At 38.3% G+C, this 576,716-nt stretch overlaps 3 protein-coding genes, 2 long non-coding RNA genes and 2 pseudogenes across 9 annotated transcripts in view; 5 read left to right on the top strand and 2 right to left on the bottom strand.

Annotated features, from left to right (window-relative positions):
• SLC4A4 (solute carrier family 4 member 4) overlaps positions 1-129,201 on the top strand; it is a 367,906-nt gene extending 238,705 nt beyond the window's left edge. For 2 of the 4 annotated variants that reach the window (XM_081587212.1, XM_081587193.1), the window contains exons 8-26: positions 19,849-20,006; positions 27,739-27,826; positions 30,070-30,224; positions 31,148-31,261; positions 33,356-33,530; positions 48,973-49,106; positions 56,653-56,924; positions 71,727-71,797; positions 81,144-81,335; positions 95,321-95,434; positions 97,015-97,176; positions 107,066-107,244; positions 108,401-108,473; positions 116,721-116,789; positions 119,640-119,813; positions 121,468-121,629; positions 125,643-125,739; positions 128,279-128,358; positions 129,056-129,201. In XM_081587212.1, coding sequence (XP_081443338.1) covers positions 19,849-20,006; positions 27,739-27,826; positions 30,070-30,224; positions 31,148-31,261; positions 33,356-33,530; positions 48,973-49,106; positions 56,653-56,924; positions 71,727-71,797; positions 81,144-81,335; positions 95,321-95,434; positions 97,015-97,176; positions 107,066-107,244; positions 108,401-108,473; positions 116,721-116,789; positions 119,640-119,813; positions 121,468-121,629; positions 125,643-125,739; positions 128,279-128,322 — 2,433 coding nt within the window. In that variant the 3' untranslated portion in view covers positions 128,323-128,358; positions 129,056-129,201. The remainder of the gene's footprint in view (positions 1-19,848; positions 20,007-27,738; positions 27,827-30,069; positions 30,225-31,147; positions 31,262-33,355; positions 33,531-48,972; positions 49,107-56,652; positions 56,925-71,726; positions 71,798-81,143; positions 81,336-95,320; positions 95,435-97,014; positions 97,177-107,065; positions 107,245-108,400; positions 108,474-116,720; positions 116,790-119,639; positions 119,814-121,467; positions 121,630-125,642; positions 125,740-128,278; positions 128,359-129,055) is intronic. The other 2 variants (XM_081587203.1, XM_081587183.1) reach the window with 1 other exon arrangement.
• Positions 129,202-145,647: 16,446 nt separating this feature from the next.
• On the top strand, positions 145,648-274,436 carry LOC145544355 (uncharacterized). The gene is made up of 6 exons (XR_014081355.1): positions 145,648-146,744; positions 157,231-157,386; positions 162,600-162,669; positions 272,794-273,016; positions 273,268-273,344; positions 273,451-274,436. It is a non-coding gene; the product is annotated as an uncharacterized LOC145544355 (long non-coding RNA).
• On the top strand, positions 197,819-218,521 carry LOC145544354 (uncharacterized). The gene is made up of 3 exons (XR_014081354.1): positions 197,819-201,658; positions 217,647-217,890; positions 218,075-218,521. It is a non-coding gene; the product is annotated as an uncharacterized LOC145544354 (long non-coding RNA).
• LOC145544341 (heat shock cognate 71 kDa protein pseudogene) lies at positions 231,724-233,644 on the top strand (annotated as a pseudogene).
• Positions 274,437-281,052: 6,616 nt separating the features above from the next.
• GC (GC vitamin D binding protein) lies at positions 281,053-553,650 on the bottom strand. Of its 2 annotated transcripts, XM_081587147.1 has the most exons (14): positions 553,476-553,650; positions 440,588-440,715; positions 306,740-306,809; positions 306,025-306,157; positions 303,815-304,026; positions 300,796-300,928; positions 300,400-300,494; positions 298,098-298,227; positions 296,512-296,714; positions 295,651-295,780; positions 293,383-293,480; positions 291,373-291,505; positions 285,809-285,860; positions 281,053-281,229 (listed from the first exon to the last, which is right to left on the bottom strand). In XM_081587147.1, the coding sequence occupies exons 4-13, from the start codon at positions 306,151-306,153 to the stop codon at positions 285,828-285,830; spliced, it is 1,296 nt and encodes a 431-aa protein (XP_081443273.1). In that variant the 5' UTR covers positions 306,154-306,157; positions 306,740-306,809; positions 440,588-440,715; positions 553,476-553,650; the 3' UTR covers positions 281,053-281,229; positions 285,809-285,827. The 2 variants fall into 2 exon arrangements, with proteins under 2 accessions (XP_081443273.1, XP_081443262.1); XM_081587136.1 differs by lacking the exons at positions 440,588-440,715; positions 553,476-553,650 and adding an exon at positions 322,873-323,238.
• Positions 301,725-302,968, bottom strand: LOC145538684 (kelch-like protein 7 pseudogene; annotated as a pseudogene).
• An 18,929-nt stretch (positions 553,651-572,579) lies between the features above and the next one.
• Positions 572,580-576,716, top strand: part of NPFFR2 (neuropeptide FF receptor 2) — a 9,303-nt gene continuing 5,166 nt past the window's right edge. The window contains exons 1-2 of the mRNA XM_081587110.1: positions 572,580-572,905; positions 575,870-575,969. Of these exons, the coding sequence (XP_081443236.1) occupies positions 572,581-572,905; positions 575,870-575,969 (425 nt within the window). The 5' untranslated portion in view covers position 572,580. The remainder of the gene's footprint in view (positions 572,906-575,869; positions 575,970-576,716) is intronic.

The raw sequence follows: 576,716 nt of genomic DNA, 5'->3' as shown, positions 1-576,716 counted from the left end.
ATATAGTGGTAAACACTTTGATGATCTGAGGGCTTGCAACCATCAGAGGTTCTCAGCTAGAGAATAATTGTACTCAAGTGTGTGGATTAATAACCAATGTAGATGTGGAAGGAATTTCTAAAACCATGGTACTTTTTAGCATCCTGCTGAACAGATTTATTAGCAGTTTGGTTTAAGACACAATGCATGCTTATCAGATTCTCAGAGGACACAAAACAGACATGGTTAGCTATTTAAATTTTAAATGATAGAATCAAGATTGAGAATGATCTTGATGCGCTGAACCCACAAAGAATTTAACAGGAATGAATATACACTATGTAAGTTCAAACATGAGGTAAATAATGGAGAAAATTCCACTGTATTTGGACAGAGAATTTGTAACTTTCATTGGATTCAGATTTTTATTAAAGGTGTTCATTTTCTTTTTAAAACTTTGTTTATTTTATTATTAGTAGTAGTATTTTGTTTTGGCTGCACTGTGTGGCTTGTGGGATCTTTGTTTCCCTATCAGGGATTGAACCTGTGCCCTCAGCAGTGGAATTGTGGAGTCCTAACCACTGGGCAACCAGGGAGTTCCCCAAAAGTGCTCATTTTCAAAAGTTGAGGAGGCGTGATTATGGGAACTAGGATAGTGAGATGCCTGGGCGCTAACCAGAGAAGAATAATTGAAGTAACTCACCCATAACTTGTAGAGATGAGAAGGTTTGAGGGATAGGAAATTCATGAAGCCTACGTTCCAGTATTTATTGTCTGTTGCTCTTGTCATAAACTTGTGTTTGTGGGTACATGTTTCATGGAGGCAGTTTTTATTTTTAATATTAGTATGAATTAGATAGGAACCAGAGCTTCATTACAAACTTATTAATGAAAGTTTTATTAAGTCCCTCTTGGCTAAGTGTTGCATTTGGAATCAGGGTTGTAGAAATAATAGGATACAGTTTCTGTCTTTTAGAGGTTGATTATAAACTGTGGGATAAATCTGTAAATAATGTAGGGTCTGCCTGCCTGTTCAGTTGCTCAGTTATGTCCGACTCTTTGTGACCTCATGCACTGTAGCCCGCCAGGCTCCTCTGTCCATGGGGATTCTCCAGGCAAGAATACTGGAGTGGGTTGCCATTTCCTTCTCCAGAATGTCTTAGACCAGAGAGAGGAGAATGAAGTATGCCAGGGGCTGGGGAGTGGGCACAGGTGATATTGGAAGTAATTCTTGAGTTGAATGCTTTTTTCTTTCACTATCACGTTGAAAAATGAAACAAATGACTTGATATTAGGAATATGGTTATTGGATGGAAGTTGGACTAAATCATTTTCGAGTTCTTTTTAAGATTTTCTGATTTGATGAGTGTCGAATGATACATAGGGATTCAAAATTCAAAGAGGTAGACCTTTGCAGTGGAGTGTACCGTGGAACAAAGGAGTGAACAGACCCTTGGGCTTCGTGACTCGTATCAGTAAGGTGATCATCACCTCCTGGTGCGCAGTCAGGTACAAATGAAGAAGCTCTCGGGGAGATTTTTGCAAAGCTGTTGCCTGTTCCTGTGTCAGCCCCTTGTTTCCCTTTCTCTGCTTCTTCAGTATTTTCTGTTGTTCTAATTTGGTGTGTGTTCTCAGAGACCTCAGTAAAGGGTACATTTTCAAAAATCTGCTAAATAAATAATAGATGACTACTACAGATTTAATTATAGCTGTACAGCTGCCTGTTTGAAGTGTTCTGCCGGGACCATATGGTCCCTTGTACATTCTAGCCCTGCAAGGACCTGGTTTTAATGTTTCCTGGCTGATAGTATTGAATTCTGAGAGAACTGCCGGCAGCCATTCAGAAGTCAGTAGATGGTATGCTTTCCCTCTGTTGTCTCCAGGTGGATGGCCATTTTATCGATAATTTATTAGACCCCAAGCAATCAGATATGGAAGCACCCACCCAGACGGGTCTCAAGAGTTATGTCTACATGTTAGTTTTCTGGTCTGATTTTTGTTACTACATTTAATGTGCAAAGTGAAAGATACTTATGCATTTATTCAGTTTCACTCAGTTTTTTTTCCAAGTATTTCAATGAATGGTTCTTTTAATTGTTTTCTGTTCCAGTGGTGTGGTGGAAACAGAATTAGAGGAGGGCTTAGGAGAGGGCATCTTTTCTACTCCTGTCTGTGTTCTGGGAGTGTGATCTTGAATGAATTTTAGCTTCTCTGGACCTTAAAGGAGCCAGAACTGGCCCTTTTAGGTCCCCTCCAGTTCCAAAATTCTGGGAGAATCAGTTGGGGACAATGTTCTTTCCAAGGACATATATTCTGAGGGCATTTTTCCATTGTGGCATTCCTTTTCCATTGTGGCATTCTGTGTGTCTCTTTCCCAATTGCTTAGAAATCCCAAATTTCCCATTCCTTGGGCCACAAAAAATTGTTCAGTATGAACAATGAGCCTCTACCTCAGAGAGTAACAGTTTAGGTCTTCATTTGTGTGTTTTTGGTTCAAACACTGTCCAGCACAGTGGTTCTCAAGTTTTTCCATGTCAAGAATCCATTTGAGTTTGTGATGAAAAAAGGGGGCTTTCACCAGAGAAATGAACATGAAATGTGTAGGCCTAACAACGTGCATGTAATTTCAAAGTGCCCATGGGCTCCCTGGGATCCTGCCAGCGACCCCAAGTTCAGAACTGCCACTCTGTGCTTTGATAAGAGCCCTGTGTTTTCCTTTGATTCTGAGTGAAGGGAACTGCAGGAAAGATTGAAGACAGAGAAGCCTGGCCCACCAGCTCCGAGGTGGTTCACATGGTGCCTCTGGCAGAGCCTTGCCGGGCTCCTGGACCCCATGGAGGTAGAGCAGATAGAACAGAGTTTGCTGGGTCCCACATGAGAAAGGCACTCTGCATGGGTATTTGCAAGCCATTAACTTTAGACTCTTGGTTGTCTACATTGCCTCTGATGGTTCCACCCTCTTACCCCTCATCCCTTGAACTTTTTGTTTTTAAAAGAGCAGTCTGTGTTTTTTATTAGCTATCCTGACTGGGATAAGTGCAGAAGAGAACGCACATGAAACATTTCCCCTTAAACTATAATTTTCTCTTGAAGTCACTAACCCCATGATGCTAATTTTTGTTTGTTTGTTTTGTCTTCTTCTTCAATCCCTCTCTCCCAGTGGCAGCTGGAGGTTGTGGAACAGAAAGAACGAAAGAAACCCTGTGTTTAAGATCTTTCTTTTGGGGATGGGAGAAGGAAAGCTATAAACAGATATTACTTTTAAGATATTAATAGGTAGGATGAGAGTTAGAAGTAAACCATGTCATGTATTTTTTTTCCTGCTGAAAACACAGTCATTCAATGACAAGTGGGGATGCAGATAAATTGATGCTGCTATTGTGAATAATTCTTTTTGTTTTACAGTATAGCTACACTAGTCATGTTCACCTTAGCCTTCAATTTATCTGTTCTTTTTTTTTTTCAGCCTTACTGTAGTGAAGATAGCTCTGCAAACTTTTTAAGTTAAAATGCACATAGCTGTACACTAGGTAGAATTAACTTATGTAGAGAGGCACTGTACTGGATGAATATATATTTTTAAGTCCATAATACAGACTGGGGAAAGAGATTTCTATCTGAAATTGAGAGAATTGGGTATCTGAATTAAATGTAGTGTCAACATAACTTTATTCCTTTGGGAGAGAGAAATGTTTTCTTATTTTGCCCATCATCTGTTTCTGGTAGGTCCTAGGATTATGTTAAAACTCTGTCAAGATGATTATTGTTACCATTTATGGAATAGCCACTGTGCTATTCAGTCACTGTACTAGGAGCTTTTTACATATTATTTACAACATGTGATATATTATTATCAACTCGACTTTACAGATTGAAGAGGCTAAATGCAAAAGATAAGTAACTGTCATCTTCTCAGTAACTATTGCTTTGGTTAAAATACAGTGAAAATTGAGGACACATATTTTTAGTGCTTGGCCAGGCTCACTGGTGCATCTGTTATTCACCTGTATTGGTGAAGTATTCGCTCTTGATGTCAGGGAGCACTGGGCATTTGAAGAAGTGCAATTCTAGTCTTGTGTGTCATTCTGGACCCTTCCTTCTGTTTCACTCCCTCTATCCAGGCTTCAACATATCCTATACATTCTGTCTTTTAATTTTTCTCAAATCTCTTTTCATCATTTTGAACCTACTGATATTCCCTTGCTTCAGAGCCTTATAATATTCCTACGTTTAACACATGTATTGAGGGCCTATTACTTGCTCAGCACTGGGCTTAAACACTTTCAGACATCATCTCAATAACTTCTCGTAGCTGTAAAGGAGTTACTTATTAGTTATTCCCATTTGAAAGATTTTAAAGATTGCCATTTTAAAGAGGTCACTCATTATTCCCATTTTATTCCCATTCAGCTTAAAGAGGTGAAATAATTTGCCCCAGGTAACCACAGCTAGTAAGAAGAAAAACTGAGATTTGCTGATAACTCTGACTCTAAAGCTCATTCTCTTTTTCTCCGCTTGAATTTAAATGAACTGGAGGACTTCCTTGGAGGTCCAGTGGTTAAGACTCCATGGTTCCAATGCAGAGGGTATGGATTCTTGGGTAACTGGGTTCGCACATGTCATGTGGCATGACCAGAAAAAAAAAATTTAAGTGAACTGGAGAATAATCACTAAACTTAGCATGATGAAGCTTGGACTCGAGACAGACTTTGCTTTGCATCTTCTCCCTGCCTTTCCTATTGTCTTGATTTTAGCCAAGTTGTGTAATCTCTAAATCTCATTTCCTCAAGTGTCAACAATGACAATAGTAACTGCTTGTAGAAAAGGGATGAGAATTTAATAAAACAGTACATGCAAAGTTCCTGGTCTGGTGCCGATTGATTAAAAATATGTGAGTAATTATTAGTATTACTACTAATCATTTTAAAAAGTATTGCTGGAGACTTTGGGGCCTCTTGGTAACAACAATGCCTTCAGAGTGCAGTTTTACTAATCAGAGATTTGAAATCTTAAGTTAGGAAGGGTGCTGCTGCTGCTGCTGCCAAGTCGCTTCAGTCATGTCCGACTCTGTGCGACCCCATAGACGGCACCCCACCAGGCTCCGCCGTCCCTAGGATTCTCCAGGCAAGAATACTGGAGTGGGTGGCCATTTCCTTCTCCACTGCATGAAAGGGAAAAGTGAAAGTGAAGTCACTCAGTCGTGTCCGACTCTTAGCGACCCCATGGACTGTAGCCTACCAGGCTCCTCCGTCCATGGGATTTTCCAGGCAAGAGTACTGCAGTGGGGTCATGCAGTTATTCTCCAAAAGCAGGACTCCCTTTAAAAATCTCACTGATAAATCCTGGAGAAGGTAGAATTTTAAGGCATTTTGGCAGGGATTTTTTTAAAAAATCACAATAAATGGTAGCTACCAGCCAACCCAAAAGTAAAAGTTATTTTTCATTGACCTATGCTCATAAGTTTTAGAATTGATAAAGGCTCTTCATGTTATGCCCAACCTAGACAGCATATTAAAAAGCAGAGACATTACTTTGCCAACAAAGGTCCATCTAGTCAAAGCTATGGTTTTTCCAGTAGTCATGTATGGATGTGAGAGATGGACTATAAAGAAAGCTGAGCACCGAAGAATTGATGCTTTTGGACTGTGGTGTTGGAGAAGACTCTTGAGAGTCCCGTGGACACCAAGGAGATCCAACCGGTCCACCCTAAAGGAAATCCATCCTGAATATTCATTGGAAGGACTGACGCTAAAGCTGAAGCTCCAATACTTTGGCCACCTGATGCGAAGAACTGACTCATTTGAAAAGACCCTGGTGCTGGGTAAGATTGAGGGCAGGAGGAGAAGGGGATGACAGAGGATGAGATGGTTGGATGGCATCACCGACTCAATGGACATGAGTTTGAGTAAACTCTGGGAGTTGGTGATGGACAGGGAGGCCTGGCGTGCTGCAGTCCATGGGGTCGCAAAGAGTTGGACACAACTGAATGACTGAACTGAACTGAACTTCGTGTCTTACCAGAGACCTTTCTTAAATTTGCTTCCACCAAATGGAGGACTTTTCCTGGAACTTTCAGTATCCTTGCTTTTATCTTTGCAGATGGTAAAGATGACACAGCACAGGTATGATCACATGGATTCCATGCATTAAAGAAACATAGAGTGAACACTTACTGCAAGGCAGTGCCTTTATAAGCCACTGGGGAAACACAGTTGGATAATATGTAGTTTCTTTTCATAGGGTACTTTAGAACACTTGTATAAAAAGATATTTTCATCTAATAAGAATCACAGTCAAGCAAGCTGATGAATGCATTGGTGAAAAGTATATTATCACAGAGGGAAGGCAAGGGCCCTATAAACGAAATCTGAGAAAATTGGGGCAGTCAGGGGCAGTCAGGGTCAGACTTGGCTAGAGAGGTATAGGTTGCAGGTACCATCTAAGAGACATCCAGGTAGAGAGCCTTTTCCACCAGGTAGATTGATGAGTGTATCAAGTTTCCTTCCCTGACCTGTGTTTATGTGTGGTGGGGTTCATGACACAGCAATGAAAGAGGAAAAAAAAAGAACATTACTTACTCAACCAGCACCTGGAACTTGCAGGTTCCTGATTTTCTTTAAATACTTTTTAAAGTGCTGTGTTTATGTGACTTTCTGCTTTCCCCCTCTCTGTGTGGCTTATTTTTATTTTACGTAATTAAATCCTGTTGAATATCCTAAATGTGCTTCTTAACAATTTTAAAGGATGCGTTTATAGAGCCTAAACCGTTGTTGGGTTTCCCTGGCGGCTCAGATGGTAAAGAATCCGCCTGCAATGCAGGAGACCTGTGTTCAATCCCCTGGTTGGGAAGATCCCCTGGAGGAGGGCATGGCAGCCCCCTCCAGTATTCTGGCCTAGAGAATCCCTGTGGATAGAGGAGTCTGGTGGGCTATAGTCCATGCGGTCACAAAGAGTCAGACACAACTAGCGACTAAGTACATAAACCATTGTCAATGCTTAGCATTAGTGCACTATATGAAAAGGTTAGAAGTTTTAGGACAATTTTTTTATGAACTTCAGGTAGTAAGATATATTCATCAGAGATGGGAAGGTTTCACAGTGTAGTGCAGTGGACATAATTCACATCCTGGCTCAGACATTTAGCTGTATGAATTTTGTGAAGTCCTTTAAACTGCTTGGACTTCTGTTTCCCTCATTTGTAAAATAGTTAAATAGTACATTTCTTGTAAACTTTCTGTGAGAATTCAAGTGAAATAGTAAATGTGAAAATGTTTTAAACACTGTAAATAGCTAGAAACATATTGATGTTTTTTAGTGATGTGTAAGACATAAGAAAACATTATTTTGACAAGTTGATTTTTAAACTAGGTCAGTACTTGAAATTTCATCCTATTTAGGAAATCAGAACGGATAGATTGTGCTTAATGTTTTATTTAGTTTAATAACCGTTTGTAAATGTGCTGCTTTGCAGAATCATTTGCATTAATGGTGGTGACATGGCTATATTTGAAAGGAAAAATTAGAAAATCAGATTTTCACCCTCAGGGAATTGTTTTCATTTTTTATTTTTAAAAATGGGATAAGTAAAAGTAGAAAAGTTTTCAAGAAGTAAGAAGAACATGTAGCCACAGCCTTTTGACATTGTGTCTTATTTAATGACTTTGTCTTCCTTCTTTCATATTATATACACTCTGGAAATCTCAGACCATATTACAGAAATTCAGTACTAACAACATCATAAGTGAGTGTCTAAATTTTGGATTCTGTAGGCAATCAAGCGAGAGCTCCTCTTTTTAGGCCTCTTAGACATTGGGCTGATGGTTTTTAAATTTAGCCAGTGGAAATATTCTTCTAAATTACAGCTTGAAGATAACCTAAAGGGCAATCATTAAAGACAAAACAAAAAACGTTTAAACTAATTTATTCCAGCAATTCTCTGTATCACACCAAAAAAATCCTATCCCACAAATTTGCTTAGGGGTTGATTAAAGACTGTTTTTATTTAACAGGAAAGTTTTGAAATAATTTTTCTTATGTAGTCTTGAAATAAAAAGCACTACTCTATTAAGCTTATGAAACAGCAGTTCCTATTTTTTTTCCTTCCTCTGACATTTCTTTGTTGGGCAATTATACAGTTTACAGTAAAGAAGTGAGATTTAGGAATGGAACACTGGGGTGTGTTTAAGACGGTATTTGTCCAGGCTACTGAGGAACACCCAAACCTGTTCTCAGCCCAACACTCCTGAGAAGGTCAGGATGAGAAATGTGTACACAGATAATCAAAATCAAAGGTCAGGGAACTCTTACAGACTGAGACTTTGACTGCAAATCCAACAGTAGAACCTGGGTGACCTAGGCAGAGCCTTCTGCCTCATCTTGGTAGCTGGAAAGAGCCTTGGAGCAAAAGATACTCCTTGTACTTGGGACTTGCGTAGACATGCTCTTTTTACCGAGAATCCCTACCACAAAGAAAGGCCAGAGTAGAGCTTTCAGTGAAAAGAACTATTTTCCTAGTACCTGAGAAAAGCTAGTGTAAGCTTATTGACTTACACAAATTGAATTTAATTCGTGCAGGTCAGTCCTCTTCTTCCTCAGATGTGGGATGAGAGGGCTGCTGGAAAACTGGGAGAGGATGGGCAATAGTGTCCATCTTCAATTAATAGCCAGTGCCTGGTCTCCACCTATAATACTCCAGGATTCCCAGAATTTGAGATGGTAGGTCTGTTCCAAATATATACACATAGTGCTTGCTAGGTCAAACCTATTTCAGAATTATCCCAGGGATTAGTTTTCACAAGACTGCTTTTGATGGACTGCTTCTTCTTCCCACCCCTGTTGGAGGCTAATTTTAACCTAAGGGAAGTGTACTGGGTTAAGTTATGTTTATGTTGCATAGGGTTCACACACCTTTGGAAGGTAAAAGCAGGAATATGTTACCTCCAACATAGTACAATCAGGTGGTGTCCTGGATATGCATGGTAGGAGGAAAGAAGGCAATAGAGAAGTTTACTTTCCATGTTAGAGAAATTAAAAAGAAGCCAGGAGGAGTCAGCCTTATATTTGTTTGTATCTTGCTAGACATTTTACCTCTTATCTTTTCTTATCTTTACAAAAGCCTTTGACATACAAGGTAGGGCTCTAGAATACAGTTTGTTTTTCACTATCCTTGATTTCTTTTAAAAGTTTCCTGCCAAGGGAGCACCACATGTAAGCAGTATTGGAATGAAATAACAGTTTATCTATTAAGACACTCTTTGTAGTATAATTGTTTTATTAAAGTAAAACATATTTGTGATGAAATCTACTTGATAATTTTTTAGAATGTGGACACTTGTATAATTGTCATACAGCTTATGAAATGGAACATGATCAACATAGTATACTTGTTTTTAAATGTCATATTTCTTCTATTATTTTTAATTCCTTCTTTATACCTTCTTTGCTTTTCATTTGCTGTTTTAGTCTTACTCTGTGAGATATAGATTTAGATCATCACACTTTAGCTTTTGTTCTTTTGAAATATTTGCACTTAGGCTATGAGTTTTACTCAGTGCACATGGTTAGCTGCATTCTACAAATTTTGATATGTCCCATTTTATATTATGAATAATATTGACTTTAGCAAGTCATTGATGTTATTGATGTTAAAATAACAAGTCATTTTAATCTCTAGGACATCTATTTTGTGTTTTAAATGGTTCTTCTGAAAGTCTTCATCTCATCAGTGTTTTAAAAATATTAAGTTATTTCAGTCTACCTCTGATACCTAGTATATAGCTCCTTTAAATTTCTTTCTAATTTCTGTTTTTTTTCTCTTGGGTTCTCATCATTCAATCTTGTCTTCTAGTATGCCTAGTAATTTCTGATTGAATGTCAGATGTTGTACTTATATTAGAGCTAAGTTGATACTTTAGATAACATTTTCTTCAGAGATTATTTCTTTTGCTTTTGGCTGGCATTTAGGCTGGGGGCAGGCCAACTTAATATTTAGTAGGGAATTGAACTGATTGGAACCTAGGTTTTGGTCTTTATGTGTGTGTTAGTCACTTAGTCGTGTCCAACTCTTTGCGACCCCATGGACTGTGACCTGCTAGGCTCTTCCGTCTATGGGATTCTCCAGGCAAGAATACTTGAGTGGGTTGCCATTTCCTTCTCCAAGTCTTTATGTGGGTTGATTTATTACTAGTTTTCCCTTTTGCCTTTTATCTTGTCTTTTAGGGGTCCCAACTGAATGCCTGGCATGTTTGCCCATCACTTTGAGACTGCTGAAGGCTCTACTCAATTTCTGAATCTCTATAGCTACTTAGGAGTCATCAAATGACTTTAGAAGAAACAGATGAGCTGATTTTAGCCTCACCTTCATTCAGTTTTCTTCTTTAGGGACATTGGCTGCTTAGGTTTTTGTTTTTGTTTTTGTTTTTTATGTCATAGTGATTTTCTGATTCCTTTAAACAGATTATGGAAATCCAGCTTTTCAGTTTTTCCTACTGGAAGGGTTAGTGTGATACAAGCTAATTTATAATAGCTGGAGCTGAAGTCTCTTAGAAACATGAGTTTGGAAATTTCTAGTTCACCAAATATACAGCTCCATGCCTAAAACCACTGATAAACAGAATATAAATTCTGGGATTGATAGACTTAAAGAGACATGAGTTCTGGTAGTTAACTGAGCATATGAAACTGGCTCTGAATCTGCTTGTTTAATCAGCCACATGGATTAAGATGTAAATCTCTGTTTTTCTGTTCATTTGCCTTGCTGTAAGAGAAAATAGCGTACTTCTTGTCTTCATCACTACAACCTTCTCATTGGGAAAAATCCCAATGAATTTTGTCAAATTTTAATCCATAAAATTGGCTACGTTTCCCAAGGTGTAGAAAAAGGGAGGGGGCAGAGGAAAAATCATTTCATTTATGGGAGCAAGAGAAGACTGTTTTCCTGCCCCAGCAGTTAGTATTGTTTGCATATAGTAAACAAATAAATTCATACTCAGAGAGCATAGTTTACTAAGATGCTGTTTGATCCAGTCATTTCCTCATACTTTTGAGTTCCTTGAATTTTATGCCTTCATAGCATATAATTATTTTCCAATGCCATATCCTAGGCGCTACTCAGGAGCTGACCTCAGTGAGCTTAAAATGTGGGGTGATCATATAGTTTTTTTCCTTAGCTTGAGACACTTTTGAGAATGAAAGAAGGTAACATTAATATCTGCCCCAATACAATGGGGATAAACTGGGGCTTTCATACATGTCACTCAACTCATAAGTATGGTGACCCTGCTTTACCACTAACACAGATAGATTAGATAGCTTTGCAATGGAAGGACATGGTAGTAGGGTGAACCTAGCAGGATTTTGAGATTGCCAGATGAGTTTGTTTGGCAAAGAATAAGAGCTGCCAATTTTCAAAGAGAATGGAAGGGAGGAGATCAGCAGGAAAAAGAGAAGCTAAGAAGAAGAACAGAAGAGAGGAAAGAATAACAGAAAGAAAGCTGAGCATCAGCTCTTTGCCCAGGTAGCCTGTTGACATGAGGGATTAGGTGAATTGAGAATAAGTATAGATTAGAAGATTAAAATCATTCTTCTTGAGAGGAAAAGAGGATATGGGGGATAGCAGTAGGTGTTAGCTTTGGAAAAATAATGAGAAAATATACTCAAATTTAGATGATTTTTGTTTTTTATTTTTTTCAGGTATTATCAAACTTTATTTTTATTGAACTATGAAGAGAAACATCTAATGTGATGTAAATATACATGACATTGGCAATTATGTTTTTATTTTCTATTTTTTTGTGATTCATGGCTAAAGCCATGTACGTTTCCATCTTTTTGTTTTTAGTTTATTTATTTTTAAAAAGGGCATTGAACAGCCTATAGGGTTACCTTCTAATAAATCAGACTTAAATGCAAATTGTGAGTACTCCTGGTTATAAATGACACTTTATTACATTTATTTTAGCATATGCTGGTAATGGCAAAGAATAATACTTAAATACTTGCCTAGTGACTACAATAATATGATGGCCTGAACCTACTTACCAGGTGATGGTGAAGGTCTGAGGGTGATGGTATGGGTGGGAGGATATAATGTTATCCCAGTCAGTTGAGATTGATTACAGTATGATTTCTTCAGTTAGCTATATGTGATGCATATCACTTGAGTATGAATAACTTTCCCATCATCACATGGGGTGATCATTCCAAGAAGCTATCACTGTTACAATCAGTCCACTTGTTCTCCTTATCTGTTTATAATCTCTAGTTTCTTGTTATGCTAGTACTGTGATCACTGGGTTGTTAGAAAGCCAATCAGAAAATAAAGAAGTTAACTGAATTATTATAGCAAGACCTTACTTGGAAGAAAGAATGCAGGTTAGCATTAAAGGAACCTGAAATGTACATCCCTGGACTCACAGAGTTGGTATTGTTACCTGATAGACAAAAATGTGTTCCCAAATTGCTAAGATGGTCAAATTGCATGTGTGCATGCTCTGTCATGACCAACTCTTCACAACCCCATGGACTAACCCTCCAGGCTCCTCTGTTGATGGGATTCCCAGGCAAGAATACTAGAGTGGGTTGCCATTTCCTCCTCTGGGGGATCTTCCTGACCCAGAGATAAAACTTGCATCTCTTGCACCTCCTGCATTGGCAGGCAGATTCTTTACCACTGCACCATCTGGGAAGTCCCTGAGCTAGCCAAATTATCTCTTACCAGATGCAGCGCTTTTAAATTCATTTCTTTGGAATCAAGGTCGTCTAAAGCAATTTTTTCCACTGTGTATTCTCATAGTTGGCCCTGCATGAAATCCAGGCTGTGTATCCCTTGGAGCATCAACTAGTGATCTATAAGAAAGAAATGTCAGACAATCTTCGGAATTCAATCCACATGAGGTTGTTGGGTGATCTTCAACCTGATTTTGTTCTTATTTTCATTATCTTTTGCTGTTCTTTGTAATTCCTGAGTTGTTCTTCACCATTCTGTGTAATGTTAATAATGTTTTTGTTAGTACTTTATTACTGTCCACATTTTATTGTGTAAGCCCACAATTGTTTTTTATACTTCAGTCATTACTTTTTCCTTTATCAGGTATTGTTGAGGTAGTTGAAAAAGGGAACCTATATGAATCAATATTTGATGAGCCACCTTTATGAGAGGAATCTGTAAACTGATTCATAGAATAACTTTCTTTGAACTCTATTGCTATATTTTGTGATCTCCGTTGAACTATATACCTTTCATATTATCTTTATGTGTTTTATTTCATTAGAGCTATTTCTATATTTGCTTCTCTTCATTGGATTTTAAACTTTAGGCGAACAGAGTCTGTCTGTTCCTTGCAGTGCCCACATCAGGCTTTGAACATTGGAGGCACCCGTTAAATTTAAAGAGAATTAAATGGAGCTGAGAGTAGGATTAAATGGGAGATGAGAAAATTTCTGTCCCAAACAGCATTTTAAAATCTGTTTTCATATCAAAATGTGCCTTATTTATCTCCGAGTGGGAGATAAAGCATTCTTTGGCATACATGCCTATTCAAAGCTCGAAGAGAGTGTATAGCATAGAAACTTATTTAATTCTGTCTGACGTGGTACTCCTCAAATTTATTTGACAAAAACACTTTTTTGTGAAGAGTCTGGACTGCAGTAGACAGAAATCACCTCAAATTAATTTAAGCCCCAAATGGAATTTTCTGGCTTATATAACTAGTAATAATTCTTGATGAGTTCACAGAATGAAGAGGCTACAGGACCTCAGGGCCTGAGGCTGGGGACTCAGCAATCTCTCTTTTCATCCATTTTTCTCTTCTGATTTTGTGTTTCATTTTGGGCATTGACCTCATTCTCTCCTAGTGTGGACAATCCTGTGACAGGCCCTTCCAGCAAAGAGGGTAACAACCTTAGGTAAAAGGGAAACTTTGATTTTTACACATTTGAATGTTAATTTTCCAAAATGTTTTGGTCCCTGTGTAGATGGCGCATCCATCCTTTGGACCAATCACTGTTATCAGTAGGGAAGTTTACTAAGATGAGTCCTATCTAGGCCTTTTGTCCACTTAGGTGGCCTGGGTGGTGGTGGGATGCCCAGAAACCACTGCTTTAAGAGAAGAGTTAGGAAAGCTTATTGGAAAGAGCAGAAATAATAACCACCATTCATTCATTGAACAAACATTTATTCATCTTTTCTTCTAGGCATTAAGGATGTAACACCAAACAAAAGAGATGGATATTATCCTACTATTAGGGAACATACATTCTAGTGAGGAGGCAGATAATAAGGAAGATAAGTAAAAATTGTAGCATGTTTGACTGTAATAAGTACAAAGAAAACCATTAGGTAGGACAGAGGAGTAAAAAGAACCTGTGGGGAAAGGGAGGTGGCAATTTTAACAAATGTAGCCAGCGAAGGTCTCAGTGTTGAGAAGTGACTTAAGTAAAGATCTGAAGGAAGTGAAGAAGGGAGCCCTGCAGATATTCCATTCAGACACACAGCAGATGTGAAGGCCCTGAGGGAAGAGTGTGCCTGGTGTGTCAGAGAGAAGGTTTGGAGACTGGGGTGATGGGTCTGAAGAAGACTGGGAAAAAGCAGTTGCAAACGAGATCAGGGAGCTGATGGGGAGCCCGATGGTGCTGGAGTTGTGGCTTGTCATAAAAAGATTGCCTTCTCTCTTAGTGAAGTGGGGGCCAACAGAGGGTTTTATCGGACTCCTGATTTGATTGCTCTGGCTGCTTTGGTGAACAGACTGGAGTGGGGTGGGGGGCAAGAGCAGAAGCAAACAATCCAGCTGGGAGGCCAATGCCATAACCCAGGAGGGAGGTCCTTGTAATGTGGCCCAGGGTGGTGGCAGTGAAGATGGTGAGAAATGGTTGGGCATCTCTGAAGGTGGATCCAACAGGATTCACTGATAGAATGGACATGGGGTGTGAGAGGAGGAGAAGTGTGGAAGATGACAGCAAGGTCTGGGCCTGGGCACTGGAAAAATGGACCTGCCATGAACCTGATGAGGAAGACGCCAGGATGAGCTAGTTTGAGGGGACTCTTGGGAAGGGGGCTCAGTTTTGGATTTGTAAAATTTGCAATGCCTATTAGACATCTGAGTAGAGATGTTACAGGACTGGACTTCAGGGAAGAGGTCCTGGCTGAAGTAAATCTATTCAACTCTTTGTGACCCCATGGACTGTAGCCTGCCAGGCTCCTCTGTCCATGGAATTCTCCAGGCAAGAATACTGGAGTGGGTCCCTTCTCCAGGGGATCTTCCCTATCCAGGGACTGAACCTGGGTCTCTTGCATTGCAGGCAGATTCTTAACTATCTGAGCCACCAGGAGAGCCCATAGATCTGTGAGCCATCAGGACACAGATGGAATTTAAAGGCCAGGGGATTGACGAGGTCACCCAGAAGTATGTATAGAGAAAAGAGTCATCTGAGGACTAAGTTCCAGGGCACCTCAGGCACCACACATTTTTATTTTGGAATAGCTACTAGTTTCTCCAAGAACACTAGTGTCCCACAAACACAGTGTGAGATTTGCTGATCTCAAAGAATATATCTTTATAACTACTTCTTTTCTGAGCATATAGAATGCAGTTCCTCTAGCTTTAAAAACATGCTTCAATTTTTCCAAAATGGTGTAGTCATCTCAGTAAAGGTACCATACAAGTAAAACATTTTGTGGAAGAATATGACTGTGGGATATTCTGCATGTTCTGTGAGTCAGTAGTTGCTTAGTGATAGATCCAGACAGTTAGTATGTTCTAGAATGGGCCTCTAAAACCTCTTGAACTTTCCTGGGCATTTGATGTTGTTATGGTCTGATTGTAAATGCTGCAGAGCTCGTTCCTTCCATTCAAAATATTTATGACAGCTGAATTACGTGCAAAGGAAGCGATCAGTTCTGTGGGGGATAAACTGTTCTAACCCTCAGGGAGCTCAGAGCAAAAACTTCAACCTTGGCAAAAGCATGCTTCCAAAATGAATGCTTCTGGGCCAAATTGAGAGAGTAGGATTGACATATATACACTACCATGTGTGAAACAGATAGCTGGTGGGAAGCTGCTGTACAGTGCAGGGAGCTCAGCTCAGTGGTCTGTGATGACCTAGACAGGTGGGATGGGGGGTTGTAAGGGAGGCTCAAGAGGGAGGGGATATATGTATACATATAGCTGATTGACATTGTTGTACAGCAGAAACACAACATTGTAAAGCAATTATACTCCAATTTAAAAAATTTAAAAAACAAGTGAGTGCTTCTTCAGTTCCCTAGAAGCAGTTCTGAGAGAGTGGAGAGGCTTGTTCTGAGCTCTGAAGGAGGTTTAGAAAAGGTAGAAATGAGGAAAGGACAGTTTTTTGGTCCTAACTGTGGGAGGCTAAGCACCTAAAACAGGAGATTATGATCAGATTACCTACCTAACTACAGCAAAGAGTGCTGGAGAGAATGGCAAGTACAATCAGACGATTATAGAACTTCTATGCCTTTGGGTCACTTGACCATATCCCACACTCTACTCCGTGTTACACAGAGCAATTCATTACTGCAACTTCCTTTGACTATAATAACAATTTGATGGTTTTAGACTATTCCCATGGCTGCTCTTTTCGTATCTGTAGAAATAAACAGACTTTTTGGAAATATTAGTATTGCTTGAAGGATTAATGGTATAAACTTTAGAAAAGTCTTTTACTGCTAGAAGTAGTCATGTTTCTAACATCTAAAAATATATATCTTGCCTTTGTTTTTTTTTTCTTGGTTTCCACTAAATTATTAGTTCCAACTTCCTTCTTTTTTTTTTGCCTCGCAGTTTTCTTCTTGTATGAAGTTCCAAAGGCAAAAATCTTGTTAAAATGCTACTGAAGGTGATGGTTTTGGGGATCAGTTTTCATGGCACTTATTTTCCCTTATTGAAAACTATTTATATGGAAATAGAAAATAAAACTCTACTATAATTTTTCATTAATGGGGAATTGGGCCACACCTCCCACTTCTCATATAGGTGATAACCCGTCACAGAAAAAAGTTCACTGGTAACTTTTAACTTAAGTGGGGAGACATTCATAATGGTGAGAAGTGTGTATCAGAAGTCTTCTTGCAAAATTCTTATCTCCATCTTTTTGTGATTGTCGAGATGTTTTCCTTGAGCTGTTGGGAGACGTTTCCCGCTCATTGAAGGGTACTTGAACAAGCCTATTCTAAGTGGGAGCTGGGTTGGGAGGGGAAAGGAATGAATAACACCTACAGGATAAGTTTTCAAAGTGACTGTTAGGCAACCTTTCAGTTCAGTTCAGTTCAGTCGCTCAGTCATGTCCAACTCTTTGCAACCCCATAGACTGCAGCACGCCAGGCCTCCCTGTCCATTACCAACTCCCGGAGTTTATACAAACTCATGTCCACTGAGTCAGTGATGCCATCCACCGTCTCATCCTCTGTTGTCCTCTTCTCCTCCTGCCTTCAATCTTTCCTAGCATCATCGTCTTTTCAAACGAGTCAGTTCTTTGCATCAGATGGCCAAAGTATTGGAGTTTCAGCTTCAGCATCAGTCTTTCCAATGAACACCCAGGACTGATCTCCTTTAGGATGGACTGGTTGGATCTCCTTGCAGTCCAAGGGACTCTCAAGAGTCTTCTCCAACACCACAGTTCAAAAGCATCAATTCTTCGGCACTCAGCTTTCTTTATAGTCCATCTCTCACATCCATACATGACTATTGGAAAAACCATAGCCCTGACTAGATGGACCTTTGTTGGCAAAGGCAACCTTTACTCTCCAAGAAAAGCACTTTACACCTTTACCTTTCTCCTCAAGCTCCCATGTACGTCCGTCTTCCTCCTCCTCACCAACAGGTCATTCATATTTCACTGAAAAAAATGTAAGTCCTTGGAATCCTCATCTTCACCCCACAGACTTCCCAGATCACCCCTGACTGTACGTATAGAGTCTCCCTTGCCTGGTTAAGTTAGAATGGATGCGCTGTGTTCCATCTGGATTTAATCCCTCTACCTATGCATGGATATCTCTCTTCTCAAGAGTTCAAGGTTGCTTGAGCTGATTTGCAGTTATGCCCATTTCTCCTACAGTAGTAATCTATCTTTATTAGATCATCTTCATGAACATTCCAAATTGTGATCATATTCCCCATGAAAAATAATTCTGCATTTTATCCCTTTCTTCACCTACCTCCTTAATTCTTGGCTTTTCTTGGTAGCAATATTTCTCAAAAGAATTCTCTCTACTCCCTGTCTCCATTTTTTCACATCTTATCCTTTACTGGGTAGCCTGGTATCTGCTCTTGTATGGATCACCCAGCACTTCCATCTTGTCAAATTCATTGGTCTTTACTTTCTTTTAAAAAACATTTTTTTAATAATTTTGCTGTGCTGGGTCTTTTGGTTGCTGCATGTGGGATCTTTTAGCTGTGATTCTTTTTATAGCTACAGCATGCCAACTCTTAGCTGCCACATGTGAGATCTAGTTCCCTGACCAGGGATTGAACCCAAGCCCCTTGCATTGGGAGTATGGAGTCTCCCATAAGACCACTGGGACTTCCCTAGTGGTCCAGTTCCCATCATTAGTCCTTTCTTAGTTTTCATCTTATTTGAACTTCCAGCAGCCTTTGACACTGAAGCAGATAATCCTCTCCTCATTGTTCCCTTTCTTCACCTAAAGTCCTGGTTGGTGAAGGCCTGCTTTTATTCCTACCTCACAGGCTGCTCTTTTTCAGTGTCCTCTGCCAATATCTGCTTCCATTCCTATAAAAGGTAAGGGAGCCCAGGGTTTAGGTCTCCCTTTCCTCTGTCTACACTTACACCCGAGGTTGTGTCATCCTATCACATGGTCTTAAATCGTGATTACATGGTGATATCTCCTAAATTTAGGTCTTTCTACTCCACCTTTCCATGGACTTTTCTTTAGTGAGTTAGTTCTATTTAAAACATCTGAAACTCCTTACCGTGGCATTCAAGACCCTCACCCCCTGGCGCCCCTCATGTCTGCAACTTCATCTGCTGCCATTTTCTCTCCTGTGCTCCATCTGCTCCCACACACTTGGCCACCTACTGTTGCTGTAACTGCCCAGCTCTTGCCTGGCTCAGAGGCTTTGCACTTTCTCTTCTCTTTGCCTAGAATTTTCTTTTCCCGTATCTTTATTTGGCTTGTCCCCTTACCGCAGTGTCAAATGTGCTTCTTCAGAGGCTTTCCCTGACCTCCTTGTCTAAACGGGCATCCCTGGTGGCTCAGGGGTTAAAGCGTCTGCCTGCAATGTGGGAGACCTTGGTTCGATCCCTGGATCGGGAAGATCCCCTGGAGAAGGAAATGGCAACCCACTCTAGTATTCTTGCCTGGAGAATCCCATGGATGGAGGAGCCTGGTAGGCTACAGTCCACGGGGTCACAAAGAGTTGGACAGGACTGAGCGACTTCACTTTCACTTTTCTTCACTTTCCTTGTCTAAAGATGTATCCTCTTACATGTCTTACTTTTTCTTCTCAACACTTACGACTACTTTAAATTCTATTTTACTTCTCCCCTGCTGGAATATGAGCTCCAGAAGGCCATGTCATTAGTTGACACATCCCTTTTCATCAGGGCTTAGATTAGTTCCTGGCTCCCAGGAGACTCTTAAACTCATGTTTATTGAGTGAATAAGTAAATGAATTGATAACGTATGTAAATATTGTTTTATATGTAAACCACATGACTATACGCTTAATGTTTTTGCATCCAAAATACAGAGAAATGCTTATTATAATAGAATGGTTAGACATAATAGGAGAATGGCTAGCTAAGGCCTGCCTGGTGCACATAGACTTATAAAGAAATTTCTTTGAGTTCCCTTCTCTGGAAATAAGTTGTGTCTTCTTGGCTCTTCCCATGCAGCTGAAGAATAAGTTCATGAAAAAACTGCCACGTGATGCAGAAGCTTCCAACGTGCTTGTTGGCGAGGTAGACTTCTTGGATTCTCCTTTCATTGCTTTTGTCCGGCTGCAGCAGGCGGTCATGCTGGGTGCCCTGACTGAGGTCCCTGTGCCCACAAGGTAAGCTGTGCCCTGACCCGCTGGGGTCCACAGTGTGGTCATAGGGAAAACTCTCCCTCAGGCTAGAGAGCCGATAGGATGAGGGTACGTCCAAAGCAAGCATGTTGGAAAGGTTTAACTGGAAATAACGGTTCAGTCTGACTTTCATGCTCTCAGTAGTCTTGGCACGTGTATAGTAGTAATAATGATTATAATAATTCATTGGACTATAGAATAGTTTCTGATGGATTAGCCTATTTAATACTCAATAATTTTTAAAGTATAAACTATAAGGGATTTTATAGATGAAGAAACAGTTTGAGAGTTTAAGTAACTTCTCCAAGATCATATAGATGGTAAATGGTTCAGAGGTCTGAGTTGCTTTCATTTGCTCTCTGTTTTATTAGAAAATTGATAGTGGATATGTTCATACATACATATACACATTACATACATCAATATATGTAAATGTGCCAATGTGTACATATATAGACATGTATATAAGTGTTTTGACTCAGTGGTAAAGAATCCTCCTGCCAGTGCAGGAGATGCAGATTTGGTCCCTGGGTCGGGAAGATCCCCTGAAGAAGGAAATGGTAATCCACTCCAGTAGTCTTGCCTGGAGAATGACATGGACAAAGGACCCTGGCAGGCTACAGTCCATGGGGTCGCAAAAGAGTTGGACATGACTGAGCGACTAAGTAACAATGTGTGTTTATTATATATATGCACATAAGTAAAAATCATTAAGTTGTACACTTTACTGTTACGTATTAGGACTCATAAAGTTTCATTTTAAAAGAAAGTATACTACTGTTATTATAATCATGTACTCATACTGCACAGTACCTTAGAAGTCATCCTTTTTTACTTCCCTCTGTAACTGAGCCCAGTAGAGGAGCTAGGAAGCTTGACTTCTATGTCAAGTATAGTAGGTAAATAGAAACTAATGCTTCAAGTAAACTTGTGCTTAGGAATAGGTTAAAGAGAAGTCTATAATCTTCAGGTTGACGTTAGAAAATTATTATAAAATAGGGCCTTTTTGGGGGGGAGTGCCCAGGGCAAGGGCAGGGAACTTTTCTTTAGGTTTCTCCAGGTGAGCAGGAGAGGCTATGGATTTCCAGTGGTCTCAGATGGTCTGAGCAAGGTAAACCAACAAGATAAGGGGCTCAAGATTTGTTTTGAGCCAATTCAGAAGGAAAATTAGGAGAACATTTCCTTATGGCCTTTCAGTTTATACATTACAGGCCATTGTTTTTTACGTGGGCATTTGTATCCCATTTTTCTATTTCTTAGACACTAACAACAGGGACTTCACTTTCATGCATTGGAGAAGGAAATGGCAACCCACTCCAGTGTTCTTGCCTGGAGAATCCCAGGGATGGCAGAGCCTGGTGGGCTGCCATCTATGGGGTCGCACAGAGTCGGACACGACTGAAGCAACTTAGCAGCAGCAGCAGCAGCAACAACAGGGAGAATACTTGTCATATTACAATATAGGAATAATATAAGCAGTCGTTGGACAAATAGCAGAGGAGAGGAGATAATCATAGCTTATTCAGTTAATGGGATTATCATGATTTGTGTTTTCTATAACTTAGCTTTTTGCTTGAAAACATTCCAGCAGAGCCTTGCAGGTCCATCTGAGCAATCACCTGGCGAACAGCTAGCTGACTCAGTCATGGCCGAACTCCAGCTTGCATGTCCCTTTGGTTTTATTTATGTCTCTTTGGACCAACTTTTCTGGAGCTTGAAAGAAAAAGACATGCCAAGAAGTGTTCAGTTGCTCTTTTTCATTTTTTATTCTTTTTCTCTAGAAGCTACAAATAAAAATATTTTAAAAGGTTTTTTATTTAAACAATAACACAGGCTCATTGAGTAGCAAGTCATGACCATTTTGGAGTCCCTCTTATCATCTGCTCCTGTCTGGCTCATGTTTTTCTGTCCTGGACGGTGGTACTAGTCTAGAGGTAAAATCCAGCATCATTTGAATTGAGAAAAGGAGCCCAGTCTATTCAAGGGGATGTAATTCAATAATGTCATAAAGCTATTTCAGGGCAGTAATCTGAATAATATATACTAGCATGTTAACGTTTTTCCAGGAAATAGTTTTATCCATTTGCTGTCCTCTGAACCAGGGCAAGCTGTAATCACTGAGAAGGGAGTCTCATTAGCTTTTTTGTGTGTGAGTAATACAGGCCCACTTACAATGGCTGCATCCTGTGAAATCCAATAAAGGAAATCCCACAAGGAGCGTGGTGGTCATTGTGGAGGATGTCTCTGCACTCAGCTGTGTGCTTTAACATGCATGCCACCCCACTATCCTGCACAGAGATCTGAGAAATCTGTTTCTATGCACATCTTGTAATGACGGTCATTTTTTCTTTTGAAAAATTTTTCCATTTTTCCTTTCCTTTTGAAGGTGGAAGACAGGCTCTTTTGCTTATTATTATTCTTCTTACTATTTATTAATAAATAGCATTACTACCATGCATCTTTTGGGAAATATGATTATAGCCACTCCCTTTATATAGAGTTCACAAGTTCCTCTATCCACTCTGCTTTTTGCTTGATCTAGTTTAGCTTTGTGTTTGCAGCTGGACTCCCACAAACTGGGTAGATGTTTTCTACATAGAGGACCTTCTTGCCATCCATGTGAAAGTAGATAAACTCTGTTCTTTGGTGACTTAGTCGGGTATGTTTATGATTTTCTTAGCATCTTAACAGGCACTTTGCTTTGCTATCATCTTATATCTGTTCCATCCAGGCTGTCACTCAGTCATATTTATGGGCCACATGGAGATGAATATAATTCGCATTTTACAGTTCAGAGATGGAGCCACATGGATGATGCACTGTCAGTACAGATTTCTGACTCTGAAGCCAGGCTCTTAGGGAAAATCTAAGGAGACTCCTAGAATGGGTTGCAATAAAATGCTTTAGGGTTTTCCCATGAAGACTAATCAAAGCCCTCGATCAATCTGTGCTTTTCTTACCTGGATTTTCACATCTGGGGCAAATAATTATAAAGGGAGCTCTAGCCCTCTATAAAATTAGAATGTTTACTCCTTTGTGTCACCCTTAGTTAATATCTATTTTATGTTATAAATAATGATCTGCCTGAAAGCAGTTGTTTGTGCCTAATTGTCAAAACCATAAAAATTCTATTAGAGGAATTGGGATGGAGGTCTTGCTGGTTCAGTTCTGTCTTGTGTAACAGTCTCCCAATGGCTCACTGCTGTTTACTATGTGCAATATGGTTGGTTATGATGGGTTTGTGGTCCTTATGAATTTATTGAGGAAGCTACAGTTTAGCCACATTTTCCAAAGCCATTAAATATGAATAATGGGTTTTTGATTCACTGTTGTTTTAAAAAAAAAAGGGAGTAAGGGATTGGTACATGCTGAGTTTATTTTAGAATGGCTGTGGTATATCAGGAAGGAGGAGGGGTGCACATCTCTGAAAAGATAGAGTAGTTTAGGAAGGCTGGCTCTTTTTCGGATATTATGCTCTGTTTCTGCCTATAATTATTTTGTGAATGTGAGTATAGTCTGTTGGTTCTGAATGCAGATCATCTGGTACTGATTTTTGTTGTGGTGAATGCTAGAGGCATTCTCCCCAGGCACGATTAGTTACATGGGAGAGTGAGCACACCAGAGTGGAAGGGCCTCATGAAGATTCTCGAGCCAGCCAGGCACTATTATAAATTCTGTGACTTGTGTCTAGTTATAAGCGAATACAAAGAACTCAGCAACATAAATTATTTCCTCCGAGTCAGCAACATGGGCTGTGCCCTTTCAGCCACACAAATGTGATGTTTACTCTAATTCGTTAATAAAGAAAAAAAGCTTCTGGTTAAAAATAACATCTGTCCATTGACCAAAAAAAAACAAAAAACCTTGAGTCATGAAAGAAGTTTTCAGTATGTTATAAAAGCCAAGTTTGGCAAGATGTACTTCTGTCATAAAAGTTGTAACAGCTTTTGTGTCTTGGAGGGTTAAAGAGGAGAGAACATGGTTCAGGCAGAGGGAACTTCAACTCGATGAGTTGTTCTGTGTTGTTAGTTTTCCCAGATCTCTCATCTCTCACCCCCATTTCAACTGCTACTGCTACTGCTAAGTTGCTTCAGTCGTGTCCGACTCTGTGCGACCCCATAGACGGCAGCCCACCAGGCTCCGCTGTCCCTGGGATTCTCCAGGCAAGAATACTGGAGTGGGTTGCCATTTCCTTCTCCAGTGCATGAAAGGGAAAAGTGAAAGTGAAGTCGCTCAGTCATGTCCGACTCCTAGCGACCCCATGGGTCTGCAGCCTACCAGGCTCCTCCACGCATGGGATTTTCCAGGCAAGAGTACTGGAGTGGGGTGCCATTGCCTTCTCTGCCCCATTTCAACAGTGCACTTCAAATTACAGGCTTCCTAAGGGTCTGCTTCCGAACAGATGAAATTCTTGACCTGAGGTGGTGATTCCTGCTACTTGTGGGTGTCCAGAGTTCCTCTCTGTGCATTTTAAGAAGATAGATTTACTCAGTGGTTCCTGACTGAAGTAATGTAAAAATTTTAACTGATATGTAACTTTTTCCCAAATATTTTGCCAAATATTTCTATTTGGCACTTGATAATTTTCTTTATATCATATATATATATATATGAACATATATATATGAACATATATATATATGAACATATATATATGAACATATATATATGAACATATATATATGTTTTAATAAAAATCACATTACTCAGGAAAGAGGAATTGTACCTTTATACCTAACTTAATGAAAACACTATAGCTCTCATATACTGGGTTTGCTACTATGATAAATGGTTTTTTTATGGTCACCACTGGTCTGTTACTGCCATTCCTTCTTTGGTGCTATTTAGTAAAGAGCAGAGTAAATATTTGTAGAAAATGTATGCCCTCATCTCATAGGATTTAAGGTGGAGGATCCATTACTCTGTCATCCCTTGCACTAGCTGCCCATTGTCTGCCAGAATTTATACTTGAGGACTATTAATGACTGAGAGCATTTTCTGCACTTACTAATAAGACACTACTTTGGCTTTGTTGCCATATAGTCAACCTGATAATTAATTCACGTGTCAGTTGATAAATGTACATTTCCATAGTGTGTATTTATAAATGTAAAATAATCTTGATGCAGATACTAGGGAGAGGTAGGAAGATGTAGACAGTGGTTCTAGAAAGGGTTAGATATTGTGTAGTGCTTAGACACTAATATTTGGATGTGCTCAGATGCTCAGTTGTGTCTGACACTTTGAAACCCTTTGGACTGTAGCCCGTCAGGCTCCTCTGTTCACGGGATTCTCCCGGCAATAATATTGGAGTGGGTTGCCATTTCTTTCTCCAGGGGATCTTCCCGACCCAGGGATCAAACCTGTGTCTCTTGAGTCTCCTGTGTTGACAGGTAGATTCTTTACCACTGCACCACCTGGGAAGCCTGAAATGATAGGCAAACGAATACATTATTTAAAAATGTATTAAGTAAAGCATCCAGGTGTTATATATGTTCTCTTGCTGTACCACATTTGCCCACTTCTGTCTAAAGCTATGCCCTATTGTCCTGCCTGACAACTGGCCCTTGGTAGACAAGTAAATAGAATTGGGACATAGGACAAGTACTGTAGGTGTTTCTTAATGAGATTTGTATTTTACTTAAGTTGTTAAATATTTTTTTCAGGTGTTGTGCTCATTCAGTGAGCCATCCCTTCAGAAAAGTGCATTGTACTTTTCTGTCAATAAAAAAAAGCTCTTAATAATACTGTATGTGGTGGCGTATAATTTAGGTTCAGCTTTGGAAAAAGGCAAGTTCTAGTTAGAAAAATTAAAACCTAGTTCTAATAATGACTTCCTTCATACTTGAATGACTTTCGTGCCTGCTGATTGCTTTTGCCCATTTCATCTACTGTGATAACACTTGAAAGCGAGTGTACCGCTCCACTCCAGAACTGGTTTCTAAGCAAATAAATACTGAATGGTTTTATGGTTATTCTGGTATAAACTCTGAGTATTCAGACATTCAGATTTACCTTCTTACATTCTCAATTTGTTTTTTTTCTTTACTCTTTAGATTAAATTTTATGATGAAAAATGGAATTATCTATTCAAGGGCATTTGAGAACAGACCTTAATACCTTGAAGAATGTTGGCTATCAATAGCCCTTTCTTTCTTTTTTTTTTTTTTTTAATTTATTTATTTATCTATTTTTTTACTTTACAATGTTGTATTGGTTTTGCCATACATTGACATGAATCTGCCATGGGTGTACATGTGTTCCCCTTCCAGAACCCATGCTTAAACAACAAAAGTATGAATAAATTAGTAAAAAAGAAAATTTTACTAACAAAAGCCCTAAGCCATTCGTGGTTTCATAAGATCTTACTTAAGTTTTCTTGTCCCCAGCTAAGTATCCACAACGTCTTTCCCCAGAGTGGCCTATGGAAGTCATAGTTGGATAGCTTTTCTCTGGTGTGTAGGTTGCGCAGGTATTATTAAGCAGAACTGTGTGCTGAAAAAAAACAGGAGGTAAAAAGTCCTATCTATTTTGTTGTTGTTCAGTTGCTTAGTCATGTCCAACTCTTTGTGACCCCACGGACTGCAGTACACCAGGCCTTCTTGTGCTTTACTAAATCCCAGAGTTTGCTCAAACTCATATCCATTGAGTCCATGATGCCAACCAACCATCTACTCTGTCATTCATTAGGGACACTCTTTGAGCCCATCCATTACCTTCCTTCTTCACCATTAAATGGGAGTGAGATACGTGTCCTTATAGCAAAGGATAGTAGGAGTTTAAATGATATGTGAGTGTGAAATGCTTTGCAAGCTTTAGAAAGCTGTGCAAACATAGGATGTGATCACTTTTATTGTCCTCATTATCTCCATGTTAGGTAAGATATGATCATAAATAAGCAAGGCAGGGATTTGTCTAGTATTGCCTTTTGTCTGTTTTTTAATTCATTTACTTCCTGCTCCCCTGTTGAGAGTTGCATCTTTGCCCTTGTGATCAGTGAGGGATTCCTCCCAACATGATAAGGGGTGAACTTGAGTGGCGATAAGCTCGTTATTGCAAGTTTCAGGACTTAACTACTGTGGAACAGTGCATTATCAAGAAAACAAGTTTGGAAAAGAAAATGAGGAATCCTGTAAAAGAATTTTAACTGTGAATGATGTTTTATATTGAATTTCTCTCGTATTTTTCCTCCTTTGCTTTGGTTGTCAGCATGTGGCTTATTGTAGAGGAGTTGGATTTTGTTGACTCCCAGCCACTTCTGAGTAGAAATATTTCTTTAAAATATGGAGAGGATCGTTTGTCTCCATCAATTCTGGGTGAAGAAAAGTCAGAAAAATCAGAATATATGCTAAGTCTTTCTAGTTATTGTGCTTAATGGCTTTTCTCCAAAGATTCTAAAAAGTCAGAAGAAAGAGAAAGAAAGGAAAGTTTAGAAAAGAAAGACTTACAAATATAGTGAACGTTTCCTTCTTCATGAAGAAACTTTTTAGGGTTCCATGCTCAATTCTCCCTTGCTTCCAAATAAAATGAACAACAATTTGTGTTTCACAATAGTATGGAAGAGTGCCTTTCATATTACCAAGACTATAACCTTTGTTTTAAAGATGAACTCTAGACCTAACCTTTTTATGAATTAGGATAAACATGTCTCAGTGTTATGTGTATTGAGTTTGATGAAATATGTGTTATAGCCTTTGCTTCTTTCCTCTCCCATTAGGTTCTTATTCATTCTCTTAGGTCCTAAGGGGAAAGCCAAGTCTTACCATGAGATCGGCAGAGCCATTGCCACCTTGATGTCTGACGAGGTAGGGAATTGGAAAGATGATGATCTGTGAATGTCATTCTTGTGTTCTTACTGTGAGTTGGCTGTCACAATTTATTCAGTTAGAATTATGTAGTTACCAACCTTCTTTAAAACATGAGGTACAGTCATTTGTGCAAATGAGCTGACATCTGCTTTTAATAGTTTTCAAAAAATAAATTTTATGTTAGAATAAGTCATATTTTCCTTTCTCTAAACATTTGCAGTTCTGAAAACTAAAGTATGTTAAATATTATTTAAAAGGTTCAAGTCACCGTATTAACATAATCTCTTAAAATGTTTAATATATTCATCCTGCAAATTCAAGTGTTTTGTTTCAGAAATGGGTTTTATAAAATAATGCATAGTAAAATACATTTTCCCTTAGGTATCAGAAAGTACCTGTTTTTGTGGTTTTCTTATCTTGTGGGAAGGAATGATATACATACTAAAATGCATTAGCAACCATTGCTGCAAAGTATCTAGCACTTTGGAATTATGACTGTACTCTCATAATAGCTTGAATGTCACTACACACATCTTAGACATGTTGAAACTCCGAACTAGTCACACAGTAGGAGAAATACTATTAGAATATAGGATCACTGATTTCTGCTTTTATGTCTTTCTAGCTTGCTATTTTGCCAAATGTTTTGTTTTTGCTTCATTGCTTGATATGTTAGCTTCTCCATGTGTTGAGTGGAGAATAGAGCATTTAGTTATGGCAGTTCTATTTGATGATTACTCAGATGGTTACTTAATTTGGGAACACTGATGAATAGCAATGCTATTTTTTTTCCTTTGAGGCAACTAAGCATCTCAGTGGGTTCTTTTATTTATTTCTGCATATTTACAATTTCTTAATTCTTCACCCTAAGATGTATTGATTAGAAATGCTTTAGGCAAAAATGAAAAAGGAGAAAAAGAAATGCTTTAGGCTGCAAATGACAGAAAATCTGACTTACTGTGGCTTAAACAATTTAGGGTTTATTTTGTACACATATTAGGAAATTTGGAGGTAAGTAGTTGCTGGAGTTGGTTTAACTTAACTGCTTAATGGTAAATCTAGTGCCAAGGCTCTTGCTTTGTGGTCTTAAGATGGCTACTGCTGTCAACTCCAGTCACGCCATCATAGCAAAGCAGGAAGGAGGAGGCTGGGTGTATTAGCTGTGTCTTTCTTTTTGAACTGGTATTTTAATGCTCCCCACACACATTCTTTTTTCTTTTTTTCTAATCCTATGAGTCAGAACTGCCCATCCTAACCTGCAGGCTAGGCTAAGAAAGTGACTGACTTTCCAGCCTCCATAGTGGGAAGTAGCAAGAGAAAATAAGGCTGTAGCCAGTTGTGTCCACTGCAGATGTTATGCTTACACTTTGAATGACCTCCCCTAAACCCCCAAACCCCCACACCATTGTGTGTTGTTTGTTTGATAGCTTTTACAAATTCTACTGAGGAGAAAGGACTTAGTAGCAATCTTTAAGAACAGCCAAAGGTATCAAACAGGGGCCATCTTCTTTCCTGGAGACTAAAGAATTTGACTTACGAGGTGTGAAAGCCTTGGGTTATGTATAAAGGACTTTCCGATTATCAGGCAGGTTAGAAGAATGGAATGATTGACAAAGAGGATGATATACATCTGGAAGCTCCTGCTTTGGATATTTGCATAAAGCACATTTGCATAAAGCACATGGTAGCATATTTGCTACCTTGGATGGTTTGGTTATTGGCTTCCTAAAAGACAGACAGATGATCACCTACTTAAAACCCCTTTGCTTTAACTCAGATTGTTTGTGTGTTTCAGAGCTGCAGAGTTTGAGTTTTAACCAGTCATAACACTCAGTTTGAATTTTTCCTTCTTGAATTAGAAGCAGTGGTTTAGCCCAGTAGTTTTTATTTCAGGGAATGATTGTCTGTGTATTTCTCTAAACTATTTTCATCTGGCTTCCATAGCAACCATATCAGTAATAGTACATACCAGTGGGAGATGAAAGGCAATGGTATTTTATGGTATTGTTAGGAAAAAATCATATAAAAGAAGCACAGCTGTTTTCTCATGCCTTTACCTATATTCTTTGGGTTCATAATCTGGATACTGAAATATTTTGGATTAAGCTGAACAGTAAGAAATATGAGGCCATGGTCATAGTAATGTTAAAGTGGATTATGGATTGCATTCTTGAGCCGCAACATCTGAGGCATGTGGAGAGTTCTCTTGTTGGATCAGCACATCTCTTCTTATTCTTTAGGTGTTCCATGACATTGCTTATAAAGCAAAAGATAGGCAGGACCTAATTGCTGGCATAGATGAGTTCCTAGATGAAGTCATTGTCCTTCCACCTGGGGAATGGGATCCAGCAATCAGGATAGAACCTCCTAAGAGTCTTCCATCGTCTGACAAAAGGTAAGATGATCAGGCCATTGGGAGTTTTAATCTTTGAGAAGGAGATTGTGTTTGGAAGAGGAAAGAGGTTCTGCCTACTGCCTTAATATTGACAGATTTCCATTCAACTTGAGGTATTATCTCAAATGAATCACACATGTGCCTTTAACATTTGGTTGACACTGGAAAATGAACATGTGGTGATATTCTTCAGTGATTACAAATTAGAGCTCTCAGATTATGATATTGGAATATACTGTAGTGATTCTTTTGGGATGTTTCTGGGACCCCCTTATAGGTGAAAAGATCAGTTTATTCAAGGTAACTCCCTATAGATTTAAGAGGTTAAGAAATTGGGTGAAATAATTGAGGGGAAGGCATTTTCTAGAAATCTGTGATTTTCCAGATGAAACACTTTCCCTTTCATACAACATACAGTTTATTCAACTTTTTATGCATCTACTCATTTTTCTTGGCTCTAACTAGAACACTTTAAAGTTGTCTACTTCCCTGCTAAAGAATCCACCTGGAATGCAGGAGACCCCAGTTCAATTCCTGGGTCAAGATCCCCTGGAGAAGGGATAGTCTACCCACTCCAGTATTCACGGGATTCCCTAGTGGCTCAGACAGTAAAGAATCTGCCTGAAATGTGCGAGACCTGAGTTTGATCCCTCAGTTGGGAAGATCCCCTGGAGGAGGGCATGGCAACCCATGCCAGTATCCTTGCCTAGAGAATCCCCATGGGCAGAGGAACCTACAGTGCATGGGGTCGCAACAAGTCAGACACCACTGAGCGATTAAGCACACATAGGATGGTGGCAGGAAATAGTGATCTCTCTCCACAAGGGTTTTTGGTCCATCTCTTCATTAGTTAGTGCACAATGTGGCTAAGAGGCAGGAGAATAAAATAAAACTAATCTCTTGGGCTCTGTTGTCTTGATTAGAAAGAATATGTACTCAGGTGGAGAGAATGTTCAGATGAATGGGGACACGCCCCACGATGGAGGCCATGGAGGAGGAGGACATGCAGATTGTGAGGAATTGCAGCGCACTGGAAGGTAACTGAGGGATTCTTCTGTCGTTCATGATGAGGTTCCCTTCTGGTCTGAATTCCCCTTAATCTTTCTATCAGTGCTTTGTTCACTGGTTTGCGTGTTCGGTCAGCCAACACAGGTTTATGGTGTATCTATTAGTCACAGGTGCTTGGGATTCAGCAGTGAATGAATGGAAAACCTCTGTCCTTAGGGGTCTTACTTTGTAGTGGTGGGAGACAAACAGCAGATAACGAAATGTGAATCTGATCGTATGGGGCAAAGGAAAGCAGAAGTAGGGAGTTTTGCAACAGGCGAAACGTAGTAGGTAGTACCATTTTACAGAGCGTAGTCTGTAAGGGAAGGCCATAAAGGGAATTGCAGCATTTGAGGAAGGTCCTGAAGAAGTGGGGAGGCAGATCCTAGGGTGGGGATGGAGAACAGCAGGGTGCCTAGTGGGTGCTGGGTTGGCACAGAGGCTAGTGTGACAGCAGTGGCATGAGTGAGAGCTGTTAGAGAGAGAGATGGGGGTGGGTGTGGCAGAAAGGCTGGTCTCCCCCCCTTGACTTTCTTGATTCCATCTCTTCCTGATACATTTACTCAGAAGTGTACCCATTTTACAGAACAGAGTACAGGGTTACAGAACACGTACAGAGTCACATGTTACAGAAATGAGTGACTGCCAGGCCACCGTCTCCTCGGCCTGCAATGGGGAATTCAGGTTTCTCAGGCAGCTTTGGCTAAATCTCTTTTTATTAGAATTATGCCTTCATAATTAGGTTCTCCATTTCAATCTGCGTTAACTACAGTTTTAAGTAGGATACTTGTTTATAAAGATATGGCTTTTAAAAAACACTTTAGATTTTTGAAAACACAAAGGTATGTCATTTTAACAGACAATTGAATCTGAATGAAATGACATTCTTTTCTTCCTCCAATGACCCACTTGAGTTTGTTTCCCAAATGAAGAGTATGTTATTTCTCTCTTCTTCCTTCTTAAAGACTAGAGAACAGAACCTTCTCTCTTCCCCATTTTTTCCCCGAATAGTTTTTTACAAACTATTCCCATTAGAAATATCCTTTTCCTTTTCTATAGATACAATTTCTGGGATTTAACTTCTTTATTTAATCAGACTGTAATCTTTGATATTTTAACTTGCCTAAGTGCATTGCATGTCTGCAATATGTCTGTACATACCAAGAAAACTGAAGCAGGGCATTGAATGCAGCTGACAGACAGACAGACACACAATCCTGAGAAAGTGTGAGAGCCCCTAATGCAAGTCTAACCATGAGTGGAGGATCAAGACTTCCAAGGGTTGTAGAGCTCTGAGGGAGGGCATCAAAGGGAGAAGCAAAACGTGGGGAAAGCTGAGTGAGGTTTGGTTGAGGGAGTAAGCTGACACATGACAGACAGCCGACCTGCCTGTGGATATGAGGAGGCTCAGCTTGCTGCGCTCCTCCACGACACACTTGCATGGCTTCCTCCCTTCATTCCTTCCGATCCTTACCCCAAAGTCACCAGTTAGGAGTCCTATTCTGGCCACTCTGATATTTCAGCCATAGCAACTCTAGCATTTAACCCAGATCCCCACTTAATTTTTTCTTTGATTTTTAGCCCCATGCATTTTACTTATTTCATTCGCCTCACTCAGAAAATAACTCCATGAGGGTGGGTATTTTTTCCTGTGTTATTCACTGCTGTATTTCCAGTACCCAGAATAGTGCTGGGCATATCCCAAATGACCAATACACGTTCGTGGAATGAATGAATGAGTGAATGAGGCTGGGATGGAAGTTCAAGATTAGAAAGGGCCTTGTATGATCGGCTCACATGTTGGAATGTTTTCCTTCAGACACTGACACCAAATTTATCTACACAATTCATTCTCATCTAAAGACCAACAGTCTAGGGAATGTGACTGCCTAATTTGGTGATCAAAAAGAAGAGAGAAGAAAATGTATTCCTTTACAGTTTTCTGATTTTATCTTAAGGGCTGAAATAGTATCTTGCTGATTCAAACACTTTAAATACACCCTCTCTGTGATTAAAGAAGTTATCTCTCGGTTCTTGTATGATACTTTATTTTACATTGTCACGTTTGCTTTTTCCCTACCCAGGTTCTGTGGTGGACTAATTAAGGACATAAAGAGGAAAGCACCATTTTTTGCCAGTGATTTTTATGATGCTTTAAATATTCAGGCTCTTTCAGCAATTCTCTTCATTTATCTGGCAACTGTAACTAATGCTATCACTTTTGGAGGACTGCTTGGGGATGCCACTGACAACATGCAGGTGGGTTTGGTTTGGGGGAAGACACAAATAGTACAGCCAGATTGCCTTCCTCACCCCTGCAGCTCAGCTAGAAGCAGATGGCCTTTCAGTTACTCAGCGTGATTTTCTTTCTTTTGCTGGATGCTACATTTTACTTTGCTTCTGGTCTGCTGCTGTATTTCTAGCATTTTAGTAGTTACAAAAATAGCTCGATGAAATCTGGCTTGAGTCACAAGTGGGGAAAAGAAGGGAAGGAAATGAGGATATATAGCTCTGTTTGGGCAAAAGCAGATCAGCTGCTTTGATTTCGTGCCGGGTATAAGGTTTCGTTCTTCTATTACCTTGAATGTTATGGACCATACTGTTAAACTTGATATATCAAGTTTTGGGGGAATGACTGGTTAGCTTCCTTTTACATGTGAGCAGACATGGGTGTTTTGCTCAAGACTGAATTTGTATCTTTATGAGAAGAACTCAGCTTTAAGGATAAAAGCTACGAGTTGGTTTTCCTATTCCTGGATCTGCCTCTCATTAAGCCATTAAGATTCTAGCTTATTTTGTTGGTTGCTTTGCAGGTGGCATTTGCCCTTCTTTTGTAGCCATAATAGCTGAAGTTTTAGTGATAGAAAAGATATTTTTAATTCCCATAATCAGAAAGATACGTACAAAACGTCTTTTAGTTGATCCAATCATTATGGAAAAAATAGGCGTTGTGCTAGTTGCTGAGTATAGAGTAGTGAGTGAAGCTGAAAAGAACCAGATTCAAGCCCTTTCCAAACACTGTTCTTCTATGTTACTACTTATTACTGTTTAACCTATGTGACATTAATAAGTGCTGCCAACCAGCTTATTTAAAATAATATAACTGCTTCCAAAGGATTGCTTTTCTTCTACTTCTGTTTTCTCCCCAGGCACATTTCATGTTTTAGATTTCTGCTTAAACGCAAAATTAAGATGGAGACGCTCTGTGACATCTGTGCTGACCCAAGCTAAAAGGGAGACATTATTTTAAACAATTATATTTCACTTGTTAAGAGCACTTTCATCTTTTAGTCTGTATCTATTACTGCATAGCATGTTATCCCCAAATCTGAGGCTTCAAACAACCATTTTTTCCTTCTCTCTTATGGTTCTGGTGGTTGATGGTCTCGGGTGGCTGGTTCCCTTTGGTCTTTGTAGACTTGCAGTGTTTTGGCAGCTGAGTTTGGAGTTGCCTGAGGGCTTCTTTCCTCACGTGACTGCTGCTGGGGCTGGGGGCTCCCCTTGTGACTGTTCCAAGGCTGGCTTGGGTTTTCTCACAGCTGGGCACTGTGATGCCTCCCGTGACCTCCTGCTCCTTTGAAAGGGGGCAGTTGCCACTTGGCTTTCCTTGTTGCCATGTGAATATGCACTCATTATTCATTTTCTGATTTTCAAAGAGAGATTGGAAATTCAAATTCTTAAGTGAACTCTGGTGATTCTGAAATATTGGCTTCTGAATTATTGGCCAATGATTAACATTTTAAAAATTACATTCTGCTGGCCAGAAAGCACTTAGCTGTGTATTCCCAAGTATGGGGAATAGAAGCCAAGCATTGTAGACACAGACATGAAGTATACGAAGGAGTGTCTTCCCCTTTTTTCCTCATTCATAGACAAAAATGAGTAAATTAATTGTAACAGTAATTCAGTAATGGTATTTTTACAAAATCTGTTCTGCATTCAAATTGCGTGGCTATTCTTCATCTAAATGAAAGTCTAATGATAATTAAAATACATCATTCAAAACAACAAAGTGAGGGGAAAAAGCACTGGGGAACCACCCTGAGGCCAGCACGAAGAAGATAATACAGGCAGCCTCATGTTAAGTGAAGGACAGGGAAGCCTGGCATGCTGCAGCCCATGGGGTAGCGAAGAGTTGGACACAACTGAGCGACTGAACAACATGTTAAGAAAAATCACAGAAAGCTGTGATTGTGAGAGGGCAGCAAGAGCAAAACCTCCTTCTGTCTTGCACAATATAGAGAGACTTTCTGGTGAAGATAATTTTTCAACGTGTGTTTTTTTTTTTTAATGTTCTTATTGAGATGGAGACGTTATGACACTTCTTATGTGTTAGCCTTTTGCCTTTTTAAGCTGAATTGAACTCTTTTCAACTTCGTGAGACTTAGCTTTAAAACTAAAATGCATCTCACACAAGAGAGAGAGAAATCTGTTCAAGTCTATTGTTGATCCCTCCTGATGCATTATTTTGCATATGAGCGAGTTCTGTAAAGATTCAGTTGTGTAACATATAGTTACTGTGGGTTTTTCCTCTGTGACAAGTGTTATGGGAAAGGCCTTGCTGGTAGAGTAAGCTGTTTTCTGGAGTCTAAAGATTTTAGGAGAAATATAAATGCTTTCAGTGTGTCAGGGTGTCCATTAAAATGACCATTTGCTGGATGTTACTTCTGGAAATTGACTTAAGCAAGTATCTAATTGAAACCTAAGAGGATAAATTGTCAGACATAATGGACCATTGTATCAATAAATTATGTAACCTCCATTGATAGTTTCACTGAAACTGAATTCGTTTTTTTAAAACTTTCTCTGAATGAAAATAGTGTTGGATATATTTAACTCTCATATATACATATATTTAGTCTTCATGTCATTTCTGAAGACTTTTTTGTTTTAAGAAATATGTTGATGAAATACTACAATTTGGTACTTTCAGTGGGTGGCAGAAACATTGAAAAACAGGGATTAAAAAATTAATGATCGTTAATAGATATTTCTTGAACAGAATACTCGCTTATCAATTTCTTTTGGGTGGAATGATGCTGTTAGTAAATGAGTTCATAGATTCAGTGGTTTTTTTGATGTAAAATAATATGTGTAAATATAATTTGACTAGGGCGTGCACACGCATATCCAGCTCAATAGTTACATAGCAATTTTACATATCCTAGAATTTAAATATGGAAAAATTTTGCTTATAGTCATCTAATTAGGTTTTCTTGCAGTGGTAGATGACTTAAATGTGTGTATCTATTGGTTTTATCTATTTTGAAGACCAGGGAATAAGGTGAATTTAATATGTTGAAGAGTGTCTCAAAACTGAAAGGGTATGTGCTTTAATGTATAGAGGTGTTTTCTTGTGCTATGAACATTGGGGTGCATGCATCTTTTTGAATTACAGTTTTTTTTCCCCTAAATATATGCCCAGGAGTGGGATTGCTAGATCATATGTCAACTCTGTCTTAATTTTTTGAGGAAACTGCCTACTATTTTCCATAGTGCTGCACCAGTTTACATTCCCACTAACAGTGTAAGAGGGTTCCTTTTTCTCCATACCCTTTCCAGTATTTGTTATTTGTAGACTTTTTAAATGACAGCCATTCTCACCAGTGTGAGGTGAAACTCTCATTGTAGTTTTGGTTTGCATTTCTTTAATAATTAGTGATGTTGAACATCTCTTTATGTGCCTGTTGGCCATCTTATAACATACAGAGGTTTTGATGCTCTGGCAGTAAATGCCTTCTTGACTTGGCATCAGGAAAAGAAAATACTTTGTGGATTTGGTGTCAAGGCCCAGGTTATTTTACCAGTCTAAGGCAGATGTCGATACATTCCTTTGTGAATATTTATTGGGTGTCTGCTGTGTACCAGGCATTGTTTTAAGTGCTGGGGATACAGATAATATGACCAAAGTAGGTAAGAATCCCTATTCTGATGGTATTTACAATCTAGAGTTGATAAAGCGATCTTTTTTATGCCCCCTAGAGATACCAGTAGTGGTCTGTAGTGGACTTATTTAAAGGGGTGAAATCTTCTTTCTTCATTTGACTTTCTAAACATTAGATCAGGACTGAGCAGAAAAGCATTGGCACAGCCTGAAATAATCTTCAGTTGTATCACATGCCTTCATAAATGTGGCAGTGGGTTATTCGCAAAAGCACAGGCAGCTCAAATGAGTCAACTGAGTACAGTGTCCTTGCTTTTAGAGGCGGGCAGCTGACAGACATTCACGTAGGACCTTTATTGTGAGGCTGCAAATAGACATGGATGCTGTGCAGAAGCATGTTGTGGAAACATGAGTGAGTCACCCACACTGGTGTCATTTAAGCAAACTCTTCTGCCAACTTCTCTTCAGGAGGTCTTGCCTACTCAATGACAGGAATTTACATTTAAGCATTCATTTCAGAGCAGAAATATATATATATACATATATATATATATGTATGTATGTATATGTAATTAGTGTTCACATACATTCTCAGTTATATAAATTAAATAATCACACATATATATGTAATGATATATATATCATATTATGTGTGTGTGTTTGTGTATATACATATTTTGAAGCAAATCTTGGGAAGCATATGGATCATTTCCCGTGGAACTGTGTTCAAAATAAATCAGTTGAGGCTCCAGAGGCTCCAGTCAGTTCAGTTCAGTTCAGTCACTTAGTCGTATCCAGCTCTTTGTGACCTCATGGACTGCAGCACTCCAGGCTTTCCTGTCCATCCTCAGCTCCCGGAGTTTACTCAAACTCATGTCCATTGAGTTGGTGATGCCATCCAACTGTCTCATCCTCTGTCGGCCTCTTCTCCCACCTTCAATCTTTCCTAGCATCAGGGTCTTTTCCAATGAATCAATTCTTCACATCAGGTGGCCATTCAGCTTCAACATCAGTCCTTCCAATGAACACCCAGGACTGATCTCCTTTAGGATGGACTGGTTGGATCTCCTTGCAGTCCAAGGGACTCTCAAGAGTCTTCTCCAACACCACAGTTCAAAAGCATCAATTCTTCGGCGCTCAGCTTTCTTTATAATCTAGCTCTCACATCCATACATGACAACTGGGAAAACCATAGCTTTGACTAGATGGACTTTTGCTGGCAAAGTAATGTCTCTGCTTTTTAATATGCTGTCTAGGTTGGTCATAGCTTTTCTTCCAAGGAGTAAGCATCTTTTAATTTCATGGCTGCAGTCACCATCTACAGTGATTTTGGAGCCCAGGAAAATAAAGTCAGCCACTGTTTCCCCATGATTTCCCCATCTGTTTCCCGTGAAGTGATGGGACCAGATGCCATGATGACCTTAGTTTTCTGAATGTTGAGCTTTAAGCCAACTTTTTCACTCTCCTCTTTCACTTTCATCAAGAGGCTCTTTAGTTCTTCTTCACTTTCTGCGGGTTATGTCATCTGCATATCTGAGGTTATTGATATTTCTCCTGGCAATCTTGATTCTAGCTTGTGCTTCATCCAGCCTGGCATTTCGCATGATGTACTCTGCATATAAATTAAATAAGCAGGGTGACAATATACAGTTTTGACATACTCCTTTCTCAACTTGGAACCAGTCTGTTGTTCCATGTCCAGTTCTAACTGCTGCTTCTTGATCTGCATACAGATTTCTCAGGAGGCAGGTCAGGTGGTCTCATATTCCCATCTCTTTAAGAATTTTCCACAGTTTGTTGTGATTCCTTGTGGCTCAGCTGGTAGAGAATCCTCCTGTAATGTGGGAGACCTGGGTTTGACCCCTGAGTTGGGAAGATGCCCTGGAGAAGGGAAAGGCTACCCACTCCAGTATTCTGGCCTAGAGAATTCCATGGACTGTATAGTCTATGGGGTTGCAAAGAGTCAGACACAACTGGGTGACTTTTGCTTTCACTTTCACTTAGTCAAAGGCTTTGGTGTAGTCAGTAAAGCAGAAGTAGATGTTTTTCTGGAACTCTCTCCAGATATAATCAGATTATAATGGCAGCATTAGACAGGTGTATGAATTCTCCAACTTGCCACATACATTTGAGCCATCATGCTTCTCTGAGAGGACTCTGAGGCTTCCAGAGTGGGTGTGCATGGATTCCTTAAGTGTAGGCAATTAAAGTTTTGCCTGGGCTTCTAGGAGTAACTGAACTGCTTTGCCAAGAGTTGACCTTACATTCTTCTGGGATCTAGCCCTGGCTTGTTTCCTGTTCTTAAGCAACAAAGTACTAGGGCATTGGCTTTCTGAGGCCCAAGAATATGCAGTGCTCTCATTGCCCTTTTCAGTAAGCTCCACTGTAATAATGCTCTGTTTCCCTTGCCCTTGCCATGAAGTGAAAATGTGTTAGTCCTTCCGTCATGTCTGACACTTTGTGACCCCATGGACTGTAGCCCATCAGGATCCTCTGTCCATGGAATTCTCTAAGCAAGAATACTGGAGTGTGTAGCCATTCCCTTCTCTAGGGAATCTTCCCAGCCCAGGGATCTAACCTGTGTATTCTGCATTGCAGGCAAATTCTTTACCATCTGAGCCACCAGGGAAGCCCTCCCCTTGCCATGAGGATGCATGCATGCTCAGTCATGTCCAACTCTTTGCAACCCTATGAACTGTAGCCTGCCAGGCTCCTCTGTCCATAGGATTTTCCAGGCAAGAATACTAAAAGTGAAAGTGAAGTCGCTCAGTCGTGTCCGACTCTTTGTGACCCCATGGACTGTAGCTCACCAGGCTCCTCCATCCATGGGATTCTCCAGGCAAGAGTACTGGAGTGGGTTGCCATTTCCTTCTCCAGAGGATCTTCCCAACCCAGGGATCGAATCCGGGTCTCCCACATTTCAGGCAAACGCTTTACCATCTGAGCCACCAGGAAATCCCGAATACTGAAGTGCCTTGCAGTTTCCTCCTCCAGGGGATCTTCCTGACCCCAGGGATTGAATTTGTATCTCCTGCATTGGCAGGTGGATTCTTTACCACTGAGCCCTGCCATACTGTTAAGTAAAAATAAGTGCTTTTATCTTCACTATTCTAAAAACATGTCCTTTCCACAACTAAAGTCTCTTATGACCATGCATGTGAACTCATTGCATTAGATTTATATTCTTGGTTGCCAAGTGGGTATACTGTTCTATTAATTAAATTGGTAAGTGTCAATTTAACAAATATTTATGGATAGGTTAGTCTATGGGTAAGATACTGATATGAGGAACACTGTTTTGATACTTTGTGGCAAGTCTTTGTTATTTAAAAGCTGTCCTTCTTAGCTTTATGGAACACAGAGAAGTGCTTTAATTTAAATCAACTGTTGTTGGTTGTGAATGACTGAGCACAGTCTAGAGTAAAGACTGAGTGAAGAAAGTCATTTAAATTTTTTTCAGGAATAAATGTAATCCTATTTTCACAAACCTTTTAGTAAAAGAATACAGTAAGATTTTTAGGATTTTAGAATTTGTTGAATTTTGTGATATTTATGGAGCCTAACAGCACATTTTAAGGGAACTTGTTTCATAATAAGGAACATTTATAAATATAAATTTGGCATCTCCAACTTTGAGGCTTTATTTTAACATACTGCTGTGCTGAGAATATTCAATCAATCTGCTTAAGTTGGAAATGTATCATTTCTTACTCATATATGATATTCCTCAATAAGATAGATATTTCTTTACAAAGCATCATGAGCAATTTGTAACAGCAGGATTAAAGCAACTGATAATTACTTTACTGCATGAAGACTATATAATAATTTCATCTTCCCTGAATGTTACACTTTGGTACCAAAGTGTGTTTCTTCCTTGAAGTGGAAATAGAAGTTGAGGTGTTAATCTGCACCAGAAACATATTCCAGTTTGGGCAGGGTTGTCTGTTGAAATGATCCAATTAGGTTGTGTTGGTAAGAAAACAATAGATGTGTATTCAGTTACAAAGTAAAGGGCAAGTGTTTACTTGCCTCCAGGGTATGTTGGTCACTCCTTTTCCCTGGAAGAAACTTTAGATAATTCTCTTCATTTTATGTATAAGTTTTGAATGAAACCTGTTTGATTGAAGTTTGTTTTTTTGTTTTACCAAATTCCATTTAGCAGAAACCTATTTGGTTGTTTTTTTCACGTGAATGACTTTGTCAACTCTATTTTCTTGGTGGTCAGAAAATGACGGTCGTTTGAGCAGCGGTGAAGATCCCAAACGATGCTAAATTCTAAAAAGTATTTTGTGGTTAGCTTGAAATCATTTTGAAATAGCTTTGTTTTGAATAAGATAAAATTAAGCATTGTATGAAATTCAAATAGTACAGAAATACTGCGTAGAAGATGGTTTTGCCCTTAAATCCATGCCCCAGGAATAACCATTATTAACCTGTTCGTGAATATCTTTCAGTGTGTCTTGCAGTGCTTGTGTAAACAGATCATTGTATAGGATTTTCTGTAAATGAGATCATATATGTGATCATATATGTAACTAGCATTTCAAGGAAGTCTTTCCACCTCACTATGGATCTTGAACACAGCATTTTTAATGGCTGCATTTCTTTATACACATGGTGTATGTGCTATAATTTACTTAATAAATTCTCTGTTAGTGGACTTCTCATTTTTTTCAGTCTTTTCATTTGTAAACAATCTTGGTGCTTAACTCCACTTTCCTTCTTTGTCATTACCTCTTTTTTTAGCAGAATGTGATTGCAGTATATACTTATTTTATTTTTGATATTGATTTCAGATTACACTCCACAAGGGTATACTGATTTAAACTTCTACCAGTAATGGACAGGAGAGCTGGCTTGCTCACTTTCTTGCAAAAACAGGATTTGTCTCATATTCTCATTTTTGTCATTCTGTGGCTTATAAATGATGGCTCATTTTTATTCCATTTACATTTCTTTGATGTTTAGTAAGAGGTAATATCCTTCTGTATTTATTGCTTACTTATGTGTCTTTATATTTGTACACTTGGGATATTTCTTTTTGGGGCATTCTTTTTTTCTCATTGACTTATAAGAGCTCTTTGTATAGTAAGGATATTTTCCCTTTGCTTGTCAGAAATATCACAAATATATTTTTCCTAGATCTGCTATTTATCTTTTAACCTTATTTATGATTTCTTTTGCTGTAAAGATCTCAATTCTTATGTAGTCAAAATCTTCAGTCTTTTATAGTTTCTTATATTCATGATATATTTAGAGCAGTTTCCCCACCCCAAGATTAGAAAAATATTTACCCACATATCTTAGTTCTTTTATGTTTTCATTTACATTTTTCATCCATCTGGACTTAATTTTTGTGTAAGGTTATACTGGTATTTGATGTTTGGACACTTCAGAGGATCTAGATACATATTCACAGCTCTTCAAACAAAACAATATTGTAAAGCCTCCCTTTCTTGCTATCCGTTCTATTGGACTTGGAACTGAAGCTCTTATTAGAGATTTTGGCTCATACTTTTCTTCAAGCAGAGAGATAATTTGTTTTTCAAGTCTTGCCTCCTTTTTTCTGTTCCTGCTGGGCAGTGTAAACAGAAATCCTGTTTATGACGACAAAGCACTTTTAGGCAGAGATGGCACACTAAGGATTTGGCAGCTGTGATCTGTCAGGAGAGAAATCATTGATTTATAGTCTGTAGCTACACAGGTGAAGTAAAAAATGAGGGTTGTATATCCAGTCTTCCTTCCTAGTGTAGATGAATGGTCTCTGTAACTGCTGGTCATTAACCATGCTAGCAGGTAGTTCTTATTTTAATAGAAGAAGGAAGATTGCCTGAATGGGTGCACCTCAAATTTGGACAATATAAAAGTCAGTTTGGGAACTTTGAAAACCTATGGATTCCTGGGACCTGATCTTTGGAGATCCTGATTTAGTTGTTCAAAATGAAAATGTGTTTTGTAGCTCAGTCGTGTCCGACTCTTTTGCAACCCCATGCAAAAGCCTGTCAGGCTCCGCTGTCCATGGGATTCTCCAGGCAAGAGTACTGGAGTGTGTTGCCATTTCTTCTTCTCCAGGGAATCTTTCCCACATGTCTCCCCTGTGCTCATGCACTGACAGGCAGATTGTTTACCACAAAGCCACCCGGGAAGCCCAAAGTGGAGATAAAAATTCAGTATTTATTTTCCCTAAAAAACAAAAACCAAAACAAACAAAAACAACCCTCTCAGATATTTTTCATGTGACTCAAATTTGATTTAGGTGCCTGCATCATCTCTTCACTTATTTTTGATCTTGTGGCTTTACGTTGGGGATCTGATATCAAACTCCTGCAGATAATTCAGGTTTATTTGCTTATTTCCAATGACCATGTTTAAAAGTCATTAGGCTGCATCATTTTTCTTGGCTAAATTTCAGATTCAAATGCTAGAGAAGTTTAATTTTATTGATCAACATTCTACACAGTTTCAATAGATTACAATCAACACAGGCTGAAATTTCTTTTTATGGTTAGTAGACATTTTTTTTTAAGTCTTGAAATCTAACAATAATGTTGGTGAATATTTTAGCATTTATTGCCCCCTAAATATTCTTTTCTCATTTTACTTGGTTGATAATTGTCAAAGAGATAGAAAATCTTTTGTTTTTTAAGGCAATTTGGGGTTAATTATTAATCCAAGTAATACTTCTTAATAAAAAGGACATAAAACAACAAAGGTCATTCTTTAGTGTTATATGAAGATATTAAATGTACTAAATTGCAATAAAGTCAAAGTTGACAGCATAAATGTTGAATGTTTTATCACCTTGAATGCATTTGCTTTGTGCTAGCCATGACAGGGGAGAAGGCAATGGCAACACACTCCAGTACTCTTGCCTGGAAAATCCCATGGACGGAGGAGCCTGGTAGGCTGCAGTCCATGGGGTTGCAAAGAGTCGGACACGACCGAGCTACTTCACTTTCACTTTTCACTTTCATGCATTGGAGAAGGAAATGGCAACCCACTCCAGTGTTCTTGCCAGGAGAATCCCAGGGACAGCGGAGCCTGGTGGGCTGCCGTCTATGGGGTCACACAGAGTTGGGCACGACTGAAGCGGCTTAGCAGCAGCAGCAGCAGCCGTGACAGGTGTGATGGCCTTGACTTTTGACAAGTAGCTCACAGACAAAATGCTGGTGCTAGCAATTGTGGTTGGATTTTTCTTCTAAAGAATCTTGCTGCTATGGTGAGATTTCTTCCTTTTTTTCATGTTCTTATTACTTTTTAAAAGCTTATTTATTTGTAATTAGAGGATAATTGCTTTACAGTATTGTGTTGGTTTCTGCCATACATCAACATGAATCAGCCATAGGTACACATATGTTCCCTCCCTCTTAAACCTCCCTCCCTCAAATTTCTTTTATGCTTGATCTTTCTGAGACTTCATTTGACTTTCTTGGCTCTTCTATAAAACAAGGACCATCTTTGGTTTAACGTTATACCCTCGTGTAAGCAGAAAAATGTTCACAAATTGTTTTACATGTGGATTTTGACTTCATTGCTATAAAGGGAAATAAACCATTTTGTTTTATTATGGATGATTCCGTGTGTTTGATACTACAAGGAATGAAAAGAAGCAACAAAATCAGTGGCTGTAACATTGCCGTCTAAGGCTTCTGTGGATTCGAGGTGGTGCTAGTGGTAAAGAATCCACTTGCCAATGTAGGAGACACAGAGACCTGAGTTTGATCCCTGGGAAGATGCCCTGGAGTAGGACATGACAACTCACTCCAATATTCTTGCCTATAAAATTCCACGGACAGAGGAGCCTGGGGGGCTGTAGTGCATGGGATCGCAGAGTTGTACATGACTGAACAGCCCACCCAAACCCTGGGAAACACTGAGAATCTAGAGACTTTTGCCCCCTTTTTGTCTGAGGACTAATCTTTATCTTTTCCTGTCACTCCTATTGACTGTCATGCTCCATCTCCTTCCTCTGTTGAAGGAGAGAGAAGTAATTGAGACAGACTGGGAAGGAGGAGACAGGAAGCAGGAAGAAAAGAAAACCAGCATCTTATCATCTCTCTACTTTATTCTTAGCTTTTTATATGGTATTATCATATTCAGTCCAAATAATTATCCTGTGAAATAACCGTTGATTTTACAGAGGAGAGAATTAGGATTTAGAGAAGTTCATAAGTAGTGAAGCTGAGATTAAACTACAATATCCCCAACTCCAAGACCTGCTCTTTGTGCTAAGCCACCTAGAGGAGACCTTGGAAGAGACCTAGTTCAGCCTCTTTATCTCTTATCTGAGTAGATTCATTATGTATATGTATATGTTGTTGTTGTTGTTGTTCAGTCACCGTGTTGTGTCCAGCTCTTTGCGACCCCACGGGCTGTAGCATGACAGGCCTCTCTGTCCCTCACCGTCTCCTGAAGTTTACCCAAGTTCATGTCCATTGCATCGGTGATGCCATCTGGCCATCTCATCCTCTGATGCCCTCTTCTCCTTGTGCTCTCCATCTTTCCCAGCATCAGGGACTGATGTATATGTTACTGTTCATCAAAAACGCATTATATCAATGATTGTGGTAAACATTAGACACATTATCTAATCTGATGTTCATGTTATAAGGCACAGAGAGGTTAAGTAACTTGTTTAAGTCATTACAGAGTAAATGGTATACAGTCTGGATGTCAGCTTGAGGTGATCTGACTCCAGAGTCCATTTTCATACTGTACAGTATGTGTACTATGCCTCAATGTTTTTCTCCTACACGAAGACACTGAAATTGACAGAGGTTAAGTGACATTCCCAAGATCATCAGCTCTTTGGTGGCAGAACAGAGTCCAGTCTCTGGGTTTTCCGAGGGCAAGGTGTTAGCTCCTTCCTCTGTTGTGCGGTGGGTATAATCTGATTGGAAATGGAATAAAATAAAAACCGAATCTAAATGGAGCTGGAGTGTTTTGCTGCACCTGATTCTGCCCCCCTCAGAGTTCAGCCATGTACATTACATTCTCATGAATTGCTAGGAAGTGTGTTCCTCTGTGGGGAATCAGATGTAGAAGTGTTTTTATGAGCCATAGCTATTAAAAATGCACACATCCACACATTATTTCCTTTTTATATTCATGAACACTGACTATAATAAATCAAAAAAGGGCTTTTTTGATATTTCACTTTACAGATTGCTTTAAATTCTAGTTAAAGTTATTCATTGCATGAGATTGTTTTTTAAAATTTCTGTATTGTCAAGAGCAACATGTCAAAATGTGGTGAAAATAGTTCTTTTCTCAGAAACACTGGAAACACCTCTGAGTTTAAGCAAGTTTCCAGTGTAATGTGTATAATAAATCATCTGTCTCTGTTTTAAAATTGTCAGCAACAGAATGGAAACTGTAGCACTTAGCAAAGGATCAAGTACTGAAATAAAAATAATCTTACCTTTTTAACAATCACATGACTTTCCATAAATCAAAGCTGTTTTCGGGAAGAGATTAGTTGTTATCTTTATTGGATGAGCAATCATGGCTGTTGGCCTTTGATAAGTGGGACCTAGGGTGTGATATGGGCGTCTTCTTGGATTTCTTTAGTGTTTCCTGGGTGCCTGGAGAGCATGTGGGGAATGGTGTGTAGCATGATGGGGGGAAGAGAAATGCAGATGACGCTGGAGACCTTGCTCTTGCCCCTCACAGAGGTTAATAGCTGCATGAAATCAAATTTGTTGTTGTTGTTATTTAGTCACTGAGTCATGTTTAACTCTTTTGCAACCCTACGGACTGTAGCCTGCCAGGCTCCTCTGTCCATGGGATTTTCCTGGCAAGAATACTGGAGTCGGTAGCCATTTCCTTCTCCAGAGGATCTTCCAGACCCAGAGATCAAACCCACATTGGCAGGCAGATTCTTTACTGCTGAGCCACCTGGGAAGCCCATCAAATCAAATAGAGTATTTTTAATCTCACATTCCTCCTTTCTTCATTATGTTCTCTTTTATGCCCAGGCTGTGTGCTTTAGTTTGTTCCTGCAGTAGTGATGAGAAATAGTCACTCATCCATACTTGAGAGAACGATACAGTGACACTTTGCCTGTCATCTGTGCCCAGAGCATGGCTTGTCCTGCCATGTAAAGCCTTCCAGTCCCTACCCTTTCATGTCACATACACTAAAATAAGGCACACGCACACACAAAGATAAATGACAAAGACATAAAAAGCCCAGTGTTAATGCACAGGAAGTAAAAAAAAAAAAGTGCAAGCCTGAGAAAATCCCAGCCACATGAAAACCTTTTCCCTTTGCCAAGGATGCAGTAGTAGTTGGGCAGGTAACCGTACCCCAAAGACTTATGAGCATGGATTGGTGCATATCATTTAACCCCCTGAAACTCAACATCTTCAGGGATAAGAGATCAAGACTGATACTATTTAGTGGGCACTGAGGAACCTTCTTCTCTCTTCTCTGCATAAATGCAGCCTGGTTCTACTGGCTTTGTTTAACATTCTGCTTGCTGCTCCCCTCGGAAGAATGAGCTGGATACAATGATTATGTGTGCAAAGGCTGTAAATAACAAGATGGCACCCTTCGGCCATGCAGTAGAGTTTATGTAAATGGGGTCCTCTTGAAACACTCACTTGCCAGACTTCAGACCTAAACATCTTGGGCAAAAGTAGGTGTATTGAGGTATTTAGAATGTGTCTGCACACTGTGTGAGGAGCTAGTCTTTTTACTTGTCAACTCTTGCTTTTTTATGCCCTCTCCACCCCAGCCTCGTTATTACATAGTGCTGTGCTAAAGGATTTTTGTGTTTTCCCAGTTGAATCCTACCTTAAAACAGAAGGATGTACTATTGTTAATGTCATTCTGAAGAGAATATTACTAGCTCTAAAGCCACATAAAAAATATCTCAAGTAATCATCATAATAAGAGTCTCCTGGGATGGCTTTTTAGTGAAGATAGCACTTAAAGTTCTGTAAATCAATTTTAAAAGACCAATTTCTTTATAATAATTACATTATATGTATACATTATATGATTATACGATATTATATGTATGTGTATGTATATATGTACATTTATAATCCTTTGTTCTTATTATGCTAAGGGGCAATAATGGGTTGATTCTCAGAGATACATCTACAGGGCGATGTGGCTACAAAGGTTTAGTTATTCTTGTCCCCACGCATTTATTACCTCTAGAGAGAAAGTAATTTGAAGCTCTTGTGTACATTTACATTGGACAGTGAATATGCAGTAGAATATTTTTTGGAATTGATGTCTTAGAGACTGCAGGATAGAGGGCAAATCATTTTCTTCTATTCTCTTTGCTCCTCTTTCCTCTTAAAAAGCTTTCCTCTATAGAAAATAGCTATTGTGCATAAAATGTAGCTATTTGTAAGTACCTGCTATGTGCAAAGTGAAATTCAGCTAAAACAAATACTGAAAGTAACTACAGAGAGAACAACACCAGAAGTACTAAATCACTTCTACACACTTGGTGGGATTGTATAGTGTGATTTTATGTATGGAAGCATCAATGAATATTTTTTTTAAAGAGTATTGGAATCACCCTTTGCCTTCTGTAGTTAACCGCTAGTCATTACAGTCATTATAGTACTTAGGAGCAGTTCAACCCTTGGAATAGGCAGGAATGGCTAAATTATATGTGTGTGAAATAGAAGGTGATATCCATATTGGTAAAAATCAATACTCTTTACATTTGTTTGATATGTTTGTGACAGCCCTTTAAATAGCATGCTCATGTGGTTTAATTCCCCTAGTGACATCACACATGAAAAGAAACAAGTCATGTTTCTATTAACACCTCTGTTTTCTTTCTATTAGGGCGTGTTGGAGAGTTTCCTGGGCACTGCTGTCTCTGGAGCCATCTTTTGCCTCTTTGCTGGTCAACCACTCACTATTTTGAGCAGCACAGGACCTGTTCTTGTTTTTGAGAGGCTTTTATTTAACTTCAGCAAGTATGTATATACGTATCAAATTATAAATTAGAGTTGTTGAGTTGTAGAACATTCATAGTCTAGATAGAGCACAGAATAGTGAACTGAAAGTTCCTCAGTCGTATCTGACTCCTTGCAACCCCATGGACTGTAGCCCACCAAGCTTTTCTGTCCATGGGATTCTCCAGGCAAGAATGCTGGAGTGGGTTGCCATTTCTTTCTCCAGAGGATCTGCGTGACCCGGGGATCAAACCCAGGTCTCCTGCATTGCAGGTGGATTCTTTACTGTGTGAACCACCAGGGAAGCCTGCACAGAATAGTAGTTAAGTGGAATTGGGAAATTTCAGCATCTGGAGGTTGAGAGGCCCCCAGAGATCAAGTCACCCAGCAGGTGCTAACATTTGATTCAGTGGGGGTCCCACTGTCGCATTACCTCTCCTCCTCCCCCATTTTTCTCTGCCTTATTGTCCTGCTTTGCGCCTCTGGAGGCTGACCCCGCTGGACCCCAGCACGCAGGCTCCTCTGCCCTCTGGCTTCCTGTTGGGTTTGGCTAAAGCAGAGCCTCAGGAGCACAGGAAGGCAGAGAGGTTGGGGTGTGTCTGCTTCCCCCGGCCCGCTCAGTCACTGCTCTCCTGGGCAGCCCGGCAGCGGCTTCTTCCATCCAGTGGCTCCCCCACCCTGGCTCTGCCCTCACCAGGCTCTGGTGACTCGTCTTTCCTTGGCCTTCCTAAGCTGGGGGCATGAGGGGGTAGAAACGGCCTCCTGACATCTCTAGTCACTGAAAACCTTGCCATTTTTGTTACTCATTCCTCTGTAAATAGTTCACATCTTAAAAGTTTTCCTCAGAAGCCCGTCTGAGGTTGCCTTCTATTTCCTGCTGTGATCCTGACTGATGCTAGAGAAGTGAAGTGACTTGTTCAAGGTAACTTAGCTTGTCTATGAAAGAGGCTGGTGCTCCTGCAGTCCACTGCTCCTAAACCCCATTCTTGTGTTCTTAACTAATGATAGATTTTTAGAATCAACTGAGTAACAGCTAACATTTATTAAGTGCTGGCCATGTTCCAAGTATTGTCCTAAGTGCATTACACATACTCCCTCATTTATTTCTCATAGCAGTCCTGTGAAGTAGGGACTATATCCTGTTTTATCGATGAGAAAGCAGGCACAGAGTGGGTAATAAATTGCTGAAGGTTGCATCAGCCAGTCGTTGGCAGGGTAGGGATTTGAATCCCTGCTTTGTGACTCCAGAGCCTAAGCCTCTTATGGAATCACTAGACATTACTAATGGGCTTGGCAATTCTGGTACCAGTATTTTCTTTAAGAAATTGATGGATCATTTTAAGATGGGGAAAATTGAATTAACCAAATTATCTAAATAGCCACATTAGCGCACAAATGGCTTCAAAATCAAATTGGGAATTCCAGCTTCTTTCTAATGAACTTGATACCTCTGAGAGAGAACTGCCTTTACTGGCATATCTCAATCCACAGATAAATTGCAGAACTTCATATGGCTTGCTAGCATTCCTTGCTGGAATTTCCATGTACTTCTACCATTATACAGTTTTAGGATTTTAGTGTTAGAAATATTATTACTCACTTAATGCCTCGTAGACTTAAGGACTCAAATAGTAGGCTTTGAAATTGTGTGGGGACTTCCCTGGTGTTCCAGTGGTTAAGAATCTGCCTGCCGATGCACGGCACACGAGTTTGATCCCTAGTCCAGGAAGATCCCACGTGCCTTGGAGCCACTAAACCCATGCACCACAACTACTAAGCCCATGTGCCTAGAGCCTATGCTCCACAACTAGAGAAAGCCCTTGCACAGCAACGAAGACACAGTGCAGTCATAAATAACTAATAAATAGATAAATAAAATATTAAAAAATCAACTTAGATAAAAATTATTAAAATAAAAAAAAAAGGAAGAAACCATGTATGCTGTCAAAAGTGATCACGAGAGAGGAGGGAATGAGGATTTAAAACTAGCGTTTGAAAACTGGGTTGAGGGCAAAAATTGAAGGTCTTCCAAGCATTTAAAGCTTCAGATTTTAAGTAGCATTATGTTCTCTGTAGATCATTACCACAAATTCCTCCATTATAATTCTCAGGAGACCATTGGAAAAAATTCTGCTCCTGTCAGTTTATAGAAAGAGTCAAACAGTTTTTATATGTTTAAGAAAACATCGTGTGAGACAAGAAAGCCTTTGTGGGAAGGTTAAACAAGCATGTACTATAAACAGGGACAAATGTGGAACCTTTGCAGTGCAACCTTTGCAGAAAGATTTATTGTATAAAATGTGATCAGAGCCTTAATCTACAGAAAATGTTTGCACCCTGGTTTGCTTTAGATAATTGTAGGATCTAGATTATTTCCTTTTGCTAAGCAAGTTCCTTTCTCATTTTCCCTTCTGTTTCATCAAAATTGGAAACTTAAACATAGTTTCAAGTGATTTATTTGAAAATAGCTGTAAAGCAACAAGAAACATTGAGAAACTGTGCTTTAAATCCATCACTGAGTAACATATGACACTTATGTGGCAAACCTTATTCTTTTATTCACAGTTATATCATTTGCTTGCATATGGAACAGCAGTGCTGATATGTCTAGATACAGATATTTGTGTAGATTAGTTTCCCAAAGTGTGTTTCATCATTTACTAGTTCCATTAGATTCTCAATGAAAAAAAAAAATCTGTGATCCCAATAATTCTAGGAAGTGCTGTGTATTATTTATTATATCCCTCTATTGATAATTCACTTTACCCTTCAGTTTAATAAGGGATCTGAGAAGTCCTTCAGTAAAGAAAGTGTTTTACTATCTTTTGCCCAGGTTTTCCTCATCATATTTTACCTTCTTTATTTTTTTTGAGAAATAGATAAATCCTTGTTTTGTGAGTTTAGTGGACTCAAACAGTAACTCCAGATAATCCACAGATTTATCTCTGTCTTGGAATACAAGATTTATTATTTGCCTTATCAGCTGGAGAACCATAAAAAGGCATATGAATGATATGCTGTCACTTTTTAAAATTAGTAACAAAATGAAAGAATAGCTCACAACTTTCCAAAACACACATAGTTTTGTTTCTCCAATTCTGCAATCTCTTTTGAACTATTTTTACACACTGTATTTCAATAATGGGCTTCCCTCGTGGCTCAGTGGTAAAGAACTTGCCTGCCAATGCAGGAGGCATGGATTTGATCCCTAGGTCAGGAAGATCCCCTGGAGAAGGAAAAGGCAACCCATTCCAGTATTCTTGCCTGGGAAATCCCATGGACAGAGGAGCCTGGTGGGCTACAGTCCATTGAGTTGGAAAAGAGTTGGACATGCTTTAGCAACTAAACAACAACAACAATCCCAATAATAGAGAATTGGATTCCTTTTCCTTTTCTTCTGGGAGAAATCTAAAGAGAGTTTAAACAGTGTGGTCTAAGTCATATAGAAACTTCATGATTAAAGTGGGATTTTATCCTGCTTGTCATTTGGTCATTTATTAATTTATTTCTTATATTATTTGAGAAGTTTACTTGTAGGCCTTCAAATTATTATTTTCTTCTATTAAGTACCTGGATTTATTCATTCAGTTTAGGGAGTTTATATTTGTCAGTGACTGATTTCTGAAACATGCTTCAAAGGTGAGTTCTTCGGTTTTCCTGTACCCTTGTGTTTATGCTGCTCAAAACTATCAGGTAAATCTCTAGAAACATTGAGTGTTACCAAAAAAATGTACACTGGTTTTGTCCTAACTCACCATAGTTTCTTTGGTCTCTACTATCATTTCCTTTCTATAGCTTATAACTTTTTATAATTTAATTGCTATTTAAACTTGGCACCAAGGGGCCTGATAGTCGTATTGGACGTTAACATTGCCTTTTATTGTAGTCATTATTGTTGATCGGCTTGTTTAAAGTTTCTCATCTTTTATTCCTCTTTCTTCTTGCTGCTGTAAACATATCACTTTCCTAATGGAGTGATTGGTATTAGTGAATTTATTTGGGTTATTCTTATAGAGACATTCTGGGGGTATTTAAGTATTTTAGAGCAGCTGTTTTGGGTATCCTGTTTAGGTCCTAAGATTTAAGTTTATACATGCATTTTTCCCCTTTGTACTCAAACTGATAGCGTTCCTGACCATTAGCAGATGACTAGATTATTTCTTATCCTGTCCTGTAAACATCAATTCTGTAAACAAACATTAGCATTCTTAGAACACATTGAGATTGTTCTAACTTCAATCTTGTTAGGAAAGCAAAACTAGGTAATTGTTTAAAACTTTGTTGTAAGGAAAATATCTGTTGACTCAGAAGTGATAAAACTGTTTCTAGGCTCTGACTCATTGTGTGATAATGTAAATTGTAGTGTAAATTCCTAGAATTTAGCTTTTTCTAGAGTCTACTTATCTCAGAAAGACATGCATAGGATTAAACACTGGGGTTCCGGACATGGAGGGAACTGTGAAAGAATGCCAAAGATGTCTTTAGAAAGATTTTGGGAAATCTGTAGAAGATAACTTTCTACCCAAGTGTTACTAATCTCCTGCTTTGGTAATATATTCCAATGTGTGTGATTTGATAAGAAGGAAACAGAGGACAGTGACTTTAAGACCCACTCTACCATGCGCTAGGGCTTCCCTGGTAGCTCAGATGGTAAAGAATCCGCCTGCAATGCAGGGGACCCAAAGTTAATCCCTGGGTCAGGGAGATCCCCTGGAGCAGGAAATGACAATTCATTCTAGTATTCTTGCCTGGAGAATTCCATGGACAGAGAAGCCTGATGGGCTACAGTCCATGGGGTCGCAAAGAGTCAGACACGACTGAGCAGCTAACACACACACACACACCACACACTGAATATAAATTGAACAGGAAGAACCATGCTGTAATTTTTAAAAGGACCTGTCCAATAGTACAGAGAATTGGTTTCTGGTCCAGCTCTGCCATTAAAGCCTTGACATTGGATAAATGGCTTAGTTTCCGGTGGCCTTGGTATCTTCATCCATAAAGTGAGGCACATATGACCACTTGGTGATTAATCAGGATTCTCCAGAGAAACAGAACCAATAGGATGTATATATTCATCTATAAGAGATTTATCATAACTAATTGCTTCACATAGTTCTAGAGGCTGGCTAGGCCAAGGTGGCCTAGCAACCTGAAGACCCAGGAGAACTTACGTTCCAGTTCCAGTTCCAAGGCCTTCTGCTGGAGAACTAGGCAGAGCCTATGTTATCGATCAAGTCCAAAGGCAGCCTGTCTGCTGGAGAGTCTTCTCTTGCTTGAGGGAAGCTGGCCTTCTAGTTCTTTTCGAAGAACTGACTGGATGCAGCACACTCTCATTATGGAAGGCAATCTGCTTTACTCAGGTCTACTGATTTAAATGTTAACCTTACCCAAACCACCCTTAAACACCCAGAATAATATATGACCCAATACCTGAGCACCTCATGGCCTAGTCCAGTTGACATACGAAATCAAACAACTTTTAATTCTAATATTCAGTAAAAGTTTTGGTTGGTCATCACTTGGTGACCTGTGATAGCTCATAAACCAGTGTCAGTAACTTTCTGTCAAGTTGTAGCCTGCAGGTATGGCTTTATTGGAACTCTTTTATGCACCAGACATTGTGTTAGGAAGAGAATTTGAATTTTTATTCTAAGAGCAGTGCAAAGCCACCAAAAGACTTTTAACTAGGACATTTGATTTACATTTGAAAAGGTTATTTTGGCTGTGATGTGGAAAACAGCTTTGAGCAGTGCAAGCATGGATATTAGTAAGGAGGTTCTAACAAGAATCAGGGAAAGACTTCTTGGTGGCTTAGACTAGGCTGTTGGTAGTGGACATGTCGACATGATGTTTTTGGGGCAGCATTAAAATATGTGGCTATCAGTTATCAGAAACTCATTGTGTAAAAGGAAAGCCATAGAGCGTTAAGCATGCATGATCCTTGATTTATTTCTTCTCATACAAGAAATGTGATTACTAATATCTGTTTTTTCATTGCAAATGATGATAAAAAAAACTATTTTAATGCACTGTCCACATAATTGTAAAAGAATCAGTGTGAAATGGTAAAATGTCAACATTTGACCCATATTTTCCTAAATATGATTCTTGAGCTAATTCACTTGTAAGAAGTGAAAAGGGTATTGAAAAATGGCCTACTTAAATGGAGGCATCCTATTCTTTTTTTAATTTTGAATCATTTATTTATTTTTACTTTTTAGTTGGAGGACAGTTGCTTTACAATGTTGTGTTGGTTTCTGCTGTACAACAGTGGGAATCAGTCATAATTATATATTTTTTATATATATATATATACCTGTCCTCTCCCTCTTGAGCTCCCTCTCTGCTCCCATCCCACTCCTCTAGGTCATCAGAGAGCACCCGGCTGGGTTCCCTGTGTTATACAGCAGCTTCCAACTAGTTATCTATCTTGCACCTGATAGTGTATATATGTCAATATTACTTTCTTAGTTTGTCCTACCCTCTTCTTCTCCAGCTGTGTCCGTAAGTCCGTTCTCTACTTCTGCATCTCCATTCCTTCCCTGCAAATAGGTTCATTAGTATTATTTTCCTAGATTCCCCATATATCCATTAATATGTGATATTTGTTTTTCTCTTTCTGATTTACTTTACTCTGTATAACAGGGTCTAGGTCTGTCCACCTCACTACAGCTGACTCAAATTCATTTGATCCCATCTCCCTGTATTGGTGACACTCAGCTCACAAGGGGTGTTGCATGCAGTTCATGCCACATGTCTCCTTGAGCACTCTTTTTCATCTTCCTGACCTGACCCTCCCTGGTCTACCTCAAAAGTTCCTGCTTATCCTTAAATACTTCAAGTTTTTTCTGCAAGATCATCTATCCCCACCACCTCACCCAGCCCGAATTAGTCCCACTTGTGTGACACTCTGTGGGAACTTTGGGTATCACTTAGTATTTTGCAGTGTGATTATGTTTATCAGTTTGTCTTTCTCAGTAGACTTTGATGACTTGGGGAAGAGAAAATACTTTCTTAGTGTCTTCCTTAACCAGAAAGCTCACAAAACATTTATTGAACATGTGGTAGGTACCAGTGTTATGCTTTCAAACTGTTTATTCTGTAAATTCTACATAGGGATCATCTTTTGGAATAAGAAGATTGAGTGAGGAGATAGAGAAAGATATTTCATGCAGACAGAAATGACAAGAAAGCGAGGGTCACAGTATTCATATCAGATAAAATAGACTTTAAAACAAAGACCATAAAGAATGATAAAGGACACTCTATAATGATAAAAGAATCAATACAAGAAGAAAATTAATGAGTCATTTACATTCAAATGGTACGCTTACTTTTGTTGTGCTTTTCTCATACACCTGAAATTATTTCTTATGCTAATATCATTAGGCCAAATCCTAAAGGTAACACTTCCTAGATAAAGTTAAGAATGATCTTTATATCTAGCAGCTATAAGTGATCTTGTATTTTTAATAATCACTCTACAGTCATTTGGTAGTTTTGTATTGCAGTTTGTGTTCCATGGAGGAGGAGTCTAAATACCTCTTTTTCTTCTTTCCAGGGACCATAATTTTGACTATTTGGAGTTTCGCCTTTGGATTGGCCTCTGGTCGGCCTTTCTGTGTCTCATTTTAGTAGCCACCGATGCCAGCTTCCTGGTTCAGTACTTCACTCGCTTCACTGAAGAGGGCTTTTCTTCTCTGATTAGCTTCATTTTTATCTACGATGCTTTCAAGAAGATGATCAAGCTAGCTGATTACTACCCCATCAACTCCAACTTCAAAGTGGGCTACAATACTCAATTTTCCTGTGTTTGTATGCCACCCGACCCAGGTCAGAACATCATGCTTAGTGTTTATGCTTACCTTGTGTTTGGAGGAAGCCGGAGGCTCCATGCATGCAAACTTTCAACCTGGTACTATAATCCTCAAAAAATGGTTTTATTTTATTGTTTCTGAGAAAACTTGCAGCTGAATTTATAGTCTCTTTGCCTGAGGTGTCTTGGCTATGTGATTCAACCAGGAGGTGTAACCCAGAGCTCAGGAATGTGAATGTACATTCACATTAGCTTAATACTTTGAAACTAAAGCGACAGAATTTGCAAGGAAATTTTGTGTGCCTTATTCTTGATCGTCTCTGATAGATGAGAAATAATTTTGTGTACATTATTCTTGATCTTCTCTGTATCTCTATGACAGATATAAGGACCAGACGGACCTAGTCCTCTAAACTTCTGTTCCTTATTTCCCTGCTTCCTTATTTCTATAGGAATCTCCTTCTTAAGTAAATTCTAAAGTAGATTATTTTAAACTTACAGAATAAACAAATATTAATTCACTTTATATAATTTGAAGCAAGAAATTAAAAAGAAATTCAGACTAGAATCACCTAGGGATAAAATAGAACTTTGTAGTTCATTATAAAATTCATCATATTTTATAATATAGAAGGCATTTGGGAAAAAAGCATCACTTCAGGTAAAGTTGATTTAACACCTGCTTTAGTCAAATGAGGCTTTCCTGGTGGCTCAGATGGTAAAGAATCTGCCAGCAGTGTGGGAGACCTGGGTTTGATCCCTGGGTTGGGAAGATACCCTGGAGGAGGGCATGGCAACCCACTCCAGTATTCTGGCCTGGAAAATCCCCATGAACATAGGAGCCTGGTGGGCAACAGTCTATGGGGTTGCAAAGAGTGAGACATGACTGAGTGAGTAAGCACAGCACAGTAGAATGAGGAGTAAACATTTATGTCAGACAATTAATGCTAATAGTCCTAGTGATCCTTTGTTGTAACATTAGCTACATTAGCTTAAAATAAAAATTAGTACACGATCCATGTTTTTTTGACTAAGATCCTGAAGCACCAGAAGCACAGCGGTGTTTTGAGGGTTGTGTACACCTGGGCTTAAGTAGGGCAAGTCAGAGTCAAAGTGTTAATTGCTCAGTTGTGTTTGACTCTTTGCAACCCTATGGACTGTAGTCCACTAGGCTCCTCTGTCCATGGAGTTCTCCAGGCCAGAATACTGGAGCAGGTTGCCATTTCCTTCTCCAAGGAATCTTCCTGACCCATGGATCAAACGCAGGTCTCCTGCATTGCAGGCAGATTCTTAACCTCTCAACTATCAGGGAACCCCATTAAAAGTTGGGCACATTCATGTAATAGCCACTTTTATCTATAGATTCTAAGGAAAAACGACTTATTAGTCACAGTAAAACAAACATGGTTAAATTATAGACTAGAATGAATAATGCTTATGAATTTAAAAACTCGTATAAATAGTTTCAGTGCCTGTGCAGGCTGTGTCGTATGACTCTCAGATGTTTTGGTGATGTATCTGCATTGTTCTCTGCCATTTTGGTGGGAAAGTCTTACAAGACCTATATGCATCTTGAAAGATGAAAAAGAGCAGCATCTCTCTACAAACGGGTCCATCAGTGACATTGGTGAAAAGATGGGGCCTTGCACTCATGGTTTCTTTTTCTCTTTTTAAGGAAAGTCAGTTCACATTAAAATAAAACCCTATGCTTAAAAGCAAGGAGAAACAAGTAAAAAGTGGAAATTTAAAGATTCGGGCAACATGAATGCCATAGATATAAAGGTCTATTACCGTTAAGATATACACTGTGTAGAAGTACTTCAGAACTTAAAAAGTGCTTGGAAAGAGTAAACAATACAAGATAGATATTAAAATCAATTAAATATGCTCCCCAGAGAAACCCAGAAGGCGTGTATTACCATTACACAAGTCTTAGAGCTCTTCCTAGGAGAGGAGGTGATAAGACCTCTTTTAATCATGCATCCTAGACTTTAAGGGGAAGTCTAAACTACACATGTGCAAAATACTGGATCATAGACATATTTAATAGTGGGATTTTGGACTCTCCTTTTTACTTATTTGTTTCTATGCATTTATATGTCTCTTTATTTACTTGTGGAAAAGTGTGTATGCTGACTTTTTAGGCATTCTGACTAATCGTATGTTAAGAATTTCTAGAGGAAAGAAAAGACTATCAGCTAGCTATTTTGAGGTTTGAAGTGTTCATAAAGCCAGATGAGGGCTTTGTCAGCACACCTGCCACAAAGATCTCCTAGTGTCAGCCCCACACTGACCCGAGGCTAATGGAAAAACTTGCATGTATTGTTTTAATTGGATGCTGGTGGAGTAGGTCATTTGGAACCAGGAAGACATACCTGAGTGCATTTTCACTGCGAAAAAGATAACAAAGGTTTTACATGTAATTTTCCTTTCAGGAAAGATCTCTGTTTTCTTGAGATACTGGTATTGAGGCTTGAACCGATTTTACCCATGTATAGCAAGTGCTGGCTAAAGTGGTGATAATTCTTCCTTTGACATGTTTCCCCTCGGTTGTGTAAAAAGCCTGTCTTAAATAGCTAGTTTTTGTCTTGGAAGGATTCTGACAATTCCCACTGCCTCTATGGGGTACCAGTAAAGCAGGGTAGCTGGACTTTTAAGTCAGAAAATCTTGTGTTCAAGTCCTGCTTGGCTAAGGCCCCGTGTATGACTTTGGACAAGTTCCTTTTTCCAAGGTAGCTTTGCCTCACCTTCCTCATGTGTAAAATGGGGTTGATAATACCGCCTATCTTATAGAATTGTTTTGAAGGAAAAAAATGAGGCATTACAAAATATTTAGGACAGTTTCTAATAAGTAATTAGATGTTAGCCATTTAACAACCATTATAATTGTGTTGTTACTAAAATTTAGGGTTTGTTAAGTATAAACAATAGGACAAACAAACCAGTCTTCATCATCTTCCCTTCTAAGCAAATGTTGTTGCAAGTTGGCTCATTCTGCAACAGGACTGTTGCTTGCACTCCTTAGTTTTAGAGTCATTCAGATAAGTGGCACTCATGGAAGATATGTACATAAATGTGAGGGAGTATGGGCTTCCTCCGTGGCTCAGTCAAGAATCTGCCTGCTAATGTAGGAGACCAGGGTTCAATCCCTGGGTCAGAATGATCCCCTGGAGAAGGGCATGGCAATCCACTCTAGTATTCTTTCCTGGAGAATCCCATGGACAGAGGAGTATGGCCAGCTACAGTTCATGGGATTGCAAGGATTTGGACACAACTGAGTAACACACACACACACACACACACAGATAAAATCTGTTTCTGGTGTAGACCAAGGCAACTGCATTTCCAGGACAATCTCATGTTTCACAGAACTTTTAAGATTAATGATTGTGTATTTCTCTCACAACCTTAATACTTTTTTGATAGAAGACTACATAGACCCACAATACACTTAGTATTTCATGACAACAAACTGAAAACCAGTAGTGAGAGAATAATACAGTTGCATGTATAGCTAGAGTAAGTGTTCTAAAAACAACAAAAGACTGGCCTTTCATCGCAACATGCACTCCTAGTAAAAGAATTCAATCAATGAGTCAATAATATTTAAACTGGCGGATGACTTGTTTTTCAACACTGGTACAGTCTGTAACAATGAACTAGCAACTGCGCAGATGGAGTCATGATCCTGCAAACTGAGAAATGATTTTACAGGAAAGGAAATCGGGGTCATTTAATCACTAAGAAAACTATTTTCATGGCCACAATAACATTGTGGGGTTTCTTTGGTGCTTTGTGAAGACAGCTCTTTCTCCTCCCTACCTGATCTTTCTTGTTCTCACTTGCTTGCAAAAAACTTTATCACTTCCTGAGTTTCCATTTCTTAAGGCACCTTTTCCTCCCTTCTTCCTGCCCCCATCTGCTGCTCAGTAAACCCAAGTCATATACTCAGCTTCTCACATATTGAAGGACTACGGAACCTTAAGTCTTCAGTTGCTAAAATGAAAGTTAGCTGTGGAATTTGACACATCAGGTTTTTAGCACATGGTTTTTGGGCTTACATTCACTTTTCTTAGAAATATGATAGTTATTAATTAATGTAGAGGTAATAGGTGTTCTGTTTCCCACTATGCCTTGATGGTTACATCACAGAGGTGTCTAAGAAAGAAGATGGTTCAGAAAATCCAAAGTGGGATGAATTGGGAGATTAGGATTGACATATATGCATGACTGATACTATATATAAAACAGATAACTAATGAGAACCTGTAAGTTAGTTCCCTAACCTATAGCTCAGGGAACTCTACTCAGTGCTCTGTAGTGACCTAAATGGGAAGGAAATCCAAAACAGAGGGACTATATGTATATGTATAGCTGTTTCACTTTGCTGTACAATAGAAACTAACAACATATTGTAAAGCAACTGTGCTACTGCTGCTAAGCTGCTTCAGTCATGTCTGACTCTTTGGAACCCCATGGACTGTAGCCCACCAGACTCCACTGGCCATGGGATTCTTCAGGCAAGAATACTGGAGTGGGTTGCCATACCTTCTTCCAGGGGTTCTTCTTGACCCAGGGATCAAACCCACATCTCATGTCTCCTAAACCGGCAGGTGGGTTCTTAGCCACTAGCGCCACTTAGGAAGTGCAAAGCAGCTATTACTTCAATAATTTTTTTTTTTTTTAAAGGCCAAAGTGAAAACTGAAACATATCCAGTTGAAAGGCAACTCATAGTATTTTATTTGTCACCAGAGTCCCAATTTAGAAAATTGTTAGTGTGATAAAGTGTAAACCAGAAGTGCATTGGAGTAAAGAAAACTGAGTTTGAATTTTAATTCTAGTTAGCAGTGTGACCTTGGACCAAGCTAATTTCCTAATCTCTTTTTTTCATAACCTGTGAGCTGGGTTAGTAATTGTACCTACTATTAGAGGTTACTATAAGGATTAAATGAAATAGTATATGTAAAATTATTTGGCTCATAATAGACACTGAGTAAAATTTTGTTCTTTTTCTCATTCCCATTATCCCACAAAAGATGCCCCAGCAGTTAAATCTTTTAGTTGTATTCTTTTAAAGGAATTCAAGCATTTAACTTCCCCTGAAATTTCCTAGAAAAAGACTCTGAAAAAGAAAAAGGCTTCCATTGGAAGCTTACCAACAGACAAACAAAAACCAGGAACTGTTGTAGATAAATATGAAACATTGTAGCAAAATTGTTAGAAAAAATGTTAAGAAGTTCATGTCATCATAGTTGGATCATTTACTATTATTCCCCTGAATCTCAAGACTACAGAAGTGTTGTACACTATACATAGTCATGTAGAAAAAGGCTTTCAAGCCCCAGAGATGAGATGTTTAGTTCCTTTAAGAAGAAGCTATCTATTCAAAAATGTAAATGCTAGAATTCTATAAATAGGGACCAGGAAGTAGACTTGACTCCCTTTTTTTCCCACTCCCTTTCTTCTTTCTTCTGCCTTTTTTTCCCTTCCTCTTCTGCCTTTAACAAAAATTCACTAAGTCTCTAGTTCATTGCTTAAGAGTTGTGCTACTTGCAATGAAGTAGAACACATGCCCCCTCATGTGCACGTTGCTTTTTATAAAATTTTTTACTTTTAAGATAGTGTTAATTACCTTTAGAATGAATAAGGTCAGAAATACATTTGACCTAGACTTTAGAAATAAATTTCTACTGTAATACCTGTGTTCATTCACCTAATGTGTCAAGGGTGGCACTGACTATACACCTAAGGGCATGGTTAATGTTTTGGAAAGGGTCAAAATAAATTTGCTGAGCAGGTGTTGGTTTTGTATCTGGAGAGAAAAAAAGCCTTGTTAAATGTGACAAGCAAATTATATAGGCAAGAAAAATCGCCTCAAGGGGACAGACATGATACTTTACTCTTAACAGAAGGGATATATTTTATTGATTCACTGTTGACTGTTCCAGGGAGAACATACTTAATAATGGATGAGTGATGAAGAGGAATAAAACCTCTCGCAGGCACCCAGTGCCTCACTGTCTAGTATTTCTAAGTAAAACGTGGTCTTTTCCCTGGCATGAAACTGTCAGACCAAGTCAAGTGATGGTAGTAAGCATGGCTTCCATTGCCACACTTTGGTTTTATTTACAGCTTGAGGAGGTTTCCAAATGCTCTAAAACAGTTCTCTCTAGAGTGGAATTTTATTACTATTTTTTTTGTGTGTATAATTTTTCTATTATCTTAGCAAATGCTATGCACCTGTATGTCATAACCATTAAAAAAGAACTGCTGGCTCATTGTCTCTTGTGGTCCCATATTACAGTCAGTGAAGGAAATGCAGGAGACACAGGAGATGCGGGTTTGATCCCTGATTCGGGAAGATGCCCTGGGGTAGGAAATGGCAGCCCACTCCAGTATTCTTGCCTGGAGAATCTCGTGGACAGAGGAGCCTGGTGGGCTGTAGTCTGTGGGGTGGCGAAGAGTCCGACACAGTTGAGCATTGGACAGAGGAGCCTGGAGGGATATAGTCCTTGGGGTAGCAAAGAGTTTGACACAACTGAGCATGCGCACGTGCATGTATGTGCTTCATAGTTAGCCCATTAAGAGAAAATCAGGACATAAAAGGTAATCCTAATTCATCTTCCATGACCTGTGTATACTATATGCAGTTTGACTTTTATTATATGTTATTCCCTCTTTAGATAAGGTAGATTTAGATCGTAGACTGAGGGTTGAAGAGGCAGAGCCTGCTGATGTAGTCTTGCTTAGGTTTGCGTTTGCCGTGCTACTTCACCAGCACAGCTGACATTTTGTTTTTCATGGTAACATGGTCTTTTGAGGTAACCATGGACAGATAACCATGGACATTTGAAAGACCCATCATTTTAGTTTCCTTTAACTCACCTAACTTATATTTCAGTAGCATCTGTATAACACTTGCAAGAATCAGAAAAGGAGAAGCAATGAATTTGGATAATCACCAGACCTGGATAATTCTCTAGTTTTGGGTTTGTGTAAAATCCAGACTTGGAAAATGTACTTCAGAATAATGTCTTACGTATATTGCAGATGTAAAGATGGGTGGGGGTGGAAGAGAACTTCTTGTGAAATAGTGGCTAAATATATCCAACTTAATACCAGATAGTAGCTCAGCCGCAGGGCAACATCATAAGTGAGTATGTGAATAGTGTTCATGGAATAAAGAGCTTCATAACTTAAACTTGTCCATTGACCATGAAAATCTCAAGCATGAGGCTCCGTTAACACAGGAAAACAAAGGATAATAATAAGAAATAGTGAATAAAAACTTTCTGTTAATTTTAAGACTTCAGGCTGGGATAATGACAGGTAATTTCCCAAAAGTTAATCCTCCCAAAGTTTTCCTCCTTCACTCTCATCCTTGAAAATCCGTATTGGCCCTTTTATTGATCTGGACACTTAAACCATAAATATGTGAATTATCAAGAGGCACTCATGTGCTCAAGTTTTTCAGAACCCTTAAATAAATCTGACATGACCATGCAGGCAAGAAACTTATTCAATTTTATTCTGTACTTATTTTCCAGTTACTCTGTTGCCTTAAGATGTTGCTTAAATAGAATGGAATACGACATTAAAGTTTCATTATCATGGAGAATATTGTTAAATTTTTTCCTATTCAGAACAAGCTAATCAGTTCCCCCCTAAGAACCTAGGTTGAAGATACAAATTCAGATTTGACTAACATTTACTAAGTGCCTTTCAAATGCAATGCATTTTATTGATATATAGCTGATTTATAATGTGTTAATTTCTACTGTACAGAAAAGTGATTCAGTTATATATATATATGTACATTCTTTTGCATATTCTTTTCCATTATGGTTTATCACAGAATATTGAATACAGTTCCCTGTGCTATGCAGGAGGAGCTTGTTGCTTATCTATCCTCTATGTAATAGTTTGCATCTGCTATCGCCAAACTCCCAGTCCTTCTCTCCTCCACTCCCCCTCCCACTTGGTAACCACAAGTGTGTTCTCTATGTCTGTGTTTGTTTCTGTTTTATAAATAATTTCATTTGTGTCATATTTTAGATTCCACATATAAGCGGTATCATATGGTATTTGCTTTCCTCTTCCTGATTTCCTTCACTTAGGGTGATAATCTCTAGGTTCATTCGTATTGCAGCAAATGGTATTATTTCATTCTTTTTATGGCCAAGTAGTATTCCTTTGTACCACATCTTCTTTATTCATCTATCAGTGGACATTTAGGTTTTTCCATGTCTTGTAGATAATGCTGCAGTCAACACTGGGGTGCATGTATCTTTTTGAATTATAGTTTTTTTGGATATGTGCGCAGCTTCCCAGTAGCTCAGTTGGTAAAGGATCTGCCTGCAATGTGGCAGACCTGGGTTCAATTCCTGGGTTGGGAAGATCCCCTGGAGAAGGGAAAGGCTACCCACTCCAGTATTCTGACCTGGGTAATTCCGTGGACTGTAGTCTATGGGGTTGCAAAGAGACAGACATGACTGAGTGACTTTCACTTTCACTGGATATGTGCATAGGAATGGGACTACAGAGTCATATGCCAACTTTATTTTTAGTTACTTGAGAAACCTCCAAATTGTTTTCCATAGTGCCTGTGCCAATTTACATTCCCACCAACAATGTAGGCAGGATTTCCTCTCCAGCATTTATTATTTTTAGACTTTTTAATGACTTCGCAGGTGGCACTAATGGTGGAGAATCCTCCTGCCAATGCAGAAGATGCCAGAGATGCAGGTTTGATCCCTGAGTTGGGAAGATCCCTTGGAGTAGGAAATGGCAACCCACTCTAGTATTTTTTAACGATAGCCATTCTGACCAATGTGAGGTGGTACCTCATTGTAGTTTTGATTTGCCTTTCTCTAATAATTAGCTATGTCGAGCATCTTTTCAAGTACCTGTTGGTCATCTGTGTGACAGACACATTTTTAAATGTCTATTACAGTTTATGTTCCTTTCTCCATTCCAGAGGATCAGTTAGCATTTGATACACAGAAAAGAGGATCAAGATGTGAAAGTCCAAGGAACGTAAAATGACCAACCTGTGTAAATTACCTGAAACCAAGTATGGGACACAGACTGTCCCAGTGATAACTGGCTCATTCTAATTAGCCAGGTTCCTAGGGCAGAGTGTTCTTTGCTTCATAAGCCATGGTGCTGAGCAAATAGTGAAGACACAGAATGCAGTGTTTTGGCTTTTCCGTTTCACCTTTCCAGAATCCTAATTAAGGATATTACAGATTCTGTATGCACAGATCATTCTGCAGTTGATTGCCAAAATATTTGCATTTTATGTGTCTGGAACCAAGTGGTGATCAAGGGCTCTTATAGACCAAGTTCCCAATTGGAATTGATCATTTTCTAGCCTATGAGCTTATAAAAATTTATTTTTAATCTTATTTATGGGCTCTTCCATATTTTGCCAATATGTATTTATAGAGGTACTTGCTTATATATTTATTTTGAAGTCTTTCTTTTGAAGCAACTACTTATTGTAATAAATAGGAAAAGTATATTATTCTTAACTATCATTTTGATACTGGTCTTTGGGATTTGGGGAGCCAGTGTGCATAGCTTGTCTCAGAGGAAAACCAAAAAGACAAAAGGTATTTAGATGAACAAATTGACATATATCCAGAACTGGAGAGCAGTTACTAAATGTTCAGATTGGAACTCAATGGTCTTCATTATCTGTCGTTTATTTCACACACAAAAAAAGGAGCCTGGAATATTGTCCTTCTCCCTCCTCACTCCTTGAATTTAGGCAGAAAGTGTATTACAAAACGACCTTCACTCTCTTTTGACAGGAAGCTCACAAAATTGCATTAAAGAATCTAGCTTACAAAGGACAGCTTCACAGACACCAGCTAAATAGTACCTTTGAGTTCACATATGCTGTTTTTCTTCAAATGCTCAGACAGGTCAGACATTTCAGTTTACGGTAGAGAGAGCCATCTAACGTGGGTGAATTATAATTCCCCACCTTGAATTCAGTGGCCAACATAAATCATTTTGATTCTGATGAATAGAAATGCGAAGTGGGGAAAAAAAGGTTGAACAAGATTTTGGTACCAGCTCTCCTTCTGGTTGACTCTGTAATCCTGGGCAAGAAACCTGGCATATCTAGCCTCAGAGTCCCATCCAGTGTAAAACAGGTGTAAAAGTATGCCTGCTACATGTGTCTTCTGTGTCTTAAAATGAACAAATGGAATAATGTAAGAAAATGTACTTGAAGCTTTTTAGAACATAATAGTAATAGACTTCTAGGCTTTATTGATAATAATTTACTAGAAATAGATTTAAGGGACTAGATCTGATAGAGTGCCTGATGAACCGTGGACGGAGGTTTGTGACAATGTGCAGGAGACAGGAGTCAAGAACATCCCCAAGAAAAAGAAATGCAAAAAAGCAAAACGGCTGCCTGAGGAGGCTGTACAAATAGCTGGGAAAAGAAGAGAAGTGAAAAGCAAAGGAGAAAAGGAAAGATATACCCATTTGAATGCAGAGTTCCAAAGAATAGCAAGGAGAGATAAGAAAGCCTTCCTCAGTGATCATTGCAAAGAAATAGAGGAAACCAATACAATGGGAAAGACTAGAGATCTCTTCAAGAAAATTAGAGATGACAAGGGAACATCTCATGCAAAGATGGGCTCAATAAAGGACAGAAATGGTAGGGACCTAACAGAAGCAGAAGATATTAAGAAGAGGTGGCAAGAATACATAGAAGAACTGCACAAAAAAGATCTTCACGACCCAGATAATCACAGTGGTGTGATCACTCACACTCAGCTAGAGCCAGACATCTTGGAATGTGAAATCAAGTGGGCCTTGGGAAGCATCACTACGAACAAAGCTAGTGGAGGTGATGGAATTCCAGTTGAGCCATTTCAAATTCTAAAAGATGATGCTGTGAAAGTGCTGCACTCAATATGTCAGCAAATTTGGAAAACTCAGCAGTGGCCACAGGACTGGTAAAGGTCAGTTTTTATTCCAATCCCAAAGAAAAGCAATGCCAAAGAATGCTCAAACTAGTGCACAATTGCACTCATCTCACATGCTAACAAAGTAATGCTAAAAATTCTCCAAGCCAGGCTTCAACAATACGTGAACTGTGAACTTCCAGATGTTCAAGCTGGTTTTAGAAAAGGCAGAGGAACCAGAGATCAAATTGCCAACATCCGCTGGATCATCGAAAAAGCAAGAGAGTTCCAGAAAAACATCTATTTCTGCTTTCTTGACTATGCCAAAGCCTTTGACTGTGTGAATCACAATAAACTGTGGAAAATTCCTCGAGAGATGGGAATACCAGACCACCTGACCTGTCTCTTGAGAAACCTGTATGCAGGTCAGGAAGCAACAGTTAGAACTGGACATGGAACAACAGACTGGTTCCAAATAGGAAAAAGAGTACGTCAAGGCTGTATATTGTCACCCTGCTTATTTAACTTATATGCAGAGTACATCATGAGAAATGCTGGACTGGATGAAGCACAAGCTGGAATCAAGATTTCCAGGAGAAATATCAATAACCACAGCTATGCAGATGACACCACCCTTATGGCAGAAAGTGAAGAAGAACTAAAGAGCTTCTTGATGAAAGTGCAAAGGGAGAGTGAAAAAGTTGACTTAAAGCTCAACATTCAGAAAACTAAGATCATGGCATCTGGTCCCATCACTTCGTGGCAAATAGATGGGGAAACAGTGGGAACAGTGGCTGACTTTATTTTTGGGGGCTCCAAAATCACTGCAGATGGTGATTGCAGCCATGAAATTAAAAGATCCTTACTCCTTGGAAGGAAAGTTATACCAACCTGGACAGCATATTAAAAAGCAGAGACATTACTTTGTCAACAAAGGTCCATCTAGTCAAGGCTATGGTTTTTCCAGTAGTCATGTATGGATGTGAGAGTTGGACTATAAAGAAAGCTGAGCACTGAAGAATTGATGCTTTTGAACTGTGGTGTTCACAGAAAAATCTGAACTGAACATCTTCTTTTTTTGGGCCAAGCATCCTCTGTCCTATTTTGATTCTTTCTATGACCTGTAATGAAACACTAGGAATGAGAAAACTGCGTCTGCAGGTGTGGTAGTTTTACCAATGAAGTAGGGAAGCCCTCCCTGGCAGCATCTAGAATTAAGTTAAAAGTTTAACAAATCCAGAGCCTTCAAAGATCAGAATGGATTGAGAAAAACTTGGACTGAAGCTAAGTATTTTCTTCCCTTTCATTTGTTTTCCATATTTCAATTCTTTTGCCTTTATCTGCTGTCATTCATTTGTAGTCACTACATGACCCCATTCCTAGCTTCTTTTATTGTTAGTAAACAAATATTTTTTCAGCGTTATTGACATATATGTGTGTGTGTGTTCTGTCGTGTTTGACTCTTTTGTGATCCCATTGACTGTAGCCCACAAGGCTCCTCTGTCTGTGAAATTTTTCAGGCAAGAGTAGCAGAGTGGGTTGCCTTTTTTGACCACAGGGGATCTTCCCAGCCCAGGGATCGAACTTGTGTCTCTTGCGTCTCCTTCATTGGTGGGCAGATTCTTTACCACAAGCGCCACCAGGGAAGCCCTTATTGAAGTATAACTGACAAGTAAAGTTATATATAAGGTGTACTACTCAATGATCTCATTATGCATATACATTGCGAAGGGATTTCCATTAAGTTACTTAACATATCCATCAACTTCACATATTTATATGTGTTTGGTGAGAACACTTAAGTTATACTCTGTTTGGAAATTTCAGTTATATAGTATAGTATTATCAACTATAGTCATTATCTTATAATTAGATCCTCAGACCTTAGTTCTCTTACCACTGGAAATTTGTACTCTTTTACCAACTCTCCCTATTTCTCTCACCCCCAAGCCCTGGTAAACACCATTCTGTTCTATCTGTTTCTATGGGTTTGACTTTTCTTTTTTTTTTTTTTTTAAGATTCCACATATAAATGATATCATGCAGTTTTGTCTTTCCATGTCTGACTTATGTTACTTAGCATACATAATGTCCTACAGGTTCATCCATGTTTTGAAAGTGGCAGGATTTGCTTTTTTTAAGGTTGAATAATCAACAAATATTTTTGAGCTCGTGTTAAGTGCCAGACTGGGCAGATTCTGGGAAAAAACAGTGAATAGGGCATGCCCCTTTTCACCTTCCTTCAGGGCTCATAATCATGTTCTAACTTTCAGCAGTCAAATAAACCTGTATGTTGCCTCTAAAAAGTCTATATAAGTGAGACCTAAAACACTGCAAACTAAGAGGACAACTTACAGATGTTGAGGCCTGGGTTAGGGGTGGGATTGATCTGGGACCAAACAGTAATTAGCAGTTTGGATATTGAATGAGCCTTGTGATCCTCAAAAACAAAAACTTGATGTGCTTTTTCATATTTCCATATATTAGAGATAGTCTCTGCATAATAATATATTATCTAATAAATAAATCTCCATGTAATAGGAAAAGGGCTTATCTGATAAAGAAAAATCTTACAGAATACTTTTGAAATGCTATGTTTCAATTTTAGACTCATAAATGGAAAGAAAACAATAAAATATTTCAAAGAGAAGCATTGGTTTAATAAATAAATTAGGTTCTTCTACAGTTCAGTTCAGTTCAGTCACTCAGTCGTGTCCAACTCTCTGTGACCCCATGGACTGCAGCATACCAGCCTTCCCTGTCTATTACCAACTCCCAGAGCTTGCTCAAACTCATGTCCAAAGAGTCAGTAATGCCATCCAACTATCTCATCCTCTGTTGTCCCCTTCTCCTCCTGCCTTCAATCTTGCCTAGCATTAGGGTCTTTTCCAATGAGTCAACTCTTTGCATCAGGTGGCTGAAGTATTGGAGCTTCAGTTTCAGCACCAGTCCTTCCAATGAATATTCAGGGTTGATTTCCTTTAGGATTGACTGGTTTGATCTCCTTGCAGTCTGAGGAACCCTCAGGAGTCTTCTCCAACACCACAGTTCAAAAGCATCAATTCTTCGGTGCTCAGCTTTCTTTATGGTCCAACTCTCACATCCATACATGACTACTGGAAAAACCATAGCTTTAACCAGACAGACCTTTGTCATCAAAGTAATGTTTCTGCTTTTTAATATGTTGTCTAGGTTTGTCATAGCTTTTCTTCCAAGGAGCAATTGTCTTTTAATTTCATAGCTGCAGTCACCATCTGCAGTGATTTTGGAGCCCAAGAAGTTGTTATGCAAGTGACATCTTATTAATTCCACGAATGATGTCAAACTATGTGAAAATAATTTAAAATTAGATTAAATGTGCATGCCCATTATAATAAATTATATATAATTTACTATTTAGTATTTTTTTGTTTGCACACATTTTGCAGACATATACTGCCTCCTATGAATTCCACAGTTCCAAAATCAGATGATTCTTAATTAGTAAAGCTTCAATTTATAAGATTTAACTGTATGTGAAGCCATAATCAACCAATTTCTTCATTTATTAACAGTCCTTTTTTCCCACTGGGTAAAATATATTGAATGCCTTTTTGTAATACAGGAGATTTCTTTTTATTTGAAACCTTGAACAAATTACAATACCATTTCCTTAAGTATTTGTCATTCTTTCTTATCAGATTAGAGCATAAAAGACGTGTCCAAATTTTTGGTTATTTTATCTAGGTGAAAGGTAAATACAGTTATAATAAAGAAAAATTTATTGTGCCTTTATGTTTTTGTTGAAGACATTTTCAAAGTGCCTGATCCTACTTTTTTAAATTCCTAATTATGAATATGGGTCACTTTAATCTTATTTTTATAGTAAAAAAATGATGTTTTTCTTACAGTTAATATCTCAGTGTCTAATGATACCACATTGGCTCCTGAAGATTTGCCAACCGTTTCTTCTTCTGACATGGTAAGTGACTTAATATTTTAAATCATTTGCATATTGTATATTCTAATTATAATATTCATGATATGATATTTCCTACCATTCAACAATCCTAGTCTGAACACATGTTTAATAGTCAGTGATATTGTAGGGAAAAAAAAACACTTTCTGTGTTCTGATCAACTGTTTTTTTTCTTTTCCTTTTTTCTTTCAAACTTAAGTATTTATTCCTATAATACAATTTTCAAACCTTCTCAGGAATTTGACTGCTATATCCATTAATTATCAGCTTGAAATATTTTCACAAGGGAAAGTGAGGTACGTTGCGAAGTAAGAGCATGGAATCCTCTCTTTGTTTCTAGTACGATTACAAATTCTTCTGATGACCAGATGGTACTGTGTTCCCTTCACTGAGGGTGATTGTAGCAGGATGTTTCCCGTGTCACTTAGAAAGTACTGTGCCTCTGTCACATGATATCCTTTCCCATGGCTTGTAACCAAGGCTCTTTAAGAGACTGGAACTAAGCTTTAAAAATGAGCTGTTTTGCATGGAAGGTCACACACTGGAAGAAGACTTTTGTGTTGGAGAAAAAGGGGCAAGTGCTGTTTCAGACTTGTAATTGTGTTCCTTCTGCACTGGATATGGAATTTTACCAACGAATATCAATCTCTCAGTTATAAAGACAGAAACCATAATACTTTGTATTGATAGAGTGCCCATCTCTCAGGAGACCAGAACACTTCTGGAGATATTATATAATCAGTGCCCACAACATCCCTTTCAAAGATGACACTTTGTATCTTTCCTGAACATCTCTTACTTGACCCTGTTTCTCTCTCACATTCAATGGCTCTGTTGACTTCTTTCCTTACTGTTTTCTCTGCCTTTCTCCAAACTTTGCCTCTTTATTTCATCCATGTTTGAGAGCACATGTGAGTACACAAGTGTGTGTGTGTGTGTGTGTGTGTGAAAGAGGTACGTATATGTCTTAAGGGCCACATAGAGAAAAGATTCAGTTTTCAATCTTTGAGCCAGCTGACCTGGTGCCTAAAAGGATATGACTTAAAACAGAGAAAAATACTTCTTCTAGACTTTCATAAACTTATTTAAAACCTAATTAAAATATATATGTAACTAATTAAGATGGTTAATTTGAAATAAGAATTAATAAAACATTTACTTCCAATGACTTGAAAAGAGATTGTTTCCTAACTTAACTCTTTTTGTAACTAATCACGTAAAGCTTTAAAGTGAAAGTGTTAGTTGCTCAGTCATGTTTGACTTTTTGTGACCCCATGGACTTGCCAGGCTCTTCTGTCCATGGAATTCTCCAGGCAAGAATACTGGAATGGGTTGCCATTTCCTTCTCTAGGGAATTGTCCTGACCCAGGGATTGAACCTGGATCTCCTGAATTACCAGCAGGTTCTTTACCATCTGAGCCACCAGGGAAGTCCTGAACTAATAAATTTTTAAGTCCTGTCTTTGGGCAAATCTTGGAGAGACTCTAGTAATTGACATGTAATTATACTAAGATGTCACTATTAGATTCATGGAAAACAAATGGAAGTTGTGGTTGACTTCTGATATGACTGTGACATACACTCACACTAATGATAATAATTTAGCTACCATTTATAAAGCATCTACAAGAGACCAGGTGTTTTATACATATTACCATTATTGTAAACCTTAATGTATATTGTGATGATTTACACAACCTACCAGGCATAATTATCTCCATTTTATAAATGAGAGTGACCAAAGCCCCAGAAGTAGCCATAAATTAGTAGAACAAAGATTGATGTAGTTTGGATGGTTCCATAACCTGTGGAATTGCTAGTGCACCATGATGCTTCAATGTTTTCAAATTGGAATGTTTACTATTGTTGACTTTTTTCATTCCTATGAATATACTCCAGGGCAACAGTCCCCTCGTGTGTGTATCAATTACATACCTTAATTAATATATTCAGTTTCTATGTCCAGCTCCTCTAGAGAAGAAATTAGGGCAAAATATGTAATGTGTGTGTGTATGTACTTATAAAGGACAACTTTTTTTTAGTCTTCATTTCTCCTTTTCTATCTATATCCATCCCTTTATGTATACTTTGCATAAACACACACACACACACACACACACACATATATACATGATCCAGAAATGAATGTTAGAAAGGTAATATGATTTATTACCATCAATTATAGCACCTACTAGGGGCCAGGCTATTTACATTAATTGTCTATAATCCTCACAATACCTTTTTGAGTTATAGTGTTACCTGTCTTTTATAGATGAATTAGAGGCTTATAAAGCTTAGCTAACTTTTCAAAGGCCATATGACTAGTATACAGTAAAATCAGAATTTGAACTCAGGCTTTCTAACTCCAAAATCTGCCTGTTTCCATTCTTCGGGGAAGCAAAACAGCATGTCACGTAGAAGGACTTACAGATACTGAGTTCTCATATCAGACTGCCTGGTTGCAAATGCAGGACTCCACTACTTTAATCACAAGCTGTGGGACGTTCTCAGCTTCCCATCTGTAAAATGGTGATGAGAAGAGTATTTCCCTCAGAGACACTAGAAGAGCCAGATTAATAAATAGGCGGCCAGCAAAGTGGCTGGCACGAACTTGTCTCTCGGTCAATGTTCGGTGCTGTTTTTACTCTTTTCAGGTGTTCTTATCATTCCACTGGGCCATTTGCCACCATCTCTCAGGTTGGTGGAGAGAAGAAATTGATAGCCACTGCTTCTGACCACCTACGGGGTCCTCTGTGTGTTTGGCCACCCTAGCTCGGCTAGCCTGAACCTTTCCTAGGACCTACAGTCAACAGGGCTTCATTACCTTCTTTTCATTCGGCAATAATTAGGTCAGGAAAGAAGATGCTGTAAAAGTGACATGCAGCGCTTGGGCACCATGAGACTCCCTCTCACAGGGCCCCAGGAACATCCTGTAAGAGCGAGGGAGGGCTTTGCTCTTGAGTGTCATTAGCATGAAGACAAGCTTTCTTCTTCCTAGTGGTGTGGGTGTGTTTCAGGGGAAAGAGCAGGAAAAACAGGGCATGAGATCATTTAGACAGAGGTGAGAACACTAGAATAACAACCCTTCAAGAATAAAAAGCCAGGTTTTCCATATTTCCTTTTATTGTTGGAATCATTGTGTCTTTGTTTAAATTAATTTTTATTGGAGTATAGTTGCTTTACAATGTTGTGTGTTGGTTTCTACTGTACAGCAGAAATGAATCAGCTGTATGTGTACGTATATCTGCTCCTTTTTGGATTTCCTTCCCATTTAGGTCACCACAGCGCATTAAGTAGTTCCCTGTGCTATACAGCAGGTTCTCATTCATTACCTATTTTATACATAGTATCAATAGTATGTAGTGTTAACTCCAGTCTCCCAAGATCTCTCACTCCTCATCCCCTGCTTTCTTCCTTAGTGTCCATACATTTGTTCTCTACATCTGTGTTTCCATCATTGTGTCTTTAAATTTTCCCTCTTTGATCTGTTTTCCCATGGATTTCTCACTTGGAATATCCTTTTAACCTGCAAAAGAAATTCTTACAAAGGTCTCTGTAAGTCTTTGAGACCAGCCACAATTTATCCACACTCTTGTCTGAACAGTAAGTGTTGAGATTGGCTGGTAATTGAGATTACCACCTCTCAGAGGCAGAGAACAGATTTCAGAATCTAACGTCAGAAGCTTCTCTTATGAAGACATGATTGAATAGATCAGTTGGTATTTGTTTTTCATGTTAGATTTATTTTTATAATTTGATTTGTTATTAAATTCAGTCATATGCTAAGATGCACAGTTCTTAATGTGCTCATTGCAACGAGTTTTGACAATTTTATACCTCATGTAACTACCACCTGAAACAATAGAACATTTCCATCATCCCAGAAAGTCCTCTGAAATGCCCTATTTCTTGTTTTATGCCCCAGCTTTTTGAGCCTTGGGAGATCTTTACCCAACTGCTCTGCTCACTCCACTCCTTCAGAGGGTAGATGCCTTAGCCCTTTCACAAGTGCCTGAAAGCCTCACAGGGATTTCTCTCGCCTGTCCTTTCCTGCTTCCTGTCTTAGAAAAGTGTCTTTCTTGCATTTGATGGAGATTCTGTGTCTAAGTGGTGTTACTCCCAGCTGTCTTGTCAAATCTCCAGCCTTTTATGAACTCTCTGTGCATTTGGCAAAAACCATTAGAAGATTTGGTGGGTGGATGCAGGCTTGGTCAATGCCTAGGGAGGGCTTCACATAATTCTAACTTGTCACCCAGACTACAGAATCATTAAAATTCATGAAAGATGTGGCTCATTTCTCCAGACCTCCAGTGCATTGATCTTCCACCTGCATTGATCTTCCACCTGCTACTCTGCCAGGGATGAGGCAGCCATGGACCTCTTCTCTCCTATGAAGATCTTGTAGCTTTTTGGCATTTAATTTACTTAGGATTTTTACATCCTTATCTTGTTGGTGGAATTTTTAAAACTATGATCTTATGAGTACTTCCCTGGTGGTTCAGATTATAAAAGATCCACCTGCAATGCAAGAGACCCAGGTTTGATCCCTGGGTCAGGAAGATCCCCTGAAGGAGGGAATGGCTACCCACTCCAGTTTTTATCCTCGTGTTTTGGTTGTTAGGTTGGGACTACTAACAGTCTCCTGCAACTTTCTGTATCTTAATTATAAGTAGGACAACCAGTTACTTTTGATATTTCACAACAATATATGTAACTACAGTTGTAGCTCATATATGTCCCATAGATCATAAAGTAAGATTGCAGATCACTGCAAATCTGGCTTACCCATTGCAAGGAAAAAATCCTAACTGCTAAGGTTGAGACTTTCATTTGTAGCATTACCCTTAAGTATGTAAACACACACATATACTGTTTAAAGGCATGTATTTTACCAGTTGATACTCAAAGAGGGCAATGTAGAATCTTTAATTTTTATGTCTTACTTTTTGCTTATTGAATTGCCCAGTGACACATATTATGTATACATGGAGATGCTGTTAATCATGGGCCTAAGAACTATTACAGTCTCTTGGAAGACTTGGCAGTCAGACATGGAAGCAAAAGTGCTTTGATTTGATGTACCTTCAGGGTGATTCTAGGAGTTAACATTCTTTTCATGGGAAATGGAATGTCATATTTATCTTCCTGTGCATAACATTCTTGTGATTTTATCTCATTAAGAAAGTCAAGTGCACAAACCATTCTGTCCTTAAATCTCCTTAAAGATTACATGTTCCTATTTTTAAAAATATTATGGAAAATTTCAAACATGCCCTAAAATAGAATAGTACAATAAATCCTCATATAGACACATCACCTAGCTTCAATGACTGTCAAACTTTTGCCCATTCTCGCTCGTATATCCCCCAGTTTTGTCTTTGTGGAGGATGCTGTGGTATTTTAAATTTTAAAATTAATCCTTTGGTATACATTTTACTTTTAAGGTTTATGAATGTATTCACTCAATACAAATAGGGTCACTCCCTAGAAAATGAGATTCAGAAAAAAATAGCTTGAAATCTCTTTTCAGGAGGTTGAGCTCAGTTAAGACTCTCAGCAACTTAGTCCCATTTCCTTTGTCTCTTTTCTCTCACTGCCCATTTACACAGACACTCAGCTCTGGTCCATCTGGTCCATTCATTCTGCGTTCCTCCTCTTGGTGAACATTTCATAAGTGGTGCCTAAAGGACTTATTGGATAAGTGAATGAAGCATCATATGTCCCCAGATCCACATCTTTGCTCATGGTGTCTATCTAATGCTGTACCTGTTTCTGCTAGTACAGAAGAAATATACACCCAAAGTTTGTCACATTTATTCCTATCTCCATGGGCTTTCGTTACTCTCTCTGCATTCCTTTCTAGTTTTGTTGTCTGGCCATACTTCTGCCTACTGCCTTTTGAGTATGAGAGTTCTATAGGACCAGCCCTTTTTTCAAGGTGCAGTTTAACTTTTGTTTTCCCTGTGCTCAATGAAATTAATTAGTCCCTCTTCTGATCTCTAATCTCTGTACTATTTGTTTAGACACTTTCTTTTACTGCCTTGCATTTTTAGTTAATACATAAGTGGACATATTTTATTTCTCCAATAATAAAATGTTTTTATTCTTCTTTATTGTTCCCCTAAAGCTTATCATAGTTATCCATGTAATAGGGGCCCAATGCATTCTCTGTTTCTTTTGGCTAAATTTTCCACCTTTTGTTTTGTTACTCAAAATAGCCTGTGTCTAAGTGAAGCTGCATCATCAGAGTTAGAAAAAAATAGAGTCCCAGTTACATTTGCATTTCAGAGAAATAATGAACAAATTTTTTTTTAGTGTATGTCCTACATCTTACATGTATGTGTGTGTATAGTTGTGTGTGTGTGCTCAGTTGTGTCCAGCTCTCTCTGAACCCATGGACTGTAGCCCACCGGGCTCTTCTGTCCATGAAATTTTCCAGGCAAGAATACTGGAGTGGGTTTCTGTTTTCCACCCTAGGATATCTTCCAGACCCAAGGATAGAACCCCTGTCTCTTGCATCTCTTGCCTTGGCAGGCAGATTCTTTACCATAAGCACCACCTTGGGAAGCCCCACATATTACATGGAACATACTAAAAATGTTATTCATTGTTTACTTGAAATTCATATATAACTGGAAACACTGTATTTTACCTGATAATCTAAACTGAAAGTTTATTTTACTTTAACTTTGTCCTCCAGATAGAAAGAGTAGCTATATTCATAGATAATCTTCCTTAAATATGTCAAATGTTAGGATCTTGATGAGTGATTTCATTCATTCAGTTAACTAAGATTTCTTTTGGTGCCTGCTATGTCCTAAACTGAATTCTGCCCCATCTTGGTCCACTCTTTCTTATTTTTTAGTGACACACAGTCCCTTTGGTCTGCAGACACTCTGCTGTAGTCTTTTCTGGGTTTACCCATCTGTGGTCCAGAGAGGCCAGAACCTAGTCAGTCGTCCTCTCTCTCTCCATCTTAATCTTTCACCTTCCTCCATTCCTGTTTTTACCCACACCCCATTTTTCCTTCCAGACCCATAACTGGGTTCTTTTCTCCACCACAAACATTTTCATGTCGAAAGCAAATGGCAACCTCCGGTATTATGGCTTGGAAAATTCCGTGGACAGAGGAGCCTGGTGGGCTACAGTCCATTGGGTCGCAAAGAGTTGGACATGACAGCAACTGAGCATACATTTATTAGCTAGAGTTTAAGTTCTATGGGAGTAGGAAACTGTGTGTTAAGATGTAGATACCGAGGTTTATACATGCTACCTGAAGATTTTATGCTGGAGCCCTTAGTGAAGATGTCAGAGGCTATATTTTCTGTACAATGACACAAAGAATCATTTGAGGCATTAAAAAAATGGGATACTAGCATTTTAAGGTGACACAAGAAAGAAACATGTCTATCATTTCATGCACATCTGTATAGTTTTCATCTCTACCTGAATTTCTGTAAGAAAATCAGTAAAACTTCCTGTTGAGATTGTTTTAATGCAGCTCACCTCTTTGGGGAGTTGCAGCTGTAATGAAGGATTCTGCTGATATTAAAGTGCTGCAATTATGGTAAATTTTTGTTTATTTTAAACCAAAGAAATCTGCTACCTGTTATGATCTTTTAACTTGAAAGGTATTGTGCTTAAAAATATCCATTTACAGAAATCTGAAAAACAAAATGAAACACGATTAATCACCTCTCAGAAACAGAGTTTGATAAAAGAGTAATTTTGCAATTCAGCTGTTTACAAGTTGAAACTAATATTTCAGGGAAAAATCTAGAGTTTATTTTTTTTCCTGACTTACGTAAGAACTTTACCTTTTGAGTGCTATAAAAATATGAACTCTTTCTGTCCAGAGATTCTTCTTTTATGTGTGTGATCTTCTTTTATGACTAGTTTACTTATATCAAAAAAATGCATGAATGGTAAAGGATATTGATGATGCATTTGGTGTGACGTAGAACTCCTGCCTTCAAAGGACAGGAAAAATTTATCTTTTTGTATTTATTTGAAAGGTATCCTCAAATTACTCTTCTGTTAGCACATGACATACGCATTAGCCTTGCACCTAAGAGGAAGTCTGACCTCCTGGTATCAGCAGATTCAGTGTCTGGCGAAGCTCTGCTTCCTGGTTCTAGCTAGTCTTCTCATTGTGTCTTCATGTGGCAGAAGGAGCAAGGAACTCTCTGTTTTGCAAGGGCACAAATCCCGTTCGTGAAGGCTCCACCCTCTTGACCTAATCACTTCCCAAAGGCTCCACCTCCAAATACCATCACATATGAGGGTAAGGTTTCAGCATATGAATTTTAGGAGAGCCCGGATATTTGGACAGTAGCACCCCATTAGTGTTTGTCAGTAGGTGGCTGCAAGAGAGCATAACCTTCCAAATAAGGCTGTTCTTATGTCATGAAAGGCAGTTTTCTAGAGAAGAAGACAGCTGTGAACTTATAGCAGCTAAAACTCAGCATCTGGAGACTGGGGGTCCTGGCCTTATCTAGTACCATAGCTAAAGGATTCTCTCTCATTTTAGAAACAGTAAATAGGAACAGAATTACACTGCTATCGAGAAGTGCAGCACTGACAATGTGACCACAATTCATGAGACAGAAGACAATTTGAAAATGGCCTTGTGAGCTTGAGGCCATGAAACACAGGGATAGAGATCCCATACCCTACTCCTCAGCCCATCACAACACATTCCAGTAATGGATGCTCATGACGCTGACCCTGGAGTCAAAAAGAAAAGCTGTGTTTCATTAGGATACACAATTGGGAAAGCAGAGATCGCCAACATTTTTAGAGTTTAGTTCCTCAAGTCACCAATCTCTAGTTATTTTGAAAAGAAATAGCTGATTTGTGAAAGTGTGGGGTAAATTAGTTAGCCAAATACAAACTTTAGAGCATTGACTCTGGGGCCATCAGATTGAAGCACAAGAAGCTGTGCACTGCGGAAGGCAGGGGTTTTTGGACATCAGAGATGTTTCAGAGAGTCTCACGTTTGGAGACTTAGGAGATTATTGTGTTTCGGTTTGCTCTCAGGAAGGTTCACAGGAAAGGGCTTTGTGGTTTGTGTTTGTTGAACAGATGGGTGATTGTAGGGTTGCAGTACAAACCAGGTAATGGATTGCATCATTCTCACTGTATTTTCAATAACTGCCAGCCTCCTGGCCCCTCTTACCTGTTATTCCATTAACACCTCCTCAGATTTCACCCTTCAAGTGGTTTATCCTTGAACTGTTTTACAGAAACTTTTAGCATAAATCCCCATATAGCCCATCAAGGATCAAAAGCTGCTTTTGATGTGTCACAGTGTTCTCCAGAAAAATTTTCATGTTTTTTCTTCTGCAGCACCATAATGCTACCTTTGACTGGGCATTTCTGACGACAAAGGAATGTTTGAAATATGGAGGCAAACTTGTGGGCAACAACTGTGGTTTTGTTCCCGATATCACACTCATGTCTTTCATCCTCTTCCTGGGCACTTACACTTCTTCTATGGCTTTGAAAAAATTCAAAACCAGTCCTTACTTTCCAACCACGGTGAGTACTTGAGCTTTAAATATTTTTCATTGAATTCCCACTGTTTCAATAATAATGTAGTTTTACAAAATGAAAAAGGCACCTGTAATTCAACCTTTCCAATATGATTTTGTATGTTAAAAATTGCTTTCCAGTCTCTGCATACGTGTTTTTGACATAATTATAGTCTAGCTTTGAAAAACCTTTCGGGATTTTGCTTGCGTAATTCTATCCTAAATTCTGCCTGTCTGAATTCTGACTGTACTGAAAGGAAAAAGCAGGTGTATTCTATATAAAAATGCGTGAGACCATTTAGATCCATGGATCTTTGAGATCCATGGTGTGTTTAAGTACATAAGCAAAAACTCTTTCCATATTAATTAGGAATTTTGACATAGAATTCTTTATTCATCAGCTGTACTTGTGAGTAATTTAGTAGTTGGACTATGGGCTGTGGAAATAAATGTAAACCGTGCTGTTACACAAGTACTGGTGTAGATATAGGTATCATCTGAACCAGCCTTCCCTTCCCATAGTGATGAATGCCACGGTAGAGAAACACAGATAATTGAGCTGGCTTGTCTTGTGCAGACATCCTGTCTCCCATTAATATGCTTGGGTGAGCTTCAAGTCAAAACTGTGGTTCCTAGAGAGACTACAAGATAAGACCAACATTTAGTTAATGGCATTTTGTTTTCTTACCTGCAGAACGAAGTTAATCCTTGGCTTTACAGTTCAATTCTCACTATTTAGGATGTCAGTAGTTTTTAGTAATCTTGATTATACTTGATTTTTATCAGTGAGCTGCTCTCTACAACTGGAATCTCATGAATCGATTTTTATCAGTGAGCTGCTCTCTACAACTGGAATCTCATGAATCTTTCCTCCTGAGCTCTGTGTAGAAGGAGCAAGAGAACTTGGAAGACATGAGATGAAGTTGATAAAAAATTCCTTTTTTATTCCTGGGAAATGAGACTGAAAATTAATATATTCACTTTCAGCTGGGAAATGTTTTGTCCCTGGTATCTCTTATGAAATGGAAAATAAAGGCAAGAGTTGATGATTGTCTCAGTCTGTCTGGGTGGCTATAACAGAATACCAGAGACTAGAAGGTTTGTAGACAACACAGATTTATTTTTTATGGTTCGGGAGGCTGGGGAGTCCAAGATCAGATGCCAGCATGGTTGGGTGAGCGCTCTCTTCCTGGTTCCTAGGCAGCATCTTTTTCACTGTGTCCTTAGGTGGCAGAAGGTCTGGGGAGCTCTGTGGGGTGTCCTTTATAGGAACACTGATGCCATCCCAAAGGCTCCATCCTCATGCTCTTCCGAAGGCCCCACCTTCTAATATCATCATCTTCGTGGATTAGAATTCCAACATATGGATTTTGGAAGGACAGTATTCAGACCACAGCAGATTACTGTGGTCTGCAGATTTCATTAGAAATGTCCTGAACTAGCTGGCCCAAAGGACGAAAAATTTCCTCAAAGTGAAGTGTAGCAAGAAGTGTTCAACTTTGTCTGCCTTGAAAGGGCATCACAAAGTGGTGGTCCTTAGGCAGAATTCAACCCTCATCCATTCTTTGTTTAGCCCACAATTTGTAAACACACAAACACACACACACGCACTTGAGGGCATAGGTGAAAACTGTCCTTTGCAGGTAGTTAATTGTTCTCACTACTACTACTCTCTGTTGTCTAAGACTTGTCTGCTTCACACATTCAGGTTAAGTGCTTGTCCCTGAGACTTTGAGCTTGTAACACCAGTTCCCACACTGGGAAATGTGCTTACTTGATCCACCTCTTCAGTGGTATGTTATGTGTAGGACAGTTTCCTGGGTAAAGGTCTTTGAAGATGCTTTCTTCTTCTCTATTGAGATTTTTCCTTCTTAATTATTAATTTACAGGACATCTGTTTTTTCTTTTTTTGGCTCTCACTTTGGGAATCATCACCCTTTTTATCTCTCTCATTTGCCATAGTGTGAAAATTAGAGAATTTGTGAAGCACTTGTAAATCATAGTTAGAAAATAATTTCAACCTTAAGATGAATAGTGATCATTTTAACTGTTCATGTAAACATCACCTTTTTTTCCCTGCAAATTCCGAAATCGATAATAGCTCTTTGGACTTAAAGAAATTTCTCCTTATAAGAGCCCAAGCAGGTAATTTCTCAGACATTGATAAATGCTGTTGAGAAAAGTTGGAAAAATATTGAATATGTGAAAATAAAATAATGAAGGCATTCTAGTTACAATTCCTGTTGAGAAGGTTCTCAACTTTGTTTACAGCTGCTTACACCAAATTATAAAATAAACAGGTAGGAGGACATGTATTTGATTTCCAAGGAGTAATGTTTAAGTGTGTAGGCTTTCACACTGTCATCTCCCTCCCCTACTCACTTCACGGTTATGGCTAACATAGTACATACATACATAAATTATAAGAACATCTTTTTTTCCTCTCATTTGCCAAAATATGTTTTCATTTAAGCTATCATTTAGAAGTATGATCTCTGTAGGTAGGAGCAAATATGTTTATAGATTCATATACTTGTATTTTGGGCTTCCCAGGTGGCGTTAGTGGTAAAGAACCCACCTGCCAATACAGGAGACATGAGTTCTATCCCTGGGTCAGGAAGATCCCCTGAAGAAGAGCATGGCAACCCACTCCAGTATTCTTGCCTAGAGAATCCCAAGGACAGAGGATCCTGGCAGGCTAGAGTCCATAAGGTTGCAGAGTTGGGACACAACTGACTTGACTTAGCATAGCACATACTTGTATTTTATATTCTACAGTTAAAACTTATATGCTTAAATGTGATTACTGTGGTAGCGCTCAAGCCTAACTGTTACTACTTCCTCACTCTCACCAACAATTCATGTGAAACCTCTAAAACTGCAAAATGCTAATCCTGGATGGCAGTGCCTTTGCCATACAAAGTGTCCAATTCTCCTTTAATTCACACAGCCATCGCTCTCTTTTTATACTTCTGTTTCTAAATGTTTGTATGTGTTGTTAGTCAATCAAGACTGAGAATTGCTGGGAAACTCTTACACTTCTGTTTTATTCCTCACATCAGTTAGCACCAGATTGGATGCAGGCTAGGCCCTCAATACTTGTTGGCTAGTGCAGCCCAGTCAAGTAGAGGTAAATGCTGCAATTTATGGAAAGAGCACATATGCAGGAACCCAGAAGCTGTGGATGCTAAGGCCAGCACTGCCAGTAACTAACAGTGTACCCTTTGATAGCTAACTGTGGACTTTAGTCCACACCCATAACAGGAGAGCCCAGCTAGATGGCAGTTAACATCCTTTAAACTCTAATATTCTATAATCTTAAAGAGAGTTTTCTGATTCCATCTCCTAAAATAAAATTCTCTATGTTTAACTTGTGCTTATAGCAGTGAGAAGGAAGTACAGATTCCCCAGAGTTCATTATTATCTCCATTTTTATGCAAGGTCTGCCTTTGCAGCTGCTGGCAGCCTCTGTCTGTGGATGATCCACAGTTGTCATCTAGCAAATTCAAAATTATACACTCAGATTAGGATGGTCTGAGGGGTTTAATGAAAGCGTGATATACAAAGGTGACATTAGGTTGAGGGAAACTGCAAGGGAGCATGTAATGTCCAGTGATAATAACAGTGGAATTGTTATGATCCCTGACTCAAAGGATGTGGAATGGGAGTGGTTGCTAGAACCTGGGAGAAGAGAGAGTGGTATACAGAGCTTTCCAAAGAGGCCCCGTGACCTCCTTTGGACTGAGGAATTTAGCCAGCCTGAGGCAACCTCAAAGGGATATAGCTATGGGAATCAATAATCTGATCTCTCTCTTCCCCCAATAGCCTGTCCGGGCTGAAATCTTCTGAAATCTGGAGAGCAAATGAGCCTATTGTAGACCACACAGGTCAGCTTCCCAAGGCAGAGAGCTTGGTAGAAAAGAGTAGAAAAGGATCTGATATGACAAAAATGATATCCATCATATTTACCTTTCTAGGATTTTCTTTATCAAGTTAAACTCATCAGTCCACTTGATTATCCTGCTGTAATAGCTCTCCTTTACATGAGCTTCCCTGATGGCTCAGATGATAAAGAATCTGTGTGCAGTGCAAGAGACCTGGGTTGGATCCTTGGGTCACAAAGATCCCCCGGAGAAGAGAATGGCTACCTACTCCAGTATTCCTGCCTGGAGAATTCCATGGACAGAGGAGCCTTAGCAGGCTACAATCCATGGGGTTGCAAAGAATCAGATACTACTGAGTGACTAACACTTTCACTTTCACTTACGTGTATACCTCTGTCCCCTAGTTCAGTCTCTCTCATTGTCTTTGCCCTCATCAGGGTTGGTTATCCGCTCTCACCTTCCCTCATGAAGCCAGCCACTGGCCGTCCATCAGTTTGAGCACTTAAGATGAAACAGTTTGCCTTTGCTAACTAATAGTCCATGAGGAATTTTGCTAACTAATAGTCTTTTGCTAACTAATAGTCCATCAGGAATTTTTCTTATTTTTTATATGGACCATTTTTAAAATCTTTATTGAATTTATTACAGTATTGCTTCTGTTTCATGTTTTGGTTTTTTGGCCATGAGGCATGTGGGATCTTAGCTCTCTGATGAGGGATCAAACTCACATCACCTGCGTTGAAAGGCGAAGTCTTAACCAGTGGGCTGCCAGGGAAGTCCCGGGAATTTAATCTATCAGATACTTCCAGATGCTCAGTGGAATATGGTAGAATAGCAGTACCCCTCTGACTGCCCCCTGTGCTTCCCATCCCTTTAGGAGGGGTGCAGTGGTCTGTTGTCCCATACATTTCCCGTTCTGTTATATTGGCCTCAAGGCTTTCACCAGTATTTTGTCATCAAAACTTCCTGAAGGAGCATCACAGCATAATCTGTGATCTTCTCTAGCAGATGCCTCAGGGCTTTAACAGGAAATGTTCTTCCAGAGTCCCCTACCAACCAATGATGCTACTCCTGGAGCATAGATGCCATCATTGCAACAGATGGTGGCAAAATGAAAGCAGTCAGCTTAAAAATAGATCAGGATTGTGATTAGAAGAACTCATAAATCCATAGAGCCTCTGAATTAGGCAGAATTATTGGTACTTTGGCATAGTCAGATGCAGTGTGGCCGGCTGATGTATGTAATTGGCATGAAAGTGTTTTTCTCAAGGATCTACTTACTTTCCTCTTTTCCCTCCTCTTAGAATAAGCAACGATGCTAATGCTCCCTTGCATTGATATAATGATGAGATTCTTTACTATCCTCCTAGTTGTTATTGTCATTTAAATAGAGAAAATCTGTAAGTTGTAGGTACTATTAATAGCTTTGACAATTTCTTTGCTTCATTTAGATGACATTTGAGCAGAATGTTGATATCCTTCTTTTTTGAAAAAGTATTCTATATCCTATAGTTAATATATTCATTCAATATTGAAAAAATTGTTTTGACTCTGTGTGCTTGGTATAATACTAGATGATAAGGATACAAAGACAAGTAATTCATGGGTTCGGAACATAGTAGGAACTTAATATATATTTGTTGAATAAGTTCAATTTTTGCATTTTTAAATGAGATGATTCAATTTAATCCTTTGCCCCGTTCATGCTTACAGTGGGATCACACTTTGGTGACTTCATGTGACTTACATAAATTGATGGTGGTCTTTGAGGTATTGACTTTTACCAAGATAAAGAGAAAAAAGTGTAGGGCTTCAGGAATTTGAATGAAAACATAATGAGCATGTTTGTTAGGTGACATACTTAGTTTTTATCCATGTAAAACAGTCTGGATTCCACAATTAGCTATATTTTTGAAACCTTGATTCTTATTTGTCATTTTGGCCTGTAATTCTATTGATTCTATTAATGTTGACTGTGTTTAGTTAATAAACAGCTCTTTAGAAGAATCAGATGACATCCTTACTCTTTCTTTTTCTCTAAGAAACTTTCTTGGTGAATAGTAAGAACTATCAAACTGAAATGAACAATGTATCCAAATATGAGGAAGAAATAATGGGCCCATACTCTTTGTCACATTCTAGTGTTAATAACACTGAGTGATAATTTGGCTAGTTCTTGTAGAACTATCAGACCACATCCTGCCATTGAAACTCATTTAAAAAATGGCTTTGCTCTCGTTGAAGGGGAATCAGATTTTCAAAGTCTTGTGTTATTTTGTACCAAGAACAATAATTTTTAAAGTCAAATTTGTTTTTAATCCAAAACTGGTTTTCACATTTTTCCCTTAAGAATGACAAAGAGATATTTGGTTTTGAGCACAACCCAATCTGTTCAATATTCAACAAAGATTTTGGACATATGACAAACATGACAGTGAACCTAAATTGAGAAAAACCCAAAGAAAAAATAATATTGAGAGCATTGATTGGCCTGAGTATTTTTTGAGAGTTTTTGTTTGTTTGTTTGTTTGTTTTTTGCAAAGTCCATTTTGCTATGTGATGCAAGAGTTTTTAATCATTGCATAGAGGTAATCTGTGGAAAGAAGAAGCCTTTTTGGCTGTGGTACCTTGTTGGTCAGAAGCACTATCAACTTAGTTATTCATCATAGAAAAGTCCCCAGCATTGAAATCTATCCATTAATACAAAATGGTCTCCTGCTCCATTTCTAGATTGTTTAATTTATACACGCGTGCATGCATGCTCAGTCATTTTAGTCATGTCTGACTCTTTGTGACCCTATGGACTGCATCTCACCAGGCTCCTCTGTCCATGGGATTCTCCAGGCAAGAATACTGGAGTGGGTTGCCATGCCCTCTTCCAGGGGATCTTCCTGACCCAGGGATCAAACCCAAGTCTCTCATGTCTCCTGCATAGGCAGGCAGATTCTATACTACTAGTGCCACCAGGAAAGCCTTAATTTATACATATGACTTACTAACTATTCTTTTAAGATGTTTAATTTTTGTACCTTAATATTAAATTATAGAACCACCTTCTTTTAAAGCCCTGGAAACCTTTTTTGTAATGGTTTGGGGGAGAGGAGATATAGCCAAGACGGCCCTATTGGAGGATCAAGAAGTTTTGATAACTGAGTCTTAATCATCGAATTTTAGTGTTAGGACGTTGAACAGCATCGAGTTCAACATTGCCTCTTCGTTCCTGACAAGTGCTCATTTGTGGGCTGCTTGAATGCTTCTCAGATAGGAAATTTCACATCTCCAAGGCATTCCTGATAGAAACACAAATCTACCTTTCCATGGCCTCTGTCCTTGGGGTCTGCCTTTGCCTTTTGAAGCTACACAGAACAAGTGTAGTCTTTCTTTTCTATGACAGATTTCACATGTGTGAAGGTAGTTTACTCACTACAACTTCTTGAGGTCTCTCATCATTTTTTATGTGATATATTTTCTGGACTCCTACTGGTCATCCTTCTCTGAGTCAGTTCCAAATTTCAGTTTCAACTTAGAATATAGTGACCAGACTGGGACATAGTATTTTCCAGGTGATTTACTTACTTGGGTCTGGCACTCATTCATGTGGGTCTTTTTCTTCTGCTCAGTTTGAGGCAGAATGGAGGAAGAAGATGTGACTGCTGAAGTCTCCTTAACTTCCCTGCTGAACCACTTTCTTAGGCCCACTCCCCTCTGCCCCTGCTTGGAAAAACAATCTCTTTCTGGGAGACTTTCACTGGTAGGCTCTGAGGCCCTCCTAGATAAATAACACAATCCAATTCCCTTCTTAGTTCCCTGAATCTCTCTGACTCTGGAGCTTATGACATAGAAATCCTAGAGTCTAGATCAGACTTTTCCTTTTAGTGAACTCTGATTATGTGTGTGTGTGTGTGTGTGTGTGCGCACTCACTCTCAGTCTTGTCTGACTCTTTGAGACCCCATGGACGGTAGCCCACTAGGCTCCTCTGTCCATGGAATTTTCCAGGTAAGAATACTGGAGTGGGTTGCCATTTCCTCCTTCAGGGAATCTTCCTGACCCAGGGATCAAACGTGAGTCTCTTGTATCTCCTGCATTAGCAAGCAGATTCTTTAGCAACTGTGCCACTTGGGAAGCCCAAATTCTAATTCTAATTGGGGGGATCAAATTTTAAATTTTTTTGTGATATTTTCTGCCTTTTCATGACTGCCAAAAGGCACATACTTGTCTGACATACTCTTTTTTTCCATCTAGAATAAATGCCTTTTTTACAGTGTTGTTTAGCATTTTCCATGCACTGCAATCATGAGAGGAATTGACATCATGAATTAATATTTATTGAGAACCCACAGGGTGCCTGCTGCTGTTCTTGTCTCTTTGTAACAGCTCCATCCATTGAGAACCGCTTTGCAGGCTCACAGCCTCTCCCTCAGTTAATTTGGGAGCAGCTGCAATCCTCACAAAGTGAAAACCAAATACCCTCTGGGGCTTCTGAGGAACCCAATTCATTTTTTATCCCTGTAAATTAACTAGCTTCTCGCTGTTGGTGTCTCAATGATTATGACTCTCTTAATAATTAATACAGTATCATCCTTCATGAAGAGTATGTGTATAATAGATTTATTAGGTTGTTTTTGCCCAGGAACAAGAGAACAGCGTATGGTTATTTGAATTTCCCTTCCCATCCACTTAATTTCTTATTTGCTTTGGTAGTTTAAATATTTAAGCCAGGTTGCTTTTTATTAGATTCATTGAGATATTTTGTAAGTCTGCAGAAGAAAGAAATATTTTTCTTTTCATTTTTATAATTAAAAAATGGTAAATAAAAATAAAAGTACTCAAAACTATTCTGATATAGAGTCTTCACTGAAATATGCTTTGCTTTTCACCATTCATGAGTGGAGGAATTATTATATGTCATAGCACATCTGTGTACCATTCAAAAAAGAGCAAAGTTTTTTTTTTAATAGTTAGTCCTTGATATATGAGTCTACTTGTGTTTCACTTAGATTGTAATAGTTTATATTCCTAGGATGTTGAAGTTTGAGCCTGGAGAGACTTAGCATTTGACTGGATAGACCCATTAGTTATGATGTTTGTCCAAGCTAAATTTGAGGTCTCTGAATCCACAGGGTTGGCATGAAATCTTGTAGGAACAGTTTTCTCATGAAAACTTTGGCACTTCTACTTCTAATCATTATCAGTAATAGCTAGTAGGAAATTAGGAACTATGGGTTTCTAATTTGATTTATTTATATAAAAGAGTACTATTTTGGTGTTTTTGAAGGAGATCAAGTTTGATGAAAAAGGAGGATAAAATAAACTAAAAATGAAAGGAAATCCATACATGTTTCTTTTGCTAAGTATGTTTGGAAAATGTGAGGAAAGCCCAAAGAGGGTGATTCTTATTCCTTAAAGTCAGATGCCACGCTCTTGTATCTGAGTCCTAGAGTATATCTAGTAAACTGGGTATACTCAGTGCTTGACATTTTTAGGGCATTTTTAATGCTTGTATTTCTAGTTTCTGCTGTTGGTTTTGCCTCGTTCAATTAAAGATTAATTTTAGTATAGGATAAGAAGAGCCTGCTAAAATAGCACCCCTACCTACCTTTGCTAATTAGAGGATTTAGAGTTGAATACAAAAGTGGCCAGGGAAAAATCAATTTCCTTGACTATGAAGTTTAAATTAGATCCAATATCTTAGAAATGAATGTCTTACAATAAACACCCTCCAGGGGTGATTTCTGCTGTTCCTGAACAGTATTGTACAATTTTACAGGAAGGAAGGGGAAATAGAAGGCAGTATATTGTACAGAGCAGATCACCCTGGCTGTGCTTTTTAATGGGGTTAAGCAATATTATGAATAGAGGAGCTTTCTTTCCCCATACATTTTAAGAAATGTAATCCTGAATTATTAGCATTTGACATCTTAGGTACTGTTAACACACATAATATGGGCTTCCCTGGTTGCTCAAGGGTAAAGAAGCTGCCTGCTAATGCAGGAGACGCAAGTTCAGTCCCTGAGTCAGAAAGATCCCCTGGAGGAGGAAGTGGCAACCCACTCCAGTATTCTTGCCTGGGAAATCCCATGGACAGAGGAGTCTGGTGGGCTATAGTCCATGGTGTTGCAAAAGAGATCAGACATGATTCAGAGACTGAAAAATGATACATATAGTATAATATTGCCACACTTGACAAGAATGCCATTGCCAAAGGGTTCTTACAAATTTATATATTTATATAAATTTGTGAAACTAATGATTAAACTAAAATAGCTAAATTATCTATTTATTTATATTATTTTCCCATTGCTGCTATATCAAATTACCACAATAAATGAAACAGATTTATTGTCTTGAGATCAGGTGGTCAGAAATCTGAAATGTGTCTCAGTGGCTAAAATCAAGGTGTTGGCAGGACTGTTCTTTCTGAAGGCTTTGGGGGAAGACTGTTTCCCTGCCTTTTCCAGCTTCTAGAGGCTGCCCACGTTCCTTGGCTCTTGGCCCCTTTCCTCCGTCTTCAAAGCCAGCAGTGATCAGTCTAGTCTCTCATGCTGCATCACTCTCTGACATAGATTCTCCTGCCCCCCTCTTTCACTTAATGGGAATTCTTGTGATTACTCTGGACCCACTGGAATAATCCTAGATAGTTTCCCCAATCGCAAGGTCATCTGATTAGTACCCTTAATTTCTACCTGCAACTCGAATTCTCCCTGGCCATGTTACATTACATATTCACAGAGTCAAGGAATTAGGCATCTTTAGAGGGGCATTATTCTACCTTCTACATTATCTGACCTAAATTTTGGCATAATTATCCTGGGTGATACCTTGGCAATGTCCTGAAGCAGGTGAGTGGAGAGACAGGAAGATGGGATGCAGGAACCATATGAGATAACATAGTGGTTTAGATAAGGGTGGGAATAGCAATGGAGGTGATGAGAAGAGACAGGATCTTTGAAGGTAATTGGCTGACCTGTTAGATGTAGGATGTGAAAGGAAGAGAAGAGTTGTTTGGATGGTCCAAAGTTTTTGGCCTAAGCAATAGGAAAAAAAACCGTCATTAATGAAGATGGAGAAAACTACTGAAAGAGCAGTTTTAGGGCTTTGATGCTCAGTGTTTGGAAGGCTGAGAATGCCTCCTCTCCTAAGTAAAGAAGCAACATTTCTCTGGTACTTAGTAGTGATTTCACTTGGTCAGGTCTTTCCCCTAGAAGGGCCAGAGGTGCGGGCCTTACGGAATTTCTACCAAGAAATGGCAGATTGGATTCATTTGCTAGCCTCTGCTTCCCTCCTCCTGTTTATGGGGGTGGGGGCTGAGGTGAGGAGAAACACTGACTTTTTAATAGCCATTACCGTCTTTTGGAGCAATTTCTAGGATATCGGAGTTCAAAAACTTGGACTTGCTAAGTAAGGATTGGGAGGGTGATAAAGAAGAGAGAACTCCTTTTTTGCCTTTGCATTGACCTCTGGTCTTCAGTGATTCACAACCTACTGGACCAGAGCAGTTATAACATCTTGCTATTAAACCTGCTTCACGTATGGCAAAAACCACTAAAATATTGTAAAGTAATTAGCCTCCAACTAAAAAAAATAAATTAAAAAAATAAAAAAATAAAAATTACACCTGCTTCACAGTGACGATCACTTGCCAGACCATCCCAAATTGCCTGTGTCAAAACTTAACTCGCACAAACTAAAGAAATGAGTGTTTCTTCCAATATTGAGCCCCAGGAAACATCCTTTTTTCTTCAGGGATTCCAGATACTTCCAACCAAAATGAGCTCTGCATGGAAGTTTCATATTATTACTGGGCTTTTATTTCTTGTTTCTTGGAATTCAAGATTCCTTTCAAAGACCTCCTGACAGTAAATTATTTAGTTATCCCAGTGGTTTCTGCAGCCAGAGAGACTTTGTGGAACTTGGAATAACCCGAGTTAATGTACATTAGGAGAGTTTATGGTGTTGCAGGTGTTATGCTAAGCACTTTCATGGCTTATCCTATTTAATTCTTATAACAAACTGATGAAGTCGTAGGGATTACTTTGGCTACATTTTGTGGTTGGAGTAATTAAAGCTAAGAAAGGATAAGTATTTACAACTAGGAAATAATGATGCTGGAGTTCCAAGCCAGACAATCTGATTATGAAAACTGTGTTTCTAAGTTCTGTACTATATGTTCCCCAAATTGATCCCTGCCATCTATTTGTGCTTGTATTATTGTATGCGATTGGTATTAAATTGCCCCTAAAGTCTCATAGCTGGCTCTCTGCTCCTCTGTGTGGACTTATGCAGAAAGCTAGACCAGTCCTCCAAGAGGGAAAGGAACTCCTGGTCAAAAGGATCATCTTTGATCCTGCTGCTAGTGAGTCCTCAAGGCTCCTGCTACCCAGTCACAGTCAAGAAGTGAGCATGACTCTGCCTTCATTGAAGGCAAAAGGAGAAAAGGGCGGCAGAGGATGAGATAGCATGAACTTCAGCAAACTCGGGGAGAAAGTGGAGGACAGCGAAGCCTGGTGTGCTGCAGTCCATGGGGTCGCGAAGAGTCGGACACAACTGAGCGACTGAACAACTACAACATGTCCTGCACACCCACGTTGCCAAATAATTCCCTTCTCCACTTTAGTTTCTGTTGAATACCTGCTTGCTGTAGTCCTACTGCTCTTTCAAAAGACCCTCTGTCCTAAGAACTGTGCCACCACTAAGCCCCATCACTTATCTCTCTTCATCTAGCAGCATCAGAAAGCTGACTGCTCACCCTGAGATAATGTGACCACGGCTGAATCAATCCTGATTTTGTTTAGGAGCAGGCTCTCTCAAGTGTGACTTGACTGTGAGCTTCATGAAGACATGGATTGTATCTGTTTTGTTCACTGATATCCTTGGCACCAAGCAAAGTATTAGGTTCAGTTGGTCCTTCATTTTCATGGAAGCAGAAGTTGTGAATACAGAGAGCTGAATGTGCTAAGTAAATTTCTGTTGAATGATCAAACTGTGTACTACCATGAATACATACCTTACTGGGAAACTCAGCTGTTTGTGCTCCAGTAATGCTTGTAGGCCATTGTCAGTGCCACTAGTCACTGAAGAGGCCCTGACAATCAACTCTATGGCCCCATGCTCCCCTGCTGAATCAGAAATGGCCATTCTGCACCCACTCCACAGGAAAGACTTGTTTAATGCACATCCCGCAAAGCCCAGCCCTTGTCCTAACCAGAGGCGGGTACTTAGTAAATTTAAAGGCTGTAAGCTAATGGTAATCTAATCTGCTTGCTAATGGTAACTACAGTTAAGAAGTAGTGGAGAGAGAGATGCTCCATATACAGGAAATTTTAAGCACTAGCCTAGAGTGAAAAAATACTTTATTTGGCCATTTTAGTGAAGCCATCAGCTTTCTGTCTTCCATGACTTTTTGTTTCTCTGAGGCTTCAGTCCATTCATTAGCCTGAAACTGTAACCCCTTCCCTGCTAAGTTTCTTGGAGTTTTCAGGTTACCTTATGGAATTGCTCTTGCTCTGTACTCATCATTGATGTTATTTAGTCACTCAGTCATGTCCAGCTCTTTGTTACCCCTTGGATTATAGCCCATCAGGTCCTCTGTCCGTGGGATTTTCCAGGCAAGAATACTGGAGTGGATTGCCATTTCTTTCTCCAGTGCGCTTAGACAATACTACCTCCCAAATAATAAAAAGAATTCTATGTCTCTGTGCAGATTTTTATAACATGTCTTGAAATTTCATCCTTATCCAGCTCTCCTTTCTGTGACATACAGGAAGAGAGTACAGTACTTCAAGGATATATTTTCTTTGATTCCCTTCCTTTATCTAAACACACACACACATGCACACACACACAACACACACAACTGCTTGATGCAGTTAGATTATTTCTGGCCAGATAAGAAAGTGATGCAAAAGCAACTTAAAAAAAAATAATCTCCCTGCAGTATGACACCTCCTTTAATTTGTTGATGAAGCTGTTACTAGAAACTGTTAGCAAATAACAGAATTCTTCATTCACTTCAAACAGAGACACACACACGTGTATATATATGTCATATATATATGACATACATATATCCAGTGCTTAAAGATTCCTGTTTCTTTTTTCTCTTCCCAGGCAAGAAAGCTCATCAGTGACTTTGCCATTATCTTATCCATTCTCATCTTTTGTGTAATAGATGCTCTAGTAGGTGTGGACACTCCGAAACTAATTGTGCCAAGTGAGTTCAAGGTAGGTGAATTTCTGTCTTTTGGTCATTCCCTGATTTTCTTTCCTTTCCTTTATTCTATTTTGTCTTATCTCTGAGTTAGTTTTGTATAGTTACCCATTTGTTTGTTATAAATGGTCTCTTACTATACACTTCGTCTACTTTTTCACTGAAATTAAATGCCTGACTAGAACTAAATGCAAGGTTCACATTATACTGATTTTAATTGAAAATACATACATTATAAAATGTGTTTTATCTATTTAGAGTATTTAAAATATCCAAAACATTTTCAAACAACTTGTAACCTTGATGCATATGATAATTCTAGGATGTAATGTAACTATTATCATCCTGATTTTGTGAAGTTGAGATTGAAGCTTATAAAAATTAAATAAACTATCCAAGGTTACGTTACTAATTCAGTGCTGTTTTCCTGCTACCAGACAACTTGCTATGACACACATTTCTATATAATGTGCATTTTAATTATTACAAAGAAGATATGCGAATTATTCATTTTATAAACCTGTTGGTATGTGAAGACCTAATGGGTTAAATTTACATTTCAGTCATTCTTGAATATCCCTGTCTAAATTTTCCATTTTAAGTCTTTCACTTATTTTCTAGAACACCACTAATCTTTCTCTTCATCACTGATAACCAGATATTTGCTAAGAAAAATTAAACTAACAGCAGTTTTAGCTTCATGACTACCTAATGAGAAATGAATATCAGTGTTATAGCAAACAAAATGTTTGGGTTTTTTGTTTTTGCATTTTCTCTGCCATTAGCAAAGATAAGTTCTCATTTATTCAGTTATTTAAGTCAGCATTTATTGAATGTTTGCTTTAAGTCAAGCCCTGTACTGGAGATTTGAAATACATTGAAGAGCAAGACAGAGTTCCTTTCTTTCTAAGCTCACAGCCTGGTAAATGTAGTAAAATGTGTATAGATTGAGTGATGGAGTTATGAGCAAAGCGAAACAGAAATATCTTAGGAGAAGTGAGGATTTCTCAATAGTAAATGTGGAGAAAATAATTCATAGATAGGATTCTATTTTAGTTTATTTGTGTGTTTAAAATTTGGAAAAGAATAGGAAAATATGAAAATAAGATATATTTAATATAACATTAAATATTTGTAGCTTTTAATGTGTTAATTATGAAACCATTTCAATTTGTCAGCAGTAGACACAACTTCAGTGCAATTGCTAAAACTTAATGGACAAAATTCAAGGTGATTTTGTAGTTTCTTGCCTGCCTCATTACTGAACATTGCATTTGGGTTTTTCTTATGGCCGGTCCCTTAAATCACTTTCTTCCCTCCTGAGTCTTATCTTAGATCATCCTGAACATGCAAAATGACATTTACTTCTTTTCCATCACACTATATTCTTAGTTTTCTTTCATTTAAAACATTGCCTTAAAAATAACCCCCTTACGAAGTTTTTGGTGAATAATCTTTGTCTAACCTATCAGTCAACCTGTTTCTGTTTTTTCACATGTTGATTCTCCAAGTAGAAAACTGTCTTCCCCACTTATTTTTCATCATGGAGTATGTATTAATATTGTTTCAAATAATGTCTTCTCTCTTCATCAAGCCAACGAGTCCAAACCGAGGTTGGTTTGTTGCACCATTTGGCGGAAACCCCTGGTGGGTGTACCTTGCAGCTGCCATACCTGCTTTGTTGGTCACCATCCTGATTTTCATGGACCAGCAAATCACAGCTGTGATTGTAAACAGGAAAGAACACAAACTCAAGGTAAATGTTTGTAACAACAGCCATCATTGCCTTCTACTTTCTTTGTAAGTACTACTTCAGTTCAGTTCAGTTCAGTTGCTCAGTCATGTCCGACTCTTTGTGACCCCATGAACCGCAGCATGCCAGGCCTCCCTGTCCATCACCAACTCCCGGAGCCCACCCAAACTCATGTCCATTGAGTTGGTGATGCCATCCAACCATCTCATCCTCTGTCATCCCCTTTTCCTCCTGCCTTCAATCTTTCCCAGCATCAGGGTCGTTTCAAATAAGTCAGCTCTTCACATCAGGTGGCCAAAGTATTGGAGTTTCAGCTTCAGCGTTAGTCCTTACAATGAACATTCAGGACTGATTTCCTTTAGGATGAACTGGTTGGATCTCCTTGCAGTCCAAGGGACTCTCAAGAGTCTTCTCCAACACCACAGTTCAAAAGCATTAATTCTTCGGTGCTTAGCTTTCTTTATAGTCCAACTCTCACATTCATACATGACTACTGGAAAAACCATAGCCTTGACTAGACAAACCTTTGTTGACAAAGTAATGTCTCTGCTTTTTAATATGCTGTCTACGTTGGTCATAACTTTCCTTCTAAGGAGTAAGCGTCTTTTAATTTCCAATTACTTCAAAAGCAAGATAGTTTAATTGGCATGTTATTTAAGACGACAGAGTCATAGATCACCCTGTGTGGACACATCTCCTCAGTGTACTACTTTTGAAAGACCTTATTTAATCCTGGAAAAGATAGTTTCAAATCATGTTTTCTTCACCACTGGAGAGGGTAACATTAACTGTTTAGCACTAAGCCGTGTTATCCTTCTGATTTTAACTTGGTAACTGTCCTTAATGAAGGCAAAGACAAATGCTTTCTCTAAAAAACTATTGAAATAAAAGTGTGGGTTTTCTTCAGCCTTTGCCAGAGTCAATTGGTCAAAATAGTCACAGTGTTATCCTCCATTCAAGGAGGTGCGAATGGACTCTGCTGTTTGATGGAGGGATGGTAATGTTACGTTGCAGGACAATATGTGGCAACAAAGATATTGTTGATTGCTTAGACACTTGATGGATATAGTGTTCATACTTTATGTCCATTGATATATTTTTGAGGGGGTGGTGGTAAGACTAATTCATGGAAGGCCAGGATCACTTCACACTGCATTTTAGGCTTAAAGTTTTCCAAACTGCAAAGGTTATGGGAATTCCAGCCCAAAACTCAGTTGTAGTTTTATGGTTAGGAATATCTTTAGAGATTTCTTGTAATGGCATTATATCTAGTGGCAAGGCAAAAAGAAGTATGTATCTTCACTGTCTCTCTCTCTGAGGGGCGTGTTGTTTTTTTTTTTTCCTAGTTGACCAGATGGCTATACTGTGTTTAGAGTATCCTAGTTTTATTTCAGGGGGATATCTCCCATCTATACCCTCCCCAGCATGTGTCCCTAGGATTGGTGTCCAGCCGGTAGGATTCAGATGGTCATTCCAACTCATGCCTGAGCCCCCCGAGGACTGGCCCAGTGTTACAGGGCAGGCTCAGGCTCTTGGGTTTACTGATGTGATAGATTTATTCTTTCTTGTTGCCATTATTTTTTCTTTCCAGTTATTTCTCTTACTTTCTGACAGATAGACCATGATTTCTATGAGACATTTTCTGTATTTTGCTGGGCATTTTTAGATGTTCTATACTGGGAGGCGTTTCGATCTTTTGTTTAGTTTGAAAGGCTGGAAATAGATGTTGACTAATATATTTTATTCCTAAAATATTTGGAAACATCTTCATTCTTTTGAGATCTAGTTGGTCAGATTTGGTATGTGTCCTTGAAGGCAAACACCTATTCTTTCTGCCTGTTAAGTTTCCATACTAATAAAATGCAGACTTTTGAATTTAGCAAATTTAGGATAGATAAAATATCGAAATTTTATTCTTCTATTCCCTGTAGAAAACATTGGAAAATCAACGCATATTAGGACTTACCTCTTAAAATAGGAGCTGAATATATTTTAAAAATGTTTTCATCACCATTGGAATTGCTTATTTGAAATCTTTCCTTTGAATGACAATAGTTATAGAACAAGTGCCAGTGTTTTGACACAAATCTAAAGATACCAGTGGAGCCATGATCATGAATTGAAGGCTTCTCACTCTGGATATTGTTTTGTTCAGATTTTGTTTGGAAAGAGGCTGGGGAACGTGAAAATTGAAAATTCTGTCTAAAACGATAAAGAGCCCTGACTGCTATGAAATTGATTCAAAAGAGAAACCTGAAACAGTGAGAGAGATGGAGGCATTGTGTGTGAAAAGCAGCGTGTTCGGGGGCGGTGTTTGCTTTGGCTCTGAGTCCAGTGGCCCTGGCTGGCTGACTGCTCTCTTTGGAATGGGACCCACCTTTCCATTGTACAGATCAGCTCTGTACTGATGAGGAACACCAAGGCACTTGGCTTTTCGTGGCCATCATTTTGCTTAGTTATGTTCCACATTCCTGCAGAGCACTCTAAAGCAAACGAGGTTCAGCAAGGTCATAACTTCTTCAAGGTTTTTCCCTGAGTCATTGGCAGAAACGAAAGAGAGTTTGAGCTTCAGACCTCAGAGCAAGGGATACTCCTCAGAAGGAAAGTGATTTTAAGTGTAAAGATAGGATGTGGAAGGGAAAATTATTTGGAATCAGTATCCAGAAATAGATATTAGATCACTGTAGCAATAAACTTTCTCTGATATACTCTATGATAAAACCTTTAATTTGAGTGTGTTTTCTTGGATAACTACAAAAGATGCCCTGTTTTAACTTTTTCCTTTCTATTCCTTGTCTCATACCTTAGATTCAGTCCTTTAATCTCAGGTCTAGACTATTCTAATGGTTTAACCATGAGTTAATGACCAATCTCCTTTGTGTCATTTGGAACCCTGGAACTTTTTTTAAAAACTTTGTTCTTATATGTCAGTCCTATAGTTCTAAACATTTATGCACTTTATTTCCTCTAAACCTTTCCCCCTTGAAGAATGTCCATTTGCCCTAGCTTGGGATTTAAGTGATATGATCTCACCCGAAATTTAAAATGATTCTACATACTATGCAATGTACTGGTCAGATGAATTATTGGCATCAAATCTGCCAGTTTCTTCTGCTGGTTATTCAAACTTTCCTCTCTACTCCTCAGTGATTACCACCTATCAAAATCATCTCCATCCTTGTAAAAACTTGTCAGTGAAATCTTCACTCATAATGTAATTTCTATTACATTATGTAATCATATATACAATATATAATTTCTATTACACCTGTTTTTGCTATTATATTTGTACTACTCTATGCATTGGTCTTCCCTGGTTTCTCAGCAGTAAAGAATCTGCGTGCAATGCAGAAGACGCAAGTTTGATCCCTTGGTTGGGAAGATTCCCTGGAAGAGGAAATGGCAACCCATTCCAGTATTCTTGCCTGGGAAATCCAATGGACAGAGGAGGCTGGCAGGCCACAGTCCACGGGGTCATAAAGAGTCAGACATGACTGAGAAACTGAACACACACATACACGCTCTACATTGGTCACATATCTTGTGCAGTAGTTTTTAAGTATAATTTCCTTTTCTTCTTTTCTGAGCCAAAACATTTTCAAGGCAAGGACCATGTTTTAGTCCTTTTTCCAGCTCTCATGTGACCCATCACACTGATTTCCATAAGGTAGATACACTAAACACATACTGAAGAATTTTGTTATCTGGGGCCGCACGGTCCTCAGAGTTGTTGTACTCACTGTGTACGGTGGGTAATAACCGAGAACCTTCCAACCCATCTCTGGTTCTCATAGGGAATGTGAGAACTTTAATATTAGTCAAAGCTCTGTTTTGATGTCATCACTGCAGGAAGATTTTGTGGGTTCACACTAGACACACTTAAACACTCTGTACTCTTGGATGTCTTTTTCAGACCTCTTTGAATCTCAGTTTAGAATGCATTATAATTTATGTACAAATCTGTGTCCCTTCCCTTGGTGGGAAAAACTGTGTCATGGTTCTCAGTGTCCCCATAAACCACCTTGCTCTCTGAATCCAGGGGGGCTTTTAGCATGAATGTTTATTCTGCATCTGTTCATGTGTGTGTACTCCCCCTGACCCCTTTGTTATCATGTCTCTACCAAATACACTGTTGGGCTTGTCATTTTCTCTCAGTGATTTTTTATTTCTGTGGATTTACTCCTGAATGACTGGTGTTCTATATTGGCAAAGTATGAATAGTATCAAAAGGAAGTGAAAGTTTCAATGCCTATTCTTGTACTTAAAATATTCTCCAGTTTAAGAAAGCAGCACATCCTTTGGATTCATATCCATGAAGATAAAGACTTTTATAAACTTTAGAAGACAGACTTAACCTTTTGTGAGCTTACTGAGTCCTGGCTATGTATAGAACACTTGTGTTAGATATTAAAGATTAAAAATTGTTCTCAGTCATAGTCTCTACCCTGAAGGAGTTTTATGGATTTCCCCTCTTCACTACTCATATCCACCACTAGGTTGGAAGTGACCTTGTACTTGTATCTTGCACAAACAATAAGTTCTTTTCTTCCACCTCTGACTTCAACTAATAATCTATACACCTTTCAAGGGGAGGTATTCTGTCTTATTGTTTTTATCTAACACAAGATCTAGCATAGGTGTCCAATGAATGTTTATTTAAAAAATAGTTTTTTAAGCAAAGATATGAGCAGATGCAAAGACCCTGGGGAAAGAAAGAGCTTGGTGTGTTGGGAAACAAGTAATAAACTAGTGTGCCTGGAGTCTCTGGGAATTAGTGATTCAAGATAAGGTCAGTGGGAGTGGGGGGCAGATCACCACTGAACAAACACTCTCAACTTCAGCCTTATTGTCTTTCTGAACAATTCTTTGTTGGTCGTGACCATCTTGTGTATCGTAGGCTATTTAGCAGCATCTCTGGCCTCTATTCACTAGATGCCAGTCACACTCTTTCTCCCAAGTTGTTGTGACCAAAAATACATCTCCAGACATTACTACCTGTCTCCTGGTGGGCAAAATGGTTATGGTAAGAAACAGTGTTATAGAACACTGATATAAGAGACATTGATATAGGAGAATTCTAAATGAAACAAGAAGCCACTGAAGGGTTTAGGGCAGGGAAGTACCATGCAATGACTGAGATTTTAAAGAGATTACTCTATGAGGAGAGTGAACTGTCAGGGACAAGTAAAAAGCAGAGGTTTCTGTGGCTAGAGCTGCATTGAGGGCCAAGGGTTGCTGAGTGAATGTGGAGGAAGCCAGGAACCTGAAGAAGGCAGTGGCACTAGGGATGAGGGGTGAGGAGAAGATGTCACATGGCATTTTACAAAAATGCTTCCCATTGCTCTTATGGTTAAAACTTCCAAAGCCTTTAACAAAACATGAAAGTTCTTAACTTCTTTAGCCTGATTTTATACCTTTCCCATCTCCTCCTAAGCACCAACTCAACTTTCGCACAATGGCAGCCCATTTGCCTGTTGTTTTCCCCTTGATTCCCTATATCTTGTCTTCCAGCTGGTTATGGCTCATGTTTTAGGGCTAACTTAGATACCACCCACCTCCTGTGTAAACCATCCCTGACTTTAAGCTGAGTTGAATAAAGGTGCTCCCCCTCTCATGCCATCCCAAGCTCACCCTTACTATAGACCTTTAGCACTGTGGTATTGAGAGTGCCTGTTGATTTCTCCAACTCTTTTATTACTCTATAAACCATTTGAGGACAAGGACTGTGTGTTGACCATAATTATATTTCTAGGATCTAGCAGAGTGCCACTAAACGGATGAATTAACATGCATTCATTTATCCAACGAACATTTATCTAGTGTCCACTCCGTGGTGGGCTCTGTGTCATGTGCTGGAGTTTCAATAGTAGAGAAAAACTTTGCATATGGTCCCTGTCCTCATGAACCTTCTTGTCTCTGAGGGAGCGATGTGTCATTGCAATAATCAGTCACATTGTAGCATTGCAGATAAGTATGGTGCTGTGAAAGACAGGGGCGGGTGCTTGAAGAGTCTGTAAGACAGGGTTTGATCCAGTCGAGAGGTACTGGGAGTTCCAAGGTAGCAGCACTTACACTGAAATCTCACACGTCACCAGTAGGATTAGCTGAGTGAGCCTGGGTGGTAAGAAGAACACAGGAGGGCACAGGACTCATGTAGGAACAGGCTTTACAAGGGCCAGTAACCTGGTGAGAATGAATGACTTAAATAATTGAGTGTGGCTGCAGTGAGAGAAGGAGGGTTGGCTCTGGAGAGAGAACAATGTGGAAACAAACCAGGTAGGGCCTTCGGGTCAAGTTGATGATTTTCCCTTCCTATTAAGAGCATCAGGTACTCTCAGCCTAGTTGAGGGAAAAGAAGACTTTTTGAGGGGGGTGATGTCAAGAGGCAGGGTAATTATGTGTCTATAATTACTTTGTCCCAGAACTTTTATTTGTTCTGGTGGCTTTGCAGTTACCTTTGTATTCTACTTTCTACAGTCCTCATTCCACCCTCTTTGGTATTATGTGGCCCCTTTTTGCTAGTCTCCAGGATGTCTAGTTCAGATTTGTTTTACTTGAAATGGTTTAAGAAACCATGGAGGGACTTCCCTGGTGGTTCAGTGGTTGAGAATCCACCTGTTGAGACATGGGTGTGATCCCTGGTCCGGGAAGATCCCACATGCCGAGGGGCAGCTAAGCCCATGTGCCACAGCCACTGAGCCCACACTCTAGAGTCTCGGCTCCACAACATGAGAAGCCACTGCAATGAGAAGCCCATGCCCCTGCAACTCGAGAGTTAGCCCCTGCATGTCACAACTCGAGAAAGCCCATGCAAAGCAATGAAGACCCAGCACAGCCAAAAATAAATAATTTTCTTTCTTTAAAAAAAAGGTTAAAAAGCTGGCTTGATTTTAAAAAAAAAAAAAAAGAGAGAAAGCATGGGGGTAGCTCACCTCCATGACTTTTTCTGCAACCACTATTCTTTTGACCCATTGATCCGGTCAGTGTGCACATCCTTAGGTTATTACAGTTTCCATGGTGACAAGATGTGGGGATCCTGCCTATCAATTACCATGTTGGTACTTCTAATATAGTCTTGAGTGATTTAGTCTAAATAAAACTTGTAGCTATGTGATATTTCCAGATGTTGTCCACCTTCCCCTTACCCCCACAAAAGGTTCACATTTCTGCCAATCAGCAAGTAAATTTTAATTTTTTTGTATTGCTAATTAAGAATTTATATTTGCCACTCAAAAGAATGTACACATTCTACTTGTTATTCACTTTTTAATAAACTTCAGTTGAACATTGACTATACATCATGTGCTCTGCTTAGGTATTCAGGATTCAGTCCAGTTCCTCATGTTACTTATAGTCAAATATCAAAGACAAATAAACACACCTATAATTTCAAAACAGCATGATGAATGCCGTGATAGAGGAAAGCATAAATTAACAGGGAAACATAAAGAAAGAGACCCAACCTAACCAAACTCACCTACCTCATCTTGGGTAAGAAAGGAAAAGCAATTAGGAAAAAAAAATTCCTGAAGGCTGATTTAAGTCTTAAGAATGAGTAGGACTGCACCAAGGGAAGAATATAGGCTTTTCTAGGGAGGGATGTTATGTGGGCAAAGATGCCAAAGGCGTCAGTAAGGCATATTTGAAGAATTGGTTGAAAGTGGCTGTGACATAAGATCCAAGTAGGATAGAGGTCAAAGAAGAGGCTGCTAATGTGAACAGAAGCCAGATTGTGAATGGCCAACACACCCACAGGCAGAAGTCAGCAAATCCTCTATGTTCCACCTCAATATAAAGCCAGAATGCACCAAATTTTTACTCTGTTCACTGGTGCCACCCTGATAACCATGACAGTCGCCTGCATGGGTCACGGCAGCAGCCTCTTCGTGGTTACTGTTCTCTTCCGTCTGCTCCTAACATGGCAGCCGTGGCATTTCGAATGTAAGCAAGTCATGTCATTCTTTGCTTTAAAGCCCTACAGTGGCTTCCCGCAGTATTCAGCATACAAATCCAACTTTAGTTCTCCTTAGTGCTTTCCACTGTTTTAGATACTGTGTAGATTACTTGTTTATGTTGTTTACCGGTGTCTCCTTCGGTAGAATGGAAACTCCACTAGTGCAGGAATTTTTATCTGGTTTATTTGCAAATATGTCACTAACACCTAAGCCTGTGTCTGTTCGTAAGTTGGCAGTCAGAGTTTTTTGACAGAGTGAATGACTGAGACCCCCAGATATAGCATATATTCACCTCATTAGTTACTACCTTGCCCTCCTCTCCCCGACCTTAAATTATTCCCAGTTCAAACCCTTATGCTTTTTACTGCAATGAACTGGTTTTATGAATATATATTAACCTATTTGTCTCTCACAGAGGCTTTCATTCTTAGCTAAACCTGGACAAAGTAAAAATATGCTTTTCTTTCTTGTGTCAGTTACCCTTCTCTGTGATGAGCTCTCTGAGAACATGATTAGACCCATGTGTGCAAGCCGGGGGTAAAATCTTGGCATTTCGGTGAGAAGGGAGTAGTGTTCTGAATAATGTAACAGGATCTGAACGATAGCAGTCACCGGGTTCCTAGTGTAAAGCCCACTCTCATTTTTTACAGTCAGCCTCTCCGTTCCCTCAGGTTGGTCACACACTGGCTTTTGGCACTGCTGCTCCCATGCTGTGAAAATGGACTGCTCTGTTTTCTCAGGCTCCATAGGGGGGTTAGGCATTTGATTTCTTCACAAACAGAGCAGAGAAATATAATCATAGAATAACATCGTGGACACATTTAACAATATTTATTTAGTGAGTAAAAGAGCTGGACCTTTTGTTACATCGTCTGCTCTGCCAGTCAGTAAATGTTATTGTGACTCTGGCAATGTTTGAAATCAGCCTATTCTTATTAAGGGGGTATAATTACCTTAAATGTACTGTTTCGTAGGTTGTTAAACCATTATTTTCATGTACTATGAACGGTGAGAGATGGTCTTTTATGTACTTTTTTGTTTTTATTTTTTAGTTGAAGTATAGTTGATTTACAATGTTGTGTTAGCTTCAGGTGTTCAGCAGTGACTCAGTTTTTCATATTATATTTTTAGATATATATATATATACATATATATAAATCGTTTTCTTTTTAAGATTCATTGTAGGTTGTGCTATACAGTCAGCTGTTGTTGGTTATCTACTTTATATATATTACTGTGTTTATGTTAATCCCAAACTCCTAATTCCCAACCCTCATTTTTCCTTTGGTAACCATAAATTTGTCTTCTATGTCTGTGAGTCTATTTTTGTCATGTAAATAAGTTGCTATATCATTCTTTTAGATTCCACATAAAGTGCCAAGGTTGCTTTCAGATCTCTAGTCTACATGTGCTGAGTACTCTGAGTGAACAGCATACTGCTAAATAGTCAAGCAGAGAATGCATTGTGTCTGTTTTTAAGGAGCTTATTGTGCTTATGTTAAAAACAACCAGTATCACTATTGCTACTATCATCATTTATTGAGCTCCTACTCTATAACTAAGCATCACTACCATTTATGCTCCCACAAGAAACTTTGCCTCAGTTACTTTATTAGAGAATCTCAGTAACTTTTCAAGGTAGTTGTATATTTCTGTTGTTCCAATTATGTGATTGGATGCAGAGAGGATAATTAACAACAAACAAACAAGCTGCGACTTAAGCTCAAGGAGGTATATCATGTGACAGCTTTGCATTTAATTATTGAAGGATAGCATGAGGAAGATGAAGCCTCATTCAAGGAGCTCACCTTCTGGTAGATACATGTTCGAAGCAGAGTACATTGGTTTCTTTTGATAATCTTAACTCCCATCTGTAAATAGGACTCCATAGAAGTATGTGTGCTTTCTCCACATGGCTTTGTTACCTCTTGCTGCAGAAAGGAGCTGGATATCACCTGGATCTCTTTTGGGTGGCCATCCTCATGGTGGTGTGCTCCTTCATGGCCCTTCCGTGGTATGTGGCTGCTACTGTCATCTCCATTGCTCACATCGACAGTTTGAAGATGGAGACAGAGACTTCTGCACCTGGAGAACAGCCCAAGTTCCTAGGAGTGAGGTATGTTAAGTCAGAAAAAAATGGCTCTACAAACCATGCCACTCACACATCTATGTGTATGTAGTCAGAAGGAGATGGGCCAATGTGGAGGAGAAAGGACTGGTGACGAATGATTTATTCTTGGACTTGCTATTCTAGAAAGGACTAAGTTTTCATTCAAAAGAGAGTCTTCAACAATTTCTTGAGTTCACTTCTCAAGTTACATACATTTCCTTTGATTAGCAAAAGGCTAAATGGTGCAGAGTAAAAACTCAAACAGGACATTCAGGTTCTTCCACATGCAGGTAATTTTGGAGTTGTGGTATGTGCTATATCACAATCATAACTAAAGGCTAAAGCCTTTCATTTTTCAGCTCTGTTGAGACTTTCTAAAACTCTTGAGTCTGCTTTTGATTTTCAAGATTCTATGAAAGGAAAGGAATTCTTATTTTCCACTTAATTTTCTGTCTCATAAGCACTGAGAAACCTTGACCTCCAGCTGTTCAACTGGGTAGCCATGAAGGGCTTTTATGAGACCTTTATACTCTAATGTGTATTTTTCATAACAGACTCTGCTCCTAAGTGCTCAGGCAACTAGCTCACATGACCGGGCCGTCAGTTCACACGCCACAACAGTGGGTGATTCTTTCTTGGGAGCTGGGGGAAGGGGTTGTTGTATGGGAATCATATTTGTTAAAAACTACTTTTCTTGTTGTTGATTTGGAAATGAGACTGATGGGATTTATTGCATTTGGGAAATTCCCTGAGCTGTTTGTTAATTAGAATGTGGGGCAATGTAATAACTGTCTCCTGTAAAGGAAGGTGTAATTATATAACAGTACAACTTGTTTAAAAAATAAGGGTTTCATATAGGCCAGTAACTGATTGACCAAGAGCAAGCGATTTTTTAACCCTGATTCTAAAAGGACAGAGGATTTAGCAGCAGAATTACTTTTTTCCCTGGATAAATTCAGATCACATACTGCAATAGTTTTAAGAGAATTTTATAGTTCTGTTGAGCCTATAAGCTGTCCTTGAGGTGTTAATTGCATATGATATCCACACCTTTGTGAAATATTGATTCAGTCAATGTAGTCTTTTTTTTTTGAAGGTGAAAAGACAAGAGCATGTTTATGAAAACAAGAGGTAGATTGGTAATCTTTTGATTTGGTTTCAGGGAACAAAGAGTCACTGGAACCCTTGTGTTTATTCTGACTGGTCTGTCAGTCTTTATGGCTCCCATCTTAAAGGTAAATATATGAAATACTCGCCTTGTCCTCCTTCTCAGAATACTGCCAGATAATGGGATATGTGAAGAATAGAATTCTCCAGGAAATATCAATGAGTTTCTTATCACATGCATAACACACTGAATGAAGCAGGGATCAGGTAGAATGAAGACTTTAAAACCCTTTATCTTGATCTCCTTCTCACTCCTTCATTCCTTCTATTATTATTATTGCAGTAATTTGGTTGAACCATATTAAATTACCACTATTCAAATTTTTCGACCTATGGCTAGGGCAGTTTCATACCTGAACTCCACGCCCAACATTTTTCACTCTCCTAGTCTCTCTACATCCTTTCTTCCCATAACTTCCCATTTACTTGTTTTTAAATCATACCCTCCCTTCCCACATTAGACTCCTGGAAAACATGAATGACTCAGGATGATCATTTTGTATTTATTCTCTTATTCTTAATGATTGCTGACTGTTTCTATTTTCTTCAAATCACAAGGCCTAATATCTATAAAGAGAGACTGAAATTACTGATTTATAACTGGAAAACTTTAGAAATGAACTTTTGAGGAATAAAAATGATAGATTATTTAGAAAGTTAGGGTCAATATGCAGGTTTGATTAATGGGGTGAATGTCTCTTTAACAGATGAATATGAATTGTATATGAAAGTCTATTTAGAAGTAGCGATGGTACTAAAAAGTGTAATATATATATATATATATATATATATATATATATATGTCATGAAGCTTCCCGTTTTCTTTTGTGACACAAATATTTTATTCTATTCTTTTTTTATTATAGAAACAATACTTGCCAATGATTGATAATTTGTATCTTATGCTTAGCATTACAGTACAAAGCATGAATATCACCTATGGACCTAATAATAGCTGTCAATAACCACTGTTAGCAGTATCCTTCCAAATTTTTCTCTGAAAATTTTTGTTTGCTTTTAAACAATTTTAATTTTTAAAAAGGATTTTTAAATGCTATTTAATTATACAAGTAATGAAACAGTACATTCTTGTAAAGAAGTCAAACAATTCAGAAGTACAGGGGAAGGCAAAACTTCATTTCTTTCAAGTTCACACATTTATATGACAATTGCCAATTAGATGAATTTGTGGAAAGTAGAAATATAATCTCAACTTACAGCTAGGACTGACTTTACCTTCAGAATAATTAGATTAATGTATATAATATGCACAAACCAGTTTGTAAACAGTTAAAAAAGGCTTAAGTATTCATCTTTTGCCCTTGATTTCCACAATATCAGTAAACTCGTGTAATTAATTTTTGACTAGAATCATGAAGGAATATGTATCTCATGTAACATGTGGGGAAGTAAAAGTAACTGCAAGGAATTTGTTTCTGGTTACATACAGAGGACCTTAAAAAAGGACAGATCTTATGTTCTGTGGGGACAGAGGGAAATCTGTTGTCACTTTGCCAATGCAGAGCAAGTTGTGGGGTAGATTTGAGTTGTTGTGAGTTTCATAACATCAAATTCTCTGCTAAAGTGCTGTGTGTCTTCTGTCACCCCATAGACCCCAGCTCATCAGCTGGTGGAAAGTCTAATGACAGTTTTTTCCCACATGGCCAGTGGAACTTCATGTGGACAGGGCAGTTCTTAGAGAGATCATTGTGGCTTCAAGTTGTGGAAGGCTCTATGCAAGTTCCTCAAGTTGTGGAAGGCTCTACTAGGAAGGAATTTGCCCCTGGAACCCCTGAAGGTGGACTCACATGACACAACTGCAGAGTTTCTTTTATAGGATCTCTTAGTACGTAGCCACTAGTAAAGATAAGTCAAAATCTTCCCATCATTTCCTATGTACTCATCACCACCCACTCTTTTTTCTTTTATTTTTATATTATTTCTTTTCATGAATGCAGTATAAAATCCTAACTCAAAAAAGTCAGATGTGTTTAAATTTTTTTGTTTGTTATAGCAGATTGGCTTTAACTTGGAGAATCTGTCGACTGAGTAATCACGCCTGATTCCAAAGGGACACAGAGAACACTGTATAAACTTATTTTTAGGAAGAAATGCAAGGTCTCTTCCTAACTCTTTTCTCACCCAAATATGGCTGCAGAGAAGTTAAAGCTGAAAGAACTTTATGTCTTCATTTTATGCTGATTCTTTTTGCCCCTGATTTGTAAAACATGTTACTATCTACAGGAACAGATTACAGTGCAGAGAAAGGAGTGTTATAGATATAAGGGATCACTGAGCATAAGCTTGCTTTTCCTTTGACCTTCCTTAAGTAATCATGTACTGGCTCCCCCTCATTCAGGTACTAGTATCCATAATTGTGGCTATTTCCATGTGGCAACTTTGGGTCAACACAAAGGAGTCAATATGAGAATCAGTGAAAAGTGAAGAAGGGATTTCAACAATCATTTGTGCTGGGCAAAGTTTTGCCCAAAATGTGGGAAATGAAATTGTTTTGTTAATGTAGTTTCCAACATATTGTAGGAAATGTAGATTTAAAAACAAGGGTTCAATAGTCTAGCATTGACTATTGCAATTGATTACTTCAGTTAGTGAGGCTATTCCTTACTTCAGGAACCACATCTGAAAAGGTCAGCCAGTTTCAGATCAGGTGCCCTTCTTAGCAATGAAGTTTGCTAAGTTATGTGCATTTCACTACAGGAACCTTGTTAGCTCATTTGAAAAGTCAACACAGGAAGAAACAGATGTTGAGAGCAGTTTAACTGAAACCTAAGTTATGACTGAGAAAAGTCAAGATTAACAATTAACCTCAGAATTCACTTAGAAAGTGGTATTAGCACCTAACTTGGAGGAGGGAATGTGACAATGTGTCTATATAACTGTGTTTTTTAACAAAACACATGACAACTTTAAGGAATGGTTTTACTTCAAAGAGCTGCCTTTAAAAGGCAGATCAAATGAATGAAACAGAAAGAAACATGTGATTTTTTAAAATTTCCTCCCAATTCCCTCCCACCCTTTCCTCCCAACTCCCAAGATCCCTCACAGGTTTGGTGGCCTCCGATGATACTAGTTATAATATTTTCTGCCATGCATTAGGTAGTTTGGGTAGTCGTTCCCCATGCCTGTGTAGGCGAACTTACTGTGAACATTGATTACTTTGATTACTTCTGTTTTGATCTCTTTGCCAAACTCTGTCTTTTTACAGGGAAAAATGCAATGCAGGGAATCATAGTGTGCTGGCTTTAAGTTCAGGAGGATACCCCTTGACCTTGTCCAGCAACCAGTGGTACATGCTTCACATCTCACCACTGGTTCAGTACAGAACTGCTGAGAAGCAGGAATAACTGACTTCCCAGGCTGGCTAGACAGTTTAGATCTATGTTTCTGCAGCGGAAATACTGACTATTAAGCTAGTGTTCTGTATGGGGAGACTCAGGGAGACCAAAGAGCAGGAAGAAGATGAAAGGCAGTTTCTGCAGCTTACTTTTCCCATTCTTCTGGAGAGCCTAAAGCAATAAAGATCAAGAAAAGTTCACTGCTATTTCTGTTGCCTTTGCTTGAATTAGTTTATCTTTAACATGAGGAGTGACCAGAATTTATCCTTCAGATTTGTTTGGTGATCTAGAATGTGGAGAAGAGCATTTAATTTGTATTTGACAAACATTTGTTGAGCTCCTGCTGTATGCTGTACACTCTGCTCAGTAACAGGGAAACAAGGAGAAGTGATAATGAAGATGATGATGATGATAAAGATGATTGTATTCATAGCTCCCATTTATTGAACTTGGCCTTGTACTAACGACTCTGCACAGATATTTTATATTTAGTTCTCCAATAACACCTACCAAAAGTATACTTACTTAGGATTTTTTTAATCTTAAAAAAGTTTTAATTGGATTTCTTTACCAACCATATAATACACAGTTACTATATTGTTAACATCTCAAATTTACTTTTTTTAATTTTGTATTGGGGAATATCCATTTAACAAACAATGTTGTGATAGATTCAGGCAAACAGCAAAGGGATTCAGCCAAATATAGACATGCATCCATTCTCTCCCAAACTCCCCTCCCATCCCGGCTGCCACATAACATTGAGCAGAGTTCCATGTGCTATACAGTAGGTCCGTGTTGGTTATCCATTTTACATACAGAGTGTGTACATATCCATCCAAAACTCCCTAACTGTCCCTTCCTGAATCCACTTTATAGTTAAGAAAAATTGTGAGTAACTTGCCAGGTCACAAAGATCTTGAATTGTTTGAGCCAAGATTTGAACTCACACAGTTCTGAGTCCAAAGCCTGATCTCATAACCACGTGGTGTACCACCTTTGAGATAAAACAGTATTTGCCCTCAAAGAACTATTCACTTTCATTTTCCTTGAGATGATCTTCCCCAGCTTCCTGACCCAATATCTAATTCTCTCAAGTATAGAGAAAGATACCCTTTTTACGAACTTCTTCATCATAGCTTGCTCCACAACTTCAGTGATTACAGACCAGATTGCAAGTCTTCAGCTTCCTTACACTGATTTTTAAGGCTTAAGGGTGTTAAGATATTGCTTTAATAACATGTTCCTGAAGACAGTTGTTAGTGTTGAAAAAGCAGTATTGTAAAACTTCGATAAAACCAAGTCTTGTATTCTGACCTTTGTAGCTCTTCTTCTGTCCTACACTGCTGCCACCTCAGGCCCACCACAGAGGAGCCAAAGAAACTTGTGCTTTGCACTTGTAGGCTTCTCAACCTGCCACTAAAAGCCCTCTTGATAATGATTTCAGTACTACGTTCATCGAGAAGGGCATGGCAACCCACTCCAGTATGCCTGCCTGGAGAATCCCCATGGACAGAGGTGCCTGGCAGGCTACAGACCATGGGGTCACAAAGAGTTGGACACAACTGAGCAACTAAGCACAGCACAGCACTACACTCATCAGATATCTATTATGAGCCAGACCCTGAACTAAATATCTGTGCTATGTAATCTTTGTTATGGGGCTTCCCTGGTGGCTCAGCAGTAAAGAATCTCCCTGCCAATGAAGGAAAGGTGGATTCAGTCCTTGGATTGGGAAGATCCCTTGGAGAAGGAAGCTCCACTGGTCTTGCCTGGGAAATCCCATGAGCAGAGGTGCCTGGTGGGCTGCAGTCCACGGGTCTCACAAAGAGTTGGACACAACTGAGTGACTAAACAACAGCAAATCTTTATCATAAGCACTATATGGATGAGAATACTGAAGATTGGGAAAGTTAATCATTTTCTCTGGGTTGCACAACAGCAAGTACCAGAATTGTAACCCCGGTCTGTCTAACTTCTATGCCCATGCTCTTATCAAGATCTCATTCTCGGTTTTATACACACACACACTGACTATGATTCTGCTGGGAGACCTCATTCTTGGACTGAAATCTGTGCTGTGGACAAAAAAAAAAGGACAACCCTCCCTTTTTTTTTTAATTACATTTTCCTTTTTTACGTTTTTTTTTTTCTTATGGGGATGATTTAACAGTATCAAAATCAAAGGGAGGAATATATCACCAGAATTTGAAAATTTTGATAACATTGTCTGAATATGTTAATATTGATCTCATCTCTGTTTCATTATTCTACCTAGTGATAGGATCAAGCATTTAATTTTTTTCATTTTTAATGTTTATTGAAAGCATTGTACAATAATATTTATCTACAATTATGCTTTTTGGCATTCTGGGTATGATTGCTTATTTGTATGATTTTTGGCATAATTTTATCATTTGGCACTTCTTGATATGCCTGTGAATTTAGTATACCTTGTGTTCTACGTTTTAATTTCTCGTCTTGCTTTATAATAGTGTCTCCCTGCTATTACTGGGTATATCATAGTAGTTAAACTTAAAATGGGATCCTATCTTTTTAAAGCACATTCTTCTTTTCCTTTCTTTGGGGAATTTCTATTGTGATTAATGATTATATTGTGATGAATTTTTAGGAATTGACCTTCTGATATGACTCATAAATCAAATCCAATAAAAAATATCCTCTAACCCAGTAATTCTGTTATGTTTCATCAGAATTTCCAAACTGAAAGATTTTTACTGAGACACCACACTGTCATAAGAAAATGGTGGATTTAATAAGACATTTGTATCACATTGAACTTAGCTAAAAATCAAATTAATAGCCTTCTTCATATGTACTATTTTCACCACAGAATTATTTTTTAAAAACATGATCATATCTAAAGCTATTTTCCTCCTCAAACCATATTCTGAGTTAATGCTACCTTCTGATTTCATTTTGTGATTAATTTGGCAATATGTGTCATCATCAGTTCAGAAAGAACAGACCTAGGCACAAGGCGCAAATTGCCTCCACTCTGGCATTAGAACCACGTTCAAGAAAATACTTAGCTAAGCTTAGGTGACAGGTGGGGATAAGGTCCAAGATCATCTTTGTGATTACTTTCTTTTAAGCCAGATTAAAAAGTAACTATGGCAGGATTTCTAACAAGTTTCCCGTGAACTATATACTTCTTTTCTCTCCTTCCACCTTTCATTTCTTCCCAAGAAATTAGAAATGAAATGATAAGAAATCATCATATGTTAAGGAAGAATAGAAGTGGCCTTGTCTGTGGGAGATATTTTAAAAATTAAGAAATAAGTCAAAACAAAACAGTAAGTCAAAAAATAAAAAGAGGTGATAATATGTGTACAAATAACTGATTCACTTTGCTGTATAGCAGAAACTAGCACAACATTGTAAAACAACTATACGCCAATAAAATTTAATTTAAAAAAATGAGTCAAAAATATGAAAGGGTCTTTTCATTAGTTTCATTTTGTATTTTTTTAAATAAATTTGTATGGAGGCATCATAAGGAATGGAAACACGCACATTCTAAAGAAAATGAAAACAACTGTCCAAACTCAAGTGTCTGGAACATGATACGTTCACCTCTGTGGTGACTGTTGGGTATCACAGTACGCATGGCTACGCTACCACTCACGCTGTCCTTCCCACCACCTTCAACTTTCGATGTCATTTAATTTTCTGAGTTCAAGATCAAATTAGCTATGTTAGAATTGTTAGTCTTTTTTAGAAGAAGCACATAATGTGTTTCATAAATCAGTATATTTACTCTATATAAATTTAACAGTTTTTATAGCTAACCAATAACAGTTGGCAGTTATGATCCATTTTGGAATTTATCCTATTTCTCTAGTAGTTGCCAAATGGTCTCAGATACAAAACTGTTTGAGGTAATCACAAGGAAAGGCTGATAAACATTTTGCTTCAATTTCTTAATACATGTGATAGTTCTTTAAAAATTACTCTAAAGTCATACTGTTTTCTGGCTACAATAGCCTCCTTTGTGCATATTTGGTAAGACTGGACTTAATTGATTGTGGTTTTAGTATTTGAGCCTTGAGAACTCCTGAACTTGAACTTCTTTTCAAAATCCAAGCTTGAGAACTCTTTTTTGTTGTTGTTCAGATAGAAGACTTCCCAGAAACAGTCATCCCTGATTTGATGTGTTTCCACAGTGCTAGGAACATTTCAAAGGTTTAGGAATAGACAAAAGTTACAAACATCATATTGGAACGTCCCTTACATTACTGTATAAATTCTTGCTAACTGATGCATGAAAATGTATTAATTCATTATTAAAAGATGTGTATTAATCCATGTGTGTGATTAATTGCTTCCAGATACTCCATGCTCCTTTCAAGCAGCATTCTCATTAGTTAGTCCTCTTAATATTCCCAAGAAGAAGAAAGGGGACAGTCATTTGATGTTTGCTTAATTGAAAGAGGCATTTATACACCGAGCTGATATTTGGGGTATAAATAGTGTAATTTTCACTTGGTGAAAATTATTTAGAAAAAAGTCAGCAGACTACTGGGACAGAAATTTGGTCTCAGGAGTGGGGCAACCCTCTGCCTTTCTTTCTGCTGCACAGTTCATGCAAACATCTGATTTACATGGTCATTCCTTTTAAGGGGAAAGGGAAACAGACTTTTTCTCCATTAAAAAAGTCATTTTAAGGTCATGCATGCTGATTTTTAAAAAGTGCAAACAAGCATCAGATGCAATATGAAAGTCTCCTTCACCATCCTTTATTTCTTTCTAGTACAAAGTGTTTAGAAGTTTGTCAGTGATTGGTAAAGCACACTGATTAGTGGTCACTGAGTTACTAAGTCCTATCTTTTAGTTTCAGATTTAGCTTTTATTTAAACTAACCCTCTCTTTTACTGTTTTTATTATTATTATTACTTTATTGTTTTTAAACTTTCTCCAACTTTTTTTCCATCCTAGTTCATTCCCATGCCTGTACTCTATGGTGTGTTCCTGTATATGGGGGTAGCATCTCTTAATGGTGTGCAGGTGAGTTTTCCATAGCAATCTAAGCATAGTTAGGTTTTCTAGTAGTAGTATAAACAGTCCAGTAATAGATCATTGAAAAAAGTGCTAATCCTTAACTGCTAAATTTTTTAAATGCATTTATTTTCTATTTTCTCCACCATTCACCTGTGTTTCTGATTTCATTAACAAAGTAAACTTGTTAACAAATGTTGTCATACATACTCATGCTTGAAATAAGCTGTTAAAGGCCATTTGACTAGGAAAGTGAGAAATCTCTCTGTGATCTCTCTCCCTCCCTCCTTGCTTCCTCCCTCCCTTCTTTCCTTCCTGAGAAGGAAATCTAACCTTTGAATGTGTTCGAGGCACTGTTTATCCATTTGCCTTTACCCTATACTAAGAACAACCTATTCATATTTGATTTACTTTTCACATGGCTGAGATCACTGATCAAGAGTTTTGCACCAATAAAAGAATCAAGTCAACATGGTTAATGTGCTACTTTTGTCAAAAATTTCAGTTTGTCATATCTTGGGTAAAACTGGCCCCCCTTTTAAAAAAATCATTAAGGAAAACTTTGTAAGGGACTTTGTCTTTCAATTGAGGTTTAATTTAATTGGCACCAGGAAACTGGAAGTACTTCTGCTTTCTGGCGCCTTGTTAACTATAGCCTTATTTAGCATTTAGTGATGTTTTAATGGAAAAGACTGCATGTCCTGTGAGCATCGTAAGAATTTATTTAAACCCCTTTGTAATAGTCCTTGTTTTCATTTATTGAATTTAGGTTAATTTGATTTTAGAGTCCGATAAAGTTGCCAGAACTCCAAAAAGAGAAAGGCTATTTTATTTTTCCTTGTTTAGGTCCACTGAGTAGAGTTCTTCACCATTTGCATATTTATTACAAAATACAAGGTGGTTCTTCATAGATTGGACTAGAAGAATGTGAATGTGGGTTTATTTCATGAATGTCCATGAAACTTCTGGGAAGTATAAATGTGTAAAAATATTTTTCCCTAACATAGTAAATATTCTTTCTTACTTTAAATGGAAAAATACAAAACAAACATGGTCCCCAAACAAATAGTTCATATTTTTGTTTGGCCTAAATAAGTCAGTCTAGATCAAAAGTCTGATTTTATGTTTTCTAGATGTGTAATCAATGGTTGGAGCTACATGCTTCTTAAGTTAAACAGAAAGGAAAGAAAGTCAGTGAATTTATAACAGTAGGGGAAAAAAGATCACTCGCCAAAAGGACAGCTAGTGGATTTTTAAAATTCTACTGTGGTATTGCCCTATTGCCGTTTCTCTTTACTTTTTCTCTTGACTCTCCCTCTTTTATTTTTATTTATTTATTATTTTGGCCACACTGTGCAGCTTGTGGGATCTTAGTTCCTCTACCAGGGATTGAACCTGTGCCCTCTGCAGTGAAAGCTCAGAGAACTACCCCTGGACCATCAAGGAATTCCCAACTCTTCCTGTTTTAGACCTTTTTGGCAAGATTCGAGTTAGTAAAAAATTTTGTTATCTCAATCTTCATAGATGGGACTGCTCCTATCAGTCAAAAATAACTTTGGAGGAAGGAAGAAAACTCTTTAAATAGGAAATCACTTCAGGGAAGATTGTGATAGCCTATTTACTTTACATTTTTCCCTTTCCTCTAGAGAGAAAGTAGAGATATTATTTCAGAATTCTTATTAAATGGTCTTCGATTCAGCAGATGTTTAGTAAGCATCTTCCATGTGAAAATTCCTATGATAGGTATTTAGATATCATCTTTATTATCATCATTGATGTAAACTTAGCAGTTATTCTTTGAAGCACAATACCTGGCACATAGGTGCTCAGTAGTCATTTTAATACCTGTTTATACATAACAGTGTAATAGCCCTTCCTGGATCAGGTATCTAGTTGTTGGTGATCTGAAAGTCACAATATTCACATGGCTTTTCTCTGGGAAATGGTAATTTATTGATGAATATATTAGTTAAGTTAAGCCATAGATAAATAATGTGAAATTTATGAAAATACCAATGCATTCCCATTTTCAGGTCAGCTACTTCTTTTATATCCTTAAAACAGTATTGAAATATATGTGATACATAGCATCTCCTCTTCTTTTCAGATAAGACAGCTTAGGCACAGGGAGACACATGAGTTAGCTATCTTCCTTCAACACGTTATTAGTAGCAGAGGCCCAGGCTCTTCTCTCCTAAGGTGTAGACAGTACATATAGAATATAGGGGCTGAGGAGGGGCTGAGGACTTCCTTGGTGGTCCAGTGGTTAAGAATCTGCCTGCCAGTGCAAGGGACATGGGTTCGATCCCTGCTCTGGGAAGATCCTACATGCTGTGGAGCAACTAAGCCTGCACACCACATCTACTGAGAGTGTGCCCCAGAGCTGGCAAGCCACACCAAGAGAAGCCACTGCAATGAGAAGCCATGTACCACAACTAGAGTAGCCACTGCTCACTACAACCAAGAAAGTTCATGCACAGCAATGAAGACCCAGCACAACCAAAAATAAAGTTTAAAAAAATGAAAGAAAAACTCCAAGATCTTCAAAAAAATGTAGGAGATGAACATCTTGAGTTTATATTTGACTTTGAGACTTTATTCTTTAGTGGCCACTTTGTCTCATATTGTCCTATAGCTGCATAACTTTCCCGCAAAGTAACAAAAACCGGCAGAGTCGTACTATGTCTTACTGTGTTAGATGATGCTTCTTCTCTTCCTGGCCAGTGTTCTCTAACAAGGTCCCTGTTTGCCTAAAATACAGACTATAAAGCACCAGTGGTTAGTTAGATGGAAAGAAATGACTTGGTGCGTCAGTACTTGAAGTAATGTGCTTGTCCTCTCCTTTCCTTTTCTCCCCAGTTCATGGATCGTCTGAAGCTGCTCCTGATGCCTCTGAAGCATCAGCCTGACTTTATCTACCTGCGCCACGTCCCGCTGCGGCGAGTGCACCTGTTCACTTTCCTGCAGGTCCTCTGTCTAGCCTTGCTCTGGATCCTCAAGTCCACCGTGGCTGCTATCATTTTTCCAGTCATGGTAGGGATTGTTCTGATTGAACTTACCCATGAGATCACACCAACATCGTGTAGTTATTGTAATATTGATGACACATGTGTCTTTTATGGATAGTTCCAGTTGTTGTTTTTTTTTTTTTGAGTTTTGACCTAATGAGTTTGGTGGGTTATAACTTAAGGTTCCCAGATCTCTGGTTGTCTAGGCTGGACTTTGTAGTCAGATAGCTGACTTCAGGTACTGGCTCTGGTTCATGCTAACCCATGAACTTCCCTGAGCCCCCATTAACTCATCAGTAAAATGAGAATGGCATCTTTGTTTTATTCTGTGCCTCAATAATGAATATAAAGTGGATAGCACAATGCCTGACACATGGTAGACACAAGTACACGTGACGTTAGTTATTTTTAAAATACTGCTGTACATTGGAGTCAATCAGAATATACTTCAGGCACACTTCAGGTCAAATAATAGAGGACCAGTTTGGCAACTTATAAGAGGTCAATGAGTGAATTAGAAGAAATGGAGAGATAAGCTTAGTTTTTGAAGCTCTTCAAATTTGTATCATGCCAAGTTTAAGGGTAAGTCTGGGCTCTCCTTGCCACATTATGAAGAGAAGGAAGGTGAAACAGCTAACATTCCACTCTGAATCACAAATGAAGAAGGACACAGGGAAATGCTAGCTCTGTGTTTGACTTCATCATTGAATTTGTGTGTGGGGGGGAATAATGCTATGGTAGCCTTACTTTATTTTTTTTTTTGCTCTCTTTTCTTTTTAATTAAGTTGTTATTTCTCTAAGAAATGCAGAAGCTGACATAGAGCATAATATAAAGATAACTGTTAATTCGAAGCAGAGTCAGGACTTCCGGGTCCTACTGCATATTAGTTCTACTGTTGAGCAAAAGCATCTTTAATATACCTTCAAGAGCAGTTCATAAAATCAAAGAGTCCTGGGGTTCGAGTTAGAAAGCTGGGAACTTTTGTATTCTCCCTTTATCTGGCTTTGTGATCTTGGATAACCTACGTATGTCCCTAAGCTTCAGTTTTCTCTGCTTTTGGGTTAGAGATACTAACATCTACCTTTTGGGTTGGTCGTCATGGGAATAAATGAGAGAAAATATTGTCTAAGAGTTTACCACAGTATCTGACTAAGGGTAAATAATCAGTTAAAGGTGGTGATTAAAGTCACCCACTGGAATAAATGGTCTGAGCAAACTAAATACTCCCCCATTATTAATATTTTGGAGATATCTCTGTGAGCTGTGCATTGTACATATTTTTTGACTTTCAAAAACCTGTATAATGTTTTAATTTTGAACAATTAGCAATCATATGCAGACTGTTTTTCCTTTGAAACTTTAGTTATTTTATTAGAAATCTGACATGGAAGAAAATGCTTTAAAAAATAATGCTTTTACACAGAAATTCCAAATGGAGGGATCATACATCACAGTCAACAAGATTAAGTGAGCTAGAGTAAGATTTCTATGAACCAACATTCCCCGTGAAGAAAATGTTTATGGTCCACTTAATATAAGTCCATACAAGCCAGACAAGTTCTGTCATACTTCAACCTTGTACAAAAACGTTTCTACTGATGTTGGTAGGGCAGTATTAATACTCACTCAGACTTCTCTGACATGCATTCTTTCCTACCCTTTATATCTGTCCTTCCAGATCTTGGCACTTGTAGCTGTCAGAAAAGGCATGGACTACCTCTTCTCCCAGCACGACCTCAGCTTCCTTGATGATGTCATTCCAGAAAAGGATAAGAAAAAGAAGGAGGATGAGAAGAAAAAGAAAAAGAAGAAAGGAAGTCTGGACAGTGACAATGATGATGTAAGGGGCTTTCTAAAATTCCGAAGTAAAATTCCAAAGTTGGTTAAACAAATGTGAAAATTGTATTTTTTTTTTTAACCCTTCTGTGTGATGTATGTCTGAGTTCCAAGAATGTTTACTGGTAATGCTGTTTGTCACTTTTCACCTTCCTTTGCCCTTTATTTTCTTTCTTTGTTTTTTAAAAATATTTTCTGAAATCTTCTGTAACTGTGAATATGCTAATAATGATATAATGACTTCTAAAAAATCAAGCCCACCATACCTAAAAGCTTTAATCTCTGATCTCCTAGATTAAAAAAAAGGAAGCTTGCTTCATAGCTATAAAATGTATTGGGTTTATTATTGATAATCCAGGATTTAAGTTTGAGATAATAACTCAGTTTCATATCATTTTAAGCCTGATGAGGACAAATGATGGTGACCTCCCCTCCTGTGATCTCTGTATCTATTTGAGTAGGCTCTCAAACAAGCTTTTCTGCTATTTTATTTATCCTTGCATTGGACTTTGACATAGTTTTTAAAAATTTAGTGGGGTATAGTTGCTTTACAATGTTGTATTAGTTTCTGCTACACAATTAAGTGAACCAGCTATATGTATACATATATCCCCTCCCTCGTGGACCTCCCTCCCATCCCATCCGTCTAGGTCACCAGAGAGCACCAAGCTGAATTCCTGGTGCTATACAGCAAGTTCACACTAGCTGTTTGTTTAACACATGGTAGTGTATATGTGTCAGTCCTACTCTCCCAATTTGTCCCACCCTCCCTTTGCCACACTGTGTCCACATGTCCGTTCTTTACTTCTGCATCTCTATTCCTGCCCTGTGAGTAGGTTCATCTGTACCATTTTCTAGGTTCCACACATAGGCATTAATATATGATATGCTACTTGTTTTTTTCTCTCTGACTTCACTCTGTATACAGACTCTAGGTCCATCCATGTCTCTACAGATGACCCAACTTTGTTCCTTTTTATGGCTTAGTAATATTCCATTTTATATATGTACTACATCTTCTTTATCCATTCATTTGTCAGTGGGCATTTAGGTTGCTTCCACATCCTGGCTGTTGCAAATAGTGCTGAAATAATGAACATTGAGGTGCGTGTGTCTTTTTGAATTATGGTTTTTCTCAGGGTATATTCCCAGTAGTGAGATTGCTGGATCATATGGACTTAAGCATAATTTGAGATTGCTTTTCTGTAACCCTTCAATAAAATGGAAAGGAAATTGGAATGTGGGGTCTTTTTACGTAATTATAATAGTCAGTGTTGTAATTTAGGTGATCCTCTTGCAATCGTATGACTAACCTGAGAAATAAAATGATTGTCCACTTTTTAGGAAAACATTTCACAGAAATCTTGGTATTTCACCGGAGTCTGTAATCAGGACTGGGAGAAAATCTGGGATTTGCTTCTCTTTCACACACAAACACACACTCACACGAGTAGCTTATCTCAATAGCTTTCTGAAAGGACAGCCAAAATGACACCTTCTACATGAAGATTTGTAGATTTGTTCTAGATTTTACACAGTGCAGTATCCCCACTCTAATGGAATCCCCAGTATCCTTCTAACAGGAGAGTCTTGTTAGTTTTTGTTGTCTGGTCTGTACTTGATCATTCTGATGCGTGGATCGGGCATACCTTGTCCTTAATTGCCAAAACAGCTCTTTACTTTTGTTCCTGTTCTATGGATGAGGAACTTTAGATTGAGAAATGCTAAGTCATTTTTCTAAGCAAACACATATTGGCAAAAGCAGACTCTCGTCCAGGCCTGTCTGGTTATTTTCGATTGGTCAAGCTGTCTGATATTGTATTCTTTTTGGAGAACTTGGAAAGAGTACAGCGAAGGAAGGCAACAGATGAAATTGGATTTCAGATAAATTGATCCAATAAGAGAAGGCTAAATACATGAGGCACATTTAGCTAAAGAGAGAAGGAGTCTGAGGGAGCTTTTGTGACTGTCATCATCCATCTTCAATGAGAACAGGTGTATAGATTTTCTGTTCCCAATGATGGCAGAAAAAGAGAGAATGTGCTTAAACTGCAGCGTAGATTAAGATGCAGTGTTAACAAGAACGATGCGTTTACACATTGAATAGAAATCAAATTTTGAAATAAATTTCTAGGCTACTCAAGGCAAAAAAAAGATTGCCTGAAATACTGAGATAATTAAAGCAGTATTTCATCTTGAATTTTCGAGACCAGTACCTCAGTTTATGTACATGGACATCAAACTTAAAATTCATTACACGTTACAAATGTATGAAATAATTTTATGGGATCCTCTTCTCTAGTGACTTTTGAGGAAAAATAGTGATATCTACTTTTTAAAATGTTTTAAATTTAGTGCTCTCTAATGTCAGAGATTGGATCAAATGAGCTCCTGAGAAGGTCTTCTAATTCTTAGATTTGATTTTCAGCAAATCACATTTTATTTAAGCAACGCTATTCTTTTATTAATAATATTTATCATTTTCAATCCATATTTCCAACAGATTTCTTGAAGATAATGTGTGATATGTGTTTCTTTTCCTCTTCCTCCTCTTTCCCCCATCCCCTTGCCCCTACAAAAACAAACAAACAAGCTTATATATGTATCCCAGACTGTGAATCCAGCCAGAGTATATCTGTGCCATAAGTTCTGAGTGTTGAGCTCATTATGTGGGATTCTCCATTTGAAATGTGGCTTTCCTGATGTTCACTTGGTCATTGTGCGGTTTGGCATCCATGGCTACAGGGAGCCACATGAGGATGTGAGAATTTCAACTCTAATATTTGTGAGCAAAAGTAGTGGAAATTATGGCTTGCCCACCTTTTGAGCCACTCAGTCATTTTTGAACCCACCCATTGGGCTATGTATGAAGAGTGAGCGGCCAATCTGTTCGTCTATAAATGCTGTTATTTGGGGAAACTTTGAAATACTGTAACCAAACTTGTTCTTGACATTTTCTTTTTTTTTCAATTCCAGTGCAATATTTTAATCTTTTGAAATATTTTAATTCAATATTTTAATGTAATATTTAAGGCTCATTATCCTCTTTAGATTTATCATAAAGGGATTTTCTCGATGTGTAGTAGTTTTATGGTAAGATTGTTTTTATTTTCTTTCATCCCTAGTTCCCATTTTTTCCCCTTTCAACTAAAGGTCATCGCCTAGGTACTTTCAGTGAAGAGATGAATTCCATCTTTTGGGTTCAGGCATAGCCATTTATAATGAATAGCCAGTATGATGAATCCTGAAAAACAGTAAAGTGTTAATCCTATAGAAATCTGTTACAGTTTTGGTTTAAGTGGTCCATTCTTTAAGAAGCTTCACGATTTTTTATTTTGGTGATGATTCTTTTCTGCTTATCTGACCATCATAGGCACCTTCCTTTTGACTTTATCTTCTCATGTTTTGCTAAATTTCCAAATATATTTGGAATAAGCTAATTAAGATGAACCTTTAAGTACAAAATAGTTTTGATAGAGTATTACAGTAAAGGATGGAGGGTCATATTCAGGTCTCTATGGATGACTCTTTGAGAGTGAATATTAGAAAAAGTATCCTTACGTGTCTTGGAAGGAAAGATAAGTCATCATTTTCCTGAGGGTAGTGTTGGAAAGCATAAATGAAACAAAATTTCAAGAACATATAGTTTAGGAAGTCTCCTAAATTTAATCTTTTACACTTAACTGTTTGTTTCAAAGACACATACAATTAACCCGTAAATATTTGATTGTGAATCAAGCTTATGGAAAACTTTACAATTGTTTTCATTTGTGGTGAGCTCCATCTGTGTGGTTCTAGTTTTAACTGACTTAATTCCCTTAACCTAGAAGAAAGGAAAATAAGTGTGATGGGAAGATGCCATAGAACTTGAAAAGTCAGCAGAGGAGAAGTGATTGTATCTAAGGCTGTTCTCCTTAGTATTAGTACAGTGTAAATGATAATGTGATAGGTTTAATCCATCCTGGGAGATCTGTATAGTAAAAACTTTCTAAAAACTGTTGTAAATTTCTTTCACAGTCTGACTGCCCATACTCAGAAAAAGTTCCAAGTATTAAAATTCCAATGGACATCATGGAACAGCAACCTTTCCTAAGTGATAGCAAACCTTCCGACAGTGAGTAGAACTAACCTCTTGCATGCCAGCTGGAATATGATTTGCACTTTACAGAGAAAAAACTTGAGGATTGTCATCTCCATTCACTTCCCCTGTTTTCCTTCTTTCTTTCTATGTGCAGATTTATACTTAATTATTATGAAATTTCATTTTTACATTCCTTGATCTTTATTCTTTACCTTTTCCTTTTATCCATAACCATTTAAGTTTTTATTTGGTTGTCTTTTCTCTGATCCAAGTTATCACCAGTTTCTTTGAATTGCTAAACTCATAACCATGTTTTTAATTGATCTCATTTTTTTCTGCTGGTATGTAGAATGGCAGCTTCTAGTACTACATCACTGTCTGTTACTGTTTGTCTTCCTTAGGTTTCCACCAATAATCAAATCAGCTCAAAAGAGAGATTGCATCATGGGTTTCTCAAAGGTCAATGAGTCAATTGTTAATACTGAGAATTTGGCATAAATGTGATTTCAATTAAATTGGCAATCATTAAATATTACCACCCATCTTTGGGCATAGCCTATAAGATAATTGCATTTTCTTCCTAATTTTTTCATTCTCCTTCTGCTATTTCAAGATCATCTTTGAAATTGTACTGTTCTTTCTGGTGGTAATGGCCTGGTGGCAAAGGTGTAATGGTTTTTGACATGTCATCTTTTTTTTTTTTGTAATTGAGTGAACAGTCCAGTTGAAAAGGGTGAACACTTTTGTAGTAACATTAGTGACTATTTCAAGCTTTTTCAATAGCAAGCACCAATTGTCTCCAAACTATTTTGAGTTTTCATTTGAAGAAAACATACTCTTTTAGCTCCAGATGCACTTCAGAGTATCCTGATTTGTTACAGGAAAGGACAGTTAAAGCACTTTTATTTCTGTTTGACAGTGCTATTTCAGCTTCAATAGGAAGTTACCAAGAAAAGTTTGAAATGAATGAGTATTTATGGAAAATGGGTATTTTAATTATCTCTTGGTGTTTACCACAAAGCTTGGCAGCTTAAAACAACAAACCCGGATCTCGTCATGTGGTTCTTGATGTTTAGGAGCCACTGATTTGGGTGATTCTGGCTCAACGGGTCTCTTGAGGTGGCAGCCCTCAAGCTCTTCACTGGGTCTAAGTCTGAAGGCCCGGAATTGGGGATCCACTTCCAGGCTCAAGCACAGGGCAGTTGGCAGGAGATTTTAGTTCCTTTGCTCATGGATATCTGCTAGGGCTGTCCCAGTGATAATAGAGAAAGAAACCAGAACAGAAGCTGCAGTCTTTTATAATAATGTCTCAGGAGTGATGTACCATGTCCTGTGCATATTCTGTGCTTTACACAAACCAACCCTGGTACAATGTTGGGAAGAATTATATAAGGACATGAATACCAGAAGGTAGGCAGCATTGGGAGCCATCTTGGAGACTGGCTCCCACACTGGTTTAAAGAAAAGAGAACTAAAGCGGTCTACCTTTGGTGTCCAATCTGTAACCTGTGACTGAGACTACTTTCTTCTTGATCCTATCAGCAACATTTAGTTGAATTTTTTTTTTAAGTTCAAGCTCCCCAAACCATTATTTGGTTTCATTTTTCATTTCCAGAGCATTAAAGAACAAAAAGAGACTGTAGAAGTCTTCTATTGGTGTCATAACCTGGCACACCTCTTTCAAGTACAATTTAAAAACCATTTAAAAAAAAATCAGAATGGTGGCTCAGAAGGTAAAGAATATACCTACAATGCAGAAGACCTGGGTTCATCCCTGGGTCGGGAAGACCCCCTGGAGAAGGGAATAGCTACTCACTCCAGGATTCTTGCCTGGAGAATTCCATGGACAGAGGAGCCTGGTGGGCCCCAGTTCATAGGGTAACAAAGAGTCAGGCATGACTGAGTGACTGATGCTTTCACTTCACACTTTAAAAAAAAATTACCAAAACAGGAAAGACAAAAAAAAAAATTACCAGATATAATTTGAGGCTCCTGGAAAAAGTGTATGGCAGATTGATTATTTATTGCTAGTTGTTCTTCATTTTCTCAAAAACCTTTAAGAGGATATTTTGAAAGTGGATATCATATGAGAAATTTACTTAAGCAAAATACCCATACTCATTCTAAAATCTTTTCTAGTGTCATATAAATCCATGAAAGAACAAAATTGATAGTGGATTTGCAGTAGAAGCAAGTTCCTCAAAATCTTTATTTTACCCCTAAAATAATAGCAGGACAAAGTTGTGAACACTCAAGATGGCAGGAAATCCAAGAGCAAAGACTTAGGCATTCAGTAGATGTTATCATCCTCTAAAAATTATTTAGCTTGCCCTCTCACTGAAAACAACAGTGGCCCATCCCAGAAAACCTAGAATAAAGGAAACTGAGTGATTTTGGCTTCATCACACTACTTAGATTCTTGATCCAGTGTTTATTTAAATCGTGTAAACTTGTCTTTCTTACTATTTCCAGTTGTGAAAGATGTATCCATTTTTGTAAAGACTTAAAAAATTTTCCTTCTGGTGTTATACTTTACCAATGACTATTTATGATTTAACAATTTTTTTTTTAGGAGAAATATCACCAACATTCCTTGAACGCCATACATCATGCTGATAAAATTCCTTTCCTTCAGTCACTCGGTATGCCAAGGTAAAGGACAGCCCAATATCTTACGTTGTTCTGTGGGGTGACTGCTCTGCAGACGTGGAATCAATGGCAGGTTATTGGCAGGACACCCTGTTCTCCATCCTCCCTACAAATTTATCTTAGAAAAATTATCAAGTCATCAGACCTCATCCAAGCTTTTACTTGTAGAAAACATTCTAAGAGACCTATTCCACCTACTCTTAGAAATAATGAAATCTTTCAGGATCATTGAAGTCCAGGATCATACCAGTGTCATCTCTGATTTAAGGGTAGCTGGCATTTCCTGGTGGCTCTTCTCCAGTAGTTTCTTTCCCTTTTAACACAGCTCTAGAGGTTTCCGATCCTCCTTGATTTTCAAAATCGTGAAATCTGAGTATTTTTCATGTCAGTCTTTTTGTCCTTTAACTCCTGACAGTGTCACCTACCTGGTAGTCCTCTTTCTTAGCTGTTGGCTTTGTTTCTAACCTAGGTATGAGAGCTAATGAAACTCTTACTTGAATCTCTTAACTCCCATTTGGTAACTTCATCCCATTTTTAAAGTGTTTGTTTTTAATACAGAGGGAGGAGATAAGTATTTAAAGAGAACAAAGAAGGACCCACTTGACTTCTGTACAACACATAAACATTTGACAGATGGTAAAGGAATTCTGTTGTACTTACTATTTCCTTTTTTTTTTTTTTCCTTTTTCTTTTCCTCTAGTCCTCCTAGAACTCCAGTAAAAGTCGTGCCTCAGATTAGAATAGAACTTGAGCCTGAAGACAATGATTACTTCTGGAGGAGCAAGGGAACAGAAACTACATTGTAACCTGTTTGTCTTTCTTAAAACTGACCATTTTTGTTGTTTATGTTCTTGTTTTTTGTCTGATTATTTTTTAATTTTTGTTTTCTTTTGGTTTTCGGTCACTGGCCAAACACTACAGCGCTCTCTCTGCTTCTCTCTTGCATAGGTAAAATCCAGACAGTAGAGGACCATTCCTTAAAAACAACATCTGAAGAATCCCTTTTTGTTCCTATACTTTCAGATATGTCCTCTGACAACCAAATTCCTCTGTCACTCAAGACATGCACAGACGCTGTCATTTTCCTTTATTAAGCAGAGGGCAAACGTATTAAGGATTTTATAACACCTTTTATTAAAATATTGAAGGAACTTCCAACATTAGCTTTGGAGCTGTGCTTACTGGCTTGTGTTTCTGTCTGGTCAAACAAACCTTGACCTCCAGACAGTCCCTTCTCGCTTGTATTGCTCTCCAGGACTGGAAAACGTGCTGCTATTCTAACTTGCTCTTGCTTTTAAACCCTAATCTTAGAATTATCAAAAGAAGGAAAACTAAAGGTACTTTACTCCCATTAGAGAAACTGTTGCCATCATTGTAGCAAGTGCTGGAATGTCCCTTTTTTCCTATGCAAACTTTTTTTAACCCTTTAATGAACTTATCTGTTGAGTACATTGAAAAATATTTTTCTTCCTAGATTTTGTTGTTTAAATTATGGGGCCTAACCTGCAACTTATTTTTTGTCAATTTTTTAAACTTTTTTTTAATTACTGTAAAGAAAATGAATTTTTTCCTGCAGCAGGAAACATAGTTTTGAGTAGTTCTACCTCTTATTTGTAGCTGCCAGGCTTTCTGTAAAAATTGTATTGTATATAATGTGATTTTTACACACACACACACACACACACACACACACACACAGATACACCATCTCTAGGGTATGCCAGAGGGCTAGATTGGATTAAAAACACCATGTTTATAAGCATCCATTTTTCCCTTTCTTTAAGAGAAATTTAACTGTTCTATGAAGGAGATTGGGGGAGGAGGAAGATGCTCCTTTGTAGTGGGAATAACTGATGTTTTGATAATAGTATCCAGGCACAGATGCTGATTGTATTACCATGTCAGTGTCCTATGCAGTATTGTTAGACTTTTCTTCATTTTGAAAATATTTGTGTTTGTGTATGTACTCTGTGTGTGGCTGGTGCACATATGTGCAAAGTTAGAAAGAGGGTGATGGTAGGGAAAAGGCAAAGTTACTAGTCTCTTGTGTCAGTTTTTATAAAATCCAAACCACTTATGAAAAATCTATCAGAGCTCCAAGAGATTTACCATTATGCAAATGAGGGTAAATATATTTTATTACCCAGATAGCAGTCACTATCACTGATACAGTAGCCCTTATTTACAATACAAAATCCGTAAGACTATATAATAGACCATTTACACATTTAAATAGTGTCTATGGGAATGCAGATAGATCTCAGAGGTATTGTATATGTATACATTTTAACAATACTCACATTGTCTTTAAGATTGAAAGGCAATTATCCTTTATGATTGGGGCATTTAGAATATATATGTCTATATATGTGTATATGTGTATTTCAAAGTACCATATTGAAAATTAGACAAATGAAAATTAGATCTTTAACCAAATTTAGCATGTTATCTAAATGTAATATCTTAATAGTCTGCATTATACATTATGAACCTGCATTAAAAATAGCATTTTAAATGGTGAATCCATAATTTTGGATTCCTAAAACCATATTTGTGATGTAGCCTAACTAAGGTTGGTGGAGGAGTACTAGCAGCAGAATGAAAACTCTTATTTTGGTTTCATAATATGTACATATTGACTCCCACTCATTCTTATATTAATTAAATTATAATTCTGTCCTTTTGAAATTTTGATTATAAAAATTTTATTGTCCTAAATTAACTTTTATAGTATCTGATAATCTTAAAACTTTTAATCTTATACAAAATAGACATAAATGACCTACAATTTTTTCATTAAAATGAAGCTGGCAGAATAAACGTTATTTGTTAAAACCTCATGTGCCAAATTTTGGCATCATGTTTGTATTTAGAGCTGTCCTTAAATGATGATATTACCTTATTTTTCATTATCCTAATTTAAAACTGTATGAAGCTTTTCTCTGTCTTTCTTATGGGAGCATTGATAAAATGTTTAAATACCATGCATATTAAGATTAGCCTAACCTAGGATCTTGTTAAATTAAAGATGCATTTGTTCACTTTTATATTCTAGATAGAATAATTTATATTTCTGATCATGAATCAAGTATCTGAGGATTCGTGTCCCTTTCTGTCCCTTTCAAAGAACTCCTGAAGCAACTTAACTGAGTATTTCAGCCTTTGAAGAGATAAAGCTACCTGTACCTTCATTTATTATCCATATTCTGCGACAGAAGGTTGATACTCATGAATGCAGAGAAGCACCTTGTATTTGCTAAAAGGAATAGTTAGTATCAAATCTTTTCAATATTTTGGAACCCAGGGAAGTATTTTAAAAATCACTTACTTTCAGAGGAGCACAATTAGTTACCAACTAAACAAACAAACCCTGAGGTCTGCACAGAGCTACCAAATTATCTGTATTTTAACTGAATGTGGGCTTCCCTGATGGCTCAGATGGTAAAGAGTCTACCTGTAATGCGGGAGACCTGGGTTCAGTCCCTGGGTTTGAAAGATCCCCTGCCTGGAGAAAGGAATGGCTGCCTACTCCCAGTATTCTGGCCTGGAGAATTCCATGGACTGTATGGTCCATGGGGTCGCAAAGAGTTGGACATGACTGAGCGACTTACACTTTCACTAACTGAATGTACTCACTATCAAAGAACTAAAGCAGATTTTGGGGTGGTTTTGTTTTTATGTAAACTGGACACACAGGATACAATAGTAAATTTGTTTTACCAAGTGTTTCTCCCTGATGTAAACACAGAGATAAAAGATTTATGTTGTTAGAAGTAAAGGAGTAAGGGTACATTCAGAGTTGTTAAAAGTCCTATGGTTGTACTGACTCAGTGTTGGAAGGAAAGCATCTGCTTTATCAGAACAGAAAGACTTGTGGTCTTGCATTGGAAAGATGTTCTGGAGACCCTGTTTTCCTGGATGAAAGTCACTCTACTGTGTAAAATAATGATCAAGTTGGGATCCTAATTATTTTGTGTGCCATACTGGATACAGTTCCTGCCTCTTTTTCCAGTCAGGCAGTGGAGTCGGGTAGGGGGATGGAGGAAGTCAGAGAAGTAGGAAGACAAACCTTCTCTAGTCAGCCCCCAACCAATTCAAAGCATGGAGAGAAGAGAAACAATTGTCTGCCATCAGAAATTCAGTTTGTATGTATTCTATGCACATGCACCAACACACACAGAGTAAATCTTTAATCAGCTATATACTGGTGTTTAAAACAGAGAATGATTGTCTTCCAAGTTTTTGGTTCTTCTTTTAAAAACTGTGTTAAGTACTTGAAATGTGTGGACTGCTGACTGTCTTTCAAAAACAAAAACAAAACTGTCTGAGTTGTATTACAGAGGTTGACATTGTGCAGGGATGGGACAAAGCTTTCTTCAATCATTTTCATACCACTTCATGATTTTGGTGCAGGAACTTGAGATGTTCTTGTTTATTCCATGAGATTTCACATCTACTCTTCACAGTATGAGTATGAAGCCCAGTGGCACCAAGTGGCTGAATACTATTGAATGATATTTTGCTTAGGCCTTGGGAGTTTTCAGATGATGATTTCATCTAGCTTCATTGTAGCCTGAAATAAAGAAGTTGTGTGATATATGCTAACCAGTCAAGTTGCTTTTTGACCAGAAATTTAGATATGTTCTATTTTTTGGCTCATTTCTTTGTGCTCTATGGGTACATACAAAAATCCTGAATTCTGTTTCTTAGGCAAATATTGCAACTCAGGGCTAAAGTCATCCAGTGAAACTTTTAGAGCCAGAAGTAACTTTGTCCCAATCCTACAATGTGAAAAGAATGAATAGTTGCCTCTTTTTAGCCATTTTCATGGCTGGTACATATCCGTACACATTACTTTTCAGAATCAATACGCACTTTCAGATATTCTTATTTTTATTCTCTTAAGTCTTTATTAACTTTGGAGAAATGATGCATCTTTTTATTTTAAATGAAGTAGATCAACATGGTGGAACAAAATGATAAAGAACAGAAAACATTTCAATATATTACTAATAATTTTTTTCCAATATAAAACCTAAAATTCCTATAACATTATAGTATTTTACAGTTTTATGAAGCTTTCTATTGTGACTTTTATGGAATTAAGAGATGAAGAAGATGAGATATTTTAGCATTTATATTTTTCAAAATTAAATGTATACTTAAAATAAAGTAACTTTATGCATTTATGAGTGTCAAGTGCTTCTGTTCAACTTTTCAAATAATTATTAAGTGCCTGTTATTTTCCTCCTTTGGAAGATGTGGGAAATACAAAGATGAGTAAGTCCAAGCCCCTGACCTCTGTTTGCCTTTCATTACTCTAGGCAAGAGGATAAAATAGATGTCTAAATTATGTAAAGTAAGAAATTGCAAGAATTATCTATTCAAGTCTTAATGAAGGGCTATGATGCAAAGGCTCAAAGCAAGAAAAAGTATGTCCACTAAGAGCAATGAAATGGTTTATTGAAAAGGTGACATTATTATTCTTCTTTAATATAGTTAGTGAAATAGAAGATGAATCTATATGTGATATTGATGTATATAGTCAATTCTCAAAACAGAAAAACTGCTACACATAAGCACTTACTAAAAATTATTCAAATTAAAATCCTGGAATGGTGCTCCATAGAGGATACATAATACATCCTCCTCAGGGTTCCGTGTAATATTTACAACTGTCTAGGAAATTTCAGTTCAGCCCTAACTTATAATTAGAGAACAGTAGTGGGGTGGGGGGCGGATGGTCAAGGGAACAAATAGAAGGGATGAGAAAGAACCATTGGTAGCAATAAGCAGTTACATTTTTAAAAAAAGTTCATGAGATTGGGACACTGGTTAAAACGGTCTTTTAATCTGGAAACAGTATAGAGACAGTGGCTCTGAGCATCTTGATAGTGGTGGTGACAATGGACATGGGATGAGGTTTAAATTATATCACTGAGCTGGAAGCAGCAGCAGAAAACATACTCAGAATAGATCATAATATGGGAGAATTTGGTTTTTCAACATACCCACCAATGATGTATTAAATGAGTCAAGAAATTAGGTTCACATTATATTTAGCATGTTATGAAAAGGAAATGTGTACTTCAGCAACCTTTCATTATGCTGCCTGACCTACATGAGAATGGGGAATGAAAACACAGAAGCCTCTGAAATACCAAGCCATCTATACCAACGTCTAGAACCACAGCTTGAGCACCAGGGTTCTGAGAGAAGAGCTCAAATCCTCATTCAAAATGTTTCCACTTATTTTTTTCAAAATGCTCGAATTTGTGAAGTTTAATAATCTATGGATTTCTCATAGGAAAGCTGAATTAGTAAGAATCAATAACTTAGTCTTGGTAGGAAGAGAGATGATACAAAAACTGTATAAAACATACTCAAGAAGTCAAGAATCAGGCTATTTATTACACAGGCAAGGACACCACAACAGGTTTTACAGGTAAAATGTATTGGTTTTATACTGATTGAAATCTATTGATTAAATGTTTAAAGGTAAAAATATATTGCAACTAATATTCAAAATTGATGATTTGGGGCCACCAAAAATATTAACTGTGTTCCATTTTTGTTCATTCATTTATTTACAGTTGTTGAATGGGGTAGTTGGAGAAACAAAAATAAGATATGATTCCTAATTTCAGTTAACTTATAGTCAAGTGTGAAAGACATGTAGACAAAGTAGTGAAATGAAAACTTGTAAGTGCTATCATGGAAATAGGTGTCAGGTACAGTGAAGGCCCATATGAGGAAGTTATCAATTTCTTTTGAGAGTAAGAGGCCAAAATGTTGGGAAAGGTTTCTGAGGCAATGGTTCAGTTTGGGTGAGAAAATGTTTGCCGGAGAAATGGTATCAGTGGAATTAAGAAAATGGATGAAGGCCTCCCAAATCTGGGAGGTATAGAAGAGATTGATGCAGGGCAGAGAATTGCCATGTATGTCTTCACTGTGTACCAGATTCTCTACTTGGTCAAAGCGGTGAATAAAATAGTTTGTGCCCTAATGAAGTGTGTGGTCTGGGAGATACACAGTGAACAAATAAAAACTAACTCGAGTTATGAATTATGAATAGTACCATGAATAAAGAAGATGGGGTAATACAAGAGTAAAATGAAACTAATGGAGGTTGGATGAACAGGGAAGTCCTCTCTGGGAAGAGATAGCTGAGTGGAGGATCAGGTGGACAGTGAGGGGAAGATGGCCTTAGGCAGAGGAATCAGTAGTGAAGGCAGAAGGGGTCACGGGATAGGGAAGAGGTTAAAGGTTCATGGGACAGGGTGTCACTGCGCAGATATAGTGAGGAACACGTTGGCTGGTGAGGAGGTTGCTATTTGAGAGGACAAGGCTTACATGCTAATTATTTCATTATTTCTATAACCTCTTTATAGAGTTGGAGCACAAAGTACACTAAATTTAATTATTCAACTCAATGAAACTTTACATTTTTATACACATGTAACCACCACTTTGATCAAGATGTAGGAGATATATATTAGAATACATAAAACATCCTCTCCTGCCTCTGCTTGCTAAAAAACCTAATACCAAGCTCTTCGCTTCAGGTTGAAAAAAAAATCAGAGGGTTCTTCTGTAAGATAACAAAACAAATTGCCTGAGGAAAACTTCAAAACTTCTGTTTAAGAAAATCTCCATCTATGACATCAACAAGTAATTATCTTTCTTTACACACAGGCAAAGCCTGAGAGTCAACAAGACTCACCCACAGACATAAAGCCCTCTGTCAAATATTCTCTTTCTCAAATGTGAAGATAAGTATAGACAATAAAAATTACAAAATGTTTGAAGAAATCCTATAGGCATTACCAAGAAAGACTGAGATTAATAGAAAACATCAATCCTATGAAAACAAGTATTTCAAAGATTAGGAAATAACTTCAGAAAAATCTTAATTTGTTTTACTTTTGAGAAAACACCTGTACAAAATTTGAACAGGATCATTTAAAATAGAACAGTCAAGAAAGAAAACACTTGGAAATTTAAAATTCAATTCCAAATCTAAAACAAAATAACAGTTGAAAGATAAAATTTATGAAATATCTCAAAGCATATTAATAGAATCAAAAATAAAAATAGGCAAGAAAAAGTATATGGTAACAATATGTAATTTCTCAGAAATGAAGGTTGTTACACATCTTCATATACAAATCTGAACAACTCTGAACAAATAATTTAAAATACACATTCATAGCACTGTTGGATTTCAGATTACCAAGAATAAAGTTTCAGAACACACAGAAAAAGAGAGTATCTTAGAACTTTCTAGAAAAAGGGGCCACATATAGAGAAATAAAAACCAAGGTGAAGTCAGTCTTTTCAACTGAAAAATTGGAAGCTAGTCAAAGCTCTGATTTTTCCAGTAGTCATGTATAGATGTGAGAGTTGGCCCACGAAGAAGGCTGAGCATCGAAGAATTGATGCTTTTGAACTGTGTTGTTGAAGAAGACTCTTCAGAGTCCCTTGAACTGCAAGGAGACTGAACCAGTCAACCCTGAAGGAAATCAACCCTGAATATTCTTTGGAAGGACTGATGTTGAGCTGAAGTTCTAATACTTCGGCCACCTGATGCAAAGAGCTGACTCATTGGAAAAAGACCCTGATGCTGGGAAAGATTGAAGGCAGGAGGAGAAGGAGATGAGAGAGGATGAGATGGTTGGATGGCATCACCAACTCAATGTATATGAGTTTGAGCAAGCTCTGGGAGAAGGTGAAGGACAGGGAAGCCTGGCATGCTGCCATCCATGGGGTTGCAAAGAATCTGACATGACTGAGGGACTGAAAAACAACAAAGAAGACATTAGTGCAATGTCTTTAAAAAACTCTGAAGGAAAATAATTTTAAACCTGGTTTTTGACCCAACCAGCCTATCAATCAAGTGTAAGGCAGAATAGAATATTTAGAAACCGAATTCCAAACAGTTAATCTTCAGTTCAACTGCTTCTAGGAAATTACTTAACAAAGGTACTTCGCTGTGAGGGATTTAACTGAGACAGAGTCAAGGTCACAGAAAGCAACTGATCCAACCTTGTTGAACAGTCAAGTCACAGAGTAACATCTACTTCAGGCTTAGAGGTCAATCAAAACTAATGAGGCAGGACAGAGGGCTTTGGGAGAGCACATAGAAAAAGTACTCCACGGAATGGTTAAAATGACTAGAATGTTGGAACACTTGGGGCTTCCCTGGTGGCTCATATGATAAAGAATCTGCCTGCCTTTAGGTCACCACAGAGCACTGAATAGAGTTCCCTACACTATACAATAGGCTCTCATTTCTCCTGCAATGCAGGAGACCCAGGTTCAATCCCTGGGTCAGAAAGATCCCCTGGAGAAGGGAATGGCTACCCACTCTGGTATTCTTGCCTGGAGAATCCCATGGTCAGAGGACCCTGGTGGGCTACAGTTCATGAGTGTAAGATAAAAACATTGAAAAAAATGTGCATTTACAAAATTCTGGGAAAAGAAAAGTTGCACAAGAAAATCATAGTCCAAAAATTAAGAAAGCAGGCCAGATTGGAATAGAAGTTACCAGACATCAAGGAAGAGAATGCACAAGATTCTCAGAAGGAGTAAGAATCTGGAAGATATTAGGGATATGGTGAAGAAGGCATATGTTCATCTTTCCAAATGAAAAATGGAGAACAGACTTGTGGACACAGTGGGGGAAGAAGAAGTTGGCATGGATTGAGAGAGTAGCATTGAACATATACATTACCATACGTAAAATAAATAGCCAGCGGGAATTTGCTGTATGACTCAGGAAGCTCAAACCCAGTGTTCTGTGGTAACCTAGGGGGGTGGGATGTGGTGGGAGGTGGAAGGAAGGTTCAAAAGGGAGGGGACATATGTATACTTATGGCTGAAACCAACACAGTATTGTAAAGCAATTATCCTCCAATTAAAAGTAAATCAATTTTTTAAAAATAATCAGAAATGTCAGGAAAAATAAATGCTATATGAGCAGTAAATACTCCAAATATATACAAGTTTTGAACTATTGATGGAATATGAGGAAAGAGAATTTACTTGAACTTGACATTCTCCTTTGAGTGGCTCAGGTGTAATTATACTGAATTTGTAATTATACTCCACTACTTGGTTCTACTAGAATATTAACATAGCCATCATTCTAACATAGAATATTACCACAGTCATAATAATGGAAACACTATTTATTGGTTTCAATATTCAGAACCAGCCCATAGAAACAGCTGCTGCTGTTGCTGCTGCTAAGTCACTTCAGTCGTGTCCGACCCTGTGCGACCCCATAGACGGCAGCCCACCAGGCTCCTCCGTCCCTGGGATTTTCCAGGCAAGAGTACTGGAGTGGGGTGCCATTGCCTTCTCCGATAGAAATAGCATGGAGCATCAAAAAATGTGAGAGAATCACTGAGATCACCCCTGACAATGTAAAAGGAGACTGAAGGAATGTTGGAAGAGGAGAAGAAGAAAAGGTGGAGAGAAGTGTGGGAACACAGTATCAGTTAGCAGTATGTTTGGAAGAAGTGGCAAATTTTAACTGTGGCTTAAACAGTCTGGGGTTAGGCAGCTTCTGGCTTTCGTTCAGTGTCCAGATGCTGTCAGCGCCGTCATCTCTGTGATTCTCTTGGTTGTTGCATTCATATTCACAAGAGAACTATTATACTTGCCGTCATCATACCAAAGCTAGAAAAATGGTATGTGCTCAGTCGCTTCAGTCGTGTCCAACTCTTACAGATGATCTTACTTGCAAAGCAGAAATAGAGACACAGACATAGAGAACAAATGGATGGATATCATGGTGGGAAGGGGGTGGGGTCAGATGAATTGGTATACTGAGATTGACAAATATACACTACTATGTATAAGCCTACTGTATAGGGCAGGGAACTCTATTCAGTGCTCTGTGGTGACCTAAATGGAAAGGAAATCCAAAAAAAGAGGGGATATATGTATAGGTATGGCTGATTCACTTTGCTGTACAGCAGAAACACACACAGTTTCTGTGTGACAATTCCAATTAAAAAAGAATTAAAATTGTTTCAGCAGAAATAAATGGAGAGATTGAAAAAAATGGTAAAAGCAAGATAGCAAGTAGACAAAGGACTCTCTCTTAGCTAGACTCAACCTTCATATTTGAGAAGGAAGCTCTGCCCAGCAGACTTCCCCTGTGACTCTTTGGATAGATCTGAATGACTCCCCACATTTAGATCAACCACCATCTAATGGGAATCTGATCAGCATCTTCTGGGGCCAGGTTGTGGTTGGGGTCTTTCTTTCCTGAGTTCAGAGTCTCTCAGTCTACCATCTGAACCAACTGGGGCTGATGTCAAAGGGTGGGGAGAATGGCTGCTGAAAGTTGCAGAAGCACAGTGATATGTTCAGTTTTGGAAACAAGCCATTCTCTAGTATCTGCAATGCTGTTGTTCTTTTACCCTGCTTGACCTTGAATGTCAGGCTGACCTGGTAAAAACTGAGCTTAGTCAGGGTATTTCAAGCACTGAGACTCAGTGAGAGAATTATCAAGGGGTTGCATCAGCTGACCATTAGCCATGGTGGAGCGTCAATTATTGATTAGATTTCTCAACGGCAGACACAATTGCTAACTTTGGGCAGAACTATAAATAAGTATGAATGGATTAGTAACTATACATAGGCTGTTTTTAAAGGATCAGCTCTTTGAAGGGTGAGACTGTGATTAGATGCTATTATTAGAAAAGTGCTGAGTGTGTTTTTGATGCCATGATACATATCCTCATACTAAAATATGCAATTTGATACAAAATGTATCTTTTTATATAATGCTTCTAGAATACCATGAAAGCTGACATCTTCATTATGAGTACAGGTTAGGTTTAACATTTCAAGATCTTAATTATTTATTATCTGAGGTGGGAAGCTTGAGTCTTCCATTAAGAAGCTGCAAAATGATGCTGTTGAGTTATTTATGAATCTTTGTGAAGGATAACACTGGCAGGCTACTTCTTTTGAGTGCAATGCTTAAGAGATCAAATATATTTCAAAAACTTAGAACAACTGAGTATGTAGGTAACTTAAATAGAACAAGTGGAATACAGGGGTTATGCATCAAAGCTTTGAGGTCAGCTTTGAATTCCAGCCTTGCAAAACCTTCTGAATCTCAGTTTCCCCTCTGTACATAGAGGTAATAACAGTACAGTTATCTCTTAAGGTGGTTGGAATGAAAGAAAAGATGTGTAAGATGTGTGAGGTAATTAGTACAGTACCTGTCAGAAATCATAACCCTTTGATTCATATTTTAGCCATTCAAAATCTATCATCATTTGAATAAAGCCTGAGATAAATTTTAGATTTGCATGATTGCTAAAATATAGATTCCAAGCAAATTCATGCTTTTCTTAAGGTTTCCATGGAAAACTTCTAAACTATTTGAGAATTAACTGATTTCAAACAGGCCGAGGGCTTCCCAGGTGGTGCTAGTGGTAAAGAACCCAGTTGCCAATGCAGGAGACATTAGAGATGCAGGTTCAATCCCTGGGTTGGGAAGATCCCCTGGAGAAGGGCATGGCAGCCCACTCAAATATTCTTGCATGGAGAATCCCATGCTCTGAGGAGCCTGGAGGGCTACAGTCCATAGGGTCACAAAGAGTTGGACATGAAGCGACTTAACACACACACACACACAAACATATCAAAACATTTTCAGGCTGACTCTCCCCATAGGAACAATTAATAGGCTAATTATAATAACTTATTGCCTGACAACCTTCACTAGACAATTGTTACTTAACAATCAAATATGTAGCCTCACTATGTGGTAGGCAACGTTCTACATGCCTTACAAATATTAATTTGTCCTCATAACAATCCTGTGAGAGAGGTGCTATTATTTTTCCCATTTGATAGTCAAAGAAACCAAGGGCTGGAGGAGTTAAGTGATTGCCCATGGTAACTACAGTGCTGTGATGCATTTCCCAGCTCTCCTTCAGGACTCAGCCTCTCATTCGAGATGAATTGGCTGCTGACAGTTACAGATGAATTCCTCCCCAGATATTTCCTTTGGCCACAGGAATACTGGGGACCCCAAGGGTCATTTTTAGCCAAGAGCAGTCACAATCATATTTAGTCTCAACTAATACTCTCAGAATAAGACTCTTTTGTTTACTTGATTCTAGCAGTTGCACGTGCCTATAACCTCATCTGCAATTCTTTTCAAGACATGCTTCTTTCTCTAAACTTAATTAAGATGATGAGCTAATCAGGTTTCTTGGAGGTGGGTAGATTGACGCCTTTAATCTCTTATCCATGAGCTAGTTCATCCAACTGAAATGACTTCATCTTAATTAATTCAAAAATTTTAACAAAGGATATTATGGTCATATTTTGATTTGGTCTTTGGAACGAAGTGAATTTTATTTATCCTTTTTTAGGTCAAATGTCCTCTCAATTTACCTTTTGGGAAATAATGTTTGGGAAAGAGAAAACAAATGCATCTTTTAATTCTATTCCCTCTTTGATTGCAAATTGGCTTTTTTCTTAAACAAATTAATCTGTCTTGTATATATGGGAAGGAAGAAGTACCACCAACTTTGTTTACCAACTTCTCTGTAGAATTTCAAAGATCATTCAAGACATTAATTGTTTCCCAAGTTAATGCAAGCAACAGTTTTACCAAATGTTTTGCCAATGCATAATATGTATTGTCGTCTTTCCAGACTCCATTTACAAAATTTCCTCACCACCATAGGCTGGCTTCTGAACTAAAGTCACATAACAGGTTTTTGTTAGAGTAGCACTGCATTTCTAGGCGTCAAATAGATGAGGAAACAATGAAAACAGTGGCAGACTTTATTTTATTGGGCTCCAAAATCACTGCGGATGGTGACTGCAGCCATAAAATTAAAAGAAGGTTGTTCCTTGGAAGAAAAGCTATGACAGCATATTAAAAAGCAGAGACATCGGTTTGCTGACAAATGTCCGTATAGTCAAAGCTATGGTTTTTCTGGTAGTCATGTATGAGAGTTGGACCATAAAAAGCTGAGCACCGAAGAATTGATGCTTTTGAACTGTGGTGCTGAAGAAGACTCTTGAGAGTCCCTTACACAGCAAGGAGATCAAACCAATCGATCCTGAAGGAAATCAACCCTGAATATTCTTTGGAAGGACTGATGCTGAAGCTGAAGCTCCTATACTTTGGCCACCTGGTGCAAAGAGCCGACTCATCTGAAAAGATCCTGATGCTGGGAAAGATTGAAGGCAGGAGGAGAAGGGGATGACAGAGGATGAGATGACTGAATAGCATCACCGATTCAGTGGACATGAGTTTGAGCAAACTCTGGGAGATGGTGAAGGACAAGGAAGCCTGGCATGTTCCAGTTCATGGTGTCACAAAGAGTCAGACGCAACTGAGCAAGCAAGCAAGCAAGCAATTTCTATATAAATCAGCTTAAGGTAAATTATGCTAACAACCTTAACAGGTAGTGGGTTTTAACATCAAAGATTAATTTCTCAGTTTGGTCCTGCACCAGACTATCTTCATTCCAGAATGTAGATTGATGGAGGAGCCTCTGTCAAGACATGGCCAGTCATGGTAGAGGGACTGGAGAACATGGCACACGTAACAGCTCTTCAATCATATGCTCACAAGTGACCCACCTCTCTTCCAATCACTTTTCTCCAAGACTGGAGGTGGTAAAGTATAATCCTTCTAAATGGAGGAAGGACACATAAACTCTAATACAACTCTAACTTTGTCAGCCCTGCAGTAGAAAGCTAAAGAGAAACACATTTTATCCATCTTATGTACATCTGTTGCAAGACTGCTTTGTTTTGGCTGATTAAGAGCATTAATATAATCCATGGGGTTGGAGACTTAGTGTGGTTGATAAGGTGGTTCTTTGTGAAGGAAGATTGCTGGTAAAGGTACCACTTGCTTGTGAGATTTTGCTTGTTTCCATTGGAATATTTTTATCTAGCATGTTTTCTATTTCTCATGTAAGATAACCTATATGTTAATTTATTTCATTATTTCCATAGCATCTTTATGGAGTTGAAGCATAAAGTGAACTACATTTAATTATTAGCTCAATGAAAATTTACATTTGTATACATATGTGTAACCACCACTTAGATCAAAATGTAGAATATTTTCCAGCACGCCAGAAGGTGCCCTTGTGAGTTTCTGTCAATGTTATCCTATCTTCTGTAAGTAACCACTACTCTGACATCTCTTGCCTTTGATCACCTTAGTTTTGTCTGTTTTTAATTTCATGTAAAGAAGATCATGTATACTCTTTTCTATTTAGTTTCTTTGGCTGTACATAGTATCTGTGAAAACTGGCCATGTTGTAGTGTATATCATTAATTTGCTTTTTTATGTGGTGTATAGTTTTCTATGATATGAATACATATGTATATGGATATCTATTTATCATTCTTCCATTGATGGGGTTTGCTTTTTCATTGTATTAATAGTGTCTTTGAACAGTGAAAGCTTTAAACTGTGAGGCCAACATATTGATTTTTTTCTTTGAGACACTTTGGAGTTTTTTTGTGTTGAATGTAAGAAATCTTCATCAAACCTAAGGTATTTGAGCTTTTAGAAGTTTTATAATTTTAGCTCTTACCTTTAGCTCTGTGGTCTATTTCTAGCATATAATATGAAGTAACAGTCAAAGTTCATTATTTTGCACATGGGTATACAATTGTTCCAGCACTGTTTGTCAAAAGACTGTTCTTCCCTCATGGATTGCTTTGTATCTGCTAAAAATCAATTCACAGTATGTGTGGGTGTATTTCCAGACTCTATATTCTGTTCCATTGATCTATTTGCCTATCTTGACACAAATTGTATACTATCTTGTCACAAATAGTATACTATCTTGTTTACTGTATGTAGCTTTATAATAAGTCTTGAAGTCAGGTAAAGTCCTACAACTCTGTTCTTCTCTTTAAACACTGTTTGAGCTATTCTTAATCTTTTGATTTCATATAGATTTTAGAATAAGTATGTCAACTTCTTAAAAAGAAAAACTTTTTTGTTGAGTTAAAAAAAAAAAACTACACCTATGCTGAATCTCCAGCAGGAGTCTTACTCCTAGTTTTATTTCCAAGAGGAATTTATGTTCATTTGTACCAGGACACGTGTACAGGAATGTCCATATCAGCATTATTTATAATAATCCTCAAATTAATATTGTAATAATCCCAAACAGAACAAATATCTATCAATATTAAAACAGATAAATATATTCTCTGTAAGTACCACACACCAACCAATTCTGCCACTGGAACTCCTAGATAAATTTGTTCTAAACAGAAAAGTAAATGAACAAACAATAATTGTATTTATCACTGCGTTAGTTAAGGTGTCTCAATATCCCAGAGAGATAGAGCCAATTGGATGTGGAGAAAGAGAGGGAGAGAGAGACATTGATTATAAGGATTTGGCTCGTATGCTTATGGAGGCTGACAAGTCCTGAGATGGGCAGAGTGAGTTGGCTGGCAACCAGGAGAAGGTAGTTCATGGTGTGGTTCCAAACCAAGTTCAAAGGCCTGAGGACCAGAGAGCTGATGGTGCAGTTCCAGCCTGAATGCAGGAAGGTTCAAGACTCAGGAAGAGCCAGTGTTTCAGTCTGACTTCAAAGTCAGGAACGACAACAATAACATCTCAGCTGAAAGGCAGTCTGGAAGGAGGAATTCTCCTTTCTCCCAGCAGGGACAGCTTTTCGGTTCTCTTCGGGCTTCAACGGATTGGATGAGGCCCATCACATTAGAGGTGGCACTCAGCTTTATTCAGCCTACTAATTCAAATGTCAGTCTCATCCAAAAACACTCCGAATGGACGCTCCCTTAGGCGGGAGTTGCTGCGCCCCTTGGCGGGCCAATGTGGTGGTGCCCTGTGAATTCACAGGGGCTGGTGGCTGGGGCCTCCCTTAGGGGCTTTGCATCCCCCTCCCTGCTGAGGTCGGCGACAGGAAGGATGAACCTCCCTCCCGCCAGGCCCTTGATGCAAGTCTGGGTGATTTCAGAGGGCAAGCTGCCGGCAGGAGAGGCTGAGCAGGCTGCTTAATGTCTTCCTTTGTGGCTCAGATGGTCAAGACTCTGCCTGTAATGCAGGAGATCTGCATTGGATCCCTGGGTTGGGAAGATCTCCTGGAGAAGGAAATGGCAACCCGCTCAGTATTTTTGTCTGGAGAATCCCCATGGACCGAGCAGACTGGCAGTCCATGGGGTCCCAGGGAGTTGGACACAACTGAGCGACTAACACTTTCACTTTAAATAATCTTAGATTTATAGATCCCTAATCGTAACATTTTACGTGACCATGGTCGTCCATTTATAAAAACTAAGAAATTAACACTGGTACAATACTATTAGGTAAACAACAGACATTATTGATATTATACCAATCTTTCCACCAATGTCCTTTTCTATTTCAGGATCCAGTTCAGAACCCAACATTGCATTTTGTTGTCATGTCTCCTTAGCCTGCCCCAGTCTGTAGTAGTTCATCAGTGTTTCCATATTTTTCACGACTCTGAAAATTTTAAAAAGAAAGGGTCAGGTGTTTCATAAAATAGGTTCCAATTTGGGTTTGTCTGATATTTTCTTGTGATTAAGTTGGTATTATGAGTTTGGGGGAAGAATACCACAGAAGTGAAGTGTCCCCATTGCATCAAATCAGGAATGGATGGTAGCAACATGACATAGCACCAAGAACCAAAATCTATTCATTATTTTACAAAATGCCTCCAGGAAGCATGCAAGGATTTAATAAATACATGTGTTCCAGCCAAATTGGTTATGGAGTTGAGCACAGCTGTCTCAATGTAAGAAGTAAAGTGAAGAAAAGTCACCAGTTAATACTTCCTTAAAAATCAAGTTTCCACTAGAATATTCCTTTCTGTTTACTGTTTGCTCTAAAGCACACTTTCTTTTGAAGTAAAATACAGCCCAAGAACACTGCTTCAAATCATAGGGAACTAGAGCAACTCTGATGGAAAGCAAAGGCTTAATTCACCTTGTTTTAGTGGCATTTTTCCTGATAGTAAATTAGGCACCCTAAAAACAATACCACTCCTAATTATTAAAGGAATTATACCTTTACAAGTAAAGGCCAGAGAAGCAGGAAATATTTGCCTCTGGTAGCCTCTTGGTGTGGTTGTTCTTCTTTTATCTTTGTCCGTTTCTTTTCCATTAAATGATCAGAAAATTACCATGACTTTATTCCCATAGGCTGAAAATTAGCCTGCAAAGCTTGAGCCCAAATCAGATTCTGATGACGAAGAATTAATCTCTTTTGGCGGAAGCATGTCTAACGGAAATCAGTGCAGCTTGCCTCGGTCACAGCAGAGCAGTTGGTGCTGTCGCCTGTGATTGATAGGCAGTGGCCACATGTGGAAATCATTCAGGTCTGAATCTCTTTGTTCCCCGGCCAATATTGATCAATTTTTGTTTTTCTAGAGCACATCTGTTCACATGTGCAGTGTTCACAAATGAAAATCCTTCATTCTGAAGGTTAAACAGAAGTGTTTTAAGAGAGTATATAAATTTCTTTAGCATAACTACCTATAGCACTGATATCTGAGTCCTTACTTTGTGATTCTGACTCCAATTTTTTTTTCAGATTAAAAAAATATTATTGAGGTATAATTGCTCTATAATGTAGTATTAGTTTCTGCTCTACAGCAAAGCAGATCAGCTATATGTATACATATATCCCCTCTTTTTGGATTATCTTGCCATTTAAGTCACCACACTAACTTCAATTATTTTGAGAGATGGGGAAAAGTTATCATTTTTAAATTCCAAGTTTAAAATCTTTCAATTTGGTTTACATTTTAATATATCACAGGAAAAACTGCAAATGATAAAACAGTATGAGAAAGAACTGGAACTCTTAAGAAGCTACACTTAGGGAATTTATTTATTTACAATGTATTCAGCCTTTATGTATCAAATGCCTCCTACAAGGTATTGTGGCACATGCTTAATACATAAGATTGAATAAAGTAGCTACCGTCCTTACCCTCAGTCTGAAGGGAAATAAATTAAAAGGATGTCCACGTTAGATTCACAGTTGCTTTCATTACATTTATCCACTACTTAGTGATGCTCTTTGGCTTCAATCAGAAACTTGTGCTTAAATATGATTCAAGGGTGAACAGATATCTTAGAGTTAGTCAAAAAAGATATTTATCTATGTGGTAGGATGTGAGGGTTCTGCTGCTTTAAAATATCTCTTCAATCCAGATGTGTCACCATCTAACTTTCCAGGGTTAGTAATCCTCTTTAAAACTCGAATAGTCCTGGGATTTATAAACTGCTTCTGTGAATAGTATCTCCCTCTACTCACCTGCATACATGTACTTCTCTGATGTGCTAGCCTCACAGTTCCCCAAGCAGTGGCTTGGAGTCATTCCTTCTGCCTCGGAATCCTTCCCGTCTACTATCCTTTCAACAAAGACCCACATCAAATGCTGCCTCCTCCTTTACAAAAATTTCCTGGTGTCATTCTTGATATTACTTTTATTTTTGGTATCATTTATTTCATACCGAATATGTTTTGCCTTGCATCATAGCAATCAGGCCATAAATATGTAAGATTTTTCTCTGTAATTGTGTCTATGGGTTAACAGCACAAGGATTTTTCATATATGAACATGGCTGCATAAATCATCATTTTCTCCCCACTCAAGAAGGCTGTTCTCATGCTCTCTGCGCCTGCCCTGGTTGGCCAGTCCCTGCTTGCCCTTCCCCTTGCTAGCGATTGTTCCAGTCCTTAGGCCAGAACAGTTCCACCTGCTAATTAATTAAAGGGAAACAGTTGCTCTCTCTTGGTCGTTAGCCTGAGGGGCTGTGCGGAACATACCCCAGCTACTGGTTTCCCTGGTAACTGGTGAGCCAACCCGATATCAATTGCCCCTCTAAATAGCGCCTCCTTCTCCCTCAAGGAGCAAAGATGGCTGCCACGCTTGCTTGCTGTACACAGTGGAGGGTGTCGCTCTAGGAACTTTCGCTTCAGAGTTGTAAGATCCCCTTTCCAATTGATATCTCTGTCTCTATTTCTGGCTCATTCTTTGGTCTTGGGGCTGGGTAACTAAAAGGCTTGCAGGTCTGTGGGGTGCAGCCCAACAGTTAGCCGATACGCTAAGGAAGCTCCTGAGAGCGCTGAGATATCTGGGAAATAAGAACAAGAAACAGAGAGTTGCCTGTCCTTTAGCTGTGGGACCTGAAAACCTCAGTCTCTTTCTAGTGAAGTAGCAGCCTGGCACTCGTGACTCATCTGACTGCACGGAGAAGGCAGACAAAATACAAGGATCTGGGTTATCTATTAAGTACTTGGGTGTTATCTGGCTGGGTAAGAAAAGCAGCTTCCCCAGTGGATAAAGGGTAAGAGCATCTGTCTGCAATGCAGGAGACCTAAGAGACTGCGGTTCAATCCCTGGGTTCAAGAAGATCCCCTAGAGAAGGAAATGGCTACTCACCTCAGTATTCTTGCCTGGAAAACTCCATGGACAGGGGAGCCTAATGTGCTACAGTCCATGAGTTTGCAAAGTGTACAACGTGCGTGGCAGAGCACGAACACAGACTCACCACCCCTAAATAATTATAGACATGGACTTTAGGGATATTAACTAAGTGACAGTTTGTGGATTACACATGGCTAGTTACCTGAAAGGGTATTTCTGGGACCTGTGGCAATGGCAAAATAGTAAAGAGTACTCTTGGGTCTTCTAGTCCTAGCTATGGAAGGGGACAGAGCAATGATATAGGGTGATGGGACAGCTGTGTACAGTCTACAATGTGTTATGACAGGTGTAAGGTATTACAAAAGGCTTACCTGAGTTGCTGAGCAATGCAAAAAACACTACTTGAGGACTAGAACAGCTGTGGATGACACAGGGACCCCCATAGACATTGCTAGTGACCAAGGAACCCACTTTACCAGCCATGAAGTTCAGGAATGGGCCAATAAAAAATAACGTACACTGACATTTCTGCCTGCCCTGCAGCTCTACTGCTCCTGGGCTAATTGAAAGAAGAATGGACTACTTAACAATTGATACTGGAAATTCACTCTCTCAACATATGGTCCAGAAGGCTAACTCAAGCCGTGAGAATTGAACATCTCAGGAGCAATTGTCCCAGTACCTAGGCTATGTTAAGCCAGAGGCAACTAACTAGTCAACACCAACTGTTAATCACCAGGACCACTGCCAACTATCAGGGCAATCTTTTGCCCTGTAACATGATCCCTAGAGAAACATGTTATAAAATGGCCCTGGGACTGGCAGGGAATTCCTCAGTAGAATTAGAGACTCAGGTGGGGCCAGGAAGAAGACAGATGAAATCTAAGACTACTAAGGTAATTAATCTGGGCCCCCATTGGAGAAAGGCACTGTTAACGTTAACCCCGTGGTTTATTACACTGCCTGTCCAGAATTTAGCATGGCTCTGAGGACTGAGAGTGGACAGGCAATATGATATGGCAGGCCAGGGCAAAAACCACAAGCAGGGGTGCTATTATCTCAGAATGCTGTCACTGCTTGTAATTTGTGTAATGATCTTCCCTTATTGTGCCTGTTAAACATTTTGTACCAGTTAGAGTGGAGGGATCTTTGTGGACTGGCAACAACGGTGGTAGCTCACTGAGAAATTAGTCTGAAATTAGTCTGGGTCTACGGTGCTATGCCAATGTCGTCGTCCTCTGGACTTCCATGAAAAATGGACCTGATAAATGCCTGGCTCCCAAGATTGCCCACCTCTTGGACTCATGATGTTCTTTAGCTGCTGGTGTCTGTATTGCATTTGTGGTATTTGGTTGCAGTGAACCTCTGCATACCTGAACGCAGGGATATCACCCAAGAGGGGCGGTCCAAGATTATAAAGGTCATGCAGGACGTGTCGGGGTGGAGTGTGTGGTCAGGCCACTCAAGATGGCTGTGTTTGTGCTCTCTGTACATCCCCTGCTCACCAGTCCCTGCTATACCTACACCTTACCACGTGAATGTGTTCCCCCCTGCTCCAATTAGTGATTGTTCTAATCATTTGGCCAGAACATCTCCACCTGCTAGTTGATTGAAGGAAAATATCTGCAGCTGTGATGGTTGTTAAACGGGGCAGAGGGAGGAGGTGGGACTGTGAGGGAGGAGCCCTAGTGCTGGTTTCCCTGGTAACTGATGAGCCAACCTGACATCAATTCTGCCTATAAGTGATGGCCTTCTTCCCCAGGAGTGCAGATGGCTGTCATGTCCTGCCAGCTGTCTGCCATACACAGTGGGGTGTTGCTCCAGCACCTTTCGCTCAGATGTGTGTGATCACATGCCCAATAAACCTTCATCTCTGTCATGTTCCCAGGCTCCTGAATTTTAAGATTGGGCAACTACAAGGCTTGCAGGCCTGTGGGTTACAGGCCAAGAGCCTCCTACAAAGTACTGAAAAATAAGGATCAAACCCTCTGGGTAGGGGGAACCTATGAAAATACCATTTATGGTGAAAATAAACAAGCATGATATTCAGTTAATGTAAAAGAGTTTCAATAGGCCTTTAAGACTGAGTAGTCATCCCTTTGAAAAGAAGTATAGATCAGAAACAATTGAGAAAAATATTAACAGTGGGAGGACCAGTGGTAGCCGTTCATAAAGAAAGTCATCCTGGGCTTACATTTTTGGTGACCACAGAGGTGGGCATTGTGCGACCTATGTTGATAGAATTACCTTGGAGCTGATTTGGTTCCAAGAAGCAGAGGATACTGCGTTTACAGAGGAATTACTCAGACAAGCCATATTTGCTGGAAGCAGTTTGTTTCTGTAGCTGAAAAATGGGAGAGACTTTTAATAAAACAACAAGATGTATCCTTGGCTTGGAGACCACTGAAGACAGCTGGTCTTGCAAAATCCAAGGCATTCATGACAAGTAATAAAAAGGAACTGGTAAAATTTAGATGATCTCAATAAAGCCGTTATTAAAAAAAAAAAAATTTAGATGCTAAGAAACGCTAATAAAGGAAAGTAGAGAAAGTAGTAGTAAATTCTTATTAACAGAACACTAACCATAAAAAATGTTATGTTGCAGATGAAAATTTTAAATGTTTTACTTTAGTGGAAAACCACAAAGAAAAAAATGGAAAAGCTCAGAGAAAAAGTGCTGATGAAAAATGAAAAGATATAATGTGAACTGGAAAAAATAAGAAATAATTTATAGAAATTAAAATACATTTAAGAATCCAAGGCAGAGTGGACACTGCAGAAAACAATGAAAATAGAGAAAAATGCAATAAAATGCAATAAAAGGAAGTTGGGAACAAATCACAGGTGAATGGAGAACAAACTGTAGACAATGGTGGCTCAACAGTGCAGCAGACACCGGTTTGATCCCTGGATTGGGAAGATCCCCTGGAGAAGGAAAAGGCAACCCCCTCCAGTGTTCTTGCCTGGAGAGTCCCACGGACAGAGGAGCCTGGTGGGCTACAGTCCATGACGTCACAGAGAGCTGGACACAACTGATCTCCCATGGAGGAGAAATAGCAATCCAAGGTATATACCATTGAAAAGCCCCTCCCAAATAAAATAAAAATGATGGACTGGAACAAATATTCACAAATGCAACCAGGAACACTTCCTTGAGCTAAAACCTGAATCTATATATTGGAAGACTACATCTTGAACCATGGAAATTGACTCAAAATAGCCAGTGCTGGAATATATAGTAAAGTTGGCTTCAAAGGAAAGTCCTTTGATTATTTTCCCTTTTTCCTTTGGGAAACATGCCAGAAATAGTCTGTTATTCAGACACTATTCTCTTGTGTATTGCTGGTGGGGAGTATGCCACATTTCCAGGCTCTTTTTGCCAGATGTTTCAGTTAGAGTCTGCCAGTGGGAGCCGGTTGTGAGATTAGGAGGCTGGAAGCAAGTAGAAGAAGCACCAGTTCTGCCAGGGACCCAGGGCTTCAGTAGCAACAACAGTGAGTGCTGGCTCCTGGTTGTCCGATCAATGCAGAGCAGCAGTTCCAGCAGTTTCCATGGCAAGGAGAGTTTTGTGGGTTCCTGCAGGTCGTTGCTGCTACCTACAGTTCCTGATCTCTGGATAGCATCATCTAATTCCTTTTCCTTGTACAGTTCTGCCAACACTTTTGCAAGTGTTGCTTGAAACATCTAAAGGATTTTCTGTTTTTCTAATTGGACTCTGATGGAAGTAGCCTGGGAGGAAAACAAACAAACAAAGCATTAAATCACTCAGAAGAATCACTAGGAAACAAATATAAGGCTGATCTCAGATTTTGTCATAGCAACATTAAATACCAGAAGGCAGAGGAGAATACTTATAAGAATCAAGGAAATGCAAGAATAAACAAAAACAAGACTGCCTCAAACTCAAAAACTTTTTGTACAGTGAAGGAAACTATAAACAACAGGAATAGGCCACTACTGAATAAGAGAAGATATTTGCAAACAATATATTTGTTAAGGAGTTAATATCTAAAATAAATGAACTCATAAAACTGAACATCATAAAAACCCAAACAACCCAATTTTAAAAATGAGCACAGAATCTGAATAGATATTTTCCAAAGAAGACATGCAGATGGTCAACGTTGCTAATCACCAGGCAAATGCAAACCAAAACAATAAGTTATCACCTCACACGTGTCAGAATGGCTATTAATAAAAAGACAAACAACGTGTGGGCAAGGGTATGAAGAAAAGGGAACTCTTGTGCCCTGGTGGTGGGAATGTAAACTGGGGCAGCCATTATGGAAAACAGTATTGAGATTCCTCAAAAAATTAAGTTACCATTTGATCCATGAATTCCACTTCTGGGTATTTATCTGGAAAAAACCCTCTAATTTGAAAAGATATATACATCTATGTACACTGAAGGATTATTTACAATAGTCAAGGAGTAGAAGCAATCTCAGTGCCTATCAATAGGTGAATGGATAAAGAAGATGTGGTACATGTGTGTGTAATATATATGAGCAACTAAGCACACACATGCACACACACACACACACATATATATATATATATACACACATGCATATGTATGTATATGTCTGTGTGTCTGTGTGTGTCTGTGTGTGCTTAGTTGCTCAGTTGTGTCCGACTTTCTGGAGCCTCATAAACTGTAGCCTGCCAGGCTCCTCTGCCTGTAGGATTTCCCAGGCAAGAATACTGGAGTGCATTGTCATTTCTGTCTCCAGGGCATCTTACCCATCTAGGCATCGAGCATGCATCTCTTGGGTCTCCTGAATTGGCAGGTGGTTCTTTACCACCAGCACAACCTGAAAAGCCCAGGATTTACTCTCTTAATTTTTATGATGTGCTCTTTCAACAACACAAGAGAAGACTCTACACATGGACATCATCAGATGGTCAACACCGAAATCAGATTGATGATATTCTTTGCAGCCAAAGATGGAGAAGCTCTATACAGTCAGCAAAAACAAGACCGGCAGCTGACTCTGGCTCAGATCATGAACTCCTTATTGCCAAATTCAGACTGAAATTGAAGAAAGTGTGGAAACCACTAGCCCATTCAAGTATGACCTAAATCAAATCCCTATGACTATACAGCAGAAGTGACAAATAGATTTAAGGGACTAGATCTGATAGACAGAGTGCCTGATGAACTATGGACGGAGGTTCCTGATATTGTATAGGAGAAAGGGATCAAGACCATCCCCAAGAAAAAGAAATGCAAAAAAGCAATGGCTGTCTGAGGAGGCCTTACAAATAGCTGAGAAAAGAAGAGAAGTGAAAAGCAAAGGAGTAAAGGAAAGATATACCCATTTGAATGCAGAGTTCCAAAGAATAGCAAGGAGAGATAAGAAAGCCTTCCTCAGTGGTCAATGCAAAGAAATAGAGGAAAACAACAGAATGGGAAAGACTAGAGATCTCTTCAGGAAAATTAGAGATGTCAAGGGAACATTTCATGCAAAGATGGGCTCAATAAAGGACAGAAATGGTATGGACCTAACAGAAGCAGAAGATATTAAGAAGAGGTGGCAAGGCTACACAGAACTGTACAAAAAAAAATCTTCATGACCCAGATAATCACGATGGTGTGATCACTCACCTAGAGCCAGACATCCTGGAATGTGAAGTCAAGTGGGCCTTAGGAAGCATCACTATGAACAAAGCTAGTGGAGGTGATGGAATTCCAGTTGAGCTATTTCAAATCCTAAAAGATGATACTGTGAAAGTGCTGCACTCAATATGTCAGCAAATTTGGAAAACTCAGCAGTGCCCGCAGGACCAGAAAAGGTCAGTTTTCATTCCAATCCCAAAGAAAGGCAATGCCAAAGAATGCTCAAACTACCGCACAATTGCACTCATTTCACGCGCTAGTAAAGTAATGCTCAAAATTCTCCAAGCCAGGCTTCAGCAATATGTGAACTGTGAACTTCCAGATGTTCAAGCTGGTTTTAGAAAAGGCAGAGGAACCAGAGATCAAATTGCCAACATCTGCTGGATCATTGAAAAAGCAAGAGAGTTCCAGAAAAACATCTATTTCTGCTTTATTGACTATGCCAAAGCCTTTGACTGTGTGGATCACAATAAACTGTGGAAAATTCTGAAAGAGATGGGAATACCAGACCATCTGATGTGTCTCTTGAGAAACCTGTATGCAGGTCAGGAAACAACAGTTAGAACTAGACATGGAACAACAGACTGGTTCCAAATAGGACAAGGAGTACGTCAAGGCTGTATATTGTCACCCTGCTCATTTAACTTATATGCAGAGTACATCATGCAAAATGCCAGGCTGGGTGAAGCATGAGCTGGATCAAGATTGCTGGGAGAAATATCAATAACCTCAGATGTGCAGATGACACCACCCTTATGGCAGAAAGTGAAGAAGAACTAAAGAGCCTCTTGATGAAAGTGAAAACGGAGAGTGAAAAAGTTGGCTTAAAGCTCAAAATTCAGAAAACTAAGATCATGTCACCCGGTCCTATCACTTCATGGCAAATAGATGGGGAAACAGTGGAAACAGTGTCAGACTTTATTTTGGGGGGCTCCAAAATCACTGCAGGTGGTGACTGCAGCCACGAAATTAAAAGACGCTTACTCCTTGGAAGGAAAGTTATGACCAACCTAGACAGCATATTAAAAAGCAGAGACGCTACTTGTCAACAAAGGTCCGTCTAGTCAAGGCTATGCTTTTTCCAGTGGTCATGATGTGAGATTTGGACTATAAAGAAAGCTGAACGCCGCAGAATTGATGCTTTTGAACTGTGGTGCTGAGAGTGTGGGACTCTTGAGAGTCCCTTGGACTGCAAGGAGATCCAACTAGTCCATCCTAAAGGAGATCAGTCCTGGGTGTTCATTGGTAGGAATGATGTTGAAGCTGAAACTTCAATACCTTGGCCACCTGATGCGAAGAGCTGACTCATTTGAAAAGACCCTAATGCTGGGAAAGATTGAGGGCAGGAGGAGAAGGGGACGACAGAGGATGAGATGGTTGGTGGTATCACCCACTCGATGGATGAGTTTGGGTAAACTCCAGGAGTTGGTGATGGACAGGGAGGCCTGGTGTGCTGTGGTTCATGGGGTCACAAAGTCGGACACAATTGAGCAACTGAACTGAACCGAAAAGCATTAATTATATTTTTCATATTGTACGTTACATCCTTAGCACTTACTTATAACTAAAAGTCTGTATGTTTTGACTGCCTTCATCTGATGACATTTTTCCCTACCCCCATGTCCAGTAACCGTAAATCTGATTTCTTCTATAACTTTGTTGTTTCTAAAGTATAATTGACCTACAACAGTAGGTTAGTTCCTGTTAATGCAGTGATTTGTTATTTCCATACATTTCAAGCTAATCACCACCATGATTCATTTATTTTGCAACTGGAAGTTTGTATGTATCTCTTTATCTCCCTCACACATTTCTTTCCTTCCCAACCCTCTCCCTGCTGGCAACCACCTGTTTGTCCTTTGTATCTATGACTGTTTTGCTATTCTTATTCATTTATTTTTTGATTCCACATAAAGTAAAATCATGCAGTATTTGTTTTCTCTGACTTGTTTCACTTTTAGCATGATACCCTCTATGCCCATCCATGTTGTTGAAACTGGCAAAATTTCATTCCTTTTTTTTTTTTTTTGGCCGAGTAGTATTCCTTTGTGTATATATGTATGTATATGTATATATGTATACAGAAGGCAAATACTGTAGACCTCTCTGTCAGTGAGGGGTTGGCTGTCTCATGAGGGAAGAAGATCTGATCTGAGTGTGGGAAGAGCTACTACCTGAGTTCTAAGTAGTGATAATACCACTTCATCTACCCTGGAGGAGTTTAGGAAAGCATCCCATTTTTTTTTCTTTGATTAGTCCAAAAAGCAAACACAAGTTCCAGATTTCTTAGTCCACAAATCTGCCACTGTGCATGGGTATCTAAATATAGATCTTGAAATTTTCTGAGCCTGTTGCCATGACCAGAGATTTCTTTCCTCTTTGCCCACCTCCCCAGACACCTCCTACAACACCCCTTAGCTGAACCTGCTCACCTCTCCAACCTCCAAACTATCATACTTTTTCTTTGATTTGTTAGAATTCTAAGTAGAATTCTGTTCCTACTGAATAGAATTCTGATAGTCTAACTCCTTCCAATCTATGTTCAGGGACCCTGCTTACTTATCAGTTACCTTTGTTTTACTTGCAATTTCTCTTAAAGTTTCCCTCTGTAATTTCAAGATTCTGAGGTGGTTTAAACTGGCCAAGTTCTTGGCTTCCTGTGTATTCCTTGCCTTAAATGAGGGCACTGTGTTTGCTTTTTTCAGCAGCTTGAGAACTGCTATCTTTGTGATGTTGATTCTGCTAAGAGAAATAAGGCATAATTTCCCAGTTCTTCATCCCTGCCCATTTTTTTCTGAATTCCAGGGTTTCCTTCCAAGAAACAATGATCATGTGACAAGGCAATGAGGACACACACATGACTTGTTATTCAGATGTACCCCTGTTGGAGTCAACTTGAGAAGCAGCAAGTGGCAGAACTCAGAGGATCTGGGTTGCCTCTTGTCACTGCACAGGCTCTAGGTAACGCTTCTATTTGTCATATTCTTTCACTTCGTGATAATCACTCTCGTTCTGTGTTGCAAACCATCCCCCTAAATCCTTCCCAGACACTTCAAAATTGAGGTAATAAACATCTTTAACTCTGCCCCCTAGCCACTGTTGACTTCACTTGCATGTGGTTTTCTCACGAGGAAGCCGTGGCCACAAGGAGTTGGTGCAAGGCTGGACTGACTGGGAGTTGAATTTGTGCGGTGGAGCTTTGCTGAGCTCAATTTGCTCTTTTCTGGGCTACTCTAACTATTGTGATTCAAGAATACAAATGATTCTGCCTGTTTTCTCTGTCTCCTCAAGTTCTTTCTGACTGGCACAGTGCCTCCTGGATTTAGTAGTTCGGCTCTTTCTATTTCTACTGGCTGACATTGATATAATACATTTCTACTTCTTCTGGAGCATGGATTCCTCCCTGACATCTCCTTCCCACAAAATTGCCGGGATTGATGATTCACGTAGTCCTCACTCTCTGTTGTTACCTCAAAGTGTAATAGAATTAAGACTCCAAATAAATGCCATGTTTTTTATAGCTAAACACCAGTATATATCCATCATCTCAAAAGCTGTTCCCTTAAAACTTTTTAAATAGCTAAACTTAGAACATACTCAGATGGTTTGCCTCTTCTGAAAGGTGAATTATAGTAGGAAAAAAAAAACCTGGGCAAGGAGTTACATATGGATTTGAGATCCATCTTGTACAGTTATTACCTATGGCTTTGGAAATTTAGACACATTTCTTAAACTCTTTGAGCCATGTTGTTATCCTTTACAAAGGAGAATAACAAAACCCAGGTCACACTTGGAACCGAATGGGAAAGAGTACATAAGCCCCGCAGTGCATGGCATGACCAGTATACTCAGGAGTTGAGTGGATTTTGGTATCACACAGGCATCTCATTCCTGGCAATGCTGTTCAATTGTTATATGACCTTAGAGAATTATTTATCTTCTTTCTATCTCCTGTCCTTGTATGTTAAATGAGGATAACATTTCCTCTCTCATAGGGCTGTTGTGTGGATCAAATAAAACGATGAAAGTAGTGTTTAGTAGGCACTGAAAACAGTGCCTAGCAAACTAGTAAATATTCAAAAAGTGCTAGTTGTGTTACTGTGTTAAGTTATCCCATAGTTGCTCAGTGAATGCAGTTACATCTAAATTTGGCAAAATGGAAGTTTCTTTCTGGAAAAAAAATATTTGAAGCAAAACCAGGAGGCCCTGTGCGGTATCTGAGTAGGTAAATAGGCAGCCTAGCTCAAGATCATGAGACATTTTACGAGCAGATTCTAACAAATCTTAGGGAAAAATCAGCATAGAGAGAGAGAGTGATAAAAGTTGGCTCTTGGAAAGTTTCACTCTTGCAATAAGATGACACCAGAGACTGGTATGTAGATAGCACAGCGGGTGATATGCATCAAGACACAATATTTTCCTTTGCAAAGACAGACTCAACAACAGGGCTATTTTTCCCTAAAAGATCTGAGGAAAGGCTGATACGAAATTTCTTTCAAGTGAAATACTATGATCTACAGGTTACGTCTTTACAGAATTATCAGAATGTAGATGGTATTTTTCTCTTCTTGGATCATGCTGATCTTATTTTCCTCTATTTGAACACTGGTGAGGTGAGTAGATGCTATTAAAAAAACAGTTCCAAAACTTTTCTTTGAATGGTTTGAAAACAGGTGGAAGTTTTAAAAGACCTATTTAATCAGCATTCTGTTCATGAAGAATCATTGTAAATGTTAATGCATCTGCTGGTTTTATGAATACTACTTATTAGTTGCACTCGTAGAGAACAAGTGGGTCTGGGACCAGCATACTGACGTCTCTATCTAGCACTCTGTCTCCCTCACCACAGCCCTGTGGCAAAAAGCTCCAGTCCAAGAATTTCTGGTAAATATTTAACAACCTGCCCTCAGGAAATCAAAAAAGTCCTGGTTTGCAGTGTATGCTTATTTCTGTTGTACAGCTATTTCCACCATGGCTGATTTTAAGCTACCTGTCTGGATTTGAGAGGAGATATATATTTAGTCATTTCCAGTGGGCTGGAGCTGGGGGCAGCATACCACACCTCTTATCCCTTACCTGACATGACTCTGGTAGGACTGGTATAGCAACACTCAGACAAAATGTGGACGAGACACGACCCATCCCTGAGTTCTGTCCCTTTGCCTCAGATATTCATCCACAAGTGAACATGTGTCCCAGTTTGGGTTAATCAAGGTATCTATTTTGTTGTTGTTCAGTCACTCAGTCCTGTCCAATTCTTTGAGACCCCATAGACTACAGCTCATTAGGTTTCCCTGTCCTTCACTATCTCCCAGAATTTGCTCAAATTCATATCCATTGAGTCGATGATGCCATCCAACCATCTAATCCTCTGTCACCCTCTTCTTCTCCTGCCATCAATCTTTCTCAGCATCAGGGTCTTTTCCAATGAGTCGGCTCTTCACGTCATGTAGCCAAAGTATTGGAGCTTCAGCTTCAGTATCAATCCTTCCAGTGAATATGCAGGGTTGATTTCCTTTAGGATTGTTTGATTTGATATAAAGAATTTGAAATTTGAACACTGGAGAGAAGTTCTTGTTTGTTCTTGAATAATGAGCTCTGATGTCATCAACTCAGACCTTCTATAGCCTTATTCTTGTTTTCTTTCCTTTGGCTGCCCTTTGAGCCTTCTGGGATCTCATTTCACTGACCAGGGTTCGAACCCAGGCCCCCCTGCAGTGGAAGCTTGGAGTTCTAACTACAGGACCACCAGGAAATTCCCCCTACAGCCTTATTCTTCATGCATATGTGAAGGGACAGAATGAGGGTCAGCAGAAACTGGGTGAGATGCAAAATGGAGAAAGAGAGATTAACATCATCATATTTTCAGAATTTTTTACAGCTACATGAGCCAGAATTTCCATTTGTTGCTTAAGTTAACTTGAATTCAATTTCTCCAACTTGCCATTTAGTACATATCTGGCATATTCAAACAATAGAATGCTACAGATCTATTAAAATGATTTGGAAGCATAAAAATTCACATTTGAAGATTTCCTTTCAATTACCATAAATTTTATTTAAGATATTTTAAAAGTTGAAAAAAATGTATACATCAGAGTTGCACATTTTCTGTGGCTTTTGGGTTCCCTGCGGTCTCTTGAAAATTTGCCTTTTAGTGGGCCAAGTGATCCATTCTCTCTATATATATTATTTTTTATCAAAATGGAAACATACATATACAAAATTCATAATGAATAACCTCAGATGCCAATTGAATTCAGGATGTAGATGAGTAGATCTAGAGAAATAATGGATAACAATAAATATATTTTCTTCAAAAAACAAATGAAAAAACTGAACCCCTTCTCCCAGTACCATACACAATATCTTAGAACCATCTGTCACCAAGCCTGCTCAGATAGCTAGCTGCTTCCTATGGTGCCAGGAGTTGAAATTGTGATTGCAAAAATTTTCCACAAATGCCTCTTGCTCATTTTTGTTTATTAAAGAAGCTGCCGCAGGGATCTGAGTGTGGAGGCACTCCTGCATCTGGTTGAGCGCACTGGCTTGGTCTGTATTGTGGCTCAGCATTTCCCAACCGTGTGATCTTAGTTCAGTACCTGTATTTGTAAGAATCAGTTGCCTCATGTGTCAAATGAGAATATTTATGTTCTAAGAGATTCCTAGTTTTTCATCTGCCCTGTAACCTAAGTCAGCACTTTTCCTGAAACTTTCTCCTTCCTATCCTGACATTTACATGTGAAGTGAGTGAAAGTCACTCAATCGTGTCTGACTCTTTGTGACCCCATAGAATTGCCCAGGCTAGAATACTGGAGTGGGTAGCATTCCCTTCTCCAGGGGATCTTCACAACCCAGGTCTCCCTCACTGCAGGCAGATTCTTTACCAGCTGAACCACCAGGGAAGCCCAAGAATACTGGAGTGGGTAGCCTATCCCTTCTCCAGCAGATCTTCCCTACTGGGATCTTCCCGACTGTCCTGGAAATTGCCAGGGTGGTGAAAAGTGTTAGTCGCTCAGTTGTACCTGACTCTTTGCAACCCCATGGACTGTAGCCCTCTAGGCTCCTCTGTTCATAGAATTCTCCAGGTAAGAATACTGAAGTGGGTAGTCATTCCCTTCTCCAGGGGACTCTTCCTGACCCAGGGATCGAACCCAGGTTTCCTGCATTGCAGGTGGATTCTTTACTGTCTGAGCCAACGGGGTGGTAAAACAAGGGTGAATTTTTCCTCTCTTCAGCATACCCCAATAACTGTACTAGAACTTTCCCTTTCCCACCACTGCTGTCATATGATGGGTGAAGTTTCCTGTGCTCTCTTTGGGGGTACTTATGAGTGTCCTGGGTGGATGAAAAAGATAGTGAGAACAGGAGACTCTGCAAAATCTTGAGCATAGAGAGAGGTGGTGGTGGCAGCTGGTAAAGGCAGCCATTCTCTGCCCAGGGATGATGACAGTCACTGACATGGGTTTTCTGTAAGTAGAAGAGTAGTCTTGGCTTCCACTCTGCTTCCTAATGCTGACCCCTTACTGATGATTAGACACATTTCCATGCTAATGCTTCCCTCTCATCTCTAACTCCCCTGAGACCCTTCTGGACTGGAAGTTTGGTCCTCTTCTGAGGTTGGCCCCACCATTCCCTTTTCTCTTTCTCTCAGCCCAGGGAACCCTCAACCATCATTTTCCAAATGTGGGAGTTGGAGTCATTTCCTTCCCTCTTTTTTGCTTTTTAATCTCTGCTTTATAAACCCTTTGATCCACTTCCTTCAGGGACTTCCTTTTGAGTCTTAAGAGACTAGTTAGGAAGCATAAAAAACAAAACAAAACAAAACCAACCACCAATGACCAAACCAAATCTACAAATGAAAGTACATGTATTTTTTTCTCTTCACTTTCCTTGTAGAAAAATACTAATTCTTCCATGCTCCTCTTACAAATTGGGGGAAGGATGAAAAAAAAGTAAAATCTTAAAGATTGACATGTCAAAGTCTTGTTACCTTGATATAATAGGCAGGGCTTACCAAACCCTGCTGATCTGGTGTTGGGCATCTGAATAAACCTTGCTCAATGGTGGTTCTTTGCCCAGGATATTAAAATTGCAACTTAGAAAGGATAGCTTTTGTTGGTATGCAAAATCTGAGAATTGAATTATTAGTGATCTTGTTTTCTGTCATATAGACACAAGGACCAGAGGAAACCCAAGAAAGAAGATTGTGGGAGACTTGCAAAGAGGAGCAGAGAAGGCAGAGTAAGAACTTGAGCACTTCTTCTAAAACCAGTGGTTTGGTAGCAGTGGTTTGAAGGTTCTTTTTGCATTCTAAATACTGGGTTCTGTGAGTTGGTTTCTGTCCTTGTGATCCAGAGTCTTATCACAAATACTCACTTCATAGGATTTCTGCTCAGTGTAGATGCAGCAAGCCTGTTCAGTTTCTTAGTAGAATAGCTGGCACTTAAGAAGCATACAGAATGTTGTTATTATTTAAAGCAATACACTTTTTCATATCTGACTTGTATTTTTCCAGATTCCCTAATCACTATCCATGCCTGTCCAAGACAAAATGATTTACTCATTTACCATCCATTCTGTTCATGTTTAGGTTAAGCAATCATTCCTGTTCTTTTTCATCATTACATGCACTTAGGTACTATTACTCACTTAGGTTATCTGGCACATAATAAACATCAAATGATGATCTGTTCAATGAATGCATTTGGAATATAATGTGATAATGATTGATTAATTTCTGTTATTTAAGAACAATCAAACCAAAATATCACTCCTAACTGTTGCCATACACATGTATATTGATATCTAAACAGTGTTAGTTAAAAAAAGTCTGACATTTCCTTGAAAATGTCTGATCAAACTTCTATTGAACAAAGGATACTTTGGTTTTTTCATTTTGGGATTTCCTTAATAAAAATCCGCATAAGGATATCATGTTCTAAGCTTATCTTAATCTAGTGGAGGAAGAGCAGTTTTACTTGGGAATATCGCCATTTTATGAAATTTGCCACGTATCTTTTACAACATATTATGTGTGGAGGAGGAAACAGCAACCCACTCCAGTATTCTTGCCTGAATAATTCCATAGACTGAGGAGCATGGTGGGCTACAGTTCATGGGTTCGCAAAGACTCAAACATGACCGAGGGACTGAACACACACACACACATATACATTTTACTACACTTATACTTCTCTGTCTGCGGATTTTTAAAGATATTTCAAAAAGGACTTCTGTTGTGCCTTTGTTGTATGATTTGTGGTAAAGAGATACCATTTTCTAGGAAGTCATGTTAATATTTATCTCCACTATTTGAAGGAAGTGTTGACTTCTCAAAGGTAAATACTTTCCGAATGACTTACCTGGCTTGACATTCCACTGTGACTTCATTCAGTACTATGGAAGTTACACCTTATTTATCAGCAAGTTTGGTACTTTATCCTACTGCTCCAGAGTGGAAAAAAAAAATTCTAAACAGACTTTGGCAATTTTACTTTATTTAAGACCATTCCTCTAAAGAATTATTCTTTCCAATGAGCTTTGTTTGTCTTTCTTTTGGAGAAGAGCATGTCAGAGTGTTACCTAATGAGAGCTCTCAAGAATAAATTGTGCAAACACTAGGAAAAAAACTATGTTCGATCTTATCTGAAGACAGACGCAAAAGATCTAAAGTTTAAATTATGGAATGAGAGAAGAAGGATTGGCTTTAAAGCAGTAAAAGTTTGTCTTGTGATGTTTTTGTTTGTCATGGATGCCTTTAGGAACTTCTGAAAACTGTGAATTCATTCCCTAGAGAAATCTATACAGCAACATACATACACAGAATTCTTCATGGCATTTTAGAGAGTTCACAAAGATGCTGAAACTTTTCTATGAATTTTATGTTAAAAACACTTGCTCTAGAGAACAGTTCCTCCAAAATAAAGAATGTTTAATAGTTAACTAAATTGCTTACCATGAAAATGTATTTTTTAAAAAAGGAAAATGTATTCAAGTGGGAAATAGAGTCTTAGTACTTTTGCTTCTGAACTGACAATATCGTTATTGAAGTCCTGAGGTACTAAAGCCACTTTCTGCTCTGTGAATCTTAGAAAGTTACGTTTTCTGCAAAATTCTTGGGCGTTCATATTATACACATTGAAACTAAGGGAAGCATCTGCTCTGTCTGAAATAGTACCAGCTATAATCTGACATGCATCATAATTTTGGGAGGAGAATCAATTTACAAAGAGTTGACTATATAGAATTGGATGGAAAATTAAATTCAGGTTCATTAATCATAGTCAATGGATTGAAATGTTATAAGTATTATCTTCTAATATCATAAATAAAATTGAGGTGAGTTACTGTTTCATGTATAGTAATAAATCAAGAACATAAAAATGGCTAGGGAAAATTTATTTCTATTTTATTCTTAACATCTCAGCAGGATACAGTCAGAAGACTTCTGCTGTTGGTAATGAATTTGCATATGGTTTATAAGAGTGTTTAATCCAGAGGGACATCTCAACTCTCCTAACAATACATATTTTAAAAAATATGAAGAGACACCATGGTAGCCAAAGGATATTTGATGTTTTCCATTGCTAGTGTAAGCAAAAACTTGTGATACATATATATTACATATTATATATATAATATGTATTACATGCATCTTGTGTAATAATATACACACTGTTTACCTTTTATTTTCAAATAGACCAGAAAAGACTGATGCTTTCAGACAGTTTTTGAAAGATCTGAAGTCAATATATACTTTAGATTACTGTTTTCAGAGTATTTTGATTGAAATCCAGAGTAAGCTATACATATAACCATTATACTTTACATGTTTATAAAAATAAAGATTTCACAAAACTATTCTTATGTTATCTGCAATATTTAGGTAAATATTTAAATAAAGTACAATACACTTTAATATTTACTATTTCATTCTTTCCATCTTATTTTAATCTATTTCATAAAAAATTGCTTTCCCCCTAAACTTATTTCACAACCCCTGAAGAATGAAAACAGTTTAAAAATTCTTCCTCAATGTTAAAAGTTCTCAAAATTTGGTGTAGAAAAGAAATTCCCAAACAGCTCTTACAAAACACAGATTACTAGGCCTGCATCAGAGATTCTGATTCACTAAGATTTTGTGAATGCAGTCCAAGAATCTACATTATTCAGAAGCTTTCAAGATTATTCTGATGCAGATTTGAGGAATAGGTTCTATCTAGTAACCCAGGTTCTATCCTTGAATTCAGTTCAGTTCAGTTCAGTTCAGTCGCTCAGCCATGTCCGACTCTTTGCAATCCCATGAACCACAGCATGCCAGGTCAATTAAGTTAAATCAGCTAAAAATTACACATTTGCACTAAGCTATGTTAACTTCCTGCCAGGTTGTTTTTACTGAGATGAACTTTGGTGTCTTGTCTTTAGTCTTCATTGAATGATGCAAGAAGAAATTTAATATTGCACTTTCATAGGTATTTCATTGAGACAAGGGTCTTTGTAGCCCAGCAGTGTTGCATACATGAAACTCCAAGTGAAATTATTGCTCTATGCCAGAGAAGGCTTCACCTGCGTTAAAGAATTGCTATTTCTTGTTATCAAAGAGAATTAAATAATTGGCTGCTCTGTGCTAGAGCAACCAAGACATTTTTCGGTTTTAACTACTGTATTCTTGGCACCTAGAACAATGCTTGGCTCATAGCAGATCCTAACAAAATCAATATTTGTTGAATTGAATGCTTCTCCTTCATGTTGGCTGTCAACAAAATTGGAGGCAAATTCCTATGTCAGCTTTGATACTAGTTGATCTTATGTCCTCTGTATGTGCACATTTGTGATTTTGACATTCTGTGTCAATTTGTTTGCTTCTGGGTTTGTATTTGGTAAGCTTATATAGGTAGCAAGGTCTATATAAATAAATGTTACCAGCAACTATTAAGTGTCTGATACGTAACAGTTGAAAATTATTTTCTCCTCATAAGAGGCTGATTTAAAAACTAAAACTTAAGAGATTTCATGATTTACCCAATTCAGACTTCAGGAGGGTTGGAGGACTTCGATGAAATCATTATGAGAACAGCATAAGCCAGTGGTCATAGAGTACCTGTTTCTCTGCAAATATTATAGAAACTTGGCTGCCCAAGTCTGCTGCTAAGCTAGAGCTCAAGGCTGCCAGTGTGTGTTTAATTATGCTTCAGACCTGTTGTCTGAATCAGTCCTCCGCTCCACCCTCCTTTTTGTGTTAAAGCAAATGGCAAGAATGACTTGTGATAATGTTGGGTATTCACAAGAAAGATCACTCATGATCAGGGCAGATCTGTTGTTGTTCTAAATAGAATATTTAAAGATTTTAAGTCACATCTAAAAAGGTTGCATTTGAGCAGGAAATTAGCCCTTGTGTGCATGTTTTTCCTGTATGTTTTCCTATGCTTTGCCATAAAGGTCCATCTTGTTATTCTAGCTTCACAAAAAGGATTGAGGGGAAGAACTTAAAAAAAAATTTATTTTATTGAGGTATAGTTGATTTATAATGTTGTGTTAATTTCCACTTTATAGCAAAGTGATTCAGTTGTACGTATATATGTTCTTCCCTGGTGGCTCAAACAGTAAAGAATCTGCCTGCAGTACAGGAAGCCTTGGTTTGATCCCTGGGTTGTAAAGATCCCTGGAGAAGGGAATGGCTACCCACTCCAGTATTCTTGCCTGGAAAATTCTATGGACAGAGAAACCTGGCTGGCTACAGTCCATGCAGTCTCAAAGAATCAGACACAACTGAGCAACTAACACTTTCACTTTTCATGTTCTTTTGCATATTCATTTCCATTATGATTTATCACAAGACATTGACTATAGTTCCCTGTGCTAAACAGTAGGACCTTGTTGTTTACCCTTTCTATGTATAATAGTTTATTTCTGTGAATTCCAAACTCCTAATCCATATCTCCTCCCATCCCTGGCAATCACAAGTCTGTTCTCTCTGTGAGTCTGTTTCTGTTTTGTAAATAAGTTCATTTGCATCATATTTTAGATTCCACATATAAGTGTTATCATATGGTATTTGTCTTTTTCTTTCTGACTTCATGTTGTATGATAATCTCTAGGTCCATCCATGTTGCTACAAATGGCATTATTTTATTCTTTTCATGACTCAGTGACATCCCTATTGTGTGCGTATATGTATGTGTATATATATATATATATATATACACTACATCTTCTTTATCCATTTCTGTCAGTGGACGTTGAGGTTGTTTCCATGTCCTGGCTGTTGTAAATAGAGCTGCTGTGACAACTGAAGTGCATGTATTTTTTTCAAATTAATTTTCTCTAGATACATTCCTAGAAATGGGGTTGCTGGATCATATGAAAATTCTAGTTTTAGTTTTTTGAGAGGGGCCAGAAATTTAATATTAGTTTTGGATAAGTTTACTTTGACAGAGGTTCTAGTTCTAAAATTTTTGTGGGGACAAGGGGAGGGAGCCTGGGCATGGCTGAGCCTCAGCAGCCTCACCTACCCATGTGATTGGAGGGGAAAGGCAAGATGCTGATCAGGCAGCTCCCTTGACTGCTTTCTACCTCCAGTTTGAAGGTCTTGCTCTCATACTTTTTCTCATCCTTCATGTCAACATATTAGTTTTACAAAATTGTTGAAAGTGTGCCTCTTACAGAAAATGAGATCCTGGCAGGGAGAAATAGCATACCTGTCTTCTCTGCTATGGGACTTCTGCTCAGCAGAATTGGAAAGTCCAACAATTTGACCATTCTTGCTTAAGTGGTTATTGAATAATTTGTCTCCTTCGTTCATTCATGCCACAGTATCTGTGAACAGGGAAATAGGTACATGAAGAAGGGGAAAAAAGATGGAAACTAACATTTTTCATGTATCTATGCACTAAGTTATGTGTTTAAGTGCATTTTTTTACTTTAAATCTTGGAACCATTTCCACATGTGACTCAGTTCAGTTTAGTCACTCAGTCATGTCCGATTCTTTGTGACCCCATGAATTGCAGCACGCCAGGCCTCTCTGTCCATCACCAACTCTCGGAGTCTACCCAAAGCCATGTCCATCGAGTCGGTGATGCCATCCAACCATCTCATCCTCTGTCGTCCCCTTCTCCTCCTGCCCCCAATCCTTCCCAGCATTAGGGTCTTTTCCAATGAGTCAACCCTTCGCATGAGGTGGCCAAAGTATTGGAGTTTCAGCTTCAACATCAGTCCTTCCAATGAACACCCAGGAATGATCTCTTTTAGGATGGATTGATTGGCTCTCCTTGCAGTCCAAGGGACTCTCAAGAGTCTTCTCCAACACCACAGTTCAAAAGCATCAGTTCTTTGGCACTCAGCTTTCTTCACCGTCCGACTCTCACATCCATACATGACCACTGGAAAAACCATAGCCTTGACTAGACGTACTTTTGTTGGCAAAGTAATGTCTCTGCTTTTAAATATGCTATCTAGGTTGGCCATAACCTTCCTTCCAAGGAGTAAGCGTCTTTTAATTTCATGGCTGCAGTCACCATCAGCAGTGATTTTGGAGCCCCAAAAAATAAAGTCTGACACTGTTTCCACTGTTTCCCCATCTATCTCCCATGAAGTGATGGGACCAGGTGCCATGATCTTAGTTTTCTGAACGTTGAGCTTTAAGCCAACTTTTTCACTCTCCTCTTTCACCTTCATCAAGAGGCTCTTTAGTTCTTCTTCACTTTCTGCCATAAGGGTGGTGTCATCCGCATATCTGAGATTATTGATATTTCTCCCGGCAATCTTGATTCCAGCTTGTGTTTCTTCCAGCCAAGCGTTTCTCATGATGTACTCTGCATATAAGTTAAATAAGCAGGGTGACAGTATACAGCCTTGACGTACTCCTTTTCCTATTTGGAACCAGTCTGTTGTTCCATGTCCAGTTCTAACTGTTGCTTCCTGACCTGCATACAGGTTTCTCAAGAGACAGGTCAGATGATCTGGTATTCCCATCTCTTTCAGAATTTTCCACAGTTTATTGTGATCCACACAGTCAAAGGCTTTGGCATAGTCAAGAAAGCAGAAATAGATGTTTTTCTGGAACTCTCTTGCTTTTTCGATGATCCAGCGGATATTGGCAATTTGATCTCTGGTTCCTCTGCCTTTTCTAAAACCAGCTTGAACATCTGGAAGTTCACGGTTCACGTATTGCTGAAGCCTGGCTTGGAGAATTTTGAGCATTACTTTACTAGCATGTGAGATGAGTGCAATTGTGCAGTAGTTTGAGCATTCTTTGGCATTGCCTTTCTTTGGGATTGGAACGAAGACTGACCTCTTCCAGTCCTGTGGCCACTGCTGAGTTTTCCAACTTTGGTGGCATATCGAGTGTAGCACTTTCACAGGATCACCTTTGAGGATTTGAAATAGCTCAACTGGAATTCCATCACCTCCACTAGCTTTGTTCGTAGTGATGCTTTCTAAGGCCCACTTGACTTCACATTCCAGGATGTCTGGCTTTAGGTGAGTGATCACACCATTGTGATTATCTGGTTCATGAAGATCTTTTTTGTACAGTTCTTCTGTGTATTCTTGCCACCTCTTCTTAATATCTTCTGCTTCTGTTAGGTCCATACCATTTCTGTCCTTTATCGAGCCCATCTTTGCATGAAATGTTCCTTTGGTATCTCTAATTTTCTTGAAGAGATCTCTAGTCTTTCCCAATCTGTTGTTTCCCTCTATTTCTTTGCACTGGTCGCTGAGGAAGGCTTTCTTATCTCTCCTTGCTATTCTCTGGAACTCTGCATTCAGATGGGAATATCTTTCCTTTTCTCCTTTGCTTTTCACTTCTCTTCTCTTCCAAGCTATCTGTAAGGCCTCCTCCGACAGCCATTTTGCTCTTTTGCATTTCTTTTCCATGGGGATTTTCTTGATCCCTGTCTCCTGTACAACGTCACGAACCTCTGTCCATAGTTCATCAGGCACTCTGTCTATCAGGTCTAGACCCTTAAATCTATTTGTCACTTCCACGGTATACTCATAAGGGATTCGATCTAGGTCATACCTGAATGGTCTAGTGGTTTTCCCTACTTTCTTCAATTTAAGTCTGAATTTGGCAATAAGCAGTTCATGATCCGAGCCACAGTCTGCTCCCGGTCTTGTTTTTGCTGATTGTATAGAGCTTCTCCATCTTTGGCTGCAAAGAATATCATCAATCTGATTTCGGTGTTGACCATCTGGTGATGTCCACGTGTAGAGTCTTCTCTTGTGTTGTTGGAATAGGGTGTTTGCTATTACCAGTGCGTTCTCGTGGCAAAACTCTATTAGCCTTTGCCCTGCTTCATTCTGTACTCCAAGGCCAAACTTGCCTGTTATGCCAGGTGTTTCTTGACTTCCTACTTTTGCATTCCAGTCCCCTATAATGAAAAGGACATCTTTTTTGGGTGTTAGTTCTAAAAGGTCTTGTAGGTCTTCATAGAATCGTGTGACTAGCCCTTTGAAAATAGCTGTATTATTTAGGGCTATTATTATCCACACTTCATTGATGGAAAAACGACTAGTTCTCAAAGAGATTAAGCAACTTGCCAAGATTACATGTCAGTGGCCATCACATATGTCTAAATTCACTGCCTGTTTCCGTCAGACCACATGCTCTCCCAAATCTGTGAGCATCTCCACTTTCTCTGAGAGTAATAGTAGTAATTACATTACTGAGTTGCTCTCATATACAGAGGCTGTTGTCCAAATTTAGTGTATTTGCTCAATTACAGAGAAATTCTACTAGAGTTTCTGTCTTCTTGCTTTGTACTGATTCAGGTAAACAGGTAGAGTTCAAAGGTTTTTTTGGTAATAATTAAGTACTACCCTATTAAAGCTGTACGGTGCGTTGCATTGCCTCTTTATTAGTAAACATCAACCATTCTAGAATTTTACTATATCCAGACCCTTGTCTCTTTTAGCGTTAGGTGTCTTGGGTATGTATCTGAATTTTTCAAGATAGGTTTTTCTTACTTCTCAGAACATCATGCACAAACATCTATCCATTTCTTTATATGTGAGCCTCTAAGGTTTCTCTTCCATTCTGTCTATTCAACCTTCTTGACAGACTGTCTGTAACATAAAGTAGGGTCCAGAACTTACACATCTTCAGAATGCAAGGAAGAAAGCATGAAAACAGGAACAGATAAATGAAAAAAAAAAAAAATAACAGTCTGCTCACTGGCAGACTAGAAAAAGCAGCACAGATTGTGGAGAGAAAGAACCCGTTTGTATTTCAGAGTGGTTTTTGAAGCTTAGACATGAAGGCTGGTTACTATTGAACCCAGCATGAGGTTACTTTCCATCTATCATCCTAGGTAGTGATTTAGATAACCTGTAATGGCCACCTCTTTTTCCGTTGATGACTTATTTCTTCTTTATCTGTGTTGATTAAATATGCCATTTAAAGTAAATCTCTCAGCTGATATTAAAAATTGATGACCAAATGAAAGTGATCCAGCACCTGCATCATCACTAGCTAATAATCTTATTACTGTTCTCAAACGATGTAATTATTTCACATCACACACGCGGCTCTAACCAATGGAGCCCAGAGCAATTTGCATTCAATTCTTATTAACATATCCAACAAATTAAGTAGTAGAATATTAAAACCTGCTGGAATGAGTAAAAGATTCAGCAGTCCCCCTTGGGAGATCTAGCGTGCCTTTCATGACTGTCCTTTTGGGGATCACAAAAGACAATGGGCTTGTGACTCTTCAGCACGTGTCAGGTCAGCACTCTTCAGACAGGTCAGGTCTGTTTATTTATATACACAGATACGTTTATCTACCTATGACATGCTTACCATGTCATATCATTTCTACTGAAGTCAGTTTTTATCCCTGAGTGAGTGAGTGAGTGAAGTCGCTCAGTCCTGTCTGACTCTTTGCAACCCCATGGACTGTAGCCTACCACGCTCCTCTGTCCATGGAATTCTCCAGGCAAGAGTACTGGAGTGGGTTGCCGTTTCCTTCTCCAGAGGATCTTCCCGACCCAGGGATCGAACCTGGGTCCTCCCACATTGTAGGCAGATGCTTTACCATCTGAGCCACCAGGGAAGTCCTTTTTATCTCTACTATTATCAAAGAATTCGATAATACTATGTTTCCATGGTAGACACTTTATTTGATTAGATCAATTTTAAGCAATACACTTAAACTTGACTAAAAATTTCCTTAGAAAAATTTTATTTTCCTTCAAAAATATTCATTGCAACTCAGGAGTTTCAGGGTGATATTTTAGAAAACATGCCCGGTGATGGCTGCATTGGTGTCAAGTTACTCAGGTGCTTACAGATATTTGTTATGTGCCTGTGTCCCAGCCTATCCTAACAGTTTTAGATAAAATTTCTTCTTATGGTATCAATATCATCTGGTAATCTCTCTATTTTAATTTTAACTGTGGGTTATGGGAGAAGGAATTAAAATATTTTTTTCCCTTTAGAGAGCCTCTTTCATTCATTTCAGCTCAGCTTACAGGCCTTGCCATATTGGCGTCCCTTGTATTCCCATCCTTTGTAGGTCTCTCTGCCTGCCAATGCAAGAGATAAGGATTCATTCCCTGGGTTGGGAAGATCCCCTGGAGAAGGGAATGGCAATCCACTCCAGCATTCTTGCCAAGAAAGTCCCATGGACAGAGGAGCCTGGTGGGTTACTGTCCATGGGGTCGCAACGAGTCAGACACGACTGAGTGACTGAGCATGCGCACATGCCCTCCAGAGTAACCACGGCTCATCTGCTTGCACAATTGGTTGGTAATGGATCCAAGGGAAAAAGGAAAGGAGAGTCTTTAGCAGTGTTCTGGGAACACTTTATGATCTAGAATAAATAATGAGGCATTAAATCAACACAGAAAAACACTAAATGTAATTCACCATCTTTATTGCACAATCTGAGATATTTTCCACAATCCATAAACATTTCCCAAGTTTTATCAGCATTCAGCATTACTGTCCAGTCATGCTTCTCCCTGTGGAAACATAAAAAAAGCATGCTTCTTCCAAATCTGAAAACTAGAAAAGTCTGCCAAGATAGAGATGTATTATTTATAAAGCAATACATGGAAATGTTTCATTTCTGATAAATTGTAGTCCTGGAGAGGTTTATGTCATTATGTTGATATTTCTCCCGCCTATCTTGATTCCAGCTGGTAACTCATCCAGCCCAGCATTTCTCATGATGTGCTCAGCGTATAGGTTAAAAAAACAGGGTGACAGCAGACAGCCCTGTCATATTTTCCTTTCTCGATCTTGAACCAATCAATTATTCCATATAGGGTTCTAACTGTTGCTTCTTGGCCCACAGGCAGGTTTCTCAGGAGACACGTAAGATGATCTGGAATTTCCATCTCTCTAAGAGCTTCCCACAATTTGTCATGATCCACACAGTCAAAGGCTTTAGCATAGTCAATGAAACATACTAGTAGAGGGAAAAAAAGACTGATATTTTTTGCTGATATTTATTTTTGATATATATATATATATTTATGATGGCATATAAATTAGTTTGGTAGGACTGTCATGAGAAATACCTGGTCCTAGAGCCATGTAATGTGCGAGACTTAGAAACAGGAAGATGATCCAGCCCTTGTTCCTAAGAAACCCATGCAGTAACTGTTAGATTTATTGCCTGTGAGTGATGAAAACATAATGTATGTAATTTTGGGGAAGAACATGGGAGAATCGCAGCCTTGAGAACAGGTATAAAAAAAAAGAACAGAGACAGTAGAAAAAGGCAGTAACCAAGGGCATTCTGGACAGTAGAAAGGGAAGCAGGCACAGTCCCATAGCAGGAACTGTTTGGTTAGCAACAGCCACCATGATGGGTGATTGGTCTCCAACTATTTCTTCTCTCCTTTAATGTCTCAGTCAGCATTCAGAACCCCATGAAGGAGTGCATAGTGACCAAGCTTAGTTTCCAGGCCTGTTCCTTGGTTCCATGTGGAAAGAAGACATATTTCCTTTCATCTCCTTTATGGAAGATGATACCTCCCATCCAACCTAAGATAAGTGGGGAAGAAGCAGTTGTATGTGAGAACTAGCTTGTATTGCTCACAAGAGCCAATTAGTACATTTTTCAGAAAATTTATTAAATAAATAATATTTAAAAGCAAAGGTCATAAATACTCATGACTTCTAAACTATTTTACTATTATTTATGTTCTTGAGGTTATTTACATCTAATATGGCTGTGAAGTGGGAATATCATATATGGGTGTGCCTGTAGGTCTCTTCCCAGCTCTGTGTTCAGTGACATCAAGTTGGTAGCTCAAAACTGGCCAAAGTGGGACTGTTTCACACCATAGAGCTTCACAAACGCTGCAAAGTAGTGCTTGGTTTATTGCTGTGTTGTCTAGATTACAAAAGTGATGGAGACAGCCACTATGGAGAACAGTGTGGGATTCCTTAAAAAACTGGGAATAAAACTGCCATATGACCCAGCAGTCTCACTGCTGGGCATACACACCGAGGAAACCAGAATTGAAAGAGACACGTGTACCCCAATGTTCATCGCAACACTGTTTATAATAGCCAGGACATGGAAGCAACCTAGATGTCCATCATCAGAAGAATGGATAAGGAAGCTGTGGTACATATACACAATGGAATATTACTCAGCCATTGAAAAGAATACATTTGAATCAGTTCTATTGAGATGGATGAAACTGGAGCCCATTATACAGAGTGAAGTAAGACAGAAAGAAAAACACCAATACGGTATACTAATGCATATATATGGAATTTGAAAGATGGTAGCGATAACCCTATATGCGAGACAAAATAAGAGACACAGATGCATAGAACAATCTTATGGACTCTGAGGGAGAAGGTGAGGGTGGGGCGTTCTGAGAGAATAGCATTGAAACATGTATATTATCATATGTGAAACAGAACACCATTCCAGGTTCAATGCATGAGACAAATGCTCAGGGCTGGGGCAATGGGATGACCCGGAGGGATAGGATGGGGAGGGAGGTGGGAGGGGGGTTCAGGATGGGGAACACATGTAAACCCATGGCTGATTCATGTCAATGTATGGCAAAAACCACCACAATATTGTAAAATAATTAGCCTCCAACTAAAATAAATAAATTTATTTTAAAAAAAAAAGTGATGGAGAAATATAAGTAATGCAGATAAACCTTAAAATTATGTCGTTTGTAGGGATTGCATTGTGAAGAGCACAAAAAACTGAGGAAATTGCCTTCTAGTATTTTCAAAACTATTATCAAATTCAGCAAAGAACTTGTTTATGTCATTGATGAACAAGAACATTCTGATATACATCTTTGTTGTTTCACCTTGCCTTAGTCATAGACCCCAAAAAATCCAACAACCTTTGAGCTATAATTACATTCACTCATCAACTACAAATGTAGTTTGGTTGTAAGAGTTTGGCCAAAAAATCAACAAAAGCATTCTTTTGTTGGGAAAATTAATTGACTACACAGAATTTAGAGTGTTATATTGTTGCTTATTATTGTTTATAAAATGTTACATATTCCTTGGGGCTTCCCTGGTGGCTCAGAGGGTAAAGCGTCTGTACATATTCCTTACATGAACAAAATTTATAATTTGTATATTTATATAACTCTATCTATCTATGTATCTATCATCTCCACATTTTTTTTTTTCCTGGGGAGCCAGTTGTTAAACATTTATCAACTTATCACTGGGTAAGAGTAATTGTCAAAAGGAAGTGAGGAAGCTAAACAGCCAAATCCATAAATAAAAAGTGTCTCCTAAGACACAGAGAAGGCAATGGCACCCCACTCCAGTACTCTTGCCTGGAAAATCCCATGGATGGAGGAGCCTGGTGGGCTACAGTCCATGGGGTCGCTAAGAGTCGGACACGACTGAGCGACTTCACTTTCACTTTTCCCTTTCATGCACTGGAGAAGGAAATGGCAACCCACTCCAGTATTCTTGCCTGGAGAATCCCGGGGACAGCGGAGCCTGGTGGGCTGCCATCTGTGGGGTCGCACAGAGTCGGACAGGACTGAAGCGACTTAGCAGCAGCAGCAAGACACAGATACATAAACAAGTTGCAAGACTAGGCACGGGGCATATGTGAGGCAATTAGAGTTCAAAAAAGAACACAATGTAAGCAAAGAGAAAAGAGTGAAAGCAAATAGTGGACTGAGTTGAGGGTATGTCAAAGTTAAAGGAAAGTTATTTTTTATGCCATATATCAGTCATGAATAAGAGACTAGATTATATCCTTTGAAAATGTGAGAAAGGAGATGGGTAAGAGGGGCAAATGTTTGTGGGAGAGATTAGGGAATATTTTAGAGTGTGCTACAATCCTATTATTCCATGCAATATCCAGATAATAGTTAGTATATAGTAACTTTAGTAAATATTTGGCCTTTGGATATATAAATCTACAAAATGTGTTATATATTGATCTTGGCTTTGCTTTTCGCTAGCTGAATGACACTGGGCAAGTTAATCTATCACTCAGTTTTCTCATCTGTCAATTGCAGATAATATTAGCTAATTTATTGTTTAGTTTTGAGAATTAAAAATATTTGGCACATGTAAAGCCTTAGCTGATGATGACGATTATCACTGTTCCATGTTTTCTTTTTAATTTTTGACTCTTCCCTTAGTAACAGGTAGTCAGTGATTACTTCCTCTGTTAACACTGTGTCTGCCCTTCTGGTACTGCTTATCTCCTTATTCTAGTCCTTTGGTGAGAAATTGAAAAATGGCCTTGATGACAACCAGACCACAGTATTCTCAGTAGAACATAAACAATACTGAGAACAAGCCATAGACAAGGCCCGTATGTGACCACAGAAATAAATAAACACCCTTCTCTTAGTGCTAACATGAAAGGGTGCAGTTGCTTTACAATGGCAACTCTAGACTTACTTAATCTTCCCACCTCCTAGAGGAAAAGTGTTAAGATTCCCAACCACGGAACTTCCCTAGCTCCTTGAGAGCTTCCAGTCCAGAACTGGTCATTGCTTCCTCAGCTTCTCCTCAGAATCCTCCAGCATGAGCTCAAACCTCATAAGATCTTTTCTAAGCTTCCCCTGCTAAGATGCTCCTGGGGTTCCCAAGGGCTTGCAGCCTTCCTTACCGTACAAACTAAATAAACTCACTGTTCTTTGTTTGTTTTTTCTTTTCCCAGATGTATTCCTGGTACTCTTTGATATGTCAGTCTCAACAGTGGTGATATGTAATAAGCAATTGGCAGGTCAAGACTGAAAACCAAGTATAACTTGCTAAGGATGTGTGTTAAATAAGAATGAATGTGTCCCTGTGATGAGACTCTCTTCACAGACCTGTACTGAGCTCCGTGAGGATAAGAAACTCTGAGGAGACCGGCAAAAAGAAAAAAAAAAAAAAAAGAATGAATGTGATGTTTAGTATGTAACAGAGGTAAACAGTATGTTGCCAGGGGTTAAAAGATAAAAATTCTCTTTTATTACATTCAAGTTCAAACTGAGTTGTGGAGAACTGACATCAGTGTGATATTATTTGTTTGAGAGCTTCTTTACTTACAAGAAACATTCCAACCACCAAAAGGTTAGATTACAGTAAGTAATCTAACAGAGAACTTTTTTCCTGTCTTTGTTTTGAGTAGATTGCTGATCTTCTTCAGCATTACTTTAATGTGCATTTCCTACAGACAAAGACATAACCACAATACAACCCTCCAAATCAGGAAATGAGCATTGATACCTTACTCACATCTCATCCTCAGACCACATGGCAGTAATATCCTTCATAGCTAAAGGCTGCAGTTCAAAATCACTTGTTGCATTTAGTTGTCTTATCTCTTTAGCATCCTGCAATCTGGAACATCTCAGTCTCTCCTTTACTGATGATCCTGGCACTTTGGAATATCACAGACCAGTTACTCTAGAGAATGTCCTCCTATTGGGCTTGTCTAATATTTCCTTATCTTTAGATTCAAGTTGTGCATCTTTGGCAGAAATACAACAAAAGTGATGCTGCGTTCTTTTCTTTGCATTTTATCAGATGGGGCATGATTTCATTTTGTCCTCTTGTTAGTGGTGTTTACTTTAATTGCTTCATTAAGGTGGTGACTACCTGTGTTGTTCACTGTGAAGTTACTCTTTTTCTCTTTGCAGATAATAACAACTTTTCCCCTCTGTAGTAAGGTGTTTTGAGACCGTAAAATACCCTTTCTCATTAGTTTCAGTTATTTGTTTATTTATTTAATTACTTATATGAATATGGACTCATGATTTTCAATTTTATTTTTAAAGCTTTTTTTTTTTTGTTTTAAGTACACAGCAAAACTGAGAGGGAAGTACACATATAGTCTCCTCCATTGTCATCATCCCCTACCTGAGTGGTCCATTCCTTACAGTTCTGTTTAATTGATTATAATCTGTTCCTGTGTATTTATTTTGACCTTCAAATTACCCCTGACTTGTCCAGTAGAAGTCCTTCAATCTTGCTTTTGACAGGTCCCCATCATTTTTTAATACTCCTTCACTTTCAGACACACAAAATATTTTAGGCTCATCTTCCACCTTTTCTTCCTCAGCCTTGAAATCAGCTAATTCTTCAAAGAAGTCCTGTTTCCAGTGGATAAAGGTCTTCAGAAAGGAAGGTCTGGGTGCTTGGTGTGCATATTGCTTTTGCCCTTACCATGCCATCTTATTGGACAGAGATGGGAATTACATATACACCCCCCCCACACACACACACGAACACATACACACACTTACATCTGTATTTATTTCTGTATCATATAGATAATTTTGTAAAACACTGAGTTTACACTGAAGCCTTTGATTCCGATCAACGCCATAGGGTTTCTTTCTACCCTGGTAACTCCATTCTCTGGCAGTGAAAAACCTGCCCCATTACTCCTCATATATTTATTGATTGACTAAACTGTATGTATGTAATTCCCTCCCATCATTGATCCAACCCATTTCCTCTCGGAGATGTTGTTCTCACTTCATTCAGGTTTTAAGTCCCCATGCTACACTGCTGCCATGGCTCCCTCTCCCATACAGGTATCCTCTTTACTCCATTTGGGCCCCCATTTCCCACACTGGGTCACACTCCATCCAGAAGCCTTCCTCACCTGCCCCCCCAAGGCTCTGATACTCTGAACTGAATCACCCCCATGCTCAGACCTCCTCCTCACCCAACTCAGGCTCCAGTTCCCCACCCCAGGCCACCCTTCCCCCACTTACACTCTCCTCATTCTGCTTGGCCTTTGACATCCTGTGCCAGGTACCTGCCTCTTTGGGTCCTTTCTTACCCTTCTAAGCTATCTTATCTTGCAGTGGACTATGCTCCGTGGAAATGCTCAGTTTTGTACACCATGTACAAGGTTGCTTCCCATGGATGTCTTCTCACCCCACTTGAGTGCTGACATCCCGCCCTGGCCTGCCTTCCTGTGTGGACACTCATCTCACCCCAATCTTACTGCAAAATCTTGCTCTGGGCTCCCATGCCTCGCCTGTGCTGAGGTGGACACCCACCACGCTAGGCCACACCTGTTTGTCTGGGACTGATGTGTCAGGAAAGGAAGCAAAGGGAAGAGGAAGACAGCAGTTGGCTTATAAGTAAGTAGGAATCTGTAGCATTTTGTCTTTGATTATCCATGTGTTTTAATAAGTCTGGCATTTTTGCTTTTCTGTGGTATAATCTATGTGCTGTGTTATGCTAGTTGCTCAGTCACGTCCAACTCTTTGTGATCCTTTGGACTGTAGTCCAACAGGCTCCTCTTGCCCGTGGGATTTCCCAGGCAAGATAACTGGAGTGTGTTGCTGTGCTCTCCTCCAAGGAATCTTCCTGACCCAGGGATCGAACCCACATCTCCTGGGTCTCCTGCATTGTAGGCAGATTCTTTACCTGCTGAGCTATCTGGACCTGGTATTTTAAGAGATAAGTTACCTGGAATATTTTTTTTGTTGTTAGACCAAAACTACCACGGCTTTCCTTTCATCAGATTAGAATTAACACACGACTTTCTCAATTTGATCCCAACCTATTTCTTTTGCCTCCTTTCAGTGTACTTTCTGCCCTGTGACTTAGTACTTTAGGTCCTCTGAACTCCTTGCCCTACAACAAATATGCCCTGCTCTCTCACACACTTGATTCTGCTTTTTCTTCCTCCCAGCATGCCTTCACCTCCTTCTATCTGGAAACCTTTGACTCATTCTTTGAGATGCAGGTTAAATGTCACTCCTTAGTACAATCTGCCCCAGCTCCCTAGGGACAGGTAGGTGTTTCCTGCCTCTGTAGAGAGTAATTAGAACACATGTGATTAGACTTCTGCCTCTGATTGGCTGAGTAACTCTGGACAAATTGCTTATCCTTGATGAACCTCAGTTTCCTCTCCTGTGAATTGGGGAAAACAATACAATAGTATCAGCTTCATAAAGTTGTTATTAAGGTGAACTTTGACAATGCATCATCCAACACAAATTGTCAACATGCTAATGATTGCTATTATGATGATTATCTAACTAAATGTCTCCCCAAAAAGACCATATGTTCTTAGGTATGCTCTGAAAACTTAATCTAAGGTCTAAAACATTGTATGATAAACATTTTCTCAGCTCAGTCACTCAGTCACATCTAACTCTTTGTGACCCCATGGACTGCAGCACGTCAGGCTTCCCTGTCCATCACCAACTCCCAGAGCTTGCTCAAACTCATGTCCATTGAATCAGTGATGCCATCCAACCATCTCATTCTCTATCATCCCCTTCTCCTCCTGCCTTCAATCTTTCCCAGCATCAGGGTCTTTTCTAATGAGTCAGTTCTTTGCCTTAGGTGGCCAAATTATTGGAGCTTCAGCTTCAGCATCTGTCCTTCCAATGAATATTCAGGACTGATTTCCTTTAGGATTGACTGGTTGGATCTCCTTGCAGTGCAAGGGACTCTCAAGAGTCTTCTCCAACACCACATTTCAAAAGCACCAATTCTTCAGTGCTCAGCTTTCTTTATGGTCCAACTCTCACATCCATACATGACTACTGGAAAAACCATAGCTTTGATTAGATAGATCTTTGTCGGCAATGTAATGTCTTTACTTTTTAATATGCTGTCTAGGTTTGTCATTGCTTTTCTTCTAAGGAGCAAGCATTTTCTGAAGGAGTTTATCATTCAGTAAATATTTTTACATGTGTGCTTGGTACCAGTCACATTTTAGACAACATTGTGACAAAAACACAGATTTTCTCTGACTTCATGGGATTCATAGTCTAGTGGGAAGTTGAGAATTTAACAAATAATTGTTGTTCAGTTGCTAAGTCATGTCCAACTCTTTGCAGCCTCATGGACTGCAGCATGCCAGGCTTCCTTGTCCTTCACCATCTCCTGGAGTTTGCTCAAATTCATGTCCACTGAGTTGGTGATACCATCCAATCTTCTCACAAAAAATTACACAAGTGAGTAAGTATTGTGATAAGGCTTAAGAAAGACAGTGATTGTAATATCAGAAAGAGAATGAGGGGGTGCTAATTTAGAGTAGGAAGTAGAAAAGTATTTCCCAAAAAGTGATCTTTGCCAGAGATCTGAAGGCTGAGTAGAAATTAAATAGGAGAGAAGTGTTCACAAAATGAAGAGTATGAGTGGAGGTGTGAGGCAAGAAAGAGCTCAGTTCCATTAAGTCAGGTTTTAGAAAGCAGGAAACAGGAGTGATGAGGAGGAGCAAAGTGAGATGAGATTTAAGAGGTAGTCTGGGTCATGTTATTTAAGGAATTTTGAATTTAAGAAATTGTGTGGGTTGTAATAGAAAGCCATTGACTTTTTTTAGTCAGAGGTGTGAGCTGATCCTAGTTTTCCCTCACATTACTCTGGGGAGACCCTAGAGCAGGGGCACCAGGAAGAGGCTGTGGGGTCCCAGGGAAATGTGGGCTAGGCGAAGGCAGTGGAGACAGAAGGGAGAGAGTAGAAATGAATTTGGAATGTAGAATAGACAGATGTCATGATGGTTTTGATGCCAAAGGTATTAGGGAGTAGGGGGGAAAGTTATTCAGAATGACCAAGATTCACGCATGAGTGGGAGAAAGAACAAGAGCAGAGGGGCAGTTACCTCAGATGATGGAAACTGGAGGAGGAATAGTTTTTCAAGAGAAGATGAAAGTTTGGCTCTGGATGCATGAAGTGCATTTGAAACAGCGGCAAGATGTCTAAGAAGAAATGTCCAGTACACTGTAGACTATGTAAGTCTAAGGGCCAGAAGGAGAATTTGAGCTCAATGTGTAAATTTAGGAGTTGTCAGCATAGAGATGAAACCCCTATTCCCCATACTACCCCCTGCCTGTCTTATTATTACTGTTTTTAAACTATTTATTTATTTGGCTGTGGAGTTGCCTCATGCAGCATTTTTCACTGTAGCACACAGACTCTCTAGTTGTGGTACACAGGCTTATTGCTACCCCACCAGGGACTAAACCATGTCTTCTGCATTGAAAGGTGAGTTCATAACCACTGGACCACCAGGGAAGTCACCCTTCTCATTATTGATGAACCATTAATCTTATTTACTAGACTCTTTCTGGATAATTGTCATGCTAAATATAATGTATATATGAGTTGTATTGGTAGAAAGCTACAGAACTTCTTTGAAGGGAAATACAGCCAGTTCTGCTATAACAAGATATATTCCTCAAAATGGAAAAGCTATGAAAATTATGTAACAAAAATGTTTACTGGAAAAATGGGTCACAACACTCAAAAACATCATTGGTGCCATGTTTATATATATATATACAAAATGATAGGATGCTTTTACACATGTTGAATGATTAATATGCAGTGCTATGATAAATGGGGCTTCCCAGGTGGCTCAGTGGTAAAGAAGCCACCTGTCAATGCAGGAGATGTGAGTTTGATCCCTGGGTTGGGAAGATTCCCTGGAGGAGGAAATGGCAACCCACTCCAATATTGTTGCCTGGAAAATCCCAGGGACAGAGAAGCCTGGCAGGCTACAGTCTTTGTGGTCTCAAAGAGTCAGACACAGCTAAGTGACTGAGGAAGCATGCATGCAATACAATAAACATGGACACAAGTCTTGAGAAGGATCGGAAGTTTGTTTGTGGAAGTGGACATCAGAAGGGTTGAGACTATTGAGTTGTTGGGAATTGTGGCAGGACTGTATCTGAAGTCAGATGGAAAGTTTGGGTAAGTGTGGTTTATTGGGCTTGAGCCAAACGTCAGAGTTATACGATTTACAACCTTAAACCCAAGGGCATGCTTCTCTACCTTTGAGGTGTTGGTCTTTCTAGGCATATATAAAATAGACACCTGCTTCTTAGAAATTTGGTCTAAAGTATAGTATTTTCTTTCAATTAAATTATGTATCACTAATTGACACTTTTTTTGTGCCTTTCTTATTTTACTTCTGGCTTCATCCAACAGTTGAAGGCTTTGGGAGTCTTAGCCATGTTTGAAACTGCCGACGACGCCACTGTGTTTAAAAGTTGTGATTTAAGAGGTCAATTTCAGAGTCACTTTCAGGCTGAAGGTCTTTGTATATTTTGTAGATAGTGCCTTCTCTTTGACTGTCAGGAAGATTGTTTCTGATTTTCTTTTATTTGGTCTTCAATCCGTATGCTTACCAATCTTTTTTTCTTGCAATTTAACACATAGTTTAACAGAGATAGTAGATGTTTAAGGTGTTTGCATGAATATGTTTTGTGTGAAATTTGGGGGCATAATGAGAATTTCACATTTATATAGGTATGACTTTATCTGCAGAGAAAAAAATTGCACCAAACTGAAATGAGATGAGTCAGAATACACAAAACACATTCATGCAAACATCTTAAACATCTACTACCTCTGTTAATGTATGTGTTAAATTGCAAGGAAAAAAAAAAAAGAATTGATGCTTTTGAACTGTGGTGTTGGAGAAAACTCTTGAGAGTCCCTTGGGCTGTAAGGAGATCCAACCAGTCAATCCTAAAGGATATCAGTCCTGAATATTCATTGGAAGGACTGATGCTGAAGCTGAAACTCCAATACTTTGGCCACCTGATTCAAAGACCTGACTCATTAGAAAAGACCCTGATGCTGAGAAAGATTGAAGGCAGGAGGAGACGGGGATGACAGAGGATGATATGATTGGATGGCATCACTGACTCGATGGACATGAGTTTGAGTAAGCTCTGGGAATTGGTGATGGACAGAGAAGCCTTGGCATGCTGCAGTCCATGGGGTCGCAAAGAATCGGACACAACTGAGCAACTGAACTGGACTGAACTGATTCCCTTATATGTCAATTACCTTGGAACAAATTTGCACTTTCAAAACAAGCATTCTAGAAGAACTGGCTTTATTAACTTTTATTCTCAAATTTTCCCAGTAGAATATCCAAGTTTTAGAAAACAGAAATACTTGTAATAGACTGGGCAGCAAATTTTCCTCCCGGAAGTTTGTGGTAAATCAATCCTTGAGAAGATGGAAAATGTTGGTGAAATGAGCAGTAAGTGGATAACTGTTTGATTTATATGCTAGATCATGAGTGACTTTTTCAAACTAACCTCAGCTTTGCAATAATTTAGATTCCAAGAAATGACAGTTTTTGTTTATAAAAGTATCACAGAAAAATTTCTCTGTTCACTTCCTTCTTTGATTTCTTTCTTTCTTCCTCTATCTATCTACCCATCCATTTACCTTGTGTCAATTCATTCTTAATATAGGTACATAGATATGGCAAATATAAGAACCCTAGAATAGCTTTTGAGATTATTTTAAATTTAGAAAATCACAATTTTAGGTATAATAGGTATAAAGTCTACATGGATTTTAGAAGGAAATCTATTAATCATTATTTCAATGTTATTTTGCACGTATTTCTATAAGGGATCTGGTGTTTTAATTTTGCACCCTGTGACAAATACAAACTGGTTGCTATTCATGAAAAATTATATTTTGCTTGATAACTGCCAAAATTAGAATTCTTAACAGCTGAATGTAAAAATTTCACAACTCATTTTTGGAAAAATTATAGATTATTTATTTCCGCCATAAAGTGAGTCCAAGTTTAGTAAAAGCAAAAGTTTAATTCAAGTCACACACACACACACACACACACACACACCCCACAGTAATAGGGAACTATTGTTTATTGTGTATTTTCCTTGGTCCACAAATTCTGCTAGGTACTTTAATATGTTTTATCTAATCTCTACTATAAATCCTCACATGATAGGAAAAAACAAAAAATCAGAAATAATTCAGGTTGACCAATAATCTTTAAACTTCAGAAACTATATTCCAAAGGTCCCCAGGACTTGGTTGAATTGTGGTATGGTACTTGTATAGGGAAGAAATTTTTTCTTTGCCATATCTGAGTTTTGTTAGACTCGTCACCATACTATATATGCCTTGACATGAGTTTAAAATGAGTAAAAAAAAAAAAAATAAAGTTTGCTTCTCTTTTTTAAATGTATAATTTTAATTTTTAAAATTCACTAATTAAAAAAATGAAAAAATTATTTTGAAGTCTGCCCTTTCCCTGGTGGCTCAGATGATAAAGAATCCACCTGCAATGCAGGAAGCCCTGGTTCAATCCCTGGATTGGGAAGATCCCCTGGAGGATGGCATGGCAACCCACTCCAGTATTCTTCCCTGGAGAATCCCATGGATGGAGGAGCCTGGCAGGCTATAGTCCATGGGGTTGCAAAGAGTTAGGCATGACTGAAAACTGACTACACACACATTTTGAAGTCTATACATGTACTAAACTCTATAGATTGTTTTTTAGAGCAGAGATTCAAGAAACTTTCTATCCACCAATTTCTTGATCATTTGCTATCTCATTTCTCTGATGCCTGAAGTCTGCAACTGATGTAGAGACGTATAAAAATTTTTGAGTTTTTTTGGGGAATTTACGCTCTCTTTTACTAGGTTGTGGTCATGATTATGTCATTTTCCAAGATTTGGCATTCTTGTGCTTGGTAACTACAAATTCTCATGATGAATATATTTGATACATGACTAGATCAACAAGAAAAAATTTTTAGTTCTGTGGTTAGACAATCATTTTCACCATTAAATGTATTTTAGAAATTCCAGTGCTAAAAAATGCAAAATAGTACTTAATGATTATATCCAGTGGATGTGATTGGATAGTTAAGAAACTTAAATCTGTCAGGTGAAAACCTGTAAAGATTATGTTAAAAAAAAGACTAAATACAAGATTATTTTATAGTATTATCAAGAATGATAGAAAGTATCACCAAATAAGAGAGAGAGAGAGAGAAACATGTACAAGTACTCCCTCAGAGATCAGAGGGTTTTTTTCACTCACAGTTGAAACTGTGCCCAGAGTCAGTCCCCTTGCAGGGCCTGAACCCACAGATGACATGATGAGAGGTAGATGAATAAATCCTACACGTGCTGTGGGATTGTGTGCTGGCCAGGGGTCCAGAACTGTGAATTTCTCCCCCACACAGAAAGGGGCTATATCTGTCCCTTCTCCTGAAGGAGGGGGAAGGGTACTAGGTTCTTAACTTTGAAATGCAAATAAATCTCTTTTAGGGATTTTAAGACCTGTTCTGAAATTTACAGCCCTTAATTCTGACTCTGTGTTTTGAAATGTAAAAACATGGAAAGATAACGTTCTAAATCCCTTTAGTGGTCTAGGCTTTACTCAGTCTCCCTTTCCTTTAATTCAGTTGCCTAACCTAGAATGGAAACTTCTTAGGGATAAAAGTTTATAATCCTTTGCATGTCAGCAATGAGTTCCACCATTAAGGAGGTAGAGAGCCAAATATCTTTTCAGGCAAGTGAAAAGCAACTTTTTTACTGGTGAAAGTAAAACAAAATAATCTCAATTTTTATGATGTATCCATTTCCATGGCTCAGGAGGCCAGGACTTAGCAAGAACATTGAGAAATCCAGGGAAGATATTTTCCCACAGCATACATTATAATACACATATTAACATATGTTAAAGTTTTTCAATAAATGGTACTAGAAAAAAATGAGTTTATGATTTGGGGAAATATTTAAAATGCTTTTTAATATCAAAAATCAGACTGTAGAAAGTCTAGAGAAAAATAGAAATTATTTTATTATCAAAAGTCTGTAGGAGAAAGGTTTTTTCAAGCAAAAAAGTGCAAGAAATCAGAGAGGAAGGATAATAAATTTGATTATACAAAATCATAAAATGCCTATAAGCCAAAAGCATAAAAGGCAAAAAAAAAGTATTCTAATAGATATGATGAGGAAGGGATAAATATTTCAAACATATATGATAGGATTAGTAGAGTGATCCAACAGTTTTTGTGAATGCAAACACAGGTATTATCTCTTTGGAAATTAAGACAGCTCTGACAGTTATTCAGAGTTGTCTCCCTGGTGATAGTCCTTAGTGAGATGTGGAATAAAACTTAAACTCACAACTCTTATGTTATTTGTTTGTCTTTAAGTTGAGAAAAAAATGAAAATAAATGAAAATTTCAGCTATACACTTCTTTTTGTGATAATGTGATATCCATGTGTTATTATTATGTAGTCAGTAAAATGACATTAGTAAGGGAGTTATGCTAGTGTTACCAAGGTGACTTGAAAAGCAGAATACGAAATTCTTATGAGCATATGGATCCCAGTAAAGCAAAGAGAAGCAGAAGATATTAACAGAAGCAGAAGATATTAAGAAGAGGTGGCAAGAATACACAGAAGAACTGTACAAAAAAGATCTTCATGACCCAGATAATCATGATGGTGTGATCACTCACCTAGAGCCAGACATCCTGGAATGTGAAGTCAAGTGGGCCTTAGAAAGCATCACTACGAACAAAGCTAGTGGAAGTGATGGAATTTCAATTGAGCTATTTCAAATCCTCAAAGGTGATGCTGTGAAAGTGCTGCACTAGATATGCCAGCAAATCTGGAAAACTCAGCAGTGGCCACAGGACTGGAAAAGGTCAATTTTCATTCCAATCCCAAAGAAAGGCAATGCCAAAGAATGCTCAAACTACCACACAATTGCACTCATCTCACATGCTAGTAAAGTAATGCTCAAAATTCTCCAAGCCAGGCTTCAGCAATATGTGAACCATGAACTTCCAGATGTTCAAGCTGGTTTTAGAAAAGTCAGAGGAACTAGAGATCAAATTGCCAACATACGCTGGATCATGGAAAAAGCAAGAGAGTTCCAGAAAAACATCTATTTCTGCTTTCTTGACTATGCCAAAGCCTTTGACTGTGTGGATCACAATAAACTGTGGAAAATTCTGAAAGAGATGGGAATACCAGACCATCTGACCTGTCTCTTGAGAAACCTGTATGCAGGTCAGGAAGCAACAGTTAGAACTGGACTTGGAACAACAGAATGGTTCCAAATAGGAAAAGGAGTCCGTCAAGGCTGTATATTGTCACCCTGCTTATTTAACTTATATGCAGAGTACATCATGAGAAACGCTGGGCTGGAGGAAGCACAAGCTGGAATCAAGATTGCCGAGAGAAATATCAATAACATCAGATATGCAGATGACACCACCCTTGTGTCAGACAGTGAAGAAGAACTAAAGAGCCTCTTGATGAAGGTGAAGGAGGAGAGTGAAAAAGTTGGCTTAAAGCTCAACGTTCAGAAAACTAAGATCATGGCATCTGGTCCCATCACTTCATGGAAAATAGATGGGGAAACAGTGGAAACAGTGTCAGACTTTATTTTTTTGGGCTCCCAAATCACTGCTGATGGTGATTGCAGCCATGAAATTAAAAGACGCTTACTCCTTGGAAGGAAGGTTATGACCAACCCAGATAGCACATTTAAAAGCAGAGACATTACTTTGCCAACAAAGGTCCGTCTAGTCAAGGCTATGGTTTTTCCAGTGATCATGTATGGATGTGAGAGTTGGACGGTGAAGAAAGCTGAGCACCGCAGAAATGATGCTTTTGAACTGTGGTGTTGGAGAAGGCTCTTGAGTGTCCCTTGGACTGCAAGGAGATCCAACCAGTCCATCCTAAAGGAGATCAGTCCTGGGTGTTCATTGGAAGGACTGATGTTGAAGCTGAAACTCCAATACTTTGGCCACCTCATGCGAAGAGTTGACTCATTGGAAAAGACCCTGATGCTGGGAAGGATTGGGGGCAAGAGGAGAAGGGGACGACAGAGGATGAGATAGTTGGATGGCATCACCGACTCAGTGGACATGTGTTTGGGTAAACTCCGGGAGTTGGTGATGGACAGGGAGGCCCTGTGTGCTGCGATTCATGGGGTTGCAAAGAGTCAGACACAACTGAGCAACTGAACTGAACTGAGCTGATAGTCTATGGGGTTGCAAAGAATCAGACATTACTTAGCAACTAAACCACAAGGTTTCTGATAAGCAGGTAATAATTTGTTATCATAAAAAGGTGATTCCTTTTAAGGGTGATTATTAAGAAGAACTTTAAAAATAAGGATTAAAGTAAGAATATACTTCACAGTCCAAAGCTATCTCACCAATAGGAATCCATAGTGGCTGCCAGGAGCTCCAATTGTTATACCTCTGTAAAGGCTGTGTGTGTGTGCTTAGCTGCTCAGTCGCATCCAACTCTTTGTGACCCCATGGACTGTAGCTCACCAGGCTCCTCTGACAATAGGATTTCCCAGGCAAGAATACTGGAGTGGGTTGCGATTTCCTCCTCCAGGGAACCTCCCTTACCTAGGGACCAAACTTGCTTCTCTTGTGACTCCTACATTAGTAGGTGGATTCTTTACCCTGGAGCCACCTGGGAAGCCCATATCCAGCACCAAGGGTACTTTAATAATTGCCACATTGTATGTTTTTCTTGGAAAACTCTAAATTGGAAAATAATGTCACGTTGGATCCTGGGAATGTCCTTCAGTCATTGAAACCTGTCTGTCCCTACTGGCAACACCAACAACAGAGAACTTCAGGGGTCTCACAAAGATTAGCTACAAATCATTAGTCTCACTTTTACCCCTAAACAATGCTAACAAGTTGGTCCAGACTCTGAAGTTTCTTGGACCCAAGGGTACAGGGCAACACTATAATCATATGTTTCATATCTTGACCAGGATAAAGGATTTTGGTAGCTCTTTTTACTTGGTAAGATAACTCATGTCAGCTCTAGTTTTGCTGGAATTAACCTTCAAATGACTTGAAATGTAAGAAGAGAGGCTGGCATGGAGATCTCACATTAGATTTGGGATGACTATTTTTTCAAGAGGGTGGTGAATATATCAATGGCCCTTCATAGAGTGACTGATCCTTTGACAGATGCAGCTTTTAGATTGTACTGTTGACTGCATATCCATCTTGCAGCTACTATTGCATCTGTGCTCAGAGAATCCATCAGGAGCATCCAAGACTTGAAGGACAGAGTTGTGAATTGTTCATTTAAATGCAAATTAGATTCACCAGCTGTTGTTGCTACTACTATTAGCAACCTTAAGGAGACATTTTATCCTAGCAACCAAAGAGGAGGCAGATAACAAATTTCATTTTTATAAGGAAAAAAATGGTCAGAAAGCATAGGAGCAATATTTCATTCAAATTCATCTATTTCACAGCAGAAAACCTTTTAAACAGAATCTAAGAATGCTGCAATCAGTTGTTTCAACAGATTTTGCAGAATAACTATCATTGCCAAGATGGATGAGGTCAGCATTCTATAATATTTGGTAGGTTCTATTCTAGGCAGTGACTTCATAAGTTAACAAAAACTGTGAGAGTGGAGTCAATAACTCTCCAGCATAAACTCATCAGTGTGGTAAAGCCAAATTTGTATGGATTCTCTTTAATTTAACCAAAATTTTTTAAAGATTATTTTATATGGCAAATATTTATTTCATTGTCACTGTTGCCTTGGAAAAATTATCATCAAAATATTTCAAAACACTTTGGCTTCTGACAGAATTGAACTCTTGACATGTAAGACTGATTTCCTCCTTGTCATGCACAGACCCTCTTTTGTAGCATGTTCTTGGTAAAAATTTACTGAATTAAATTCAGATATTGTTTGATTTAGCATCATGTTTTATCACTTACCCAGATTGTTCTTGAAATCTCATTTTCTAGTGTCCAAGGCTTAATCATCACAGTTTCCATAAATTATATATAGGACTGTTTTCTAAAAAGCTAAATATATGCAAAAAATCCTATTAAAAACATTTAGAAATATTTTCATGAGTGTATGTAAACATATTGTATCTTTTAGCATCTTGATCCCATAGCAAGATTCAGATAGATAGGTAGATAGAAATATTCTTATCCAAAAGCTTTCAACATTCTGTAATTTTCTTAAAGCTTCAGATGAAAAATGGCATTATTTGATAGAATATGGGTTTTCAGGATTGTGCATATGCTAAACCTGCAACACAAAATCACTGCTAGATATTTTCTAGTGTACCTCATTTCTCTGGGTCTCATATTTTAAATACATATATATGAAGTTAAAAAAAAAGTGTTCAAATATCTCCATAGTTTTGTCATAAAAGTGTAACTGAATTATTATAATTTTTCAGTTATCAGTGCTGGTTGGACAATTGGCTCAATCATTGGTCCAATCATGTTCTTTTAATCAATATGTATATTTTTAATTGGAGGATAATTGCTTTACAATATTGTGTTGGTTTCTGTCATACATCAACATGAATCAGCCATAGGTATACATATGTCCCCTTCCTCTTGAACCTCCTTCCCACCTCCCACCCCTAATCAATAGTTTTGAAGCCTAAATTTTGATTGTGTTGCTGTTGTTTTTATTGTCAGGTTATTATCAACTAAAACTACTGGGTCAGTGTCACTTTTAATTTCTTTTTTTAAAATTGTATCAGCCTTAAATGGATGACAAGGAAGAATTTGCTGCTGCTAAGTCGCTTCAGTTGTGTCCGACTCTGTGCGACCCCATAGGCAGAAGCCCACCAGGCTCTCCCGTCCCTGGGATTCTCCAGGCAAGAATACTGGAATGGGTTGCCATTTCCTTCTCCAATGCATGAAAGTGAAAAATAGGAAATAAAATGGATTTGTGTACATCACAAATGAAGATATAATCTGACAGTTCCCTGAATCACTGAGAAATAGATAAGTATATGGTGACTAAAACAAGTCTTGGTGATGAGAACCAACTCATATCCGGAGCAGACTTTCCCTGTCTTTGGAGTACATAATCGCTTTGGGAAAAGTTATTCTGGCTGAATTAAGGTGTGCCTGCCCTTGCCGGTCTGAGGATTTTGAGATTCTTACCTTTTAAGTCCTTCACAGTCAAATGGACTGACTTTAAGGGCTGATCATGTAGTTTAAAGATTATCCAGGCTGGCAAGCTAGTTCTATGGTCATATCATTTGAAGAAAGACTGGCTAGGTCATTCTAAGTAAGTCTTTACTCTGGGACTTTTACTGGGCTAACGTGTTTGGAGAACCTCAAAGAGAAGAACAGAATGTATAAAAAAATTCATTGGACGCTCAATTGTGTCCGACTCTGTGACTCCATGGACCGTAGCCCACCAAGCTCCTCTACCCATGGAATTCTCCAGGTGAGAATGCTGGAATGGATTGCCATTCCCTTCTCCAGGGGATCTTCCCAAGCCCTGGATCAAACCCGGTTCTCCTTCATTGCAGGCAGGCTCTTTACCATTTGAGCCACCAGGGGAGCCCTATATAATAAAAAGATACAGTGTTTTTTAGAACTCTTGTGTTCTACATAATTCAGCTTTTTTTGGGAGAGAGCCCATTGTCTGTGTGTTCCAGAGGTGTGCTGGAACTTGCTCCTATTGGCTCCTGAAAGCTGATTGTGTGCGTCACTTCCCAGCTCCTCGGTCATGTCATGTAAGTAGATTGAAGTCAACCACAATTGGAGTATTTACACTATAGGAATCAGTGAAGTTTACAGATCAGAACATTTCCCTCTGGAGAGCTGGTTGTTAAATATTTACCACTGTGGTTTTCACAGGACATACTTTGTTCACTGCTATGTTCCCAGTATTCAGAGAAAGTGCCAGTCAAATATAAAATAGACACACTATAAATATTTGTTGAATGCATTAAGCTGTACCAAACCAGTCAGAAATAAGTATTTGTTTCTACTTTTCTCAAAGATCTTTCCAGGGTGTATATTTTACCATCTCTATCCCTAAAATGTCAATAACTTCTCTCATACTGAAACTACAGTTTTTATTTCTGCTGAAATTTAATGGTATATTTTAACATTTTCAGTAATTAGGAAGCTGGAGGAAAAGTGGCCTCTTTATGTTACATTTTTGCTACAAGAACTCCTCATGCAAAGTTGACAGAGATACAGTCTTCTGTTGAATGGTGCACTAAGTCAGTCTCTCCGGTGGAAGGAATATGTCACAGCTGGTTTGTGTTAGTGACAGGGCAACCAGGTTGTACCATATTATGAATTTAACATGAGGCAATTCATAGGTTTGAGTGGCCAATTGTGAATCCATCCTGCTTTGTCCTGGAGCTTCCTCAATTGTTATTCATTCAGTGCTTATTAGAGACAGAGTAAGAATCATTTATATTTTGGCATTTGGATTTTTTGCTTTTGCTTTTTTTTTTTTGCTTTTCAATGTTTCTCCCAGTTCCCCTCCTTTTGCTGGAAGTTTCTGCTCAGAATGACCTCTGACAATGGTTAATACACCATTGGGTGATATGCCAAGGTAGTTACAGGAAGTCTGAGATATGTACGGTTAAACTTTTTGGATCATGCTAATATGACTTTGTAAACTTCTATATTGAAACTGAACACCTAAAATAGAAAATGTTCTGGGTATTGATACCTGTAGGATGGTTAAAGACACCCAAATCTCTTAAGAAGGAATTTTAGTATTATCCTATTAGGCCTTGGCTCTCAAACTTTGGTAGGTATCAAAATAATCTGAGGAGTTTAGTTTAAAATTCAGTATGAGGATTTCATAGATTTTTTATGACGATGCCTATGATTTCTTTCACTTGACTGCTATTAAGTATTTAACTTTCATATCTGAAAGAAGGGAAGAGATGTTAACTGTATCTTTGTTCCTCTATTCATCTAATCCTCATTTTCTATCAGCCAATGAGTCCTATAAACTCCTTCTCATTAAGATCTTTCAAAACTGTCCCTTTCTCCAGTCCACCCACAGTTACTTGGTTAATGCTCTGGATATTATATTAATAATAGCCTCCTTCTTTATAAGGATGGAGAGGCAGGTTTTCAGTGTATGGTAGCATATGTAGTAGGTCCTATCAGTGCCCCACCATTTTTCCTCAGCCCACCTGGATCTCAAGGTTATACAAACCCACTTCTGGCTAATTGACTGAGGGAGCCTGTTTAACCTGTGCTTGGGGATGGGCCTGAAGGGAGCTGAGAGTCACTCCTCTCAGCTAACAATGGTGAAAGTCAGGAGTTTGTGGATAAATACCTTAACTTCTTTGCTCTTTCATGGTACAATTCTGAGGGGCATTCTGTAGTTTTCCAGTGAATGTCAGTTGTTCACTGTGAAATCCTTCACTTTAACATTCTGTTTATGTGATTTCCTCCATCTCTGTCACAATTCCCTATACTGTTAACCTTCTTTCTAGAATTACTCCCCAAGGAAACTGCTTGCATCCAAATCCTTGACTCACTTCAGTTCAGTCACTCAGTCATGTCTGACTCTTTGCAACCCCATAGACTGCAGCACGCCAGGCTTCCCTGTCCATCACCAACTCCTGGAGCTTGCTCAAACTCATGTCCATCGAATCACTGATGCCATCCAACCATCTTATCCTCTGTCATCCCCTTCTCCTCCTGCTTTCAATCTTTCTCAGCTTCAGGATCTTCTCCAATAAGTCAGTGCTTTGCATCAGGTGGCCAAAGTATTGGAGTTTCTGCTTCAGCATCTGTCCTTCCAATGAATATTCAGGACTGATTTCCTTTAGGATTGACTAATTGGATCTCCTTGCTGTCCAAGGGACTCTCGAGAGTTTTCTCCAACACCAGAGTTCAAAAGCATCAATTCTTCAGGGCTTAGCTTTCTGTCTGGTCCAACTCTCACATCCATGGATGGCTACTGGAAAAAACAAAGCTTTGATTAAAGGGACCTTTGTTGGCAAAGTAATGTCTCTGCTTTTTAATATGCTGTCTGGGTTGGTCGTAGCTTTTCTTCCAAGAGCAAGCGTCTTTAATTTCATTGCTGCAGTCACCATCAACAGTGATTTTGGAGCCCAAGAAGATAAAGTCTGTCACTGTTTCGGTTGTTTCTCCATCTATTTGCCATGAAGTGATGGGACCGGAAGCCATGATCTTCGTTTTTTGAATGTTGAGTTTTAAATCAGCTTTTTTGCTTTCCTTTTTCACTTTCATCAAGAGGCTCTTTAGTTGTTCGCTTTCTACCATAAGAGTGGTGTCATCTGCATATATGAGGTTATTGATATTTCTCCCAACAATCTTGATTCCAACTTGTGCTTCATCCAGCCCAGCATTTTGCATGATGTACTCTGCATATAAGTTAAATAAGCAGGGTGACAATATACAGCCTTGACGTACCCCTTTCCTGATTTGGAACCAGTCTGTTGTTCCATGTCCAGTTCTAACTGTTGCTTCTTGACCTGCATACAGATTTCTCAGAAGGAAGGTCAGGTGGTCTGCTATTCCCATCTCTTGAAGAATTTTCAACAGTTTGCGGTGATCCACACAGTCAAAGGCTTTGGTGTAGTCAATAAAGCAGAAGTAGATGTTTTTCTGGAACTCTCTTGTTTTTTCTGTGATCCAACGGATGTTGGCAATTTGATCTCTGGTTTCTCTGCCTTTTCTAAATCCAGCTTGAACATCTGGAAGTTCATAATTCACATACCATTGAAGCCTGGCTTGGAGAATTTTGAGCATTACTTTGCTAGCATGTGAGATGAGTGCAATTGTGCAGTAGTTTGAACATTCTTTGGCATTGCCTTTCTTTGGGATTGAAATGAACACTGATTTTTCCAGTCTGTGGCCACTGTTGAGTTTTCCAAATTTGCTGGCATATTGACTGCAGCACTTTCACAGCATCATCTTTTAGGATTTGAAATAGCTCCACTGGAATTCCATCACCTCCACTAGCTTTGTTTGTAGTGATGATTCCTACCGCCCACTTGACTTTGCATTCCAGGATGTCTGGCTCTAGGTGAGTGATCATGGTTATCTGGATCATGAAGATCTTTTTTGTATACTTCTTCTGTGTATTCTTTCCACATTTTCTTAGTATCTACTGCTTCTGTTAGGTCCACACCATTTCTATCCTTTATTGTGCCCATCTTTGCATGAAATTTTCCCTTGGTATCTCTAATTTTCTTGAAGAGGTCTCTAGTCTTTCCCATTATATTGTTTCCCTCTATCTCTTTGCACTGATCACTGAGGAAGGCTTTCTTATCTCTCCTTGGAATTCTTTAGAACTCTGCATTCAGATGGGTATGTCTTTCCTTTTCTCCTTTGCCTTTAGCTTCTCTTCTTTTCTCAGCTATTTGTAAGGCCTCCTCAGACAGCCATTTTGCCTTTTTGCATTTCTTTTTCTTGGGGATGGTCTTGATCACTGCCTCCTGTACAATGTCACAAACCTCCATCCATAGTTCTTCAAGCACTCCATCTATCAGATCTAATCCCTTGAATCTATTTGTCACTTCCAATGTAAAATCATAAGGGATTTGATTTAGGTCATACCTGAATGGTCTAGTGGTTTTCCCTACTTTCTTCAATTTAAGTCTGAATTTTGCAATAAGGAGTTCATGATCTGAGTCATAGTCATCTCCCAGTCTTGTTTTTGCTGCCCGTATAAAGCCTGCTCTAGGAAAGTCAATCTAAAACATTTGGTATGAAAAGTGATCCTAGAAAAAGATCTTTAGAATAAAAGTCTAAAATTTCATCATTTTCTGGGTGAGATAAAGATTCCATGGCTGATACAATTTGGAGTGATAATAATCCTGGCATGTATCATCTGCTATTATGAGGTTTTCAGGAAACAAAAAAATTGGTAGAAGTAGCCCTTCCCTTGGGCCAGCAGCTCCTGTTGCCTGGAGGCTTTTAAGGGCTTCACCTGACAAATTCCAAGGTGCTTGCCCCGCTCAAGTTCTGCTTACTCCTTTTCTCATTGTTTTTAGGCCAATATCTGGGGTCGAGTCTCGGCGTGGAAAAACCAAACGTACAGTCTGTGATTGGAGGAAGTAGTTATATCCTAAAGAGCTATAGTACGTGGATGATACTGACAGGAACTGGGAGACCATGTATAGGAATAGTGTATGTTAGAAACAGGGACAAAATATAAGACTGGATAGGGAAGAGTTTGTTGCTATGGAGTTTAACATATCATGACTCAGGTTTTAACATACTGACAAAAACACCTGAATCTGGTCCTAATGTGCTGTGCTTTTCACTCCTTAAAACTATGTAGATAGCAATGAAAGTAAAGAGGTGGTTGTTGCTTCGTTGCTAGGTCATGCCCAACTCTTTGTGACCCCATGGACTGCAGTACACCAGGCTGCTGCTGTAATTGCCTTGGTAGACCACTGAGCAAGGGATTAGAAAGTGCAGAGAGGTGGCCATGCTAGAATACATTTATAGCATAAACAGCTGACTATGTTCCCCTTGAAGGCAGGGGACACGTCCTTCAGTTAAGCAATGAAGAATACACTTGTTCTGGGCAGGGAGCCTGGGGGGGGTCGGCAGGGGGCACTGGCATCACCAAGAAACTCAGTGAAGGTAGTCCTTTGTAAGCAAGTTGATGGTAGTAGGTGCTATTGTCAAACTAACTCTGTAGTATCAGTGGAATGATAGGATTCTAGAACAGAAGAGGCCCAGGGGTGGTGCTTATCTATCAGAGACAAAGTGGTCATAATTACTAGAATGGGAAGCATAGCTGGATAGTAACCAGGAGGCCTTGACGTTATGGGGCTCTGTGGCAATGGCTGATGGACCATGGCTTCCTAGGGTCTATAGAGATGGGCAGTCAATAAGAGGATTGCTTGAATTATAAAACCAAATTATTAAGACTTTGTAAGTAGAAGATTGAAGTCAACTGCTTCAAATCGAAGATGAGGCTAGTTTCCATGAGGAAGGACTATATATTGCTACAATATTATTTCCAGAAGTTTTTATTTATTTTTTCTTACCAATTTATTACTAAAGGTCTGTAGAGCCATTTACCAATGCACTGTATGCTGGGGTTGGGGAAATGCTCAGATCTTGTAGGATTATTGAAAAACGAAGCTGAGCCAGTGCTAATACCGATGACCTCGAAACACTGTCATGGCACCCTGCTCAACAAAAGGGCCAAGAAACAAGCGGAGTCCTGGCCTACATTCAACTCACAGTAAGGCCAACCCACACCCCATCTGTGGTCATTTCTTCAGTTCTTGTGGATCTAATCATGTAACTGTACCCTGCAGCTGGCAGAAACATCACTTTGATTCCCTCACCTGTGGAATACAAGCTGTTCTGTTAAGAAAAGCCAAGTGGAAACCTCTGATATCGCCCTCCACCTCCCAACTCCCACCCTGTGCCCTAGTTAAGGTAGTAAATCGTAGTAATGCCACAGGGCTCCATCCCAGGAGGAGTTACAGTAATCCTACAGAAGACTAATAAGATGGAGGGCTAGTTGTTGCTGTTCAGTCACTCAGTCATGTCAGACTCTTTGCAACTCCATGGACTGCAGCAGGCCAGGCTTCCCTGTCCTTTACTATCTCCCAGAGCTTGCTCAAACTCATGTCCATTGAGTCAGTGATGCCATCCAGCCATTTCTTCCTCTGTCGTCTCCTTTGTCTACTGTCTTCCATCTTTCCCAGCATCAGGATCTTTTCCAATGAGTTGGCTCTTTGCATCAGGTGGCCAAAGTATTGGAGCTTCAGCTTTCATCATATCAAAGCTAAACTTATCTGTAGTCACCTTTATGGAAAACCAGATGTATCATGGTAGATGCAGGTGAACTTGAAAATGGAATAGTGTTATCTTATATGAGTCATCACTATTGTTTTTATAATGGTTATCCTGGAAGCTAAATGAAGAAACTGTTTCCAGGAAAATGAAGTGATCATCTACGTTCCATGCTGCTGATATGTCGTCTAAAATGAGAACTGAAACTTGGCTGTTGGATTTAACAGCATGAAGGCCATTGTTGACTTTGGCATGAGCTTTTTGGGTTAAGTAGTGATGGCCAAAGCCTGGTTGGGGTAAGAGTCAGGAGATAATGAAGGAGAATAATTGAAGAGAAGACGTATAGGCAGTTCTTTGGGGGAATTTTTCTACAAGGAGGAGAAAAGCTAGAGGGATTGTGAAGTCAAGAAGGGTTAATATTTTCATGGGAGAAATTATAGCATTTTTATACAGATGGGAAATATTCAGAAAAGATGACAAATTTGTGTGTGTTAGGGAAGAATTACTACAGAAATTTCCTTGAGTAGGTAAGAGAGTTGGAATCCAGGGCATAAGTGGAGGGATTCAATTTTTTAAAAATTGCTTTTGAATAGATGAAGTGGTGTGTAAATGAATGAAAATGAATGAAAAGTATTTTCTTCAGATAGCAGTGGTTAGGTTAGTAGAAGGTAATTGTGGCTTTAGAGAGAGCCATAACTAGGGAATTAAAAAAACTTAGGATAGCTTAAGTATCTTACCATTTAGAATGTTCAGGTTGTGAAAGTTGGAGATGCAGTGCTGTAATTACATATGGTATCAACTTTGACAGGTAGCTTAGCCTTTTCCATTCATTAAGTGAAAAATGTAGGTACTCTTACCCTTCAAATTCTTTTTATGTCTAACACGTATACTGAGGGAAACTGCTAATAGTTTCCCTCTAATAGTTCAGGTGAGATAAGACTCTGTAATTATTCTACATATATCTGAGCATTTATTTAATCACAAACATAACCATAAACATAATAATTATGTTTTCTTATTTCCTTATTGGGCTTCCATTGTAGATCAGATAGTAAAGAATCTGCCTGCAATTCTGTAATTTTTAGGCTGTGTCTCCAATTTCCAAGAGTTAATCTCTGAGAATTGGTAAGGTCCTTGGTAGCTTTGTATAAGTTACAAGTATTGTGTTTTTTGTATGTTACAACATATGAGGAAAAAAGAAATCTCAGGAAGACTGAGCATCTGTAAAAGCACTAAAAAACAGAGACATTTCTAGGGTAAAGAACTTCAGAAATCACCCAGCTCAGCTCCTTGAGTCTGCAGATGAGGAGAGGAGTAACTAGGGAGATGAAGTGATTCACCCTAATTGATATGATTAATAATGGCAGAGCCAGTGTTAGAGGCATGTTTTCCTGACTTTGACTTGAGTTCTCTCTCTACCATATCTTCCCTTTGGATTGTCATAAATTTGTGATAAAGTTAATGTGTCAGAGTTTAGGATCTAAATAAATATTTTTCAGTATGATATGTAGACACAAAAAAGGAGTTCACATAAGTAACCTATCCAATAATTCTTTTATATAGGCAAATGTAATTTTTATTTTAGAATAAAATAACTTAGGAATATCTTTGGAAAATGATATAAATTAGTTTCATTAGAAAGTAAGTTAGAAAACTTCTCTGGCAGTCCAGTGGTTAGGACTCTAGTGCTTTCAAAGCAAGGGGCGTGGCTTTGATCCATGGTTGGGGAACTAAGATCCCACTTACCACACAGTGTGACAAAAAAATGATAAAAAATAAAATACAGTTTCCAGAAGACCTGTTCAATCATTTACTTACTTGTCAAACATTAAAAAAAGTAAGTTAGACTGCAAGATGTTTTCCCTGATTTGACAGAAGTAGAACATAAAAGACTAAGAAATCACGTTGTCTTAAAGAGACAAAGAAAGAAAAGATGCTCTTCATGAGCTACTATGAAGCAAGGATTTATACTAATCCTTTAATTTGTCTAACAGCCTTATAAATAGGCATTATCTCCAATGTACATGTAAAGTATCAAGCTCACAGAAGTTAAGTAATGGTTCCAAGGTTACCCAGAAAGTGAGGAACTGGTATTCCACTGAAGAGAAATTTGTGAAAACAAGGAAGACCTTACTGAGCTCACAATTTTGTGTGGGTCTTGCTGTTCTATATTACTTTGCTTAAGTTTACCCTGCCATGAATAATGGTTTCATGATAAAAGCAAAAAAGTATGGGTAGCCAATGAACAGCTGATTGATTGATTTATTGTGTATACTGTATTTTCTTTCACCAACTTCTCTGAGACCGTGAAAAAGTAACTTAACCTCTCTCTGTCTTCATCTAATTATTGAGATCAAACTTGAGTCTAATATTTATGAGTCTGTGGGCTCATAAATTTCCTGAGAATTTAAAATTTTCATGTAATCGACACCACCTTCACACTATTGAATAATTTTGGTGAGTATTCTTGTTCTATTTCTATTGAGGAATTATTTGGACATTATACAAGCTAGTCATTTGCCAGATGCATTGCTTGATTCATATGCTGTTTAAAGAGACTCAAATAAGTAATTTTGAAACAAAATAGAGGTGTGTGAGGTTTCTTTTTTTTTGTGTGTGTGTGTATGAAGAAGAGAAGAAACAGTAATATATATATAATCTTTAAAAATGATATAATTTCCCCAAATATATAATATATATACAATATATATAATATATATTCCCCAAATATATAATTTTCAACCAAAATTCCAGATTTTTTTTACCCTGTTCTGAGACTTCTAAAATCCTCTCCCTTGTATTACAATTGTATACTTGTTTTCCTCTCCTAAACCCGAAGTCATTTGAGGATAGTGATGTCTTCTCCATTTTATTATTTCTTTAAAAATCAGTGATATATAAATATAAGTGTACCAAACCTTTATTAGAACTTCAGCCAGTTTAGGACAGAGTCGATCATAATATTAAAAACTATAGGAGAGGAAGGGAAATTGAGGAGCTCGTCAACCTTGGTGTGCTACTTTACACATATATATTAAGAGCTCTTCTAGGAGAAACAATGAAAAATGGAAAACATACGGTCACAGTCTCTTTCCTCCTTTTTCTTCAACATATATTTCTCTAAGCACCTATCATACAAAGAGGCATGCCAAAGAATTTTTAAAATGGAGAAGACATCACTATTCTTAAATGACTTCAGGTTCTGGAGAGGAAAGCAAGTGTACAACAACTGTGATGCAAGGAGGAAGATTTCAAGTCTCAGAAGAGGGTAAAAAAAATCTGGAATTTTGGTTGAGATGACTTTGAAATTATAGATGTTAAGTCAACCCTCTGTCCAACATGGAATATCTACTCCGTAGAGTTATTGGCCCTTCCTTATAAGGTTAATTCCTGTTTCTGTTGCTATTGTGAATGAATCTCCATTTGGTAACTTGTTATTCTAGTGAAGAGGAGAACTTTTAATTTTTCAAACTTATTTTAGAAAACTTGCTGATTTATTGAAACTGCTCTAATAGATCATTCCTTTCATGTTGATATAGAATTTTGGTGGTCAGGCCTTATGAAATTATGGAAGTTCCAAGGTTTCCATTCCTGGTTTTGGAAATGTTTTGCTTTCTTTTAGTTTTTAAGTAATAAACATTCAACTATGTCCCATATCATTGGCGAAATCACATGATAACCCAGATAATCACTGATTTGGTGAATTAGATTTGGTAGGATTTTCTGTTATCCAATCTTTTTTTTTTCAATCTGAGTTGACCTTTGCTGCTAAGCTGCTAAGTCGCTTCAGTCGTGTCCGACTCTGTGCGACCCCATAGACAGCAGCCCACCAGGCTCCGCCATCCCTGGGATTCTCCAGGCAAGAATACTGGAGTGGGTTGCCATTGCCTTCTCCAGTGCATGAAAGGGGAAAGTGAAAGTGAAGTCGCTCAGTCGTGTCCGACTCTTAGCGACCCCATGGACCGTAGCCTACCAGGCTCCTCCGTCCATGGGATTTTCCAGGCAAGAGTACTGGAGTGGGGTGCCATTGCCTTCTCCAGAGTTGACCTTTACCTGACTGTTATTTAAAAATGGAATTGGGAGGATAATATGTTATTCAGAACTTTGGTGTCTGCATTCATAAGTGAAAAGGTCCTGTGTGTGTGTGTGTGCTCAGTTCAATTGAGTTCAGTTGCGTAGTCGTGTCCGACTCTTTGCGACCCCATGGACTGCAGCACGCCAGGTCTTCCTATCCATCACCAACTCCCAGAGTTTACTCAAACTCATGCCCATTGAGTCAGAGATGCCGTCCAACCATCTCACCCTCTGTCGTCCCCTTCTCCTCCCACGTTCAATGTTTCCTGGCATCAGGGTCTTTTCAAATGAGTCAGTTCTTCGAATCAGGTGGCCAAAGTATTGGAGTTTCAGCTTTAACATTAGTCCTTCCAGTGAATACTCAGGGCTGATCTCCTTTAGGATGGGCTGGTTGGATCTCCTTGGAGTCCAAAGGACTCTTGAGAGTCTTCTCCAACATGAGTTCAAAATCATCAATTCTTTGGTGCTCAGCGTTCTTCACAGTCCAACTCTCACATCCATACATGACTACTGGAAAAACCATAGCCTTGACTAGAAAGACCTTTGCTGGCAAAGTAATGTTTCTGCTTTTAAATATGCTATCTAGGTTGGTCATAACTTTCTTTCCAAGGAGTAAGCGTCTTTTAATTTCATGGCTGTAATCACCATCTGCAGTGATTTTGGAGCCCCCCCCCAAAATAGTCAGCCACTGTTTCCACTGTTTCCCCATCTATTTCCCATGAAGTGATGGGACCAGATGCCATGATCTTAGTTTTCTGAATGTTGAGCTTTAAGCCAACTTTTTCACTCTCCTCTTTCACTTTCATCAAGAGGCTCTTTAGTTCTTCACTTTCTGCCATAAGGGTGGTGTCATCTGCATATCTGAGGCTATTGATATTTCTCCCAGCAGTCTTGATTCCAGCTTGTGCTTCCTCCAGCCCAGCGTTTCTCATGATGTACTCTGCATATGTTAAATAAGCAGGGTGACAATACACAGCCTTGACGTACTCCTTTTCCTATTTGGAGCCAGTCTGTTGTTTCATGTCCAGTTCTAACTGTTGCTTCCTGACCTGCATACAGGTTTCTCAAGAGGCAGGTCAGGTGTTCTGCCTGACCAGAGGCAGGTCTGGTATTCCCATCTCTTTCAGAATTTTCCACAGTTTGTTGTGATCCACACAGTCAAAGTCTTTGGCATAGTCAATAAAACAGAAATAGTTGTTTTTCTGGAACTCTCTTGCTTTTTCAATGATCCAGTGGATGTTGGCAATTTGATCTCTGGTTCCTCTGCCTTTTCTGAATCCTTTTCTAAATCTAAATCTAAACTGTGCTCAGTCATGTCCAACTCTTTGAGACCTCATGGACTGTAGCCTGCCAGGCTCCTCTGTCCATGAAATTTTCCAGGCAAGAATAGTGGAGTGGGTTGCCATTTCTTCCTCCAGGGGATCTTCCTGACTCAGGGATCGAACCCAAGTCTCCTATGTGCTCTGCGCTGGCAAGCAATTCTTTTCTACTGTGCCACCTGGGAAGCCCCCTGAAACTGTCCCATAATTTTCTTTCTTTCTTTTTTTTTTTGTACAGTCAAAAACAAGTTTTGGAATCAAGGCTATATTTGCATCCTAAGATCTCTTAGCTTCTTCTCCAACCATGTTTAAAATTATGGAAAAGTTAGTACAATACAGGATTACCTGTTCATTAAGAATTTCATAAACTTTATCTGAAACCCTCTAGATCTGAGATTAATTGCATTGTTACTACTCCATTTGAGGTACTATATTTTCTTGATATTTATATCAACATTTTGTGTTCTGGTGAACATAACATTTGTTCATTTAATTTAGATTATCAATTTTTTAACACACAGTTGTTCAAATCATCTGTTTATTAGTTTTAAAACCTCTGTGTGCCTATACTTACTGGCTGCTGTTCACTATTTTTGTGTTTGTATCTTTCTATTCAGAAAAGAGAAAAAGACAATGGCTTGAGGAGACTAATAAAGACTTCATGGATCAATTGTCTTATGGGGAAGGCAAGATTGCAAGAATAAGAAAAAATAAGTAGAAGTATGAACAGTTATCTGGTTGAAAATAATTTTTTTTTAAATGGAAGAAGTGGATTGAAAATTATTCAACTTTTTGGGACATTATAAGGAAAAAACCTGGATGAAAATGCTTAAATACAGATTTGGCATTTGAACTAGAGCAAAAATCTAATCTAAGATTTTAAGAGGTAGTGACCAATGGAAGTGTTATGAGGAAGAAAGTCACAAGATTAGACATTGAGATTTACCTGGCATGGAATGTGAAATCACTGAACAGGGAACAAGAAAAAAAGGATGTTAGTCATTCATGCATGGTTATGGGTTATCTTAATTCAATAATTTAGAACCTCCTGAACTACTACCTTATTCCTTGTTTTCCAACTACTATCAATTTTTTTTAAAAAAGTTGAGAGTGAACGTACTGCCTTGACTCACATAGACTTATTGTTTCTTTAAGATCTTGCTATCTCATTCCTGCACCTGCTATTCAAATCCTAAAAAGCATCACAGGCCTGCTGTTGATAAGTCAAATAATGTGCGAGTTTTTTTGTCCTGCTAAAAATAGTCTTCACCTATATGACATTAATGTGGTTTTCTCTTAACCTGGCTTCCTTTCTGTAGTTAAGTCCTTTGACGGCTCCAGCTTCCTCCTTGTTCTCCCGCTTTACTCCTGCATGTTCATATTCATGAAGATTTTGCCCTGGGGCAGTTAGGATTGGGTAAAGATTCTAGGCAATTGTACTTCTGCTTATGGCTTCAGCATGACTTCTAGTATGATAATACTCAAATCTAGGCTATGAACTTACTGAGAGTATGATCTGTATCTCCCTCACCATTAGAGGTCCATTGCCTGGCATTCATTCGGTTAGTGTGTCCCAGGAGCCTGTACTAAACCAGGAAGCTGCTAATACTAGACATACAATGGTGACAAGATGGGGTGACCCCTGAAAAGATCTTGGTAATACATGGTTCTTGAATAGATGAGTGAGTATCTGTCTTCAGCCTAGTCTCACTTTTAATCTCTGCACCTGTAGAATATCTTCATCTCGAAGTTCATGCTGAGGTATCAAGGAAAATATATCAAAAACAAACTGTTCATCTTCTCTGAGTCTTTTCACTTCTGATAATTTTACTACTCTTTTCCAAGTTTACTGAATTAAAAAAAAAACCTCACTTATCTTTGATGCTTTTGGGTTTTGCCTCTCCACTGCCAACTAATTGCCAATTTCTTACTAATAGTTTTCTGGATCAAGCAGTTGTCACACCTTCATAAATATTCTAAGAATTTACTAGTGGTTCTTCCTCCATTCAATCTCTTTTCCTCCAGAAAGTCTCATGCATGCATTACTGCTAAAATGATAGCCCCAAAACCCAGCACTAACCATGTAACTCCATTGCTTAAAAGTCATTTACTGACTTATCCACTGCTGAATAAAATCACTTTGCATTTTCTCTGTCTACTGCCCTATAGGTTCTCTGTGTCCTAACCATTCAATATTTAAATATGTTCACACATTCCTATCTCTAGGCCTTTGCTTTGACTGTTTCATCCCCTTGAGAAATCTAGGTACCTCTGTCTCTACAAGTTCAAATGCTTTCATTATTCAAGGACTACCTGAAATGAAACTTCTTTCATGAATCTTTTTTCTTTTATGATGCCCTAGCTTTGAAACAAATTCCATTGAATTCTACTGGCCTTTATTAATATGTCATCTTTATGTCATTGAACCCTTTATAAATTGTATTACAGTAAGTTTTTATTCTATGATAGTTTGAATTCAGTTCACTTCAGTCGCTCAGTCGTGTCTGACTCTTTGTGACCCCATAAATCACAGCACACCAGGCCTCCCTGCCCATCACCAACTCCCGGAGTTTCCTCAAACTCATGTCCATTGAGTTAGTGATGCCATCCAGCCATCTCATCCTCTGTAGTCCCCTTCTCCTCCTGCCCCTGATCCTTCTCAGCATCAGGGTCTTTTCCAATGAGTCAACCCTTCCCATGAGGTGGCCAAATTAATGGAGTTTCAACTTCAAAAACAGTCATTCCAATGAACACCCAGGACTGATCTCCTTTAGGATGAACTGGTTGGATCTCCTTGCAGTCCAAGGGACTCTCAAGAGTCTTCTCCAACACCACAGTTCAAAAGCATCAGTTCTTCGGCACTCAGCTTTCTTCACAGTCCAACTCTCACATCCATACATGACTACTGGAAAAACCATAGCCTTGACTAGATGGACCTTTGTTGGCAAAGTAATGTCTCTGCTTTGAAATATGCTGTCTAGGTTGGTCATCACTTTCCTTCCAAGGAGTAAACGTCTTTTAATTTCATGGCTGCAATCACCATCAGCAGTGATTTTGGAGCCCCAGAAAATAAAGTCTGCCACTGTTTCCACTGTTTCCCTACCTATTTGCCATGAAGTGATGGGACCAGATGCCATAATCTTAGTTTTCTGAATGTTGAGCTTTAAGCCAACATTTTCACTCTCCTCTTTCACTTTCATCAAGAGGCTTTTTAGTTCCTCTTCACTTTCTGCCATAAGGGTGGTGTCATCTGCATATCTGAGTTGATTGATATTTCTCCCGGCAATCTTGATTCCAGCTTGTGCTTCCTCCAGCCCAGCGTTTCTCATGATGTACTCTGCATATAAGTTAAATAAGCAGGATGACAATATACAGCCTTGACTTACTCCTTTTCCTATTTGGAACCATTCTGTTGTTCCAAGTCCAGTTCTAACTGTTGCTTCCTGACCTGCATACAGGTTTCTCAAGAGGCAGGTCAGGTGTTCTGGTATTCCCATCTCTTTCAGAATTTTCCACAGTTTATTGTGATCCACACAGTCAAAGGCTTTGGCATAGTCAAGAAAGCAGAAATAGATGTTTTTCTGGAACTCTCTTGCTTTTTTGATGATCCAGCGGATATTGGCAATTTGATCTCTGGTTCCTCTGCCTTTTCTAAAACCAGCTTGAACACCTGGAAGTTCACAGTTCACGTATTGCTGAAGCCTGGCTTGGAGAATTTTGAGCATTACTTTACTAGCATGTGAGATGAATGCAATTGTGTGGTAGTTTGAGCATTCTTTGGCATTGCCTTTCTTTGGGATTGGAATGAAAACTGACTTTTCCAGTCCTGTGGCCACTGCTGAGTTTTCCAGATTTGCTGGCATATTGACTGCAGCACTTTCACAACATCACCTTTGAGGATTTGAAATAGCTCAACTGGAATTCCATCACCTCCACTAACTTTGTTCGCAGTGATGCTTCCTAAGGCCCACTTGACTTCACATTCCAGGATGTCTGGCTCTAGGTGAGTGATCACATCATTGTGATTATCTGGGTCATGAAGGTCCCTTTTGTACAGTTCTTCTGTGAAATCTTGCCACCCCACAAACATTCTCTCCACTTCCCCCTTTTTGATGGAATATATTTCTCTTCTTCATAAGTGTTGGGTCTGGCCGTGACATTTGTTTTGGCCAAGGAATCCTAGTGGACCTGACATGAGCAGAGGCCATAAATGTATTTGCGATTTGGCTTGCATCTAGTGCTCCTGGGGCTTCCCTGATGGCTCAGATGGTAAAGAATCTGCCTGCAATGCGGGAGACCTGGGTTCGATCCCTGGGTTAGGAAGATCCCCTGGAGAAGGGAAAGGCTACCCACTCCAGTATTCTAGTCTGGAGAACTCCATGGACAGAGGAGCCTGGCATGCTACAGTCTATGGGGTCGCAAAGAGTCAGGCATAACTAGGTGACTTATTTTTCTTTTCGTGCTCCTGACTTTTCTATGAGATCATGTCCTGGGGAAGACTTATGAGGTAGATTAGAGTGCAACATTCAGCCTAAAGCCAGATACAGTTGGGTCTAAGGTGGAGTCAGCTAGATGAGTCTACACTAGATTGCCCATAGACATATGAGTGTGGGTAAAAGTGCTTTTTTCTGTACACTACTAAGTTTTTTTTATAGTTGTTTGTCATGAGGCAAAAGTTAATTAATATACTATCCTATTCAATTTAACAATTTAATCGAAATCTTACTATGTCCTGAATACTAGGCCAGTTGCTAAGAATACAGTAATTAGCAAAACCAAGCATGATTTCCTTGGACTGCAAGGAGATCCAACCAGTCCATCCTAAGGGAAATCAGTCCTGGGTGTTCATCGGAAGGACTGATGTTGAAGCTGAAACTCCAATATTTTGGCCACCTGATGCGAAGAGCTGACTCATTTGAAAAGACTCTGATGTTGGGAAAGATTGAAGGCAGGAGGAGAAGGGGACAACAGAGGATGAGACGGTTGGATGGCATCACCAACTCAATGGACATGAGTTTGGGTAAACTCCGGGAGTTGGACCGGGAGGCCTGGCGTGCTGCGGTTCATGGGGTCGCAAAGAGTTGGACACGACTGAGCAACTAAACTGAACTGAAGCGTGATTTCTGTCCTCATGGAACTTATAATTGATTTGAGGAGATAATAATAAAATTATACATTTCTAGAGTAAAAACATTATTCTTGGAACATATAAAAAATTGACCTCACCTACCCATGGGCGTCAAAGATTTTCTAGGGAAGTGATTGAATCTGAGATTTGAGTGAAAATTAGGGGTTTGGGGCTAGGAAAGGTAGGGTGAGGTGGGAGAAAATGTTCTTGTATTTCAGACAGAGGAACTAGTTTATCAATAGCACATAGCACGTTCCAAGACCACAGAGAAGGCCACTGTGACTGGAGCCCATAGGCTAATGGTGCTATCATACTAGACATAGGACAATGCAAGGCCTTGATAAAGATTTGGGATTTTTTTCCTACAAGTTTTTAGAAGCAATTGAAAGCTTTCTATGCAGTGGCATTATCAGATTAGTATTTTGAAAACAATACTCTAGTCTCTGGATGGAGAACAGATTGGATGGTAAAACTAGATTAGAGTGGCAAGACCATTTAGACAAATATTACACCTAACCAGGCCAAAGATGATGGTGGTTGTACTAATTAAGGCTGTGGAGATAGAAGAAAGTTGAAGAAGGAAATGGCAACCCACTCCAGTATTCCTGCCTGGAAAATTCTATGGATGGAGGAGTCTGGTAGGCTACAGTCCATGGGGTTGCAAAGAGTCAGAGACAACTAAGCAACTAACACACACCGATAGAAGAAAGTAGATGGCTTCAAGATGTCTATAGGAAGTAAACATAGCAAGGAAACAATAGTTTAGTTTTGAGGTCTGAGGGAGAGGAGGAAGTCAAGGAGGTTTCTTGAGTTTATGATTCGACCAACTGAAAGTTGGTTCCATTTCTGGAAAGTAAAAATGAGTCTGAGGAGGAGTATTTTGCTTGTTTGTGAACAGTTGATGTGAAAGTTGGGAGGTTGAGTAGGTGGTCTGGAACTTATTTGCCAACCCCACTCCAAGACATCTGCCTTCCTGAACTTCTGTTCATTATTCCCTGGGAGTAGAGATATTATCTTTTAGGCAGAGATGGAGAAGAATAGTTTGGAAGTGACAATGAAGAGTAAGAAATTCTTGATCCCAACTGCTGACACTGAGGCTGCTGAGAACATGGAGCCCTAATGGGAGAATCAGGAGTAAAGGCAAAGAAGTGGAGGATATTCTCAGAAAAAAGAGATGGAGGGTAAAGGAAGACTTATTGACTATGGACCAATAGTTCCAGAAAACAAATTCTATCTCACATACTAGAATTTCAGCCAACTGGGGTATGGGAGGAGATAACTAGATAATTAGAAATATAAATTAGGGAGAAAATCACCAAAGTCACTGTCAGACACATTCCTTTCATCTATTTTACCACCCGATTGCATTAAAGAATTAAAAGAATAGTTGGGACAAAGTTTGATCACAGCTTTCAGTGTCCTTGGAAAGAATAGGCAGTCTATTGCCAACTTTGCTTTTATGATGATAACAAAAAAAGATTTAAAAGTATTTTATATTTTCTCTGAATCTGAATTTCTGGATATATAATTATGCTCTTGCCACTTAAAATAGAAACCTGAATGAAATTGGGGAAAAAAGTTAGTTCAGATTTATTAGGAAAATTCTCTCTGTAATGGCAGCCAACACTCTTCTAATATTTTTAGATAAATGTTGGGAATAGTTGATAGGACCTTAGCCACATATTCCTACCTGGTCATATTTGGGGGATCCCAAGCTGATGGTTGCCAAGTCAGGTTTCTAGGATATGAAATGAGACACACAAGCAGACAACAGCTGTCCCTGGGACAGAAAGAATTGACAATCAGTAGGTTCAGTTCAGTTCAGTCACTCAGTCGTGTCCGACTCTTTGTGACCCCATGAATCGCAGCACTCCGGGCCACCCTGTCCATCACCAACTCCCACAGTCTACCGAAACCCGTGTCCATCGAGTTGGTGATGCCATCCAGGCATCTCATCCTCTTTTGTCCCCTTCTCCTCCTGATCCCAATCCTTCCCAGCATTATGGTCTTTTCCAATGAGTCAACTCTTAGCATGAGTTGGCCAAAGTATTGGAGTTTCAGCTTCAACATCAGTCCTTCCAATGAACACCCAGGACTGATCTCCTTCAGGATGAACTGGTTGGATCTTCTTGCAGTCCAAGGGACTCTCAAGAGTCTTCTCCAACACCAGAGTTCAAAAGCATCAATTATTCGGCGCTCAGCTTTCTTCACCGTCCAACTCTCACATCCATACATGACTACTGGAAAAACCATAGCCTTGACTAGATGGACCTTTGTTGGCAAAGTAATGTCTCTGCTTTTTAATATGCTGTCTAGGTTGATCATAACTTTCCTTCCAAGGAGTAAGTGTCTTTTAATTTCATGGCTGCAGTCACACTCTGCAGTGATTTTGGAGCCCCCAAAAATAAAGTCTGCCACTGTTTCCACTGTTCCCCCATCTATTTCCCATGAAGTGATGGGACCAGATGCCATGATCTTAGTTTTCTGAATGCTGAGCTTTAAGTCAACTTTTTCACTCTCCTCTTTCACTTTCATCAAGAGGCTCTTTAGTTCTTCTTCGGCCTGGCAGTAAATCAGAGATTTAATTCTTACAAATGTTTTTTGCTTACCAATATGAATTTGGAAAGGAAAGGACGATCTTACATTCCTCTCTCAATCAGGCACCAGAGATCTGGGAGAATAGACTTTGGTAAGAATTCTAACCCTTTGCTGGCTCCTGCCAGTTTTCCCAGAATCCTGGCTGCAGGCTCTGGACTGAGTGGCTACTCCCAGCAGTTCTCAACCTGATCATCAGAAACCGTAGAGGAGGAAAAACAATTTCCCTTCCACTCTTAATGGTAGTGCTTGACTAAGGGCCCTTTTTGTCTAATGTGTTAGTTGTGTCAGACTCTTTGAAATCCCATGGGTTGTAGTATGCCAGGCTCCTCTGTCCATGGAATTCTCCAGGCATGAATACTGGAATGGGTTGCCATTTCCTTCTCCAGGGGATCTCCCAACCCAGGGATTGAACCAAAAAGACAACAGCTGTCCCTGCCTGCATTGGAGGCAGATTCTTTACCGTCTGAGCCACCAGGGAACCCCTTAAGATACCTCATAAATGGATAAAATTATCTAGGTTAGAATTTCTCCATTATAGCCACTATAATTCAAGATTATCTTTGATAAGGTTAACCTGCTTGCTCTGCCTTCAAACAGGATTTTGTTCACCTGAGGCCTCATACTGGGTGCAGGCTTACTTAAGTTGGACCTAGTCTAACCTTGGACTCAATTTGGTTTCTAAGTTGGATCTAGTTCAATTCTGAACCCTGTCTGGTTTTTACGTCAAATCCAGTCTAAACTCTTACTAGCTTCCAGACCCAGTTTGGGAAAAAAGAAATGCTCCAAAAAAGGCTGAATGTTCCTAATGATGGTTGCTGCAGCCCTAGGATCCTGGAAGGTCTTACCCACCATCTGAGGCAGTGAGCAGGCTGCAAGTTCAAGGGGCTCAGCAGGTACCTGCATAATTGAGTTAATTCTCAGGTTGGTGATGAAGAGCTTAGCATAAGTGCCTTCATTTTGGTCCTCTTGTCTTGTTTTTAAGCAGTGGTTACTCTTTTTCTTATAGCTTTTTGGTGAAGTCTGCATGTGGTGAGAAACAGCTATGCTCTTTCTTACTTCTGGGCTCAACTCCACACTTCATCTTGGCAGAAAGGTCCCTGCTCTGAATCCTGAACCTTAGAAGATGACACTCTGGCCCTCCTCCTGCACAGCTTCTCTCCTGAGGTTTAGGAGTTTGTGGAGCCAAGAGGATGGGCTGATCTGAAACCCTTGCCGCCCCTCCCTACCTCTCCCTCTAGTTGTGTTCTGGGTGCTTTGGTCCCTGGAATGCCCCATCCAAACACACTGAATGTACTTCAGGGGACTGATTGAGACTTTCTGTGGGGAAGGCCATGGTGCTGACCCTGGTGATTTGGAGGTAAGCTTGGGCTGGGAAGTAGGGAAGGGATTTTAGGCTAGGGACTGGGGCCAGGACTGGAGTTTGAACTTCCCCATCAGCTTCAGGTACAAGACTCCAAAAAATCCACTCATTCTAAATTCAAACCTGCCTGTCCAGTTTTAAGTTCCTTTGAGGAAACTAAAAGGCAAATACCAACCTGGAAAAAAGTCTGGGACACTGTGTGTATAAATTACCTAACCTGAATGGGATTGGGGTAAACCTCTGGGCATATGGAAGGAGGGCGCCTGTGCAGAGATAGACATTTATCTTTATCATTTCCTGTGATTTTTTTTTCCTGTTTTTTACTAAAACAAACAAAAATATTTGGTTCCTCTAATTTTTCTCTGTTAGACACTAAAATGATACAGATAAAACATTTTTGATCATTTTTGTAGCAACTAATTTATCCTTAAGACCATTTGATTATAGAACTCATCGTATTTCATAAACTCCTTTTGATGTCCTTGCAATACATCATGACTTTAAAAGCATTTCAAGGTCAAATAAGTTTGGCTAAAACAGATATGCCACATCCTTCAAACCCCTGAGACTGGCCACATCAAACCCACATCCCTGCTCAAGACTCCCAGATAACCTATCATTCTTTATCTGAAACTCATTTCTAAGCTGCCCTATGTCCCTCCTCGGAGAAGGCAATGGCACCCCACTCCAGTACTCTTGCCTGGAAAATCCCATGGACAGAGGAGTCTGGTAGGCTACAGTCCATGGGGTCGCTAAGAGTCGGACACAACTGAGCGACTTCACTTTCACTTTTCCCTTTCATGCACTGGAGAAGGAAATGGCAACCCACTCCAGTATTCTTGCCTGGAGAATCCCAGGGACGGCGGAGCCTGGTGGGCTGCCATCTTTGGTGTCGCACAGAGTCGGACACGACTGAAGTGACTTAGCAGCAGCAGCATGTCCCTCCTAATCTATTCCATCAGGCCACCCACCAGACCTTCCAGAACTTTCCACTGGGGCCTCAAGAACTCATGGTCTATAGCTAACAAACCACCTTACAAGCTCAGTCTCCTCTGTGAACAGTCCCTTCACCTTTTTACTCAAACTGGAAAACTCCTCTGAGATGAGTCTCATGCTCTCCTTGTAATTTTTCTCCCCTTAATTTCAGTACCTGGAGTTGGTATTGGTGACTCACTTTGTTGTGAAGATCTTGTTTCTCACTATTTCTTAAATTCTTTCCTTTTGCTTTGTTCACACAGCTCCCCTGATTTGTACTCACTAAACAACTCTAGGTCCTACAATTGCCCCCTAACTGCATTTCCTGTTCCCCGAGTGGCTTCCCTTCAATCTGTCCATGCTGCTGTGATATTGATCTTTTTAATCACGCCATTTCCTTGCTTAAACTCCTTCAATAGCTCCCCATAGCTTTCAAGGAGAAAGTTCAAACTCTTTCATTTAGTATCTAAAGCTTTTCTGACCCCATTTCTTTCTATATTTTCAGCTTTATTGCCCACACTCCTTCACATTAACCCTTGGCTCCAGCTGTATTGAGCAATTTGTAGTCCTCTGCAGTCTCCCAGGGAACTGGACAACTTTTCAGGACAAGTCCTCCCAGGATGACTTAGATGCACTATACCTGTGCCCCTAACACACTGTCCTTCTCCATCCATCATCACAGCACTGACTGCACTGTGCTGTGGTCTGATTTGCAGCTTTCTAAGGGAAAACACCATGTCTCAGTCAGATTTAAATCCTTAGGACCTGGTAGGTGTTTGTTAAATAAATAAATAAAGGAAGGAAGGGATAACCAAAGCTGCGCTACCAATATTAATGGGGCATCATTTTGAGTCCGTTTTTTCCCTTCAGAAGTGAAGCTGTTTTATGTTGATTAGTTGATCCTCTCTCTGTTGATTTCTCTGGAGTTAAGTGTTATATGCATATGTTGGGTGGTGATGGGTGATGAGGAGAATATTTGCCTGTGTGTGTTTGTGGATGGGGAGGCTGCAGGAAAAATGACTTCCCTAATGTTGTCCTCGAAAACCTGACTCTCAGGAGCAGTGGAGAATAAATTCCTGGGACTAGCTGTTGAATGAAATCCAGGGACTGCCTGTCTCAGAATGCCCTTATGGGCTGGGATTAAAGTCTTTTAGGGTTCTTACCCTGGTTTCTCCGTACACTTTCTTTTGGCAAGCTATCCAATTAACTTGGGGCTCTTATTAACATCAAAGTCTAATCAACTAAATTTACTGTTCACAGAAATAACGCTTAGAGATTTGACATGGACTAACCAGTTAATGACGATAATGTGCTTTAAAATCAGGCTCGCTGAGGAATTAGGCAGTGAAGGTGTCTTTCATGCCCTTCCCTTAGCCTGGAATGTTTCTCCATGCTTTTCTGCTTGGCAAACTCTCTCACTTGTTCCTCAAGACTTCCCTGGGTTGCTGGACTGATGTAAGCATTGTCCTGTGTTTCCTCTGCAGCCTGGGATATAGCATTGACTGGACTAGACATTCTTTAAGAACAGGGACTCTATGTGTGTGTGTGTGTGTGTGTGTGTGTGTGTGTGTGTGTGTGTGTGTGTGTGTGTGTGTACATATCCCCAGTTCCTAGTATTGTGTCTAAAGCATAGTAAAAATCAATTAATGTTCTGTGGACTTTTGAATCTTGGGAGGTGACAAAATCTGATGAAGGCTGTATGGCTTGACCAGAAAAATTAGTTGATATACAATAACTATATGTTTTATTTATATGAAAGTAACATACTCTACTGCAGAAGGCAATGGCAACCCACTCCAGTACTCTTGCCTGGAAAATCTCATGGACGAAGGAGCCTGGTAGGCTGCAGTCTATGGGGTCGCTGAGTCGGACACGACTGAGTGACTTCACTTGCACTTTTCACTTTCATGCATTGGAGAAGGAAATGGCAACCCACTCCAGTGTTCTTGCCTGGAGAATTTCAGGAACAGGGGAGCCTGGTGGGCAGCCGTCTATGGGTTCGTGCAGAGTCGGACACGACTGAAGTGACTCAGTAGCAGCAGCAGCAACATACTCTACTTGTCAAGAATTTGGAATACATAGAATTTCACAAAAAAAGAAAGCTTAAATTTTCTGTAATCTTCATACCTAACCCAAATTACCTATTAACAACTTGAATACTTGACTTTTGTGTACATACAAATATTGAGGGTCTTGCTTCAATATTTATGGTGCATTGAAACATTTAGCTTAACTTCAGATTGAATCAAGAATCATAAAATGTGACTTCTAAGAAATTGAATACTCCCTTGAGGGAAAGCAGTTTCAAGGACAGAGGGGACATGTGAGATTAAAAAAAGGAAGTTCAATTTAGGGAACCCTTTAGCCTTGAAAGAGCTATTTACCTTGTATGAGTGAGCGTTTTATTTGAAACCAGATTTTATTTGTATAGGATTAGTCTTTTGACTTTTTCTACTTTTTAAAACCTATTTTATAAAGATTGAATAATCAATCCAATCTACAGGGACTTGTTTATCCAGTGTATTAGCTGAGGGGTAGCTGGCAGCCACAATGAAGAGAAATGATTCTGAAAGTTTGAGTAGATGTTTTCAGGTGGCTCCTGGCTTCCAGACCCTCAGCAATGCCCCGATTGTTCCTAACATGAGCAGGTATATACCTGGCTCCTCAATTTGATCTATGGGCCAGTAGCAGTGATATCACCTGAGCACTTGTAAGAGATGCAGAGTCGCTATCCTACCCCAAATCTATCGACTCAGAATCCATACTGTAGCAATACTGCCAGGCGACCCTAAGCACATTACATTTGAGAGATACACAACAGCTCCACAGCTTCCTGGAATCCTATGAATTACACTAGGAGATTACTCTTATTTGATGATTTTGACTTTTAAACCATCATCCTTGTCTGGCTCTGTGGATGGGCCCCTTGGGCTCATGCTGCTGTGTGGAAAGGTCACTTAGAGCTTAGTTTTTCTTTTCTCCTGCACACAGCCCGATGGGGATCTGCTACTGCTTCCACCTTGACTGCACCTTCCGTGAAACTTCATCCTGTTGAAATTCCTGGCTTTCCTGTGCTCCTAGAAATTTCGCTAGATGAACACCCTTCTGTTGGCTTTCCATAGTCAACAGCTGGCTTCACCTCAGGATGCTGTAATCCTATTGTTCTTGTGTCTTGTTTCTCTTTTTTTTACTTGCATGCTTGGAGCTCCACCCATCTGACTGTAAGATGAAGCAGGTTTTGTATGTGTTATTCTTATTCTGTAGACCAGACAAGTGAGGTTTAAAGGAGATACAAAATTTTTTAAATGAATGGCTTTTAATTGATAGAATCAAAACTGAAACCCCTAAGATCACATCGATGTATTTACCTCCAGAGTGGCCTGCTATGATCCTTCTCCCTCTCTCTCACTCTGTATCAGGGTTGATCTGTGTGGCCAGCAGAATATGGCAAAAGTGATGGCATGTCACATCTGATGCATGCATGCTCAGTCGTGTCCAACTCTTCGCAACCCCCTGGACTTTAGCCTGCCAGGCTCCTCTATCCATAGGAATTTTCCAGGCAAGAATACTGGTGTGTGCTAAGTTGCTTCAGTCATGTCCAACTCTGTGTGACTGTATAGACTGTAGCCCACCAGGCCCTTCTGTCCATGGGATTCTCCAAGCAAGAATGCTGGAGTGGGTTGCCATGCCCTCCTCCAGAGTTTCTTCCCAGCCCAGGGATCAAACCCAAATCTTACATCTACTGCATTGGCAGGTGGGTTCTTTACCACTAGTGCCACCTGAGAAGCCCAAGAATACTGGAGTGGGTTGCTATTTGCTCCTCCAGGGTCACCTCTGATATTAGGTTATAAAAGAAACAGAGCCTCTGTCTTGGTTTCTCTCTCTTGTCGTGGATCATTCATTTGGGGAAAGCCAATTGTTTTGTCATGAGCAGCCCTATGGAGAGACCAGGTATTGAACAACTGAAGCCTCCTGCCTACAGCCATGTTAGTGAATTTGGAAGCAGATCCTTCAGCCCAGTCAAGACTTCAAATGACTATGGCTCCAAGCAACATCTTGATTGCAACCTCCTGGGATACCCTGAGCTAGAAGCACCAGCTGAGCATCAGAAAGGAGGTGAGATGACAGTTGTTTAAGTTACTAAGTATTTGGAATAATTTGTTATGCAGGTGTCAATACCTAATACATCTTTTCTTTTGTCTTGATCAAAACAGATGCCCTGAAGACTTTATAAACAGTCATTGTGGCCATATAATTTAACCAAGCCACAACATTACATGAGAAAAAAAATCATATGAAAAAGTTTAAGAATTAAGATAAGTAATCTAGGATTAAAAGAGGATTGGGGTGGCACTAGCATTCTGCATTTAAGGAGGCACTTACTCCTAGATAAATGCAAGCACAGGGCTGAGAGCACCCAGAGAACGAGTGCCTCCTCAGGTATTTGTTACAGCAGCATCCACTTCTCAGTACCGATTTCTGGCTTAGTCCGATTGGGCTGCTAAGACAGAATACCCTAGACTGGGTAATTTATAGACAACACAAATTTTTTTCTCCAAGTTCTAGAGAAAGGAAGTCTAAAGTGAAGGTGCTTGACAGATTTGATGTCTAGAGAGAGCCTGCTCTCTGGTTCACAGACAACTGTGTTTTCCTCTCTTTGCTATGTCCTCACATGGTGGAAAGGACAAGGGAGTTCCCTGCGATCTTTTTATAAGGGCACTTATCCTATTCGTGACAGCACCACCCTCATGACCTAATCACCCCAAAGACCCCACCTCCAAATATCTTCACATTAGGAGTCAGAATTTAGGACATACATTTTTGGGAGGACACAAATGTTCAGTATACAGCAAGCTCACTGAATCCTCATACACCTCTTGTGAGTAATTTATCATTAAGTACATTTTAGAGATGAGAGAATTAAAGCTCAGAAATGAAAGTGTCTTTTAAAGTTACGAGTTATGGAGAGAGATTTATTTATTTTTGTTTACAGTGGATTTTTGTTGCTGTGCACGGGCTTTCTCTAGTTGCAGTGAGCAGAGGCTACTCTTCGTTATATTTCATGGGCTTCTCGTTGCAGTGGTTTCTTGTTGCAGAGCACAGGCTCTAGGCATGCAGTCTTCAGTATTTGTGGCATGTGGGCTCAGTAGTTGTGGCTCACAGGCCCTAGAGTGTGCAGGCTTTAGCAGTTGTGGTACATGGACTTAGTTGGTCAGTGGCATATGGACTCCTCCCAGACCAGAGATCGAACCCATGTCCCCTGCATTGGCAGGTGGATTCTTATCCACTGTACCATGAGGGAAGTCCATGGAGAGAGTTTAACTCCAAAGCTGTACTCTTTTTCACTCTACCATCACTCCTGATTGTCCTTGGAGGGTTAAGTTTCTAATTCTGTGAAAACTAATTAAAGCTAACATTTCATGAAAATCAGTGTTTAATCATATGATCCATGGAGGAGAAAAACAGGGTAGATAATCTAAACAAATTTATACTTGATTCGGGGAAAAATAATTTTTTTGATTGTCCTAACATCCTGGTATTAGTTTCCTCCTAATAATATTACAATTTAGTTTGCACTCCATTTGCTGAGTGACAGGAGTTGTTGACAAAGAAACATGCTGTTGCAAAGGTAGAAAAGATCTGAATTGGCAACAAAAATTATTTGGAGTAAATTCTGGCATATACAGCTGTGAATGAGTAATTTGAAGCTATCTTTGAAAGTTTTTCTAAGACTTCTAAGTTTGAAACAGTTTATCAAAAACGTTGGGAAAAGAGACCCATGATGTAAAAAGCATGGTTTTATTGAGATTTAATGAATTTTAAAACATATTGTACAAAATTAGGTAGATTTAATTCATGCAGATGTGCTGCTACATAATTCTCAAATAAGCAGCTTTATCAATAAAACTTGTACAGATTAAAGTTTAAAAAGTTTCAATGAATAACCAATAGAATTTTATCTCTAACCACTAATACATGGGCTATAGAGTCATTGCATTTTATTTTTAATTATCACAACAGTGAACAGTCAATATTTAAAAAGCACTTCATGATCATTAATTAATTGACACTAATTCCTACTTCCTGAGTAAGATAAATTTCCTCTTTTGAAAGACAAATTGAGCTAAATTTGATTCTTTGAGCTAAACTTTATTTATTTATTTATTTATTTTTAATAAATTTATTTATTTTAGTTGGGGGCTAATTACTTTACAATATTGTAATAGTTTTTGCCATACATTGACATGAATCAGCCATGGGTTTACATGTGTTCCCCTTCCTGGACCCCCCACCCACCTCCCTCCCCATCCCATCCCTCTGGGTATAAATCACAGCAGGATCCTCCATGACCCACCTCCCAGAATATTGGAAATAAAAGCAAAAATAAACAAATGGGACCTAATTAAAATTAAAAGCTTTTGCACAACAAAGGAAACTCTAAGCAAGGTGAAAAGACAGCCTTCAGAATGGGAGAAAATGAAGCAACAGACAAACAATTAATCTCAAAAATATACAAGCAACTTCTGCAGCTGAATTCCAGAAAAATAAACGACCCAATCAAAAAATGGGCCAAAGAACTAAACAGACATTTCTCCAAAGAAGACATACAGATGGCTAACAAACACATGAAAAGATGCTCAACATCACTCATTATTAGAGAAATGCAAATCAAAACCTCAATGAGGTATCATTTCACACCAGTCAGAATGGCTGCTATCCAAAAGTCTACAAGCAATAAATGCTGGAGAGGGTGTGGAGAAAAGGGAACCCTCTTACACTGTTGGTGGGGATGCAAACTAGTACAGCCACTATGGAGAACAGTGTGGAGATTCCTTAAAAAACTGGGACTAGAACTGCCATATGACCCAGCAATCCCACTGCTGGGCATATACACTGAGGAAACCAGAATTGAAAGAGACGCGTGTACCCCAATGTTCATCGCAGCACTGTTTACAATAGCCAGGACGTGGAAGCAACCTAGATGTCCATCAGCAGACGAATGGATAAGGAAGCTGTGGTACATATACACAATGGAATATTACTCAGCCATTAAAAAAAATACATTTGAATCGGTTCTACTGAGATGGATGAAACTGGAGCCCATTATACAGAGTGAAGTAAGCCAGAAAGAAAAACAACAATACAGTATACTAATGCATATATATGGAATTTGAAAGATGGTAATGATAACCCTATATGCGAGACAGAATAAGAGACACAGATGCATAGAACAATTTTATGGACTCTGAGGGAGAAGGTGAGGGTGGGACGTTCTGGGAGAATAGCATTGAAACATGTATATTATCATATGTGAAACAGAACACCATTCCATGTTCGATGCATGAGACAAATGCTCAGGGCCGGGGCAATGGGATGACCCAGAGGGATGGGATGGGGAGGGAGGTGGGTGCCAGAAACTATAAAACTCCTAGAGGAAAACATAGGCAAAACACTCTCCGACATATACTTACTTTAAATTACAATTTATTCTGAAGTAAAACTGAGGCTAGGATGGAGATATGGAAATTCTAGGTGAGAAATAAAAATTGGGTCACTAACAATGTTAGATCTCTTGATTAAAAGAGAAACTTTAATTATCAAAGAAATTGGAGAATAAGAAAAAAAATTATGGTGAAATGAACATACCCAATAAATTTATCTAATACTTAGCTATGTATTTTTTTGTTATTAGTGTCCCCTTTTACATAAAATTGTAATCTACTTAGAAGAGACTATATTTCTTGGATTTACCATGGTTCCAACACATTATCTAGTACAAAATACAATCAATGTCTCAGTGATCATTCCAAAAAAATCCATGAAATTGTAAGTGGATATGCATCTCATTGTGCTGGACACTGTACAAAGCAAATGGCCTAATAGTGCAATTCTGTACTTTCTATCCTGAGACAAAGCATTAGAACCAAAAAATCTAATTATTATTTGGTCATAAAATCATTCTGGGAATTTTCTAAGTGAAATATGCATACTTCCCTTATTCTGGTTTTCATTGATGTTTGAAGCGATTATTCACAACAAAGGAACAGCCTGATTCAAGAATAGTTTCAAGCAGAGGTAAAGTACCACACAAAACCGGATTAAAACCAGAGATAACTAGAAAGATTGTTTCCACCAAGAAACAATTTCTCCCTAATTCTCAATTTCCTTTTAAGGCCCCCTTTTGCTCAGGAAATGTAATATCCCTCATCCCACAGTTAAGACCAAAATCAATAGACACCTTAGGCAGTTATTTCTCATCTTATGAGTCTAGTGTTATTAAGTTCACCTAGAACCTTCTGTAGCCAATTCGGGTAGATGGAGTCATCTAAGGGTAAGAGAAAGATTCTGTGAATTTGAAGAAAGAGAGAAATATATGAAGCAATACCAGCATTCACTCTTTGATGTATTAATTCATTAAGTACATACTTATTATTTCAGATACTAAGTAGTGAACCAAACTAGACCCCCCAAAAAGACCCATTCACATCCTCATAGTGCTTACCTGCTAGAGAGGAGAGAAATATAATCAGCAAGCAAAATCCACAGGATATCAAATATTAATATAAGGAAAAATAAAACAGGGAGGAGGGGATAAGGAGCTGCTAGGTGGTGGGAGAGTATTAGGAGTTTGTTACTTAAATCGGGTGATCAGGAAAGCCTTTATAAAAAGCTGACATGGAGCAGAGATCTAAAGAAAGTGAGAAATGGGGCACGTGGATAACCATAAAGGGGAATGGAGAGGAGCCAAGAATTTTAAGATGCCTCTTGGGATGCATTTTAGAGAGATTTTTTTTGTGGAGCACTTAACGTGGAATAAAAGGAGACCTTGAGAGCAGATGTTTGCCAATTATTCTTGGATCCTAGCACCCGTTGGCATGACGGGGCTTTGGTGACTCTGTTTTGCACAGGTTACCCTGGGAATCAGACAGAAGGCCAGGAGAGCTGGGTCAGGGGTTATCTGAGGAGCAGGCCATGTGAGTTTTCCTTTCTGACCTTGAAATATCTGCTTTCAACCAAGCTTGTGTAGCTGATTCTCACTTTCACAGCAGCAGACCAGTCTTTCTCAAGATAGTCCTTGGTCTGAAGGAAAACAAACTCCTATAACATCTGCTTCCCTCTTCCCAAGTCTGAGCCCCAACTGGGCTACAGTTCAGGCACCTGCTGGGCACCTCAGGTACATGCGGGTGACCAGTCATCTACTCCACATCTCTCCTTCTGCCAAAATTCAGCCTTTATTTCACCAGTTAAGATGTTGCTTTGGGCCTTTAAGAAGTCTTAGTAACTTTCTTTAAATATTCTTTTCTTAAAGTTTTTTTTTTTTTATGTAGGACATTTTTTAAGTCTTTATTAAATTTGTTACAATATTGCTTCAGTTTTATGTTTTGTTTTTTTGACCCAGAGGCATGTGTGATCTTAGCTCCCTGACCAGGGATCGAACACACACCCTCTGCATTGGAAGGTGAAGGTTTAACCGCTGGACTGCCAGGGAAGTCCCTAAATATTTTTCATGTATATATATGCGCGCGCGCACACACACACACACACACACACACACACACACACACACGTATATATTTCACATCTCTCACTGGACTGTAACATTCCTTACCTGACCCAAAGAGGGAGTTACTGAACAATCCCTTTTGTGACTCAAAATACATTCTCTCTTACTTCTCTTCACTTATAATAATTTTATTTATTCTAAATCTGGGCCCTCTAGGAAGACTGAGGTAACAAGTTTTCAGAAGCACTGATATTTAGCCAGGCCTGATATTCACCCCACAGTGTGGAGCAAAAAGTTAAGCAAGGTTAGGACCATTTAAATGTGGTGGTTTCCCAGGTGGCTCAGTGGTAAAGAATCTGCCTGCAATGCGAGAGACTCAGGTTCGATTCCTTGCCCTCTCCACTTCCACTGTAAGGGAAGTAATAAATCTGCTCCCTCTCTCCTCTGCTTTGCTTCCTGAAAATAATTCCTTTGGATTTAAACCAAAGTGAGGTTGGAAAGACCTTTGTCTTCCTATAAAAGGCAAATCCTGAGGAGAAGAAATTCATTCATTCTTACTACACATTTAGGAACAGCTTCAGGGTGAAGAAATTTGAGACTATTTCCTAAGAGCCGGCTGACAGGGTGGGAGAGAAAAGGCCACAGGAGAGGGCATCAGGTTACACACAGGGGGAGACAAGCCATTCCAGAAGGCACGCTTTGCCTCCTTCAGTTTTGCCAGCCTTTTGCCCTGGTTGGAACAGGAACTTCTGGAATTCTCCCAATAGTCTCGCTGCCTTCATTTTAGCTTTGTCATGTTTTCTGAGTAGCTCTCTATTGTTCAGACTTTGTTTCAAAGACAAATAGTAAATTGTAGTAAATAAACAAATAGTAAAAATTGAATAATTATTAAATATTGAAGATCATTTAGCACAAATGGATTTATTTCCAGATACCAAAAGGAAATTAGTTTTCATGGGGTGCCCAGACTCTTTTATCTGGAAAAGTTATGCCAATGTAATTTTGGAAATCCATGAAAAGATTTGTAAAAGAATGTGCATACATCCAAACCTACAGGTCACAGACAATGCAAATGCAGGAGAATCAAGCTCTAGAAAGGGAAACAGCTAATTCCAGAGGGCTGAGAGGTGGGCATAAACTAATACTCTGTGGCTGAAAAGGAAGTGGGCAAACTTCCCTGGGCCAAACTTCCCTGACTTTCTGGGAGAGAGTTCTTTATTTGGCCGTTATAAATATTTCCATTCTTCCCTGGGGAAATTTGTCTAGTGTGGAAGAGAGAGTGAAAGGGGGTGAGAGTGAATTTGAAATTTAGGTAAAATGAGGCTATAGATGACATATTACAAAAATTTCTCTCTTGGATTTAGTGTGGGAAACTAGAAATAGTTTGTGAGGCTTGTGGTCAAACATAATTTCCTCAGAACTGCTTTAGATTAGAAGTAAAGCCAGGATGAGGAGAGAGCCAGAATAAGAATGTTTAATAATTCTTCCTGTTATGAAATGTCCTTTTTCATATTTATCTTAGCCAAACTTAGAGAAGGGATACCATTCACTTCTGAAATTTAACCTGTTTTGAGTCTTTCATCTTTGAAAGAACCCCTGTTCTGTTTCATCCATTCAGTAGATCAGACTATGATTTATTAAAAAAAATTACTGAGTGCCTACTATGTGCCAGGTGAGATACTAGAGCTGGAGAAACAAAAATGAATGAGCTACAGTCCCTATCCTCAAGGTGGAGATCACAAAAGAGCCCACAGTCTGTTTTGGGGAGATAGAGATTATCAAATAAATTATGGCAATATTGATGAAAAGGGCTAACACAGGGTCCTACAGAGTTAAAAGAGGCAGTGGTTAAATCTTGGGTAGATGAGAAAAGTCTTCATTGATCAAGGTCAAGTCTGGATCTTGGAGGGTAGAAAGGAGTTCACCAATGAGATAAAAGTGGATATTTCAGTCAGAAGGCATTGTAAAGAGCAGCAGGTGGGTTCTGATCACAGAGTGCCTTGTATTTTCCTGAGGAATCTAAGCTTTATCCTATTAGCCCCGGGGAACCATGAAAGATTTTTTAAGTAGATGAATTACATGATCAATTTTGCAATTTAGCAAGGTCACTCTAGTGATAGTCTGGAGGACATCCTGCAGGAGGGCAAGATGATTACCATATGTGAAGTCAGTTTGGAAAGATTTGTTTTCTAAATATCGATTCTTCCACTCCAGAAACATGGTGTGTGCTCAGTCACTTCAGTCGTGTCTGACTCTGTGACCCTATGGACTGTAGCCCTCCAGACTCCTCTGTCCATGGGGAGTCTCCTGGCAAGAATACTGGAGTGGGCTGTCATTCTCTACTCCAAGGAGAAACATGGTATCTATATCCATTTCTTTTGATCTCCTTTAATTGCTCTTAGCAATATCTTGTTATTTTCATTAAACAATTCTTGAACATATTTTATTGAATTTATTTCTGAGCATTTCATGTTTCTAATGCTACTATAAATGGTATTTTAAAATTTCAATTTCCAATTGTTTATTGCTATGAAATAGAAATATAGTTGATTTATGTATATCTTTCGATCATGCTTAACTAAACTGTTGGGCTTCCCTGGTGGCTCAGTGGTAAAGAATCTGCCTGCCAATGCAGGGTTTGGTCCCTGGGTCAGGAAGATCCTCTGGAGAGGGAAATGGCAACCCACTCCAGTATTCTCACCTGGGAAGTCCCACGAACAGAGGAGCCTGGTGGGCTACAATCCCTGGGGTCGGACACAATTTAGCGACTAAACAACAATAACTAGATTATTAGTTTTAAGTAGTTTTTTAAAAACTAGATTCCTTGTGCTAATTGCTTCAGTTGTGTCTGACTCTTTGTGACCCCATGGACTGGGGCCTGCCAGGTTCTTCTGTCCATAGAATCTTTCAGGCAAAAATACTGGAGTGGGTTTTCATATCCTCCTCCAGGGGATCTTTCCCACCCAGGGATCAAACTTGAGTCTCTTACATTTCCTGCACTGGCAGGTGGACTCTTTACCCCTACCACTAGTGCCACCTAATATGAGTGGTATAATTTTAATCCTTCTAAATTTGTCAAAGCTAGTTTTTATGGCATGATATTTTAGTCTCTCTTGATGAATGTTCTCTGTGCTCTTGAAAAAAAGTATAATATTTCATAATAGTATTATATGTGGTAGTTATACATAATATATATATATACACACACAACATTGTCTGATATTAATAGTCATTCCAGCTTTCTTATAATTGATGTTTACAAGTTACATCTTTCTTCCATTCTTTAAGTTTTAACCTATGTCTTATTTTTAAAATTAATTTCTTGTAGACACTATATAGTTGTCTCTTTTTTTTTATAATCCAGTTAATAGTTTCTATCTTTTAATTTAAATATTTAGACTATTTACATGTAACTATTGATATAGTTGAGTTTAAATTTACCATTTTGGTATTTATTTTCTCTGCTTCTTTTCTTTTCTTTTTTTTTAAAATTTAGTTCCCTGACCAGGAATCGAACCTGTGCCCTTGGCAGTGAAATTGTGGAGTCCTAACCACTGGACTGCTAAGGAATCCTCTGTGTTTATTTTCATTTTCCTGCCTTATTTCAATAACTTAGTTTTAGGGTTCTGTTTTGCTTACCCCATGACTCAGCAGATAAAGAATCCACCTGCAATGCAGGAAACGTGGGTTTGATTCCTGGGTCAGGAAGATGCCCTAGAGTAGAAAATGGCAACCCACTCTAGTATTCTGCCTGAAAAGTTCATGGACAGACGAAGCCTTGTGGGCTACATTCCAAAGGGTTGCAAAGAGTTGTACATGACTGAGCTCTCACACATTTGTTTACATGAATAGTTTATTCATTAGATTCTCTCAGCTTTTGTTTTTCTGATAAAAATCTAATTTTTTCCTCCATGAATATTTTCTCTGGATATACATTTTCTGGTAATAGCTTTCTCTCTGCACTGTCCTATAGCTTGCTTAGTTTCTGACAGGATGTCTGGGAACATTCTCATTTTTTCCCTCTGTGCATACGTCTTTTTTTTATGTGATTTTTTTTTAATATTCTCTTTAATGCTTTTTTCCCCACAGTTTAATCACAATAGCCTTTGTGTGATTTTCTTTATGTTCATCTTGCTTGGGTGTCATTGAATTTCCTGGATCTGTTTGTTGATAGAATTCTTCAAATTTGGAAAATATCTGGCCATTTATTATTCAAATATTTTTTCTGCTCACCCTTTAGACTCTAACTGTGTCTGTTAGACTACTTGATATTATTCTACAGGTCACTGACTTTCTGTTGATTTTTCCATCTTTTTAATTTTTGTGCAATATTTCATTTGGATAAGTACTATTGCTATGGCCCCAATTTCACTGACTTTTCTTCTACAGTGTTTAAACTACAATTAATTGCTTCTAGTAGATTTTAAATTTAATTTTTATGATTTTCATGTCTAGATGTCCCATTTGGTTCCTTTGTATATCTTCCATTTCTTTCATTGTTATGTTCACTTTTCCACTTTGAGTAAATATATGGTAACATTTTAAGGTCTCAGTCTTCTAATTCTGTCTCTGTTATTATCGTTATGTTTCTATCGATGATACTTTTGATCATTTGTCATATTTTCCTGCTTATTTGCATATCTAATCTCTTTAATGATGACTAAGCCTCTGATTTTATTATTGAGTGCTAGATACTTATTTCTGTGTTCATTTAATGTTTTAATTTTTTTCTGAATACAGTTAAATCACTGTGGATTAGTTTAATCATTTCACAACTTGTTTTGAAGTTTTTTTATCTTGGGAGTGAAGAGTGAAGAAAATACTAAGATGTTACAAAAGTGGGAGAAATATTGGGTCTTAGGCACCGTGGTTAGGAGAATATTCCTCTTGAAGTTAATGTTTGCTTCTCATGGAAGCATAGTTTTAAAGTCTATCCACAATCATTTATCATTCATATTTCTACCTGGGAGAATATTTATTTAAGACCTAGGGAGGCCAGCATGAATACCCTGGCGAACGGACCCAGAAGATAAAGTAGATTTTTCCCATATGACCTGCTTTTTGTTATTTTTTATGACTTTGACATAACTGGTTCTTCCTTTATTTATCTCAAAAGATACTGAGGCTATTTTTCATAGGCACTGTTTTCTTTAGGTAGAATGAAGCCAGCTTAATAAACTAGTTAATCATAATATGTTTAAATGTCTCACCACCACTGTATTTTGGGAAATGACATTTAAAATTGACAAATACTCTTTATACTGTGTTGTAATTTTATTTTCCATAGTACTTATTATCATGCTATATACTCAATTTGTTCTTACAGATTTACTGCTGCCCAACCCTGCACATTCACTTCTATCCTTTTCTGCTTTGCTTTGACCCCCAGTTTTACAAAATGCGTTGTCTGGCCTCTGTATCTCTCTTGCTTTGATGGTTGAGTCCAGAAAATTGAGAGTCCCAGTAGAAGACTGTGGGGGGAAAGAGAGAGAGGAAGCATATTTATTTTGCCCCAATTCTTCCCTTCATCTGACAGTGCTGGTGTCCTTCCGTAGATAACAGCTCCTGCGGGGTGATTTCCTCTTCTTTTGGCTCTTGCAGGGTTCAGGTACTTCGGTACATTCTATTTGTCCCTTCAGACTTTGTCATAGTGATAACTCCTCTCTGTTGTGGGGAATTCACTAAGCTTTGTTAACTGTCCTCATCTACGCATTACTCTGTCTGTAGTCCCTTCATTAAACTCTCTTCAGTTAAACACTTTTGAGCATGACTCTTTTTTTTTATAGGGACCTTGTCTGAAATAAATTCCTTTCCATATAGTATCCGGAGAGCTCTTTTTCAAACCTAAATCAAATAAGGTCACTCCCTTATTCCAAACTCTCCAATGACCTTCCTTTCCAGTTAGAATCAAATCCAAGCTTTTTGATGAAACTTCAATGTAAACTCTTCAATTTCATCTTTTTCCAGTCTCTCTCTCTCTTACATTGTTCCAGCCACATTGGTTCTCTGTCTCCCAAGAACATGCCAGACGCATTCATGCCTTGGGACCTATATACTTGCTGTTCTTTCAACCTGGCAGGGGTGTTTCCTAGGTCTTTACATGACTGACTCTTATCATTTGTGTTTCTTCTCAAGTTTCACCTTCTCTGAGAGACCTTCATTGATCAACTTATCTAAGTCACTAGTAATATCCTATTACCTTCAATATTCTTTTCAGCAGAGTCAACAATCCTAGCAGGATTATTTTCTGTTTGAGATATCATCCCTCTTTCTAAAGCCTAACAGGCTTTGCACACATGGACTCTCTCAGGAGCATGACCATGGTATCTCTTCAGAGTGAGACATGCTACCTTTCAACTTCCTGTTTGAAGCTCGATTTCTACCCCTAGCTACAGGAGACTCCCAAATGCTGATGCTTCTCAGACACACTAAACGTCACGTAGACTGCTATGTGCATCCTGTCTTTCAGCCACAGGGTGGTCCAGCCTCCTTTCCACGTGTCCATTCCTTACTTACCCTAAAGTTTCTAAGGGTACTCCATTGTCCTAAAACATAATCTCATTAGGCAATGGGTGAGAAAATATCACATTAGCTAAGGATATCTGTGAGATATTGGTTACTGATTCTTATTCTAGATTAAACTGAGCCCTCCTAGGTGGTTTCTAAAAATCTCAATGGCCTGTAGAGCAGTCATTAAGCATCTTTTGTAGGTGCGAAGAGGAGCTGGGCTGAACTGGTGACTTTGAAACACTCTCTCCCCACACCAAATGTAGCAGAATCACTTAAAAAAAATCAAATAACTTGTTTCCTTGGGGAAATTCTCCTCTAGAATATCCCTTGTTGAATAAAATATTCTTTAATGTTGGAAATGTTCTATATCTGTGCTGTTCGATGAAGGAACCATGAACATGCATGGCTGTTGAGCATTTGTAGTATGAATAGTATCGTGAGCTACTGAATTTTAAATTTTATTCAAAATTAAGTAACTTAAATTTAAAAAATAAGATGAGGCTAGTCGCTACCATATTAGACAGCACAGCTCTAGAATCTTCCTACCAATACACTATAGCCCAAGTACAAAATTTTGCACTTTACTTGTTTATGAGATATGATCCAATGAGGGACTGGTAAGACTCAGAATTATTGTGGAAAGTTTCTATATATAAACAAGGTACTAATTTGTAAAGGGTGTTACTTCTTGGTCTGTTCATTCTGGAAACCATACTGGATAGAGCCAAATAATGTATTTTAAGTGTTAATTACCAATCATTTCTGTATGTGGTGTTGATAAAATCTGTAGCCAGTGTGGCTCAGAAAGTCTCTGACGTTCTTTGAGTCTACACTGACAATTCCTCTCAACTAAATCTCATGCTAATTCTTCTCCAATAGTCATAATTGCTGAAAAGTCAGCATCAGTTCTGACAAATCCAAACACTGTTATCTTTTTTTGACATTGCTCAAAATCCATCCATTAAAGTACAGAGCCAGCTCACTGGACGCACTGACAGCTTTCCAGGTTGCTGATTTCTCCTCCAGCAGAGCTGGGCCTACGTTTTTGCAACCATGTCTAAGGGACTTGCAGTTGGCATTGATCTTGGCACCACCAATTCTTGTATGGGAGAGCACGGAAAGGTGGAAATAATTGTCAACGATCAGGGGAACCGAACCACCCCAAGCTATGTTGCCTTTACTAATACTGAGCAATTGGTCGGTGATGCTGCAAAGAACCAAGTTCAATGAATCCCACCAACACAGTTTTTGATGCCAAACAATTTATTGGATAAAGATTTGATGATGCTGTTGTCCAGTCTGATATGAAACATTGGCCCTTCATGGTGGCGAATGATGCTGGCAGACCTAAGGTTTAAGTAGAGTACAAGGGAGAGAGAAAGAGTTCCTGACACCTCCAGAGGAGGTGTCATCCATGGTCCTGGCAAAGATTAAGGAAATCACAGATGCCTACTTTGGGAAGACTGTTACCAACGCTGTTGTCACAGTACCTGCCTACTTTAATGACTCTCAGCATCAGGCTACCAAAGATACTGGAACTATTGCTGGTCTCAATGTACTTAGAATCATCAGTGAACCAACTGCTGCTGCTATTGCCTATGGCTTAGATGAAAAGGTTGGAGCAGAGAGAAATGTGCTGATTTTTGATTTAGGAGGTGGCATTTTGATGTGTCAATCCTCACTGTTGAGGATGGAATCTTTGAGGTCAAATCTATAGCTGGAGGTACTCACTTGTCTGGAGAAGACTTTGACAACAGCGTGGTCAACCATTTCATTGCAGAGTTCAAGTGCAAACACAAGAAGGATATCAGTGAGAATAAGAGGGCTGTCCATTGCCTCTGTACTGCTTCTGAGCTTGCTAAGTGCACTCTCTCTTCCAGCACTCAAACCAGTATTAAGATTGATTTCCTCTATGAAGGAATCAACTTCTGATTTGACAAATTTAATGCTGACTTGTTCTGTGGCATCCTGGACCCTGTGGAGAAAGCCCTTCAGGATGCCAAGCTGGACAAGTCTCAGATCCACGATATTGTCTTGGTGGGTGGCTCAATGCGCATCCCCAAGATTCAGAAACTTCTCCGGGACTTCTTCAGTGGGAAAGAACTGAATAAGAGCATCAGCCCCAATGACGCTGTTGCGTATGGTACAGCTGTTCAGGCAGCCATTTTGTCAGAGACAAATCTGAAAATGTTCAAGACTTGCTGGCTGTCACTCCTGTTTCCCTATGAATTGAAACTGCTGGTGGAGTCATGACTGTCCTCATCAAGCGCAATACCACCATTCTTACCAAGCAGACGCAGACTTTCACCACCTACTCTGACAACCAGCCTGGTGTGCTCATTCAGGTTTATGAAGGTGAGCATACCATGACCAAGGATAACAACTTTCTTGGCAAGTTTGAACTCACAGGCATACCTCCTGCCCCCTGTGGTGTTCCTCAGATCAAAGTCACTTTTGATACTGATGCCAATGGCATTCTCAATGTCTCTGCTGTGGATAACAGCACAGGATAAGAGAACAAGATTACCATCACTAATGACAAGGGCCATTTGAGCAAGGATGACATTGAACAGATGGTTGAAGAAGCAGAGAAGTACAAAGCTGAAGATGAGAAGCAGCGGGATAAGGTGTCTTCAGAGAATTTGCTTGAATTCTAGGCCTTCAACATGAAACTACTGTTGAGGATGAGAAACTTCATGGCAAGATGAATGATGAGGACAAACAGAAGATTCTTGACAAGTGTAATGAAATAACCAACTGGCTGGATAAGATCCAGACTGCAGAGAAGGAAAAATTTGAACATCAGCAGAAGGAGTTGGAAAATGTCTACAACCCCATCATTACAAAGCTGTCCCAGAGCACAGGAGGCATGCCTGGGCGAATGCCAGGAGGAATGCCTGGGAGCTTCCCTGGTGATGGAGCTCCTCCATCAGGTGGTGCCTTCTCTGGGCCCACCATTGAAGAGGTTGATTAAGCCAGCCTAGCATAGATATAGCATTGTTCCACACAAAACATGGAAGGACCCAAATTTGTAGCAAATGCCATGGCAGTTACAAAGTTGAGCTGCTATAGTAAATAACTGGGCATTCTTGATACTTGAACATGCAATGTGTGTGCACATGGAAAAACATTGCACTTTACAAGCACTGTATTGTAAGAGAAAAAATTCAATGTCTTAAATAAAACTATTTAAAATTGGGAAAAAATGATAGAGTCACTCTGCATTGGCTATAGGATTGTGTTAACTATATTCTAAAGCTTTAGCTAACTCTGTTCTTCTTTCTTAAAGTTGTGTAAATGCTGGTCTCTGGCTCCTTTCCAATGTCAATGGGCTCTACTTGTGTAATCTGTTAAACTTTCCCTTGGTGTCCTTTAAGAAGCAGATACTAAGATGGGATTCAACATTTAAGAGTTGTCTTAGGAGAAAGTACCCATGTGAAAGGAAATAGGGAGGTACCCAGAGGAAGCTGGGGGATCCCTCTGACCACCTGGCCAGTCTAACCCAGAGTGAAGGAGAGAGGGAGAGAATGCTGGGTGGTTGTTTAGTCACTCAGTTGTGTCCGACTCTTTTCGAACCCATGGACTGCAGCACGCCAGCCTTCCCTGTCCTTCACTATCTCCCAGAGTTTGCTCAAACTCGTGTCCATTGAGTCAGTGATGCCATCCAACCATCTCATCCTCTGTTGCCCCTTCTCTTCCTGCCCTCAATATTTCCCAGCATCAGGGTCTTTTCCAATGGATCAGCTGTTTGCATCAGGTGGCCAAAGTATTGGAGCTTCAGCATCAGTCCTTCCAGTGAATATTCAGGGTTGATTTCCTTTAGGATTGACTGGGTTGATCTCCTTACTGTTGGGTGGAGGGCCACACAGTTCCAGCAAAGCCATCAGGGAACCCCCCAGATGAAGTTGGCCAACTGAAGTCTCATGTCTCTCTGGAAAGGGACCTGCCTTAGTGTCACTGCTGTACTTAGTATTCAGTCAGTGGCTGGAACAGCTTGTGGTAACAGCATCCTGAAAGCAAACTCTGGATTTCTAAGCTGGGGCTCCTGGTCAGTTACACTGCCTGTTGTAGAAGGAAGGCAAAGCACATCTCCATGGCCACCACACCTCATACAATTTTGCTTCAGTTATGATGGATAGGCAAGAAAATGAAAGATGAAAGACAGCATGGCTAGACAATAAAATATCTGAATAATACATAGAGCCCTTTCCCTCATTACTCAGAATTATCCCCACTAATCCTCTAAGGTTAATTCAAATGCTTCTCTACCAAATATTTCTACTGACTGCGGAACTGGAGTTAGAGGCTATTTTCTTATAACTTTTCTGGGCTCTCCAGTTAAACTGTTAACCTACCCATTTACAAATGGTCACACAGGATTTGGCCAACCAGAACCACATTAGTAATGCTTGGGGGTAGAAAAATTGGACCAATATAGTTATCTAATTCTAGCTCTTTATTTCCAGAATATACCAAAGATAAGCTTTTCTTTCTTCGTGTCCTGTTTGCAAGCTATCATTGGGCTTCCCCAATGGCTTAGCAATAAAGAATCTGCCTGCAATACAGGCTCAACACAGGTTCGATCCCTGGTCCGGGGAGATCCCCTGGAGGAGCAAATGACAACCCACTCCAGTATTTTCATCTGGAGAATTCCATGGACAGAGGAGCCTGGCAGACTCCATGGGAGTCACAAGGAGTCAGACACAACTGAGCAGGCACAGTGCAGTGTTATCAATTTAGCTACAGTTTGGCGTCTTTGTAGGGACCTAATAAATGATACACTGCTTTCTCATGTTTCAGAATAATGGTGAACTAAGAAAAAAAGAATCAGTATGTAGAGGCCAAAAATTATGACCTTAATTACTGATTTAACTGCTACTGGAAATTTGACTTGTATCTGTGGACAAGTTGGCTCTCAAATACTGAATCTCGAATGAGGAGGTTCACCTGTTTAGCACTGTCTGCACTAGAATGGAGCAGACATCCTCTTCTCCAAGTCCAGATCCCACTCAAACTGTAGAGGAGAATGAGCTTGTGGCTTCTGCAAGCTTTCACAGTTTCTCTCTCAAATTCACCAATCAGGTTAGCTCACTACTTCTCTTCTGGGACTGTATGAGTGAAGGAAGCAGAGAGAGATCAGGAGTATTAAAAAAACTGAAAGATCAGGGAAGATGCATACCCTCCCTAACACAAAAGACAGTATACCAAAATGACACGTCAAGAAGTACACAGGCTCAGTGACAAAGCAGAGGCCAGTGATTCCCTTATTCTGGGGGAGCCTTAACATTGTCTTGAAAATTCTAATAGTTACATTTGTATGCCATCTTCTGTCTAAATTTTTGAAAAATATGTTTTTCCTTTCTGTGTTGGCTCAAAATTTGGGGTCAGAGTATTTTAAAAGAATTTCATGAAATGTATGACTTCTTTCTTACCAAAAATATATACAAACTCAATTTCTCCCCTAGTGATTAAAAAAGAGATTGGATTTCTTTCTTGACTCAAAATTTCAGGTCTCTTTTCTGCACTATTTTTATTTTGCATTCATATATACGTGCACGCGCACACACACACACGGGACTTTAGGGTCTAAAGTCCCTTACTTTCACTTCTGTTTTTCTTAAGCTCACTTGAGATGAGCCCAAATCACTATAATCCTGACTTTTGAACTTGGGGAGCTTATGTGAAATGGTCCATAAACTCATTCTAAGAAAAGGTTACTTAATGCCATGTCTGTATTACTGTGGAATTAAATTCTCTTTCTCAACCTCACTGTTAATGTTATCTTCCTCAGATCAGAAGCTCAACCTGAATTTTATGGATTTGGGGAAAAATTATAGTAATTGATTCACTCTCTGTTGTGAGTTAGTCTAATGCACTGAGTAGGAACTTAGGCATTGGAGTCAGGCATAGCTGTACTTATATCCTAGCTCTTTGATCTTGTACACATTGCTAGACTTCTCTGGGACCTAAGTTTTTCCTAAAAATGAAGACAATGATAATACCTATGTCACAAAGCTATGGTGAGGATTAGAGGAGATAATGTATGTAAAGCATTTAGCTTGGGGCCTAGACAAAATCAGCAACCAATATGAATAAGCTATTCTTATTACTATTATTATTTTATTGAACTTTGTATTAATAGCATCTGCCACAATTGTTAACACAGAATAAATACTCAAGAAATATTTACTAAACGAATGACTAGGACAAGTCTAGTTACTTTATTATTTCTGTGCTCAAGAGTAATGGTTCTTTCCATAGTTTGTCATTGACTCTTTATGTGACCAACAGAATCTTGTCTGAAGATATGATACTAAAAACTGTAGTATATCCAACTGTTAATCCATTAAGAGCATATCTGTTGAACATATATTTACTTAGGAAATTCTCTTTAGGATAAACCAAAATGTTTCCACTCAGTGAATATACTCACTAAGACCTTCTTTACAAAGAGGCCTCTGAATCTGTGTGTTTAAGTAGACCCTTTTCAAGAGCTGTTGCAATTCTTTGGGAGTCAAATTCAAACTAACTTAGAAGTGATCTGAGAGGGAAAAATAGCCTACCTAGAATCATTTGCTCTTTTGTCCCCTTTTACAAATATATCTATGTTTTTTGAGAGAAATAGGCATAGATATAGATGTTTTGAGATTAACTTTCATTATTCCATGGATTGCATGTAATTTTCAGCAAATCTCCCATCATCCCTCCCTCTCCACATCAGGACAACTCCCAAAATTTTCATATCAGGAATCAGATTAAATGAATGTTTGTTTAAAAAGTGCTTCATTGCTTTCGTGGTCTCTCACAATTTGCCTCCTCTGCTTTGCTGGACAGATAGAATCTTATGAGGACGTCAGCTTGCCAAATAATTGAGATTCTTTTCAGTAATATAGGACCCAAATCAAAAACATTCCTGGAGACTAGTACATTTACAAATGTTATTGCTTATACAGATGTGTGGTGGAATGGAATAAAATGTTAGGTATGACAACAACAAATTATAGAAATATGAGGCTTGCCTTCAGGCATATGAATATGAATACATGAGGAAAGGAATACTTTGGTGGGAATTATAACTAAGGATGTGGGATCTTTGAAACAATGTTTAAGAACAGAGGATTCCAAGTTAAAATCAAGGGAACCAGTCAATACATATTTCTTGAGCACTAATTACCTGCCAGTCACAGAGGATATAGCCGTGAATGAGATACTCAAGAGTCCTAGCCTGGACTTATAGCCAGATGCAAAAGACAGACATTAAGTAAACAAATAATTCAGGGGGACACAGGGCATTGAGGAAGTGCCGGGTCTTGTTGAATTTGCGGTAAGTGTAGATTGAGGAGGAAAGGGGCTTTAGCTAGTCTGGGAGGTTAAGGAAGATTTCTCTCTCAAGGAAAAGATGCTTAAAGCAAGGCGTCAAGCTTGGCTAGAGAAGCTGCTCTGTTAAGGCAAAGGGAACAGCATGAACAAACATCTATGCAGAGTTGGGAAGACCCAGAGTATTAGTCGCCTAGGGCTGCCATAACAAAGAACTGCGTGGCTTAAACAACAGAAATGTACTGTCTCAGTTCTGGAGATCAGGTATTGGCATTATTAGTTCCTCCTGAGAGCTGTCTCCCTTAGCTTCTGGTGATTTGCTGGCAACCTCTGCTGTTCTTCCGCTTGTAGAAGTATCACTCCTTATTCTGTGTTCCTTTTCACATGGTATCCTCCCTGTGTCCATGTCCAAATTTCCCCCTTTTGTAAGAATACCAGTCATATTGGATTGGGGGTTCACCCTATTTCAAAAAAGTAAAGTCACATTCTGAGACACTAGGAGTTATGACAACATGTGACATTTAGAGGGTACATAGTTCAACCACAATACCCCATGCCTAGTTTGCAGAGAGGAGAGAAACTGTGGTCTCATGCAATTTTAGAAAGATAATTAGGGTTCAGACACATAGGATATTTTTAGGTCAAGTTTAGGATTTTGTACATGTTTTTAAGTATCATAGTAAATCGTTTGTGACTTTTAAGCAGGGGAATGAAAATGATCAGATTGGTATTTTTAAATGATTTCTCTGGCTTCAGTGCAGGAGATGGATTAGTAGGTGGTTTAAAAGACCATATTGCATTCCTCCAATTTTCTTTGTTAGCATTCCTTTTGTCATTCCCTTAGATATATTTCTCCCTACTCCACAGCCTTGAATGCCATTTAGCTAGCCTTTGGGATGCCCAAATCTCTTCCCTGTGCAAAATGCTTTCATGGGAAATTTGCTACGCTTCTAAATTCATCTGTCATACATACTGTGTTTTTCACTTTCGGGTATCAACAGATTACAAAGTTCTAATGAGGTGGCTGAACCTAGAGACTGTTATACAGAATGAAGTTGGAAAGAAAAAGACAACATCATATATTAACGCATATATATGGAATTTAGAAAGATAATACTAACGATTTTATGTATAGGGCAGCAAAGGAGACACAGACATAGAGAACAGACTTTTGGACTCAATGGGAGGAAAGGGTGGGATGATTTGAGAGAATAGCACTGAAACATATACATTACCATATGTAACACAGAAATCCAGTGGGAGTTTGACGTATGATGCAGGTCATCCAAAGTTGGTGCTCTGTGAAAACCTGGAGGGAGGGGGTGGGAGGGATGTGGAGGAGGTTCAGGATGGAGGGGACGCATGTATACCTGTGTCTGATTCATGTTGATATATGGCAAAAACCATCACGATTTTGTAAAGTAATTATCTTCCAATTTAAATAAATAAAATTTTTAAAAAGTTCAGATGAGAGTATTGCTAATAAAAATGTTTGGCAATTAATAAAAAGACGATTTGTGTGTAGGTGTAAACTTTGGGTAAAATCAAGTAATTAAGTCTGGGTTTTTACAAAGCCACAGGAGAGTTCAAGTGCCTTTGTGGTCAATGACTTGCATAAGCAAAGGCGAGTCTGATTCAGGTGACTTCCCAGAGCTCCTCTGGCTCCTCCACATAAGCTGCAGGATTTCAAGGTTTCAAACCCCATATGTCTGCAAGCCCTCCGTGCTGCCTTATGCTGATAGGCAGAAAAGGACTTCTAGCGATCTAATCTTCTCATAGGATTAGGTCTGGGGATAATAAAACTTTACTAAATGCCCGTGGGAATTTAAAGATAGCCTTTGTGGAGAAGGCAATCTATTGTCATACTGCATGGTAGTAAAATGGAAGAACATTGAAAGTGATTAACAGAGCAATTAAAAGGTATAATAAAGGGGCCTCAGAGTCTGAGTTGCTAAGAACGTAGAAAAGACCATCATTTAAAAAAGCGATCTTAAGCTTGAACATGTGCTCCTGTGATCATCACTGGCAGGAAAACAAGGTTTATTCTACCTTTGTTTTAGTCCTGAAGCAATACTCTTTGCTTCTGTTATGTTTCTTCTATTCAAAACTGGGACATTCTTCTGTGATTATTTGTTCAGGAACTTCTGCCTTAGCTAGGGTTCAGGCTAAGCTAAAGTACCAAAGAAAACCCAGAGTAAAGCAGCTTAAAAGAAGAGGAGCATTTTTTTTTCTTTGCTCTCACCTCAGAGTCCCAAGGGAAGTGATGCAGGGCTGGTGGGACTTCTCTGTTCTATGATGTCACTCAGGAACCCAGGCTAAGAGGAAGATCTGCGCTCCTCAATGTGTGGGTTCCCAGTGGGTCTAAAGCATGGCTCCTGGGACTTTCCTGGTGGTCTAGTGGCTAAGACTCCATGCTACCAATGCAGGGGGCCTGGGTTCGATTTCTGTCAGGAAACTAGATCCCATATGCTGCAAATAAGAGTTTGCACGCCAGAACTAAAAACCCCCCACACACTGTGACTAAGATCTGGAGCAGCCAAATAAATACTTGTTTAAAAAAAATATAGTGGTGGCTCCTGTTGTTGGCATTTTCCAACCGATGGAAGAAAGAAGAGTCCAGATCAGGTGACCTCATCTCTAAGGAATGATATGAAAATTGCAAAATCATCTTTGCTATTTCATGACCACTCCTAGCTCAGTTGGTAAAGAATTCACCTGCAATGTAGGAGACCCCGGTTCGATTCCTGGGTTGGGAAGATCCACTGGAAATGGGAGAGGCTACCTACTCCAGTATTCTTGGACTTCCCTTGGGGCTTAGCTGGTAAAGAATTTGCCTGCAATGTGGGAGACCTGGGTTAGATCCCTGGATTGGGAAGATCCCCTGGCGAAGGAAAAGGCTACCCACTCCAGTATTCTGGCCTGGAGAATTCCATGGACTGTATAGTCCATGGGGTCGCAAAGAGTCAGACACGACTGAGCAACTTTCACTTTCACTTTCCTAGCTAAAAGGAACCCTGGAAATTCTTCTCTAGCTGGGCACCCATGTGCTTGATAAAACTTGAGGTGGTTTATTACTAAAAAGAATACTGGGACAAATAAAGCTTTATATCACACTTTCATCCTCTGGTGAGGATATTAAGATTCAGAGGGGGAAATGACTAACCCCAAATCCCACAGCTATTAAAACTTGGGTTTCTAGACTCCTGGAAGGGGACAGACTTTACTCAATGTCCCTAGGAATTGCCCCTTATCCTGTTACTTACTCATTGCTGATATTAAGAACTGTGGACAAAGGTCAAGAGTTTTGTCACTTGGTTTCCAGGAATTTCTAGTAATTAATTAAGTATTGGCCCCCCGAAAACCTTTTCAGTTTAATAATTTGCTTGTCAGAATAGAAAGATAATAAACTTCTTTCTACTTGCTTTAGAATCGTTTTCTCCACACTGAAGTGCTGCTCTCAAACCTAGTTTCATATTGGCCCATCTTTGCTCCTTTTATAAATTTCCAAAGTAAAAGTCCAGCTTTCTGAGGAAGCCTGTCACTGTTTATCCCAGTTAACTTTTTCACATGATTGTCTTTGATTTTGAAATTGTTACACTATTTACTCAGATACACGAAGTAGTCCCTAAGATGACATAGAATATGATCATTCTATTTCTATTAAGAGAAGTCCTGAATTCTTATTTCTATAGATATCTTCTCCACCACTTCCTCAAGAATAACACAGATCAAGCAAACTGAATAGCCAAGTATTGAGTATGAGATTTTTATAAGTGTGGAAGAAAAGACATTTCATTCTCTCTTTTTTTTAAAAAAATGTTAGTATTAAAAGTAATAGTTTTCAAGAAGACCTAATTTATCCGTTTTATTCTTAGAATCATATTGTCTTTGAAAATCTGGTTTTAGAAAAGGCAGAGGAACCAGAGATAAAATTGCCAACATCCGTTGGATCTTCAAAAAAGCAAGAGAGTTCCAGAAAAACATCTATTTCTGCTTTATTGACTATGTCAAAGCCTTTGACTGTGTGGATCACCACAAACTGTGGAAAATTCTGAAAGAGATGGGAATACCAGACCACCCCACCTGCCTCTTGAGAAATCTGTATGCAGGTCAGGAAGCAACAGTTAGAACTGGACATGGAACAACAGACTGGCTCCAAATTGGGAAAGGAGTACTTCAAGGCTGTATATTGTCACCCTGCTTATTTAATTTATATTCAGAGTGCATCATGAAAAATGTTGGGCTGGATGAAGCACAAGCTGGAATCAAGATTACCAGGAGAAATATCAATAACCTCAGATATGCAGATGACACCACCCTTATGGTAGAAAGCGAAGAACTAAAGAGCCTCTAGATGAAAGTGAAAAGGGAGAGTGAAAAAGTTGGCTTAAAGCTCAACATTCAGAAAACTAAGATCATGGCATCTGGTCCCATCACTTCATGTGAAATAGATGGGGAAACACTGGAAACAGTGACAGATTTTGTTTTTTTGGGCTCCAAAATCACTGCAGATAGTGACTGCAGTCATGAAATTAAAAGACACTTACTCCTTGGAAGGAAAGTTATGACCAACCTAGACAGCATATTAAAAAGCAAAGACATTACTTTGCCAACAAAGGTCCGTGTAGTCAAGGCTATGGTTTTTCCAGTAGTCATATATGAATGTGAGAGTTGGACTATAAAGAAAGCTTAGCACCGAAGAATTGATACTTTTGAAATGTGGTGTTGGAGAAGACTCTTGAGAGTCCCTTCGACTGCAAGGAGATCCAACCAGTCCATCCTAAAGGAGATCAGTCCTGAGTGTTCATTGGAAGGACTGATGTTGAAGCTGAAACTCCAATACTTTGGCCACCTGATGCGAAGAGCTGACTCATTTGAAAGGACCCTGATGCTGGGAAAGATTGAAGGCAGGAGGAGAAGGGAACGACAGAGGATGAGATGGTTGGATGGAATCACCAACTCAATGGACATGAGTTTGTGTAAACTCCAGGAGTTGGTGATGGACAGGGAGGCCTGGTGTGCTGCAGTCCATGGGGTCGCAAAGAGTCAGACATGACTGAGCGACTGAACTGAACTGATTGCCTTTGGGGGAGTTTTTGACTAAACTTAAGAAATCAAGGGAATCCCCTGGTATTCCAGTGGCTAAGACTCTGTGCTTCCACTGCAGGGGGCACAAGTTCAATCCTTGTCAGGGAATTAAGATCCCATATGCCACAGTGAAGTGAGTGAAGTCGCTCAGTCGTGTCCGACTCTTTGCGACCCCATGGATTGTAGCCTACCAGGCTCCTCCGTCCATGGGATTCTCCAGGCAAGAATACTGGAGTGGGTTGCCATTTCCTTCTCCAGGGGATCTTCCCGACCCAGGGATCAAACCCGGGTCTCCAGCATTGGAGGCAGACGCTTTAACCTCTGAGCCACCAGGGAAGTCCCATATGCCATATGTGCAGCCAAAAAAAAAAAAAAATCCAGGGTGGTGCTTTTGGTTCTCTGGGGCTTTTGATGATAATAATGTTTTAGTATTCTGCTTTCTCTTGGTTAGTCCTGGGCAAGATTGCCACTTCTTTTCAGCATAGCAACATTTTTGCTCCAAGGAGGATATAGTATGGGTCTCATTTACACATTGGAGAAACCAAGGATTGTATTTTTTGGAGATGTAAATTGTCCTATACTGCGCATCCCCTTACACCAACTATTCAAGATGAGTTTGTGACTAAATATTGCCTTTTAAAGGCCCTCAGGAAAATGAATATTAGGACAGCATTTGCTTTCTGTAGATATAATGAAGATATTAATAGTTTTTCCTGTCCTTTTTCTAAAATTTCTTAAATTTGTTTATTGAATCTTGCCAAGTCTAAGAATAAGGTACAGTGAGGAAGTAAGAATGGTGGTCAAAATGGGGCTCTGATTATTTGATCCCCAAATTCAAACATTTGAAATTTTATTTTTCTTATTATTTTTGAATTTAAGAGAGCTTTGTTAAATGGGGAAAAAGGAAAAAATAACATTGTCCTGTACCTCTCCTGTCCCTCCCCACAAAACAAACTTAAAATTTGTACCTTGCTTCTCTCATCCATACTCTTAGATTACACATTCTTTAATTCACGCCTTAACATATCATGCTGGTTCCTCTCTATTTCAATAGGAACCACATAAAAACCAGTGGGTGAGACAGGAAGCTGGCAAAATGGAAAGCTTCTGCTTGTTGCTCTTTCCCAAGAGTTGAACCCAAACTCTGCGCATGTTATTAACCTCTGCTCCATAGATTTCCTGTCTCCTGTGACCACTCATACTAATATTGACCCCTGCAAGTCTTCGAAAATTAATGAATACTTCCACTGTCCACACCTCACTGGGTTCAGACCCACCCTAACTTACGGGTTCTGAGCCCCTTCCTAACTTTGACCCACTTCTACATCTTCTCCTCATCCTAGCCCCCAGCCTTGTTTCAGCTATCCTTGTGATCTTCTGGACATAACCAGTATTCCTTCTGCTTTAAAAGGGTATGAGCAAGCAGCTATGCTATGTCAGAAATGTCAAAAGTTTGGAGGGTATAGAATAACACTGCTTATTCCAAAGAAAGCTTAACACTAAAACTAAGTCAACACATTTAATTGTGTGCATGGTATTGATTGTGCTAGCAATAACATTTTAATAGTAAGTCATTTATTTAAATGAAAATATTTCTAGACAGCTTAGGTAAATAGGATAATCTGAAAAATAGTTCAGAGATGAGAGAATATAAGTCTGTTAGTTTAGGCTTCCTCTTTTCTTAATGAATCTCTTCTTTCCTAAATTCCAAGGTATTATTTTGTGACAGTTCCGGCCCATACGCAACATTTACCTTGAAACATTCTCAACATGAGACAAGACAAGAAGTTGCTATCTCTCTCTTCTAAATTTCCAGAAGCTGAGTATGGTGAACAAGTTTGCCAAGAATCAAAACATTTGGATTTCAATGATGGTCAGTTTAATTGGAAAAAAAAAGAGAGAGAGAGAGTCATCTTAGAGAAGCTCACTCAGATGATTAAAAATCTAAATTGGCAGTTGATAATGTAGAAGGAAAAGAAGTAGCCCAACTGTTGGGAGGATTTTGGTTTTTATTAAACTTGTTTTCGAAAGTAATATTTCCATTTTCATTATAATTCCAAATTATTACAGAAAAATTAGAAAACACAAAACCAAAAAGGAAAAATGCCATGCAGAGACCAATTCTGTACAGGGAAAACTTTAACCTTAAGAAGTAACTACGGGAAGAGTTGGCATTCCACAGAGAAATCAAGATGCAATCCAAAGCAGCCGAGCGCTACAATAGCAATGTTTTTGTGACATTGTAACGTTATCATTTAAGCAGATTGCTTTCCTAAAACCAGCTTAAAAAAATAGCAGTGCGGAGGTAAAATTGTTATGTGCAGAGTGTAAGATTAGGAGTTTTTATAGAGAGAATCATGAGTGTTACAAAGAAGAGCCCGGAGACTGGAAGCAGTGACACCAGACTTCCACTGCTTTGAAGTATATTGCTCATTACTGTTGGCCTTTCTCACTTTCCTCTTAGACACTTTAGACATTTAAGTCTTTTCAAGTCAGTTTTTATGCTTCCTTCTCTTTGCAGTAGGGCTGCCCTTGTGACTCAGACGGTAAAGCATCTTCCTGCAATGCAGGAGACCCCGGTTCAATCCCTGGGACGGGAAGATCCCCTGGAGAAGGAAATGGCAACCCACTCCAGTACTCTTGCCTGGAAAATTCCATGGACTGAGGAGCCTGGTAGGCTACAGTCCATGGGGTCGCAAAGAGTTGGACACGATTGAGCGACTTCACTTTCACTTCTTTCTAGTAACCTCTCCTATGCAAGTCTTCCACAACCTTGGCTCTCACAGGAATAATAATAATACCAAAGCAAGTAAAGTTTGTATAGCACATTACATCTTTTACATCTTATAAATGCTTTCATATATATCATCTTGGGCTTCCCTGGTGGCTCAGATGGTAAAGAATCCACCTACATTGTGGGAGACCTGGGTCCAATCCTGGCGTTGGGAAGATCCCATGGAGAAGGAAAAGGCCACCCACTTCAATATTCTGGCCTGGAGAATTCCATGAAGTGTATAGTACATGTGATCGCAAAGTGTTGGACACGACTGAGTGACTTTCACATATCATCTTATTTAATATTTATATTAGCATTCATTCAACTAATATTCATACTAAATGGTCACTGGCTAATTTTCAAAGTGAACAAACAGACCTAGTGAATTAACTGTTATAATCCCCCTTTTATCATGAGGAAATAGCACTTAGAAAATATAGGAAACTTTTCCCAAAGGACAAAGCTTTTATTTTAATCTAGGATTCAGCTCTAGGACCTTGATATATTATGGTTTTTTTCTATGTTACCTTGAATACTGACTTAAAGGGTCCGTGAATCTAAGTTTCTGTGACTGGATCCTCAGCGCTCTATAAAAGAATTTGTTTCTGATAGAATTTTAAGCCCTGAAGTTTGTTTGGACCTGATATTTAGTGGATATTATGTCCTTGATTCATTCTCATGTAAATATCTTATGCTGATAAATAAAAACTGAAGAATTTCTTTGGTTCACACATATTATCTTGCTGTATAAACTCCAAGGGGATTGTCTAATATTTACAGACAAAAATAGAAAATCCTCTGCCAAACAGCACACTTTAATTCTTTATTCATTATTTTTGAATAAACTATATGTAAATTTCATTAGAGTAAGGCTTTTGTGTATTTTGTTCAGGGCCATATTCCCAATATCTAGAATAGTGATTCATAGTACAAATTCAACAAATATTTGTTGAATGAATGAAAGCACTTTGCTGTTTGTTGTCATGGAGATAAAAAAAAAAAAGTAAGGTGGTTTGTATACATCATTTATTCAACAAGTTAAGCATTGGCCAGGTACTGTACTAGGAACCAAGGATAAAAGATCATGTCCTGGTCAAATGATTTTATATTGCTTTTAAATTGCAGGTAGTGGAAATCCAATACATTTGCTTAATCGAAAAGAAAATTGAAATGCATTGGCTCAGATAACTGGAAAGTTTGAGAGAGAAATGTAGCTTCAGGCATTGCATACCTGGGCAAGTTGGGGGTGGGGGTGGGGTCATGTGCTACCAGAGGCATCTGTTTTCTCTTCACTTCTGCTTTCTTTGTGTCATTTTTAAAAAGATAAGCTATCTTTACGAAGATAGCAAAGAAGAAACCAGTATATCCCTGGCATACATTTAGGTAGCAGTTGCAGACTAAACTCATGTAATATGGTTCAAGATAGAGAAGCTCCTGTCAAGGACACCCTATCAAGTCTCTTTCAAACACCCAAGGACTGGAAAATTACTGAAGGCAAAAAGTTACAAAGTCTCAGAAAAATCATATCCTATAGAAGCACATCCAGCCCAGACAGAACTTGGACCAGAATAGATATAAACTTACCTGCTCTTTCCTACACTTTGCTCTTTAAACTCAATAAAAGACTCAAACACCCACGCATCAGGGCCAATGCCGCTTTATGCGTCTGGTCCCTTTCCTCCCTTGGAAAGTGAATAAAAACACTTTTTTTCCTCCTTGTTAATACTTCTGTGAATTCTTTCACAACCCATGTCAACTCACCTAACACAAATTATTTCTAGAGAATTATAATATAGATGAAAAATTATTATAATCTGAACTAGGGTAGTATCAATGGGAATGATAAAAGTAACCTAATTTGAACAACATTTACAGAGTAGAAATGATTGCTATAGAGGAAGAGAGAGAAGAAAAACTTCCAATTTTTTAACCAGGGAAACCTGTGAGTGGTGGCATCATTCACCCAGGCTGGAAAAACAAGTTGCAACAACTATTTTGAAGAAGATATGTGTAGTTTTGGATATGTTGAGTCTGAGGTTCCAGTATGAATTTAAAAAGGAGTGGACATTCAAATCTGAAAAGTAGGAAAGAAATCTGGACTAGTGACATATAGTTGAAAGCCATCAGCATGAAGATGGTAATTGATACCATGGGAGTAGATGAGATCATTTGTTGTTCAGTTGCTAGGTCAGGTCCATCTCTTTGCAACCCCAAAGTTGAGATTACATAAGAAAATTAGAAGAATGTGAACAAGAAAAGTTTTGACATAGAACTTTGAAGAATTCTTATGAATAAGAGATAAACAGAAGAGGAGTCCACAAAGAACACTGAAGAATAGCCAGAAACTTAGAAAGTGGTATCATAAAAGTCAAGGGAGAAGGTATTGAGAAGACCAGCATCACCAGTGTTTCATGTTGTTGAGAACATATATATATACTAAAATGTATTGGAAATAGGGGTGGAGGTCTTGTCAAGAGCATTTGAGTGGTGGTAGAAGCCAGACTGCAGTGTGTAGAGGTGTAGTAAGAATTGAAGAAACAAGTAGAAGGATTCCAATATATTTTTCTGTAAAAGAGAGGAAAAAATAAGATAATTACCAGAGCAAGACATGGAATTAAGACCTTTTCCCAGGTGGCTCAGATGGTAAAGCATCTGCCTACAGTGTGGGAGACCTGGGTTCAATCCCTGGGTTGGGAAGATCTCCTGGAGAAGGAAATGGCAACCCACTCCAGTATTCTTGCCTGGGACGTCTCCCATGGACGGAGCAGCCTGGTACGCTACGGAGCCTGGTAGGCTACAGTCCATGGGGTCGCAAAGAGGTGGACATGACTGAGCGACTTCACTTTTCACTTTTGTTTTTAATTAGGCAAGATTGAGGGCTTTCCCAGTGGCTCAGTGGTAAAGAATCCAACTGCTACGCAGGAGACAGAGGAGACCTAGGTTCAATCCCTGGATTGAGAAGGTCCCCTGGAGGAGGGCATGGCAACCCACACTGGTATTCTTGCCTGAAGAACCCCATGGACAGAGGCAACCCACACTAGTGTTGTTGCCTGATGAATCCCACGGACAGAGGACCCTGGTGGGTTACAGTCCATGGAGTCGAAAAGAGTCAACGCACTAAAGTGACAGAATGCATGCACAAGAAAGACTGAAGAATATTTGAATGCTGATGGAAAGGAGCCAGTAGAGAAAGAGAAGTTGGAGAGAAAGCAAAGAGGGAATAACAGAGCAAGGCTGAAATGTTGGGAAGGTGAGAAGTGAAATAAGATGGGTCCAGAGAATAAGCAGAGGGATTTGCCAGTGATAGGAGGGGTGGCACATTTTTCACCCTAATAGGAGGCAAGGAAAAAACGATGGGTACAAATATAGGTGAGATTATTTCACTTTGGTGATTGGAAATTGAGGGAGTTTATTATTGATGTAACTATATGTCCTAGTTTGTCTGGGAAAATCTTGGTTGATACTTATAGTTCCCAGTGTAATGATGGGAGTATCACCTCTTATTCTCAAAATTGTTTCAGTCTGGATGATAAATTATATGGTCATCCTACTTAGGATGGCTTCTTTTTCTCAGTGGCATTGGAGGTGAGATGTAGCCATAGGGTTAGGAAGAATGAAAGGTATGAAACAATAGCCATGAAAATGGGAGAGCAAACAGACCAGAGCAAAAAAAATGCTCTAAGATGATATTGCAGGCCCAACGGACTTGGAACTTTGGTTTTCTAGAAGCACCACTGTATATCTCACTGAACAAGAGCCCTCTAATACCTGTATTAATGTACCTGTTCACAGATGAGGGGCTTTCCAGGTGGCACTAGTGGTAAAGAACCTACCTGCCTGCCTGCTGATGGAGAGACGTGGGTTTGATCCCTGAGTCAGGAAGATCCTCTGGAGAAGGGCCTGGGAACCCACTCCAGTATTCTTGCCTGGAGAATCCCCAAGGACAGAGGAGCCTGGCGGGCTATAGTCCATGGAATCGAACAGAGTTAGACACGACTGAAGCAATGTAGCATGCACACACAAATTACAGATGAGAGAGCTGACTCAGAGAGGTCATATAATTTGCTCAAGGTCATAGTAATAAGAGGTAGAGCTTGGGATCCAATTCAAGTCCTTTGGATTGCAAAAATCTGTAAATTTAACTGTGAACCACCTTGTATTGTCATGAAACCTTTTTGGGATTTCAGGGAGCATGAAGCACTGCCTGTGTTCTTGACTGCCATCCTGTATTGTGTGACCTTGCTTAATTTATGATATGAAATGTTATTGCTTTGATTATATACATGTGCTGCTTTTTGTACCAAGTCTCTAAGGTTTTTGGAAAATACTCCTTTTTGCTTCGTGCATAAGTTTGGAAACAAAGCTAGGAGACTGAAGACCTTAGGTTATAACTACTACTTTGTGCCCTCAGCTGAAGTGTCACGCTACCCTGGCATGGCCCATTATGAGGAAAGGTCACTAGTGGTATATTACTAATAATAATCATTCAAGAGTGTTTGCATATGATTTTTTGTTTTAATAAAAAGGGTTAGAGGATATTCAGAGTCATCTTTGCATGTGTATGGTGGGGCGGAGGGGAGCTATGATTTCTGTGAGTCCATAAACAGAGACACATTTTCTCCTTCCAACCTTTATTTTAGGGTGGATTGAGAAACACTTTCTGTTTTCAGACTGCTGTTTGTATGCAAAGCAGGAGGGGAATGGATGAGGCGGGGAACTGATCTGGATTCTTTGAAATGTTTAAGGAAAAAACCCTGGGACTTTGGAGCTTCACTCATGCTTTATATTGCTTAAGATGAATTCCCTATCAAGTTTGTGTTAGAAGGCATTTTGGTTTTTGGAGTAAATATTTACATGAACCTTTGATTATGCAAAGGTAAAATAAAATCTTATTCTGGAATGCTGGATTTGAAATGACAGAAATCCAAACTGCTCCACAAAGCAATGACCACTGTGTTTTCTGTGGTCACAATAGCATTTCTGAAAGATTATTATGGGGTTAACTGGCTTGATTTTTCCAGGGAAGCTAGAACAAAGATGGGGAGTGAGAAAAGTGATAGAGTCCTAGGAATTTAGTTTAGAGCTGAGGAATAACTGATGGGTTTTAGGGGTCATATTGCCTTCTTTTTTTGCACTGTAATTACCTGTTTCCACAAACTTTTCATATCTCTGACAGGGTTTCACTGGGCACATACCATGTGCTAGGCAATATTCTAGGTGTTTTAAGATACATCAGTGACAAAACAGACAGATTCCAGACAGAAGGTAGCTTATGTCATAGCAGAATTCCTTCAGTGAAGTATTTTGAAGAATAAAACCTTGTGTCAACTGTGTTTTAGAGAAAGGAAGATAGTGTCTAGTTTTGAATGAGGTTGAACAGAGATAAGTTCACCAGCATAGGGAGTAATTATGAGATGGTGGGATGGACAAAAATGGTAGGGAAGCCTGGCATAGCCATAACCAGGAGAACATAAATTCTCTGCAAATTCTCAAGACTTGAAAGGGGTTTGGACTTTGTGTAGCCACACATGGTGGAGACCCAGACTGTAAATATTTTGGTTTTAAAGGAGGGAGAATCCAAGTATCTAGTGGGCTTCTGTGTTATACCTATTATCACATGGATTTAATTCTCAAATGTTCAACTCTATTACCTGAAGTAGGAGAAAAAGAGATGGTATCAGAAATGTTATACAGGATATTAAACTTAAATCTCATATATTTTCATCACATTAATCAATGCCATTATCTCTTATGAATGCCCACTGTGGAGGAAATGTTGAGAATCATTTGTGTATCTGTCACCAGGAATACACATATTAACATGGAGCAAAGGTGACTTGTTAATATGCTTTATTAAAAGTAACTTAGACATTCTCTGTTTTAAAGAATCCTAGATTAAGTTTCTCGTTTGCTATTGCCAGATCAACCCAGGGATATTGTCCTTGTAAATATTTCTTCCACTTACTCTATAAAGTGATAGAACAATTTTGGTTAACCTGGAAAATGGCGGAGTAGAAGGATGTACGCTCATCTTCTCCTGTGAGAACTCCAAAACTACAACTCTCTGCTGAACAACCATTGACTGGAAATGTTGGGTCCCACCAAAAAAGATACCCCACATCCAAGGGCAAAGGAGAAGCCCCAGCAAGACAGTAGGAGGGGAGAAATCACATTTAGAATCAAACCCCTTACCTGCCAGAGATGCTCAGAAGGCTCAAACAAACCTTGTGCACACCAGGACCCAGAGACCCCACAGAGATGGAGCCAGAACTGTGTTTGAGTGTCTCCTGTGAAGGTATGGGTCAGCAGTAGCCTGCCACAGGGGCAGGGGCTCTGGGTGCAATAGACCTGGGTATGGCATAGGCTCTCTTGGAGGATACCATTTACCCCCCCATAGAGCTGCCAGAACTTTCACAGGACTGGGGAAACAGACTCTTGGAGGACACAAACGGAACATTGTGTGCACCAGGACCCAGGAGAAAGCAGCAGTGACCTCACAAGAGACTGACCCAGACTTGCCTGTGAGTGTCCAGGAGTCTCCGGTGCAGGCATGGGTCAAAGGTGGCCTGCTACAGGGTCAGTGGCACTGAGTGCAGCAATGCATGCTTATGGGACCTTTTGAAGGAGATTGCCATTGTCTTCATTACCTTCACCATAGTTTGGCCTCAGGTCAAACAACAGGGAGGGAACTCAGCCCCACCCATCAACAAAAAATTGGATTAAAGATTTACTGAGCATGGCCCTGCCCATCAAAACAAGAGCCAGTTTCTCCCTCAGTCAGTCTCTCTCATCAGGAAGCTTCCATAAGCCTCTTATCCTTATCCATCAGAGTGCAGACAGAATGAAAACCACAATCACAGAAAACTAACCAAACTGATCACATGGACACAGCCTTGTCTAACTCAGTGAAACCAGGAGCCATGCCGTGTAGAGTCACCCAAGATGGATGGATCATGGTGGAAAGTTCAGACAAAATGTGGTCCACTGGAGAAGGGAATGGCAAACCACTTCAGTATTCTTGCCTTGAGAACCCCATGAACAGTATGAAAAGACAAAAAAATAGGACACTGAAAGGTGAAATCCCCAGGTTGGTAGGTGCCCAATATGCTACTGGAAATCAGTGGAGAAATAACTCCAGAAAGAATGAAGACACGGAGCCAAAGCAAAAACAATACCCAGTTGTGGATGTGACTGGTGATGGAAGTAAAGTCTGATGCTGTAAAGAGCAATATTGCATAGGAACCTGGAATGTTAGGTCTATGAATCAAGGTAAATTGGAAGTGGTTAAACAGGAGATGGCGAGAGTGAACATGAACATGTAGGAAACAGTGAACTAAAATAGACCAGAAGGGGTGAATTTAACTCAGATGACCATTATATCTACTACTGTGGGCAAGAATCCCTTAGAAGAAATGGAGTAGCCATCTTGATCAACAAAAGAGTCTGAAAGGCAGTACTTGGATGCAATCTCAAAAATGATAGAATGATCTCTGTTCGTTTCCAAGGCAAACCATTCAATATCACAGTAATCCAAGCCTATGCCCCAAGCAGTAATGCTGAAGAAGCTGAAGTTGAATAGTTCTATGAAGACCTACAAGACCTTCAAGAACTAACACCCCCCAAAAGATGTCCTTTTCATTATAGGGGACTGGAATGCAAAAGTAGGAAGCCAAGAGATACTTGGCGTAACAGGCAAATTTGGCCTTGGAGTACAAAACGAAGCAAGTCAAAGGCTAACAGAATGCACTGGCCATAGCAAACACCCTCTCCCAACAACACAAGAGAAGACTCTACACATGGACATCATGAGATGGTCAATACTGAAATCAGATTGATTATATTCTTTGCAGCCAAAGATGGAGAAGCTCTATACAGTCAGCAAACACTAGATTGGGAGCTGACGGTGTCTCAGATCATGAAGTCCTTATTGCCAAATTCAGACTTAAATTTAAGAAAGTAGGGAAAACCACTAGACCATACAGGTATGACCTAAATCAAATCCCTTGTGATTATACAGTGGAAGTGAGAAAGAGATTCAAGGGATTAGATCTGATAGACAGAGTGCCTGATGAACTATGGACAGAAATTCATGACATTGTACAGGAGACAGGGATCAAGACCATCCCCAAGAAAAAGAAATGCAAAAGGCAAAATGGTTGTCTGACGAGGCCTTACAAATAGCGAAGAAAAGAAGAGAAACAAAAGGCAAAGGAGAAAAGGAAAGATATACCCATTTGAATACAGAGTTCCAAAGAATAGCAAGGAGAGATAAGAAAGCCTTCCTCAGTGATCAACGCAAAGAAATAGAGGAAAACAATAGAATGAGAAAGACTAGAGATCTCTTCAAGAAAATTAAAGATACCAAGGGAATATTTCACGCAAAGATGGGCACAATAAAAGACAGAAATTGTATGGATCTAACAGAAGCAGAATATATTAAGAAGAGTTGGCAAGAATACCCAGAACTACACAAAAAAGATCTTGATGACCCAGATAACCACGATGGTGTGATCATTCACCTAGAGCCAGACATCCTGGGATGCTACGTCAAGCAGGCTTTAGGAAGGATCACTACAAACAAAGCTAGTGGAGTGATGGGATTCCAGTTGAGCTATTTCTTCCTAAAAGATGATGCTGCACTCAATATGCCAGCAAATTTGGAAAACTCAGCAGTGGCCACAGGACTGGAAAAGGTCAGTTTTCATCCCAATCCCAAAGAAAAGCAATGCCAAAGAATGCTCAAACTACTGCACAATTGCACTCATCTCACATGCTAGCAAAGTAATGCTCAAAATTCTCCAAGCGAGGCTTCAACAGTACGTAAACTGTGAACTTCCAGATGTTCAAACTGGATTTAGAAAAGGCAGAGGAACCAAAGATCAAATTGCTAACATCCACTGGATTTTCAAAACAGCACAAGAATTAATTCCAGAAAAAAACATCTACTTCTGCTTTATTGACTACCCCAAAGCCTTTGACTGTGTTGATCACAACAAACTGCTGAAAATTCATCAAGAGATGGGAATATCAGACCACCTGACCTGCCTCCTGAGAAGTTTGTATACAGGTCAAGAAGCAACAGTTAGAACCAGACGTGGATCAACAGATTGGTTCCAAATTGGAAAAGGAGTATGTCAGGGCTTTATATGTTCACCCTGCTTATTTAAATATATGCAGAATAGATCATGCAAAAAGCTGGGCTGGATGAAGCACCAACTGGAATCAAGATTGCCAGGAGAAATATCAATAACCTCAGATATGCAGATGACAGCACTCTTATGGCAGAAAGTGAACAACTAAAGAGCCTCTTGATGAAAGTGAAAACGGAGATTGAAAAAGTTGGCTTAAAGCTCAACATTCAGAAAACTAAAATCATGGCATGCGGTCCCATCACTTCATGGCAAATAGATGGGGAAACAATGGAAACAGTGAGAGACTTTATGTTTTTGAACTCCAAATTCACGGCAGATGGTGACTGCAGCCGTGAAATTAAAATACACTTGCTCCTTGGAAGAAAAGTTATGGCCAACCTAGATAGCATATTAAAAACCAGAGACATTACTTTCCCAACAAAGGTCCATCTAGTCAAAGCTATGTTTTTTTTACAGTAGTCATTATGGATGTGAGAGCTGGACTATAAAGAAAGCTGAGCACCAAAGAATTGATGCTTTTGAACTGTGGTGTTGGAGAAGACTCTTGAAAGTCCCTTGGACTGCAAGGAGATCCAACCAGTCCATCCTAAAGGAGATCAGTCCTGGATATTCATTGGAAAGACTGATGCTGAAGCTGAAAGTCCAATACTTTGGCTACCTGATGTGAAGAACTGACTCATTGGAAAAGACTCAGATGCGGGGCAAGATTGAAGGCAGGAGGAGAAGGGGACGACAGAGGATGAGATTGTTGGATGGCATCACCGACTTGATGGATGTGAGTTTGAGCAACTCTGGACGTGAGTTGGTTATTGACAGGGAGGCCTGGCGTGCTGCAGTCCATGGGGTCGCAAAGAGTCAGACACGACTGAACAACTGAACTGAAGTGAACTGAATTTTGATTATTATGGTGCTTTTCTATTCATTATTCCCTTTCCAGAGCTTTTTTCTACTAATGAAATTATATTCATTTTATTGCAGGTACATCAGTAAGTAATGCCTTTTTGTGTTCTCTGATTACATTTATCATGTTACGATGCACATCTAAATTCAGTTTAGTCTTATATTTTACAGTATGTGATGTACTTGTTTAGTTTCCTAACCATATAGAACACCAAATGGACTTTTAATTCAACTTCATGCTTATGGAGTTATTGACCTAAAACAGTTATTGACTTTCTGGGTAGTATTAATGAGATAAGGAGAACATATAAGAACAAAATAAAAACACTTCAACTTTAAATTATATATAAATAAATTTTCTTTGTTCCATGTGAAACTCCTCCTGAGCTTCAGCTTTGTCTTATATATCTCACTATCTTTAAAAATTCCTCGTCAAACGCTTAAAATTAATCAGTTAGTAAAGTCTGGTGTTCTAGGTACATTAATGCTCCTCCCCAAAGATGTCCACATTCTAATTTCCAGAACCTAGAAAACTAAGATCATGGCATCTGGTCCCATCACTTCATGGGAAATAGATGGGGAAACAGTGGAAACAGTGTCAGACTTTATTTTTTTGGGCTTCAAAATCACTGCTGATGGTGATTGCAGCCATGAAATTAAAAGATGCTTACTCCTTGGAAGGAAGGTTATGGCCAACCTAGACAGCATATTTAAAAGCAGAGACATTACTTTGCCAACAAAGGTCCATCTAGTCAAGGCTATGGTTTTTCCAGTGGTCATGTATGGATGTGAGAGTTGGACTCTAAAGAAAGCTGAGCGCTGAAGAATTGATGCTTTTGAACTGTGTTATTGGAGAAGACTCGAGAGTCCCTTGGACTGCAAGGAGATCCAACCAGTCCATCCTAAAGGAGATCAGTCCTGGGTGTTCATTGGAAGGACTGATGTTGAAGCTGAAACTCCAATACTTTGGCCACCTCATGCGAAGAGCTGACTCGTTGGAAAAGACCCTAATGCTGGGTAGGATTGGGGGCAAGAGGAGAAGGGGAGGACAGGATGAGATGGTTGGATGGCATCACTGACTCGATGGATATGGGTTTGGGTAAACTCCGGGAGTTGGTGATGGACAGGGAGACCTGGCGTGCTGCGATTCATGGGGTCGCAAAGAGTCGAACACGACTGAGCAACTGACCTGACCTGATGAATACATTGTTACAAAACAAAGGGAAATTAAGGTTGCTGATAAACTGGATTTAAAATAGGGAGATTATCTTGGATTGTCTGGATAATCCCAAAGAGATCACAAGTGTCCTCAAAAATGGAAGAAGGAAGCAGAAGAACAGTCAGAGGGAAATGCATTTACAGACAAAAGGCACAGGGAGATGCAACGTGCCTGGCTTTGATAATGCAAGAAGAGAGCCATGAGCCAAGAAGTGCCAGTGGCCTCTAAAAGCTGGAAAGAGCAACGAAAGGATTCTCTAGGGCTTTCAGAAAGGGAGGCCGTCCTGCCAATACCTTGATTTTTGGCTTCTGACCTCCACAGTGGTGAAATTACACATTTTGTTACTTTAAACGACTAAGTTCATGCTATTTTGTTAGAGCAGCAATGGAAAGCTGATACACCTGCAATTTGCAAGGTTGTGATATTCATATTTTGGTTGCCTCATCTTTCTCTTTATACCTTGTCTGCTTCTCTAATAACATGAGATTCATGGATAACACTGAATGGATCAATTTTGGAGAATTGACATCTTCACTACATTGAATCCTCCAATTAATGAACATGGTATGTCTCTCCAGTTTTTGGTTTTTTTCTAAGTTCTTTGCTTTCTTTAATCAACATTTGTAGCTTTCAGCATAGAGTCTGTATCCCTTTTGTTACACTCACACCCTGTATTTCTTTTTTTTTTAACTTACTATAAATCATAGTTTTTAAAAACTGTTTTCTACTTGTTCATTGTTAATATACATAAATATGAGTAACATTTGTCCATTGACTGTATACTGCAACTTGGCTAAAATTACTTATCAGTACTAGGAGCTTTTTTCCCCCTTCTGTTAGATTACTAGAGATTTTCTAAATGGACAATCATGTTATCTGTAAATATAAAAATTTTTATTTTTCCCTTTCCAATCTATATACGTTCTGTTTCTTTTCCTTGCCTTGTTTCGTTGGCTAGGTCTTCCAGTGTGTTAATGAATACGAGTGAGAGAGTCATATCTTTGCTTTGTTCCTATTCTAGGGAAAACATTCAATCTTTTACAGTTAAATATGGTACTGGTGGTATTACATTGAGGAAGTTGCCTTTGCATTTTAGCTTGCTGAGAGATTTTTTTAAAAAAATTATGAATGAGTATTGAATTTTGTCAAACACTTTTTCTGCATCTGTTGATATAATTTTGCATTTTCCTTTTCCTATAGATTGTTAATATGATGGTTTACATTGGTTGAATTTTAATATTGAATCAGCATTGGGTTCTTGGGATAAACCCAACTTACTTGTGGTGCATTATCCTTTGTATATATTGCTGCATTCAAATTGCTAACATTTTATTGAGGAATTTTGCATCTGTGTTATAAGGGTTATTAGTTTATAGTTTTCTTGTATTGTCTTTGTCTGATTTGGCATGGAAATAATGCTGGCCTCAAAATCAGTTGGAAAGTGTTCCTTAATCGTCTAACTTTTGGAAGAGATTGTATAGAATTTGTGTTATTTGTTCAATGTTTTAGTGAAGTTCATCAGTGAAACAATCTTACCCTATGGATTTCTTACTTTAAATGTTTATATCTCTGTGCTTAATTTCCTTAATACTTATGATACTATTCCAGTTTTCCATTTCATCTTGGATGAATTTAGATAGTTTGTGGTTTTGGAGCAGTCTGTTTCACCTATGTTGTCAAATTTATGTGCATAGATCTCTGGCTGGTATCCCCTAATTTTCCTTTCAGTGTTTGAAGAATCTGTCATGACATTTTCTCTTTCACTCTTATTTTCAAAATCCTTGCTTCCCTGTTTGGATCTGGCCTCTATGTGTCTTATTCAGTGGCAAGTCTGATAAATAGGATCTGACTCTTAGTTCTCAGAGTCTTTCCTATGCTTACTAGGGTTAGATTGCTGTATATACGACTTGGGTGTGAGCCCAGGAGTTCACGGCCAACTTTATAGAGCTGCTTTCTGCACTCCCTCCTCTGTGATTTACCTATTTCTCTCCAGTTCCTCAAGGCACCCTTTTCAGTCCTGTTGCCAGAAAGCTGGAAGTTGATTTACTCTGCTATGCTAGGTATTTTTCATGACTCCGCCAGTGTTTGTGGGTTGGTGGTTGAAAGATAGAGAGGAAAACAGTGAAGTTTCACCCTACCCTCTTAGGTCCTAGAACCACAGCTCTTCCAACTGGGGAGGAGTTTCCTCCCCCTTCAGAGTTTTAGATGACACCTTACTCACGTCTCAAGCCTAAACTAAAGAGTTTTTCCAGGTATTATTTCAATCTTCACTGAGGCTTACTTCTGGGTTTTAGGCTGCTTGGAGTTGAGGCCAGGGGATACCAGTGGCAGAGAAAGGTAAACGTACTGCTGTTTCAGTGGTATTTCAGTCTTGTCCTCTTTCCTACCACAACTGCTCTGAGTCTTCAGATAGCTGCCCATGCCATCTGTCTAGGTTCTTAGCTACATTCCGGGGGAGAGAGAGGATAGAATGTGTTTGTTCTATCTTACTCTAAACAGGAACTCAGTAGGACATTTTTATTAGATTAGAAGGTAATGCACTTGGAACTGATGATGAACCTTTGCAGTTGATCACTAATTCTCTGTTGTGATGGTGGTGATGATGAGGGGTTCTATGAAGATCAAAGTTAAATAGCTTATTCTTCATAATTTCACCCAGGGTTGCCTCAGCTCCCAAACTCATTTTCCTCTGCATCTATTCTCTCTCCTGCCTCCCTATACTGGCCTCCTTTAAGGACATATTAAAGGATTGGAGTTCTTTTCGACTCAGGGACACAGTTTACCATAAGCCTCTGTGTCACATTGGTGGCAGCTGATCATCATAGAATTCTACCTCCATTGCCTTATTTTTTCAGTCACTGATGGCTTCATTTGTCACATTTGCTAATTTTGTCATCATTTTCATGTGCCATCTGTAGTCAAGTTGAAGACCATTGCTTATAAGATTTCTTGGATAAAGTGTGAGGACCCTTATATATTTATAGCTTCACTTTAAGGTGTTAAACATTTTGTTTCAGGTTTTTAGCTAACCAATGTAAGAGCATATTGAAATGGTGCGAGTTCATACTGCTCTAAAGCACACAGAAAGATGATTACATGTAATTTGCTGGAATCCTCCTTGTGTTTGTCACTAGTAAATCTCCTGTAAGTAGTTTAGTTGTTCACACACTGAAAAGTATGTGGATTAGGGAGAGTAAAAGACTGTGTGGGAATTTATAAAGATCAGGAGTGTTGGCTGGCCCAGTTGAATCCAATTTTCTCTTCTTCACGATCAGCTTAGAATCAGATTATTATTGCTGAAATGGATGATTATTGCTGAAATTAGACTGTTAGTTTAATGCATGAAAATCTCCAATTAAATGGCTTGCTCCGGGTCACACAGCTGGTAGATGCCAAGACCAGGCATAGGGTATAGGTCTTTTGACTTCCAGCCGATTGTATCATGTTTATAAAGCCATTCTAATGAACTCACCACTGGTGGGGATGGCGTTCAGGGTGTCAGAGGCACACAGATGTAAGAGGCATGCAGGAAGTTTATGTCCTACATAAACTGTAGTTTTTGAATCCTACATCCTGGCTTTAGTTCTTGTTTGAAGTGATTGAATTCCTTTGTACACTCCATATATATTCAGCTGAAAGGTCTGGAGAGGGCTAAAGATCAGGGTGTTTGTGACTCTGCACTTTGGTCCCTCAACAGGACACTATCACAGGCTTTTGCTTTGGGTATGTACTTGGTTGTATCATCCACAGCAACAGTAACAAACATTCACCAGATTGGGCACTGATGATAAAGAGGTAAGCCAGGTTCGTTCTCTGCCCTCAGTGAGTTCAGTGTAGCGTGGGCTGCGTCTGCAGAACTTTTCCTGAGCTAAAAAGTATGATTGGAGGCCAACCTTTTTTCTTACTTTGTAATTCTATTTTGTATTCATTATTCTTTTTAAATAAGAGAGATGCATTTAAGAACTGTTTAATCTTGCTTTTGCCTTTTTGAATGCTCTGAGGCATCTATTGGAGAAGGAAATGGCAACCCACTCCAGTATTCCTGCCTGGAGAGTTCCTTGGACAGAGGAGCCTGGTGGGCCACAGTCCATAGGGTCGCAAAGAGTCGGACATGGCTGAAGCAACTTAGCATGAGGCATCTCCAGTGAATAAAGAACCCAGAGCTGTTAGAGAATAGGTTTCCAATACTGCCTCATTAAAGGGATGACCACAGTTTTATTTTATTTTTTTCTGGTTTCTTCAACATCCCCGGCAGCCTCAGACCTTGGAGTGCCACTGTCTCATGTTCTTGTCCTCAACCCTGCCAGAATCTAAAGAGTGCTAGATATTTCTAGATCCAGCTCATCTCTGGTCCTGTTTTCTCATCACCTGCTCTGACCTTGAGTTGCTGGGCTATATCCTCCATGGCATTTGCCCTGTTCTGGGCCATGTTCTCTGGCTTACCATTGTTTGTCAGCACTGATATTTTGATGGACTCGCCCTGTTACACCACAGAACAAGTTAACAGCATACACCTACATTCTTGCTAAATAAACTATATGCTAAACACCGTATTATTTAAAAAAAGAAAGAAAAACAGAGAAATTTGTTGCAATGTAGGCTTCTTTGGAAAAAGATGGAGTGGGTAAAGGCACAGTTCATACTAGGAACTCAAGATAGGTTTTGCTCTGCTTTGCACTTCAATTACATCCAATATTGCATCCAATATTTTCAAAGTGATGATGGCTAATGAGGGCAAAGAAGCACAGTGGTTCCTAGGGATTTTATTTGTTTCCATGACCCGACGTCTTTGGCCTTTTCATGTATTTTATGTCTTCAGGGATTTAAACGAATACCTAAGAGAAAGTGGCAGCTCTTGTCACACAATATGTAAAACAGTATTTTTATTTAGAAGTAATGTAATTGATGATTGTGCTAAATAATTGCCAGAGCCAGTTCAAGGACAAACCACTTACATTGGTTTCTGCAATCTAGGTTAGGCATCTTTCAGAGTTACTAGTCTTTGTAGTGCTTTGCTGAGACTAGAAGTCCATGTTTACCTGGAGGCCTTCAGATTGACTTCCCATTCTTTAAGGGGGAATCCAAAAGTCTACAGGCCACCACTCCAGATCTGAGAGCTCTTTCAAGGAGTTTTGGTGAGGAGTGATTAAAGCAAATACCTAGATTTTTTCAGGACTTACAGATCCAAGGCCTGGAACTTTTCGCAGCCACTTAGACTAAAGAGGATTTCTAGAGGTATTTCTGGACCCACATATGGTTCTCTGTAGACTCTGAACATGTAAATGAGAGTCAGCCTAAAGTCACTGGCTTATACCTTCAAATATCAGGGGAAAGGTGTGATAAGAATAATGGTCTGAGGGAGTCCAAATGCCAAGCAACACAATCATAATAATTAAAAAAAATTAATAAACAATTTATAAAAATGACTGATGTTATTAGCTACTTTAATTGCCATATCTATTTACTCATTATAATATCCCTTGGAGATACTCTTATTTTCTCCATTTTACAGGTGAGCAAATACAAATATCGCTAATTGCCCAAGATCTCATGGATAGAAAATGGAATTTTTCTTTGTTTCAGATACAAACTGTTTGAACAGTTCAAGCTAGAAAAAGAGGACATTACTATTTAAAATTATCTTGCTCTTGCTAAGGTAATGATATTCAATCATACTTTTAGATCTAGAAGATGCCCTCTGATTTTATGGTAGGTAATCAGAAACCCCAAAAGGCCAATTTGCCCAAGATCATGGAAATAATAAGAGGTAAAGCTGAATAAAACTCAATCCAAGTTCTTCCATGAACCTTTTGATACTAGAATTCACAATGTTATCAAGGTTGACTTGGCTGCCTGCATTCACATAGTAATCAGGGATCTGCTGCCATCTAGTGGTCAACTGAGTAATTCAGTTCAGTTCAGTCGCTCAGTCGTGTCCGACTCTCTGCGACCCCATGAACTGCAGCACGCCAGGCCTCTCTGTCCATCACCAACTCCCGGAGTCTACCCAAACCCATGTTCATCGAGTCGGTGATGCCATCCAACCATCTCATCCTCTGTTGTCCCCTTCTCCTCCCACCCCCAATCCTACCCAGCATTAGGGTCTTTTCCAATGAGTCAACACTTCGCATGAGGTGGCCAAAGTATTGGGGTTTCAGCTTCAACATCAGACCTTCCAATGAACACCCAGGATTGATCTCTTTTAGGATGGATTGATTGGATCTCCTTGCAGTCCAAGGGACTCTCAAGAGTCTTCTCCAACACCACAGTTCAAAAGCATCAATTCTGCAGCGCTCAGCTTTCTTCAACTGAGTAATTAATGATTTGCAAAAAGTTTCAGGGACTTCCCTGGTGGTGCAGTGACTTGACTCTATGATCCCAGTGTAGGGGGCCTGGGTTCGATCCCTGATCAGGGAACTAAATTCCACATGCCACGACTAAGAGTTCACAGGTCCCAACTAAAGATCTCATGTGCTGCAGTGAAGACTGAAGATTCCACATGCTGCAACTAAGACCTGGCCACAGCCAAATAAATAAAAATAAATATTAAAAAAAGTTTCAGATACTGGGCATAGAATAGCATCAAACTCATATGATGTATACTGTTGTCAGAGAATGTGGAGTGAAGAAGGAATTGTAGAGGTTATACAGTCCATTGTTAGCATTTTACAGGTGCGAGTTTGAGAAGATTGAATGAAATCTCCAAAGTCATGCAGTATGATGGTGGCAAAACTGGGATAAAACTCTGGTCTCGGCCCTTGCAATTTAGTGTTCTTTTTCTCTGGCATTCCAACAGTGGGAAAGAAGGGGTCTTTTCAATTCACAGAATACAGAATAAAGTACTTGCCTGAAATATTATGAGGTTTTCAGTATATGTAATAGATTAAACTTCCCATTCTGGCAGTCATTTCTTAGTTATATTAATAGAAGGGCAAAGTGGTATATGTAATATGGATATTCATCTATATCTCCATAACTGTATATTCGGTGGCTATGTCTATACCTCCTTCTATATAATCTTTTTTTTTTTTCCCTAATGCTAGCACTAGAATAAGTTTCCTTTTCTTGGGCCCTTGATAACACATAATAGCCTAGAAATATGCTGGATGGAAGTAGACTGCTGGCCAGTATTTTTGAAAGTTGCTAAAATAAAAAAAGGTTAATAGAGTACATGTAATAGAGTACACAGCGTACATTATATAAAATACAACTTAGGCTGTTATAGTCAGAGCAGTAGAGGAATTATGTGACCAGTTTCAATGATGCTTGTTTCAAAAACAGATTATTCTTTCTACTTTTGACAAATTAATTTTGCCTATCAGATAGCATTCAAAATCTACCATGATAAACTTTTAAATATTTAAGAACTGGCTTGGAGAAGGAAATGGCAACCCACTCCAGTGTTCTTGCCTGGAGAACCCCAGGGACAGGGGAGCCTGGCGGGCCATGGTCCATGGGGTCGCAGAGAGTCGGACACGACTGAAGTGATTGAGCATGCACGTGTGTATTGATGTGAGAGTCGGACTATAAAGAAGGCTGAGTGCTGGAGAATTGATAGTTTCAATTTGTGGTGCTGAAGAAGACTCTTGAGAGCCCCTTGGAGAGCAAGGAGATCAAATCAGTCAATCCCTGAATATTCATTGGAAGGACGGATGTTGAAGCTCCAATACTTTGGCCACTTGATGTGAAGAGTCAACTAATTGGAAAAGACACCTGATGCTGAGGAAGACTGAGGGCAGTAGGAGAAGGGTGTGGCAGAGAATGAGGTCATTAGATAGCATCACTGACTCAATAGATATGAATTTGAGCAAACTCCAAGAGACAGTGGAGGACAGAGGAACCTGGTGTGCTGCAGTCCATAGGGCTGCAAAGAGTCAGACTCAACTTAGCGACTGAACAACAACAGCCTTCACCCAGGTGATGCAGTGGTAAAGAATCCTGTCAATGCAGGGGATGCAGGAGATGTGGTTTTGACCCCTGGATTGGGAAGACCCCTGGAGTAAGAAATGGCAGTCTACTCCAGTGTTCTTGCCTGGAACATTTCATAGATAGAGGACCCTGGTGGGCTACAGTCCAACGGGCAAAGAGTTGGACACAACTGAATGATTGAGCACACACACACAGCCTTTACCCAGTCACTTAATTTCTGTGTGTGTCAGTTTTCTTATTTATAAAATTTGTGTAATTATTGAACCTATCTCATAGATGTATCTGTGTGTGTGTGTGTAATTTTGGGATAGTGCTGATAAAGTGTTGTGAACAATGCCTGGCACATAGTAAACATAATTCTCAGCTACTGAAATAATCCTTACTAATGGACCCTAGTTAGAGATTTTAAGTAATCTAAGCCCAGGCTTAGCTCAATGGGATCAAGAATCGGATAACATTTCTCTTGAACCCAATCCCCATCCTAACCATTTAGAACTAATTCTGTTTCTTGGAGAAGAGTTCTTCAAGGCCTTGTAAAGAACAGGGTTTTCTCTGAATGTGTTGGATCTGACTCTGCTCTGTACTATGTGGGGGCCATGCTACCACAGCAGGACCCAAATTAGTCTAATGCTGGGGGAAACATTATCTTTTTTCTTATATATTTGTTAGAATTTGTTACTCTTGCATCACAAGAGTAAGTGACAACGCAGGTTACTTTTCAACAGCATACAAACAATGCTAAGTTCTGGCTTAGTCCTTGGCTAACTGATTTCTGGTCAGGAGACTATAGGCGCTACTGGTCCCTGGGAATGACGTCTTAATGACAGGTTGGGCCTCTGCCATGAAGACCTGAGTACTGGAGCCCTGGATAACTTCCATTGTAGAATTCCTTAGGAAGCTGCATAGTATCCTTCTCTCCCTCAACTGTTATCACAGACCACGGGAGAGGTCTTGGGAAAAGCCACAGACAGTGCGGACCTGAACGATATCTAATGTATGGGAGTGAACTCAGCTGAGATTTCAGACCTCATTTCCATAACTGAGTTAGAATATATTTTCTTTCTTGTTGGACCTCAAGGGCAGAAATTTAGTTAACAATGTTACTCACACGCAGTTAATACATGTTATCTTCTTTGGTTCATGGAAGGCTCATCTCCTGTCCAATTTATGCCCGCTCCTCATATCCCACTTCCCTTTGCCTGTAAGTAACCATTCCATGTACTTCCTACAGATACTTTCATTGTGCCTGTTCTTGTTAAATACAAAATTTTGTTTTGCATGTATGCATTTTTAACTTATGTAGATGGTAATGTGTACAAAAGTCATTGCATTTCTTTTAATTTTTGGTCTGCACTGTGATTTTAAGGACCACTTGGATCTCCAAATGTGTATCTTATGATCTTTTAACATCTGTGTAATATTCGATGGTGTGCATCCCTCATCTTCTACTTGTTTATTCTTCTAGGCTAGGGCCGGGTATGCAGTTTTTGTTGACTCTCTGTTTCCACAAAAGCATCCTCCTACATGTTCTATGCACCTATGTGAGATCTATCTATTTCTTTTTATCTATCTGTCCATCATCTATGTATATATCTATCTATCCACCTACCTATCATCTATCTCCTAGTATGGAATGTGGAGTCAGAATTTGTACCTGTATTTAAGTGACTAAAGGCTTCTTAGAATATGTATACCAGACTGCACTCCAGCCAGCAGAACACTGAGAGTTCCTTTATCTACTAATAAAAATCTCCAAAGCTGGCATTCTCCAGATTTCCAAGTTCATTGAGTCTCACAGAGGCAAAGTGATATCTCACTGATGTTTTAATTAGCATTTCTCTGATAACGTATGAGTATGATTATCTCTTTATATGTCACAAGTTTCTGGGCTTCCTCACTGATAAGCTGAATTTTTATTAATAGCCTTTATATTTTAGAAGGGTTTTAGATTTAGAGAAAATTGATCCAATAATACAGAGTGCCCATATTCCCTCCCCGTCTCAATAGTTTCCCCTAACAATATTTTACGTTAGTATGTTACATTTGTGACAATTAACAAACTACAGTTTATTCAGATTTCCTTAGTTTTCACCGAATATAGTTTTCCTTGTCCAGGATCCCATTCAGGGCACCACATTACACTCAGTCTTCATGTCTCCTTAGGCTCCTCTTGGCTGTGATAGTTTCTCAGACGTTTCTAGTTTTTGATGACCTTGATAGTTTTGAGGAGTACTGGTCCAAGATATTTTGTAAATGTTCCTTTGTTGGGACTTGTGTGATATTTTTCTCATTAATTGTGGATTTTTAGGAGGAAGACACCAGAAGTAGAATTTCATTTTCATTCCATCATATCAAGTGTACATACTATCTACATGATTTATCACTGTTGATGTTGACTTTGATCATCTGGCTAAAGAGTGTTTTTCAGGCTTCTCTACTGTGAAGTTTATTTTTTCGCCTTCCTTTTCCATATTGTACTTTTTGGAAGGAAGTCACTAGGCAAAGTCTACACTTAAAGAATGGAGAGTTATGCTCCCTCTTCCTTTAAGGAGGAATATCTTCATAATTTATTTGAAATGCTTTTGCAGGGGAGTTTTATTTCTTCTCTCTCATTTGTTAGTTTATTTATTTATTTATTTAGTAATCATTTATTTATATTAGTATGAACTAGTTTGTGGACATTTAGTTTATACTTTGGGTTATAATCCAATACCAGTGTATCTATTTTGTTCTAGGTATAACCACTGGAAACTCTTTACATTGGTTCCTGTGTCCCTTTGACTTTACCCCAATCTTTGTGGGTCTTTTCCTTTTTTTTGTTTGTTTGTTTTTTTAGCACTTTCATTCTTCCTGGTATTACAAGAGTCTCTAAGTTCATTTTCAATACTTCCTCCCCTAGTCCTAGAACAGCCATTTCTCCAAAAAATTGTTAGATCCCTTTGTTGGAGAATGGTATTAGAAACCAAAATCTGAGTGTTAGGTGTGTTCATTGCTCCTGGACTATTGTTTCCTTTAGGCCTTCTCAGACAGAGCATACAAATACAGGAGTTTATACCACCCCCTGCATTGACACATATGTATAAATATTTCTATGTGTAACCATCTGTTGTTGTTTAGTTGTTAAATCATGTCTGACTCTTTGCAACCCCCTAGACTGTAGTCCTCCAGGCTCCTCTGTCCGTGGGATTTCCCAGGCAAGAATACTGGAGTGGGTTGCCATTTCTTTCTCCATGTGATCTTCCCAACTCAGGGATCAAACTTGCGTCTCCTGCATTGGTAGGCAGATTCTTTACTGCTGAGCCACCTGTGTGTGAGCTCAGTCGCTCAGTCATGTCCAACTCTTTGTGACCCCATGGACTGTAGCCCGCCAGGCTTCTCTGTCTGTGGGATTCTCCAAGCAAGAGTACTGGAGTGCGTAGCCTTTCCCTTCTCCAGTGGATCTTCCCAACCCAGGGATCGAACCCAGGTTTCCTGCACTGCAGATGGATTCTTTACAATCTGAACCACCAGGGAAGTCCCTAAATTAAACATGAGTCCTACTGATATCTTCAACTCTAATCCATTACCACACTCATCATTTCAGCGTCCTCCTCATTTGCTTGTAAACTTCCACTCCAACAGTGAGAATCCTCATTCCTACTAACCTCCATCTACTTATTGAATTGTTCACTTCCGGAACACATGTATTGCAGTATCAGAATTGTTAACTCATTGGTATATCCCCATGGGAAATAACTTTATCAATGCAAGTACAGTTCAGTTCAGTTCAGTCGCTCAGTCGTGACCGACTCTTTGTGACCCCATGAATCGCAGCACGCCAGGCCTTCCTGTCCACACCAACTCCCGGAGTCTACCCAAACCCATGTCCATCGAGTCAGTGATGCCATCCAACCATCTCATCCTCTGTCATCCCCTTCTCCTCCTGCCCCCAATCCTACCCAGCATTAGGGTCTTTTCCAATGAGTCAACTCTTCGCATGAGGTGGCCAAAGCATTGGAGTTTCAGCTTCAACATCAGACCTTCCAATGAACACCCAGGATTGATCTCTTTTAGGATGGATTGATTGGATCTCCTTGCAGTCCAAGGGACTCTCAAGAGTCTTCTCCAACACCACAGTTCAAAAGCATCAATTCTGCGGCGCTCAGCTTTCTTCACCGTCCAACTCTCACATCCATACATGACCAATGGAAAAACCATAGCCTTGACTAGATGGACTTTTGTTGGCAAAGTAATGTCTCTGCTTTTAAATATGCTATCTAGGTTGGCCATAACCTTCCTTCCAAGGAGTAAGCGTCTTTTAATTTCATGGCTGCAATCACCATCAGTAGTGATTTTGGAGCCCAAAAAAATAAAGTCTGGAACTGTTTCCACTGTTTCCCCATCTATTTCCCATCAAGTGATGGGACCAGATGCCATGATCTTAGTTTTCTGAACGTTGAGCTTTAAGCCAACTTTTTCACTCTCCTCTTTCACTTTCATCAAGAGGCTTTTTAGTTTTTCTTCACTTTCTGCCATAAGGGTGGTGTCATCTGCATATCTGAGTTGATTGATATTTCTCCCGGCAATCTTGATTCCAGCTTGTGTCCCAGCGTTTCTCATGATGTACTCTGCATATAAGTTAAATAAGCAGGGTGACAATATACAGCCTTAACAGACTCCTTTTCCTATTTGGAACCAGTCTGTTGTTCCATGTCCAGTTCTAACTGTTGCTTTCTGACCTGCATACAGGTTTCTCAAGAGACAGTTCAGATGGTCTAGTATTCCCATCTCTTTCAGAATTTTCCACAGTTTATTGTGATCCACACAGTCAAAGCCTTTGGCATAGTCAAGAAAGCAGAAATAGATGTTTTTCTGGAACTCTTTTGCTTTTTCGATGATCCAGCGGATATTGGCAATTTGATCTCTGGTTCCTCTGCCTTTTCTAAAACCAGCTTGAACACCTGGAAGTTCACAGTTCACGTATTGCTGAAGCCTGGCTTGGAGAATTTTGAGCATTACTTTACTAGCATGTGAGATGAATGCAATTGTGTGGTAGTTTGAGCATTCTTTGGCATTGCCTTTCTTTGGGATTGGAATGAAAACTGACCTTTTCCAGTCCTGTGGCCACTGCTGAGTTTTCCAGATTTGCTGGCATATTGAGTGCAGCACTTTCACAGCATCATCTTTCAGGATTTGAAATAGCTCAACTGGAATTCCATCACCTCCACTAGCGTTGTTTGTAGTGATGCTTTCTAAGGCCCACTTGACTTCACATTCCAGGATGTCTGGCTCTAGGTGAGTGATCACACCATCGTGACTATCTGGGTCGTGAAGATCTTTTTTGTACAGTTCTTCTGTGTATTCTTGCCACCTCTTCTTAATATCTTCTGCTTCTGTTAGGTCCATACCATTTCTGTCCTTTATAAGCAAGTACAGTGCTTATGTGCAATTCCTTTTGCCTTTAGTCCTAAAGACTTCATTAATTCTAAAGTTATATAGGTTAGTATCTTTTTCCCCATCCCTTCAGTGGAGTTGTTTCATACACGTGTAATACAGTCAGATTCTCTTGTCACAGTCCTTATTCTTTCCCGTGATCCTCTTAAGTGATGACTTTAGAATTGGATATGTTATGGTTCATTATTTGTATTTTACAGTTTTATGAGTTTTGAAAAATGTATTCATATATCATTTATTCAACACCACAGTATTACACAGAACACCTTCACCACCCTAAAATTTCCCTGTGCTTCACCTATTCAATTGATGTATTTTTATTTTCTTTGTGGATTTTTTCATATTTTCTAGATTTTAATGCCTTTTTGGTTATAATTTAATTTAATTTTTAGAAGATTTTTCTTATGGTGGACCCTTTTTAAAGTCTTTATTGAATCTGTTAAAATATTACTTTTGTTTTATGTTTTGATTTTTTGACCATGAGGCATGTGGGATCTTCCCTCCCTGATCAGGGATTGAACCTGCAACTCCTGCGCTGGAAGGCAAAGTCTTAACTGCTGGGTCACTGGGGAAATCCCCAGCTTGTTGGTTTTAGATTTGCAGATATATTATTCATCTGCATATGCCTGTGAAATTTACCCTTTGTTGAACAGAACTCTTTAATACTGATGTAATAAAATACGTCAGTATTTTGCCTATGATTTGTCTTTTTTGAATCTTTATTCGGTAGTTCCTGACCTCATTTTACAAATGTAGTTCCCTACATTTTTATTAACTCCAGAGAATTATCTTTTACTTTAAAGCCTTTAGACCATTTGCATGCAGTCTATCTTTGCATGTCTATTTGATAGGATTTCAATTCAATTTTCTTACACAAGTTAAAAATTCTAAGCCATTTACAAAACAATCCAACTTTTTCACATGGATTTCTGGTGCCATTACCATCACGTTTTAGGTTTCCATATATACCTGGATTCCTATTTTATTCTTTTTAACTCTTTGTATGTTATTACACTGTTTATTATTTGTACAGTTTTGTACTATGTCTTAACATCTGGTTATGCATATTCCCTTCTTTTTTAGACTTCTTTGTTGTAGACTTTATATTTCTACATCCATTTGCTTTTTTTAATATCATTTTCTCTATTATTTATTTTTGGCTGCACTGGGCCTTCATTGCTGTGTGGGGGCTTTTTGTCATTGCGGCAAATGTGAGCTAATCTCGTGGCGGTGCCTGGACTACTCATCGTGGTGGCTTCTCTTGTTGTAGAGTGTGGGCTCCAGGTGCATGGCCTTCAGTGGTTGCAGCACATGGGCCCTAAAGTGCACAGCTTCAGTAGTTGTGGTGCTCAGGCTTAGTTGCTCCGGGATCTTCCCAGACCAGGGATTGAACCCGTATCCCCTGCTTTGGCATGTGGATTCTTTACCAAGGACTATCAGGGAAGTCCACCATTTTCAAATAAGGATTTGGAATGACTGATAAAAAATTCACTGGGAATTTTAACGGTGATTGCATTTAATTTATAGATAAATTTGGAGAGAATTGATATTTTTATGATAGCAAGTCATTGACTCTGGGAGCATAGACTGTCTTTTCATTCATTCAGACTTTCTTTTATGATATTCTTAGAGTTTTAAACTTTTCTGAGTGCATGAGCAGAGTTTAGAAGCTTTTCTCTGGCTTTCTCTGCACAGGGTTGAAACCACTACAATTCAGCCTCCCTCTCCTCTGTCCCCAAGTTCAAGATAGCCTTTAGGGGATCCTCCAGCCTTCAGACTCTCCAGGATTCTCATAATAATTATCATTATGGTTGTTAGTCCCTCAAATCATTTTCATTTTCTTTCACAATTTCCAGGCTTGATTCTGGAGGAGAGAGAGCCAGTAGCTTGCTTTAAGTCACCATCCTGATAAGCCTGGGTGTAGCTTGCTGTTGTTAAACCTGTTTGGTTGAGACATCTGAGTACTGCTTTTATGTGGCGGGGGAGAAAGGGAAGAAATCATTTAATGACTCATTTTAGTACCTGCAAAATACAGACTGGACCCGAAACTGCAGGCCCAGGTGTAAGAATCCAAATCGAGGCCCACATAGCATATGTATAAATATTTAAAAGTTTGAAATCAAGCTAACAAACTGTTAAATAAATAAAATATGTTCTATCCTCCTAGTTTGGCAAATATGTCTTCATAACAATCTGAACGTTCAGGTTTAAGTTTAAAATCCTTAGAGTCCTCTGAACTCTGTGATTGAACTTGGCAGAAGGCAGAAAGCCAGTCTCCAGCCCATGACCTGTCACTATTTCCTTTCCAGGTCCAATCTGTCCAGCTCTCTGATGATCTCATTTACACGCATGTTCAGACCTCAGCCCACGTGTCTGAACCCTGTCCACATCTTATGCAAACAACTCCCTCTTGGCCCGCTGACAGTGCGGTCACCCTGCAGAAGATGCCTGTGTAGGTGCTGGAATTTTGCAAGTCATTCTGCACCCTGTGTCCTAGAGCAAGGTCTGGAAGGAGGAAAAATGGATTCTTGGGTGTGTATGTCCCTTTGGCCCCGTGAATGCCTGGCCCCATGGGGAGGGTCCTGGCTAGATGAAGGACAGATACATTGAAAAATGTCAAACATATATAAACATAAGGTATTATTATCACTGTTATTTGAACACTGGAAACCATGTGGAGAGTTTGAGTAAAAGGAGGATTAAGTAAAAAGTACAAAAGAAAGCCCAGAGCTGGTTATTGATGACCTTGGAAGACATATTCTGTCTCATTTCTATTTATCCAGAGCCTGATTGTAGATGTGGCAGCATGACCTATTTTAATCGCTATTTTTGATGTGTCGTCTTCCCACCTATCACTAAGGTAAACAAACTGACAAAATAAAACCAAACAGTTCATGGTGATTTTTCAACTGAAGGCTGATGATCGATGTATCATTCTCATTGTCCTTCTGAACTTCAATTGCCAGCTGGAATTTTCAGGAAAGGTGCCTTGGCTGGTAAGATGCAAGAGAAGAAAAGACAGATGGAATGCTTCTTGCGTGGGCAGGGAACATTACAAGGTAACCTTCCCTTGAGCTGACTTAATTGCAGAGAGCAGCATCACCTTCAAGAAACTGAAAAGAAAGATAAAGTATCAGTTGCTCAGTCATGTCAACTCTTTGAGACCCCATGGGCTGTAACCCACCAGGCTCCTCTGTCCATGGGATTCTCCAGGCAAGAATACTGGAGTGGGTTCCCATTTCTTTCTTCAGGGGATCTTCCTGACCCAGGAATCGAACCCAAGTCTCCTGCATTACAGGCAGATTCTTTACCATCTGAGCCACCAGGGAAGCCTTCAAGAACCTGTGCTGATGTTCAGATGTGGAGACTTGCCACAGACCAACCCTTACCTCTGCGATTTCCTTTCTTTTGGGGATGTCATTTACTCCCTAGTTTATGGGTATAGATGCCTGCCTTTCCTCTAGAGTGGAAATTCCTCTGACAGTGGGGAATGTCCTTTGTAAATGCTGGCCAGATGCTCAATAAATGTTTATTTAAAAGGTAATATATTCTACAAAATGTAGCCTGGGTAGATATGATTTCCTTGTGGAAATGGGATAAAGAGAAGGAGAAATACAGGCTTTTCCACTTTTTAACTTGATAATTATGGTTGAGAGTGAAATACCCTTCAGAATTGTCAGTGTATATCTAACTACCAATTTCAGTGTCAAGATATGTATATAGGTTAAGAGTATAGAGTCTGGAGTCAAACTGTGTGGATTCAAATCCTAATGCTGTAAACTAGTCGCTGACCTTGAGAGCGGTTATTTAACCACTCTGTGCCTCAATTTCTCCATCTGTAAAATGTGGGTAATAGAAGTTCCTAGCTCATGGAGGTCAGTGAAACTAACAGTGATTTTGAAATATCTACAAATTAGGTGATACTCCATTCATTTAAAAAAAAAAAAAAAAAGCATGCTATTTCACCTTCCCTGGTAACTGAATGAGTCTTTTCACTGCCTGTAGAACAGAATGTGGTAGAAAGGATGCTGCCTGATTCCTGAGGATCGATTACATGTGCCATCATATCTTGGGAAATTTACTATGAGAACTTTCAGCCCCCTGGTGCAAAGTCTGGCTCCCCTGAGGCTGGCAGGTGGTGCTGTGCTCAGCCTCTCAGTTGTGTCCGACTCTTTGCAACCCTATGGACCGTAACCCGCCGGGCTCCTTTGTCCATGGGGTTTTCCAGGCAAGAACACTGGAGTGGGTTGCCATTTCCTCCTCCAGGGAAACTTGCCGATCCAGAGATCAAGCCCCCATCTCCTGTGTTGCCTGCATTGGCAGGCAGATTCTTTACCATTGGCGCCACCGTGTGGAGAATACCTGAATAGACCACCTAGAGAGAGAGGCCCAAGGAGTTCCACTATTCAGACTCTAGCTGTTGGATTCCTTCCAGCCCGTGTTAGTTTATATGAATGAAAAACTTGCAAGATGGCCCCAGCCCCAACCACTGCCTGACTGTGACTGTCTGAGAAACTTTGGGTCCAGTCAAACCCCAGATTTGTAAGCATATATAATGATTGCTACTGTTTTAAGCTGCTTTTTCAGGGTGGCATGTTACTAAGCAATAGAGAAGTGGTGCATGTACAAAGCAGTATGTGCCCTAACTGATTTAAGGAATGTGCTAAGTAAATTTCATTACTGTTAGATCAGTGTTCGTGACCAGTGATCATTGTTATGTCACCATTGTTAGCTTGATATTAGTGCATTCATTATCTGTAAATTGGATGTATTAGGACCTGGATTATCTGCTTCATGTGACTATGATGAAGATTGGATGAGGTAATGTAGGAAAGTCCTTTGAAAAGCAATACAGTATGTCACAAGTGAAGTATTTTTTTACTATTTTTAACATCTTTTAACCAATCTTGGTGGGAGTTTAATATTGAGAAGATATACTTTATCATTAATGCTATCTTGTCAGAGACAAAATAGGTCATTTTTTCCCCTAAAATTAAAAAAAATTCGAAGGAACAAAATGAAAAATTTAGATGAATCATTTGGTGTGTGTGCACAAAGTGGCCAAATTGACACAGTTAAAATCTCTGAGACTAACAGTTGAAAGTTCTGCATGTCTTTAACTTGCCTCCAAGCTTTTCATGTTGTTCTATAAAGAGCTGTAGCACAAAGTAAGCTTATTCCAGGTGATAGTTGTTCAGTCGCTGAGTCCCATCTGACTCTCTGTGACCCCATGGACTTCAGCATGCCAGGCCCCTCTGTCCTCCACTGTCTCTAGGAGTTTGCTCAAATTCACGTCCATTGAGTCAGTGATGTTATCTAACCATCTCATCCTTGGCCGCCCCTTCCCTTTTTGCCTTCAATCTTTCCCAGCCTCAGAGTCTTTTCCAATGAGTCAGTTCTTTGTATCAGGTGGCCAAAGTATTGGAGCTTCAACCTCAGCATCAGTCCTTCCAATGAATATTCAGGACTGATTTTATGTACTGTTAATATCAATTTTATTAGTTTCTGATTTTAGGATAGATTTCAGCACAGTCATCTGAATTTATATCTGTCGTCCACATGGTGGCAGTAAAGATTTTGGTTTGAAATGGACAAGCCCTCCTGAGGCTTTTCAGGATGCAGTATACAAGGGATATGAAGATCCATGCTTTTGATATTAAAAGGGGCTTCCCAGGTGGTGCAGTGGTAAAGAATCCACCTGCCAATGCAGGAGATGAAAGAGACACAGTTTCGATCCCCGGATCAGGAAGACTCCCCTGGAGGAGGAAATGGCAACCCACTCCAGTATTCTTGCCTGGAAAGTGAGGACACAGAAACATGATTGACTGCTAGAAACTTTCTTACTGGGGTAGAAGCAATAAAGAAATCCCAAACCTCTGATCTATGGATGAGTAAGTAGGTCTTATCCTTAATTGTAAACCAGAACTTGCCCAAAAAAGTTAACGTCTTGAAACTAAGAGCTTTGTGATGATGGGTGTCATGGAAAGAACAATTAGGTATTCTTTTGGCCTAATGAGAAAAAGAGTATTTTATTTTAGGTCCTGGAAAAAATGGACAAGATTGAATTCGCCTCTGGAAGAGGTCATCTTTTTTTTTTTTTTGGTTGCTCTGGATCTTCTTTTCCACGCTCAGGCTTTTTCTACTTATGGGGAATGGGTTTCTCATTGTGGTGGCTTCTCTTGTTGCAGAGTACAGGCTCTAGGTGTGAGACCCTTAGCAGTTGCAGCACACGGGCTTAGGTGCTTTACGGTATGTGGAATCTTCCCAGACCAGGGATCAATCCTGTGTCCCCTGCATTAGCAGGCGGATTCCTATCCACTGTACTACCAGCAAAGTCCTGAAAGGTCATCTTTTGGCTTGACTATCCATGACTGGATTTTCTACAACGGGAGACACAAATTTTATTCCATACTCAACAGAATTTTTGAAATGCAGTGGCAGAATGAGATAAAGCAGCATTGGAAATTTTCCCTTCTCCAGTACAATCAATCACTTAGCCAAGAGAGGCTTAACAGGTTGATCTCTGAGGCTTTCCTTTTTCTAACTGGGGAAGGTGCCATGCTGCTGGAACAGGACTTGCAAGCTTGGTAGCATCATGGCTTCCATCAAGACTGATTAAATCTGAATCTCCAAGAGGGGGCCCTGGGCACTGTTCTGTTTCATTATTGTTCCCCTTCAAAATGCTTCAGATGATTCTAATGTGTAGCTATGCTTGAGAATCACTTGGTCTATCGGAAGCGTGGGGGTGAGACTTCTGTGGTGGGGTTGCTGTGCAGTCACTCAGGTGTGTCCAACTTTTTGCCACTCCATGGACTACAGCATGCCAGGCTTCCCTGTCCTTCACTATCTGTGGTGGGGAGAGGTACATAAAAGGGAACTCAGAGACCTAAAACTGAAACTCCAATAGTTTGGCCACCTGATGTGAAGAAATGGCTCATTGGAAAAGACCTTGATTCTGGGAAAGATTGAAGGTGGGAGGAGAAGGGGATGACAGAGGATGAGATGGTTGGATGGCATCACCGACTCCATGGACATGAGTTTGAGCAAGCTCTGGGAGTTGGTGATGGACAGGGAAGCCTGGTGTGCCGCAGTCCATGGGGTCACAAAGAGTCAGACACAACTGAGCGAATGAACTGAACTGAACTGAGAGGCCTAAAAGAACAACCTTCTAAGCCTTTTTGTTTATTCTTAGCTGCCTGATCAGTCATGTCCAACTCTTTACAACCCTAGGTATTGTAGCCCACCAGGCTCCTCTGTCCATGGGATTTCCCAGGCGAGAATACTGGAGTGGGTTGCCATTTCCTCCTCCAGGGGAATCTTCCCCACCTAGGGATTCAACCTGAGTCTCCTGCATTTGCCAGCAAATTCTTTACTACTTGAGCCACTTGGGAAGTCTTTATTGTTAGCTGTTTATCACCAAATGGAAATAAACAGTTAAGATGATTTAATTCTTGCTTCATTAGAGTGTGTGACTTTTGAATTAAATGACATAATTGGATAGCTTTTCCTTGTTATGTTTTTATATTTTAATCTCCACATAAAGCACCTTGGGCTTCCTTGATAGCTCAGTTGGTAAAGAATTTGCCTGCAATGCAGGAGACTCTCCTTCAACTCCTGGGCCGGGAAGATCCCCTGGAGAAGGATTAGGCTAAACTCACCAGTGTTCTTGGGCTTCCCTTGTGGCTCAGCTGGTAAAGAATCTGCTTGTAATGTGGGAGATCTGGGTTCAATCCCTGGGTTGGGAAGGTCCCCTGGAGAAGGGAAAGGCTACCCACTCCAGTATTCTGGCCTGCAGAATCCCCTAGACTCTATAGTCCATGGGGTCGCAAAGAGTCAGACACGACTAAGCGACTTTTACTCACTCACTGATTGCGTGAGGCCCACACACATTATCAAGGGTAATCTTTTTTACTTAAAGTCAGCTGGTGGGAGAGTTCATCACATCTACAAAATACCTATAGAAACATCTAGACTAATGTTTGACTAAACAAATAGGCACCATAGCCTAGACAAGTTGACACCTAAAATTTAACCATCACACAAGCCTTCTTTTATTGCTGTTGCTCTTTGCAAAGTTTAAAGTCTTTCAAACTGCAGGACAAGTGTTCTGTGTTTTCCGCCTAAGGTATCCCGCAGGCAATTCTTAAACCCTTACCTGAGAACCATTACCTCTAATGGTCTGCACAGGACTCCTGTATTAACACATTATTGACTGTGGGGCGGGGGGTGGGGGGGGTGGGGCGTGATTTTTGTAGAAACTAATGCTTGTGGTGTTAATACATCTCAGGTCAAGAATGCGTCAATACCTCACCTGGAAATTCTTGAGACACAAAGGTGCTTTTGTGAAAGTCGCTCAGTCAACTGAAGGCCTTAAAAGCAAAGACAGATTTCTCAGGGGAGATTTCCACCTCAAGACGGCAACACATGTGAGTTTCCAGACTGTTGGCTTGCCTCACGGACTTTGGACTTGCCAGCTCCACGACTGTGTGAGTCAGTTTTAATCATAAATCAATCTATCTCCTATTAGTTTTATTTCCTTGGAGAATGCCCGGCTGATACTGTTTGTGAATTTCATTCTCAGAAACAAAGCGTTGTTTGATTTGTTTCTCTCATGACAATCAGTGTTTTTGAAGGAAGGTGATTTGGAAGGTATAAAAAGTTGAGGACTACTTGTATTATAGACATTAACCAGTAAAATCAGCCACGGTTGGTAGTAGGTGGAAATTCAGAAGTGTCTCTAATATTGGGAAGCTCTTGGGAAGTAAACACAAATCCTGGCAATGGCTTCTCAAAAAGCCTGTTTTTCCTACCAAATGGAACAAATACGGGCTTAATTATACCTATAAAGTCTAAATTTTGAAACTCTTGTATGAAAATGATGGAATATCTGGGTCTGTGATTCTTAATATTTAAAAATGGGGAAAGGTGTTGAGAGTTTGCTAGAAAATATATCCAGGGGAACCATAAAAACACTACTTCAACCAATCATGTAATATTTACTTGAATACTTAGTAGTAAAAAGATGCCCATTTCTACCTGGTCAGGCACAAAAATACTCTACCAAAAGGGACCAGTTTGTAAGCAGTTCATGAATAATTTGTAAATGCAACCTCTCAAATAAGAGCAGAGACGTATTTTTCAAAATTATTTTCAGATTTTTGAATAAGTCTGGGTCATATTTGAAGGAAAAGAGGTCAGTGGTTGAATGTAGACAGTAATAAATTTTATACTGTAAGTTGTGGTTCTTCACGGGACAAATATTGTAATTCCGGAACTAATTGAATCAGGGAGCGTATTCTTCAGGTAGACCCATGAATCTTGGATGGCACGTTGGAAACGGAATTTAAGTTTTGTTTTGTTTAGACTAGCTCTGCTACCTTGGGCCCCTCACCCACCTTTATGGAGTCTCATTTCTCTCATGTCGTTTGTTGTTGTTGGACTCATGGATGGAGTCTCGTTCTTCTCATACTTTATATCAATGCTATTTTATTCTCAGAGTTTGTTTTGAAGCTACAAGCTAATTTTAGAAGTGAAAAAAGAACTTTAAAAAGTAAAAAAATACTGCCGATGTATGTAGTGGATAGGTTTTTTTTTTTTTTTTTAATTTCATAGCATCGTCTAAACAACTTCCCTGTTTGACGTTAATTTCTCCTTTTGGAATCTATGTGAGGTAGAACTCCACATTCTACTGTAGGAGCCACAAGGGACAGGCATTTGCTCTCTCAGTTCTTAGGCACCTAATCTTCGTCTAGTTAATGGAGTGCAGCCTGCTGGGGCTTAGCATCTTGAGAGGGGACCAGGGGTGATTTTGGTTTCTATGACTCCAGTTATATTTGCTATAAAATATGCTTCATCTGTACCATAAAACCCTACATCTACCATGAGATGAATTCCAATTCCTTGAAGCGGTTAACTATAAATATAGAAGACTTTCCTTGGCTTGTATTGGTTTCCAAGGAGTCTTTATTCTGAAAATATGATCTTTCTTTCAAAGCAAAATCTGTTAGAACACTTGCAGTTTCCCTGGGCAAAGTAAGCATGTAGAAAGAATATCATATAGGGTGTATATGGTAAATGGAATTAAGCAGAAATCATTATTTTTAGAACTTTGACTTAATCAAAGTTCTTAATCAGTTGCTCTGAGGAGTTTTCTTTAGCAACAATAAACTTGTTTAGGTCACAAAGTTTTGTTTTTTTTTTTCCGCAAGGCAGATACTACCTAACTAAAGCCATACAACTTATGGCTAGAAGCAAGAAAGTATCCACAGGAGGTTATATTTTCTTTAATTAAAAACACATTTTTTTTTCCTTTAAGAAGTGAGCTATTCCAGGTTCTTTATGGTAGAAGGCTATTAACTTTTTCTTAATGGTACATATTAAGCCTGAGATGCAATCAAGCCATGGAGCTCAGTGTGCTGGGAACTGTAAAATGGATGCTTCTGCTGTGAATCTTTTACAAGGCCAACGTAGATAAGAAAGCAAGGGCTGGAGTTGCCTCCTATAGTGTCTTTGTGGAGGTCGTAGAAACAGTGCTGGAGACTGACACTGTATCATCAAGCGAAGTAGCATTTATGGTTTGCATTATATTTCAATTTATTTTGGTAACAAATCATCACACTTAACATTGGATGAGGATATTGTAGCTGAAAACATGCAGGGAGTATCCTAGCTGTCTCCCCAGGAGCTCTGGTGTTGCTGAGTTTAGGCCAGCAGTTGTCATTCCCAGAGTGCTTCCAGCTTGAGGTCTGTGAGAACCATGGAAATACGTGTTAGGAAAACAGAGCTAATGGACACCAATCATCCTACAGTTCAACAGATGCACATAAAGTCGGGTTATCATATATAGAGGTAAACCTGTCTAGTGTGACCAGTATATCCTCTATGGTTCACTTGATGGGTCCTGAGTAAATGTAAGAAATTCCCAAGACCTCAATATAAAGCCATCACTGTTTGGCTAAGGTACATCATACAGTGTTTTTTTTTTTTTTGAACTAATTTGTATATGTAACTTTCTGATGTATGAGTATGAATAATCACTGTCAGAGGGAAAAGTAGCAGCGGCCAATGACACATGAGGCCCCTCAGTTATGGGGTTGAGTTAAAAGTTCAGTAGTTACGTTAATAACTCACTGAATGTGATGTTTAGTTAATAAATTGTGTCCAACTCTGTGACCCCATGAACTATAGCCTGCCAGACTCCTCTGTCCATGAGATTTCCCAGGCAAGAATACTGGAGTGGGTTGCCATTTCCTTCTCCAGGGGATCTTCCCAGCCCAGGGATTGAACCTGTGTCTCCTGCATTGCAGGCAAATTCTTTACTACTGAGTCACCATTGAGTATGAGTTTTTATCCAATCACCTTCTACTTTGTAATTAGGCAAGAGTGTCTCCCCTTGTCTATTTTCTTTTCCTAGACACTACAGCAGAGTTGTATCATAATTTTCTTTGCGTGGTGCAAGAAATGCCATCTTTCATTGTCCTCAACGAGTGTGTGCCTTGGAAGGAGGATGAGAAGGGAGACCCCTCTATGCTTCTTTCTCATGTTTCTCTCATCGTGTCAGCACTGGACGTTGTTGAGTGTAATTCTAGTAGTAGTTTCCCTCCCACCCAATTTTGCAGTATGAGCCGACTCCTTTATCGGTTGGCAACGCAAGGCACACTAATTGTTCCCAAAACTGGAGGAAGCAGATAACTGGCTTTTTGGGACTTATTAAAAGACAGCAAATCCCTCTCCAATGGGGCATGCAAATGTGATCACAGTCAATTTAGAGGCTCGAAGAAACTGACTAAGGGGACCCATAACTGTCAAGATGATGAGTCAGGTTTATAAAGACTTTAGTTAAGATAAAATAGCATTAAACTATTGAGTGGAAGACATGAACTGTACATGTACCTAAGGAGAAGACCACCTTGAGACAAACGCTTCCGCTTCTACATGTTTTTTCAGGTCTCTAGAGAGGGGTAGGTTCTTACTGAAAAATACGTAGCCAGCCAAAGTTAAACAGTTTTAGGAACGGCTTTGCACTTAATAATATACCACTGCTATCACCTAGAGCATACTTATTTCAGTAAGAAAAACCATAGAAGGAAATGGATGTGTTCTGGAAGAAATTGACTAAGAGGACCAGGACCAATAACTGTCGAGATGACAAGTCAGGTTTAAAACATGAAGAAAAGGCTGGTCTATGGGGAGGAGGAGAGGTGTGACAAGTGCTCACTACTTAGTTTGTGATCAAAGTCAAGTGCTGGATTCAGAGCAGCTCACAGATGGAACTGTTGTTTCGGGGCAATGCTGCTGATAATTGAATGTTCCCCAGTGGCTCAGTGGTAAAGAATCCGCCTGCACTGCAAGAGACATGGGCTTGATTCCTGGGTCGGGAAGATCCCCTAGAGAAGGAAATGGCAACCCACTCCAGTATCCTTACCCGGGAAATCCCAAGGACAGAGGAGCCTGGCAGGCTATATAGACTGTGGTATTGCAAAGAGTTGAACTTAGCAACTAACAACAACTATTGTCCAACAGAGCTACAGAATTCTCCCTGAAACCCAAGAACCACAATCTGCTGGCTGTGTTCTAGAAACCTAACAGAACTTTAAGGTTGTGGCATCATTATTTCTAGACATCAAGTGCCCTAGTCTCACAACCTTATGAGCAAGCTATAATTTGCTCTTTCAAGGCCACATAACTGCTCCTAATATAACGCTTTATAATTGCGGATTGTGATTATCACAAATAGGTATTAGGTAAATAGAGCCTGAAAGAATCAATACACATTATGGAAGCATATGAAGGAACATGTGAGTGATTTTTTGGGGGGGCTTCCTTCTAGATGACCAAATGGTGTCTGGGTGGCCAACTGGGTGATACAGAAATTGTAGGACTAATTAAAGGCAATAATATAAAAAAATACTAATATTAGAGAAATGATTGAAAAATTTTTTGTAGAAGATTGAGTTAATGACTAGAACCAGAGGAATCAGTATATTTGAACCTTCATCAATCTGTCACTGAAAAAACTTACCCTGTTGATTTAGCTAGCATTAAGAGTATTTTGGAAAGTTGTCAGGTTAAAAAAAAACAACTCTTCAAATTAATGTTCCCTCTCTTTTTCTTAGAATACCCTCTTTTTCAATTTGTGCTCCCAGAGACTGAAAGAATGTGAATATACATGAGACACCAAGAAAATGCACTGTGTTCCTAGAGAAAAATAATTCAGTTAAAACAAACTCAAAGGCAAAGCTTTCATATACAATAGCTAGAGGTACCTTGAAAGGTAGGAGGTGAGGTGGCTGTTGTGTACTGAGATTTTTAACTCTATTGAGTTTACATGTGGGTTGAAATAAAGGGATAATGGATTGATTTAAATGAGGGAAAAGGATTAGTTTAGCAACAATAGAGACCATATACTATTTTTAACTTGAGAATATTTACACTCAAGTAACCTGGATTTTTCATTTTTTTAAATTGAAGTATATGTGAAATTGAGTTGATTGAGTCAATGGACATGAATTTGAGCAAACTCCAGGAGATAGTGCGGGATAGTGAAGGATGGTATGCTGCAGTCCATAGACTGCAAAGAGCTGGACATGACTGAGCAACTGAACAACGTAAGTGACATAACACATTAGTTTCAGGTGTGGCTTCTAGCCTTTTTCTCCAGAAATTATTCAGTGAACTTACTTTCCCTTTATTCATAAACATAATATTCATATGTTAGAGCGCAAAGAATATATAGACAGGGAAACTTGTTTTAGTTTTGATTCATATTTTAGACAAAGAATGTTGGCTGCTATTCGAGGAAACAGTAAATGTTGCCCACCATCAGACACTTCAGCTATGCTAACAGTGTGCCCTGAAAAGGATTTAGAATGGAGAATAACAGAAAACTTTCAGGATTCTGGATTCTGGCCATTGGTCATAGATAGATAAGATGTATATCTAAAGGGATAACTTCAGTGATCCCAGATTCTTGCATATTCTCATACAATAGAGAGAACTAAAATCATTGAGATGTCTATTCTTTGTAAATAGCAGTCATCTTTGATGTTCTACTACATGTTTGCTTTTCCAGCAAAAAAAAAAAAAGCCTATGCCTATATATTCTGGCTCCTCCCTTACCTCTTCAGAGAAGTTCCTTTTGGCTATCTGAGAGGCTATCTTCCTGGACTATAGTCCTTAGTAAAGTCCCCAAATAAAACATAACTCACAGCTTTGTCAGGTTGTGTGTTTTTCTTTAGTCAACAGTTTTATCAGCAGTAGAAGCAACAGCAGTAAAAACTTTGCTAGTATTTCTGCTGCTATTTGCTAGGACATTTACATAATACATCATCATTTCAGTTAATCATTACAACAATGCTGAAAGATAGATATCACACTTTTCTTCTTATGGAAAATGCAACTTAGTTTTAGTGATTGTAACTTGCTCAAGTTTACAAAGACAGACAAAGAGAGAATTCTAAACTAGATTGGATGAGTCCAAAAATGAGTTCTCTTGATTAATCCCATTGCACTGCCTCTCAGAATGTTAATTTTTTTTTTTTTTGCTTTTTCTAATGATTCAAATTGTTGAGGGTTGGAAGCTTGGATTTCATTAGTTGATGGCTTTTTCTTCCATAAGCATTTTAGGAAACACTGTCAGGAAATGAGAAAAATTAAAATTTTACATAATTGAAAAGCCTCAGTTTAATTAAGATCTGAGATAAACCATTGTTTTTAGTCATTTTTAAAAAGTCTCAGAAGCAATATCTTTAAAATGAATACAATTAAATTTTAAGAGAAAATGTATTTTGTAAAAATGCAGAGTTAAGGTCACCTCAGTTTAAGGTATTGGGTTCTATCTAAATTATTTTATACTCAATATCCTCGTCAGACATTTTTTTTAATGGATGAGAATGTACTATCTGAAAAAAGCAAGTGGTAATATTTCAACAGTGTTGCTTTATCTTGAGGAATGTCATTTTCCTTCTGAGAATCCTGCCACATTATCTTTAAGACTTGATGGATTCTGTCTTCAAACTCAGCTTTTTATGCTGAATGCATCAAGACCCTTGATCTCTATGCGGTCATTATCTTAGCTGTGTGGTTATAATAGATAAAGTACTGGGCTGGGGACTACGACTCTAGTCCTAAATATGTCAGAAGTTGGTTGTATATTCTTAAGTTCCTTAACTTCTCCATATGCTTAATATCCTCATCTATAAAATGAGTTTGACTAGATAATTGTTAGGATAAATAATTTGAACAAATAGTCTCCTTCCTATTATGATTTTAAAAAATACATAGTACAAAGCTAGGTTCTTTGCAGCCTTTAAAAACTATACTTACTTAAGATGGTACATATGCATCAGGACTGTAGGGTATTAATTTCAGCATCAATCTGAAATGAAAAAAATATTTAAATCATGGGGCATTTTGTTGTAAGATAACAGATCATTCAGAAGGAATAAAAAATTTTTGGACCTTGCTTATATGAAATAATTCTTGTCAAAATACAGTTTTATATTGAATTTTTAATTGACCATCCTTCATATTTATTTAGTTTTATATTATAGTATTCCAGGAAAAAAGATAAGAAACAATGACATGAGTTAATAGGTGCTAATTATTGGGTGTGCACAGAATGTTAAGTCATAGCAGACAAGCTTGGGTGCCAGGGAAGGAGTCCCAGGGAAGCTGATGTTTAATTTGAATTCTGAAGCTTGTGGAAGGATTGAGCCAGTTGTAGTGTGTGAATAGGGCAATCTGGGTTGAGTTAGTAGGTACAAAAGCCTTGAGGTAAGACCAAGCTTAATGTACTTAGGAAACTGCAAGTAGTTTAGGAGAGCCAAAGCAATAATAAGAAGAAGTCATGACCAGTTTGGAGAAGAAACCAATGGTCCAAATTCTTTTGATTAGAAAAAAAAAATTGGGCATAATTTAGAAGTGATGGAGGGCAATTAAAATGTATTTACTATTTTGTGCATCACAAAGATTATTTTGACCTCAGTGTAGAGATGGGATTGGGTGTGAGGCACTGGAGGAAGACTAGAGATGAGAGACCAATGGGCAGCTTGTAACCCAGGTAAAATGTTGCCTAAGCTGTGCTGTGCTTAGTTGCTCAGTTGTGTCCGACTCTTTGGACCCTACAGAGTGTAGCCCGCCAGGCTCCACTGACCATGGGGATTCTCCAGACAAGAATACTGGAGTGGGTTGCCATGCCCTCCTCCAGGGGATCTCCCCAACCCAGGGATCAAACCTAGGTTTTCCCCATTGCAGGCAGATTCTTTACCCTCTGAGCCATCAGGGAAGCCATTGAGTATGAGTTTTTATCCAGTCACCTTCTACTTGGTGATTAGGCAAGCATGTCTCCCCCTTGTCTATTTTTCTTTTCCGAGACACTACAGCAGAGTTGTATCATAATTCTCTTTGCGTGGTGCAAGAAATGCCATCTTTCATTGTCCTCATTAAGTCATGATAATATAGAAGAAGGTATTTACTGAGAGATATTGAAGAGTTAGAATTCATAGCATTTGGAACTGAGTTGAACATATGTAGAAGTCAAAGATCACTTTCTATTTTAGACAGTAGGTGAATGGTGATGGTATTTATAAATGTAGGGAAATAGGAGTTTTTTAGGAGAAGACTTTGGGCATGTTGGCTTTGAATTTCTTGTGGGATAAGAGCCCCCACAGACAGTTGGATAAAAATCTTGGCCCTGAGGGGAGAGATTCTGCCTGGAGATGGAGGTTTGAAGATTAAAGGCTTGTCCATGGACAAGAACGCTCAGGGGAAATGTCATGTCATGAAAATTGAAGATCAAGGAAAACACTCTGGAAGAAAAGAAGTTTAAATTATAGGTAGAAGAAGAGGACAATACTAAAGACAATGAGAAGGGAAGGACCATAGGCGAAAAAGGTAGAATATGATAAGATGACAATTGTTGCAAGAAGAAATCATTGTGGGTATCAAGTGTTTTGCAGAGAAGGCTGGTAAACTAAGGACTGAAAAACTGTTAGATTTACCAAGAAAATTTCATTGTGAGTTTGTCATTAGTGGTATAGTAGCATCAGATGCCATACTGCAAAGGGCAGAGGAATTCATAGGAGGTGTGATGAATGAGAGTGTATACTATTCTTTCAAGAATCTTGGCTGTAAGGGTAGGAGAAAGAAAAGTAGCTAGGGAGTAGTGTCTGAAGTACCTTATTTAAGATCAGGAGATAAAAAACTTTAGATTAGAATCATTCAAAGGGTACTGTTGAAACAGAAGAGTATAACTAATGAAAAAAGAGTCCAAGGAACCGGGATAAATGGAATTCAGAGTGGTACTACTAACCTGGTATCAATTTTACTATTTTAACAATCATTTTGGACTTCCAGTCAGTAATTGATAGTTTTCTGGTATTGATAATTTATTTTCACCATTATTAGCTAAATAAGGGCTGAATTCTGACAATCTCATGGAATAACAGACTCATGTGAAATAAACTTATGGTTTTTCTAACATCATCTAACCTCCGCATATCTCACTCAACCCACTCATAAAAGGGGAATTAAAATGGTACCCAACATTTTAGAATTGCTTTAGATCACTCCACAAATACATACGTGTAAAGCTATTAATATTCTGCTTAACAAGTAGTAATGGCTTAATAAACGCTAGCTATGGCATTGAGGATTATAAAAACGACTTATACTGAGAGATTAACATTTTCCCTGAAATGTGAGAGAGGAGGAAAGAGGAAGCAGAAGGAGAAAGGGATGGGAAGAGAAGAATTGGTCTCCTCTTTGCCCAGTTCATGGAGATTTGCATTTGATTTTTTTTTTTTAATTTTAATGATCAAATCCAGGATATGACAGTGGCTTTCGGAAAACTTTGGGAAATCTGTTGGGACATCTTAGGGATAATATAGTGAGTTTTCAGAAGCTATATTGTCAGGTCATGAATAGGAATGACCTGCCTGAATGATGGAGAGAAAAAAATTCAAGCCTGATTTTGCAACTGTAAGTTCTTCTGCAGTCAATGGGCCTCTATAGAGTAAAAAGGAATGACTTCTGAGTGCTGTGGTAAAGCTGAAAGAAAGCTACACGGACTGTTCTATTTTTTGGTCATTTCAAGATCAAGGTGAGGTAGTAGACAGAGGTAGATGACATAATTAAACACTAATTTAGTATGGTTCAGAGGCCCTTTCTGCCACTCCTCCAGCCACTGTGCCGTGTATATGTAGAATGGCAGATAGAGGTGGATCTTTGGATATAAATGACTCAGTGTGCATGTAGTGCACAGGCACCGCTTTTAAGGAGAAAACTTTCAAGCAAATATAGGACAAGGAGATTTGATGATAAACTATAATCCAAATTATAGGGTGAGTGGGACAAATACTTACACTAAGCATTGAGAATTAAAGTCAATGCTGTTCTAACAGATTTTGCCTTAACCTGAAGTCAGAGGTGAGTTCACTTATCTAGCTATGATATAAACATGAATGTAGAGACCATCAAAAGGCTAACAGAAACACCAGAGTGTCTAACCTCCCAGGGCTCTAAATAATCATTTATCCATGAGTAGCTCAACTTCATTCATCTCACTGTCCTTTAGCAATTTCTGAAAGTTTGGCTACTCAGCAGCAGCACTGCTATAAATTTACTGGTTATAAAGTAAGAAAATAGAACATCACAAAACTGCCTTCTCACCATGGTTGTTGAAAATATGAAAATAAAGTCTTAAAATGGCGATGTGTTATAATGAAATATACTGAAAAGCAAATTAAAGAAATGAAAAGGAACAGGTTTAAAGGAAGTACATGCTTCATGCATAAAGCTCCATTTGTCTTGTACGAGGTAAAAAATGAAAATGGGTGTGGATGAACAGATAAAAGGACTGGGGACTGGGTAGCAAAGTGGTATTTTTGACAGAATGTAAAAAAAAAAAAAAAAGGAGTTAGGCGTTTTTCTTTTTTTTTCCTTAATGACTGAATGAGACCCTCATAGCAAATTTTCCTGGTAGAAAATAGCTTCTAGGTAAGGTAATTTTTTTTTTTTTACTTCTGGTAAAGGCAACCTAAATTCAGTTGTCATATTACCCAAAGCCAGTTGTTAGTAAAGGAATAAAAACTGTTGGATTTAGTTGCTTTATGATAAATGTTTTAATGCCAGTAATGACCAAAGTATCCTAATAATCCACATCTTTTAGAACTTTGTTTTGAACTTTAATGAAAGATGAACATGGTATGTGTCTCAGCAGAATTTTAAGAATAGGCTTCTTTTTATTTTATTGTACATTTTTCATTCCAAAATTCTGGCTTTACAAATTATTACTAGGAAGATTGACAGATAGGTTTGGGATTTGAAGGGTATGCATTGAAACTGGAGAAGAAATTAGAATTTCCAAGGGTATAGAGCACAAAAATGAGTAATGTGATGTAGCTCAACTTGTTAAATTGATTTAAGATTTTGTTACACACTATAAGGTAAAAAGGCTCAGATGGTGAAGAATCTGCCTGCAGTGCAGGAGACCCAGTTCGATCCCTGGGTGGGAAAGATCCCCTGGAGGAGGAAATGGCAACCCACTCTAGTGTTCTTGTCTGGAAAATTCCATGGACAGAGGAGCCTGGCGGGCATGGGGTCACACAGAGTCGGACACGACTGAGCAACTAACACACACACACAGAGTAATAAAAAAAAAACCCCACCAAGATATGTAAAAGAATTAGTATGTATAACCAAGACTTAAATACAAACAAAACTTTTCACAGCCTAGCTTTTAGAAAACAAGTTGAAATATAAAAGAACCTCTACCGGAGAACCGAGAAAATACATTTTCTAGTTGGTAAAAAAAGCCAGACCAGACTCAGCAGAAATTATGAGGGGAATATCATGTTTTAGAGAAAAAAAAATGTTATCATAAATCAAGCTACTGGGCAATGAAATAGGCTGCCTCTAGGAGAAAACAGACTTCAGATATTTAAATGGAGGCCGAATGACCTCTGGTAGGGATGAACTGAGTGAAAAATTACACTAAACGACCTTAATAGTTTTCTTCATATAAACATTTGATTTCTAATTAAGTTCCTAGGTATCTTCAAATGTGCTCTACTGGAATAATAATAGAAAAATGAAGTGACAGTGTTAGTCACTCAGTTGTATCTGACTCTGACACTTCATGGACTGTAACTTGCCAGGTTCCTCTGCCCATGGAATTCTCCAGGCAAGAATACTGGAGTGGGTAGCCATTCTCTTCTCCAAGAGATCTTTTTGATCGATAAAATTAAATCAAGCTTTGTTGCTTTCATGGTTTAATTGCATAAAAACTCATATAAATTCTTAAAAAATCCTTTATATTATAGAAAAGGACTTCTAATTGACCTGAAATCCCTGGCCTAAGTAGTATTAACTTTAACACTATAGTAAAATTATTTTTATGTATAGACACAGAAATGATGGGTCCAAAATGGACCATAAGTATTTCCTTCCCAATAGACTACAAAACAAACAATAGTATAATCCAGTCAATAGGAATTCGACTTAATATCATGAACTTTAGAAAGGTGAGCCTAGGAAGAATCTGTTTTAGCATAGCATAGAGCTGTTCTTAACCCTGCTTCTATATTCCAGAAATATTACAGGTGAGACATCAAAATCCTTGGAATTGTCATTACTACTTCTGAATTAGCCATAAAGTGAAATGAAATGACCTCCTTATCTTTTCTGACTATTCGAATATAGCATTCTGAAATGACTTCTGGAAAATAAAGGGTCAAATGGAGGATATGAACCAATAAGATACCTGCATCTGAAAAGACCAACAAGACACTTCCCATGAGTAGGACAGGCAATCAATAACAAATGAGCAATTCTGACCATACAAGTTCTTCATACTATGCAGTGATAAGTAGAATGTTAAATTTTCTTACCTGTGAATTGCAGTAGAGAGGAGGTGAGTTTATAGAACAGCACTTGGAGGCAAAGTCTGAGAGCTTGGCAACCAGCTCTTGGAGATCCGTCTCCGTGGCATCAGGAAATTTTCCCCTTAGTCGCTCTGCCAGTCTGAAAGGCCAATTTTATGTAAAGTTCTACTAGATGTATTCTATAAACATGTCCAGTGCAAAATGGTAGCCACTTCAGATCTTTTGCAACAGCAACAACAAAAAAGGAAAATAGTTACCCTTAAGAAAACTGAGTATCTGTGGAATGATTTTTGATGCCTCAGTTGAAGATTAGGAAGTGAAACTTAAGTCTCTTTTAGATCATGAAAGTAAACATACGACCTGTTGCTGAATTTGAATTCCTATTATTTCCCTTTCATTCACTCAGTTACATCAGTCACATGGATGACCTCCTCCTCTCTTCTCCCTAATCTTTCATCTTCTCTCCAGTTCTAGATTTCAAACTCCTCAAAGAGTACTTCCCTTACAGGACTTTGTCACCTTAATATACTTTCTCTCATATGTAATCTCTTCTGTTTGCCTACTACTCAACTAGCTATGCTGGAAGGCACAACAAGGTCTCTGTGTTTTTTAAGCCCTGCTCTTTATGAACTCTCCATCTCCACTTAAGATGGTGCTAGGATCTGACTTTCTTGATTCCCTCCCAGTTTAAATTAACTCTCTCTCTTCATAATGGATAACTCAGCCTGGTTTATGACTTTTCCAAGAAATATTGATACTTGCCAGCCCAGTAGTGGGCATTGGGACATAGTGGAGACCCAAATTTATCTAGAGTTGGGATTAGTATAATGGATGCTGGGAAAGGACAGAAGGGTGAGGGGGATTAGCTTGCTTATTAAAGAGTTATTGAAAATAGTAGGTCCCAGCTGGGAGGGAAAGGAAGTCAGAGTAGATGCAATTCAGAAGACAGGGAGAAAAAGAGGGTGTGTGGGATTTTAAATACCTAGACTCAATGGTTTCAATCTTCCCTACTTTCAAAATCCCAAATGTCAATTCTATTGCATTAACACTTTTAACGTACTGAGATTATATAAATTATCACAGAATTGTCCCATGTAACCCTAGAGTTCAAAACAAAACTGTTGGCAGGGAACTTAATTTTGTATAACCCACAATATTCTATACCACCTCTGTAATTTATTAATTATATAATCTCCTGATAAATGGGAAACAACCATTTTGAACTTAAGGCTTTCACATTTTTTTTCTTTTAGACTTTGTTAAGGTCTTCATAGGGGTCACTGAAGGTTTCCTCCTTTTGGGATTCTTTAAAAGATTTTTTTGTGAGGTTGTATTTGTGCTTATTTGAGGGCTGTGTTGTTGATGATTGAAATAGATCTAAGAAATTTGCTTAATGAAATTGAGAATGACATGATCTTACAGAGATATTTTCTAGGAAGCCAGTAAAACTTCTGTTATGACCTATTATTTTAGTATTAACACTTATTTATAGACATGCTTTCTTCTTTGACTTGAGAAAAATGGCTATTGTACCTTATTGATTAACATTTCTATTTCCAGTTTATAGAGAATATATACTGATAATGGATGACACTGTACTTGATTGAAAGTTTGGGTTGTCTTATCAGACAATATGCCATGAAGTTAGATAATATTTTTCAGCAGTTTTAGTTTCTCAGTTGTGTATAGCAACAACTACAGATAACTTTATGGCAAGAGTGTTGATATGAGTCAATTATATATTTTTTAGATCAAGTCCCTGTGGATCTTGGAATTTATGTTTCTGTGACTGTGTTCTAACTGACCTCTCATCTGATATACATGACATCCCCCCCAAAAAGAACTGTTTTTTCTTATATAGGTATTCGATTAACTATTCTTTACAACTCGTAAATTGCATCTCCTCTTTTTACTGATCACTTAACACATCTTAAGTCTTCAATCCTGCTTTAAATCACAATACCAGGCTATTATTATTGATAAATTTGAAGGAATCAGCCAGAACAAGACCCTTACTTTTTCTTGTACTCAGTAAACGTGTTTTCTGAATAATCAGCACATAGTTCTTGTCCTTTTTGAATGAATGATGATAATTCCCTTGTCAATTGAGGGCCCTGTAAGAAAATAATGATTATATAACAATTACTTGTCTTGAAACACTCTTCAGAGAGATGTTAAATCAGAATTCCAGGCAATGTATCAATATGAGTGTCTAACCTATGGACACCTTATCTTTGACAAAGGAGGCAAAAATATGCAATGGAGAAGAGACAATCTCTTTAACAAGTGGTGCTGGGAAAACTGGTCAACCATTTGTAAAAGAATGAAACTAGAACACTTTCTAATACCATTCACAAAAATAAACTCAAAATGGATTAAAGATCTAAATGTAAGACCAGAAACTATAAAACTCCTAGAAGAAAACATAGACAAAACACTCTCCGACATATATCACAGCATGATCCTCTATGACCCACCTCCCAGAGTAATGGAAATAAAAGCAAAAATAAACAAATGGGACCTAATTAAACTTAAAAGCTTTTGCACAACGAAGGAAACTATTAGCAAGGTGAAAAGACAGCCTTCAGAATGGGAGAAAATAATAGCAAATGAAGCAACTGACAAAGAATTAATCTCAAAAATATACAAGCAACTCCTGCAGCTCAATTGTAGAAAAATAAATGACCCAATCAAAAAATGGGCCAAAGAACTAAACAGATATTTCTCCAAAGAAGACATACAGATGGCTAACAAATGCATGAAAAGATGCTCAACATCACTCATTATCAGAGACATGCAAATCAAAACCACAATGAGGTACCATCTCACGCCAGTCAGAATGCTGCTGCTGCTGCTGCTAAGTCACGTCAGTCGTGTCCGACTCTGTGTGATCCCATAGATGGCAGCCCACCAGGCTCCTCCATCCCTGGGATTCTCCGGGCAAGAATACTGGAGTGGGTTGCCATTTCCTCCTCCAGTGCATGAAAGTTAAAAGTGAAAGTGAAGTTGCTCAGTCATGTCCGACTCTTCACGACCCCATGGGCTGCAGCCTACCAGGCTCCTGCGTCCATGGGGTTTCCCAGGCACAAGTACTGGAGTGGGGTGCCATTGCCTTCTCCAGCCAGTCAGAATGGCTACTATCAAAAAGTCTACAAACAATAAATGCTGCAGAGGGTGTGGAGAAAAAGGAACCCTCTTACACTGTTGGTGGGAATGCAAACTAGTACAGCCACTATGGAGAACAGTGTGGAGATTCCTCAAAAAACTGGAAATAGAACTGCCATATGACTCAGCAATCCCACTGCTGGGTATACACACTGAGGAAACCAGAATTGAAAGAGACACATGTATCCCAATGTTCATTGCAGCACTGTTTACAATAGTCAGGACATGGAAGCAACCCAGATGTCCATCAGCAGACGAATGGATAAGGAAGCTGTGGTACATATACACAATGGAATATTACTCAGTCATTAAAAAGAATGCATTTGAATCAGTTCTAATGAGGTGGATGAAACTGGAGCCTATTATACAGAGTGAAGTAAGTCAGAAAGAAAAACACTAATACAGTATATTAACGCATATATATGGAATTTAGAAAGATGGTAATGATGACCCTATATGTGAGACAGTAAAAGAGACACAGATGTAAAGATCAGTCTTTTGGACTCTGTGGGAGAAGGCAAGGGTGGGATGATTTGAGAGGGTAGTGTTGAAATGTATATATTATCATATGTGAAGTGGATCACTGGTCCAGGTTCGATGCATGAGACAGGGCACTCAGGGCTGGTGCACTGGGATGACCCTGAGGGATGGATGGGGAGGGAGGTGAGAGGGGGATTCTGGATGGGGAACACATGTGCTCCCGTGACTGATTCATGTTGATGTATGGCAAAAACTACTACAATATTGTAAAGTAATTAGCCTCCAATTAAAATAAATAAATTAATTTAAAAAATGAGTGTTATCTACATCAGATATTGGATAACATTTTCTGCATAAGGCCAGACTGTAAATATTTCAAGCTTTGTAAGTGTCATGCAGTCTCTGCTGTAACTAATCAACTGCCAACATGGCACAAAAGCAACTGTAAACAATGAGCAGGAATGAAGCCTTATGAACACTGAAGTTGGAGTTGTATGTAATTTTCATGTATAATGAAATACTATTTTTAAACCATTTAAAAGTGTAAGACCATTCTTAGATCACAGGCACCAGGCCAGATTTGGTTTGTTAACCCTTGAGCTATACCAAGGTTAATAAAGAAAATATAGAAAATTGTACCTTCGCATTTAAACAGGCAGTAGAAGATTCAGAGTGGCAGCATTCATCAAGGCTTTTCAGGGTTGGCTCAAGTATTTTACTGAGGAACACTTCTGGAATCTGAGTCTTCCTGCTTAGTTCAAATATATATCTGGCAGGAGAGAGAAAGGAGATAACACTCTTTAACATGGGTAGATTTGCATATGCATGTCATGTTCTGAAATTTAATATCTATTATTATGGCAGAACACCTGGCTTAATTAAAAATATAAGATTGAACTAAAAATGACTCTAACACGTTTTAAGTTAAAATTCTCATTGAAATTCAAGTTATTGATAGTTGCTTTGAAGCTATTGTGACTAGTTAAATTAAAATTCTTTATGTACCAAATATACATTTGTTTATAAATTTATGCATTAACAGATCTATCAATACTTCAGATATATATGGAACTGCATTTGTGCAAAGATAATACAATGAATCCAATATAATGCATCAAGTGGGTACCTTCAGTAGCTTTTCTGTGAAAGTAATTTGTGTAAACACTTCCATTGTCTCATCTCAATATTTTTGCATTTATAAAACCGATGAGTATTTAGACAAATGTAAATTAGAGTTTCAGTCCAAGTTCAGTCTAAATTCTAATCTCTAATACCAGTAATTGATTTTTTGGGCCTGTTAATTCAAACTGAAACATTTTTAGGCCTTAAGTATGCACATACTTCTGGTATATGCAACTCAGTGTATGTAGCCCATGGTGTATCTCAGTTCTTAGACGGAGGAAAACAGACAAAGGCTTATCATCTCTTCCAATTTTAATTTCTTTTGTCACTTAATGCTAGTGAATGTCAGTACTGTCAAATTAAATCAGCCCTACTTACTGATCCAGGACCTTGGTGTTTCCTTTATCACACACGTCTTTGTCCATGGGCAACTTGACATCTGGCAATTCGGGGTTTGGGGAAGCTGGCATGAAGTAAGTGCACACAAGTATGTCCATGGGTGTTTTTTCTTGACAGCAGTCCTTAAATTTCGAATTTTTAGTGGATAAGTTGTCACAGAGTTTTACTGTGTATTCAGGAAGCTACAAGAGAAATTGTGTTTGTGCATTGTTAGTTTCCTAGTTAGTCTCATTAAAAATAAGGAACGCTTAAAAAAGTTAGCATGAATGCTCTTACAAGGTACTGTGGTAGACTATTTGTGGAGTGCAATTTGTCAATATGTTATTGTTGTTCAATCGCTGTGTCTGACTCTTTTGTGACCCTATGGACTGTAGCCTGCTGGGTTCCTCTGTCCATGGGATTTTTCAGGCAAGAAGACTGCAGTAGGTTGCCATTTTCTCCTCCAGGGGATCTTCCCAACCAGAGATCGAACCCACACCTCCTGCACTGGCAGGCAGATTCTTTACCACTGAGCCAGTAGGGAAGCCCTTGTCAGTATGTACTAAAAGCCTTAAAGCATAACAGTATGATTTCTAAGAATGTACTCTCAGAAAATAATTATGAATGAAGGGAAGATTTAGCTAAAAACTATTAAGGGGCTTACCATGTTAAACTGAAACAACCTAAATCCAATAAAAAGGGAACTGGTTTAAAAATATGGTAAATCTAGGTAGCTAAATGTCTCTGGAGAAGGGAATGGCAACCCACTTCAGTATTTTTGCCTGGAAAATCCCATGGACAGAGGAAGCCTGACAGGCTACAGTCCATGGGGTCTCAAGAGTCAGACATGACTTAGCGACTAAACCACCACCACGGGTAGCTAAATGTGGTATATGCAGTAGATATACACAGTAAAGTCCCACTTAGCCATTATAAGTCAGGTTATAGAGAAACACCTGTCACTGAAATGTATCCTTAAAGAAAGACGCGATGTCAAATTATCTGTTTCTAAAGAGGTCCACAGACGTGGAGTGACTTCTGTCTTAAAGTAACAGTACAAATTTGTCTACACTTGAATGGATGGTATAAATGAAAAATGGTGAAAAAGTTGGATGAGTATCAAATTTTAGCAAGTATAACAAAACATTAGAAGCTTTTAATAATGAGTTCAGTGTTGTCTAATAGAACAGATGATGAATGAGATAACAGGTGATGATGAAATATTTTCTGTCTGTATTGTCCAATACTGAGCACTTGAAATGTGGCTAGCATTTTCAAAGAACTGAAGCTTAATTTAAACGTAACCATCTATGGCTAGTGGATATGCTCTGGGCTCTGTAGGTAGAGTAAGGTCTTCGGAATCAGAATCTTGGCTTTTGTGTGGACTTTGCCACTTACTAGTTGTAGGACTTCAGTTTATTAATCCTTGATAATCTTCTGTTTCCTCATCTGTAAAATTGAGTTAACAGTGTATGTAAATTTCATAGGATACATAGGAGGATTCACTGAGATGATGCACGTAAAAAGCAGCTTAGGAGAGTGCCTGCCATTCAGTAAGTGGTCCACGATGATGAAGATTTTCTTACCTCCTTGGCCATGCAGTCCTCAGAGGTAGACTCACAGCACTTGGAGAGGATTGTTGTAATATCTTCAGCAAGTGGCAAAACATCTTCCAGATGTGCAGTAGGCACTTTCTGGGCAAATTTGATGAGATGGCTGAACAGTTAAAAATAAATGATTAGTTTACTGATATTCTCAGTTTTCTTGGTTTCATTATGAACATAGTCTGGAGGAGTAATACCCAAGTTTTACTTCTTTGTCCTCAACATTTGCATAGAGCATATCTGTCATGTAGCAGATCCTTTGTGCAGAAGTCACTATTGAAAATTCAGTCATTCCCAATGAATCTCTTCATGTTTTCAGTACTGATAAAGAGCTTCTCTTCTGACCAGATTTTTGTAGCTGAAGCAAGCCTTTAAAGTGTTAGATCTAGGGACATCCCTAGTGGTCCAGTGGCTAAGACTGTGTTCCCAGTGGTTCTGGGTTCAATCTGTGGTCAGGGAGCTTCATGCCACAATGAAAAGATGCTGCACCACAACTAAGAGCTGGCACAGCCAAATAAATACATTTTAAAGATTAAAATGTTAGACCTAAAATGGTAATAAAGAAATCTCTAACATCTATTCATAAGGCCAATGTTGTGTTTCATGGCCCCTCCTAGTCTTTAGAATTGTTCATAAATTTATTTGGAAACTACAGATAAAAGAAATAATGAAGACTTGTAGCCCTAGACCACAAGTTAATGTTGATGTTTTGATGTATTACCCTGAAGTATATTACAAGGTTTACAAGGCATATTATAAGGGATTTTACTCTGCTATACTGTTTATCTATTTGCCTTTTTCACTTTCTATATCAGGGATAGATTCTATATCTTTCTTTTAAAATTATGGCAAAAACATATAAAATTAAATTGGCTATCTTAGCCATTTTTAACTGTATAATTCAGTAATGTTAAGTATATTTGCTTTTATGTAACAGTACCATAGTATTTTTATTAGTTGCTTTGTAATATCTTTGAAGTTCTTTGATATTCCATAAGAATTTTAGGGTGCCTTTTTATTTCAGCAAAAAAAAAAAGCCAGTGGGTATTAACAGAGATTGCATTGAATCTGTAGATTGCCTTGGATATTGTGGCTATTTTTGCAGTTAATTCTTCCAATCTGTAAGAATGGAATTTTTTCTATTGTAGCTTTGATTTCTTTTAGTGATGTTTTATTTTCATTAAATATTCTTTTAAAATATTTCTAACTGTATGGAATTCTCTCAGATGGATATATTATAATTGATTTAAACATGCTCTATTCTAGGCATATTAGGAAATGTTTTTCCTATTTAAAAAAATGTGGCAGCAATATTTTTAGCTAAACTTTTGTTCATACTCAGCTCTTCAGAGTAAATTTGTACACACTAATGCAAGTATAAGTTTATGATATATAAATTATATCTTATATATTATTTATGTTATATATTTAAGATATATAAAGACATTTATATATGTACATCTTTATAGGAGGTTTTATACTATGAATTACTGTGCTCTACATGCCTAATACTCTTAATGCAAAAGAAAAACTAAAGGGAATTTCAAGCGAAAATCAATTTAGTTTTTCAGTAGTTCTAATGGAAGATTATTTTTAAAGGACTCATGAAAGTAGCTTCTATGCCCTTTGGGGGAACCTTAAGATCTGGTGCCAGCATGAATTCTTTCATTATCATTAGAGAAAAGAATTTGTGAATCAGAGTAAGAAGAATTAAAGAGACTGTAAATACTAAAGAAATAAAGCTGGCAAATATAGATGTCTGATGAGCTATGAGAGAATTGTAAACATAGAAACTGTCAAAATTAAAGTGTGACATTAACATAGCCATACAAAAATCAAAGTGAAGGTTAGAACAAAGTAAGCAATTAAAATAAACTCATGGAGGTTAAGAGATATATAAAAAGAATTCAGGAAGTTTTCTTCCCAAGGAAAAAATGGGGAAAGCAAGTAATGGGTGGTGAATAAGAAAATGATTGTTTTTGGTTGTGTGTTTGCAGTATACAGCATTATGAATATTGAGGAAATAATTTCTAGTGGTCTACCAGTCTTATGATGAGTATATGGAAAAGATTGATTAAAAGCAAATTAGGTTTTATAATAGTCTTGTTCCTTTTGTTCATGTTCTGTGTAGAGAAAATGAAAAGTATCTGAGCACTATTTTTGAGGGTTGTAGGAACATAACACTATGGTTTGTATTTTCTATTGCAAACATTTTCTTAGAGACTCCTAATATGGATTGATAGTACAGAAATAGCTACACATGCTGGCTGTGCTTAATTTTTACCTGAGCCTTGACTTCTCCTTCCCATAAGCAGCGTATTGTGAGCAGATTCTGTTTGACATAATGGTGAGAAGTGATAAATGTTTAAGCTGAAGTCTCTAGAAAATAAATGAGAAAAATCTCATTAGATGGTCAGGATACATTGAAAGCAGTGTGCAGAAATAGCAGAAAAAAGGGACATTCTGATTCCTTTTGATGACTAGAAAACTGAATTCTGACCAAAGGAACATTTCCCCCAGAGATGCTTATGTGTGTTTTTCCAATTAACAAAATGAAAAAGAGGCATTTAAAAAATGTTTTAAGATTCCAGAATCTTAATCTTTCTAACAGTATTTAAAAGGAATGGCATTAATAGAAGAAGAAAAAAGTACATTAACTATGTGATAAAATGACACCTACCTCTTTCAAAAAGCATACTGTTGGGTTTGGTGAAGTACAGCAGGACCCTACCATAGAGAGATAACTCTTGGTGTAACCAACTAAAAGTGTCAGAGGAGCTTGTCCATAATTAATGGAATATTCATACATAAATCTGTGGGGGAAAAATAGTAGGATTAATGAAAATATTTGTGGGAAACAACTCACTTTTTCAGAAGTATTTTGATGGAAAAAAAGGATGCATGTTACTTTATAGTTTTAATATATAAAAAGCACCCGGGATATAGAGAAGGGGTTATAATACTAGTCACTTTTTTTTTTTTCAATTGTACAATTTTATTAAGTGGCATTTTACAGTCTGGTTGGAACTCAAATCAAGTCAATAAAAATTAAGTAAATGAAAAAAGAATGTGGCAAAAAATGTGCTCCAGGTACAACAAACCAACTTTTTTCTTCAAGAAAGAAAACGTGATCACAGTACACTACTTGAATTTTAAAAAGGAAACAAAACACATAAAATGAATCGCCAGTCCAGGTTCGATGCATGATACAAGGTGCTCGGGGCTGGTACACTGGGATGACCCAGAGGGATGGGATGGGGAGGGATGTGGGAGGGGGGTTCTGGAAGGGGACCACATGTACACCCATGGCAGATTCATGTCAATGTATGGCAAAACCAATACAATACTGTAAAGTAAAAAATAGATAAATAAAAAAAAAGTTACTGTATATGAAATGAGACAAAGTCTAATTTTTTACCTTCTATCACATGCGTTCCTATAAAATAAGGGATGAGGCTAAGTTCCTTCCAGATAGACAGTTGAGCACCTCAACAGATTATCCAGAAGGGCCAGGTCTCAAGTGTTTCTGCCTGGCTGCCCAGTCTGATCCATTCTGAAGGGTTTTAAGTCCATGAGAAACTGGCTACATGATCAGGTTGTAAATGGAAACTAAGGCAATTTACTTATCACCATCTTAAGACATTTGGGATTGTCTTGAATAAGTGGTTCAGCTTGTACTGTTTTACTTAAGAAATTCTTTGATATAAGAGGAAACCTGACTCTAGCAAGGATGTCAACCATAAAAGGTTGGTGGTTAGGTTCATCATATTTCAACCACCCGACTGCAGCATCATAAACCTGATCCTCTGCTCTGACAGACAGTCCTGGTTGAGGAGATGTGTAACTTGCTTGACATCAAGTTGCAGAAATTCATCAGTTTTAGAAACATCAGCAAAATGCTAATGAATAAAGTCATCTGCAGTTGCTTTCAGTTCAGGACAGTCTAGACACTCTGCTAATATACTTATACCAAGACAGTTTGAGGCATCTGTTCTTTCAAAAACTCAACACACATTTTCTTCACATGTTCAATCTGGTACTGGTCTGCTGCATCTAACAAGGACTGAACATTGTTGCTCTTCACAGAAATTCTAGTGGTATAAGCTAACTCCGCAAGTTGTTCAATAATGTCAAGTTCGGCATCTTTGAGTTCCACTTCAAAGGACTTTGATTCAAGCATATTAGTTGTGAACTTTAGGTTAAAAAAAGGTGTCTGGCTGCAGCAAAGACAGCACGACAAGCAGGTATCTTTCTTTCCTGGTCCATAAGGATCACATCACACAGTGTTTTCTGTTTCTGCATGTTATTCATGACACCCATGAAACCTGCCAACAATTTGACTTCCTCTCCAGCAGCAAGTTTCTTCTTGGTCTTCTTGCTGCTCTTCTCCACCCCAGAGGCTGCCACTCTCCCTCCGTCAGTGCGGTTCACACCCGGGACTCGCCAGGCTCGGGGAGAGGTTGCACACTCCAGGCACGCTGGGGCTTGTGTTCACCAAACTCCGAGGCTGGGACGGTGGCTGCTGCGCTCTGCTTTGGAACGCGCGGGCTGTGCCACTGCAGTAAGACAGGGCCCGACAACCCGCTCAGAAGCTTGCTGTAAGGCGATGTAGTCTCTGGGCTGCGTCTCCAGCAGAACTGGGGCTGGAAGGAGGTGCCTGCGGCACTATATACTAGTCACTTTTAATCAATATTTTCATTACAACAATCTTTCCTAAATTTCCATGTAGATTACTTGAGAGAGGTCATTTGTCCCTTTATTCATTTAGCTTCTACCATATGCATGGCCTGGGGTGGCTGCTTATTAACGTTAATGAAACTAACTAAAATGAATGAAATGCAATTACCTTTCATTATCTGTTTAGTTTAGACAATTGTTATGCATTGGCTTGTTTATTTGTTGAAATTCATTTTTAGGAGTATAAGCCCCTAAGGGTCTAAAGAGACTCTGAAATCCTGGGCCAAATCCTCTCTGAAAATTTACAGGCATGGGCAAACCAACCAATTTTTATAAAATTATCACCTTGACTTATTTCTAAAGCCAGTTTTAATGACATTTCTTTTGACTTCTCTGTGTGTATGTGTGTGTGTGTATATATATATATTCTATTATCACAAATAAATATTGTCAATTTTTCATTTTTATGGTCTTCTAAGTCTAAAGAATCAATATATAATCTCCCAAGAATATTAAACGATGAGAAGATAAATGTAATATGTTTGCTTATGGGGTGCAATATGTATCTTGTTCACAGCTGTTTCTGGGGATGTACTGTAGGAATGAGAAAAGGCTATTTATTTCTTATGCTCTACCTGGAGTTAAATAGTTGTGCACAGCAATAAAATCCTATCGGATGGAGTATGCAAAGATCCCTAACATAAGAGTAATCACAATAGCTGCTGTTAACTATTTGAGAATGTCACAAGGATGGAGGCATTCCAGGTGATTCTGCTTCAGATACTAGGATGACAGAAGGTGGGGGTTGGGGAAAGTTGCTTTCATCTTCATCTGAGAAAAGGCATTTATAATAATCAGCACTGACAAAGATGGGCTGTCTTGGGTAACAGCCAATTTTCTGTTATTGGAAATTGTCTGGGTTGTGGTATGGTATAAGAGGTGTCTGTACAGAGTACGGGGTTAGTTTAAACATGTTTGTTATTTTGTACCCTGAAGTTTTACATGTGATGAAAGCTGCTTACTGATCAGCAAACCCCTTGGGATCTTTCCTGAATGCCTCACAGATCTCGTCATTTGTTGGCTCTACGTAAGTTGGAAATTCTTGTGGCTGGTGCTTCAGGGCAGCCATACAGAGCTTCTTTTCAAGGCCCTCATGGGTGCAGCACTCAGGAGTTCCGGGGTGCACTGGAAATGGAGAGTTGCTTTCACAGGACTTGTCAGACAATGCTGAAGTCTAGGGTGAGAAAGGAAAAACAAGTAAAGTCACATACATACAAGTTTCTAGGCTTGTAGTTCTCCACCTGGTATAGCATCTTAGCTCTAAATTGAAAACTCTCATTGGAAACAAAGTTGTCCATGACAAGTTGCATAATTCTAGTTACAGGCAAGTACAGAGTTTTATGTTGAGACTCAGAGTAGGACCTAAAGAAAACCTTCACTAATGAGTGGACAGTGTGTGACTACAGCCTTTAGAGGCTGGATTCTCTAGTTCAGTGTTTCTCCATGGGGATATTAACATCTCTGAAGATGAGGGAGGTCCTTTTAAAAAACTCCATTGATTCTGATATGATCTGCCATCTGCATTCTGTTCTAAATACTATGCTGAGAATGGTGACCTCTCTCTGCCCTCCTCCCTTCCCTTTGTTACTTGAACAGACTCTTAATCCTTGACTGCCTTGGTCTTCAACATTGATCTGTGTTCTTGAACACAGTGGTTCTTGAACCTGCTTTTGCATCATATCACAGACTGTATAAAAATTGGAAATGCCTGGGCTGCATAACACAGAAATTCTGATTCAGTAGGTCAAAGATGAGGCCTGAGGTTCTGTTTTTTCCCAAAGCCCCAAAGTTTATTCTCCTGTGCATCATGGTTGAAGCAGTGCTACAACTTAATTTACTGCCTCAACAATGGTAGCCTGATTCATGTGGGCAGACTAAGCCCATGGTAATACCACCAAACAATTTTAGCAACAAACTGTTCTTTTGGGGAAGAATTTGATATCTGGAATAATTTGATGCATGGAATAGAAATAGTCATCATGGAAAAAATTATTTGAGGATTTACATGGGAAAAAGATTATCTTTTTAGGATAAAACTTCTAAAGATCTTTCCTGTCAATGAAGGAAACCAATGTGATATTAGTTTTGTAAAACAGAAGTAAACAGTGAACCTTTCACCATTTCTTTGCCTGGCAACTTTCCTATTTTTCCTTTATTACTTTCTTCCAAATAAGAAAAGTTTACAAAGAAAGTAACATATTTATAGAAAAAAATTGCTTTGAACAACAGAAGAAATATGTAATCCAAAAACCATCAATGCCATTGCTGTTCTTATGACCTGTCTCTAACAATCTTGGAGACCACCTCCTGTCAAGGGATGGGTTAGCAAATACATAAAATAAAATGGAAATAAAAATGTGTTCTGTTTTGATTATAATTGGTAGCTTGCTTGTTTATTTTAACATAGTGCAGAAGATAGGGTTGAAATGATGTGCTTTTGTGATTTATGGGAGAAAATGATAAAATTCTTAGAAAGTAGATAAGGGCCAGATAAAGCAATTAATGGGTAAGAGTCACTGTGTAGAATATATTCTAATCATATCTTTGGAACATTGTTTCTGTTGGCTAACTGCTGCAATTTTGAACAGGGAGATATTTGCCTGTAGAGGCATTTATCAAGATGTAGTTAAATGCCATTTTTATTTGGCCTGATGACAGTATCAGTAAATTGCTAGAAACGCATATAGTCCCACCTCTTTTAGCTACTGTCTATATTTTGAAAACTGTCATTTCAGCGTTTTAAATTTCTGCAGATATACTCTAATGGAGAAAATGCAGAATTTAGTGTATGTGTATATATAGGGCAATTTTTGAACCTCAGACTAGTTTGAAGCCAATGCTAAGTTTTTCCAGGGCCGTTGGTACCAGTGTTGGCATGATACAGGTGTGCGTATTGGTAGGCTCCTAAGATACACAGAATATTAGAATTATTTCAGGAGGTTCATGAATTAATGTACACCCTAGTTTTCTCATTTGAACCTTGTAGCACCAACAGGCAAAATTGGTTCACTATACTAGAATAAATTTGAGTTCTGGAATAATAGGCTTCATATTTCCCCTAAACTTGGAGTAGGTGGGTTGGTGTTTAAGATTTCCCCAAGATATGATGTAAAGGCCTATCTCGACTCCATTCTATGGGCCACAACAGATGAGGCCAACCACATGTCCCTACCCTGTTGTCATAGCAGTCAGGATCAGCCCCTTCAGCACAGCAGGTTACTGTTAAGGAGACAACTTCATTCACAAGACGGCTGATCTGTTCAAAGGTGCCACTGGGAAATTTTCTGCTGTATAGGACCATTGACCTGAGGAGAAAAATGAACATACTCAGAATTTTTAAAAGTCTTCATGTTTGTGCATATTTTAATATGAAGTCTCTTCCATTGTTTTTTTAGTGGAATTCTGCACACATGTTCTTGACTAATAAAAATAGGACATTGACTTTAAAAATAGGTTCACTTAGAACAAAATCTCATCTTAAAAAGCAGAAGAAGATGCAGTTGAGGGGTTCCATCAAACCAGCCTCATGTTCCTTCCTCTCTCAAGCTTCTCCAAATGAACCTGTTCTTGCTCTCGTCATGTTGTTTGGCACAGTCCTAGCATGTACTGCTGCCTTTTAATTCACCTTAGAAAACTATGCTTGTTTATTTTCTCAACTCATTGGTAAACTTATAACGAATTCTCAGACCATGGTAGTAGTAGTTCAGCTTGAATCTTTGGATGGCCTCCATATGCCTAACGTCTCTGCCCACTTTGACCCTGGGACTCTATCCTCTTAATCTCAGTGGAGCTCAGTTTAGCCCCTGAAGCTGAATTGAAGTTACCTCACATTGAGCTTCATTCAAGGTCAGGTAACCAGGAAAAGTGAATGAATATATCATACTTACAAAGATGTGAAGTCATCTTTTCCCAGGCTGGCAAGTTCCTTGCAGACTTTATCTTTCTCATAATCTCGACCTAACAATCAGAAATAGAAAAGTTGACTCTTTCCCCTTGAAATGAATGCTCCATTAAATGTGTATATACAAAGGGACATGATTCATTGATACGAAACTAGAATTTTCTTAATATCTTTGTGCAGTTTCATTTTGGGTATGCCTTTCTGTTTCTCACAATGGATCAGAATTTGATGGCATTCTATAAACTTTAATGAAAATTAAGTTAAGAAAAAGAATGAAATAATACTGAAAGTAGGTGAATCAAAATGTATATGCCAACTAGTAAACTGGAAGTGTTCTTTTTGTTGTTAGGTCGCTCAGTCATGTCTGACTCTTTGCGACCCCCTGGACTGCAACACGCCAGGCCTCCCTGTCCTTCACTATCTCCTGGAGCTTGCTCAAACCCATGTCCATTGGGATGATGATGCCATTCAACCATCTCATCCTCTGTTGTCCCCTTCTCCTCCCGCCTTCAATCTTTCCCAGTATCAGGATCTTTTCTAATGAATCAGCTCTTCGCATCAGGTGGCCAAAGTATTGGAGCTTCAGCTTCAACATCAGTCTTTCCAATGAATATTATAATGACTGATTTCCTTGAGGATGGACTGGTTGGATCTCCTTGCAGTCCAAGGCACTCTCAAGAGTCTTCTCCAGCACTGCAGTTCAAAAGCATCAATTCTTCGCAGTTCAGCCTTCTTTATGATAATGTTAAAAGAAAGCTTTTTATCCCTCCTTCTTTTCTTTGCTGCAGATTCATCCAAGGGCTCAGATGAACCAAGAAGAAAATAAATGGAGAGTATGTCTACATTCCAAAGTGAAGCACTAGGCACAGTCATGCAGGCCTTTCAAGGAGGGGTGTGAGGCCTGGTGTTGCCACTCTTGCTTCATTCCCACCACAAGACTCTCTAACAGAAGGCTGGGTAAGCTGAAGGAAAAATTGGAAATTAGGCAAAATAATTTTGGGGGAAAATTGTCAGTCAGTGTGATGGGTTTGGGAGAGTGGTAAGAGAGTGCTTCTCACTTCAAGCATCATAAGAAGGGCTTCAAAGAACACATTCAGACCTTGATAAGTGATCCATAGTCAGGTATCTGATTCAGCCTTAGGAAATCTGTACATTTAGGAGGGCTGGTTAAGTGCCTGGGGCAACAAAGGTTGGGCTGTGAATGGGAGACTCTGCTGTGGCCTGTGTACCTGATGCTGATTGGGCAGGAGAGCAAAACTGGCCTGGAATTATCCTGCCTTGTTTTTGTTTTTGTGTTTTTGAGGTGGGGAGACATTTATCTAAAAGGCAGTAGGCTACCAACAGTAGGACGCCTTTGTGCAGATGCAGACAATTTGAAAATCAGAACACCAGTCCAGGTTCGATGCATGAGACAAATGCCCAGGGCTGGGGCAATGGGATGACCCAGAGGGATGGGATGGGGAGGGAGGTGGGAGGGGGGTTCAGGATGGGGAACACATGTAAACCCATGGCTGATTCATGTCAATGTATGGCAAAAACCACTACAATATTGTAAAGTAATTAGCCCCCAACTAAAATAAATAAATTTATTAAAAAACAAAAGAAAATCAAAGGGCCAGGGGGAGCTCTTAAGTTGTCAGATGATGTGAGTGATCACCAGGGATGATGGGGAAAGAGAATCACATCCAAAGAGAATGTGTAAACTCTGAACATCTGTAACCAGAGGAAGGAACGCTACCTCACCAAGCTGCCCACTGAATGAGATTTGCTGCTGCTTACCTTTCCTGCTGGCTTCTTTTTTCCTTATGTTAACCCTGGAGGAACTAAAAGCAGCCTAGAGAGTAGGACAAAGGAGAAGAGAACAGGCAGAGGAGTGTGTATGATTCCCTTTGCCACCAAAGGCAACAAGACTGAAATACAAATGACCTGGGGGAGTCACACTTCCCACTTTAAATGAGTTTACAATTTTTTAAAAATTTATTTTTAATTGAAGGATAAGTGCTTTACAATATTGGTTAGGTTTCTGCCATATATCAACATGAATTAGCCATAAGTATACATATGTCCCCTCCCTCTTGAATCTCCCTCCCACCTTCCACCCTTTCCCACCCCTTGACAGATGAATGGATAAAGCTGTGGTACATGTATACAATGGAATACTACTCAGCCATAAAAAGGAATACATTTGAATTTACAAATTTTTGATGGTTAACCAGAGATTACCATGACTATTATGAGGTGGTTATCTTGAGGTTCAAAAGGACCATTAGACCTTATTTGTATGATGAGAAAAGTAAAAACCCTACTTTTAAGTCCCTCCAAGTGGTTGGAAAGAGCTAGTTCCCGCTAGCTGGGAATGAGTACTTTGTTGTGGTTGGGAATGTGGATGTGGTAGTTGGGAATGAATACTTTGCTGATGGTGAGACCCATGTTTTCAACATACCTATTACATATACAGTAGGAGAACACAGGGAAGGCAGTCAGTGTTCATCCCTGATTCATCATTCATTCTAGTAAGTCTAGGATATTTCCCAGTATTTTGATGCTATATTTTAAAAATAAGTATATAAATGGCCTAGTTCCTATTCTAAATTATTTTGATGTTTAATAACTCATCCTCCTGGATTTAAATATTGGGAAATCCATCTTGGGTGATATGATGGCAACTACTGGTATGCCTTTAACCACCTAAATATCCTTGCCTCAACTCCGTGAAAGAATAAGTATACATAACACAGGGTATAAATTCTTATTTTTAAATTGGAATATAGTTGGTTTACGATGATGTGTTAGCTTCAGGTGTACAGCAAAGTGAATCAATTATACATATATTTACTCTTTTTTAGATCATTTTTCCATATAGGCCGTTATAGAGTATTGAGTTCTCTGTCCTATACAGTAAGTTCTAATTAGTTATCTATTTTATATCATATATTGCTTATATGTAGAAATTCTTGTGTTATGATTTGGAGTGGAGGTGGTCGTGGTTGGATACTGACTGGGGAAGATGGTTTTTTTTCCCTTTTAAAAAGACTCTCTTTAGGATTTGTTAGAATTAATGGTGAAAATGCCTGGTTTTGGTGAAAATTGCTCATAGAGGAAGCTGTTGCACCCTAAGTCTTTCAGGTGAACTGTTCAAAGTATATATCCAAGGTGAGAAGTCAGAATTGAGGGACAAAAGCTTTCTTAAGTGTCATTTTGTAATAAGGGATTAACTCAAATACCATCAAAATCACAAAGAAAGTGGATAAAACCCTGCATAATCAAATATCACATTATCTTGGAAACTAGGATGAGACACTAGGATTGACAATAGCTTTTTACACTCTACTGACTATCTGAAAACCTTCCTATCTAGTACATTTCCTGTAATTTATTAACTCATTTACAAGGTTGGATATTGTCAGTTTCAAAAGGTCAAAATAAAGCAGGAATTTTCTGTTAATCATTAATGGTATCTGGTGGGACTGAAGATTAGGGCACAGCGGGAAAGATTTTAGGATACAGCTGTCCTCCTATAAGGACAGAAGAGGTGGTATGGGAATGTCAACAACGTTTGTTATTCCTGGGTAGAGCTGAGAGAAATGGCTGACAGATTTTAGTTCAATGTGAGAGAATTTTATAGCTGTGGCTAAGTAGTAACTGAAATGATGAACAGCTTTTTTAAGTGAGTTTGTTTTGTCTTAGAAATATTCAAATGGAGTTTAAATAACAGTATATTGGGGGCTTCCCCGATAACTTAGTGGGTAAATACTCTGCCTGCAGTGCAGGAAACACAGGAGACACAAATTCAATCCCTGGGTTGGGAAGATCCCCTGGAGGAAGGAATGGCAACCCACTCCAGTATTCTTGCCTGAAAAATCCCATGGATAGAGGAGCCAGGTGGGCTACAGTCCATGGGGTCACAAAGAGTTGGACACAACTGAGTGACTAAGTATGCATGCATACATACATTATAGATTCCTGGATTTCGTACACAATTGTATCCTCATGATCTTCCAGGTCACTTCTAAAAGTTACAAAATCACCCCTTTTTGAAGTAGTAAGAGTAAGAAATTATATAGAATCTTTTTTCCAATGCTTATTGTTTCAAGCCACACACAAAAATAGCTGGAATAAGAACTCATTTATCCTCAATGCAAAGGGCTACCTTTGTTTAATAAACTCTCCGTATAAAACTTCAGAGGTCGCTTTTGTTTTAATGTGACCACTCAATAAAATGCAAAATGAGAGCCTGCATTAAGTGGGGACACCTCTGAACAGTTAAGGAACTATTTTGTTTTTAGCTTTCCAGATTTCTCACTTCACTAAGGAAGTCGAGTTTCACTCAGTGTGTTGGGAATGTGAGCGCATGTGAATGTAGCGCAAGTGGACACTGCAGATTATCTCCTGTTTAAACAGCTTTAATTAAATCAACTGTGTCTGTACAGATAGCACATTGGAATCCATGGGTATTTTTATTTAGTTAGAATGACAGAAAACTGAGAAGCTAGATCAACTACACAAGACTTATAATGGTTTTGGAACCATGTTTGCTTGGAATATTCAGCCTTGGGCAAGACGGAAGCAAGGGAAAAAGCCCAAAAGCAGCACTGAAGAAATTTAGAATTAAAATATAAGATAAAACTGCTCTTACAAAAGCAACCCATAGAGGAAGCTGTTACACCGTGTATCTTTTAGGTGGATTACTTTAAATATTTCTGACAAAAAAAAAAAAATTCATTTATTCAAAGAGAAGATCAGGAGCTTAACTGGCTAAGTGAGTATGCTAATCACTTTTTCATCTTCTAAAAAGTAACAAATACTAAAGTTAATTTGAAATGTGATTTATTATAAATCGATTCCTTATTCCATGGAATACTGCATAATGTTTTCACACCAGTTGAGCTCACTTTGATTCATATGATTAAACCCTGTATCAAATGAATTTCAAATGATATACTCTGTTCTTTCATGAATCATGTGGCGAGGAAGAGGACAGTCTGGACTTTGATGCAGCTCTGGTAAATATTGGCATAATCCTGGTGACACTGGAAAATCATTTTCACATCCTGAGTCCTCAGCACTCAATGTTTACAAATGTCCTGAACAGAATTGCTTTTTGCAGTAGCACGCCCCTTTTCTATCTGTATTGTGAAACATTCTGGTAACTTGTGCCTCATTCTGGGATTCTGAAAACATTTGATTTACTTTTGGGGAATCTTTACTGCTTCATGCATCTCTCACCTTTCCCAACACAGCTGACAATACTTGTTCTTACATGTAACAGACATGTCTTGAAGACTTACTCTGTGCCAGGCATTGGGTTCAGTACTGCCTATACAATAAAAAGCAAAATAGACATGACCTTGTCCTTGTGGACCTTTTACTCCAGTGGGGATAGACAATATGATACTCACTGTAGTGATACAAACTTTAGGGTTTTAACTATTGTTATCATCTTTCTCTAAATCCATACTGATCCTCTAGAAAAGCTGTATAGCAGGAGCTGTGGTTAGAGCCTAAAACACTGAACTGAATTAAAAAAAAAAAAAAACAAGCAGGATGCTAGGAACTGTCTTAAGTTGCTCTTTTCCTGTTATGTTCTGGAGAATCTTGGGCTTTCAGAACTGTTGGGCATTTACATTTTTGCAGTTTTATTCCTTTGACATTTTTATTTCCATTTTGCACTGACAGACTTATCTATGTCAGAAAAGGTCAATATACTCATGCTTTCATTTTATTTCTTTAGACTTAAAGAATATGGTTTGTACTATTCATTTGGACTAGTTGGGCTAGATATTCAGAGTAGTGGTTTTAGTTGAGAAATTAAACATTGTTGGGCTAATTTAGGAAGTTGCCCTGATTATTGAAACTAAAAAAAAAATCACAAAAAAACTTAGATGTCACTAAAAACACTGTCAATGAAGAAGTGGTAATCAAATTAGTACTTTTATTTCATTTTTTTCCCGTTTTCTTGGGGGGGGGCTCATTTCCATTGACATTTTAAACCATTGTTATCTAACCTATTGATTTGGTTTCATACTGATGTTTGCAGGCATGTATGTATGTGGTTTTGAGTTTAAGTTAATGGGCTGAAATTCAATTCTATTTAATATTGAACCTAGAGTTCTGCCTGACTTCTATAGACGAATCTAAAAGAAATTAACTGTACCTCTTAGGATGCCATCAGTGGAACATTTCAGATGTTGAAAATTCACAAACAGTAGAAGATAGCAGAGCAGTGGGTCAGTTGCCCAGATAGTACAATTGCAGTAGAGGATGGCCTCATGGCCTCACTCAAATGTGATGTCTTTGGGTTCAACATGGGCAGTAGCCCATATAGATGCTACACTCGCCAAAGTCCCAAAGGAAGCATTCTTCCTCCATGCGTCTTATTTCACCTCTCCTTCGCTTCACAAATTGAGCACTTTGTCATCTACAAATGCTTTTGCAGAGGTGAAGATAAGGGAGCAATTTTCCTTCTCCCACCTTTGGCATGAGTGAGAATGTTGTCTTTGGTATCCTGACTTGGAAACTTAGAATGCATTACAGGTCTTGGTTTTTAAAACAGCGTAAGAATAAATAACATGATAAAGCACTATATAAGAAATTTGAAAGCCACCAATACTTAAGGAACTGAGGTCTGATAGAAGAGATAAGAATAAGACCACAACACCAATAGCAGCAATGGTGATCATTGCCACAGAAGACATTGAAACAAAGCATATGAGCTCCTAGAATGGAGAGAGCCTTTAGAAAGACTTGTGGAAGGAACTATCACTTGAAGTGGACCACAAATGATGGGCAGGATATTAACAGGGATAAATGAATTGGGGGAGGAATTCTAAGTAGAGGGAACAACGTGACAAAAATATCTGAAGTTAGAAAATCAGTCATAGCTGGAGAATGAGTAATCCAATAAAACTGGTGAGGAACTTAAATACTAGAAAAAGTGTTCACCAAAGTTTTACTTGTTTTTTTTTTTTTTTTTAAGGTAATGGGATATCTATTGAAATGCATTCATGTACAGGCATGAACTCAGAGTTGTATTCAAGGAAGAGTAATCTTAGGATCTAAGTGAAATAATACCTTGTTATGAAGGCTGTTTTATGAAATACATTAATCTATGTAAAAATATATAGCACATCTCCTGCCTAATGTAGACTGCAAGGGGATCAAACCAGTCAATCCTAAAGGAAATCAACCCTGAATACTCATTGGAAGGACTGATCAGCTACAATACTTTGGCCACCTAATGCGAAGAGCCAACTCATTGGAAAAGATCCTGATGCTGGGAAAGGTTGAAGGCAGGAGCAGAAGGGGGCAACAGAGGATGAGATAGTTGGATGGCATCACCAACTCGATGAACATGAGTTTGAACAAACTCTGGGAGATAATGAAGGACAAGGGAAACCTGGCATGCTGCAGTCCATGGGTCGCAAAAAATCTGACGTAACTGAGCAACTGAATAACAACAAAATGTGGTTAAAACTCAATGAATTTTAGCAGTTCTTTTCATGGTAAAAATCCACTGACAGTACATAGTACAAGATACAATTTATATGCCTTGTGATAAGAATCCCATGTAACTTGCTGCAGTTCTTCTCTCAGATGGCAGGCTAAATTATTTTCTGGTCAGAAGAAAATGGTAGAGAAAGTGAAAACCAAACTCCTAGGAATCAGGGAATTGAGTTAACATGTACTGCAGTTACCTCCTGGCCAACTTCCCCTGAATCTGGTCAATAAAACTGTAATCTATCAAAAGTGAGATGCTTTCACTCATTGACTCTCTCCTTTGGGAAATCCCAGCCTGTCAGAGGGCCCGGAAACCTACAGTGTTATATTTCTATTGCTATGGTAATAAATTACCACATATTTAATCGTAATTACCACACACTCACTACCTAATATTTCTGTTGGGTAGTCTGACACAGATATCACAGGGCTAAAATCAAGGTGTCAGCAGGGCTCTGTTTTTCTGGAAGCTCTAGTTCAGTTCAATTGCTCAGTCATGTCTGACTCTTTGTGACCCCATGGACTGCAGCATGCCAGGCTTCCTTGTCCAATACCAACTCCCAGAGCTTGGTCAAACTCATGTCCATTGAGTCGGTGATGCCATCCAACCATCTCATCCTCTGTCATCCCCTTCTCCTCCAACCTTCAATCTTTCCCAGAATCAGGGTCTTTTCCAATGAGTCAGTTCTTCATACCACGTGCCCAAAGTATTGGAGTTTCAGCATCAGTCCTTCCAATGAACACCCAGGACTGATTTCCTTTAGGATGGATTGGTTGGATCTCTTTGCAGTCCAAGGGACTCTCAAGAGTCTTCTCCAACACCACAGTTCAAAAGCATCAATTCTTTGGTGCTCAATTTTCTTTATAGTCCAACTCTCACATCTATATATGACTACTGGAAAAACCATAGCTTTGACTAGATGGATCTTTGTTAGCAAAGTAATGTCTCTTGTTTTTTAATATGCTGTCTAGGTTGGTCATAGCTTTTCTTCCAAGGAGTAAATGTCTTAATTTCATGGCTGCAGTCACTATCTGCAAGTGAATTTGGAGCCCCCCAAAATAAAGTCTGTCACTGTTTCCATTGTTTCCCCATCTATTTGCCATGAAGTGATGGGACCAGATGCCATGATCTTAGTTTTCTGAATGTTGAGCTTTAAGCCAACTTTTTCACTCTTCTCTTTCACTTTCATCAAGAGGCTCTTTAGTTCTTCTTCGCTTTCTGCCATAAGGGTGGTGTTATCTGCGTGTCTGAGGTTATTGATATTTCTCCTGGCAATCTTGATTCCAGCTTGTATTTCATCCAGCCCGGCATTTCACATGATATACTCTGCATATAAGTTAAATAAGCAAGTGACAATATAGAGCCTTGACGTACTCCTTTCCCAATTTGGAACCAGTCTGTTGTTCCATGTCCAGTTCAAACCGTCACTTCTTGACCTGCATACAGATTTCTCAGGAGGCAGGTCAGGTGGTCTGGTATTCCCACCGCTTTAGGAATTCTCTTTGCTTTGGAGGCTCTAGGGGAGAATCCATTTCCTTGCCTGCTCCAGCTTCTAGACACCTATACTTCTGGGCTCAAGAGCCCCTTCCTCTATTTTCAAAACTGGCAACTTTGTACCTCTCTGTGCCTTTTCTCCTTAGCACCATCTTCCTCTTCTCTTCTGTTTCTCTCTTGTGATTGCATTGGCCCCACTCAGATAATACTTTCTGTATTTTTCTATTTTAAGAACAGATGATTGGCAACCTTTATTCTACCTGCAACCTTAATTCCCCTTTGTGATGTAAGCTAGAGTATTTGCAGGTTCCAGGCATACTGATGTTGACATTTTTGGAGGACACTCTTTCTGCCTACCATGCATGTTAATATTTAAGCCTGAGATTGTACCCACCATCAGGTGACTCCAAACAGAGACCAGAATTGGTATGGATTTGTATAAGACAGTCTGATTCCTAGAATCCCACTAACCAGCTATGCATGTTCACCCCTATGTTTCACTGTTGTTTTTCAGTCGCTAAGTTGTGTCCAATTCTTTGTGACCCCATGGACTATAGCACTCCAGGCTCCTCTGTCCTCAACTATCTCCTGGAGTTTGCTCAAATTTATGTCCATTCCATCAGTATCATTTCAGTAGCCTCTCAATAGTGATTCTACTTTGCATATAATTCAATTTTGAATGATACTTACCACATTATGTCAAATTTTGCATTGTGTTTTAGTTTGAATTATTTGGGGAAGTGATGGGAGGTAGGGGTTTGGTTAGGGAAGCCACTACAATAGCTGGGTGAAGAGGAGCAAGAGCCTGTACAAGGAGAGTATAAGGAAATGAAACTGTAGTGGTAAAGAACCTGCCTGCCGATACAGGAGACATAAGAGGTGTGAGCTTGATTCCTGGGTCAGGAAGATCCCCTGGAGGAGGGCATGGCAACCCACTCCAGTATTCTTGCCTGGAGAATCCCATGGACAGAGGAACCTGGTGGGCTACAGTCCATAGAGTCACAAAGAGTTGGATATGACTGGGAAGCAACTTAGCACACAGATAAAAGAGGGAGTGTTTCCAGGTGTTAAGAACAAGATCTATGCAGACAAAAGGGAACACTGAGGAGGCTGATGTGCAAGGCTGATGTATTTCAGGACCAAAATTTATAGAATATAGAAGTGACTGAATATAGATTAACAAATGGATAGAATAAAATCCAACAATGCTTTACAAGTCTGAAGGTAGATGGCTCAGAGGTGATCAGTTCAGTTCAGTTGCTCAGTCATGTCCGACTCTTTGTGACCCCATGAACCACAGCACACCAGGCCTCCCTGTCCATCACCAACTCCCTGAGTCCACCCAAACCCATGTCCATAGAGTCAGTGATGACATCCAGCCATCTCATCCTCTGTTGTCCCCTTCTCCTCCTGCCATCAATCTTTCCCAGCATCAGGGTCTTTTCCAATGAGTCAGCTCTTTGCATCAGGTGGCCAAACTATTGGAGTTTCAGCTTCAACATCAATCCTTCCAATGAACACCCAGGACTGATCTCCTTTAGGATGGACTGGTTGGATCTCCTTGCAGTCCAAGGGACTCTCAAGAGTCTTCTCCAACACCACAGTTCAAAAGCATCAATTCTTCGGCGCTCAGCTTTCTTCACCGTCCAACTCTCACATCCATACATGACCACTGGAAAACCCATAGCCTTGACTAGACGGACTTTGTTGGCAAAGTAATGTCTCTGCTTTTTAATATGGTATCTAGGTTGGTCATAAATTTCCTTCCAAGGAGTAAGCGTCTTTTAATTTCACGGCTGCAGTCACCATCTGCAAGTGATTTTGGAGCCCCCCAAAATAAAGTCAGCCACTGTTTCCCCATCTATCTGCCATGAAGTGATGGGACCAGATGCCATGATCTTAGTTTTCTGAATGTTGAGCTTTAAGCCAACTTTTTCACTCTCCTCTTTCACTTTCATCAAGAGGCTGTTTAGTTCTTCTTCACTATCTGCCATAAGGGTGGTATCATCTGCATAACTGAGGTTATCGATATTTCTCCTGGCAATCTTGATTCCAGCTTGTGCTCCCTCCAGCCCAGCGTTTCTCATGATGTACTCTGCATATAAGTTAAATAAGCAGGTGACAATATACAGCCTTGATGTACTCCTTTTCCTATTTGGAACCAGTCTGTTGTTCCATGTCCGGTTCTAACTGTTGCTTCCTGACCTGCATACAGGTTTCTCAAGAGACAGGTCAGATGGTCTGGTATTCCCATCTCTTTCAGAATTTTCCACAGTTTATTGTGATCCACACAGTCAAAGGCTTTGGCATAGTTAATAAAGCAGAAATCAATGTTTTTCTGGAACTCTCTTGCTTTTCCGATGATCCATTGGATGTCGGCAATTTGATCTCTGGTTCCTCTGCCTTTTCTAAAACCGTCTTGGACATCTGGAAGTTCATGGTTCATGTATTGCTGAAGCCTGGCTTAGAGAATTTTAAGCATTACTTTACTAACGTGTGAGATGAGTGCAATTGTGTCGTAGTTTGAGCATTCTTTGGCATTGCCTTTCTTTGAGGTTGGAATGAAAACTGACCTTTTCCAGTCCTGTGGCCACTGCTGAGTTTTCCATATTTGCTGGCATATTGAGTGCAGCCCTTTCACAGCGGTGTCTTTCAGGATTTGAAATAGCTCAACTGGAATTCCATCACCTCCACTAGCTTTGTTCGTAGTGATGCTTCCTAAGGCCCACTTGACTTCACATTCCAGGATGTCTGGCTCTAGGTGAGTGATCACACCATCGTGATTGTCTGAGTCATGAAGAACTTTTTTGTGCAATTCTTCTGTATATTCTTGCCACCTCTTCTTAATATCTTCTGCTTCTGTTAGGTCCCTACCATTTCTGTCCTTTATTGAGCCCATCTTTGCATGAAATGTTCCCTTGGTATCTCCAGTTTTCTTGAAAAGATCTCTAGTCTTTCCCATTCTGTAGTTAGAGGTGATAGTGCCCTGAAAGTAGGGAAGTTTAGAAGGCCGAGCTGGTTTCATGGAATAGGGATGAACTGAGGTTTGGATCAGTTGTGGATGACCTTGTTGGACAGAATGAATTTCACTTACTTCCCCCTAAATTGGTGTTAATGACTGGTTCTCTCTTATACTTATAATAATATTAGTTAAAGACTGTTTCAGCTACATGTCTCATGAGAGGCAGTGAGGCAATGATTGTGAGCATTGCCTTTGTAAACCCAGTGAATTGATGTAAAATTCTGATTTCACCAATTACTAGCTCAGTTACTTTAGATAAGTTACTTAACCCCTCTTTTCCTCATTTTCCCCTTTTATAAAATGGGTATAATAGTACTGAGCTCATCATGGTGTTGAAAGGATGAAGCAAATGTATCTAAAAGATTTCAAAATAATGTATCTAAAAGATTTAAGCTGGCATATTGTAAATTATTAGTTATTTTATTCAGTGAATAAAATCTAGTGTCAGTGCTTTATAATGAAAATAACAAAAGAGTTAAAATTTACTCCTGCCAAGATATTTGTGATGTGTCCTAGTTGACATTTCTTGTTGTTGCTGTTTATTCTCTAAATCATGTCTGACTCTTTTACTATCCCATGGATTGTAGCCTGCAGGCTCCTTTGTCCATTGAGTTCTCCAAGCAAGAATACGGGATTGGGTTGCCATTTCCTTCTCCAGGGGATCTTCCTGGCCCAGGGATTAAGCCTACTTTTCCTGCATTGGCAGGTGGATTCTTTACCACTGAGCCACCAGGAAAGCCCCTTAATTTTCCTTAAATACTCAAAACTGTCTTATGAGGTAGGTACTCTAATAACCTTAATTTTGTGATTTTACACACAAAAAAATCTACTAAATGTACTATATGGCAAGTAGTGTTCTAAAACTGAGAATTCCAGCCGGGAACAAAAAGTCCTTGATTTCATGGAGGTTACATTCTATATCTTACTTTCATTACAAAAAAATAAATGAACAGCTGGTGATAAGATGATGAGTGCTAAAAACAAAAGCAAAATGAGACTAAGATTGGGTAAGGGAATAGAGAAAAATGGAGTAGTAGGTGCTGTTTGAGGTAGGTTGGTCAGGGAAGCCTTCTCCATATGTGAACTTGGAGCAGACAGAGGGGGATCCATGCGAAGTGAACATAGATACTAGAGGGAGGCCAAGCAGTTCCTTTTTAATGATTTCAACTTCTTCCTATAGAGGTCAACCTTGTGACCTTAAAGTGTGTGTACACACACCCAAAACCCACCTGTGATGGTGACTGCATACCTGGCATTGAACCTGACAACAATGAAGCATAACTTTTCTATTGATTTCCAAGGAGGTTAACATTGCTTTTGATGATAGTGTTTAGGTAGTTCTCTGACTTAAGTTCTTCCTCCTTTCCTTTATTATCTAAGCCTCTTTAAGCTTTTACTTGGGCTGCTTTGTGAATTTAGATCAGGTCCTATTTGTTCCTAGTCCAGGACATTTGCACCTGGCTTCCTTCTGCTTGAAACATACTTCTGGATATTTACATAGCTGTCTTCTTTTCATCATGTAGATCTCAAATCCTGTGTCACCTCCTCAGTCACCATTATGTTTACTTTGCAGAGATAATATATAGACATATTTGGGAAACTAGAATATCTACTTGCTCTAAATTACTTCTCTTTAGCATTCTGTATAGCTATGTTCCTGAATCAAACTTAGGACAACTTTGTTTTTCACATGGCTACTGAAGAAGTGGTGGTCAACTTGTAGAAAAGAGAAACAGAATGATTCAGTGGTGGATAGGAAGACTGGGTTAAACCATATTGTCTTAGGACTGTTTTGACAGGTAACTGGGAAAAAGAAAAATAAAGCTTACCCAGCAACCCAAGGGAAATTTACTTTCTTCTTGCTGTTTGGTATCATGTTTAATAAAATTATGCTGAGAATGAAATGCTTAAAGCAAAGGGAAAATGTTCTTGCCGACAGCTCTTATAAACAGCAGTGGTTTATTTCTTGTAGCATTATTTCTGTGGTGATTGTGAGGCTGTGTCAGTAGCCTTCTTGCTTGTTTCTTGGAAGAGGGAAAGATACAATTTGGATTAGTGCTTTATCCAGTTTTGAATACAGAAGCCAAGTGGAGGCAATTGGTGGACATAATTTTTTTGTCACTCCCAGGGTAGCTAAAGTGGATATTATATCATTTAGATTTAGCATATTTGGTAAACCCTTCTCTCACAAGATGTATGCAAGGGCTTGTGAACTGAATCTCCAGTGCCATTTGATATTCGAGTATGGGCCTGACTAGAGCTAATGTTCATATTGTATACATTTTAGAGCTGATGTTTTCCAGAGACTATTTCTATAGGATATAGGCATTTTAGGAAAGAGCCCGTATGTCTGGGAAACTCTGGGTTAAATCTTCTTGTTTGGTTGTCCTATGAGTTCTGAGAAATCAAAAGCATTTATCATAAACCAGCCAAGAAGGACTAATGTATGGCTTATTTCTTAAATATATTTGGATGTAGAAACTTCTTTCTAAAATGAGGGACATACACCTTGGAAAAGGGGTTCTAGATAAATGATGTGGATGATCAGTCAACTCTCAAGAACTAGACAGAGAGAACTGCAACCCTAACCAATCCTCCAGCATCCAAAATTCCTCTGAATTCCTTTAATATGTACACTTCCTGCCAGGAGTGAGCACACCTAGCTTTCAGGTAAATCATCGACTTGGTATTTGGATTGTGCTCAGGTGTTACAGAACCAAGGACTGATGGTTCAGGACTACAGTCACCAAATATTGGACATTTATTAGGTAGATAATTGTATTTTATGTCTCAGGCATCATCATCTGAGCTATGGCACATGGTTAACCAAATTCATTGTGAAGTTCAGTTCAAGGGAGCTGGCTTGAAGTTTTTAGTATCCATTACATCACGGGCTGAGAGAATGTTAAAGGATGTTGAAATAGAGGTTGCAGAATACTGGTATTATACAAAGTACTGTAACTGTTTGAAGTTAATCCAGTGTACACATACTGAGTCTGTAGAACAAAATGGCACATCCTGGCATTCTCATGTAGTCCCAGGACTTAACCATTCCTGGACTTTCTGTGTTGTGATGATCCAGATCTGGAACTAGTTCAGGAGGACTTCCCAGGCTCAGATCTGCCCCAGGGAAACCCTGGGAAAAGGAATAGGCTTTCAGTGTTCCTTGGGGCCTGGGCTATTCAGAGGTCTTGTAACACACATGGATAAGACAAATTTTAAAAATAATTTGAATGATGAAGATTTTTTTCTAAAAAAATGAATGTAAAAGAATAAGAAAGGCAGGAGTAAGATTATTCTTTTCACAGTTAATAACTGATTCCTGGGGTACACACATTTTATTCCACATTTATTAAATGTTCATATGAATTCTAACGTATGACTTGGGTAAAGCTGTTAACTGGCAGCACTGCATGAAACTTTTAACTTTTCAAAGCAGGATTAATGCAGAGTCCTTTTACAAGCATTAAAGAATCACCCAGAAAGTAAACTGAGACGGATTATGAATTTTGCAGCTTGGGAACTTGCCATAAAGTCATATATTGCTCAAAGATAAAGACACCAGTTGATGAATGAACTTAATGAGAAATAGAGCTCAAAGATCTTATTAGTCATATTTCATAGCTGTTAAGTTCTTTTATGTGAGATATTTTAGAAACTATAATGTGGTTTCAAATATTACATCAAGAGGATTCCTTGAAGAAGTTAAAAAAAAATCTCAGTTGACTTCATACATCATTGATATGGTACATCGTGTTCTCAATGGCGGTGAAAAACAAAGCTTAGTGATGGATCACGGCCTCCCTCTGCATTCTCTTTTAACAAATAAAAACATTCTAATTTTGAACCATTTTGTTAGATCTTGGTTATTAAGAAAGCAGGGAAAGATAAATGACAAATCATATAGCTTTTCTTTCTTTCATGAGATTCTTCTTGGCTATTCTATTAGAAAACTATATACCAAAAAAAATAAAAAGAAAACTATATATCACATCTGAGTTTAAGGTTAACCCACTTTTATTCTTCCCTCTTTCTCTCTTTTAAATGGCAACAAAATTAGACTAGTGAAAGTTCTTGCAAATGGTCACAGCAATGGAAGTCTTACCTCTCTGTAGAGCATTTACAAATGCTATAGCAAGGAGGAAAACCAGGATCCTCTTCATTTTTCTGCCAGGAAGTCCTGTATCACCTCCTTCTCTTGTAGGTTACCCAGTTTAAAAAATGGCAGCCCAAAGTAACCAATTCCCTTTTACAAAGATTCTGGGCTATGCACTAATCAATTATTAATCTCTACACAGAAGCAAGGGCAGTCATCCTTGGGCCACAAGAGATAAAATATCATCAATCAAAGCAAATAGACAAGCCAGGGAAAATGTAGTGGAAAATCTAGGAGATTTCAATCATTAACTTTGTCAAACTGCGAAAGAATCATGATATATATAGATTCCTCCCCCCCGGCCCCATTGCTGCTTTTCACTGAAGCTTATCTAGTGTATTTATGGGTACATTTTCCCTCCCTCCTTATGTGTTGTCTGAACATTCCCTACTCTTTTCTTCTTTTCCATGTGAACAAATGGAAACTTGGAGGTCTCTCTTTGTTTAAACCTACTTCAAGTAAAGAGTATCTTAAAATAGTGCTGACTAGATGTTTAAGTAATAAGGCGAAAAAGTGATAACCTAATTTATCACAATTGCTCAAATCCATAATTTTAAGGCTATACATTTTATTGAGGATGATAGGATGGTACTTTATATTTATGTGCTTTATTACACATATATTTTGAAAGCACTGAGATACATATTGAATTAACCCTTGAAGTGAGGTCAATAATAACTTGGGAGGTTAAATGGTTTGCCCCAAATCACAAAACTTAGTGGCAAAGCTTGGATTCCTTAGAGCTAATTTAAAGTTCTTGTTACTAATACTACACAATTAGTATATTTTAGGATACCATAACTTGAGAGCTCATGATTGGCCTTGTAGAATGCAGAATCTACTATCTTCATTTTGCAGATAACAGAACTAACTAAACCTCCAGCTCTGTGACTTTCCCAAAGAGGACAGGTAGTTACTGTTCGTTCCATCACTGGAATCAGGTCAGCGTTTGGTTCTTTCAGTAGTCCTCTTTTCAGGAAATGGGGTCAGATAAGGGTTGGGTACACCAGCTCTGGAATCAAATCCCTACTCAGCTCTCATTGACTGTATAACCTTGGGAAATCATTTTGTCTCTCTAAGCCTTATCTCTCACCTATGCAAGTGGTGATAACTCTTAGCACTTTTGTTACAAGAGTGTTGTGAGTATAATAAAATGATGCACAGGATTAACCATAACAACAAACACATGGTAGAATGCATTAATGTTAACCACTGCTATTATTCTAGTTATTCTCTTCACTGGCTCTCTAAATTTATAATGACTGAGAAGGTTAATGAAACCAAGGTGGCCTGGAACGCAATAGAAAATCTTAAAGCCAGCCTATATCCTGGATTTAGGACCACCACAAATAAGTGGTAGAGAATTTTGATACCAACTTAGTAACTAAGGATGAACTGCATGGATATATTTCATGAAAGTCTCAAACTGCATAACAGTTACATTTTTAGTCAGCTTCTCCATCTATATTGAAAATTGTGGAGTGTTAAGTTCAGAAAAGGGAGTCCAGAAAGTTCAGAAAATGGAAAAGATAACTAAGCAAGATTAAAGCAGCGGTATCTCAATAAAGCCAATGGAAATCCATGTTCTATAGGAGACTGAAAGATACTCATTAAATATTTCTAGAGGCCAGATGGGAAGATTGTCTTACTGGTCAATGACCAATTATATGCTTTTCAAAGATCAACTGCCTGCCTACCACAAGTCTTCTAAACTTTTCCCTTGTCTAAACTCTTTGTTTCATGGCATCCAGTCCCATGACTTTCTGGCAAATAGAAGGGAAAAAAGTGAAAACAGTGACAGATTTTATTTTCTTGGGCTTCAAAATCACTGCAGATGGTAATTGCAGCCGTGAAATTAAAAGACACTTGCTCCTTGGAAGGAAAACTATTACAAACCTAGACAACATATTAAAAAGCAGAAATATCCCTTTGCCAGCAAAAGTCCATATAGTCAAAGCTATGGTTTGACTAGTTATATATGGATGTGACTGTAGTTATGTATGGATGTGACAGTTGAACCATAAAAAAGGCTGAGAACTGAAGAACTGATGCTTTAGAATTGTGGTGATGGATAAAACTCTTGAGAGTCCTTTGGACTACAAGGAGATCAAACCAGTCTGTCCTAAAGGAAATAAGTCCTGAATATTCATTGGAAGGACTGATACTGAAGCTGAAGTTCCAATACTTTGACCACCTGATGCAAAGAGCTGGCTCACAGGATAAAATCCTGATCCTGGGGAAGATTGAGGGCAGGCAGAGAAGGGATCGACAGAGAATGAGATGGTTGGATAGCATCACTGACTCAATGGACTTGAATTTGAGCAAAATCCGGGAGACAGGGAAACCTGGCATGTTGCAGTGTATGGGATTGCAGAGTCAGATACGGCTAGTGACTAAACAACAACAAACTCTTAGTTTATTTTGCAAGTTAATTTACAAATATGTTTTTGTCTTACTGTAGATTATTTGGAAACAGAAAATAAACATGTACCCAAGCACTTAAAAATAATTAAGAAGGACTTCCTTTCTAGTCCATTGGCTGTGACTCTGTGGTCCCAATGCAGGAAGTCTGGGTTCAATCCCTGGTCAAGGAACTATGTCCCACATGCTAAGAAATGGTGCAGCCAAAGTAAATAAATATTTTAAAAAAATTACTAAGAATCCTAGAACTCAGAATGACTATTAACATATTATAGTTTCCATTTTTTAAGATAATATCCATGTCAAGCGTCACTGGCTCAGTGGTAAATAATCTGCCTGCCAATGCAGGAAACATGGGTCTGATCCCTGGATTGGGAAGATCCCATGTGGAGCAAAGCAGTTAAGCCCAAGCACCACATTTATTGAACCAGTGCTCTGCAACAAGAGAAGCCACTGCAATGAGAAACCCATGCCCCACTAGAGAGTACCCCACGTTCTCTGCAACTAGAGAAAAGACTGAGCAGCAATGAAGATCCAGCATAGCCAGTAAATAAATAAATAAAATTATTTCCAAAAAGATAATACACATATCTACTTTTATAGAGTTTTTTATTTAACAGTATTTCATCTTCTGATTAGTTCACTCAAGGGTACATTAGGTTGTTTCCCATTTATTTTGTTACAATATAAGATCAGCCTGTTCTTTCATTTAAAAAAAAAATTTAAAACTTTATCTCTGCTTCTGCAATAACCTCTACCACTTTTGTCTAATGATAAACTACATGGAGCAAGAGTTGCAACACCTCATTTAGGTGTCCTCTTGAGAAATCTCTACACAAGCTGCCAAATGCATTCTCTTGTCTAAGTTTATTTTTCCAACTGAAAATTGGCACTCATGCGCTAATAGAAAAATACATGAAACTTTTCTCAGTCTTATTTATATAACTCTCCTTAATTCTTTTAAATGTTGATGGTTTATAGTGATTCTACTGGGAAGAAATAATTGGCTTCAATGAGACATTTCAAGTTGCCATGACTACTTTATTAATTGAGGGTTGGGGGAGGATAAAAAAGACCAAGTGAAATCTCCTGCCACTGTTGCAGCAACTCAAAATCATAATAAAAGTTATTTTTAAAGAATTATTTATTAAATATTTAAGCAGTAGAATTTCAGAGGAATTTTTTGCCCATAAAGAATAGAATAGAATATACAAGAGTTGAAATAAATTATTGTATGCATGACATTGATATAATATTATAACCAGTTAAAAAGCCAATTTGAAGAAATCTCCTGCCTCTTTATCTTAACACTGGCTTAAGAAGAAATGTAAGTTTTTCCCTAAACAGAGCTAGTTCTAGGCAAAATTGTGAGTTAAGGCCCATCTTTAGTTCTTTTGCTATCACATTTTCTTCTTTTAGTGAACTCTTAGCTCTTATGCACTTGACTAAAGAGAATTTTTAATATTTTATGCTGTGACAGGCTGCTTAAAACTCCCATTATAGTATTCCAGTAGAAATGAGCTTCTTCAAATTTATTTCATTTGCAAGAAAGTTTTCATTTGGATTCTCTTAATACTGTTGAAGTGTATTGTCAGTATCTTTCCCCGATAAATGACCTGATGAAATGGATGTTGGTTAAGTGATGTCCTTAAAGCTAATGTGCAGAGTAGGCACAGTGTAGTCTTGATTGCAGGGTGCTCTTAAAACCCAACCACCTTGCTTTTCTCAACTCCCATGAGAAATTCCAATATTCTGATAAGTCCCTTTTTTACTTAAGCTTACTCAAGCAGCATTTATTTGCAATTAAAAGCATCTTAACTAACATACTTTTAGACCAGTCTTTCCTCTGTTGCTGTCATTATTTATCTGAAATGCAAAACGATCCATGCTATTGCTTCCCTACTTAAAACCCTTCAGCTAAATGCCTGTGTTTAAAGTTTGTGACTTCATCCTATTTACCTCTGTAGGATACTTTTTGCAAATTAAAATTTAATACAGCTGACCTTCTTGTGGTTCATGGAACACATTGTGCTGCTGGGCTCCCAAAGGTCTTGTTCATAGTCTTTTCCTTGGAGGACTCCCCTATGGCATTTTGTGTGTTTGCTTTTAATAGAAGAAGGTTTTCCCTTATTCATTTAACATATATTTAATTGACACCACTCTGCACCGGCTGTCATGCAAATAGTTGGTGTTACAGTGGCATACATACCTACCTGGTCCTCATGAACCTTCTAACCCAGCAAGGAAGGCAGATGATAAAAACAACAAATGGAAAGTGTGTGAAGGATGGAAGGGGGCTGCAGAGAGACCAGTTTGAAGGCTGCTTTGAAGTTCAGTCGAGGAATGACAGGCCTGTGGTACTGGCAATGGATGAAGAGACTCTACTTGGAAGACAGAATTAGGGGGTGATAGCTAGAAGTTGGGAGGGAGGAGTCAGAGGTGATTCCCCAGGTTTCTGGCTTAAGCAAGCGGGTGAGTATTAGTGCCATTTTCAGGGCTAGAACACACTGGAGGAGACACATAGTTTGGAGGAGGGTGTGTTAGGGAGAATTTTGATTAGGTACATGGATATTACAATTGGTTCTCTATACCTGCAGGTTCCACATCCTTGGATTCAACCAACCTTGAGTTGAAAATATTAGAAAAAATTCTAAGAAACAAAACTTGAATTTGCTGTGTATGACAACTATTTACATAGCATTTATGCTGTATTTACAACTATTGATATAGCATTACACAGTGTTTACAGCTATTTAAATAGCATTTACACTTCATTAAAAGATTGGAAGTATACCAGAGGATGTGTGTAGTTCATATGCAAGTACTGTACCATCTTATGTAAGGGACTTGAGCATCCTTGGATTTTAGTTTCTGTGGGGATTGTGGAACCAATGCCCTCGGGATATTGAAGGATGACTACTACCCTTGAGTGCAGAAGAGACCTGAATTTCCAGGCTACACTGAGGCTGCTTTTTCTGAACCGTGTTTTGTTTTGTTTTGTTTTTAAGTATTTTATGTTTTCTTGAGTTTTAAAAATAATTTTATTTATTTATATTTTATTTTTGGCTGTGCTGTGTTTTTGTTGCTGTATGGGCTCTTCTCTAGTTGTGATGTGTGAGTTTCTCATTGTGGTGACTTCCCTTGTTGCAGAGTACAGCCTCTAGAGCGTGGGGCTTCAGTTGTTGCATCTCCTGGGATTCAGAGCATAGGCTCAGTACTTGTGGCTCATGGGCTTAGTTGCTCCACAGCGTGTGGGATCTTCCTGAACCAAGAATTGAAGCTTTGACCCCTGCATTGGCAGGCAGATTCTTTACCACTTGAGAAGCCCCTGAGCTGAACTCTTATTGTAGCTATAACTTGTTCATCTAGGTATTCCCAACAGTTAGCACAAAAACTCAACATGATAAATCCTGAGTAATAATCAGTTTAATGGAGGAATTTAAATATCTAGTGGGTTTGTCAATCCTGTTTTAAAAATTTAAGACTGTGATAGAAGTCTCTCTCTATATATATGTATATTTGCTCATTGAAATCCAGGTAAAATTTGAACAAATCACTGTTTTGATGAAAAAGCTAATTCATTTATAATTTTACTTTGGTTTTTATGCAAATCTGTGAATGATTTTTGTACTTAAAACAAAGAGGCTGTTACATAAATATTCTCAACAGAGTGTAGAAGTTAGAAAGTGTCACAAACATAAATGGTTTATTAAGCAAGATGGCTTCATTTATTTTAAAAGGAAAATTTGAGCTGACATTAGAGAAAATTGTGCTTTACTATGGCTCCATCTACCAAGACTGCAGTAGTTTAAGAAGTCTTATGTGATAAACTGGCAAATCATCAGTTTCCCAAGAACATTTTCATAAAGAAATACACATCACTAAAAGGAGCCATAGATATTTAAGAGAAATGCTTGTTCAGACTAGAAGAAAACTATTTTATATTCAACCTAGAAAGACACAGAAAGAAAGAAAAAGAAAATAAAGGAATTCGGGAACAAGGTTTATCTGAGCTTTCATCAATAACCTTAGACAAACAGCTTCATCTTTCTGTCTCTGTTGTTTGATGGAATGAAATGCTCCATAATCACCCTTGTTACAGGTATAGCCATAACTAATAAACTGTCAGCTAAGTATTCTCAGTGCTATTGGGGAAAAAATGTCTGCTGCTGCTGCTGCTGCTGCTAAGTCGCTTCAGTTAAAAGGAAATCACTTTATAGCAATTTCTGGTTCAACTATTTTTTGACTCTGAAACCAAGTAATCTGTGAAAACAGGACTGCATATTAAAACTGCAGTTATTTTCTAGATCATTGCCAATGGTGGTATATTTTTTGTATCACTTATAGAGAAAAAGGCAGAGGTTGATAAAGACAAAATGAGACAATGGGGAAAATAAACTATGAAAGAAAATGAGAATGAGAAAATGAGTCTACTTATAGCAAAATATCTGCTGTGAGTAGTAACAGATTGTCGTGCCCAAAATGTACATATTTCTCTTCCACATTTTAAAATACTTTCTCAGAATAGAATAGGAACCACAAAGATAGAATGTGTTAATATTCATAGCCTATGTGACACTTCATTAAAAGCTTCTCATAATGCTGTTTCCTTTGTATTCTCTAATAAGCAGGACTCTAAAGAATAAAGACTGGCAATTTAAATAAAAAGTGATATTTAAATAAGATTATATGGGTTTGAAGTTTTCAGGGACATACTATGACACTAGTTAATATTAGATTATCAAGTAGAATCTACCTGGGGGAAAGTGTACTATCTGGGTTTTCATGAATTTCTATTTAAGTGGGTCTAGAAAGTCAAGTATTAGTGAAACTAATTGTGATAGGCAGAACAATTCCCTGCAGGCCTCTCTGAGCCCTCTGTACCCCAGCCCCCAAATGCCCATATCATGATCCCTGAAATTTGTGAACATTATGCTCCGTAGCAAGGGGAAATTAAGTTGCTATTGGATTGCTATAAAATATGAAACTTTTCCTGTATTATCCTGATAGGCTGAGTATAATCACAAGGCTCTCTTAAATGTGAAAGAATAAGGCAGAAAATTGGAATCAGAGAAAGATATGAGGTGGAAAGCAGAGATGGAAGTGATGTGATTACTGGCTTTGAAGACAGAAAAGGGCCAAGAGATGCAGGCAGCTTCTAGAAGCTTGAAAGTGCAAGAAAACAGGGGTGTTAACATTTTGAGATTTTGAGGATTTTTCCATTTTTTCTTGTATTCCTGTATTGTTCAGTTCAGTTCAGTTGCTCAGTCGTGTCCGACTATTTGTGACCCCATGAACCGAAGGACGCCAGGCCTCCCTGTCCATCACCAAATCCCTGAGTCTACCCAAACCCATGTCCATCGAGTCAGTGATGCCATCTAACCATCTCATCCTCTGTCGTCCCCTTCTCCTCCTGCCATTAATCTTTCCCAGCATCAGGGTCTTTTCCAATGAATCAGCTCTTCGCATCAGGTGTGCAAAGTATTGGAATTTCAGCTTCAACATCAGTCCTTCCAATGAACACCCAGGACTGATCTCCTGTAGGATGGACTGGTTGGATCTCCTTGCAGTCCAAGGGACTCTCAAGAGTCTTCTCCAACACGACAGTTCAAAAGCATCAATTCTTTGGCGCTCAGCTTTCTTTATAGTCCAGCTCTCACATCCATACATGACCACTGAAAAACCATAACCTTGACTAGACGGACTTTGTTGGCAAAGTAATGTCTCTGCTTTTTAATGCGCTGTCTAGATTGGTCATAACTTTCCTTCCAAGGAGTAAGCATCTTTTAATTTCATGGCTGTAATCACCATCTGCAGTGATTTTGCTGCTAAGTTGCTAAGTTGCTTCAGTCGTGTCCGACTCTGTGCAACCCCATAGATGGCAGCCCACCAGGCTCCCCCGTCCCTGGGATTCTCCAGGCAGGAATACTGGAGTGGGTTGCCATTTCCTTCTCCAATGCATGAAAGTGAAAAGTGAAAGTGAAGTCGCTCAGTCATGTCCGACTCATAGCGACCCCATGGACTGCAGCCTACCAGGCTCCTCCGTCCATGGGTGTTTCCAAGCAAGAGTACTGGAGTGGGTTGCCACTGCAGTGATTTTGGAGCCCCCCAAAATAAAGTCAGCCACTGTTTCCACTGTTTCTCCATCTATTTGCCATGAAGTGATGGGACCAGATGCCATGATCTTAGTTTTCTGAATGTTGAGCTTTAACCCAATTTTTTCACTCTCCTCTTTCACTTTCATCAAGAGGCTCTTTAGTTCTTCTTCACTTTCTGCCATAAGGGTGGTGTCATCTGCATATCTGAGGTTATTGATATTTCTCCTGGCAATCTTGATTCCAGCTTGTGCTTCTTCCAGCCCAGCGTTTCTCATGATGTACTCTGCATATAAGTTAAATAAGCGGGGTGACAATATACAGCCTTGATGTACTCCTTTTCCTATTTGGAACCAGTCTGTTGTTCCATGTCCAGTTCTAACTCTTGCTTCCTGACCTGCATACAGGTTTCTCAAGAGGCAGGTCCTGTACTGTAGTTTTTTGAATTTTGAAGCTATGTTATTATATACATGTAGAGTTTTGTTATCTTTCTAATACATTTCCCCTTTACTCCCCTTTATGTAATACTTTGTCTTGAAGTCTCTTTTGTCTAATATTAATGTAGCCAAGACAGCTTTGTTATACTTTTTACATAGTATATCTTTTTCCATGTTTTTACTTTGAAACTATTTGTATCTTTGTAAAGTAAATCTCTTGATAAATGCATATATAGGTGCATCTTTCCAACCAAGACTTATCTCTTCCTTTTGATTGGAGTATTTAGTTCACTTATGTTTAATGTTATTATTGAAATAATTGGATATATCATCTTGTTTTATGTTCTTGAATGTTTTCCATTCTTCTTTTCTGTATTCTGTTCCTTTGTTCTTTTCTTGCCTCTTTTGTATCAGCTTATTAATCTTATTAATAATCTTATTAATTTTGGGCAACTTCTTAGCTTTTATTTTTCAGTGATTGCTCTAGGACTAACAATACTCATCTTTAATCAAAGTTTATTGGTTTTATATCTGACACTTTCCACTTTCTATTTCACCCTTCTCACTTTACATCTGATAGTTTTCATTTCCTACTTTCCATCTCGTATTTTTATTCCCATTTCACACATTTTATAAGCTTGCACAGAATAAAACCATTTATCCACTTCATCCTTTGTACTTTGTCATACTTTGTATTTCTTTGTTTTATAAACCTTTCTTTCAAAGCTATCCTTGTTGCCTTATATATAAGTCTGTGGTATGTTTTTTACCCCCTGCAGCTGCTTTCAAGATTAGCACTTCACTTTTGGTTTTCAGTATTTATCCTCCAATGTGCCTGGTGTGGTGTTTTCCCTATGTAGCTTGATAAAAATTTATAGAGCTTCTTGTTTCTGTAATTCAGTATTTTTCATCAAATTTGTGAAAGGTTCACATATTATTTTTGAAGGATATTTCTGCTTCATTCTCATCTTCTTTAGCACTATAATTATATGTGCTCCCAATGGTGTTTTAGACTATTTGATATTATCTCACATCCCTGAGCTTCTACTCGGCTTCTCTAACCTTTGTTATCTCTGTTAGTCAGTTTGGAAAATTACTATTTATTAGTCTCAAGTTCATTACTCTTGTATCTACAATCTCATTCAATAAATTTAGCATTTTTCAGTTTTAGAATTTCTCTTTGGTTTTCTTGTTTATATTTTGCTGCTGAGTTTGTTTGCTCAAGACTATATTTGCTTTTCATTCTTTAAGCATATTATCCTTTAAATCTTTCTCCATATTAATAAAAGCTGCTTTGTTTGTAGACTTTGTCTACTAAATATTATGTTTGAGCCATAATGTTTATCTGTTTATAGTATACAATCGAGTGACTTTGGGTATATTTAAACAACCAACACCCTGTCTAATCTTAGAACATTTTCATTACACCAAGGAGGAGCCCTATAGTTTCCCTTTTGGTTTGATAGTATGAGGAGCTCTGTGGACTTACTCCCCAGAGAAACTGGCAGAAGTCTCTGGAAATGGTTTTAAGGGCACATAGCAAATGAAACTTAATCAAGGAAATCGACTGAAGTTGGTAAGACAAGTGACAATCTGTGGTATCTGAGCTAAGACCTATTCCCTTACTCCTAGCTCCAGCTCAGCAAGACAAGTATAACTCAGTACTCAGGGCTCCCTCTCACCCCAACTTCCAGTGAGGTCTGTCTTCTTGAGAGGGGTAGGATGCCAGCATCTCTCCTCCTGCCTTTACCTACACTGAGCTTGATTCCAGGCAAGCGAAGCCCCAAAGCTGATGCTCTTTTTCCTTCCATAACCCACTTTTGGGATGTAGATTCCACCGTGGACCTGGCATTACTGACTGCTCTTGCTTCAGCTTATGGGCAGGAGTTCCAAGACAAGAGAGGCAAGCCAAGGAGGAGCTGGGATTGATGCCTACTCCCTCCACTGGGTGCTCAACTCAGCTGACACCCTACACTTCTTTTCCACTATTAATTTCCAAGAAAAAAGTATGAGGATAATTTTCATGATCTTAAATTTGGCAGTGGATTCTTATATATGACACCAGAAGGATGAACAACAAAAGAAAACATAGATAAATGGACTTTGTCAAAATTAGTATCCTTTTGAAGTATGATTTTCTTTTCTTTTCTTTTTTATCAAGAAAGTGAAAAGACAACCCACAGAGTAGGAAAAAATATTTACAAGTCATATCTGGTGAGCATCTTGTATCCAGTGAATTCCACGGTTGTCCAGTGGTTAGGACTCAGTGCTTTAACAGCTGAGGACCTGGGTTCCATCCCTGGTCAGGGAACTAAGATCCCACAAGCCACACAGCAAGGCTAGAAAACAAAAAGTCTTTGTATCCAAAATACATACAGAACTCTTACAAGTCAACAACAATGGCAATCCGATTACAAGTGGTAAAGGATCTGATTAGACATTTCTCCAAGGAAGGTATACACATGGCTACTAAGCGCATGAAAGATGCTTAACCTAACTAGCAATCAGGGAAAGGCAAATCAAAACAGCAACGAGGCACCACTTTGTACCCACAAGAATGACTATATTCTCAGTCAGATAATAATGTGTTCTTGAGGATGTAGGGAAATCTTCACCTTCATAAACTGCTGTGGGGGTGTGAAATGATGCAGCCACTTTGAAAAATCATCTGTAAGTTCCTTAAATGGATAAACTTAGTTATTGTATGAGCCAGCAATTCTTCTCCTAGATTTCTATCCAAGAGAAACAAAGCCATACGTCCACATGAAAATATAAACAAATGTTAGTAGTACCATCCATAACAGCCAGATAGTGGAAAAAATCCAGTCCATCAGCCTATGAATGGGTAAACAAAATGTGGTATATCCTTACAGAATACTTAGTGTGGATACATGCTTAACATAGACAAACCTGAAAACCATTATGCTAAGTGAAAGAAGAAAGTCATGCAGGATCACATGTGATATGATTCTGTTTGTATGAAATATTCAGAATAGGCAAGTCTATGGAAACATAGTAGGTTAGCGGTTGCCTAGGTTCGGAGAAGGCAATGGCAACCCACTCCAGTACTCTTGCCTGGAAAATCCCATGGACGGAGGAGCCTGGTGGGCTACAGTCCGTGGGGTCGCGAAGAGTCGGACACGACTGAGCGACTTCACTTTCATTTTCACTTTCATGCACTGGAGAAGGAAATGGCAACCCACTCCAGTGTTCTTGCCAGGAGAATTCCAGGGATGGCGGAGCCTGGTGGGATGCCGTCTATGGGGTCGCACAGAGTCGGACACGACTGAAGCGACTTAGCAGCAGCAGGTTTGGGGGAATAGGGGATTGGCATGGTGATAGCTAAAGGCTATAGCATTTCTTTTTGAGGTGATTAAAATATTTTAAAATTAATTGTGTGATGATTGTGCGTATCTGTGAACATAGTAACACTTTAAATGAATGAATTATATAATATGTGAATTATTTCAATAAAGCAGATATTACTTAAAAAAAAAAAAAAGCTTAACCTATTAGCAAACCTCCTATATCTTTGCCCTGTCAATGCATAGCCCAGTCTTCGGTGCAGATCCTATGGGAAAGCTGTGTCCCCTTAGTATATTTTCTCCCCCTGCATAGGTTCTTCTCCTCTGGTATCCTACCCTGAAAATTCCACTTGTTTAAGCTGACCTAAATTCTAGTCTCTGCCTCCCCAGGTCCTTGTGCCCTGCTTTTGGATTTCAACTTGGTACAGTGAAGTCAGGACATTTTCCACAAAGAGAGGATCAAGGTTACCTTGGGGCTCACCTTTGTAAGATTCCTTACTTAAAGGGATCTCAAACTAACCTATGGTCCAATGTCTGAAAGCAAGTACTTCAATAATGTTTTCTTACAGCATAAACTCTAGTGTGGTACTTGACTTTCCTGTTATTGCTTTATGCCCATAAGAGAAAATACTCTAAATGTATAGATACAATTACAGTCACCTAAAATATAAAATGTAAATGTTAACGATAATGAATAATTATTTAAGTACTTTACTAACACATTCTAAAAATTTTAAATTACTAGACTTTAATTTTTAAACTTTCTATAACTTCTCAACTTTCCTGTAACTTCATGTAATTTTCCTTTTTATCTATTCTGAAAGTCTATTTTGATTCTAATATGGAAATTAGTCTTAGTACTGGAAATATCAAGTGTTTGAAAAAACCAACCTAAATTTTCTGTAATATTGTGGAAGTGAACAAAATAACTTTGTGAACTAATTGACTTTATTATAGTCTTGAATAATGTCTTTCTTTGCTTTGCTTGAACAGCTGTCTTGACTCTAAGTAATGGATATAAGTCTTTAGTCTACTACCTTCATATATTCACCATCTTAAATATTTTTTATTAACTATTCCAATGAACACTTCATTATTTTAATAGTCTTAGTTTCTCCAGTGTTTATTTGAAGTTTAAGCTTAATATTATGTTTTTTTGTGTATACATATATATATATATAAATAATAGTGAGTTGCCATTTCCTACTCCAGGGCATTTTTCCCACCCAGGGATGGAACCCAGGTCTTCTACTTGGCAGGCAGATTCTTTACCATATTATATAAATAATATGGCTTTCCAGGTCGTCAGTGGTAAAGAATCTACCTGTCAAGTAGGAGACCTGGGTTCCATCCCTGGGTGGGAAAAATCCCCTGGAGTAGGAAATGGCAACTCACTCCAGTATTCTTGCCTGGAAAATCCCATGTATGGAGGAGCCTCGCGGGCTACAGTCTTGGGGTCACAAAGGATCAGACATGACTTAGTGACTACACAGGCATACATGTATAATATATATATATATATATATATATATACACATATATATATATATATTTTTTTGATTGACATTTACCTTCCAGGAGTATTCACATGCAAAGTCATTAGGTGAAGTCAAGATGATCTTTCACAAGAAAACAAGACCCTTAAGATGGAGACACTAATTAATATTTGTAGTATCTATGATGTAAATAGATTAGTATTTGTTGAATCTTAAACTCAACATTCAAAAAACTAAGATCAAGGCATCCAGTCCGGTCCCATCACTTCATGCAAATAGATGGGGAAACAATAGAAACGGTGAGAGACTATTTTCTTGGGCTCCAAAATCACTGCAGATGGTGACTGCCGCCATGAAATTAAAAGATGCTTGCTTCTTGGAAGAAAAGCTATGATCAACCTAGACAACATATTGAAAAGCAGAGACATTACTTTCCCAACAAAGGTCAAAGCTATGAGTTTTCCAGTAGTGATGTATGGATGTGAGAGTTGGACCATAAATGTGAGTGCCAAAGAATTGATGCTTTAGAACTGTGTTGTTGGAGAAGACTCTTGAGAGTCCCTTGGGCAGCAAGGAGAGCCAACCAGTCCATCCTAAAGGAGATCAGTCCTGAATATTCATTGGAAGGACTGATGCTGAAGCTGAAACTCCAATACTTTGGCCACCTGATGCGAAGAACTGACTCATTGGAAAAGACCCTGATGCTGGGAAAGATTGAAGGCTAGAGGAGAACGGGATGACAAGATGAGATGTTTGGATGGAATCACCAACTTGATTGACATGAGTTTGATCAAGTTCAGGGAGTTGGTGGTAGACAGGGAAGTCTGGTGTGCTACAGTCCATGAGGGTCACAAAGAGTCAGACATGACTGAGAGACTGAACTGATGTTAATAGGAAATTAAAAAAAAAAATAAACCATACAAAATTGTCAAATTGTTTTCACATTGCCCTTCTCATTCTCGATATCTCAGAGTTTAATTAGTTCTATTCAGATGTCATTTTGATTGAATTAATTGGGTAACAGTCAAATTGCTGCTTGATTCAGTCAAACCACTATTTGAAACACTCAAATGTGTAACTAGGACAGAAAGGGGTCTGATGAGTTCATATCATACCCAAACTCTAACTCAGATGGAGATAAAAATTACTAGCAAAGAAAAGTTGTTTTCTGGTAACAGAAAAAATTTTATTCTCATTCTGTATCTAATCCAGTGTCTTTTTAAAAAATGGTGTCTCTGACTACCTACTAGAAAGTTCACTCTAGCTTCAAATGTGGAGACTTTAAACAGGAGCTTACTGTATAATGAAAATTTTACCTATTTCTCCATTTACTGTTTTAAAATACTGCCATGTGAATTCTGTGTGAAGATTCACTCTGAAAAATGAGTCCAGGTAAATGTAATAGGGTGCAGTACAGCCTAAACACTGGCTATTTCTGTTATTCTATTTATTTTTTGTCCTCTTGCTGCAGATATCTGTGATTCTACTGAATTCTCACAAAGAAAATTTGGTGTAAAGTCACAGTTCTTAAGAAGTCTTTTTGAAAACAGAAATGAATATAGATATGTGCTATGTGAAGAATATCACAGGCACTTCCGTACTGCTTTACAATTCATAAGAATTAGATGAAACAACTCTTTTTTTTTGTGAGGGGTGTTGCTAAAAGTAAAAAACAAAGCAATAACCAATGATTACCATTTTCTTTTATTATATTTTCTCCTTATCTCTTGTATTACCTTCATAATATATCACCTAACATGTATACAAACATTTAAGGATTTAAATCAGGCTTTCCAAGGTTATCTGAAAGAAGGGTGGTGGTTATTCTTACATATGCATTGGTATACAGAATATTGTAAATTTTATAAATAAGAAACCTGAAATTCTAATTAAGAATATTAACATTTTGTAGTATAATTGGAGAAGTGGTGAGGATTATTTTCAAGGAAAATTTTCCTTTTCATTATCAGCTCATGTTTTGGGTCATTCTTAAATTTACACCAAGGTCTATTTATAGAATTTATTGAATTACTCCAAATTCAATAAAATCTATTGGTATTTAAGTAAAAGTCTCAACGAACTACTAAAAACTTCCCACCACTCTCTGGACACTTAATAGTAATATCTCTCTTTCCGCCCTATAGCTCTTGTGGTCTGTATCTGCTCTGTAACCTGGACGGGCTAGATTAATTAATACAAGTGATTTTCCCAGTCTTTTTGGTGGGAGAGGATCAATGTTATAACAAATAGTCAGTAGGTCCTTATGTATTCTATTAAAAAACATTACCATGGGGTGAGCTTAACATTTGCTATGCACCATGCTGAATGCTTTACATGGATTTCCTCATTTAATATTTATGATAACACATAAAATGCATATCATCACCTCTTTATAGATGAGAAATCTGAGCTTTGGAGATTTCTAGAAGGTAACTTAGAATCTGAATTTAAATCAAGCAGAGCTACCCCTAACCAGCACTCTACTATCAGCAGGAACATATATTTTCCATGCTACTCTTTTTCAGTTATATTCAGTACTCTTCTGGATATTGAAATGCAATTTTATTTAAAAGAACTAAATTAAGAATAGTATTTGAGTAAAAGATGTTGACAATTTTTTTGTTAGTAAAAAGGATCTTTTTTCCATTGCTAAGTTGTGTCTGACTTTGCAACCCCATAGACTGCAGCACACTAGGTTTCCCTGTCCTTCACTATCTCCCAGAGTTTGTTCAAACTCATGTCCATTGAGTTAGTGTTGCTATCTAACTGTCTTATCCTCCGATACCCCCTTCTCCTCCTGCCCTCAATCTTTCCCATCATCAGGGTCTTTTCCTGTGAGTTGGCTCTTCGCATCAGGTAGCCAAAGTATTAGAGCTTTAGCTTCAGTATCAGTCCTTCCAGTGAATATTCAGGACTGATTTCCTTTAGGATTGACAGTTGGATCTCTTTGCAGCCCAAGAGTCTTCTCCAACACCACAGTTTGAAAGCATCAGTTCTTCAGCACTCAGCCTTCTTTCTTGTCCAACTGTCACATCCGTACATGACTACTGGAAAAATCCTTAGCTTTGACTACACAGACCTTTGTAAGCAAAGGGTTGGGAGGCTTTTGTCCTTTTTTTTTCTTTTGGGCGGAGGAGTCTTTGGTACATTTTGAGTTAACTTTTGCACATGATGTTAGATAAAGCTCTGACTTAGTTCTGTTGCATGTGGATATCCAGTTTTCCCAGTACCATTTCTGAAAAGACTGTCTTTTTCCCATCGAATGGTCTCAGCACCCTTGTTGGAAATCTTTTGAGCAAACTTGTGAGGATTTATTTCAGGGCTCTTTTCTGTTGCATTGGTCCATATGTTTGTCTGTAAGCCAGTACCACTGTTTTGATCACTGTAGCTTTGCAGTAAGTTTTGAAATCAGAGTGTGTGCTCTTCATCTTTGTTCTTTTTCAAGATTGTTTTGGCTATTCTGGATCCCTTGCAATTCCATGTGAATTTTACAATGTTTTTCTGCAAAAAGAATCATTGGGATTTTGGTAGGGTGTACACTGATTCTTTAGATCACTGTGGGTAGTGTTGGGGTTTCCCTGGTGACTCAGATAGTAAAAAATCCACCTGCAATGCAGGAGACCCAAGTTTGATCCCTGGGTGGGGAAGATCCCCTGGAAAAGGGAATGGCTGTCCACTCCAGTACTCTTGATGAGAGAATCCCATGGACGAAGGAGCCTGGTGGGCTATAGTCCACGGGGTCACAAAGAGTCAGACATAACTGAGTGACTAATACACTTTATACTTGAAAAAGTTGGGAGCCATAAAATTAGAAGCTTGCAATATTGATTTTGGGGTCCTTGGCTTAGGACTTGAGCCTATTAAGCACTAGTCTGTAAAAATTCTTAATGGCTATAGTTTCACCATCGTCATAGTCACTCAGTCCTGTCTGACACTTTGCAACTCTGTGAACTGCAGTTTCACCATAACTGGCCATTTTTCTGCCTTAGGGTTTCTCTGCTACGTTTGCATGGGACACCTGCAAAACCTCTCCTGTCATTCTGATGAATGTTCAAAGCTGGCAGTATGAGAGTTATCACTGTGCTGCTGAAAGATTTGCAATCTGCTGAAAGACTTATTTTCAGTTTTAGGTTCAGAGGATTCATTCACAAAATAACCACTCTACACTTAGTAAGGAAGAAATAAGAAAGTTTATTATGTTAATAGTAAGTTACAGTATGAGGACAAGTAATATTATATACATAGTTATCACCAAATTGAGGAAATAGTTCCCAATACACAAGTAGTTGTGTGTTATTGTTTAGTTACTAAGTTGTGTCTGACTCTTTTGTAACCCCATGGACTGGGGCCCACCAGGCTCCTCTGTCCAGGAGACTTCCCAGGCAGGGACACTGAAGTGGGTTGCCATTTCCTTTTCCAGGGGATCTTCCCAATCCAGGGATTGAACTTGCCTCTCCTACATTAACAGGTGGATTCTTTACCACTGAACTATCTGGGAAGCATGCACGTGGTATAGCAAGAAGCAAATGCATACATCACCAAACTGGAGAAACACATCCAGACTCAACCAATGCACCAGGATTCCATGATAGCAATCTGGAGTTCCCATTTGGAAGACCCCAGCAGTGTATCTATCCCACGGGTGAGACCTCAGAATGCCTTCCAAAGGAGTACTGCTTTTATTGCCAACTCTAAGCCAGTAATCATCAGCTTTATGTGCAAAGATGCAGCTGTGGCTAGTATTATAAATGCTTATGTCTCTAATCATAAATCTCAGAATGTTCTCTGATCCCTGGGAACAGGCCAGATTCTCAAGGCTCAGGAAGCTTCTCAACTTACTACCTTCCTTATCTGTTGGTTCCCAAGACCTACTTTAGCTCTTTCTGCTGGTCACTGGGTACCTGGCATATAACTCCCTTCAGGGTCTCTGTTCAGTCAAAGGCCTATTGTTGCCTCTGAAACCTAAACAAGACCATGTCTATTAATATTAATTTCCCCAACAATCACCCTATGAGATAAGCCTAGACAATGAAGGTAGGAGTTTATAGATAAATGCTACTCTTTTTAATCCACAGGCAGAGAATTTTGAGATTCAAAATGGTTCCTTTAAGGGAACCATTCTAGAGTGTGAGCACATCGCTAAATAAAATGCGCGTACACAAACTTTGTCTCTGTCTTTGCTCACAGGCGAAACTCAGGCAAAGATATTTGGTAATATTATAGCTCTAGTAGTACTTTTCTAACAGACTTTAAGATGGGGTTCTGAAAGTGATTATTATTCATTGGTCACAGTGTTCAGACCCCATTGCTGGTCGTTGTTGTTCAGTTACCAGGTCGTGTCTGACTTTATGCGACCCCATGAACTGCAGCATGCCAGGCTTTCTGTCCTTCGCTATATTCCTGAGTTTGCTCAAACTCATGTCCATTGAGTCAGTGATACCATCCAACCATCTTGTCCTCTGCCTGGTGGTGGTATAACCCTTGGCATGGAGTAGTATCAGTATGATGAGGACTTTTGTGATTAAGACGTACAGCAGATAGTAAATCATTGGTTTATACAGTAACAGTATGGACTAATATTGGGCCAATAACTGTGGGGTTGGCTGGGTTCTGTTAACTGGTTGAAAAACTTTGAAAAATAAATCAGACTCTTTGGCTCCTTATCAATTCAAACCATGCTCTGAAATTCAGAGAGCCTCCATGGCAGTGTTTAGAGCTGTAACTCCTGCAGTCATTGTACAATCACTATCTTGACCCACGGTTATGTCAACTTTCTTGTTCTTTGTAACATTATAGTCTGAAGACCATGAATTTCTTGACCTGCAGAATATCATACTAGTTCACTGTATTATTGCCATCAAACTAATTGGACACATTCAATAGGAATCAGGTTGTACTCTGATATCTCGGTAGGACACATGAGTTGTAGAGGGTGAGAGAAATCCCAAGAAGGTTCAGAGGTCTTTTACACAGGTTAAGTGTTTAGATGTCCTGTGAAAATGAGAGTCTGCACTGGGTAATCTTTTGGATTTTGGAACAGGCACGTAAAGCACTTTGGGAATACTTCTCTCACCCATTTGGGAGTGACTTGAAAGTTAACTATGTTTGAATAGAGCCAGAGCATGAGTTGAGTTTGAAAAGAGCAGCTTACCAGCACATCACTAGTTTGGGCTTGTCCTTCAGAATCCATCATGTGCACTTGTTGACTAAAAAAGATGAACAGTGTGAGTTGCAAATTAAGTTTTATTTGGGGGCAAAACAAGAACTGCAGCCTGGGAGACAGTACTTCGGATAGCTCTGAGAGACTGCTCCAAAGAGGCAGGGGGAAAAGTAAAATATAAAAGATTTTGGTGAAGAGGGATTTCAATGCAATCAAGTGCTTACTTTACAAAAGGCTTTCTGCTAGTCACGAGGAGCTGATGTCACCATGAAGGGATTTAGTGCTTTTCTAGATATGAGGAATGCAAGGATTGGCATCATGAAATCAGCTCCTGAAAGTATCTAACTATCAATGAAACCATGAGCCATGCTGTGTAGGTGACTGGTGATGGAAGTAAAGTCTGATGCTGTAAAGAACAATTTTGCATAGGAACCTGGAATGTTAGGTCCATGAATCAAGGTAAATTGGAAGTGGTCAAACAGGAGATGGCAAGAGTGAGCATTGACATTTTAGGTATCAGCGAACTAAAATGGAATGGAATGGGTGAATTTAACTCAGATGACCATTATATTTACTACTGTGGGCAAGAATCCCTTAGAAGAAATGGTAGCCCTCATAGTAACAGTCGAGTCTGAAATGCAGTACTTGGGTGCAATCTCAAAAATGACAGAATGATCTCGGTTCATTTCCAAGGCAAACCATTCAGTATCACAGTAATCTAATCCATGCCCCAACCAGTAATGCTGAAGAAGCTTAACAGTTCTATGAAGACCTATAAGACCTTCTAGAACTAACACCCCAAAAAGATGTCCTTTTCATTTTAGGGGACTGGAATGCATAAGTAGGAGGTCAAGCACCTGGAGTAACAAGCAAATTTGGCCTTGGAGTACAGAATGAAGCAGGGCAAAGGCTAATAGAGTTTTGCCAAGAGAATGCACTGGTCATAGCAAACACCTTCTTCCAACAACACAAGAGAAGATGCTACACGTGGACATCACCAGATGATCAATACTGAAATCAGATTGATTATATTCTTTGCAGCCAAAAATGGAGAAGCTCTGTACAGTCAGCAAAAACAAGACCAGGAGCTGACTGTGGTTCAGATCATGAAGTCCTTATTGCCAAATTCAGACTTAAATTGAAGAAAGTAGGGAAAACCACTAGACCATTCAGGTATGACCTAAATCAAATCCCTTATGATTATACAGTGGAAGTGGGAAATAGATTCAAGGGGCAAGGTCTGATAGACAGAGTGCCTGAAGAAATATGGATGGAAGTTCGTGACATTGTACAGGAGGCAGTGATCAAGACCATCCCCAAGAAAAAGAAATACAAAAAGGCAAAATGATTGAGGAGACCTTACAAATAGCTGAGAAAAGAAGAGAAGCAAAAGGCAAAGGAGAAAAGGAAAGATATACCCATTTGAATGCAGAGTTCCAAAGAATAGCAAGAAGAGATAAGAAAGCCTTCCTCAGTGATCAATGCAAAGAAATAGAGGACAACAATAGAATGGGAAGACTAGAGATCTCTTCAATAAAATTAGAGATACCAAGGGATTATTTCTTGCAAAGATGGGCATAATAAAGGACAGAAATGGTCTGGACCTAACAGAAGCAGAAGATACTAAGAAGAGGTGGCAAAAATACACAAAAGAACTATACAAAAAAGACCTTCATTACCCAGATAACCGTGATGGTGTGATCACTCATCTAGAGCCAGACATCCTGAAATATGAAGTCAAGTGGGCCTTAGGAAGCATCACGATGAACAAAATTGACGGAGGTGGTGAAATTCCAGTTGAGCTATTTCAAATCCTAAAAGATGATGCTGTGAAAGTGCTGCACTCGATATGACAGCAAATTTGGAAAACTCAGCAGTGGCCACAGGACTGGAAAAGGTCAGTTTTCATTCCAATCCCAAAGAAAGTAAGCCAAAGAATCTTAACTACCGCCCGATTGCACTCATCTCATACGCTTGCAAAGTAATGCTCAAAATTCTCCAGGCCAGGCTTTAACAGTACGTGATCTTCCATGTGTTCAAGCTGGATTTAGAAAAGGCAGAGGTACCAGAGGTCAAATTGCCACATCCGTTGGATCATTGAAAAAGCAAAAGAGTTCCAGAAAAACATCTGCTGTCCCTTGGACAGCAAGGAGATCAAAGCAGTCCATCCTAAAGGAAATCAGTCCTGAATATTCATTGGAAGGACTGATGCTGAAACTGAATCTCCAATACTTTGGCTACCTGGTGCAAAAAACTGATTCATTGGAAAAGACCCTGATGCTGGACAAGATTGAAGGTGGGAGGAGAAGGGAACAACAGAGGATGGGATGGTTGGATGGCATCACCAACTCGGTGGACATGAGTTTGAGTAAGCTCCAGTAGTTGGTATACAGTGACAGATGGCAAATGCCCTTGTTGTTGTTCAGTCACAGGCAAATGCTGTTCGCAAGTGCCAATTTGTAGCTGACACACTGAAACACTGGTTTACCTATTGTGAGACAAGGTGCTGTGTCCTCAGTAACTAGAACACATGGACATGCATGTCCTACTCTTTGAGACCCTATGGATCATAGCCTGCCAGGCTCCTCTGTCCATGGGATTCTCCAGGCAAGAACACTGGAGTGGGTCGCCTTGCCCTCCTCTAGGGGGTCTTCCTGACCTAGAACACATGGGAGAAGGAACCTATGTTTGCAGAGAGGATTGGCCCCTGTCACCTCTCCAAGTGACCTTCTTTAGGAATTTGTGCTTCCCTCATTCCTGAAATTTGCTGAAATAGAGGGAAAGTATTTCTTATCATGGAATTATTTCTGCCAGAGATAAGAATTCAAATGGCTTGAAGCTCCATTACTATCCATCATTTAACTCCTAATTCTGTTGAACCCTTAGACAAATATGAGTTGCTATGCAGCTGGGGATAATTGCCCTTGATTACCCATGATGGTGCTGTTAGAAGTGGGCACAAGGAGTACATCGGAATCCAGGAGGCTATCCTGGTGCTTCTATGCCCAGCATGACTATAGATGGGTAATTGCAGCAACCATGGTTAAACCACAGTAAAGTGACTCAAGGCTCTGACTTTTCATGGAGATCTGTATTATCCCACTAAGCAAGAAATCTAGAGCTACTGAGCTGCTGCCCAAGGATTATGGAAATCTACAGTGCGAGGTGGAGGAGAGAAATCATAAATACTTGGGATAGTCTTGGGATGAGTGGCAGCAGTGGGAACTTTGGTTTGTTCCTCTGTAAAAAATTAGATTAAATATGAACAAAAGTAAAGACCAGAGTGGTACAAGTGTTAGACTACATGAGATGATCCCTGTGCTCTGCTCTCAAGGTCTCAGTCTACCTTCTTATTCCAGACATTGCAATGGGAGTCCACTGCTTCACAGCAACTTGTCTCAGCTGGATGGTGTATCTCTTCCTTTTTGCCCTGGTGTTTTTCTCCATACCAGTATAGAACATTGATAAGAAACAGCTCAACCATTCCATAGCATACACCCACCAGGGAGTGTAAGAGAGTTATTACTCGGGGGTGATTCTTGGCTAATGAAATTGGAAGAAGATGTGTGTGTGAGCTTAGTCGCTGTCATGTCCAACTCTTTGTGACCCCATGGACTGTAGCCTGCCAGGCTCCTCTGTCCATGAGGATTCTCCAGGCAAGAATGCTGGAGTGGGTTGCCATTCCCTCCTGCAGGGGATCTTGCCAACCCAGGGATCGAACCCAGGTGTCCCACATTGCAGGCAGATTCTTTACCAACTGAGCCACAGTAAACACTCAGTTGGGCAATTGGGGTCCATTCTATGTGGCTCCTGTGAGGCGTCCCCATATGACAGAGAATCAGCTTGCTAACACATCTCAGAGTTGCCTTTCTTTCTTTCCCTATATTCTTCCTAGTCTCATCCTATTTATTGGATTACTTTACAAACTAAATGATTTACAGGCCTTCACTTTACTAAAGTTCATTTTTTTTTTTTTTTTGCTGGAGATGGGGGTAGGGAGGATAATACAGCCTGAGACATACTTAGCTTCTTGAAGTAAGGAATGGTTATGTGATGTCGTTGGCCATGCTTGGAAGTACTTGGATCCTTTATGCAATTAATCATCCCTGCTCTTTCTTAGCTGTGGTAATTGTATAAACTTGTGTTGACATGAAACCATCTGAAATGTGGAGCCACTGTAAGGAAGCCACTCTGCAAGAGTGAAAATTGAACGTTTGTTTAGTTATGCTGTAAATCTTTTGGAGTTTATTAGTGAAGCATAACCTAGCTGATGCTCGCTAGTTAGGGTTTAAATAACAATGAGTGAAACAGGGAGCAAAAGCATGAATATCTCCTTTCCTCACCCTTTGCTCACCCCTAGGAAAGAGGGATCTAAATTTTAATTCTTCTGTTATGAGTTAGTCCAAACATGTTGAGAGGTACAGAGAATTACCTAGTTAAAATCCATATACATGTCACATAAAAAGTTATAATCAGGGAGAAGTGTTTTGTTCTTCCACCTTTGAGGTAACTAGCATCATTTTTTTTTATTTTTGCATTTTTTTACTCCTGTGAATATTAATATTTTTATTCTGAATGATTCACTGAATAATATTGTTTTGCACGCTTCAATACTTAACTACTATCAATATTGCAGGCTACTTTGTGCAACATGACTTTTGTTCCTGCAAAAACAATTCTTTGGGGATTCCTGAGTCGACATTAGTAACTCTACTTCATTTTTGTATCTATGTAACAGTTAAAGGGATATGCCATATTTTATTTACCCATTCTTCTGTCAAGAGATATTTAGGTTGTTTACAGAATTGAGTGGAAGTTTGAGCTATTCTTACATATAATTTTTTCTTTTTCTCCCCAGAGAAAGTAAAGAGCTTTGTAGTTTATGTCTGTTAAGGAGAGTTAAACTATTAATATTTACCTCTGTAAGAGCTGGTTACATGACCTCCTGGGGCAGAGGCCAAACCACTGTTGGTTGCCAGGAGGTGAGGCAGAGAAAACGGTCTGATAAGAACCATTAAAAGTCTTTCAGAGTTAACTGGTTTGTGGGGTTTGAAAATGGATGTATGTTTTAGGAGAACCCTAGGCTGAATATCAAGGGAAGCTCTTTTCTGCTTATTTTCATAATGTACAAACCATATATTTAGAGGGTTCAGAACTCTAAGAGCCATCTGTCAAGTGGGTTTGTAACAGTGTTTTTATTTTTCATTTAAGATAGATTAGATAATCATCCAGCATTATTTCCACTGAGTTCTCATGGCTCTGTTTTAAGGTCTCTTTGAACTGTAGTAATGATTTCAGCATAAATGGAAATTCCTAACCCTCTTTGCCAGTCTTGGAACAATAGAATAGAAATAAATTTGTACTTCATCAAACTTTTTGGACATGGCCTGGCCAGTACTCCTCAAGACATGACCAGTTTTATGTCCGCTTTGTCTGAAATGATTTCTGTGACATCCTTTTTTTTTCCCCACTTACCTAGAACACTTAAGGTGGATTTCATTTGTTTAATAATATATCTGATAAGGGAGAGAGCATAGAGATAGTCCCATGATACAGTGCAAAATATAAAGACTGGAGACTACCTCATGTACTTTCTACTCTCTTTGGTAAATCTACATAAATGATCTCCTAGGAGTAAAAAGTAAAACTTATTAAAATCAGCACACTTCTTACCAAATCTCTAAGTTCATAGATGAAGCTATTTGTCACATGGTGAATGGTCAAGAAACCCCCATTTCCTGCCCCATAGTATTTTCCTGAATTCCTGGACACTGAGGAATTACTTGTTCTTTTTACATACAAGGTAAATGTAAGTAAACAGAATAGTAATATCTTTTGAACAGTAAGGAAAGGGAGAAGGTGATTATAATCATCGTGGTGATTATAACAGAGGAGGTAGAAAGGGCTAGAAAATATCAGTGAATATTTTCCCTCAGACACTGAGAAAAGGTCTCAGATTATATGGGAAATTGAATTGTGCTTCCGTGAATATCTAGTTATTAAAACACTAATGAAGAAACTTTTCAAGAGACTGTACAGAGGACAGCTTTCATATTAATTGTTTGGCTAAGAGAAAGACAATCATTTAGGTGTTAACAGAAAGTACTCTTTTTCATTTTATTTTTTTAAAGAGAACAGAATTTGTGTTTAATCTGATTGCATTCATTTCACACATTTCATGAAGACTTGTTTACCCTCTGTCTCTAAAGAGGCATTACAAATAATTGAAGAGAGTGATCCAGCAAATGGAGTTATTAAAATTTTTATCATATGTTCCATATTTTGTCATTTAAACTATTCAGGTGAAATATTTTTACTTTTACTTCTTATTCTGGAGTACTAAGGGTTGATTGAAATTCAGCAAAACTTGATCGTAAAAGGGATATCTAAAAGCCCAACAGGGTTAAAGTCTCAGCTTCAGATGGGAGGTGCAGGTATCAAGAGAAAGGAATAATGCTCTAGACTTTCTTAGATCTATCACTGCCTAACTGCAGATTTCCTTCCACTTTCTGTGTGTGTGTGTGTGTGTGTGTGTGTGTGTGTGTGTGTGTGTGTGTGTGTTAGTCACTCAATCATGTCTGACTCTTTGCGACCCCATGGACTGTAGCCCACCAGGCTCCTCTGTCCATGGAATTCTCCAGGCAAGAATACTGGAATGGGTCGCCATTCCCTTCTCCAGGGCATCTTTTCAACCCAGGGATTGAACCAACGTCTCTTGTGTTGCAGACGGATTCTTTGCCATCTGAGCCACCAGGGAAACCCCAACGTTCCCAAATCTATACCTACAGTTTTATATATAACACTTCTTTCCAGAATCTTGGAAGTCATGGGAGACAAACATGCTAGTTATGGAGGTAGTTTTATTCAAATTATTTCAATAAAGTGTATGTTTGTTAATGAGTAATGTTCAAGAGAAATTACACCAGATTGAATTAAACAGGCAGAAAAGACTTTTAGACTATTGTGATAAGGAATAGAGATTGAACTCAAGTCCACTGAGACAAGAAATGGGAGTTGTTTTTTTTTTTTACTGTGATAAAAGTCACGTAATATACAACATACTATTTAAATCACATTTAACTCTACAGTTCACTTAGTGTACAGGCACTAAGTATATTCACATTGTGATGTAACCCTCACCATCATCCATCTCCCAAATTTCTCACTTATCTAAACTGAAACTCTGTCCCCATTAAACACTAAGCCCTGTTCCCCTTCCCCATCGCTGCCCACTTCGCCACCCCCCCCACCCCCCCAACTCCAGCCCTGGCAGCCACGAATATACTTTCTGACTCTATGAATTTGACTATTCTAGGTACCTCATATAAGTGGAATCAAACAGTATTTGTCCACAAAAAGGTGGGAGGTTTTTTTTGTTGTTTTTTTATAACACTGGAGTGTTATAGTAGAAAAGGACTGTGGAAAAGCTTAGAAGGAGGTTGATGAGTGTGACCAGACCAATTCTTTGCAAATTGGCACTTACCAAAGTCAGGCTCCTACTTCCCGCAGAGACTGGGAATTAGAGGCACTATCCTTCTTGATGGTTACATTTCAAGGGGATGACTGACCACCAGGTCATTGAAAAAGATTTTCTAGGTCATAAAGTTAGCAAGAGGCAGCAGGAAAGTTTATAGTTCAAATGGGCATAGAAAGATCTTACAATGGAAAGTTTTCTAAAATAAATGCCCTAAGAAAAAGGAAATCAGAGGCCTATAGTTGGGAAGAAAAATGTCTAAACTTAGTCAATTTGAGGGGAAGCTCAAAGGTCACCTTGACCAGGAAAGTCTCAAAAGAAGAGGGATAAAACTTGGGGTTTTATATAACACAAACTCACAGAGGAAGAGTAGAGGTGGGTTTAATTGAGGAAAGAAATCAATACATCTAAGAACCATTTCTCAGGACACACAAAGATGAGGGAATTTTTTAACCGTCACTTTCTAAACCATCCTATTGAGAGAGCCCAGGGGTCAGGTCAAGTTCAACATTGTCAAACCAATACAAGATCCTCTTTCATCGAAAGTGAGTGGTTCTCTTTCTAATACTGCTTTCTAGGCTGGAGAATTTTAGCAGGATTTCAATCATAGTGGTAACCTTATTGATTAACATGTAACAGAGTCAATCTAATCTAGGCAAAATATTCTGTTCTCAAATTATTTTATTAATTAAAAGATCATCATTTTTACTGCAATGCACAAAAAGTTCTTTCATTTATGATATTTTCTCTGCTTTTTAACTGTTTAGTTATTTTTATTATTGGCTCTTTTCTGTTTGTTACAATTCTCTGCTTATTCCTCAGAATACTAATCATTTGAATTTGTGCTCTACAGATTGCAAAGCTTTTTTTTAATATTATCTTATTTGATAATTACATCAACACCCTGTGAAATGGTTAACAGCAGAAATCTGCAAATTTTTCCTGAAAATAACCAGATAATGTATATTGTAGGATTTACACGCCATAACGTCTTTGAGACAGCTATTCAACTCTGCTTTTGTCACATGAAAATAGCCAAAGACAAAATGTAAATGAACGAACACAATTGTGTTTCAATATAATGTTGTTCACGGACATTGACATTTGAATTTCATATATCTTTTCCTGTGTCATGATATATTATTTTTGTGGTGGTTTTCAATTATCCTTAACCTGTGGGCCATATAAAAACAGGCCCAGATTGGGCCTCAAGACTGTGGTCCGCTGACCAGTGGCTCACAGGGTAATATATTATGAAGGCTTGAAAATCATCTCACTACTTACTAACACAGGGCTTCCTAGCTGGTGTGGTGGTAAAGAATCTGCCTGCCAATGTAGGAGACACAAGAGATACTGGCTCGATCCTTGGGTTGGGAATATTCCCTGGAGAAGGAAATGCAACCCACTTCAGTATTCTTGTCTGGAAAATTCCATGGACACAGGAGTCTGGTGGGCTACAGTACGTGGTGTCACAAAGAGTCAGACATGACTGAGCACTTACTAACACTGAAGTCTTGGGTAATTTTTATTTTGAGCTGTCATTATTAGAATAACTTCATAGTTCCTTTTTGAGAGTGAAGTTAAATGAGATGTGAAGTTTCTGTTATCAGTAGGTTCTCAAGTGGTTTTTCTCTTTATGATATCAGATAAGGAACTTGCAAGGGCTTCCCTAATAGCTCAGTTGGTAAAGAATCCACCTGCAATTCAGGAGACCCTAGTTCTATTCCTGGGTTGGGAAGATCCGCTGGAGAGGGATAGGATATGCACTCCAGTATTCTTGGGCTTCCTTTGTAACTCAGCTGGTAAAGAATCCACCTGCAATGTGGGAGACCTGGGTTCAGTCCCTGGGTTGGGAAGATCCCCTGGAGAAGGGAAAGGCTACCCACTCCAGTATTCTGGCCTGGAGATTTCCATGGACTGTATAGTCTATAGGGTCTCAAAGAGTTGAACATGACTAAGTGACTTTCGCTTTCAAGGAATCTACGTCTCAGAAGTTGTGATCTGCCTAGGGTCATAGGGGTGAAGCTGAGAATTTCCAGCCTTTCAAAATTCTGAACAAGGGGACTTCCCTGGTGGTCCAGTGCTGTGCTCCCACTGCAGGGGGTGCAGCTTTGATCCCTGGTAGAAGAACTAAGATGCATATGCTGTGAGGTATGCCCCCCAAAAAACAAACAAACAAACAGAAAACTGGCCAAGCTGCCTTCCTTTCACATGGCAATTGTGTACTGTAGACCTCTGCCCTACCCTTGGGCCTTTTCAGACGTGACCTATATAGCTTCCTTTCTTCCATGCCCTCTATTTTCTTCAGTACTCAGTTCTTAGTAATATTCTAAATGAAAAGTTAAAAAAAAAAAAAATCTAAGCAAATACCACAAAACTTAGAAATAGGGCTTGCAAATTCAACTACTGTTCCCCTAGACTTCTACTCCCGAGAGACCACCAGGTTGCTTGGAGTAAAAGGACTCATTTGCATCACTTCACATAGTGCTTTTTGTTTTATAATACATGAGGATTCCCTTCTGGGTTTTATAATGGACAGCTGGCAGTGGAAAATTTGAAAGGATTCAGGCAAATATCATAGTAGAGTGTGAAATGACACACTGTATTTAAAAATATTAGCTCAATTTCTTTTAGCAAACTTTTCACTAAAATATGAAAAAGCAGTTGGTTACATCCACAGTACAACTCAATGCAATGTCAAACAGGGCTAGATGTATAGTCTAGTGTTGAATATATTCTTGCTTTACTTGCTCAAGTCCAGATGATTTAATTGGTTTTATTGCTGAAATATCTGATGAATAAATACTCAGAACTGAATAGCAATATTTGGTATTTATAGAAAAAAATTGAAACCGAGTATGGTTTTCGTTGGTACCCTTATAGCTTAGTTGGTAAAGAATCTGCCTGCAATGCAGGAAACCTGAGTTCGATTCCTGGGTCAGGAAGATCCCCTGGAGGAGGGCATGGCAACCCACACCAGTATTCTTGCCTGGAGAATTCCATGGACAGAGGAGCCTGGTGGGCTACAGTCCATGGAGTCCCAAGAGTTGGACACAATGCAACAATTAAATCACCACCACCACCATTGCTGAATTAGTCTTGTGAGAATGAAATGTTAGCATAAATGTTGATAGCTTATTTCTCATACTTTCCTCCCTTTCACCTCTCTTTGGTCCAGATTGAACTCCCATAAATGGCAGGAGAATATGACCTGAAGTACTGCAGATATATATTAGCTGAGTCTAGCTTCTTTATAGGGGTAAAAATGATCATTTCTATTTACAACCAATCCAGATTTGGGTGGGAATTCTAAAACTGGTTCCCCAGTGTATGTCCTACGAATACTAATTTAGCCAAAGATTATTAGGCATTACATGAACAATGTGATCTGAGGTCGCTTGTCTGAGGAATTATGGTTTAAACAAAGTTAAATACATATGCTCTCAAAACTTCTAATATGCATTTGTGAATTTCTAGGACAAAAACATCACAGGTAATATTTTCCTCTTTATAGGAATTGATATTTGGAAAGGCCATCAGGATGGTGCTATGCTCAAGACAATTTTTAGAAGGTGAGTAAGAGCATGTACATCTCATTGTCTGGTATTTTATTATAGACAAAACTAAACATGTATTTATTCAAGTACATATGCATGCTCTGTGTGTGTGTGTGTGTAATTGGAGAGGCAGCCCTACCAACTCTCAGTTTATGAGGTGTTTGGGGTCCTTTGTAATACTTGTTGAGTAGTACCACTAGTGTCTTGTCTTTGCTTTGCATCATGGCTTTTCTACTTTTAATAGCACAGACTCTTTTTTAAGTCCTTGTGCTAAGAGTAATCTTTCAGATTCAGTGTATCCCAAGACGGTGGAATCCAAATATCAACCCAAATACATGTCATTTTTTCCCAGTTATATTCTGTTCTGAATTTTAATTTGTAGTTAAGATGTAGTCAGTATTTCAAATATTTGAAATCTGTCAGAACCTTTAATGCAAAGGAAGTGTCTCACAGATGTTTCATGTGTGTCTGGAAAAAATGTACGTTCTCTATGGATTGTTATGTTCCATGTATGACCATTCTGTGAAAGTTTTAGTTCAAATCTTTTATATCTTTACTGTTTTCATCTTCTGGCAATGAAATCAATTGGTTAAAATTCTTCCTAGCTTTGCTTTATAGAATTTGAATCTCTATTATAAATTTATAACCATATGTTCCTGATAAAACTTCTTTGAAACACATTGAACTTTTTACTTATAAGAAAGTTTTGGTTAAAATATTTCACCTGATATTGATATAGCTTTAATGTTTTCCTGGTATATATTTCTCTATTAACCTACTTAAAAATTTCTTTGTTCTTATGTCACATTTAAACAATATATTACTGGACTTTTTGACTAGTATTACTTTTACCAGCCAAGTTTAGTCCATATTCAAGTAACTGTGATTTTTTTATAATTAAAATGTAATTTTACTTTTACTTGTTTTCTATTTGGCTTATCTTTTTCTCTGTTTATACTCTATTTTTATAACAACTTATTGAGGTATAACTACTGTACAATAAACTGAATATATTTGAACTGGTGTAATTAGGTAAGTATTGACTTCTGTACATGTACTTAATATTGAAATTATAAACTTTTTTTTCCAAAAGTTTTTGCCAGCTCTTTTGTAATCTTTTCCTTCTGCTCCTTCCTCCACATTCTTTCCCCTTGCAACCAACTGATATAATTTCTGTAACCATAGATTAATAGGGACTTTCTAGATTTTATAAACATGGAATTACTCAGTATGTCTTTTCTTTGTCTGACTTCTTTCACTGAGCACAGTTAATTTGAGATACATTCATATTGCATTAGTTTATTGCATTTTAATGCTGATCAGTATTTCATTGTGTGGATATACCACAGCTTTTTCATTCCTCTACCTTTTGATAGACATTCAGATTTCTCTTAGGTTTTGAACTATTGAAAATGAAATGGTTATGAATATTCATGTACAAATCTTGGTATGAATATAGATTTACATTTTTCGTTGGGAAATACCTAAAAGTATAATGGTTGCAACATACAGTGCCTGTACGTTTAACTTTTGAACAAACTGCCGAACTGCTTTTCAATGGTTGTACCATTTTCTATTTCCATGAGCACTGTGTGAGAGTCCTGCTGGTCTACATTAGCACCAGTATTTGCATAGCTAGTCTTTTTAATTTTACATTCTAATAATCATATGTGATATCTCATTGTGGATTTATATTGGATTCCCCTAATGATTGAGGTTGCCTGTATTTTCATTGGGTTTATTTGATACCTGTATCTTTTCTTTGAAATGTCTGCTCAAATATTTACCTTATTCAGGATGACAAAGGTTTCGGTTAAGTGATATAGTTTTAGGTTTTACATTTAATTCTATGATTAGGGTTAACTTTTATGTCACTTAGATTGAAGTTGTTTTTACACGTTACCTATCAAATTGTTCAGAACAATATGCAACACTATTTGTTTCCCATTCAATTGCCTTTGCACTTTCTATGTTGATGGCAAAAGCTGTCTTGATTTCTAGTTCTCCAACTTTGAAAGAAAACAAAGTTGATCTGGCTATTCTGGTTCCTTTGCATTTCTATTTTAATTTTATAGTTAATTTCTTAAAAAAATTCTCAGATTGGTGTTGAGGTTGCATATAACCTATAGCTATAGGAGGACTTGATAGTCTTAACTGTATTGTGGCTTCCAATCCATAAACATGAAATATCTCTTATTTGTTTAGCAATTTTCCAATTATTCTAATGTATGTTTTTCAGTATATAGGTCTTATACTTTGTTAGATGTATCTTTATTTCATATTTTCATTCTGCTGTTAATGGCATTGCCATTAATTTCAATACCTGATCATTATAGCAAGTTAAAATGGATTTAAAAAATTGACTTTAGCCTACAAATTTGCTAACCTCTCTTATTAGTTCTAGTAGCATTTTCAAATATTCTATGAGTTTTTCCATATAGATAATCATGCTGTATGCAAATATGATCTTACTTCTTCCTTACCAGGTCTGAAAGCCTTTTATTTATTGCCTTGTAATTTTAACAGGATCTATAAAATTTTCTCTAAAATTTTCATCTTTATCAAGATCTTCAACTGATTCTTGGGTGCACCTGTTATTAGAGAATCTTTGCCTCATCCTGCCAGTGATTCTGAACTGCTGCTCTGCACTAAAATCCTCTGGAGGCTTTAAAAATATACTAGTGCCTAGGCACTCTCTTTTCATAATGTTTCTGGAGTTCTCACATTTTCATACTTTTTGGTTTCATACTGTTCCTGGGGAAAGATTGAAGGCAAGAGGAGAAGGGGACAACAGAGGATGAGATGACTGGATGGCATAATCGACTTGATGGACATGAATTTGAGCAAGCTTCGGGAGTTAGTGATGGACGGGGAAGCCTGGCATGCTGCAGTCCATGGAGGTCGCAAAGAATCAGACATGACTGAGTGACTGAACTGAACTGAAGCCCCATCTAGAGAGATTTTGATTTAAACAAGTGGGTTTGGGACCTGGGCATCTTTATTTTAGGCCTTTCAAATAATTCTAGTGTATAGCTAGAAATAAGAACCATCATGTTGGGTGAAGTCTGAAGACATGAAGCTGAGGCTGAAATATGCTGTCATGGTCTCAAAGGATTTGTACACAGGTACCAAATCTGGAATGTCATAGTATCCTAGTGAATAAGTAAAATCTTACTGCTGATTTTAAGGTAGGATTTTTCTTTTAATCCTATAATATTTGCTGTGTGAATGTCTCAGGATTCAGAGATCTATCTTTATACCAGAGAATGTCAAAGCTCTCACTCTAAGACAGAGGCAAACGTACATAGATTTATGTCAGTGAACAAAATTCCCAACTCTTTGAAGTTTCCTTTTCTCTCTTTTTAATATTTTTCTTGACTGAATATATTCCCTTTATGTACTGAATTTTTAAAGCTGTAATCATGTAAAGATTTGATCCTGAAAAAAGGATTATATTTCTTTGATGTTATTTTTACTTTTTATCAAATAAACATCTCAAACAGCAGGAGGATCAGGCACTTTTAAAGTATTAGGTGTTTTCTTGGTGTCTGTGATATCAGATTATACAGCATCTGTAGACAGTGTCTATATCCCCCCAAATTCATGTGGAAATACTAAATCCCAAGATGATAGTCATAAGGAGTGGAGCCTTTGGGAGATAATAAGGGCAATAGCGTTATGCCCTCGTAAAACTCACCAGAGAGCTTGTTTTTCCTCCCTCCATGTGAAGACAAAATGAGAAGCTTGCAGTCTATAACCCAGAAGAGGGCTATCACCAGAATCTGATTTTCAGCTTTCAATCTCCAGAACTGAGAGAAGTCTGTTGTTCATAAGCCATCTAATACATTGTAATTTGTTATAGTACCCAAACAGATCAAGACAGCATCCATCTAATTTAATTACATGTATGGCCATCTCTTCATTCACATACTGTATCTATACACACTGTATATTTACCCTTGAAGGATTATTAACTAGATACATGAATCTCAGCTTCTGCTGGCCACTGTGGTAGTCTGATTATTTACCTCTGAACTTCATGATCCGTGGTGTAGCTTACTTCAGTACAGAGCTCTCACATCTGGCAGCTTTAGCTGTTATCAACCTGTGCTTTGATTATGTCTCACATTCTGAAATGTCTTTTGCAGTGTTCTTGTTTAAGAGATAAGCAGAAAAAAAAGTTCAATTTTGTTTTTCATCTTGAAGATGTCAATTGCTATGCATAAACCAGCCCAGTTGAGTTAATTTTTTTTGTGCAGTGACTCCATTGTCTTTGAAACAATTGTACTTTAGAAACAATTGGATTCCAGATCATCCAAGTCTGCCAGTTGGAAGGAATGTTGACAAGTAGGCAGCACTGATGAAATGGTTTCACAAAATAAATGCAATTTATAAAGCTAAAAGCACTCCATGTAGGACTTCATTTATGCAACGACAATTTGAAAAAGATGCCCATTGGCAAAAGGTCACTCTGTTTTCAGAAAATAAAATATAGCAAAATCTCAGATAAGGATTGTAATGACAGAACTGTAAATGATCAATGTGAGTTTCAAAGGAGAATCTGGCACTGTGATAGTCAATGATCTTGCAGGCACAAAATTATACTTTTACTTGACGGCTTCAAAGAGATAGGGGTAAGCTTTTTTCTGTTTTCTAAAGACTTCATTTTATTGTTCTACTTCCTTTTGTAATTTGCATCTTATGCAATCTTCAAAGTTTGATTCTATTAGACAATTTGAAAAAAGAATAAAAAATGTTACCATTTATGTTTTAGTTTATGTTTTATTTATTCTCCTATGCAGACTTGTTTCTTTTTAATAGATTGCTTTTCACATCTGCAGATTTGATCATATGTCCTTGATTTCTAAAGATTAACAGTATTTTAAGACAGAGTGTGCCAGTTTGAGAAGGAAGTCAGTCTCCCTTCCCTTCATCCCCTAAACTTCTGGGATTTGCTCAGTCTATGAAAAACTACATCTAAAAGGCATACCTAAAGAGAAGAGCCTTAGCTGCTAATCTACCAACTGTTTGCCACCACCTGTGGTGCCGTGGCCTCTTCCTCTTGCATGGTGTTTTCTGTGATTAATAGTCATTCATAGTGTGAAAATCTTGCTAATTGTGTTCAGCTGGCCCAGCTCCTGGTATAGATCAGTGTGGTCTTTTGAGGCATGTGACTTGAAAGAATGTCTTTTTCAGTGCTAGGCATAAGAAAAGCTGTCTGGTACTGGTTCTTAGGGTAGCAACTCAGAGACCAGTGTCTTCAGTACAAAGGGCCGGCCTATCCAGAAGCACTACACCTGCAGTGGACTTATGGTGGTATGAGCTACAATCACTTCCTGGAATCTTATGGGGTCTGAAAACTTTTCTTTTCAGTCCCTCAAAGCAAATGTTCATTCCACTTAGTTTTTGAACAATGAAAATATTCTAAGAAGGCTACCCGAGTTCCCAGGGGCAGACCATTCCATATCTGCCTAGTAGAGTGTCTTTTTTAACTTTCTAAAACAGAGGGATTTTTATTATATCCTTTTTGGATAATGAAATTTGAATGACTTCAAGGATTTAGGGAAAGCTTGTTTACTTACTTTGAGAGGGACAGTTCAGGTCAGTTGCTTCAGAGTGCAACTCTCTGTGACCCCATGGACTGCAGCATGTCAGGCATCCCTGTCCCATCACCAACTCCTGGAGCTTGATCAAACTCATGTCCATCGAGTCGATGATGCCTTCCAAACATCTCATCCTCTGTTGTCCCCTTCTCTTCCTGCCTTCAATCTTTCCTAGCATCAGGGTCTTTTCCAAAGAGTCAGTTCTTTGCATCAAGTGTCCCAAGTATTGCAGCTTCAGCTTGAGCATCTGTCCTTCCAATGAATATTCAGGACTGATTTCCTTTAAGATTGACTGGTTTGATTTCCTTGCAGTCCAAGGGACTCTCAAGAGTCTTCTCCAACACCACAGTTCAAAAGTGTCAATTCTTTGGCACTCAGCTTTCTTCACCGTCCAACTCTCACATCCATACCTGACTACTGGAAAAACCATAGCTTTGACTAGATGGACCTTTGTCGGCAAAGTAATGTCTCCACTTTTTAATATGCTGTCTAGACTGGTCATAGCTTTTCTTCCAAGGAGCACATGTCTTTTAATTTCATGGCTGCAGTCACCCTCTGCAGTGATTTTGGAGCCCCCCAAAATAGTCTGTTGCCGTTTCTATTGTTTCCCCATCTATTTGCATGAAGTGATGGGACTGGATGCAATGAACTTCGTTTTTTGAATGTTGAGTTTTAAGCCAGCTTTTTCATTCTCTTCTTTCACTTTCATCAAGAGGCTCTATAGTTACTCTTGGCTTTCTGCCATAAGGGTGGTGTCATCTGCATATCTGAGGTTATTGATATTTCCTCTAGCAATCTTGATTCCAGCTTGTGGTTCATACAGTCCATCATTTAGCATGGCGCACTTTGCATATAAGTTAAATAAGCAGGGTGACAATATACAGCCTTGACATAATATTTCCCAATTTGGAGCCTGTCTGTTTTTCCATGTCCAGTTCTAACTGTTGCTTCTTGACCTGCATACAGATTTCTCAGGAAGCAGATAAGGTGTTCTGGTATTCCCATCTTTTGAAGAATTTTCCACAGTTTGCTGTGATCCACACAGTCAAAAGCTTTAGCGTAGTCACTGAAGCAGAAGTAGATGTTTTTCTGGAATTCTCTTGCTTTTTCAAGGATCCAGTGGATATTGGCAATTTGATCTCTGGTTCCTCTGCCTTTTCTAAATCCAGCTTGAACATCTGGAAGCTCTTGGTTCTTATACTATTGAAGCCTGGCTTGGAGGATTTTGAGCATTACTTTGCTAGTGTGTGAGATGAGTGCAATTGCGTGGTAGTTTGAACATTCTTTAGCATTGCCTTTCTTTGAGATTGAAATGAAAACTGACCTTTTCTAGTCCCGTGGCCACTGGTGAGTTTTCCAAATTTTCTGGCATATTGTGTGCAGCACTTTCACAGCATCATCTTTTAGTATTTGAAATAGCTTAGCTGGAATTGCATCACCTCCACCAGTTTTGTTCATAGTGATGTTTCCTAAGGCCCACTTGACTTTGCATTCCAGGATGTCTGGCTCTAGGTGAGTGATCACACCATCGTGGTTATCTGGGTCATGAAGATCTCTTTTGTACAGTTCTTCTGTGTATTCTTGCCACCTCTTCTTAATATCTTCTCCTTCTGTTAGGTCCATACAATTTCTGTCCTTTATTGTGCCCATCTTTACATGAAATATTCCCATGGTATCTCTAATTTTCTTGAAGAGACCTCTAGTCTTTCTCATTCTATTGTTTTCCTCTATTTCTTTGCATTGATCACTGAGGAAGGCTTTCTTATATCTCCTTGCTATTCTTTGGAACTCTGCATTCAGATGGGTATATCTTTCCTTTTCTCCTTGCCCTTTGCTTCTCTTCCTTTCTCAGCTATTTGTAAGGCCTCCTCAAACAACCATTTTGCCCCTTTGCATTTCTTTTTTTGAGGATTGTCTTGATCACTGCCTCCTGTTCAATGTCAGAAACCTCTGTCCATAGTTATTAAGGCACTCTATCAGATCTAATCCCTTGAATCTATTTGTCACTTTCACTGTATAATCATTAAGGGATTTGCTTTAGGTCATACCTGAATGGTTTAGTGGTCTTCCCTACTTTCTTCAATTTACATCTGAATTTTGTAATAAGGAGTTCATGATCTGAGCCATAGTCCCTCCCAGTCCTGTTTTTGCTGAGTGTATAGAGCTTCTCCGTCTTTGGCTGCAAAGAATATAGTCAGTCTGATTTTGGTATTGACCATCTGGTGATGTCAATCTGTAGAGTCGTCTCTTGTGTTGTTGGAAGTGGGTGTTTGCTATGACCAGTGCATTCTCTTGGCAAAACTCTGTTAGCCTTTGCCCTTCTTCATTTTGTACTCCAAGGCCAAACTTGCCTGTTACTCCAGGTATCTTGACTCTCAACATTTTCATTCCAGTTTCTGTGATAAAAAGGACATCTTTTTTCTTTTTTTGGTGTTAGTTCTAGAAAGTCTTGTAGATCATCACCAAACCATTTAAATTCAGCTTCTTTGGCATTGGTTGTTGGGGCATAGACTTGGATTGCTGTGATATTGAATGGTTTGCCTTGGAAACAAACAGAGATTACTGTGTCATTTTTGATATTGCATCCAAGTACCGCATTTAAGACTCTTTTGTTGACTATGAAGGTTACTGAGGGGGACACCCGTCTGTTATTATCATCTGGATAAGTCACCTTCCAAGTACCATCAGAGTTGCTTTCTCCTTCCACCAAAAGAAGTGTTCTCCCCAAAGAGTGAAAAACATGAATTCCAGCTTCACGTTTATCTCCTGTATTTTGAAATAACAGCAGGTTCACATGCAGTTGTAAGACATAATATAGAGAAATCAGGCCATTGAAATCCCTACTAAGAACTGTTCTAGTAAAAATTCAAGGATAGAAACTGACTTCAGTGAGTTCAAGAAAGACTGAAAAGAGAGGAATTAGAGTAAATATAGTAATTCTTCTGAGGGACTTTTCTATAAGAGATCTTACATATGAGGCAGTAGTTGAAGAGGTATGGGAGACATGATAACATATTGATGCAAATAAGTAGAGAATGGATGGCAGAGATATGAGGAAGAATGCTGGCCTTTTTTGCCAATGAGAGAAAATGGATGCAGTGTCAAAATAGAGCCTTGGCCTGGACACTATCCACAGCAATGGGGCGATCATAAATTTTCTGCATTCTCTTTCTCTGCTCTTTCTTGAAGTCCTATTAGGTACACGTTGGATCTCTTTTATTGGTCTTCTGACTTCTTTTTCTCCTATAATTCTCTTTTTCTTTGCTCTGTGAGATTTCCTTAACTTCATCTTGCCTTTTTTGATTTTTAAAAATCTCATATACTGTTTTTTTTTTAAATTTCTAAAATCTCTTTAGTTTTCAATAGCATTTTATAGTTTATAATTTTTTCATTCTCACCCAGTCCTATTGTGTTGTGTGCAAATCTTCTGATTTCTTTGTGAATATTATAGTGTTTGTGATGATTTAACTTGACTAGGCTAAGGGATGGATGCCCAGAGAGTTGGTGAAACATTTGTGGGTGGCCTCTGAGGGGCTTTCTAAAAGACATTAGCATTTGATTCAGTGGACTGAAGAGAAATGTACCCCACCAGTGTGGCTGAGCATCATCCAGTCTGTTGAAGGTCTGAGTAGAACAAAAAGACAAAGAAGGGCAAATTATCTTTTTGTTATGCTCAGACATCAGTCTTTCCTGTCTTTAAACAGCATAGCTCTTGGTTCTTGGACCTTCTGACCCAGACTGAATTACACCATACCTGGCTTTCCTAGTTCTCCAGCTCACAGGTGGGAGATTGTGGGACTTCTCAGCCTCCATAGTTATGTAAGCCAATTTCTTGTGTGTGTGTATTTGTATCTCCTATAAATTATGTTTCTGTGGAGAATCATAACTTATACATTTTTAACAATTTATTTATTTTTTTACTGAAGGATAATTGCTTTACAGAATTTTGTTGTTTTCTGTCAAACCTCAACATGAATCAGCCATAGGTATACATATATCCCCTCCCTTTTGAACCTCCCTCCCATCTCCCTCCCCATCCCACCCCTCCAGGTTGATACAGAGCCTCTGTTTGAGTTTCCTTAGTAATACAGCAAATTCCCGTTGGTTATGTATTTTACATATGGTAATGTAAGTTTCCACGTTACTCTTTCCATACATTTCAGCCTCTCCTCCCCTTTCTCCATGTCCACAAATCTATTTTCTATATATATTTCTCCACTGATGCCCTCTAAGTAAATTCTTCAATACCATTTTTCTAGATTCTGTATATATGTGTTAGAATACGATATTTATCTTTCTCTTTCTGACTTACTTCACTCTGTGTAATAGGTTCTAGGTTGATCCACCTTCATTAGAAGTGACTCAAAGGCATTCCTTTTTATGGCTTAGTAATATTTTGTTGTGTATATTTGCCACAATTTCTTTATCCATTATCCAACATCTAGGTTGCTTCCATGTTCTAGCTATTGTAAATAGTGCTGCAATGAACAATGGGATACATGTGTCTTTTTCAATTTTGGTTTCCTCAGGGTATATGCCTAGGAGTGGGATTGCTGGGTCATATGGTGGTTTTATTCCTAGTTTTTTAAGGAATCTCCATACTGTCTTCCATAGTGGTTGTATCAGTTTACATTCTCACCAACAGTGCAAGAGCATTCCCTTTTCTCAACATCCTCTCCAGCATTTATTGTTTGTAAACTTTTTAATGATTACCATTCTGACCGGTGTGAGGTGATATCTCATTGTAGTTTTGATTTGCATTTCTCTAATAATGAGTGACGTTGAGCATCTTTTCATATTTTTGTTAGCCATCTGTATGTCTTCTTTGGAGAAATGTCTGTTTAGGTCTTTTTCTCACTTTTTGATTGGGTTGTTTGTTTTTCTGGTATTGAGTTGTATGAGCTGCTTATATATTTTGGAAATTAATCCTTTGTCAGTTGTTTCATTTGCTATTATTTTCTCCCATTCTGAGGGTTGTCTTTTCACCTTGATTATAGTTTCCTTTGTGGTGCAAAAGCTTTTAAGTTTAAACAGGTCCCAATTGTTTAATTTTATTTTTATTTCTATTACTCTAGGAGGAGGGTCATTGCTTTGATTCATGTCATTGAGTATTCTGCCTGTGTTTTCCTCTAAGTGTTTTATAGTTTCTGGCCTTACATTTTGGTCTTTAATCCATTTTCAGTTTATCTTTGTGTATAGTGTTAGGAAGTGTTCTAATTTCATTCTTTTACATGTAGCTGTCCAGTTTTCCCAGCACCATTTATTGAAGAGGCTGTCTTTCCCCCATTGTATATTCTTGCATCCTTTGTCAAAAATAAGGTACCCATAGGTGCATAGGTTTATTTCTGGGCTTTCTAACTTGTTCCATTGGCCTATATTTCTGTTTTTGTGCCATTTCCATACTGTCTTGATGACTGTAGCTTTGTAATATAACCTGGAGTCAGGAAGCTTGATTCCTCCAGCTCCATTCTTCTTTCTGAAGACTGCTTTGGCTATCAGGGTCTTTTGTATTTCCATATGAATTGTGAAATATTTTGTTCTTGTTCTGTGAAACATGTCATTGGGAAGTTGATAGGGATCACACTGAATCTGTAGATTGCATTTGGTTGTAAAGTCATTTTCACAATATTGATTCTTCCTACCCAGGAACATGGAATAGCTCTCCATCTGTTTATGTCATCTTTGACTTCTTTCATTAGTGTCTTATAATTTTCTGTGTTCAATTCTTTTGTCTTCTTAGGTAAGTTTATTCCTAGATATTTTATTCTTTTTGTTGCAATGCTGAATGGGATTGATTCCTTAATGGCTCTTTCTGATTTTTCATTGTTAGTATATAGAAATGCAAGTGATTTCTGGGTATTGATGTTGTATGCTGCAACTTTTCTAAATTCACTGATTAGCTTTTAGTAATTTTCTGATGCACCTTTATGGTTTTCTATGTATAGTATCATGTCATCTGCAAACAGTGAGAGCTTTGCTCCTTCTTTTCTGATCTTTATTGCTTTTATTTCTTTTTCTTCTCTGACTGCTGTAACTAGGACTTCAGAACTATGACAAGCAATAGTGGTGAAAGTGGACACCCTTGTCTTGCTCCCAATCTTAGGGGGAATGCTTTCAGTTTTTCACCATGACAATAATATTTGCTGTAGGTTTATCATATATGGCCTTTACTATGTTGAAATAAGTTCCTTCTAAGCCCATTTTTTTGAAGAGTTTTAATCATAAATGGGTGCTGAATTTTGTCAAAGGCTTTATCTGCATCTATTGAGATTATCATATGGTTTCTATCTTTTGATTTGTTAATATGGTGTATCACGTGGTTGATTTGCATATATTGAAGTATCCCTGCATCCCTGGAATAAACCCAACTTGATCATGATGTATGAGCTTTTTGATGTGTTGCTGAATTCTGTTTGCTAAAGTTTTGTTCAGGATTTTTGCATCTATGTCCATTAGTGATCAGTTCAGTTCAGTTCAGTCACTCAGTCATGTCCGACTCATTGCAACCCCATGAACTGCAGCACGCCAGGCCTCCCTGTCCATCACCAACTCCTGGAATTTACCCAAACTCATGTCCATTGAGTCAGTGATGCCATCTAACCATCTCATCCTCTGTCATCCCCTTCTCCCCCTGCCTTCAATCTTTCCCAACATCAGGGTCTTTTCAAATGAGTCAGCTCTTTGCATCAGGTAGCCAAAATATTGGAGTTTCAGCTTCACCATCAGTCCTTCCAATGAACACTCAGGACTGATTTCCTTTAGGATGGACTGCATGGATCTCCTTGCAGTCCAAGGGACTCTCAAGAGTCTTCTCCAACTCCACAGTTCAGAAGCATCAATTCTTCTGCGCTCAGCTTTCTTTATAGTCCAACTCTCACATCCATACATGACTACTGGAAAAACTAAGCCTTGACTAGATGGATCTTTGTTGACAAAGAAATGTCTCTGCTTTTTAATATGCTGACTAGGTTGGTCATAACTTTCCTTCTAAGAGTAAGCATCTTTTAATTTCATGGTTGCAGTCATCATCTGCAAGTGATTTTGGAGCCCAGAAAAATAAAGTCAGCCACTGTTTCCACTGTATCCCCATCTATTTGCCCTGAAGTGATGGGACCAGATGCCATGATCTTAGTTTTCTGAACGTTGAGCTTTAAGCCAACTTTTTCACTCTCTTCTTTCACTTTCATCAAGAGGCTCTTTAGTTCTTCACTTTCTGCCATAAGGGTGGTGTCATCTTCATATCTGAGGTTATTGATATTTCTCCTGGCATTTTTGATTCCAGCTTGTGCTTCCTCCAGCCCAGCGTTTCTTATGATGTACTCTGCATATAAGTTAAATAAGCAGGGTGACAGTATACAGGCTTGACATACTACTTTTCCTATTTGGAACCAGTCTGTTGTCCCATGTCCAGTTCTAACTGTTGCTTCCTGACCTGCATACACATTTCTCAAGAGGTAGGTCAGGTGGTCTGGTATTTCTATCCCCTTCAGAATTTTCCACAGTTTATTGTGATCCACATAGTCAAAGGATTTGGCATAGTCAATAAAGCAGAAATTGATGTTTTTCTGGAACTCTCTTGCTTTTTTGATGATCCAGTGGATGTTGGCAATTTGATCTCTGGTTCCTCTGCCTTTTCTAAATCCATCTTGAAAATCTGGAAATTCATGGCTCATGTATTGCTGAAGCCTGGCTTGGAGAATTTTGAGCATTACTTTACTAGCATGTGAGATGAGTGCAATTGTGCAGTCGTTTCAGCATTCTTTGGCATTGCCTGTCTTTGGGATTGGGTTTCTTGTAGGCAACATATATATGGGTTTTCTTCTTGTATCCATTCAGCTAGTCTGTGTCTTTTGGTTGGAGCATTTAATCCATTTACATTTAAAGTAATTATTGATATATATGTTCCTATTGCCATTTTTCTTAATTGTTTAGGATTGATTTTGTAGATCTTTTTTGTTCTCTTGTGTTTCTTGACTATATAAGTCCCTTTAACATTTGTTGTAAAGCTGGTTTGGTGGTACTGAATTCTCTTAACTTTTGCTTGTCTGAAAAGCTTTTGATTTCTCCATCAATTTTGAATGAGATCTTTGCCGGGTGCAATAATCTTGGTTGTAGATTTTTCCCTTTCAGTACTTTAAATATATCCTGCCATTCCCTTCTGGCCTATAGAGTTTCTGCTGAAAGATCAGCTGTTAAACGTATGGGGTTTCCCTTGTATGTTACTTGTTGCTTTTCCCTTGCTACTTTTAATATTCTTTCTTTGTGTTTAGTCTTTGTTAGTTTGATTAGTATGTGTCTTGGTGTGTTTCTCCTTGGGTATATCCTGTATGGGACTCTTTGTGCCTCTTGGACTTGAGTGACTATTTCCTTTTCCATATTGGGGAAATTTTCAACTAGAATCTCTTCTAAAATTTTCTCTTACCTTTTCATTTTCTCTTCTTCTTCTGGGATCTCTATAATTTGAATGTTGGTGCATTTGATATTGTCCCAGAGGTCTCTGAGACTATCCTCAGTTCTTTTCATTCTTTTTACTTTTTTCTGCTCTTCAGAAGTTATTTCCACCATTTTACCTTCCAGTTTAGTGATTTGTTCTTCTGCTTCAAATATTCTGGTATTTCTTCCTTCCAGAGTATTTTTAATTTCAGTAATTGTGTTGTTTGTCTCTGTACATTTATTCTTTAATTCTTCTAGGTCTTTGTTAATTGATTCTTGCAATTCTCCATTTTGTTTTCAAGGTTTTTGATCATCTTTACTATCATTATTCTGAATTCTTTTTCAGGTAGCTTGCCTATTTCCTGTTCATTTATTTGGATTTCTGTGTTTCTAATTTGTTCCTTCATTTCTGTAGTATTTCTCTGCCTTTTCACTATTTTTTTTTTAACTTATTGTGTTTGAGGTCTCCTTTTCCCAGGCTTCAAGGTTGAATTCTTTCTCCCTTTTGGTTTTTGCCCTCCTAAGTTTGGTCTAGTGGTTTTTGTAAGCTTCATATAGGGTGAGATTTGTGCTGAGTTTTTTGTTGTTGTTGTTTTGTTTTTTTGTTTGTTTATTTTTCCTCTAATGGGCAAGGCTCAGTGAGGTGGTAATCTTGTCTGCTGATGATTTGGTTTGTATTTTTCCTTTGTTTGTTGTTTAGATGAGGCGTCCTGCACAGGGTTCTACTGGTGGTTGGGTGATGCCAGGTCTGATATTCAAGTGGTTTCCTTTGTGTGAGTTCTCACTATTTGATACTCCCTAGGGTTAGTTCATTGGAAAAGACCCTAATGCTGGGTAGGATTGGGGGCGGGAGGAGAAGGGGACGACAGAGGATGAGATGGTTGGATGTCATCACCGACTCGATGAACATGGGTTTGGGTAGACTCCGGGAGTTGGTGATGGACAGAGAGGCCTGGCGTGCTGCAGTTCATGGGGTCGCAGAGAGTCGGACATGACTGAGCGACTGAACTGAACTGACTGAGGGTTAGTTCTCTGATAGTCTATGGTCTGGGAGTCAGTGCTCCCACTCCAAAAGCTCAGGGCTTGATCTATGATTGTGGAGGCTTTCGGTCTTTGATAAATCCCAAATCTTTAATCTGGCAGGCTGGAGACCAGGGATAAGTTGCAGTCTGAGTCCAAAGGCAGTGTTTTGGCAGAATGCCTTCTTGGTGAGGGAGGTCAGTCTTTGTTCTATTAAGGCCTTCAACTGACTGCATGAGTCTGACCTTCTAGAAGCAGTTCTTTCCATATGGCTCCAAACAGTCTTATACTTTGGTCATCAAAACAGCATGCAGAAGAAAACACTGACCCTTTTTTTCCTTTGTGCTAAGTTTCAGTTGCTCATAAGGTGCTGTATGCAGAGGCCTTGCCTTCAACAAATATAAAACATGGGGATGATGGAATAACTTCGTTAAGTGTTATTTCCTATAGCCATTTCTTACAACATGTAGTAAGGCTGTACCATCTAAAACCTGTCCAGGCTCTCTTGGGGGAATCGCCTCCCTTGCACCCTCTGCCTCTGGCTTCTGGGAGAAGGGCGCATTCAGGCAACTGGAGACATGCCACTCCCCGTGCTCTGCTGCATTCTGCCTGCATGGGAGATCCAAGCAGCGAGCGCTGGGCATGGGCGTATATGAGTGTGTGTTTGTGCAAGTGTGTGTGTATGTGTGAGAGAGAGAGTGTGTGCGCGCTTGGGGGGCAGGGGAGCACGGGATCACTGGTCCCCCTTGGCGGCGCCCATCTCCCCTTATACATTTTTAAAAGTGTTCTTTAGTTTTCCCTATGTTGTTTCTGTTCATTCCACATTCATGTTTTTCTTGTTTGAGTCTCTCCAAATCATATTAGAGACTTCTCCTAAGATCTTATGATCCATGGCACTTTATTTATATTTAAGAACCAGGATTTAAAAAGCTGTATGAATGTCCCAAGTATATGTATGTCTGTATATGCATGTTTTGTTGTTTCATGTGCTTCAGTTTTATAAGAACTGCAAGGTATCTATAGGTTCTCTTCAGGGAGTATCAGGTTCCACGGGGAGAAATCTGATTTCTTGTTGGGTAGTATTCCAATTGCTGAGTGGGGGAAAACACTGAAATTGTTAGTATTCTGTTAATACTCCAGTTTTGGCTGATGACTGGCTTCTGCCTGCTGCAGTGTCTGATGGCCCAGATTCCAGAATCTCACTGTTGCAGGGAAGGAAAGAGAAGGTGCCTGATTGCACAGGCTTAAGGAGGGGATACCAAGGTCCACCTGCTCCTCATACCAATATTCAGACAAGCCTGTTTTCAGCCAATATTGCATCCTGTCTTTAGACATATGCGATGGTTTCAGTTTCTGAGCCTTTCCATACATCTGCTTGCTGAGGCTAGTTTCTTCTCCATAGACAGTGAAATTTCAATTTTTTTTATCTTGAGAAGTAAGACTGGAAGTCTCCCATCTGGTTTTACATCTTGCAAAAACTGCTGCTATCTTATCTTGTGAGACTGTCTCTACTAGTGTATTTGTCCTTTGATATTTATAAATTTTTGATCCCTTTCTTAGTGAATAAAGGGTGAATCACTACCCACTCGGAGAAGGCAATGGCAACCCACTCCAGTACTCTTGCCTGGAAAATCCCATGGACGGAGGAGCCTGGTGGGCTGCAGTCCATGGGATCGCTACGAGTCCGGCACGGCTGAGCGACTTCACTTTCACTTTTCACTTTCCTGCATCAGAGAAGGAAATGGCAACCCACCCCAGTGTTCTTGCCTGGAGAATCCCAGGGACGGCAGAGCCTGGTGGGATGCCGTCCACGGGGTCGCACAGAGTCGGACACGACTGAAGCGACTTAGCAGCAGCAGCAGCACTACCCACTAGTGGTAATTTATGAGGTCAAGGGGTTGGTGCTGTTGAACTGTGGTGCTGTAGAAAACTCTTGAGAGTCCCTTTGACAGCAAGGACATCAAACCAGTCAATCCTAAAGGAAATCAAGACTGAACATTCATTGGAAGGACTGATGCTGAAGCTCCAATCCACTGGCCACCTGATACGAAGAGTCAACTCATTGGAAAAGATGCTTATGCTGGGAAAGATTGAAGGCAAAAGGAGAAGGGGGTGGCAGAGGATGAGATGGTTAGATGGCATCACCAACTCAATAGACATGAATTTGAGCAAACTCCTGGGGATAATGGAGGACAGAGGAGCCTGGTGTACTATAGTCCATGGGGTTGCAAAGAGTTAGACATGACTTAGGGACTGAACAACACCATCATGAGGTCTATGCATTCTACCTCTCATATAACTGGAAAACATTGCTCAGACAGACAAGTGTACCACAGCAGCTAGAGCTGCCTAATAAGAGGATAACTTCATTAAGCAGCAACCTATTCTAGGGTAATTTTATAAAATATTTAAGTGAGACTATAATCAGACTTAAGTCTCATAATGTGGGCTGCTAATAATGAAGCCCAACTTGTTTTTAACTTTCCCTCCAGTAGCCCAAAGCAATACAGCCTTATGGAGTTTTGTCTTAACACATTATTGACTTGGGTTTTTTTTGCCAAAACTAATGCCTGTGGCTGGCGATTTGTTATATAAGTTAATATTGAAATGTCTCTGGTCAATAACATTCAAGTAACAAAAGGCATATAAATACATCTTGGTTAATAAGTTGTTGAATACAGATGAGACGTGCAATTCTAAATTTCTGAATCTGTAATACAGCTAAAATAAAAATCATTGGTGGACAAAGCATGAAAATTGCTTAACAAATGCCAGATATACTCTACATTTTATTAACTCATATCCTATAGGTGGGTACAATCATTAACCCTATTTTACAGATAAGGGGTCTGTAGTAGTCACCTAGCACCTGGCGTGTGCATGCTCAGTCGTGTCCAGCTCTTTGTGACCTCATGGATTGTAGCCCGCCAGGCTCCTCTGTCCATGGGCTTCTCCAGGCAAGAATACTGGAGTCGGTTGCCATTTCCTTTTCCAGGGGACATTCCCAACCCAGGGACTGAAACTGCATCTGTTAAGATCTCTGCATTGCATGGTAAAATTCTTTAGCACCAGCACCACCTGGATTGCATTAGGAGTCATCTAGGGCTGCCATAACAAAATACAAAATACCACAGACTGAATATTAAACAACAGAAATTTACTTTTTCACAGTTCTGGGGGTTGAAAGTAACAAAGTGAGGTGCTGGTCATTCGATTTCCAGTGAGACTCTTTGGCTGATTTTCAGTTGGCCTTCTCACTGTCCTCACATGGCCTTTTCTCTCCTCATATGTGGAGAGAGATCTGTCTCTTCTTTTATAAAGATACAAGTCCTATGGGGTTAGGATCCTATCTTTGAGTTCCACTAACCTCAGTTGCCTCCCTAAAGGCCCGGTTTCCACATACAGACACTATGGGGTTAGGACTTCAATATGTAAATTTTAGGGGGGAACAATTTAGTCCATGTAGTTGAAGCAAAGAGGGGAATCCCACAGAGTGTTATGTGTTAGAGGGCCATTTGGCTTCAGAGTTCAAATATTAGGCTGTAGTGCCTCAATAAAGACTTGATTGGTCAATTATTTTTTCAATCCCCTTTTTTGAAGTGTCTTGTTAAGGGAATGACTGAATTACCACCAATGGTGTTTTCCTATCTTAGTCTGCAGGCTGTGGAGGAAGTTTCTTACTAACCAGCCCTGCAATTTCCTCCTTTGCCTTGTAAAAATAGAGCACATCTAAGGTCTTTTATCATAATGATGTGAAAATGTTGAGTTTTGGCAACAAGCAGTATTAAGTGGAAGGGCTCAGGCATAAAATAAATCTTTTTTGTGTTTTATATATCTGTTGGGAAATTGAGTACCTGACTGGATTAATTACATAATACTGTTTAATATTTTGGGAGAATAGGAGAATATTTTTACTTCCCTTCCAGTATTATGAATTGCTTAAAGGATTGCCTATGTTGGAAAGGAGAATGTTCAAATTGAACCTTTTAAAATAAAATTACCATTTTTTGGAATAGGTTATATGTCCATGGTGGGAAAAAAACCCAAAAGATATAAAAAGATATAGAGTGAAAAACAAAATTTCATCCGATCCCCATTCCCCAATTAATATGTTTTCTTCTCCAGAAGCAATGGTGGCTATAGTTTCTTATTAATTGCTGTAATTTTTAATTGGATAATTTGTCAAGCTGTTATGTCATGGTCCTAACTTAAAAAATATGAATCTAGTCAAATGGAATGCAAAACAAAGAACATAATCACTCTGTCTCTATTATGAAGTACTTGGTATAAGAAATAATGATCATGAAACTATAAGTGAATAAACCCTTAGAGCTAGGGGATGTGTAATCAATACATGATTGATTATAGCTGTTAGTCATGCTTCCTTGATAAGATTATATTCTGAGCTATATATTTTCCTAGTTAATGTGTTAGAATACATACCATTTTATATGTAAAAAGACAAGAGCTTAAGTCTTGTTATTTTCACAAGGAATTATTTAAATGTTTCTAATAAAAAAAAAAAGGGTGACTTATTCCCTTGATTCTTAGAGAATGGAATAGAGAAACATCACTAAGCCATTTTTGTTTGTATGATTCTGTTTTGTTCAGCAATCTTTGGAAAATAAAGGAAATTTCAGTCAAAAAGTTTATGCAGGCAAGTAACTGGAAAGTCTAAAAAAAAGTGTGTTTGTCAGGTAAAGGCTTCACAGTGTGGCTCAATAAGGACTCCAAAGATTTGTCGGTCCTTCGAAGGCCTCTACAATGTTGTGACTATGATTTAAGGGGGAATCATTGCTGTGTATTAAACAATGCTTATAACAGGTTCATATAGGATATTGCTGTTTTCCTATTTAGTGTTGAGTGAGCTAGATTGAGTCTAATATAGAAATATTTTGGATAGATGTGTGGATTCAGTGCTACTAAGATTCTCTGCTTTTGGCCCATTTATTAGACATCATCTGGGTCCAGAATTTAGTAACTATTGTCAAAATGTTTGTAAGAAAAAAATGAATTTTAACACTATTTCCTACTGTTGATGTGATATTAAATGAGATACTGGATATAAAGTGCTTAACACAGAGTATGAATCGTATTAAACTCTCAACAGCTATGACTGATACTGTTATCTGTACAGTTCTTTTACTTTCACGGTAGGCCCCAGGATCTTATCCTTAAACTCTTCTTTTCTTGTCATGTACTCCTTCTCTGCTTAATGAAGTCCAAGTTTATATCTGTAACTTTCTCTCAGGTCAAAACATTTTCAATTTTTCTTGACTTTATTAAATGCCACTTTAATCCATCAGCAAATATTGTTGGTTCTACCTTCAAGATACATCCAGAATCTAAACTGATTCTCCTCCCTTCACGGCTGTCACCATGGACAAGCCAGCATCATCTTGCACTAGATTGCTGGCACGGAGCCATGGACTTCTGCTCCTCATGTCTCCCTGTAGATGATTCTCTGCACCTCTGCTCCAAACCTTTTAATAGCTTTCCATCTCCGAGTCCTTCTTGTGGTTATACCAGCCCACCAGCATTCCTGAGAGCTCCTTCTACTCTGATTGCATTCTTCACTTTATTCCAACTACACCAGTCTCCTCACTGTTATCAAGCACAGAAAGCACGTTTTCACTTCCGAGTTTCTGTACTTACTCTTATTTTATTTTACTAAAGTATAGTTGGCTTATAATGTGCCAATTTCTGCTGTAGAGCAAAGTGACTCAGTTATATGTGTATATATATTCTTTTCTATATTCTTTTCCATTATGGTTTGTCACAGGATATTCAACATAGCTCCCCATGCTAAACATTAGGACCTTCTTGTTTATCCATTGTAAATGTAATTGTTTGCATCTACCAACCTCAAACTCCCAGTCCATTTGTCTCCCTCCCTCCACACTGGCAACCACAAGTCTGTTGTCTGTGTCTGTGTGTCTGTTTCTGTTTTGTAGATAGTTTCATTCGTGCCATATTTTAGATTCCACATGTAAGTGATATCACTGATTCAATGGACATGAATTTGGGCAAACTCTGGGAGATTGTGAGGGACAGGGAGGCCTGGCATGCTGCAGTCCATGGGATCGCAAAGAGTCGGACATGACTTAGTGACTGAACAACAACAACATAAATGACATCATATGGTATGTCTTTCTGACTTACTTTGCTTAGTATATTCTCTAGTTGCATCTATTTTGCTGCAAATGGCATTATTATGGTTGTGTAGTATTTCATTCTTTTGATGGTTGAGTAGTATTCCATTATAAATATGTACCACATCTTCTTTGTCTATTCATCTGTTGATGGACATTTAGGTTGTTTCCATGCTTTGGCTATTGTGAATAGTGCTGTAATGAACCTAGGGGTGTGTGCATCTTTTTGAGTTACAGTTTTGTCTGGGTATATTCCCAGGAGTGGGCTTGCTGGGTCATATAGTAATTTTGCTTTTAGTTTTCTGTATCAATCTCCATACTCTTCCATAGTTGCTGTATCAACTTACATTCCCACCAACAGTGTAGGAAGGTTCTCTTTTCTCCACATCCTCTCCAGGATTTGTTATTTGTGTGCTTACTCTTCTTTTTGCATGAGACACTACATTTGGGATTTACTCTCCAATTTTTTATAGTTTTCTCCTAAACTATCACCATAACAGAGTGGCCTCCATGTCCCCCTACCTAAAATATCTGTCCTTTATATATTACTACCTATGATCTTGCTTTTTATCTGTTTTCTTAATACCACTATGTGATAATTTATACATTCATGTGTATTTTTTTAAATAATCTATTTTCTCTACTATAAATAAGCTGCATGAAAGAAAGGACTTTTTGTTTATTGAGGTTTAGTAAATACTTAGGAATGGACCCTCTACATAGTATATGCTCACAAAATGAGTGCATGTGAATATTTGGGGCCCAAGTGCATCTCTGGCCTTTGACCTGTAGAGAGAGCTCAATAGGCTCTGTTAGGTGAGTCAAGTCTATCCATTCCCACACACAGTTATTTGATTATAACTAGAATTTAGCATTCTATCCGAAGATACTAGTGTAAAAAACATGGAAACTGCAGAGATATGATTAGAACTCTGAGCACTGCCCCACTTTCATCACCTACAAAAGGGAGGTGGAAAAGGTAATAAGTTCTTTCATATCATAGAAAGAATAAAACCAAAAAAAGATGATTTCCTGGAATTGCATCTCAATCTATGTTCAGGATCCTTTGTTGTCAGTTGTTTTTAACTGTTTCTTGGGAATCCTAAGACAACATCTGATTTCAAAGCTCTTTTAAATTTTATATAGGACAGGGTTGCACAGAAATGGCTCAACTATTTTATGAGCTGCCTACAGTAATAACATCTTATTTTTATTTCCCCTAATCACATATATCAGAAAATGCATGTAAGAGTATTGCTGTGGTTGGAATGTTTGTGTCCCCCACCCCAAAATTCATGTTGAAATCCTAACTCCATTGTGATGGTATTAGGGAAGAGTCCTTTGGGAGGTGTTCAGGTCATCAGGATGGGACCCTCGTGAATAGGATTAATAACTTGTAAAAAGAGACTCCATAGAGACCCCTAGCCCTTTGTACCAGGTGAGGATAAAGTCTGCAACCCAAGAGTGCCCTCTCTTGACCATGCTGGCAATCAGATCTCAGATGTCCAGCTTTCAAACTGTGAGCGATGACTGTGTTTATAACTGGGAAGTCCCTTAGTCTGTAGTATTTTTGTTACAGAAGCCAGAACAGACTACCACAAATGTCTAGGGTTCTGATGTATTACACAGAGACACCCCGCAACCACATAAAAGTGACATAGTAGTATGGACTTACGGTTCGTAATCTTTCCTAAGAAACCATTAATTTCAAGCTATTTTTTGAGTCTCATTTCATCCTGCCCTCAGTTATTTTTACTATTGATATTGCTACATGGTCTTTCCATTTTTTCTTTGCTCTTCAGAGTTTGAAGGCATTCTCTTTCAAGAAGAGCCTTGAAGTTTCCCTGAAGTGAAAGTGAAAATGTAAGTCATATCCAACTCTTTTGCAACCCCATGGACTATAGCCTGCTAGGCTCCTCTGTCCATGGAATTCTCCAGGCAAGAATACTGAAGTGGGTTGCCATTCCCTTCTCCAGGGGTTCTTCCCCAGCCAGGGATTGAACCCAGGTCACCTGCATGACAGGCAGATTTTTTTTTTTGTTACCATCTGAGCCACCAGGCAGAGAAGGCAATGGCAACCCACTCCAGTACTCTTGCCTGGAAAATCCCATGGATGGAGGGGCCTAGTAGGCTGCAGTCCATGGGGTTGCGAAGAGTCAGACATGACTAAGCGACTTCACTTTCACTTTTCACTTTCATGCATTGGAGAAGGAAATGGCAACCCACTCCAGTGTTCTTGCCTGTAGAATCCCAGGGACGGGGGAGCCTGGGCTGCTGTCTATGGGGTCACACAGAGTCGGACACGACTGAAGCGACTTCACAGCAGCAGCAGCAGCAGCAGCAGCAGCAGTAGAGCCACCAGGAAGTTACCCTACTTCAGCCTGAACACTGCTTTGGAAGGTGTTTGGGACCCTCCCACTCCAGGGTGGTCTAATTTCAATGTTCCCTAGCACCTGGGAGCAGACCTATGTATTCAAGTTTCCTTTACTTAGAGCACAGTACTGAATGCAGCTTTTCATATACTACCTACTTACTCATGTGATATTTTCCCCAGCTTTTACAGTGTCTACATTCCAGCTACTTTTTAACAGCTTCTAAATAGTTCTAAATAGTACATATACTTTGTTATGAATCACTCTTTTCAAAAAAATGACTTATTTATTTATTTATTTTTGGCCGTGCTGGGTCTTTGTTGCTGCATGGGCTCTTCTCTAGTTGTGGAGAGTGGGGGCTAGTCTAGTTGTGGTGTGTGAGCTTTCTCATTGCTGTGATTTCTCTAGTTGTGGAGCTCAGGCTCTAGGGTGCAAGTCTTCAGTAGCTGCAACTCTCTGGCTCTATAGTGCGGGCTCAATAGTTGTGGTATGGATCTTCCCAGACCAGGGATTGAAGCCACGTCTGCATGGACAGGCAGATTCTTTACTACTGAGCCACCAGGGAAGTCCCTGAATTGCCCGTTTATTAGAAGGTGTCACCAGTCATTTTTACCTACTGAGCCCTAGAGCCAGGGCTTTCCTGGTGGTTCAGATGGTAAAGAATCTGCCTCCAATGCAGTAGGCCCATGCTTTATCCCAGGGTAGGGAAGATACCCTGGAGAAGGAAATGGCAACCCACTCCAATATTCTTGTCTGAAAAATCCCATGGACAGAGGAGCCTGGTAGGTAACAGTCCGTGGAGTCCAAAGAGTTGAACATGACTGAGCAGCTAACAGCCAGCCCTAGAACCAGTAGTGACTGACCGACCATTTTATCATCATTCAGAATATCATGAGTTTCTGGATCTTTATTTCTGTGGCACTCAATACGCTCTACTCCTGCCCTCAACACTCGTCATCTCCCCGACCCCAAATCTCCCAACCGGTTCACAAAATAGCTTCATGCCAAATACAGGGATAGAGTTTATTCTTGATGCCAAGGCCAGAATGGTTACCTTCTATCTTAGTCTGTTCAGACTGTTGTAGCAAAAACACAATATGCTGATTGCTGACACAGCAAATATTTATTTCTCAGTTCTGAAGCCTGGGGAATCTAAGATTAAGATGCCAGCAGATTTGGTTTCTTTTGTGTGTCCATTTCCTGGTATATAGAGGGCTATCATCTCACTTTATCTTTACATGGTGGAAGGGCCCTCTACCCTCATGAACTTTTCACCGTCCAGAAGCCCCACCTCCTAATACCATCACACTAGGGGTTAGGATTTCAGTGTAAGACTTTTTAGGTAACAGAAATATTCAACCCATAATACTGATTTCTAAAATCCCTGACCAGTACTATCAATATAATCAGAGACAGAATAGAATAGTGATTCAGGGTGCATGTCCCCAGAACCAGACTACCCAGTTCAAATACTGGCCACTGTCTAGTTATTTGACCTTGGTTTAGTTACTCAGCACTTCTATGTGTTGGTTTCTTCATTTTAAAACTATAAGATCTACTGCAAACAGTTTTTAAGGATTAAATGAGTTAATACGTACAGAACACATTGAAAAACATTTGGATACTCAATAACTTACAGTTGTTTGTATTGCTTGTTATTATATTTGTATTTCTGATCCAGTTTCAGTTTTTCCATTTATACTGTAAATAGCCATCTAACAAATTATTCAACCTACTACATACTAGTCATCTTTGCCGTAAACACAGAAAAAAATTAATTTTTCATTGACATCCTAAGGATCTTAGACAAAGTTAAAAAAAGTCCATTCTCCCATTAATTCAAGTTGTTATGTTCTAATAATTAATGCTTAAAATTGATCATATTCAAATACATTTTTTGAAATAGTCTAGAATTTTTAAAATTATATTAATAGTTGTTTTGTACTCAGCAATTTGAAAATCGGCATCTGATTATAACTTGCTTTTTTGATGCTACTCTAGACTTCTTAACCAACCAGCGTGTAACAGTTTTCAGGGTTAAACCAGACTTTGTTAGGTAATAAAAAAAATATAATATTTTACATAATGGTTACAGGCTTCAACACTTGCCTAATTAAGGAATTTCCCTGGCAATCCAGTGGTTAAGAGCCTGAAGTTTCATTTTCATAGGGAGCACAGGTTTCATCCTTGGTGGGGAAACTGAGATTCCTTATACCATGTGGCATGGCAAAAAAAAAAATTGCATAATTGAAATGGCATAAGATTTAAGATTAATCATAAGGAAGAATAATCAATATTTGTGTTTTTTCAGTTAAGTTGGCACTGCCATATGTTGAGCATAAACACAGCTGGGAATTAAAATTCATAATATCATTTGAGGGAATTTGCATTATCTCAAATATTGTGTATAAAACAAAATTGTATTAATATTTTCATAGCTTGTCGTTACTGCTTAGTCACTCAATTGTGTCCAACTCTTGTGACTCCATGGACTGTAGCCCACTAGACTCTTCCACCCATAGGATTTTCCAGGCAGAAATACTGGAGTGGATTGCCATTTTCTTCTCCAGGGGAACTTCCTGACCCAGGGACTGAACCCAAATCTCCTAAATTGCAGGTAGATTCTTTTTATTGCTGAGCCACCAGGGAAGCCACCTATATCAAATTTTTAAAATAAAAAAATATAAAATGCAATTTTGTTTTAAATTTTATTGTCACCTAAGTTATTTTTCTACTGTTCTTTTGCTAATCCTTAAAAACTTCCAAAACAATTTCTAGTTTTTCTTGTTTCCCTTTGCAATGGTTCTAAAAAGGAGAATTTTTGACTGGAACCTACATATTCCTTTATATCAAAGTTCTTTTGGTAGGTGTATCAGAAATTCAACTTGAAATTGGTAAAAAGGAAAATTTATTGCATGTGTATGACAGTATCTTACTAACAAAAATCTCTGAAGCTGGTGGGTTCCAAGGACAACTAGAAATGAGGACTTGAACCTACTCTAAGACCCTCTGTCTCTTTGGCATTGATTCATAAAAAATATTCTGTGTGCACTTTGTTCTTTTGCATTCTAAATTTTTTCTTTTAGTAGGATAGTAGGAAATAGAATCACACATAGCTCCAAAGTCTTCTATTTCATGAACATAAAATTTTGATTGGCACTGACTCTTATCATTAACTTCACTTAAAAAAAGAAGGAATAGTTGTAATTGGATTGGCTTTCATCAGATCCTTACCTTTGCATCACTTTGCTTGGTCAAGAGAGGAGAATCATCTTATTATAAATATATCATGCCCCTGGATTATAAAGAGAAAAGAGAAGTGGCTCTTTTTTAGGGTCTGCTGTGTATCAGTTATTATATAAAAATTATTTTTTTGATCCTCAAGACTATCTTTTGGATATGTCACAAGATACTGAGATTTATTGTAGTTGATTAGCCCAAGGAATGATGACTTTCCCATATTTTGCCGACATTGATGGCCCCAAATAAAGGCTGTCTTATACCCATGCCTGTTGCCCTGTGATTTTGTAGTTCCCACCTTCTCTGACTCTGGGATGGTCTTGTAACTCACTTTGTCCAATAGAATATGGTAGAAGTGGCAACTTCTGTTTACTCTCTGACTCTGATTAGCTTGCTTGCTGGTTGTACCTCAACCTTGCCATAACAGCAGCCTTATCTAGCTTGCTTGAGTGCTGTGAGGGACAAAAGGAGTCCAGTCTATGGCCTGGACCCAACTATGCCCCAATTGTCTCAATTCCAATTTAAGTTATGATTAATTTGGGGCTCAGGGAACATCCTTGTTACCACTGGTCATGGGTCTTAACCAGGAACTAAGTCTCCATTCTGTACAGTGTTCAAGGAAAGAGTGACACTGTGTATCATTCAGGTTCTTTGGTTGGTCTCTCATATGGAGGAGAGTGGTTACTCTGTGTCACACTGAGGTCCACACACCTAAGCAGATGGCTCATTAGGACCCTACAGAATACAATGCCCAAATACTCATGATACACCCATGACTCAGGCAAGAGGTTAATTTTAACCTGATTTAAGTCTGAGATCTTTAAAACTACCAAAGCCACTATTGCCATGGGAGACACCTGATACTGATGATACTGATTTGAGGTTCTCTGGAAAAATAAACTTATAAATATGAGCAGGGTGGAGAATACCTCCTTCCCCACCTCAGGTCTAACCAGTAACTACCAAATAAGTGAAGTGAGGTTGCTCAGTCATGTTCAACTCTGCGACCCCATGGACTGTAGCCTACCAGGCTCCTCCAACCATGGAATTTTCCAGGCAAGAGTACTGGAGTGGGTTGCTGTTCCCTTCTCCAGGGGATCTTCCTGACCCAGGTATTGAACCTGGGTCTCCCGCATTGCAGGCAGATGCTTTACTATCTGAGCCACCAGGGAAGCTAACTACCAAATAAACAAACAAGCAATAAAACAAAAACCAAACAATTAAACCCAACCCAATATTGGGAGAGGAAAGAAAAACTGAAACAGGGGTTTAAAACTTGACCCAATTGGAAAGCAAAAATTTGCTAAATGAATTTGCATGACAAAAATATAATGGGTGCAAGATGTTCTTTGCACCACTAGCCCATTTATTCTGCATGAACTTTATTATCTGCTGAAATATATCAGTTAGCAAACCTTCATTGATACTGGTACCCAAATTATGATTATAACTTGGGATCCCACTAAACTTAAGCTATTCTGTATGGTTTACAGGCAGATTCTCTACCATCTGAGCCACCAGGGAAGCCCCTTTAGGGTAGTTAACAAACATAAAATAGTCAAGGTGAGCTGCTGCTGCTAAGTTGCTTCAGTCGTGTCTGACTCTGTGCGACCCCATAGACGGCAGTCCACCAGGCTCCGCCATCCCCGGGATTCTCCAAGCAAGAATACTGGAGTGGGTTGCCATTTCCCTCTCCAGCGCATGAAAGGGAAAAGTGAAAGTGAGGTTGCTCAGTCATGTCTGACTCCCAGCGACCCCATGGACCACATCCCACCGTGGGATGCAATCCGTCCATGGGATTTTCCAGGCAAGAGTACTGGAGTGGGGTGCCATTGTCTTCTCCAAGGTGAGCTAAACCTATATATTTTCCATCAGAATTATTTCTTTGCCTGATTTACCCTGGTAGCTAAGCTGGTAAAGAATCTGCCTGCAGTGCAGGAGACCCTGGTTTGATTCTTGGGTTGGGAGGATCCCCTGGAGAAGAGATAGGCTACCCACTCCAGTGTTCTTAGGCTTCCCTTCTATCTCAGCTGGTAAAGAATCCTACTGCAATGCGGGAGACCTGGATTCAATCTATGAGTTGGGAAGATTCCCTGGAAGAGGGCATGGCAACCCACTCCAGTATTGCCTGGAGAATCTCCATGGACAGAGGAGCCTGGCAGGCTACAGTCAACGGTGTCTCACAGAGATGGACACGACTGAGTGACTAAACATGTTGCAAACCTATCTGTCCTTCATCAGAACTCTTGCTTTGCCTGATTTACCCACATTCATAGCATATGTTGCCCTAAAATATACCATAGTAGACAATGAATCTCTGACCCGATGGAGTAATATCACTTTAGATATTTGTGTCTAAAACTGACTTGACAAACAGGACTCCATGGATATTCCTTAACAGTTAATAGAGCTGAATAGAAATTAAAACAAGACTTCAGAGATTAAAGTCTATTATATAGAACCTGTAGAGAGAAAAAATGACTTCCCAGTGCTGTATATAACATCCCAATTTGGCCTGCTCGTAACCTAAAATCCAGTGAATGGTACCTCACAGTGTATTACCACAATCTTAAGGACCCCATATCTAATATTATTGAAATGACTGATTCTGCACAACCTGCAACCAGTAAATACCCTCCAGTCATATGTTTTAACTAATATGATTCACTGTTTATTTCAACAGCCTCTCAGTTGCAGTTAACTTTGACCTTAGAAGGAAGACAATACACCTTTACTGGGCTATTCACGGTGTATCTCAATAGCCAAAACATCATACACAATATTTGCAGCATTTTAACCTGTCCAACTTTCTCTAGGAGCACAGTTATAGCATAACACAGTTAAACATCCTCTTCTAAGAACACTCATTTGACACACTCATTAAGATATAAACATTCACAAAGGAGCTGGCAAAAAGGATTGGACCATTGTCACACAGTACGAGATCATTGTTACCTTAGTAAAATTTCTCAGCATTACTTGATTAGTCAAGGGTCTCTTCATTCCTAATGCTGTAAAAAAAAAAACACACAAAAAAACCACCTAATGAATTCAGTACCAACAATGTTAGGATAATCCCAACATCTTTTAGTTCTTTTGGATTCTGGAGGCAACCTAGTTCTCATTTATAAATTGTGCTCAAGCCCTTTGTTTTTTCCTGCAAACTGGTCAGTCTTGAATGGAGTTCCCTACAACAGAAGCCTCAAGTGTCTGACTAAATTGCAATCTGACAACAGTACCTTCCAGAGACTCCTGCATTGTAGAGGTTTTAGCAACACTCTATGCCTCCTGGAATTTCTGGACCACCCGTGACAGCCAAAAGTTGTCCCTGAGCTTGCAGGGTAAGAAACTATCCTTCTTGGCTTGGATGCTGTAAGCCAGTAGAGTTGAAGTTGCTATTGGCATACTGAGCTTTTCTGGGAACAACTCTCACAGTTTCTGAGTCCATGACCTGCTCACTGTACCAGGTTGCCCATTAGTCCTTGGCTCACAGAACCAGCACTTTGCAAGCTAAGAATAGCTGCTGAGGCCTCTAAGCTAAAGCAGAAATGTTACTTGTGGGTCATAACTAAGCCTGGGTCCTTGGTCGTATCGCACCTGCAGGAGAGCTGGATTCCTGAGTCAACTCTGTTGAGAGGTGTCATGATTTTTGCAGAGGCCCCTCCTCTTCCACATCACTTTGGCCACATGGGAAGCCTCTTGAGATCAATTGAGTAAAGTGTTTATACATTTTATGGGTGACATAGCCCCTATCATGTGAAGAAACTAGATGGAGTGTGCCTGCTTTTCATCCCCAATAATGGATGGGCCCCCAAGGGTTAGCAAGGTTAACTAAACTTCACGCAGTCACCTTAGTACCTGATGCCCTGGCTTACAAGTAGCCCCTTCTGCACAGTTCTACAAACTCTTGAGCCACTACCTATGGTCTCCGTAGGCAGATGGCCTAGCCAATGGTAGTAATGACTCCTTGTCCAAGGTTGGCTCCTTTTGGGTAGAGAACTCTGAGAATTTCTTGCCTCACAGATACCCAATATATAAATCAGGGTCATGCTTATCTTTAAACCACTAAAGCCACAATGTAAGACCTTACCAAAGCACTCCTTATACCTCTCATTTCCAAACATTATTAATAGTGACCAGGGCATTCATTTCACTTCTGAAAATATATCATTCTGGGCTCTTAGAGTCAGTCATCCAAAAACTCATACCACCCTTAATGGTCTCAGGCTACAGATTTCATGAAGTGCCATAATGGTTTACTTAAGTTCAAGTCAATGAAGTTGAACATGGCACATTTTCGTTATTATTAATCAAGGGTGAATTATAATACAGAGTCCAACTCCATTTTTGATGATTGTCTGCTGACAGTTTTAAAGCCTCATTACTCTCTCTTTTTTTTTGACCCATAGCTGAACAAGCTGATAAGAAATCTGGAGTATTGCCTCATTTGATGTTGCCAGCAAGTTCAAACCATATTTGTAGTAACTTAAACCCGTGTCGCACCTTCTGACCACCACAAAAATCCAAGCCCAAGCTAGTGTCCTCTCACTGATCTTTTAAGACATTTTTGCATAGTCTTGGGAGCCTACTCTATCCTCCCCAGAGTGTCATTATATGAGTAATAAGCTCTTCATACCCTTGTAGTATCTGTATGGTGTTATTAGTCTCAATATCCAAGCTAAATTTGTGTGTGTGAAAATATCCATCTTCTGCTTGGTGACAACATATACATATTTAAGTAATTTCTGCCTAGGATATAAAACCCATTCTGTGGTTTTTTGGTTACCTTTAAAATACATCAAATATTTTCATCCTTTAACTGAGATATCTTTAATAAAGCATGGGCCCTAAGTATTAGCACAATTTGCTGAACTTCGTATATAGTCATCTGAGCACTGCGCGCCCTGACAGTTGTTTAAATTTTTTATCATAGGATATTTTATTTATAAAGGAATAAATAAATACTGGCTGATTCTTATCTATTTATTTTTTGGAAGAGTCAGATTTTGTCTTAAACCAAGCAGCTATTTACTTCATCTTTTATGGATAAAGCATGTTCTCATCCAGATAAGGCAATCACAGGTATTATTGCAAATGCTAATGCAAATGTTAATATCATTCATGACAGATGAAATATAGTAGGTTAGGTGAAAATTGTATGAAGAAATGTGACTGTTTTTTCAAATTACCATAGTTTAAAAAAATCAATCCATGTCATTGCTAATTTTATGTGGGAAAAGTGATTTTGTATAATGAAAATTAGATTAAGAATATGCATTAGTTTTGCTTAGGTGATTTTCCTTGAGTACATTGTTACTGAAAAATTACCATCCTCTAAAATTCAAACATCCAATGAGCACAGAAGAGTGAAAATGAAAATCTTTCTGCCTGTTAGTATATTTTAGTATTTGTCAAACTAAAATAATTGCCAAACTACAAAGTGAAAATGAGTGCTTTACTCCTGAGTTTTGCTTTAAAAGCACAATATACTATAAGAAAATGTTGTTTGGTGCTTCTACTCTAGACTCTAATGGGAGGCTGGATGGAGATGTTGGTAAAAGGAAATCTGAGGGAGTTTTCTGAACTATCACTATTTCTGGCCAAGGGTATTTTTGGTTACTGCAATGTCAGACCTTAGGGAAGATATCCACAGTGCTATGTAAGCCTTGAACAGAAAAAAATGGCTGTTTCATAGTAATGAAACTTTTTCTCTAGTACACAGGAAACTGGAAAACACGTGGAATTCATTGCCTTATGCATTTTTGGAGAGCTTAAAAAAAGGAAAATGGAACAGAAATCTTTTATCTCTACCACACACAAAATAATTTCTTTTACATTTAAATAGTTTTTCTTATAATTTCCATCAAGTCTTCCATATTGATTTGTCTGGTTTTTCAATCAGACTTATCTGTTCAACTTCAAATTATATCGAGTTGCCCCAGGTCCCATTTATTGTGGCAATTCTCATTTTATGTCTGACTGCAGCCATTCCCATGTGAGTCATCTTTCATAGATTTATGTACCTGTATGATTCTTTGAAGAGCTTCAGGAGCTTCCATATACTATTGATTATCTCATGGCTGATAAACTATTGTAAATTCCTAGAATAGGTGGACAAGTCATCCTTCTGTTTAGGACTTATGAACATAATAGAATTCTTTTTCTCAAACAACCCTTTTTTTTTTTTTATCTTGAGGCTTATACAATTTTGGTAGAATATTTTCATGTATGTTTTTCTTAACTAAACTGATTTCCTGTGGTGATCTTATAAGAAGCTTATATTTTACAGTTTTGAAGTGAGGTTTGAATGAAAAAAGAATATTACAGTATTTTAGGCATCATTGATTTCTAGTCTCTTAAGCAGTGATAATTTTCAAACAAGAAGTACTCATAAAATATTTTTTTAACTTTAAAATAAGTTGTTTGGGATATAGATTTTTAGAAAACATTTAGACTTAATCTGATATAGATCCTTGGGATAAACAAAAATATAACCCTGAACTGAAAATCAATTTCATAATCTGTCAAAAATACATTCAACTTCATATTTTGAAATCTCTTATTTTCATGGGTTAGATTATGATTTGAGAATTTGTCTGAAAGATTATTTCATTTGAATATTTCCCTACCATATTCCAATAATTAAATAACATGTCTGTCAAGCAAATATCAGTTCAGTTCAGTTCAGTCACTCAGTCGTGTCCGACTCTCTGCGATCCCATGAATCGCAGCATGCCAGGCCTCCCTGTCCATCACCAACTCCTGGAGTCTACCCAAACCCGTGTCCATCGAGTCGGTGATGCCACCCAACCATCTCATCCTCTGTCGTCCCCTTCTCCTCCCGCCCCCAATCCTTCCTAGCATTAGGGTCTTTTCCAATGAGTCAACTCTTCTCATGGGGTGGCCAAAGTATTGGAGTTTCAGCTTCAACATCAGTCCTTCCAATGAACACACAGGATTGAACTCCTTTAGGATGGATTGATTGGATCTCCTTGCAGTCCAAGGGACTCTCAAGAGTCTTCTCCAACACCACAGTTCAAAAGCATCAATTCTGCGGCTCTCAGCTTTCTTCACCGTCCAACTCTCACATCCATAAATGACCACTGGAAAAACCATAGCCTTGACTAGACGGACCTTTGTTGGCAAAGTAATGTCTCTGCTTTTAAATATGCTATCTAGGTTGGCCATAACCTTCCTTCCAAGAAGTAAGAGTCTTTTAATTTCATGGCTGCAATCATCATCTGCAGTGATTTTGGAGCCCCGAAAAATAAAGTATGACACTGTTTCCCCATCTATTTGCCATGAAGTGATGGAACCAGATGCCATGATCTTAGTTTTCTGAATGCTGAGCTTTAAGCCAACTTTTTCACTCTCCTCTTTCACTTTCATCAAGAGGCTCTTTAGTTGTTCTTTGCTTTCTGCCATAAGGGTGGTGGCATCTGCATATCTGAGGTTATTGATATTTCTCCCGGAAATCTTGATTCCAGCTTGTATTTCTTCCAGCCCAGCGTTTCTCATGATGTACTCTGCATATAAGTTAAATAAGCAGGGTGACAATATACAGCCTTGATGTGCTCCTTTTCCTATTTGGAACCAGTCTGTTGTCCCATGTCCAGTTCTAACTGTTGCTTCCAGACCTGCATACAGGTTTCTCAAGAGACAGGTCAGATGGTCTGGTATTCCCATGTCTTTCAGAATTTTCCACAGTTTATTGTGATCCACACAGTCAAAGGCTTTGACATAGTCAATAAAGCAGAAATAGATGTTTTTCTGGAACTCTCTTGCTTTTTCGATGATCCAGAGAATGTTGGCAATTTGATCTCTGGTTCCTCTGCCTTTTCTAAAACCAGCTTGAACATCTGGAAGTTCACGGTTCATGTATTGCTGAAGCCTGACTTGGAGAATTTTGAGCATTACTTTACTAGCGTGTGAGATGAGTGCAACTGTGCGGTAGTTTGAGCATTCTTTGGCATTGCCTTTCTTTGGGATTGGAATGAAACCTGACCTTTTCCAGTCCTGTGGCCACTGCTGTGTTTTCCAGACTTGCTGGCATATTGAGTGCAGCACTTTCACGGCATCATCTTTCAGGATTTGAAATAGCTCAACTGGAATTCCATCACCTCCACTACCTTTATTTGTAGTGATGCTTTCTAAGGCCCACTTGACTTCACAGCCCTGGATATAAATGTCTTCTGCACTTATTAGTCATATAAACTTAGTAATGGAACTATTATAATAATATTTACTATGGGGATGTTTTAAGGATAGAGTGAGATAGTTCTTAATGTCTAGGCTGTGGAAATCCTCAATAAATATTAGCAGCTGATGATGTGATTGTTACTACTGTTCTTATTCTGAGTTCCCATATATGTATGAGAGAAAATAATACTCATGCTATAAGGCTAAAGTCTTTAAATGAGCTTCTGAGAGTAAGTTGGTGAGCAAATAGTGAATTGACTGTATATTGTACAGCAGATAAATGAATAAAAAGAAATGGCATAGCCTCAAATATCTCCATTCTGCTGCCCATACATGGTCTAGAATACACACATCATTATGGTATTCTGTTTATTAAAAGGTGGAGAAAAAACTTGTGTTGAATTTTAAAAATACTTTTCCAAACTACTAACAGAATGACTGATTTTTTAATAAAATTAATAAATTTTAATAAATATTTTATATTTTTATTATTTTATGTTTTATATTATTTTAAATCATTTTATATTTTATATTTATTTAAATTATTTTATATTTTATATTATTTTATAAATATTTTAATATTAATAAATATTAATAAATTTAATAAAATATAATTTGATATCTATACTCTTTTAAACCATGTATAATGCTGTCACTGGAAATTTTATACACTACTATAAAATATATAGAATAAATATACTATTATAAGCTTTATGCATAATATAAAACACATGTAAATTTAAATAACATTATACATTTATATAAGCCATTACATAAAATGAGTATGTCAGCCATTACTGACATACTATAAGGCACATATTTTTAATTTCCTTTATTACTGTCTAGTATGCTTGAAAATGTTGGCTTACAGTAACATCTAACATTGCAATTATTTAAATTATTCTTTCAGTAATACTTTTTTGATTTAAATTAAATGTTTTTCCCTAGGTGTTGTAGTAGGCATCTAAACCTACTAGTGACAGGTAATTTCAGGCTAAGAGATATTGAACAGTTTTATTTAAAATAGGTAATTGAGTTTCTATACCTCCTTTCTTATTCCTTGTGTCAAGCCTGTTACTGCCTTAGAATTTTGAAGAAGGATTAGTTTTATTTATTACTTTATTTTGACTTTCCTGGTGGCTCAGTGGTAAAGAATGTGCAATGCAGCAGGTGCAGGAGACCCAGGTTCGATCCCTGAGTTGAGAGATCTCCTGGAGGAGGGCATGGCAGCCCACTCCGGTATTCCTGCCTGTAGAATCCGATAGACAGAGAAGCCTGGCAGACTACAGTCCATAGGTCACAGAGTCAGGCATGACTGAGCAACAGAACATAACACACACAAAGTATATCAGACATTATAAAGTTTCAAATATATAATCTGATACTTTTCTGAAGGATAAATTTTATGGTTAAAATAGCTGATTTTATTTGTAGGCATGTGTAATAATTCGTGACTGAGTGTGTAGAAGTATAAATTATAAAACATCTTGCACACGTTAAACATTGTTATTGAACAAACCCAGTAAAAACTTGGGTAATATTACAGGTATAGAATGGGCATGTTTTGGCAGGTTTCAGAGAGATTTTTGCCATGAGTACTATAGCACTTTTTTAACAAAATCATTACCACAGTCTAGACAATGGACAGATCCATTACCCACAAAAGTTTCCTAGAAATGTCACTCTTCCCATTCCAAGCTATTACTGATCTGCTCTCTGCAGCTATAGATTACTTTGCATTTTTTAGAGCTGTACATAAATGGAATCATACAGTATGTATTCCTCTTTGTTTTTTTTTCTCTCAGCAGTAGTGTAAGAGGATATATCTCACATTATGTGTTCCTACCACAATAGGATAAAATATTTTTTTAAAAGAAATCAATTGCTAATTGCAATAAAAAAAAAAAAGGTTGTTTAGTATTGATAATAGCTCTTGAGTTATACCAGTTGCTCGAAGACCAATTTTGGTATTAAAAAGAAGTACAGTTATTGAACTACAACTGACTTACAGTTATTTGAAGTGTTAGTTTGGAATTCTGAGTTTGCTAGTTGATATAAGTTTGGCTTAAGTTATTAATTGTGTTAGGCTGCATAGTAAGTGTACCAGAGAGGTGAGTGCTTAGTCACCACAGCACCCCCTCAAACATAAGTCAGAAAAAACCCACTAAGGAATGCCCACATGCAGTCATTATCTCCCCAGGTTCTTTCACATAATTAACTGGTGCTATCATAAGCACTAGCTTGAGCACCCTTTATCACTGTCTTATTTCTCATAAAGATTAATTATTGCATCTGATTTGTTTTCCATAAGCACAGTGTCACTCTGGTAACAGAGCAGACTTGCACTATCTGGAACAAAAATTAAGGCTGTTAATAGGGGTCACTTGGAGATACTTTGTTCTAAATCTGAAAGCAATAGCTTAGCCGAGGACTAAGCTTTTCTTCCCTGGTGATCTGTTTTGGGGTTACTTATTTAAAGTGGGAGGAGCATCTCAGGGCATTGGACCAAGTGGTAATGAAGTGAAATGGCCTATGTATTGATTATGCCAGTTTTAACTACTCACCAAAGAAAAATATCTTACATTCCCAGAATAAATCAAGATGTAAACTTATTTTTCTTAACATTTAATTCCAATTAATTTACTTAGTACCTTCATACCAGAAAAAAATGACATACAACTACCACTATGAACCTAGCTGCTGCTGCTGCTAAGTCGCTTCAGTCATGTCCAACTCTGTGCGACCCCATAGACGGCAGCCACCAGGCTCCTCTGTCCCAGGAATTCTCCAGGCAAGAGGACTGGAGTGGGTTGCCATTTCTTTCCCCAATGCATAAAAGTGAAAAGTGAAAGGGAAGTCGCTCAGTCGTGTCCGACTCTTCACGACCCCATGGACTGCAGCCTACCAGGCTCCTCTGTCCGTGGGATTTTCCAGACAAGAGGACTGGAGTGGGTTGCCATGGCCTTCTCCTAGAGGTGGTAGCAAAAAATAAATTTTACTGATCACCTACTCTGTAAAAGATATGATGTACTATATTTTTCTATTTATTCTTTTATGCCCATTTATATGGCAATGGCACCCCACTCCAGTACTCTTGCCTGGAAAATCCCATGGACGGAGGAGCCTGGTAGGCTACAGTCCATGGGGTCGCTGAGAGTCGGACACGACTGAGCGACTTCACTTTCATTTTTCCCTTTCATGCACTGGAGAAGGAAATGGCAGCCTACTCCAGTATTCTTGCCTGGAGAATCCCAGGGATGGCGGAGCTTGGTGGGCTGCCATCTATGGGGTCGCACAGAGTCGGACACGACTGAAGCAACTTAGCAGCAGCAGCAGCATATAAGATATCCCTTTAGTGACCACCTATGTCAGAATTAGCTGCATCAGAAATCACATTATTACAACTAAGTGGAAAAGTTTATAATACATAATTGTAGGTTGGAAGATAGAATACTCAGTAGGCCGAATAACTCTGGCATGTGATGTGGTGCTTAAGCTTAGCTACTTGGTAATTCAGAATCAACACAACCTGGAATGATGAACCACCCTCTGTTGTCTGGGACTATGATTTGTCCTCAAATCAGACATATCTTATGTACACTGATATTCAAATAGGGTTTTCAAGAGGCATTTAAGGCACTTGATAGTTATACTAATCATTGACCCTTACTTAGCTCTGTTTCCATCCAACTTTCAGACTTGTTTTTACCCTCATTTTACTAGATATTCCTAATTGCCCTTCTCCATATTTGTATACATGAAATTTCACAACACAAATATTTGCAGTTAGAATGTCAGATACATTAAGGTCCCAGTGCACACTGTCACATTTGGGGAAGTGGGAAAACACTGATATGTCACGTGATACTGCAGGAGAAGGGATTGTACATGTACTTTTATTCTTTATTTCTAACAAAAGCTGTAAACCTGGACATAGGGAAAAGGCTGAACAGATGACTGAGTCTTAAAAGTTTGAAGAGACCTGTCAGATAAGACTCTTCACATAGAAAAGTCATAAACAATATCAGGAACTTTTTGAATGAGAGGCACGATAGATATAAGGTGGGGGAGAGAGGACTGGAGCGAGATCACTAAACCACCTTGGAGAAGCTATAGCATCTACCTTAAAAGATGAGGCCACTTCTCCCCTCTTTTCTCTTTTCAGATTCTTATTATCATATTGTGTTGCTACAGGGACCTTTGATATTTTCTGGTCCAAATATTTCATTTGGAAAACCAAGGTCAAAAGTCCTTATTTGGTCTTCTTCTTTCACAATCTAATAAAAATAACCCTTTATCCGTTTTTGTATCTATTGCTTTTTCCTTATTGCAAGATGAGCAAGACCCTATGAGGCTTTCCCGGGATTGGCTCTTCCTCCCTGTCTTCTGCTTTAGCTCCTCTCTGAAGTACCTATATAACAGGGTCTGATGCATACAATTATTGAGTTGTTTCACAGATGTGAACTACCACCTCCCCCATCCCTAGCACCAAATGAAAGAACTACTTGATGACCATGAGCCATGAGCACATAAACCCCAGGCCTCCTAAAGCCTAAGGATGGATAACACTAACTTCTGTGATAACCACCCTGTTACTTCACCACTAACCAGTCAGAGATTTATGTATCAGCTGATCACATACCCTGTGACCCTCTCCCTCAGCTGGCCTTTAAAAATGCTTTGCTGAAAGGCTTTGGGGAGTTTGGCATTTTTTGGCATGAGTTCCCCAACTTCTTGCATGGCCATGCAATAAACCTTTCTCTGCGCCACACTCTGAGTTTTTGGTGTGTTTGACCTCATTGTGTGGGGCACATGAATTTGCATCTGGTAACCAGCTCTGTCCTAAAGCACCATTTTTATATATCACCATTCTACTCAAAACCGACTCACTGTTCTCACACAGTAAAAAATTTGAACTACATAAAATATTAAGTGATTTCTAGTATTTGTTTTCACCATCTTCATACGTGTCTCATTTTCTTGATGGGAGGCTAAAGAGCAATGCCCCAAACATAGTTAGGAGTTACATAAGTATTTGTTATTACCAACTCCCCTCTCTCAACATTACTCCTTCATCTCTACATTTGCTTTTTTGATTGTACGGGTCCTTCTACCTGCAATGTCTTTTCCTGCATTTTTGTTTGGGGATGTTCTACTGAGTATTCAAAACCTTTCCTTACTCTTATCATCCACATATATGTCCCTTTTGATCCTCCCACTCTTTGCTTATTCTGTTGTTATTAGAAATCTACCCACATTCTACTTGTATTATGACTAGTTGGGTATATATTTAGGTGGATGGAGAAAGGAAGTTTTACACTGTCACCTCTGTGCTGGGGAAATCATACTTTGTTTCACATAGAATAAAGTATATAACAAATGTTCAATATATGTTAGATGAATGGCAAAGATCATATTGCTAAGGCATAAAGTAACATCTGTAGGGGGTGATTTTGGGCAATTTTCTTCATTTTCTCAATTAGGATTCTGGACCAAAGTGGCAATACACACTTGGAAGGATTTGTTGCTACTTATTTGAAAGAGTTAAAGTATATTTCGTATAAAATAATGTTTTACTTGTCTCATTCACTTGATACAGATGTGTGGAAGCAACATCTGAAAACCAATGTCAGGAAATTTTTAATTCACTAAAAGTCACTCAGATAGTGACAATGCAAAGACCAGAATTTTGAGGTCCTGACTCCTAGGTCAGTTCTACTTCCATTTCTCTTCCTGCCAAATCCAGAGGCAAGCTGACTCAGGAGAGAGATGAGCAGTTTGCGGGGCCAATAGTTTAGATTCCAGAGCAGAATACCATGAACATACTATTCTTGTGCTTTTTTTTTTAATCCCCCACAGAACAATTCCTAGATTATTATTCAACAAGTTTAGCTCCTGAATTCAGCTTCTTATTCACACCCAGATTTACACATCCTTTTGTGGAAGTGACTGACTTTATGTCCTTCTGCTTTATTTCTATCATATCTTCCCATGGAGGTGCTAGTAAGCAGTGCATTGAAGCAAGAGTTACAGTTTGATGACCAAAGGAAAGAATCAACAATCATGTGCATTTCTCTTTTGGATTAAGGAAACTGATTGCATCTAATTATTTCAAACTTGGCATACTGAGTCTGTAGTGGTGATACAAAAGTTCAGGTTTTGTTTTTTTGATAGTGAAGAATTGTCATTTTGTTATGCTCGGGATCAGTATATTTATAATCAGTACTTATAGTATGTTATTTCTTTCTAGGTTCATGTAGTGAATGAGATTAGATTCTGTACTTTTCAAGTGATGTATCTGAAAATATTGCCTATGGAGTACAGATACTTTTATTACTGAGTATGCACTCAAAGCACTTCAATTTTTTCAGTATAGTTCATTCCTCAAGCACAAGAAAATAATAAGAAATAGCATGGAGAGTTATTAAGAAAAATGTCCATAGGCATTTAGATAGTGATTTTATGTAAAGAGCAGCACTTCCCCCTGCCCCCCTGAGTCGGGGCCCAGATCTCCGGACCAAAGGAGAAATCAGCATTCTTCATCTTCTCAGCCACTTCTAGGTTATTCCAATCTCCTAGAACTTTATTAAAAATGACAATTCTCTCATTTCAGTTAAGATCTCAGTATTACTTGGAAAATATTTTTCTTAATCCTAGTTACCTTCATTTTCCATTTTTCATATCATTTTGTTTATATTATTAAAAAATGTACCACTCACCTCCAACCCCAAGCACATCCCACATCATCATTCTTAATGACTGATGTTGAAACCCTCTTCAAGAAAAACAAACATTCTCTGGTAGAGCTCTCTCAATATCCACAACATCTGCCTCAGAATGTATCCATAAATTCCTTCAGCACTGTTTTTTCCTCTGTGGAGAAAATATTTTTCAAAGCCAACTGAGTTTATTTCCCTTGCACCCATCTTCTCCTGCTTTTTCTGGAAAATGATTTTATCAATTTCCTGTCTGTAGTTTGGATTTCCCTACCTTTTACAAATGCTTAACCTTTCTCATTCTAAATCGACACCTTTCTTTACCCTGATTTTAGCTCCAGTTATTATCTAATCTTACTTTGCTTAACTACACACTCTATCAAAAAGTAGTTTCCAGTCCAAGTCGCTGTGCAACACCTACTCATTCACCACTCAAACACAGTACAACTTTTCTTCTCACCATTGTTGAAAACACCCTCTTGAAGTTGATAAGTTGATACTTTCCTTCTCAGTTTGGTCTCAATTTCTCAAACTTGACAACCTGAGTAGACATTGACTTCTTTTAGAATATCTCTTCTGTTGGTTTTCTTACTCTATTCCTTGGAGGGTTCTTTTACCTGAGCCCTTGATTCTTCCCTCTTCATCTTTCACATCTAGTTATCAAGTCTAATTGCTTTCCCCTGCAGGAATTCACCTTTTGATGACCAGTCTTATTCTCCTGGTTGAGATTATTATTTCTTGTCTAGAAGGCTAGCTTCCTAACTGGTCTCTCTGAATTTTTCTTGTCTTCTAAAAATATGTTCTTCACAATAGTCACACTGTTGTTTTAATTTTTAAATAGTTTGATCTTAGTAAAAAGAACACATGATAATACATTTTATTATAAAAGTAATCAAACAGCACTGAATGTATAACAACACCAAAAAAGGAAAAGAACACTGTAGGAAATATAACCACTAACACTGCGACCAGTTGTTTATTGAACACCTATTAGGATGATTCCTGTAAGGATTCAGGTGATTAGGTGCTCAGTTACCAGGTATGTGTATATCTATACACACACACAAATTTAACATAAATATTAATATACCCATGTTATTTTTTAAAATACAAATAAATATAATCAAACCATTCCCTCATTGAAGCAACCTCACTTATTTACCATCATTGAAAGATAAATTGAAAATCTCAAGCATTCCTGTACTCTTCAGAATCTAATCCAATCCCAGTTTACCTTTCAAATTTTGCCACTTCCATCTGGACTGCCCATCTTTTGCTGGACAGTCTTTGTGCTTACCATGTCTTTGAGCATTTTGTTTCTTATATCCAGGGAATAACCTCTTTCTTTCTCCATTTGTTGAAATCTTACTTTTCTTTTGCTCAAATGCCAGTTTGAGTTGAATCTTCTCTTATAAAGCACAAAGGATGGAATAATGCAAACTGGGAATATAACAGTATATTGACATTTCTATTATAGCTAAAAATATATTTTTTGTGTATTTATTACTTGTCTGTTTCTTATCACTAAAATATAAGTATCTAGAGGGTAAAAGTCTTATTTATCCTTAATTCATTAAACACTAATGAATTTCACTTAGATGTCAACAAATATTTGCTGAATTGAATTACAAAAATTTAAAATTTATAGTGTTTTGTCTGCTTGGGATAATTTAATGAATTGAGTGAGTTTGTACTTGATGTAGTAATACCAAATGGTTTGACTACATTATTCCATATTCTCCAGAACTTCTGTTTTCCCAAATATATTTCTAGAATCTCTAGGAGTGCTTATATTCCTATCCCAAATGTCTCCTGGGCTGGACCAATTTGTAGATCCTCACTGAGGACACTTTATTAACTGGCCAATGGGGCCAATGAAAGAGAAACTTTCCCTTGCCAACTGGAAGAATCTTAACTCTTCTAAAAGTCCCCTAGTGTCAGGGAAGGTGGTGACACATAGAATCTGAGCCTCTGTCCAGAGTTTTACACAACTATTTTGATTAACTTAAGTATGCTGACATCCTGGCTGCTGTCTTGCTGTTGTCCTTGACCCCTTTTACTCTTAGATACACTTATTTGTGTCTTGTCCTGCTACCTAGAGTTTCCTTCCATCTTCTGTTTATATTTAGGGTTCATATTCTCCTTCAGCTGTACCAAGATCCCCTTTTCTTTGTTAGCCTTTTGTTGCTGGGGAAGTTACAGTAGAGACAGTTCTTGTAGTGATTTTTTTTTTCCCCACTAAGTGCTTTTAGAGGGGTGAGAGTCTTCAACACAATGCCCCCACTGGATCTCTCTGCAACTGAGCTCCTAATCACACACCCTTTAAAGAGTTCCTAAGTCATGTCTGTCCATATCTGAAACCAATTTGTTGATAAGATTCAAGTTCTTTTGCATAGAGCTTTTGACTTCTGATGGAATGATGACAGAGGGCTTAGATCAGTTCAGTCACTCAGTCATGTCTGGCTCTCTGCAAACCCATGGACTACAGCACACCAGGCTTCCCTGTCCATCACCAACTGCCAGAGCTTGCTCAAACTCATGTCCATAGAGTTGATGATGCCATCCAACCATCTCATCCTCTGTTGTCCCCTTTTCCTCCTGGCTTCAAACTTTTCCAGTATCAGGTTCTTTTCCAATGTGTCAGCTCTTTGCATCAGGTAGCCAAAGTATTGGAGTTTCAGCATCAGTCCTTCCAATGAATATTCAGGGTTGACTACCTTTGGGACTGACTGGTTGGATCTCCTTGCAGTCCAAGGGACTCACAAGAGTCTTCTCCAACACCACAGTTCAAGAGCATCATTTCTTCTGTGCTCAGCTTTCTTTACGGTCCAACTCTCACATCCATACGTGACTACTGGAAAAACCATAGCTTTGATTATATGGACCTTTGTCAGAAAAGTAATGTCTCTGCTTTTTAATATGCTGGCTAGGTTGGTCATAGCTTTTCTTCCAAGGAGCAAGTGTCTTTTAATTTCATGGCTGCAGTCACCATCTGCAGTGATTTTTGAGCCCAAGAAAATAAAGTCTGTCACTGTTTCCACTGTTTCCCCATCTATTTGCCATGAAGTGATGGGACCGGATGCCATGATATTAGTTTTTGAATGCTGAGTTTTAAGCCAGCTTTTTCACTCTCCTCTTTCACTTTCATTAAGAGGCTCTTTAGTTCATCTTCACTTGCTGCCATAAGGGTGGTGTTATCTGCATATCTGAGATTATTGATATTTCTCCTGGTAATCTTGATTCCAACTTGTGCTTCATCCAGCTCGACATTTCACATGATGTACTCTGCATAGAAGTTAAATAAGCAGGGTGACAATACACAGCCTTGACATACTCCTTTCCCAATTTGGAACCAATCCGTTTTTCCATGTCTGGTTCTAACTGTTGCTTCTTGACCTGCATATAGATTTCTCAGGAGGCAGGTAAGGTGGTCTGGTATTACTGTTGCTTTAAAAATTTTGCAGTTTGTTGTGAGCTTTGGCATAGTCAATAAAGCAGAAGTAGATGTTTTTCTGGAACTCCCTTGCATTTTCTGTGATCCAAGAGATGTTGGCAATTTGATCTCTGTTTCCTCTGCCTTTTCTAAATCCAGCTTGAACATTTGGAATTTCATGATTCATGTACTGTTGAAGCCCGTCTTGGATAATTTTGAACATTACTTGGGTAGCGTGTGAGATGAGTGCAATCGTGCAGTAGTTTGAGCATTCTTTGGCATTGCCTTTCTTTGGGATTGGAATGAAAATGACCTTTTCCAGTCCTGTGCCCACTGCTGTGTTTTCCAAATTTGCTGGCATATTCAGTGCAACATTTTAACAGCATAATTTTAAGCTATTTCATCTTAGGATTTGAAATAGCTCAACTGGAATTCCATCACCTGCACTAGCTTTTTTCATAGTGATGCTTCCTAAGGCCCACTTGACTTCTCATTCCAGGATGTCTGGCTCTAGGTTAGTGATCACACCATAATGGTTATCTGGGTCATTAAGACCTTTCTTGTATAGTTCTTCTTTGTATTCTTGCACCTCTTGTTAGTATCTTCTGCTTCTGTTGGGTCCATACAGTTTCTGTACTTTATTGTGCCCATCTCTGTATGAAATGTTCCCTTGGTATCTCTAATTTTCTTGAAGAGATCTCTAGCTTTTTCCATTCTGTTGTTTTCCTCTATTTCTTTGCATTGATCACTGAGGAAGTCTTTCTTATCTCTCTTAGCTATTCTTTGGAAATCTGCATTAAGATATGTATATCTCTCCTTTTCTTCTTTGTCTTTAGTTTCTCTTCTTTTCTCAGCTATTTGTAAGTCCTCCTCAGATAGCCATTTTGCCTTTTTGTATTTCTTTTTCTTGGGGATGGTCTTGATCACTGCCTCCTGTACAATGTCATAAACCTCCATCCATAGTTCTTCAGGCACTCGATCAGATCTAATCCCTTGAATCTGTTTGTCACTTCCTCTGTATAATTGTAAGGGATTTGATTTAGGTCATACCTGAATGGTCTAGTGGTTTTCCCTACTTTTTTCAATTCAAGTCCGAATTTTACAATAAGGTGTTCATGATCTGAGAGGGTTAGACACATATATTCTGTTATGCTGTGTCAGTTTGGGAGGCTTCATCTAGAGAAACTCTTATGAGGTGTTGTCTACTTTTACACGTCATTGCATCAAAGTCTCAGTATTGTTCCAGCTAAAATACTTTATCATATATAAATTCATAGTTATAAAGCATCCTTTAGGTCAACCAAATGTATTTTCTTAGAATTGTCTATATAAGTGATTATGCTGTTTAAATCTATAAACCTTTACTTACAACACAGTACTTTTTGATAGCTTCTTCTTGTTTTTCATGTAATAGCTTTTATTTTTTACTATGTTACTTTCAGTGTATTTAACTTGGACAAAATAAAATCCTAGTTATTAGTAAAGTGTAATGGAAAAGAATCTGAAGAAGATTTTATATATATATATATATATATAATTAATTTATACAGACACACACACATGTTTGAATTATTTTATACCAGAAAGGAATACAACATTGTAAATCAGCTATACTTCAATAAAAAAATAAACCCTACTTGAATGTGTATAATGTGTATTATACACTTGAATGTGTATAAATATCAGTAAATCTTCTAAATATGTCACCTCTATGGGTTTTTGGTGAGAGCTATGTTACATCTATACACAGTAGGAACCCTCAAAACAATTATGATTATAACTACTATACTCTTACGGTGATGATTTGGAGAGTTCTGATTCTTCAGAAAAGCCTGCCTCAAATATTCTATTTTTAAAAAGTCTCTTTTAAATTGTTGTTCTTCTCATTTCCTACAATTGAATATCAGTTTGAACTCTTTCTTAGAATAATTCTTTCCCACAGGCTGCTACCCTTTCCCACAGGCTTTAAAGTTCCATTTCCCTCAGAGATTACTAAAAAAAATTCATGTCTGAAATTTTTAATGGTAAGTTTAAATTTATATGTTACTTATTTCTTAAGCACTATATAAATGTTTTTATGTACTTGGACAAATTTAGCTTTTTGGCAGGAAAATTCCTCTTGATACGAAAATGTCACTTGTAATCTTAAGGTTTTGATGAAATATCATTTGTGATTGCCTCTTTTTATAAAATAATAAAAATATTTTCCTTTATTATGCCAAGAACAATTTGTACATTAAATACCAGAAATATCTTCTGACTACAGAAATTCAAAAAGCACTGGTATTACCTAGGACAACGGTGGAAAAATGGAGTGCTTTTATGAGCAGAGACAAGTTTGTTTGAAGCTGTTTCTTCTTTGTGTTTACATGAAGTCTGGTGATATGGTGGTAGAAATCCTTTGTAGTCACCTCAAGAACGTGATCTCTTGGAAGCTACAATTCATTCACTCTTCCTCACTCCTGTCTTGTTCTCATTTCTTTACTTTCAACCTTAAATTCTATGGCCAAATATTAAAGTCCCTGTTTTAAACTAATCTTCTAATCTTCTGTTTCTTATCTAAGCTTGTTCTACCTCATTATATTGATGTTTTCCCCCTTAACTCTGACAGCAAATAGCAGATAGTCAGTCAACAATTCATCACTTCATGTAATATGTATACACACTAGGAATGTGCGCTCTGTGTGCCATATAATCTAATTATTTGACATAGAAAAGTAGATGTTACTATAACTCTTATTTTTGAAAAGGAATAAACAATTTCAGAAAACTTAGCTAGTTCAAAATCACTATAATTACTAGGTGAACTATTTACAATAAAGGAAATGGGGCAAATGGATTGGTATCTGGTTCTTCATGTATCTTTTAAACTGCTCCCAGGTAGAATTAAAAATGTTATTTTCTTCTTCACTTACTCTGTGGTAGAGCAGCCTCATTCCTTCCCCAGCGGTCCAATTTCAGCAGTGCTGTGCTGTAAGCTGTAAGTTTGTTACTGGCAGAAGTGAGTGGTTTATCAGTGACCTTCCCTTTCTTTATCCTCTTCTCAAGGAGTAGCCCTCATTTACTTGCTTCTTAACAACCTTTTGTACTCATTCTATGTGGAGAAGGAAATGGCACCCCACTGCATTATTCTTGCCTGGGAAACCCCATGGACAGAGGAGCCTGGCAGGCTATGGTCCATGGGGTAGCAAAAAAATCTGTGACACCATCTTGGCAAAACCACCTCCTTTGAAAGAGTTTATTGACTTTCTTCATACTCCAGTGTAGGGGGCTGTGAGTTCATTGCAATTAACTCCATAACAACTTTTGTTTTCTAGAGAGGACAAGGTCTCTTTTGAATTAAACCAAAGAGCATATAGTTTAAATCATGAGTTCCAGCTTCAGCAAGCTGGTTGAGATAGTAAATGCGAGAACTAGGAACTTTTCAATTAAGAGAAATCACCATATATGTGGTCTTTATTGGACCTATGATTAGCCTTGTTCAAATAAAGTTATACTCCCAAAGATGTAACAGTCTATAGAGACTCAAAGTTTGTCTGCTTCTCAGCTATTGACAAATGTAACACGCATTCCTCAGTAACATTGCTCATTACACACAGTGGTTGTTAACCTCTAGTTTAAAAAGTACTTAAAGATTCTAATTTCCCCACCCTTTTCCCCCACCTCCTTTTACAATCACTGACAAGGAACAAATTGCCAAGGACATTTCATATCTGACATTTTAATCTTTTGGGAGTTGTGTTTAAAAGTGCCAGTTTTCTTCGAACTTCTGCAGATGTAGAATGCAATTTAATGTACTTTCTATTATTGTATTTATCTAGAAAATATTCCATTATGATACAAACTTTTAAATATCTTTTACACTAATAAGATTTTTGCTGGTAATCTTTGGTATTCAGATGTTAATTACTGAATGAAAAAGAAGACATCAATTTTTGTAACTGAAAAAATATTTAATAATTTTCCCTAAGTTAAGTCTTATTGATTATTTTGCATTTATTAATTCTTTCACAAATTTTAGCTAGTATATTACGTGTGACCTTATATTTTCCATGAGGAACCGTGATATAAAGAGAAAGCATTAGAGATAAGAGACAAGCCTAACTGGGCTTTGAGATTTGAAGTAGAGCAAAACTGAGGGGAAAGGAGGAAAGAAGAAAGAGATTTAAAAAGTAAAAGACAAAATAGAAGAAAATAATGGAGACAAAGTTGTGAATAAACTAAATGATCAGGGAGATCAGCATGTTATAGGCATAGATAGTGGAGAATCCCAGGGACGGGGGAGCCTGGTAGGCTGAAGTCCATGGGGTCGCGAAGAGTCGGACACGACTGAGCAACTTCACTTTCACTTTTCACTTTCCTGCATTGGAGAAGGAAATGGCAACCCACTCCAGTGTTCTTGCCTGAAGAATCCCAGGGACGGAGGAGCCTGGTGGGCTGCCGTCCATGGGGTCGCACAGAGTCGGCCACGACTGAAGCGACTTAGCAGCAGCAGCAGCAGTGATGAGAGAAGGTCCAGCATGGACACAGATACACGTGAGCCACGTTTTTCTTATCCCTTCATCTGTTAATGGACATTTGTTTTGCTTCCACAGTTAAGCTAATGTGAGTAATGCTGTTATGAATGTGGATGTACAACTATCATTTGGAGACATTACTTTCAATTCTTTTACCATAAACACATAAGTGAAATTGCTGGATCACATGGTAATTTTATTTTTAATTTTTTCAGGAACTGCTGTACTATTTTTCACAGTAGCCACAAAACTTTACATAATGCACAAATGTTGCAATTATTCGATATCCTTGCCAACCCTTGTTTTCTGTTCTTTTGATAGTAGCTGTCCTATTTGGCATGATGTGATGTATCATGTTGGTTTTAATTCACATTTCTCTTACATTAGTTATGTTGAGCATAACATAATGTTATGTTGAGCATCTTTTCATGTGTTCATTGGCGACTCATATGTCATCTTTATAGAAATGCATATTCAGGTCCTTGACCCATTTTAAAATCAGAGTTTTTTGTTGTTGTTGTTGAGTTTTATGAGTTCTCTATGTATTATGACTGTTAATCTGCTAGTCTGACTTGCAAATATTTTCTCCCATTCTGCAGATTACCTTTTTCCTATGTTAACAGTGTCATTTGATGCATAAAATTTTTAAATTTTCATGAAGTCCATTTTGTCTATTTTTTTTTTGTTACCTGTGTCTTTGGTGTCATATCCAAGAAATTATTGTCACTTGCAATGTTGTGATGCTTTTGTCCCATATTTTCTTCTAAGAGATTTATTGTTTTAGGTTTACACTTAAGTCTTTCATTCATTTTGAGTTAATTTTGGTACACAGTTTAGATAAGGGTTCAACTTCATTCTATTGAATGTGTATATCTTATATTCATAGCATTACTTGTATAAATAATGTTTCACCCCAGTAGAATGGTCTTGGCATGTTTGTCAAAAATCATTTTACCACATATGTGAGGATTTTATTTCTGTAGTCTATGCTATTCTGTTGGCCTGTATGTCTGTCTGTATGTTAGTACTGTCTTGTTTAGATTACTGTAGCTTTGTAGAAGATTTGAAATCAGGAAATATGAATTCTCCTGTTTTGTTCTTTGTTGCCAATAATGCTTTGATATTTAGGGTAACTTTGAGGTTCCATATAAGTTTTAGCATTTTTTCCTACCTCTGCAAAAAATGTCATTAGGATTCTGATAGAGATTTTATTGATTCTATAGGTTACTTTGAGTAGTAGCAACATTTTAAAACTTTACAATATGTTATTGTAAACGAAATTATTTTAAATTTTCTTTTTAGATTGTTTTGTTTTTTAGATTTTAGATGTGAGATCATACAGTATTTGTCTCTTTCTGACATTTCACTTGATCTTACCAGACCCACTCCTATAATATACATTTTAAGATGACAGGATTAGTCAGATGGTTCTTGTTGAGGAGAAACATGTCCTTAAGCAAGATACATTGTTATACTGACTAAGACAAAGCAATGCAGAGAACATTTGTCCTTTTCCCCTTGAGAGCCCCAGGCCCCTTTCTCCTTCTTGAGGGCTCCAGACCCCTTTCTCCTCCTCAGGAACCCTGGACTTCTTATTAACTTACCTAGGAATTGACTCTCTCTCACTGGAATGGTAAATAATAAAACATAGTATTTAAAGTATCCAAAACCTCAATTAGTAATTGTTGAACTCCTCCTTTTATGCTGTAAAAGACTCACAAAAATGCTTACTCAAATTTTTGAATACTTCGTAATTCTTCCATGTTTATATCTCATATCACATCTCATGCTGAGAAGCTAAAATTTATCCAACTTTGGTCATAAGCAATCAAATTATAAATAGAAAGGGACTAAATATATCAATGTCCAAAAAACAGCACATGTATGAATATTAGGGGCTTCCCTTGTAGCTCAGCTGGTAAAGAATCTGCCTGCAATGCAGGAGACCCCAGTTTGATTCCTGGGTTGGGAAAATCCCCAGAGAAGGAATAAGCTACCCACTCCAGTATTCACGAGCTTTCCTGCTGGCTGGGCTGGTAATAGATGGATCAAAAGAATATGCAAAAAGGGACATGTTCTATATGAGATTTTCATGTGTAGAGTCTTCTCTTGTGTTGTTGGAAGAGGCTGTTTGCTATGACCAGTGCGTTCTCTTGGCAAAACTCTATTAGCCTTTGCCCTGCTTCATTCTGTACTCCAAGGCCAAATTTGCCTGTTACTCCAGATGTTTCTTGATTTCCTACATTTGCATTCCAGTCCCCTATAATGAAAACGACATCTATTTCTGCTTTATTGACTATGCCAAAGCCTTTGACTGTGTGGATCACAATAAACTGCGGAAAATTCTGAAAGAGATGGGAATACCAGACCACCTGACCTGCCTCTTGAGAAACCCGTATGCAGGTCAGGAAGCAACAGTTCGAACTGGACATGGAACAACAGACTGGTTCCAAATAGGAAAAGGAGCACGTCAAGGCTGAATATTGTCACCCTGCTTATTTAACTTATATGCAGAGTACATTATGAGAAATGCTGGGCTGAAGGAAGCACAAGCTGGAATCAAGATTGCCGGGAGAAATATCAAAAACCTTTGATATGCAGATGACATCACCCTTATGGCAGAAAGTGAAGAGGAACTAAAGAGCCTCTTGATGAAAGTGAAAGAGGAGAGTGAAAAAGTTGGCTTAAAGCTCAACATTCAGAAAACTAAGATCATGGCATCTGGTCCCATCACTTCATGGGAAATAGATGGGGAAACAGTGGAAACAGTGTCAGACTTTATTTTTGGGGGCTCCAAAATCACTGCAGATGGTGACTGCAGCCATGAAATTAAAAGATTCTTACTCCTTGGAAGGAAAGTTATGACCAACCTAGATAGCATATTAAAAAGCAGAGACATTACTTTGCCAACAAAGGTCCGTCTAGTCAAGGCTATGGTTTTTCCAGTAGTCATGTATGGATGTGAGAGTTGGAATGTGAAGAAAGCTGAGTGCCAAAGAATTGATGCTTTTGAACTGTGGTGTTGGAGAAAACTCTTGAGAGTCCCTTGGACTGCAAGGAGATCCAATCAGTCCATCCTAAAGGAGATCGGTCCTGGGTGTTCATTGGAAGGACTGATGTTGAAGCTGAAACTCCAATAATTTGGCCACCTCATGAGAAGAGTCGACTCTTTGGAAAAGACCCTGATGCTGGGAAGGATTGGGGCAGGAGGACAAGGGGATGGCAGAGGATGAGATGGCTGGATGGCATCACCGACTGATGGACATGAGTTTGGGTAAACTCAGGGAGTTGGTGATGGATAGGGAGGCCTGGCGTGCTGCGATTCATGAGGTTGCAAAGAGTCAGACACGACTGAGCAACTGAACTGAACTGAACTACATGAGATTAAGTGAAACTAAGAAAAATGCCAGGTACTCATCTTCCAGAAGTTGATCTGTCAACAACTATGTCCTTTGGAAATAGAAATGAAAAATCATCTATATTAGAATTGAAATAGTGCTTGATGATTTGGCTGTTGAAACAAAGCATTCTATGCTTAAAATATAAGAATAAAAGCAAAAATGACAAATAATAAGCATTCAAAAGGAAAGCAACCAGTAACATGATATAATATATAAATTAACTAAAATGACCAATAAATTTAACATCAAATGTAATGAGGAGGAATAATATTTTGAGTACTATCTAGAGATCACCAGTTTCTCTCTGGAGAGATTCATGTTTTCTGAATAATTAAAGGTAGCCTAAAATAATGAAATCAGATTCAAATTCATCCTTGTCCAAGCTGCCATTTTTTCTTGACAGGCTAAAGCAGAAAACACTAAACATGTCTGTTGGTAACATTTTGAAAAATTATAGTCTATCACAAAGTATAAAGGCAACTTCTTCAGAAAATAATTTCTCCAACTATATTGAGATATTATTGACATATGTGCTTTTAAGTGTACAACTGTGAGGGCTTGATACACATTCATATTGCAAAATAATTGCCACAATAAGGTTGCCTAGGAGTTTGATCCTGTCACATAATTAACATTTGTACATGTGTTGATAACATTTAAGTTGTACTTGCTTAACAACTTTCAAGTATATAGTATAGTGCTGTTAACCACAGTCACCATGCTGTATGTTAGATCCCCAGAATTTATTATTATTATAAGTGGATATTTATACCTTTTGACCAGCATCTTGCCATCCTCTCTCCCCTGGTCCCATCCCCACTCCCAGCCTCTATCAATCACCATTCTACTCTACTTCCATGAGTTTGTCTTTTTAGATTCCATAAGTGAATGGTTCGGATACTTTCTCATGGAGCTGGTAATTTTGCTCATTTTGTTTCTTACTCTCCATGCATCTCTTCTCTTACCTGATGTATAATGATATATTCTTTAGGGAAGCATTTCCTGAAATCTCAAAACTCCTCTATCACTTTCACATGAGACTGTGATTTCTCACTTACTGATAGTTATGTGTGTCTACTAATAAACTATAAATGCCACCATGGTCTACAGCTCTAGTGATGAGCACAGGGTTTGATATAGACCAGTGTATTGAATGAATTGATTTATGTTGCCACATCAGAATGTACAGTGAAATTCTGAATATTCTAGAGAGAAGTCTTGCTTATTTGGTAAACTTACTTTGGGTTGTCAGTATGGGGTTTGATGTGGAAAGAAGAGCAAAAGAGATTGGCAGGAGCAAGGGTTCATTTGTTAGCTGATGCCCCAGCAGAGTGCTTCTCCAAGGTGGCTTGGCAGAGCAAGCCTCTAAATCAGCACACATGTCCATTTCCAGGGCATCGTGGCTGCTCCATCCCTGTGCAAATCAGAAGTATTGGAAGACGCTGATATCTGCGCTTCCATAGCTTTCTTTTTTTTACAAATTGATTCTGATCGGCAAGATCCCCTGGAGAAGGAAATGGCAACCCACTCCAGTACTCTTACTTGGAAAATCCCATGGACGGAGGAGCCTGGTAGGCTACAGTCCACAGGGTCGAAAGAGTCGGACACGACTGAGTGACTTCACTTCACTTCACTTCAAGGCTCAAAATGAGATGTCATTTATATTACTTATAAATAAAATGTTTACTGATATATGCTGTGCTATGCTTAGTCGCTCAATCTTGTCTGACTCTTCGAAACCCCATGGGCTGTAGTCCACCAGGCTCCTATGTCCATAGGATTTCTCCAGGCAAGAATACTGGAGTGGGTTCCCATGCACTCCTCTAGGGGATCTTCCCGACCCAGGAATGGAACTCAGGTCTCCCGCATTGCGTTATTGATTCATACGTAGGTTCAAAATGACCAGTCAGACTGATAAGAACATGCAGGACTATAGTGAATTGTAGAGACATCTACTTGAATTCCATGACTTTGTTTTAAAAACTGTGGCTACAAGAACCTCTACCTAAAGATTTGAACCTGTTTTTATAATATAAGAAGTATTGGGGGAAAGTGGGAATGATAAAAATATACTCATTTGACTAATATAAATTCAAAGGGACTTTTAAAATGGTGAATTTTTGAAGGAATTTGTAACATAAATTATGTCTGCATGCAATACATATAAAATTAAACAAATGAGCTTGATTCCTGTCATACTGCAGCAAGATGTTTCACTTCCTTTTACTGGAGAATTCAGTACTTCTCTGCTGCATTTCAATTATGCATTTAAATGCTATGGTAGAATAAAATCGTGACCCAGAAATTGACTTTCTAAAACTGTCATTGACTATTTTAAGTGGTTGCTTTGAAATATCACAAGATATTCCTTATAGGAGATAAACACTTAACTATTTGGAATAAAACCATTCAGTAGCCATTGGCCGGGTAGAAATTCAAGGCAAAGAAACAAACAATGGACATGACATTCACCCATGATCTAGAGAAGGGAGAAACTAGAAGTTACGGTCCAGAAATCTCGGTCCTGGACACAGAGGATGAGGTGATCATTGTGCTTTGGGGGAATATGTTGGTGTTTATTTCCACTCTTGTGTCCCAACACATGACTGCAGAACTTGTAACCTTTTTTTTTTTCTTCTCCCATTGCTACACCATACTCGAAATTCAAATTCTCAATGTCCATTTGCTAGCTTCATGATCTTGGACAAGCTACTTAATTCCAAGTCTTAGTTTCCTCACTTATTAAATAAGAAAATTTCTTTATTAAATAAGGATGATGATCTCTGTCAATATTGCCATAGTGTTAACTGAAATACTGTATTTAAAACGCTTAGCATAGCTCTTAGCATGGAGCATTTTTTTCAGGGTTTTTTTTTTTTTTCTGATCCTTTAAATCTTTTTCTCTGCTGAGATTCAGAAAGAAACTTTATTTATATGTTGACAATATGGTTTGCATTGGAAAAATACTATGATCACTTTCCTCTTCTTGTTCAATCCACTCCGTGAAGCTCAGAGTAACCTGAGGGCAAGGATTGTGGCTTTATTATGTTTGGAGTTACAGAACTTAGTACTATGTGAGTACAAGTGCTCAATAATTTGTTTAGGGATTGGATAACACTTAAATTTTACTTATTTTTAAAATAGGAATAAAAGCTGAGCAAAGCTGAGGTTGATCTCATAATGTAAGCAATATAAAATCTATACAATTTCAATTTCTGACTCTTCCAAGAATAGCCTACTGACAAAAATTATTACAGATAATTGCTATCAAGTCAGAATCAATGTCAGCACACAGTAACAAGACAATTTCTGATTTGATTTAATCAACGAACTTACCCAAGAGGCTGTGATCCTAGAAGCTTTGGTACAGAGATATAAAGCTAACTCAATTTAATTTCCAGAAACTAGGTCAAGGAGAAGAAAAGCACATTTCTGGTGAGCAAATGCAATAAAAGAGACAATAATAATGGGTTTATGACCAAAATGAAAAACGTAGCCTTTCTTCAGAAATTCTAAATCACTTTTGAACTTTCTATTCTATTTAAGAACAAGACTGTTTCTGGTCAGTAATGGAGTTTTCTTTAGATCTTTCTCTGCATGCAATGGATATAGCAGCTATATTCATAAATTTGCTTGAGTGTCTTAAAAATGACTTTATAACTCATTTGTGCAGTCACTTAATAAATATGGTTTAAAAGACAGAAATGTTGTAGACATCTTTATTTACCAGAGATAAATTGGTAAAAAAAATAATTAAAACTTAATTTTATTACCTATCTACCTAAGAAAAAAACAAAGCTAATGCCATATATGGGAAATAGATGGGGAAACAGTGGAAAAGTGTCAGACTTTATTTTTTGGGGCTCCAAATTCACTGCTGATGGTGATTGCAGCCATGAAATTAAAAGACACTTACTCCTTGAAAGGAAGATTATGGCCAACCTAGATAGCATATTTAAAAGCAGAGACATTACTTTGCCAACAAAAGTCCCTCTAGTCAAGGCTATGATTTTTCCAGTGGTCATGTATGGATGTGAGTTGAATGGTGAAGAAAGCTGAGTGCTGCAGAATTGATGCTTTTGAACTGTGGTATTGGAGAAGACTCTTGAGAGTCCCTTGGACTGCAAGAAGATCTAATCAATCCATCCTAAAGGAGATCAGTCCTGGGTGTTCATTGGAAGGACTGATGTTGAAGCTGAAACTCCAATACTTTGGCCACCTCATGTGAAGAGTTGACTTATTGGAAAAGACCCTAAAGCTGGGAAGGATTGGGAGCAGGAGGAGAAGGGGACGACAGAGGATGAGATGGCTGGATGGCATCACTGACTCAATGGACATGGGTTTGGGTAGACTCTGGGAGTTAGTGATGGGTAGAGAGGCCTGGCGTGCTGCAATTCATGGGGTCACAAAGAGTCAGACCTGACTGAGCGACTGAACTGAACTGAACTGAATGCCATATATTGGAAATCATTGTCTCTGAAAAAGAAACTTGCTACTTCTAAGTATTATTCTTTAATCAAGGTAAATATTAACAGATTGAAATAGCACATCTTCTTTGCCTTGATAGAAGCCACCAAGAACATTTTACAGCCTATTAATAAAAAATTACTTTCATTTGTAGTACATAGATAACATTTATTGTGAACTTAGTCTATTTTTGGTACCATGATAGCTATGTTATGTATTTTATGTTAATATTTTCAAATCAGTGAAACAGATTAACTATCTTTTCTCTTGTAGAGCTTTAAGAAGTTAAGTAACTTTTTCTAGCTTGTAAGGTAAACAGCCAGAGGACTTGAATCCAAATCTGTTTGATGTCATCATGGAGACTATATGTAAGAAAGTCCATGCACTTCCAAACAGTATTAAAAATTCCAGTCTCATAAGTAAACTCAAATTTTCTCTCATTTCACACACACACACACACACACACACACACACACACAAATACAAATACACAACACAATAATAATGGAAAGAACTTAACTGGCTAAAACCTATCTTACTGATTTAACTGGCTTTCACTCAAGTTTCACCAAAAGTTTAGATGTGTTGATGATCAAAATTAATCAATAGTCAATCTGGGAATGAAATGGAAAGCTTTCTTTGGGCCAGACTAAGGATTATAGCCTGGCAGACAGTCTCTCAGAGAGGGCTGAGAACTGCTGTGAAGAGGTGAAGGGGGAGGCCCATATTTTGATAAAAGGGGGGAATGCAATCAAGCACACATTTCAGTGGAAGGTTGCTTCTAATCACGAGGAACAGACACTTTAGTTAGTGTCTGTAGTGCTTTTCTAAGTATGGAAAGATGCAAGAATCCAGGTTCACAAAAATTTTCTCCTGAAAATGTCTGTCTGAAGGCCTGCTCTGCCAATTTCCTCAGAGCACAGAGTGCCTTATCCTGACCTTCACCCTGAATTCCCTTCAAGGTTACTGGAGGTCAGTGACTGCAGTGGCTAGTGACTTGATTCTTGTATAACTGGATGTGGGCAACATTGTTTATTTTACGATTGCTTACCTTTTGGTCTTAATTTTGACCAGGGTTTGGGAGGCCTTTCATGACCAGCATGTCCCACGGAGATAGGAATGCTTACTCCCAGGTCAGGTGAAGATTTCATTGATAGGCCACTCAGTGTTCTATTACTGGACTAGGCCCCATTAACAGTAGTCAAAAACCTGTAGACTGCCTGTATCTCTAGTCTGTTATGGTCCAGGAAATAGTTCCCTTTTGTTGCTTCTTCCCATATCTAGAGTTGCACTGTTACAGTCACTTATCTTACAGGGTTATAAATTTGGTGAGTTGTTTCAAATCATCATTAATTTTATCTGAGGTTCAGTCATAGATAATGTGAGATTTAATGTGAGAAACAATAATCATAAAATAGAATATAAGAAATATACCCAGTAACATTAATAAAATCTCAGTATTGAAGCTAGGAACTTCCATTAGGTGTGGCCCATCATCTCCCCAGGTCATCTGACTAACTTGTTGTGCACCAAACACTGTCTTTAAGAGAAATGATATATTGGCATTTTATTCAACTGAGTGTGGAAAAAACAAATTAATATTTTTCTTAAACATTTAAGAAGGTACAGTTGACTTTTGAATAACATGGGTTTAAACTGCACAGGTCCACTTCTGTGCAGATTGCTTTCAACAAACTCCTACTCCAGTACTACTTAATCCAAGCTTGGTTGAATCCATGGATGTGGACCGTGAGATACTCATGGTCCACAGACTGGGACCACAGACTGGGAGGTCTGGGAAGGAGCCACAGACTGGGAGGGCTGACAGTGAAGCTATACTTTGATTTTTCAACTGTGTGGAGGATGGGCACCCTTAACCCTCAGTTTGTTCAAGGGGTCAACTGTACATGGTTTTCTAGGAAATTAGTGCATTGTGTTTCTGTATTTCAGAATAAGACTCTTTAGCAAGCTCATATGTTACATTGTTACATTACAAGCTCATATGTTACACACAATTTCCAAAGTCATCCTACAGAATGTGCATTTGAGTCAATGAAAATCCCCACTATTTATAGTTCAGTTAGTAATTAAAAGACAAATTTGTAAATCCAGATTTTCATATGACAGTGTTAATTACTCCTTAAGCAGGAGTTGGTGGATAACATGCAATTTCCAATCAAATGTAAGACATTAGCTCAATTTCTTTTTAGTTGTTGTACTCAATTTTTACTATGAATTAATTGTATTTATTAAGCTTAATGTTTCTCCTGAGCTCGTATCAATTGAAATTTCAATTATAAATGCCTTCTGTGTACTTGAAATAGAGGAAAATACTTTTCTTTTTTGAATCACCATTCACTGTGTGTAATGGTGATTAATATTTAACTGGAAGTGAATTTTTATTATCTACATTGATCACTGGATTGCTTTTGAGTCTATGTCTGAGGGGTTTCCTCTACTCCACTTTCACCCCAGTGGTTAAATTTTATTAAAGTCAGGATGAGGAGAAAAATGAAGACATATGTAGGTAAACTTAACACTCAATTTCACTATCAATTTTCCTATTATTTTTGTGTTTTAACTTTATTTTAAAAAATAATGTATGTATTATATATACACATGTATATAATATATACAGTGGACTATTACTCAGCCATAAAAAAGAATGGAATGATATTCTGCTATTTGCTACAATGTGGATGGACCTAGAGGATATTATGCTTAGTGAAATAAGTCAGACAGAGAAAGACAAATAGTAATGTTATCAATTACATGTGGAATCTGAAAAAATAATTGTATGCAAATAACAAAACAGAAACAGATACAGAGAACAAATTAATGGTTAGTAGTGGGAAGAAAGTAGATAGACGATATCAAATAAGGGTATGGGATTAAGATATACAAACTGCCAGTTACAAAATAAGTAACCAGAATGTATTGTACGTACAGGGAACTATAGCCATTATTTTGTAATGTCTTTAAATGGTGTAGAACCTATAAAATTGAATCACTATGTCACATACTGAAACTAATATAATACTGTAATCAACTATACTTCGATTAAAAAAAAATGGGAGTAGAGTGCTTTCTATCACCCTTTCTGTTAAATAATTGCACTGAAGATCTAACCAATGCAATAAGTCAAGAAATTAAAAGGAATAATACACAAAAAGGACAAAATAAAACTTAATATCCAAAGATATAATTTTGTAGTAGTAGTGTTAGTAGCTCAGTTGTGTCTGACTGTTTGTGACCCCATGGACTGTAGCCCACCAGGCTACTCTGTCCATGGGATTCTCCAGGCAAGAATACTGGAGTGGATTGCTACTCCCTTCTCCAGGGGATCTTCCCAACCCAGGGATTGAACTTGTGTCTCTTGCATCTCCTGCATTGGCAGGCAGAATCTTTTACCACTGTGTCACCTGGGAAGCCCCATAGAAACAGGGAGCCAGAATGAAGTCCCATAGAAACATGAGCATCTACATGTGAATTATTATATATGCACTCTTAGAATGAGTCTAACAAAGATACGTTGATACCAGTCAACACGCAAAAAGTCCATTGTACTTTAACATATCAGCAACAAACATTTAGAAATCAACACTATTACCATGTCTTAAAAAATATCAATACCCTATACTTGAGAGAAAGATGATCTATGTAAATTAATGAATTCTTATGAATTAGAACATTCAAGAGTGTAAATATGTTTATGTCTGGAATTTAAGCAATAAATTTGCTGTAGTCTCAATCAAAATGTTAGGAGAAGATATGGCAGAATCAGAAAAGGATGAAGAACCAGAATATTTGGTAGAATTAGAGTGTGTGGAATTAGTGAGTTTAAGGAACATGGACAAATTAGCAAGATATTATGGAAACAAAATAAGGAGAAGACTGCAAAATATTTGCATTCTTACCACTCCAAGGGCAGAACTAACAAGAAACACAATCTGAGTCTGATCTAACAGAGTAGAAGGTACAACTCAGTGGCCTTGACCATAGAAGTAATTTTCATAATAAATGTAGAATATAAAAAACATGTGAAAATGAAAGCATTTGAGATTAGTGCAGGTCTTCTATATTTCCCGTGAAGTTAATGGGAATGGTATATGTGATAAAAGATGAGTTAATTAGGAGATTCTTAGTTAAGAGTAAAAAGATTAAATTGAGCCTAGGCTCTTATGAGTTTACTGATTACCAAATATGCAATAGAAAAGTTGTTTCATCATTTGTGAACTTTAGACATTGATATTGTAGAAAAGAGATTAAATATTTACTTATGCACTTTGCCTCCTCTGTGCTGTGCTGTCTGATGCATAGTTTCATAGAAGGAAACTTAAAGAGAACAGATTAAAATAAAATTTAACTTTAATTATATTAAGCAAGTAGTTTTCTAAACTAATAAAACTTACTATTATTTTCTTTTATAGGTCATGCTTTCGATGTTGTATCTAAGAAATTTTTTGCAATCCAAAGTAAAAAGTTTTCCCCTATGTTTTCTTAAGACAGTTTTTAAATGTTTCATTTATGCTTTTAGATATATGATCCATTTGGGGTTACTATTTGTATTTGGTGCTGAATATCAAAGTCCTTTTTTAATACATTGATATTTAATTTTTAAAACCATTTGTTAGAAAGAACATTATTCCTCCACAGAATTTACTTCTCACTTTTTGTCAAAAATCAGTTGGTCATATATTTGTGGGTTTGTTTACCCTGTTTTCATTCATATACTTGTCTTTACATTAATATCACATTTCTCGATTACTATAGATTCATAATGTTTTCAAATTAGATAGTATTAGTTTTCCAAATTTGTTCTTTGCTCAGTTGTTTTGGTTATATTAGGCCCTTTGCATTTCTATATGAATTTTGTTTTGGTTATATTAGGCCCTTTGCATTTCAATCAATTTGTTGTCTATCAAAAATAGTGCTTTCTAGGATTTTTAATTAGGATTTAGTTGACTCTATAGATAAATTTAGGGACAATTGACATTTTCACATTATTCACTCATGAACACAGCATATTTCTCCATTTTAGTACTTTTAAATTTCTTTTTTAACAATGTTTTGTAGTTTTCAGCATGCATATATTATACATTTTAGTTGCTAAGTCATGTCCGATTCTTTTGCAACCCCATGGATGGTAGCCGGCAAGGTTCCTCGGTCCATGGGATTTCCTAGGCAAAAATACTGGAGTGGCTGCCATTTCTTTCTCCAGGGGTTTTTCCCAGCCTAGGGATCTAATCCGTGTCTCTCGCATTGGCAAGAAGGTTCTTTACTGCTGAGCCACCAAGGAAGAACTCATTAAATTTAGTAGCTTTTTTATAGATTCCATTGGATTTTGTATACATTCAATCATGTTGTCTTTAAAGAGTTATACTATTTTCTTTCCAATATGAGTATCTTTTTTCCCTCTCCTTTGTCTTGACTAATTGCATTGGGGAGATCTTCCAGTACAATGTAGAATAGAACTTGCCTTGTTCCTCATATTAGGGACAAATATTCAGTCAATGACATTAACTATTAACATTAAGTGATGACAATTTTTCATGTTGAGAAACTTCCTTTGCATTCCTAGTATGCTGAAGAGTTTTTAAATCCAAAAATGGGTAATGGATTTTGTCAAATGCTTTTTCTTCTTCTATTAAGATGATCATATGGTTTTCTTTTAAAATTTGTTTATATGGCAAATTGCATTGATTTTCAGATAAACCATTCCTCAGATAAGACCCATATATATATTGGATATATGGATATATTACTCTTTATTATTAAATGTTTTTGCATTTATAATAGATACTGTTCTATACTTTTCCTGTAATTACTTTGTCTAATCACTAAAGTGGCCTTGCAGAATGAGTTAGGAAGTGTTACCTCCTCTTAATTTTCTGGAAGAGTTTTTGTAGAATTGGTATCACTTTCTTCTTAAGTATTTTGTGTAATTCATGAGTGAAATCATCTGAAGTTTCTTTGTGGGGATGTTGCTAAGTAGAACTTTAATTCCTTTTAGAGATATAGAATTACTTAGATTATCTGTATCTTCTTGTTTAAGCTTGGGTAGTTTATGTCTTTAAAGAGATTTTCCCATTACATCTAATTGTCAAAATTATTGGCATTAAGTTTTTCATAATAATTTCTTGTTAAATGTTTCATGCCTGTGGATATATAGTGATATCCCCTCTCTAAATGATATTGCTGATTTTTGTCTTCTTTCTTTTCCTTTATCACACTGATTAGAAATATATGAATTTTATTGATCTTTACAAGCCAGTATTTGATTTCATCAAGTTTCTATATTTTTACTGTCTTTTAAATTTAATCAGTTACTGCTCTTACTTCATTTCTTCTGCTTACTTTGGTTTTAATATGCTTTCCTTTCTCAAATTTTTAAAGATAGATGTGCTTATCATTGATTTTTTTCAATCTTTCTTCTTTTCTAATAATAAAAGCACTAATGCAATCATTTTTCTCTCTGAACACTGATTTTGGAGCATCTGCCAACATTTGTTAGAAAAAAAATCAAGTCTGATTACCTCTGATTTCTTCATGGACCTGTGGGTTATTTAGAAGTGTGTTTAATTGATAAATATTGGGTGATTTTCTGAATACCTTTTCTAAAATTTGGATTTCTAGTTTAATTCTGCTGTGTTTGTGATTTCAGTACTTAGAGATCTATTGAATTATTTTACAGCTTAGAATATGTTTTATCATAGTAAATATTTTGTGTATAGTTGAAAATAATGCATGTTCTGCTCTTGTTGGTTTGAGAGTCCTTTGACGTTAATCAGATCCAGCTAGTTGATAGTATTGTTCATAAAAATAAGATGAGAAATTCTATTGTCATCCTTATATTTGTTTCTTTGTACCTAATATGTTTGACTGCTTTTAAGATGTTCCCATTTTTAATCTTTTCCAGCAATCTGTCATGTGCCCTAATATGATTTAAATTTATCCTTGTAGGTTAACCAGTTTTTGGCCTGTGGGTTTATCCTTTTCATAAAGTTTGGAACTTTTTTGAAAATTTTAAAATATTTATCCTGTCCCTCCACTGTCTCTCCTCCAGGGATCCCATTTATATGTATATTATTCTATTTGATATTGTCAAATGTGTCACTAAACTCTGTTCATTTTTCTTTTTCTCATTCTGCTACATTTTTGAGTGGTTTATGTTATTACATATTCAAGTTCAGTGAGTTTTCTTTTTCTTTTCTAATATGTTGTTGTGTTCAGTTGCTCAGTTGTGTACGACTCTTTGCGGATCCATGGACTGTACGTAGCCTGCCAAATTTCTCTGCCCATGGAATTTTCCAGGCAAGAATACTTGAGTGTGGTGACATTTCCTACCTCAATATGTTGTTAACCCCATATATTTCTTATTTTGAATGTTTTTTTCTTTCTAGAAATTCTTATTGTGTATTTAATTTTTTTTTTTTCATTTCTGTATTATGCTCATACTGTTCATGGGGTTCTCAAGGCAAGAATACTGAAGTGGTTTGCCATTCCCTTCTCCAGTGGACCACATTCTGTCAGACCTTTCCACCATGACCCGTCGGTTTTGGGTGGCCCCACGTGGCATGGCTTAGTTTCACTGAGTTAGACAAGGCTGTGATCCGTGTGATCAGATTGGCTAGTTTTCTGTGATTATAGTTTCAGTGTGTCTGCCCTCTAACGCCCTCTCGAAACACCTACCGTCTTACTTGGGTTTCTCTTACAGGAAACTGGAATGTTAGGTCCATGAATCAAGGCAAATTGGAAGTGGTCAAACAGGAGATGGCAAGAGTGAACGTCGACATTCTAGGAATCAGCGAACTAAGATGGACTGGAATGGGTGAATTTAACTCATATGACCATTATATCTACTACTGTGGGCAAGAATCCCTTAGAAGAAATGGAGTAGCCATCATGGTCAACAAGAGTCTGAAATGCAGTACTTGGATGCAATCTCAAAAACGACAGAATGATCTCTGTTCGCTTCCAAGGCAAACCATTCAATATCACGGTAATCCAAGTCTATGCCCTGACCAGTAACACTGAAGAAGCTGAAGTTGAACAGTTCTATGAAGACCTACAAGACCTTTTAGAACTAACACCCAAAAAAGATGTCCTTTTCATTATAGGGACTGGAATGCAAAAGTAGGAAGTCAGGAAACACCTGGTGTAGCAGGCAAATTTGGCTTTGGAGTATAGAATGAAGCAGGGCAAAGGCAAATAGAGTTCTGCCAAGAGAATGCACTAGTCATAGCAAACACCCTCTTCCAGCAACACAAGAGAAGACTCTACACATGGACATCACCAGATGGTTGACACAGAAATCATATTGATTATATTATTTGGAGCCAAAGATGGAGAAGCTCTATACAGTCAGCAAAACCAAGACCAGGAGCGGATTGTGGCTCAGATCATGAAGTCCTTATTGCCAAATTCAGACTTAAATTGAAGAAAGTAGGGAAAACCACTAGATCATTCAGGTATGATCTAAATCAAATCCCTTATGATTATACAGTGGAAGTGACAAATAGATTTAAGGGACTAGATCTGATAGAGTGCCTGATGAACTATCAACAGAGGTTTGTGACATTGTACAGGAGACAGGGATTAAGACCATTCCCATGGAAAAGAAATGCAAAAAAGCAAAATGGCTGTCTCAAGAGGCCTTACAAATAGCTGTGAAAAGAAGACAAGCGAAAAGCAAAGGACAAAAGGAAAGATATTCCCATCTGAATGCAGAGTTCCAAAGAATAGCAAGGAGAGATAAGAAAGTCTTCCTTAGCGATCAATAGAAAGAAATAGAGGAAAACAACAGAATAGGAAAGACTAGAGATCTCTTCAAGAAAATTAGAGATACCAAGGGTACATTTCATGCAAAGATGGGCTCAATAAAGGACAGAAATGGCATGGACCTAACAGAATCAGAAGATATTAAGAAGAGGTGGCAAGAATACACAGAAGAACTGTATAAAAAAGATCTTCACCATCCAGATAATCACGATGATGTGATCACTCACCAAGAGCCAAATATCCTGGAATGTAAAGTCCAGTGGGCCTTAGAAAGCATCACTATGAACAAAGCTAGTGGAGGTGATGGAATTCCAGTGGAGCTATTTCAAATCCTGAAAGATTATGCTGTGAAAGTGCTGCACTCGATATGCCAACAAATTTGGAAAACTCAGCAGTGGCCACAGGACCAGAAAAGGTCAGTTTTCATTCCAATCCCAAAGAAAGGCAATGCCAAAGAATGCTCGAACTACTGCACAATTGCATGCATCTCACACACTAGTAAAGTAATGCTCAAAATTCTCCAAGTCAGGCTTCAGCAATTCGTGAACTGTGAACTTTCAGATGTTCGAGCTGGTTTTAGGAAAGGCACAGGAGCTAGAGATCAAATTGCCAACATCCGCTGGATCATCAAAAAAGCAAGAGAGTTCCAGAAAAACATCTATTTCTGCTTTATTGACTATGTCAAAGCCTTTGACTATGTGGATCACAATAAACTGTGGAAAATTCTGAAAGACATGGGAATACCAGACCATCTGACCTGTCTCTTGAGAAACCTGTATGCAGGTCAGGAAGCAACAGTTAGAACTGGACATGGAACCACAGACTGGTTCCAAATAGGAAAGGAGTACATCAAGGCTGTATATTGTTACCATGCTTATTTAACTTACATGCAGAGTACATCATGAGAAACGCTGGGCTGGAGGAAGCACAAGCTGGAATCAAGATTACCGGGAGAAATATCAATAACCTCAGATATTTAGATGGCACCACCCTTATGGCAGAAAGCGAAGAAGAACTAAAGAGCCTCTTGATGAAAGTGAAAGAGGAGAGTGAAAATGTTGGCTTAAAGCTCAACATTCAGAAAACTAAGATCATGGCATCTAGTCCCATCACTTCATGGGCAATAGATGGGAAAACAGTGGAAACAGTGTCAGACTTTATTTTGGGGGGCTCCAAAATCACTGCAGATGGTGACTGCAGCCATGACATTAAAAGACGCTTACTCCTTGGAAGGAAAGTTATGACCAACCTAGATAGCATATTTAAAAGCAGAGACATTACTTTGCCAACAAAGATCCGTCTAGTGAAGGCTATGGTTTTTCCAGTAGTCATGTATGGATGTGAGACTTGGACGGTGAAGAAAGCTGAGCGCCGAAGAATTGATGCTTTGAACTGTGTTGTTGGAGAATACTCTTGAGAGTCCCTAGGACTGCAAGAATATCCAATCAGTCCATCCTAAAGGAGATCAATCCTGGGTGTTCACTGGAAGGACTGATGTTGAAGCTGAAACTCCAATACTTTGGCCACCTGATGCAAAGAGATGACTCATTGGAAAAGACCCTAATCCTGGGAAGAATTGGGGGCAGGAGGAGAAAGGGACGACAGAGGATGAGATGGCTGGATGGCATCACTGACTCAATGGGCATGGGTTTGAGTAGACTCCGGGAGTTGGTGATAGACAGGTTGGCCTGGCGTGCTGCAATTCATGGGGTCACAAAGAGTCGAACACGACTGAGTGAATGAACTGAACTGAACTGACATTATGCTCATAATTTCTTCCTGTTCCTAAATATAGAAAGTTTATTTTTCAAAGGAGTTTTCAATTTTCTTCATATCCCTTTTTCTTTTTTTTTAAATAAATTTATTTATTTTAGTTGGGGGCTAATTACTTTACAATATTGTAGTGGTTTTTGCCATACATTGATATGAATCAGCCATGGACTTACATGTTTTCCCCATCCTGAACCCCCCTCCCACCTCCCTCCCCATCCCATCCCTCTGGGTCATCCCATTGCCCCAGCCCTGAGCGTTTGTCTCATGCATTGAACCTGGAATCGTGTTCTGTTTCACATATGATAATATACATGTTTCAATGCTATTCTCTCAGAACGTCCCACCCTCACCTTCTCCCTCAGAGTCCATAAGACTGTTCTATGCATCTGTGTCTCTTATTCTGTCCCGCATATAGGGTTATCGTTACCATCTTTCAAATTCCACATATATGCATTAGTATACTATATTGGTGTTTTTCTTTCTGGCTTACTTCACTCTGTATAATGGGCTCCAGTTTCATCCATCTCAATAGAACTGATTCAAATGCATCCATCTCAATAGAACTGATTCAAATGTATTCTTTTTAATGGCTGAGTAATATCCCATTGTGTATATGTACCACAGCTTCCTTATCCATTCGTCTGCTGATGGGCATCGAGGCTGCTTCCATGTCCTGGCTATTGTAAACAGTGCTGCGATGAACATTGGGGTACACGCGTCTCTTTCAATTCTGGTTTCCTCGGTGTGTATGCCCAACAGTGGGATTGCTGGGTCGTATGGCAGTTCTATTCCCAGTTTTTTAAGGATTCTCCACACTGTTCTCCATAGTGGCTGTACTAGTTTGCATTCCCACCAACAGTGTAAGAGGGTTTCCTTTTCTCCACAACCTCTCCAGCATTTATTGCTTGTAGACTTTTGGATAGCAGCCATTCTGACTGGTGTGAAATGGTACCTCATTGTGGTTTTGATTTGCATTTCTCTAATAATGAGTGATGTTGAGCATCTTTTCATGTGTTTGTTAGCCATCTGTATGTCTTCTTTGGAGAAATGTCTGTTTAGTTCTTTGGCCCAGTTTTTTGATTGGGTCGTTTATTTCCCTTTTTCTTTATGTTTGTTTATTAATGATAAATATCAATTCAGCGATTAGGATAGAGAGTTGAAGGTCAAAGTTCCTTCTTATCCCTGTATTCTGAGTCTTTTTTTGTATTATTGATATTGGTTTTATTTTTTAGAATGCGTTATAATGAATAATACAAGATACACCTGCCTAACAAATTTTTAAGTACACAGTACAGTATTATCTATAAGCACAATGTAGTAAAGCAGATCTCTCTAGAACATTTTCATCTTGCATAACTGATATTCTATATGCATTGTACAGCAACTCTTAACTTCCCCCTCTCCCAACTCTTGGAATCCAGCACTTTACTTTTTACTTCTATACATTTGACTACATAACTACCTACTATAAGGTTATAAGTGGATTATGTCATATTTGTCTTTCTGGGACTGGTTTATTTCAAGTAACATAATGTTCTAAAGTTTCATCCACAGTGTTGAATATGACACAATTTCTTTTCTTTATAAGGCTGAAAAATATTCCATTTTATGTATATATCACATTTTCTTTATCCATTCATCTGTCAATGGACATTTAGTTGCTTCCATATCTTGACTCAGAGAAGGCAATGGCACCCCACTCCAGTACTCTTGCCTGGAAAATACCATGGACAGAGGAGCCAGGTAGGCTGCAGTCCATGGGGTCGCTGGGAGTCGGACACGACTGAACGGCTTCACTTTCACTTTTCACTTTCATGCACTGGAGAAGGAAATGGCAACCCACTCCAGTGTTCTTGCCTAGAGAATCCCAGGGAAGGCGGAGCCTGGTGGGCTGCCGTCTATGGGGTCGTGCAGAGTCAGACACGACTGAAGCGACTCAGCAGCAGCAGCAGCAGCATATCTTGACTACTGTAAATAATGCTTCAATAAACACAGGAGTGGAAATACCTCTTTGAGAGTCTGATTTAAATTCTATTGTATAAATATCCAGAAGTAAGGTTGCTGACTCATATAAGAATTCTATATTTAATTTTTGAGGAATCTTCATACTACTTTCCATAACAACTGCACTATTTGCATTCCCACCAACAATGCACAAGTCTCAATTTCTCCAAATATTTGCTATATTAAATTTAATTATTTAATTATTTTGATTCTGGATACTCTAATTTGTATGAGGCAATATCTCGTGGTTTTGATTTGCATCCCTCTGGTGATTTGTGATATATGTAGGCTATTTGCATGCCTTTTTTGTGGAAGCGTCCATCCAAGTCCTGTGCCCATTTTCAAAATTAGTTTATTAACTTTAACTATTGAAATGTTGAAGTTCCTTATTTATCTTGGCTACTAACCCTTTATTAGATATGTGGTTTGCAAATACTTTCATTCTATTGGTTGCCTTTTTGTTGTGTTGTTTGTTGTACAACTTTTTGAGATGAAATAACCATACAGTTCACCTCACAGATTCCCAAAGAATCACTGCCTATTATATATTTTAATTTTCAAGAAACATAGAACACAAATATGACAATAATAACAAAAAATCTGGAAGAATCATTAATGGGCTTTGATAAAGAACAGTAACAAACCAGAGCTCAGTGTTGCGGGTGGTGTCAACCTACTAATTATTTGTTCGTAGTACATGGCAAGATAAGTACATAAACTGAACATAGCATTTAGAAACTTTTATAGAAATTTGACTTTGCTGTGATATAAAAGCTTGTGATCATTTTTTCTAGAAATCTGTTTTTATTGTGTTTTACCAAGGTCTTCTTGAGATAGATTAGAAATGAAAGAAATTGGTCTTTTTCCGCATAGTTTAAGACATGCTTATCTCTATCAGTAATTTAGAGCTGATATTCTTACTTTGGAATACATTATAAATAATTATTTTCTTATTTGGGGAAAATTGTATGACTCTAGGATTACATCACATCCTTGAACGAGTCTCAAATCCCACTTTGAGACAGCACTTTATCAGAACGATTCTCCTTTTATCGACATAGATGTTCAGATTCTAGGAGTTCTGGTGATATGGCCAATGTTTTATATTTACATATTCACATTTAACTTTACAACTATGATTATAATATAGACTTAAAGGACTGTGATTAAACAAGGAAACTAAGACTCCAAAATCATGATGTTTCCTTTTTTCACTGAATTCTATGGGCAAAACTGTTAAAAAACATATTGTGTCAGCTTTAGTACACATTTTCTTTTCCATTTTTAAGTTTCTAATGTAAAGACATATCCTTTTTTTTATATTAAAGAAAAGTCTTCAGACACTTGGCAGAGGAGTTCATTGTGACATAGTTGTCATTGCTTATGTAATATGAACCGTCATTTTAGATACTTGTATTAAATTTCTGTCATATTTTTCTAAGTGTGACACCCTAATTTGTACTTGAAATATCTTTAAAATTATTCTCTGATGCAGAGAAATGAAAAGTTATTGTGTACACAAGGGTTATGTGTCACAGAAGTTGCAGTTAAAGACAGTGAAACTTGTCAAATCTATCCGAAAAAGAATCCACGATTTTCAATAGTAAATTGTTCATTATGCCTTGAAATTATGCTACCAGCTTGAATAGTACTAGAAATGGAGCACAGATTACAAAAACAGTATTTCAGAATTTTATTCAGAGTAACTGGAACTGTGCTACTTTAAATAGCCAGCCCGCTACTGGTTGTTACCAGTTTCAAAATTATAAGGAGCTTGTGCTAAAATGTAAATCAAAACACTTGCTATGTATAAATGAAAACAGTGTGCTTAAGGACACAGATAATTTACGCTCTGACACAGCTGATTATTTTCTTGTAAGCTGATCAGACTTTAAATAGGATGGGTTTAGATTCCTGTATCTGTTAGGAATGTTTTAAACTCTAACAGACTCTCTGATTAATATATCTCCTCTGGCAAGGGAAACAAAAGCAAAAATAAACAAATGGGACTATATTGAACTAAAAAGCTTTTGCACAGAAAGGGAAACTATCAATAAAGTGAAAAGGCTGCCTGCTTAATAGGAGAAGATACTTGCAAATGATATTCCAGTAAGGAGCTAAAATCCAAAATATACAAAGAATTCACATGACTCCACATCTAAAAAACAAACAACCTGATTAAAAAATGGGCAGAGAATGTGACAGACATTTCTCCAAAGAAGACATATATTTAGCCAACAGGTACCTGAAAAGATGCTCAATAACACTAAATCATCAGGGAAATGAAAGAACACACTCATATATCACCTCCCACCTGTCAGAACTGTTATTATAAAAAACAACAACAAATAATAAATGTTGGTGAGGATGTGGAGAAAAAGGAAAACTCACACACTGTTGGCAGGAATGTAATTTGGTACACCCACTATAGACAAAAGTATTAGATTCCTCAAAGAATTAAAAACAGAACTACCTTATGACCCAGCAATTCCATTCCTGGATATTTACCTGAAAAAACAAAAACACTAATTAGAAAAGATATATGTTTAGACCTCTATTCCTTCCCTGCAAATAGGTTTATCAGTACCATTTTTCTAGATTTCATATATATGTGTTAATATACGATATTTGTTTTCCTTTCTCTGACTTACTTCGCTCTATATGACAGGCTCTAGGTTCATCCACCTCACTAGAACTGACTCACATTTGTTCCTTTTCAAGGCTGAGTAATATTCCATTGTATATATTCCATCTTGTTTATCCATTTAGCTGTCAATGGACATCTAGGCTGCTTCCATGTCCTCATTTATTGTAATTAATGCTTCAGTGAACATTGGGGTACATGTGTCTTTTTGAGCTATGGTTTAGACTTGTAGACACAGGGTGGGGAGAAAACGGGGGTATGGATTGAGAGATTAGCATTGACATATATACACTACCATGTGTAAAACAGGTAGCTAACAGGAAACTGTTGTATAGCACAGGAAGCTCAGCTTGGTACTCTGTAATGACCTAGATGGATGCAATGGGGGTGAAGGTGGGAGGGAGACTCAAGAGGGAGCAGATATATGTATACATATGGCTGAATTATGACGATGTACTACAGAAATTAACGCAACATAAACAATTATATTCCAATAAAAAAGAAAAGATACATGTACCTCTGTTGATTGTAGCATTATTTACAATAGCTGAGATATGGAAGCAACATATGTACCATCAATAGAGGAATGGATAAAGAAGACGTGGCATGTATATTTATATATTATAATATATATTACTCAACTTTGACTTATCAAATAGTCTTTTCAAAAAATATCCTTTCTGCACATAACAAGAAATCCAGAAGTAGGTAGACAGTTGTTTGCGATATTGGTATCAATGAAACTACTCAACAAATCCACGCTATTTTTTTCTTCTTTATCATCCTTAGCATGTGGGCCTTCTGTCCTCATATTGTCATCTATGATCATAAGATGCTTGCAGTCAAGTAAGTAAAATACAGAGTCAATTGCATTTGTCCATTTAATGAGGAAAGTGATTTTTTCCCCCAGAATACTCCTACAGATATTATCTTAACTCTCATTGGACAGAAGCTTGAAACGTGACAGACACAGTTAGCTGCAAGAGTAAATGAAAAATCTATTATATGGCAAACGTAAGAGTTTTCAGGATTGGTGTAATACAAAGGATAAATTAGGTTATGCTGAATGAGCATATAACTCCAACCTCTCAATGGCTTGATATAACATAAATTTACTTGGTACCTACACAAAATGTGATAACTCAGTGTAGCTCTTTTCCATGTAGTGACTCCATGATCTAGGCTGCTCTGATTTTAGGGCTAATGGCTAAAGGGTACTGCTCTGGTGTTTGCTCTGCTGCTCTCCTAAGCTGCTTTGGGTGCTCACCAAAGTCAGTGTGTTTGTATGCAAATCTGTTTATGTCACTTATATTTTTATTTATCTGGTAATTTAGTTGAAATTCTATGTAAAATAATATTTAAAAAGTGTTGTTTATTGAAACTCAATCAAATGTTTTTGGAAGAAGTGATAAGGGGGAAATCACCATCAATTACTCTAAATTAGGTGTACAAAACCAAAGAAATCAAGGATTCTGAACTCAGGTTTTTGCATAAGTGTCATCAATTTGTTGCTCCACTTAAAAAAAAAAAGAAATTTGAAATTATAGACAATATTTCGCAAAGTTAAATTATTCAATATAGACACATCAACATGGATCGCCAGAGTTAAGCTTAAGGAAATGCTGCAGGTTTATATCTAAAAAAAAAGACTTCTATTTTATTTGTCAAATATTCATCACAATTCAATTCATGATTCTTGACCTTTGCAATGGAAAAATTGTTGGATTTTTTTTTTCTGTTTTTCAATCTTTGCGTTGATTTCGTTTGGTTATATAATGGAGTGGAATAAAAATAGATTTTACCCACCACTGTTAACTGAATCCCTTGCTGCATTTTAAAGGAATTAAAAAAAAAAAGTCAAATTGATTGTGATGCCTGATTTGCTTTCCCTTGAGAGGTAGAAAATTAGAATGAGAATTGAAGTTTTAGCAATTATTGCAGAAACCAAACAAAATAATAAAATATAAATTGTGGCTACCATTTTCTAATATAATGATTTTTTTCCCTATTTATATCTTTGCCCACTTAATTCAATATGTTAGTTGAATATCCAGACCTTGACTTTTTTACCAATAGTCTTCAATTATTCTGGTCTCTGGCTATTCTACGAATCATTTTGAGTTCTATGTACTGTACTCTGAATGCCTAGCTCAAGAAAGCTTGCCTTAGGGAATACATAATCAAAACACTGAGAAAGATATTAACTATAAGGATAAACACTACAAGCTCCTTATTTATTGCAGAGAATACTTTTCTAGGTCAAAGCCCTTATAATTGCTTTCTCCCTGCCTGTTTTGTTCACAGAGGTGTACTGTGTTTCTCTGATTCCTTCCCACTGCTGCATGTTTATATTTCTTCATATTTTTCAGCTTTTGGATGAGACTGCTTCCTTCAGATATTTCTCATACTAACATTTATCCTTACTCTGTCAAAATTCAATTTGTCAGGTTTTTTTTCAGATGCTCCTGTTTTCCTTTAATCAGACTTTTATTTACTCACTCATTCTTTCCTGTAGATATCTTAGTATCCCAGGTGAGATCTGAGGATGCTTTAAGAATGGCTTTGAGATATGTATATATATATATATTTATTTCCAGCTTGCAAACACTCTCACATCAACATTTCATTTACTCTTCAAAAGGGGTATTATTATTCCTGTTTTTTTCCCCCATGGGAAACTGAAGGCATGAAAATAGCTGTCATTTCCTCAAGGGCATGAACAGTAAGCAGCAGAAATGGTACTATAAGCTACTCTCCTGGCACCTCCACATTCTCACACCCAAACCCAAACACCAGATTCGTGAACACAAGTCGCTAAACCCCCAAAGATATTGGGGAGGGGACAGTCATGCGAAAGAAGGATAAAGCAAAACTTATCCCAGTTATACAAGTTGCGTCCTTCATGGCCAACTGCTTGCCCACTATATGTTGGATCAGTTCAGTTCAGTCACTCAGTCATGTCCGACTCTTTGCGACCCCATGAATCACAGCACGCCAGGCCTCCCTGTCCATCACCAACTCCCAGAGTCTACCCAAACCCATGTCCATCGAGTCGGTGATGCCATCCAGCCATCTCATCCTCTGTCGTCCCCTTCTCCTCCTGCCCCCAATCCTTCCCAGCATTAGGGTCTTTTCCAATGAGTCAACTGATTTAATTATGTTAAAACCTCCCACACATACCATTAGAAATAAATTGACTTATCCAAACAGATCATGTTAACTGATGATTCAGACCTGACAATTCTCTGTTGCAATATAAAAACTCACACAATAAAGACAAATAATCTGGCCATAATTGCCAATAAGTTTCACATTTTCAACATTTTGTTATTACTTGACTTAAGAAGCAAAGTGAATTCCTCTGGGAATTGTATTACAATTTCCTGAATATGGATTCTTGTTGATTTTGTCCTGTTCTGGTCTTTTAATGGCTTATACGTTTCTACAGGTGCTGGCCTCAACTCTGAGTTTATGTTCTATCATCCCCACCTTGCACATTGCATTCAAGCCACGTTGGCCTATCTATTCCTTCTCTGAGGTGCTTACACAGATCCAGAGTACTTGTTCCATTCCTCTGCACTTGGTTGACTCTCTCTTCTCCTGCAGCTCTTTAATCACATGTAGCCATCTCAGCAAGGCTTTCCTTGACCCTTCAATTCAGAACTGCAGCCCCTTTCCAAACCCTCACTTTCTTTGCTTTGTCTTTCTCCATAATACTTATCATCATCTAATATAACATAGATATTTTATTTATTGGTTTCTTGTCTATTTTCACAACTAGAATGTAAACTGTGAGAGCAAAGATTTTTTTCATTGTTTTTTCTCTTTCATGATTTTGTTCACTCTTTTATCCCCAGAACTTAAAACCAGCTCCTGTAGAAGAGTTGGTACTCAAAACAAACTGATAAAGACAAATGCATTGTTGAATGCATTCAGTAAATATGAAAATATAATAAAGATGTACTTGTTTTGTGGCATTATGGAATATTTTAAGTAAGCGAAAAAATATTTAAAGCAAGCACACGTATAGGAATGATACATCTTCTTTATCTACCTTCCTTTCACTCATCTACCACCCACCTACCTACTTGAGGCCCATGGTATGATTGAAAGTAACAAACCATCTTCTGGGTTTACAGTATAGACCCTGTACTTCTTAGACCCTCTGAATCACTAGGCCATGCACAGGGATGCTAATTCGGCTTGGCAGTGTATTGACTCTTTTTTAAATGTGCCCTGCCCTTAACAGTGACTATAAAGAGGCACTGACTGTCTCTTTTTGGGCTGTGACTAACTAGACCTTTTGTGAATGTCAGTGCCTTTGGTAGATTAGATTAATCAAGTTCTTAACCTTTGATCTATTAATACTATTAGTTCAGTTCAGTTCAGTCATGTCTGACTCTTTGCGACCCCATGGATTGCAGCATGCCAGGCTTCCCTGCCCATCACCAACTCCTGGAGCTTGCTCAAACTCATGTCCATTGAGTCGGTGATAGTACTTGTATATATTTTATACCTTATTAAATGTTGGATATAATATAATCTTTACTACCATTTCATTGAATAGTAAAATGTATATACTAAGGGTATGATTTTCCATAGCTTTACCATGCAAAGTTTCCCTCTTATTTCTATAGATTTTGTAACTGTAAATACAGTTTGGGATTTTTCTTGTCTTCTCTTCAAAATATAGTTAGAATTGAAGATTCACTTTTTTCTGAGGGCTTTCTGACTACTACCAGTTCTTATTCATATTACTTGTATCTTTGAAGCCACCAGAAGTTTATGCATTTGTAACTTCGTTCTTTTTATCTCGTAGTACTCATAATTTGCTTGTAAATTTATTAGTAAGTTTTCAATATCATAGAATTTTTATCCTAAACTTCTCTGAAACTCAATCTGATAGGAAAGATGTTCTAAATTTTCCTATTTTTTTAATTGCTGCTGATTTATCTCTTAGGTCTATGAGTATACTCTCTGTATCTGTCTAAACTTATTTTAGATCAGATTTTGAATTACAAAAAATTCTGAAGAGTGCAGAATTCCCATGTATCTCACTTCCATTTTCTCCTATTATTACCATCTTCCATTAATGTCACCGTTTTAAATTTGTTGCTTTGCCTTATGCATGTTTATAGGTAAATTTTAGAAAAATTCCTTTTATAGTTAAAAAGGATGTTCTTCAGTTATTGATGAAATTCGCTGTATATGTTAATTCATATTTCAAAAATCTTAACTTATCATTAAAGCTTATTCTAACAACTATCAATAAATGAAAGGGTTTGTTAAAATCTCCCCAATTTAAACTAAGATTTATTTATTTCTCCTTGTATTCTGTCAATTTTGATTTTTTTGTCAGCTTTTATAAAATTTCTCATGACAGAAAAACTTTTGTTAAGTGCATACAAATTTCAAATAGTTAAATATTCCTGGTCCATAGCACGATTTATCTGTATTAATTAACCATCTTTATCTATAGTAACACCTTTTGCCTTTAAGACTGTTTTGTTCAATATTAATAGAAAATACTTGCATTCTCTCAGCATTCTCTCTTTGCCTGATTAATCATTTGTGTTTTTCAAATTTTCTGTCCTATTTTTGATGTTTCTTATTAATAGCATACAATTTTTGAAAATACAATTTGACAATATTTAACTTTTAATTGGAGTACACAAATAATTTACAATTACTATAATTATTGATACATTCGGATTTAAATATTCTTTCAGATTTTGTATTTTATTCATACCCCCACATTTTCTATTTCTTCTTTCTTCTTTATATCTTTTGTATATATTACTATTTATCCATTTTTTTCACTGTTTCTATTTTGAACATTATGTACTCTTTCTATTCATTATAGGATAACCTAGAAATTCTAAGGTAAATCCTTTACTTGTTGTTGTTCAGTCATTCAGCCATGTCTGACTGTGACCCCTTGGACTGCAGAATGCCAAGCTTTTCTGTCCTTCACTATCTTCCGGAGTTTGCTCAAACTCATGTCCATTCATTTGGTAATTCCATCCAACCTCTCATCCTCTGTCACTCACTTCTCCCACCTTTGATCTTTCCCAGCAGCAGGGTCTTTTCCAATGAGTTGGCTCTTTGCATCAGGTGGGCAGAGATTGGCGCTTCAGTTTCAGTATCAGTCCTTCCAATGAATATTCAGGGTTGATTTCCTTTAGGATTGACTGGTTTAATCTCCTTGCTATCCAAGGGACTCTCAAGAGTGTTCTCCAGCGCCACAGTTCAAAAACATCAATTCTTCAGTGCTCAGCCTTCTTTATGGTCCAACTCTCACATCCATACATGACTACTGGAAAAGCCATAGCTTCGAGTATATGGACTTTTGTTTGCTAAGTGATGTCTCTGCTTTTTAATACACTGTCTAGGTTTGTCACAGCTTTTCTTTCAAGAAGCAAATGTCTTTTAATTTCATGGCTGCAGTCACCATCTGCAGTATTTTGGAGCCTAAGAAAATAAAATCTGCCACTGTTTCCATTTTTTTCCCCATTTGTTTGCCATGAAGCGATGGGACTGGATGCCATGATCTTAGTTTACTGAATATTAAGTTTTAAGACAGGTTTTTTTTAAAGCCACTTTTACTTATTAAAATCTAATATTAATAATTTTACTCTCTTATTGAAGAATAAAAGGATCATAGCACATTGATTACATTTACTCCTCTACTGACTTGCATGATATTTTTGACCTGTATTTTATAAACCTCCAAATATGTCATCATTGCTCTTTAAGGTTCATGTCCTTTCAGTTTAGCCACATACACAACAATGTTGGTGGCTTTTTGTTTTTTCCTGAATCTCTGAATTTCCAGTTGATTTTTTTTCTTGCTTGTAGTATCCTTTATAAATTACTCTAGACTGTGTTAGTTGATGGCAAATCCAAATTTCTTATAAAAAAGTTTATTTTACTTAATTATTAAAGGATATTTTTGCAATGCATATAATTCTAGGTTGTTAGAATTTTATTTTGCTGCAGAAAATTTGATGATATAATTTCACTATTTGCTGGTTTCTTTTGTTTCAATTGAGAAGTCAACTGTCAATCTGTCACAGTTTTTTAAAATTAGTTTTTCTGTTAGTCTTGCAGCTTTTTCTTCTGCTTCATCTTTGATTTCTTGTAGTTTCACTGTGATGTTTCTATGCTTAAATTTCTTGTTATATATGCTGCAAGTTTTAGAATCCTATAGTGACATTTTTCACCACTCTAAAGCGTTTTTCAAAATTTTTATTACCAAATATGCTCTATTTTTCTTTTTTAAAGTAGAGTATAAGTTAAAACATTATAGAACTTCTATTTAATTTTATGTCATTTTAGCTTAGCTTTTTGCATTTTCTATTTTTGTAGTTCTTAATTTCATGTTCACTAATTCTCTTCAGTTGTTAAGCCTTGCATGAGTAATTAATTTCAATCATATTCTCAGTCTTACAATTTATTTTTCTTAATATTTGTCACTTAAATATTAAAGTATGATTTACAATATTGTGTTAGTTTCAGCTATATAGCAAAGTGATTCAGTTATATATATATATTTTTTTTTTCAGATTATTTTCCATTATAGGTAGTTAAAAGATATTGAATATAGCTCCCTGTGCTATACAGTAAATCCTTGTTGTTTATCTATTTTATGTGTAGGAGTTTGTATCTGTTATCCCATACTTCTAATTTATCCCGCCTCCCCTCTTCTTCCCTTCAGTAACCACTAGTGTGTGTTCTGTCTGTGAGTCTGTTTCTGTTTTGCATAGAGAGGTTCAACTGTATTATTTTTTAGATGTCACATTTAAGTGATATCATGTAACATTTGTCTTTCTCTGACTTACTTGACTTAGTATGATATTCTCTGTGTCCATCCATGTTGCTGCAGATGGGAATATTTCATTCTTTTTTATGGTTGAGTAACATTCCATTGTATTTAAATACCAAAATAAATTTTCTTTATTGGTCTGTTGATGGACACTTAGGTTGCTTCTTGTCTTGGCTATTGTAAAATATTGCTGCTATGAACATTGGAGTGCATGCATCTTTTTGCATTATTGTTTTCATTTTTTCTGGATATATACCCAGGAGTAGAATTGGTGGATCAAACAGTAGTTCTATTTTTAGGTTTTTAAGGAACCTCCATACTATTCTTCATAGTGGGGGCACCAATTTACATTCCCACCAACAGTGTACAAGGATTCCCTTTTTTCTACATCCTTTCCAGCATTTATTATTTAAAAACTTTTTGATGATAGCCATCCTGACAGGTGTGAGGTGATACCTCATTGTAGTTTTGACTTGCATTTCTCTAAGAATTAGTGATGCCAAGTATTGTTTCATGTGCCTATTGGCCATCTGTAGGTCTTCTTTGGAGAAATGTCTATTTAGGTCTTCTGCCTATTTTTTGATAGGGTTGTTTGTTTCTTTTTGATATTAAGTTGTATGAGCTGTATATTTATTTTGGATATTACCGTTTATCATGGCATCATTTGCATATATTTTCTCCCATTCCTTAGGAGCTCTTTTCATTTTGGTGATAGTTTTCTTTGCTGTGCAAAAGCTTTAAGCTTGATTAGGTCCCATTTGCTTATTTTTGCTTTTATTTCTTTTCCTTTGGAAGATTAAGAATATATTGCTATGATTTATGTCCAAGAATGTTTTTATGTTATCTTCTAGGAGTTTTATGGTGTCACATCTTATATTTGTAAGTCTTTAAACTATTTTGAGTTCATTTTTGTATATGGTGTGAGAGAGTACTCTAATTTCATTGATTTACATGTGTCTATCGAGCTTTCCCAGTACCACTAGCTGAAGAGACTGTCTTTTCTCCATTGCATATTTTTGCTTTATTTGTTAAAGATTAATTGACAGTATGAGTGTAGGTTTATAATTTCTGTGCTGTCTATTCTGTTCCATTCATTGATCTATATATTTGTTTCTGTGCAAGTGCCAAAAACTCTCTTTAGTTGTTAAACCTTGCACTGAGCAATTAATTTCAATCACTGTATTCCTTGGTGTTATTATTTATATAATTTTTAAAAATATTTACATCACTTTTTATACTTTCCTGCCAAACTATTATGTCTCTAGTTCTTTTTTTGTTGTCTCTGGTTTCTTTTCTGATGTCTAAGCTGTTATTTTCTTATCATGTCTTGTTTCCTTGCATGTCAATATATCTTTGTTTGTTAAACTTTGCATTTTTTTGAAAAATCAGTAAAGCTTAGGATTTTTATTGGCTATTGCCAGGTACTGGAGAGGCTATATATTCATATCCATCATATCATCTTTAAATAACATTTTAGGCTTGAGGTTCCTTGGACCACTCAATAATTACAAGTGGACTGAAAGTCCTTAAGAGACTGTTTTACTTTCAGTTTATCATCATCCTCTGGTGTTCAGAGTCCTAGCTAAAATGGCTCATGGTTTATCAAAATCTCCCTTTTGACTTGATACTGGACTTTAATGGATTCCCCGATCCTCCTGAGACTGACTAAAATCTGGGTCAGTTTTATAGCAGTTTCTTCTGGATATGCAAATACTGTCAGGACAAATGAAGTTTGGAGCCATGTTTACCTTTCTGAATCTATTCTCTTTTAAGATTTTAGCTTTTTGATTGCTTGCAATCTTGTTAACAGTTGGAGAGGATGTATTTCTTATACTGCTTAACGGAAAGGGAATTTAAATTATTAATATCTTTTCTTTAATTCATTCATGTTAGAATCTTTATCTTGGTTCTAACAACTCTAGTTATGTGTTATATCAATTAAAATTTTTTTGATCAACTTTTTAATGTTTGCCAATTTTATTGTTTTAATTTTTGTGTTTATTGAATCTTGGCATTGAATCCATTGTATTGTTGAATGGCCTGAATCCGTTGCTTATTGAATCCATTGCATCTTTGTTTTCTATTGTACCAATTTCTGCTCTTATCCATAGTTTTTTTTATTTATATATTTTAGAGATTTATTTTCAAATTATTTAGCCTTTTCTAATTTATGAATTAAAAGTAATAATTTGTTGCTTTAGTTGCTTTAAAGCCATTAGTTTATAAATGATTTATTTGTATCATTCAGTTCTAAAAAATATAGTTCTCTTAAGATTTATTTAGTGGTATGGTTTTATTTAGTAGTATCTTTGTAACATATTGCTATAGTCCATGGGGTCACAAAGTCAGACATGACTGAGTGGCTAACATACATACTTGTAATATACATGAAATAGACTAGTATAATGAATCCCCATGGGCCACCACCCAGATTCAGTAATTATCAACTTTGTCAATCATGTTCAAATACCCCTTAGTTTTTCACTTTCACTGGATTATTTTGAAGCAAACATAAGATTTGAACTCACTTCATTCTTAAATACTTCTGTCTGAAATTCAAAAGGTACAGACTCTTTTTTTTATAATAATCAGAATGTTATTATCACAGCTAAAAGTTTAACGAAAGTACCTTAAATTATCAAATAGTGCTGAATCTTCCCTATTGTCTCACATTGTCCCTTACAAATTTCCTTGCTTGAATCAATAATCAAACACAGTTCACACGTTGTGTTTGGTTGATGAGACTCATATCTCTTAATCTATTTGTTCTCTCCCCTTTTTCTTCCTTTCAACACATTTGTAAAAAGAAATAGGTGTTTGTCCAGTGTAATTCCCCATGTTCTGTATTTTGCTAATTGCAAAATCTGTGTCTGGTATTAATATTTCTGATAAACTGGTAATTAGCTCTGGAGGCTTTACAAGCTTTGGTTTACTTCAGAGTACATCAACTATGGTGTGTATTTCATGTTTCATCATATCAGGAAGTGCATAAAGCATGATTATCTCTTGAAAACATTAAAACTGATCAAGAATTTAGGCATTTTCAAAAAGTCTTTCATCTGCTTTTCAATGGTTTTTAGCAGCCACTGACCATCATTACATAGGTCTCATATTTCACTAGATCTTACAAAATGGTAGTTTCTAATTCTAACATTTCTTTTAGCACTTTCTAGCACTCCTTCTAGCCTTCTAGCACTTTTTATATTCTGATTCTATTAATTATTTGGTGACCCTGTTACAATTTATAGGATAGACAGCATAAATGCTTAATATTTTCCTTTTATTTATCAGCTTCAGAAAAATAATTTGATTCCTTATCACCCCCAAAGGTGAATGATAAACTTTAAAAATGGATCATTTTGAACTTGTGAATTTTAATATATCTGATGTGCTACAATTCACTGTAGCTATTCTTTTTTTCCTTAGCTGATTTTAGTGAAACTGCTGCTCTGTTACAAGTTGCCTCATTTCACCTAGCAGTGGAAGTTCTGATTCTTTTTTAATGTAAACTCTACTTTGAAAAATAACATAAGCATATAAGTCTACAAATCATAAGTATATAATTTAGGTACTTCAAGCATCATCTCTTACCTTTGGTAGTAGTATTCCCAGGGGAACTTGTCCTGCCTTCTAACACCATAGCTTACTCTGAGGATTTCTTACATTAGTGTAAATGGTTTCATATAGTATGTACCCTTTGTACTTCCTTTATTCTACATTAATTTTGTGAATTTCATCTCTGTTACTTTGCATAGAAAGTTTGTTCATCCTCATCTTTGTATAATATTCCTTGTATGGATTATGCCACTTTTTATTTATCCATTCTATCTTGATGAGTTTTGGGTTATCCTCAGGTTTTGGTTATAAGAATTGTGTTCTTGGACATTCTTGTACAAGTCTTAATGAGCATATGTACTCATTGGAGACATACGTATGAGTGGAATTTCTGATTTACAGGCCATGTGTATATATATGTGTATGTGTATAGTATAATGGATATGTATATATATGTACATATATTTATATATATTTTAGTCATAGTACATATTGCAGTTTTCCAGAATAGTCATACCAGTTTTATTCTTTTTGATACTTAAATTGTCTCATCTTTGTCTAGGAGAAGCTCCTCTGTTGGAACATGCACACACAATATTTTCAGGAAAACAGTACCAGTTTTGCTTTTAGCAATATGACAACTTAAGATTTTCTTGAAGATTTCCTTGTCCACAAAATATATTACAGTGGAGATAGACAGTTTTAAACTAACTTGAGATATTTCTCTGTCATTATGCTATCAACTAGGCACACTGATCCATTTGTTTCATCTCTTTGTTTCAAATTCACTTCTTTCATTATGATTTAACTTTATTTTTAATTTTATAAGAATATTTTCAAAATTTCTGCAGCTATATTTTTTAAAGTATATTGTTAGTGACTTCTAAAGTAAGTTGCATTTAAGCAGAAAATGAGTTGTGTGTAACATTTTAAAGTTCGTCCATTTAGGAAACATTTCTCGCATTTTTAAAAATACTGCATATATTCTGATTCATTGGAATATTATTTTACAGTTGTTCATTAGATCAAACTTATAAATGGTATTGTTCAAATTTTCTCTATCCTCTCTAAGAAGTGAGAGTCAGATTTTCCCAGATTGATTCCCTTCAGCTGACCAACTATAGAGGACTTTGCCTCCTGCAAAGCTTCTCACAAACCAAGTAAAGCCAACTGCTTAAGGCAAGAGATCCCAGCTAACCACAAAACATGGAGCCCAGCTCCCTGTTAATGCCAAGAAGGAGACTCGTACATACCTAACCATGAACACTAGTGTGGTGAATCCAGCAACTTGCTTCCATTACATAGAGCTCTGTCTGCTAGTCTTGGATGCTAGCCTCTGATCATACCAAGGGTGGGCTGAGTTTCCTCTCACCTGCTTATGCTAGATGTCAGGAGGAACAGCCGGATCCACATCTTCTCCCACTGTATTGCTGTTATATCCACCCCACGTTTATACCAGAGGAATAATTAGGGCTTCTTTAATGAACTAGCTTGAAGCCCCGTGGCTAAATCATTAGGATCCCTCTGCTGGAGTCTGATATCTGTCAGGTTGCTCTTGCCATCATCGTGTGACAGGCAATGAGGGCCATGCAAGCCTACTACTGAGCCTGTCTTCCTGAGTTTTCTCCCAGTGAATGCAACAGCAAACCTTATGTGACTACCATCTGGTCATTTGCCCTTGTTTGTGTGACATTACTAATTTACTGCTACTTTATCAACCAATTAACTAAAAATGTTAAGTAAAATATCCTATTAAGACATTGATTAATAAACTCATCTTTAGAGGACATAACCAGGCCAGACAATCATGTCTTAGAGTTCTGGCTCTAAGCCTCTGACAAAGGCAGTCATGGAGACAGCAGGTGGTTTGGCTCAGTTCCTAGAAGTGAGATTGTTTTCTGTCTGTCTAGCCCCAGAGATTTGCAGAGGTTTTTCAATTGCGTTTCATAAGTCTAGGGGCCTGATGGCTCCAGCTTCAACTAGTGATCTTTCTCAGATCCACCATTTCCTGCTGTACCATTCTGTTCCCCTTTCCCCTCTAGGGATCAAATTCCTTACTGCCTGCTTCAGTATGAACACTCTAGGAGACATAGAGACATTCTAAGAAACCCACAGATGAGCTCTTGCCAAGCATTGTTGCTATGGTTTTCTTTTTTATCTCATTTAGCCAACATTTTCATTTCTTTAGAACAGGTTTTTGAAGCAAAATTCCCAAACTCCACATTGCTCTCTCTGAGGATCTTTGGAATATCTATTTTAAAGTCCTTTTTACTCTTCTATTATTTTAAATGCATTAGCCCCAGTATATTTAAAGCCTTCTCATTAGATTTCTTTATATGATTTAGAATTGTAGTTTGGTCTTGAGCAGAATCTGACTGCCAATGCAGGAGACACAAGAGATGTGGGTTCAATTCCTGGGTCAGGAAGATTCCCCTGGAGTAGGAAATGGCAACCCACTCCAGTATTCTTGCCTGGAAAATTCCATGGACAGAGAAGCTGGGTGGGCTACAGTCCATGGGGTCGCAAAGAATTGGACACGACTGAGCACACACACACACACTTGAGTGGGAAGTTGTCCGCTTACCTATTTGACTTTATGTTCACCATTCCTTGTCTGGCAGTTCTGTGGCTATTTTCCCCAGGCCTCTGAGGTCCTTGTCTGGAAGCAGGTCTTATAGTAGTGGCTCAGCACTTCTATCCCACAGTTATCTTCTAGATCCAGAAACTGAGTCAGTGGACATTTACACCCAGCCGTAATTGACATTACCTTTTTAGATGATATAAACTCAGCCTTGAGTAGATACCAAACATTTTTCATTTATTATATGTATGAGTGGGGAAATTCTGCTACAATCCTTACACTCATGGAGTGACACCTAATTTAACTGCTGTGATAGTCTCTATTATGCTATACAAACTCATATCTCCCTCTACTGGTTTTCTGGTTCAAGTTCATTAAGGCTTTGACATCAGCCTTAATTTGTTGCTCTGTATATCTAGTCCAAAGAGATGTTTCTCTTGATTTGAATGTAGAGATTTTTCAAAAAAAAATTAGACATATCTGTCATTGTTATGTATTTGGGGTAGTTTGTGCTACACAATAAGTGAGTGCTCAAAAATGGGAGACTTTTACATAGGACAGGGAAGACAGCTTAAAGAGACTCACACTGGCCAATGCTGGAGCAATTTTAGCTTTGAAGTAAAGATTGATAGTACTGGATTCAAACCCATTGAGTGAAATAAAAGTTGTGAAATTATCCTTCTATCAATCAGTAAGTGAATAAATGGTAGAATATTAGCTAGTAAGTGTAAAGGGAATAAAGGAATTTGAAAATTATCGTATTGGAAAGAGAGAAAGAAAATAAATACAGTAAATGTTAACAAGTGTGGAATTTGGGTGATATTCTTTGTATTATTCTTGGACATTGAGTTTCTTTTAAACTGAGACTATAAAAACAGCAACATGTTGAAATTCAAAAATTGCATTGACATAGGGGATGAAAACACTTTGAAATTAGGAAATGTAAGCAAATAAGTATACATCAAAGAAGTATATTTAAAGGAAGAAAAATATACTTAAACATATTGGATCCAGTTAAGAATGTTAGACAATATTAAGCACCCATTTGTTTAAAAATAAAAACAGTTATCTGGAATAGAAGTCAGATACTTTATATGATAAAAGCACCATTTCAAAGTAAAATTAAGCCTTATGAATATATTAAAATAAAAAGACCTTCCCATTAAAGTTAATAAAAAAACTTGAGTCTCTGCTTTTATCATAAGTTTTTATAGTTTGGAAATATTGTCTTTTCAATATTACAAGAAAAATAAGAGACTTTGAAAAATATTTTTACAGCATATGACTATGCAGGGAAGCAAATATAGGCAATAGAAGAAATTATTCAAGTTTTTAAGGTAGTCATTTGTTAAATACCAATATAAAAATCAATCTCATTCTTAATATCCATGTAACCATTTTGAAAACACATTGAAAAATAAACCCATGGTAAAAATGGGATAAAGCCTTTAAGTTTTTAAGGAATTTTAACCAATTTTTGAAAGGTGGAAAACATGAAAATTTATTTCACAAATTAGATAAACTGAGTTGAGGAAGCCACAGATATGAGTACATATAGAAGTGTAATGGAATTCATCTTCAGTCTGCCTTAAAGTACAGTTGAGACTGACAGCTCAGAGTGGGTAGAAAGAGAGTGAGAAAGAGTGCTAAAACTTGCAGGAATTAGAAGATAATGTTACAGTGACCTCTCTCCTCCTAGAAAGGAGGGGTTTATTATGAATAAGGCCTGGGTATATTTTAAAATGATTACATTTCTTCTCCCCTTGCCAGACATATAAGATCAACCTGTCTATTCACTGTGAGAAGCTGTTGGGATTTCTGAAGGTAAAAATCACCAAAAAATGTCCCTCTCCCAAGAATGTAGATTAGATGTAAGAGACGTGAGTTTGATCCCTGGGTCTGGAAGATCCCCTGGAGGAGGCCACAGCATCCCATTCCAGTATTCTTGCATGGAGAATCCCATGGACAGAGGAACCTGGATAGCTACTGTCAAAGGGGTCACACACTATTGGACATGATTGAAGCAACTTAGCACGCCTGCATGAATATGAAGTAGAAACTATTTCAAATCATCATATTTTAAAGCAATTTGAGTTTTCATTGTTTATAACTGAATCACATTTTGGCCTTAACTAAATTTTCTATTGAAATTTTATTAAAAATATTTCCTATAATTTAAAATAAGAAAAATATTAAATGCAATCACAACAAATAGTTCTCCAAACCAAAAGCTTTTGAGAAAACCTACTCTTGAATTTATCTTTATATTAAATATTACTTTCACGTTTCATATATGAAATTGATGTTTGTAAAGAAATTTGTTTTTCAAATAACATAGTATAGACAAGTTGTAATAAAAGATATATCTAAATTTATTTGGCAATATTAACTGAAGTATAATTTAATTCCACTGACAGAATAGCTTTTTCTTTTTAACATGTGTTTGATACTTGTTTCTTCCAAAGAAACCATGATTTAAAAATTATGATAAAATCACATTGTTACCTGCTTGTTTTGGTCAGGTAAAGAAAAATGGACTCATAGAGGTTGATAAAAATACAGAAAATTTAATATTAAACCCAAGAAACTTGTATATAGACTTCATAAACTTTGTTGTACAAACATATCACATCACTAGATCATTTGGTCATCTTGGGTAATTTTTAATCCAGAATGGCTCAAGAGCTATTTCAACAGCAGTATAAGGAAATAGGCTGAATAAACGAGCACAGTGAACTGAGCTTTCTGTATTCATCTGTATCGACAGAACTAATCATGGGGAAATATATGAATGCTTTAAATAAGAAGTTAAATTCAAAATGAAATTTAGTTTAGTGTAATCTAGATAGTGAAGGACAGGGAAGCCTGGCATGTTGCACTTCATGGGGTTGCAAAGAGTTGGACACAACTTAGTGACTGAACAACGATGTCAGAAGGTTCTAATGCCAAATTAAAAGATGCAATTATCATTATTATTTGTGTAAAAGTGCCCTTTGATTGCAAGCTTTTTATTTGGATTCCTTCTATCCATACCTTGTAACAGTAAGGTTATTCTTTTGTTCTTATTGTTGTTTAGTCACTAAGACATGTCTGACTCTGGAATCCCATGGTAACCCAACATGGGTTTTTCTGTCCATGGGATTTGCCAGGCAAGAATATTGGAGTGGGTTGCCATTGCCTTCTCCAGAGGATCTTTCTGACCCAAGGATTGAACCCACATCTCCTGCATTGGTAGGTGGATTCTTTGCCACTGAGCCACCCAGGGAAGCAAGATTATCCCTTAGTTGGGCTTCTCTGGTAGCTCAGCTAGGACAGAATCCACCTGCAATGTGGGAAACCTGGGTTCAATCCCTGGGTTGGGAAGATTCCCTGGAGAAGGGACTAGTTACTCACTCCAGTATTCTGGACTGCAGAATTCCATGGACTGTATATTCTATGGGGTCGCAAAGAGTCGGACATGACTGAGTGACTTTCACTTCACTTCAACACTATGATACAGGTTTATCTTTAATTTCATTTTTTCTGACCTTTCCCCCAGAATACAACTACATTCTCTCTCCTTATTACAATTCTGTCACTGGAAATAACACTTGGGTGTAAGGAGAAAGGGGAAGTGTAATGTCTTACCACTGTGCTGAGACAATATTTGCTTTGTGATAAGTCTTGAGAAACAGATGCCTTAAGTTACAATACTGGTCATAAGAACTATTGAGGAAAGAAGGGAATGTTTGTTATATATGACATTGGCTATTTATGTTTTTGGCAGTATAATAATTGTAGAAAGGGCACTAGACAAGGGATCAAAGCTTATAGTTGGGTTACTAACTAGATTTGCCAAATTAGAAAAATCACTGGAAAGATGTTGGGATTTTGTTTATTTATTTAATCTTTATATTATTACAGTTTTCATACAAAATTTTGTCTAGTTATTAGACGCATTAAATACTTACAAAGTTAAAACCAGAAAACATAGAAAAATAGTGATTAGATTGTTGATATTTAGATTTCTTTCAAAGCAATTTTTCTCATATAAATATTTAATGGTCTAATGACGTTGCAGTTTCCTAGGGCTGCATTTAACATTTGTTCCATTGTGATCCATTTAAAAAATTTCAGGGGTTGATATTTTGTTGACTTACATATCCATTTGATTAGGTTGTTTTCTTAAAAAGTCTAATATATACCTTAAAAAGGTATCAATATATATGTATGATTTTAGGCATTTATGTGTCTTTTAAGCCTGTGGATACTATCAGATACATTAACTAAATAACAGGATATATGCAAACAACTTTCAGTAACAAAATGATTTGTGTGTCCTAATTTATTATAATGTTTATCTAATTCTTAGCTTATGGATAAGAAATGTTTTAGAGTTTCTTTGCATTTTCCTTTGAATCAAAGCAACCAAAGTTAGACTTAATTGGGTATTTCACTCTGTACTGTAATTTGAGTGCATTAGGCATAGATGATTTCTGAGGAAACATTAAATACATTATTTAAAGTTCACTGGATTTCTGTTTCCAACCTAGTAGCAATAACTGGAATGGAAATTATTCTTCCATGTAAAACAACTGAAAAACTGAACAAAATACATGAAACAGCTATTTGCAGACATTGGTCATCAGGTAGTGCAAGACTGGAATCACTGAAAGAAGGGGAATGAAGGAAGGGAGTTTTATAATTACTGGCCAAAGGCAATTTGTGATCTGTAGCTGAGAGGATATGGAAGGTGCTACAGCTGGAGAATAACTATGCTCATCAAAGAAAGTGCTGTCTTGAAAAGATGTGTGAGTGGTACACCTCCATGGCTACCACAGTCCATAACTTGTGCAGCATAATTCCACTTTTCACATGGAGCAGATCTTCATGGATCTTTCTTCTTGAGAGAAAACTTAGAAGAGTGAGTGAACGTAGAAGCCTTAGTGAACTAACTGTGGATACAGTCATTGCAGTTAGTTTTGGACCTGGTACTAGTTTTCCTTCCACTAGCATCTAATTCTATCTTCCTCATCTTGAGCTTTTACCTTTGCATGTCTTGTTAACTTACCTAATGATGTGATCCAAACTGACATTCCTGAAGCATCTGAGCCCTTTGAAACCATACATTTAAAAAAATATTATTTATTTATTTTTGTTTTTCACTGCGCTGGGTCTTCATTGCTTTGCATGGGCTTTCTCTAATTGCAGCAAGTGGGGGTTACTCTCTGTTGTGGTGCATGAGTTTCTCATTGCAGTGGCTTCTCTTGTTGCAGAGCATAGGCTCTAGTCATGTGGGCTTCAGTAGTTGCAGCGTGCAGGATCTAGGGTGCAGGGGCTTCAGTAGTTGCTGCTCATGGGCTCTAGAGTGTGGGCTCAGTAGTTGTGGTACATATGGAGTCTTCCAGGACCAGGAATGGAACTTGTATCCCCTGCATTGGCAGGCACATTCTTATCCACTGTGCCACAAGGAAAGTCTGAAGACATACATTTTTTAGGCTTGTGTTCATTCACAGTTATAATTGGGACAGGAAGTCATAAGAGAACCCCAACTGGAGCACCTGAACTATATTCTCGCACTTTGATAAAAGCAGTCCTATGACCTTTCAGTGATCAGAGTATATTATCCCTATCTAGATTCTGACTCCTCACTTATTGGTTTCCAGACAGCCTTACCTTATAGTTCAAAAAGACCTCATTATGTCTCCTGGCAAGAGTGCACCCCACTTTGGGATTAGGACCTCTAATCCTAGAGAACCTAAAGTTTCATGGATGAGGCGCATAAATTTCCCCAGTGAGACACTGGAATGATGGGGATTGGGACTACTTACCTATATAAAACTCCCACCCATATAACTATAGATAGGAGCTAAATGCAGGACTCTGGTGCAACTCTAGGGAGCAAAGTAGAGTCTGGTCTGTCTGCTCAGGCAGTTCACTCCTCTACTACTGCTCAAAGTCAGTCTCACATGTATACTTAACCTTAGAATGATATGATTTGAACTGCACAGGTCTACTTACAGATATTTTTCAATAAATATACTGTCTTCATTATTCATGAGTTTTGCATTAAGTGACCCTGAATTTTGGTAATCATGTGGCTAAACCGAACTGATGTGGCTAAAACAGCCTTACTACCCAAGGCAATCTACAGGTTCAATACAAATTCCTATAAAGCAAATCAAGGGAACTTTTCACAGAACTAGAATAGGTTTAAAATTTGTGTGGAAACACAAAAGACTCAGAATGGCCAAAACAATCTTGAGAAAGAAGAATGCTGCCGCTGCTGCTGCTAAGTCCCTTTAGTCGTGTCCGATTCTGTGTGACCCCATAGACGCCAGCCCACCAGGCTCCGCCGTCCCTGGGATTCTCCAGGCAAGAACATTGGAGTGGGTTGCCATTTCCTTCTCCAATGCATGAAAGTGAAAAGTGAAAGTGAAGTCGCTCAGTCGTGTCCAACTCTTTGCGACCCCATGGCCTGCAGCCTACCAGGCTCCTCTGTCCATGGGATGCTCCAGGCAAGAATACTAGAGTGGGTTGCCATTGCCTTCTCCAGAAGGAAGAATGCTGCTGCTGCTGCTGCTAAGTCGCTTCAGTCGTGTCCGACTCTGTGCGACCCCATAGACGGGAGCCCACCAGGCTCCCCTGTCCCTGGGATTCTCCAGGCAAGAACACTGGAGTGGGTTGCCATTAGAAGGAAGAATAGAGCAAGAGAAATCACCCTCCCTGGCTTCAGGCTGTATTAGAAAGCTACAGTAATCAAAACAGTGTGGTACTGGTAAAAAAAAAAAAAAACAGACACATAGCAGCATTATTCACTGTAGCCAAGATAGAAGTGACCTAAAGTGTCCATCAACAGATGAATGCATAAAGATGTAGTGGTATATATACACAATGGAATACTACTTGGTCATAAAAAATAAAACTTTGCTGTTTGCAAGAGCATGGATGAACTTGAAGGGCAAAATTATACAGAGAAAGACAAATACTGTATGGTATCACTTATATGTAGAATCTAAAAAGTAAAATGAATGAATATAACAAAACAGAAACAGACTCACAGATACAGAGAACAAATTAGTGGTACCATTAGAGAGAGTGTAGGGGGATGGGCAATATAATGGTAAGGGATTAAACCTATAGGCTTACAGAGAGGTGCAAACTACTATCTACTATATATAAAATAAATAAGCTACAAGGATATATCATACAGCATAGGGAATATAGACAGTATTTCATAATAATTTTAAATGTATAGTCAATAGAAATTTTGCATCACTATGTTGTACACCTAAAACTAATTTAATATTGTAAACTGTACTTCAATTTTAAAAAACCCAGTTGACCATAAATATGTATGCCAATTTCTGGACTCTATTCTGTTCCATTGTCACCTTGCCATCTGTCTGCCAATATGACATTATCTTAATAATTAAAGCTTTATAATTTTTCAGAAAATTTCAGACTCACGAGTAAATTCTTTTTAAATGAAGAAATGTATATAAAATTTGGAAATCCTAAATATCTGTCAGCTTACTTCTATTGTGACCTAGTACCTGAATTGACTCATTGTAATTGAATCCCTAAATTCACTTGTTTTTCTTCATAGTGATGCTCTGTTCAAGCGCACATTTATGCTTTGGTTTACTCTATATTTTCTCCTAGAATTCTCTTCTTTAGTTTTGTTCCAATAAAGACAAATGATGCTCTGTAATACTTTTTGCTAATACTTTCCAAGTGCTCAGCAGAGTAGTTATGCAATAAACACTTGTCAAATGACTATTTCTTACAACTGCATTCAGAAGTCTGTTAGCCATTTTTTGGATGTCTCTTTTTTTAGGAGCAATTTTTCCCCCTGGAATATATGGTAAATTAGAAAAGCTATTTCTTCAACTGTAATATAAACCCACTTATTACTGTAGAATGTAAAGATATTTTTGTTTTGTATGGATATCCTGGTGGGTATTATGTGGTACCATTCTTTCCAAATGACGATTTCAGTAAGAGTATTATTGAGTTTAATTAATGTATAAATTATCCGGTCTTCTCAGAAGCACATTTGAGATAATAGTTATCCTAAGCTTGAAAAATATATACTCTATTTCAAGATGACAGTGTTAATGTATTTGGTTGCACTCTAGTGGTTTCCTAAGGGCTGAGAACATGTTGAACATTTTGAACATTTTAACTTCCTAACCTGTGAACAAATAAAAAAAAACCGTTCAATTCCCTAGGGAACCATTTTGTTTGTGACATTTCATGAACCTCTGTTTTCTCCTCCAGGCCAACAGCATTTAAGTGGCTAGTGTTATATAATGTATAATATGGGGGAATTACTAGATAAGGAGATTCAAAGTAATTATTCATTCAATCATTGCACACTCACACAATTTCACACTCTACTTGGTGTTGAAAGTACATACATTGAACTTGCTTTCTGGGAGCTAACAACTTGTAACAGATGAGAGACATTTAAGTAATAAGATAAAAACTAGGGATTTAAATCACATGGAACTGATACCAGGCCAGAATACTGGAGTGGGTAGCCTTTCTCTTCTCCAGGGGATCTTACCAACCCAGGGCTGGAACCCAGGTCTCCCGCATTGCAGGTGGATTCTTTACCAGCTGAGGATGATGGTTGGATGGCATCATCGACTCAATGGACATGAGTTTGAGTAAAATCTGGGAGTTGATGATGGACAGTGAGGCCTAGCGTGCCGCAGTCCATGGGGTCACAAAGAGTTGGACATGACTGAGTGACTGAACTGAACTGAGTTGACTGATATAAAAATTCCATAGAGGTTGTGATTATTTCTAGCTTTATTTATCACTGAAGATTTAATGACTGGCTCTTGGAACTGGCTAAAATGTTCGTAAGTGTAGAGAAAAAGAATACTTCTTCCAGAGCTTGAACTGCACAAAGACGTGACATGTAAACAGGCACTTCAATGGTATTTAGAACGTGAGAGAAAGTGAAAGTGAAGTCACTCAGTCATGCCTAACTCTTTGCGACCCCATGGACTGTAGCCTACCAGGTTCCTCCATCCATGGGATTTTCCAGGCAAGAATACTGGAGTGGGTTGCCATTTCCTTCTCCAGGAGATCTTCCTGACCCGGGGATTGAACCTGGGTATCCCACGTTGTAGGCAGACGCTTTACCGTCTGAGCCACCAGGGAATCTCTCAATGGTATTTAACTGGTACAAATTGTAGTAGCAAACACAACTGTTGTGTCAAATAAACAGAGTGGCAGCAGAAATAGAAATGAGGGACTGAGTTAGAACCCACAATTAGAATTTACAATTTAATGGATAAAACTGTTGACAGAGAAGGTAGAGTTATAGTAACAGATTGAATCTTGAGTATCTGGGAGTGTGGTTGTACTATCAATAAAAAACATAATCAGGGAACATATAGTAGAAATAAGATGAGTCCAAATATACCAAATACCAACAGGGAGAACATCTCAGAAACAGGAGTAAAGGAAAAGTGAAATTCTGAAGCTCTGAAGTAAAGAGGAGGAAATGCAATGGAGGTTAGATCAGATGAATTCAGTCTTACTGGTAAGATTATGGCAAGATCATGTGACAGTGGGTGGATACAAAAAGTTTTAACCTTGAATCAGTATTACTGATTTTTTCATTTGCCCCAGGCCCCAGTATAGCTTGACATGTCACTTTTACTGATCTGATCTGTATTTAAATTTTATATTTTGTTCCTCATGAAACTTTGATTTTTTTTAAAATAATGCATTAAAATATTATTTATCTTGACTATTAAGTTTTTTGGCACCTCCTTAAAATTTGCATCTGAGGTACTGCCCTTACGTAGTCTTGATAAAAAGTATAATTTCAGTATTTGAATTTCATGCATAGAATTTCATGCATAATAGAGTAGCATTTCATAATGAATACAAGTTCGAAATGAATTAAGAGAATGCTGCTGCTGCTGCTGCTAAGTCACTTCAGTCGTGTCCAACTCTGTGCGACCCCATAGACGACAGCCCACCAGGCTCCCCCATTCCTGGGATTCTCCAGGCAAGAATACTGGAGTGGGTTGACATTTCCTTCTCCAATGCATGAAAATGAAAAGTGAAAGTGAAGTCGCTCAGTCATGTCCGACTCTTCGTGACCCCATGGACTGCAGCCTACCAGGCTCCTCTGTCCATGGGATTTTCCAGGCAAGAGTATTGGAGTGGGTTGCCATTGCCTTCTCCAGAACTAAGAGAATAACGGTGTGTAAACTTTACCATCTTAATCATTTAAAAGTGTCCAGTTCAGAAGTGTAGGGCGTATTCATGTTGCTGTACAACCAATTTCCAGAGCTTTTCTTTCTCCCCTTGCAAACTGAAACTCTATACCCATTGAACAATGACTCCCCATTTCCTCTCTCTTAATCTCTGGTAACTACCATTTTATTTTTTGTTTCTATGAATTTGAGTACTTTCTATATCTAATATAAGTAGAATCATACAAGATTTCTTTTTGTCACTGACTTATTTCACTTAGCAAAATGCCCTTAATTTCATTTATGTTGTAGCATGTGGAAAGATTTTTATTCCTTTTAATATTAAATAATACTCCACCATAGATATATACTACATTTTGTTTATTCATTTTGTAGTGGACATTTGGGTTGCTTGCACTTCTTGGCTATCATGAATAATGCTATGAGCACGCTGTATCTTTTTCAGACTTTGCTTTCAATGCTTTTGGAGATATATATATATATATATATATATATATATATATATATATATATATAGAAGTGGGACTGTTGGATCATACAGCAGTTTTGATTTTTGAGGAACTTGTATACCATTTCCATAGAAGCTTCATCATTTTACAATCCCACTAAAAGTTCACAAGTGTTCCAAATTCTCCATGTCCTTACCACCAGAGTTGCTTATTTTCTGTTTTGATAGTAGTCATCCTAATGGGCATCTGGTGACATTTCTTTGTTCTGATATGCATTTCTCTGCTTACTAGTGATGTTGAGCACCTTTTCATATACTTGTTTGTCTTTTGTATATCAACTATGGAAAAATGTTTATTCAAATCCTTGGCCCACTTTTTACTCAATTTATTTTTGTTATTGTTGAAGTTGTAGGAGTTCTTTTATATTCTGGATATTAACCCCTTATCAGATATATAATTTGCGAATATCTTCTCCCACTCCATATATTGCCTTTTACTCTATTGATTGTGTCCTCTGATGCACAGAAAAACAGTTTGATGTAGTCTGATTTATCTATTTTTTGCTTTGGTCTCCTGTGCTTGTACAGTCATATTAAAGAAATTGCCACATCCAGTGTTGTGAAGCTTTTCTCTTATGTTTTCTTCTAGGAGTTTTGTGTTTTGGGGTCTTTTATTTCAGTCTTTAATCCATTTTGAGATAATATTGTACATAGTCTAAAATAGGAGTCCAACCTCATCCTTTGGCATGTGGATATACAGTTTTTCCAGCATCATTTGTTGAGGAGACACTCTTTTTCCTATTGAATGATCTTGGCACATTAGCCAGAGATCAATTGACATAAGGATTTGTTTTCTTGGCTCTCTATTCTATTCCATTAGTCTGTATGTCTGTTTTTATGCCAGTATTACACTATTTTGTTACTATGGTCTTGTAATATATTTTGAAACCAAGAAATGTGAGACCTCTAATTTTGTTCTTTTTAGAGCTTATTTTGGTTATTCATGGCCCCTTGAAAGTCCATATGAATTTTGGAATGGATTTTCCTATTTCTGCAAAAAATGCGATTGGAATTTTAATAGGGATAGATCACTTTGGGTATATTGGCATTTTAACAATACTAAGTCGTCCAACCAGTGATCACAGGATGACTGTTCAATTATTTTTGTCTTTAACTTTTTTTGTCAATGAATGTACAAGTCTTTCAGCTCCTTGGTTAGGTTTGTTCATAAGTATTTCATTCTTTTTAATTATACTGTAAATGGTATTGTTTTCTTAATTTCCTTTTTGGTCTGTTTGTTACTACTGTAATAGTAACTCCACTGATCATTGTGTTGATTTTTTATCCTTTAATTTTGCTAAATTCATTTATTATTGTAGCAGAGTTTTTTAAAGTTTATATTTTGGCTCAAGGGATGATGAGAATAGTCCTGTTGAACTGTGCACTATTGAGAATGCACGTGAAGAATTATATCTAGTTATGCTTCCAATTTATGAGGGACTCTGGGAAACTAAATGATGTCTTGGAATGTTGGGGTTAGATTAGTTGCCTTTATTAAAAGGCAGCTCTTTTGTGATAGACAAAGGAGATTTAACACCTGTTTTATAGATAACAGGTGTCAGGCCACTAAGTGGATGTTTACCAGAAACAGTTTCTACTTAAGGAATTTTTTTCATTATAAGAATTGTCAGAGAATGCAATGAATTGAGTGGAAAAACTAGCAAGCATCTCATTCCTATAAGCTTCCAAACAGTGGTCATAAAACCATATAATTTTAGAATATCATGAAGATATTAATTTTTTATCAATAATAATGGATATAAACATATCAGTGTAACCTAAATTAGATATCTGTGTAACATACTATCACTATATGCAAATTAGTGCTTAAATAAGAATATGAAAGTTCCTAATCTTTTTTTTCCTAATCTCTTAATAACCGAAGTCTATAATGTAAAGTTTTATTTATTTTCAGACTGATTAGAGAACAATCAGATTTTATTTTATTGTTGCATAATCTTCGGAGAAGGCGATGGCACCCCACTCCAGTACTCTTGCCTGGAAAATCCCATGGACAGAGGAGCCTGGTGGGCTGCAGTCCATGGGGTCGCTAGGAGTCGGACACGACTGAGCGACTTCACTTTCACTTTTCACTTTCACGCCTTGGAGAAGGAAATGGCAACCCACTCCGGTATTCTTGCCTGGAGAATCCCAGGGACAGGGGAGCCTGGTGGGCGGCCGTCTCGGGGGTCACACAGAGTCGGACACGACTGAAGCGACTTAGCAGCAATTTTCAAAGTCAAAGTGTTAATCACTCAGCTGTATATGATTCTTTGTGACCTCACGGACTGTAGCCCACCAGGCTCCTGTGTCCATGGGATTTCCCAGGCAAGAATACTGGAGTGGGTTGCCATTTCCTTCTCCAGGAGATCTTTCCCGCCCAGGAGTCTAACCCAGGTCTTCTGCATTTCAGGAGGAGTCTTAGACTTTCAAATTGTCAGCTAAAGTTAACATGTTCATTTGGGTAGTAATCTGTTCTGAATATGGTAAAACCACATGTTTAAAAGTCAAAGACGAAAGGAAATAGCACTTGGCAATTGCTGTGTGATATCACTCTGACAACAGACTATGGGTTTATTACAATCACAGTTTGGAGTTATTTAGCTTACAGAATACAGATGTTCCCTTCTGTATGGCAGATGAGTAATGATGTATAATGAAACCCTGAGCCACTACAATGTTTTCATTCCTTCCACTATTTCTGGTTAAAATAATATGTTATGGCTTACTGATTCTGCCTGCAGAGTATTTACTCTTCCATCTAACTTCATCCTCTGTTCCTTGGCATCATGACAACAACTATGTTGCATTTTTAGTTGATGATTTTAAATACATGCTAGTGAGGAGAATTTTGGACTAAATGAGGAAATCTCTGTTCAACCTTGGTAAATGGACTCTGTGCCCAGTGAGTGTATACTTAGTAAGAGGGACATAGCTCATCAAGAAGCTAAGTTTGTATCACAAGTTTAACAGTTTCCAAGGGAAAAAAATCTACATACTCCTTTCTGTCAAAGCATAGCATCTGCTTTCTTGATGTTTAGACATTTCAGTGGTGGCTGCCCCAGTTACCAGATTTTATTCGAAATTCTTTTTTTCCTGTTTCTGTTCCACTTTCCCATTGAGTTTCAGGCTTACAGCAGCCTGCTGGAATGCTGAGAAGGGGCTCCACTTGTCACAAAGTCCTCATTGTCTCCTGTGGTCATTTTGTGTCCCCTGACCCAGGGGCACAATGGGATCCTCTGCCACAAGATAGCTTACCTGTGAAAACCACTCCCATGAAAAGACTTCCTCCCCAGTCATGGATTTCTGTCAACTAGAGAGCTTCACAAACCTCACAAGAATCCTCAACTCCATCTACATTGAGAAGTCTGAGGACAATAACTCTGCCCTAGACTTCTCACAGCACTGCTTCTGGATGTTTTTACAGTCCAGGTCTTCATTTCTTTGTGATTACACCTTTTCCCCATCTGATTTACTTGTGTTTTTGTTTCCTTCTGCTATTCCCTCATTACTTGTGAGAAGGCCCAATTGAGTTCTTAATACTTGACATGCTTCTTAATTTGGTTACTTTTATTTTCTAATACTAGTATAGATGGATATTTGTGATTTTTTTTCCTGTTTAGGGCTATTAGCAATGCTATGGATATTCTTACACATTTTTGTACGCATTTTTGTTGTTCACTATATACCTAGAAGTGGAACTGTTGGGTTGAAGATGTTTTGCTGCTGCTAAGTCGCTTCATTCGTGTCCGACTCTGTGCGACCCCACAGACGGCAGCCCACCAGGCTTCCCCGTCCCTGGGATTCTCCAGGCAAGAATACTGGAGTGGATTGCCATTGCCTTCTCCAATGCACGAAAGTGAAAAGTGAAAGTAAAGTCGCTCAGTCGTGTCCGACTCTTCGCAACCCCATGGACTGCAGCCTACCAGGCTCCTCTGTCCATGGGATTTTCCAGGCAAGAGTACTGGAGTGGGGTGCCATTGCCTTCTCCAGATGTTTTGCAGATATTGCTAAACTCACACTTCCTCCTACATATGTACAAGATTTACAGTACTAGTTGGAGGATTTTGAGCACAGGCTATTCTGTTTTGAAAGTTACATGCTGGCTACTCTATGAGGATGAATTATGTGGGTGTAAGGGAAAAAGAGCTGTAGCCATCTAAGTGAGGAGTGGTTAGATTATGGACACATAGTTGATAGGTCCTGCTGTCAGACTGGATATGGGGTATAAAAGAAAGAGCTAAGTCTAAATTTATTTATTGTAATTTTATTGCTGCTGATGAACTAACAGCAATGAAGACTGAGGATGAGATCACAGGTATGGCACGTATGATCACATGTTCTATTTAGGGTGTGTTAAGTTTGGGGTGCTTATTTGATGTCAAAGGGAAACGTCAGCTGTTCCTTTGATAAGAATCCATATTTCAAGGAAGAGATTCATACTAAAAGTATAAATTTTACTTACCATGATTATATTACTTTGGAAACTTACCTAGTAATACTTTGAGAATGTTATGCTGGTTTTGTCTTCCATTCACAAATTTGCCTGATGTTTTGTAACCACTTATTACAACAGCCTCAGTTTTTGAAGGGTGGTTTCTCCAAAAACTATTACTGTGAGCTCTACTTGTAACTTTAAGAGAGCGCTTTCCATTGTGTTCTTGATTCTTACTGCACTTGGACAGGTGTTCCAGGCTGCTGCTCTTAGAGACTTTGCTTCTTCTGTTAGATTTATTTAGTCCTCAAACTAATTACTGATCTAGATGTAGGAAGAAATATTCTCCTTTTCTAAAAGCTTCTTTAACACCTGTTTCCTTCTAGTGCATTTTCTCTTCACTGTTATATTTGCCTCAGGTCTACCCTGGCATTCCACAACGTCATTGCCATCAGTCTTACTTGTCCCTAAGATTTCAACCTTTCTCCTAAAGAGATTTTTCCTCATTTATTTTTTTATTTCACTTTTCTTATTCTAATATTCTGATAGTAAAATGGAAGCTTGTTTTTAAAAAAACATCAAAGAGAAGTCATTTTAAGGAAAGGTTTTGTAAACTGCCTTCTTAGCTTCTCTATTTATAAGGAAATGACATGTTATTTTCAAAACAAGGGACTTCATTCTCAGAATCCTAGAGTCATGTTCAGAAATTTTATAATTAGTAAGCTAAGAGCCAGTGTGAAGTTATGTGATAGGCAATACCTCTTAAATCACTGGAATCTATATGGTTAGACATTCTACTGTCTCCTCCTTCAGACAAGAATATACGAATATACTTTCAAAATATTTACAAACAGAATTTGAGCAGCTTGTCTGCACCTGCTGCCAAGGTATGGCTGTCATAGTATGTCATAGTAAGACTCATATTTGCTAAAGTTTCAATAGACCTGCTATTTTTCAAAGACTAGCATGTTCAGTTCTGACTCTAGAAAAACAGCTGTTGGTGGGCTATTTAAAGTTTCCTGATAAGGACACAACAGATAAAAGCCAGGGTCACATCTGTGAAAAACAGGCACCAGAAACTATAAGCCTTTGCAAACAGCGCAAGTGAAAATCTGTCCCACTTGTTAAACTGTTACCTACCAGGATTCTTGGCCTTCTTAATCAATAAAAATTGATCAGAGGCCAGACAAGAAATTCAGGCAAGAGTTTGATTGGGACCCTGCTTTTTTACGGGGTAGTGATAACAAACAACAGATTCCCTTGCTCATTCACTCACTAAGGTGGGGCAAGTTTATTCTTTACATGGGGTGAGGGTATGGTTATGTCCACGGGTTGGGCCGGAGGGGTGGCTTAAGTGGTTTGCATGCAGGAGGAATGCGCAGTACCCAGCTTTTGCACCCACCCCCCTGGTTTTGTTCTGGGCCTTTCCAAAGTGGCAGTAGGGTTTTCTGGTCTCTTTGTGTCTTTTGTCCAGAAGTTGTCCTAACTGTGTATGCATGCAGTGATTTTTTTTTTTTCCTTTGATGTGTCTTTCCTTTTTTTTTCTAAATTAGTTTATTTATCTATTTTTTAACTTTACAATATTGTATTTGTTTTGCCATACATTGCCATGAATCCACCATGGGTGTACATGTTTTCCCCTTCCAGAACCCCCCTCCCACCTGCCTCCCCATCCCATCCCTCTGGGTCATCCCAGTGCACCATCCCCGAGCACCCTGTATCATGCATTGAACCTGGACTGGCGATTCATTTCACATATGATAATTTACATGCTTCAATGCCATTCTCCCATATCATCCTGCCCTTGCCCTCTCCCATAGAGTCCATAACACTGTTCTATTTATCTGTGTCTCTTTTGATCTCTCGCATACAGGGTTATCTTTACCGATTAACTAAATACCATATATATGTGTTAGTATACTGTATTGGTGTTTTTCTTTCTGACTTACTTCACTCTGTATAATAGGCTCCAGTTTCATCCACCTCATTAGAACTGATTTGAATGTATTCTTTTTAATGGCTAATATTCCATTCTGTATATGTACCACAGCTTCCTTATCCATTCGTCTGCTGAGATGCAGTGATTTTTAATCCCATGCAGTTTCTTTATATTTTGTTGCTTGACGAGAGGTGTGTCCAGGTGCAAGCATTGCAGGACTGCAGCAAAAGGACCCAGTTCCCAGCCTGTCTCAAAATCACTACAGAAAACAATAGGGCCCTGTCAGGGGTCCCAGTCTGTTATTTTTCTTCAATGCATTCATGGCCTGTGTCTTAATTTTACTGATTAAGACAGCAGATGTTGGGGCTTGAGGAGACCAATAAATAGCTAAACTTTTCCCATTGGAACTCTGAACTCATTGAGATATAGAATATGGATTAAAACAAATCAAAAATAAATTATCCCCCTTATTACTGAATGGCTAGATTGACATATGGTGCTTAGGTATACACACAGACATAATATGCTTCCTTGTTCAGAATCCCAGACCCAAGGCCATGCTAGAAAATCAAAGTCTTTGTAGAGGGCAAGGGTAGAGATTCCTATCAAATGCACCTCTGGTCTATCAAAACATCAGAGTTGTGTTTGATAGGAGTATGAACTTCAAGAGGTCTAGAAAGGAAGCATCTGAGTCACAAGGAGCAGTAATTCTTCCAAAGTCACCAATGAAATTAACTGTATCCATTTTGGGGTAAGTGATTACCACAGTGTAACTCATGAGTTCAGTGTTGACTTGGAATAATTCTTTCACATGGCAATCATAGGAGTCGATAAATAAACCCTGTCTTCCACTGAAATGCACCCCACCCCCCACCCTGTGAAATGGCATGACTCACACAGGATTCAAATTTTAGAATTTCAGAGTGACCACTCTGAGGTAGCATGAAGAATTGGCTACAGGCAGCGGCAGAAGTAAGGAGGCTATTTCCATGTTTCAGATAAAAGGTGATGATGGTTTCCCCACATCTTGGATATGGAGAGAGGAGGAACTAGCAAACGTGTCATACCTATGAGAAAGAATCCACAGGATCAGATTGGATGTTGCTGGTACGAAAATGAAGTAGAGGGTAAACACAGGTTGCTGGTTTAGATGACAGGAGATAGTAATGTCCTTCATTCAGGAGACAGAGGAGTTTCTCTTCCTGGATGAAACTAATAAGCTCAGATTTGGACACACTAAGCTTGGGATTCTACAGGACATCAAAAGGGTCATGAGGCTGCTAGAAATAAGAAAAAAATGATGCATTAGGAAAAATGGTGATATACTCTGAAAATATATCGTTGAGCTTCATTATAATTAAGATGGAAATTGAAGCTTTCGGGATTGTTACATAGGTCAGGAGGCTGTGCATATTGACAAGAAAGCAGAAAAGAGATCTCTGGAGAACAGGTAAATGAAAGAGGCAGGCAGGGGAATAGAAGTCAAAGAAGGAACCCTAGAAGTGGAGTGCAAGCCAAGGGTATTGAGGGTGCCAAGGGAAGAGGTCTTCCAAGGATAGGAAAGCTTTTGATACATCAAATGAAATAAGGCTGGTAATTGACACTGGCTGTAGTGACAGGGCAGGAGGGTTCTCATGACCTTCTCAAGAACCATGTCCAGTGTTACATAGAGTTTGGACAAGTGTGTAATGACATGTAACCATCATTATAGTAATGTATGGATTAATTTCACTTCCCTAAAAAATCCTCTATTCTCAGTCAATTCTTCCTCTCTCACCACTAATGCCTGGAAACCATTGATCTTTATATTGTCTCCATGGTTTTGCCTTATCCAGAACGTCATGTAGTTAGAATCATGTATTACAGAGTCTTTTCATATTGGCTTCTTTCACTTAATTATATGCATTTAACTTTCCTCCAAGGCTTCCCAGGCGGTACAGTGGCAAAAAAAAAAATTCTGTCTGCCAATGCAGGAGACATAAGAGACACAAGTTCTATTTCTGGGTTGGGAAAATCCCTTGGAGGAGGGCATGGCAACTCACTCCTGTATTCTTGCCTGGAAAATTCCATAGAAAGAGAAGCCTGGCAGATTCCAGGCCATGGGGTCACAAAGAGTCAAACACGACTGAGCACACACACATGACTTTCCTCCATGGCCTGATAGTTCATTTCTTTTTAGTGCTTAGTAATATCCCATTGTCTGGATATACTACAGTTTATCTATCATCTGCTGAAGGATATCTTGATTGTTTCCTAGTTTTGGCTATTTGAATTAAGCTGCTATAAACACTGCTGTACAGGTTTTTGCGTAGACATAAGTTTTTAACTCCTTTGGGTAAAAACCAAGGAGCATGATTGCTGGTTCATATAGTGAGATTGTATTTAGTTTTGTAAGAAAATATCAAGATATCTTGCAAGGTGAGTGTATCATTTTGCCATTACCACTAGCAATGAATAAGACTTCCTGTTGTGCCACATCCTCAAAGCATTTGATGTCAGTGTTTTGGATTTTGGCCGTTCTAATAGGTGTGTAGTGATATCTAATTATTGTTTTAATTTGCAATTCCTAATGATATGATGTAGAACATCTTTTTACATGTTGATCTCCCATCTGTATACCTTCTTTGTTGAATTATCCTTAAGATTTTTGAGCCTTTAAAGAAAAATGAGTTGTTTTCTTGTTGTTGAGTTTTAAGCATTCTCATATATTTTTGATAAGGCATTTATCAGATTGGTCCTTTGGAAATATTTTCCCCCAGTACATGGCTTATCTTATTGTTCTCTTGACATGGTCTTTTGCAGTGACATGTATTTAATTTTAATAAAGTATAGCATATTAATTATTTCTTCCACAAATTGTACCTTTGATATATTGTCTATAAAGTTATCACCATACTTAAGTTCTTCTAGACTTTTTCTTCTGTTATTTTCTAAAATCTTTATAGTTTTGTGTTTATATAGGTCTCTGCTACACTTTAAATTAATTTTTTGTGACAGCTTTAAGCTCTGTGTTTACCTTTTTTTTTTTTTTTTGCATGTGGATGTCCAGTTGCTCCAACAGCATTTGTTGAATGGACTGTCTTCCTCACTGTCTTGCCTTTCCTCCTTTATCAAAGATGAGTGGACTGTATGTATGTGGCTCTATTTCCTGGTTCTCTATTCTGTTTCACTGATGTATTTGTCTATTCTTTCACCAAAACTCTGCTGTTTTGATTACTGTAGCTTTGTAATAAATCTTTTTTAAAAAAAAAAATTTTTAACTGGAGGATAATTGCTTTACAATATTGTGCTGGTTTCTGCCATACATCAAGATGAACCAGCCACAGGTATAGGTATGTCCCCTCCCTCGTGAACCTTCCTCTCACCTCCCACCGCATCCCACCCTTCTAGGTTGTCACAGAGCACCAGGTTGAACTCCCTGTGTCATAGAGCAAATTCCCACTGGCTACCTGTTTTGCATATGATAATGTATATGTTTCAATGCTACTCTCTTAATTCATCCCACCCTTTCCTTCTCATGCTGTGTCCATGAGTCTGTTCTCTTTGTCTCTGTCTCTATTGCTGCCCTGCAGAGAGGTTCATCAGTAATGTAGTAAATCCTGAACTCGATTAGTATCAAGTTGATAATGTGCTGGAAAAGAGTTTTTCAGTATGGGAAAAACTAGAGCATTCCTATATGAGGAGAAGTTATCAATATACAGCTTAAGTTGAGCAGAAAGGGGAAGACTTTAAATCCAACATCTTTTTGTCAAAATAAAATAGGCTCCAGTATATACTTCCAGATACTATCCCTCTTGCCATTAATATTCAGTTCACTTCAGTTCAGTTGCTCAGTCGTGTCCGATTCTTTGTGACCCCATGATCCGCAGCACGCCAGGCCTCCCTGTCCATCACCAACTCCCAGAGTCTACCCAAACCCATGTCCATTGAGTCGGTGATGCCATCCAACCATTTCATCCTCTGTTGTCCCCTTCTCCTCCTGCCCTCAAACTTTCCCAGCATCAGGGTCTTTTCAAATGAGTCACCTCTTCACATCAGGTGGCCAAAGTATTGGAGTTTCAGCTTCAACATCAGTCCTTCCAGTGAACACCCAGAACTGATCTCCTTTAGGATGGACTGGTTGGATCTCCTTGCAGTCCAAGGGACTCTCAAGAGTCTTCTCCAACACCACAGTTCAAAAGCATCAATTCTTCTGCACTCAGCTTTCTTTATATTCCAACTCTCACATCCATACATGACCAGTGGAAAAAACATAGCCTTGAGTGGATGGACCTTTGTTGACAAAGTAATGTCTCTGCTTTTAAATATGCTATCTAGGTTGGTCATAACTCTCCTTCCAAGGAGTAAGCGTCTTTTAATTTCATGGCTGCAATGACCATCTGCAGTGATTTTGGAGCCCAGAAAAATAAACTCAGCCACTGTTTCCACTGTTTTCCCATCTATTTCCCATGAAGTGATGGGATCAGATGCCATGACCTTAGTTTTCTGAATGTTGTGCTTTAAGCCAACGTTTTCACTCTCCTCTTTCACCTTCATCAAGAGGCTCTTTAGTTCTTCTTCACTTTCTGCCGTAAGGGTGGTGTCATATGCATTTCTGAGGTTATTGATATTTCTCCTGGCAATCTTGATTCCAGCTTGTGTTTCTTCCAGCCCAGTGTTTCTCATGATGTACTCTGCATATAAGTTAAATAAGCAGGGTGACAATATACAGCCTGATGTACTCCTTTACCTATTTGGAACCAGCCTGTTGTTCCATGTCCAGTTCTAACTGTTGCTTCCTGACCTGCATACAGGTTTCTCAAGAGGCAGGTCAGGTGGTCTGGTATTCCCATCTCTTTCAGAATTTTCCACAGTTTATTGTGATCCACACAGTCCAAGGCTTTGGCATAGTCAATAAAGCAGAAATAGATGTTTTTTCTGGAAGTCTGTTGCTTTTTCGATGATCCAGTTGATGTTGGCAATTTGATTTCTGGCTCCTCTGCCTTTTCTAACACCAGCGTGAACATCTGGAAGTTCATGTTTCACGTATTGCTGACCTAGTTAGTTGAGTTTTGTATTAGAAACTTAATATTTTAGCAGTGAGTCTAAGAAATTTTTAATAGTGGAGATAATATATATTAAAATAGATATTTAAGTATGAAATCTCTAATTACTTTACATCAAAATTAATGTGAAATAGAACTAAAAATTGCTATCAAATTTAATTCTATTCCTAGTCATATTTTTATTATAACTCATAGCCTTGTTCTCTTCCTGTTATTATAAAAATTTTTCATGATTTGGTTTATTTTATATAGGGAGAAATAAAGAGGATATCCAACAATAATTTCCTCCTCCATTTTCCAGAGGAGTTGGAGAGAATGCAAAAAACAGTTAGTATACAGTGGCAAAAACAATAGTTAATTCACAGTCTCACATATTAAAAAAAATCCTATAGTTGTTTTCTTTCTTTCCTTCAGAAAGAGTGAAAATCATTCGTAGTTTTAAAAAAAATAACATAATAAAAGAAAACTTCACTTATGTAGGCTACATAAAACAAGTACGTATTTTATTATTTGATTTGGATATAAAATTTCACTGTAAATAGAGTGAGATTTATTATAGTAGCCATGTATACTTATTTAAAAATGAGGTTCCAGAAAATCCAGATTACATAATTCTGACTATGAAGCATTTTGGTGCATTCTACCATGAACCTGAACATATAGACACACACACAAATGAGGTGTATGATGCTTACCATATTCTGTGAGGTTGAGTAAACTGACATTTTCATAGGTACTGTCAAAAGCATAAGAGTCAGGAATAGCAAGATGCAGTTCATATCATAAAAACTGATTCAGTGACATAGCATATTTTGAGGCAGAAACAATCATTAATAGTCATCCTGTCGTAACTCTTCTCCCCAAAGATAGTAAATTTCTTAAAATATCAGTAATAATAAGCAACCATTTGCTAAGGGAATTTATTCTTTTTTAAAAAAGGGAAAAGGAAAAATTCAATTACACTTTTCACTAGTCTCATTAGTGATATTAGTTTTAGATGCTCTGCATTGCTAGTCAGAGAATTTGCTAATTTCTACTGCTATTACTATGTCCTGCTATAGCCATGAAAATCACTATTGCTGTGAAGTTATTACTAAGTTCCAAATCCAAGCAAGTTGCTATATCATGTTACTAATATGCATGAAGTAGAAAAATTAATAAACCTTTGAAGAAATATGTGTGAGCACATGAACTTTTAGTGAGTGTTTACTATGAGACAAGCATCATGTCGAACATTCTTACATGCCACCAAGACTATCACATTTAATTCTTATACATTGTCTTTAACCTTATAATAACCCTCCCCCATTTTACAGATGAGTAAACTGAGATTCACATCATTTAGTAATCAATGTCATTCACCAGACATTTGAATCCAACTCTTCTGATTTAAAACATAGCCTGTATATTCTTCATTTCCCTGTGACTAATTTAAGCTTGTTAGTTATTTTGGCAAAAATAACCGGTTTACCTTCACACAGTAAAGGCAATAGAAAAAAGTTAATAGCGAGTTGATCACTTGCTTCTTGAAGTCTCTATACTGACAGTATATAGTTTCTATAAACAGTTTCGAATTTTTTTAGAAGTAGAAAATGTTACATCATTTTTTATCCAAGTAAAAATGTTGGCTTTATATGGCTTTTAGAAAAGGATTGATTATGCTTGGGCCTGAAATACACTTAGGTTTTCCTCTGTGCTTAATCTCCCCTGAAGTAGTATCAGGTTATGTTGCTGGTGAAATAAACAATTTTGCTGCTGCAAGCAGAATTTTTTAAAAATTTCTTTAGGTGACAAACATTTTTTCCTGAACTACCAACAGAAAAAGGAGAAATAGATGAGAAGATAGTCCCTGTGATAAGGACTCAAAGACGACTTCCACAGAGAAAATATCTTTAAAGTTGCTGCTCTCCTTTTTTACACAGTTAAGAGATTTAGAGAATTAAGATGAAAAATAGGCATGGCATTTACTACATTCATTAAATTAATTAATCAGAGCTTTTTATGGCCAATTTAAATCAATCTTAATTCAAATGGGTGCTCATGTTATATATTTCTTCTCATTTTCCCCTAAATGTCTCTAAACTAGTGATTTTTTTCAGAGACACTTGACAGACAATAAGCTGAGAAGAGAATCTTAGGAACAAAAGGAATTAGATAGCTCTCAGAGTTAGCAAAATACACAATATCATCCCAAATGATTTCCTAGTGAGTTAGGACTGGGATGTAACCTCAGTGGTTGTATCATCATTATCTGGATAAAAGACAAAGTAACCGGAAAGTTTGGTCAATGATGAAGCATTAGAAAATGGAAAAACAACTATATTTTGTGTAGATGAAGAAGGAGGAAGTGTCAGCTGCTAATCAACTCAACATGAGGTAGGTTCCCTCTATGCCCACTTCCTGGAGAATTATCATAAATGGGTGTTGAATATTGTCAAAAGCTTTTTCTGTATGTATTGCATAGCATTGAGATGATGATATGGTTCAGTTTGGTAATGTGGTATATCACACTGATTTACAGATGCTGAAAAATCATTGCATCCCTGGGATAAATCCTACTTGATCATGGTAAATTATCCTTTTAATTTACTGTTAAATTCAGTTTGCTATTATTTTGTTGAGGATTTCTGCATTTGGGTTCACTAGTGATATTGGTTTATAGTTTTCTTTTTTTGCAATATCTTTGTCTGATTTTGGTATCAAAATATTATGGCCTCAAAAATAGGTTTCTCTGCATTTTTTTTGGATAGTTTCAAAAGGATAGTTGTTAACTCTTCTCTACATGTTTAATTTTTTTGTTGTTGAGTTGCTAAGTCATGTCTGATTCTGTGATCTCATGGACTACAGACCACCAAGCTCTTCTGTCCATGGAATTTTCCAGGTAAGAATACTGGAATGTGTTGCCATTTCCTTCTCCAGGAGATCTTTCCAACCTAGAGACTGAAACCTCATATCCTGCATTGGCAGGCGGATTCTTTACCACATTTAATAGAATGCTTGTATGAAGCCATCTGGTCCTGGGCTTTTGTTTTGGGGGAGTTTTTCAATCACAGTTTCAATTTCAGTACTTGTGATACATTTGTTCGTAGTTTTTATTTCTTTCTGGTTCAGTCTTGGAAGATTATACTTTTCTAAGAATTTGTCCAATTCTTCCAGGTTGTCATCCAGGTTGGCATATAGTTGCTTGCAGTAGTGTCTAATGATCCTTTGTATTTCTCTGCTGTCAGTTATATTTCTCCTTTTTCATTGCTAGTTGTACTGTTGTTTTTTTTCTATTCAGAGAACCAGGTTTTAGTTTAATTGCTCTTTTTTTTATTGCTTACTCGATCTCTGTTTCATTTATTTCTGCTATGATGTTTATGATTTTGTTCTTTCTGCTAGCTTTGGGTTTTGTTTTTCCATGTTTATCTAGTTGCTTTAGGCATAATGTTAAGTTTTTTGAAATTTTCCTTGTTTCCTGAGGTAAGATGATATGCTTTAAACTTCTCTTTTAGAATTGCTTTTACTGAGTCCCATAGGTTTAGGATTGTCACTTTCTTGTTTTCATTTGTCTCTAGGTATTTTTTTATTTCCTCTTTAATTTCATCAATGATCCATTGGTTGTTTAGTAACATATTGTTTAGCCTCCATGTGTTTGTGCTTTTTACAGAATTTTTTTTTTTTGTAGTTGATTTCTAATCTCATAGCATTGTGGTCACAGAAGATGCTTGATATGGTTTCAATTTTCATATATTACCAAGGGTTGCTTTGATGTCCAGCATAACCTCAGAAAAACATCTATTTCTGCTTTATTGACTATGCCAAAGCCTTTGACTGTGCGGATCACAATAAACTGTGGAAAATTCTGAAAGAGATGGGAATACCAGACCATCTGACCTGTCTCTTGAGAAACCTGTGTGCAGATCAGGAAGCAACAGTTCGAACTGGACATGGAACAACAGACTGGTTCCAAATAGGAAAAAGAGTACGTCAAGGCTATATATTGTCACCTTGCTTATTTAACTTATATGCAGAGTACATCATGAGAAACACTGGGCTGGAAGAAACACAAGCTGGAATCAAAATTGCCAGAAGAAATATCAGTAACCTCAGATATGCAGATGATACCACCCTTATGGCAGAAAGTGAAGAAGAACTAAAGAGCCTCTTGATGAAGGTGAAAGAGGAGAGTGAAAACGTTGGCTTAAAGCTCAACATTCAGAAAACTAAGGTCATGGCATCTGATCCCATCACTTCATGGGAAATAGATGGGGAAACGGTGGAAATAGTGTCAGACTTTATATTTTTGGGCTCACAAATCACTGCAGATGGTGATTGCAGCCATGAAATTAAAAGACGCTTACTCCTTGGAAGGAAAGTTATGACCAACCTAGATAGCATATTTAAAAGCAGAGACATTACTTTGCCAACAAAGGTCCGTCTAGTCAAGGCTATGGTTTTTCCAGGAGTCATGTATGGATGTGAGAGTTGGACGGTGAAGAAAGCAGAGCACTGAAGAATTGATGCTTTTGAACTGTGGTGTTGGAGAAGACTCTTGAGAGTCCATTGGACTGCAAGGAGATCCAACCAGTCCATTCTAAAGGAGATGAGTCCTGGGTGTTCATTAGTAGGACTGATGTTGAACCTGAAACTCCATACTTTGACCACCTCATGTGAAGAGTTGACTCATTGGAAAAGACCCTGATGCTGGGAAGGATTGGGGACAGGAAGAGAAGGGGACAACAGAGGATGAGATGGCTGGATGGCATCACCGATTCAATGGACATGAGTTTGGGTAAACTCCGGGAGTTGGTGATGGACAGGGAGGCCTGGAGTGCTGCAATTCATGGGGTCGCAAAGAGTCAGACACGACTGAGTGACTGAACTGAACTGAACTGGACTGAAGGTAAATATTTAAAGGGTTATAAAAAATTGCACTGAGATATCAGACCAGCAACAGATCAATTAATGAAGTTAAAGCATTATGTAGGTCATGTCTCTACCTCCAGATAACGTTATCAAAATTAAATTTATAAAAAGAGTTTTATTTAGTTGACTTAAAAGTAAGCACTTGCAAATTAAATATTTCTGAAAACTAAACTAGTCAGAATGAATTTCAAGTTCATGTGGTGCAGAAAACAGTCAATATTAAAGAAAATGGAAGTGTTAGTTGCTCAGTCATGTCCAACTATTTGCAACCCCATGGCTCCTCTGTCTGTGGAATTTTCCAAGCAAGAATACTGGGGTGGATAGCCATTCTCTTCTGCAGGAGATCTTCCTGATCCAGGGATCAAACGTGGGTCTCCTGCATTGCAAGCAGATTTTTTTTCTGTCTGAGTCAATAATTACTGGTGTTAAATCTAGCTTAAGTTTGTTGGCTTAATAAATATAGACATGTCTTACTTTTATAGTACCTAGGTTTACTGACGATCAATAAGTTCATGTTATTTCTGTTGGAGAGCTTGTCAGCAAGAAAGAGAGAATAACTTGGTATGATTTTCATAAGTTATAAAATAAAGGTAAATGACATGAATTTTTAGGTGAACTCTTTAGGAAAAATTATATTTTGGGTATGTCTATCTAAACAGTTTCTCCAGATTTTTGGTTAACTTGAATTTTGCTGAATTAAGTTAAATGATGGAAATTCATTGAATATCCAGGTAATTTCAAATAATATAAAATACTGAAACATTAACTGCTACACGGGTCTAATATTACCTACTTTTGTCTCCTTCCAAGAGAGAAATCAAGGACCCCCACTTGGTAGCCTGTCCCATCCCAAGGACTCTCCCGAGACCAGGGACATGACCCTCCTCTGGCACCCCACTCTTTCCTGCAACAATATAGCTTCACCTTGGAATGCTTCTACATTTGCTTGGTGCTGCCTGGAATGCAGGAGGGGAACAACAATTGCTAACTGAGCCAGTGAATCAGTCTCTCTTCCAGCCTGGAACTTGAAACTCTTCCACAAAGATTCACAGAATTCTCACCTCCTGGGATAAGTCTACCTTCCTTCTCCTCAAAGACAGATGTAACTCCTACCTGAAGACCCAAAATCTTTTCAGTCTTCTTTTAAATTTAAATTAGATGGTTGTAGGAGGAATATAAGCATAAGTAGCCCCAAGAGAATTTGGAGAATATATGTGAATTAACATTAACGTTTTTATAGTATCTGCTTTCTTCTGTCTCTACATGTCTATCAGGAGAAGGTGAGTGATACCAAGTTTTTAAAGTGTAAATGACATTACTTTTTAAATTGCTTTGTATTTCAAGTATTTTGGGTTTCCCTGGTAGCTCAGATGGTAAAGTATCTGCCTGCAGTTCAGGAGACCCAGGTTCGATCCCTGAGTCAGGAAGATCCTCTGGAGAAAGGGAATGGCTACCCACTCCAGTATTTTTGCCTGGAGAATTCCTTGGACAGAGAAGCTTGGCAGGCTACAATCCATGGACTTGCAAAGAGTCAGACAGGACTGAGCAACTAACACACTAAGAGAGAAACCAAAGATACTGGGTTTATTAGACACACGTCTTGTACTATATCAAGAAAAGAAATTTTGCTATGAGGCAATGGTATGTTTCTAGAAGTTATGGAATATTCTAATCACAAAATGCTGGTATGACAAACAGTTCACAATTCCTTGCTGCTTATCAATTTTCACTAAAGATTAAGGTTTTTAAGGGTTAAAACTATAATATTTTTAAATATTAAATTGTTAATTTAATTATTAAATATTTTAAACAATTTTAAATATTGTTAAAACAATACATACATTAAAAGGACCATACATCACGACCAAGTGGGATTTACCCCAGAGATGCAAGGATTTTCAATATCTGCAAATCAATCAGTTTGGTGTACCATAATAACAAATTAAAGAATAAAAATCATATGATCATCTCAATAGATGTAGAAAAACTCTCCAGAAAGTAGGCATAGAGGGAACCTACCTCAACATAATAAAGGTCATATATGAAAAACCAATAGCAAATGTCATTCTCAATGGTGAAAAGTTAAAAGTATTTCCTCCAAGGTCAGGAAGAAGATAAGGATGTCAATTCTTACCTCTTTTATTCAACATAGCTTTGGAAGTCTTAGCCATGGCAATCAGATAAGAAAGAGAAATAAAAGGAATCCAAATTGGAAAAGAAAAAGTAAAATTGTCACTGTTTACAGATGACATAATACTCTATATACAGTCCTAAAGATGCTATCAGAAGACTACTAGAACTGATCAATGAATTTGGTAAATTACAGGATACAAAATTAATACACTGAAATCTCTTGCATTCCTATACACTAACAATGAAAGGTCAGAAAGAGAAATTAAGGAAATGATCCCATTTACCATCACATCAAAAAATATAAAATACCTAGTAATAAACCTATCTAAGGCAAAAGACCTGTTCTCTAAAAACTATAAAATGCTAATGAAAACAACTGAAGATGACACAAACAGATGGAAAGATATACCATGTTCTTGGACTGGAAGAATCAGTATTATCACAATGAGTATGCTGTCCAAGGAAATCTACAAATTCAATGCCATCCCTACTAAATTATGAATGGCAATTTTCACAGAACTAGAACAATTTTTTTTTTAATTTTAATGTTAACACAAAAGACCCTAAATAGATTTGCAAAGCAATCCTGAGAATGAAAAACAGAGCTGGAGGAATCAGGTTCTCTATCTTCAGACTATTCGAAAAAGCTACAGTAAGTAAAATAGTATGGTACTGGCATAAAAACAACCACATAGATTAATGAAAGAGAACAGATCCCAGAAATGAACCTACACTTACATGGTCAATTAATCTATGACAAGGGAGGTAAGAATATACAATGGAGAAAAGACAGTCTCTTCAATAAGTGATGTTGGGAAAACCAAACAGCTACATGTAAAAAAAGGAAACTAGAATGTTCTCTAATACCATACACAAAAATAAACTCAAAATGGATTAAAGACCTAGATGAAAGACTGAATACTATAAAACTCTTATAGGAAAACATAGGCAGAACAATCTTTGATATAAATTGCAGCAATATCTTTTTTGGATCTACCTCTGAGAGAAGTGAAAATAAAAACAAAAACAAACAAATAGGACCTAATTAATAAACTTAAAAACTTTTTCCCAACAAAGGAAATCAGAAGCAAAATGAAAAGAAAAGCCACATACAGAAGAAAATATTTACAAACAAAGTGATTGACAAGGGATTAATATCCCAGTATACAAACAGTTCTTATAGCTCAATTTCAAAAAAAACGAACAACCAAATCAAAAAATGGGCAGAATATTTAAATAGATAGTTCCTTAAAGAAGACGTACAGATGGTCAAAAGCACATGAAAATATGCTCAACACTGCTAATTATTAGAGAAAAGCAAACCAAAACTACAATGAGGTATCACCTCACCTGGACAGAATGGCTATCATCAAAACGTCTAAAACAATAAATGCTCAAGAGGGTGTGGAGAAAAGGAACTGTCTTACACTGTTGCTGGCAATGTAAATTGATACAACCATTATGGAAAGCAGCATAGACATTCTTTAAAAAACTAAAAGAAGAACTACAATATGATCCAGCAATCACACTCCCTGGCATATATCTGGGAGAACACCATAATTTGAAAAGATACTGCACCCCAATGTTCATTTCAGCACTATTTGCAATAGCCAAGACAGGGAAGCAACCTAAGTGTCCGCTGAATAATGGATAAAGAAGATGTGGTACATATATACATTGCAATATTACTCAGTTATGGAAAAGAATGAGAATATGCCATTTGCAGGAACATGGATGGACCTAGAGATTATCATACTAAGTGACAGAAGTTAGAGAAAGCCAAATATCATATCACTTATTTGTGGAATCTAAAGAATGATACAGATGAATTTACTTATAATACAGAAACAGACTCACAGACTCAGGCACCTCTAACAAACTTATGGTTATCAAAGGGGAAAGGTGGGAGGGAGGGATAAATTAGGAGTTGAGATTAATATATATACACTGCTATATATAAAATAGTCGAAGGATCTACTGTAAAGCACAAGGAACTCTACTAAATATTCTGTAATAGCCTATATGGGCAAAGAATCTGAAAAGAATGGATATATGTATAACTTAATCTCTTTGGTTTACACCTGAAACCAACACATTGTAAATCAACTTTCTCTAATATATAATAAAAAATATATTTGAAAGAGTTAAAAATATAATAGGTAATTAAGACCACTAAAGATAAGGAAAACAATTCAGTATGCAAGAAAAATAAAAGAAAGTGTAAGGATGGAAATCCATTTTGTTAAGTGGAAAGAATTATTTTGTCCTAGAACTGTTTTTTGGGCTCCAGAATCACTGCTGATGGTGACTGCAGCCATGAAATTAAAAGACGCTTACTCCTTGGAAGGAAGGTTATGGCCAACCTAGATAGCATATTTAAAAGCAGAGACATTACTTTGCCAACAAAAGTCCGTCTAGTCAAGGCTATGGTTTTTCCAGTGGTCATGTATGGATGTGAGAGTTGGACGGTGAAGAAAGCTGAGTGCCAAAGAATTGATGCTTTTGAACTGTGGTGTTGGAGAAGACTCTTGAGAGTCCCTTGGACTGCAAGGAGATCCAATCAATCCATCCTAAAAGAGATCAATCCTGGGTGTTCATTGGAAGGTCTGATGTTGAAGCTGAAACTCCAATACTTTGGCCACCTCATGCTAAGGGTTGACTCATTGGAAAAGACCCTAATGCTGGGTAGGATTGGGGGCAGGAGGAGAAGGGGACGACAGAGGATGAGATGGTTGGATGGCATCACCGACTCAATGGACATGGGTTTGGGTAGACTCCGGGAGTTGGTGATGGACAGAGAGGCCTGGCGTGCTGCAATTCATGGGGTTGCAAAGAGTCGGACACGACTGAGAGACTGAACTGAACTGAACTGAGAACTGTTTGTTTCTGGAAGGGAAAATAAAGGACCAAACTAATGTGAATACTGAAAGTTGTGAAAGATTTGTAAAAAAAGAAACCATTAAAAAGACTTTTGTACATGGTCAGGCTTGAATTAGAATAAATTTAATTAATTAGGTAAATGGATTTTTTTCATTAAAAGTCGGCTGGTACAAGACCATGTATGTTACTTCTCTCTGTTAAGAGAATACAGTTTTCTTGAAATATTGCATTTTGATAATAGATGTGTGAGTTTCTTTGCCTTTAACTGATCTGTATTTGTTTTTGAAATCTTTTGTCATTTGGTTAAGTAAATAACTGTTGTTTCACAGTGATTAATGATCTTATTGACCAAGTATTTAAAAATTTTTTTATATTTTTGATAAACTCCCCAAGTATCAATTTCTAACTTAAGTTCTTTTGACCTTCTGCTAACTCTGGGATACTTCAAAAACATCCTTAGAGGTCTCGGAGAAGAGATTAGTCTTATTTGGTATGTAAAATTTCTTGAGAAGCATTGTCAAGTGATTAAAGATAAATCTTCTTAGGGTATAAGTAAATTTCACTGATACATATATTCTAAAATTTATATGGAATTCCTAAAAGTCTGGTATGCAGTGATATGTTATCAGTCATAATTCTAGGTATTATCTTAAAATGTTATATGTCACAGAAATATCAAGTTTCTGATTAATTGCATTGTAATCAGATCTTTAACCATGCCATTTTAAGTCTTGTCATTTATAGACAATCATTGTTTTACTTTGATGCTTTTATGAAAGCATAATGAAGATTATGAAGAAGATGAAGATTTTCCAGAAGAGCCATAAAAAAGGAATTTTTGGCAAATTAAACAACACTGAATTGAGTAAGAAATTACAAAACTAATAAAAAACCTGATAACCACATTCAGATCAATAAAGATTAATTACATAGAACTTAATAAGCTGTTAAATATGATTTATAATTTATGACTTGAAAAGCCAATGTATGTATTTTTAAACCTTTATTTTCCAGAAAAATCTTTCCTCTTATGCTATGACCTACAACAATGGATAAAGTGAAATTTTGTAAACAAAGATGAAACATTTTTCTCTCTACCTGATCCTTCCAAAATTTGGCTTCTCCAGCTGGTTTATTGCAGTCAGATTACAACTATTTATATTAGTAATTGTTTTAATTTGTTCTTTGTTTTAAAATTATTAATGCTTTGTATCTCTCTGCTGTACCATGACCTTAGTAATGTTACTAGCTATATTACTTATCCTGTCTATTTTGTAAGATTGCATCTTGTATTATCCAATGTGTAACCAGACAAAATTAATAATGGCTAAAATCTTGAAGCAGTTGATCATATATATAACTCTACATAGAATAATTAGGACAACTCTAGATATGAAAAGAAGAAACAAGGAAAAACATTTCCTGGGTCATAACAGACTAATACAGGTGATCCAGAGATTTTAGATTATTAGTTGGGTCTAAGCCAATATTTAACACATTGAATGACCTATCAACAGAATCTACCTGATCTAGGAGTGAGTTTTCTTTGCACTGTGGGACATGAAATCCCTCCCAAAGACTGGTTAAATTTATGACCAAGAGGTGATACTGTAGAGGAAGAATGTCACTATCCATATCAGTAAACAAAGGATGTCGCAGCCATCAGCTACTGCAGCCATCCATAACTGTGCACACTGAGGGGATTCAAGATGGAAAAGACAGGAAAATGGCTCTAGACAATTAAGGTGCATACCAATGAGTCCAGACTCTTGCATCTTCCCTTATACAGGGAAGTGCTAAACGCATTAATTTGAGATGCTAGGTTCTTTGTAATTAAGTTATCTTTTAATGTTCTGAATACCTGGTCTTTGCTGCAAAAACTCCTATATGTATCCTGGCTCCTCCCATACCTCTTCAGGACAGTCCCTCAGGATCACTGCAGAGCCTGTTTCCCAGGCTTAAGTCCTCAGCAGGACTTCCAAATCAACTATAATTCTCAGTTTTTAGGTTGTGCAGTTTTCAGTTTATAATACTAAATTTCAAACAGGAAATCATGTATCTTTTTATGTTCTACATTTTTATTTTTCAAATGTTATTTCAGTAGGCTCTAAAAACAAATTAGAATGTTAGAGAATAATTTTCTGTCTTCCAGCTGCTATGTTGTAATAGATTTTCTTAACATTAATTTTCACACACAATTGCCTCTCTCATTTCAAAACAATATTTTAAAGATGAAAACTAAAAGAAATAACCAAAAACAAAATGTTGTCTTTGAGTAAGCACTATGGTTAAAAGAATACAAAAAGATATATTATTAGCAATGTAACACTATGTGGGTATATATTCATTTCCTCACAATTACCTAAAATGTAGAAGTAAATAAAAGTAATCTATGTGAAGTTAGGCTAGAAAACATGTGTACATGCAGAAGTCACTCATAATGTCAATGCTAGAAAGAAAAACTGCCCATGACAGCCAGTAGCTGGCCTGGTCCTCATAGCTAGGTCTTGGTATTCGTTTGTTGGATGTGCACCACTTCCCAGAGAACTGACATCAGATAGGGCAAAACCAAAGTTGTATAATCATGTCTAAGCACAGGCAAAACATAACTACTGTACAAACCACAAGAAAGATAAAATATTCCAGCTGAGTGACTACTGCATGTTTTAACTGAAGTCTTTAGCTTCATTTAATTCTTCCAACCTTCTAGGTAAGATTTATTAAGACATCCAATCACAGAATTATTCTCTACTTTCTGACAGCCTCCAAGCCAGAGAAAATCCCTGCTTTTTTAAACCCTCTCCAAAGCAGCTAACACAAAGCCCAGATCCTACTCAGTGTTTCTCACACCCTCTTACTAAGTTGCCCCAGGGTTTGCCATGGGTGGCTTCTCACTCACAGCAACAGCAATAAAATTGAGATTTGTGCCCCTGGTGATATTTGGCTGGAAGGAACTAACAAATCTCACTGGTTCTTTGAATGAGCAAATTTGTCTCATAAATTATATTCAGTTTTTTCTGCAAAACATTTTTCTATAACTTAGCTGAGTGCCTGGATTTACAGTCTCATGAATGTCTAAACTGCTAATGTTTGCTGTAGTCAATATTTTTTAAAATATTAAAATAAAAGTCAATATTTTTTAAAAATGAGCTATTTCAATGTTATAACAATATGCTTTTAAGTCTGCTAATTTACCTTTTGGCCAGTTTATTTTAAATTATTTCAGTTTCTTTAATTTTTAAATTATGTACAAAACAAATTTCAGTTTACATTTCCTTTTCATGTTCAGAATATAAAAATAAGCAGAACATTCCAGGAAAGAGGAAAACACATACATTTATCTAAGATAACTGAGCTTGGCTACTATTCTACATGGTTGACTATTTTTCCTGTAGTTCACTGTGACTTTTAAATACATTCCTTCAGCAGCTTAAGCTATAAATCTATGAGTTATCCTTAGTTCCTTTCTTTGTCTTACTACTGATCAGTTTCTTCTTGTACTCTCCTCTTCCTTGGGCTGCACTACAGCCCAATTCCAATTTAACAGTAAGTCTTTTAAAATAGATGATGACCTGGTAATTTATCTTCATCTCCATGTAAATGAGCCCAGATCAAATGATGTCCATCTCAAACCTGCACTATCACAAAGGCCTCCTAATTTGCTTTTCTGTTTCCAGTACTTTTCCTTCCCCAATGTACATTTTCTACCCAGTACCTGGGATGAATCATTTTTTATTTTTATTTTGCAGCATGTCTTGTGGGATCTTAGTTGCCTGATTAGGCATTGAAAACCTTTCCTCCTGGCATTGGAAGCCCTGAGTCCTAACCCCTGGACTTCAAGGGAAGTCCCTTGGGTTAACTTTTAAAAACATAAGTCAAATCATGTAATTTCCCTTCTTAAAACTTTAATGGTCTTTCAGTAAACTTTAAATTCATACTCCTTATAATGATCTACAAAATCTAGCCCTACCTGCCTCCTCTGACTCATTTCCTAATCTTTTCATTTTGTCACTGTTGGCTCCTTTTCAGAGCTCTGTTAATATGTCTTCTCTTCAAAAAACACTTTCCTACTACTTAGCTAAATGTCTGTCTCCTCCTAATCACTTTCAAATCTCTTATTCTGTTCTTTTCATAGCTGTCACTAACTGATTGTATATCATTTATTTGTTTACTTGGCTATTTCATCTTCCCAACCCATCAAATCTGAGGATAATGGAAGCTAACACTTAAAAACAAAAATCCTACACACAGAAGTGACTGGTTATTAATGCTAAAACTGTAAGTTCCCAACAATGCATACCCCAAGGCAATTCTGTCAAATAGAACACAATTTATAAGAAATATTAGAAAACAGTGGGAAACAACGCCTACACGTCTTCCTAACAGGTCAGTGTTGCTGTTGCAGAAAGTGAAGGTGGTTCGGATAAAATTCACCGAATTCTTTTCGTCTAGAGAGACAAAGACAGAGGCATGGGAGAATGACCTAAGGGGTGCTTAGTTGCTCAGTTGTGTCTGACGCTTTGCGACCCCATGGACTGTAGCCTGCCAGGCTCCTGTGTCCATGGGGATTCTCCAGGTAAGAATACTGGAGTGGGTTGCTATGCCCTTCTCCAGGGGATCTTCCTGACCCAGGGATCAAACCCAGATCTCCTGCATTGCAGGCAGATTCTTTACTGTCTGAACCACCAGGGAATTTCAACCAGAAATTGAGGTGATTTTCCTCTCTTTAACACAGCCAAAATAAGTTATTTAAAATTAAAATGGCAACAAACTCAGAATCAGTATGGTTTTTCAGTCAAGTCCCTTTATTTTCTAAGTAATAATTAGATATTACTTTTTTTTTGGTGAGGGCTGTTTCCTTAATGGTGCTACTGTTTCAAATTTCTAGCAGAGATCTGAGACCCTCTCTAAACTGCTTACCCTGTCCTAGTTTTATGAGGGGCAGAGGAAAATATGTTCCTGCATTTAAAGTGTCCTTGTCCAATCACTACTTCTCTCTCCACAGACACCCTAATTTCTTCTTTATATAAGGTGACTCATCATGATGGATTCCAAATTCAACTTGTCCTTTCTCCTGTTGAGCATAGCGTGGCCAGATTCATCTATTCTCTATCAGAGCTCTTACAAAATAAGATGAAAAAGAATGATCACAATGTAAGCCATAAAGCCAAAGAACACAGTATGCTTTTACTTTTTGCCCTTGTCAAAATTTATCTAAGGGGAACAGAATAATACAGCATCGCTGATTCATGCTGTCCAAGTAGCCAGTTCACCAGATTCATATATTTACCAAAAATGACATTATCATCCAGAAATTGACCAAAGAGCTCCACTAGTTTGCTAAGGCAGTGTTGTCTAAGATTCTACAGAAAAGTAGATCTCGGAAGTGAGGAGAACTGAAATATACTTAGAGTTCCTTTCCCTGACAACCTGCATTCATAAAAGGAGAATATTTTCCATTATTTATCAACAAGGTCTGTTAATAGTGAAGCAGACTCCCTTCAAAGAGACGGAGCCACCCTTACACTGGGGAGAAAGTCTGGTGGCCACTCAAGCTAAAAGAAGAGGAAGAGATTGATGCCCTTGAAGGCAAATTGCCAATATTGACCAAAAGTCAAAGGTGAGTGACTGTTGGTGTGCAGTACCCATAAACACTCAAACAGAATGCCACAGGTATTAGGACATTTCTCTAATTCAGTTTCTCAATTCCATTCCAAAGCAGCATACAACCTGATAATGTGTTTAATTCATCCATAAGGCAGTTAGAAAATGAGGATGAAAAGATATGATGTATTGTATACTCGAAGAAGAAAAGCTGAATAGAGGTAGAGTTGATTACAGAGGTGGTATTCCAACACATATGGAGAAAAAGTTAAAAATGCATAAAATGACCTGTCTCTCTTCATGTCTTCAGGGTATTTGGGTGACTGCAAATATAATGAAAACATTATTAATCAGGACTTCAGTCCTCAATTCTATGTCATTTTAACCCTGTTCAGTAAACTTGAATCTACCCTTGGACCATCGACTCAGAATGATTTAAGAAAATAACAGTGCTATATAAATGTCCATTAAAGATCAGTAAAGGGAGTCAGAAAGCAAGGGAGCAAGGAAGGAAGAAATGAAGGAAATAAAGAGCATGCACCTTTTGTACCTATGCAAAGTTTTTCCAAAAGAAAAAAAAGAAAGTGTAACAGAACTTTCAAAAGATTAGTTTAGAGAGCATTCTTTTGCAGTAAACCCTACATTCTTAATAGAATTTTTACAAACTGTAGTTCTAATTGAATTATTAATAACTATATAATTAATATATAACTGCAAAATATTATATAATTAATATTATAATAATTATCAAATAATTCAGAATTGAATTCTGAAATACCATAGATGACAAATCATGAGGATGTTTTTAGTTTTCATATCATAATAACATTGTCATAACAAATACATATTCATATTTTTTGTTATTTCTTTCCACATTAAAAATGGGAAATTTCAACAAAGCACATATAACATTTAAAATCCTTTTATCTATATATGAAAGTGGAAGTCCCTCAGTCGTGTCCGACTCTTTCTGATCCCATGAACTGTGTCCATGGAATTTTCCAGGCCAGACTACTGGAGTGAGTAGCCTTTCCCTTCTCCAGGGGATCTTCCCAACCCAGGGATTGAACCCAGGTCTCCCACGTTTCAGGTAGATTCTTTATCAGCTGAGCCACAAGGGAAGCCCTTATCTATATATACCTTGAAACTAAAACTATGTAAACATTTTGTCAAAATTTTTATTCCAAACACCAGAACCAGAGTGCTGTTCCCAACTAAGATTATTGTGATATTACTTTAAACTTGAATGGTTATTTCTTGAGATAGGTGGCATTTATATGAGTGGATTCATGTTAAGCTGTATATTTATGATTTGTGAACATTTCTGTACAGATGTTATCCTTCTTTAGACATAATTTTTAAAAGTCTTGGATAGTTTTCTTTTGTATGGGTGCTTGACTTTTTTAGGAAGGACTTTGAAAATTCACTTGGGTAAGCAGCTAGTTATATCAGGAATCTTAGGGAGCCATGGAAATAGAAAAGACAATACAATGCATGGTATGGGAGGTAAATAAGTGTGTGTGTGTGTGTCTGAATAGCAACTTCTCTTTAAAGCAACTTTTCACCTGTCATTAAGAACACAGATAATAGTAGGTTATTACTGCATATCAATAATACACACTTTCAGATTCTATGTAAATTGTAAAATTTCCAATCTAAATTCAGATCTATCCTTAGAAAAATTTATAAAAACAAATCATCTTCAGGACAAATCTTGGCAAAAGTAGATAAACTGAAATAAACAAACATGTTTATATATATTGTATAATGCATACATAAAATTTTATTTATGTATAAGGATAAGAGTATTTTTGTCATTAAAATGATAAAATATCTAATAATAATAATGATATAATAACCAATGATGTCTGTTAAAGGAACTATTTGTAAAAGCTTGTATTAAAAGAAGAATGTTTGGAATGAAGTAACATCAAAAATTTAAAAGATTCATTAGGTTTTGATTAAATTAATGGTGATTCACATAGATGTTTCAGTTGCTTAATGAATAGATTTATAATTAAAATTGGATTACTTAAGTTCCATTAAATGTCATCTATTTCTACTCCAATTGAAATGGGAGCTCATTGCTTAGATATTTACCATAGATATCACAAGTAAAAATTCTAGCTCACTGGGTAATACAGAATTTTCCATCCCTTTGATTTTATTATCTATGCCTTAGGTGAAAACAGGGCTATTTATTATCAAGGTGGGAAATCTGACAGGGTGATCAAATTGAGATTTCTCCCAAGTATCATTTACATTATATCATCCACATGTACCGCTTCCAATAATGTTTTGATTACTTCTGTGCTTCCAAATTTGACTCATTTATTACTGTATTCACACATTTTCTAATTTTTATAATTTTTTATCCTGCTTTACAGTTTTTTCCAATTTTAGGCTTATTTCCAAGCAATATCTGTTAATTTTATGCAAAAATAAAAAGCAAACTAAATATTCATAATTAATAGTTTTGAACTATTTTGATAGGCATTTTTTTCTTTCATTTATTAATAAATTTTATTTTTAAACCAGTTTTAGGGTCACAGAAATATTGAACAGAAAGCAGAGTTTCATTATACTCCTTATGCTCACATACACAGCCACTCCCACTACCAACATTCTGCCTCAGAGTGGTATGTTTGCTGTATTCAGTGAACCTACATTGCCACATCATTATTATTGTATAATATTTTAAATTAAAATTTACCTAAGAATTTCAGTGTTAATCTGTTCCTTCAGGCAGTTTGAGTGGTATTGTTTGAGAAGATATACATATGGTTTTAGAATCTCTGAAAACACCTCCTTTCAGTGAGGCAGAGTTTAGAAACCAGAGTTTTAAATAATACCAGCTGGAAATTTATAAAACGCTACTTATTGTATCACCTGGTCATCAGACAGTAAGAACTCAACATTTTGTAAACTATTTTTTCCCTATGCATTCCATTTTTAAAGTGATTTTTAAGAAATTAAGTTTGACAGATGGCCAAAAGGCACATGAAAAGATGTTCACACCACTAATTATCATAGAAGTGCAAAACAGCTGAAATGAGGTATCACCTCACATCAGTCAGAATGGCCATCATTCAAAAGTCTATAAATAATAGATGCCAGAGAGGGAGTAGACATAAAGGAACCTTCCTACACTGTTGGTAAGAATGTAAGTGGGTACAGTCACTATGGAAACAGTATAGAGTTTCCTTGAAGAACTAAAAATAGAGCTACCATATGAGCCAGCAATATCACTCCTAGGCATATATCCAGAGAAAACCATAATTCCAAAAGATGCATGCATCCCAGTGTTCACTGCAGCACTATTTACAATAGCCCTTTTCATAGAAGCAACCTAAATGTCCAGTGATAGAGGAATGGATAAGGAAAATGTGGCACATACATACAATGGAATATTACTCAGCCATAAAAGAGAATGAGATAATGCCATTTGCAACAACACAGATGGACCTAGAGATTATTATACTACATGAAGTAAATCAAATATATATGATATCACTTATATGTGGGATCTAAAAAATGATATAAATAAACTTATTTGCAACACAGAAACAGATTCACAGACTTTCAAAACAAACATAATTACCAAAGGGAAAAGGAGGAAAGGAGTAATAAATTAGGAGTTTGGGATCAACATATACACACTACTATATATAAAATAGATAACCAACAAGGACCTACTGTACAGCACAGAGAGCTATATTAGATATTTTGTAGTAACTTATAGGGGAAAAGAATCTGAAAAAGAAAAAATATATAAATGAATCACTGTGCTGTACATTTGAAACTAACACAATATTTTAAATCAATTATACTTCACTAAAAATAAAAATTTAAAATAAGTTTGCATTATTGCCATACACTGAACGTTTCTTTATAAATTACATTCCTTTATCTGTATAAGTGGTGTTTCTATCTTATATTTGCATAGTACTGTATTGTTTTCAAAGCACAATGATACTTCATCTGTTAAGCATGATGAGTACATTTATAGAAATGTAAAATGACCTTCATTATCATAGCTCTGAAACTCCTTGGCATCCTAAGTAATCAAAGAAAGCCCAGTTATATATAATCAGTCTACTATACCTTCAAGTCCAGAGGAGTGTAGTTTTGTTTTGTTTCTTAAGGATTAGGAAATAGTTTGGGAAAAAAGAAAAATGAGAAGCATTAGAAAGTGATAGTTGACCATGCTGACTGCTCCTTCATCATGAGCCACACAGACATAACATATTTCTTGGGAGTCCATCTGCTTGGCCTGGGAGACTTTTCTCCATGATGGCAAGGAAAATTCATGCATCAGAGCATGATCTGCCTAGGTCCCTCCTGTCTCCTAGTTCCTATCGGTCAATCACCATCAACTCCCTGGTTTCATTTCATCGTTTTATCCCTTCTATGGTTGTCTGGGATGTCATATATCAGTCCTCGTGGGGTGGTGTTCCATTCAGGCCTGAAGTGGTGGCAACAATCAAAAACTCTCAGCACACGGCTAGTCAGCCTGACTGTTCTTGAGATTAGGGAAAGGGCCCAGGGTAAATTGGTTATAGGCAACACGGTCCTGGCAGCAGGTTAACCAGGAGTGGAGGCAACTGCAGCAGAGATAAGAAGCATCTGAGGGTTTAGGGAATTGGAGGAGGTGCTAAGTCTTACAGAGTCCCAATAAAGAACAGATGGAACACTTGAGTGTGGTTAATTTGTGGTGAGTTTATTGCCAAAGGTGCTATTTTTAAAAAGCTTATTTTGCAAAGGTGTGGGTGAGTTTTAGCAGAACCACAGGCAATCGTAAAGTTATTCAGAAATAGTACCAATAAAGCTGACACCATTCCTAGGCTTATGGAGACCAGGGGAGGGAGCTTCTGCTAGAATCAGGAAGAAGAGAATGTTGGAGATAGAACACCTAGAGGAGGGAAATGACCTTGATCAAAAGACACAGGCAGCCTGAGGCAACCCCACAGAAAGAGGGAACCAGGGAAATAAACTGACCTCTGACCTCATCATCTTTTCTCTGTGCACTTTCATGCTGGGGCTCCTCATGGACTGAATCTCAGCAGAACCACAGAGACAGGGACCTTTTAAGACAGCCCCTATAAGAGAGCTTCCCCTTCCCAGGGCACAGGGCAGGTGGGAAAGGGTGAAGAGCATGTGGAAGGGACAAATATAAGCCACCAGGCACACCTGTCTAGTAAAAGTGTGTGTGTGTGTGTGTGTGTGTGTGTGCGCGCGCATATGCATGTGCTCAGTCATGTCTGACTCTTTGTGACCCCATAGACTGTAGCCCACCAGGCTTCTCTGCCCGTGGGACTTCCCAGGCAAGAATAGTGAAGTGGGTTGCCATTCCCTTCCCCAGGGGATCTTCTCGACCCAGAGATCAAACCCAAGTCTCCTGTGACTCGTCTCCTGAGTCTTGTCTCCTGCATTGGCAGGGGGATTCTTTACCACTGTGCCACTCGTTTAGTAAATAGAACTTGCTATTCTGTAATGTGGAACTAGTCAAATGAAATTTTATGTTTTCTTAAAGGAGAAATTCCCAAGGAAGGCTCTCTTCCAGTATTCCTATAGTTCACTCTACCTCCTATTTTTAAACTAGCCTTACCTGTTAGCTCAATGGTTCTCAATTTTTTTTGTGTGAGCATCAGAACCACCTGCAGGGCTTATTAAAGCACAGACCACTGGGACCCACAACCAGAGGCCCAGTTTTTGATTGAGTAGGCCTGATGTGTGCCCGAGAATTTACATATCTCACAAGTCCCAGGAGATCCCATTGCTGCTGGTCTGAGAGAACCTCTCCACTGGCCATCATAAAAGCCAGCCTCCAGTATATGTGTTTTCAGAGGAAATGACTGAGACTCCTCTTTAGCCCTTCACCACTGACTGCCTGTTCATCTGTTGAGAGAGCACCTTATCTGCTGCTCTCTCCACCTCTTTCCCCAACATACACAGAGTTTCGATCCTTACTTTGTTTTTGCCTGAGATGGTTGTGAATTTATGGCTTTTTTTTTCATGTATGTATAAGGAATAGTCTATGTATAAGGAATGGAATAGCATATGTATAAGGAATAGCAAATTTCAGCTGTTTTTTTTTTTCTCACTTACTGTGTTGTGATGTTCTGGGATTTTTACCTCAAGACAATTTTCTCCTGAGGGTATTATCACCTAAGATGGTTAGTAATACTTCGAGAGGTAGAAAAAATATTTAAAGAGTGGATAGTGGGCCAAGACAGGCACTGTCTTGTGCCATGGTTTGAGAAGGAGTTGGGGTTTGTCATCTCCAAACACTGAGCTCTTGGCACCTTCATCTAGGCTAGCTCGTTTCAGTAACAACCCGAAGGCTGCCTGCCAGGGAGTCAATTTCTCAATAACTCTGCCTTGCAGAATGCATTTTCTTTAAATAGTCTCCTTAATGAGTTATACTCATTAGAGAATATGGCCAGTACAATTTATTGAATTTATAGAGATTTACTTTTTGACTAAAATGTTATCAACTTTAAAAATGTTTTCTGGGTGATCGAAAACAACTAGCTTTAGCTTTCTTTTTGCAAGACAGAAGATTTAATATGAATTCATGGCTTTAATGAACTTGCTGACTTTAATTCTTGCTTCCTGCTCCTTCTCAACTAGCCACCGACCAGCTTCTTGACCATTTCCCTTCCTTTCGACCATCACCCCTCTATACCATCTCTGGTTTAACACCTTCAAGGCTCTGCATCTCCTATTCTTTCATTTAATAACCCCTTGCTCATGGTTCTCAGGTGGATTTCAGTTCCCAGACTTTCAGAACGCCATTCTTGCTCATTCCCTCCCACAGTGTCCACTCATGGCTCCTTTTCTACCCGTGGGACTGGCAGTTGAGGATAATTGAACAGTTTGGACCCAAGTCAACAAATATGATTGCAATCCTAGTGCCCAGAAAGAGAAGATAAAATGTAACATATGCTACAAATAATACAGATTGAAAGGACTCCTCCCCCCACCTCAGAAAAACAGCTATTTCTGCTTTATTGACTATGCCAAAGCCTTTGACTGTGTGGATCACAATAAACTGTGGAAATTCTGAAAGAGATGGGAATACCACACCACCTGACCTGCCTCTTGAGGAACCTGTATGCAGGTCAAGAAGCAACAGTTAGAACTGGACACAGAGCAACAGACTGGTTCCAAATAGGAAAAGGAGTATGTCAAGGCTGTATATTGTCACCCTGCTTATTTAACTTATATGCAGAATACATCATGAGAAATGCTGGGCGGGAAGAAGCACAAGCTGGAATCAAGATTGCCAGGAGAAATATCAATAACCTCAGATATGCAGATGACACCATCCTTAGGACAGAAAGTGAAGAAGAACTAAAGAGCCTCTGGATGAAAGTGAAAGAGGAGAGTGAAAAAGTTAGCTTAAAGCTCAACATTCAGAAAACTAAGATCATGGCATCTGGTCCCATCACTTCATGGAAAATAGATGGGAAAACAGTGGAAACGGTGGCTGACTTTATTTTGGGGGCTCCAAAATCACTGCAGATGAGAGTTGGACTATAAAGAAAGCTGAGCGCCGAAGAATTGATGCTTTTGAACTGTGATGTTGGAGAAGTCCCTTGGACTGCAAGGGACTTGCAGAGTCCCTTGACTTGAGAGTCCCTTGGACTGCAAGGAGATCAAACCAGTCCATCCTAAAGGAAATCAGTCCTGAATATTCATTGGAAGGACTGATGTTGAAGCTGGAACTCCAATACTTTGGCAACTTGATGTGAAGAACTGAGTCATTGGAAAGACCCTGATACTGGGAAAGGTTGAAGGAAGTAAAAGGGGACAACAGAAGATGAGATGGTTGGATGGCATCACTGACTCAATGGACATGAGTTTGGGTAAGCTCCGGGAGTTGGTGATGGACAGGGAGGCCTGGCGTGCTGCAGTCCATGGGGTTGCAAAGAGTCGGACATGACTGTGACTGAACTGAAGCACCCTGGGTGCTTTACCCAGTAGGTAGTTTTTATTTGCTTGCTTGCCTACTCTTTTAGGTAGATTAAGCTGGCATCAGTATGCAGGATGAATGGGAAAACTGAAGACGCCAAAGGCTCATTAGAGTTTTAGAAAAAAGAAATATCTTCCAGCTATTCATAGAACATTTACTATACTATACTATTAGTTTGTGTGATGACATGCTTGTTGGAATCGAGGGAACACAAGGTGGGAAAGTCATTACTTCATGTCCTAAGAAGATTAAGTTTCCATTGCATAGAGCATTTAGGCTATGTATTTAGGCTACATATCAATCTGGCGAATGGCTTGTGTTGGGGAGACGAAGGTCTCATAATGGTGAGCGGTTTTAAGGCATCTGTTTTGCTTTCCTTCTCATGGGTCTGCTCCTGTGTATACCTTTCCTCTTAATCTTACCCACACCAAGTTTGGCCATGGCTGTCCTGGACATGATGGTAAAGCCCATTTATTTTCTTTTAATTTTCTAATATACACATTATGCTTAAATCATGCTGTTAAGCTTGCATATTTCAAAGTAATGAAGGGCTCCCTGGTGGTGTGGGGATTAGTTCTGAAAATGGAGTGTGGAAGTCAGCATCTTGTCCTCTTTGCCATAATTACAGCCTCCTGGGAAAGAAAACGTGCCCTGAAATTTCTGTTCAGCACACAGATATCTAACATAATGATTTCTGAAATTTTAGCATATGGGGTTTCCCAAGTGACACTTGTGGTAAAGAATATGCCTTCAAATACAGGAGATGCAAGAGGTGTGGGTTCAATCCTTGGGTCAGGAAGATTCCCTGGAGGAGGAGATGGCAACCCATTCCTGTATTCTTGCCTGAAAATTGCATGGGCAGGGGAGCCTGGTGGGTTACAGTCCTGGGGCCATAAAGAGTTGACACAACTGAGCCCTGTGCGCATGCATGCTCAGTTGGGTCTGAATCTTTGTAACCCCTGTGGACTAAAGCCAGCAAGGATCCTCTGTCCATGGGGTTATCCAGGCAAGAAACCTGGAGCGAGTTGCCATTTCCTCCTCCAGGAGACCTTCCCGACCCAGGGGTCAAACTTGCATCTCCTGCATTGGCAGACAGATTCATTACCACCGTGCCACCTGGGAAGCCATATCTGACATATTAATATATAATTATATATCATATAAAGCTTCTGAGATGGCTCAGTGGTAAAGAATCCACCTGTCCATGTAGGACATGCAGGTTCAATTCCTGGGTGAGGAAGATATCCTGGAGAAGGAAACAGCAACCCATGCTAGTATTCTTATCTGGGAAATACCATGGACAAAGGAGCCTAGCATACTACAGTCCTTGTGGTCATGAGTTGGGCATGGCATAGCGACTAAACCACCACCACTATATATCATATACAATATATAGTCTTTGATTATATAAATATATATTTACATATGTAATACATTAAGTGTAAATACACAAACACCATATAGACAGTGCCATTCAAATCCCTATTAGATTGAAAGAGTTCCCAAGAGACTACACATGAACATCACCAGATGGTCAACACCGAAATCAGGTTGATTATATTATTTGCAGCCAAAGATGAAAAAGCTATATACAGTCAGCAAAAACAAGACCTGGAGCTGACTGTGGCTCAGATTATCAATTCCTTATTGCAAAATTCAGGCTCAAATTGAACAAAATAGGGAAAACCACTAGGTCATTCTGTTGTGACTTAAATTAAACCCCTTATGATTATACAGTGAAGGTAATGAATAGATTCAAGGGATTAGATCTGGTAGACAGAGTGTCTGAAGAACTATGGACAGAGGTTAGTAACATTGTACATGAGGTGGTGACCAATATCATTCCTGAGAAAAAGAAATGCAAGAAGGCAGATTAGTTGTCTGAGGAGGCCTTACAAATAGCTGAGAAAAGAAGAGAAGGAAAAGGTAGAGGAGAAAGGGAAAGATATACCTATCTGAATGCAGAGTTCCAGAGAATAGCAAGGAGAGATAAAGACTTCTTAAGTGAACAGTGCAAAGAAACAGAGGAAAACAATAGGATGGGAAAGACTAGAGATCTCTTCAAGAAAATTGGAGATACAAAGGGAACATTCATGCAAAGATGGGCACAATAAAGGACAGAAATGGCAAGGACCTAACAGAAGCAGAAGAGATAAAGAAAAGGTGGCAAGAATACACAGAAGAACTGTACAGAAAGGTCTTAATGACCTGGATAACGACAATGGTGTGATCACTCATTTAGAGCAAGATATCCTGGAGTATAAGGTCAAGAGGGCCTTCGGAAGCATTCAGTTCAGTTCAGTCACTCAGTCGTGTCCGACTCTTTGTGACCCCATGAACCACAGCACGCCAGGCCTCCCTGTCCATCACCAACTCCCGGAGTTTACCCAAACTCATGTCCATTGAGTCGGTGATGCCATCTAACCATCTCATCCTCTGTCATCTCCTTCTCCTGCCTTCAATATTTCCCACCATCAGGGTCGTTTCAAATGAGTAGCTCTTCGTATCAGGTGGCCAAAATATTGGAGTTTCAGCTTCAGCATCAGTCCTTCCAATGAACACCCAAGACTGATCTCCTTTAGGATGGACTGGTTTGATCTCCTTGCAATCCAGGGGACTCTCAAGAGTCTTATCCAACACCACAGTTCAAAGGCATCAATTCTTCAGTGCTCAGCTTTCTTTATAGTCCAACTCTCACATCCATACATGACCACTGGAAAAACCATAGCCTTGACTAGACGGAGCTTTGTTGACAAAATAATGTCTCTGCTTTTTAGTATGCTGTCTAAGTTGGTCATAACTTTCTTTCCAAGGAGTAAGTGTCTTTTAATTTCACGGCCGCAATCACCATCTGCAGTAAATTTTGGGAGCCCCCCAAAAAATGGTCAGCCAATGTTTCCACTGTTTCCCCATCTATTTGCCATGAAGTGATGGGACCAGATACCATGATCTTAGTTTTCTGAATGTTGAGCTTTAAGCCAACTTTTTCACTCTCCTCTTTCACTTTCATCAAGAAGCTCTTTAGTTCTTCTTCACTTTCTGCCATAAGGGTAGTATCATCTGCATATCCGAGTTTATTGATACTTCTCCTGGCAATCTTGGTTCTAGCTTGTGCTTCTTCCAGCCCAGCGTTTCTCATGATGTACTCTGCATATAAGTTAAATACGCAGGGTAACAATATACAGCCTTGACGTACTCCTTTTCCTATTTGGAACCAGTCTGTTGTTCCATGTCCAGTTGTAACTGTTGCTTCCTGACCTGCATACAGGTTCCTCAAGAGGCAGGTCAGGTGGTCTGGTATTCCCATCTCTTCCAGAATTTTCCATAGTATATTGTGATCCACACAGTCAAAGGCTTCAGAATCATTACTGTGAATAAAGCTAGTGGAAGTGATGGAATTACAGCTGAGTTATTTAAAGTCCTAAAGGATGATGCTGTTAAAGTGCTGCACTCAATATGCCAGCAAATTTGAAAAACCCTATAGTGACTACAAAACTGGAAAGGGTCAGTTTTTATTCCAATCCCAAAGAAAGCCAATGTCAAAGAATGCTCAAACTACCATACACTTGCACTCATTTTGCATGCTAGCAAGATTATGCTCAAAATCCTTTAAGCTATGCTTCAGCAGTATGTGAACCAAGAACTTCCAGATGTTCAAGCTAGATTTAGAAGAGGCAGAGGAACAGGAGATCACACTGCCAATATCTGCTGGATCATAGAAAAAACAAGGGAATTACAAAAAAAAAAAAACAAGCACATCTACTTCTGCTTCATTGACTACACTAAAGCCTTTGACAGTGTGGATCACAACAAACTGGAAAATTCTTAAAGAGATGGGAATACCAGACCACCTTACCTGTCTCCTGAGAAACCTGTATAGAGGGCAAGAAACAACAGTTAGAACCAGACATGGAACAATGGACTGGTTCAAAATTGGGAAAGGAGTATGTCAAGGCTGTGTATTGTCACTCCGCTTGTTTAACTTATATGCAGAGTACATCATGAGAAACGCTGGGCTTAGTGAATCACAAGCTGGAATCAAGATTGCCAGGAAATATATCAAGAACCTCAGATATGCAGATGATACCACTTCAGTAGCAGAAAGCAGAGAGGAATTCAAGAGCTTCTTGATTAAGTTGAAAGAGGAGAGTGAAAAAGCTGGCTTAAAACTCAACATTCAAAAAACTAAGATTATGGCATCCAGTCCCATCACTTTAGGACAAATAGATGTGGGAAAAGTGCAAATAGTGAGAGATTTATTTTTTGTGCTCCAAAATCACTATGGATGGGGCTTCAGCCATGAAATGAAAAGGCACTTGCTCCTTGGAAGTAAAGCTATGATAAACCTATACAGCACATTAAAAAGCAGAGACATCGATTTGCCATCATAGGCCCATATAGTCAAAGCTATGGCTTTTCCAGTAGTCACATATGGATGTCAGAGTTGGACCATAAAGAAGGCTGAATACCAAAGAATTGACACTTTTGAACTGTGGTGCTGGAGAACATTCTTGAGAGTCCCTTGGACAGCAGTGAGATCAAACCAGTCAATCCTAAAGGAAACCCACTCTGAATATTCATTGGAAGGACTGAATCCAAGCTGAAGCTCCATCACTTTGGCCACCTGTTGCCAAGAGCTGACTCACTGGAAAAGACCCTGATGCTGGGAAAGATTGAGGGCAGGAGGAGAAATGGGTGACAAAGGATGAGATGGCTGGATGGCATCACCGATTCAATGGACATGAGTTTGAGCAAACTCTAGGAGATAGTGAAGGACAGGAAAGCCTGGTGTTCTGCAATTCATGTGTTTGCAAGAGTTGGACATGACTTAGAGACTGAACAGCCACAAAAACTGTAATTTGGTATCACTGTTGATTTTGCTTTTCTTTACTGTTCCATATTCTTGGACATAAGTTCCTATTATTGAGAGAATTCCAACTAAGCGCTTCCAAAAAGAACTGCGGAAAGGTGATGATGCCATCATACACGGTAGGATGGAAGTTGTTCTATCCCATGTCTTGTCTTGGTTTAGATATGGTAGATCACAACATGACTTAGTCTTTCAGCTGTAAGTGTCAGCTAGAGAGTTCATGGAGGGTAGTGAAATTTCCTCAATCTTAATGAAAGTTAAAAATTCAGCAAAACCAGTATCAACCTTTATTTTACACAAGCCTCAAAGAAAGGTTATGCATTGTGTTCTTCCTGATATGTCTCAGCCACTGACACACTCCATCTCTTACTAGTGCTTAATCTCAGACAACCAAATGTTTGGCCACACTGGAAAATTCATTATATTCAACTGATCTCTGGCTCATTACAAGTTCTTCTACTTTTCTCCATTTCAATGAAATAGCAAAAGAATAAAGTTCATTTCAAACTTTTCTTTCAGGGTGTCATAAATCTTTTGACATTATCTTCCATAATGAGATGACATGGCTGTTTTGAGTAAAACTCATTTGAAACTAATTTGAAAAAGTTTCACAGTTGATTTAAGAAGATACAGTGTTTGGAGTAAAACTGCTTGTGAAGATAAATGCTAATTCTAAATAATAAGAGGAGAAACATATTACAGTTTTAAAAATGAGAGATGAAAGTAAGAAGTGAGAAGAGAGAGTGAAAAATGACAGGAATTACTAAGCACTAATAAAGTTATCTGGAAGTGCATAAATATGGTTTTCTTCTTCCCTTGTAGAAAAGATTATAGATTATAGATTTCTTAAATAGTCAATCTTCTCTTTTTCAGTGTTTACATATCAAGATGTTATTAAAAGAAAGATTGCAGGATTTTTTAGATGCCTCTTTGTTCTCAGATCCATGTTTGTCCTTCTCCTTCTCCTCTGTTGTCTCAGATAACCACATTCCCCAGGCTCCCATGTCTTCCTGATTCCTAGTTGGTAAAGTCAATGAGAGGCACTGGCCAAAGACTATAAAGTAGAAGAGATGAATCCAGAAAATGTCTTCTCCTTCTGTCACTGGTGGCATTTTCTGTATGATCTGCATCACCTTCAGGGGTCCAGCTTTCCACCAGTTCGTCCCTTCCTTGGTAGCCCCAGGTCCCTCCAGATTGCTCACTATCATTCTAGTTTTTTTGGGATGGTTACTCCTAAGCTTGCTAATGCCACTCCTTGATGCTCCAAACACATGGAGTGGCAGCAGATTCTAGCTCTCTCTTGTTTAGTTTCTTAGCTTTTTCCATCACTTGTGTAACAAGTTCTTGATATTAAATTTTTCTGCTTGAAATATCTCAAGAAATTTCAGTTATCCTGACTTCTATAGTGATTTCTCTCCACTGATTTTTAAAATATTTTTTTTCTTTTAGAACAGTTACAGAATTACAGAAATTTTGTGAAGATAGTACAGAGAGATACCATGTACTCTGTACCTAATTTCCCCTATTATTAACATCTTACATTAGTATGGTACATTTGTGACAATTAATAAGCCAGTAAACATATTATTATTGACAAAAGTCTACACTTCATCCAAATATCCTTAATTTTTACTAGATATCTTTTCCTGCTACAGGATTCCATCCAGGAAACATTCACTAGTCTTCTGAGACTCCTCTTGGCTATGACAGTTTCTTAAACTTTGCCTGTTTTGGATAATTTTGACAGTTTTAGAAAACACTGGTTGGGTATTTTGCAGAATTGTACTTCCATTGGGATTTAACTGGGTTTTTTTTCTCATGATTAGATTGAGTTTGGGAGAGGAAGACTGCAAAGGTAAAATGCCATTTTCATTATCTCATATCAAAGGTCTATACTATCAACACGGATGATCTCTCTTCCTGTTTACCTTGGCCACCTGGCAGAGGTGTTCATTAGATTTCTAAAGTTCTCTCCAAGTTAGATTTGTAAAGTTCTCCTCCCCACTTCTTTTTTACACACTGTATTTTTTTGGAGGAATTTATTGCTATGTGTATCTCACACTGAAGGAGTGTGGGTGCTCTGTTGATTTTAAAGCTTCTATCTTATAATTCCGCAGGTTAAAAGTTGTTGTTCAGTCATTAAGTCGTGTCTGGCTCTTTACGACCCCATGGACTGCAGCACATCAAGCTTCCCTGTCCTTCACAATCTCCCAGGGTTTGCTCAAACTCAAGTCTATTGAGTCACTGATGCCATCCAACCATCTCATTCTCTGCCGGCTCCTCCTCCTCCTGCCCTCAATCTTTCTCAGCATCAAGGTCTTTTCCAATAAAGATAGTGCTACTTTATTGTGCCACAGAATGGCTGTTCTCAGTCTACCCTAGAGAATTATTTTTCCCTATCTTGACAGGTAGTGATTTTTCTAATTTAATGTAAATAAATTGCAGTCTGTCTATGGATTATACAATACCTTTGCACTAAAAGGTATTACTGCTTTCTCTAATTCAAATTAAAAAATCCTGTATCAGTCAAAGCTCTCTTATCCTATTCCTGTAAATTAGAAATAGGCATCATACTCCACAGTTTGAAGTGAGATTTCAGAGCCCTGCAATTTTTAAAGCCTCAAAGATTTCCTTTCCCTGGAGGGAACTGGAAGAACAATCAGGTATTCATTTGGTAGAACTGTCTCATTATCTTCAGATATGTAGGTGATTAAAAAAAAAAAACCTCAGCAGCATAAGAATAAGAGGCTGAGATGAAACTGTTGTGTCAGATCCATTGATCACACAATTAGCAATAAGAGCTAAATTCTTAGCTCTTTTGCTGTTGAAAAAAAAAAAGTGGAACTACAGCCTGATATTACACAATTTAGTCTTCTATAATTAGGGGAAGTGGTGGCATGGTCTTTAGCTTCTTTAAACAAGACTGTCAGTTAAAGCAAGCATAGTACAGTTCTGCCACAGTGAGCATCGTCCTCATTTATCCCTAATGAGTAGCAAACATTTCACAGATTGGCACTCATCCATGGACCACACAGACTGGTAGCACTGATTTAGGGGACAGTACATAATGGTTTAGTAGTTGTCCACACTTTATTATTGTCCGTGGAATGTTACCTGAGACAGAGCTGTATGACTTCAGTTTTTCTAAAAATCTGCTACAAACACTTCCTTGCTATTATTCTAGGCATATTTTTAAATCTAAAATCAAGAAATATAATCTCAGAGAAAAGGACAGAACAATTCTGGAAGCATGCAAGGGATTAGATTCTGAAGTCAGGAAATCACATCTGCCTAGCCTTGGAAAGTCTAGAAGAGAAGAAAGAATTTCATTGGGAATGCAAAACATTTTTATTTTTGCAAAACAAAAATAAATTAGGCAAATTCCTCTCTTTTCCTCATCTCTGATAGGCATTATATTCATTTCTCTAAGTTGCTCTTTAAACTGTTCTGGCTTCTCCATTCTTATTGTCTCTGATAAGTGCAAGACACTTGTTTCCCTTGTACAATTATTCATAGTCTCTTATTTTTTTCTTGCTCATATTTTGGGTTCACTTTTATTTCCTTGAACACTTCTAAGACATATTTCATATCAAGTCTCCAATAATTCCAATATCAGATGTGCTGGAGGACTGAAAATTTGAAAGTTGAATTTGTATGTATATGGATAGATTGATGGATATTGCTCCAATAGTCTATTGAAATTCAGTATTGAGATGTAGATTATAGTCTGGTCTAGCATACTATTTTGCTGTCTCCAAAGAAAGTGAAATTTTTTTTCATAAGAGAGGCCCCATGACTGGACAACTGTGTCTTTGCTTTTGGTAATGATAATACAATTATCCAATAGTAGAAACATCCATCTGAAAAGTCTAGTACTTTGAGATGTGATCAGTGGATCTCTTTTTTAGACAGAAATATTTAAACTTTGTTTCTTCTCCAAATGGAGATTATTTACAAATATTGAAACCTTTAGAACTTTTGAGAACTTATTTGTTATTGAGCATAAAAGAGTATAATGATTAACGAACTAATCTATTTTCCTGTTCTATGTAGTTGAGACGGCCCAGTATGTTATTTCTCAATAATTTTAGTACTTATATTTCACAGAGAATGTCAAAATAATGAACATTCAATAAGTGATAAAACCTTCAAATTTAAGATACAGAGTACAATATTTTTTATTTAAAAGGCATTAATGTATAATTTGGAATAGGGTCAATATTTTAACAAAACATTTAATTTACTACCATATCAGGCAGGATTTTACTAAATGAATTTATTGTCAGGAGGCGCCCTCTACAGACTCTATGGAAAAAACTTCTCTAAAGAATACATTAAAATTAATGTGTTTGACTAATCTGATTCAGTTCAGTTCAGTCTCTCAGTCATGTCCGACCCATTGCGACTCCATGAACCACAGCACGCCAGGCCTCCCTATCCATCACCAACTCACGGAGTTTACCCAAACTCATGTCCATTGAGTCAGTGATGCCATCCAACCATCTCATCCTCTGTCGTCCTCTTCTCCTGCCCTCAAACTTTCCCAGCATCAGGGTCTTTTCAAATGAGTCAGCTCTTTGCATCAGGTGGCCAAAGTATTGGAGTTTCAGCTTCAGCATCAGTCCTTCCAATGAACATCCAGAACTGATTTCCTTTAGGATTGACTGGTTGGATCTCCTTGCAGTCCGAGGGACTCTCAAGAGTCTTCTTATCCAACACCATGGTTCAAAAACATCAATTCTTCAGCGCTCAGCTTTCTTTATAGTCCAACTCTCACATCCATACATGACCGCTGGAAAAACCATAGCCTTGACTAGACAGACCTCTGTTGACAAAGTAATGTCTCTGCATTTTAATATGCTGTCTAGGTTGGTGATAACTTTCCTTCCAAGGAGGAAGCATCTTTTAATTTCATGGTTGCAATGACCATCTGCAGTGATTTTGGAGCCCCCCAAAATAGTCAGCCACTGTTTCCCCATCTGTTTGGCATGAAGTGATGGGACCAGATGCCATGATCTTAGTTTTCTGAATGTTGAGCTTTAAGCCAACATTTTCACTCTCCTCTTTCACTTTCATCAAGAGGCTCTTTAGTTCTTCTTCGCTTTCTACCATAAGGGTAGTGTCATCTGCATATCTGAGGTTATTGATATTTCTCCTGGCAATCTTGGTTCTAGCTTGTGCTTCTTCCAGCCCAGAGTTTCCCATGATGTACTCTGAATATAAGTTAAATAAGCAAGGTGATGATATACAGCCTTGACGTACTCCTTTTCCTATTTGGAACCAGTCTGCTGTTCCATGTCCAGTTCTAACTATTGCTTCCTGACTTGCATACAGGTTTCCCAAGAGGCAGGTCAAGTGGTCTGGTATTCCCATCTCTTTCAGAATTTTCCAGTTTATTGTGATCCACACAGTCAAAGGCTTTGGCATAGTCAATAAAGCAGAAAATAGATGTTCTTCTGGAACTCTCTTGCTTTTTTGATGATCCAATGGATGTTGTTAATTTGATCTCTGGTTCCTTTGCCTTTTCTAAAACCAGCTTGAACATCTGGAAGTTCATGGTTCGCGTATTGCTGAAGCCTGGCTTGGAGAATTTTGAGCATTACTTTACTAGCATGTGAGATGAGTGCAATTGTGCAGTAGTCTGAGCATTCTTTGGCATTGTGTTTCTTTGGGATTGGAACGAAAACCGACCTTTTCCAGTCCTCTGACCATTGCTGAGTTTTCCAGATTTGCTGGCATATTGAGTGCAGCACTTTCACAGCATCATCTCTTAGGATTTGAAATAGCTCAACTGGAATTCCATCACCTCCACTAGCTTTGTTTGTAGTGATGCTTTCTAAGGCCCACTTGACTTCACATTCCAGGATGTCTGGCTCTAGGTGGGTGATCACACCATCGTGATTATCTGGGTCATGAATATCTTTTTTGTACAGTTCTTCTGTGTATTCTTGTCACCTCTTCTTAATATCTTCTGCCTCTGTTAGGTCCATACCATTTCTGTCCTTTATCGAGCCCATGGTTTCATGAAATGTTCCCTTGGTATCTCTACTTTTCTTGAGGAGATCTCTAGTCTTTCCCGTTCTATTGTTTTCCTCTATTTTTTTGGCATTGATTGCTGAGGAAGGCTTTCTTATCTCTCCTTGCTATTCTTTGGAACTCTGCATTTAAATGGGTATATCTTTCCTTTTCTCATTTGCTTTTCACTTCCCTTCTTTTTACAGCTATTTGTAAGGCCTCCTCAGACAGCCATTTTGCTTTTTTGCTTTTCTTTTTCTTGGGGATGGTCTTGATCCCTGTCTCCTGTACAATGTCACGAACCTGTCTATCATTCATCAGACACTCTGTCTATCAGATCTAGTCCCTTAAATCTATTTCTCACATCCACTGTATAATCATAAGGGATTTGATTTAGGTCATAACTGAATGGTCTAGTGGTTTTCCCTACTTTCTTCAATTTAAGTCTGAATTTGGCAAAAGGAGTTCATGATCTGAGCCACAGTCTGCTCCTGGTCTTGTTTTTGCTGACCTTATAGAGCCTCTCCATCTTTGGCTGCAAAGAATATAATCAATCTGATTTCGGTGTTGACTATCTGGCGATGTCCATGTGTCGAGTCTTCTCTTGTGTTGTTGGAAGAGGGTGTTTTCTCTGACCAGTGTGTTTTCTTGGCAAAACTCTATTAGCCTTTGCCCTGCTTCATTCTGTACTCCAAGGCCAAATATGCTTGTTACTCCAGGTGTTTCTTGACTTCCTTACTTTTGCATTCCAGTCCCCTATAATGAAAAGGACAACTTTTTTGGGTGTTAGTTCTAAAAGGTCTTGTAGGTCTTCATAGAACCATTCAGCTTCTTCAGCGTTACTGGTCGGGGCATAGACTTGGATTATCGTGATACTGAATGGTTTGCTTTGGAAATGAACAGAGATCATTCTGTTGTTTTTGAGATTGCACCCAAGTACTGCATTTCAGGCTCTTTTGTTTACTATGATGGCTACTCCATTTCTTCTAAGGGATTCCTATCCACAGTTGTAGCATTAAAATTTCTTAAATTTCTATTCTTATAGTTCACATCCATTGTTTAGAAACATACAGAAAAAGAGAAATATTAGCTAGTTGTTTTTTTGCCTGCGTGCTAAGCCACTTCAGTTGTGTCCAACTCTGTGTGACCCTATGGACTGCAGCCCACCAGGCTCCCCTGTCCATGGGATTCTCCAGGCAAGAATACTGGAGTCGGTTGCCTTTCCCTTCTCCAGGGGGATCTTCTGGACCCAACTGTTTTTTTAAGTCTTTTTAAATGTTCAGTTTCTTCATTTGCATATTTTTAGGAACTCTTCACTGGTGTGACAAGTAACACTAAACATAAATTCCATCTTCTTTAATTATAAAAATATTAACATAGCCCATATAATCAATGTCTTTTTAAATGACATAAACCTTAAATCTGATGATGAATTTGATCTTTGGTGATTAGTAGGAAAATACTTTGAGAACACAAAAGTTCAGAAATAAAACTTACTTTGAAAGAAAGCAAGATCTGTTAACTATCTTGTGTGTTTTTTTTTTTCTCTTATGTAATTGACTCAAATATCTCTAGTTTCAATATACTTTAAAAGAGGAAAATAGGGATATATTTCTCAGCCAGCTGTCTGGTAGACTAATATGAAGACAAAAGGAATGCTGTTTACACTGTAATGACAATCATTTCATCTAAATGAAAGTAGTCTAAATTCTACTTTTCTTAGAGCTGGGTGGTGAAGAGAATTACTCACTGTTAAGCATAGAACTTTTTTCTCTTAGATCCTAAGAAAAGGGAGACTTACTCTTAGCAGGGAGAGAGAGAGAGAGAAAGTGAAACTTGTGGCTAATATATGATTAAAATCCATCATGATCAGTCAGGAAATTAATAGCTAATGTTTGAGTACTCTAATGTATAAGACATTGCTACACTTTATATGTCCTAACTGATTTAATGGTCACAAATATTTTAAGAAAGGGAAGAAAAACCAGAAGGAAACAAAAAGACAATCTACAGAATGGGGAGAAATATTTGCAAATGATGCAACTGACAAGGGATTAGTGTCCAAAAATTTATAAACATCTCATGTTGCTCAATATCCAAAAAACAAACAACCCAATCAAAAAAGAGGCAGAAGACCTAAATAGAGACTTCTCTCAAAGCTGACATACAGATGGCCAAGATGCATATAAAAAGATACTCTACTTCACTAATTATTAGAGAAATGCAAATCAAAAGAACAATGAGATATCACTTCACACCAGTCAGAGTGGACATCAAAAGTCTACAAACTACAAATGCCTAGAGGATATAGAGAAAAGAGAACCCTCCTACACTGTTGGTAGGAATGTAAAATGATACATTCATTATGGAGAAGAGAATGAAGTTTTCTTTAAAAACTGGAAGCAGAGCTTCCATATGATCCAATAATTCCACTGCTGGGCATGTATCCAGAGAAAAACATGGTTTGAAAATATACGTGCACTTCAGTGTTCATTGCAGCACTATTTACAATAGCCAAGACATGAAAGCAACTTAAATGTTCATTGACAGATTAATAGATAAAGAAGATATGGTACATATATACAATGGAATATCACTCAGCCATTAAAAAGAATGAAATAATGACATTTACAGCAACATGGATGAAACTGGAGATTATCATACTAAGTGAAGTAAGTCAGACAGAAAAAGACAAGTATCATATTATATCATTTACATGAGGAATCTAAAAAATGATACAAACTTATTTATAAAACAGGAAGACTCATAGTCTTAGAGAATGAACTTATAGTTACCAGGGGGGAAGGGCAGTGGGAGAGAGATAGACTGGGAGTTTGGAATTGACATATACACACTGCTATATTTTAACTAACAAGGTCCTACTGTAAAAAATAAATTAGAAAATACTTTATGAGTAGATTGGAGAAGGAAATGGCAACCCATTGCAGTATTCTTGCCTGGAAAATCCCATGGATGGCGGAGCCTGGCAGACTGCAGTCTATGGGTTCTCCAAGAGTCAGACATGACTGAGTGGCTTCACTCACTATAAGTAGATAATACTATTATCCCTATTTTATAAGTAAGAAAACAAAATAGCAGAGAGAAGTAACATGTCCAATATTCACCAAGATAATAATTGTGGAACTAAGATTCTCTAAACTATGATGCTCTAATTGCTTTTATAACAAATGTTACTTTTATTAAAGAAACAGCATGCTGAAGACTTTGCATCCATATCTCTGCTGCTGCTGCTGCTGCTAAGTTGCTTCAGTTGTGGCCGACTCTGGTGACCCCATAGACGGCAGCCCACCAGGTTCCTCTGTCCCTGGGATTCTCTAGGCAAGAATACTGGAGTGGGTTGCCATTTCCTTCTCCAGTGCATGCATGCATGCTAAGTCACTTCAGTAGTGTCTGACCCTGTGCGACCCTATGGACAGCAGCCCACCAGGCTCCTCCATCCACAGGATTCTCTAGGCAAGAATATTGTAGTAGGTTGCCATTTCCTTCTCCTATCCATCTCTCTAGTCCTGGCTTACTATAGCGTTAATTAGCTCAAACAACAGGCTCAGCACCTGCTACAGGACAATAAGAATTCTAAGTGCTAGGTATTCAAAAGTGATTAAATTAGGACTCACTTAATTGGGGCTTTACATTTAATGAAGGAAGCAGACATAATAACAATGAGATGTGATAAATTTGAAGAAATGTATGTATGAAGTACTAAAAGCACACAGGAGAGGGGTATTCTTGTTAAGGGGAAGTCCAAGAAGATAGAGCAGCCTCTGCAAATACTCAGCATTGAAAGAGCAAGGCTTATTTAGAGAAGCACAAGTATGGAGCTCAAAATGGCTGGAGAATGAAGGTCAAAGGCAGACCAATGGGAAACAGAAATGGAAAAGAGGTAGGGGGTAAATCAGAAAGCATATTGTATCCAACAGTCTATGTAATATTTTTCACTTTGTAAACAACATGTTTAAAACTCAGTTCATTTGATCAAACTAGTGGTTACCAGTGAGAAGATGGTTAGGAGGAGGGGAAAGACAGGGGTAGGGGATTATGGGGGTACAAACTACTATGGTAAAACAAGTGATATATAAGATACATTGTAGAGCACAGAGTCTACAGCCAATGTTTTATAATAACTTTAAATGGAATACAAAAATATTAAATCACTATGTTGTACACCTGAAAGCAATGTAATACTGTGACTCAGCTGCACTGTAATAATAATAATAACAGAGCTTATTTTCTTCTGGTGAATCATGGTTCTTTTGAGGAGTTTCTCATTTTGGTTAACAGCACCCCAGACCACACAGTTAACCAAAGCAGAAATATCTGAGGCATCTTCAAAGCTTTTTATTTAGTCACACTTTACATCCAATGACTCTTCAAGTTGTATTGATACTACATTCCAAATCTCCACATAGTCTTCCATTCATCTCTCAATCTAGGCCACTACCTCTTTAGTTAAGTTCTTATTGTTTGTCAGCATCTCTCAGGGTAATTCCTTGTGCTTGCTCTTCCTCTGCTGAACACTATGTTATAGGAAGCAATTGTTCTAAAATACCAATCCAGTCCTGTCACTGCTGTACTTAAATCTTCAATGGCACCCTATTACCTTCAGGAAAAAAAAAATCCCCAAATCCTTAGCACACACAGCTATCTACCACCTGCTCTAATCTATATTTCTGATATCTCCTTCTCTACTACCTAATGTACACACAATGGATTTCAGCTCTGCTGGAACTACTTCCAGTTATTCTGATTCAGATGTTGGGTAGCTTAGTCATTAGGCATGTGGCCTACCCGCTCAACCTGACTTGATTTCAAACCTTGTCCATTCAGTAGTTAGCTGTGTGGTTTTGAGAAAGCAATTTAATTTCTCTGGGACTGAATATTCTCAGCTATAAAATAAGGAATACAGAGAATTATTGGTTGTGAGAAGCAAATGAAATATTGCACTTTACAAAATGCCTGGCTTTTATTTACATTTAATAAATATTAACTTTGTGTCTTTTTAAAAAATATATTCTGCACCTGCAAATATGCAGTTCTATGCTCTTGGAATAACCTATTTCTACATAAGTGTTTGCCTGACAATTTCTTACTCACACTTGAATATTATTTGACATGGTAAATACTCTAATAACAAATAGCCAAAAGGTCATCTCTCCCAGATGGTCTTGCCTGGACTCCTGAAGGAAGATTTAGAAAATCTTGTTATATCCTGCAACAGCATATCTACTAAAGTAGCTATCACAAGAATGTAATTATTCATTTTTCTGCTTCTGAGCCCTGGAGGAAGGACACTGTTTGTAATTGAAATGTGCAATAAATACTTATTGAATGAATGGTATTGGCCAGTTCAGGAAGATGGTTTGTTGGCTTGACTGTTATCACCTTACTGATTTCTGTTATATTCTCAAGCAAATTTTAAGACTAGTAAAAATCAGTTATCTTTTAGAAAGCCTAGAGATAAACCCAGGCACATAGGGACACCTTATCTTTGACAAAGGAGGCAAGAATATACAATGGAGAAAAGACAGCCTCTTCAATAAGTGGTACTGGGAAAACTGGACAGCTACATGTAAAAGAATAAAATTAGAACACTTCTCTAACACCATACACAAAAATAAGCTCAAAATGGATTACAGACTTAAATGTAAGGCCAGGAACTCTAAATCTCTTACAGGAAAACATAGGCAGAACACTCTGACATAAATCGATGCAAGATTCTCTCTGACCCACCACCTTGAGTAAAGGAAATAAAAACAAAAAGAAGCAAATGGAACCTAATTAAACGTAAAAGCTTTTGCACAGCAAAGGAAAATATAAAAAAGATGAAAAGACAGCCCTCAGAAAGGGAGAAAATAATTGCAAATGAAACAACTGACAAAGAATTAATCTTCAAAATCAATAAGCAGCTCATACGGTTCAATATCAGAAAAACAAACAACACAACCAAAAAAAAAAAAAATGGGCAGAAAACCTAAAGCGACATTTCTCCAAGGAAGATATATAGATGGCCAATAAACACACGAAAAGGTGCTCCAAATCACTCATTATTAGAGAAATGCATATTAAAACTAAAATGAGATATCACTTCACATTATTCAGAACGGCCATCATGGAAAAAATCTACAAACAGTGAATGCTGGAGAGGATGAGGATAAAAGAGAACCCCCTGAACTGTAAGTGAGAATGTATACTGGTACAGCCTTCATGGAGAACCGTATGGAGATTCCTTAAAAAAACTAGCAATAAATCTACCATATGACCCAGCAAAGAGATTAAGAAGTGGCCAGAATACACAGAAAGTGAAAGTCATTAAATTGTGTCCAACTCTTTGTAACCGCATAAACTATACAATTCATGGAATTCTCCAGGCGAGAATACTGGAGTGGGTAGCTGTTCCCTTCTCCAGGACATCTTCCCAACACAGGGATTGAACCCAGGTCTCCCACACTGCAGGCAGATTCTTTAACAGCCAAGCCACAAGGGAAGTCCAGAATACAGAGAAGAACTATACAATAAAGGTCTCAACCACTCAGATAACCAAAACGGTGTGGTCACTCACCTAGAACAGGATATCCTGGAGTGTGAAGTCAGGTAGTTCTTAGGAAGCAATATTACGAACAAAGCTAGTGGAGATGATGGAATTCCAGCTGAGCTATTTCAAATCCTAAAAGGTGATGCTGTGAAAGTGCTGCACTCAATATGTCAGCAAATTTGGAAAACTCACCAGTGGTCACAGGACTGGAAAAGGTCAGTTTTCATTTCAATCCCAAAGAAGGGCAATGCCAAAAATGTTCAAACTACAATACAGTTGTGCTCATTTCACATGGTAGCAAGGTTATGCTCAAAATTCTTCAAGCTAGACTTCAGCAGTTTGTGAACTGGGAACTTCCAGATGTATAAGCTGGGTTTAGAAAAGGCAGAGGAATCAAATTTCATATTGCCAACATTTGTTGGATCATGGATAAAGCAAAAGAGTTCCAGAAAAGCATCTACTTCTGCTTCATTGACTATGCTAAAGCCCTTGACGATGTGGATCACAACAAACTGTGGGAAATTCTTCAAGAGTTGGGATTTCCAGACCACCTTATCTGTCTCCTGAGAAACCTGTATGTGGATCAAGAAGCAACAGTTAGAACCTGACATGGAGCAATGGACTGGTTCAAAATTGGGAAAGGAGTACAACAAGGCTGTTTATTGTCACTCTGCTTATTTAACTTCTATGCAAAGTACATCATGTAAAATACTGAGCTGGATGAATCATAAGCTGGAATCAACTCTGCTGGGAGAAATATCAACAACCTCAGATATGCAGATGATATCACTCTAATGGCAGAAAGCGAAAAGGAACTAATGAGCTTCTTGATTAGGGTGAAAGAGAAAAGTGAAAAACCTGGCTTGAAATTAGACATTCAAATAACTAATATAACCATTCAGTGCCGTCATTTCATGGGAAATAAATTGGGGAAAATTGGAAGCAATGACAGATTTCATTTTCTTGGACTCCAAAATCATGGCAGATAGTGACTGCAGCCATGAAACTAAAAGATGTTTGCTCACTGGAAGGAAAGTGATGACAAAACTAGACAGAATATGAGAAAGCAGAGATATCATTTTGCTGACAAAGGTCCATATGGTCAAAGCTATGGTTTTTCCAGTAGTCGTGTATGGATGTGAGATTTGGATTATAAAGAAGGCTGAACATCGATCAATGGATTCTTTTGAATAGTGGTGCTATAGAAGAGTCTTGACAGTCCCTTGGACTGCAAGGAGATCAAACCAGTCAATCCTAAAGGAAATCAAGTCTGAATATTCTTTAGAGGGACAACTGCTGAAGCTCCAAAACTTTGGCCACCTGATGTGAAGAGCCAACTCAGTGGAAAAGACCCTGATGCTGGGAAACATTGAGGGCAGGAGAAGAAGGGGGCAACAGAGGATGAGATGGTTGGATAGCATAACTGACTCAATGGACTTGAATTTGTGCAAACTGTGGGAGATAGTGGAGGACTGAGGAGCCAGGTGTGCTACAGTCAGTCCATGGGGTTGCAAAGAGTGGACACGACTTAGCAATTGAACAACAAATGACAAAATAATCCCACTACTGGGTATATACCCTGAGCAAACCAGAATGGTAAAAGACACATGTAACCCAATGTTCATTGCAGCACTATTTACAATAGCCAGGACATAGAAGCAACTGAGATGTCCATCAACAGATGAATGCATAAAGAAGTGGTACATATACACAATGGAATATTACTCAGCCATTAAAAGAATGAATTTGAGTTAGTTGTAGTGAGGTGGATGAACCTAGAACCTATTACACAGAGCGAAGTAAGCCAGAAACAGAAAAACAAATATTGTATATTAACTCAGAAATATGGAATCTAAAAAAAATGGTACTGATGAACCTATTTGCAGAGAAGGAATGGAGACTCAGATGTAGAAAATGGACTTGTGGACACAGCAGGGGAAGGAGAACACGGGATGAATTGAGAAAGTAACATTGACATATATACACTATCTTGTGTAAAACAGATAGCTAGTGGGAAGTTGCTATATAACACAAAGAGCCCAGCCTGGCACTCTATGACGACCTAGAGGGAGATGGGAGGAGCGGAGGGAGGCTCAAGTGGGAAGGATTATATAAATATATAATTATGACTGATTCGTGTTGTATTGCAGAAGGCAACATAACATTGTAAAGCAATTTTCCTCCAGTTAAAAAATACATTTGAAAAATCAGTTATCTTTGTACGTTTACTTATTCCCTTGTTAAATGTTCATTGGGATTCTATGCTATGGCATTTTGGTAGATTCAGGGATAAAAGCAACAAAATATCAAAACAAATACTTAGTTCTCACAATTGATGTTTAAAATCAAGATAGAATGTGCTCATAACCTCTTTTCTTTAAATAGTGCTAAAATCATCGGATAAAATAACAAGCCAACTGGTTAAGAACAGATTTATTAATTTTTAAAAAATGTATTAATCTGCCAAGCCCTGCACAATCACTGGTCTCTTTTCCCATAAACACGTGCTGGAAATACACATAGTATTACTGAAATAGAGACTGAGTTTCCTGAGATAACACAGTAGATATCTTTTGCATGGGTTTATATATCAAATAGGCCCAGGCTTAGCAAATAATTTTGGAAACTGGAAATACTTGATAAGAATAAGTCTACATGCACATCCACAGGTTGAAGTGGGAACTTCCCAAGTATGGTTGTCGAGATGCAGGCATACAGGTGAGAGTCTTAGTCCTAGGTCATAGGATATTGATTGTTAGTAAAAACAATGTCTTTCTCTCTTACTCCTCTCACCTACAAGAATTTGATCACTTAAGTCTATGATCCTCACAACCTACGTTTGCCTCATTTCATCCAGCTCTGACCCACAACTCCGTCCCTCTAACCCTACCCCTTGTCACCTACGTCCAATAGTGACTCTTGACTTCTCTGGGCACTGATGCTTGTAGTACCTCCTTTTGGAAACCGCTCCTGCTTTGATTGTCATGAAACACTTCACATTATTTTCATACCTCCCTAATTTCTCCTCATTTATTCTTTAGGCCTCTCTTCCTTTCCCTACCTTTTAGGCATCTCTTAAAACTCTTTACATGAGTTTCTTCACTTTTCAGTTTTTCACTTGCTGAGTCAACTCACACCTACAGCTCCAACTATCACTTCCATGTGGATGACTCTCCAAATCTAAATTGGAAATGTAATCTCTCTAGCACTCTCCAGTTCCATATTTCAGCTGCTTACTTGGTGTCACCCTCTGGCTCTTCTGAAATCACTTGAAATTCAACACATCTAAAACTGAGTCAGTATTTTCTCCAGGGTGCATATCTGTCTTTAGACTTCGCTGTTTTACACTAATGGTATTAGCATCCTGTGTGTGTGTGTGTGTGTGTGTGTGTGTGTGCGCGCGCGTGTGCTAGTCACTCAGTTGTGTCAGACTCTGTGCGACCCCATAGACTGTAGCCTGCCAGGCTTCTCTGTCCATGGAATTCTCCAGGCAAGAATACTGGAGTGGGTTGCCATTCCCTTCTCCAGGGGATCTTCCAAATCCAGGGATTGAAACCAGGTCTCCTGCATTACACGCAGATTCTTTACCATCTGAGCCACTGGGGAAGCCGATATTAGCAACCTCTAATCATGGAAATTCTAAAACTAGTACAGTCTCAGTTGCCACCTTGGCCTCAATGGCCAATTCCTGCAGCATGTACCTATGTTAAGTATTCTACCCCATCCTTTCTTTTCCAGTTTTTCTGCCTCTTCTTTAACACAGTTCTCTCACCAAGACTGCAGAAAATTTCTTGCCCGCACTCTCTTCCCAATATAATTGCTCCTGCTTACTGCCTCCTCTCAACTTGGCTCTCACTTTGTACACTAGTTTAGGCAAAGCTCCTTCTCCTCAGTTGGTTTAGACCATGCTGCTGCTGCTGCTAAGTCGTGTCAGTCGTGTCCGACTCTGTGCAACCCCATAGACCGCAGCCTCCCAGGCTCCGCCGTCCCTGGGATTCTCCAGGCAAAAACACTGGAGTGGGTTGCCATTTCCTTCTCTAATGCATGAAAATGAAAAGTGAAAGTGAAGTCGCTCAGTAGACCATAGGGACCCATTAATCCCCAATTAGCCTATCCTCCACCCCAGGTACCCAGCCATGGTCCTCAAACCATGGGAGGAAAGACGACACAGATCATCTCAAATAATAGATAGCCCAATGCATACTACACATCATAGAGATGCAAGGAGTAACTAATAAGCTATTGAAGATATGATTCTTTTATAGAGGTTATTTTCTTCCTACTCATTTTAGCACTACAAGAAATTTATCTCAAATCAACTGCAATCAAATAAAATACATACAAATAGCAACATATTGATAGCTGATAGCACCATTAATTAAATGATTTTTTCCACTTCCCTATTTATACAGGTTTCTACTTCAGGAAATTTGTCAAAAGAATTGCTTAGTTTGTTGTTGTTGTGTAGTCGCTTAGTCATGTCCAACTCTGCAACCACATGGACTGTAGCCTGCCGGGCTCCTCTGTCCATGGGATTCTCTAGGCAAGAGTACTGGAGTGGGTTGCCATTTCCTTCCCCAAGGGATCTTCCCAACCCAGGGATTGAACCTGCATCTCTTCCATCTCCTGCACTGGCACTGATCCAGCTAGGAAGCCCTGTTTTGGCCATTACCCTAAAGAAAACCTCGCCTTCTTGCAGAAAGCTGATAAATAGATTAAGTCATTTTAGATGATTAGAGCATTTTTTATTCTAAATTGACAACATAAATCCACTCTTACATGCAAAGAATTAAGCTAAATTCTCAAAATTTATGGGTACTTAAAAAACTCAGAGACACAAATATTGTAAACCTAACAATGTCTTGAGTGAAAAAACACTTCTCACTATAATCCTTTTTTGTAGTTCTGAAATATCAGCTTTCCGAGAACACTTATGGTTTTGACTTCCTAAGCATACATCATAACATCATGATATATTTTTCCATAAGCAGTGGATTTAATCCTATCACATAACTATTACTGGAGTTTGGGTAAACAATGATTTTTTTAAGGCAGTAGCTTAAGTGTAAGAATGAGGGCCACTGAAATAGAAACCAAGCATGCAATTAGAAATTTTATAATTCTTTTCTCAGATTCAGTCCAACACAAATGAGAGGTTAAGCAGGAAAGAAGTCTGATGAGATCATTCTTTGATTTATTATCATCCCATAGTATTCAGCAAAGCATTCATCACATTGTGGTGACCCCTAAAAAAGGTCAAATGTTTCTTATTTAAAAATTGCCTTGATTGACTCTTCCTTTGTAAAAGTAAAGAAACTAGAGAGTTTAAGTGCCAGTTTGCTCCAGGTGCTTAAACTCCACATCGTTTTGACAGGTTCTAACTCAAAGCACAGCCAGTTATTCATGACCACTCTGTTCAAAGCCCCACTCCCACCTTCATGTTTTATATGTGAATGAATTTCAATTTGCCTTATGTAGGGTTAGCACAGGATAATGGATAATCACAACACCATGGAGCTCAGGTAGATTTGGGATCTGACACTGTCTCTATCACATATTAAATATATAACCTTGGCTAACTACTAATTTCAGTAAGACCTTGCCATTCAAAGTGTGGTCTGTGGACCAGCAGCATCTGCAACACGGGAACTTTTCAAAAAGGCAAACTCGCAGCCCCATCTCGGAACTTTGGAGTCAGAATCTACACTTAAATTCTCCATTAAAATTGTCGATGGGGGAGGAGGGGGAGGAGGATAAGGACAGTATTCTCACAGGGAACTGTTTTATGAGATACAGAAAGTGACTCATAATTTAATGATTATTACATGACAAGTTTTGTATGTCTTTTAATTTGTAATAGAATTCTTGCAAGCTAGACATTACCTCACTGTCTCATTAAACGCTTTGCTATTATTCCTAATTCATTTTGATGATCTGTTTTTCAAATGTGCTGAGTAGAATGATACGGGGCTGTGTGTGTGCTCGGTTTCTTAGTTTTGTCCAACTCTTTGCAACCCCATGAACAGTAGCCCACCAGGTTCTTCTGCCCATGGAATTTTCCAGGCAAGAAGTACTGGAGTGGGTTGCCATTCCCTATTCTGGGGATCTTCTGGACTCAGGGATCTAATCCACATCTACTGTGTCTCCTGCATTGGCAGGCAGATTCTTTACCACTGAGCCACTTGGGAAACCCTGTGATATGGAGTGATGGGTCATATTTTTTTTACTTTGATTTGAGAATTTCTGATTAGATACAGAATATCTTTCTCTTTTTAGCTTTATTTTGATGAACTTTTACTTCTAAGTCCTCCCTCCTATTAGTATCTGTTTATCTGTTTAATGTCTTTTATTGTAAGACTTCCTATGCCTTTGAATGTGGTTACAAACTCACAAAGTGTGACTAGCATCTCTGCCCTGAACTTGGTAAAGCTTTGGGAAAGATAGCCCTTTCAGAATCCTGAATACAGGATCCAGGTTTAAACACACACATGTCTGAACCTACAACCTTAATCCAAGACCAAAGAATCCTATTTTAAAAGATTTCTCCAAGCAGCTTTTTCTTGTATCTCACAATCTGCAGTGATTTAGGCAGAGATATGTAATAGCTGAATTTTCAGCTTCTGGAGCCTACTATGTCATTTAAAAACAACCTCTGTGATATTGGACAAGCCACTGAATTTCATGCTTTGGTATGGACTGGAAATAATTGTACACTGACTTAGCAAGTCTGTTGTGGTTTCCCATAGCTGTCCTTGCTGTGCTATGAAGGTCCAATCTGATAACTTATGCAAACAAAGACCCTTCACAGGCTTTCCCCACACCTGACCCCCATCTCTGTTACTCTCCTAAATCACCTTTATTCCTTTCTCATAACTGTACAAACCTCTAAGTTAGTTACATGTTAGGCACGATTTCCCTATTAGCATCTTCCAACAAAGCACATTTTTCTTATTAGAATCACTGAGTTTTTCTTTCAGGTTCGTTCCTTTCTCCTTCTAATTACAGCATGAATTCACATTTCCACAATTCCAGAGAGGATTTCTTGCAAGCTAAAAGGTCTTTGCAAGAACTCATGGATCAGGGTCCACTTTGGAGAAGGGGAGGGTCATCGCAGTCTGCAGCCTGCAATGGACTCTTTATTCCTAAGAGAATGTTACAATGATAAGGTTTACTGAATGCTTACTATGTACCAGGCACCACTCCAGGCATTTTGCACAGACACACTCATTCAGTTCTCAGATTACCCAGTGCCTATTATCAGCCTCATCTGTAGTTTACAATGAAATCCCAGATACAGTGAAGCTCAATCACTTGCCCAAAGTATGGAGCCGGGCAATCAAAGACGCAGTATTAGTCATAGTGATGTTTTCTTTCCTTTGCTGCTCACGGCTGAATTTCACAAGAAGGTATCCGGATGCCCCTTAGCGGGATGTGAATACTTTCTCTGGGCTCCCAGCAGCTGGCTGCTGCCCCCTGGAGAGTGACGTTACATCAGAGAGGGGCCAGGAGGCAGAGAGCAAGCCAGCGAGCGAGCGAGCGAGCGCACAGCCCTAAGCGTGCAGCCTGCAGGCAGGCGCCGGCGGGGTCCGAGACGCCAGGTGGTGGCAGGTAGAACCGGGACAGGATCGTCGGAACCTGTTGCTGAAACACAGCCAGGACGCTTCGACGCCGCTGGGGCTCTGCCCTGGTGTGGTCTGCAGGTAGGGGCGCGGTTCAGACTGGGCTGGGGACCCCAGTGCCCGCAGCTGGCTTGGATGATTCTCATTAGCGATTGGGGAGTGTTATCTTGGATTTTGCGACTTTATTCTTTCCACTTTTCCCAAATCCCTTCCTAATCCCACGGGGCACTGTCTGTGGACTCACAGTCCAGGAAGGCGATCCTTTGGTCGCCAGCGTGACTTTTTGGGGCTCCTGTGCCCAGGCTGTCCAGACCACTGATGCCTGTTCCCAGGCTCGTAGCGCTGGGATGGGGCTAGGGACGGGGAGGAGGGAGCCACTTTCATAACCTTAAAGTTCTCCAAAAATCCCTCCAGAGCAAACCCCCGTCCACCTTTTTAAAATAACTTTCCTGTTGAGTCTCCTTGAAGTCCATGCTTGATACTAGCGAGTTTTCTAAACTTCTGTCTACATTTGTGATGATTTGAGCAATGATCTTTGGGTATCTGAGTGAGGCTGCATCTTATATGCTGTTATTTGCTCGTGGTTTTTTACCCAGGTCCAGCACAGAGCCCTCAGTGAAGGCACTTGGAGAGATTTTTTTTTTTTTTTTTTTTAGTTCTTTCTAGGGTGTGGAAAAGGGTTTCCAGACAATGCCAAGTTTAGCTTGTCTTTTACCAAAACTCCAGGCATTTGCCAGAGGTTCAGTCCTTGGTCAAAGATAGCACCATGTGTGGGAAAACAAGAGCATTCTCTGCTTCGCGCTACGGTATTTTTAAAGTCAGAACTATAAACTAAGAAACAAAGATGCATTTGTTTATCCCTTCTTTTGCCCTTAGCTAGACTGTAGATATTTCAAAAATTTATTTATTTTAAAGAATCAAATCTAAGATGGCATAAGTTATAAGAATATGATAGATTTCTTTTTTGATCAAAGTATTAAAACTTATTTTAACCATGTGTCTAAATTTCTCTTTCCATTATACATCCAAATCATTTTCAACTGATAATGACCAATGAAGGGAAAGATAGGCAAATTCTGGTTTGTAATGTGTTGACACATTTCTGTTTCCAGCTTCAACCCTAATTATGTAAACCAAGATAGCTTCGGTAAAATCATCTTAATATTTTAAGTTATAATTGAATTTACAAAATTGCTGTGAAATGCTCAAGATAGAACCATTACCATGAACAGAGAGTTGAGTGGCAACTGTATGCAGAGTTTGGTTAGCATCTTTTATCTGCTAAAAGCTGCTATCATGTAAGAGAACAGGTCTTCACTGTATACTGCATTATCATCATTAAGAAGTAGTTGTTATAATAACCTAAAATGTAATTTCAATATTGCTTGATGATGCATTAATGTGTTATTCATATGTTATCTTCTGCTTTTTTATTAACATAAGTATTTTTCTAAAATCTATATCATCCAAAAAGATCTTCCTAATAGCCATTTTTCTTGATGTCCATAGGCATCTTCAGGAAAGTTTGAATCTCAAACATTTTTTTCTTAGTCTATCATCTATCTGTCTATTTTATCTGACATTTTTATTCCTGAGCATTTTATGAATACATTACGAAGTATTTAAAAGTCTGTATGAGAAATTTGTTGTTTTATTTTTATGATTCTTTAAGTCCTAGCTCTTTTTAAGCATACCAGTATTCTTTTTTTACAGATTCAAAGGCTGTAGAATGTATAGATATAAATTTACTATTAACCAGTGAATGATTTGCTCCTCCAAAAATTTTTTATTGTTCTTGTATTTACTGTTTATTATTAATCTGTGTGTGTGATTGTTGATAAAAAAAATTCATGAAAATGCCTCTCTGATAAATATTCATGAATGTTTTCACTGTAGTACCCTAAAGTGGATCTCCAGCTATAATTCAGACGTAAGAATAACTGTTCCTCAAAGCATCATATATTAAAAAATAATCATTTTGTAAAATATTACTTTCCTTATTCTGGAGAGGGGAAGTTGATTTTAATTGAACATTTCAAAACTGTTGTACATATTAAAAGAAAGATAAATATAACCTCAGCAGCATGTTCCTAAAATAGATCTATATAGTCTTATATTAATCTTACCAAGTAGTTCTCTTAAACACATGAATTTTATGCTTGCAATTAGCCTGCTGTTGACATCTGATTTTTCTTTCCTTCCTAATTACCTTTAGTTTTAAGTTCTAGCTCTGGGGGATAAACTGGCTCTTAAATGAATTTTCCAATTGCCTTGAAACTGAACATTCGGAGTCTAGAAGATCCCTTACCCTATTGAACCAAAGGCAGATGGAAAGATATTGCCCCAGCAATGAGTTACAATGGTCACCACAGCAGACAGCTGTTTTGAATGAGTCTCATGTCCTTTAAGCACCTTGTGGAATTCTGAGATATCAGAATTACAAAAATGAAGAGATAAAGTTCTTTTCCCAGTCAGGCTTCTCATTGGCTCTGTGCCTGAGGCAAATCGTTTAACTTGAGTCTAAATTTCTCAAATATAAATGGATAAGTTAGAATATGCTTTCTAAAATCTTTTTACCCCTCTGGGTTTCCCTGTTCCTATGATAAGAGTGCAGACAATCCAGGATGAGAAGCCACAGATATCCTTGTTTTGCTAGTTGAAAGCAGACACCCTTAGGAAAGGCCCTGAAAATTCTATAAAGTCACTATCTCCTGTCTCAACTGGGCGATTAGAAGGAATGAATGGAGTGGTATAGGTGACTGTGCTGGATACAGCCTCTGGCACAGCGATGTTCTTTAGGACACCCATCTCTGACAGATCTAAAGTTTTTCCTGTCTCCAGTGGGAAGGAGATGAGAGAAGTGCAGAGAAATTCCTTCCACGTGTTCAAGTGGCCGTTAGCGGTACATGCATGCATGCTAAGTTGCTTCAGTCATGTCTGACTCTTTGCGACCCTATGGGCTGTAGCCTGTCAGGCTCCTCTGTCTATGGGATTTTACAAGCAAGAATACTGGAGTGGGTTGCCATTTCCTTCTCCAGGGGATCTTCCTGACCCAGGGATCAAACCTGTATCTCTTATGTCTCCTGCATTGGCAGGCAAGTTCTTTACCACTAGTGCCACCTTGGAAGCCCAACCAGTGCAGCTTCTCCAGTATGGATCTGGGATCAGGACATAGGATGATCAGAGCCTCAAGCATGGAGTGAATGCCTCTTTGATATTTCACCAACTCTCCCCTCACACACAAAAAGTCAAAATGAGTCAGGACAGCACAAAAATCAATCTCCATGCCACACAGACTGACAAGACAAGCCCTATTCCAGTTCCCTGTCAACCTGGGTGTAGTTCTGTTCCAGTTTAACACACCAGGCACAGTATATCAGGGGAATCATAACAGCTGCAGAACCCCAATCACACCACTGCAGTAATTTAAAGAAAGAAAGAAACTACAAACAAAATAACACCTGAAATGCCAAGAAATTGGTTCTCTCTTAACTTTGTTGCCACTGAAAATTTAACATGTCTAAATACTACCAATATTTCTTACTTCATTTTCTTCTTGGACTGTTGAGAGGCCTCATTTAAGTGCCTGCATAAAATCTGGGTTCCACTGAGGCACTTACAGACTAAGGCATCTTCTGCTGGAACTAATGCATCTTTTTCAAGTCTCTCCCAGGAATCTCAATTGACCTTCATTTTCAAAACTCTGAAGGGTCTACCAAGCATATGAGAATATTTTAGTTCTGCTTGTTTTGGAAAACAGTTTCTGAAAGCCAAATGAGATAGTGAGAGCTAATCTTCAGTGAGTTTTGTCGATAAGGAAACAGAGGCTTGGAAATGATTTTGCCCATAGTAAACATATTTGCTAGACTGAGGAATTGGGATAATGAATTCATGCAGCCTTCAAGTCCATGAGCTTAAATTCTATCCTGCAGGGACCCCGAGTATATAGTAATAGCAACTTACAATCAAAGTACTTATTTCTGCATATGCCAAGCCTTTCTAAACAAACAAAGCTGCATTCTTAGGAAGAAATAAATATTACAGGCTTGATGAAGTTTCTTATAAACCAAAATAGGAAACATTCATTACTTGTGAAACTTTTTAAATGCCCGTACTTAAGTTCCACCACTGGACATCAGTTGATCTGGAGTTGGCTCTGAGTATTTGTATTTTTTATTTCACTTAGAAGTGAAAAGAATCAGCATGGTTACTCTTAAGTGAAAATAATGGGTCCCAACCCACACTGCTGTTTGCAGACATAGATAGAAGAAACTCAAGTATTATCTGGGAAAAGGGATATTTAAAGAAAACGGAGCAAGGGGATAAATATTTTGTGAATCCATTCTTTCTAGAACTCCAGCTAAATCAAATAGTTGTCTATATCAGTTTACTTCCTGTGAACATAAAACTCAATAAGGAGAAATTTCAGATCAAGAAGTTGCTCATGACTTTAAGATTCTCCTGTTCTTCGGGGAAGAAGACAGCAGGAATCTGTAAGTTTTGCAAACTACTTCCTCTTTCACAGAGCATCATCTCAAACATCCTGTCTCTTTGCAAAACTGAGACATTTAGAGAGGTGTCACCCGAACTCTCCTACTTTCCTTTAAAGTAGGGTATCTTATTTAATGGCTTTTCTTAAAGACTCGAGTAAACTGAATTGAACTGAAAGAACCTAAAGTTTCTAATTTTTCCTTTTCCATTTCATCCCTGTCCCTGCAATGTTACACAATAGTGCTAAAGTGAAGGTGGTCTTGCTAGGGACGCAGCTTCCTACCCTTTTAAGCAGAGTGCATTGCATGGTTAACAGGCACCCCCTAGTAGAGTTTATAGCCTCTTGCTTCCTTGGTCCTTTACTCATATCCCCTGGTCGCTTTTCTGGAATTCCCCATCCTCAACAGGTTTGCAAAGTCTTTTTGTCCTTGGATGGCTGCTGATGTCATTAATATCACAGTGCTCCTTCAGGCTTGAAAGTCTTTGGCTAGAATCCTGCTTCTTTGAGGAGATTTGTTCTTTTTGTCACTTCTTTCACCTGGAAAAGCTACCTTGAGTGATTTCTGACTCAGAGCACGGTTTACACTTCTCCCACAACTAGCAGCCCTGGGGGTTCACTGAAGACCACGTGGAGCTTGCCTAAGTATCCCATCCTGGACATGCGTTTCATGATATTTTGATTATCCAGGTTTTAGAAACTTCTAATTCAAGTTTTTCTACAGAAGCAGGCCCTCGATGTTTCTACCGTCTGCAAGCCTGATGAATTCTGAGTTTATGCTTTGCACTCACTCCCCTTGTCCTCATGTTGTCCCTCCAGCCTGGAACATTCCAAGCTCAGACCTCCTTGCAGCTTTTGGACTTGCCTTCTCCCTACCTGGGAATCTCAACTGTCAGAGTTGCACAGGCAGGGATCAGATCTGGTGTGCTCCTAAAGCCACTTGTCCTCACAGTGTCCTCTGGTCTGTGCCTGAGCTACTGAGACCACCTCTGTGCTACTTGAGACCACTTCTATGTCTGTGTTCACTTGCTTCTGAGCTTCCTCTCCCTAGGGAGAATGTAAACTCCACAAGAGATCACTTGATGTTTTTACATTAACTCCTGACTTCAGTGTCTAGAACAACGTGGTACATAGTAGAAACTCAGCAAATATTTGCCTAGTGAAAATTTCATTTCCATTAACGCATCAGATTCTCCTGCATCCATTTGCATGTCCAATCAAGATGCTAAAACTTCAGCCTTAAATCCCATTCTTCTTTTGTGCTTTTATATCCTCCTTTCCACTCATCCTAGCTTAACTAAAAGGTCAATCTGTATATATTTTTTCATTTCATGTGGCAGAAAAAGTTTTGAAAAAGCCACTTAGTTACCACTGACTGCACTATTTTAATATATGTGGGTTCCATGGTATCTGTGTATGTGGATTTTTAAAAATAATCTGGGCCTAGACACTAAGAAAGACTAAAATATGGTACAAAATACTACAACATTTACTCTTAAGTAAAGTTAAATCTACCCATTCTATTATTTTCATTAGCATTATAATTTCCATCTTTAAAATATTTCCTATGCTTTTTAAGACCGTTCACATGTATACATATGCACACATGTTTGTGTATATACACATGCACAATCTTTTTATTTCCAGTTTTCAAAATGATGTAGTTTTTCTTATCCATTAATACTTCGCGAAAAGCCCTTCATTGCAACTGTTCAGTTCAGTTGCTCAGTCATGTCTGACTCTTTATGACTCAATGGACTGCAGCACGCCAGACTTCCCAGTCCATCACCAACTCCGAGAGCTTGCTCAAACTCATATCCATTGAATCGGTGATGCCATCCAACCATCTCATCCTCTGTCATCCCCTTCTAGTCCTGCCTTCAATCTTTCCCACCATCAGGGTCTTTTCTGATGAGACAGTTCTTTGCATTATGTGGCTAAAATATTGGGGCTTCAGCTTTAGCATCAGTCCTTCCAATGAATATTCAGGACTGATTTCCTTTAGGATTGACTGGTTTGATTTCCTTGCAGTCCAAGGGACATTCAAGAGTCTTCTCCAAAACCACAATTCAAAGCAACAATTCTTCAGCGCTCAGCCTTCTTTATGGTCCAGCTCTCACATCCATATATGAATACTGGAAAAACCATAGCTTTGACTAGACGGACCTTTGTCAGGAAAGTCTATGTCTCTGCTTTTTAATATGCTGTCTGGGTTTGTCATAGTTTTTCTTTCAAGGAGCAAGCATCTTTTAATTTCATGGCTGCAATCACCATCTGTAGTGATTTTGGAGCCCAAAAAACTAAAGTCTCTCACTGTTTCCATTGTTTCCCCATCTATATGCCATGAAGTAAGTGATGGGACTGGATGCCATGATCTTGGGTTTTTGAATGTTGAGTTTTAAGCCAGCTTCTTCACTCTCCTCTTTCACTTTCATCAAGAGGCTCTTTAGTTCTTCTTCACTTTCTGCCATAAGTGTGGTGTCATCTGCATATTTGAGGTTATTGATATTTCTCCTGGCAATCTTGATTCCAGTTTGTGCTTCATCCAGTCTAGCATTTCTCATGATGTACTCTGCATAGAAGTTAAATAAACAAGGTGACAAATACAGCCTTGACATACTCCATTCCCAATTTGGAACCAGTCTGCTGTTCCATGTCCAGTTCTAACTGTTGCTTCTTGACCTGCCTACAGATTTCTAAGGAGGCAGGTAAGGTGGTCTAGTATTTCCATCTCTTGAAGAATTTAACAGTTTGCTGTGATCCACACAAAGGCTTTGGTGTAGTTAATGAAGCAGAAGTAGATGTTTTTCTGGAACTCTCTTGCTTTTTCAAAATTCAACAGATGTTGGCAATTTGATCTGTTTCCTCTGCCTTTTCTAAATCCAGCTTGAACATCTGGAAATTCTCAGTTCATGTACTATTGAAGCCTCATTTGGATAATTTTGAGCATTACTTTGCTAGCGTGTGAGATGAGTGCAATTGTGTGGTAGTTTGAACATTCTTTGGGATTGGAATAAAAACTGGCCTTTTCCAGTCCTGTGCCCACTGCTGAGTTTTCCAAATTTGCTGGCATATTGAGTGCAGCACTTTCACAGCATCTTCTTTTAGGACTTGAAATAGCTCAACTGGAATTTCATCACCTCCACTAACTTTGTTTGTAGTGATGCTTCCTAACACCCACTTGACTTAACCCTTTAGGATGTCTGGCTCTAGGTGAGTGACCACACCATCATGGTTATCTGGGTCATGAAGGTCTTTTTTGTATAGTTCTTCTGTGTATTCTTGCTACCTCTTCTTAATATCTCCTACTACGGTTAAGTTCATGCCATTTCTGTCCTTTATAGTGCCCATCTTTGCATGAAATGTTCGCTTGGTATTTCCAATTTTCTTGACAAGATCTCTAGTCTTTCTCATTCTATTTTTCTCTATTTCATTGTATTATTCATATAAGAGGGCTTTCTTTTCTCTCCTTGTCATTCTCTGGAACTGTATTCAGTTGGGTGTATCCTTCCCTTTGTCCTTTGCCTTTTGCTTCTTTTCTTCCCTCAACTATTTGTAAGCCCTCCTCATAAAACCACTTTGCCTTTTTGCATTTTTTCCTTGGGGATGGTTTTGGTCACCACCTCCTATACAATGCCATGAACCTCCATCCATTGTTCTTCAGGAACTGTGTCTACCAGATCTCATCCCTTGAATCTATTCATCACCCCTACTGTATAATCATAAGGGATTTGCTTTAGGTCATACCTGAATGATCTAGTGGTTTCCCTACTTTCTTCAATTGAAGCCTGAATTTTGCAATAAGGAACTGATGATCTGAGCCACAGTCAGCTCCAGGTCTTGTTTATGCTGAATGTAGAGCTCCATGTATTTGCTCCATCTTTGGCTGCAAAAAGTATAATCAATCTGATTTCATTGTTGACCATCTGGTGATGTTCATGCATAGAGTCATTGCTTGTGTTGTTGGAAAAGGGTGTTTGCTGTGACTATTGTGTTCCCTTTACAAAATTCTGTCAGCCTTTGCCCTGATACATTTTGTACTCCAAGGCCAACTTGCCTGTTATTCCAATTATCTCTTGACTTCCTACTTTTGCATTCCAATCCCCTATGATGAAAGGACATCTTTTTTTGGTGTTAGTTTTAGAAGGTCTTATAGGTCTTCACAGAACCATTCAACTTCATCTTCTTTAGCATTAGTACTTGGGACATAGACTTGGATTACTGTGATGTTGAATAGTTTGCCTTGGAAACAATTTAGTCATTTTTGAAATTGCTCCAAAGTACTACATTTAGGAATATTTTGTTGGCTATGAGGGTTACTCCATTTCTTCTAAGGGATTCTTGCCCACAGTAGTAGATATAATGGTCATCTGAATTAAATTTGCCCATTCCCACCCATTTTAGTTCATTGATTGCTAAAATATCAATATTCACTCTTGCCATCTCCTGCTTGACCACTTCCAATTTACCTTGATTCATGGACCTAACATTCCAGGTTTCTATGCAGTATTGTTCTTTACAGCATAGGAGTTTACTTTCACCACCAGATACATCCACAACTGAGTATTGTTTCTGCTTTGGCCCAGCGTCTTCATTCTTTCTAGAGCTATTTCTCCTCTCCCCCAGTAGCATATTGGACACCTACTGACCTGGGGGGCTCATCTTACAGTGTCATATCATTTTTCCCTTTTCATTCTGTTCATGGGGTTCTCAAGGCAAAAATACTGAAGTGGTTTGTCATTCCCTTCTCCAGTGGACCATGTTTTATCAGAACTCTCCACCACGACTATAGTTAACAATACTGTTTTATATACTTAAATGTTTTAAGAGAGTAAATCTTCACTGTTCTCACCACCAGGAAGAATGGTAATTATATGACGTAACTAACCCTAATGTAGTAATCATTTTGGAATATATACGCACATTGAATTTTTAAGATTACATAATGCTATATCTTATAACGCCAGGAAAAAAATTTTTTTTTTAAATTAGCTTGGAGACATTTGAACTCAGGCTTAAAGAGAGATTGAGCTATATGGAATATTACACTGCTGATTTATTCTTGAGCTCTTTGGTTTGTATTTCTTTAAAGCATTATTATGAATTTTAGAGGAAAAATGTTTTCATTCTGGAGTACTGAGGGAGACCCAATGCTATACTTATATGTAATCTGAACAAGTATTAAGTGGAGGCTAAATTTGGGTGATTAATAAAATTATAAAAATTTTAGATCAAAATAGAAAAAAATAAAAACAGGGTATCTTTTGCAATCATCAGATTGAAAAAATTTAGGAAGGCTATCAGAGCCAAGCAGTAGAGCAATGGAAACTCTTATTTAGTTTGATCACTTTGGAAATTGATGAAAGTGAAAATGTTAGTCTCTCAGTCATGTCTGACTCATTGCGACCCTGTGGACTATATGAACTGTAGCCTGCCAGGCTCATCTGTCCATAGAATTCTCCAGGCAAGAATACTAGAGTAGGTTGCCATTTCCTTCTCCAGAGGATCTTCCTGACCCAGGGATCAAACCTGGGTCTCCTGCATTGCAGGCAGACCCGTTACCATCTGAGCCACCAGGGAAGCCATCATATTTGGTAAAATTAAAAATGGACATGCTTGATATATGTACATAAGGAGACATGTATAAGTCTCATTGTCATAGAGTGTTAATAAGAGCATTATCTGTAATTAGAAAATGGAAACAAATCTCTAGAAAATGGATAAATTCTCATGTGATGAATACTACCACTAAGGACAAAGAGCAGCTGTCATGTGTTGGTTAAATGGAGAATTTAGGAATATTTGAGCACTCCTCTGTCATAACTTGGGACTTCCTGTTGGCTCAAATGATAAAGAATCTGCCTGCAATATGGGATACCTGGGTTTGTTCCCGGGATCCCCTGGAGAAGGGAATGGCAACTCACTCCAGTGTTCTTACCTGGAGAATTGCATGGACAGAGGAGCCTGGTGGGCTACTTTCCTTGGGGTCACAAAGAGTCAGACAGACTGAATGACTAACACTGTCATAACTTTAGACAGCTATTTATCCTGTAGCTCTGTAAAATATGGATAATACCTGCCTCAAGAGTTAAGTATAGACAAGTTAATCCATGTAACGTGTGTAGAACATTGGCTGTTACACAGAGAAAATTCATTAAATGTTTTATTATTATTGTTCAGGGAGTCAAAAGAATGAACTAGATCTATCTATATGCACATGGAAATATCTTGAAAAACACTATATTGAGTTAAAAAGAAAAATGTTTCAGAATTAAATACTCACTATAATAACTAGAGATCAAGAATAACCCATATCCCCACAAATCAATCCATTTTACTGCTTGCAAATATTTGTAGGGAGAATATAAAAATGATTGCCGTAAGCCAAAAAGACAAAGCATTTGGAAGCTTTACTTCATCACATTTTATTTCATTTATAAAAATAACAGTCTTGCAACAAATAAGATAGGTATTAATACTTATCAATATGTAAGTCTTGTCTATAATATTATGACCTTTATATTGATACTTAAAATGTTTCAAAAAATAAAAAGATAATTTAAAGTTGAAAAGTCAGAAAAATGTGGGAAAAGTTTTCTAAAAATGTAAAAATAATGAAAATATTATTTGATAAAGGTCTCATTTAAATCAGTAAGAAAAACACTAAGATTTCATATATTAATGGACAAGTTTCGTGCAAAAACAATTATAAAATAGAAAAATTATATAAATGGCTTAAAATATTTATAACGATTCTGTCATTTTAATATCAACTTTAAAAATGTTGAAGCAAAAATATAGTTTTGTTGATCTCTAACAACTAATGTCACTGATTCAATGGACATGAGTTTGAGCAAACTCCAGGAGATAGAAAATGACAGGGAAGACTGGCATCCTGCAGTCCATGGGGTTGCAGACTCAGACATAACCGAGTGACTGAACAGCAACAGCTTATAACTAAATTTCTTAAAAATTATATTAGTGAAACAAGCACTGTATATGTTATGGTTGTGGCACTGTAAAGTTTTAGGTAATCTCAAAATAATTTAGTATAGATATGGAATAGTATTTAGTCATCAGAAAAATTTTTGAAATGCAGCTTTAATATAAATTCATTTATTTCATTACTAGTAAATAAAAAATGCTGAATAAAAACCCCATAAGCAATAATGTTTGGTTATGTTTAACATAACATCCACTGCCCTTAGGATGTGTGTGTGCTAAGTTGCTGCAGTCATATCCGACTCTACGTAGCATTCTATTGTATACACACACCAAATATTTTTAAACTTAGGTTGTTCCCATGTCTTGGCTATTGTAAATAGTGTCACCATGAACAGTGAGGTATATGAATCTTTTCAAATTGGAGCTTTCATCTTTTCTGGATATGTGCTCCAGAGTGGGATTGCCGGGTCACGTGGTATAGCTCTAGTGTCAGCTATTAAGGAACCTCCATACTGCTCTCCATGTGGCTTCATCAATTTACACTCACACCAACAGTGTAGAGGGGTATAAAGCTATTATTTTAAGTCTCCATGACTTAAACTTCTGCATCTATGTCTAAAAGGCTCCAAACTCAAGTGGGCAGAAAAGAAATTATTATAAAGTATAAAACCTTGTACAACCCCAACTATTAACATATCAGCATATTTTTTCTATGATTTTATTCAGAAATTTATTTTTATTTTTAATTTATATTTATTATAGATTTATTATTATATTTATTATTATAGATTATTATTTATTTTTATTATTATTTATTATTTTTATATTATTATTTATAATAATTATAATAATAATAAATATAATAAATTATTTACAATTTATTATTATAGATTTATTATTTTATTTATAAATTTATTTTTATTTTATTATTTAATTCATTCATACATTAATTCATGCATTCATTCAGTATATTCTGCTATTAACTAAACACAATACTCAGACTTATCAGCCTGCAAAAAGCTAATAGTCCTGCATAAAAGACAAACAGTAGTCAATTAACTATAATACAAGGATGATGACTAGTATGAGTGTGGACCATAACAATATTATGGTTACCAAAGGGGAAAGGGTGAGGGGAGGGATAAATTATTAATAGATACACATTACTATATATAAAATAGATAAATAAGGGCCTACCGTATAACACAGGGAACTATACTCAACATCTTGCAGTAGCCTATAATGAAGAAGAATCTGAAAAAGAATATTTACATCTATCTATCTGAATTTGATACTTTTTTTTTTTTTAGCTGTGCTGCATGGCTTGTGGGATCTTAGTTCCCTGACCAGGATTGAAACTTGCACCCTTGGCAGTGAAAGCAAGGAGTCCTAACCCCTGGACTGCCAGGAAATTCCCTCTATCTATCTATTTGAATCACTTTTCATGTATACCTGAAATTAACACAATATTGTAAGTCAGCTATATTTCAATTTAAAAAAACCAACTTTATTACTGATAAAACTGCTGTTTGAGGACGTGATGAGGCTGGGGGCAAGGGAATTTCCTCTAAAAGTTATTCCTAAATTGGACAGTTTTCCACTTAATTCCTCAAACACAGGGAAACAACCCAGTTCATACAATTTTTATGAATAGAGATCATATAATCCTTATAGGCAACAAGTTCCAAAAGAGTAATAGAAAGGACAGATTCTTTAGTTTTTTCTCCCAGACTTCTTAAGTCTTATCCGAGGAGTGAATGACTGAAGACTCAGAAGGCTCATCTGAGAAAGTTTCTTTCAATATGGAAACATTTCAGGAGGAGGGGATTCTACCTCCAGCAGTAGTAATTTGGGTTTTCCATTTTTGTCTATATTTTTTGTATTTTCTAATTATCAGGCACTCTTTTTACTCAGAAAAAATAATTTTTGAACGTTAAGGTGCAATAGTAATTTTCCTTTGCTATTTATTATCTCACAAATGTTAGTTGAGGTGATCTGCAATACATCTATATTCATGTGAAATATCTCATGTGAGAGAATGAAAGAAGTATCTAATGGAAAAAATAAACAAGTTTCTTGAGAATTATCTAAAAGAAAAATATACATATTAATGATATACAACTGCACAAGCCTCTTGTGTGAGAAAATTATATTTTAAGTGAAGTGATTGGTGGCAAGAGATACGAGTACTGAGGCTTTCTTTATAGTCCTTTGGTAATGTGACCAAAATTTTTTCCCTTATCTCCTTTTCCAGTATGTTCACACTATTTTTCCACTTGTGATCGGTAATCTTGAGTTTCATTGAAGCTAATGTGAACTTTTAGAGCTAGCAAGAACATTAGACATAATTTTTATTTTCTTCTTAATTTTATAGAGTATCAAACTAGAATGTATAAATATCAAATTAAATGTATAAATATCAAGTCACATAACTTAGGGACAGCCAAGATGAGGTGTCATCCTCCTACTTGATGTCTTTTCTGCTAGAGGGTACTACCATCCACCACAAGGTCACAACTTTTGAGGATCTTGTAAAGAAAAATAGCAATACACCTTCCAACAAAGAAAAGGAAAACATTCCCACTCCTCTGAAAACATTAAGGAGTACTACTAGGTCAACTAACATGTTCTCTGTGGAACATGTTATTAAAATTGAAAGTACTTATCTCATATTCATATATTTTAAAACCTAGCTTTTAAATTTGTGTTTAATAGTTTTAGTGCTCTGTTACACAACATAATTGGGTTGTTTTCTATGCAAATGAGTAACAAGGGTAACAGTACAAAAGCAAAACTCTTTGAGCTTAGAGCTTGTCTTCTTAAAATTACTATTTGGAAACAAGAGCCAAGGTACATTTCATTAGATGGAATTTGATAGTTTCAAGGTTGAGTTGTTTCGATTAGCCTTTTGTTGTACTTTTGTGTCTTCATAAAGGATATGTGTGTGTTCCAATGCATTCAGTATGGGCAAATTTTAATATAGCTTGCCAGGATATTATGCAATAAGACTTTTGAGAGTGGTTATTTTGGTAAATACAGGCAAAAGGACCTAGGACGCTATCTTTTAGCTAAAGCTGTAGAACATAGACTACAATGGATCTGCAGAACATTATTTGCTGTTTATTTTAAAGAGCTGGGAAATGTTTGATGGGAGAATTTTTTAAACTATAACAACTGTAGCCTTGAACATGATAGTATTTGATAACTAAGATTTACCTTACAAAGTGTGAGCCACAAGCTGTGTTCTCCTGGGTTCATATGTTCATGTTTATATCAAGAATTCCAAATATCAGTTATTAGACCTTACAGATTTTATATTAGCTAAAGAGAATGCTAGCCTTTGAGATGAGATAAACACAAGCTCAGTTTAGAATAAGGCTATATAGTCACACATTACTTAATGGCCTTTATCTGAATACCAAAAAGTTGGGGGAAGCCTTCCACATTTTTAGTTAATTTTTAAAAATTTATTTTTAATTGGAGGATAATTGCTTTACAGTATTGTGTTAGTTTCTGTCATATATCAACATGAATCACCATATGTATACATATGTCCCCTCCTTCTTAAACCTTCCTCCCATCTCCCATCCCATCCCAAGCCTCTAGGTTGTCAGAGAGCACCAGATTTGAGCTCCTTGAGCCATACAGCAAATTCCCACTGGTTATCTGTTTTACATATGGTATGTATATGTTTTAATGCTACTCTCTTAGTTTCTCCCACCCTCTCCTTCACTCACTGTGTCCACAATTCTATTCTCGATAGGAGCAATTATTTTATAGACATATAATTAAAACTGTTCTCACATTAGCATCTCCTTAGCTGGAAAACCAGTACTATGGTGAATTTTCTTTGACTGTCTATGCAAGACATTTATATACACATAGAAGAGAGAACTGTTAATAGTAATATAAATAAAAGGAAAATCTTATCAGTAAAGGTTGACCAAGTGTGAATATAGTAATTGCAGAAGAAACAATCTGATATCATCAATGATAAATCTCATGCCCATAGGTCAAGTTATAAGAAAAGGGATTTAAATGGAGCACAATTTCCAACTGAAATGCATTATTCACTTGTTCTAGAGTTATCTAAGATAAAGTAACAAGCTTTTTTCCTCTTCCCACAACTTTCCCATGTAATGTGTTATTTTTGCACATCAAATATAAAGTTTAACCCTAGGTTGGTGGTGCAGTGGTAAAGAATCTGCCTGCCAGTGCAAAAAGACACAGGAGACACAGGTTCGATCCCTGGGTTGGGAAGATCCCCTGGAGAAGGAAATGAAAGCCACTCCAGTATTCTTGCCTGGAAAATGCCATGGACAGAGAAACCTGGTGGGCTACAGTCCATGGGGTCGCAAAGGGTCAGACACAACTGGGCACATATACAACTCCAAACACATTCTTCCCTTTAGGAAGACTGGTTACTTTAGTTTTTTATTAGTTTTTATTGGAGTGTGCCACTGCTGCTGCTGCTGCTAAGTCGCTTCAGTCATGTCCGACTCTGTGCGACCCCATAGACGCCAGCCCACCAGGCTCCCCCATCCCTGGGATTCTCCAGGCAAGAACATTGGAGTGGGTTGCCATTTCCTTCTGCAGTGCATGAAAGGGAAAAGGGAAAGTGAAGTCGTTCAGTTGTGTTCGACCCTTAGCGACCCCATGGACTGCAGCCTACCAGGCTCCTCCGTCCATGGGAGTTTCCAGGCAAGAGTACTGGAGTCGGGTGCCATTGCCTTCTCTGTATTGGAGTACAGTCACATTAAAATGTTGTGTTACTTCCTGCTGTACAGCAAAGCGAATCAGATATGTATTCATATTTATCCCCTCTTTTTCATATTTCCTTCTCATTTAGGTCACCACAGAGCACTGAGTAGAGTTGCCTGTGCTATACAGTAGGTTCTCATTAGTTATATATTTTATACATGATTGCAGCCATGAAATTAAAAGATGCTTGCATCTTAGAAGAAAAGCTATGACAAACCTAGACGCCTATTAAAAAGCAGAGACATCACTTTGCCAATAAAAGTCTGTCTAGTCAAAGTTATGGTTTTTCCAATAGTCATGTACAGATATGAGGGCTGGAGCATAAAGAGAGCTGAGTGCTGAAGAACTGGTTCTTTTGAATTGTGGTGCTGGAAAGGACTCTTGAGAGTTCCTTGTACTGCAAGGAGATCAAAACTGTCAATCCTAAAGGAAATCAACCCTGAATATTCATTGGAAGGACTGATGCTGAAGTTCCAATATTTGACCCCTTGATGAGGAGATCTGACTCATTGGAAAAAACCCTGATGCTGGGAAAGGTTGAAGGCAAAAAGAGAAGGGGATGGCAGAGGATGAGATGGTTAGATAGCATCACCAACTCAATGGACATGAATCTGAGCAAACTCCAGGAGATAGTGAAGGACAGGGAAGCCTGGCATGCTGCAGTCCATGGGGTCACAAAGAGTTGGACATGACTTAGCAACTGAACAACAACAACAAATCAGTATCATTTATATATGTCAATCTCAGTCTCCTAATTCAGCTCACCCACCCCTGTCCCTCTTGGTGTCCATCTGTTTGTTCTCTACATCTGTGTCTGTATTTCTGCTTTGCAAATAAGATCATCGATACCATTGTTCTAGATCCCACCTTTACACATTTTACACAACTTGTTTGTGTGTGTCTTAGTCGCTCAGTCATGTTTGACTCTGTGATCCCATGGACTGTAGCTCACCAGGCTCCTCTGTCCGTGGAGTTTTCCAGGCAATAATACTGGAGTGGGCTGCCGTTTCCTTCTCCAGGGGATCTTCCTGATGCAGGGATTAATCCTGGGTTTCCCACATTGCAGGCAGATTCCTTACCAATTAGCCACCTGGGAAGTTAGATCCCAGGAATTAGATCCCTTAATTTATGATATTTGCTTTTCTCTTTTATACTTAACTCTGTATGACAGTCTCTAGATCCATCCATGTCTATACAAATGGCACAATTTTGTTAGGAAGGCTGGTTTATTTTTTAAACATTCAATTCAGTTCAGTTCAGTTGCTCAGTCATGTCCGACTCTTTGTGACCCCATAAACTGCAGCACGCCAGGCCTCCCTATCCATCACCAACTGCCGGAGTCTACCCAAACCCACGTCCATTGAGTCGGCGATGCCATCCAACCATCTCATCCTCTGTTGTCCCCTTCTCCTCCTGCCCTCAATCTTTCCCAGCATCAGGGTCTTTTCCAATGAGTCAGCTCTTCGCATCAGGTGGCCAAAGTATTGGAGTTTCAGCTTCAATATCAGTCCTTCCAATGAACACCCAGGACTGATCTCCTTTAGGATGGACTGGTTGGATCTCCTTGCAGTCCAAGGGACTCTCAAGAGTCTTCTCCAACACCACAGTTCAAAAGCATCAATTCTTCAGCTCTCAGCTTTCTTTATAGTCCAACTCTCACATCCATACATGACTACTGGAAAAACCATAGCCTTGACCATGCGGACCTTTGTTGACATTATCTAGGCTATATGAGGAGTAGCCAGGTTAAGGGTTCTGAATGTAAGTCTGAGTCTCCAAACAGTACAGATCAACAAGAACAGACAATGTCACACAGTATACTATTGCCATTAGCCAGAAGACAGAGACTGCTACAAAGTTATCTGTAAGCAGAAAGCAACAACAAAGACACTGATTTCCAGTACAGATGTTTCTCAAGGTGTCTGCCTCAACCCTTTGTGGAGGACAAAGTGGATCTAGGGGAGATGGGGGAAAACAGGATGGAAAAGAGAATTGGAAAACAGGGAGCCAAAGATTGTATTAATATTCTCCCCAGAAAGAGAAATACTAGGAGCAGAAATACTGAAATTCTTTAATGTCTATCAGAAAAGTTTTGTAGTTTTAAGTGTATTAGTTTTACACATATTTTCTTAACTGTATTCTTATATATTTTATTTTTGATTCATTTAAAATCAAGCAGTTTAAAAAATTTTACTTTCTACTTTTCCATTTCCAGTATATAGAAATATGATTGACATTTGTGAATTGACCTTATATTCTAAGATTTGTTGTTATTATTTATGATGACTTTTCATAGATATGGGATTTTCTATGTACACAATCATGCCTTTATGTGAATAGTTTTAGTCCTCCTGAGCTATTTGTGTTTTATATAATTGCTATACCTGATTTCGATCATTGTTTTGCAGCTGTGAGAGAAATCAAAGTTTTAGGGGCTTAAGGGGACTTATATCAGTATCTTACAGCCACAGAGTTCAGAAAACACTACACATTCATAGAAAAATAATGATAGAATAAATATGGCAAAATGTCAGCAATTGGGGAATCTGAGTGAAAACTATATGGCAGTTATTTGTATTATTTTTGTAACTGTCCTGTAATTCTGGAATTGCTTACAAATAAAAAGTTTAAAATTTTAAAATTTTGAAAATGTAACTCTATACTTAAAAGGAGTCTTGTTCTGGAGTGTCAGTCTGGCTGGAACATTGGTGTTACATGTGCCCTGTCTTCTATAATCTGGCTTTTGGTGATAGTCTAGCAGCCTGACTGGTTTTCTAAAGTATCCATGGTTAGTTAGAGAATAATCTGTTTTAAGGACTTCCCTGGTGGTCCAGTGGTAAAGAATTCGCCTTCAGACGCAGGTGACATGTGTTCAATCCCTGGTCAGGGAACTAATGCCCACATGCCACTGGGAAATGAAGCCCGTGTGCCACAACTAGGGCCCGATGCAGCCAAAAATAGACAAAAAAAAAGAATAGTCACCTCTTTGTCAACCTGTGAACAAGCTTAGGGAAAATAAAATTTCTGGACTGTTAATGATTTATTTTGAATTATTTCACTAAGTTTTTTTAATTTAGAGTTTCATCTGTTTTTTTTTTGTTTTTTTTTTTTTTTTAATAAAGATTAACTCTGCTATGGAATTAAACCCAATTAGAGTTCCAGGACCAGTTCATTAGAATATTAGTTGTTTTCCTGCAATGTGGGTCAAAGAGTGCTGCCATCGTGTCCTGGTGTCCCAATAGTAGATTGTGTCTTTAGACATGTGGGTTTTTTTCTATCATCTTAATGGTTGTTAAAGCCAATTTGTGCTCTCTGCTCCTATGGTAGTGGTGTTATATGCACTTAATGATTAGAAGAAGAGATGATGGCTAGGTTGTTGACTGGTGAAAGAACTTGTTACAATGGGAAATGTGTTTCTATGTTCCTTATCTTGTTTTATGGCAGTGAGCAGTGTCATAAACAGCTAGTATTCTAGTGTGATATAAGGTTTTTCTTAAGTATGTTTGGTTAGAATGCAGTTGCCAGATTAATTTAGGGAAAATGTTGAGTGGAACTTCTGGGAAAGGAAAGCTTGACTTATATATGATAAAAACTAAGAGGATGAGGTCTTGGCAGCATGCAATATTAATACTGGCTGTTGTACTACGAGGCACTAAGAGGTGTTCTGGGACAGAGACAGTTTCACTTTAGAGGTTCAACATCTGTTGTTCCTATTTGTTGCAGCCCTCTATATCTTTTAGGACAATAGGTTAAGTTTACAAATCAATTTTAAAATGTGCCATCACAAAGCTAATCCTTTTGTTTAACTTTTAAAAATTCAATGTTTTCTTCCCACTGCTAGTGCCTTTTGCAGGTAGTAATAAAGTTAAATTGTTGCACAATAAAATTTCCCAGTTTATTTTCTTCTTAACCAGTGAAATACTTCTCTTTGTCACTGACAATGTAAAAAGATCAAGCTAATGTGGGAATGAAAGCTACCATTTTTTTAAAACTGTAATTGAATCAGTTCTTCTGCAAAGACAGTTCTCCATCCTTTCACGTAATGAAGGTACAACTAGAAAACAGTAACTCTACCCAGTTGCCTGGAAGTCAGATAAAACGCATTTTTAGGTTTAAGGAAGGAACCAAAGAATTAGTCTCACTGCCACAATTGATAATAAGATTTCCCTATGTTATAAGCTTGACATGATGTGAAGTGATAGCCCTAATATTTTTTGGTAAGATTATATTAAGGCAATATTTCTTAGCCTAAATTATCTTCCCTTCTTTGTTCATATGAGACATAAAATATAAAAGTAGGATAGGGAAGAATATTTAGAGTCTATCAGATCCACAGCTTATCAGCATATGAAAAAAACAAAAAAAACTTGTCTTTCTCCAGTTCTTTTTTCTGGGGCTGGATCTTGCAAAGTGGACATATTCCGAAGGATTTATTTCTTTTTAAATTGAAAATGAATTCAGTTGAAGGGAAGAAACAAATGTGTGAAAGGCTGCTACCTAAACTTCCAAGGAAAGTTAATATGATTTCTTTCCACACCACATTAGTATTTTCATTTTTAGTCTTGATGTCGTGAATGAAGTATACTGAAATGGGTCTGAATATCTGGAATTACATACACTGTACATGAGTTCCTCTCACTATAAGCAAACAATATCTTATTACAAAAGAGAAAAAATGCTTACTTTCTCCCAAAAGAATGATAGTAAATAGCAAAGCATAGAAGACCTGTTAGATCAACTATTATCTTAAATGGGGGCTTCCCTCATAACTCAGTCCATAAAGAATCTGCCTGCAACGCTGGAGACACGGGTTCTATTTCTGTGTCAGGAAGATCCCCTGGAGAAGGAAATGGCAACCCACTCCAGTATTCTTGCCTGGAGAATCCTATCGACAGAGGAGCCAGGCGGGCTACAGTCCATGGGGTAGCAAGAGTCAGACATGACTGAACGACTAAACCACTACCACCATTATCTTAAATGAAATTTACATAATTAATAGACAATAGCAGCACAAATGAAGTGTTAGCCTCTAATTTGAGTCCAGCTCCTTACAACCTCATAGATTGTAGCCTGCCAGGTTCCCCTGTCTATGGAAAGAAAACTGGAGTGGGTGAGAAAACGAGTGGGTAGGCATTCCCTTCTTCAGGGGAACTTCCCAACCCAGGAAGTGAACCCATGTCTCCTGCACTTCAGGTGGATTCTTTACTGTCTGAGCCACCAGGGAAGCCAAGTAGTCTAGCGATGCAAAGATTAATACAAAACTCTGAATTTGTCATTTTCATGGTCACTAGTGTCATAATAAATAGCTTTAGTTTTAGCTTAAAAAACATTGAAATATTGACTATTTTAGACATGATAATAGCTCAGCTTTTGCAGGTAAGTTCAATATTTGCAAATTAATATCAAAAAGCAACAGAGACTTTAAAATATCACTCAAAAATTTAAGATAAATAATTTTTGTAGGTCAACATTTTCTCCTGAAAATTCCACAAACACAAATTTTGATGTATATTGCTGCTAAGTCGCTTCAGTTGTGTCCGACTCTGTGCAACCCCATAGACGGCAGCCCACCAGGCTCCGCCATCCCTGGGATTCTCCAGGCAAGAACACTGGAGTGGGTTGCCATTTCCTTCTCCAGTGCATGAAAGGGAAAAGTGGAAGTGAAGTCGCTCAGTCGTGTCCGACTCTCAGCGACCCCATGGATTGTAGCCTACCAGGCTCCTCTGTCCATGGGATTTTCCAGGCAAGAGTACTGGAGTGGGGTGCCATTGCCTTCTCCTGACGTATATTAGAACAGTTAAATGTTATCCTTTTTGTTCTTACTGCAGTTTTAAAATGTATTAAGATATCTACTAAAATATCTGTTTTTTAAATGTTTGGTTTATATCTAGAAATTTTATATTTTTATGCAAATACAATTTAGTTAAGTTTGAATTGCATAACTTATCTCTCCAAATATCCAAACTTTTCTTTGAATTAAAATATGCCATGCTCCACATTTATCTTTATGTAGCAACTAAATGATCAACATGGAAGAAGAATATAACTGATTTTGAAGGAGATTGCTGGGCACAAAAGCTTATATTGAAGAAGCAATGTAGCCTAAGGATATTGTATCAGTAAGGTTCCAATTAGAAAACCAGAGACCTATTCTATTTTAAGCAAGAAGAAATTGTTAGGTGTTGGCAAAATCGTTGGGAAAAATGGAACCATGAAAGTCAAAGAAAGCTACTGCTAGATCTCATATTCGCTCCAAACTTTCAGAGAACCAGGACACAGAAGAAATGGCCACCAGTGATCACATCTCCCCATCACAGGGGTGCATGACTTACAAGGATGCCCTGAGTCTACCAAAGCCCTTGCTACTTCTTTTTTGCTCCCAGAGGAGTTGTAGCATCATTTCTACCTCTCTTCCACCTTCCAAACAACATTTGGGTAGCTCATATCAGTGTCTAACATGAAACTCTGCTGATAAGGTAAGACACAAAGAAGTGCATTGAAGGATCTGAGAATGCTGCTGAGTTAGGAACAGCCATATAGGAAAGTCTATCCCTTCGGCTACTCAGCATTTTCACACATCTTTCCATGCATATTGACCCTCCAGATTATAAGATTAACAATATAAGTCTGCTAAATTTGTGACAGTCTCTCTCATGGAAATGAAAATGTGCTTAATCTCTCCCAAAATATAGGAAACCTGCTAATCACTATATCCATCATTGTGTGTTGCTCAATCCTCTTTGAACTGTCACAATTTCACTTTGATATCTAGTAATCTGAAGACTAATTCTAAATTTAAACACCACCACATAATATACTGGTGGAAGAGGAGAAGGTAAAAAGAAAATAGTACATGTATATACACACACATACACAAATATATTACCTAAAAAAATTAAGAAGACAGTGTTCATAGTTAATATAGTCTTCATTTATGAACTTTGTCATTAGACCAAAATTGATATTTATAACTCTGTTCAATATTTATTCATTGTTCATTTGATCTCAGTAGGGATGTTTACAGACTGTGTTCTTTACCAAGTTGACTGACCCAAACCTTCACTCTTGGTGTCCTACCTGTGCTGGCTTGTATAGATTCCATTCCGTTTTACTACTGAACATGGAAGGATTAAGACAATCCTCTAGGATCTAGACATACTTTTATTGTATAATAACAACCACCTTACTCCCTCTTGATAATCTGATAAGTTACTTCAACTGGTACAGTAATCTTCTTTGCCTCTTGGTTCAATGACACTGTGATTTCAAAGTAGTTAAGTGGGATCTCAACCACCTGTTCACGGGAGCCATTTTTATGGCCCCTAGTAGTAGTATTTCTCTTTTAAGAACTAAAAATTTAAACCAAAAGAGCCTAAAGGTGGTGGGCTGTGATGGAAAAGTTTTGCAATTGAATTATTATGAGTGCTAAAGAACAGAGTTGCTGCTACTTTTACTCCCTGGTACAAGAGCTTATATATTCTGTTGCAGGGAAAAATAGCATCTTATTGTTGGTCCAGAGAAAATAGGAGTAATTTGTAGAACTGGTGTCATTCCAAAAGTTTTTGTTTCTCAAGGAGACAAGCCTACTGTTTTATAAAGCCCATTATTTCTGAATGATAGATTCCGTGGAAAGATTGGTGAATCCATTAGGTACCATATGATTGCGTCCTTGTTTTCCTATAAAATATTCCTTGAGCATAAGCATAATGGGTAACACACTATGGAAATGAATAATGTATTCAGTAAGAATTTAGATAGTAGTGCTGACAAAAGTGTTTCAAGGAGAAAAGGCACATTTATATCCATAGTAAGAGCCTTTTTTGCAAGAAAGGAACCTCACTGCAGTGGTGTTAGCTTAGTCAGTTTCAAAGAAAGAAGATGTTATTGAACCCAGATGCAATATCCATGGATATTTTGTTGATAAAACAGTTAACTAACCACAGAGCAGCTTGGGAAAGAGGCTAAGTCACTATCTGGAATCAGTTGTATTATATACCTAACTATTGGGAGCCTCTCTTTGGTGGGCATTTCCATGAGACACAAACTTACCACATGTGCTCATTTAAATTGCTCGATCTGTATACTTCTTCCCCAGACCCTGTACAGTCCTCCAGTATTGGTCCATTAGTCATTGACAATTGATCGTTGTATTATCAATATCTTTGGTAATCACTCAAGACAAACTAAACAACCAGATGCACTAATCAACTTGGGGTCTACCAAGAAGATTTACCTGATGCCCTTCAGAGCCACTTCTGTTTCTTTTGGTTTGTGTCACCACATCTCTTGGAACCATTTAGCTTGTCATCAGGAATTTTTCAAGAGGCCTTAGGTGTGGAGGGAGGGAGAGGTGGTGACACAGCAAGAATAGATGTGATAGGAGATGAACTTATTTGTATAACATATAGTTTCTGGACCACTCAAGTCTGATCATATATATTGTAGCCTGGTGTATCAGGTAATACCCAGAGTGCAACAGACAAATCAGGTCACGTGATCTTTTATTTTTCTACCGTCAGCAGTTCTCTCTCAACCTAAGCACAATAGCAAGCTAGAAACTGTTTTTGAAAAGGCAATTTGCCATTTTCATGGAAGAATACAGATTTTCTGCAAAACCCGTAGGATTGGATGTGTTTTTATCACTCTAGAGTTGAGAGGATTTCCATTTATTATCGCTGTCTTTCAAAATCTTTTAAGCACAACTGGATCTCTGCAACCTTAAGACCAAAGCAGCAGAGCAGCTGAGGACCCACAGCCCAAACCTCCTGAAAAACCTCTTGCTCTGGGCTTCTCTAAAACTTAGCAATATTAGGGGTTAGTTAGCAAATACATCAGTTATCTGTGAGTAAATATTGTTCATAAAATCCAGATGAGCCTATCAAGTGCCATGTTTCTTAGTTGCTGAAGGGTAAAAGCACAGCAACTGGCTTTCCCTTTGCAGTGGAAAATCATTCATGCCTTGGACAATTATCTCCCTGGACACTTCATTAAGATGCCAGGTTCTTGAATTTTCATGGCTATTATCTTCTACCTGCTGGTATCCATGTGTTTTATCAAGGCATCAACTGTATTAGCTAATGTCTGCTCAACAGGTCTGATTAATATGATTTTTCATTTTAGTAGACCAGTAGCAGGAAGGTGAGTAAGGTCCCTGTGAGCTAGATTATGAAACAGGGCTGAACAATTGACATAGTTTGACAAAGCCCTGAGGTAAAGGAGTGAAGATATGCTGTCTTTACACAGTAAAAGTAAACGAGTTCTTGTAGTCTTTGAGAGTTTCCACGGAGAGAGAGATTTTTTTCAGACACAGAACTGCACCCCAGGTTCCAGGGGCTCTGCTGATTTATTCCTGTAAAGAAGTACTTCTGGAATAGCAGAGGCAAGAGAATCAATACCTGATTTAAATTTACAATAATATTTTGCCAGGTTCTGAAGCTTACTTTATTTCACTTTAAAGTTTTTCAAATTTATTTAATAGTTTTATTGATTTATGTGTATTTGACTTTCAAAGAACTGCTTATATTCAATGTGTACAATTTAATGAGTTTGGACACATGAAAACACCTGTGATACCATCACCACAAGCAAGGTAAAAGATAAATCCAACACTTCCTAGAGTTTCCTTGGGTCCCTTTGTTTTTGGTTTGCTTTGTAGTAATAACACAATATGAGATCTACCCCCTTAACACAGTCTGAAGTGCACAATATCATAATGTTAACTGTAGGCACTCTGTTGTTCAGCAGATCTCTAGACGTTATTCATCTAGCATAACTGAAACTTTAAAACCATTAAATAACAACTCCCCACTTCCTCTACTCCCTAGTCCTGGGCAACCAATATTGCATTCTCTGTTTCTAAGAGTGACTGTTTTAGACACCTCATGTGAGTGGAATCATGCAATATTTATCTTCCTATAACTGGCTTGTTTCACTTAGCCTAATAGCCTCTTGGTCCGTGCATGTTGCCACAAATGATAGAATTTCCTTCTTTTGTAAGGTTGAACAACAGTCCATCATGTGTGTATGTATGTATGTATACACATATAGGCTAGAGGTGAGTGAAAGACTTTATCTGCTGAAGCCCATATATCTGCCCACCATTGCTGGAGGAGCAGAGTATGTTTCCTAGCTCTCCTCCACCTTCCAAATCTCATGTAACGAACGGCCTTTCACCGCTGGTTTAACCCAGGGCAAAGTAAGATTTTTGGTTTTCAGCCCTCGTGACCTGGGAGCATACAGACAAGGCTGAGAATGGTTCTCAGCTAGTACCAGGCAATCTGACATGGTGTTATGGGTATGAGCCATCCTAGTTGAGGTCAGATTCTGCTTCCAGCACCTGCCAGTTGTGTGACCTTTGGTGAGCTACCTGACTTCTCTGTGACTTGGTTGTGCTAGCTGTGAAATGTAGACAATTTCCCTAACTTGAAGAAATTTTGAGAGTTAATGCAGGTAGACTGTGTATAAGAATGCTTGACATATAATAAACCTCAATGTGGTAAGGAATTATTATTAAAATCTAAATATAGAGTACGGTTTTGCCAAAATCCAAATAAAAAAAATTAGGCAAATAATCTATTTGTAATTTTATAGTACATGAGTGTTTAGGTATTTTTTCCCATGAGTCATAATAATTTAACATCTCCAGGTGTACTTTATGTTTAAGGCAACATATTCTGATAGCTAGTTTAGGTCTAATTAGCATTACTCTTAGGTAAGGGGGGCATCACTATCTGAAGACTCAGAGTAATACACTTTAATCACTATTTTTTGAAGGCCAAGGAAAAATTTAAGTTTTTAGCACTTTTTCTCTGGGTAGGATCACAGATGTGTATTTTGTTTTCTTCTAATGTTCATCTTGTTGTTCAGTCACTCAGTCATGTCCAACTCTTTGAGACCCCATGGACTGCAGCATGCCAGGATTTCCTGTCCTTCACTATCTCCCATCTCCTACCATTCAGCATCACAGTAATTTAAGTCTATACCCCAACTACTAATGCCAACGAAGATGAAGCTGAATGGTTCTATGAGGACCTACAAGAGCTTCTACAACTAACACCAAAAAAGGATGTCCTTTTCATCATACGGGACTGGAATGCAAAAGTAAGAAGTCAAGAGATACCTGGAGTAACAGACAAGTTTGGCTTTGAAGTACAAAATGAAGCAGGGAAAAGGCTAACAGAGTTTGGCCAAGAGAAGACACTGGACAGACAAACACCCTCTTCCAACAACACAAGGGATGACTCTACACATGGACATCACCAGATGGTCAAAATGTTCATTTTAGGAGTCTTTAAAAAATTAAAATTCCTTGAAAGAATTTCTCCCTACCCATAAAATAAAAAAACAAAAACTAATGATCTTATAACCTAAATTTCTCTAGAATGTTTTTCCAGTAACACTGATTGCAATGTAGTCAATTTGACATTTTGCAAGCTGAATTTATAGTTTATGTTTTAAATTTTCAAAAGTAAACAAACTGGAATAGATTACCAAAAAAATGGTTGCAGTTCTTCATCCTTCCCTGTACGTACACTCTTCTCTCCTAAAGAGATTAAGACTTTCTCTCCCCTTTGAATCTAGGCTGTGCTTATGACATTTTGTCAACAGGAAGTGGTGGTATTTCCAGGACCTGAGGCTTTGTGACTTTGACTCTTTTGCTCCTCTGTCTTTATCACAAGAGCATGCCATGTCCCAGCTAGTGTACTAGACACCTGAACGCAGCTTGTAAAGACACCTGAATGCAGAGCTGACTCAGCTCAGTGTCCCAATCAAAGCCTCAGATACACTGAGAAAACCCAGTCAAGAATAACGAAGCCAACTTACAGCTGTTCAAAAACATGTGGGAGAACCCCACCATGCCCAGGTCAGATTATCAGACTTCCCAGTAACCTTAGAAGGAAAACAAAATTATTATAGGCCTCTAAGTTTGTATGGCTGTTTGTTACACAGAATTTTTGTAGCACTAGATAAGTGTGCATGACACAAAGATTAAAAATAAAAAAAACTAGCAGTGTGTATACTTAAATTCAAAAGTAGTTTTGTTTGGGAAAGTCAGAAAAGCATCATTACCCTGTCTTTGATTCTTTTTCTAAATATTCAAAGATTTCAAAAACATTTCAGGGGAAACCTGGAATATTTGCTTTCATAACCAAAAGTAGGCTTGTATTTCTCATTCTCAAAGAATCTGTAGGCAACACAAACAAGTCAGAGGAACTTATTTATTCTTAACATTTTACTTTCTACACACACTTGCTGCCTCTGTTGAAATAAACAGAATAATTTGAAGAAACGAATGGTCTCTCTTTAGTGTTGCTGTGCAGCAGGAAGTCAGGCTCTAAAGGAAAAAAAAAGTATTTTGGGGATGTGGAAATAATCTGAAGAAAAGTAAGAGAAAAATGTTATAGTGTTGAGCAACACAGTTTCAAGCACTCAGCACAAAAGTTTAAGACAAAATATTAACTGACATAAATAAACAAAATCATCTACAGTATTGCTTGAGAAAGACAAGATTAATTATTTCTCAGTTCAGTTCAGTCGCTCAGTTGTGTCCGACTCTGCGACCCCATGAACCGCAGCACGCCAGGCCTCCCTGTCCATCACCAACTCCCTGAGTCCACCCAAACCCATGTCCATCGAGTCGGTGATGCCATCCAGCCATCTCATCTTCTGTCGTCCCCTTCTCCTCCTGCCCTCAATCTTTCCTAGCATCAGGGTCTTTTCCAATGAGTCAGCTCTTCTCATCAGGTGGCCAAAGTATTTGAGTTTCAGCTTCAACATTAGTCCTTCCAATGAACACCCAGGACTGATCTCCTTTAGGATGGACTGGTTGGATCTTCTTGCAGTCCAAGGGACTCTCAAGAATTCTTTGGCTTTCAGCTTTCTTTATAGTCCAACTCTCACAGCCATACATGACCACTGGAAAAACTATAGCCTTGACTAGACGGACCTTTGTTGGCAAAGTAATGTCTCTGCTTTTTAATATGCTGTCTAGGTTGGTCATAACTTTCCTTCCAAGGAGTAAGCATCTTTTAATTTCATGGCTGCAGTCACCATCTTAACTCAGGACCAGGTGAAATTTTCTAGCTGGGGGAAACAGGGCACGGAAAAAACTACGAGAGAGGGTTTAAGTTAGTGCAGGAAAATCCAGTCTTTCACCTATAATGTGCTAGTCACCCTACTAGGTACTAAGGACATGGTATTGGCCAAAAGAAATGACTGGTAATCTGTATGAAAATAAGAATGAAAGCATATATAAGATGGGAGTCATAAAATTTGCCTACATAATCAGAGCATGAGTCACAGAGGAGAAAGTCAGTGACTGTGTCTCAATTTATGTTTATAGTTTGCCAGATAGGGGAAAAAATGTGGCAGAAATAAAAAGAAATTGTGTATGCAAAGGCATGGAGATGTGTACAAGTAACTCATAATGGGAAAACTCCAGCTACTAGGAGAATAGGTGCTCCGAGACAGAAAATGATAGAGAGAAAATATGATTAATGATGGGATGTTAATTTGTCTGCAGCAATAGGTAACTGTCTCAAAACTCAGCTGCTTAAAGGGCTTCCCAGGTGGTGCTAGTGGCAAAGGACATGGTTTGATCCCTGGGTCAGGAAGATTCCCTGGAGGAGGAAATAGCAACCCACTCCAGTATTCTTGCCTGGAGAATCCCATGGACAGAGGAGCCTGGTGGGCTACTGTCCATAGGGTCGCACAGAGTTGGACACAACTGAAGCGACTTAGCACACACTCACACAGAGTTGTTTAAAAGAACATTTATCTTATAGTTTCTGTGGCTCAAGAAGCAACAAGGTATGTTTTAGCTGTGTCTTCTGGCTCACAGTCTCTCATCAGACTGCAATGAAGTTCAATACCAGAGCTGTGGATTCATCTGGTGACACGGAAGGGGAGGGGTGAGCTTCTAAGCTCACTTACATGGTCGTTAGGAAGATTCAGTTTTCTTGTGCGCTGTTGGCCCTAGGTCCCCTTCAGTTCCTTGTTCCTCTGTCTAGGCAGCTTACAACTTGTCAGCTTGCTTCATCAAAATAAGCAAGCAAGAAGAGCCAGAGACAGAGAATGAACAAGATGGAAGTCACCGTCCTTTGTAACCTAACCTCAGTAGTGACTTCCATAAATTTTGTCATATTCTATCCATTAAAACAAGGTTCTAGGTCCAGCACCCATTCAAGGAAGAGGGAGGGCAGATGACATGAAGGCATAGATATAGATACCAGGAGGCAGAGATCATTGGGGCTATTTTAAAAATAGCCTCCAAAAGATGGCAAATGCAATTCCATCCATCAGGAGGAGTAGTACTCTGGAAGAGATGGATGATGAAGAAAAGTGAAACTGATGACATATGCAAGAGGCAAATTGGGGAGGACATTTAGCAGCCCAGTGGAATGACAGGAGAGTTTGCACAGGAGGGATGTGTTGATCCCTGAGCTTGAGACTAAGAAATACTAATGCTTATCACCAGAGATCTAGGAATAAAAGGGTTTCAAGTGCCTCAGCAAAGGTTTACAGCTTCCAGATGAGCACAGCATCAGCCCACAGTGGTGGGGACCTTTGTTCCCTACTCCTCCCTCACCGGAGTGCTGCTGCTAGGGGGATGCTTGCAGCATCACCTGCTTGTCAAACTTGAACCTGGACATGAGTAGGCAAATGTCAATCCACCTGAGGAGCCCCATGGTCAGAGAGAGGAGCACAGGCAGCTCAGGAAGAAACTACTGAACATGACAAAGGTAATTTGCACAAAAATGGTATCAAGAACCTTTTAAAAATTTAACACACAGAGCACTGAAAGACTGAGAATGAAAATCATTCCTTTGGAATCAAATCATTTTGTAGGCAAGTGGAAAGAGATAATGTTAATAATTGAAGACTTAATTAGTGACCTGGAATGTCAAGGTAAAGAAATGGTCCTTTGGAAAAAATTGAGATAAAATACAATGAGATGGAAATAATGGATACCTAAAATGCAAATAATATTAATTCTTGAAGAAGGAAAAGGAATGGAGAAATAATAAGCAATTGGTAATGAAAAGGGAGAAAAAGTTTGGGCTGACGGAAGCTTTTGCAAGAAATTGAAAGAGAAAGAAAGATCCAATATTCATGTTTTTAAAGAAACTGCTAGTCATGTGTTAGCATAAATATTTAATTCTGATGAAAATGAATTTATTTTCCTACTATAATAGAAAGTAATAAAAATGTACCCTTTTTCCTCTCATGCACACTATTCCAGCCAAACGGTCCATTTGGTGGTCCATCCCACCACAATTCCCAGTCTCATTTCCTTCTGCTGGTGCACCCTTCCCCCAGTGACAGAGGAACTATTCACTTTTATTGGAAAACAAAAGGGAGTGCTTTAAAAATTACATCAAGACAACAGCCTATGAGATCTGCAGGTCTCACCACTGCACTGCTTCAAGAATCTTGTCTCAGCCTATCAGCTTCCCTGTTGACCCTATATGAAATAGCAGTCACCACCACCCTTGCAATTCCTATTCCCCTTACCCTACTTAATATGGCACCTTGCATATTATGCATGTACTTGTTATTAGCTCTTCCCCCCTCTGAGAGTAGGACCTCCTTTGTCTTGTGTTTACTGCTGTATCTCCGGTGCCTAGAACAGATAGGGGCACGTGGTAGGCATTTAACAAATATGTGTTGAATGAATCAATTAACAAATGAGTAAATGAGCAAAGTAGAAAACTCAAATAGACCAATTTTTTAGAGAAAAAATTGGGAAGGGAGCAAGCAGATGGGTCTAGCTGACATAGCATAGAGGTGATCAAGTATAAACTTCTGGAGTTTCCCTGAGGTTCGTGTGTGTGACTTTTCCTTCATTAGCTGAATGTCTTTGGACACATTTCTTTATTTCCAATTTTCCTCAGTTTTGAAATAGAGATGGTAATTACAGCTTCTAACTAATAATTCAATCAGGAGGATTGACTGTCTTAATAAGAGTAAAACACACAGATCAGTGAGTGGCATAAAAGTACCCTATTTTTTAAAAATCTTTTGGAGAATCACACCCATGCTATTTAAGCTACTTTAATGGGGAAAGCAGAAAAATATAATGCTATGCCTTGTGAAGAGCATCTAAATCTCACCTTTGACTAATTTCATTTATGACTACAGATTTTTTTTTTCTAACAATCTGAAAATTAGCTGTGTCCAAAGAGCAATGGAGTATGACCTACAAAAGAGTATCCTATGAACACAAAGGTAATTAACTGTAGATTGTCAAAATGAGTCATTAGATCAACACAATTTTTGAAACTTATTTTACCATTGCATCCTAGGAGGCATTTCATAAAATTTGACAGTCTTTCCTAATTAATGTGCTAAAATACAGAAATAAATGAAAACTGTTTAAGTATGACAAATTCTTCAAAGTCCAGGTGGAAAAATTCTAAGAAGTGGATTGCTTAAGCCATTTTTATTAAAATAGAAATAAGATAAAGATGGCCGTGATCACTGCAGGTGTTGTGTTTATTATTACTCAACATGAAAGTTCCAAAGCATCTGCAGTAAGACAAGAAAATAAACAATTCTGATGAAAGCTATAATACAGTCTATAATATAATACAGATATAATAATCTTTTCCACTGACTGAGAAAAAAAACCAATTTTCAGGGGGAAATATACAGAGAATTTCTACAAATTAATAAAGAAATGTCAGTCGACTCAATAGAGATGTTGCTTGAGATAGAGATAGGAAGTTCTCAGCAAAATAAATCTAAATGGTAATCACATGGAAATATGTTTAACCTAGTAATAATGAACTATACATTAAATTAAAAATTAGATCATACTTTTCACACATGAAGTCAGAAGGGGTGATCATACCCACTTCCCTTATTAATTGCTGACATTTATCAAGCACTGATGATGTACTAAGCACTATTTTCATGCTCAATATGTACGAACTCACTTATTCTTCATAACAAATACATGACTTAGGTACTATTATAATTATTCCCATTTTACACCTGGTTAAGCTGAGGAACATGGAGTTTTAGTAATTTGTTCAAAGTCATAGAGTTAAAAAGTTGCAAAGCTAGAATTTGAACCCAAGCAGACTGGCTCCAGACTGTGGCTTTAACCACTACTCCAAACTTCCTCATTGCTGTCAGCAGTATAGGAAGAGCCCTTCTCGTATATTACTCATTGCAATGAGAATTCTAGCCTCTTTAGAGAGTAACAACACAACATCTATTGAGATTAAAATGTTGTGTATACTTTGGCCCCACATTTTACTCCAAGGAATCCATTCCCTAGGGAAAAACAACTCAAGAATGTAAAGGTATGTGTATGAGACTATGGATTACAACATGGAGTACTCAGGAATAGAGGTTAAATGGATGCATAACTGTAGAATAACAATTAAAAGAGTATTGCATTCTTGTAATGAAACTTGTAATTGCTTCCTTAATATTCATTTCCATATTCCTAGAAACTTTATTTTTATTTGGCAATTTTTTCTATATATACCCCCTTCAACACATGCCAATAGTCCATGCTCTTTGAAAAATGGCGACAGCTAATTCTACCATAGTTTTAAGCATGAGCTACATACTGAGGTCATATTAGTGCTATAAAATAGAACTTTCTGCAATGATGGAAATGTGCAACATAGTAGCCAACAACCAATAAGCTACTGAGTACTCAAAATGTGGCCAGTGTAACTAAGAAAACAATTTAACTTTAGTCACTTGTGGCTAGTATTTACTGTATTAGTGCAACCTCAACTAATCCGTGCAATATCATCACCTGAGCACAATAATTAGCTCAAGGATGGTGATGGTACTGATTCAAATCATGGAGAATAATCAAGCTTTCCCAGGGCCTTCTGGGAAAGAAGTTTTCTGCCTCTTTTTAGAACACGCTTCTCACAAACTCTCTTTGGACGTGGATAAGGCATTATGTAGTCTCAGAAGTAAGTGAGGGCCTTACTGGAAACATGAAAGAAAGCCATCTTTAGAATAAGTAGAAACAACTGAAGACAAGTGTAGACAAACACAAACCAGTTTCTTTTTGATGCTAAATTATTGAATAAAAATAACTCCATAGCTGATCCTACTTCTATTAATATATTTTCCAGTAACATATGCCATGAATCACTCTTATTATTAAACACATCTGTTGTGGGACTCCTCTTGGATTGGAGTATGTAATAGATTGTATCAATCAAAATAAGATTTTAAACTTTCAGTTGAGGGAGAAGGTGAGGGCGGGATGTTCTGGGATAATAGCATTGAAACATGTATATTATCATATGTGAAACAGAACACCATTCCAGGTTCAATGCATGAGACAAATGCTCAGGGCTGGGGCGATGGGATGACCCAGAGGGATGGGATGCGGAGGGAGGTGGGAAGGGGGTTCAGGATGGGGAACACATGTAAACCCATGGCTGATTCATGTCAATGTATGGCAAAAACCACTACAATATTGTAAAGTAATTAGCCCCCAACTAAAATAAATAAATTTATTTAAAAAAAAACTTTCAGTTGAACTGAAATTAGTTCTAAGAAATATTTTAAAGGCAAAAAGCAAGATGCATAAAGATTATGATGTTACATTTAAATGAGTGATTCAAAAATACTTAGAAGTGAGAGATTACAGACAAAAGGAGAAGGCTAGAATGATGCATATGGTAAAGGATTAGAATTGGAGGTATTAGCATGAACTCATATTTAGGTTAATATAGAGAAACATGGTTGCATGTAAAAATAGATGTGTGCAAATATAGGTGCTGGTGTACATATTTATATTTCCCTTCTCTGTCAGCTAAGAGGGCTTAAAAGCAATGATTCTATTCTTTCCCTCCAACAAGCACACCTAGACCTAGATCTTGGTTTCTAAAACTATTCTCCAAAAACCAAAGCTCCTTAGAGAAAAGGCTAATTATGAGATTGGGGCAAGAAACCCACTAGGTGAACCTGAAGCATCTCATAGTGCCAAAAAGTAAACAAGTGACCCCCCTCACTTCAAGAAAAAAAGATCAGGGGGTATGTTAAAGGAAACAAATGTGAGAGCTCCCAGTAAGCAAAGCTGAAACAATCTGAGCAAGAAAACAAATGAACTACTATTGAATGATAACCCAAAGTGTAAGGTATATCTCACGAGTCCATCTTGATATAACTAAACAACGAATAAAGAAATGGGAAAAAGGAGACAACTCTCTCATAAAGAATTCCAAATAATTTATATAGCTGTATACTTCATCTTCAAGATGTTGGAGCATACCACTCAACTCCTTAAGTGTGGGCTATGCATAGTAACTTCCTTCCAAAGAGTACAGGATGGAGGGTGGGGGAAACAGTGACTCTATGAAGGAAAAATCTGACAAATACACCTCAGTCAGGAGATTAAAGTCAATGTCAAAAGTGATAGTCATACTAATAATAGATACCCTTGATATATAATTGGAATGACACTGTTTCTGTGGTCTCTCTCCAAAATACACAACCTCCATGTAATCATGGGGAAAACATGAGATAAACGTCATTTTGAGGGACTTTTTACAAAATACATGACCAACACTCTTTACAACTGTCAAGGTTATCAGAAACAATGAAAGTGTGAAAAGTTGTCACATTAAAGTGGAACTTAAGGAGATGTGATGGCTAAATGTATTGTGGTATTGTGAATGGGGTTCTGGAACAGAAAAGGACAGTAGGTAAAAACTAAGGAAATATGAATTAGTTAGCAATAATGCACCAGTATTGATTCAGTAATTTAACAAGTGTACCATACTAATATAAAATATTAATAATAGGGAAAACTGAGTTTAGAGTATATGGAAATTCTCTGTGCTATCCTCTAAGACAGTAGTCTTAAGCATCATGTAATAATGATTGAGGGAGTGAGAAATTGGAAGGGAGAATCAGAGGAAAAAAGACTGTAGCAACATGGAAAGTACCTAAAGCATAAATCAATCAGAGCACGAAATGTAAAATATATCAATCATATTGTAAACATGCTGCTAAGTCGCTTCAGTCGTGTCCGACTCTGTGCAACCCCATAGACGGCAGCCCACCAGGCTCCGCTGTCCCTTGGATTCTCCAGGCAAAAACACTGGAGTGGGTTGCCATTTCCTTCTCCAGTGCATGAAAGGGAAAAGTGAAAGTGAAGTTGCTCAGTCGTGTCTGACTCTTAGTGACCCCATGGACTGTAGCCTACCAGGCTCCTCTGTCCATGGGATTTTCCAGGCAAGAGTACTGGAGTGGGGTGCAATTGCCTTATCCTATTGTAAACATATAATACTTAAATATGCTTGTGAACAATTCAAATATTCCAGAAATAAATAATACTGCTGATGAAATCTTAGGATCAAGCAGGGAGGTTTTTATTCTTTTATTTTTGTTATTTTTATGCAGTACCAATAGTAAAATAAGAGGACCAAATAACGTTGACACTTGATGAAGGAAAAAACAATTCTGGACATCATCCACAGAAATTATGATCAATTGATCTGGGGTTATTTAGCTTGAAGAATTTGCTTTTTTTTTTTGAGCAACCCAATCCCTTAGGCCCCAGTGTTTCTCATACCCTAACATGTTTAATAAACAAACTGAAATACAATGAATGTCAGTACTTTTAGGTAATCTCACCCAGCAGAGCCATGGATTTATGGAGAAGAGTATAATTAAATATAAAGATCAGAAGGACATGAAGGAACTGATATTTGATTGAATTTTGACAAGTGAGTAGGATTCTGGGCTGTAAGAAAAAGAGTATGGTCTAAAGACAAAATACAGATAGCACAGCCAAGGTAGGGAGGAATGAATGACATACTTTATGTGTTTGGGAAAGAGCAAAAGGGCCCCTCAGGCCACAGGGCATAAGGGATGGGCAATAAGTCTAGGAAGATAGGTAAATACCAAATGCAGCAAATCATCAAGTGCTGCTCTGTGAAACCTTTTTCTTATAGTTTATCACTAATCCATTTTTGTATTAAAGAATCAAATAACCTAATTTGGTCTATGTCACAGGAAAAATACTATGACAGGATTGATTGCAAGAAGAGAGTTGGGTGAGACATGTTTTGTATATTAATATTTGGGGAAAACTCAATATTTTATCTTTCTTATAACTATAACTAAATAAAATTGATTTTACACATTTGTTTATATCTCACTTTAAGAAAACTGCATGCAAACTACTCCCCTAACAAGCATGTATCCCCCAAATGAATATTAAGCATCAAATGCATTAGAATAGACAAGAAGTCAAGATTAGACTGAAAAGAAGTCATTGGCTTTGACCATTAGGAAGTAGCCTTAAGAACAGATTCACTAAAGAGTGAAGGCAGACACCACTATGGACTAAAGACAGAGAATATTATTTTTCTTCAGGAAAAATGATGAGTGAGTGCTAGACAGAGAGGCAAGTTTGAGTCATTTTAGCACAAATATGACCTAATGTTTCCAAACCATGAGAGAGGGAGAGTCTGTGTGATAATCATTCCCAGAGAAGGATCACTCATCACTCACTTATGTTGCACTCCTAGACCAGAGATCTGTGATGTAATCACAGAAGGGAGTTGAAGAAGCAGTGTACACCATCAGCAAAACATAGTTTTAATTCTTATTCAATGATGCTGCCTATAGCAAACAGAATTTTTAATAGAGCAAAATATTGCCCTTTTAATTGCAAAGTAATAAATGATCTAAATGTAATCTTATATTTTCTTCAAAATGAGAAAATATTCCCCTACCTCTGTGTATCTAGTAATGACTTGCCAAGGTACATCGAAAAATAAAATGTTTTAAAACAATATCTTTTGTACATGTGCTCAGTCAGTCAGTTCAGTTGCTCAGTCATGTCCGACTCTTTGTGACCCCATGGACTGCAGTGCGCCAGGCCTCGCTGTCCATCACCAACTCCCAGAGTTTACTCAGACTCATGTCCTCGAGTTGGTGATGCCATCCAACCATCTCATCCTCTGTCGACCCCTTTTCTTCCTGCCTGCAATCCTTCCCAGCATCAGGGTCTAGGGTCTAGGTGCATGTGCTAGGTTTCCATTAGCTACCCCTACATTTATCCTAATGTTCAAGCTATTTAAAAATTTGCCATTGTTATTTAGTTGCTAAGTCATGTCCCTCTCTTTTGTGAATCCTGAGTCCACCAGGCTCCTCTGTCCATGGGAATTTTCCAGGAAAGAATACCGGAGTGAGTTGCCATTTCTGCCTCCAGGGGATATTCCCGACCCAGGGATGGAACCTGAGTCTCTTGTGTTTCCTGCATTGGCAGACAGATTCTTTACCATTAGTGCCACCAAGGAAGCCACTATTTAAAAGTACTCCTTTCCTAAATCAACTATACTCCAATGAAAATTTTTTTAAAGGTAAAGTAAAAATACTCTTTCCTGAGTTTCTTTCATCCAGACTTTCACTAATGTAACCTGTGTATGTGATACGATATATTTATTACATTTTTCTGTTTGCAGGCATAAACTACTATTAGAAAAACATTCTATCCCTATAGAACATATTGTGGGACTGCTTTAAGCGCTCCTACTACCTCTTCCAGGAGCTGGGGTGGGCTATGCAAATGGAAAAGTAACTGCTAAATCTAATAAAAAATAAAATTAAATATAAAGAGAAGGAACATTCAGCCACTCTGCTTATCACCACCCTCTCACAACTGAGGTCCCTTGCTTCTCTTTCCAGATGACCTTCAATGAGGAGAATACAAAATTTATTTGTATGAATTTAGTCCCGGGGTAAATGAAGGTCTTTTAAAAGGAGGTAGAATATTAATTTGGGGCTTTCCTGGTGGCTCATTGGTAAAGAATCTGCCTGCCAAAGTAGGAGACATGGGTTCAATTCCTGGTCAGAAAGATCCCCTAGAGAAGGAAATGGCAACCCACTCCAGTATTCTTGTCTGGTGAACCCCATGGACAGAGGAGCCTGGTGTGCTACAGTCCACAGGGTTGCAAAAAGTCAGACACAACTTAGTCACTGAACAACAACAACAAAGAATATTAATTAGCATCCCAAAATGTTGTTTACTTTGCCAGTCTTTAACACGAAAAATGAAAGTACTACAGGCTTTGCCAGGCAGCCATGTAAAACCCTCACCTGAAGGAGCTCACAGCTCAGATAAGAGTTTCATCTGGAACCATCTAATCTCTTAGTACAGGTGTATCTGATTTCTACAGCAAACCTTCCATGAGGCTCTAATTTTCACTTCATTCCACTTGCCTGTTTAGATATAACAGTTTTTTAAGACATTTTAGCTCTAAGGAAGCCAATATTTACTGACATATTCTTATAAAAAATTGATTTGCCTCAGAGGATATTTCACTCTAAAGTGAGTGTAAATTAGGTTGAGTTTTCCTCCTCCATAGATTTTAAAGGTCATTTATATTGTTCGTGTGTGTGTTGGGGTGGAATGGTGGTGACATTTCCTCTTGTCTTTGATAGAACTATTCTTATATTAAAAGTAAAAAGCACATACAAATTAGGAAAATAATGGTATCTGATCTCTTACAGTTGATGTGTTGTCTCAATGTTTGTTCAAAAAGGCATGTTATAGTTTATCAGGCAAACTTATCAGGCTTTGGCATTTTGGAGTTCCTCAGTAGTAGACTGTCTTATCCATCACTAAAACACAATTTTAAAAAATCACATTTCTATTTCTATGTAGCAGCTAACTTGGAATAAAAGTTGATCATGTAGATTATTTGGCTGTATGTTTTATTTTACGGTGAGGCATAATACCACTAAAATTTTTAAAAGACAGTACTATTTGAAGTCATACTTTTTTTTTTAACTAGGAACTAAAGAAACAAAGACCAAATCATTTTTCTTCCATCTTTTTAAAAAACATTTTAGTTTGAGATGACTGTCAATTCACATACAGTTGTAAGAATAAAACAGAGGGATTCTATGTCCATTGACCAAGCCTCCCAAAATGGTAATATCTTACATAACTATTGCATATTACAACAACCAGGAATTTGATACAATTCATTGACCTCACTCTGATTTTTCCAGTTTTATATATTCTTCTGTGTGTTTCTCTTTAGTTCTATGCAATTTTATACCACATGCAGATTTGTTGGACCACCACGATAGTCAAGATACAGAACAGCTGCATCTCATGTGTCCCTCATGCTACCTATAGTAACAGCCACCTCCCATTCTCCAACCTCCTTAGGCCCTGAGGAAACTACTAATCTGTTCTCCATCTCTAGAATTTTGTGACCTCTAGAATGTTATATAAGTGAAATTGTATGGTATAAAAAAGTTTGTGATTGATCTTTTCCACTCAGTACAGTTCTTCTGAATTGCTTTTGCACATTAGTCAAAAAACAGTTGGGCATGTTTGTGTAGATCTACTTCTGGGTTCTCTATTCTGTTCCATTGATCTATGTGTCTGTCCCAAATTGATCTATACTTTTATTTCATTTCTATCAAAATCACACAAGGTTTTTTCTGTGGACATAGGCGAGTTCTTTCTGAACTTTATATGAAAAGGCAAGGGCCATGAAGAGCTTAAACAACTTTGGAAAAAAGAAAGTGAAAGGAATCTCTCTACTTGATACTAAGGCTTTCTATATAGCTACATTCATAAAGGAAATGTGGTAGCGGTACAAAAATTAACTCAAAATGGATCAGAGACCTAAATGTAAAACATCAAGATAAAAAAAAAAAAGAAATCTAGGGACTTCCCTGGTGGTCCAGTGGCTAAGACTCCAGGCTCCCAATGCAGGGGACCTCAGTTTGATCCCTGATTGAGGAACTAAGATCCCACATACCACAACTAAAGATCCTACATACCGTGACTAAAAAAAAAACTCAAAGTGCTGCAACAAAGATTGATGATCTCTCATGCTGCAACTACCAACCAGTGCAGCCAAACAGCCAAATAAATAAATCAATTCAGTTGCTTAGTCTTGTCTGACTCTTTGTGACCACATGGACTGCTGCTTGCCTGGCTTCCCTGTCCATCATAATAAATAGATAAATAATGTTATTTTAAAAACCTAGAAGAAAATAGGAGGAAACATTTGTGATCTTGGTTAGGAAAAGGTAAAATTCATAAATTAGACTTCATAAAAATTATGAACTTCAACTCTTCAAAACCCTGACTGAACCTTTACCGATATACCACCTGACCGGGACATGTAAAGGAGAAGGCTAGTAATTGATTTCATAAATTTTAGTTGACCTCCCAATATCCACTTCTGAAAAAATTCAGGGAGGCTGAGTGCAGTGAACACTTGAAGAGAGTATTTTGTTGAAGAAAATTGGTAAAGGACAGATTAGGAGAAAATATTTGCAAACCACGCATCTGATAAATGACATACCCAAATATATAAAACTCTCAAAATTCAGTATTAAGAAAATAAACAATCCAGTGAAAGCTTGGCAAAAAATTTAAACAAACACATAAGATATACATATATATATATATATATATAACAAATAAACACACGGAAATGTGCTTCACCACCATTATCATTAGGGAAGTGGAAATTAAAACCATACTGATTAGATAAGGCCAGAAGACAATGGAGTTGAAAACCCTCAGCTCACCTCCTCTCTAAGAGCACACCAAAATCACAACTATCTATAGAATAATCATCTATGAAAAAGATCAAAACCTACCAGAAAACATCTACAATTAAACATAAGATGAAGGAACTACAAGCCAGGCAGACTTATAATACAATCAAGTCCCCTATCCCCAAGTGGCTAACCCACAAACTGAAGAATTATATTACAGCAGTTTTACAGAAGTGAGAGTTCTGAGCCCCACGTTGGACTCCCTAGTCCAGGGGTCCTGCACTAGGAAGACAAGCCCCCCCAAGCATTTGGCTTTGAAGGCTAGCAGGGTTTAATTTCAGGAGTCCCACAGGACTAAGGGAATAGAGATTCTGCTCTTAAAGGACTCACAAATAACCTCACTTGCCCCAAGATGCAGAGAAAAAGCACTAATTTGATAAAAGGCTGAACCAGTCTTACCTCTGGTCTTGAAGAGTCTCCTGGAGAGGCTGGGGGCAGCAGTGGTTCACCCTGGAGCCATAGACACTAGCCAAGCGGCAACCACATTTTCAAACTTCTTCTACCCAGGGGAAGCCAGAAGACACTGCTGGCAGGCATCCGGAAAGATCCACCCTCTAGCTTAGCACCAACACCTGGTCCCACACAACAGCCTGCAGGTGCCAGTGCTGGGACGCCTCAGACAGCAAGACAGCCCCACCCATCAGCACACAGGTTGCCTAAAGACATTCTGAACCCACAGAAACCTCTAGACAAGCCTCTACACAGAGTTGTGCACACCAGAGAGCCAAGACCCACCAATCGGCAGACACCGGCCCTTCCCTGCAGGAAACCTGCAGGGGCCTCTTGACCAGCCTCACCCACCAGGGGACAGACACCAAGAAAACCACAATTCTGTAGCCTTTGGACCCAGCCAACCCACAGCAGATCAGACCCTACCCTGGGATGGGACCTGGCCCTGCCTCTAGCAGGCCAACACAATCCTCCGGAAACCCCAGTCCCCAAAACCAACTGTCTCAGGAAGTAACCCCTCCACCTCCCAGCAATCTGACACCAGCTCTGGGGTCTCTGGGCCCTGCGGCCAGACTCCAGGACTTAGCTTTGCCTGCTAGTAGTCTGGTACTAACCCCAGGATCTGGCTTTCCCTACCAGGGGGTTAGGCAACAGCTCCAGAGGGTCTTCTGAACCCTGACTCCACCCAGCAGTAAGCCAGGGCTAGCCCAGGGTCCCTGGGGTTCTGTAGTTAGCTACTTCATGATCAGACCCTGCTAATGAGCAGCCAGAATCAGCACAAGGCTGTGCTGTGCTTAGTCACTCTGTCAAGTCCAACTCTGTGACCCACCAAGCTCCTCTGTCCATAGGGTTTCTCTGGGCAAGAATACTGGAGTGGCTTGCCATGCCCTCCTCCAGGGGATCTTCCCAACCCAGGGATCGAATCCAGGTCTCTGGTATTACAGGTGGATTCTTTACCGTCTGGGTCTTCCCTGGTGACTCAGATGGTAAAGTATCTGCCTGCAATGTGGGAGACCAGAGTTCGATCTCTGGGTCGGGAAGATCCCCTGGAGAAGGAAATGGCAACCCACTACAGTACTCTTGCCTGGAAAATCCCATGGACGGAGGAACCTGGTAGGCTACAGTCCATGCAGTTGCAAAGAGCTGGACATGACTTAGCAACTTCACTTTCTTTATTGAGTCACCAGGGGAGCCTAGCAATCAATCAGGCTGGGGGCCAACCAGGCCTACCAGACTATGGCACAGTCAGCCTGCCATGACAGAGGGACCCAAGCGATTATCTTGGGGGAACCTTTAGAGCATATATTGGGTTGGCCAAAAAGTTTGTTCGGCTTTGGTGTAGAATGTTATGGAAAAACCTGAGCGAACATTTTGGCCAACACAATAGTTGGGGTGAGGAGCTGGGAGTGCACTGCTGGGATGCACAGAACATCTCCTACAGAAGGCCACCTCTCCAAGGTTGAGAAACCTAACTAACCCACCACAGACATAAAAATACCAACAGCAACCTTGACCAAATGAGGCGGCAGAGGAACAAGTTCCAGGTGAACAAGATAAAACCCCCCAAGAAGAACTAAGTGGATATAGGCAATCTACCTGAGAAAGACTTCAGAGTAATGATTGTGAGGATGATGAAAAACTCAGGAAACTGGATGCACAGTCCACAATGTTAGAAGTTTTTCTCAAAGAGTTGGAAATTATGAAGAACGACCAGAGATAAAGAATGTTGTTGTTTAGTCCCCAAGTCCTATCTGACTCATTGCAACCTCATGGCCTGCAGCATGCCAGTCTTCCCTGTCCTTCGGTATCCCTCAGAGTTTGCTCAAAGTCATGTCCTTTGAGTTGCTGATGGCATCCAACCATCTCCTCCTCTGCCGCCCCCTGTTCCTCTTGTCCTCAATCTTTCCCAGCATCAGGGTCTTTTCCAATGAGTCAGCTCTTTACATCAGGCAGCCAGAGTATTGGAGCTTTAGCTTCAGCATCAGTTCTTCCAACGAATATTCAGGGTTGATTTCTTTTGGGATTGACTGGTTTGAGCTCCTTGATGTGCAAGGACTCTCAAGAGTCTTCTCAAAGATCCCAGTTCAAAAGCATTAATTCTTCTGTGCTCAGCCTTCTTTATGGTCCAGTTTTCACAACCATACATGACTACTGGAAAAACCACAGCTTTGACTATACAGACCTTTGTCAGCAAGGTGATGTCTCTACTTTTTAAGACACTATCTATGTTTGTCAAGAATACAATCATTGAAGTGAAAAATACACTAGAAGAAATCAACAGGAGATGGCAGAGAAGGGAAAACTAACTACAGCTCCACTGCCTGTGTGTGTGTGTTTTTTAATGAAGTTCTACTACAAAATAACTTCGCTTATTTGTTTAAAAATGGCCTACAGCTGTTTTGTGCTGTACAACAGGGTTGAATAGTTTATTACAGAGAACTTTTGACCCACAAAGCCAAAAACATTTACAATCTGTTTTTTGTACAGGAAACATTTGTTGACCTCTGTATATAGGTCCTGTAAGAATTCCATGTCCCATGTGGTTCTTCCTGCCTGGCTGAACCCTTACTGATACAGCACCTGTATCAGTGGACATATAAAGAAGAAGGCTAATAATTGATTTAGTAATTCTTAGTCGGCTTCCCAGTAACCACCTCTGAAAAAATTTAGAGAGGTCAAGAGTACAGTGAACACTTGGAGAGGGTATTTTGTTGGAGAAAATTGGACTATAGCAGTTTCCCTTGCCTATGGTTTCCCTAGTCACCTACAACATTCATACAATTCATAAGCAGGAGACAGATATATTTCTACCAAATTCAGCCTAGTCATGGAGTGGGATGGAGATAAAAGGGAATTTAAGAAAACCACCATGAGTTTGAGACTGAAGACTCATAACTGACTCAGAGGGCAACAGACTGGCTGACACTACCTATGGCACAAAATAGATGGTTGTTTTTGGAAAATAACTGTACTCCCAATCAACTTCTATAGCATATCTCTCAGATAAACACAGAATTATTACCATTATTTACTCCCAGCTTTATATCTTATGTCATTGGTATCTCAAACTTCTTTGTTGTTTAGTCGCTAAGTAGTGTCTCACTCTTTTGCAACCCCATGGACTGTAGTCCACCAGGCTTCTTGCCTGGGAAATCTCATCCCTCTGTATGGGATTTCCTAGGCAAAAATACTGGAATGAGTTGCCACTTCCTTTTCCAGGAGATCTTCCCCAACCAGGAACTGAACCCCCATCTTCTGTATTGGCAAGCAGATTCTTTATGACTGAGCCCATCTAAATCTTCTAGAAAACTAAATAATCTTCAACTATGAAGGAGGAGGAAAGAGAGTCTATTGGGACAAAGGATCAATAACTTGGATTTTTTATATATATATTTTGCATTTGAACATTTAGTTATGAAGTTGTTTGGTTTTTTATTCCCAGCATTTTTTTTCTTCCCTTTCCCTTACATGTTCTATGTTTTTTTCTTTTGTTCAACTAAATATATGTCATGCTGAGATTATCACAGAATAAAACATGTTTTAATTTTAGACTTGTTTCTGCCTAATTGCCCAGGCAAATGGTGTTCTATTATATTTTTTCACTTTTTATTGACATAATTACTGATTAACAAGAGCAACTGAATTATGTCAGGTTCAATGAATTAGATCAGTGAGAAAATTTAGATGTAAAGAGTTTTTAATTGCTATCTAATTAAAAACAAAAGCCTCTGAACCTTCCTACAATGATTATTATACTCCCACCCCTCTCAGTGGTACACTATGCCTTAGTAGAGAAAACTAAAATTTTGAAATGAAGCAAATGTCAAGTGACATTTTTGTAATTCCTGGGACTACCAATTAAGACATGCCAGCATATAGCCAGAGCAAGCCAAAGTCTAAGACAGGAAAGAATGGGCTGAAAGTGTGGATTTCCTAATTTTATAAGCTGAAAGAGGGCAGGAGCTGTGTATGACTCGCATGATACTCACTAACAAGAGGCTCAATAATGACTCCTGGTCAGCAGTGTGCCCCACAGGGTCCTTGTGGACATTCTTTATGTGAAATAATGCATCAAGAATTACTGAGTACCAAGTACACAGCAAGGGCTTCCCAGGTGGCGCAGTGATGAAGAATCTGCCTGCCAATGTAGGGGCTGCAGGTTCCATCCCGGGTTAGGAATATCCCCTGGAGAAAGAAATGGCAACCCACTTCAGTATTCTTGCCTGGAAAATCTCATTAACAGAGGAGTCTGGCAGGCTATGGTCCATGGGGTTGCAAAGGATTGGACATGACTGAGCAACTGAGCACTGAGCACAAGTACAAAATAAGTGTAAAATAAATGTCTTTTCCTTGGTTTCACCTATTATGTTCTTGGTGATAGAATGTCAACCATTGCTCTCTACTGAAGGCAGAAAGTATTTTAAAAAATAGTCCATGAACTAGCTTAGACAGGATACAAATATTTGGACACTCTTTGCTTTGCAGTGTGGAAAAGGTTTTAGCTCTTTAAAGTCCTCAAAGTCTTCTAATAGTTCTAACGGTCTGGTGCATGGATGTCATTAACAGCTCTCTTTCTGTCAATCTAACTGTAGGCAGACTACATTACTTAAAGCTATTCTTGCTATCTGTAGTGTTCTACTGAGGCCTCTTAGCATGTGAGTTGATAAACTGACCACTGAAAAATAGATCTTAGTTAGGTAAAAGCCTTCTAGAAATTCAGATATAGAAAAATAAGTTACATATATCTACATTTTTTTCCTGATTTTTCTCTGATTATAAGAAAATAACCTCAAGTCTATTTACTTGAACATTTTAAACTCTATAGCAAAGAAAAAATTTAAACTGATGGTTGCATTAGTTCTGTTTAGTATTCAAAATATAATCACATTACTTAAATAGTATGCAATTCTTCAAAAATAGATCCTCTTAAAGATGTTTGACAGAAAACCACAAAATTCTGTAAAGCAATTATCCTTCAGTTAAAAAAAAAAGAGTGGCAGAAACAACCAAAAAAAGAAAGATGTTTTAGAAGAATATTAACAGCTTATTGATAATGCAGAATACATAGCAAAATTATTGTTGGTAGAGACTGAGTAAATATAAATAGTGTAAAATGACACAGGGTTTAAAAAAGTTATGTTTGGTATGGGAACACAAAAGTATATATTTTAAATGACTAAACTGTTGATGAACTTTGAAATGCATATTTAATGATAAGAAAGTTAGTAAGTATTTTTACAAGTCTGTAATTTCCTTAAAAATATTCTTAGCAATACTGGGAGAAAAAAAGGAAACAAGTTTAAAACTATATAATAGTAACATCAGAAACACCTGTTGCAGTTGAGAGGCTATTTCAGGCTAATATTTCAGTGGTGTTCATGAGTATTTTGATGTGTGGGTATGCTCTGAAGGTACATGACAGCTTGTAGTTCAGTTTTTAACACTAACCTCTGAGCTTTGAAAAATATGAGATGCGGTCCACACATCAGCTTGTTAGAAATATGTGTAAGACCCACTATAGAGTCTGTGAATTGCTTTGCTAAATGCCTTGTTGTTTGCTGCTGTGGCTAATGCACTGGAAAGAAAAATTAAAATAACATTCAAAAAATTTCCATGGCCCTTGGTGTGTCTCCTGGAAAGATAGCTAATATGATTTCAACTGCTTTCAACTTACAGAGATTGTTGCAGAAGTAGACAGACTTGGCTAAAAATATAATTGAGGAAAAGTTAAACCAAAACTTGAAATTTTGCTGGTTTTTTAATTGCTAGGATTTAAGCATTAGTAAATTCTCTTGTTTAGGTAATTTTTATTCAGTTATGACAAATGAAAAGCCCTCTAAAGGATCTAGAAGAATCAGAGAAATACATTAACTTTCTGAATAACAAATTAAGAAAAGTTTGAGATTTTTCCCTAGGCTGAAGATAAAAGGGCATTTGTTTGCTTTCTGGAAGTAGGTGGCTAGGATTGGACGAGAGAAAATGAAGGGAATGAATAGGGAGGGTTAGAGCAGTTCCCATAAATTGAGGTTAAAATAAATTTCCTGAACAAAACCTCTTATTATGGTAGGTATGGCTGGGGCGACTGTAAGAAAAATGCGATGTAGCATTCAGTTTAAGGTTGTTTCCATCTCTAGCTATTGCAATTCCCCAACATCATCCCAGATCAAATACCTAACATAATTGTACTTTGAAAACTTAGCGGGGAGAGGCCAAGAAGATAAAAGGAATAGAGAATTTAATGAAAGCCAGAATCAGGGACAAGAATGAACCAGATGCCCCATTTCATCACTTTACCCCACATGCCTGCACACGTAAATAAATGTTAGTATTCTTAACACAGACCTAATGTCTGGATTTGTTCCTTCAGAAATACTAAAATATTTTGATTCCTAAGAATAATTTTAGGCTGTTTGTGCTTAAATTCTAATTTCATATTTGATATTGTCAAACTTTATAATAAACAGGTATAGGGTTTAGCCAGCAAAATCAAGTTTATTCAGGGATAGCAGAGGAATGGGTTTCATAGGTGGTGATAGCGGTAAAGAACCTGCCTGCCAACGCAGGAGACCCAGGAGACAGGAATTCCATACCTTGGTCAGGAAGTTCCCCTGGAAGAGGGCATGGCAACCTACTCCAGTATTCTTTCCTAGAGAATCCCATGGACAGAGGAGCCTGGTGGGCTACAGTCCATAGCGTTTCAAAGGGTCAGACACAACTGAAGGGACTTTACATACACACGCACACACACACACACACACACACACACACACACACACACACAGCAGAGGAATCACAATTTGAGACAAACTCTGGTTCACCATAAGCAAGTCTGGAACACAAAAAGGGAGAGCATTCTTTTGCAGAGGAAAGGAGGAAATTGGACTGTTTTGAGTGAAAGTTTACTGGAGAAGAGCAAGCCTTTGTGGGGTGTGGCAGCTTCTCATTGGCTGAGTTGCAGCAGTTTTTTGTAGGCTGGGTTGTTGCTAAACAAGGAGAAAATCTTGCTTCCTCCTGCTGGGATCTGCAAAACAAGATTCTTCCTGCTGGGGTCTGTAAAATAAGATTCTTCCTGCTGGGGTCTGTAAAATAAGCTGCCTCAGGTGGTACAAGTGGTGTATGCATGGTACATGCTCCAGCATTCTTGAAGGCTTTCTGATTCCATTTTGAATGGGCCTTTCCTTTATTCATTTCATATAAATTTGATATTTAATTTAATATTTGATAATTTTTCAACATTCAATATTCTGTGCTTCAAAAATTAAGTTTTCATTATCCATAAAATACTATACTTTATTAATACAAATGGGGAAACTGCTTACTTCAGACTAAAATGGATCAACAACTCAAAAACCGAATCCATAACTTAAGAACTGATAATAGACTGTATAGACTTTGCATTTAGACTTGAATTCAAATTTCACCTTTGTTGTTTAATTTCTATATGATGATGAATAAGAATATTTTGAACTTTCAGTCTTTTCATTTATAAAATAGGGATAATCATACATGAATTTCAGAGTTGCTGGGATTATTAAGTGAAATAATAAATGTAAAGCAACTAACATGTGACTCAATAAATTTTTAACTGTTAGTAGAATAGTCTGGTCTCTATAATAGTAATAATAATAACAATGATAATAATAATGTTACAATAGCAATAATAATAGTATTGTTATAATTTTTCCCAATTTGTTTGAGTCATCTTTAAGCTCAGATAGGACAGGAAGTTTTGCTTGTTTTTTTTCTTTGTGTATCATTAGTAGGAGATTGAATTTGGGGAAGGAGGTTTCCTGTTAATATAATTTCTTGAATTTTCGTGCAGAGTGTAATAAAATGCCATCTGAACAAAAAGGTAGTTATGCTATAATTGAACACATAAGGAGCAGAGAATTGAAAGTGATAAAGACTTCAGAAATTTCCTAGGTGTTTATTAGATAACTACTGCCAAGAAGATGGTTTACTTTCAGGCTTCTGTCATTTTCAACCAGCTAGAGAGAACTCAGGGTCTTTTCATAGCTTCATATTGAGATGAATGATTCTATTTTCTTGTCAATGACAGTATCCAGTTGCTAAAATATAATTACTTGAAAACAGTTTTCAAGAGCTAATTTTCTATAGAGGAATAAGAAATATCTGTGCTATTTCCACTCATTTACACATTAAGTAATAAAGTCCCATTAAGGAAAATAGAACAAATAGTTGGTCATAAAAATCTGTCTTTGTCCTGTACATTACTTCATTTTAACAAATTTATTGGGATAATTCATATGCCATGCAATTCACTGACTTCTGTACATTAATTCTTTTTTTGAAGTCATTAACTTATTCATTCAATATTGTTTACCTATCAGTAATTCTTAATAAAGATATACTTAGTCCCATGCAATCTAAGATTCCAAAAACAAGGTCAAAAAAAGTATATTTATATTGAACACCAAATCTGTAAAAGGAACTAAAGGAAATAGAGTAGGTCCTCAAATGAGACAGATATTTACAATATATTTTTTTCCTTGAGGCAACAACATTAAAATTAGAGGAACTAGACATAGGTACATAAGAAAGATATTTAAACAAGGCATTTAAACAGGTTATATATATATATAATATGACAGAATGGATACCATAAGATAGTCAAGGACTAATAATCAAATACATGGCATAAAATTAAAATGATTTAGGGATTCAGAGGAAGAATATATATTTCACACTAGGTGAGTCAATGAAAATTTCCAAGATGAAATAAGATTTATGTTGTGACTTTAAAGAATGCAGAGCAGAAGAGAAATAAATATCCCTGGATAAAGATGAAGGAAGGGGTGAAAACATGAACAAAAGCAAAGGAGTGGAAAACCATAATACAACCACCAGGAATAATGTGTGAAAAAAGTCAGCTGGAGTGGAATGCCCCTCTTGAGGAGAACTGCACATATATTATCCAACTGGTATGCTCATGAGTAAGGTTGTTAGCCAGGAGTTTCACAAAGCCACAAGGTATGCAGCATACTTTCCATAAATATTATATTTTTACAGGAGAAATTAATTGAAAATATGATTTTTGATTTTGAAAAGTTCAGCTATATTATGAGGTGAAAATTTATAAGTCATTTTAAGTTCAGCTACTTCCCCAAATTTCATGGGTATGGGTCCATTCTCCTTAACCGTGAGTCCCTTAGTGGAATAACCTGAGTACTGAGAATTGAAGATAAGGCTCATGAGATCCATTGGGTATAGCTTGTGAAAGAAATTAAAAGACAGATTAGTGAGTTTGGAGTTCAGTTGGAAGGAATGAGAAGCCTTTGAGGAATGCTAATAAGTGGGAAACCCCAAGATACACTATTTTAGGAAATTACTACCTATACTACAATAATTATAACTTAATATACAGGATGAGAAAGAATTTACAAGATGGATGAATGAAGAGAAATTATAGACTGAGACCAACTTAGAAAATGTAAACACAAAGGATTTGTTAAGAGAATTGCCTTGTTTTGAGAGTCAGTTCTATAATGTGATTCATAAGAACTGTCTAGGGTTCCTTCTTGATTATTCTTGAAGATTAAAAAGGTTGTTTCATTGGGTCCCTCAATTACTAATCTAAAATCTAAGAATAGTTTATAGTGAAAGAGAAAACCTCTGAAGCTTTGACTTTAAGGGAATACAAAGAGACAGTAAGTTATAGTGCCATGTTATTTCTAAACTGTTCCAGTGAAACAGAGCAGAACCCTACAGTCCTTCTCCACCATGTCCTCAGCCTGTCTTTAATCTGTAGAAAAACTTTAGCCAAAGAATAAGTTTAATAAAAGAAGCAAGAAAATGTAGAAGCAAAGAATAACAGGACAAAACTATAATAACTGAGTCAGTATTAAAAGTGAAAGACCTTTAGTTCCTTTCAAGGGCTATAGATAATATTCTGAGCCTTTATCTGCGAGCTGTCTTATAGATACTGAAACCCTCACCAGGTGGAAGAAGTTAACATTAGGACCAGACTAGAGCCATGACATTAGCTGCCACAATTTCAAGAATTGGCCCCAAGGAAATGGGAACAAACCATCCCTGGAAGTGAAGATTAGCTGTACTTAAAGCAATCAAGATGGTGCAGGTCAGACCACCCCATAACCAATTTCAAGATGACTGTCAGAACTCACTGTGCTCTTTCTGCATGTAGATCCCTCCCTCTGTCTATAAAAGCTCTTGACCTCTGATTGTCAGAGTTGTGGGAAATTGGCCTTTGAACAGGCACCTGCCCTCTGCCCCAACACCACACTGGTTGTTGGCATCCAAAATAAGGCAAACTTTCCTTTCCACTAATCTTGTCTCTTAATTGGCTTTTGAGGAGTGAGCAGCCGGACCCCACTTTCAGTTACACTGTTAGAAAATATTACAAATTAGTAACCTGTGTTGATTTGTCTTCATCAGAAAGAAAGACAATTTCCAAATAAATCTTATCAGAAGTCATTCAAAAAATACATCTTATTTACCATAAGAAATTGAAATAGACACAATCACAAGCTACTCTAAATAGCAAGCTTTCTTAGAAAAATAGCACTAATCTCAAAGGTGATAATGTTTTGGAGGACTGGCCTTGTTGGTAGAATATTTAATGAGCAGTTTAACTGTGGCTCCCTGGGGATGAAGAGGTCTTAGAATCGTAAAAACTATGACAGAGTAAATAGCCAAGTCTCATTTCTGCCCAGCTGGATCTGTGTTTCAGCCACCTAAGCCTTCAGCTGTATTTAATTCTCTCCATTTCTGTAGATGGTAAAATATTACTACACAGGAGGTAGAGAAGTGACCATAAGAGCAAAACTCTTGGTGTTCCCCATCAGTCCTAGGCTCCTCTTGAAGATAAGTCTGTTATTTTTGACTTCAAAAGTAAGTGTCAGCTTCAAATCTCTGTCCAATCCAAGGAACACCCCAACGGCAACCCTAGACTGAAAATTGAGACTTTTCCTGCTCCTTTGCATTTCCCTAACCTCTTCCACCTACAACTCTGGCAAGGATGGAAACTGAGATTGATGAGATGAAACTGAAGATATGCTAGAGCAAGTCAGCAAAGAGAAAAGACAAGAGGCATCCTTAGTGGAGATTTAAAATTTTGTTTATTATACCTGTATGGCTATGTTAATAAGTATGCTGCTTTTTATCATCAGAAAATGATTAGAAAATATTAAGGCTTCTTCCAAATTTTACCCAGGGGCAATGGGGAAATTAGCCTTAAATAATAAAATTAAAGGCTCAGTAGTATACAGATATAATTGTTTTTACATTGCATCTCACAAATCATGCTTGTTCAGTGTAGCTGTTACATTCAAATAAAATTGTCTCCTTCCCATGTGCTTTGGAGAATCCAATATTCACATGTCTTCCCTACCACAGTGTCTCCAGGACTTCTCTGGAGAAATATGGAGAATTCTATTCCAATCTTTTCCTTTATAGCTCTTTCTGCCCTACACTAGCCCAAATAGAACATTTCCCTTGGTAATTGAAAAATACCTCTCACAAAGGCAGTTATATCCAACAGATTTGCTGACAATTTGGGAATCTTGGCAGGGAGTAGTATAAGAGTGAGTTTAAAATTAAATATTAGGCATGATAGATGTTATGACTTCCCTGGTGGCTCAGATGGTAAAGAATCTGCTTGCAATGCAGGAGACCTAGGTCCCATCCCTGGGTTGGGAAGATCCTCTGGAGAAGGGAATGGCAACCCACTCTAGTATTCTTGCCTGGAGAGTTCCACAGAGGAGCCTGGCAGGCTGCAATTCATGGGATGGCAAAGACTTGGACATGACGGAGCAACTAACACTTTCACTTTCATAATAGATTCTAGAAGTTCCTCAGCCATATCCATCTCATTGAACTCGATTCTGGCCAGTTTCCAACTCTCAAGTTGTCCACTCCCTCAGCTGTGTTGCTGACCCTCCACTCTTAGGAGACCCTTTCTCTGTTTCCCAACTTTTCCAGTTATTAGCTGTGGAGCCTGCATCAGGTCACTTAACGTTTTTCTTACTTTCCTTATATATTAAATTGAGATACAGTTAGGAGTTACTTCATACAGAGAAGATTAAATGACATACATAAAGCAATTACCACAGTTTCCAGCACAGAGGTGATATTAAAATACTCAAAGGTAATAAAGTTCTTAAGGTAATTTAAAAATGGAAGTATAATAAAGAATTTAACTATATCTTTGGTTATTCTACTCAAAGTCATTATGCCCTAGAGGGTAAGGTTGTATGAGGGTAGTCACTTTCTTACACGAAGAGAACTCTTCTAAGTATTTTTCTAACTGAAAATTTTCTCCCTCCAATAGAAGCCATAACCTCCTTGAAAATAATATTACCATTCTTCCCAGGACATTTATGGAAAATATAAAGTAAAAATACCAGTAGGAGATAGACTGAAATATTAGTGCATTTCTGGATGTAAGGATAGGAAAAGCTATTCAATTTTCTGCATTTTGCATTTTATAGCTAAAACCTGAATTACTTTCTTTGAAATCTTACTCATTTTCATGACTTACTAATAATTTCAAGGAAATTAAGGGGCTTAATCGAAGAAGGTCTTGGATACTGAAGGTGACTCCTTAGGACCCCTCTTCTGGCATTAGATGCTCCCTCTCCGGCCCAGAGTAATAGATGAGGTCTCTAAGTTATGTTTTGTAGTGTCACCTGTCACAGCAGAGTGAGTGTTCAATCCATGAAATATCTCTATTTTATATATCTCAGCTTACATGACATTTTCTAGGGAGTCACACCTCCTCAATCCATAGACTCTAGGTTTATTTATTATAAGCAAGTCCTAGGAATATCCTATTAAAAACTTTAAATAGATAAGGCCATGATCTTAGATAATCACAGTACTCTACCTGGAGGTCTAGTTATTATGTTCACAAGAACAGTAGTCTGAATCATGAGCCTTCTTTTCTTCTCTGAAGGCTTTCTCATGATGTTTGGGGAAAAAGTGGGCTACCAATCAGCTGCTTCAACACCTCCAATCAGTTCACTCTCTAACCTCAGTTAAAATTTCTTTGCCATAAGATTCTGAAATTAATATAGTATCACCACACCCTTTAATATTTTAAACAAAGAATAATGTTCCTTAGAGCTTGATGACCACCAAGATTTGAAATACCCAACGAGGAGTAGGAATAAACCATGTTCACAGTGAACATTACTCTTTCAAGATCTTTTGATATGCTTTTGCCATCTCAATTACTGATATCTTTAATTGTGCACAGCTATTTGAAACTTCTTCCCTGGTGGCTCAGCTGGTAAAGAGCATGCCTGCCAATGCAGGAGACACAAGAGGCGTGGGTTCAATCCCTGGGTTTGGAAGATCCCCTGGAGAAGGAAATGGCAACCCACTCCAGTATTCCTGCCTGGCAAATTCCATAGACAGAGAAGCCTGGTGGGTTATGGTCCATGGAGTCACAGAGTCGAAGATGACTGAAGCTACTTAGCATGCATGCAGTCTTTTTTATTCAGAGAAAAGAAGCCCAAGGGTTCTCACCCAACACTGGCTATTAATCAGCACCAGATATGAGGGTGGTGCTAGTAAAGTTCCTCTTACCCTCTCTGATGCTTCTAAACTCTGTTTGATCTAAGGGAGTGCTGGAATCTCTCCTCAACCAGAACTTCTACAGAGGCTCTCTTTTCTGTGGTTGTCTTCCCTTATCAGCATTCTGCAGGTGTTCCCAGCCATGGCTGAAGACAGGTGGAACCATGGGCTCCTGCTGGTTCCAAAGCCCATATGAAGTTTGTCTGCCTATTAAGCAATGCCCAGGTGGGAGAGACTCCTCCTGAGTCCTTTGGCCTTCGGTGCTGGACCTCACAACTCCCACAGTGGCACTTTTGTTCATGAATGAACACCAAATTTTAGTTGTTAAAAGGATGTGGGAAAGGAAGGACATTTTGTACTTCCATGATACTGCTGTCCTCTGGTGATATATTTGAAATTGTTTTGAAAATTAAAATATTAGGCCATATTACTCTGTCTCTTGTAGTTATTCACCCCCAGTTTAAGCATGTGCCTCTACAGCATTTCTCTTCTTGCTATTTTCTCTGTCTCAATTCAATGATTTTTAGCAATCTAAGTTGTCATAACTGCTTGTATTTAATTTAGATTGTTCATAATTATTAAATTAGTTGCTTAATAACTGTAATACCTTTTAGTGACAATCACTAGCCTTTAGATAATCCAAAATGGATAGAGGTAAGTACCACCACCTTCCTGTCCTTAAGTCCTTGTACAAATACACAGAAATAAAAAGGAAAACATGAAGAATACAGTAAAATTAATAATAACAACAATAATAATAGAGGCAATAAGGGAAAGGCCAAGGAGAGAAGGATGACAAAAATGGAAAGAGCTGGCCATGGTCAGCTTCGGTGTGTCTCACAGTCTAAGTAAACAATGCCTGATGACAATTGCCAACTTGGTCCATTTAATGAGTCTTTGATATAAGAATAAAGAATATGGATTCTTCTTTCAGATGGATAATTCTTTCTATAGTATGTGTGAAACACTATATTATAGTATTTAAACCTAATAAATTAGAGTCTCTATGGACTCCTTCCTAATTGAAATTTGGGAGATATGACTATTTTGGGTAAAGTAACACCATTTATAGCCAGAAATGCAGGAGACTTACAGGAGACGTGGGTTTGATCCCTGGGTCAGGAATATCCCCTGGCATAGGAAATGGCAAACCATCCTAGTATTCTTGCCTAGAGAGAACCCATGGACAGAGGAGCCTGGCATGCTACAGTCCGTGGGGCTGCAAAAGAGTCAAACACGAGTGAGCAACTAAACAGAAACAACATATGACTTATTACTCTTGTGAACTTACAAGAAGAACTTAAGCTACGTCAAGTGGTCTTATCCTGTACAGTTGAATTCAGATAATAATGTGGAAGCATTTTTTCCAGATTATAAAAAAATCTGCAAATAGAAAAAAAGTTGAAAAATATAAATAAGCAAAAAAAAAAAAAATTATATTATCCAACCATTCCATCTTCCAGAGTAACCTATCTACTGTGAGTGTTTTGGCAAGTACAATTCCAAGAAGAAAAAAATTTTAAATCATTTCTTCTCCTGACTTCTCTTCCTGAAGACCTAGATGCTTTTCCTATAGATGAGTCTGAATAAATTGTCATAACAGGATTATAAAGGGAACTCATGAAGTTTATCCTATTATTCCTGTTTTTTCTCTCCAGAATTGAAGATGGATGAATGAAAAAGAAAGCTCACAACCAAGTATTTTATTCATCATGTATTTTCCCACGTAGAAATAGAGAATATAAGACTAATTTTTGGTAAAATGGCTTGTGTTTACAATTTATCTACTTAACATGTATGTTCTAACTTGTAACGTTTAGACTTTCTGTTATTAAAAAGACATCACACATTTTCAATGAAGCATTTTGAAACTACTGAATCATCAGTCTGTGTAAATTTGCCTTTCTCAAACTGATACAGTCAAGTTTCTTACTCCTTATATTATTTCATCTAGAATTGAATATGATTCACAGAGTATACTTTAAATAATTTTAGTTTTAAAGGTGTTCAACCAGGGGTACATTTTATTTAAAGCTTTTTAATCAACTGTATGGAACTTTTAAGTACCCAGTAAGAAAGATGCCAGATGCATGAATAGCAAAGAGCAGTTGTCCCTGATGTATTATATTGAGATAAATCAGGATATGACTTTTCTCCACTTCACTATAGTAATTCTATGAGTGACGATGTTGTTCCCAAAGTCACATTATTATAGGTTAATCTAATGGTCAAAGCTCTGACCTCATGTACAAAAATTTTATAATTGAATGTTAGGAGAAAATAACACTTAAAATAACAGACTCTTTGTTTGACTCTCTGCATTGCATTCTGCATGCTATTTTGCAGTTAGCAAACCAATAATAGGAATAGTGAAATCCATGTCGGCCCCCAAAACAAAATATGATTTTAGTTTATCAAAAATCTATTGGGGGACTTCCCTGGTTGAGAATATGCCTTGCAATGCTGGGGACGTGGGTTTGATCCCTGGTTGGTTGGGGAACTAAGATCCCGCAAGCCTTAGAACAACTAAATCCACACATCACAACTGGAGAGTCCATGAGCAGCAACTAAACGTCCCTCGTGCCACAACTAAGACTCGAGTTATCCAAATTAAAAAAAAAAAAAATCTATTGGAATAAGAGGAAAAAGACTCTTCTGTCTTAAATGACTGACATGGAGTTTAATATGATACACTGGAAGATTCCATATTAATCCTCCTAACCCTCTAATCTCAACAGATACATCATGGATGCATATCTGCTTTGGACACATGTGGTTGCTTTCAGCCTGGTTATAAGAAAAAAGAATGTGTAAATATAAAGCGTTAAATCTTGTGATATATTCTATCCATATGTTTGCCAGCTCTAATTGAATCCACAGAAAAATGTTTTTTTTATTAGTAACTCTTAGCTTCCTACATTTTTCTCATGTCTTTCTCATTTGTATTTAAAGTGCTTCCTTGCCTTAGGTACAAATATCTTTAAATATTTGTGTGAAAGATTTTCTTTTGGAAACTTTAACTAAAATGATTTTTGTCAAGCTGGTAGGTTTTCTCAGTGTTTCTCTGGACCCCAAAGACTTTCTCAGCTTGAATTTTGCATAGCAGCCTACAGTTGGTTCTACTCAAATTCCTTTCTTTTTTTCTTCTCCAAGCCCTCACCCGATCCCATGCTCACTTTGCTTTTCACTTCTGGTTTTTATCTAACTTAAATACAGAAAAGCAAAGATGAATTTTAAAAATTTGAGGAAAGGGAAGAAATTAAATGGCAAAATAATGGGAACTGTTGGGGAAAAATGACCCTCCTTGAGTTATTTTATATTAGTAACAAACTTGTTTAACCTTCCCTGTACCTAAAATATGAAAACTATCCAAAGTCAAGTATCAAAAGTAAGTAACAAATATATTAATCTTATGTAGCACTGACAAAAATAGACATGCTCCCCTAATATGATGTAAATGTGTACTTGGTAAAAGACTAAAAAATGCTAAGTGATAATGAGGTCACTAAATAGTTCAGTTTCTGCAAACTAGGGTCTGATTATCTACCTGTAAAGACATTTGAATTTATCCTCAACAATTCAACTACTCCTAAAAACACAAATATGGGAGCTCCATTGTACATGTCTACTGTCAAGCTGATTTTCATTTAAGGACACATATAACATTCTATCCTTTACAAGGCATGCAGAAAGGAGATAGCAAGTAGGCCTGAGTCTGCTATCTTTAGAAGGGCCCAGCTTGCAAGCTGGGCCCTGGATTAGAGTCTGAGAATTTAAATAAATTCTAAACAGCTCCCTATCTTGATACAAAGTTTCCTTAAATGGTAGAGTGGTTCACTGTGCCTAGTTTGTTTATACAAATCACATAGTTCATGCTGCACATTTAATTTCCATCTGGGAGCCTAGAATTTTGACACATACTAAAAAGAAGTTGCCCATATGACCTCTCTCTAATTAAAAACCTTGGAATTGAGTAACAGGCCTTCCTCCTAGACAACATTTAACACCTGTTGTCAAACTTGTCACTGAAAGAATTAAGCATGCCCTGTGAGACTCCACTGGGCTAGGACTCTTGGAACCCTGTGCCTGGTTTCCTGCAGATTTTACTCCATGTGCCTTTCTATTTGCTGATTTTGCTTGGGATCCCTTTGCTATAATAAAACTAGCTGTGAATACACTATATGCTGGTCTTCCCAGGTGGCTCAGTGGTAAAGAATCCACCTGCAATGCAGGAAACGCGGGTTCAATCCCCGGGTTTGGAAGATCCCCTGGTACAGGAAATGGCAGCCTCACTGCAGTATTCTTGCCTGGAAAATCCCATGGACAGAGGGAGCCTGGCAGGCTACAGTCCATAGAGTTGCAAAAAGTCAGACACCACTGAGTGACTTAATACACACACACAATATGCTGAGTCCTGTGAGTCTTTCTAATAAAGCACCAAACTTGGGAGTGTTACCAGGACCTCTGATACCCATTGATTTTTGTCTTTCTTAAGATATATAGATTTTAAATAAATATTTATTGAATAAACACTATATGAATTGAATTATGCTATGTGAAACTAAGATAAGTAACCCAGACCTATTTTAAGAAATTCAGTTTTGTGGCTATGTCTACATACAGAAATATATAAAAAGGATATCCAATTAACTGAGTCAAAGCAGAATAAGGAAAATACAATAAGCTCTTTTCAATGCAACTTTTGAAGATGTAGACATTTCATCTCATTCAAATATCAGGAAAGCTCAAGGCATGTTATTAGAACAAGTAGATTTTGACAGGTTATGATATTTGAAGGCAGGAGAAAGAGGAGTTTTGGAGGATTTCCCTTGAAATTTTGCAAGTGGATAGAAAGTATGGTAAAGAAATGAATAATATAGAATATATCAAGGAAATACGACATAATAATAATTTTTACTTGTAGCACAAAGTGGAATTTTCAAATGCTCTTGATTAGAATCCTAGTAATTTGAATGTCTGATTTATAAATCATTTATAATACTGGAGTGGGTAACCATTCCCTTTCTGCAGGGGACCTTCCTGACTCAGAGATCAAACCTGGGTCTCCTGCATTGCAGGCAGATTCTTTACCATCTGAACCACCAGGAAAGCCCTTTTAAGCAAAACTTATGGATCATTGTGTGTGTGTGTATGTGTGTGTGTGTGTGTGTGTGTGTGTATTTGCTCAGTTGCGTCCGATTCCTTGCAACTCCATGGACTGCAGCCCACCAGGCTAGAATACTAAAGTGGGTTGCCATTTCCTTCTCCAAGAGATCTTCCTGACCCAAGGATCAAACCCACATCTCCTGCATCTTCTGTATTGGTAGGTGAATTCTTTACCGCTGAGCCATCAGAGAAGCCCATGGATCCTTATAGAAAAGTCCATCAAAATTGCATGGAATTTTAAAAGCATCTCTCCAAAGCTCTCTTAAGCTTATATTCTCTTGATTTTTTAATCATGTTTTTCTTTTCTGCCTCTTCTTTGTTCAGGTCCATCATGAGTGAGGAATGGGATTTGAACTCTACAGAAAACTGGCATTACATTTGGAGTAATGACACAACACATGATCTCTACTCAGATATCAATATCACCTATGTGAACTACTATCTTCACCAGCCTCAAGTGGCAGCGATTTTCATTATTTCCTACTTTTTGATCTTCTTCCTATGCATGGTGGGAAATACAGTGGTTTGCTTCATTGTAATGAGGAACAAACATATGCACACAGTCACTAATCTCTTCATCTTGAACCTGGCCATAAGTGACCTACTAGTTGGTATATTCTGTATGCCTATCACACTGCTGGACAATATTATAGCAGGTATGTTGATCCACCCCAGTATTCTTGCCTGGAAAATCCCGTGGATGGCGGAGCCTGGTGGGCTACAGTCTATGGGGTCACAAACAGTTGGACACGACTGAGTGACTTCACTTATGTTGATTTGTGTACAGCTCAAAGATAATATGAAAAAAATATTTGTCCCATGTCCCTGCAGCCATGGTATGGTCATCCATTCATTTCAAACATTTACAGAGTTCCAAGAACTTCTCCAAGTAGCTGTCCTCATGAGGCCTACATTATAAAGGAGGATAAAAAACAACAAACAAAAAGCTATATAAACAAAGAATAAAAAGAATTATGGGGAAAAGTAAAGCAAGTGACAGAGATTAGGTGTGGAGGCTGTTATTTTTAATAGAGTTCATTGAAGGTCATCCATGAATGATGACACTTCTTACTGAAGACAATTTCCTTGGCAGTTCTGAGCACGTATAGTATGGTAGGAATGTTATTGAGACTACTATGGATTGTAAAGCTCAAAGAACTGCTAAGTGTGGTTTCCATTAATACGATGTCTTCAATCTAATGTAAATAGATATTTAGACCCTCTTGTGGTTAGCTGCGCTTCTCTGGTGGTTGGAGATTTCCAACAGTTTTTGATGGAAGGCAAGCAGCAGGACCAACGATATGTTACAAAGTTGTAGTTTCATTCATGGAGCAGTAATTTACACGTGCAACGTAAACAATGGTTCAGGTGCTACCCTAGAGAACTTCTGAGTCTGTATTACCATTTCTTAACACAACATTGGAGAAGGCAATGGCACCCCACTCCAGTACTCTTGCCTGGAGAATCCCATGGACGGAGGAGCCTGGTAGGCTGCAGTCCATAGGGTCGCGAAGAGTTGGACACGACTGAGCGGCTTCACTTTCACTTTTCATTTTCATGCATTGGAGAAGGAAATGGCAACCTACTCCAGTGTTCTTGCCTGGAGAATCCCAGGGACGGCGGAGCCTGGTGGGGTGCCGCCTATGGGGTCGCACAGAGTCGGACACGACTGAAGCGACTTGGCAGCAGCAGCAGCAGCAACACAACATTACGGCCTCCCCTGGTGGCTCAGCTGGTAAAGAATCCACATGTAATTGATCCCTGGGTTGGGAAGATTCCCCTGGAGGAGGACATGGCAACCCACTCTAGTTTGCTTGTCTGGAAAATCCCCATGGACAGAAGAGCCTGGAGGGCTGCAGTCCATGGGGTCGCACAAAGTTGGAACCAACTGAGCGACCAAGCACAAAACATCACATTATACACCACAGAAGTATAGGAATGGTGTATCTACATCTCCTGGTAGAGTTTTGGTACATAGTACCTGATTAATAAATATTTGTTGTATTAACTAATGAATAGCACTCAAGATATTCATATTCCAAATCTGTATAAGAAAATATAAAAAGTATTTAGATCAAACAAGCCATATCATGGGGCTACTGTGGTGGCTCAGGAGTAAAGAATTTGCCTGCAATGCAGGAGATGCAGAGATGTGGATTCAATCCCTGGGTCGGAAAGATTCCCTGAAGGAGAAAATGGCAACCCACTCCAATAATCTTGCCCAGAAAGTAAACTGATGTTGAATGCCATAAAAGGGAAAGAATATGGTGTGGTTTGTTGTTACTGCTGTTTAGTCAGATACAACTGGGTGACTAAACAGCAATAACAAAAGTCATATCAAAGTGCTTTTCCATTATGGCATTCAACATAGGTTTACTGAAAAATAGGAGATCTCTCTTAAGAATTTATTTCTGTTTCTTTCCTTTCTCTGAAGTGGAAGTCAGGGAAAGTTTAGAGTGGCTATTCTATCTTAATATACTACATAAATTCTGTGCTTCCATAATGCTTGTCATTTAAAAGCAAAATTTATTAATGATGTACATTTCTAAGATGTGCTAGACAAAAAGAGTTGATTAAAATTGTTGTCTCAATAAACTTAAATGATATCAATTTGTCCCCCATAAATATCTATAATTAAATTACTAGATAAGTATTTTTCATATACAATACCCTTCCCTACCCCTGGTTCCTATTCCTAAGAGGCAGCCACATTCAGCATTTTTGCCTTTATTTTTGGTAATTACTATCATATTTCTGAATAACATGTTTTTATTCTAATATATTATCCAACTGCAGAAGATTCAGTTTAGTTCTCATTATCCTCTTCTACCCCAAGAGGTAGTTTCCCTCACCAAACTCCACTGAACTGACAGCACTAGGGCAAAAGAATATAAATCCACAGAAACTGTCTGAATGTGAAATTGGAAAAACAACATGACTGGTTGAAATTCTGTATAAATGCCAACAGACGCATTTATACAGAGCCACAAATATACATTCATTTTTTACCTCCCTCATTCTCTCAATATGAGTATATCATTGTTTTTTGTTAAATCAATATTTAGGGTATGCATTCCTATTATTATATGTATCTTACCCCTGCTGAACCATGTAGAGTACTATAATAGCAACCTTTTCTCTTATAAAATGTTTTTTATTTTCCTGGATTTAATAAGAGCGTCATATTTTGATTTGTTTAATGTTTTGAGTATAGCAATCAATAATGTATTTTCAGATTTTCTCAGATTTTCTTCCAGGAGAGTTAAGTGTCTTGCCAATACCTTCAAATACATAAAAACACATCAAAAAGATGTAAATGAGGTGAATAATAAAGCTTCCAAAAGCCTGTTGTGGGGATTAGAAATGTTAATATATGCAAAATATTTATTAGAGCATATAGAATATTGAAACTACTGTATAAGCTTTGACATTATTAATATACTGAAAAACAAAGCTCTGAATATATTAATGAAAATAATGGGATACATTGATTGTTCCCTGGATCTTTTAGGAAACAGTTACATGCATCTAATTTCATGTCTTTCTCTTCGAAATTTCAGTGAAATTAAAATATACATGTATGATCTCTCCGAAGACTAACTGTTCCATTTCCCTTTCAGGATGGCCTTTTGGAAGTACAATGTGCAAGATCAGTGGCTTGGTGCAGGGAATATCGGTTGCGGCTTCCGTCTTTACTTTAGTTGCAATAGCAGTGGATAGGTAGGTCAACCCCAAACTCTGAATCCAGAAAATTGAGCATGTCTGCAACTATTCTACCTGACCAGTGAAAAATGTGTAATCTATTACATTTGGGCATATCTGCTTAAAATTGTATTCAAAATATATCCCTTTATATATATTATATTATATATATAATATATATATGCATAGTATATATATGTGTGTGTGTATATATTTATGTATTATATATACATAAATGGTATCCACAATATGTATCCCTTTATATATATATATATATATAGAGAGAGAGAGCATGCATGTGCATGCTCGCTCAGTCATTTCCAAGTCTTTGCAATCACATGGACTGTGGCCTGCCCGGTTCCTCTGTCCATGGAATTTTCTAGGCAAGAATACTGGAATGGGTTGCCATTTCCTTCTCCAGGGGATCTTCCTGAGTCAGGGATCAAACCCATGTCTCCTACATTGGCAGGAGCATTCTTTACCACTGCACCACCTGAGAAACCATACACACACACACACACACACACACACACACACACACACACACATACACACACACACTAAGAGTTCAGTAATAAAATAAAACTAGTAAAGTTTTAATATTTTAAAATTAAATAATTAGAGATGATTCATGTCTTAGTTTGGCTTGCTATAACAAGGTATTATATGTTATTTGATGAATGAATAAATGAAAAAATAATACTTGAAGTTTCCATAATTGGTTTACAAAAGGAGCAAAAATACCTAGAACAGCACCTATGAAGT

The sequence above is a fragment of the Giraffa tippelskirchi genome, chromosome 1 (genome assembly GCF_054371585.1).
Source record: "Giraffa tippelskirchi isolate mGirTip1 chromosome 1, T2T-mGirTip1v1.2.pri, whole genome shotgun sequence".
NCBI lineage: Eukaryota > Metazoa > Chordata > Mammalia > Artiodactyla > Giraffidae > Giraffa > Giraffa tippelskirchi.
This window is presented reverse-complemented; position numbering and strand designations above follow the sequence as displayed.

What these genes read in the sequence shown, in the direction of transcription:
- GC (XM_081587136.1), bottom strand. Translation starts at nt 322,930, where the DNA reads ATGAAGAGGATCCTGGTTTTCCTCCTTGCTATAGCATTTGTAAATGCT. An exon ending in CCCAAGGGGTTTGCTGATCA is followed by an intron (nt 300,929 to 303,814) that starts GTAAGCAGCTTT and finishes TTTCCCCCACAG; the next exon opens with ATTTATGTATGAATATTCCA. An exon ending in AACACCAAGGTCCTGGATCA is followed by an intron (nt 295,781 to 296,511) that starts GTAAGTAGGGCT and finishes CTCTCCTGCCAG; the next exon opens with ATATATATTTGAACTAAGCA.